The sequence below is a fragment of the Mugil cephalus genome, chromosome 17, assembly GCF_022458985.1.
Source record: "Mugil cephalus isolate CIBA_MC_2020 chromosome 17, CIBA_Mcephalus_1.1, whole genome shotgun sequence".
In the NCBI taxonomy this organism is placed as follows: domain Eukaryota; kingdom Metazoa; phylum Chordata; class Actinopteri; order Mugiliformes; family Mugilidae; genus Mugil; species Mugil cephalus.
The window spans coordinates 17216969-17793684 of record NC_061786.1 but is presented as its reverse complement, the minus strand read 5'-3'; the positions used below and the strand labels follow the sequence as shown (position 1 = coordinate 17793684).

General features: G+C 43.8%; 17 protein-coding genes and 1 long non-coding RNA gene across 35 annotated transcripts; 10 read left to right on the top strand and 8 right to left on the bottom strand.

The window, feature by feature from the left end:
• Nucleotides 1–51846: 51846 nt before the first annotated feature.
• zfp36l1a (zinc finger protein 36, C3H type-like 1a) lies at nucleotides 51847–57194 on the top strand. Its single transcript, XM_047610961.1, has 2 exons — nucleotides 51847–52153; nucleotides 53496–57194. The coding sequence occupies exons 1-2, from the start codon at nucleotides 52103–52105 to the stop codon at nucleotides 54588–54590; spliced, it is 1146 nt and encodes a 381-aa protein (XP_047466917.1). The 5' UTR covers nucleotides 51847–52102; the 3' UTR covers nucleotides 54591–57194.
• A 3652-nt stretch (nucleotides 57195–60846) lies between these two features.
• On the top strand, nucleotides 60847–62525 carry LOC125023960. Of its 2 annotated transcripts, XR_007114682.1 has the most exons (4): nucleotides 60847–61410; nucleotides 61526–61638; nucleotides 62195–62295; nucleotides 62377–62525. It is a non-coding gene; the product is annotated as an uncharacterized LOC125023960 (long non-coding RNA). The 2 variants fall into 2 exon arrangements; XR_007114681.1 differs by having other exon boundaries at nucleotides 60847–61638.
• Nucleotides 62526–135421: 72896 nt separating this feature from the next.
• On the bottom strand, nucleotides 135422–147516 carry tmem229b (transmembrane protein 229B). Of its 2 annotated transcripts, XM_047611711.1 has the most exons (3): nucleotides 147225–147516; nucleotides 146578–146705; nucleotides 135422–138685 (listed from the first exon to the last, which is right to left on the bottom strand). In XM_047611711.1, exon 3 carries the CDS (start codon nucleotides 138628–138630, stop codon nucleotides 138034–138036), a length of 597 nt encoding a protein of 198 aa, XP_047467667.1. In that variant the 5' UTR covers nucleotides 138631–138685; nucleotides 146578–146705; nucleotides 147225–147516; the 3' UTR covers nucleotides 135422–138033. The 2 variants fall into 2 exon arrangements, with proteins under 2 accessions (XP_047467667.1, XP_047467666.1); XM_047611710.1 differs by lacking the exon at nucleotides 146578–146705 and having other exon boundaries at nucleotides 147225–147512.
• A 3744-nt stretch (nucleotides 147517–151260) lies between these two features.
• Nucleotides 151261–192606, bottom strand: mta1 (metastasis associated 1). Of its 2 annotated transcripts, none has more exons than XM_047611574.1 (18): nucleotides 192366–192606; nucleotides 182155–182222; nucleotides 178604–178697; nucleotides 167705–167831; nucleotides 164865–164928; nucleotides 164392–164509; nucleotides 163347–163449; nucleotides 162483–162582; nucleotides 161849–162037; nucleotides 160376–160450; nucleotides 159458–159516; nucleotides 158921–159123; nucleotides 158048–158199; nucleotides 157268–157457; nucleotides 157067–157156; nucleotides 156401–156556; nucleotides 153535–153684; nucleotides 151261–151961 (listed from the first exon to the last, which is right to left on the bottom strand). In XM_047611574.1, the coding sequence occupies exons 1-17, from the start codon at nucleotides 192391–192393 to the stop codon at nucleotides 153575–153577; spliced, it is 1926 nt and encodes a 641-aa protein (XP_047467530.1). In that variant the 5' UTR covers nucleotides 192394–192606; the 3' UTR covers nucleotides 151261–151961; nucleotides 153535–153574. The 2 variants fall into 2 exon arrangements, with proteins under 2 accessions (XP_047467530.1, XP_047467529.1); XM_047611573.1 differs by having other exon boundaries at nucleotides 151261–151964; nucleotides 192366–192601.
• Nucleotides 192607–205272: 12666 nt separating this feature from the next.
• On the top strand, nucleotides 205273–226454 carry crip2 (cysteine-rich protein 2). The gene is made up of 8 exons (XM_047611586.1): nucleotides 205273–205437; nucleotides 218542–218636; nucleotides 222526–222583; nucleotides 223084–223215; nucleotides 223844–223912; nucleotides 224032–224126; nucleotides 224845–224902; nucleotides 225226–226454. The coding sequence occupies exons 1-8, from the start codon at nucleotides 205395–205397 to the stop codon at nucleotides 225291–225293; spliced, it is 618 nt and encodes a 205-aa protein (XP_047467542.1). The 5' UTR covers nucleotides 205273–205394; the 3' UTR covers nucleotides 225294–226454.
• Nucleotides 226455–251571: 25117 nt separating this feature from the next.
• Nucleotides 251572–256485, top strand: crip1 (cysteine-rich protein 1). The gene is made up of 5 exons (XM_047610158.1): nucleotides 251572–251742; nucleotides 255491–255585; nucleotides 255701–255758; nucleotides 256072–256117; nucleotides 256273–256485. Exons 1-4 carry the CDS (start codon nucleotides 251703–251705, stop codon nucleotides 256110–256112), a joined length of 234 nt encoding a protein of 77 aa, XP_047466114.1. The 5' UTR covers nucleotides 251572–251702; the 3' UTR covers nucleotides 256113–256117; nucleotides 256273–256485.
• An 8374-nt stretch (nucleotides 256486–264859) lies between these two features.
• mideasb (mitotic deacetylase associated SANT domain protein b) lies at nucleotides 264860–289424 on the bottom strand. Of its 4 annotated transcripts, XM_047611362.1 has the most exons (14): nucleotides 289361–289424; nucleotides 289101–289242; nucleotides 282798–284557; nucleotides 280744–281016; nucleotides 279894–280242; nucleotides 279675–279741; nucleotides 277923–278065; nucleotides 277571–277674; nucleotides 274117–274192; nucleotides 273337–273425; nucleotides 272144–272302; nucleotides 271536–271658; nucleotides 269662–269864; nucleotides 264860–268322 (listed from the first exon to the last, which is right to left on the bottom strand). In XM_047611362.1, exons 3-14 carry the CDS (start codon nucleotides 284280–284282, stop codon nucleotides 268085–268087), a joined length of 3309 nt encoding a protein of 1102 aa, XP_047467318.1. In that variant the 5' UTR covers nucleotides 284283–284557; nucleotides 289101–289242; nucleotides 289361–289424; the 3' UTR covers nucleotides 264860–268084. The 4 variants fall into 4 exon arrangements, with proteins under 4 accessions (XP_047467318.1, XP_047467321.1, XP_047467317.1 ...); XM_047611365.1 differs by lacking the exons at nucleotides 289101–289242; nucleotides 289361–289424 and adding an exon at nucleotides 286769–288876 and having other exon boundaries at nucleotides 271566–271658; XM_047611361.1 differs by lacking the exons at nucleotides 289101–289242; nucleotides 289361–289424 and adding an exon at nucleotides 286769–288875.
• A 399-nt stretch (nucleotides 289425–289823) lies between these two features.
• ptgr2 (prostaglandin reductase 2) lies at nucleotides 289824–294381 on the top strand. Its single transcript, XM_047611608.1, has 8 exons — nucleotides 289824–290113; nucleotides 290222–290340; nucleotides 290654–290845; nucleotides 290970–291140; nucleotides 291331–291540; nucleotides 291640–291849; nucleotides 291966–292005; nucleotides 292098–294381. Exons 1-8 carry the CDS (start codon nucleotides 290077–290079, stop codon nucleotides 292160–292162), a joined length of 1044 nt encoding a protein of 347 aa, XP_047467564.1. The 5' UTR covers nucleotides 289824–290076; the 3' UTR covers nucleotides 292163–294381.
• tmem62 (transmembrane protein 62) lies at nucleotides 293674–305161 on the bottom strand. Its single transcript, XM_047611607.1, is given in 15 exon segments — nucleotides 293674–296522; nucleotides 297053–297171; nucleotides 297287–297382; nucleotides 297504–297702; nucleotides 297992–298010; nucleotides 298012–298149; nucleotides 298359–298514; nucleotides 298605–298727; nucleotides 302014–302138; nucleotides 302234–302375; nucleotides 302800–302845; nucleotides 303846–303983; nucleotides 304095–304206; nucleotides 304553–304786; nucleotides 304932–305161. Coding segments are annotated over 15 exon segments (1986 nt in total). The 5' UTR covers nucleotides 304950–305161; the 3' UTR covers nucleotides 293674–296201.
• Nucleotides 305162–306826: 1665 nt separating this feature from the next.
• ttbk2a (tau tubulin kinase 2a) lies at nucleotides 306827–328547 on the top strand. 2 transcript variants are annotated; one of them, XM_047611505.1, is made up of 16 exons: nucleotides 306827–307393; nucleotides 311484–311652; nucleotides 314410–314557; nucleotides 315692–315765; nucleotides 316675–316815; nucleotides 317065–317169; nucleotides 317418–317483; nucleotides 317856–317948; nucleotides 318052–318177; nucleotides 318311–318468; nucleotides 318557–318764; nucleotides 318880–319103; nucleotides 319204–319747; nucleotides 320581–320928; nucleotides 322326–323260; nucleotides 323603–328547. In XM_047611505.1, exons 2-16 carry the CDS (start codon nucleotides 311584–311586, stop codon nucleotides 324048–324050), a joined length of 3687 nt encoding a protein of 1228 aa, XP_047467461.1. In that variant the 5' UTR covers nucleotides 306827–307393; nucleotides 311484–311583; the 3' UTR covers nucleotides 324051–328547. The 2 variants fall into 2 exon arrangements, with proteins under 2 accessions (XP_047467461.1, XP_047467462.1); XM_047611506.1 differs by lacking the exon at nucleotides 320581–320928 and having other exon boundaries at nucleotides 306828–307393.
• Nucleotides 328548–329248: 701 nt separating this feature from the next.
• cdan1 (codanin 1) lies at nucleotides 329249–340010 on the top strand. Of its 2 annotated transcripts, XR_007114711.1 has the most exons (29): nucleotides 329249–329359; nucleotides 329846–330573; nucleotides 330651–330851; nucleotides 331071–331261; nucleotides 331426–331545; nucleotides 331629–331707; nucleotides 331800–331920; nucleotides 332051–332160; nucleotides 332328–332417; nucleotides 332516–332591; nucleotides 332703–332908; nucleotides 333755–333887; nucleotides 333978–334121; nucleotides 334201–334367; nucleotides 334455–334536; nucleotides 334621–334710; nucleotides 334799–334853; nucleotides 335651–335787; nucleotides 335872–335975; nucleotides 336236–336385; nucleotides 336466–336529; nucleotides 336626–336704; nucleotides 337031–337257; nucleotides 337384–337491; nucleotides 337589–337652; nucleotides 337813–338006; nucleotides 338900–339007; nucleotides 339139–339302; nucleotides 339400–340010. XR_007114711.1 is itself a non-coding variant. In XM_047611974.1 (28 exons), the coding sequence occupies exons 1-28, from the start codon at nucleotides 329282–329284 to the stop codon at nucleotides 339250–339252; spliced, it is 4020 nt and encodes a 1339-aa protein (XP_047467930.1). In that variant the 5' UTR covers nucleotides 329249–329281; the 3' UTR covers nucleotides 339253–340010. The 2 variants fall into 2 exon arrangements, 1 of the variants encoding a protein (XP_047467930.1); XM_047611974.1 differs by having other exon boundaries at nucleotides 339139–340010.
• Nucleotides 340011–340264: 254 nt separating this feature from the next.
• stard9 (StAR-related lipid transfer (START) domain containing 9) lies at nucleotides 340265–380776 on the top strand. 2 transcript variants are annotated; one of them, XM_047610606.1, is made up of 32 exons: nucleotides 340265–340491; nucleotides 344292–344361; nucleotides 347134–347250; nucleotides 358646–358762; nucleotides 358884–358916; nucleotides 359034–359095; nucleotides 359574–359713; nucleotides 361373–361515; nucleotides 362237–362304; nucleotides 362469–362566; nucleotides 362688–362921; nucleotides 363122–363219; nucleotides 363309–363386; nucleotides 363677–363751; nucleotides 364054–364233; nucleotides 364921–364966; nucleotides 365236–365361; nucleotides 366050–366132; nucleotides 366232–366293; nucleotides 366738–366931; nucleotides 367765–368245; nucleotides 368346–374879; nucleotides 374952–375155; nucleotides 375234–375417; nucleotides 375923–376069; nucleotides 376163–376262; nucleotides 376447–376613; nucleotides 376708–376772; nucleotides 376933–377135; nucleotides 377957–378036; nucleotides 378409–378567; nucleotides 379089–380776. In XM_047610606.1, the coding sequence occupies exons 1-32, from the start codon at nucleotides 340445–340447 to the stop codon at nucleotides 379188–379190; spliced, it is 10497 nt and encodes a 3498-aa protein (XP_047466562.1). In that variant the 5' UTR covers nucleotides 340265–340444; the 3' UTR covers nucleotides 379191–380776. The 2 variants fall into 2 exon arrangements, with proteins under 2 accessions (XP_047466562.1, XP_047466561.1); XM_047610605.1 differs by having other exon boundaries at nucleotides 363674–363751.
• Nucleotides 380777–381332: 556 nt separating this feature from the next.
• On the top strand, nucleotides 381333–423463 carry sptb (spectrin, beta, erythrocytic). Its single transcript, XM_047610608.1, has 37 exons — nucleotides 381333–381658; nucleotides 386469–386733; nucleotides 396219–396370; nucleotides 396480–396653; nucleotides 397824–397921; nucleotides 399438–399518; nucleotides 399686–399801; nucleotides 399931–400043; nucleotides 400134–400321; nucleotides 400470–400587; nucleotides 401206–401364; nucleotides 402135–402437; nucleotides 402523–402673; nucleotides 402930–403800; nucleotides 403911–404048; nucleotides 404430–405189; nucleotides 405392–405594; nucleotides 406306–406396; nucleotides 406766–406912; nucleotides 407369–407635; nucleotides 408029–408253; nucleotides 408786–408875; nucleotides 409268–409558; nucleotides 409839–409969; nucleotides 410194–410398; nucleotides 411162–411385; nucleotides 411550–411700; nucleotides 412825–413069; nucleotides 413535–413673; nucleotides 414042–414126; nucleotides 414889–415085; nucleotides 415179–415255; nucleotides 415778–415838; nucleotides 415958–416208; nucleotides 417966–418139; nucleotides 420159–420201; nucleotides 420693–423463. The coding sequence occupies exons 2-37, from the start codon at nucleotides 386586–386588 to the stop codon at nucleotides 420891–420893; spliced, it is 7068 nt and encodes a 2355-aa protein (XP_047466564.1). The 5' UTR covers nucleotides 381333–381658; nucleotides 386469–386585; the 3' UTR covers nucleotides 420894–423463.
• Nucleotides 386742–390801, top strand: LOC125023388 (putative protein TPRXL). Its single transcript, XM_047610612.1, has one exon. It carries the CDS (start codon nucleotides 389439–389441, stop codon nucleotides 390144–390146), a length of 708 nt encoding a protein of 235 aa, XP_047466568.1. The 5' UTR covers nucleotides 386742–389438; the 3' UTR covers nucleotides 390147–390801.
• A 131-nt stretch (nucleotides 423464–423594) lies between the features above and the next one.
• On the bottom strand, nucleotides 423595–438376 carry LOC125023387 (synaptosomal-associated protein 23-like). Of its 3 annotated transcripts, none has more exons than XM_047610611.1 (8): nucleotides 438242–438376; nucleotides 433616–433730; nucleotides 429298–429339; nucleotides 429024–429072; nucleotides 428324–428441; nucleotides 427021–427194; nucleotides 426749–426893; nucleotides 423595–425722 (listed from the first exon to the last, which is right to left on the bottom strand). In XM_047610611.1, exons 2-8 carry the CDS (start codon nucleotides 433670–433672, stop codon nucleotides 425660–425662), a joined length of 648 nt encoding a protein of 215 aa, XP_047466567.1. In that variant the 5' UTR covers nucleotides 433673–433730; nucleotides 438242–438376; the 3' UTR covers nucleotides 423595–425659. The 3 variants fall into 3 exon arrangements, with proteins under 3 accessions (XP_047466567.1, XP_047466566.1, XP_047466565.1); XM_047610610.1 differs by lacking the exon at nucleotides 438242–438376 and adding an exon at nucleotides 438027–438197; XM_047610609.1 differs by lacking the exon at nucleotides 438242–438376 and adding an exon at nucleotides 437214–437236.
• A 4829-nt stretch (nucleotides 438377–443205) lies between these two features.
• LOC125024053 (ephrin-A2-like) lies at nucleotides 443206–529951 on the bottom strand. 2 transcript variants are annotated; one of them, XM_047611706.1, is made up of 4 exons: nucleotides 528875–529951; nucleotides 453094–453386; nucleotides 447227–447292; nucleotides 443206–445797 (listed from the first exon to the last, which is right to left on the bottom strand). In XM_047611706.1, exons 1-4 carry the CDS (start codon nucleotides 529015–529017, stop codon nucleotides 445673–445675), a joined length of 627 nt encoding a protein of 208 aa, XP_047467662.1. In that variant the 5' UTR covers nucleotides 529018–529951; the 3' UTR covers nucleotides 443206–445672. The 2 variants fall into 2 exon arrangements, with proteins under 2 accessions (XP_047467662.1, XP_047467663.1); XM_047611707.1 differs by having other exon boundaries at nucleotides 443206–445794.
• Nucleotides 529952–533431: 3480 nt separating this feature from the next.
• On the bottom strand, nucleotides 533432–548354 carry LOC125023737 (polypyrimidine tract-binding protein 1-like). Of its 3 annotated transcripts, none has more exons than XM_047611228.1 (16): nucleotides 548257–548354; nucleotides 547435–547488; nucleotides 547139–547169; nucleotides 543532–543592; nucleotides 543203–543375; nucleotides 542608–542754; nucleotides 542273–542443; nucleotides 541602–541712; nucleotides 541246–541423; nucleotides 541076–541156; nucleotides 540767–540921; nucleotides 539343–539376; nucleotides 538182–538274; nucleotides 536871–537087; nucleotides 536556–536633; nucleotides 533432–536271 (listed from the first exon to the last, which is right to left on the bottom strand). In XM_047611228.1, the coding sequence occupies exons 1-16, from the start codon at nucleotides 548262–548264 to the stop codon at nucleotides 536139–536141; spliced, it is 1725 nt and encodes a 574-aa protein (XP_047467184.1). In that variant the 5' UTR covers nucleotides 548265–548354; the 3' UTR covers nucleotides 533432–536138. The 3 variants fall into 3 exon arrangements, with proteins under 3 accessions (XP_047467184.1, XP_047467185.1, XP_047467186.1); XM_047611229.1 differs by having other exon boundaries at nucleotides 541076–541153; XM_047611230.1 differs by lacking the exon at nucleotides 548257–548354 and adding an exon at nucleotides 547575–547785.
• A 3347-nt stretch (nucleotides 548355–551701) lies between these two features.
• palm1b (paralemmin 1b) lies at nucleotides 551702–575545 on the bottom strand. Of its 4 annotated transcripts, XM_047611232.1 has the most exons (7): nucleotides 574978–575545; nucleotides 573101–573155; nucleotides 561002–561044; nucleotides 560232–560312; nucleotides 556083–556198; nucleotides 555541–555611; nucleotides 551702–555277 (listed from the first exon to the last, which is right to left on the bottom strand). In XM_047611232.1, exons 2-7 carry the CDS (start codon nucleotides 573103–573105, stop codon nucleotides 554898–554900), a joined length of 696 nt encoding a protein of 231 aa, XP_047467188.1. In that variant the 5' UTR covers nucleotides 573106–573155; nucleotides 574978–575545; the 3' UTR covers nucleotides 551702–554897. The 4 variants fall into 4 exon arrangements, with proteins under 4 accessions (XP_047467188.1, XP_047467189.1, XP_047467190.1 ...); XM_047611233.1 differs by lacking the exon at nucleotides 573101–573155 and having other exon boundaries at nucleotides 574978–575522; XM_047611234.1 differs by lacking the exons at nucleotides 573101–573155; nucleotides 574978–575545 and adding an exon at nucleotides 561191–562575.
• Nucleotides 575546–576716: the final 1171 nt, after the last annotated feature.

The window sequence follows — 576716 nt, the reverse complement described above, 5'->3', positions numbered from 1 at the left end:
TTTACACAGAGCGCAGATTCGTTTTTATATATATATATATATATATAAATACATATACAGAGGGGGAGAGGCCGCGCACACGTGTGTCTATGTGTATAACCAAATGGGCCGCAGCAGACGCAGCAGTTTTGTGGCTACAAGGAGAGAAGATCACAGGCGTAACTTCACAGAAGTAAATACAATCAGCCATTGAGAGCTGGATTCTGTTTAGAAAGGCGTGGAGGCGCGACATCGATGGATTTGTTTCAGGTCAGTGGAAGACAAACACACAGACGGACCCAGATGTTCTGACCACTACATAAACTTTCTTTAAAAAACAAAGAGAAGGGAGGAGAAATGAACAGAAATAAATATGGATGCCTAATAAAAAGCAGATCCGCCCTGTGTCTTCACATACGGAGTTCTGAAATATGCATGATGCAACACTGGGCTGAACTTTACGAAGGAAAACCTCCGGTTTGTGGAAATCTGGAGCACGCGGCGGCCACAGAGGGCACGTTACTTCACCACAGAGTTCATGACACGGGTCTTGAAGTTTGGTTGTTTTTTTGTTTTTTTTGTTTTTTACATCATGAGATTAGCATTTGCAGCACAGGATTCATCAGGAGTGTGTGACTGTGGAGAACAACAGGATCCAAAAACCCATGACTCATATCCTTACTCAAGATGTCTGTCAATAGCATCACTGTCAACGAGAACGGACCTGAGCTGTTGTTTGTTGAAGGGCTTTCTCATTCTTCAATTACATGTTCGTCATTATGTGATGAGGGTGGCAGGGTAGAATCACAGAGGGCCTGTGAGACCACATTATTTCTTCTCATTTGTGATTTTCCTGCCACAAACATGACTTTTGTGCATTTCTGTAGCACTGCGGAAAAATTAAAGGCTGTCACTGCTACTTTAGTAGCGTCTCATTACGACCAAATTACAGGCAAATCAGTTCAATCCACCAGTTTCTTGATGCTGATTCAGGGCAATATTGTGCTGACTGGATTACTAGTGGTATATATGTCTAAGAAATACAGAAAAAACACCTCACCGTTTGAACAAGAACAAACAAGATGTGAGATAAAAGTGTAATGTAAAGAGATTACTTGTTTTAAGGGGTGGCACTTATTGCTGAAGGCTAAAAGTAGGATGCAAACAAAGCCATTGACAGACTTTCTGCTGAGATTTGTAGTACTGTGTCACGGTGCAGTACTCCTGCTGTCCACTAGGTGACACTTGTGCTCTGCATCTGCACCGGTTGAGAACAGAGACTCTTTAAAAAGCCCTGTTTGAGTCTGACATTCATGACCTCCACACGATGAGCAGACACAACTGAGGACTGTCTCCCTTTTCCTCTGTGAGCAGATCAAAGAATGTTTTAGATGGACACTTTACACTGCAGTTCGGATTTTATCTGCCTCTAGTTTCTTGTAGTAGCACATACTGTATAAAGGCGGCAGAGGGAAACACACAGACAAAACAAAAAAGTCCTCATACACATGTCTAACAAGCAGAGCAGACAGACCTCGCTTTTACAGCATGAAGTTTGTTTCCCGGCATGAATTTGACACCTGTAGGACTCCATGAATGACTGGAAACGGCTTCAGCTCAGGGCAGAATGTCGCTCCGCAGGTGAACTTTCCAGACATTGTTGTCGCGTTGTCGTCAGATCTCATTAGGCGACCGTCTCCCTTCCTCTCTGTCGCACGGTTCTTTCCCCAGAGGAACACGCGGGGCAGTGTTTAAGGCGTCCCGCGGGACACCGAGATGAAGGCAAGGTAAACACATCGAGGCAGTAAAAAGGACACGAGCCGGGAAGCTGTGACAAAGTGAGTCAACTTATTCCAGAAAGTCCACAAACAAACCACCGCATAAATGGACTTTTCTCCTGTGAGGGCTGGAAAAGGTTGACTGAACATTGTATCAGTATGAAGTATTTGAGTAAGTGTACTTCCAGTACTTCACAGGCGTTTTTATTTTTAGGAAATATGCCTTTGAAGCTACAGCTAGCATTGTGTTACCACAGAGCTAGCATCGTGTTAGCATGGAGCTTTGGTTCCCAACTTTTTTTGTCCTCGGAGCCTCCCCTACTTGTAGCTAAGAGTATTATGCAGTTCCATCTATACATGAAACAATATCATTCATGTAGGGAGACACACAAATTACTGGTTAAAAACTGCTGACACAAATGAAAACTGATGTTGAGCTCAGATCTGACGTAGTTCAATCTCTGGTGACCCCCACGCTGGGAACTACTGGTATAGAGACTGCGTCAGTTAAACTGGTATAGTCATAATTAAACAAAAAAAGACATTAATAGACTCTGATAATGATCTTTAGATGTATTAGTTGGCAGTCTAGCTAGTGTTGGCTTCCATGTGCCCAATAATTACTACTTACTACTCTACTGCAGTAAGGGAAACGTCTGGTTTTTAGGCTACCCTCAGGGTCTTTGTGTTTGCGCTCACAGTGCTAATAGAAAAGCTGGTGGTTGGTATAATAATAATGATTATTATTATTAAGGGGGTTCCCACTTGTACAGCAGCTGGGGAGAAGTTTGAGGGTTTAGGCATCTCAGCCATGGACATGGGGGGAGGAAAAACCTGTGAGCCTTTGGTCTCAGAGCTGCTTCTCTAACCACTACGTCACAGCGTCGCAGAAAGTTTGTATACATCCACCAGCCACAACATTAAAACCACAAACAGGAGAACTGAACATCACTGACAGCCTTGTCCCAACGTTCTGCTGGGAAGCGTTCATGACCTACTGTGATGTCAAAGCTAAAACAGAGTTCTTAAGATCTGCAGTTGTTCCCATTTGACGAAGTGGGACACAAACATGGGCTCGAGGAAGCTGGTCTGATGTTAACCATGCGTGACATTTCATCAGGTAGCGTCCAACAACAAAAACTGTGGGCCATTAAATCGCAAACCCTTTCAGATTCAACATGCAAAGCAATTGTAAAAACGCTGATTAGTGTCGATTTAAAAGACAAATATGAGAGTGGAACTGATCAGTAAAACCCTGCAGCAAAGCAAATAAACAGCATCAGATGTCGAACTACGCCTTTAAGGAATCCAATAAGCTGCCCTGATTGAAAAGTAAAGACAAAGAAAACAAAAAACAAAGAGACGAATGTGTATTTGTCATTATATTATATTTCAAACACTATTTTGCTTTTGAGGTTTTGACGAGTTAAAAGGGAAGAGGAGAGGGACACAAAGCAGGGAAAGAACATAAATAGCGCGATGAAGACACTTTGTCCCGTCATTGCTCATTTCGCTGGCGGACACGGGCAGCATCAACCCCAGCTGATTAGGAAACTACTTCAGGGTTTGAGCTGCGGTTGTTGTTTCTCCCTCGGTGTCATCGTTTGAAGAAATGAATAAGCTACAAGTTATTTTCCCCAGCGCGTGGTTAAACACTTCTCTGGTTTAATCTCTCCTCTCGCTCCTTTGGTTTCTGCAGAATGAGAGAGTGAGCGGGCTCAGGTTGTAATTACAGTAATGAATGATTTTCAACCTTTCCGTCCATCTTACATGTTTTGTTTTTTTTTTTTCTTTTTTTGGTCCCTCCCCCTCTTTTCTGAAGCCTCTTTCACGCCTTCCTCCCTGTTCCGCTGGATGTGGGCTGGCTGCTCAGGCCTCTTTGTTTTTGGTAAGGAGATCCCCTGTTTATGTGAAGGTGGGTGTCCCTGGGTGTTCTTTTCTAACCACATTTCTTTGATCTGCTCCTCCCACTCCAACTATGAGTGCATGAGGTTGTGCACTGACTAATGATTATTATGAGGCTGAAAAAAGAAAAAAAAAACTTTCTACGTGTGCAAAGGCATGTGTTACGGTACACGTTCACTGTTTGTGCGTGGTTTTGGTGGCGTCAGGGGCAGCAGCAATGAGGTGTCACTCGAAAAATCAACCTCCGCCCGTCTCTTGTCACACCAGCAGTCTGGAGGTCTGGGAGTGAAAAAAAAATAGTAATAAAAACAAACTCAAGCTGCTTTAATCAAGTATTAGTTTGGATTATTAGGCTGAAACAGAGAAAAACCGCGTAATGTGAGCGGCGCAGTCACAAAACAAGGCCGCGCTGTTGTTTTCTGCTTTCGGATCAGCAACTTTATTATTGCGGCCTCACTAATCTCATCAGCGGCTGCTTACAGATGCTTTATAAGAGCTGGCAGACAAACTTTGCACCTCGATGGGCGCATGCTAACAAGTCGGAGGAGAGCGGGAAAAAAAAGCAAATGTTGGCATTTTTTTTTTTTTTTTGGTGACTTGATTATGTAACATAGTTGTGTTTACGGCTTGATAAACTGTGGACTGAGTGGATCTCCTGAAATGCATTTTTGTGGTGATGAAGAACGTCTGGCTGCACAGCGGGAACTGTACGTTAACGACCGGCCCATCCGCGGGGCTGTTGTCTGCTGAGGGGTCAAAGAATTTCCTCCACAGCTTTGCAGTTTTTGGATTCCTACCAGAGGCCTGAAAATCACAATTTCACAAATCATCATTTATTCAGCTGATTCAGCTGATTCCTCGGTATGAGAACTTCCTTTACTTGCATTTGGAGAAATAAAACTGTGGACTGAGTGGACCTCCTGAAAATGCCTCTTCCTCTTCTCAGACATGGTATTTTACATATTATAAAAAAAAGTGTCTGGTCCTCTGTCGTCTGATTTGGCTGATCATTCCCTGCAGTGCACGTAAACTGTGTTGGACTTAGCGTTTCAATTGACACGGTTTAGGTGTTGGATTTGATATTTTTAATCAGAAGTTCAACCTAAGGACTCAGCTGTTGCACAATTTGAGAAAGAAAACAACATCAAGTTTCAGAAAGCAGTGCTGTCATCTAAAGTGCTGCATCAGTCATCTGCTCCCTCTGTGGTCACGTAGCCGAACCGCTACTACAGCTGTGTGGAGCGTTACCTTTGTGTCACGCACAAGCTTGGAGTTCTGGGATCAGGTCCCGCCCGAGAGCCTCGCTGCTGCCTCCCCGGGCCCTCCTAAACTCGCCCCAGCAAAAACAGCAGAGTAGTAGGAGGAAAGCGTGATATGAAACCCAGAGTCGCTGACCCCTGGTTCCAAAGGCAGTTCACAGAGAGTTGAGTCAGAGGTGCGGGACAGCTAGCTAATTCCTCCCTTCCTCAGTGGACTCCAGTTAGAGCTCACATGCAGCATTATCCTCTACAATTACAGCACGTCAAGTACAACTGGAGTGAAGGCGGAAATCCTTTTTAAATTAGAGTGAGGTCAACTTTTGGAGACGAAATGAACGCCTGTTACTGTTTCGAGGCGTTTTATGTTAACTCCCTCGTTTGCCCCCAGAGAGAAATGTCTGACAATTTATGTCAGTCATTAATGTAGCATTTAGTGCGTTGGTGTTGTTTTGAACAATTGCGCAAAACTATGAATCCACTTCCACTTTGTCTACTCGATAGGAAACATAAAAAGCCAATATTTCTCCCTTTTGTTTGGTTAGGAAGTGAAAGATGAAATGCAGTAATAAACCTTCAGTCGGAGTCAGGGATTGGTATAAAAAAAACAAAACAAAGACTGAAACAGGAAACAAACAGGAGTTGCATTTGTAACGTCCAATGTTTCGTTGACTCCTCCATCCGCCCGGACCTCTTTCCTACACAGAATCTGTGGCTTCATATTCGTCACCTCAGTGGTTATCCCTGTGATAAAAAGTAAATGCCAATAAAGTGCCCAATCACAGTGAATTATAACAAATGAAAGATACGTCATCTTCAACATTTCCATCCAAATTATGCCCAGAAGAGATGACGTAATCTACCAAACCAAGTTTGGTTTGTCTAACCAAACATTGTCACTGGAAATGTGTATGCTTCTGGTAAGTCTGAGGATATATGAAAAGAATCTACGGTGAGACACAGAAAACATCCAATTTCTAAGTACCCCTGACTTCCTTTTATGACTGCAGAAAGCTGCCTCCAGACCTTTTCTCTTGAGACATGATTCATTTTCTCGAGAAATGGTATGATTTCAAACGTTAATTTCACTTCCTCTAAGTTATTCAGTAGTGTGGTTGCAGATATTGGCCACAGTCTCATGGTTTTGTGTCTTAAAAGTCGACACCACCATTACACATCTGTTGTTTCCCACCTCTTCAGCTTTTACGAAGAATCCACCCGAGTATCCTAATTCAGTTCGTCTGGCACCTGATGAACTGGCCAAATATTGTGGGAGGTAAAGCCGTTAATGCATTATGAGAACTGGAAACCAGACATCACGATGGCGCCTACTCATTCTAGGGAAAGTTAGTCAACTAGCATATGAGCAAAAAAGAAAAAAAAGATTATTGTTAAGTAGCCATATGACAATAATTCAAATTAATTGCGCACGTTAGCCAGAGATCAAAAAATAGATCACAGAAAGAGCCTTTACACTCTGGATTTCTTTCATTTACACTGAAATATAATACTGGGTTGGATGAAACACCACTCCTGAAGCACCTGTATTTCTGTATGTGTCTGCACACATCACTGTTTGTGTGTACAGGACATTGTGTTACTGCTTAGATAAACCAGACTGTGTCAAAAGATGACTTAATCTTCACGGCGAGAGAACAAAACACATTTCTACGTCATCGCAGAGGACGCAGGGATCCATCAGCCCACACCAGCCCTGCTGCTGTCAATAGGAACTGAGCTGCTTTCAAATGAAACACCCCGGTTAATAGAGGGAGTGTTTCTAATTAGGATGGCACGCTGTTAAGTAGGAATGCTGCACAAGGGAGCATGGAAGCAAAGGGCAAATAATGCACTCCCACCCCTCGTCACCTCCTTAACCTGTGAAAATCCCATCCCTTCAGCCCACTTATCCCCATCCTCAGCTCCCCCCGGCCGAGCTCCACAGCAGTCCAGGGAGAGGCATGTAAATCTGGCCCCCTTTGAGCGAGCAACAGGCTCCGGAGAAAATAAATCTGCGGCGGTTCACGGCGAGTTCAGCCAAGCCGCTGCTTGAAGCTTTTCCTCTCTTCTCCCTTCTCTCTCTGAAACTGCGGCCGTCTCTGTCAATGCGTCTTTTTCTTTCCATCTCCGCCATTCGTTCTTTCTCATTCCTGTCGTCACTGCTCCTCCTCAGCTCTCTCCTCGGGCCTCAAACCTCATCACAGACTTGTGAATGTCGCAAATAGTCAAAAACTACAGTGATGTCATTGTTCTGATAATGACCTCGGGGTAGGAAGAGGCACAGTCTCCCACACTTGTGTTGTGTCTGGTTGGTGTTGGTCCAGTGTCTGATTCCGTCTACTTCTGACTAACCTCAGATAGAAAACCAGTAGATTCAAAACCAGTAGGTTCTGTACAGTGGGAGTCACATGACAGGAGCGATCATGTTTCAGTGAGTCACCCCAAAGGAACAGGATAATAAAGTTTGCATTTAGTGGGTTTAGAGGCCTGCTTTGATATTTTAGAAAGTAGAATCTGTATTTGAAACTTAAAAAGTTCTTCATAGTAACATAAAGATATTTCCACACATGCAATCCAGCAGGTACACTCTGACTATATAACATACAACAAGAAGATATACTGTAACGTGTTTGAATGCAAAAGCAACGTGGTGAAAGATAGCAGCTTGGGGTTAAAATTGTAGTTAGTTGTCATGGTTACAGTAATCACAATGCAAATGGGAACATGCAACGTTTTAAGCGAAACACTATCTATTTGCAAACAGTATTAAACAATAACAACTCCAATGTTTTGTCCACCCGTCCATCGACCCTTACCTCCTCTACATGGAGATGTTGTAATACAATCCTTGAATGGATATTTGGTTAACAAGATAGTTCTGTGCGCAAGTTCACTTCCAGCCTTCGGCCTTTGCTGCATGTCATCCTGTATCTCTGCAGATAGAAGAGATTACACATATGACTGATTAGTCACAGAATGTACGAAAAGAAAATATGGTGTTGACACTGGAACTGCTATTTTAGTTCAAACAAAACATAAGATGAGGACAGAGAAAAACATGACCTAAGTCCACGTATTCGTATTCACCAGACTAAATTGTCTGGGTTTTCCCTGACACACACTATCAACACGTAACCTAAAATATATTCTAAACTTTCGATTCATCAAAATAACCATCTTTGGCTGATTTAACAGAGACTTCTTCCTAATTTTGTTGCACAAGTTCCCAGAAATGTGCGGCACTTTCACTCTTCTGTCCAGTTCATCACAAGCCAGCTCCATGGGGTTAAAGTCTAGAGACTGGGCCATGGTCCACTGCATATTTTCAAGCTTTCTGTCTTGTTTTTATCCTTAGGTAGATCTGGTGTAGCTCGGACTAAAGCTTTGCGTCATTATCTTGCTGTAGGACGAAGCCCTGACCAACTATACCAGAGGATACTGATGCTGTTCTAAAACTTTTGACCGGTGGTGTATAACATACTTATTTTCTTAGCACCAACTCACAGTAGCTAGCTAGCTAGCTTGCTAACACAGACCAACATTGGTGCGGTTTGTTTGTAATGGAAAGAGAAGGACAGATGTGGCCTTCTTCATCCGAAAATATCCAGAGTAGGCTGTGAAGCTATCACTTTCACTCTGCCTTAATAACACAGCATTGTTTTGGATGTGTAGAGCTTTCTAGCACGTGAGGGACTTTCCATAGCTTGGAGTGTTAAGTAACATTTTTCCTCTCTATTGCTTTCTGTTTCAGATTGATCCTTTTTCCATGGTTTCTCTTTTGGTAAAAGCACTGAAAATTTTCTTGGACGCTTCCAAGTTTTTTTGACCCCGCTCCTAGTTGCTGTAGACGTCTCTCCGTCATTACTCTTCTCATTCATAGCCACAAAATTATTATTATTATGTATCACATCCTAATTTCTGCATAGTGACATGTTGCATCTCTAGTACAGGGTCATCTAAATACGTCTCAAGCCCAAAATGAACAAACGGATTCAATCCTTTTGTCACGGCAGAGATAAAGTCTTTGAGCTCCGAGCGGGGGTTGTTTAGTGGATAGAGAGCGTCCCGCTTGTGGATCATGTCAGCTCTGTGTTGACACTGCTAAAAGCACTCTTCTGATGTAGTTGTTTATCAGAAATGGACAGATAGTTTTTAAAAGAAGGAGGAGGAGGAGGAGGAGGAGGAGGTCTGGTCACTGAGTGCTTCCAGACCTCTAATGAATGAAGACGGATATGAGGACACAGCACCCGCCCTCAACCCGTAAACTTTGACCCATGACACAGCACAGCGCAGGGGTCAACATGTTGCTGCAAAAAAAAAGAAAAAAAAAAAAGAACTTTGTCTTTGCTTTATTTGCTCCGGGGTAATTAAGTGACATCCTTCCAAATGCATTTAGCATCTTAACTACGCCACTAGAAGAAATATTTTCACACCATAAACTACCTCAAATTGTGGAAAATATCGGCTTGAAGTAAACAAGCAAGAAGACAAAGGCCTCATTGTGGCTTCCAGATCGCATACATGGGGGGGGGGGCTGCTAACCACGCATGTGCACAATGTGTCCACATTACGCTGATATATAATACTGTTCATTACTTCAAATCACTGTGTTTATGCTTCCATGACAAATTGCGTGAGTAATTGGAGGTAACCCCTCTTTGTCTGTCATTAACTGCCCCGTCTCCTTATCTCTGAGCCTTAGACAAACCCCTATCCTCTGATATTATTGATGTTTCCCTTGACAAGTGTTACGGATGCCTCCGCACAATGCGCGACTCGTTCAGCAGGGCCTCGTCCTTAATCTCTGACCTAGACGAGGGAGAACTCTCAGTTTATACAGGGAGTGGTGGGAGTATTAGATTACATTAGGACTGTAATTATAAGGCCCCTTGGCTGATAAATAGAAGGGGAATGCTAACACACACACACATGCATGCATGAACTCAGACATACATGCAGTGGTGCAGGACTAAAGAATACACATTTGGTTTCAGCTTTGTTAGCGGTATCTGTCTAAGATCTCTTTTTACAAATTTGTGTGTTTTTATCATTTTTTATGGTCAAACCATTCCCTGGTTTGTATTCCCCATTGGTACGATTAATTTGTCGGATCTGGACACAGGAATCATTCTTGGACGTACATCAAAATAAGCACGTCGAGAGCTTTTACAGGAAGTGGTCTCCGTCTGGTCAGAGACAAATTCTGGAGCAGTTTTCTTTCTCGGTGGGAACGCGGCTTAACCTCACGTCTGCAAACACGAGGCGAGCGGCTCCTGCATCCAGGTTGACTTTGCAAACCGGGATGGGGACGACTAGAATTAAACCTGGACTAGCTGCGGTGCGCGTTGCTCTCCTGAGATGTGGACGGAAGCAGAGCATAATTATAGTGGGGAGAAAAAAAACTCTCATTTGGCTTTAAATGATTGAATGAATTGTTCTCAGTTCACAAAGAAAAGAAGCCAAGGAGAAACGTTGCGAGCTTACCGGGTCATCCACGGTCAGATAATTGTATAATGAGATATTTTCAACTGGAGAAAGGAGCAGAAGTGGGCATGACATTAGGTTAATGTAACTCCAAAACACGCTCACAAATGTCAAAGTTGATAAACGCTTGCTTGATTAATAGAACATTTTGTTAACTAAGCCTTTTATAACTTTGGTCAGACTAATGAAGTGTTCTTAAAATGGAATAAGCAATAATCACCAGTTGGCTGGTGCCTTGCATCTGTAGAACCTTATGCAATCACATCACATCTAATTCAGCAGAAAGACATGCCCCTAGAGCCCCAAGGCTAAGGTAGGTTTGGGGAACACAAAAAACCTTGTGTAATCTTTACGTCTATAACAGGAGAGTGGCCCACACATAGAGAGTTAAAAGAAGTCTGACAAAGCAAAAAGACATCAGTGAGAATCAAAGCCGGTGCTGTCTAAAACAACACTGATCTGAGTGCTGCAGCATCACCAAAGCCACAGGGGTTGGAACTAACACAACAAACACAACCAAACGGACTCGATCCAAATCCTCTTCAAACAACCACCAATTTCATGTTGCATATTTGAGCGTGAATGCCCAACTGTGTTTGCTCTGCGTGCACTCTGACCCCTGTCCTTCATCCCTATAACCCCCCAACCCCTCCTCCTCACACCGCCGTGCTCAACTCAGCTTAGGCCGGCCCACTCAACAGGACAAACTGCAGGCCCCCTAATCAGCTCATTTAGAACAGATCAATGGCACTGATGACAAGAGCCTAAGCTGAGGCTGCGGACCAAATGAGGGCCGAACAAAACAGCCTTCTCAAACGATGGCCTCGGAGCAAATAACCCCGGGGTGAGGGGGGTCAGGAAGTTGGTGACCTGGGTGGGTGCAGCGGCGGAGGTGTCCAACTGGGCCTAAGAGAGGGGTTTAGAGTCCCTGGTGTCCCCGCTGGTGGGCCAGCTGAACAAACAGCCAGGAACAAGGCCCGACTTCAGCGTGCAGAGACACAGGGCTCCAGCCATGCAAGCCGGGTTTCAGACAAGACCAGGCTAGAACTTAGACCCAGGACTGCACGAGGACAGTGAGTTGCTTTCTTCTCCGGAGAAAAGGCCACGTCTGATTAGCGCACACAGCGAAGCGGACACATGCAATTGAACCCACGCACATGCACAGAGATGCATGCACACATCCTCATTCGCACATACTGTTTGCACATAGACGAATACACACCATCTCAGCGCAATTCACACAGATTCTGTCCCCCTCTCATCCACGACACAAAAGGCCTGTGTCCATCTGGCTTCAGCTCAAAATAACACTTCTCTATCTCTCCAAGCAATTGATCTCCACTCGTCTGTTCCTCCACAGGACATCCACTGTTTCTGCTGATTTTTACTCTCCAGCAACTCCTAAAAATTTGGCCCCGCTGACATTTCCCCAGTGGTAGCCACATTCCAGGAACTATTCCATATCTGCAGTGTTTTTCAAGATGTATGTTCTTTTGCAACGCGATTATGTAAAAGCTTGGAGCTCAGACAGCTGGAAATAGCTGAAAAGATGCTGGCTGTGGTTATTACAGGCCTGGGAAAGCAAGAGTAAAACTACAGAAAGTGATAAAGGTTGTCCTGATAAAACCATTCCTCTTGTCCTTCTTTGAAGCCAAATAAAACACAGACGAGCCCCGTTCGGCTCTGCTCAACCTCACTCGGATTCCCAATTGTATGCGCTCCATTTCTGGCAAAACAGGGTCACCACAAGATATAAAGAGGTTTTTGGTAAAAAATACACACACACACACACACATAACCGTGCACACAGACGGCCTTGTTTGGGACAGCGGGGGGCACAAGCTCTGATAATGAGTGGCACACATGAAAGGGGCGGCTCCTCCCGAGAAAACAAACTTCACCGGTGGAGCCGTTGTTAGCAAGCTGACCTCTGAGCCTCTCAGTGGGCACATTGTCCCCCGACGGATCCCCTCCGACAGCGTGTCACTCAACTCAGCTGCCCCCATCGGCCAATCGGGGCCCGGCGTCGGCGACCCTCTGGGAAAGCCCCGCCCACCCGAAGGGGCTCGGAGAATTTGGTGAGCGGCCATGTTTGGACGGCAGGAGGAAAAATGATGCTCTGTGGCTATTAGTGAAGTACAAAGATAAGACTGATGACTCTCAGTAATAAATAATGTAAGATAAACATAATCAGTCACGCTTCTAATTATAGGATTACGCTATAATTTATAATGTATAATTTAAAATAACTTGTCTCAGTAAGGCATTAAGGGGTCATTTCAAGCATACGAAAGCAGACCTTGTAGTGTCTTGTGATATTTTGAGTATAGCTCTGGATCATGCACTTAAAATCAGTTACTTCAAATATTTGCCTGTTAGTGAGTTTGCATTTGTCCATTTGCTTCTCGTTTCAACACGCTGACAGACACCTTAATCGCGACAGTAAGGCGTAAAAAAGGCATTAACTTCCTTTAGTTTTGGTTTGATTTTTTGAACCAAGGAAATATATTTCTGTTTAGCTCCTAAGTTATGCAGCAGCAGCATGATTCCGCTTTAGTTTTTCCGACTGCTTCTACGTCTCAGGAAGTAGAAACAAACAACTGGCAAGAAAGACACGGTGGCAACTAGCGACTGACGAGCACACAAGTATAAATGACCTGCGCCGGTGTAGGTTACGTGCTTAGGTTACACCATCTATCTCCCGCACAGGTTGTTTTAGCTTAGGTTTCTACTATTTAGTGCCCTCTGCTGCAGCTGGGGTGACAGTGAACCTAAACAATGAGCTGAAAGATGTTTAAAATTCTTTCTTTATTCTTCAGTACCTCAAAAACACGGACAATTCACCAGTAAAAGCAACCGGATGCTGACTTATTGGTAATTATCATTAAATGCATGTGTTTGTCAGCATTTGTTGAATAAATACTAATTTATTTTCATTTTAATAATTTTAATGATTTTTTAATGGCTTTTTAACATTTTCTCTTTGATTCAGTGGTTGGGTCAGTTTTATTTTATGCTGCTGGAATATGGAGTTTCAGAGATTCCCCTGAATCCCTAAAGGAATCCCTGGGGTGTTATCTTGGAGTTCATAAATTCAATCCAAAGGATGTTTTAGATGGGGACACAGGATGGGAACCCTGTCTTGTAAATGTCTTGACTCTGGAGCAGACTTGTTCGGTTGCCAGATGAAAGGCTGACCAAAAAAGATCTTCAAAACTCATAATCAGACTTTGCTCTGGTCAAGAGATCTCTCTAAACTGTCTTCTTCTGATTTTCGAGTATAATATCTGCAGTGTAAGAAACTGTTAAACAAAAACTACTTCACATCCACAAGAAACAAGGAAGGAAGGAGGAGATTCGGAGGAAATCCAAACTTAGAAGCTCAAATTAAAGAAGATTATCATACAGACCATATCTAATAGCAAACTCAGGGAGAGGTCAGAGGTCTGGTACGTTGCCGCTGGGGACTGAAGCGGGCAGGTCCCTGAGGAGCAGCGTATATATGTGTAATTCTGACGTTGTTGAAGATGAACTCTTGTCTCATTGCCATCACACAACGAACTGAGGACATCGTTGTTCGAAAGAGTTCACGGGAAGAATCCCAATTTATTTTGGATGTCTCCGTATGATATGTGAAGTTGGTTCTTCACAGAGGAAATTTATGTTTTAGCCAGATTTTTTTTGAACAAGAGTCAACATTAAGACAGAAAACACTGTATCCCACATAAGTAAGTCGGTCAGACTGAGTCATGAAAAGTCAAACTGAAAGAAGTTAAATGCAGGCAAAAGCAAAAGCCACCATGCAGCCGCAAATCCACCCAAACACACACACACCACTACAAAAGCTCCGGCTATTCCCCGAGGAGCTACGTGAGGAATCTCTGAGGTGTCAGGGCTCACTGTACCACTCCACATTGTGAGCTGACAAAGGACAGGGAGTGGGGACGACGGGGTGGAGGTTCACTCCCGCTGACGGCGTCTCCGGTTACAGGTCCTCTCAGGGCGGCCGTGGGCGTGCTGCGTAGGAGGAGAAGGTGGTCAATTGTGTCTCATGAGCGCAGAATGGAGGGAGGGCGGTGTGGGTGGGGGTGGGTGGGTGGTTGCACGCCCTTGGCCCTGCACGCAGGATTTTCACATGTCAGGAACACCATTTCGAATATCCACGTGGATCCTGTGGAACGCGGCGCCAGCGCCCCCTTCCTCCCCAGAATGCGCTCTCATCTCCTCTTTTCCCTGTCATCGCCTTGATGCCTCGGTGATGGATAAGCTGCCGAGTTTTAGAATTTCTGTCTCTGCTCAACAGTTGTCTCGAATCCCACAACAAAGACATTGGCTGCCATTTGGCCGCGAGTGTGAAAGCACTGTATCAATATATGTATATTTCATTTAATTTGTCACAAAACACACATGGTTTCAATGTAGCCTCAATGGTGTTAAAATCCACGCCTGATACTGGTCCAGATGCAAGTAGATAACAGCTATATTTTATCATCTCAGCTGTCTTCACTGTAAGTACATCACAGAAGTTTATAGTTTCCAAACTCAAGAGTGTTTAAGTAACTTTCTGTCCTTTACTGTTTGCATGTGTGTGAACTTCTGGCCCAGTTTTTTTCCCCTCGCACTCAAACACAAAAAGATCACTCACTGTCAAATATCCACCAACACAAAAAACAAGATGAGCGCTCTTCTCCTCAGAGCATATTCAATACAAAGTGAATTTCCTGCTGCAGCTATTGTATGTTGGCCGGCCGCGACTGCTCAATCCAGTTCTGGCCGAGCTCTCCCTGACCTCTAACTTCCCTTTCCATGAGTGGGGACTTCCTTCATTTCACAACAACAAGTCTTCTTGTGCTTAGCTCCTCTGTGTTCAACCAGTGCACCAAAACACATCCTCTTGGTGAGCCACGGACCTCTGATTCACTTGTGCTGGAGCACCTAATCTGTGCCGCATGGATGAGAAAACTGAGAGGATTTAAACGGGAAATAATTTTCCAAAGTGGGTTCTGTGGAAGGAGAAGGATTCCTCTCAGCATTGATGTCAGACAGGGTGCGTGTGTGCCTCCTATTGTCTTGTTACCTTATAAATCTTCCACGCCGACACCTGATATCTGAGGTCGTGGCCCATTTGTCACCCATGTTTATGTCTGGGATGTAGAGTGCTGTCTGACGGGATAGGGTGCTCCCCACCCCCGCATAGCCCCCAAGGGTGCGGGCGCTGCTGAGATAAGTGACACATTGGGCCAGAAAGGGGGGGTAAGCCTACTCCTCAGGACACGCAGGTCTTATCATGTCCCAGAGAAAAGAAAGATTTGGAGCTAATGAGTCGCTGCGATAGCTTAATCAGGCTATGCTCAAAATTTGACTTTCTGAATGCGGCCCTTGTCCCAGTGGAGAAAATTGAAGAACTGGCAGCAACATGTCCTCCTCCTCCACACTAGGTGGCGATATGTGTCTTTTTTTAGTCGTGTACGTAATGTGTTGGCTACTTATGGTACAAATAAGAAGATCCCTGGTGGTTCTTCTGCCGGTTTAGGTACCACATCTGCTCGGCTGAGTATCCGGTGCTTCCAGATGACGTCACGATGTAGGGGATGTTGACGTTGAATTTTATAATTGGTTGGACAACAGGAAGAAGCGTAAGTGGGAGAAAGGTTAACAGTTTTAGCGGTTGTTATCAAAGTAGAGCAACTTAGTGGTTTTGTTTTGTCCGTTTATTCTTTGGATAAATTGATAAAAGCTGTATTTTTATTTAGTGTTTTTCAGGATAAATCTTGTTTAAATCTTTTTTAAGGGTGCAGTGGTGGTGGCGTATGTGCGTTGTCCAGTTAAAGTCCAATTAATGTGTATATATGCCGGATAAAATCTTTTCCAATCACATTATCTGGGTGTCTTAATTGGATATGGAGAACTGCGGTTTTAGTCGGAGTAACACATTTACATGCACTTAAGTTGTCCAGTTAAAGTCGGATTAAGGCAATAATTAGTTTTTTTTCCACGTATACGTAAATGTACTGACTGAGCGAGGCAAAATAAGTCAGAGAAATGAATAAGCAAGAACATAGGTGGGGTTTTATTGGCTTCAATATGTCTCCAAGACATCTGCCTTCACTGCAATATGTTGCATTTCATTTGGGATGCTAAAAAAAGGAAAATGGTATTTAAAGAATTTAACAGTGATGTCTCTTTTCCACAAACAGTGCTTGTCGGGCTGCCAGACAGCATCTGGTTTTGTCACTTGACATTTTCAGAAACCAGTGCAGTCATTTAATTTTCTTTTTGGGGAGTGGGGGTGGGTGTTTCTATTTGATTCATTGCTCTGTGACTCGGCAAAAAACAAAAGAGCTCTTCCAGAGAGACCCAGGAGGCAACCAAGGATAGGTCACGGTCGAAACATTTTCAGCAATATGTCGACACGATTCCTACAAACTATTTAGCGTCGAGGATTTCATCGCCAAATACTATTAACATATAAACCTCATGGTCCACGGTTCTCATTATTTCTGTAGAGCATTTACCAGGAAATAGCAGCTCTTTATCTGCGCAGCTGCATGTTACTAGAGGACTACATTGCCCCACATACATGGTAACACTTTTTGGTAGGTTTAGAAAAGTGGGGGGTATCTTTTTGTCAAGGACCGGACAATTACATGTCATGAATGTCAGATGTTCTTTTTGAATGGGGAGCGTAAGTGTAACAAGATCTTCTACAGAGAGTTCTGAATTATGGGTTGTTCAGCCCAGTGTTTTTATTGTGTCACTGTGACTGACATGCTACACAAATGTGGGTTTTACTTATGACCGCACTTCATGTTTCTCTCACACGAGAGAAAGAGCTTCCCCGATGAGGACTGTCCTCTCCTTGGATTAATGGTATCACGGGGACAGAGTTTAACAGAGTTTCCTATTCTCAAAAACAGATGTTGGAACAGGCATCGGCTGAGTCTTGCATTCAGACGACTATGGTAAGTTGTTTTAATGCTCTGGGTGAGTCCACCTGACTATAAATCGGAGCCTATCTCAGATCTGTACTGTACAATGTGCACGTCCCTGTTGATTCAGCAGCCCCGGCGCCACCCCTCCACTCTGTCTTTTGCACTCCATCCAGTTTGGAACACAATAACCCTCAATGCCAGTGCAGCGGTAAATAGTCGCAGGCTCCCTGGCATAAAGAAAATAGCCGAGCTGGGGAGAAGAAAAGAAAGAATGGAGGAGGCAGGGGAGCAAGGAAAGAAGCGGAGCGAAGAAAAGATTAGGCTCTGGTGAAGTACAACTTTTCCAAAGCTGGCTTGGTCTTTGGCAGACGGCCAACTAAGGGAGACAATGCAACGCTGTGCAGATCCAGGGATCTATAGACGCTCACTGGAGCATTGGGCTATTGGGAAGAAGAGTGGGGGGGGGCTAAGCCCTCTGTTTTCCGAGGCTAGGCACAGAACAGAGGACGTGATGGGGGGACTGTATCTGAGAAGCATGGTTGAATTGGTGATAGCAGTCCAGTCACAATGTATAGAAATATTGACCTGACAGACTCGATCAGGGGGCACACAGGGGCCGTACTGTCCCGCTGGCCCCTCCCATCCCTCGGCTTCCACAGCCTTCCCAGATCACGTCTCGCTGTGGCAGCACCTGCTCTGTGTCAGAGAAGAGATGAGGGGGCCGAACAATATACCAAAAACAATCTGTCAAAGGCCCCGTCTCAGTACGTCCCCCAGGCCCTTTTAATATGGAAGGACAAGAGGAATAACAACTGATTTTTGGTCCCCCCCCCAGCCACCCCACCCCACCCCTTCCTCCTCCTCGCTTCGTATCCCATCCTCGAGCTCTCTCTTCACTTCATTACATTTTCATTAATTTCAATCAGAGTTTCATTTCCTTTCTCCCCTCTCAGCCCTCTTGGCGGTACGTGGAGGGTCAAGGCTCGAAAAAAAAAAAAAGAAAGAAAGAGAGAAGGGAGCTGAAGAAGAGGGAGAAGAGAGGTGCACCCCTTTAAGATCAAAGGCTCAGTGCCATTGTGAGGACTGTACAATGGAGTGTAGCAGAGAGTACACTCAGACTAACCCCCTCTCAACTGCCCTAGACCCCTCCCTGCTCCTCTGTGGGGCCACCGTAAATAACCCCAACTACTAAAACCAGCAAGAAGCAAAGACATATTCAAGATAATGCTACCCTGATTCAAAATATACCGATACAATAAGGAAAACTTCATGTATGTGCTCATTTGCCTACTTTATCCACACAAGAAAACCCAACCTATTAACTGATCACTTTAGTCACTGACAAAAAGAAGCCCCAAAACGAAGCCTTTCTCTTTATATACTTTGCTACTATCTTGGCTTCTGAATTTACACTCAAAGAACCAACGAAGCCTTTCTTATTTTTTTCCACCGCTCTTCTCTTGTTTGGTCCTGGGCAGGAAGTATACAATAGAGTTTTTTTCCACTGCAAAGCGCTTCTTGCTGCAGCTGGAAAAAAAGCAAAAAAAAAAAGCTGATGAGAGCGTGAGAGCAAAACAGTAAATTTCAAAGGAAGGTGCATTAATGTAAAAGAGAGTTTTGACAATAGCATTTTATCGACCAATACTACAGAAATGTCTTTAAAGTTGCAGAATGATCTTCAGGGCCTTGAATTCAACAGAGTCTACATCTATGGCCCTAATTTTAGTTTTAAGTTAGTTTGTTTTTTTTAGTTTTCCGCATCATTTCCTCTAGTTCAAACCAGCGTTGGCGTTTTTCAGCTGGTATAAAGGTATCTTTTTTCAGGCAGGTGCAAAACTTATGTGCAAGTGGCTCGTTGTGGTGTGTTCAAGTGCATCTTTTTGCTCCAGACAGAGGCAACGTGAGGCGACGCCATCTACACTCCCGGTCGGTTTGGTGTGTCTGTACCTTTAAGGATGACTCAGCGAGACGGTCAGTATTTCATCAAAACCGCCATCTTCAGGTGAGTTTTTTTATGTACTGTAAACGTTTACAGATGAGAAATGCAGGCGCGCCTTTCTGTGTGACTAAAGCTCGAGGACTGTCACATTTCCTGGATCCAAAACGAAGTGAATCAGCTATACAAAAGGCATATTTTTCCAGTCTGTCAGGGGACAATTTCCATCTTTGGACAGAATAAACTAGCATACAAATATGTAACGTGAATCAGGAAAAGTGACTCTCACACTTCCTCTAGTCTTATTGGTCCAATATGGGAAGTAAGAAAGAAAAATAGAAATAATAAAGAAGCACATGTTGCTTCAGCACAAAACCCCAACGGTATTATATGATGTAATTAAAGATAAGCGCCTCACAGAAGTTCATATATATTTTTTTTTTCATTTCTCTCTCCGTGTCTCTATGTTGAGCTGTGGTGAAAGTGTAACCACAATCTGGAGCAAAACAGTGACATAACATGCAATATCCTGCTTTCACACTAGCGGCGTATGAAGTGTACGGGGCCACCCCCTTGCATCTGAGAAGGCAGATAAACCGTAGTGTCAAAGTGAGCTTCATGAAGAAAAAAAAAAAAAAAAGTCCCCAAAGATCCCCCACAGAGCACAGACAAGAGCTGGCGGTTTGGGTTGTCCTCTTATAGCTGTAAACAGTGAACGACCTGTATCCACACAACAGGAAGAACAAACCTTTCAGTGTCTTAAAAAGCCCCCCGCTCCATTCAAGATACTTTTATATTTACATTTAAGTGTTTCAAGAGCTCAAGTGCACTTTTGAGCACGGCCCTTTTCTCAGATCTCCTTTCCTAAGTTAACTTCCTTTTCCTACCTTTTTCTTCCCCTCTTCACCTCCTCCTCCATCTCCCTCCACCTCCCTCCCCTCCCTCTCTAAGCCTGCGGGGCTTATCTGCGGGGATGAGGGAGAGAGGAGAATGGGGAAGACAAGCACTTTCATGGCTGAGTTGGGAGCTATTAGCCCCCTGTGTGCTCGGCCCTGTTCTACCTCCTCTCAGTATTAATCTGCAATGACAGCTTCACTGTTTACCAAATCCACCCAGGATCCTGGGGGATGACTGGCCGGCGCCACTCTGCTCCATTAACCTCTGACCCACAGCATTACAGCACCAGAGCCAGGCCCAGGGCTCGGGGGTTAGCCGGCCCGAGCAACCAGTCGGACACCTGTCTGATGTCCGAGACAGAAGTCCTGTCACATATTGACAACCTGCATCTGACAAAGACGTTTCTCAGCTGGACACTGAGAGAGGGTGTCATTTAGAGCTCATTTACTCCACTTGCGGTTTACATTTGGATTAAGAAGATATACAGGTGGTTATAAAGTATTCTCCTTGTCAGTCTCGGGTGATAAACGGCGAGAAAAGCCCCACGTGATAGAAACAGAAACAAACAAACCTGGCTTTAAGAGAAAACACTTCAAACACAACAACACAGTTTAAAGATTGTGTTTGCTGCTCATGTAATCTCTGTGGATAAAAATGCAGAATGCTAAACGGTAATCCAAACAGAATCTTTCCTCCCGCTACAGTTTCACATTTAAAATTAAAATATCAATTTAAAATATTGTGCGGTGTAGTGGAAAAAACAAAGAGCAGCCACAGTGATCTGTTAGATGAAGAGCTGCAGGCTGCAACTTCTCAGTGAGATGACTGCGCTGGACTTCTTTATTAAAATGCGGTTTTAACAAACCCTTTTGCTGACACCAGCTAAACGGTTTGCTGACACCAGAGCTGAGCTGTAGTTTCATCACATCGGCTGTTTTGCTCGCTAGTGTTGCTCATATCGTACGTGCTGTAGGGGGTGGGCGATACTGGGAATTTTGGCATCAATCCAATATCAAGTAAATACAGGGCTAGTATTTGACATTCTCTTCCCACCAAAGAAGTGAGTCTGCATCCCGTGTAATTGTCTTCTATTCTGACACATTTCATTAACGGCATCAGTGCCAGCTGTGCGATGCTGCTGTGATGCCAGGATTTGAGTGTCCAACTCTGTCCATATCCACCTTTTACTACAGGTGAGGATGAAGAAGCTCCTCCATTCACACACTTGGAGAGAAGCTGCACTCACATGAACTCTGTCAGGAGTAACAACAACTGTAACAAAAGTATCAATCTCATCGTCCTAGTTTCGATCTGATACCGATACTAGCCTTGGTATCGATATTATGGATATTTAGATGGATACGCCCAGCCCTAACGTGCTGTAACACCCAGTAAAACTGTGGTAGAACTATAATTTTTACACCTTTTTGAGATGTTAATCTTTAAAGGTACTGGTAGAACCAGGCTAGCTGTTTCCTCTTGTTTCCAGCGTTCATGCTAAGCTAAGCTAACCGTCTCCCTGGCTCCTCTCATATTGGTAGTGCACAAATATCGCAGTTCTGATCAAACTCTCTGCAAAGTTTCCAGATGCGTTGCAGTCTACAAAGAAGGAACGAAGATCATTTTGAAATTTTTGACACAACTAGGCCACTGGACCAACTGGAAATCACAGTAAGGCTGCAGTTCCGCCCTCTCTCTTTTGATTTTATCCATCCACGTGTCTTCTGATCCTTCTCCCAGACTGACCGCTGCGTGTGAGGAGTATTACACTCTCCCTTTGAAGTATCGGCCACAATCAATCTCTCTTAAGGAGCGATCTTAAGTTGCTCTTTCATTCGTGCACGATAAAACATAACTCATTTTTGATACGTTTGCCGCGAGGCTGACGTTATTGAGGGCGCTTCCTGACTGCACGAAGGCTGCTTCTTTAGCGTGCCATCGCGTGGATACCGTGGATCGATATTTCGGAGCTTTTGTCACAAAAGGCAGAAAAGATAAACACAGCGAAATCTGATCAAGAGACACATGCAGCTCGGGGAGCTTTCATCTAATGATCTTAACAAACTCCTGGTTTGAAGAATGAGTTTCATGGACTCACAGTGGCGTTTTATTTAGAACAGATTTAGGTATTTCACATTCTGTAGGGATTTATGTCATTGTTGTGCTCCTCTCTTTGTTTTGAATTGGACGGCGCTCAAGATTAAAACTGAATCAGAATTTGATGACAGTCGCGCTGTTGGTTGCTCATGTTGCCAGACTTCAGTTAGTCATATCTGATAAGACCTCACAGGCACAGCTCTTATGAAGCAGATGGTAAACTCCTTAGGTGAAAAATATTGCCTGAAATCGTTTCCTCCTCCAGAAACGAAATCTTGACCGTTGCTCGTGTCAACATTAATATGAAATCTTAATTAGAAACAGCTGGAGGTGGGATTTTTTAACCCACTTTTCTGACATTGGGTTTTTTTTTTTTTTCTTACTCGCTCCAATTTTGAATTTATCAACAGCTATTCACCACAAACCTGATCTTACCAGAAGAGCCCCGCTGAGCTGCATCATCTGCTCTGTGGTAGATGACGTTTTAACAGATATAACGCAGTCTTCTCCCTCCTCACCACACGTTCTCGTCGCCGTGCACAAGAGCTCTGACTGGTGGGTTTTATGATGTTTACCCTGCGGTTTTAAACGGATTCTCTGTGAACCCGAAAGCAGGCCTCCGGACAACTGACTAAGCTGCAGTTTAACAGTGTCACACTACAGAGTTGATGCAAGTCTCTGTGTCAATCCTGTATTAGAGATGACTGGGCCGAAACGACGTTAACGTGAGGGAGCTGTCGACACCTTGCAAAAGGCTGCGACCGTCATCCTCTCTGCTATCTAAAAAACGATGCGAAACCTTGAGCCAATGTTGTGATTAAATCATCGCAGATCGAACCTGGAGGCCGACGTGCTGATGCTGCGGCTCTTTAATTAGGTGTGCACAGCTGTACAGTCATAACACAAAATCACACACATTTCCCAGCAGTGTTGGCTTGTTGCAGAGAAGAAAAAAAAACACACACACACACACACACACACACACCAGCATGTAGACTCATTTGCAGTCACATGCATGCGTACACTCACACACACAAAAACCGAGCCAAGACAAACACACCCGACCAGACGTGCGGAGTGACAAAGCGCCCGGACCTTCCATCAGCAGCCTGCTCACTCACTCACTCCCACCCCCCTCCCCTCCCCTCTCCTCCCCATCTGACCTCCGACCTCGACGACAACACACTGTCATCACCGTCACTCCTGGTAGGTAAACACAGCATCCTACAAAAACTAGCAGACACGCAGAAAGGTGCGTTAAAGCTGCACGTGTGTGTGTGTCATTGTCACAGTGTGTGTTCTGTCCTTTAACTTAAACATTTGGTTTGTTTTTTAGGCTCGTGCTCTCCTCTGCTTTTTTATCCCGCCGTCATGTGCTCTTCCCTTTAAATAGCCAATTCCTAAATCCAGGCCACCTGCAGCCGCAAACCGAAGCCAAGCGGTCTTCGATTTTTCTGCTGAATGTTCAGGAAAAAAAAAAACAAGATTCGGGGGCACACATCTGTTGCCAAAAGGAGAAATATTTACCCGGGATGACGCAAGCAGTGCCCGGCTATTGAACCGCTCTCGGCTATATTTAGAAGTAGCGCACCACCAGACCAAAGTGCTGGACTCATCAAGATAACATGAAAGAACGAATCTTCTTAAGAATCCCCCCCCGTCCCCTCCAACCCACCCACCTCACACACCCCTCGTTGCAAGTTAACTCATTCAGTAGAGTCCCATTCGCAGCCACTGATGCGTCACCCAATGCTCCGTGCTGAACTTCTTTCCCTTTTTACCTCATAAACTTTACCATCAGATCGGACATAATCGACATGTGAAATTCTCCTGCCCGCGCAACTCCCCGACGGACGCTTGCCACAGATCATACACAAATGTTTATGGGATTTTTCCACAAATTAAACAAATAAAGAGGGGGTGGGGCTGGATGAGGGGAAAGGGGGATTGCGGGTGTGCGAGGGATGGAGGGATCGAGGGAGGGGGGGGGGGCGAGCGAGGCTCTTGGATGTTGTGCGAGCCAGCGCCTGGAGCCAGCTGAGGGCTCCTCCTCTCCCAGGAGAACCGCCATGCCACGGCCAGCTGGAAACCATTGACAAGAGTTTGGGGTTTAGCGAGCGAGAGAGGAGAGGAGGGGGCTTGACGGAGGAGATCACGGGACCCGCTTCGTCTTGACGAAGCCCCCGTTTGTAACCGCAGTAAGACCAGAAACTGAGGAGGTGAAGACCAAATATGTGTCATATATTTTCTTGTCTGTGTTTGTGTGTGCGCGTGTGTGTAGAGAGCCAGAGAAAGAGTGGCGTTCAAAAATCCAGAGTCATCAGCTTCACTTCCCGAAAGAGGCCTGATGAAAAGATGGCTTTCATGAAAATCTGAAGTTTACACGACTTTATCAGATCCAGTTTGAAGCAGGCAGGAGAAAAATCAGCACACGTGTTTGGAGCATTTTTTTCATTTAACTACTTCAGCAGAAAAACAACCCCTGCAGACGTGTAGGATGATGCCGCTCTGAGTCATCCAGCACCTGACGCTTTGGCATAATGTTTGAAAAGATTGAGCCTGTGTTGAATTATTGCTTCTTTTTTTTTTTTTTTTGCAAGGAAAAAATAAATAAATGGGGAAGTGGTTTTTGAAACTTTCTCAATACTCAGCTCTTGAAGGGTGCAGAACGAGCGTGGGCGTGCTCTTGTGTTTGGCATTTTTAAGGTTGGAATAAAGAACCACTTGATCTTGAGCTGTTTGGCAAATTCTGTAGAAGCTGTGTGGTCAAATAAAATAACACAAAGCTCAAAGGAAGCGACGGACGGACGGACGGACAGAAAGTAAAGTTATGAAGCCAGAGTTTTCAGTCAAAGCGTAAAGCAAACAACCTCCATATGCACCACTTCAAACCAACACCACAGCAGGACATAACACAGTGAACGGCACAGCTTTATCCGGTCATCTATGTGATTACTGCATAAACAAAAGAAATCTGCACAACATCTTCTCCCATGACATCAGGCCTTTGTGTTTTGCCGTTCACTCACACATCAGCGGAGAGCTCTCCAACATGCAAATCTAATGAGTGAATCACCAGCTTCTCGACAAGGAAGTGAAAACAGTCCTAAAAAGGAAGAAGCTAGATTGGCACATTCACAAGACGAGCTCCAAAAAGATCAAATTTAATTTGAAATGACTGAAGCTGGCGTTTTCTCCTCCTTCCACCGCCAGCGCCTCCCCTCATACGCTGGGTGTTAAAGTGTAGAAACGAGTAAGTCGGCCATGATGAAATACTCGATAAACCGTATTCTAAATTCAAGCATCCAGTATTTCATTTTCTCCTTGATCTCTCCATCTCCGGACTCTCTTCGCGCACATGTGGAAGGTCTATTTTTGTCCGTTTACCTGCAGCCAAGCCATGTGGACAGCTGTTTTCCATTTCCATTGGTTTGATACAAAAGAAGGACGTGGCTTACCCTGCGCCCAGAGAATAGTTTTACTACGGCTCCCGATAGCTTACCACGCGTGGTAGCCTGGATTGTTGCGAGATTTGCGAGATCACAAGATCACACGACAGTCCGTCCTGCCTGGCCTCAAACTGTGGGGCTGATCCACGGAGGTTCACACTAGGAGGCATCCTGGGATCAGCGACGGGCACCGTGTTTTAGGTGTGTGCCCTTAATGTGCAAAGAATCTATTGCTAATTACATAGTTAGCCACACTAACTAGCTTGTTAGCTTGTTATGTTTAGCCTGACGGTGATAATCACAGTTTCAAAGACAGATTCTAAAATGGGGCTGCTGTGCACACATATTAAACTAAAAAATTTCCATCAACCACTTGAAAGCTTACTTGTGAGCTGTGTAGGATGAGCATTTATGATTTGCTGTGTAATAGGTTAATACAGAAAGGGGTACTTTCAAAATACATTTACAGAGAGTGTGTGCTCTGCTTGAAATGACTAATCCAAAAGGCCCAGACGCATCAAGGCGTCAATCAAAGAACTACCGTCAACAAAGGCCGACTGTGACGTAGCCCCTACGTCGTCTCAGTCTGGAGCGCAAAGTCGCACTTGAACACCCCGCAGAGACTACAGGCAAAAAGGTCATCTGCCTGAATGAAGGGAAATAACTCATTCAAGCAGGTGGAAGCAGTCTATATACGTCACTGAAAAGGGTAAACCGAAACCTGGGAGGCTAGTAGTCATCATCAGTTTACAGCTAATTCATTCTCTGTGGTCACGCCGATGTGAAAATATTTGTGTGTCTGAATGTTTCAGATGAGATGTTTACTTGTTGTTCAACGGTGCATGATACAAAACGAGGGAAAACCAGTGACGCAGACATCCACCGACTCTGATCGGTAACTTGGTTCAACTTCCTAAACCCACATAAATACAAGCACAGCCTCACTACTGTCACAGCAAATGTAAATAACCACAGCTTCAAATCACAAAGAAGGAAAAGAAGGTTCACAACGTTTCACTTGTGCTGCCGCCACGCACCACACACTATACAGTGGCATGTGGATTCATTAACTAAGGAACTTCTCTTTCTAAAGCCAAGAGACGATATAATGACATTTGTGTTGATTCCATTCATCGTTGTTCTTGTCCGGGAAGATATTTACTTCCCGAGCTCTCGAGACATACTAATCCCAGAGCAGAACAGACACACACACACACATCTAACAAATGATTACAAGAATATGATCACAGTGTTTGGGTTTCCTGCAGTCGTGCCCCTGGGACGGTGGTCACAGCTTGGTGGGAGTCTAGTCGTGTTTTAATTCCAACTGGCTTCCTCTCTGCGAGCTGATTAGAAAGTCTGTTGTCCATTACAGATGTTTTTTAGGCGAAAACAGAGCTGTCCTCCACAGGAGTGTTTTGGTTTGAACGGCACAGAGATTCAAATCATATCTTCTTGTCATGCTTCACTGTATGTGCCCTTGTGCAGTCACCATGTGCATCTGAAACTGGATACAACATTTTCTGGGAGTGGGGAAAATACCCAACGGCGATGGCATCAAACGGATGATAATGAGGAAGCTTGAGTCATGGCCCGAGAACTTAAGACTGCTTAATCACTAATGTCTATTCAAAGGGGTAGATTTGTTTGGTAACATTAGATATTCAGTAAGCTTACCTTAATGATGTCATAAGTTATGTCAAAAGGCTCTTGCTATAGAGCTCCGGGAGATGACGTCACTCTGCGTCGCCGTGTTGGCAGGAAAGCGCGCTCCTCTGATGACTGTTCGGTTGACAAGAGCGAGCAAATGCCGGAATAGTCGGGAATGAGGAACGTGGAAATCGTTTTATAGGATTCCCAAGTATCCTGCAAGACACCAGATGTGAGATTAATGCAATAAAATGAGAAAACTGAGCAGTGAGATCCATGAAGAAACAGATTTCTCTTGTGTAGCGGTCACTTTCTATCAGGGACAGAGTCCAGCGTTTTCCAGGCGTCGTGTCTTGTTTATTTAGCATGTTTTTTATCACAGATTTCTTTTCATAAAAGCAAGCTAGACTAATATTTATAACATGGATACATACAAAGGGATGCTACTCGTTCAGCACTAAAACTACTTACAATGAGAAATAAATTCAGGGTTAAACAGTTACTTGTTATTGTGATTATGTTACTGAACACAGTAGAATGCACTTGTATAATAAATAAAAATAAAATAATAATTTTGTGTATGTTGTGGCGCATTCAGACATTCATGTCATAAACGAGAGGCATATAACAGTGACTATTTAGCGCAGTGATTAGCTCGTTACATTATGCTGCCGTAATGACAGTGCAACAGTGGCGAAGAGACGCCGCTTTTAGCCGACGAACTGCCAACAAAACTGGATGTGTAACAAAGCCTGACTGTGTCCATCTGGATCCCTCCAGGCTCTTGAATGCTTTCAGTGACTCCGGAGTCGGATGAAGGAAAGTTAATGAGGTAGTTCTATACATCCGGAAACTGCAGGTCAGGAACATTGTCACCGCCGGCTGTTTCGGGGGTATGATAACAGTCAGTGATATGTAATCTGTTGAGTTTTGCCTTGAACCGGTCATTTTGTATCTGTTCAAAGTGCAGTAAACTCTGACGGCCAGAAATTTAGCGCTGGCGCCGTTCATTTTCCTCAGAGTTTTCCTGCCAATGCAGCAGAAGCAACCAAAAACTCATGTGACGCCTGGAGCTCTATAGGCAACAACTATTTGACCTCAAAATAATATGATCAACTACAAAACATATCAACTGTTGGGTCTTTAGCTAGATAAAGCCAAGTGAACCCATTTCAACCAAAGCTTACCTGCTACCATATACTCTCCTGACAGTGCTATAAAACCAAATTCTGCTCCAAAACTCTACGAGCGGACAGACGGACGGGGGAAAAAAGGAACCAATTATTACATAACAGGGATCCATGGAAGCTGAAGGAATGTGCTGCTTGTTGCTTTGATCTTTTCTTGGCACAAGGCTTAAAGAGATAAACGGTGAAAGGACATCAGAGGGGCAGGGAAAGTCGCCGCCACCAGGAGTTACTGCCACATCTTAACTTTCAAGGACATCCCCGGGATCAAAGAAGGAGCAAGAGCCATCCTTCCAGTGCAGCAAATGATGACATGGAGGAGTTTCCTGTCAAACTCTTGTGTTTTCCTAACTTGGTCATGGAGACCTGCTCCACCGGCACCCTTGAGGGACTTGAGGATTTTTCTAAGGGCTAAAGAAAATGGACGCACCTCAGGAGCGAGGAAAACATCTGGGCCAGGATGTCAGTGCCGTCAGAGGTCCTGCACTCCTTCACATTTTGCCCTCGTTCTTTTATATAACCATTAAATCGCTGAGGAGTGTGAGGCAATAACAGTGGGGGGCTGGGAAAGGGAAGAGAGCAAGACGAAGACAGAAGAAGAAATAAACAGGAAGGTACGACGTGTAGTACGCCAACCTGCAGATAATGACGTGAGGTCTTATAAAAGGCAGATGTTGCTTTAAAATCGGGAAGATGCTCTGTTATGACCGTACGTCTCCATGTGTTTGTGCTTCATAATTAAAACATTTACAGACTTTGAGAGCCGTGCTTCTAATTCAGCGTCATCCCTTCCAAAAGTTACTCATCTAGAGCTCGCTGAGTGCATGGGAAAAATATTTTAACACTTAAAGGCTTCTAGGCCTGTAGGTCATGTACTTGAATGAGCAAACATGAGTTACATAAAGGTCTGACTCCTATTCATTTATTTATTGAGGTAAGAAAACTATACACTTTTTTTAATTTTTTTTTTAATCAACATGATCACATCATTAATTCCACCCACACAAGATCAAATGTTTCGATCTGATGAAGGTTGAAAAATGACTCACAAAGACCTACCCACGATTCGAAAAACATCGACTAAATGACATCATGTATGTGCTTTAACATACTGAGACCTGAGCTTTTATTTGGTATGTATTTTTAATTTAGTAGGAGCTAAGACGTATAAAAACTACGCATCATCTTTGAACGGGAAGTAGTAGTTTTTAAAAAAAAAAAAAAAAAACAATGTCCTCATATGTGGACTCTGGGATTATTTCATTATTTATATTATAAAGAAGTCACCAATGTGTAACAAAATATAAAACTGTTTTTACAGATATTTTAAAACAAAACGAGTTCTTGCTAATTAGCAAAAATTGTTAAATATATAGAAACGTTAATAAGCATAAATAAATAAGTTTTAACCTTTGTTACCACTAGATGACAGACTAAAGTGTCCACTAATGAGGACAATGGGTTTAAATGAAGCAGAATTAGCTGCAATAAAACCTAAAACTTAACATCCCCATATGAGGACGCAGGGCCTCAGGAGGTTAATGGTACGTTCCATTTTCCTTGGAAGTCGAAAGTCGGAGCTAAGAATTACGTTACACCCGAGTTATCCGCGTTCCAGATGGCCATGTCCGTGAAAGCACTCAGCTTGTCCGAATATAACTTGGTGGAAACTTTGTGTGTTTAATATTTACATTTTTTTGAGTGCAGAGTGAAATTAAAGTTTTGTAACAGATAACTTAAACCAACAGTTTTTTACTAGAATTATTTTAAGTGATACAAATCTACAAGACCACATGAGGCAGAAATTTATTAAAAAAAATTCAAAAGTTTTAATTTAAATGCATAAAAAATACACTATTAATCACAATTTGCTACAGTGGTGTTTAGCTCTGTTTTGGTCTTACAAGGCTATTGTTTTTAGCCGTTGCTAGCGCGACATGGGCTTGTAGTTCCCATATAACACATGAAAAACCTAAATTACACTGTAACAGCATTTCAACATATGCATGTCATAAAAAAATACTGTCTGTATGACTGATTTAATGTGACAAAAACTAATAAGAAGTGATAATAGACGGAGTATTACAGGGGCTTCTAGTTACTGTTTACATACAGGGCGGCCATCTTGGTAGCTCAACTCAGGGGTAGTGAGGATTCTGCGACTTTCTGAGTAGAAAATCCGACTTCGGGCCAAGTTCCAGTTGAAAATTCCAACTTGGAACTCGGAAATTCCGACTTCTAAGTACAAATGGAACGCACCATACGACCTCAGCTAAATAACAAACCTCATACAGTGAAAAATGAAGAAAACTGACAAGTGAGACAAGAGAAACAATGCACTTTTTATGAGGCCAATTCTCAACTTCCTGTGTAGTCCCTTGGCTCCATCCATTGTCTTGAGTTTAGCTCTAGATGTTGTGACACTGTTTGCTTTCGCCGGGTCAGTTCAGCCCTTTAAAACTTGAGCGAGTGTCGGGCTGTGTCCGCAGGCATGCAGCCCACCGCTAGGACCTGAAGTGCAGCACGTATGGAGGAAACCGCTCCAGTCGGAGAAATCGGATCCATCTATGGGGAATATCCCAAAATAAACCCCTCTGTTCTCCCATATCAGGCCTTGTATAAATAAGATAGCACTGCAGGCACACTGCACCATGGGAATTAGCCAATCCAGTCCTGTAAACATCAGCCAATGACTTCTGGCAGGCTGGCCAGCTCTCAGGAGGGGAGGTTCTGCGCTGGAATTCATAAATAAATCACTTTTCTGGGAGGATTATGTGTCCACAGTCCCCGTCCTCCCTGCCCCTCCCCCTCAAAATAAACAGGGCCAAGCAGAAATAGCAGAGTTTAAGCATCACTACAGGAAATGATCCGGGCTCCTTGCTATAATTTGGGGACATTATTTTCATAGCATTGGCATTTTAGTAAGAGACCTTTTTCAGGCTATGTTACTCAACTCCCCCTCCACTCAATTCTACAATACGCGCTCCTACTAGCATTATTACAAATAAACACTACAAGTCACCCAAACAGAATAAAGAACCCACTGATTTACTATTTGATAAGAAGAAACTTTCGCTCAATGAAATAGTTTCCAACTCAAAATCAAGTGACCATTTAGCAGATTGCTTTTCTGTTCAGTGGTTGTTTGGGGGAACTGTTTGTGCCATTAACAGGTTCCCAGAGGAAGTAATGCAGCACTATTTAAACCTACTTAGCCTGGCCCTGCCCCAGACTTCACGTAATCGCCTCCTTAGACAAACACGGAGGGGGCAAACTGACAAGATGTAGTGGAAATGATAAAAGAGCTGGAATTCAGCCATGAATTTGATAACATACACAATGTCTAAGAGTAGAAATGCCGCCTGGTATTTTTGTATGCCTCTGTCAAACAGTCCTCTCACAGTTTATGCCTGCGCAGATTCATATAAGTGTGGAAACTGGAAGCTTACGCGACAGTACGTTGGCGTGTATGCTCCAGCTGAATAACTTCCAAACACGCTGCCTTCAATTACAGAGCATTTTTGCAGATAACTCATGTCAAGTGGTGCATAAACAATCACCTGAAGCTCAATATCAGAGGAACAGGAGGCGTCCTGTGCTGGTTTCACACAAGGGGACGAATTGAGGTGGTCTGCAAAATGCTGTCATAATTTGGCATTTATATTCTTGAGTAATTTCAAAAGAAAAAAGTGTCTTTTTAGGTCAGAGTGACACCAGAAGTTTTGTGGTCACACCGACTAATCGCATTTAAGAGGCCTTTGCTCCCATGTAGGTTAAAGGCTCGTGTGAGGAGCAAAAGAGGACGAACACCGTGCCGTATTATGTTGGCTAGCACGCTAACAAATCACATTTCTTAGACGCCTTTAAACAAAGATGACGTAGCAGTTTCAAGCAGCTATCAGAGCGTAAACTGTGCGCTCGTAGTCGTCGTCTCTCGGCCCAAATTAGATTCCCGCTACTCGAGTTTCTGGCCGTACTGGAAACACGGATCAGGAATAGATGTTATCTGTTATTGAGATATCAGCTGGCTATTTCGGAAGCCTCGCAACACTGGCCTTTTGCCGATGGGTTCCCAGATTGCAGTGGCCTTTAGCTTTGACCTTTGGCCAGCGAAATCAAGTCAGTTAATCCTTGAGTCGAAATGAATGACTTTAGTATGAACAGATGAGCCTGAAACATTTTCAGACATAGGCGTCCCAGACGAGGAGCTACCAAATTAGTAGGAAAAAATGACTTTGCTTCTTATATTGTGTAGCTAGAACCTCAAACATGATTCATACGTGATTCATAAAGGACTCAAAGTGGCAGATTTGTGAATGTTCCAATGTAAACAATATTTGACCGCAAAATGACCCACAATGCATCGCGTGATGACATGGCCTTTCCAGGCGTATAGTCATGTAAATATACGTATGTTACGCATATCCTAAAACATAGGTCTTCAACAGGGGGTCCACGGAGGTACAGCAGTCAAATAAATATTTGAATGTGTGTGTCATTTGAATAGCTTAATATTGAAAGCAAGATGATAATAACAATAATCTATATTCATAAATTGCACTAGGTCGAATTTAATGTAAAACACATATGTGATCTCCATCAGTTTTGGGGTCCTTGGTCTGAAAAACATTGAAGACCCCTGTCCTAGAAACACAGCAGCTAATGCGGCCAAATTTTTGGCCAAATGTCTTAAAGTTGTGCATAAAGCAATTTATTTTGCTTAAATTAATTTGCCGTTTATTAGACTTAACATACTAGTACCTTATCTTCAAACACACTTTACCCTCGCCCCCATGGAAAAAGAATGTCACTCCGAGCTAAAGATAATATTTGAGAGCAATGCATATTTAAATGTGACTTTTCGAAAGATAGTTCAACAGTGTTGAAAGTGGGAAAAGGTTAACTCTGAATTCACCCTCGTTTGAACTCTGTTTTGGCCTCTGCCACGATAAAACATCTAGTAATTTCACTGCTGAACGCTCATGATCACCGGCTACATGCTAACCCTGGAACAGTGACGTTGTTGTGGGTCTGAAAATCAAAACGCATCACATAGCTGAAAGAATAGTCAGAGCCAAGTAATATATCTCTGTAGATTTGTCACTACTACTAACACCTTTAACATTGCACACACATCGCAGTAATTAGTTAGGACAGAAATGACTATAGCTGCGTTAATCTCTATCTAATGCCCTTAGATAGGAAAACATTTGGTTCCCAGCTCTGTGATGTTTATGAGATGGCACATTGTCCATCAAAGGTTATGATAAACACACTCACAGCTGCCATCGCTCTGACATTTTGCAGAACTGACCTAAATGAAAAGATATTTGGTCCAAATAGGAACACGAGGACATCATGGAAATAACAATGAAGCACAGAAAGTACTCGCAATAAGGGGGAGGGGAGGAGGTTTTCCGAATGTTGGGGGTTGTTTGTTGTTCTGTAGCGCGACTAACTTATTCTTGTGTGGGCACGAACGGGTTAAACGGCTGAGCGGAGAGACGCTTCGTGCCTCCAGATGTACACAGAGAGCGCATCAAAGAGTGGAGCAGTTCCTCGCCTCCTCTGCATGTTCCATACAGTCTGCAGCACAACTTTTACTCATACAGTACAAGGCCCAGAAAAGGAGACACAGATCAGCCCCCGACATCCTGTTCAATACAGTCTGCACACAGGTGCTACAACCCCACAGCGCACCCAGAACACACACACAATATATATAGCACCCATATCTGTAGCATGAGTCAAGGTGTTTAGTTATATTTAAACACCTGCTAAGTGGACAAATTTATGTTATTTCAGGGCTGAAAAAAGAAAAAATGAAAAAAGCAATACCACACTTTCTGTGGTCCTGTGACAAGCAGGTCCGGGGAAAGTAAGGGGGCTTCCTTTTTCCACATCAATAAGATAAGAAAGGATGTGACATAAGTTCCTGCACCAGTCTGCGCAGCAGCGGCACGAGGTGGAGGACGATAGCAGCGTGTGTTATGTTCACAGAAAAAAAAAAAAAAAAACATAAAACATTGCCTGACGTGAACGGGTTAAGATCTAAAAAGATATCTGACCGCTTATTATCAACCTCTGTTAAATGTTGTTCCCCTGTGCTTGTTTGAAGATGTTTAAATTCTGGGTATGTGCTTGTTTGAAGATGTTTAAATACTGGATATGTGCTTGTTTGTAGATGTTTAAATACTGGCTTTTTAACCATGACCGTTGTACCGAAATAAACGCCGCGAGGATTCAAGAATACCTAACCAGCCACCGTTTCAGTCATATGTTGATCTCACAGATAAGAGGATATCCTGCAGTAACCTGTGTTGACATAATAATTCATTACTCTTATCTTACCAGATCTGTCAGACCTGTTTCACTTTTATTCACTCTGCCAGTAACCTCACTTCAGGGGCAGAATCAACAGACTTTAATCATCTGAAATTTCAAGAATATGTAGCCAGGGGCAAGACAGACATAAAATCATTATCTGCGAAAGCGCATCGCAGTGACAAGTGTGACCATGGCCAGAGAGGACACATTGAGCAACGCTGTTTGTAAACTGAACCCTGAACTAGCGACTGCCGGGTTAACGGCGTGAGTCACAGCCTGTGTTGTCGCCAGGGTTTAGCAGCTCAGTAAACATGGCAACAGAGTGCCAAAAAGGAGAAAGAGCCCTGGAAAGTACCCAAGATGCTCTGCTCTGCAGACATGGGAAATCAACTTCGGCCCCAATCGACTGATAACACAAGACACTCTCGGGCTGGACTTTATCTCACCGCGGCGAGGAAGGAACTGGAGATGGCAAGTAACGACAAGGGGAGAGCCGAGCGTGTTTCTGTCTTTGTGTCCTAACGGCAACAAATGTGAAGCGGTGTAAGGAAACACACAGAGAGCCTCGTGTAGAAGCCTGGCACTAGAAAATCCACTAAACCATCTTGTAAGTGCGTGTTATATCACAAGTCAACAAAACGACCTTTAAATCAGACTCTCCACCGTCTGAGAGGTTTTTTTTTTGTTTTTTTGGAAACAGTTCAACCCAGACATAGTCTCACCTTTCTGCTCTGTGGGCGATGACTCATAATACTTTACCAAAATCAAAAAAAAGGCACGGCGGGGGTCAGCCTGCCACTCTAGTTCTAGATAGCAGAACGCCAGGGCCACGCAAAGAGAGAGTCAGCGCGCCGTCCAAGTCCAAAGTTTGAACCTGCCCCACTTTGGACTTGGCCGCAAGTCAGAGAGGCTACAGGCCACTTGCTCAGACTGATAAACAACTCCTGGGCACAGAAATAGGCCAAGTGACAGAGAGGCGAGCTCACAGGCGGAAAATTTCCGTTTGAAATGATTTCTTCATGACATCTAGTAATATGTTTAGTAATATGTCCATTTTTTAAAAAAAGATTTGCAGTATTTAAACGTGGTTTAAGTGTTATGTGTTCATGGGACATGTTGCATAATCCAATGCACATAGGAAATGGAAAAAATAAGAGTTTAAAACTATGAAGACATGAAATTAAAGAGGCATCGAAAGGTCAAAGTCATATATAACAACAATGCTGTATGAATAAAATCAGATTTAACATACTGTATATATACTGTACATTAAAATAGGCATTAGAACGTATATAAGACGTCCTTAAATCATCCCCACAAGGCTCCAGACAACCTTTGCCATTGTATTTGTGCTAACTCCTCAACTTAAAGGACCCGTCTTATCCCACATCACTTCCCTTTTTAACAAGCTGATGTACGTCTAGCACGTCCCCAGAATGTGCCTTTCATGTTGTAGGTCAAAAAACCAAACGACTCATTTGCAGTTTCGTTTCTGCACATACAAACTCCTGTTCTAGACGGGCTGTTTTGTTGTCTGTAGCTTTAAATCCAAACGAACCGCTGGCCCTTTCCTGCCCCAGCCATGGATACCGCAGCGAAAACACAAACGAAACAAAAACACCGGAGCTCATCCTCACACTTGTGAACCAGTCAGGGACGGGGCTGTCCCGCGATGATATCACAGGGGCCTGCGAACCTGGATGTTTTGTTTAGAAATTCATTTTGATTCATGGAGAAAGGAAAGGGGAGGGCGGGTTTTCTCATGTTTTGCAGGCCTCAAAGACACTGTGGCTACGATAATTACAATAATGAGTAGCTTCAAGGTTGTTAAACGGCCTTACTCATCGCTGTCTGACGGAATCAGCTTGTTGTAGGTCACATTTCCTATAAATCGGCCCCGTTTCTCTTTTTATATGCTATTTATGCTTTTATTTTTAAAAGCAGCACTATGTCATGTGAGACGGGAGGCTATCGAGGATCGGTAATTTTAAACATTCTCTCTCTTGCCAGTAATAAAGACCCAGAAACCACCTTAAACACCTACAGCACCTGAGCATTTGAAAATGAGACCACCTCATAATCATGGGTTTTTTACAGCTTATGATTTCATAAGCATATTTAGGTGCGTGGGTTTTTTTTTTTTTTATAAAACATTCGAGAGCATTCATGATTTTTGAGCTTGCACAACCCCACATTACATCAAGACGCCTGCACAGGAAGTGGGCAAAAAGGGGAGTTCTGTTAGGCCTAAAATAGCTTGTCAGACACTAAAATGTACCTGAATGCCTCCAAAGTGTTACACTTGAGTGGGCCTTTCTATTTCGCTTCTTCCTTACAGTCACGCGAAGAGGATCCACGCCGATTCTACCGCGTTCGCGCCTGACATTCGTTCGTTGTCCATTTAGGAACAACTACGAGAAACGTTGCAAATAGCCCCAGGTGTTGACCTGGCCTCCGAATTTATTAGATCCCAAACTGATCAAGTATCTGTGGGATGCAGCCTGATCCACAGAGGCCCCTCCCCTCAACCCATGGGACCCAAAGGCCCTCCCCCGCTAACAACATCCTGTTGACAGACACCACAGGACACCCTCAGAAGGCCCATGTCCATTCTCCGATGAGCCTGTTTTGGAGGCACAAGGGAGACCTACTAATCTTGTGCCTGATCTGTGCGCTCTTAAAAAAAATAATAAAATGGTGAGGAAACCACTGCATTGAGGAAAAACACGTTCTCCAAGAAGACTGTAGCTCACAGTCCAAGTAGGGCCTTATGCAACAGACAAGGTAATTTATTCAAACCTACTTAGGAAAGAAAGGGATCAGTGTGGCGGCTGCAAAGTTCATTAGCCAGTGACACTGTTTCTTGGAAGCCTCGAGGGTACTCTCCGTGTCAGCGGCATGAGGGGCTGACGTGAAGAAAGCTGGTACTCCAGCTTCGAGGAGGTCACCTCTTTAACGGCCATGATGAATCACCCGAAGAACAACAAGCCAAGTCGTTCCCACAAGAGCCCTTTTCCATCGAAACACGCAGAGGGTCAAATAAAGTATGTGGCATGTCGTTGCACACTGTACGAGGGAGGGCAGCCTATGAGATGGGTCATAAAAATACCTCGCCACAGAGTGAATCACGATAACCTTAACCTACTTGTGGAAGTGTGTAATGCGTAATAATTTGCCTCAGATTTATTGTTTTATGAGTGAAACTGTAAATCTGTTTTGGAGTTTTGGTTTTAGATTCACAATTCGACGAGGATTTGACCTACAACCGGTGCAGGCACATGACGGGGCGGAGCGCAACGGACACACTTGAACCTCGCGTATAGCGGAGGGAAGATGTACCGTAGCAGACTAAACATAAACACATCAGGGGTTTACACTGAGAGCATGGGAGGGGGGCTGTAACGGCACTGGCATTTGCTGGTGGCTGCAGCGCTACCGCAGATACATGTGGATATCGGGGGAAACTATAAATCACGTTCAAAGTTTTTATGAGAGTTTTATATCTTTAAAAAAGTAGGCCTGCCCCGTCCACACATGTGAGAGCTTCTGCTTTGTCATTCTTCATCCGCAAAGGTCCCAGGAGCAGCAGGAAGACAGGAAGCTCCACCCTACACTCCCCCCCCCACCCCAATCCTCCCTTAACCTGGCTCAGACAGCAGCTAGGCCAAGTCAAGGCCACAGATCGGCTCCTCCTTTTAACTGCTATCACGAGTGCGAGGAGGCATCTGTACGTAAACATTTCTTCTTCCCTCTGTCCGTGATCCCTCACAGACGTTTTCTTTTTACACAACCCTTAAGAGCGGTGATACACGGAGAAGGGGAAATAAATTACCTTCACCAAAACTTTCTCCCCTTTCTTTTCTTCTAACTTCTTCCAAAAAGCCAGCACTCCCACTCCTTCCCTTCCCTCCGCTCCCTATTCCTTGTCCTCCCCCTCTCATACTCCTTCATCCCCCCCTCCCTCCCCTCCCCTCCCCTTCATCTTCTGGGCCCTCTCACTGACAGCTGGCTCTGATTATGGCTGTGAAAAATGGGGCAGTCACGCCAGCAATTCCCCCCCTCCAGCATTCCTACAGCATGACTGCGCACTTTCTCCCTACTGGTGCTCGGGCCTGCCTTTCGCCTCCCGCCCTCTGCATCCCTCCGCTTCCCTCTCTCTCTCTGCCTTTCTTCAACTGTCTTTGTTGCTTTCCTGTTGTTTTTGCCGTTTTGAACGTCGCACGCCGGCGAAGACGGGGGGTCGGGGGGCGCAAGGTTCGCGCAGGCGACGAGTAATGGAGGTTTTTTGATCGGCAAGCTGAACGGAGAAAGAGCAGGGAAGGAAAACAAAAACGGACAGGAGATTATGTTTAAGTTAGTCATATGACAGAGACAGATGGGGGAGATATAGAGGAGGCAGTCCACGGCTTCTTCAACATATGGAGCATGATTTAAAAACGCGGCGAAGCCCGCACAAGAGCAAACACACTCCATCACTGCCTCCTGCTATGACGTTTATAGTACATTACATGACTATATAATGATTACAGCATGTCCGAGAGCACAATGTTTTGGCAGATTTTTCCATCCGTACTTATTTATTTGTCCAATCTGAAAAAGAGGCAAAACCACTTTGTTGTTGGCACGGCCGTCCACGGCGGAGGCCGGGCCCGGGTTCGGTTACACGATTCGCCTCCCTCGGAGCTGTTCAGACATTAAAAGCTGCAGTTTTTTTAGCACGTCCCTCCACACCTGTGCCCGTGTGCCAAACGTTCCACCCCGGTTGCATCCACTCTCTCCCGGCTTAATATGCTGGAAAACAGCGAGACGTGCCCAGAATTCACAACAGAACCTAGACGCCGTGACACTTAAAATAGTTGGCGGGGAATTTCGTTCGCTTTATCGTGAAAAATGGCGAGGGGATTAATAGATCAGGTTTCCACAATCGGGGCAATAAACCCAGTTTGTGAGTTTACTATAACATCTAATAAAACATTTTACCACAGCGGCGCAGTCCTCCGTTCGCCATTTAGAGCCGCAAAAAGCGGAGCGAAGCTACTTAATCGCTACAAATGTCACCATGTTTAGGAAAGTGTTTGAGGCGAGGCAACAGGTAATAACTTCAGGTCAGGGATTTGCTGAGAGCGTATGAGAGTTTAAACTCTTTTTTGGTAGGGTAAGTCTTATTAGCATCAAGCTGTTTTTCAAGCTTTATGCTAATAGCAGCTAGTTACTGCTAGCCCTTCGTGCAGTCTTTATGGAAACACTGTTTTCAGAACTCATATTTTTGAGAGCATTAATCTGAATGACTTTCTGCTTTACAGTTTTAACAACTTTAATTTTTATTTATTTTTTATTTTTTTCACATCTTACCAAACGGACTACAGTTGAAAATTAGCCAGTTGGCTAACACTGGCACATTTAATATGAAGTTGAGTAATGTGCAATGTCCTTTTTAAACAAATAAAAACATAAACATCTAAAGCAATAACATTAAAATACAAACCATTTGTCTTTTCCAGAAATACTTAATGACTAGCTAGCACTAGCTTAGCACCCTCCACTGTATCAGTTTCACTGTCTATGATGAGGATCTTTGAGGGTTAGTTTTTGATAAACTGGGCATAAAGTCATATGAGTTCTTTGCTCAAAGTCCTATTTTACTCTGTATTAGTTATATTGTCTATTAGGATATTAGCTATTAGCTGAAATGGCAAATTTAGCCATTCCAAGTTATTTGTAAGTTTAGACTATTGTATGAGAGTAGTTTTTCTGGCAAGATTCCTTTTCTGAATCTTTCATTTCCTTGTAACAAAAGCAAATATTAGCCATTAGCTTAGCTCTGCCTTTAAAACATCTAGTGCAGTTCCTACTTAGCATGCTAAAACAGTAGATTAGTACATGCAATTTCTGGGTAGATATTACAGTATGCAAGCACTGGATGGTATGCAGCAATGACTTCCACACAATGTAATACAGTAAATTCTTCTAGACTTCGCTGTCACTGTTCCAGTATTTTTTTCTTTTTTTTTTGTTACATGTGCATGCATTGCTAATTTTAGCCAGATTAGATTAAAGCTAGCAAAGCCGGCTATTAGATGAAAGATAGAAACCAAGTGAAAAATCCACCAAGCGCAGATAAGGTTCCAGCGTCCTTAAGCTACCAGTAATTTTCCTACCTCCGTGCACCGTATCACCTGCATCTGAAATACCTTGATAATCTCTGTTTCACTGTTTAATAGGGAGTGGAGAGGGCTGTTACAGCATGATCCCAGCGCTCCGCCGACCAGCAGATGCCTTGTGTCAGGTTGCATAAACAAGATGGAACACTTTCATCCATCATGCTGCTGAACTGGGAGCTTTAGGCCCTCTTATCCGGCTCAAGACATCTTGTTGAAGCAAAGACATTTTCAGGGCGCCGACCTTGATATTACCTCAGTGGAAATAAATCACGGCTGAATACTGAGCTCTGCAAATACCCACTCTTTGCCTCTCTGTCTCTGTCCTAAGAGAGTGGATTCAACATTATTGTTCCAGAACTTTTCACACTCTAATCGTGTCAAAGTATTCAACCCTGGTATTATTTAGAAAAAAAAAAAAACTGATGGACGCTATGTGATTGAAGCTGTTGATTCACAGGCCTGTCAGATAGGACGGACTCATATCCTGTGTTTGGAGACGAAAACAACAAACAGCCCCAGGCTCGAATCGAATTGCACGAAAATTCGACCGAACGGGTGACGTGTGTTCTTCAGGCTTCATTCGGAGGCGTGAGATTAATCTAATAAACACCAGGCACACAAATTATACGTCAGCGTGGATGCCGTTGTGCAATATGAGAGTTTGTAGGTGCAGGCATGCTGATGTGGAGATTGTGACAGCTTTCAGTGGTATTTCAACCGTGCACCTATCACAGGAGTGAGTCATACAGTGAGAAAGTTGCCCACAGTGGAAGCTCCAGTACTGTACTCTACATAGTCTCACCTACGCATCAGTCCTCCACAGTCTTCACGGCTGCAGCGCGCTTATTTTCATTTTTTCTTCTCTCTTCACCTGCTAAACTCTGTTCCATTCAGTCTCTCCATTCACACAGCAGACTTTACAGACTGCGTCGAAACCTCGTCTGATTATGATTCTGACGATTAAAACAAGTCAAGCAACTCCCTGGAATCAGCTGAGCGGGCCAAACCTCAGGTTTAACCGTATTAAATATATTAACAGGCTTCCCCCTGTTGGGATGGAGCTCATGTGGAACTCATTCCAACCTCCTCTTCGTATTATCTTTGATTTTTACTGGATCTTGCCCGCTGCCGCCATTGTCAGAAAGTCTGAACAAGTGTCTCACATAAAACAAGAAAAAAAAAGGCATAAATTTAAGATGTCACTTGTCTGTTTTGAAAAGCCTTGACAAAAATTTGCAACAAAACTATATTAACCCTGGAAAAAAACACAGACTTAAGTCAAACAGAGCCGAGGCCGTCGTCTGATTCATGGCAGCGCGCTCACAGCTCTTTATTATGATAACGAAAGTGAAAAATTATGATTGGACTGTAACAGTGAAGTAGGTGCATGTATGGTTCCCACCAGCACATTTGGACCGTTTCCTCCCCTGACCACAGAGTTGGAGAGTTGGAGCGGCGTAAACACTGCTAATAGAGACTTGGAAAGTTTCAGTGAGGAGAAAGGGGGATTGTTTGGGTGTACTTTGGCAGCGGTTTTGGCGTATAGTGGTACTGGTAACGGTATGAAGGTGGGGGCTGTCGGCTTGGGATTTTTTGGTAAATGTGCCATTATTTACGAGTCGGGTGGGCTGAGGGGGGACAATAAACTTTCATTTCTGGGAAAGCCATTTGATTTTACTAGACTTTGTTAAACCTATAAGAGTACCAGGCATGAGGAAAAAAAAAAAGAAAAAGAAAAAGAAAAAGAAAGAGGCAAAACCAGAAAGTATTTAACAAGCGCAAAAAGTGGTTCCATATTCAGCTGTCACACAACGCGGCTATAATGCGAACACTCCCCTGGGCTGACGGAGTCACGTGGGCCACCATTTGGGCCCTGATGTGACGCTAATAGTGCTTCCTGGAAAAAAAAAAAAAGTACACAAGCAGCGCTGTGTACGTTTCAGAAGGGGGACGCTAATGACGCCGAGCCACTCACAAAAGCTAAAAACCCAACTTAATGCATAATTCGTACCAGTTTTCTCTTGTTAAAGCTCTGAATCACAAACAGGCAAACTCGCCAACACGCATGTTGACGGTCAAATTACAACACACACATCTGTCTTGACAAGTAGTTCAGCCCTCACTTTCAAAATTAAAACTCACGCTCCGTGAATCGGGGAGAGGATTTGCCAGTGGGGTGAAGTAATTCCACTTGTTCCCAATTAGGTTTCTCTAGTTTGAGGAATTATTAGTGTCAGTACCCTGAAATTAGATCCTAAATAGATCAGGATGAGCGTGAAGATAATAACTTTTGCTTTTCAAAAATTCGACAAAACACATGTTTTCGTGTAACAAGGAAAGCGGGCAGGGTGGTTATTCGGGGCTCCGAAACGTGGAAAAATGTACCAATTAAGACAGACCATTAACTTCCAGAGCTGGACCAGTTGATGCTTCTACGTTTTGGCACACAGGAAACTAGACCCCTGTGTGGTTTATGGCTGCAGGACAATCCCCATTGTCCTGTTGAACGCAAGTGGCTGGAGCCAGGAACTGCTCTGGACTTCATGTTAGGCCCTGGCAGCAGAAAATTATAGCTTTGGCCAGGAAAGTCGACCAAATGGGCTGATTCTTCTCATTTAGCCCAAAGGACTCCACACAGCTGCACTTTCTTTCAGTGCCAGCGAAGAAGACAGTCTGAAAGGGGGGGAGAGGAGAAAGAGAGGCGGAGAGGGGAACAGTTGGGGGCAGTTGGACTGGACAAACCTCAAAGATCCAGAGGGTTGTTTTCTTTATATATATATAAAAAAAAAAGAGGAAAAAGAAGCAGCTTAGACTCATCTTGGACATCAAACTCTATTTTGGGCCGTGCTGTGTTTGGACTGCGGGCAATCACAAAAATCCCTCAGAGTTGTTTTCGTTAAATGATTGGGAACGCTTTTTGCAAAATTACAATCAAAGAGGTAAGACAGTGATGTATTCTGGCTGCTCTCAGAACAGTAAACGCCGTTTCGAGCCTTCGTCGATGTTCCCCCGAGGAAATCTTTCTGCCATAGGCTCCTTGATCTTTATCCACATCGCCTGAGCTTTGCTCATTTCCTCATCGTTTTCTATTAAAGCGAGAGCGGATATTCTCCACGAGCTCGTGTGACTCAGTCACGGCAGTGGCCAGAGAAGAAAGGAGCAGACGCTACGAGAACTTTTCATCGCGGGAGGAGCGACGAAGGCGCAGTTTAACAGACGATGAACCGGCCCGGGGGCTCAAACACCTGCGGCTCCTGAGACAGAAAACTGTTTAACAGCTCAGTCGGTGCGTTTACATGCGCAGCTTAATCGGGCTTCGCTCGAAATTCGACTTTCGGAACGCGGCCCTTGTCCCGATTTGACAGATGTCAAACTGTCTTTTCAGTGGGTTAACACGGCCTCCTTTCCGGTTAACCTAATACGTCATGTAGTGAATAAGAGTGGTTCGTGTGGCAGACCAGCATTTCAAACAACATCAACAACAACAAGATGGATAATAGTACAGGTTTTTAATCTTATACGTAATGTGCGCGCTACTAGGTGCAGATAAGATGAGATAAGATAAGACGCGTGCTATCCCTCGGGTGGTTCTTCTACCAGCTCTGTTTACCTTCTTCTTCTTATTTTAAATCAATTTGAGAATTAAGTGAAGAGTTTTCTGACCTTTGACCCTGTGGCTACAAAGCATCACCACTTCATTTTGCTGCATTAGATTAGTTGTGTGAAATTCAATAATTCACAGTGACCTTTGACCTTTGTCTACTAAATTCTAGCGTCTTCAGTTGTGAGTCCAGATGTTACATCTGGAGGAATTTGGTAAAATCACAACCACTGACTCAGTCAAGGGTTGGGGGAACATGTACTGACTCCACAAGAATAACATTATATTATATAAAGGCTAAATTAGCATGTCAGGCTAACCGTTTATTGTGCAGATTTGCCCATTCATTTCAACTGAAAGCACAGTGAAGCTAACGCTAGGTGTTTAGTAAATGACTAAAACATGCAATGATACAGTTGAAACTGAAACAAACCGTAAGAGCCAGCTCCTTCCATGAGTAGCTATGTCTCCGTTCTATGTTTGGTTGTGTTTTCTGCGTTTGTGCTCTGCACATTTGGAACCCATTCTTTCTTTTTCACGCAGCTCATGGCGCTCGCCTTGCCACGTGATTCGCGGCTTTGCGGCATTTTATTCTAAACGATGAGCGCAATAAAAGATCTAACATGAAGTCAACTACCAACATGTAATAGCAGAAGAAACAGCCTCACACCTTGAAACCCAACAAACAAGTCTGAATGCAGCGCATTCATTAAAGTAATCTGCACATCGTTTTCTAGCGTTTCACTGGGAGCAAAACCAGACGCCGAAAAAGAAAAAAGGTTTAAACGAAAGCTGCAGTAATAATAAAAGCAGAATATAAGCGATAAATCATCGCACGCCCACAACAATGAGGAATCTGACATCACCACATGCACTGGCTCGACTGAGGGCCGCTAACAAACAACCGATCCTGTTCTCGGAGCCGAAACATCCTTTAATGAAAACCACACCGCCATCAATTCACACATCAACGAACGCTAAAACGCGCGTTTACGTCAGACAAGCTGCTGTCAAGCACCAGAACGCAAGCCGCGTCACAAGCGTGTCCCCGGCATCTGGAGGAATATCAGTGACTGCGGAGACGTCCGGCTCAATAAATCCGAGAGGGTAAAGTGTGAGAAAAAGTGGGCAGGGTCACACGGGCGGTTGTCTTTTGTGTATTGTCCAGAGCCGGACACATGGACTGTGTAATTCTAGTCCAGGAGTGACCACACAGGGCCGGTTGTGAGGTCTGGGAGAGCTAGAGAATTGAGACAGATGGGACGGGGACGGGATTTTTCGGCGAGAGAATGCTTTCCACTGTTCCAACGCGATACAAAGCCCATTGATTTTTTTTTTCTTTTTTCCCCCCGTGTTGAGTGAGGAGCTGAGGAATATCTTGTTTCAGCGTCCGCCGCATGGTCATGACACCTGGACCAGGGTCAGGTCTGTCCAGGTCCCCAGCGGAGGCGCAGCCGAGCCCAGAGGGGGCTGCTGGGGGAGTGTGGGAGGGAGGTAGGGGGAGAGCATCCCTAACGCTTTATTCACTAAGGGTGTGACGCACGCATATCATCTGACGCTCTGCTCATCATCTCACTCCTGCAGCTTGATGGCTTTGACCTCGGCTTCGTCCCTAATGTGCGAGTGGAAAACCAAACTTTCTCTTCCCATGAGCCCTCTGGACAGACAGAGAGATTGTTCCTCAGGAAGCGCGGGTCAGGAAGTCAGAGGAGGAAGCTGGCCTCTGGTTCTAAATACATCCCTCCTCTGGAGACTGGTGTGTCAGCAGAGAGTTTGACAGTAAATCGTCTTTAAACGCTGACCCCTCACTCTCTTGTTTTGCTGCTATTTCTTGCGAGCTCGCACTCAACCAAAACATCGCCACCGCCACCGTTATTATTGTTATTATTTTTCTTTTTTCCACCGCGAGCCGGGGTGCTGAATGGCAGCCACAGACTACGGGCTGACTTTCATTTCCACGGCTGGTGTTTGTTTTGAACCCCGGTGTCGCGGCTGCAACGCCGTGACGTGTCGGAGCCGTCCGAGCGAGCCAGGGCTCGCGTTGACGGCGCATCCCACCCAGTGTGAGCTGAAGGGCAGTGGAAGCGGGTGGATGGGCACGCTGGAGCGAACCATGGGAACGGCATCAGCAAGAGCAGTTGGCGGTTCACCACTAACAATGCTGCGGCTGCTCTTATGGACAATTAATCGCTTGCTAGTTCTTATTTTCCTCCTTCCCTCGATCTTTCCCTCTGCCCAGAGTCTCTTCCTCTGAGGCTAGTTTCACCCTGCAGGATCACCACAGTCCTCCCATATGAATTTGGCAGACATACCGTGAGACATGAAAGGAGGCAATCATGGTGTCCTGGCTGTCAAAGCTTATACGCACGAGGGCCTGGATCACACAAATTTGGGATGTGGCGGGAGGGGTGGGGGGGGGTATTCAGGAACGAAACGCACGGCGTGTAACAGCGAACACGGGCTGACACATGACAAGACGTTGCAGGGAATGAGACGACGCTTAGCTCAGGCTCGGCTGCCGATTGCCCAACAGACAACGAGCCGATTAGCTGTCAGTGTTTCGAAAGATGGGCTCACATGCTAACAGAAAACAGGAAGTTCCGCAAGTGCTATGTTATCTATGGCTTTTAATAGGAACTGAATCACTCGCCGTATCCCTGCAATGTGTCACGCATGCAGCGGGGAAGGGAACATTTACTCGAGTACTGCATTTGTTTTCATTTTTTAATAGCATTTTTACTGTAATGGTAAAGGAAATATATTTTTTTAATCTACAAATATATAAAGTGAAATATATCAATTTTCTTTGCATTGCCTGCCAAAGGCATATTTATTCAAGAAGAAAAGAATACTTTCAGTGGCAACAAAGAATGAAAGTGGCCATTGCGGTGATGCCACTTGCTCTGTGCTTTGTTTCTATGAAGTGGGGTTGAATGAGGTACTTAGATGGTGGTTGGCACGCCCCCCCCTTCCAAGTTTGGAGAAGCACGGAAGACAACAAAAGAACTGATGTAGACGGGGTTAAGCAGCAAAACAAGACCGAACAAAAGCCCCCCCGCTCCCCCCAAAAAAAATCTATATTACTTAAAGTGTCGTTAGACATCCTCCTCTGAAGAGCAACTGCAGCTATTATTCATCAAAGCCGCCACACTCAAACACAGTCGTTTCACTTCGCATATCACCGGTGTTGCTGTGTGACTAAGATCCTAGATCCTGTATTTACAATATTCTCAACATTTGATCTTGTCCTCAGACAGAGTTTTTCCAATGGGGAACTGAAAGCGTTTCATCGATCGCAGTTCTCTTCATTAACACCAGACTCCATTGACACAAACAGCGATTTTACTTTGTGGAACAGGGGGATTTTTGTGGTTTACCTCTTCCTTGATCGATTACTTAAAGTTACACAGTAGTTATTGTGTAACTTTGGTGCGTTGATGTATCACTTTAGATTTTAATTAATGTGTTTAAACACCAAAGTCACGCTTCATTAGTCTATCACCTCTCCCGTTCAGTGAGGTAAAATTTGACAAATTTGGCGATGGAGTCTGGTAGCTTTGAAAAGAGCATAGATTTCTGTGTCAGGTTGAAAAGGGTCTTTGACACCAATATCTAGCTTTGATAATATTCTAAATTAAATATTTTTTTTCATGTGTGTCTAAATTATTATAATGTTGCTGCTGGCTCCAGCCTCCACACAACTTCACTTCAAAGAAATGGAACACAACTCCTTTCAGTAATGATATTCCACCGCTGTTTGCTAATAAAAAAACAAACAAACATGCCGATAAAAAGTCATATTTTCACGTCAACGTACGAGACACGAAACCAGACTCTGCTGAAGAGGAGATGTTCCACTTGCAGCTGCTCACACAGTAATACCCCTCAGCTTTAAGGAATTGAAAATGGAAGGTTGTGTGTGTGTGTGTGTGTGTGTGTGTGTGTGTGTGTGTATGTGTGTGCGTGGGGGGGACTTTTCCATAACAGACACTTTAGTTTTAAAATTCAGACGTATCAGTTAGTGGAAACCTCTAGAGGACTGGTGTTCATCAACAATCCCCAGAATACACATTATGTACCATACTGCTATAAAAATACTACTTATTCCTCCTTTAAGACTCTGTTTAATGAGCTTGTGGTCGCCCTGAGTGGGATGTGGTGCAACACAGCTCCAGATTACCATACAGCTAGTGTGAGCAATTGTGTGTTTTTAGTAGCTGATAAGTCTCTTTGCTTCACATAGGGCCAGTAAGTTAGTGTGTCAGTGGAAAAGGCTGATTACACAACGCGCTGGCTTGTTGCTGAGTCCTAATTCACCTCAAAGCCACACAAGGAAGGGGCTGTGTTTGACTGCGCTGACCTGCTTGTCTAATCTTAGCAGTTCACACTCGACGTGTAACCATTCAGCTCTAAAGTTATGCTTTAAACAAACACGTAGACACTTTAAATACGGCACAAAGAGAGAGGGGTAAACAGCAAAACACTGCAACAGGAGGACGGAGAAGGTGAAGAACTCTGCCCTCTGTGGGCCAAGAGGAGGGATTACGTGCAAACTGTTGCTGCTGCAAGTCACCACGTCCAATTTGTTGTCTTTCTCCGTGGCTTCTTTCATCTCCTGCTCGGATAGATAAGAATTTAACATCCTGTCATCCCACTTAAACATTATCAGTGACCTCAAGCTCTATCTCCATCCTCCCTTCTGGGGAGGGGTCATCAGAGAGGACAGAAACCAAACCACACAGCAGAGGCTGAGGAGTGACTGACTGCAGCTCCGACCAGGAAAAAAAAAAAAAAAAAAGACAGAAGGGGAGGACAGGCTTGACCCGGAGAAGCACAAATCCTCAGAAATCAAGAGAAGTCAACCGTGTCGACAGGAGAATACGAAACGAATGTAAACGTGCTTATTATTCCCTCTGCTCTACATTCACTGCCGCAAATGAATTAACTATTAATCGGACGGACGAGGAGTCCACACCCCGAGATTCCTTTAAAAATAAAAAGTATTTCGGGAACTTTTTTTTTTTTTTTTTTTAATTGCAAACTGTTAAAAGCCACTCTGAGGAAGCCGCTATGAGGAAATGCATTTGAGCAAACAAAACCCCTTTTAGTTAAAATGAAAGAGTCATGGGGCGAGTGCAAACATCTGCAGCAGCACACTGTGTTAAAGGTTTACTGTCTGCGTCTTTAAAGCAGGAACACGTCTCCCTTCATCCCCCGAGAGGGCAGGCAGATTTTTTTATATATATATATATATATATATATTTCACTTTGGCAGGAAACAGGTGCCTCCTCCTAAACCTGGAAGGACGACTGAGTCGCACAGTTATCAAGCAGGCACGATACATCGGAGAGTATTAAAGCAAATAGCTGCGAGGTTTCTCCAGGCCAAGGACCAGCGTTTCCACCAGTCAGTGTTTTGTTGCTAAAGCCAACCGCTGACCTTACAGGGTTCAAATCTGCTGCTCAAACATCTCACATGAGAGCAATTTCTGCACTTACTTAAACCCCTGGCTCCGATTCCGTTTAATGTGTCACATATTACGAGGCCTTCAGGTCATTTCACAGCGGCTACGAATTACTTTTTTTTTTATTATTATTATTATTTATTTATTTGCAAGAAAGAACAAACAAACAAAAACAAAAAAAAGGAGAAGTTGCGATTCTCCTCCCACTTTCCCCCCGGCTGTATTCATTCCCTTTGTGGGACAGAAATCGATCTGATCCACTTAATCAATCAGTGACAGGCCCTTTGAACTGCAGACGTGATTTCCAGCAAGTCTATCATCCCACCCTGTCGTCTGTGAAAACACTCGGGGGGGAGATTGCTCCACAGAGGCCTGGCCTCGTAAAACTCTTTTTATGTTAAAAACGCAACACCCTTCGCTGCCCGCCGACAGGTTCCAGAATAACTCCATGTTTTTCCGCGAGAGTCAATCTGCTCGTCCTGTAGCGCTCCCCGCTGAGATGAGAAACTGAAGATGAGCAAACTTTTTTTTTGAGAGGGGGGGCTTGTGTTTTAGCTCAACATTTTAAAAAACAACCTTCTCCTGCTCCTCTGCTGCTGCTGCTGCTGCTAGGCCAGAGACAAAGCTGTCCACCCCCTGTGTGGCTCCTGTATAGGCAAAAGAAGAGGAAGGGGAAAGGGAATGTTTTGCCTCTCTATCCCCACCCCTCTTCCCTCACCTCCCTGGGGCAATGCTGTGTAGTAATAAACGTCCCCCATAAATCTCCCCCTCACGCCATCGCCCCCTCCTCCCAACTTCTTTTTTTTTTTTTGTTTTGTTTTTCCTTTTCTCCCCCTCCACCACCACCTCCAACACCACCACCACCACCACCATCTCCTCCTTTCTACTGCAACCCAACCCTGACATTAACGCTGCACATGGCCGGTGGCTGCTCTGTCACGGATTCAGAAGAGGAAGGAAGAAGATGGGCCACAATAGGCCTGTATAGGTTTCACTCTCTGCAGTACGGGGCCTCTCTTTCATATGCGGCTGAATCTGGTGAGATCACTCCTGAGTGTCAGGTTATGGGGCCTTTTACGTGAGCGAGCGAGCGAGTGAGTGAGCGTAGCCGAGCGGGCTAGGAAGCAGAGGTAGTGTGACATGGCTGGGGCCGGAAATTCAGGGGTTAAAAGGCGTTTAATTCAGGGGGAAAGTCCCACAAGTGACGTTACAGTTCAGCAATTAAGAGTAAATTAATTACAGAGTAGTGGATGGTAGCTGAGAGCCTGAGGATAATGAAGCACCTCCCAGTAAACAACCCCCAGAAGGAGGAAGGAAAGAGGAGGAAATAAAGCCTAATAAAGCCTTTTGCTGTTTTGTGTAAATAAATTAACACTTCAAATAAAAGTTGAGACACTTTTCCTTCCTAACAGAGCTAACTTGTGATGTGAAGTTTACACTGCTCCCCCCCTGATAAACTAATCTTTGTTTTTTCTTTTCTTTTTTTTTTTTTTAAAAAAATTCCTGCTCCTAAATAAAAAAAAAAGCCTGAAGTGTTCACAAGCGCGTCTAGTGAGTGTAGTAATTCTCAAACAAACAGACAAACCAGTGCAAGTTTTTTTTTCCCCTGCTGCAGAACAGAAGAGGAAGGGGTTAGAACTTTCAACAACAGAAAAAAAAAAAAAAAAAAAAAAAAAAGTTACAGAAAGTTAACGCCCAGCTCTACCAGGCTCCTCCTGCTCAAGTTTAAAAAGCAAATGCCGGAGCTGGTTCAGGGCAGAGGGGGAGTCTGCAGGGTCCAAACATACGCACACACATATACACACACACACACCACACACACGGACAGAAGCTGCAAATCAGAAACTCCGCAGACCTGCGCAACTTTTCCAGCAAGCGCAGTCTGTTTGTTGTTGTTGTTGTTTTTTTTTTGTGTGTGTATATATAAATATATATATATATATACACACATATATATATATTTAACTACTTTTGACTTGATCCCGGTCGCTTGCAAAGATGACCACAGCCGTGGTGTCGCCTTTCTTCGACTTCGACGTTATGAACAAGGTAAACTCAACTTTTTTTTTTTTTTTTGTCTTTCTTTCTACCTTTCCTTCCTTATTTATTTGTTTAGTTAGTTATTTATTTACTTATTTCCCAGCCCCTTAGTCCCGCTGCTCGTTGAGTCGTGGAGTTGTGTGCGGGGGTCTCGTTAGCCTGTTAGCAGCCGCTGTGGAGGAATGAAGCGCTGCATGCCCGCGGCCTTTCTGCTGCCTCGGCTCTGTTTACTCGCCTTTTTCCGCTTCCAGTTTAATTGTGCGCTTGTTCGTTTTGTTTTTGTTTGTTTTTTTTTGTCCCCCTCTTCGCGTCCCTCGTCGTTTCTCTCCCACCCCACCGTGCAGCGGCTTCGCGTCAGGACCGCGACCTGTTAAGTTTTCTGAAGCCGAAAACGCCACTTTATTCTCGCATTCAACATGTGCCACATCAGCTAAACTTTTTTTTTTTTGCTGTTTTTTTTTCTTCTTCTTTCTGAGCTGTTCGCTGTCGGATCTTCTTTTTTTAAAGCCGCATTCTCTCAATCTGTCGCTTTTTAAAACTATTATTAGTTGTTGTTTTTAATTAGAGCCGTTTTGCGCCACTTTTTTTCCTCCTCGCTGCAGCCACATGCTCTCGCTAATCATTGACCAGATTTGTCTGACTTTGTTTTTTTTTTTTTGTTTTTTTTATGCACTCTTTGCTCCAGTAAAACCGCTCATATGACCACCCTGTCCTCAGCCTTTAATATTTGCTGGGTAAATAAATATCTCGCCGCCGTGGTTTCGGTTTGAATAAGTTTTCCCATGTTATCAGATTTGTCTTAAAGCGCCCCCTATTTTAATGTACTTTTTTTTTTACCTCACCCTTCTTATGCGCTGGTGCGTTTTCTTTCTTTCTTTCTTTCTTTTTTTAAATGTAAATCAGTGACTATAACCGGTCGTCTCCCCTTAGTTTGGAAGTGTATTGAGAGGCAGATCAGGTTTCTCTTGTAATGCAGCTGGACGCCTTTTTTGCCACTTTCATTATCTTTCAAATGATGCAGCCTCTGTGAAGCCACTGGCAGCCCACAGGCCTCTCATGTGCTGCTGCTGCTCCATTTACTAAACAGGCACACATTCCTAACCGAGGCAACATGCCAAACCAGCTGCTGTTCTATAGGCCTGTATCCGCTTCTGCTGTCCGAGCCAAAAAGAACAAAGTCATGCAATAGGAGGTGTAGGCTTTTTCAACCCCGTCGTTTTCCCACCGGTGTCGGATCTGCCACTGATGCAGCTATCTGTTGCATGTGTGCCCTAATAATAACATTTTTTTCTTCTTCTTTTTTTTTCCCCCCCCCCCCCCCCCCCTTCTTCTTTGTTTTGTTTTCCTCCAGAACAACAAACTGCTCAGCTACAACAGCAACCTGGTCCCCCCTCATCCCATGTCTGTCCCTTGCACTGGCACCAACGTGCCCATCTCCAGCCCCGCCGGAGCCCTGCTGGACAGGAAGGCGGTGGGGTCTCCCTCAGTGGGAGGCGTGTACCAGCGGCGGCACTCTGTCAGCAGCACAAAGTTCAGCCAGAATCAGTTCCTGAACAGCCTGAAGGCGGCCGACCACTCCTCACTCATCTCAGGGGTTGGCAATGCCAGCAGCAGCAGCAGCAGCAACAACAACAACAAGGAGAACCGCCTGCGGGACCGCTCCTTCTCTGAGACGGGCGAGAGGCTCATCAACAAGTGCCTGGGCCCTGCCAGCCCCACCGGCGGCAGCAGCAGCAGCCAAGTGAACTCCAGCCGCTACAAGACGGAGCTTTGCCGGCCCTTCGAGGAGAACGGTTCCTGCAAGTACGGCGACAAGTGCCAGTTCGCCCACGGGATCCACGAACTGCGCAGCCTGAGCCGCCACCCCAAATACAAGACCGAGCTGTGCCGCACCTTCCACACCATCGGCTTCTGCCCCTACGGGCCCCGCTGCCACTTCATCCACAACGCCGAGGAGCGCCGCGGACCCCCGCAGCAGTCCTCCCCGCTGAACTCTTCCAACAAGATGGACAGGCCCCGGCTGCAGCACAGCTACAGCTTCGCGGGCTTCTCCAGCTCCGCCGGGCTGAGGGACAGCCCGACCTCGGTCACCCCGCCGCCCATGTTCTTCCCGGACGAGGTCCCCGACTGGCCCAGCTGCAACCCCTTCACCTACTCCAGCCAGGAGCTGGCCAACCTGTTCGGGCCCAGCCTCGGCGGCGGCCCCATGAGCACAGAGCCCAACGCCCCTGCACCTCCCTCTCCAACAACCCGGTCTTGCTATTTCAGACCAATGCTGGAGTCCCCGCAGATGTTCGAGTCTCCATCCAGCCCCCCGGACTCTCTGTCAGACCAAGAGGGGTACCAGAGCAGCTCCGGCGGCAGCCTGTGCGGCTCCGAGTCCCCAACGCTGGACACCACCCGCCGCCTTCCCATCTTCAGCCGCCTCTCCATCTCCGACGACTAGACCCCCGCCCCCGCCTCGCCACCCACCCTTCCCACGCACCCACCAGTGACTTTGACGCAAAGAGAGCATGGCACTCCCCTCTACCTCTGCCCTTTTTTCTCGAGCTCCCCAGCCTTTCCCTTACACGAAAAATACTGCATTAGCTCCTCGTTAGCGTTGTAAGGATGTAATCAGTTAAGGGAATTCTCAAATTATCATTTCATCCCGGTTCATCTGCACAGCAGCAAGTTCTTTACAAAAAAAAAAAAGAAAGAAAAAAAACAGCACCCTGCCATGTGTCATAGTGCCAAAAACGGAGAGGAAATTGAACAATGAAAAATCAAGAACAAGAATTGACTGTTTTGCCAGGTGCCACTTGTTTATTTTTTTTTTTCTTTCTTCTTCATTTGTTCTTGAATGTGTAGCAGCACAAGTGGCCTTGGAAAGGGGAGTGCATTGCACTAGCCCCCTGCCCCCTTGCCCTCCCTGCCCCCCCACCTCACCCACCTCCCTCCCTCCCTCCTCCCTCCCTCTCTACCTGATGATACCACTTCCCCTGAGCTAGCTAGAGGGTGCTCACTAACGTAACTGTAGCTCTACCGCAGACGTTTTTACAGACTGAGTTAAGACAAACGGAGGAGATGGGGTTGGAAAAAAAAAAAAACAGACCCTGAAAATATATGAATAGTTTTTTTAAAGAAAAAGAAAAAGGAGTTTAAAAAGTGCCTGGGGTGGTTTCTGCATGTGTTTAGGGTGAATGGACTACTGTTTGTTTTTTGGTTCTTTCTCATTTGCCCCCCCCCCCCTCCCCTCTTTCTCCACCCCTGGTCACGGTTCTTCTCAAGCCCCGTCCTATGTAATTGTGAACTGGGTGAGTCTGCAGGAAGGACTTTGAACTGGAAGTTGGTTATGTCCCCCTCTCCCTCGCCCTCCCCCTCCTCTTCCTCCTCCTCCTCCTCCTCCTCCTCCTCCTCCTGAGTTTCTCCTCCTGTTGCTGGTCACTGGCTCTTTCTTTTTTTATTTTTTATTTTTTTTGTGCTGGGAAGGAAGTCGATATCAAACTGATCATTATACCTGTAAGACTTTATCCCGCCCTCCTCTTCATCCTCACCGATCTGGGGAATTCCAGCATTCCCATGGTGCAGTTGTACATCCTTCGACTTTACAAGATCGGATCTCCAAGCTATTTTACTTTACTCCCTGCTCCTCCCCCTTCTCCCCCCATCTCCACCTGTAGAACGCGCTCAGAGGAGCACTCTGTACTCATTACATCCCTTTTTTTCCCTTTTTTTTGCTTCCTTTATTTGATAATTATTTTTTATTAATGTTATTATTACGGTTATTATTATTTGAGAAACTTTCCAAACAGAAGGTTTGCGTGTCACTGCTTATTTAACTTATCAGAACATATTTATTGGTGATCATATGCATTTTTTTGTTAATTTTGTTTTTTGTATTTATCTGGATAATGAACAATAGAATATATTTTCTTTTATGTTAAATTATGATCTTCCATATTAATCTAAAGATTGTGAAGACGTTTTTGTCAGTTTTTTCCTTTTTTTCACAGTTTAATATATTGTACTTCAATGACTTTTGTTCTGCAACTACACAAAATGAAACTTAATTTAAAGCAAAAAAAAATGCAAAAAAAGGTGTTTTGCGTTTTGATTATTTATTGTACTTCTTTTTTTTTTCTTACTCCCTCTTATTGGACTGCAATTCCATCTAAACTAGCTTGAATTCATTCCTGACGCCCCCCCCCTCTCCCCTCCTCCCACCCCTTCACGCCTTACAATAATCTGACAGTAACAGTAGCTAACTGTTATTACATTAATTCAACTTTTTTATTTTTTTGTACTTGTTTTTGTTTGTACCGGATCTTGTCCCCACTTTTGAAGAAAAAAACAAAGTATTCTCACAGTACTTGGGTTTGATTTGATGGTAAAAGAAACTCTCACATGACTGGTTCAGAGAAGTTAGAAGACTGGTTATGTTTGCGACGCCCCCCCCCCCCCCCCCCCCAACCCCACACCTCCCCCTCCCCACCTCCCAGTCTGTTATTAACAAGCAATAGCTGTGACCAAATGGGTTGAGGAAAGTTATTTTAATTTGATCGGATGCTTGATGCACTTGCTCGTCCCTCCCGCCCCCCTCCCGCAAACCCAACCCCCCCCCAACCCCACACCCCCACCGCCCTCCTCCTAATCTCTCTTGACCAGCGGAAAGTGCCTCGTTTGAATACATTCCAGGTAGCTAAGGCTTCTCTGCCTTTTACATTTGATAATGGAGGACAGTTTATTGCTATTATTTTTTTTTTTCTTTTTAAAAGTCACGTGTTCAGTGTTGCCTTCACGTGTTTGGAAGCGGTGAACAGATTCTGACACAAAGAAAGTAAAACTGTTGAATGTATTTTTTCAGCCATGTTTTTTCACTACAGTAATTTCTGTGATATGAAAACCTGTTTCGTTTTTTTTTTTTTCGTTTGTTCCTTCTCTTTTTGTAAGTATTGATTGCAGTTAAGTCAATAAACCCCGTATTTTTGGAAAAGTTAAGCTTGTGTATTAAGTTGTTGTTTTACGAGTCGCTTCTGTGATAAAGATTAAACTTAAAAACTCATGAGTATCGGTCGAGTTGCTTGGAATTTCTGATACAAGAGCCTGTTTCGACAATGTGACCAAACTCTCGGGTGCACGGCATTAGAAATCGAGAGAAAAATAGTCTTTTATTATAATCATCGGTTTTATCTGCCCTATTAATAGTAGTTGGTACATCCTTCTGCACACAGTAAACAGGAACCTCTAATAGTATAATAATTGAGCAACAGATGTCGAGACATGAAGCCTAAAAAACAACAACAACAAAAAAACACACCAAACTTGATTCAACTCCACGCCAGTCACACACACAAGGCTCCTGCTTTACATGAATGAACGCCACATTCACAGATACAAATCTGTGCCTCTCTCTCTGTGCATAATGCAGAGAGGGAGTTTCACCGCCGCGCATGTTGATTGGCGAGCGGCTCAGACGTCCGTCAGGGGCCACTGACCCGGGGATAATCAAAGTCTGATCGGGCAGGTTTGGTTACACAGAGACTACCGCTTTCAGCTGAAAGTATTGATCAGGGGGGTGATGTAACCGTAACGTTTCCAAGAATAATAAAATAAAAAAAAATAAAAAAAAGCGATTAGCCGAGGTTACGACCTGATCCGGAGGTTACGTCAACGCTGATCTATCGATAACCACGTAAGGATGTTCTTGGTAAGAGTGGGATAAGCGGTTGAGGCGCAGACGGTTCGGCGGAGGTTATTAAAAAGTGCCCCCTCGTTTATATTTTTACTACGCAGATAACTCTCTCAATTTTGAACACAAGCAGAGCGGTGTTCGATTTCAGCAACAACAACACGGCGCAGCTTCCCCTTCGTGAACTCCGCTCAACATCCGCAGTGCTTCTGCTTTTCCTCGCTCTGTGGACACTTCCGTCCCGTCCATGTTTATGTTCTCTCACGTTGCAAGAAAGCTGGGACAGGAACTCCCTTTCCCTCCATACAATGGCGGGTGCTGACCCATCGCGGCTGACCCGTGGAGGCCTCCGTGCTGCTTCATTCCCGAGAACTCCGGGCCCTCTAGATTCTTGTCTTTGCTCCCTTCCCTTCCCTTCCCTTCCTCCATCCGTCCACCCGCCCCAACAAACCCATCTCTGTGCACGCCGCCCGGGCCTCCGCCGAGAGAACCTGGTTCTACCTCGAGCGTAGCATCTATGGCGTTAACAGCGAGAGGGCAGGAAGCAGGTTCCTTCTCTTGATACTCTCAGTTGGTTATGACTAACGCCCGGGCTCGATTACTCACTGCTTCGTATTGCCTCATTCTCAAAACATGTGGACGAGGAACTGAAAAACCAGAGGCGATGATCAACAACACACTTGGCAGCATGAGCTGTAAATGCATCGCAGACCAAAACATAGCGAACGTTGTTTTTTATCAGCATCACGCTTTATGACTTGAGCGAGAATTTCCAAACAGCTCTTGCGTATTTGTGACTTTTCATGCATCGCTACCTTTACCAAAAGATAAAAAAATAAAAGACTTGGGGATTTATTTGAGTAATCCCAAGAAAAGTGATGCCGCTAACTGGCGAGAATATAAGCTTTCTGGTATTAATAATAAAAAATCTGTTCCGGCAAGTTCAAAAGCAACGTGACGGGGGTAAATAGTGGGTTTAGATCAGAGGAGAAGAAGAATTTCGAAGAAGAGGTTTCTAAACCAGGTGAGAAGGACCTTCCTCTGCTGCTGCTGCTGCTGCTGCACCGTCTTCAGAAGAACCTACTCTGCGTGCAGCGTGAGGCACATGAAAGAGGGCTGTTTCCTGTTTGTGCGGTGTGTGTGCACAGAGGCACCTTGAGACGTACCAGGAAGTGGGTTTCTGAACCTGCGAAGGTGGCGGATGGAGGGGGTCGTGTGCTCTTTGATACGTGCTGATAAAAGAAGAAGAAGAAAAAAAACACACACACAGAAAAAGAGAAAAAAAAAAAACTTCCATTACTTCATCGCGTTTGACAACAGCTTACTTTCCAACATGGAGACAGTTGCAGTGGCACGGATCGCGCCTGCGGTTCTCTCTGCGCTTCCTGCACAACAGGTTAAGGCGAGCGCGCGGTCCCAGTACCCAATCTCCGTTCACCTTTAACCCGCGGCGTTGAGCAAGAGAATGCATGTACACTTTGTAATTGTGCTATCTGGGGAAGGTTTGCCGCCTTGTTTGAGAAAGAGGTGAGCAAATAGTGCTGATGTGCTAACTGTCCCTTATCTGCGCTCACAGCTGAGAGCTGCACGGCCAGGCCTGCGTCGCCGTGCGCGTGTGCGCGCGCGTCGGTGCGCTATGACAGGTGTTGTGGGAGAAGTAATTAGTCACCAAACAAGGGCCGAGGTCAACGCCGAGTGAAGGGGTTAGGCTGGAGGCCATTCAGAGGTGGCTTTGTGTGTGGAAAGCAGAAGCACGATTAACCTCATTCGGGCTCGAATAACCAGAGGAAAAGCTGCATCGGAAACATCCGGGGAAGGTACAAACGAGGCATGAACGAAAAACTTGAAAAATGTTTGATTTGGTGTGAGGATGGGAAAACCGGCGATCAAGCATAAGATTATGACCACCTTCTCAACATGGTGTGGGTCTTCTTTGTGCCTCAGAGACAGTTGTGACTCATCAGAGGATGAACCTTCTGGGTGTCTGGTGACAGGATGTTGTTAGTGGAGGGGGGGGGGAGGGGGGGGTCTTTGGGTCCTATGGGTTGAGGGGAGGGGCCTCTATGGTGGATCATCCCACTGATACTTGACCAGTTTGGGATCTGGTGAATTTGAAGGCCAGAGGTGCTGTTTTTCATGTTTATTTGAGTTGAGTCATTAGCTTCTACATTCTCCTGTGGGATTGCCATTGCCATGGGGAGGGATTCACGTCTAAGCAACATCCGCACGAATGTCAGGTCCAAAAGTTTCCCAGCAGAATTATCACAACATGCTTTAATGTCCTTCATTCTTCCCCACACTGAGTCAACCTGTGACCACTGCACAGCCTCACGCTAAGACATGGACGTGCGTCCGTCGCAGCGCTCAAACCTTTGACCTCGCTGTTACAGGACAGGCTCGTAACCCTCCTGCTAAAGGTCCCTCTCCGGCTCGGCGCAGCGAAAGCACACCGTCAGCCTCTCTCTCTCTCTCTGCGTGCGCGATTTGTTCGTGGGGTGGTGGTGGTGGTGGGGGGGGGTTAGCAGGTGGCTAAGAGTCTTGTTTTTCCTAAATACAGATGTTCTTCAGGTAATTATAGAGAGGTGTTTCATAATTTGTGTCTTCTCATCCCATCTCTAATCCCTTCCTGGCTATTATCAGCCTTCCATGTGTGTATTCCACTGTTTGGGAAGTTTACCTTCTTGAATACAAAACAACACAGATTACTGAGAGCGAGTGACGGAGAAAGTGGAACACCCACTACTTAAATGCGTGAAAAACCTGAGCCTTCAACAATGAGTACAGTCAAACACGACCTCGACTGTAGCTTTCTTATTATTATCGGGCTGTATTGGTGTTTTGTCCCTGCGTGCATGCTACAGCAATGACTGTCAGCCTCCTACATACTAGTAATAGTGTCACTCTAATCTAAGTTTATGTAACACCTGATGCAGTTTTTTTTTTTTCCTGTGCTGCAAACAGCAGGCCTTATCTTTGTAGGTCTTGGGCACTATGTGTCACAGTCAGACTGATTGCAGATCAACAAAGACAACAGCCTTAAACACTCCCTGATCCTGCGGTTTCGCTAGCGCTCCACGGCGCTATTATCTCGGCGGCTGACGCTGTGACACACAGCTCTGCCGAGTAATGACCATTAGCCGTGACTGGATCCGGTGTCACATGTGGCTTTTCTTTTCCGGGGGGGGGCTAAGTGGCAACCCCTGACCTGTAAAAGAAAGGAGGAGAAGAAACACATATGCGCCGAGCGGAGGAGGCTTCAGAGGAGAGCGCCGCTGATGGCCGTCTGACAGGTTGTGGAAACACGCCCTTCCACTCCTTAGTGTGACAGAAAAACAAACACAAAGCCACTAAACTCTAGCTGAGCCCCGCGCTAATGGACAAGTGATGACTTTTTCCTAAGGAGGCGCACAGGCCCCGGTGGAGACGGGAGACAAGAGGGGGGGGAGACCAGGCCAATGGGAGAGCCAGACCCGAACCTGACACTGTTGTGCTTTGGGTTTCTGGTCCACTGGGCCGAGTGAGTCACCCTCTGAGTGCTGAACCACTTAAGTCTTCCTCGTCTCGCGACTTGCAACATCACGGCCCGGGACGGGAGGTGCGGCCTCGATTAGCAAGAACGACACCTGTTCTACATTTTGACTTGAAGCGCTAACTGAGAGTTTACTAAATAATCCCAGATTATTACCACATGGCTCTGGCTTTTTTTGTAGATTTGGCCCGACGAGCTACAACAAAACAGCAGGGAGACGCCACCGACTGCAGCACAACATCTACGCTCGAATATCCACTTCTTGTGCTCAGTGCGAGGCCAACAAGAGTCTCAGTGAGTAAGAAAAACAGCGTGATGTGTTTATCTGATCACACTTCACTGGGGTTCAGACTGTTTTTAGTTGTGTGTAAAACCAGAAGGAGGCTCTCGTACAACTGAACTGTGCGATGGTTCACGGTTAAGACAAAATATAGACAATCTGGTTAGTTCAAGTACTAATTTGACCTTTTCCGTCGTCATCTAGAGCATAGGTCTTCAACGGGGGGGTCTGTGACCCTTAAAGGGGCTGCGGAAGCACTGCAGGGAGGGCTGCAAAATCTTAGGTTGATTAGACGTTTTTTATATATATTTTTAACTTTCCCACCACAAATTTAAATGTCTTTAAATGCACATTAACACGAATCCAACATATTTGAGTTAAGGGGTAAAGGTTAGCTTAATATTAACTAATGATACTGTATATTTATGAATAGCACTAGGCCGAGTTTAACGTGGAACACATATAGTAGGTAGGTCAGTTTGAGGGTCCGTGGCCTGTAAAAACCTCCACCATCAGTCACTTCTTGCTCTTCCTTTTACTACATTTCATTTCACATCTTATTCTTCCTAGATGTGGCAGTTTGACAGACTTTACAGTTCATGTCACACGCAGAAGAGGCCGCACGGCTCGCTAACTCCTCGCCCGTGTGCTTCTCTCTGTACGACAAAGAGGTTAGCGTTAAGTCACTGAACCGTGCTGCAGCTAAAAACAGCACGTTTCCCCACACATGACTCTCGGTTTTGTTTTTGCAGCATCTGTTTCCTCTGGTGGCACCGGCGATGGAAAACAATCTCATTCTCACTTCTTGAACGCAGTTTTCAGTTTCTCACCAGCTCAACTCCCGATGCGCATGACCTCAGCGCACACCGCACACGGCAGAAAATAAACACACTCCAACACCCCTCACCGCCTACGTGTATTTATTGGGCCGCGATAGACCTGAAGAGTTGACTAACCAGCCGCTCTGAGTCACCCGGGGCCTTTTTTTTCAGAGGTAGAAGCAGACGACAGATGACATCAGTGATAGTTTGACAGGAAGTCCTCGCTCTGTCTTGTGCTGAGGCCAAGTCTGCTGCGCCGCGCACACAAACAGATCGCCCCGTATCTGCTATCGGACTCAGTCACATGATTTTGATGAACACAATGAAAATTACGAAACAGCGATGCAGAGATAAGGTACAACCTACTTCAAGGCGGAAAAAAAAAGAAAAAGAAAAAAGGAGCGACCGAGTGCTTGAAAGGCAAAGAAACAGAGAGACATAGTGACACAGAGAGTGGACTTAAGTCACACTCCGGCTAATATAACCAGGACTGTATCATTTTACTGTTTGAGGTGTAAACAAGGCCTAGATATCTGGCCTTGGGAGGGCAGGGAATAGTTAAAAGTGAACTCTGTATCTGTGCCTCCCTCTTTCTTTCTCTGTGTGTGTGTGTGTGCGTATTTCACAATGATCTGCTGGCTGAGGCTCAGAGAGACGAAGATAAGAACTGACTGTGAGAAACCACAGATCTCACACCCACTCACTAGGAAAGAGCACACAGAAACCATGCACAGTAACACGCACCTATATTTATATATATTTATATATACGAAGCGCATGTGTGCGCACGCTCCGACTCGTATAAAAGAAGTGACGGGAGCCGACGCTGGATTCCCTCAGGAGCACACGCTGAGGCTTCACCTGATTTGGGAATTTGACCGTAAAAAGCACCACATGGGATCGGATCAACCCCGCGTCCGACTCCCGCTCTTATTTCTCAAGGCAAAAGTCTTCCGTCGAGATAAGGCCCGAGATGAAACCCATCAAGCTCGCTCCTGCCTGAGCGCTCGCCCCCTCGAGCCTCACCTGCTAACCTGCCGCGACATGCGCAGGTAGAGAGAGAGAGGGGGTGGGAGAAAAGAATAAGGCTAGAGCGTAATTTCACACGAAAAAAGGCCTTGAGTAATTCCGGCGTCTGCGTATTACTACATCAACAGAGAGAGACCCGGTGTGCCCGCACCGTGTGCTGTTTCAATATGAGACTTCTTATATTTTTTTTTTCTTTGGTAAACTTTACCAGCAGCGGGTGATGAGCTGTTGAATCGAATTAAGATTGTTGTTACTAGAAGTGGGTTTTGACTGGGCTGGGAAGTGGAGAGGTGAAACTAAAGATTTGAGTCAGACTCCAACCACAAAAATGAGGCTCTACACTTTAGACCTGACTGAGCCGTGACTCGATCTAAAAATGGCTCGACTCCAGACTCAAGCGGAGCATGAGATACTATAATCTCACGATTGTAAAAGCTGAGTTTGTAAGCGGTTAAAAAAAAAAAAAAAAAAAAAAAGTGTCCACTTTAGTAAACCAACTGCATGACTGTTATCTATTGTTAGTTAGGTTTACATGGATTTTGCCATTAAACTAAGTTTGTTTATTTAACAGAGTCCTCTGTACTCTTTGCCACTGTTGAACCTGTGCAGTGAATGATGGCGCTGGGATGTCACGCTCCTCTGGGATTTAGGCAGAACCTCCACATGGAGATTGGCGCAGACCAAAGCAACTATTCCTTGCATCGCGGTGCCATGTGTTCTCCAGATAACCCACGCACACGTCACCACCATCCACATGGCGTGAAAGAAGCCGGGACGCCTACATGAGGTCCCAGGCTCACTGTAGGAGATGGACAGGGGTCATTTACAAAACTCTATCGAAACCAGCATGAACGTTTAAAGCAGCTACAGCAGCAGACCACACGGGCCGGCCTTCACTCCCCATGAGCATCAGTAAACCCTTAAACCAGTTTGCCACTTTTCCTTTCTTTGGCCCTGTCTGCTAGCTAACGACCACCAGAGGATGGGAGCTCCCAACCAAAACCTTGGAGATGCTCTAACCATAATATTGTGTCCGGTACCAGGACAGGGCCTCTGTGAATCACCCCCCAGATACTTGATCAGTGTGGGATCTAGTGAATATGGAGGCCAGCTCAACACCTTGTGCCGTTTTTTAATATTTTATTTGTCATAAGCGAGCTTCTTCTTTCTTCTGCATGGTGCCTGGTCTGGTCCAGGTGGGTGGTACATGTCCAAGTAACGTCCCCGTGAATGAATGCCGGGTCCAAACGCTTCCCAGCAGAGCACTGAATAGCCACAAGATGGTCAATGTCCCACCCATGGACAGGTGCCAAGACAAAGAGGAACTCAGTCGTGTTCACCGGCAATTATAAAGAGTCAGTCATAATGTTATGCTGTGTTTTTGCACCACACCCTCTATTGAGCGATCACGCCAAATAATCAAGTAGGAATAGCGTGAATCTCTTTCACCTTACAAACGACTCTAACAGCCCTTTGAATGTTACCCTAAAGAAGCTGACTCATAGTTTTTAACCTAATAAAACCCAGGCAGATTTAAAGGCGAGCGCATGAATGTGCCCTCGAGGATTAGACAAGAAAGCTGAGGCTCCCTTCGACAAAAAAAAGCAGCATCATCGCTTGGGTGTGTATCTACCCAAGACAAAAAAAAAAAATCTAAACCACTCACACAATAGCTAAATGCAGGGGGGGGAAACAATAAATTAGTCCTCCGATGAGAAGTCATCTGGGTTTTCCACTCTGAGTGTCAGGCATCATTGTTATCGGACACACAGAATAACAGGCGAGAAGTGGAGCGTGATGTGTGAGAGCAGGCAGAGGCCCAGAGGAAGGCCACAAGCACAATGCGAGGCGAAGGAGCTCGCGATAAATCACGCTCTTAACTGATTCCCCACCTGTGTTCGCAGTCTTCCCAGAAACGGAGTCACACAAGCAGCTGCTCTGTTCTGGAAAGCCATCGCGGCCCTAATACTCAGACAGAAAGTCACACAATCGACAGCAATGGGCAGGACAACCTACCCCCTTTAAGTATTTTGGCTTGGGCCCCTGGTATGACGTCCCGCCGTGGCGCTGAACACAGCTGAACTGCCTCATGCCTTGCGCATTGCGCACGCACAATCAAACAACACAGCCATTAATTTGATCAGAAGGCTCTCTGAAAATTTCCAGTTTTCAGTCATAAAATAACAGGGGTTGGGGGGAGGTTGAAGCGAAACCAAAAGCCTGAAATGAATTATCCATAAATAATATTAAACAGCAAGACCGCGCCATTCAGCAAAAGGCTGTTTCCCGGAGCCGACGCATCGTGTGTGCGGCGTTCGCCGCATGCAAACACGTCCGACTGTGTATGAGCATATAAACACATACAAATGTGTATGAGCATGTGTGCATAAAGGAGGGGGGGAGCGGGGGTTGTGGGGAGGGGGAGTGTTGTTTACTTGGGCAGCCTCTCAGAGAGTGTCTCCTGGCCGGCTCCCACTTCCTGCCCCTGTGCCTGGAGCAGCAGCCTGTCTAGTCAGCCACCTCGGGCTGACAGGGAGACCACATGCTAAAAGACTTATTGGCCTACTTTAGAAGACCTATGGGGGAGAGAAGGGACTATAGGCCTGCTCTGGGTGGGGCTGGGACTGTTTTGAAGGGAGATTGGGGGGTCTAGGGTGTCTGATTTTTTATTTTTTTTTTTTAATAAAGCTCTCAGCCTGCCTCCCCTCGCTCCCTGCTTTCCTCTGAGTGCTTACAGCTGCGAGGTCGGAGGAGGAGGAGGAGGATTGGTGGGGGTAGGGGTGGGGGGGCATAGCGGAACAGAGCGAACAGGCTCTGCATAGAGAGGGCCCTTCATGAAGTCACATCTGGACCTTTCCCAGAGAACTCAATGGAGCGGAGAGGCTAATGAAAGTCTTAAGTTATGTAATTGAGCTCTTCCATGTGCAGCAGACGGTAATGTTGGCTTGATCCGCGGCACAGGATGTAAGCAGAATCCTATAGACGTTCACGCCCCCTTTTCGCAAAAAAAAAAAAAAAAAAAAAACTTGTGTTGCTACTGTCGCGCTCGCTAACACGGAGCCTTGGATGTAGCGGAGCCCCAGGTCCATACATGGAGTCTCCGGAGTGAGAGACTTGGCTTGCGAGGCATAACAAAACAGGGTTTGGCATTTTACTGCTACTAAAAGGCCCACTTAGGTTGGCCCGGGTTGTTTTGCTGCAGTTAGGCTTCCACTGTCCAGCAGCAGTGGAAAATCACAAGAGATTATGAGCGCTTAGTACGACGCACAATTAAACGTGCTGTACAATGACTCTTTTTGAACCAAAGCGTGAACGATCGTAACGTAACTCCGAGCCAGTTTATGGCAAACACATGTCCGCCGGTGCATTGTTGTGTTTAGCGGCCGACTTATGCAGGGAGGGCCATAAAATGAGCCGCCTAGGCCGGTTACGAGTGGGACAGGGAAAGAAAGACCTGCACTGTGGGGATTACACGGTGAGAGGTGGAGCGGCGAATGTGTGTGGACGCAAACAAGTATGTAGTTATGTACGTGTGCGCATGTACGGGACAACTGCGTGTGACGGGCGTGGGTTGTAACAGTCGGATTGAGTGCGGGCTCCGGTATCAGCCCGGGCTTTGATTCGCCCTTCCACAGCCGAGGGGAGAAGAAAGAGAAGCAGCCCGAAAGCAAGGAGGAGACGCTCCCGTAATGAACACCTTGGTAAAAACCTGCCGGTGTATAAAGTGTCAGCGTTGGGGCCCCTCGGTGGCGCGATGCCAAACCCGGAGCCTCTATCACCTCCACCGCCGTCACCAACACACCACTGTGGCTTCCATTAATAAAGGAGAGGAATAACAGTGACGGCAGGGGAAGATGGGCCGCGGCGAACGATACATTACCTGCCAATTAGACGGAGGGCGGAGGCAACGAGGGGAAATGTGGACCATATGGGAGGCTATGCGAGAGGCCACCTGACCCAAGGGGCCCACAACTCTCACATCAACACCCCTCGCCAGACTGAACCCTTTTTGAAGTCTTACATAATGCTCCGAATACCACCCTCTTCTCTCCTCCGCTCTCCTGCCCTCTCCTGCTTTCCACGCTCAGACCACAACCGCAGAGGCGGACCGGGCCAAGACAAACACGACCCAGAATCAAATCAATTTTCGAGAACTCACGGCGCAACCATTACAGCTTAACGCGCCGTCAAGCCGCAGGAGAGGGCGGTCGCCTCGCGGGGAGCGCGGGGAACGAGAAGTCCTCGCGTTCGTTAAGTGGCCAGACACACGAGAGACATAACAGTGGTCGCCGCCGACAAAGTCCCCTCTTCATGCATCCTTTATATAACAAGCTCTGGTAATCCCGGCCGTGTTCCCTCGGAGGAATCGGGGAACTCGGAGGACACAGATGTCGGGAGTTATTACAAGGCCTTTCCTTTGTGTTTGCCAGCGCTCGAAGGGAAACATTTTCAAACATTTCCTTCAACAAACAAGAAAAATAGAAAGGTTAATACAATAGTTTTGACATTTCAGCGCGAGTCTTATTTGCTCTTACTGCGCCAGTTTGGATGACTACATCAATGTGTTCACCGAATATGAAGCTCCAGCCAGTAGCAGGTGATCTTAGCTTAGCTTAGCTTAGCCTAGCTTAGCGTAAAGACAGGAAACAGGCTGACTCTGTCCAAAGGTAACAAAATTGATCTTACAGCACAGACTCTTGAGTCATGACAAGGCTCATATGGGGACATTATGTTTCAGGTTTGTTGCAGTTTATTCTGCTTCATTCAGACCTGTTGTCCTCATAAGGAGACACTTTTATCGGCCATGTAGCTACTGGTGGCGAAAGGTCAATACACTTTTTTTTAAAAATATTTATGCTTATTAACTTTTCTAGTTTGATATGACATGCAGATTTAACAAATTCACAAGTACTCGTTTGAGGACACTGGGATTTCATTGTTTCCAAATTTGCTTTTGCATTAAAATAAACTGTTTTATATTTTGGTGGTTACACATTGATGAGTTAAACTGCGATAGCGGCCAAACAAAATGTTTATTAGCCTCTGAGATGCTGCAGGGCTTTGAACTTTGAACACATTGGCTGGTTCTTGTCTTCACGTATGTTGACCTGCGCCGCAGCATGTGGACACAACGGTTCATTGAACTACACGTGTGAAATATTTGAGGCTGTGCGTGAACCTGAACTAATTCCAAGCTAAGCCTTCCAGCTGTCGGCCTTCCATGATACACGACATACAGACACGAGGCTGATATTGATCTGCCGGTGGGCGAAATTTCCCACGCAGCGTCTCGCTGCGATCGTGTGCGACGGCTCGTCCTCGGCCTCGACGTGGCCGGTGCAGGAGAGCGGCTCGTGTCCAGTTCTAGTCAGAAGCAGAAGGGCCGGCAACAGCTCTGTGGAAACACTGACTCACCAGCCGGGGCCCTCGACTCAACTCTACCTCCTAACAGCTGGCTGGCGAGGTTAAAAAAAAAAAAAAAAAAAAAACCTCACTTTATGTCTAAAACACCTTTATTGTTACACAACAGAACATAAAAGAGCTACAACAAACTTGCAAGAAAACCACGCCACAGTCCAGAGGAATAAACCTAACACCTCGCACAAACAAGCCCCAGAAACAAACTCGTGTTAAAACTCTAGCAACGCCGCCACGGCACCCAAGTCTCCGTAATAAAAGAGAGACAGAGGGCTCTATCATTAACATGGCTTGGACCCCTGGGAGACCGCTGGTCCATCATAAGCTTCTTATTAGTCGACGACTCTCCTCGGAGAACTAATCTTATAAAACTCTGAGCGCTCGCTTCCCTCTGCGCTCCACGGCTGGCTTATAAAACGCAGCGCTGCTTTCGGTGCTACGGTGCGGTGAAGGGACAGAAAAGTGTTGCTTTCATGGAGCCCCGTCTGAATTATGGTGGAGTGTGGAGGTGTTGAGGTGTTGTGAGAGTGACACAGTTTTTTTTTTTTTGTTTTTCACGCAGTTCTCTGCCCTTTCAGAAAGCAAAATCTTTCATCGGTGCAGTCACGATCAAACCCCGTAGTGAGACACAGGCAGTCGTCTATAAGCCACACAGGTTGCAGCAAAATCACACTTCGTGATTTCAGTTTAACGACTGTAAATTTTGTGGTTTGCCGTCATTTGTCTTTTGTGTCATGTCGGTCGGCCAAGTTTTTATCCCAAGCAGGTAATAATTTCACCATCAACCAGATGAGAGAAATTAATCACTGAGGCGTAACCACGTTCGTTGAACTTATTTTTGCATTACCCAGGGAAACAGGAAATAGCAGTGATAAAGGAAGTCAGTGAAGAACAACAGTAGCTGTGGTGAAAGGCTTCTCTCAAAAAAAAAAAAAAAAAATACGAGGATTTAACTGCTTGATTACCTAAAGGTTTCAGATCCTCCAGCGGCACGAAACAAACTGTCTCAAAGTGTTGACGTGAGCGCGGAGGAGTAAACAAAAGGCAAAGGGCCACAGAGGGACCTGTGACTGTGTTTCCCTCTAATCATATGATGTTTTAAACCATTTGCTGACAGCGTCTAGTGTGGGCTGCGTGTATAAGCAGGAAGACTGTTTTGTTCTGCAAATGGGGCTTTTGTCTCAGCATGCACATTAACATAAACTTCAGCCGTATCCCTGTATTTACATTGATATATTTGTTTTACTTGCGGTAGAGAGCAATAGCTGCGGTAAAGAGTGGTTTTGCACTACAAAAGGCTTGGATGCCGATTTGTTTAGTGTTACGTAAAGGAGGTTGGGAAATGGAGCTAGAGTCGGGAAGTGATTGGCCTAGCTTAGCATGGAGACATTGGAAATGGCTAGCTAGCTTAAGGGCCGTGCTCTCTTGAAAGCTTTGCCAGTCAACTCCAGAGCTCACTAATTAACACGATGACTCACTTTATCTGACTTAATCTGTTAATAAACAGAAAAAAAAAAAAAAGACTTCCATCTTGGTTTCCATTGAGGTTTCCAGCAAAGCAACAGAGGTGCTGGATGAACTGTTGTTCGTCAGAGCACACTGCACACGACACACAAATATATTTCTAATTACAAACAAGACAAAATATATTGCGGAAACATTGAGAGGAAACTTTTTTTTGTTTTTTTTTAAACTGTTGAAAAGGCTAGGCCGAGAGTTTTCTCCCGCTTCCCGTCTTTATGCTAAAATGAGCTAGCAATGAAGCAGCTTGAACCGCTCACCAAACACATGGATATCAAGGCAATATCATGCTGCCTTCAAATGTGATCGTATTTTCCGTGTTCACAAAAACAGTATGGTGCCCTTGTAACCTTTGTAATTAAAAATGTAGGATAAGGGCACGAGTTGAGACTTAATCTTTTTAAAAAATGGCATCAATGAATGCTACATTAAAATGTAGTGTATGCAGTTTGGTTGATCAGAGTAGGCTAATATGTTTATAACCAACGGCTTCATCTTCCCTTGATTTCTTTACAGTTCCTACATTAAGTCACCCAGCCAATGGCTCGCTAACTGTTAGCCGCGGAGTGTCTTGCAGCTGATGCGGTCACTTGAGCGTCAAGTGCGACACGACATGACACAACCTCCCACGTTGTAACCACAAGTTCACAAGTTCCACTCGATGGCAGCATAAATTTCCACACAGGTCTTCAATGTTTTTCAGGCCAAGGACCCCAAATGTGTTCTATATTAAACTTGGCCTGGTGCTATTTATAAATATACTACATTATTATCATAATTTTGCATTCAATATTAAGCTATTCATACAATACAGATATAATTCAAATATTCATTTTTTAAATTTTCAAACATATATATATATAGATATATGAAAATATCAAAGCTGCACTGTTAGCTTTTCTCCTGCTAACATTGCAATGTGGGTCTGGGATTCCACCTGGTTCTTGGACAATTTTGGGGAACCCCACAGAGTCAGCGTGTAATATGCAGCCTCGTGATTGGCTAAGCAGCGATAGGGGAGGGGCCTAGTGTGCACAGGAGGCTTAGATTGACAGCTCCTGTATAGCTGAATGAGTGAAGTGTCACCTTCATTTATCCCTTCATTAAAATATGTTGGATTCAAGTTAATGTGTATTGAAAGAAATTGAAAGTTAAAAAATATATAAAAATGTATAATCAACCAAAGATTTTGTGACGCCCCTGCAATACCGCCGCGGACCCCCTAAGGGTTGTGGACCCCCTGACCTATGTTATATCATACATTCACTAAAGGATGGTGAATAGTATGTTTCTGTGTTGCTCTGTTTTGCTAGCTATGCTGAGTCTCGGTACATACGAACAGAAAGAACGTGATGCAAATATCAAAAATATCAACACTTTTAAGGGGACGCGTCTTGAAGCCGGTTCAGGCAGACTGGCACACTGTTTCTGTATATTTACAATGCCGCTAGCACCAAAAGTCTTTTTATTTACGCTCATTGTACTGAATAGGGTGAAACAGAAACTGCACGGACAAATAAAAAGCAAAACTACTACTCCACCCCTCGGCTTTAAACCAAAAAGTGTGCGTCAAAAAAGTCAAAAATGACTCATCAAACCTAAAATAAAATCTCAGGCCAATGTCCCTACACCACCTACACCCCCCTGCGTTCGCTCTCCCGTCCAGGATTTGGTGTGAATCCGAGTTCCAGCAGCTGTGTCCAGGGCTGCAGGGACCTCTTGGTCTCCAGGCCAAGTTCCATGTCCGCTCTGATTATAGCACTAGAACAATGCGAGCCATTGTGGCGCAGCGCGGAGAGCGGAGTCTCTGCAGTTTTCTCCATCATCTCCCTCAAACACTTTGCTTCAGCACGCTCACACACTCACACACACACACACACACACACACACACACACACACACACACACACACACACACACAAGTGCTGTAATGGACTATAACACTGTGAGAACCACATAAAGGTAAAAATGTATGGTGTTTCTTTTGAGTGAGCATGAAATATGGTTGACTGGGTCCCTGGTGCACAGGCAGCCTGCCAAGACTTGAAGCAAGCAGTTGAAATACATCACAGTTAGACACTCACATGTGCAGTCACACACACACACACGCACACACATGCACATGCACACGCTGCAGGAGACCTCAGGCCACAGGGGAAGAACAATCTGACATGCCACACAGCGAGGTTCTCTGCAATTAGACAGTCGCTTTATCACACTACAAACCTCTCTCTTTCCATTTCTCTCTCTCTCACACACACACACACACACACACACACACACACCCTAACAAACACACAAAGGTGTAATCACTCACAAACACACTGCCAAACTCAAAACTGCTATTATCTGTCATTAGGGACACACACAGAAACACATTTCGCAGCCCCACATTCTCCGTGAGCAAACACAAGTCAGCCTTGTGCTACCAGCCAGCGAGTTCCAGAGAAGTGCAGTAACAGGCAGGATCCTCGCAAAGAGGAGAGTTATAAATAGTTAGAAATAGAGACGTGCCATGTTGTGTCTGGCCCTCCAGGGGAAGACCCGAGAAGATCAGTCAGAACCTCTGTGACCCCTCACCCCTGACCCCTCGCCCTGGGGGTTCGGTGGACGTGCTGAGAGTCAATGATGTCCAGAGGGGTGCGCGGAGGTTTTACCTTTTATGTGATCTGTGCTCACGTCCCTTCACCCCAGCTTCCGGGAGCACATCTCGACTTCCCCCTAATCTGCATGTGCACCCAGTTGAATGTGCAAAACCGACACGTGCAACACTCGGGCTCACATTTGGTATAATTTTACATTTACAGTGCGCGCAAAACCCCGTCAACGAGTCACTCGGGGGCTGTTTATGATCTCGAGAGCAAAGCGAGGCGGTTATTAAATTGTTTTCATGAGTTGTTTACAGCATTTATTTCACAGACTATTGGAAATATGCGCTGAAACCGGATGAGATGGAGCGGAGAGGCAGAAAAACACACTTTGACATGTGGTCAGGACCGAGCAAACCCATCAACTAACAGCGTCACAGCGTGAACACGGGGTCAGAGGTCACGTGGTGACTGGCCAATAAAGGGAAACAGTATGCGAGGCAGAGCTTGGCCGGAGCTTTTTCACCCTTCGTTTCACCGCATCCCCTACGAAACAGATACAGCGGGATGATTATAGCCGCTTTAAAGGAGTGAAACCTCTGCTTGGGCGATGGATTTGGGTGCACCGATGGAACAGCGAGAGCAACGTGCAGACGAAAACGGCGCAGGAAGGAAGGGTGAGCCGCTTTCGGGAGGCTGGATGGCAAGAGAACTGACAGTGTGGTAGTGAATCACACCGGTAACTCAAGGGTGAGAGATGATTCACGATTAGCCACACCTTCGTCATAGCTCACCCCAGGAGTGTGGTGTGCCACCGCGAGGCAGGTGTTGAAGCCAGGTATCTAAAAGTCATCGTGCAGTTTTTGAAATTGCAATTCCACATTCATTGTATTGTGAAATGTGAAATACTTGCTATCAAAGCTAATTAAATGTCAATGACTAATTTCCTCTTAAGTTTTGTGAAGAAATAAAAACATCCTTCCTTGTAGTTAAGAAAAAAAACATAGGACACCAGCTGCAATTAATTCATTTCGCACTTCAGCTACACGTCACGTAAAGAGCTATTTCTCCTTATAGCCTGGATTATTACAGACTTTACATAAGTGAATTAATACGGGCCTGAAAGCGGTCTGCGCCTTATAAAGGCCGCAGATGTTTTGCTCATCTGTTTCTTTGCAACTAAACCAGCATGTCTCAAACAAACCCTCTCCGAAGGACATAAACAAAGCAAGGGAGAGTAAAGTCAGAGGAAGACGCCAGGCAAGATAAACAAATGCAATTCAACTCGACACCAGGTTCTTGTGAGGCGCAGGCGCACGCAAACATCCCCGAGACAAGATGGACCGACTTAGCGCGGAGAGCTGGAACAAGGTGTGAACCGCCTCCGTGTAGGATGTAGGAATGTCTGTATATGTGTGTCTGTGTGGAAGAGGAACACTGTGTACAGGACTCCCAGCCAGGCGGTGAGTCAAGGCTGCAATCAGCGCGTGTGTTTGTGTTTCAAACCTTGACACCACTGATGCCTCCGCACTTGCGTTTGCTTGACTCCCTTCCTGCCGCAGTTCCTATATAAATTCATCAATGCTCTGCGCTCTGAAACAGCATAAAGGAAAGTTACTGTGGGTTGAACCCGCCTGTGGGGTGTTCTCCGCGACAGCACCTCATATCAGTGTCTCCTTTCACTCTTCTGATCTGCGTAGCTGCCATCAAAGACACCAGAGCTGCCTGGCTGAGGCTGGGATGGGCCCAGCCCTGCCTGGGGAGCACATACACCCTGAGCTATTTCTCTTGCCCTTGTAAAGGTGGTTTGGTTACAGACAGGCTGCTACAGGCCTGCATCTGGGATAAGGTTGGGGAGATGAGGAGTGACTCCCAACTCTTGTGTGTTCTTGTGTGCGTGCGTGTGTGTGTGTGTCATTGTATGTTTGCAGAGAGTGAAACAGATTTGCTAGAAGCGGGCAGGCATGTCGTTGCATGCCGCCGTGTTCTGTTTTGTGTGTAATACTGTAAGATAATCTTTATATAACTCCTTCTGAAACAGAAATGTGCTTTACACAGATGAAGAATGCTTTGATATTTATGAGATAAAGACAGCAAACAAAAAAAAAAAAAACAGACCTCCACACAAATCTACAAGTCATGTCCAAAAACGTATAGAGGAGGATATTAAGTCTTTGTGAATATGTGGTTCTGAAAAACTTTACAGATAATTGGCAAACTACAGTCCCTAGCTAACAGCTAACATGCTAATTCAGCTAATTCAGTCAGATAAGTTTACTTTCACACAGGGTTAGCACAGTTTACTTTACGGAACAAGTTCAGCCACATAAGAAACGTGCCATTCCATTAGCATTAGCATTGAGCTATATACAAGGGTTTGATTGTTTGGTTTGGGCTTTGCTGATAGATCCTCCTGTCACATATCATCAGGAAGCAGGCTAACACGTCAAGTCTGTCCAGTAAGTACCTAAATTAAAAACTGTTAGCTGGTGTAAACTGGCAATTTCACAGTGTCTCTCGACTAGATTCTCATGTCTCAAGTTCCCGGTCAGACTGTAAACAAAGACCACTGCCCGGAACAGGAAGTCTTGACCGGGATATCCACTCACTTCACTGCAAGCCCCAAAACACTGGCCGGAGCACCCAGAGGCTTAGTCCTCAAACAATGACTGATGGGTTCCCAGATGTACCGTTTCCTCGATGTAAACTGATTTTGAACTCCCCGAGGTCTTCAAATTCTCCTAAGCCTCGCACGGGTACGCAGTAAATTACAGGAGTCAAGGAGAAGACGGCTTACATCAAGCGTGCCGCAGAAACTGGATCCAAAGATCCCAAGAAAACAGGGGTGTGTTTTCTCATTGAATGAACCTTATCTCTCACAGTTTGTCGTTTCCTTGGAGCCGGGTCATGACAAAAGTAACCTGAATAATAACTTTCACAGCGTGACTCACTGGTGTGACTCAGACTTACCTCTGCTGATAAACAATTCACTGCACATAAAAATTAGGTTTCTGCATTTGAACGTGAAGATAAATTGCCCCATAAAATCATAGTTTCATGGGGCTGTTTACTAAGTCTTTCGGTCTTTAACTAAGGCTGAAAAAGCGCTTAGGCTTTTTCTTCCTGCGTGGAACAACTTGGACAAGTAAATGTGTGTTTAGAGAGGCCGGCATCAGCACATAACACATTATTTAGTCATAAACCGTCACCAACTGAAGAATGTGGAGTGTGCTCTTCAATATGTGAGAGGCACGGGCTGACTGTGAGATTAACAATGAAATGAAATAGAAACAAGGGAAGTGAATCACAGGGAAGAGTTAAACTGTCCTAAAGCAGCTGGTACTCATCTGTCAGAGATTGTGCAATGCAGCCTTGCATCAGACACCCTGTGACAGGTTTGATAAGAGTTGATGGACGTGATTGCACTTCATGCCTCAGGTCCTCTCAGTGTGGCAGGGCTTTACACTCAAGACGGGACCAGACATGCTGAAGCTCGTAAAAAAGAACGCGATGATTACTTTATTGGCCATAATACCCACAGGGTAGGATTTGTAAAAACACACTGTGCGGCTACCCATTCTTGAAAGGTCAGAAAACAAGGTCATATAACTCTGCAACTGTCTAAAATAGCCCCGTGGTGAGTTCAAGTACATATCATACCAGCGTACATGTGATTGCAATCGACTATCGCATGTACCACAGGTGCTCTAATTTAGAGTAGTATGATTTTAATTATAGTCTGTGGCAATGCTGTCACTTGCGGTAGTATGCATAGTATTTTTAAATAAGAAAAGAACATAATGTGCAGCTAGGTGTAGCATCTATATCTGTCATTCACATGAGCATCTCTAACAACCTTAAGAACGATCACGTTACAGGTATCTGCATTTGGTGCCAAGTTTGTGTCAGTCTCCTCTCGCATGTGTCGTGCCCTGGAATGAGAAACTCATATTAAAAGTGTCACCCATGTAATGGTGACATCAAAAATAAAAGGAGGTAATAAAACTGTACCCAAGGTCTAGCACGTTATTCAGAGGAAATTGTTTTTACGGTTCACATAACTGTCGCCAAGTATTAGCGCATCATCACAAAGTTCATAACCCACATTCAGCTAATAAAGCTAACGTTAGCTTCTCTAAGTTATCTGAAAACAGTGTTGATAGTGTAGTGTGTCACAAGTACAAAGTTAGCCACATGATTAAATTGCTGTGCTAGATAAATACTAAGCTATCCTTGTTAGCACGTTTGGCTAGGGTTACAAGTGTGGACTGTATGTAGAGATAGACAAATATAAGTTTCCTATAAAGAGGTTTTTGAGGTGTTTTGTGCTGTCTTCAGTGTCTTTGCAGTGCCTGACTCCAGCTAACTTCCATCTAACTTTCAGCTAATTCAAAAATGGGTGACGGCTAAGCAAATAGCAAGCGACTGAAGGCATACATCTGTCTCTCAGAAGGTACCATGTCCTTATTTATACATGATGTGAGTTAAAGTTTAGTTCTTTGTCAAGTCATTAAACATGTTTATTTCTGCTGTAAAGTTGAGCATTTTAAGATGGAGGCCTATGGAGATGAACTTGGCTTTGGCGCCTGCCTCAAGTGGTCAAATTAGGAAGTGCACTTTTGTTTGCCACTTGAGCTTTGGCTTGATTTTTCAACCCTGAACACGGCTGATTTCTTACAACTCAAAATCTCAGAACACATCTCTTACAGTTAGCCTGCATGCTATAGTAGCATCCGAGACCTGGGCCTGACTAGAAACAGTGGCTTAACTTACTGCTAAGCTAGCAAACCACACATGCTAACAACTGCTGGTATGTGTGAGCACGCTTTTTAATCCAAACTTCTGCAAATATGAAATGTTTATGCTGGAATCCTGCCACAAACACCTCTAAGCTTAGAAAGTAGCTGTGGTTTGAGCATCACTGGTCAAAATTACTTTACAAAGTTTACATAAAAGTATTTATGTAAACTTCCTGAAAGATATACAGCTCTGTGTAATGTAAGACATACAGTACATACAAACCAGAGTGGACATGCATACATCTGCCCCGTCTATTTCTGTACACAGTGTCATCCATTGAGTCCTTAATGGCATGACGTAACACGGCTATTTAGGACTAAACCTTATTTCCCGTTAAATGTATAATGATTAATTGCGTTATAATCTTAGCGGCTAAAAGGAGATAAAAGACTTACTCGCTCAAAAAGTAGGCCTAAGTGTTGTTGCGGTTTATAGCCCCGGGACAGTTCTAGCGGGTGATCTTTGTTTTATTTTTCAGAGGGCGTAGCACTGTACAAAGGGAAGATAACTCAATCCATTACAAAGGTGTCCCAGTGCAGAAACATGCCCGTGTGCGCTCCTTTTATTTTGACATAATAGAAAAATCAATCAACAGGTGAAGGCCGCGAGGTTTTAGGAGGAGGAGGAGGAGGAGGAGGAGGAGGAGGAGCCTTCGAGGGTTTATTCTGAGAGAACGTGTTCTGACAGGGAGATTTTATAAGCTTGTCACATATGACCTGATTGCTAAACAAAATAACAGTTTCCACGCCCTAGGCTCCCATTGTACCAGGTGTGAGCGCTGGACGTGGTTGGCAGACAGTGTGTTGCGTGTATCTATCTGGTGTCTAGATGTTTTCGGTAAGGGTCTAGGGGGGCTCTGAACAGAGAAACAGACCAGACCCCCTCCTCTTTCCACACCCCATTCCAGTTTCTTACCGTAAATGTGTGGTTAACCAGAAAAAGCTGTTGGTGGGGGCAGAGCAAATCTGGAGTGTGCTTTGAGAAATCACGTTTTCGGCATGGTCCAGGGCATTGTGGATTTGTTTAGGCCAAGCCCGCAACTTGCCCACGGATGTGACTATTATGACTGAGTTTGCGCAATTGTGTGGGGATAACGCGCACAGGGCGCAAGCGCGCAAACACATCGCCTCCCTTTTACCTCCGGCTATATTGCACCAGATATCCAGAGCCAAGAGTCAACCGCTTTTTGTGTGAGAACGAAGACAGGGGGGATAGAGATACGGTGGGAGGAAAGACAGACGGCCAGAGAACTAGTCTGTGAATGAAAGAAACAGATAGTGGAAGAAGGGGAGTGAGAAGAGCAAATGACAGAAACAGCACGAGAGAGCAGGGAAAAGGGGGGTAAAAGAGAGGAGGAGGAGGAGGAGGGAGTGACTGAGCATTGCTTTTCAAGAGCAGAGAGAACAAAGGCTCCTTTGTGTGCAGTGCTGAGAGAGTGAAGTGGAGCCAGGGCTTAGGGAGTGTTTAACAGTGTACACCGACTGCATTCCTGCAATGTGATTACAAGACGCTTTTAATTTATACTCAGGAAATGGACTTAACTCTTCCCTCTCCTTCCACTCCCGTACTCTCTACCTGTCTCGGTTTCCCTCCCGGTCGTGCTTATTCGAGTGTTTTAATGGGGGTTTAAAGTGTGTGTGGGTGTGTGTGCGCGCGTGCTTTTCACTTGCATTTTTGTGAGAGTGTGCATTTATGGTGCATTTTATGTGCAATGTAGCAGAGAGAAACTTTGACATATTTTTTTTTTTTTTGCAAATGTCAGCATTAAGCGTTACTCACTAAGTTCCTCAACTCACACAGAAGTAAAGTTCCTTCCTTGAAAAGGCAGTATTTCTTAATAAATGGACCACTGCTGGGTGTGTTGTTACTATATTAAGTCGATATGGTATGATAACGTGTGAGCAACCTCCTTAAACATCCGTGCAAAGCAGCATTAGCTTTGAGTCACTGCGGATGCACTGTATCTCTTACCTTTTATCTCTTGAGTGCTAACCGCTAGCTGCTAACTTCACCTTATCGGCTCAACCAAATAACGTGTAAAAACCAAAACAATGAGCTGAAAGACATTGAAACCTTCCATAGAAAGGAGCTCTCTGTGAAACTTTAGAGCTGCATTTAAAACTTAGAACATTAGATAGTTTGCATCATAGCACAATCTGTAATCTGTGCTGCACATTGTTGTACCACTGTCCACACAGTTTCTATACACATTTTATGTATTTTATTTTATGCCTGTACTCTTTGTTTTTAGGAGAAACTTCTGCATGTCCCGCAAATATCGAGAACTGACAGTGAAAATCTTTAAATCTACCCAAATTTGTGTCAAATGGCGGAAAAACAAGAGTTTCTGCTCTTGCCCTAAAAATACCACGCCATTGTTTACAACCACAGTGCCATAACTTATTGCGGACGGCCTCCATTATCCAATTTAGAAAATGACATTTGGGCCTCACAGTCTCCTGACTCGGTTTGTCGAGTCAGATATTCCTGTTTGGAAAAGGTGGAATGAGAAGGGGGGGGGGGGGGGGGGGGACAACGGGGAAGGAGCGAGCTGCAGGATTCTGGAGGATCGAGGTCAGGGCACGTGGACCCCGACCTCTGGCCTTTTTTTGGGCTGAAGAAAGCCCGGCCTGTGTCTGGAAGTTATCATCTCAGCTGCTTGTTATCAAGAGGAAACATCTGATCTCAAATCATCGAGGCGCCCCCCCTCCACACTCCTCCTCCTCTCCTCCTCTTCTTACCCTCTCTGCTTCTCTCTCGACTTGGTTCAAAGACAAAAGTGCAGCTTCGGTGTGTCCTCCTTACACGAGACTGGCCACTAACAGCTTCTTTTACAGCACACTTCCTCTCCTTTTTTTTGTTATTCTACTCCTCATCCCGCTCCCTCACATCTCTCCCCCCCCCCACTGTATTCATACATTCAAATGTAAGATAAAACTTCTCCCCGCACTGAAATCCTCCTCCTTGCTGTGTGATTTACTTTTCTCTTTCGTCACACTTCGCTCTTCGGTAATGAGGCTCTGCATTGTCCACCCTCACCCTCAATCACCCATCGAGCGCGGTAAAAAAACAAAACGAGAAAAAAAAACGTCTCACCGAGGGTAAAGAAAACCAGGGGTGGGCTTGAAAAATAGAGCGCACGGAACAAGAAAAGAAAAGTTTTTTGAAAACTCTTTTAAAAGGGAGGACAGGCCAGCTCCCACCCACCGCCAGATTAGCCTCTCCTCAGAAAGACGGTATAAAGATTTAATTAGCCAACCGTTTCTGCACGGCTCACTATTCGCTCTCCTTTTTTTCCTTTTATCTGTATTTCAATATGCCCACTCTGCATTTTCCAGACCACCTCAAAAACCTGACCTCCATCATTTTTTTTTTTTCTTTCTTCCTCGTTCTTTTCTCTAATCAGAAATGCAGTACTGTGGTGAAGGGAAGGGCTAAAGGGTGAGATGGGTGGGGAGGGAAAGCGCTCCGAATTGGAAAGCAGGGTGAGGGGGTGTTACAGTATATTGTCCATCAAAAACAATGCAAGGTTTTATGCTCAGAGGGGATTAAGCGTCCCTATCTACGGGTCTCGGGTGCACGAGGAACCACACGAGGAGCTTGTGCAGGCGAGCAGTTTTTATGTGTCTGTTTGCACGTCTAAGTGCTTTGACTGTGTCCACACTCGTAGATACACTAGACAATCCTTGTTTTTTTTTTTATTACAGGTTTTGCGGAGCGCTGCTGCACATGTGAAAACATTTGAATAAAATATTTTATGGCTCCGCAGAGAATAGCGTGAAATTTCGATAAACACTGCCCCAGAGTGATGTAACTCGAGTCAGCTTGGGATGGGACTGGAGTTTAAACATGAACAAAAAAAAAATAGTGACTGCGCAGTAGTAAAAATGTGAGAACACTTATCCTTATATCTGCTTAGGGTTAGCAGCATGTGGCTCCATTTTCTGCTAATTTGAGCAACACACTCAAATCTTCTCTAGATTTGTCGACATTCAAGCAGAATTATGGCCGATGTAGACACCAAGTTTTATCAATAAAGAACTTGTTGGATATTAAAAAACACGAACCTCTGTTTCAGATCAAGCGGCACCCACTGGGCTGACAAATGAAACCAGTGACGAAGAGTCGAAAATTGCAGTTCCTCAATTGGCCACTTGAGACTTACTCCAACAGTGAGTCAATCCCCATAGACCTCTATGTTAAAATGTCCAGCTTTATAGCAAGAATAAACACAAGTACAGCCTAATAATACCTGTAAGCAGGGAGATCATTTACATAACTCGCTAGTTTAAATATATATTAAGGCTTAAAGTATATAATTAAGCTAATGGTGACTTAGGCGGTTTATATTTCTACATTAAGTTAACACAGAGGCTATAGACCCCTTCATGGCCTACGTCACTGTTGCATCACAGTGTGAGCTGGACGCAAAACAGAGGGACGTTTGAGTCACTGTCAACCGGGGGAAATGTGGTCTTGCTGTATTTTTGGCTGCCAAAACCAGAAAAGCAAAAACACTACCTTGAAGTTTTATCCCATACCAGCCACTGCCAGTCGTAGACAACTTCGGTTGAACGCGATTAATAGAAAGGATTGGAGTGAGACAATCATCAACAACTCTACGTTTGACATCAGGTTAGATTAATATCTAATACATTGTCAGTTTAAGCCTGGATAACGCTATGGGTTAGTCTAAATTGTGACTGAAGTAATGTTAAGTTAATCATTATTTGGACGATCCTTGGTACATGCTAATGCTAATGCTAACTGTGAGATAACACAACATTAGTTGTGTGTTTGAGGGGTGTCCAAGCAGAAACTGCATTTACTACGTTACCCTCCACAGTAGTTCCACGTACTTCTTGTAATATCTTTATTGGAGAGGCTTCACTTGACAAAGACAAACCAGACTCTCTCCTCTCTGATTCCTCCTTTGGTCAAATCGTCTATCCACTGAGTGAGAGGGATGTCCCGTCAGTCAGACTCAACTTGTGTCCTCGTGAAATTAGTATTTTAGTATATTCTCTAAAATATGCGTTTTCCTCATCCATTCTTGCCCAAACGTGTAGAAATATGCTAACCACCTTTTACAAGCTACAGTGTTTGAGATGTTTTGCCTCCAGCTAAGCCCCGCCCCTCACAAACGTCACCTTGTTTACAAGCTCTGAAGGGGTCCATAGCGATAAGGCGCCATAACTGGCATGCACCTGCAGAGAAATGTAACTACGCACCATGGCAACGCCTTGTTTTGGATCAATAAAGAATCAGTAAGGTATAAATGGCTCACACCGGCGTAGGCTATATGCGCAGGTTACACTGTCAACGTCCCACAGTACTAAAAAAACACATTTTCACCTATTTTGTGCATAAGTTTTATGTAGAGTGAAGATGGCCGCTACCAGAGCCACCACAATGAGCTGCAAAGTCGCTCTTGAGTAATGTTTTGGGTGATGTGACAAAGGCTCCATTCATCTTTACATACCACCAGTGATTCTGACTCAGGTAGCTTGCCCAGTGCACTCCGACACATTTCAGCCTTCCTGATCGTCCACATTGCTGTTTGAGGTTGAGTTTGAACTACCAAAGCTCTTTGGTTATGGCTGAGGAAAGACCGCGATCTTGATTAACCAAACAAATATGTGACTGTCATATCTTTTGAGTTTTCAGTCATCCATCCACCCGTACCTTCACCTTAAGGCTTGGTCAGGGCAACTTTAGTGCTGTGTGATAACACGTGGAACGTGTTTGTATAAATAAACCTATTAATGGAAACGTAGAGTACTGCAAAACCCACTGTAAAGTGATGTTCAGTGTTTTGACATCTGGACCTGGCAACCAGACTTCCTGGATCGTCAAGTTTCATTGTCTCACCTGTAGCTAAAATAACAAGCCCGCACCAGCACGGCCCGTTGCTTTTCTTTTTTTTTTTTTTTAAATACAGTGCTGTTTAACACCTGCTAAAACAACATTATGTTACCCCCATATTTAGTGAGATAATAGTTTTAAATTACATGGGCACAAGAGGGCACTTGTTAAGATTTTTGACCCAGTTCCGAGTGTTTTTCTGTCTCTGGAAAATGTGTAAAAAAGAAAAAAAAAAAGTCACATTTTAATCATCTTGGTTCTCAGTTTTGGTGCCAACTGGGGGAGCGTCCAACGTCCCCGGCAAAATCTTAAAGGCTGCAGAGGTTAGAGGTGACGGAGGAGAAGAGAGCGGAGGAGTGCGGAGACAACGGAGAGCAGAAAAGGAGTTGGACGAGTTTGGAGGAGACGGCTCAGTGTTGCCTGAGGGTCCGCTTTGTCAGTTGAAGAGAGGAGAGTGAAGCGGTGGGGGACTAAAGGCGGGATGAGGACGGGAGGGGAGGGAGGCACGGTGAAAGTTAGCCTGTATGAAATCCCTTCTTTTTCACTCTACATCAAAGCTGAGCCGGGCAATAGAATTAAAAGAGGCAATCTGCATTTCCATAGACTCCTCCTGACCCCGCGTATCCACTCCCCCCCCACCTCCTCCACCCCACCTTCATTATCCTCCCATACTTCCCCGCCAACCACCAACCACCATCCCATCCCACCCACACCTTTCTCCTCCACTCACACAGCAGGACCATTGTCGCCCACTCACATTACTCTACCCGACTGTAACCCCATCCCTATCTTCCAAACATTCACCTCCCCTGACACCCTTCCTATGACTGAATCGTTTAATCCCCGGTCAGTTTTTTAGGAGTTGAAAACAAACTTGATATTAACGTTCCGCGTAAAATAAACAAACAATGGTCCCTCATAAAAATGAAGGTCCAGCTGTTATGATGTTGGTCTTGCTGTTCGTTAATCCCCACGGAAAAGCACATTTTTTTCCTTTCCCCGACGCCTCCAGGAAAGTCAAAGGTTGGGTTCAGTTACAGAACAGTATAGTCGCAGTTGGGATGGATTTGTGTAAGAGTTCAACAGCAAGGCCGCAGCTTGCTAACGCATATATCAATGTCATTATCTTACTTAGCATCAAGCTATGTTGTTATTGTTATGACATGAACATGCAAAACACCTACATCTGATAATCCGTCCATGCATTTTGTGAAACTGTACAGATTTGGGTTGGCTTTGTTTTTGTCAGCCTCAGTTTTTAACTGGTACACAGAAATGCTATAAATAAATGAAATTGATATTTCTACAATTTCATAATTTGTACGTGTGTCCATTGTAACTCTCGTAAAGTCTCGTCTTAAGATATCCCATAATTCTCCTGAATTCTCGTCCAATCAGACTTTCAAACGAACCGGTCACATGACCTCCTGCATCATCTCCGGTGACGCAGGTGATGGGGAAATGCGGAAAAAGTGTTTCCATAGCACTTTTGCGACACACTTTTATATCGATAAGTCGTTTAGGGGTAATGGATCTCATCAATTGACTGCTGCAAGAAACTAGAAAGAAAGAAAGAAAGAAAGAAAGACATATCTATGGCCAGTGTTCTGTTGACCCCTCCATCCACCCCAATTTAGCGCTGTAAACACGCCATCGCAATATCTGTGAGAAAACAGAGCAACAGACCAGAATAAACAACGACCTATGAAGTAACTGCTCTCAGAACGTCGGCCTCGAGTGATGCATTAATCACTTGGCAATTATCTTTCTGCCAGAAAAAGAAAAACTAGGTGTGAAGTTTAATCGACGTGGTCTCGACTTCCAGGAAAAAAACACACCTGCTGCTACCAGTTACTGCATTACGGGCTGACAAACAATATGATACACTCAGATTGTTTTGTTTTTCTATTTTAAGCCCTTCTTCAGAAACTTCCTGATTAGGTTCGTAGAAATCGCACCGTCGGGCGATCGCGCTCATCTGGACAGATAATCTATAGAGTCTCCACTGTCGGTTCTAACTGCAGCCGCCTACTTATACATTACAATGGACCACGTGTGATGATCTCCAATCTGAGATACAAAACGCACTCGCAATCGCTGCTGTCTCATCGGGCATTAACGCATCGGTTGGTGGCTGTTTTCAACTGTGAAGATCGTGCTTTGAAGTGAATCTGCACCACAACTGTTAGACAGGTACAACCCGACAAACTTGATCAACACCGCTCAGCAGCAGTGGGCTCTGAACACACACAGCCCTCTATACATGCAGACGTGACAACAAAGGGAGATACTCATCTATGGTTTTGACAGATTCGTGTGGAGTTGCTTTTTGAGCACGTTCGTACGTTCCCTCGTTCATCGGCAAATATATGCTACATTTATTTGTTTTGACAACTGCTGAATAGTTTGTGCTTTCGGTTTTGTTGTTGTTCTTACGGTGGTTTGTGCGTTTCCACTGCCAGCTACGCAGCGCTATCGAGGTTGGTTGCATGTTGGTGGTTTTACAATCAAAATCTGCTCCATTTTTCAGCATCAAAATGCTTCTGCGACCCAAAATTCGCCTACATTGGCCAATGAGGCGTCTGCAGCCTCAAAGTAACCTTGATATTTTAGCAAAAAAGATAAATTAGTTCTGCATATACTTTTTATATACATGCTCAAGCGGTATTGTAACCATAAGGTTGGCTATCCTGAGCCTTCGGTTGGCGCACCTCCCACTCGTCACCTTTGTCTGGTTCCTCAGTGTCAGTGGGAGACAACAAACAAAAAAAAAAAAGAGAAGGCGTTGGTAGATACAAAAAAGGTCAAACCACAAATGGTGAACGTCTCTGACGGGCTGATGGTCATGGCCTAAATATAGGTTTCCATACCACCACTGGAGAGCTGAACCTTCAAAGCGTTTCCTCTGGAAGACTTAAAGACGGACGAGAGTAGCCGTGATGCATCGGTACCCCACACGCTGCGGTCGGCTAGTGTGATGTGGTCGGAAAGACGCACACAAGAGGTGCTGAGTGGCAGTACAGCGAGCGAGATAAAAAACAGATAGACACGAGAAGAGAGACACGCTAGTCGAGACCACAAGTCTGAAGTGAAGTTCAGAAAAATTTAACAAGAAGCAGGTTGCGTGTCGAAACGCTGAATAAGCAACCCCCTGGATCTCTGCTGATTCAGTCGCATTATCCTGTTTCTGAATTTTGAGCATGAACACTTATTCCTTCAATCCAACTTTATTTATGTAGCGCTTTAAAACGACCACAGGGTACCAACGTGCTGTACAGAAGAATAAATAAAAGACAACAAATAAAAGACATAACATACATAAAGTGAAAGTAAATATTAAATAAATATTGTCATTACATCTTGAAACCCAAGCCTCAGATCATGGACTACAGACGTGTCCTGATCCAATACTGATATCAGTCCAATCACGCTAAGATGCTAACAGAGTAGCGAGGAGTAGGAGTGATGTCGTTAAAGTCCGAAAAAGACATTGCAGCTGGGTGCATTTTTTATTTTTATTTTAATGAGGTCATTTTTCAGGGTCTTCTAATTTATTTTTCATTTATTTTATTCAATTGTAGATTTTTTTTTTATGTCTAAGGTTGAAATTTATGTTACTGTTAGTCAATGTTGCTGACTATTGTTGTCTGTGTGAGTAATATCGCTTGATCAAGCATTTTATAACATTCCACACTAATGAATAAGTAATAAAAGTATGTATGATTCATGCTGACATGGCATTGGATTGATATCGGTATCAGCCAATGCTCGAAGCTGCAATATCAGTATCGTATCAGAAGGGAAAAAGTCCTAGCTAATGCTAATGGACAACTAATGGACGGCTAATGGACAGCTAATGGACTACCATGGGAAGATGGACTCTATGAAAGGTCTTCATCAGGGGGCAGGTATTCCAAGAGGGAAGATATATATATATTTTATTTCCCACCAGAAATTTAACTTTCTTTAAATACACATTAACATGAATCCAACGTATTTTAGTAAAGGGATAAGGGTTAGCTTAATGCAAAATGATAATAATAATGTATATTTATAAACAGCACTAGGCCGAGTGTAATATATAACACATATAGTAGGTAGGGAGTACCTATTTAATCTCTCCAACAGTTCGGGGTCCTTGGCCTGAAAGATGTTGAAGACATGCTCTATGACTTATTTGTTTTGGAGCAGAAACAGGGACAGTCAATAAACTACGCATTCTAGGGACACCAGCGAAACGTCGTTGACATCACCCATCAGTTCCTCTAAGGTTTTACAACTTTATTAACACATTTTCAGAACAGTCAGGTGCAATTGATGATATACCACCGCTTTATATTATTATTTTTAAATCAAGTAGTTACAGAGCAAGATTATTATTCAGCTCGATCCCTCGCAAATATTCTTTCCACTTTTTAATCTGTCTTTGTTTTCCACCAGCTCAAAATAGAATTATTTGCTCATTTTTTCCCATCTTACAATGTGTTCCTACAAATTTATTTTTTTTTTTTTTAATTTGGCCTCCTGCTGCAGTTAGAAATAACGACGATCAGATTAAATAATGCAAAACAACGACCTCTGAGACCAAATCAGTCCAGCTGGAAGCTATACAATCAAAACAAAGAGCTAAACTGATATATATATATAAAAAAAAAAAGGACCCGTAGAGTTGAGAGAAAGCGCATGAAGCTGGGGCATAATCATCATCCTTATTACACGTATAATAAGGTCAGCGTATGACTTAAAGCCGCTTAAATCACACCGTAAACACGCCGATGGGAGACTACACAACGACAAGAGCGTCGCGGCGATCCCGCCTGACGCTCGGAGCGAATGTTGGATGTGCTGACACAACAGAGCTTTGAAGTACTGTATAAACTAGCAAATCCAGTTTGGATGTTTATTGCATGTCACAGTGCAGCTGTTTATGATCCAGTTATTCACCTCATAGTCCACTTAGCCGCGTACTCCACCTTGACGCTGCCAGCGAATTAACACAATGCTATCCAGAGGAACAGAACGTTCTTCGTGGAATTACATTCTGTTTTTTTTTTAATGTTTTGTTCATAGTGACAATCTTAAATGCTGGCTTTCATTTTAATAATGTGTGGTAAACCCGAAGGCATTTTTCCTGGGCAGCTAACTCCTGGGAATGGCAGGAAAGTTTGGAAAACCCAAGTGAAAGTCCCACTCCAGATATATTTCGGTTTCACTATTATTCTGTATATCCTTTAAAAATAAATAAATAAAGAATCTGACACACATTAAAACAACCAACCCGCAACCACCTCTCTGTTGTTTAGACAATAGCAGGATTTGGAAGATACCGGTGCACTCGTCCAGATTTCAGAGAGGCGTTGACCCCGGCACTCGAGATACAGGACTCAATCCAAAAAAAAAAAGGGCCCTGAAACCAAAACTCCCCCTGTGTCTTCTTCAGCCTTTCTCTTCCTCCAGGTTTCCCTCTTTTACTATCTCATCTCATCTCAAACAGCTCGCGATGCCTCGAATCCCTCTGAGCCATCACTCACTCTGTTGACACTGGAATGTGTTGGTTGGCAACATTTTGACTTCACTCCAGGGACGGCTTCAGGCAAAAAAAAAAAAAAAAAAAAAAAACCTATTCAAATGAATCTAGGCGCAGTTTTATTTTGACACTGATAATAGGCATGTCAGTTGTGGTTGTTATTAGCGAGGAGACAAAAAAAAAAAAAAAAAAGCGCTCAACTGATGTTTTTATTGCGCCGTTTCTTATATCTGCTTTGTATATTTCCACCAGGTCAGTTAGCCGCCGCCACCACAACGACAGATTCAGAGGGAAGATTTAAACTGATGCACCGGGAATCCTCCAACGGAAACCACTGTTTGTTTTGTTTTTTTTTAAACCGATCATTGGGAATTTTTATTTACCGCAACACGGCGCTAATGAAAAAAAAAAAAAAACAAATTCAGGAGTGACTGAGGTTTTTACCGGCAGAGCTAAACGGGGCCGATTCTCAGATGTTATGTAACGCTCTCAAAACTCTTGTTTACTTCTTTTGTCGCGACAACGGCCTCGAAACACAAGTGGCCAAAAAAAAAAAAACAGACAAAGAGAGTTTATTTAGGAAAATGTGAGCAAACTGGAAGTGAATAAAGGGAAGCATGCTATCCTTGCGTGAACCCGTGGAAAAAAAAAAAAAAGAGGACATGTCGACTGCACCGAGACATCATTTCAACCAGAATGACCTATTAATAGATGCTCATCTTACTTATAGTACTAGATGGCATCGTAGGTGTGGTCTACGTGTCCAGGGGCGATAAGTAAAAGGGTGGATTCAGCGTTAGGATGAAAACAAGGTTTAGTTTCAGGCCTAATTGAGGCTAGTGTTATTACAAAATATATACGAGACGAAAAAAAATGTACAATCTGATGAAGATAGCAGCTCTATTGCCACACTAAATAGTTTATCGCATGCTCTGTTTTCATAAACGGTTACCAAGCCACCGCATTTCCCCCCCTGTTGGTTAAGGTGCGCCAGTCTCCTGCATCGTACGAACCCAGACGGGGGCAGGAAGTGAAAGGGGTGGATTCAGCGTTCAGAAACAAGGCCGAGCTTGAAGTCTAATTCTCCCCTCGCCGCACCGCACCGACCACATGTTTATTGTTTTTTTTTTTGTTTTGTTTTGTGCTTTTCCCCCGACGATGAGAATGTTAAAATGTGGACTTTTTTTTTTTCTTTTTTTTTTAATGCATGTGATTGTGGTCATCGCTGAAAGCGACAATCTGGCGAACGCAGACAAAGCACCAGATGGGGTTACGTTAGAAAATAAAAGTGAAAAAAAAACAAAAGTCACTGAAAATGTAACAGAAACCAGAGTCCCAGCTAAACGGTCTCGTAGCAGTTTACTTTCATGTCACATTCTTACAATACACGGTGAGAAGCCGGAGTCGACCATAAAAGGCCGTCACCTCATCACCTCATTACATATTCGTGTGTAATCATGTCATAAACAGTTTAGGACGTGTTGATTTCAGGTCAAAACCTTGACCTTTGCCCGCTGGACTCTAATCAGTGAGTCCATGAGTCCAAGTAGATACGCTGAAAATGTAATACTTATGTCAGTGGTGCAGTAAAACATGTGAAAATATGATGTCATATTACTGTAAGTTAGGGTTCAAAAACCTTCTTCTGTGAGGTCATAATGGTTTATCAGTTTATTTTCGATTCCAAGTGAATGTTTGAAGGATTTGGCTCATGTTTTTTCTTATATATTGATCACATTTATGGACCAATGATCCTGACCTTTGACCTTTCATCACCACATTCTAATCAGCTCATAGTTTTGTGACAGAAATGTCGTCACAGTTTGAGTTTTTTTATGCTCAAATTCCTAAAAATGACCGTGTATAATGCCAATGCTAGTGACGTTCAATACCACTGATTTCCTCTCTGATACTGAGTAGAATTCAGGCTGGTATCGCCGATACCGATCCGATACCAATACTTTGTGTGAACACGCCCTAATGCGCCTGGTAAACCTAAAAATAGTAGTCTACTCAAATCGTAGCACACAACATAGTTATTTATTTATTTATTTATTTTAAACGAAGTATATTGAGGTAGTGGCCTCATTTACCATAAAAGAAAAAAACAAAAAGTGGACGCAATCATACAAAATATGTAAAAATGCTGTTTCAAACACTGAAAAAAGAAATAAGTAAAATAATAAGACCATTAAAATAAATTATTGTTACTAACTATAGAGAATTATTGTAGCTATTAATAACTCAAAAGTTTAGTTCGCTTAAAAAAGATCTGGTATCGGAAGTATCAACATTTCAGTATCGATCCACATATCACTAGTCAATGACATCACTCACTCAAAGCAGTAAATACACTATTTTTTCCTCCCTTCTGTGCAGTCTCTCAGAATACAACCCCGTTTTATTCTCTTTCAGCTCGTTGTTTTGGTTCCGTGGGCCCCCAGCCTCACTTTCAGACACATAAAAAGCAGAGTTAATACATCAAACAATGCACCAGAAACATGATTCCAAATCAGCCCTCATTTCTCCTGTTATGAGAAATTGGGAAACTGGTCGGAGAGAACACACCGAAGCATTTAGGAGGTAGGGAGCCAGATGTTTGCCCCGGGAGTTAGAAGAGAACAAAAACGAGGCTAAACGAAAGTGAAAATTGAATTTACATCAATCGAGCGCCAGAAACCCCGGCACAAATATTACTCAAAGGCAGGTGTTTAGTGCTACGCAAACAGATTCGTGAGTCCAAAAAAAAAAAAAAAGAAAAAAGAAAAAAGGTCTGGAATAGCTTTGAATCTTAGTTCTGCTCCAGGGGTTTGATCTGAAGTCAAATATTCACTCCCATGGCATTTAAAGGAGGCACTGAAAGCAATACTACTACTACTACTTCTACTACTCCCACTCGTTTCACTTTACTGTCCTTTTTCTTATTTCTCAGTTTCACCAGAAGCCGTTTCACCGAGAAAAGGCCGCGGCCGCCGGCGCGCGTTACACGCGACGCGTTCACAAACTGAACTAGACACAAATATTTGTCCATTTTTCCAGAAAGGAAAACAAAGGGGGGAACAACACAACTGAAAACGACGTGAGTCACCCTGGAGTAACACTGTATAAATCAATGTCCGTCGCACACCTGGGAGTAATTTGTCAGCGAATGTGGTGGCTCTGATGAATCCGGAACCCAGATTTAGACTTAATAATCCAAATTGGAGGGATTACACGAGTGGAAAGACAAGTGCGCCTCCTTCGCCCGGCTTCACCCCATCTTTGTTTAACCTTCGTCTCCGCCACCACCTTCATCATCGTCACCGCCATCTCTTTCCCCCCTCCCCACACACGCTCAGCTGACCCCGTGACCCCCATCACCACCACCCCCGCCCCACCCCCCCACACACATCACTCACGGGTCATCAGTAAGAAGAAAGAGGGATTTAACGGCTAACTTGGTCCGGGAAGGCCCGTGGAGGTGGGGGCCGAGAGCACAACTCGGAGAATTCCAATCTTCAGCTGACTACCCCCCCGTCCCCCACCCCTCCCGTCCCATTACCTCCATCCCTCCTCACCTCCTTCCCCTCCCACTGCGCTTTTCTGTTCCCACTTGAGCAGCGGAGAGAAAACATCTCCCCTCGTTTTTTTGGGGGGGTTGATTATTGAGGCTGGAGAGCACGTCCGTCAGGGCTCCACTGATGAGGAACAGAGACGCCAGCTCTCTCAACGCACGATCTTATAGAGGCATGGCAAGCGATCTGTGTGGGGGGAAAAAAAAATAGCTTCAAGGAGCAGCTCGACATGTCGGAAAACGCACTTATTCATTTTCTTGCTGAGAGTTAGATTAAATGATTGATACCGCTCCACCCGCGTCTGTCAAGTCGACGAGGACCCGGAGCCAGGAGCTGGTTAGCTTAGCATGGAGACTTGGAAGCAGGAGGGAACGGCAGCGAGTCTGGTGCCGCCACAAGAGCCCCCGAGGCTCAATAACACGTTATATGCTCTTTATTTAATATATACCTAGCTTTCTGATTTATTACACCCCGTATTTTTATAGTTGTTACCAAGTGTGGTGCCTCTACAGCATTTGGGTAAAGTCACAAATCGACCGAGGTGCAAGAGACATGGTTAATCCTGTGGTGCGACAACTACAAGTACAAGCAAAACGACAATGGGTGGACACTATTCAGGGTGGCACATTTAGGCCACTTTGGGTGAAGTCACACAAGTGTTGCGTGTTTAGGCCGACCGTCCACGACAAGTTTGGATTCCTCGGTGGCTGGAACCGCACCTTTTTGAATCCAGGCCCAAAGGTTAAAAAGGGTTTTTCATTCGTATGGACGCCTGATACGAACACACTCAGTGCGTTTACATGCAGAGTTTAATCAAGCTATGCTCAAAATTCAATTTTCTCACTACAGTCCTTGTCCCAGTTTACATGCAGCGCAAGAAAATCGAATAACTGTTCTCCTCTTCCACACTAGGTGGCGATACGTGTCTTTTCAGCGGGTTGATACCACGTTAATACGGCCCGACGAAAACTCCGATTCCATTCGAGTTATCTGGGTGTCTCAATTGGATAAGGCAATAATTCCTTTTTTTTTCATGTGCATGTAAACGCACTGAAAGATGTCATCCCCTCTAGTGGGATGTCCACCACCCACTGAGTGACCATCGGATGGTCACTACTTTTCACAATGCTTTATGGGAAAGTTTGAGTGCCCTATGTAGGGCATAGAATTCGATCATTAAGGTTTTGGACACCACTACAAACAGATACAGTTTGCTGATTCTTATGCTCCGCCTCTTTTTTTTTTTTTTTTTTTGACTAAGTTCTGTTGCAGAAACAGCATAGGCCTGGGATATGTACTGCAGCGTTTCTACAACTAGATACGGTTTTTGCAATGGATCATTTTTACCGAGAAATTCTCGAAACGACGGCAACGAAAACCGGAGAAAAAAAGATCGTTTTGGTACGTGCTGAGGTGGACTCAGGGTAGAGTCTGGAACCATGAGGTTCCCATATTAAAACATAAAACTTATCCGTGGTCCTCTGCAAAGTGCACTTAATCTTTTCAAATTTACAGAAATTAAGGACGTCTCTGATCCGGGTCTCATAGGATTGAGGAGACGGAGAATTCCAACAAAGTAGTATAAGCTGTCTAGCGAACAGGCCAAAAAGGATGAGGAAGGCCACGATGTCTGCTTTGAATTTTTTGATACCATAAAACCTTATTTAAGAGAGACCGGGAGTACTTGCGACAAAAGTGATGGGCAAGACCAGAACATATGGGACAGTGAAGCAAGCGCCCGCTAGCACTTAATACAAAGCAGGTTAATGTCAGGATACATCGGGGATAGTTTTTATTCACTTATACGTCGCTCCTATTGGCTTTTAGGGGCAGTATTGAGGAAGCTTTCATATTCACATGAGGTGACGCCTTTAAAAGTTGGGGTGGCCAATAACACGTTCCAGATTTTGTGCGGATTGAAAAGACAAGGCACATAGGGAACCTTTTGTTTTCGCCGCTTGCCGCTAACTCTTTATCCCCGCGTTCACCATACAGACCTGAGAGAGAGCACATCTACCCCCTAATCACATCCCAACCTGGTCCATTCTCCAAATCAACAAGTGTCTTAACCACGCTGGCTCTGCCTTATGGGGATCCGAGGGGTGAAATTACGTTTTGTCGTCTAAGAAAAGGGACTAAAAGATTAAAGGATCAGGCAGGAAATCACAAACGCGATCCCATCTTTTCTCTAAAAGGAGCCTCATATCGGCCTCAGAGAGGGGAAAGTCACTGGAGGGTGTTTGTTCCTTCCAGGACTCCTCAACTCGCTGCCTCACTTCTGAGGCGGCGCTGGCAGGGCGCGCGGTGGGGGGTTCGGCCTCCGGGGCAGGGAAGGATTGAGAGAGGGGCTTGTGGAATTATTCCAGTTTGATCAATAACGCTATTAAACACTAATGCATTCGGCGGTGGCTGACTCAATTCGATTGTGGAGCTTTATTTGAACATGGCAGGAAGCAGCAGCAGCAGAATCACATCAAAGGGAGGCTTTGTGAGGAGAGGACCAGATTAGGGCCTCTGACGTAAAGATGGACCCAGCCAAGAAGAGCCCATGAATACGCACACACACACACACACACACACACACACACACACACACACACACACATCAAGGAAAACGGCTTCGGCTCACAAGCCAACACACTGCAAAGGCATTCAGTCTAATTCCACATTTTCCGTTCGCTTTCATTGGATGTCTACACGCACAGTTATGCAGGAGCATATGTGCACACTCAACGCCACACAAACACAGGATCCGTGTTTGCTTTTACTATCTAAAAGATGAATAATGGGAGTCGTTAATCATCGTGTTTAGAAAAAAAATAACTGTTTGACATTTAGGGAAACGCACTTTCTTTCTCAGAGTCGGACGAGAAGATCAATACCTCCCTCGCTCCGCGGCCAAGAGCAGCTTTAGCCGGGGTTTAGCGTGAAGGCCGGAGACGAGAGGAGGAAGCAGCTAGCCTCGCTCCGTCCAAGCTCGCTAATGAGCACGTTGCGTCTCGCGCGCTCCGAAACGAGCCAGGCTCCCCTTCTCGGGCTTAACTCGAAGCGATCTCTTGGCTGAGGCTTCGCTTAAAAAAAAAAAAAAAAAAAAAAGAAAAAGGAAATAAAATAAATAGGAATAAAAAAAAGGAAAAGAGCCGCATCAATCTTCTTATCGAAAAATAAAACATCTGTTTATTTTCTCTAGGGCTGCAGCTAACACTTACTTTGGTCCGTGAATAATGATTAGGATTAATCCGCCAGTTCATCATTTGGCCCATAAACGTCAGAAAACTGTGAAAAAGCAAAGAGCCTTCAAACGTCCTCGTAGTTTAGAAGCATGAAAGAGGCACATGTTTTATTCCTTATTAATGCTTTTTCCGTCACACAATCCTTCCTCTGTGTTCCAGTGTCAGTAATTTTTTGATTGCCCGATGCTTTTATCCCCCGGAAGAGTCACTCTAGGTCATGGCCTCTGTGTGTGAGGTGTGATGTACACAAGCCTCATTAAAAAAGCAACAATTCATTTGCAACTACTTAAGTCTAAAAGTTATAAAAAATACACTATGTCTGTGCTTTTCTGTAGCAGCCAAACGGGGACAAACAGACCATTCGACGGGGACTATTTTCAGCTGCGGATTAATACACATTCTGTGCTTTAGGGGCTATTTACAGGAGCACGACGGTGAAGATGAGGTTGACTCTGGATAAACTCGAGTTGCCATGTTTACCTCAGTGAAGTGGAACTTGTTTTAATATTTTTTTTTTTTTTTTTTTAAGACGTAACGGAGCTCTTTACGATGGCTACGGTGTCACCCGGTCGCTTCCCCTTTTTTTCCAAGAATCGCACTGACGAAGCGAGATGAGTAAGATGCATTTAACCAAATAAGCACAAAGAATTGCAAAATTCGGCGGTGGGCTGCGGTTGAACGAAACCGCATCAATCTGTTCGTGACAGGCGCAGCCTGACGAAGGTTATATTTGGGTGTGATCAGGCACATTTGATTTCCAAACTGCGTAGGAGAAGGACTAAAATAAAAGCAGATTTCGCCTGAAAAGCACCGCGGAGCTCTAAAAATACAAACGCGGGCATTTAGAAGGGTCAGGGTGACTAAAAAATTAATATTCAACAAAAAATAAAAAAAACAACTGGCCACACTGCCACCTACCCAACCCCCCCCCCCCCCCCCCCAACCCCACCCCCCTCCACACCGCACCCCACCTCCTCCTTTTACGGTGCCCTGCTTCCTAATAAACTTTTGTGGTGTTTGGAATCCATTAGGAGCAATATCCCACTTCTCAAAACATCCTGGCTCTTTCTGGGGGGGGGGCGAGGAGTGGAGTGAGGAGACGGGGAGCCGCGGGAGAGGGGAGGGCCTCAAATTTCCATTTCTATTGAAGGCAGACTGTGGGGATTTGGAGCCGGGAGACCGCGGCTGCAGAGTCGCAGAGCGTACAGTCCGATAGTTAACAGAAGGAATGTCATAAGAGAGGAGTTTTGAAAGGGTTGGGGGGTGGGGACACGTGCGCTGCTAGCAAGAAATGTTCTTTGAAGAAAACTTTATACGGTTTATGAGTAAACTGATGCCATATTATTTTCCTTTTTGTGCTTAAACGCACCAAATTAGAAACAAACCAGGCTGTTTCAAACAACTGGAGGATCATATTGAGCTTTATTGACAAAGAGAGACCCATCGTATCCCGCCAACGCCAAACTGTGAGAAGTCTTTCAGGGCTAAAAACAAAAAGATCAAGCTAACGGAGGGTCGGCTACACGGGGACAATGCGCTGCTCCTCAAAAACAAAAAGCAAATGAAGCGAGCAGGTGCTGAACAAGTCCTTCAGACGGTTGTCATAAATCTGTTCGCCGTGAGTCAGCTGAGGGGGAGCTTTTGTTTCCCAGCTGTAGTGGCGGTTGTGTTTCTTGGTAAAGGACACTGAAAAAGTGTCTGATTTCTCTCCTCACCTGACGGCCGCTTGTTGTCGGAACAAAAAAAAAACGACGCACGAGCAGAACTCGAAGCCGAGGTCGCCGGCCGCTGAAAGGATGTGAGAGCTCATGCTTGAAAGAACTTTTGCTTTCCATTCTTCCCCTTTATTATTTAACCCCCCCCCCCCGCTTTAAACTTACAGGTATCGCGAGGCACTGTCACCGTCAGCCCGCTCTCGCTCATGTATATTCCCACCGTATCAGTTCTAGTGGGTGTTATCCAGCTCCAAACAAACCTTTAATCCAATTCAGATAGCAGGCACTCAAGTGTCGCAACAATTGTTCCCACTGTGTGAAAGTAAGCCACTATCTAAAAAAACACAAGAGCTGCGAGACACATGTGTGGCCGGCTGCCAGCGGTGGGAGGTTACAGGAGCGACGGGCCCTGAGATTACAGACAAAGCGGGAGTAAACAGCGCCTTCAGATAAAACACGCTGGTCGGGTACTCTTAACAATGGTCCTTTCCTGGCAGGGAGCGACAACAAAGCGCCTTTCCTGTGCGCTCGCCCCCTTGCATGCGCCCTCACTTCCTGTGGACGCTCAGACATGCGGCTCGCCGCAGACGCATCCAGCCCTGGCCCCCCGACCGTACGCGCCGCCGACCCCTGACCTCCACAGCGCCACTTTCTCACACGCAGCAGCGAACGGGTGAACAAGTTCTCCTTTCTCAATCTGAGAACGATCCCAGTCCTGAGACTGTTTTCTCCATCGCCGGTGTAAAAGTAACCAAAAAAGTGCAATATTTCCCTCTAATATCTTGGGGATGAAGAGGATATAGTAGCGCAAAGTGGATACGCTCAAGCGAAGCACATGTCTCAGAACTGTACTCAAACGTAGTTAATTTGCAGCTCTGGAAAACGCACACTAAGTCCCATAAGACATCTATATCAACAGAAATTGTACTCGTTCCCACTCCCCCTCAATGGATCCCGTTTTACTTGGCTCCCTCCGCAACAGCACAAACATCTCTAGGGGCAAACAGCTATCGAGAGAAGATTCAAAACGGGTTAAGTGATTCATTATGCTTGTCTTGTTTCCATAAGCTCCGGCGGTGTCTGGCTGCGGAGAGCGAATACTTCTGGATGGCACATCTCTACGGACACCAGAAAGCCTCTTTCCTTTCTAAATCACGAGTATGAATGACGTTTGTGTGCTCCATGCTTTTATGATTTGAGGAGGGGGGGGGGGGGGGGGGGGGGGGGATCATAAAAAGCAAAAAGAGAAAAGGAGAACACAGGACTTGTGGGTAATTGCGGCGTAGAGTGGTGGGAGAGGGAGCGTATGGGAAAGACTCGGGGGCCAGATGTGTGAGGAATGTTCTGGCTGCTGCTGCAGCAGCGCTCGAGAGGAGGGTGGATGGATGGATGGGTGTGGGTGGGTGGGTTTGGCGGGGTGGGTGGAGAGGGGGAGAGAGAGAGAGAGAGAGAGTTAGAGAGCGAAGACCAGTCGAATTACACAGCCTGCAGATCGTTAAAGAGCTGTCAGGCCTCCAGCATTATGCTGTGTGTTTCACATCATCTCCTGAGCGGCTACAGCATCAGCCCTCTCCGCACGGCGGTGGTGGTGGAAAGTCCGTCTATTTACTCAGGTAGAGGCGCTGAGAAAACCTGTTGCTCGGTTCGCTCCTTCCATTTCACATTGTTTTAGACTTTTAGGAAGCTTACTTTTTTTTTTTGTCACGCCGAAGCCGAGGCACGGCAACTTAAGTCGGTTGCTCCACCGGTGTGCTTCTGACGGACGGATTAGCCTAATGCATCGGTTTTATGTAGCGCTTTGCTAAATACCCAAAGACGCTTTCACACCCCGTCACACCCTGGTGGTGGTGGTGAACCACCTCGGTAGTCACAGCTGCCCCGGGGCGGACTGACGGGAAACGTGGCTGCCATCGTACGCCAGTGGGGAGCAAAGTGGGTCAATGGGACACAACGGAAGGACCGGGGATAGGGCGTCACAGAAGCGCCAACTTTCGCTTATTGGATGAACGCTCTACCTCCTGAGCTACTGCCATCCCTGAAATGAACCCATTAACCTCTCTAAGCACCTCCATGAACTTGACTGCTACAGGCGGTTTGAATTTGGGCATTAAGTTGACAAAGAAGCTGCGTCAAAACATCTCATAACCTAGCGCCTTAAAGCTTGAATGCACGTACGAGCCACAGACCACAAGAGCTGTGATTGGTCCAATTGGTAGTGGCACATTTCCGCTTTCCGTATTTTCCGGCTGCTTCTCCATCTCCGCAACTTTCAAACTGGTTGTTTTAGGTTAAATAAAGACCAATAAACACACTGAGGAAAGGTTATCTGAGATAAAAACATCTGTATCAAGTTTCAGTCGCCATTGTTAAAAGTGAAGCAGGAAGTAGAAACAAAAATTGACGCAGACCAGGGTGACGAATGCATAAGCACCGTTCTTCACAAACTGTGCAGTTCGGACTCATCACTGTGCTCTGTATTCCAGGATTGGATTGGCCCTCACTGACTATGCGAATGCTCTGTCATTGGTACCTATTCATCTATCTTATATCTACTCCTTGATTACTCAGACAGCCGGATGTTGCTCTTTTGTCTGTACCATTGGGTAAAACTGTTCATCTTACCTGCAACAGCCTTCAAAAAGACCTGGATCTTGGGAGCCCCAGTGATAAATAAATCGGATGGTGCTTGTGATTGTCTGTAGGTATTTTAATACTATTTGTTGTGTTCTGTCTGTAACTTTTTTTATGCTGCTGCTGTTTTGGCTCGGTCTCCCTCGAACATGAGATCATCGATCTAAATGGGACTAACCTGAAAAACACGTCTCGCACCGGCGCAGGCTGCATGGGTAAGTTACTATAAAAGAGCCTTCAGCCAGCCAGGTTTCGTCCACAGATGTCCCCTCCACCTGCTGCTAAACTAAAACGACAACCATGGCAAACTTATAAGATCTGCTTTAGCATTTAGCTCAAAACAGGATTAAATGAGACACTTCCCCTTCCAGTATTTTCTGTGCTGAGGTTGTTCTGCTCACGGTGTCTCTAACTGAAGGCCTGAGCCTTAGGCTGGGAACCACCGGACTAAAACCGAGCAATAGCAACCACATGTGTATTTTATTTTTTTGATTTTTTTTTTTTTTTTTGCAGACAGGACACTTTTAGTTTTGATCCCCAAACTAAATTCTGCTGATTATACACGTGCACTTCTCCTTAAGTGGGATTTTGTTGCTTTTACTTGATCCAAATACATCTTCCACCGCTGCAGACAGCTGCGTCCCCACAGGGCAACCGCCGTGATCAATGTGGAGCCGCGAAAAAAGCTGGCCATGTACACACACAGGCTACCCACAATGCACCTGGAGAGCTCAACCTGCGTCACGGGGGCAGATAGTCTCCTCAAGAAAAAAGAAAAAAAAAGAAAAAAGAAGAAGAAATAAAAAAAAAAAAATGAAAAAACACAGCCTCCATCTGCTTCTCATCATCCTCATCCATCTCTTCTTCCTCCTCCTCCTCCTCCTCCTCCTCCTCCCCCCACCGCCCCTGTCATCCAAACTCTTTCTCCCTCTCTGTTTCATGCTCGGCCTCACCAGCTCATCATCCAAACCTCCACCACCACCACCGCCATCGCCACAGTCTCTGGAGCTGCGGCGTGGATAAATAGGCCACAACAGCTGGGTCTGACTCCTGACCAGGACCACCCCTCCAGACTTGACCGACAACACTCTTTTTTCCTCCGCCACGACGACCACCGCCACCTCTGTGACTCCGTGCCCACACATGTCTCGAACACAGAGCTCCACATTAACCGGCCTTGTTTACGTAATGATTTATTTGGGCGTGGACGGCTCTTTTTTTTATTTTTTATTCATTAAAACTTGTTACCTGAGCTTTTGATAAATGAGCACGCAACTGCTCTGTAAAAAAAAAAAAAGGCTTGTTTATATTGCAGCATTTGTTTAAAAAAAAAAAAAAAAAAGATCCGGCTCTTGAGTTATGACAGCGCTACAAAAATCTATTTTCCATGTTTCTTCTCGAGCGCTTCAAGACCATACACAAATATACCCAAAACGTACATGGTTCCAATAAATTCCTGATTGCGCCTTTAAGTTGAGAGCGCGTTGTTTGTTCAGCTGCCGAGGGCCTCAGAGAGAAACCCGGGGAGGCCGCTGAGAATTCATACCTTCCATTCATCACAGAGCAGAGGGGGGAGGAGGGGGAGGAGGGGGCGGAGGGGATGGAGGTGAAGGGTAAAGAGAGAGAGAGCGAGGAAATGAAGAGACAAAAGTGTGTGTTTTTTTTTTCTGCTCTGCTGAGTAAGGAGAGAGGTGAGCTCGGCTTTCTGACAGCTGGGGCTGCTCGAATGATCGACTGCTTGTGCCTCCTCGATGCGACGCTCTTGCTGCAGATTTGTAGCAGACAGTAACACACGCTACTCTGTGTGCAATTCAGACAAAACTGTCTGATTTTGAGAGATTTTTTTTTACCAGGCGGCAAATCTGAACGATGAAGCAAATGCAGAAGCGAAAAAACTGCAGTTCTTCGAGTGGCCACTTGAGGGTGGCACCAAAAGGGAGCAAATCCCAACAGACCTGTTAGAGATGTTAAAAAGCCCAACTTTACAGCATTATTAAATGTATTAATGTTTACAAAAAAAAAATGATTTTGATCTTGATAGTTTATTTCACTATTCATGACAACTTGTGAATTTCTTTCTAACTCATCCGTTCAAATTCTGCATAATTAAGGGCGTTCCCGCATTGACTGACAGGTGGCAGTCTGAGCTAACAGGTAGCGGAGAGTCGGGTGTGGGTGGGTCTCAACATCGGACACCCATGTCCATATTTGGAATATCCGAGTGTTGGCGGAGTGAAGCGCATCCAACATGGCGACCACAGGCTCCGCCCACTACAGGTTCAGGAACCAATGGGTGACGTCACGATGGGTTTGCTAGTTGGATGATACGTTCGCATTTAAATAAGAAGCTGTTTCCTTTTGTGCCAGTCGTGTTGTGCTAAGCTAAGCTAGCTACCTGCTTACTGTATCTTTGCAACAGCCCTAACAGGCGGTTAAGGCTTCCACATCAGTTTGACACAGTATTTTCAGCTATTTCTCCATCTCTGCGATTTACAAATTGATAGTATTGGATCAACAAAGATGGAACACATCGAGGAAAGGTAACTGAGGAGGTTTGGCGTAATTTCAGTCGCCATTATGGAAAGGGAAGCAGGAAGTAGAAACAAAAATGAAACCAGAAATGGCTCGCGCTGGTATAAGTAGGGTACGTACATAGGTTACAGCATCTATCTCCCACAGCACCTTAAATGAGACAACTTATCAATCTTTTATTCTAAACATCAGAATGAAGGTTAATGAATCTAAGAAACAACTAGCCTGGCTGTTTCGAAATTACACCTTCTAGCACTTCAAAAGTTTGATTTGTAGTCCAGTGACAGGTCAAAGCAGAGCCCTCACCGTAGCATACGTTGTTGTAAGCATTCATACTTGTGTATTGCCACATTTAAAATGATTAGGCCACGTTAACCCTTTAACACCCAAGTTTTGCTTATTTTTACTATAAAAAGGTCCAAAAATATCCTGTAAGTAAGTGCTTCTGCCCATTTTTTGTCCAGGATACCGTCTGTATCTAGCAGTTATTTATAATTTACTGCATGATAGAGTAGGAGTCATACAGTAAGAGTGTGATAACCTTCCTTAAGAAGCAGGAAGCGAAACCAAGGAATGAACCATAATGGCGCTATATCGGCCGTAAAGTGCAACGTCTCAACATTCAGGAACCGTTCCTGAATTTGCGGTGAAACCCCAAACCGTGGCAAAAATGCGCTTTTAAAGGGTTAAGCCACTCTGAGTTCTCCAAACAGCGACGATCAGAACTCAGCGGCTCGTGTTGAAGCTAACGAAGGCCGGACACGAGTCGCTTTTGACGCAACGACTGCCAACGCGGGAGACGGACAAGACATCTGAGCGGAGCGCCGTGTAGGAGGGAGTCGCTCCTGCGCTCGCGCGTACAGCCACGTCAGTGAAGAAATGCAGTCGAGACAAAACGCAGTCGTTGCGGGTCTGCATCACCGCCGTGTGCAGTTACATTTCTGGGAAGCATCACGTCAGGCCACGGCGCAGTCGAAGAAACAGAGCTACACTCCTACCTACAGCGTAGGTCCAGAACCGACCAATAAATCTCCTTTAAAGCTTCTCGCCAAGCAGAGGTGCTGTGCTGCTTTTCACATGTTCCTCCTCCAGTAAAGGGAGTTCCCGCAGTTATTATCTATCGCTTGAAAGCTCAAGAACCAACAGGAATGGACGAAAATGTCTTCTGGAAGACAAACTCGTGAGGTCTAAGTTAACGCCCGGTTATTCAGTCAGTCTGATGTGAGGATGTACAGTACAAGGAAAACATGGAGTCACAGTTACAGTCTCCCTTATAGTAGTCATCACCTCAAAATAGTCACAGCGCATTGTTGAACCATGTCGAACCTGTAAGAGCGGTCCACCCGTAAAACACTAAATAAGTGGAAAAATAAACCACACATGACTAAACGCTGATGGCGTGTTCATTTTCGGCCTCTAAACAGTCGACATGATTCAACCTGAGATGCACCTCGCTCAGATCCACTTCCCCCAGTCATGTCCGAGCCTTGCTTCATCCTGTTGTTACTCACTAGTGTTGCACCAGCGCCGCCACACAACTGTCTCGTCAGCACTTCTCACCTCCCACTTCCTCAAAATCCTCAGCGAAGTCTGAAAAACACAAATGGGATGGCTGACTTCAGACCAGGAAGAACACAGCCGCTGTGGTCAAGGAATAATCCCGACCACGTGAGCCACGCTGTGCCCAGGAACAGCTGCTGATTCAACACAATAATAAGGCTGTGGAGATCATTTTTTTAACCATTTCACCATGTTTGGAGTCAAATATTTTGACACAATCAGGTCTTCTAGCCTGTTGGAGCCGAGCCGAGGCAGGAAAAATAAGGAAAGGGCGGGAAAAAAAAAAAAAAAAAAACACGGGAGAGGTTGTTTTGAGAGCCCCAATCGTTTATTACCCTCGATTTTCAGGAGCTGAAATTTCAGCCTCGCCGTGAGGAGAAACTCGAACCGGTGGTCCAGCTGTCCACAGCCTGCCAGAGTCGAGAAAGCCTCCACCGCACACGCTCTCCCAAACCCACTCTCCCACACTTCACCTCCTTCCCTCCCTCCCTCCCTCCCTCGTTGTGTCTGTCCCCGGTCCAGGTAATCAATGGGGAACGCACACCCAAACACAACACGACCGTGAGAGGCAACAGGATGAGCTGTTGTGACATGTAGGCCCCCACAAACAAATCTGTCACTCGGTTGGATGACCATGTTCTCGGTTGTATGTTTTACGTACTCTGTCTTGTTCTCACTCCACGGCAAAAAAAAAAACAAATAAAAAAAAAAAACACAGGCTGCAGCTCGAGCTATTTTCTCCCTTTTGGATATTTTTTCACAAGAGAGACTCTTAAACTTTAACAGTTACGGCCATTAATCATCATATTAAATTATTTTTACAGATAAACTTCAGAATAAAGCGCTCCTTTACGGGGTCGAGAAAATAATAATACCCAAAAGTGAACCCCGGCTGGCTTCCATGCAGCGCATAAAAATGCCAAAACAGTCCTATTTTTAATGTCATATATCTGAATCTTTATGGTTTACAAGAGACTGTGGAAATAAAAATGCAGAACAAGGAAGATCTAGGTTACAGGCTGCTACATTTTCTAGGACTGGAAAATGCTTTGTTTGATGGCCGATCACAATGTGCTGGCCCGCCAGAGTCTCTTTCCTCTTCTATATCTAGCGCCGAGCCGAAGGAAGGCCACACCGACCGCGCAGTGACTCATTATCGAAGCCTCTGTCACACACAGGGAATTAGCGACCTTGGGCACCGGACAATGAGGAGTTGTCTAAACTCTGCTTGTCTTATCAGCCTCCTCTTGCAGTCAGTCTGTATCTAGGAAACTTATCAACAGGTATTTTCAGGGTAAACTCTCCCACAGCCTCCTACAAACTCTTCTCAGCTCAGACACAAGAAAAGGACACTGTGTGTTGCTACGGAAACAGTGGCGCTCAGCATTGATCTGTGGCCGCAGTAAATCAAATCAGCCGAGCTCCTTCATCTGCTGCTTTATTTATGGCCAAATACTTTCCAACGATATATTTTCGCCGAGCATCAGAAGTGGCTTCGAGACTGCACTCAGTCTTTTTAATTCGCAAACGATTTCTTTGTCACGCAGGTGGTGTTTTGTTGCCGAGAACAGTCTGTACTTTCCTTCAAACTAAACATTACAGAGATGAAGGACGCACGTGCGCGCTGACTTATGAATAGAACGTGTCAGAGTTTAATCACGCGTTTCCTGACCTTTTTTTTTTTTTTTCTTCACTACTTTGGACGCAGCACAGAAACCTATGAACTCACTGCTGTGATGGTGTTAGCTTTAACTGTTAAGACATTTAAACAATTAGCAAACACGCTGCTAGCTACACATCCATTCGCGCAGGATTAGTTTTACACGCGGACCTCCAGTATTTTCTAATTATCACGGAGGTCGTCTGTGATCTTAATCCTGTGCGAATCGTCCACGTCCGTGATTTGTCAAGTAAAAATCAAGTAAAAATCGACATTTCTGTGATTTAGAGGTGAGTTTTTACTTTTTCGCGACTTGCAGCTTTTTTTTCTGCCTCTTGTCACTTAAGAATTATGAATTATGTGCTATAATTCAATGTTTGGACAGATGTTAGAGCACAATGTTGAAATGTCGCTGAACTAGTCGATCGTTTACTTGGATGAAATCATTAAAGTGTTCATTGGCAAAGGTGGACATGATCTAAATATTGCCATGTTGTTGGTAATCTCTTCCCTGGGATATATAATATCGAAAATATATTCAAAAATATATCCATATCATCTATTATAATTTCCAAAGTAACGGAAACTGCCTCTGACACGCAGTGGAGTGAGATGGAAAGTAGCAGAGCCACAACAACGGAATGTGAATTTGAGTAAAACACGAGTTTGTTTATTGTCTATTACAAAGACATAAGGGGTAATATTTGAATCACAGGACGTCCTCACGTAAAACTCCATATAGTTTAGGTTCATTAAGCTAGCTTAGCAATATCAGGAGTTTCGCTGAAAACAACTTCCTGCTGACTGAGCCTCGACGAGATGTTGATGAGAGCCAAAACACAACCTCTGTAGATCTGTGAAGACCTGAGTCGGTTGGTAACTCTCTGTGGGTTTTATCTGTTTGAGGGCCTGCACTGAAAAAAAATCCACTCTTAAAAAGTCGCAGTAATAGTGGAGGGAGTTAGCCGTCAGCGTAGCAGCTGAGGGTTGCTGTATATGCAAACTGAATGTGCGGCAAATATTTATACGGGCCATAATGCACAGGCGGGAGGCATGGAAGGAGAAGGCTATCAGGTGAAACCCAGTTCCCAAATGTTTATAAGTGAGCACGAGCATTCAGAATCTTTGTTGCGCCTCTAGGGAGACACGAATTTAATGGGAAACATATGTAAACGTTACTGTGTAAACACAACTCAACTGTGTGTTTGTACCTTTACAGTGAAGGTATTTTAACACGTTTCACTGCGATTCGTTTATATCTCCTTTAATGTCCTCTAAAGATCCACTAATGTAATCAAAACTATGGCAATTACTTGTGTTTTATTTATTTTTTACATATTAGGAGAAAGCACGTACTGATGCATGTGTGATATTATGCAAAAATACGTCCCTGTTAAGTGTGTCGTCCGGCTCTTCGAGGCATGTTTCCTGGACGTTATGTAAGTTGGTTGAATCTGGTATCGAGCAGTCAACAAGTGCCAGAGCAGGGAGGAGTGGAGCAGGAGGGAGCGTTCACGGACCAGCAGATGTTTCAAGCTTTTTTGGGTTTTGGCTAGAAAAGGGCAATTAAGAGCTGCTCTTAATGAGGCTGGCAGCCACCCCATAAACTGTCTGGTTCAGTGAAAGAGTTGCTCATTAGAAGGAACTGCCCAGAGAACCCCCCACCCCCACCCCCCTTTTCCCCATCGCCTCCGCCGACACTGGAACAGGAAGTGATGGATCAGACATTTGAAAAATTGCACTGAACAAAGTTACTTTATGTTGTGTTTGGCTTCGCCGACACTGAGCCTTGTGTGCGTGCGCCTGAATGTGTGTCCTTGTGTGCTTGTGCCGACGTGTTTGTTGTACGCCAGGCCAAGTGTGGTAATGATGCACATTTTCCATGAGGTAGCTAGCTGTGTACCTCCAGCATTAGAGCCCGATGAGAATGGTAACATTAAAATACCGAGCGACCGAAATAGACCCGATGCTATGATCCTCAGATCTTGTTTGCCCACCCTCCGTTTCTGTGCACCATAAATTTCTAATTTAGCTAATAAAGAGCCGGAGCTGGAGCTGCGGAGAGCTGGCTTACAGCTGCTTATAGACACAAATACAGACGCTGATTTAATTTCCTACAGTCACCCCCGCACTTCCACATCAGAGCTGCGGCAATGAAAGGCGCTGTACAAGGCCAAATTCTGAGGTATTCATATAATGTTCGTACACAATGATGCTTTGTTACGAGCTAAACCAATCAGCTGTGTATAAAAATAGAGCTAATTGTTTATTGGTTAAGTCATTTTCAAACAAAAAATGCAAACAGTTCATGCTTCCAGCTTGTCACTGCTGTATTCCCGTGTCCGAAACCACACCAAACGTAATCACTCTGACATGTTAGTCGGACAAAACAAGCATCCAAGGCCTCGGCTTGACTCTTTGCAGCTGTGCCTGAGCATTCCTCCCCGCTCCGCTTGGTTTTCACAAACCGTACAATCGATCGTTTAAAGGAGAAAACTACAAGAAAGTGGACTCATCTGAGGGATTCTGTGCTCTCGTGCTATCCGGCGCGGCCTGTCCCCTGGACCTGTCTGGCATCGGGAGCGCTTGGCACAACGCTCCCTATTGAGTCTCGACAAAAAAAAAAACTAGGTCATTTGCAGAAAGCTCTCCGTGGACACGCGCAGTGGAAAGAAAATAAATAGCGAGATGAATGCGGCTCGACTGGAGGTGGACGGGCTTCCTGCGAGGGCCGCAGAGGGATACCGAGGGGGGGGTTAAGATAATGCAAAGATGCGATAATGTATTGTTCTTTCTGTCATTTGCTAAGGCCGTGCAGATCCCCCATGATATCTCTCATTGTTCCATACTTCCTGTGTGTGGAGATTCCCCCTCCCGCAGAGCTGAATGGCGTTTATCTCATCTTATAAATCATGCAGGAATTCAAAATCCCGCATCTCTTTCATAATGCACTCCCCCTTATTTATCTCCAGAGTGTCTGCAAGTGGGCCTCGGTTAATGTCTGATAGCAATTAAGTCCTCTGGAGGACTTCATAAACAAATAAAGTCACAACACACATGACCTATTGTTCACATCACTACACTCCGGAGCCTACAACAAGTTTGCAGCACACATGTTGTTGTCATCACCGCTGAGACAGGGCTTCTAGAAATATCTGGTGGAAACCGGCCGTGCAGGAAGTGAGAAAGAAACGCGCTCGGATGAGAGACAGGAAATCAGGTGACTGGGGTTTTAATTGTTTTTTCCCTTTCGCGGCGTCGCGGTGGAAACAGATTCATTAGCGCCGAGCGAAAAACTGCTCGCACCTGAAAGGGACGTAGCTCTCTTTAGAGTGAAAAAAATGCTCCTCGGTCGACGGTCGGCGGAGTCGTGGAATCGATCCCTGCCCCCACATCCTCCCTTCGCCGTGAGCCCGGAGCGTATGTCTGCCAGATGTCCGAAGCCAAAGAGAGGGGGATATGAAAAGAGCCGAGGACTGCCAGAGGTGTCTTATATCGGAGGAATTATTATCCTAACGATATAACATAACACATGCCGTCAGTCCCTCCAGGAGTAACAACCTCCTGATCTATATTAGGGCCGCGTCCCTTTGATTGAGCTGACCTTTTCGGATAAGCAGGGTTTTCCTCTTCCCATTAAGGATTCATCCATATTTAGTCGGTACCTGGAAGTAGAAAAGGTCCCATATGTACAGTACTGGTCAAAAGTCAGGTATTGTTGGTCAGATAATGACCCAAAACTTTAGTCCAAGCTTCACCAGAACTGCATATTACATATTTGAATAAAAAAAAGAAAGATAGGAGTGTTCTACAACTTTAAAGATAGACTGTGCAGGTGAAGTCAAATCAGGATGCCGGTAATCTCTTCTTGAACTTGTGTAAGGTCTTGTAAACTATATGCGCAGCAGGGGAACCCGATCCAGTGCCTTGACTGGAGCTGTACCATGTAGCACACATGTATACAGACCCCGCTAGATGGATATCTACCCCTCAGCCCCTGGAGCCTTTCGCTGAATAGATGAGGAGGAGGGTAGACAGTACCTGACATTTACTCAGTACCGCAGGATAGACAGGCCATTGTCTTTGCTGAAATGAGAAACTCTGCCGCAGAAGGGCGAACTGGGGAGAAGGAGGGCGGTGTCCAACAACCTGATATAAATCTAATGAAATAATAGCGAGCGCTCTGATGTGGATATCTGGGATATCGAGACTTTAAACTCCTTTGTCAAACTCTCTCTCTCACTCTCGACCTTGGGAAGGGTACGGGCCACAAAGAGGGCGACTGAAAAGAGATGACACATGTCGAGCTAAATAACTAAACAAAAAAAAAATCTTGAACCCGAAATGTCTGTAGACCACAGATGGAGAAGATCTGGGAATGAGATGTCAGCTCTGCTTTAACCTCCTGAGACCTGGACTTTTGTTCATTTCTCTTTATTTGGGATTAGTAGGATCTAAGAACTATAAAAACTAAGCGCCGTCTTTGAACAGGAAGTAGTTTTTGGGAAAAAATTATGTCCTCAACTCAGTATTATAATAAAGTTACCAACAAAATAAGTACAAAATATGTTTACAGTCTGGTACAAAAACGATTTTAGTCTCAATAGTTTATTTCACTATTCATGACAACTGTATGGGGGTGGATTTTTTTGTAACTCAAATGTCCAACACGACCGAACGAGTGTGGACGGAGTAAAGCTCATCCAACAGGGCGACCGCAGGCTCCGCCCACTTTGGGCTTCAATTCGAGGTTCAGTATCTTCACGATGGGTTTGTCCATAGTATAAACAGTCAATGCCGTGGACACGGGACTTATTTCACTCAATATTATAATAAAGTTAGCAACATGTAACAAAATATGCTAATTTTCATGTGCTGTGAACATTGCTGTGCAAAAGCATTATTGCACATGATGAATTCCCAGTGTCCTCAGCCGAGTACAACCTAACTAGCGAAGTTATACATTGTTACTATTGATAGAATTTGCCTGTAATATTGAACTAAGCATAAGAAAGAAGTTTAAACTGTACTATTTGATGAGGTTTTGCACATGTTTGCACTTTTGTTATGTGATTGGCCGCAGAATGAATCCGCTGAAAAGCCTGCTATCGTGTTTTTACACCAGCTAGCATCTAGTTAAGAAGATAAAAGTGAAGTAAATGAAGCAGAATAAGCTGCCGCAAACCTAAAACTTAATGTCCCATATGAGGACGCGGGGTTGTTTTTCTGATTGTCTGTTGATGACTAATAGAGAAGTAAACACAGAGAGGGGCGGGCGGGGGGGAGAGAGGCAGAAACAAACACGCAAGGTAAAGTCCGCGCCAACAACACAAGCTGTCTTCTGATCTGGATTACTTTCCCGCCACTTCTGTGCCAGACCAACAGGCTTCCACACAAACAGCACAAACCACTCGGCATCCATCAGAGGAAAAAGAGGAAGGGAAAGAAGAAGTCGAGTGCTGGTGAAAGGAAGTGAGACTGAGGGCCAGCGAAACATCTGCGCTAGATCCTTTTTAGTGGAGTCCGTCCCTTTCTCGCAAAGCGTTTTTTCTTTTTTTTTTTTTGTGTTGTTTGTCCGTTGGTCGGGAACGTAAGCCAAACACGCACACGCGCACACATAAAGAGATGCTCGGAGATGTGTGCACACAGAGGGAGAAGTTAATAAGTCAACAGGGCACGGCTCCGCGTCTTATTATTGGGCCTTGTTTTAGCAGCGAGTCCCGGAGAATAATAAACGGGCCCGACGCAAATCAATGTTATCTTTTCACTCATGAGGGTGGACGGAGCGAGCCAGAGAGCCGAAAAGAACAAGAAGAAGAAAAAAAAAAAGGAACGTAGGAACAAAAAAAAGGAGGAGGGGGAGAAAAAAAAAGGAGGGAAGAGGAGAATGAAAAGCCCCCTTCTGACTCGCAGTGACCCACATACATATGCCCGGCTTTTCTGGGGCTCGCTCGCTCTTGGCAACCGGCAGCCCCTGTGAAAGAATCCCAGCGTTCAGCCAAAGGCAAAGCCCATGTGAGAGGAGGGGAGGGGAGGGATGGCAAAGAGAGGGAGAGAGAGAGAGGGAGAGAGACATGGATGGGTGGACACCAGACCCCTCCTCCTCCTCCTCCTCCTCCTCCTACCAAAAGCCTGTTGCTCCTGGCGACCGGAGCTCAATAGATTCCTCCAGATCCAAGAGGCCGAGCGCATAACAGGCGAGATCGAGATCTAAAAAAAAGTTTAAAAACAAAAATCCCACTTCAGTCATGTAGAAATACTCCAAAACAATAAACCCTGTGGAAAGCGGAGACTTCTAATCGACAGAATGTGCTCGAAAGATTAGAAACAAAGCACCGACTCTGTAGTAAAGTGCCACCTGTTATTATTACGCGTGACGTTATCGGACTGCTAAGCGCCGTACGCGCCGCGAGGGGATGTGATTAAGATACAGGATAAACCTGGAGGGGCCGTGACACGAATAACAAGACAGAGAAGGAATAATCGAGTCCACACATAAAGCGAGTCACTCGTCGCCCGTCGCCTCCAAGCCGACAGCGGGTCCCTAGTGGCCGGTCGCTCCGGGCTCCGGTCGCCTAGGTAACCCCCTTTTGTATATTCCCCAACCCAAAAAACAAGTAGAGCATAAAGATGCTGCTTCTTGTCACTGCTCCCCCCGTCTGAAAAGAAAATAGCATCGCTGTGTCATGCACGCATTTTGGTGGTAAAAAAAAACAAAAAAAGTCCCCGGCAACTTTACTGTATGTCGTCAAGGGCTGTTTCCACCAATCATCGCTGCAACACAGTGAATTTCACACATCTGTCTCCGTATGTCCCTTCATTCTGCACCCACATGCACATATGTAGCTACGTCATCTGTCACTTGTACTGGTCAATTTTCCATTTAGATTCATTGCTTTTTTTTTAATACCAAATCTTAATTTGTGGCTGAACACTGGGAAGTTGCGCTTTCTGGGAAAAAATAAAGCTGCCATTACGGTAATGATCACTGCTGTTGGCTGCAAGTTGGAGGGGGTGATGCAAGACCTGAGAGACCCAAGAAGAGAGAGTTGTTTGGAGGAATCTGTTGGTAAAGCAAAGTCAGTTATACTCTTGAGATATCACCAAGGTCTTCCAGACAAAAGCACAACTTCCCAGCGTTCAGCCACACTTCTAATTCTGTCAACAGCGCAAACCGCTGTGAATTACGCTTTAAGGTTTAACGGGTCGGTTCCGAGGGGTTAATCTGGAATTCTGTCATGGCTTTGCGAGACCGGGGAACCAGCGGAGTTGCACTTCCACCTTCTGTTCCAAGGGGCAAGGAGGAGGGTAAGAAATATGAAGTGGTCAAACCACGAGTGAATTTCCTTACGGCCAGGGACGGCATTCAACAACCCCGAGCTCTGCCATCTGGTGAGTCGGTGGAACCTCATCGCTCCCGAGGAGTCGTATTCCGCAGCTTTCAGCATCCGCGGCCGTCTTTCATCACCTCCGTCCGATCCAAAGGGGACGAGAAAGAGACTAAACGGAATTATCTTGGCTCGCCGGCTCCCTCGGTTCGAGAGCAGCAGCTGCAATCAGTGAACAAACTGAAAAGAGACCAGTAGAAGGTTTTAATAGGGCGTTTGATTGGGGTGTCCAGACTTGTAGCCTAATGATGGATGAATGCGGAGCCTTCTAAGCGACAGTGACATAATCAGAGAGCTGTAGGTCAGCTAGTGACAGCTGAGTGGCTGTGGCCGGGGGCAGGAGAAAGGGCCCTTTCAGCCCCAACCGCTCGCGGACGCCGATCCAAGTTCATTAGCAGTCAGGCCGGCTGCGGGGCCTGCTGCAGGCTTCTCCGCCCGCCGCACATGACACACACATACACGTGTGTCGGCGGGGGCACCGACACACACCGAACGTCACATAACAGGCGGCTTTTTCTTCTTAAAGTGAATCCGCGTTTTTGTTCTTAATGGTCCGGGGGCCGTGATTTTTCTCCCCTCGCGCTCGCCCTTTTTTAACGGCTCTGGCAAAGCGTTTTATCTATAAACAATAAAAGGTTGGGGCTCAAACATTTTTCTCTGGTTTGGCCCCCTTCACTACTAATCATCCATACGCTCTCTCCCCTCTTTTCCTGCCATTAAGCCGCGATGGAGCCAAACCCGCAGCCCAGCCAAAGAACCTGATAGTCGTGGAACCCGTGCAGCTCCCCCCCCCCCCCCACCTTGGAATGCATTTCTGCTGCGCTGCACTTTTCACCATCCAGCAGGGAATGGATGCAACCCACCCACACCCACCCACCCAGACACAAACACCACCACCACCACTTGCTTTTTGAGCAATTTGCCCTACAAACCTCGCCGGGTCCACAGTAATTGCCAACTCAAACCGACTGACACCCAGCCGGGAGAAGGTAACTGAGTGCGTTTACACTTTAATTAAAATTAAAGCTATTTCCAACTTTCTCTGGCTTCTAGAACAGTTCAAACTCGATGTTTTGTTTAATATTTTGTTCCAAAGAGAGAGTCCGTGTCCAGTTTTGTGCCCCAACCCGTCGGTGCTATGCCGTGATCCATATTAGGGAAAGATTTAAAGTCACTTAATTTGACATTATTGCATTTTCCTCCGACTATTGCTGACTCAAAATGATCAGGATTTAACAGCGCTCGCGTCGAATCGGCGGCCCTCGCACGGACACTCAGAAAAGAGCCGCAAACGCTCACACCCTTTCTCCCCATAAATGACCACAACTGAACGCAGACAAATTCCTCCCCCATTACACTTTTCAGCTCCCCTAAAACCGCAGCGGTGGCGATCGCGGAGGGAAAAAGGCGACGGCTCCGGCCAAAGCGGTTCCGCCCTGGCCGCCGTTCACCCCCGGGGCCGTGCGGTCTCGCGTTACAAAGCCAACACGACGCAAAAGACCACTTTCACACACTTGCTCCCACTCAAAGCACAGCATCTCCTTTTCTGGTGCATCTTTTCGCCCACTCATCCCTCCTGTGTACTGTACTTGACTCACTTCTTCCATCACGCCCCCGGAGCATGCCAGCCGCACACCTCTCGTGGCGCGAGGCTTGTAAACAACAATTTGGTTTGTGTTGAGATTGGCAATGAGAAGGAAGGGACAGAAGAAAAGTGACATGCATCCCAACAGTGAAGCCCCTCTCCTCCCCCGAACCACCCCCCAACCAGCTCCTGAGGGAACTATTCTACTGCCCCCTGGTGGTGCAAACACACTTTATCTTCCTCTTGCTGATCCCCACATTCACAGCTCTTTCCCACACTGCAGCGGCACCTTTACCCACCTGCCTGCACCGTTTCATTCATTCGCCGTGTCTGCGACGACTCAAATTATACACCGCGCTCACGTTCTGTAATTACATAGACCCTAATGTGTAACCCTTCGCTCGAAACTGCGCCGCCGCCGTTTCCACCGCGTGACGACGGCCTTCCACGCCCTGCCACACTATACTCTTCACGCGCACCCGCCCGCAGTGCTGCGCATTATTTCGTAAAGGCATCGAACTGGGTTGCGACCTGATTGTAGATGTAATGAATGTGGAGGCGAGAAAAATGACACCTGAGAGCGCTGCCACCCCCCCCCTCCACCCTGAGGCTTTTCATTGTGCTGTGGGTTTGTGTGTGTGTGTGTGTGTGTTTGTGCTGTACAGTGAATTTAAGTAACTTTTTCCCTGAAAACGTTACGCGTTTTAAACACATTCAGAGCTTCGCTTTGTCTCGGCGCTTATCTGGGGTGGGACGATTTAATAAATCTAAACTCACCTGTCCAACGGTGCCAAAACACTGCAATAAAACCTTTTATGTAGCCAATTAAAGTGTAACATTTACAAACAGATTACTGCTGCTTGAGGGAATTGTCCCCTGCTGGTGGCTAGACAGTCGGCCCGAGTCTGTTTTATTTCAAAGTCAAAGTCCCAAACAAGTAAATGGCTCATTTAGCCCTCAAAGGCTAAACAGTCTGTCCATGAGTGTGTGGGTCCTTCTCTCCAGAGAACCTTCATTTGGATTAACCTAAAGAGGACGAAACTAGGTAGTTAGGTAGATGTAACTATGTGCTGCGTTATCTTTTTTAACTAAATAGACAGGAAAAAACGTGGCGGTAGTTACTGCAGGGGTGGATGTCGCAAAATCTTTGATTGATTAGACATTTTTCGTATGTATTTTTCCCCCCAACAAATTTAAATGTATTTAAATCCACATTAACATGAATCCAACACATTTTAATAAAGGGATAAATGGAGTCAGAAGACATTAGCGCCACCCTACTGATGCACATGTTACGTGAATAAAAAAAATGAACATTTGAACCTGTGTATTATGTGCTAGCTAGCTAGTTTTAGTAGTTAGTAGTTAGGGCTAAGCTAATCTCTGGGTTGAAAGTCACATGGTTGCATGGAGGGGGACTAACTTAATGAAACATCTGTGAAGGGAGGTGCCCACTTAAAAAAACCCCAATGGCAAGTTATGTGGTATCTTGTTGTTTGTTGCTAGTTGGTAGCTGACTGCTAGCCTGCTGTTCGGCTTGTTTTTGTTTTTTGTCCTTTTTTTTCAGTAGGACTGGGTTTGGAAGTGTGTTTTGGGTCTTGGCAGAAGGGACAAGCGTTGGTTGACATGTTGTTGCACATCCCATCACTGCTGTTGGCTAAGCTAGTTAGCTGGTGTCTTCTTGTTGGTTGCTAGCTGGTAGCTGGCTGCTAGCCTGCTGCTCGGGTTTCAGTTGGACTGGGCTTCTAAATGAGTTAATAATGAATGAATATAATAACATTGAATGCAAAATAATAATAATAATAATATACTTATAAATGGCATTGGGTACTGAGTTTAATATAGGACACATATAGTAGGTAGGGGGACCCTACTTAATCTCCCCATCAGTTTGGGGGGTCCTTGGATTGAAAAACGTTGAAGACCCCTGTTCTAAGCTAAACCCAATAAACAGTAAAGTGTAAACAAAAAAAGCAAACAAAAAAAAAAGCCTTATAAGTTCTTCACCCGCCCACATTTTTTTTCCGACTTGTAATGATCGTTGCAGCTTTACAGGATCTCAGACTTTACTACATTTTGACATAACCCACAAATGAGTGCGTTTATGTTTATAACACATGCGCACATGAGCACATCTGTCCATTTGCCAGCGCTAGTAACCTTCAACAATGGTTAAAATACGAATATGTGTGTGTGTGTGAGTGTGTGTTTCTCTGCTGATTTTCCTATGGGCCTATAAGCACTGTGGGGTCCTTTCCCCTCGGCCTGCCTCCCCCGGTTATGGGCCCTGGCTGCATTAGAGGGAACATAATAGTTTCATTGACTCAATCACAAGCTCTGACCTGCCAGTCTGCCAGCTTTGTGAGCAAGCTGCGGAGTGAGCATTACTGTAAAAAGCCTTTTAAAACCGCTATTAAGCCACATTAGGTGCGTGTGTGAGGTGGTGGTGGTGGAGGTTGCACAGGAGCGATGTTGTTTTCACACACTGGAAAGGAGGCGCAGCATTGTTGAGTTGTTTTTATATATATATATGTGTATATATATATATATATATATATATATATAAAGGCAAGACAAAAGAGCAATTTTGCTGAACGGAAAAAGAAAATCACTCCGGTTGGCTTCTGCTGATGTATCCCAGAGAAAAAATGTGCACGTCGTCAGCTGCTGCAAGAATCAGTGTCTTAATTAAGCTGAGGCGTGGTCACGTGTTGGGTGCAGTTTTGTGTGTGCGTGTGCAATTTTAAAAAGCACCAACACGCAAATACGGATGAGTAAACACCAACGTACAGGTACAGTTTAGATAATTGCATTAGAAGTAGGAAATAAAAGTGTCATTATTCATGCACCTCCTCATGATAAAACGCGAAATGCGAGCTATTAAAAAGCTTCACGTCGTCTCATTGTTTTCCATTAAAGCCTGTTCTTGAACAGCGGACATGTTCATAATACACCAGGATTAGGGGATGCAGCCAGTCAAGAGCTGTGAGATGTGAAATCCTATCTTGGGTAACGCATCTAGAGGGAAAGAACAAGTGTGGACAAAAACAAAAAGGAGAAATCAAACTGACTGGAAATCTGTTATGTCCCCGGCCTAAACAAACCACGGTTCTCACCTGCTCTGCCACATGAACATTTGCCAATTATGATGTGTTCAGACAGGCATCGTCAAAAAATATCGTTAAGCGCAATTGGCACAGCGCAAAATGTCACAACCTCTGCCAACAAATAAAAAACTTCCACCGTTGTGAAATCCGTCTATTTGTTTACTTGTTGCAGCAGAGTGTTTAGTCACCCTGCTAGTGGCCGCGATGCCACAGAAAAAAAAAAAAAAAAAAAAAGGTCCGTACGCAACAATCTGCAACAGCTGCTGATTACTTTAATGCTGACTACATACATAATGCTACCTGTATGTGCTTTTTACACCAGTGTGTCACAGTCTGAAAAATACAGATAAGGCGACGCGACACACGTCATGACTCAAAAGGCACAGTCACAACAAAACACGGGCTTGTTCTCGGCAAATGACCTCTGACTCATATCGTCACACGCTCGACAATAAACCAGAAATGGTTATTCTCGTACCTGGAATTGGCCATATGTAATGAGAAAAAAAAAAGAACTGAAAACAGAAAGCAAAACAGATATTTCTGAAGATATTTGGTTACAGTTGGCGTATCTGATATGTATTTTGACTAGAAATGAGGAAAGAGAAGAAGCCCGAGAGGGACACAAAGGCGGATCGAATTCCATGAAACGGAGATAACAAAGGAGCTTTTGAGATGCTGCGAGCGGACGGCGATGTTTCACAATCGCAGCCAAGAAAAACATTCGCTCTGATTTAGGGGGCGATTTAAAGTCGTGCATCCATCAACCGGTCGCACACTCAAATAATTTGCCCAATAAAACTGGTTTATATGACGTAAGGTTTGTCTGCGGTTCAATTATTTACTAGTACCGTGTAGATCAGTTGTAAGTCATAAGCCAATTGAGAGTTTTACTGCTGACTTCCATAAAAGACCTTTGATATGTAATATATACACACACACACACACACATACACACACACACATATATAAAAAAATATATACACACACACACACACACACACACACACACACACACATATATATGTGTGTGTATGTATCATAGTATAATTTAGATTGGTTAAGAAGAGAAATACTTAACTTGACCTATAAAGGATGAATAAAGTTTGACTACAGCTGTTTTCAATCAGCGAGTCAGGTCACTCCGACCGTGGTGACAACAGTGCTTCCGCTTAGCAACAAGCTAACACCTTTATGGGTTTACAAATGCATCTATTATATTGTAAAGTAATTAAATGCGATATTGATAATGACTGCGTTTAAGTCATCGACCAAATTCTCAGAGTTCCACTTCCTCGAAAGTCTCTGCTAAGGTGACGATTGTTTCGTTGAGACTCGTCTTTGGACTAATGGTCGCACAAACCGAGATTTAAGCTTAGATTCTACCATTTTATGAAGTAAATAAATAAAAAAATAAAAAAATGGGAAGAGTTGAAACATACCTGTGGCTAAATCTAAAAAGAAGTAGCGTATTTCAAATCATAGCTTCATAAAGAATACAAGACATCAGAGTGATTTATGTATTTATTTATTTAAAGTATATTGTGGTAGCAGACTCATGTACTATATAGCTTAACATACAAAATATGTGACTTAAAACACAAATAAGTAAATTAATAAGACCATTAAAATAAATGACTGTTTAATTATTGAGAACTACTATAAAATTAAAAACTTGCATCTTATTTTTGACTAAAATATCAAAAGTATCGATATTTTGATTTGAGAATCAATTTTAAAGCATCAAGATCTGGTATTGGATATTTTATTATCGATCCGCACATCACTAACCCCAAGAGCTGTTATTAGCTGGGAAGCTAGAAAGCTAGGAAGAGCTACAAACCATTGCACAGAGCTAGCCTTGAGTTGGTTTTATTCATTGTAGATCAACAAGTGTGAGTGCATTTAAATGTTCAGATGAGGCTGTTCTGTTTACTTTCAGCCCTTCCTGTATCCTTCTCGTGCACTGGTTCAACAGCCAATCAGAGCCATCTGTCTGACTAAAGCAAGCTGCCGCAAACTCAAAATGCTGAACCGGTTGAAAAGTTGGCGCAGGGGACCCGACTGGTGCCAACGGACACGCCCGAAAAACTAGGGCCGCAAACACTCGGCGACAGCAACACTTCAGCTCGATGTGTTGCAGCATAGTGGGTACGTAAGTATTTGAAGAATTAAAGAAACCGCAAACAGACTGAAATAGATTCTCAAATCTTCTACGCTTTTCACGACTGGGCTGCAGCGAAGTTTACGAAGCCAACAAGTCGAGACCGCGCAGAGCCGGAGGGTTTCATCCCCCCAACGATCTGGCAGAGAGTCGACCTCACAGAAACTGTGGTGTCACGTCCCACTAGTTATCTATCACACGCATACGCATAGCACACTGACACAGACAGGTGTAGCTTTAGTCTTCAGACCCAAACAGTCGAGTTGTGAGACAACCGCCTTCCCTCCCTCCTCCCTCCTCTCCATCTTATCTGCTCAAACAGGCACTTTAACTTTTTATCTGCATCTTTAACAGCCCTTAACATTTCACATCTGCTCCGACAAACTCCCATAAACACTATCAAATGCTTTCCGTATCAAAGCCAATCGCCTGCCGTTGGTCTGAATAAACAGCGCAGGAAGACTTTGGCCTGAATGAGTAACGGCGAACTGGGGTTAAAGTACTCCGATCCAAGTACCAGGAATTGTACAAAGGGGAAAGTACCTTTAACCTGCGAAAAACAAATCAATCATCAACCTCTATTAACCTAGTCTCTGTCGCAAGCACGCGTCTGAAAAGAAATCCTCGATCTTAACGTGAGCGCGCGGACCCCGACTCGGGCTCAAATTGATCATTTATCGACTTGATACCGCGCCAGCACAAGTGGGCACATGTGAATTTCTCTAGGAGACATCGAGACCTCGGAATTAACTTACAGAAGCTCTCAATTGTCCCCAATGACGAGGCCACACACCGAACGTGCAAGCTGCGGCCGTCGCAGGCTTTTCCCAGGTCGAGAGGGGGGGGGGGGTCCAGATGGGGCGCATTCTTGAGAAAATTTAAACCTGCCGGGACATTTTTTCAGACGTGGGTGGTCCCGCCGGAGCGAACGCGGGCGCAGAAAAAGCGCCAACTGTCGGCGGGGCCGCGATGCGCGGACATCAAAAGGCGGCGGGCGTCCGGTGGAAAGTGACTCGCGGTCCAGTCTGGCTCAGTCTGTCACACCCCACCCCCCCGGGGCCCCCGCCGAGATCACAGCCGCGCTGTGTCACGTATCTGCTTCACATGGTCCCAGAGGGCCACCGCTCAAACGCTCACATTCCCAGGAATCCTTGATTCCCCCACCCCCCCACTCAAGGTCACACTGTGACACCTGCTGGACGGGGACTGATAGGGAGGGTCACGGACGTTTGTGAGGGTAGCGCGAGCCCCTAAATCACCAACCCTGCGACCTCCGCAGCACCAGTCTGGCCCTTTTCCTTTAAAACAGCTGCAGAGGACCAATCGAGCCCTTATTAAATTACTTGAGTTTCACATCTTCAAATGTGTTTAAACAGCCATTGTTTTACCGGCTATGAGGAGATTATTTCCTCTGCGGCTCCAATGCATGTCGCAGTTCTCTCAAAGTGCAAAAATGCATTTTGAAATTAGCGCTAAAGGTGAAGATTAACAGATTTATAGCTGCACATTAAAAGGTTCTGGCTTCCGCAAAATGTCACTGCACGTCAGACTGCACACACATGTAGGTCAACTTGAGCTTGGGTATTATTACTGGCAAATGTTAGCATGCTAATATGCTAAACTAAGATTGTGAACATGGTAAATATTATTATGCACAGCCACAAAGATACAGACCCTTCATATCAATCTTTAAATGAAGGTTAAGTGGCCACTTTTATTTAAAACAAATACCGTCCTGCATCTCTGACGTGGGTATGTTTGTAAAAGCCCAAATGCAACCCAATCATCTTTATTATAGTGGGATTAGAATTTCACAGGAAGTTTTGTTTTCCGCTGAAGCTTCTTTTGTATCTGAACTTGACATGAGAACTCGGTTCCCTGCAATCAGCACCTCCGCTCAGTCCTGCTGGGTTCCACGGTAACCGTCTAGACCGGATACTCTTGGCACGGTGTCACAAACCAAGTTGTTTACCAGAGAAATTAAAGAATGAGGTCAGTGATGAACTCGGCAGACAAAGACACAGACCTGCTTACTCACCCAGCCATTCACACGAGCCACTGCCAACACTGCCGCAAGCGTCAAAACTTGCAATTCCAGTTTGCACAACCTCTTTTCCATCTCTGAGAAGTCAATGGGTGTGTGTGTGTGTGCTGTTTGTCTATTTGTGCGCTGTCCTGCTTGTGTGATTGACATGTCAGAACAGCCCAAGCAAACATTAAAAGATCCTTGTGAACACTAATGAAAGGTTGGAGGGTGTGCGTTTGTGTGTTTACAGGCCATATCAATCACTAACGTGAAGCGAGCTGACTAAGAGAGGTCAAAAGCAGCTCAGGGGAGACAATAGGGGGAGCCCTCAGGTGGAGTTCCCACTGTTACATCACAATGGCTGCGAACTCGGTGTTCTGTCTGGCCACTGGCCCCCGGCCAATAAGTGAGCTAGATGCAGGGAAGGGCTTGCCAAGATGATGGATGAGGATTAAAGACTATTAGGAACTGGCATCGATTTAGGGGGAGGAAAGAAAAAAAAAAAAAAGAAAGAAAACACACCACATGCTCACCTAACAGGTCGGATCATGCCTCGGCTATTTCTGTCTGCTGCGAGCTCGTGAGATTTAGCAGAGTTTCCCACTGCAGTACGTGAGAGCTGCAGCCCTAAAGGGGACTAAACGTTATTACTGAGTAACTTTCCACAGCCTTTTTGTCGTATTGCACCCGGGGCCTTTAATGATTTACTGGTAGCAGCAGTAGTTAACGGCCTCCTCGCCTTTTAGGATGTTGTATGGTTATAATGTCACCACAATAACAGAATAAAAAAATAAATTAGATTAGCATAGAAGTGAAATAGGATGGGGCCAATTTGAAGGCAGTTGCGTTAGGTAATGTTGCCTCGCTACAAATAAAATATTAGGGAGGTAACTAACAGTTACTCAGATGATTCATTCATCTGCCTATTATTTTCATTATTTAATAGATACAATGCCACAAAATGAGAAAACATAATTACCACCAACCGGGCTGCAAACCCTTCATCAAGTCCCAACTTCCTGTGTTACTGTTGCTGGGCTGCACAAACTATAGTAATGCAGGAGTCTTTTCCCACAGACTGACAACAGGGACGTGTGTCGCTGCTGAGCTCATGAATCGATTGCGATTAACAAGGGTCCGATTTGGACTGATTTAAAGTGGGGCTGTCAAAATTAGCTCGTTAACGTGGATTCATCAATCGTCATGATTAGTATGATGAAAACCCATTAACAATTAACCCATCTGCAGCGCAGATTGATGTATTATAGGCAGCAGAACCAACGGATAAAGACGAACAGGACGTGGGAGTAAAAAAAAAAACATAAAGTATTATGCACACTCTGCAGGAAGATTACAAAAACACATTTGCACGAAGCATACGTTAGCCGGTGATTCTGCTAGCACTGAGGCTAACGCGTCGCTGGCTTACAAATATCTGGCCACTCCTGCAAACACTGTTCCATGTGAGAGACTGTTCTCACCTGGAGGCAACATATAGTTTGAAATTTGAAAGAAAGATGTTTGTCTAACCACAAGTACGTTAGCAATTAGGGATGTCTGATATTGACTTTTTGCCGATATCCGACAGCCGATATTGTCAAAATGTCCGATTCCCGATATCAACCGATATGGTATAATGATATATGCAGGCGTTTTTTTTTTTTTTTTTTGGCCCATACTAATTTTAGGTAGCAAAGTAGCCTGTTAGCCACACTAGCTACACTCTGTTGTTGCTTTGGTTTCCGGGTGCAGTTTGATAAGGTCATCAATCGTGCGCCAGTAAATGTCTCAGGAACCCACAAGCAGCGGGAGTGCGCAGCAGCATAACCCGGGCATTATGTTATCTGTTTTCATTATCGGTGGTAAAACTGATAACGATATGAACAGATATTACAAAAATAGGCTAATATTATCGGTTGGCCGATATTATCGAACATCCCTATTAGCAATGGTAAAAAACTGTAGGAGCCGTCTGGTTCAACCAATCTGAAGGCCAACACAGGTTCAGTTGTTTAAAAATACTGATTCATCAATTAATCAATTCATTATTTAATCCAAAAATGGAAAGATAATGTGAAAAATTATCTATATCTGAAATTTTCTTTGTTTTTTAAGTATATATTTCGAGCACCTTCGAGGCCACATGAGTGACATTTCTGAACATTTTTCTACTCACAGAGGTTTCAGGTTACAGTCGTTAAAAAAACAAGTTCTCGTATTTGTTTAAATCTGCATGCTACCTCAAACCAGTTACTACAGATGCAACCCGAGGAGTTGCGTGACGTCCGCGTTTTCCGATTCCTTGACTCTGAACACTCCCCGTTTCGGGCCTTTTTACAAGGACACCTGAGCTGTGACCTCGGCCATTTGTCATAATTACACCTGACGTTGGAAACTTCCCCCCGTCACGCCGAGAGCGGCTCCCATCGAGCGACTCGCGCGGCGGTCACCTGCTAGCAATCACTCATCCACCTTCTCCTATTCCACGAAACGAGCGCTTTTTAAGCGCGCGGTGCCCGAGTCCCGGCCCACAGAGGGGCCATTCTATCGCCAGATGCTGGCGTGCAAAGCCGCGGCCGACGACTGTTTTCGTAATGACAAGAGAGATTTGTAGAAAGGGGGAGAGCTGTTGTGGAGAGTAGACATGATGTAAAATAACTTAACTGCTTCATAAAATGCAACGGGGGGGTTGTGGGGGTGCGTGAGGAGGAAGGAGAAGCTCCCATGAGGGGATCGGGCGAGCTGAGGGCCACAGTCGGACTACACAAACCAGGCGGAGCTCAGCGCCAAAGTCAACATGAGCGAACGGAGCAGATGCTGTTTTTGTTGCTGCCAAATTACGCTTCTTTTCTTTTCTTTTTTTTTTTTGGGTTACTTGACCCCTCGTTGGCCGGCGGGTGTACGTGTCCTACCCCCTGTTTTGCACTCACAGGCAGCGTAATGGTATTAATTAATAAAGTACGCTAAAATGTAAAGTTGATTTATTATATAGACGAGGCGCGAATCACTGGCAAATAAATCATCGTGATTGTGGTCGTATTTAATGGCATTTAATTGCTGACAATTTTACGCACACACCCTTTAAATTGAACTGCTGAGTGCAATAAAACGATTCCAAATAGTCGATAAAATGATAAATGTTATGATTTTGGGGATTAAAATAAAGGATTATCTGACTCCGACCGCTTCAGGATCCTATGGGAAGTTTATTACTTAAGGAATTAAGCGGAGTTAGGAGACGCACGTCGAGCGGAGCCGCCTGCCCTCGTGATGAACATTTACACAGACAGCTCAGCCGTGGCCCGGTGCCAGCGCCGGCACAAGCTCTTTCCCCTCCACATCTCCGCGGCTGTGAGAGGGAGGAACGGGCCCGGGCTGCAGAGCTCACAGGTGGCTCTCTCCGCAGAGTTCAGCGGGTCGCCCGCAGCTTAAAAACCTGCACCTTGGAAACTTCAGCCGTCAGTCCGCACATCAAAGCGTTGCTCTATAAATAAACGCTGACTGTGCCCCCCCCCCCCCCCTTCTGCTGCTGCTTCGCCAGCCTGAGAGGGGGCGATGATGGGGGGAACCGGGCTGAGCTGAGGAAGGGGAGAAAAAAAAAAAAAAACCTGACCCGGGCCGGAAATGGCTCTGTTTTTCTTTGACTCTCGCATGGGGGCTTTTTCTGAACGGAGCGAATGGTTGAAAAAACAAGAGCTATGAATGTCCAGCGTATTTCATAATCAGACGTCATACTCGAGCGCACCTGCGAAAACAGCGGGCCCGCACTGTAGCCTCCTGTAGACGGGCCCTCGAAGCCCCCGGGCCGTTTACACAGCGCGTACTGTATGTACCGTATTTGGGCTAATGCACGTTTATGTGTAAAACTAAAGTTTCAACGCGGAGCTGGGGAAATTAAAGGAAAGTAGTTCATCTGGTCCGGAGCTGCGCATGCACCCATCAGCCACATCATTATGACCACTGACGGGAGAAGTAAATAACACTGACCATCTTGTGAAAACTCTGCTGGGAAACCTTTTTTGGACCTAGCATTCGTGTGGATGCGACTTAGACATGTAGCACACACCTAGACCACACCAGACATCCCCACCCCCAAAAACAATATAGCACAAATTTAAATTTCTTTAAATACACATTAACAGGAATCCAACATATCTGGAGAAATTCAGAGACACAGTGTAAGGAGACCTACACAGTATTAGGAATATTAGGTCATAATGTTATGCCTGATTGGTGCATATAAACCCAATAAAAGTAGGAGCTAAAGTTAAGTCAGTGTTTGTCTCCTGGTTTTGGTGAGAATATAATAGTGTTAGATATAACTCAGCATTAAGCCTCCAACCTCGATCTAAAACGTAGCAAAGCTTAAAGCTGAAGAATCTCGACCTCCTCTGCTGCGTCTACGCCGACCTCCACAGCTGTAGCAACACCACCCCGGCATGAACAGCTCCCCATCAGGTGATGCCCACACCTGGGCAAAAAAGAACAACAGTCTGCTCGGCCGGTATGTATGCAGGCAGCGAGCCAGGAGGGAAGAGCAAACAGAGACCCAAACGTAACAGCCCAGACGCACACTGAGCCACAGCCCCGGTCGCTCCAGCCCTAATGGCATCCTGGAGCTCCTCGGCCGCCGCCGCCGCCACCGCCAGCGGCTTGGAAGCTCCGCGTGGAAAACACAAACACTTCCCTCTACAGGCGAGTCATTCTCCCGCAGCTGGAAAACATGACGGGCGGATCATTATGAACGGCGATGCTTATGTAAGGAAGACCTGCAGCTCAGCTCTGGGGGGGGATGAGTAACACTGTTAAGATTGTTATCTCCGCTCGTTTGAATGATAAAATGTTATGTGCACACGAGTGAGCGCCGCCGCAGCTGTAATTAGTGTAAACAGACAGGTGATGTGCCGTCAGAGCCGTTAAATACAGTTAAGTCAGAAAAATGGAGACGGCAGTTTGCTTGCGCTTGAACTTAATTTGTTTGCAGTGCTATTAAAAGACCTTCTTCACACACACACGCACACACGCGGAGAGAGACGAGAATGAGCGGGAAGATTGTGAACTCTCTCACACTCTTAGTTACGCTCCATTCAGACGTAGCACCAACCAGTTTTTAAACAGATTTTATCAGCACGTGTCCGCAGCACGTACACGTAGCATGTTCAGCCTTCTACTTCTGCATTTTAACACTTTCAAATCAACCCGGAGAAATGTCATAAGTGAAAACAAAAATCTGCCGGTGGTTCGATAGTGGCTTTATTTCCCAGCCATTCATTTTTCATTCATTCATTCATTTATTTCCTGCTGCTTATCCGAGGTCTGGCTGCCGTGGCAACGGGCCAAGAGAGAAACCCCGGACGTCCCACTCCCCAGCAGCACGTTCTTCCCAGGGAATCCCGAGGCGTTCCCAGGCCAGAGGAGATATATAATCTCTCCAGTGAGTTCTGGGTCTGCTCCAGGGCCTCCTCCAGGGCAGCCGTGCCTGGTAAACATCCAAAAGGAAGCAGCGAGGGGACATCCAAACGAGATGCCCCGAACCACCTCCCTTTCAACGCAAAGGAGCGACGATTCAGCTCCGAGCTCCCCCTCGATGTCCGGAAACGTCTTGACAAATATGAGCTCTTCACCCTTAGAAATAGATCTACAAACTCAAGTCAAGTCTCTCTTGTTATTATTTAAACTCACAAATTATTGGGGCAACACGGTAACTTAATACGTGGCCTATTTATTATCATTCATTTCATTCATCACTTTGGTTATTCTTGTTTTGATTTATCCATTATTTCGTTTGTTAACAGTGACAAGGACAAAATATTTTGAAAGGCTGTCATCGCTTAATGAACAGACGTGACTTGCGATGCCTTTCCGGTGATCACTGGAGGAGTGGTTGTGTGTTTTGTTTCCGAATGAATGAGGCCCATAAGAAAGGGCATCGGGTGACGAGGTGGTTTCTTCAATGGGGCCATGACACATCGTGTTTTCACGGCGCTAAAGGTCACGAGCGGCCGACACCAAAATGTCATACGATCAAATGCAATACTTTGGTATATTTTGAGCTCGTGACCGGACCACTAAGGGTGATGTTAACACCAGGTCTGAACGGGGTCAGCGGGGTTCTTGCTCCGGGAACTACGAACGTCTGAAGCAACCGACACAGGGCATGTTGAAATATTTCACTGGAACAACTGGACGCTACGCCAAGATTTCCACACACACGGCTTTTAGAACGCAACTACTCCAGAATAGGAGGCCTCCAGAGACCTTAGCAGCATCAGCGGGCGGTTCAAACGAAATCGTAGGTGTCAAGCGAAGTTCATGTTTGGTGGGGGAAAAAGCCGCGATTAAGCGCGTAGCCATGCGTAACGGAGCCAACCTCTCCAGTTGAATCCCATCAAAACCGAACTAGGATGACGTTAGAACGTGCTCAGCGCGAGGATCCCCACTTCAAAGCGGGGAGCAGTGGACGGACCCGGCCTGCTCTGCAGTGTGGCGTCTGTTTGAAGCTTAGCGGGGCCGCGTTAAGACGCAACGTAGGCCGGGGCCCTCGGTCCAGGAGGCCCCGAGGGGAAGCTGGCATCGGTCATGTTGGACAAACAACAATCTGCGATCAGCGCTCTGAAGCCCGGACCCCGTAAAAGGCCAAATGGAAACGAAGCTGCGCTTGAGATTAAGCGGGGATGACACATGTGCACACGTAAAAAGATGTAGACACCAGAGTCCTCTGAAGGAAAAAGGAGGATAGATGTTGAATGAATGTGTGCACCCAGGAGTAGTTCATGCTCCTCCTACAGCTATGTCCTTGGACCGCGAGCAGCAGCATTATTTTTAATAACTGCTCTTACATTCTCCCTCGCCAGCAGCGATTACCATAATTCACATTCAGCTGCATACCTGGGGAGCAGAGCTGCTGTTAATAGTTCCTGACACCTCGAACAGAGAAACAACACATATTCTCATACCCTTCATCTAAACGTATGGCAAAAATAGGCCATTTAAACTTCTTCTTTTAAAGTACTAATAGTAAAAGTCTATTAGAAAGTACTATTATACATTTATGTATGAAAGTAGAACAAGTGTTGTGGCTAGTAGAGGTTGAGCTACTTTAGATACAGTTAAATACAGTCTGTTAAGTCGAGTACTTCCCCACCAGTGGTGGATTAAGTATTCAGGAGTAGAATAGTAGAAATACAGCAGTATACTGTTGTCTCTTTATCCAAAGAGACTGAACATAATCAAAAGAAGTCAAGCAGGTGCAGCTATTGCTTATTTTTGCCCAACCATAAAACAAACACCACTAAATGGGCCGGCTAAAAAAAAACGAACAAAAGGAGAGAGGCGACCCAGACCGACCCACAAAAGGTCGGTCTGGGTCGCTAACAAGAAACTGAACCGCAAAGAGAAAAATGCCAGACGAATCAAGAACAACTTTTGTCACCGAGACAGTTGACCTTTGCAAACCAAATTCAATTCATCCCGGTGCCAGTTTTGAAAAAAATTCCACCCAATCCAGTGTCAAATGATTTGTCTTATATTGCTGAGTTCAGAGCTTAACTACTACTATATGTGTTCTATATTAAACTAGTTTATAAATATATATCATTATTATCATTTTGCATTCAACAGCAAGCCATTCAAATAATACACAGCTTCAAATATTACTTTTTTTTATTTAAATAAAAGTCTCCTATACACAGTAGGCCCCGCCCCTATCGCTACCGTACCAATCACAACACTGCAAATATATATTAATTATATAATAACTATATAAATATTAATGTGTGTTTAAAGAAATCTAAAATTGTGGTTAAAAATTAAATAAATATAAAAAATGTCTAATCAAACAACGATTTTGCGACCCCCCTGCTGTACCTCCGCGGACCCCCTCGGGGTCCCGGACCCCCTGTTGAAGACCTATGGCTTAGTTTGTCGCTGGCCTGGTTGTTGACGGTCCGTTTTTTAATTGGCTGAGTTAGAGCTAAAAACGTGTTTCGCAAAGTCACAATGACCTTTGACCTCTGAACATCAAAACGACGTTGAAGGAAATCCGTCAGAGCGTTCCAGAGAAACCACATTCATAAAAGATTTAACACAAAAAGTCAACGAAACGGCTGTCACCAGGCCAGTTAAAGACCCTGATTGAAAATGTTAGCCAAGTCAAATTATAAAAGCGTTGTTTTCTACACTAATATGTTTTAAACTCCACGTGTCTCACTTTGAAAGGCAAACAGTTATAATATCTGCATAAAATAAACAGCACTCAATAAACAGGAAAGTCGTATTTGAGTAGCTGTTCTTAATCTCTCCCCCTTTCTCTTCTCAACTCGAGGACTTGGTCTCTTACAAACAGTGACAATATAAATGTGAGGTTATTGATGGGAGATTAAAGACTGATTCATGACTTCCTTGTAATTATTGATTTTCTTGTTAGAATAAATAATGTAATTTATTTGGCGCTTGGACTATTTTTTCTTTTTTTACTATTCCAGACGTTCAAAGGTGAAATCCCCAACACTCAAGAACATCCTGTCTGTTTTGGATGAAAGGATTATAAAGACAAAAGATTGGAAAACGCTAGTTAAATCATTAACGGCGCATTTTTGTTTTATAGGATTATTGCCAGTCTTTGATGTGGAAAAACAACAAAGTGGAGGCAAAATGTGCTTCAAAACATAATGGGACCAAACTCCTCAGGGGTTGTCGTAACACAGCTGCAAACATTTGCCTATTATCTGATAATACTAAAATACAGAAAGTTGTGATTTGATTATTTATGGCGCAAACTGTGTTAAGTTTGAATATGGAAAACAGTTTGCACAAAAATGGGTTGGGCAGTGGAACATTTCTGCTCCTTGGCAGGTTCTCCTTTGACCTCAGGCCTAGATCCGTTGTGCTTGAACGCAGCCTAGTTATGAAAGCACTTCTCACCAGAGCGCCACACTGATACGTTGCGTAAATCGGATCGCCTGCACATGGGAAGGGCTTTGTAGCCGTGCAGTTGTTTTTGTTGTATATCTCTTCCAACTCCTCCGAATCAGTGTTTTAAAACACACACACAGTAATAATATTCCTCGACTAAGTGTCTGGTAATGCCACTTTATCTCAGGTAGTTAAGCGTGATAGCTCCTCCTTAGCACACTTCCATTTTCAAACAATTACCCGTGAAATAGAATACATGTAAATCAGCGTGGGAAAGCACTGTTCCGTCTCGTTATGCAAAGCCTTCGCAGGAGATAAGCTGCAACCGTTAACAGAACGGCAGGTTTCTAGAGCGCTACAGATGGCCACAGGTTCAAACTGTCAGCTCCGAATATGCATAAACCCGGCGCCTGCTGCGGCTTTACGCAGGAGCCCTGCCAGATATCGAGTGTAATTTTATTAACCGGCAGGCTGAGAGACTGGAATACTATCCCAATTACGGGTGCCTTTCATTCAGTAACTATCAGAGGCTCTGCTGAAGCCCATCTCCACGACTCCGAGTGTCTCATTTCACAGGTCTCGAGACAGGAAACGGATCATAAGTCACCTAGTTTTAAGAGTTACCTCAGGGAACACACCTGGAAAGGAGGAAGGGTTGCTTTCTGAGTGCTGATAACAAACAAATCAGTACGGCTCCGATGTAATTAAATCCAGGCAGACGGCACAGTTTAGACAGTAATCTGCATTTTGCATGCAAATATTAAAAATACACGTTGACGTCTGTTTATTTCTAAGAAAATAAAAACGAGAACTGTTGTATCATGCATTCACAGTTTCTGCAGCTTAGCTTGGTGTTATGTATTCATATACACACTACCAGTTCCTCATGGAAATGAATGAGAAGGTGTGCCCAAACCTTTGACTGGTAGTGTAAATGTATGAACAAATGTATAAGCTAATTATTGACCGGCGATCAAAGATGTCATAATAAGGGCGTGATGGCATATAAAGTCTGTTATCGGGATCAGCAGGAAATGTCTAAATGCTAAGCAATCTAAAATGCTTACAGTGTCAACAGTGTCAACCTTATTAAACGTCTTAGCCGACATCTGCTAATGTTTGCTAAGACCCTCATGAAGACCTTTGCTCTAGGCACAATGAATGAATGTTGGTCCATTTTATAGTTATCCAATCTGAATCAACCTACTGTATAATATACTGTATATTTTTATTTACTTCAAACTAAATATAAGCAATTAAGACCCATGCAGATGAATATTTAGAAGCTATATAATTTAAAGAATCAGTCTGTTATAGCCGCCTTCCTCCAACGTCAAACTCCACACATGCATTATTATACACAGAGGAGGTCAAACATCCAAATGACGATGTAAGGCCGATTTAACTTTATCCCTCCTATACATATGCGGCGTATATCACATGCGGTTTATGCTGCTTGGCTTGAGGTTAGCCTAGAAATGAATCATCCATACTGGAAAAAAAGGGCCGGCCAAAAGTTTGACTGAGCGGGGTTAACTTGCTCAACAACTTGTTTGATGCTCCGTAGCCATTTCTGCAGATTTATTTGACATCTTTAGGACAGTGGGAAGATGGAGAGTAGGGCACGGCGAGAGGAAGAAGCGATTCACAAGCCGTTCTCCATCTCCTGCTGGTCCGGGCCCTGACTGCAGCGACTGCCAAGTAAACTACACGGGAGGAAAATGTGACTAGAAAAGGCCTTAGTTTTCCAGCGGGATCTCAGCAAAAAGACCCGGCGCTCTGTCCAAAGCTGTGAAGGCATGAATCTGTTTCAGCAAAAGGCCTGACGCATTCCCTCATTCACACGTCAAACAAGTTTCCCCTCAATGGAGGGCTCCTCTTTCACTGGCTCCGATTCGGTGGAAATGCAAATGTTAAGGGCTTTTCTCGATTTGATGGAACTATTCATTTTGTCAGCTCCTCGCCGCCGACCAAACCTCGCCGTCCGAAACCCGCACTTCCACCCCGTGCGCCCTTAGTGACGCTCGGCAAATGCACCGTGACGCCGACGCTCGCGCCACTCGCTCCCCAATGCCGACCGATTCAGCTGTCCAGCAGACTTAAAAATCATCCTTTCACGTATGCAGACACGCAAGTGAACAGGTTTCTGAAGTAAAACGTTTATGGACGTAATTTAGACGCTTTAAATGCTTCCTCACGAGTTTCCCCTCAACATACGGCCTAGTCAATCAATGTACGTGCACTTGACAATATTCACACACCTGTCCCTCAACTTTTAATTGACTGCCTGTTGAGCAAACTCTTCACCTGACACGGAGAACAATGAAGTCACACAAGAAAAGCCCGATGAAACTTAACCCTCGACACACTCGCAAAACAGGCCTTAGAATCTGCCTCCGGGGGGGGGAAGGACGCTTGTCATCCGCGGCGCACAGATTACAGGTTTACGAATCTCCATATTTGGAGTGCGAGCGACTTGATTGGAGGAGGCGCCATGAAGCCACATGCTGACACGGCCAAATGAGGCAGAGCCACAGCGGCTTAGTGCCATTAGCGCAGCGCAGTGTGTCAATGGAAACGCCCTCGCGCAGGTTAAGAATGGCAGCGCTCTTGTGGAAGGACCACGGCCCCCGCAGGGGACTCACGCCAAGCTAGAAGATTTGACAAGACACGTTAATGACCCAGATTCTCAGTACCTGCTGCAAGGTGTGGTAGCAAATGAGGGTGGAGATGGATTCTTTTCCCCCCCTGACGTGTCCCTTTTTAAAGGAAATAGAAATCTGGAAGTTACAGGCCGCCATAAACAGGTTATTGCGCTGGGTTCATAAAATCTTACAACCGTGCAGTGTAAAAAAGGTGACAATCTTTGTCCTGCTACTTAGAAAGCAGACTCATATAACCAGCCTACTCGACAAACTGCATCTGTAAATGCAGACTGATGACTCAGGATCATCCTGGGTCCACAAGCTACAGGAGCAAAACTGGTTTGTCTTTGCTGGTCAGACAGAGCCATCGTGTGGTCGGATTGATGTACTGCAGTTTAGGGCAGGAGCTGAAAATAATGTTTTTTCTGCCAATAAACTAAGTGCAGAACTACAGTACCAGTACAAGTTATTGATTACTGATTATCTATCTGAACAGTGTTAAAATATTTCCATTAAATCGATCGTCACTGCTACCTAAGTACGCAGCCATCCTTAGTTTGCTCCAAACAGAAATATTTCATAAACATTTAGATGCTACTTTCTAAAACAATTAATCCCCAAGAGGATGAATCCTATTGATTTTAAGAGTCGCTCTAGTTTTCCACATATACTTGACATTATAAGTTAATATTTACATTTTAAATTTAATATCCACTGGACGTAGTACTGTTTTAATGTTTTATTCTGAGCATATTAGCATGCTAAAGCTAACATTTAGCTACGTTTCAAGCTCGGTTTCTATACTAACGGCTGACTCGAGCGTTCGAATCAGCCGTTAGTATAGAAGCCGTTAGCACTCGTTAATAATAAATGACACTTTTCATTACACTATTAGCCACTGCTACTTGGCTAACCATGACATCATCATATAGCTCGTTAACGTTAGAAGTTTAGCCAGTGTTAGCTAACATTATGTGGCTAGTGTTAGCTAAAAGTAGCACTGTGGCTAATGTAGTCGCTCATGTACATTAGCAAAGCTAACTATTATCGCTCTCTATATGTCGGCATCATCGCTAATTAATTAATCATCATGTTAGGAGGAAGGTAGGTAATTTAAAAATACTCACTCACAATGTCTGAATTAATCCCCGAAAACACTCCATACTCGCTGAACAATAACGAGAATTACAGATGCGAACTATTGACTAGACATAAAACGAAACAGGAAATGATTTTTTCTGATAAATTAAATCATACATTTTATTATTCGCGTCAAATTATGTAATCTCTTGCGATTCATTAACATATTTTCCCCATACGATAACATTCAAATGTGGCAAATGTTATTTAATATTAAAAATAATGTTGATGAATAGGAGTCTAAATCATATTTAAAATAGTTGACTGTAATGAAAGTTAAACAAACAAAACATGAGTTTTTTTTCGACCAAGAGAATGGATTTTGTACAAAGAAACCATCAAAAAGAGTTAATAACAGGCAGAAATAAAAACACATTTTATGATTAAATAAAGACATTTAATCCCAAAGACTGATAAATTAAACACAAACATAATCAAAGTGAATGATATACAGTACAGTCATTTCACTAAAAACCTGTACATTTTCATTTTTAAAAAAAACAACAACAAATATTACAGTACATTGGGGCTAATCATCAGCAGGATAAAATCTGTTCGGAGGAGATACTTCTGGACATGCACGCGCAAGGTAAAAATACCAGAGAATCATTTCAGGTTTAACATACTTTACATGCACATACACAGACAGAGACCTTCGTCTCCGTTCAACACGCTCACCTAACACTCCTCCACTTACATATTGCAGAGAATACATTTAGTTTTGCATGTGATTTATTCGATCGAAGCGGAGAGGAATTGGATAAGGATGCATATCAGTGCTCTTGATGTAGTTTAGAGGAAGTCTGTTGCCTTTAAGCCGTGTGGTTCGTGTATAAAATAAGAATAATTAAAATTAAAATGTGATAGGTCTAAAAAGGTCAGCTGGTTTATCTTTGTAAATTTGTGTACTTCATATTTTTTGAGGTTTTAAGATAATTCACTAGGTGGCAGCATTTCCTCTGTGATGTTGGACGTCCCTGTGCCATCCACCCTCTGGACACACACAGGGACACATTGAAGGGGAAGGTTGCACATTTAGTTAGTCCAGCAGTGTTGTGCAAAGATGAATTTGGGTCCATATCTATAAAATCCATCTAGTGACAGCAAAGAATGCTAAGATTGCCTCAACAATACACGTTTGTCCTGCAGAATACCTTCAAAGTACATTTTCAATCCTGCGGTACCCAGGAATCAATGTAAAGAGTCCATCCCTTTTTACGCTTGCATCCATTGATTCAGGCTTGCAACTTGATCTCTAAACCCCCAGAGTAGAAAGAGTCTCAGGATGCGGTTCCCTGTAGATCCCGTTTAGCCTGCATGTCACCTGCTCGGAGTACCAGGCGTCTGGATGCTGCCGCGCAAGACACGAGTGCTGTCAGTTTATATTTGAACCCAGAAATTCAGACCCGTTTCTGTTTGTTTTGAGGACTAGCTCGTAAGTAATCCGTCTTACATAATGTCACACGTAATACCACAGGTAGAAACAAGCAGCAGATTTCATTTTTTTTTGCTGAAACATGGTGGCTCCTTCAGTAAATTTATATAATCATAATGTATATTTCATCACCTTCGCTTCATATACGTGTCAAAACAAACACAAGGGGGAGAAAGTCGAAGCGAAGGAAACCCTACCGAGCAACAACCTTTTGAAAATATGCTCCGGGGGACAACATGTGCCTTGTGAACGTTTCCGGAAATGTATATTCAAGTCAAAAACCCCAGATATGCCAGCCCTGGTTATTTCCCATTCAGTTGTAACTCATAAAAAGATTGCAGGTTTAAAAGAATACGAAAGGAAACGTAAACTGTGTGATTTGACAGGAACGACCACCGACTTTCTAGGGTGACCTTAGGAAATCTGAGGCGACATTAAAGCACAAAAATGGACATGCAGACGTTGAGCGATGAGAGGGTTTCTTGAACGACTGCAAAAAAAAAAAAAGGAAAATGACCAAGCAGTCCGTTCTCTTCACGCTGATGGCCACACTCATAATCATGACCATCAACAGAAAGGCATCCCTGCTATTATGTGAAATGGGCTGCATGTTTTCATTTAGCTGGCGCACAAACACACGGAGATTATGGGGAAGCTGCCATGCAAGGCCATGAGCCGCTGGCTGGGAGCAGTTCGGGGTTCAATGTCTCGCTCGAGGACACGTCGACATGCTGACAAAACAAGAAAAACCGCCATCGACCCCGACAACTGGCAGCTGGAACCTCCTGAGCTACTTGTCGGTCTGCACACAGACTCTAGCGTCAACGGGACACACAGTGTGGCTGCTGAATGAGCTCCGTAAAAATGGATATTATATTGGAAGACGATTTTTTCTCATGCATTTTTTTTTTTTTCTAGGCATTGTGGGTATTCACTAAAACATTCTCCACGACGTAAGCCGACACGTTGCTTCTGGGTGGACGGGCTGATTTTTCGAGAGCCTTTTCGTAGCTACAGTACTACAGTACTTTGAATAATATTAAAGGACAATATGTACATTTTAAAAAGGACAATTCACAACTGCAGCTACTTTTTATTTAGATTTCTATGCAGCAAGCATTCTGCTTTTTTTCTTTTTATTTTTTTTTGTTTTCAGACTGATGTGCACTTGAAAAGCAGAAATACTGTACTTGTTCCAGGACAATAACATTAGATTCTGGGACAGGAGAGATTGAAAGTGTGTTCCTGATCTCCTTAAGGTCAAGCCCACATGGAAATGGGTGAGTTATGAGATGCAGTAAACACAGCAGCATGGAGTTACTGTGTCCACGTGTTAACGGTAGAGGACACAGTGAGTGATTTGGGCGTTCGAAGACCCAGGTTAGGCGTTTGTTCTGTTCTGATACACCTCTGCACACCAGCCCAGTGTAAATAGCTGTCTGCCTCCTCCCCGTACACTTCTAAGGGGGGAGGACTGCTTATGGAAAGTGGCTGAGGACTGAGGAGTGATTGGGCTGGTTTCAGATTCTGTCCGTCTGCGTTTTTTCTCGATTCATTCAACTTTAAGGTATCCATTAGCATTATTTTCCAACCCTCTGCTTCTCTCTCTTCTCCGCCCAGCTCCCAAAGTTCCTCCGGCCTCTCCTCCGCCTCCAGCGTCCGACCGGTGGTTCGACCAGCCGTCCTCCGGGCCCTCGTGGAAGCGCAGCCGCAGCGTCTTGCGGATGACCAGGCGCTCCACGATGAAGGAGGCGCAGAACCAGGGCACGGCGTACTCGGCCGTGATCAGCCCCATGAAGTTGTAGCGGAACTCGGAGTAGTCCCAGGGGCAGGCGTTGAACTGGCGCAGCAGCAGCCCCGTGCCGAACTCCCACAGGTACGTCCACAGCGTGTAGATGATGCAGCGCAGCAGCACGGGGCAGCGGCCGCGCAGCTTCAGGTACATCCGCTCCACGATGAGGATGCAGGTGCCGTAGATGAAGAGCGCCCACACGCTGGTCACGCCGGGGAACTTCCAGTTGCAGTTGACCACAAACTCCCAGGCGGCGGTGAACATGACCTCGCAGAAGTAGCCGTGGATGGCGTAGAGGTACCAGCGCGACAGGGCCGTCAGAGGGACGGGAGCCTCCGTGGTTTCCAAGGTGACCATCCTTCCTCCTCTCACTTTCACTCAAGCTTATTATAGGTAATGATAAGTTGCAGGTCTGGAGGGAAAGCAGAGAAAGAGACGTAAGAAACTTATACTATTTGCCAATAAATATTTCGATTTTCAGGAAATATATTATAAAAGAGGAAAAAATATACATATAATATACAAGTTTTAGAAAACCAAATTCACTCTAAGAGATAACAAGGACAAATTTAACAAAGTTTGGATGCCTTTTCTGACTCATTTCAACAACATTACTGATATCACCAACTAAATACTAATCGAATAAACTAAACCAAACGGAAACTTATTTATCAAAACCGCACAGGTCTTTTTGTCTGCGCTGCCGAATATAAACTCTGTCTGAACAGATGGTGTTCAGACAGTATCAAAAACTCCCTCGACACGTTCTTGTAGATGCTGGCTGACTAGAGGTTCAAGCTGTTAAGACAGAAATTGTGCATTATACTCTTGGTGACAAAAATCAATGTCTTCTTGGAGAGAACGATACTCAGTCATCTATTTATTTGTGGCCCTTACAGATAAGAGCAGACAGCAAGTCTTAAGGTACAGACACACCAAACCCCTTAAGAAGCAAACAGAGTCTATATCACCCACGTCTGGATCACAAGTGTTCTGTGCCTGCGGGACAGGAAATAACTGTTCATACCAGCAGGTGGCAGCAGTCTGTACCTGTCATTCAAAAGGGAAAATCAGAAGAGGGAACAATTAGCGGTGAGACCAGGATGATAGGAAGAGATCCCTCTGCTGATCAGCAGGACAGACTACAAACACTAGAGCCAAAGACGCTCATCGATGGCCTGACTCCATCAAACGGTCGATACAGCTTTGTGTGTCACAGCCTTTAAGAACCAGCTGAGAAAGAAGTGCTGTTTGTTGAGGGACCCACAGCGTGAAACTTCACCGTTTTTTCTCTTAGTTAAGTGTCACCACACCAGGCTGGACATAAATCTTTGGGATTATAACTCCACTGACATCTGAAAGATTAAATCTGAGACCAGAGGGCTGCGGAGCACTTAAACTCTGCGGCATTCCCTCAGTCGAGGCTATTTACTGACTGTGGGGGGTTCTTATGTAACGTATAGCTTTATCATCTGACTGCCTACATCATGCGCTCCTATTTTAAATCCTGCAGCTTGACACATGCACAGAGGCTTTGGTATCAGGTATCAGAAGGCCCACGCAGGGTCAAATCCCTCCTCCATTTATCCCACCACATGTCCAATAAGAAAACAGCTTCGGTAAAGAGCATCATGCCGACGGGTTCAAAGACCACACAGGTCACAAGGCCGCCGAGTATATATCTTCTACTATATAACACCTCCAGAGGAAACTGTGTCAGGACAGCAGCTATTATACACCGGATCATAGCCGTGCTGTAAAATACGAGCTCAGAGAGGTTAGGAGGACAAAAGCTTGTTTGAAGAACAAAAGCTGATTTTTTTTTTTTGGCTCGTTTTGTCTTCAAAGGCTGGCCGGGGCCCAGACTGAGTCCATGGGGATTAGCACATTTCTCCCAAACAAGGAACAAGGGTTTCATGTGAGGAACTGGGCCAAAGCGATGGACCAGCTGACCTCCCTAAACCCCTCATACCATCTTTTCACTGGCTCCCTGGGAAACTCTCTCCACCTTCATCCGTCCAAATGGGACCGGGTCAATCAGTATTTTTTTAATCTTGAGAGCTTTAATCCGAACTGGACGGGGGATGACGCAGAAGATGCGATTACTGTTACACTTTTATGAGAAAATGAATTTGTTAATCAAGAGAACGGGATTACGTTACAGCTTCTTAAGCCAGTCTACCAGTTTCCATCCGTTTCTACTCTCTGTGCTAAGTTAACATGTTGAGAGTTGCACCGATCTTCCCAGCTGACTCTCAAATGTCTTAACACAATGAAACCATACCTGTAAACCAACAGCTAAATAATATTTGTTCTGGATCAAAGCACCAAAGCCGTGATGGATCCAAGCGTTCCGTTCCCCCCAGTCTGTTTCCCGCCTGGCGTTTCCACCCCGCCCTCCTCCTCCCCCTCCATCACCATCTCTCACCCGAGCATCACATGCCTCCATTCTCTCCGCACACTATTTTTTTCTTTCTTTCACAGTTCAATTCCCCCTTCTCTCTTTCTCCTCCGCCGCCTGCACAGGCGCCACTTGTTCTGCACCCACACGTCCACGAAGCTGCTAATGATGAAAAATCTGGACGGCGCTGTTTGGCCGTCTCACGCTCAGCCTCCTCCTGCCAAAAGCCGCGTTAGATACACTCAGGGGTGGAAGACGAGGTTTGAGATGAGCTGCTGCTGTGGTGCAAACAAACCCTAATGTGTTTCGCTCCGTCTGTAATCTCGTTGGATGCTACCCCCTTTTATTTCTGGTATAAAGCACGAGGACAACAAATTATTATTTTAGAAGAAGTGGTGCCAGGTCACACTGTACCGAGTTTAGATACCAAGAACTAATACCAAACTGCGAGAATTTACAAAACGTGAGCAGCTTCCTTCTCTCTGGTCTCTTTTTACTTCTGCTTTAACTAATGTGCAATATCCATTAACGTGGGCCTCATTTATCTCGCTATACATCTTCAGTAGCTTTATATTTATATATATATTGTGCTTTAAGACCTGGATACACACTGTGAACACAGGTCAGATTAAAATTAATGACTGTTTAAACACATATATTCATGTTTAAACCGTAAGAGAGGAAGCGGGTTTCAACAGTTTTGTGACCGCATTCATTTTTTCTGATAAAGTGAACATGAGGAACTGGAAACCAAAGGGCAACATCCTCTTTGCCACAGTGATAAATAAGTTTAAGATGTGACATTAGAGCACAACTGAACCGACATGAAACCATTCATTTAGCCTCCACGTGAAGTAGAAGCCTCTGATCATTATGAATTCACTCGGGTTGAGGTCCGTGTAAACACACCGAGTGTTGCTTGCTTGACCTTTTTTTGTGCTGCTCACTCTTTGCCTCTTTTGCCCACTTTTAGGCAGACAGTGGGGGTCTCACAGACGACCGGGAGAGAGATATCGGTGATGACACATGCAAAGGTCCCGGGGTTGGACTCAAACAGGTTTCTGTGATAAGACTGTCAGCATCTTAAAACCCTGAGCTGACAGTACACCCCGGCTTAACCTTTAGATGTGTGTGTTGAGGCTCGTCTATTGACTTGTTGCCTCAGCGTGACACAGCTCGCGCACCGGGTGCCGTTTGATTCTGCCGTCGCTGCAGCTATCGTAGGATGCAGGATGCGGCCCGCCGGCCCGCCACCCGGCCGGCTCTCTCGTCGGGCCCAAGCATCGATCGGCGAGGCTCCTGCCAGCGCCCGCTGCGACGACGACCCGCTTCGGCCAGCGCGCTCTATTGAACCCCCGCTACGGGACATCACAGTTTGATGGTGATCAGAATGGCAGATGTGGCAGAGCTGCCCGCTTTGTAAACCTCAGGATGACCGCACGATGTGAGCGTGTAGGATGTCTCTGAACCGAGAGGTGGGGGGAGGGAGGGGGAGGGAGTCCAACCGCAGAGAGGCAGGGGTCTGTCTGAGACACCAACAGTGTCTTTTCAATGAAACAAAAGGTGAAGAGCAAGAAGGATGAGTTTCTCAATGGCCGAAACCAGGTAAAGAAAAAAAAAAGAAAGGAAAAGCAGGAAGGACACACACGGATGCAGTGGAATAAAAACAAACGGAGAAGTGACGTCAATGTGGCGACAGCGCGCTGACAGCTGTGATCTCTGATGCCGTGATTATACCAGAAACCATAGCGAACTCGCAGCGCAACATTAATCCCCATTCGTGCTCGGTGACTCGGTGACTCCGGCTGTGGCACAGATCCCGGGCCTGCGCAGCCTGTTAGAAGGTCACTTTGGGAGGCTGCGGTGTAGCGTAAAGAAACCAGCAGCATCCGATGCAGCTAAGTGCCGGTGACCAAGGTGACCCGGCCGCTGCTGCAGCTCCAGTGATGCAAACAACGCCACCGAGAAAACACATATATAGTGTAGATTTAAACCTAATATCTCCATTCTCTACTATGAAATAAACACTATAGCAATAGAGAGAGGATTAGCCACTGATCCCACAATTATAAAGTCATTCATAAAAGAAGGAAATCCAAACATTCCCACATATGACTTGATTGATGAGCCAAATAATTCCACTCTCGCTTCTCCCGACCTGGAGAAGCCGCTAAATTGCCGTGACCTCTACAGTCGGCACTAACCGATCAACCGGATCAAATTCGCCGCGTGATGAGCAGGTGATTGAGTGAGAGGTGCAAATCGAGCAAGGTGGCAAGAAAAAAAGGAGGGATGAGGTAGCACAAAATAAATGGATTCTCATCAATTGCAAAGACAGTTTAATTACCACGAAGCAGCAAGCTGGCACTCGCCAGAAACAGCAACACATCCACCCTCTCCACCTGTCTACGGGATAATAGGAGCTGTAACGGAAAATAGGGAAATATCCTTGAAAGGAAATAGCGACGTTATCGAGAGAAATCTAAGAGGACAAAAAAGGTCCAACGTTTGCTAGCAACACGGAAAATGCACAAGTAGTAAATGTATCCAATCAAATATCATTTTGCTCCGGTAGAAAACCCCACCCATCTTCACACAACTACACCAAACTGTTAGCCGGTCAGCAGCAAACACAGAGATATGTCAAACTGGGACATGTGTGTTTGAATATCATGTGGCAACCACTTTATTTACATTTCTCTTGAATGTGACCGAGGTGAATTTTATTGGATTTATTCACGTGTGGGTGAGGAAGGTGTGGGTGAAGGTAAACAGCTCCTTCTTGTCAGCACTCCCTATATCAGGTGTGTTTTGTTTTTGTTTTGTTTTTGTTTTTTTTTGCAATCCATTTGAATGTCAGAGGTTTGATTTCAAATCTCTTTCATAACCAAGGCCTTCAATGACATCACACGGAAACATTGTGTGCACACTAAATATCTTTGCTATCTTACATCAGTATCGGTGTCTTTGCTTTAAAAACAAACACACCAAAAAAAATTATTTACCTAATGATGACAGAACCCATTAACGATGTGACAAATCCTTAAAGGCACAGCTGCCAGGAGAGGACAAGATCCAACAATACATTTTCGTTTTAGTGTAGCTGGAATAAATGCTGCATTTCATGATGCTTCTCAGCAAGTAGATAACCACCTATCCTGTTTCCCTAACCGCATTCTCAGCACACACACCCCCCCCCCAGATCGGGAGCACCCCCCTCAAGGCATGTAAAGCATCTGAGTATCACAAAGAAGCAGAGCTCCCGATAGAGCTGGAGAGATGCCATAAGAGCTGAGACTAAAAGCCTGGGCGCAGCGCAGCCAACAGAGGCTCATATAACTTTATAGTGGGCATCCTTTCTATAGCTGCAAGGTGAAAGCCTGAACAAAACAAGGAGAGCGTTGGGGGAGGAGGGCTTTACATAAACAGAGTGGTGGGCTCCGAGGAGTTCAATCCAAAAAGACGGCATCGATTTGGAACGAGTAAAACCTGAGGTCATCGAAAGGCTTTCAACTTTTTGTTTCTAATGTAGATGCAGATGCATATTTTAAAACTTTTCATCACTCTTCCGGCTATTTGGAGGCACGTCACATTTAAATTTAATACTTTTCTGACCTTATTTTAACACTCAGGCCTGTTTAAGTGACTCACTCTCCTCGTCTGGGCACTGTACTTGCATCACAAATAAGTCTTTCAAGGTTGTCTCGACAGCCTATTGCTTTAGGAAGTTGAACCGCTACATCTGGAGGAGCCACTAGAAACGATAACAAGAAGAAATAACATGAAAAGTATCTGCCGCTAAACCTCACAATGAACGACGGCAAATTAGCAACTGAGTATTTTAATATGAAGGAATTTCTCGTTTCAAATTTCAGAATACAGAGATACAGGGTATCATTGTTGCGCAATATGCAATTATATATAGACCCCTTCATGGCCTATGTCACAGTGACGTGATGATGTCACAGCGTTAACTGGAGGCAAAACAGAGGGAAGCTTGAACACTGTCACTGTCAACTGGGAAAATGTTGTCTTGCTGTATTTTGGGGGACAAAAACACTAACTTTAAGTTTTATCACATACCAGCCACTGCCAGTCGTAGACGAATTTGGTTTTAACGCAATTAAAAGAAAGGATTGGAGTGAGACAATCATCAACAACTCTCTGTTTGCAGCGCTCATTTGATATCAATCTAAGATAAATATCTAATACATCATCATGTTCAGCCTAGATAACGTTATGGGTTGGACTAAATTGTGACTGAAATAGCATTAATCAGTACTTGATAAATGATAACGCTAATCGCGTGTGAGTTGTGTGTTTTAGGGATGTCCAAGCAGAAGTTGTATTTACAACGTTACCCGCCACATCGGTTCCACGTACTTCTTGTAATATCTTTGTTGGAGAGGCTTCACTTGATAAAGACGGACCAGACTTCGTCCTCTCCGTGTCCTCATTTGGTCAAACTGTCCGTCCAGTGAGTGAGCGTAGAGGTCAGTGAATGTAGAGCCATCAGTCAGCGACAACTTTTTTAAAATAACACTCACGGCCTCGGGGAGAGGCTGTGTTCTTATATTCTCTAAAATCTGCGTTTTCCTCCTCCATTCTTGCCAAAACAGTCCGTTTGATATATGCTAACCTCTGTTTACAAGCTACAGTGTTTCAGATTTTTTGCCTCCAGCTAAGCTCCGCCCCTCTAAAAAAAAAAGCTGCGATGGGGTCTATAGCACTACAGTATTATTTATATTATAGTATAAATTGCAATATATACTATACTATGAATCTATAAATTATTATACTATGATTTAGACCATGTTTAAGTTGTTTAAGGCTGAAGTATGACATGAACATAACTAAAGTGGCTAAACAACAGCAGGCTCTTTAACCTTTACATTATCCAGACTTAATGTTACAGCGAGGAGTGTGTTTGGTCACATGTGCTGCAACACCCCCCCCGACGCTCATTACAGCTCTGGAGCGCTTTGCAGTTTAATGAAAGACCTTAAGATGCAGGAGCTTAGCCCTCTGTCCTCGATAGCACGTGGGTCATGCCATGTAGATTAGAAATCTTGGAGCAGCTGAAGAGAAAGCAGGAGATTTACGGACGTGGTCATCACGGTGCCACGGAGGGCAATGCCTCTAATGGAGGGATGCATGCGGACGTTAATCTCCTATCAGACAAAGAAGCTTTATAATCACTCACTGACGATGCATAATTGATGCTCGCTGCCGAGGGGGGGTTTAGCACTGGATGGTCACCTGCTTTGGATTTGTTTTATTAACCAAAAATCGAATGGACCAATGTTACAATCATACATTTTTGATAAAAATGTGGCTACAAAAAGAACTGTTATTTTTTTCTTTAATTTGTGTTTTTTTCTGTGCATCTTATTCTTGCATAGTAAGGAAATAAAGTTTTATCATTTTTGCGAGGGGAATTTTCTCTCACTCAATCATGATCAAGTTTGTGTAGAAAATGAGACGTGAACACTTAAAAATAAAGCAAGCAAACCACCTCTACCACTGCAATATTTGAGATTTAACGTCCACACAGCGGAACAACAATGTCATTCTTTAACAGCAGTGTTTCTAGTAAGAGGTCATTTTGAGATTCCTCGCTGTGAGGTTTATAAATAGGATCAAACTGTCAATACAGTAAGGCTGAGGGAGGATAAAAGCAACAGAGGCAGCAGGGATTATCTTCCCCAAAATGATAGTGAACCGCAGGCCTGGTGTGGAATAAATCGATGAGGGGGTTTGTCTTTCTCTTTTTTTGGAAATCCAAACCTCCCCCCAATGTTGCACCATTTTTTCCTGCATCCACAAATGTGACCATGTTGCAGGAGTGGAGTCATGACGGGAACGAGCCGGCGCACAGGATAAACTCCACGGGTTGTAATTACGCTAGATGGCCAAAGTCATCTCGTTTCGTCCCTGGGAGCTGGGGAGCCAGTGCGCAGGCCCGGCTGCTTGGGACTCCGCTGCAGCATCACGCCTCCTTCCTACTGAGCAGTGCGGTGATCCTTTAACACTAAAAAAAAAAAAAAAGACTCGCAACGATAAATCTCACCTGAAATTCACCGCAGGAGACTTGACAACACTTTTTAAATCCCCCCACGGGGCGCACGTTTATCCACGTATAGGCTGCTGCCGCCACGGTGCAGCTTGCATCGCCTCTTATCCATATTTTAACAGGTGTAACAGCCCGACTGTGCACAAAACATGCCGGATAAAGACAAATGCAGCCGGCGTTAACACAAAATGTGCAGCTATGTTGTTTTTCTAGTAAATATATGTATAAATAACATTATGCTGAATTTGGGACACGGTCAAACAACTGCCAACTCGCAGGGAAACGCTCATCGAGGAAAACAGGACGACAAAAACAAGAAATAAATTCACAAAAGCTGCAAAATTCATTACTGAAAAGACGAGTAATGATACACGCTGCTGTCACGTATGCAGTCGTTCTTTCTGACACTTTGGCTACACGTCGCTGTGGGCTCCAGCAAAAACCGACGCGAATCATCCTCACTTTTTAGTTTTTTACCTTCGCACGGAGCTCAGCTCACAGGCCGGACGATCAGACGCATCTCCCGGGGACGTTGTCCAGCACGTCTCGGTGGCCTGTCAGTCGTCCGCCGCTTCTCCTTCACACCGTGTCTGCTCTCCCGATTGGAAATTGACACATTTTTACTTCACTGCAGCAGCAGCAGCAGCAGCGGCACCGGCGGCACATGCTCAGAGAGACTCTCGCAGCTCTTGCATCTTTGGTTAACTGTTTGTTCCCCGTGGCTCCGGGTTGTGCAGACCTCCACACTCCGCATCGTAGTGGTGGGCGGATCGATCCAAAGTGTCGATAGTATCGATACCACACTGGCATCGGATCGATACGTATGTGATGTTTCGATACTTAAGTTGCTCCTCTCCCTCCTTTTGCTGTTATTTCACATCAGAATTTTTTTTTTATTTTTTATGTATTAGGCTATTTTTTGGCCTTGTTATATATTATTATATTTATATCGTTGATCTTGTTATAGTTTTTATTTTCTCGTAGATAAAATTATCTTTAGTTGTTTGCAATTTTCGTCCTGTGTTTTGTGATCATAATCATGAAAACTAATTAAAACCAAAATCATTCAAATTTCGATACTGATGATGTGTTCTCAGTTATCCAGGTCATGGTAATCCAAAAGGTGTTGAATAAGGGCAATGGGACTTGTAGAATTTCTCGAAGATGTAGCTTCTTCAGTTCTGATGATGATGATGATGATATTGGTGATGGTGTAATGCTCTACATGAAAGTAGCTGCTTTAGTGAGTTTTTTGTAAGTTATGTTGAATTATTAGATTCTACGAGTTTCCTTCAGCTCGATATATGTATCTATGACAGAAGTTTGTTTATCTTGTTTCTCTTGCTCTTCTTTTCCCTCTATATTCTCTGTTTATACTCGGCTGGCCTTCTGCAGATGGGTCCCTCCATATGAGCTGGGTTCTGCTCAAGGTTTCTTCCTGTTAAAAGTGAGTTTTTCTTTGCCACCGTCATCCTCGGGCTTACTCAGGAGGTTTTAGGCCGGTTTTTGTAAAGCGTCTTGAAATAATTTGTATTGTTACTGGCGCTATATAAATAAAATTGAAGGGAATTGAATTGAACTGTATCGATATCGGAATCTGCAATACTGTCCCTGTGTTTACTTGATATCGGATCGATACCAAATTACATTTTGCAGTATCGCCCACCCCTACTGTGTAGCCCAGCGCAGTAGTATAAAGTACCTATAACTTTAATTTACTTACTGACATACTTAGTCCGGTGAAGGTCAGCGAGTTCGTGTGGAAATGCACGGTTTACTGGTTCTATGTCCCAACAACATGTAGTCATAAACAAATATAACTTCTCCCATAAAGGAATAAATCAACATATGGAGAAAAAAAAACCTACCTGGCCATCATGCTAAGTTAAACTAGCTAGCATGACTTCTAAAGATGGAAAAAAGCCATAAAAGTTCCCAAATTAACTTAACCCTTGTTAATTTAGTTCAAACCTTGATATACCTTCATATAGGTTGTAAAATTGGGAAAGAACCTGTAGCAATAGCATTTATTTACTGTGTTGCTAAGCAACAACGTTTTCTTTGGCTTTAGCTAACTGCTAAGCTAACCAAAAGGCCTACAAGATTCACACAGTTTTTCTTCTTGAAAACCTGAGACAAAACGTCCCCGATTTCTGGGAACAGTCCCCGTTTTGGATGAGCTGTCCCCCAGCTAACTTGTCTATCATCTAGCTAGCCCAAGCTAAAGTCCTAGCTTGCTGTGTTTTCTAAATTAAAGTGTAAAAATATCAATGAACTCTTCAATTCATTTGATCCTCCGCATAATAAATGTAGTGGTTAAATCCAGTCAGGAGAAGCAAATATTTGTTTATCATGGTTGGAGCTAACCTAGCTTAGCGGAGGAGCCGCTGCTACATTGTAAATTCAAGCTTAGTGCTGTGTTTGATTTGTTTTTCACATATGCTCTGTTTCTTTCAGAAGTTGTTAATTTGTCCTGGTATATAAAAAAAGATTTACAAAACAAACTAGTGTCAATTGATTTCGATTCCTCATTCAAATAAAAATGTGTGTAGGTGGCTGATTAGTTCCTGGTAAAATATATTTAATTCACTTCTGCGACATAACATACACGGTACATAAACATTTCCAAACTTCCATTGTTCCTCTTCCTGCTGAAACTTTTGATCTCAGACTTTCAAGAGCTGCAGAGGAGATGCATGCTGTGTCTTCCCACGGTCCTCCAGAGTGCTTACCCTCTCTAGATGTGCAGCAGGATTGATATTTTAGGAGTTTGCAGAAGTGTGAACCTTCACACATATCCAGTGACACTTGCCCTACCTGTTTGCTTTAAAGGTCAGGCGTGGTGTTTATTAGGCGTCAAACACTGCGAAACCTGCACATGACATCACTTTGTACTGTAAAACTATCATTCTGAAGGATTAGGCCAGGTGTTGTCTTGGCCGGACAACCGATTTAATGCGTGCAAAGCTTCTTTTTTTCCAGTGTTGCGCACCGCCCAAGGCAAGGTTCATGAAATATGCAGCAACAAAAAAAGGAGATTAAACCACATTATGTACAATAAAACACAATGCATATCCATGTAAGCAGCCTCTTAGTGACGAGACTCAAACGGCGACACTGTGACATTTGAAAAACGATCGTATTATCTCCCAGTCAGCATCGAGTCACTGGGGAGTGAACTGGAAGAGACCGTTCCTCTACGATAAGTAGCATCGGCAGAGACGATAAATATTGAGTCGGTGCATAAACAACCTTCAGAGTTAACAAGCGCAATGATCCCAAAGCTTCCGACAAGACCTGCTGCAAGGCTTCATAACACTGATACAGACTTGGAAGGAAAAATACCTTAAATTCTTTCTCATCCTCTCATTATGTAATCCTTAATGATAGATTGAGGATTATTTAAATTAATACATCCACAAAGCACTAAATAAAATCTAACTTCATGCCCATTTGGGTTCCTTTTAGTTATTATTTATTGTGATTTATTAGCAATTCTTAACAATTAACATCTCTTCAAACCTTTCTCTTGCACTTATTAGTTAGAAGTTCACTTTAATTTGTGGGTAACTTCTGATACCAAGTCCCAAACAGAGACCCCAAATCCATGTTTTTAATAAAATTATAAAGGTTACACTGTAACCATGTTTGATAGACGATTTTATGCCTGATATTTCAAAGCAATTCAGCATGAACAACATATTTCTCCTGTACTACAGCCAGAGACCACAATCATTTGATCCCCTTCGCCTGCCTGTGTTTTTGTTTCACTTCCCATATTTAACCTGAGTCGGTGCGACCGCTCCGTGTGCAGACCTGTTTTCCCGGATCACGTCAGGGTCACTCGTTGCATCGCGGTGGATTTTCAGCTCACACCCAACTTCAGAATTAGCATTCAGCAAAGCACTGAGGTGATATTTAACTTTCTGCTTTCACATGACCAGCGTTGAGTGTTAATCCCAGGAAACGGACCCACTCACCAGGAACGTTTAGGCTTAAACTGGATTTTGTGTTTATTTTCTTATATATATATATATTGGCTGTTGTGCATGTAGACTGACCTGGCAGTGTCAGTATCTTAACCTTGACAGATTAAAAGGCACATCTGGAGAGCCTCATGCCTGACCCGTTGCCTATTTCCACTTATTTTTTTGTAACTCTAATGTCTAGTCTGCATCTTATTTTGTCGCCCTCGAGTCGTGGATTGATTTGTCTCCATGGATGCTGGTATCACGCAGCAGCTCAGATAATCACTGTGAATGAAACCTACTAATGAATAAACACACAGACCAAAGATTGGACGTAAAAAAGCAGAGCTCACTCCTGCTTTTTTTTAGTTGTTTTTCAGGCGTTTTCTTACAAAACATGTTCCCGTCGGTGCATTAAATCCTCTTAATACTGATAAAGATATAAAGGAATCAGGAAAAGCTTCCATTGTGTTGCATATGAAGAACACTCGGGGCCCAGGTTTCCACGCGGCGGACCTCAGGCGCACAGACACCAAAAGAAGAGGGAAAATCAATGATCTTTTTTAATTACATTATCGAAGCATAGATGCATTACTTGTGAAAAAGGTAGAAAAAACACCAAGTCCTTCTCAATAAGTTAAACCACCTCTCTGGCCGAAGAGCAGGGCCGGCTCACACAACAGAAAATCTCCTGTAGAGCATTATTCAAATTTAATGAAACAGAAGACAAGTTGAAACCATGTCGCTGAAATAAAAGTGCGTCTCCTTTCTGACTTGTTTTTTTGTTTTTTTTTAAAAAAAAAAGAAAAGAAAAGAAAAACACAGAAGATGCAAGTGGCTTATGTTACGTTCCTTCCACCCCCTCTCTTTTTTTTTCTCCACAGGGTTTCGCAAGCGATTTTTCGTGAAACATCACAAGTTCCATCGTTTGATCGACAAACAATAAGCTGAGTTATAGTTGGTAAAAAAAAAAAAAAAAAAAAAAAATTATAATAACAATAATTACAAAGACAGTAATAACGAGAAATGTAAGTAATAAACACAGTCCTGTACAGTCAGGCTCATCTTCTGATTGACCGCGGCCAAACTGATGGATTATCGGTTGGTTTGGTCTCCAGCCGTCTGACAGACCCGTACTGACTGGAGAAAGGTGGCCAATGCTGTTGTCTCCTTCCAGCTTCAACATCCCTCAGCTGCCCTCAGCTATGGTTTAGTGGAAAAAGCCTTTTCCATTTCATGTCCCCCTCTGCTGTAAAACAAAAAAAATGGAGCTATTACTATCTTGTTGTTAAATAACAGTTCAATCATTTGTTTAGACAGTTGTTTAGACAATAACCTTTGGTGCATTGTTCTTACAGAGACATGACTTGGCACTAACGCGCCTGCTGTTCTTTTTAACAGCTATACATCATTTATAACTCATATATTAAAATGTATGATGAGTATATTTAAAATCAGTCATTGATGCATTTGGCCACTTGGAGGCAGCAGAAACAAGCTGTGACCAGAGCTGTATATTAAAAGAGTCTGTCCAACAAGGGAATGGACCGTCTGATCTGTCCCTCCATGCTGATTGGTTCTGAGCTGGTCACGTGTTTCATTGGCGCCATGTTAGATACATCTAACCAATATTCACCCATAGAGAAGTGGCAATAATAGAGAATGAAATGGATTAAAAGTAAAAATATGACACAGTGCTCAGTCTACGCCTCCAGCACAGGATCAGGAAAACAACTCAGTTTTAACCAGTGAACAAAAACAGAGAAAGTTATGGGAGCAGAAGGTTAAAAGGAGGAACTGGATGTCAACTGATTTCTCCCTTTTATATGAGGTGAATGTCAATGTCTCTATTTGACATTAGTTAAGATTTCATTCAGGAAAAATAAACTCATATCATTATTAAAGTAACGTTGATCTTAAAAACACTGCTTTACAAATTAATGAAGTTTGAAGCTAACCGTAGCCTTATGCTAGCCTTATGCTAGCTTTATGCTAGCTATTCATCCAGACTAAAGCCTTAGAAAAACAGCAGCTACCGTCATAAATACGGTGAAACCCATGTGTGCATGTAATTTATATCCATGTAGATAAATTTAACAGACACGTAACTTTGCCTCCCTTACTACTAAGTTATTATGGCTAGTGTGCTACTGTTATAAAGACAATACTAAATGATAATACTAAATAACAGTAAGACTATTTTAATCTTCATATGCTGAACACGGGAGACTGAGGAGAAGGTAAACACAGGTCCATGACTGATGAGGTGATTGGGCTAAAAAAGAATTTTACAGGCTCATTTAAGATATTTAAAGTAAGTAGACGCTGGGATATTTAAGTGAGGGCTTTTTACATATTGACAGACGTTGGCAATAAGATTTATAGGCCCGTTAATGGTAAAAATAAGACATTTGTTTCAACATAGCACATCTGCCCGATGTAGCAAACATGGCGCCCATGATTTGAGTTGACCAGACTCTCTCTCATACATGACTCTGGCTGTGACCACAACACCAACGCTTAAAGCCGACATGAGTGTGCAAGTAAAAAAGCAAAAGTATGGTGGCTCTGCAGCTGCCACAAAGATAAACAGCTTTCAGTTGCACACTGTTAAACACATGAAAAAACAGTCTTAATTTACTTCCATATAAACTCCAACCAGTGAGTCTGTGAAGTTTCTTAGTCGTCCAGGTCATGGTATATCCAAGAACGCTAAAGAAAGGCAACAGGTCTCGAGGAGTTGAAGCTAACTGGACGAGTGGGAAAAACGTCTTCGAGAGACTCTACAGGTCCAGCTGCCTGTCGGCTGCGTGTCTCACCTCACTGGGGTTTGCAGTAGAGGTCGTCCCCACAGAGCGTTCAGTCCAGTTCGTGTACCTCATCCTGCATCGAGGCCGAGGGCCGTCCCGCTTCACTCACTCGTTTGGCCATAATGTCCCACTGTGGAGTCAGGCCTTTGGATTTAGTACCTACAAAAAAAAGGATGAGAACAGCGTGAGAGGTGGCGAGGAAGAAAACAAAACACATCCTCCATTAGACTTCTTCTGCCCCCTGGTGGCCTCGTAGCATATCACAGACATTCTGCAGACATGAACAAACGTATTTCTGATGGCGTGTGGGACTATGACGTTGTTACTGTTCTGTCCTCATCTCATAAAATCAGTTCCCAGCGACAGCGACAACTTTCTGTTGCAAAGATTTTGTGAAGTTCATGCTCCGTTCTGTCTTATTCTTCAACTGCTCTAATCTAATATACACACGTATTCAATCTTTTGCAGCTCTTCATCAGACCAATCAGATTATTTAAGTAATATCTAAAGAAGAGAGAGTAGTGAATAGTTAATGTAGATTTTAGTGTTTGTATCTTTTAACAAATTCTCTTATTTTATCATCAGGTATCATTTCACTTCGTCACAAAATAGAGTTGATGAACAGAGAGAATATGACTCACTTGCATTTACAAAACAAGAATCAAATAATTCATTTAAAACATTACACTGAGCTAAAATAAGCATTATATCAGTCAAATACTTTTAAATGTGTGGAGTAAATTCTAAAAACATACATTAAAAAAGAAAAACCGACTGGAATAATTTACACACCGACCGCCAACACAAACTGAAGCTAATTCGACAAATTTATGAAGTCAAACCTCATATTGTATTACACGTCTTATAATCGAGTAAATTATATTATATTGTCAGGGGATCCAACGCGATGTAATTATTCTATTTTACAAGCAAATGCCAGACTGTAAAAAATGCTGTGTTTGAAAACATGTAGTGCACATATTTCTTTTAATAATGAGGTTTATATTATAAAGTGCTTCATAAAATCAGTGAGTTTGCGATGAAGACTAAGTTATAAACTAACCGATGTACAAATCAAGAGAAACCAGATGTTTTAAGTCCGTGACACCGAATCTAATTCAATAAAACATAAATTCATTGTTTTTATATGAATGAAACAAGACACAACATGTCAAACTGAAGAAAAACTAAGATTTAACCACTTGGGGGCAGCAAACACAACACTCACGTCCTACTATAGGTTCACATGGGGAAACTTATTTGGATATTTGGTTAATCCGCGAAATCATCCAGTTCCCATCAGCTCTGATTTCCATCAACGTGATGCTACGAGAGCATGAACCAAAATATTGCATTTGATGATCACAAAGCTGAATCCTCTGTAGGTCCTAACATTAACATTACACTCCGATCAGCCACAACATTAAAACTACTGACAGCATTAACCATCTTGTGATAACACAATGCTCTGCTTGGAAACTTTTGAACCGGACGTTCATTCACGTGGATGTTACTTAGAGATGTACCACCCACCTAGACCAGACCGGCCCCCCCCCACCCCATAACAACGACAATCCTTGATGGCAGCAGCCATCCCCAGCAGACACACACACACACAAATATGGTTTAGGAACAACTAAAAAAAAAAACATGACCTCCAAATTTACTAAATCTCAAACCGATAAAGTATCTGTGGGATCATCCTCCGATGCCTCTATCTTCAACCCACAGGACCCAAACCCCCCCTCACTAACAACATCCTGTTTCCAGAAACCACAGAAGGCCCATGTCCATTCTCCGATGAGGGAGACCAACACAATATTAGAATGTGGTCATAATGTTATGCCTGACCGGGTGCAGAAATAATAACAGAATCTTTTTCCGATCCGCTGATAAATTACTTTAAGTTGAGTGCGAAACAAAACAAAAGCTTTCCAAAAAACACAAATCCCTAATCCTTTCGCTGCGGCTGATTTCCAAACCCAAATCTCCTCCTGATGTGCTGCTCCATCCTGGGCCTGAGGTGGACTCGCAGACCACTGGAGACGCTCTCCCCCAGGACACACTTACCCAGCCCTCCTCGTCCTCCTCCTCCTCCTCGTCCTCCTCCTCCTCTCTGCTGTTACCATGACAACATAGACCGTAGCCTCCAGCTAAAGCAGCAAGGCCGATCCCATCCTCCCTTCTCCTTCTTCTCTACCCTGCACACTCTCTCACGCTCCTCGTCTCCCGGTCCGTCTCTACCCCACTCACTCTCATTTCACAGGGGAGAGGGAAAGTGGGACATAACCCAAAAAAATAAAAGAGCCCCGCGCAAAACTTTGAACCCCTCGGCGGTGCATCGAGCACAGCCCGGATAATCCTTTATATTCCTCCGAAGGATTCGAGTAATCAATGTTTAGCAGAGATGTTGAAGTTTTCATGAAAGATCTAATACGTTTGAATTTGAGAGTTAAAACTGATAAATAAAAAAAAATTTTAAGATCTTGCAACAAATTTAAAAAGCAAAGAAATAATAAATAAATACGATCTAATATAATCTAATAATTTCAGCTCCAATAACTACTGACTTATTGGTTCAATTTTCACACAAATTAAAGCTACTTTAAGTGATTTATAAAGTAAAATGTTACGTCTAATTAAAGGGCTTATATTAAAAGTATTAAGTGAATTAAATTAGACGAGCACGATTACTGGAAATGATGACTAAAGTGGAAAATTGTTAGTATTTTAGATGATTTTTTTTTAAAGCTGGTTTGCTCAAGTTCGGCTACAGAACGGGTTTAAAAGAGAGTTTATAATATTTGTTTAACATACTGATAAAAATAAATCTGTTTTCATTAGACGCGGAGTGAAATCAAACAGTGCGTCTCACCATCCAGTCCGTTGTGCTGTTCGTAGCTGCGTTTGCCCAGGATGGTGGGTGAGCCGTTGTTGAGGATGGGGGAGGACTTAATGGGCGTCAGGCTGCCCATCGAGATGGAGGCTCCGCGAGTCGGGGGGTCGGGCTTGGGCGGACGGGGGTGTGCTTCTGAAACACCCAACGAACAGAGGAGGTGTTAAACAGAAGAAGAAGACGCAGAATAAAAGCCGTGATGAGCCATAAATTATTTGCAATGAGAGCGAGGGGCTCAGATCCGCGCTGCTACATTTGTAACGACAAGATAATTTCCTCTCGCGCTGAATTTAATTAATCAAAACAAACGGCGTATTTGGGACCATCCAGGCACAGCCCAGAGCACTGGAAGTATATTTGTAATTTTTAAAATATGACGCCTGCTCCATCTGCCGTCTCCCTTTCCCAAATGTGAAGGAATATAAAAGGTAGTTTTATATATATATTTTTTTTTAAAAAGACAGAAGAAGAAGAAATAAAAATAGACAATTTCAAAAAGATCAACAAGATTTTAACACATTTCTAAAAATGCCAAATATGTTGAACTAACCAGGTTCAGATTAAACGCGTCTTCATTTAAATAATAAACAAATCAACCAAATGTGCACCACAACTAATTAAATCAGAAAACCGACTTCCTCTCACCTAAATACTGAACCACAGATTCCAGAGGTTTACGTTCCACCGGCTTCAGTGGCAAAGGCTTTTTTGGGCCGTCCGGTAACCGCAGGGCGCCTGTAGATAGTCAGAGACACGATGCAGTCGTTTATAAAGCAAAGCCAGAAGAGACAGAAGAAGAGGAGGCCTCTCGGGGGTTCACGTCGACTCTCTCGTAACTCTCCTTACATTCTGCTTTGATGGCTGCTGTGTTGACAGGGAGGTAGGGGTGCCTGGCCAAATATCGAGGCTTGATGATGTCCTGGCAGAGGCGGCGCGCCACCCGCGTCAGGACGGTGGTCTGCAGGTAAAAAGCCTGTCGGGTCTTCACCGCGAACTTGGGGCTGCCGCTGTGCCGCAGAGGAAGGCCGTGAGGGCTCTGGAGGAAAAAAAAAAGAGAAAACATCTTTATTTTATGCCATAAATCCAAAGGGGTCAGTACAGTTGGACTATGTATTAACAGCACCGACACAGTAGAGACGGGTCAAATTATCACCTGATTGATAACAGAGAAAACATTTGGGGTAAATTGCAGGATTTAGTTATGTCCGGTCCAAAAGTTTCCAGCAGAATAGTGAATTGTAAGAAGATGGTCGATATTATTCACTTCTCCATATCAGAGGTCCTAATGTTATGGCTGACTGGTGTATTTTTTATACAACATGAATGGGCACTAGCTGCTGTTATTGTAAGGGCATTAAAAGCAGAAATTAGTTTAAAGGAAACACTATATTATCTTTTTTCAATAATAGTTTATTATAGTATTCTTTTATAGCAATCATTTAATTTTTTATTATATATTTAATTTGGTGGATTCAGCTTCTTAAACGTGACGACCCGAGGATTTTCGAGAATATCTTTTAGTGTAGGGATACTGATCAGCCTGAATTTATATTATATTTATTTATATTTTTATATATTTATACGAATAGTAAAGTATAAGACGACCGTCTGTGTGTTAGCTCGTACCATGTTGCTGCGGTTGGGTCCAGGCCTCTCGCCGTCCAGCCTCGTGGGCATCTTCAACCCTCCGTACTTCTTCCAGTAGGTCCAGCATGAAGCGCAGAGGCGACACTGCATGTTGGGGGGTCCCCACGAGTACCACTGGTACGAGCTGCTGGCTACACACACACACACAGAGACAATCATAAGGACATGATGCTTCCAGGCGAACGCTAGCGTGGTCTAACACCGTAATAAACACGCATACGATCACCAGAGTGAAAGAAAAAAAAGTTGAATCATTCATCAGTGAATTAAGTACAGCTGCTAGAATAATTCAAACACTCGTCTGCTGCGGGGCACGTAATGCTATCCTCTCTTCCCCTTCCATTATGTAAATCCATTATCAAATGTGTGCCACATACAGAGAGCACATACCGGATCTGTGTTTGTTAAATGATCCATAATAACTTCTGAGCACATATTAAGATGATTAAATTAAAAAAGAGAACATTAAATATGATTTTTCCTTCAAAGATCCGAAGCTCTGACAGTCTATTAGCGATAACCATCTCCCTGCCTCTACTTTTATCTGACATTTTAAATGTCAACACGGCGTCTTATACAGAACTACCACTGTCATTAAGCTGTTAAGTCAGTGGTTTGCTCTGCTGTATTAAGAGGCTTGTTAATTAATAAATGTATCTGTAAATACATTGTTTAAAGGGCATTTAAATGCACAACATTCGGCTTTTAGTAAAGCACATACAGCATATTCCACAGCCTCGTCTGAACATAATTGCATAAACGCGAATGCCAAAGCAATTATTTCAAGTTCATTGCATGAAAATGTCTTGCACACAAAGAAACAGCAGTTACTCGCGCGAGTGAAGGACTTACTGTAGCAGCTTTCACAGGCTCGGCCCAGGCCGGGGGTCGGCCCTGTGCCTGGAGGTCCCGGGACAGCTGCCCCCGCCGCCCCCACCCCCACCCCCGCCGCCGTTGCCGCCGCCGCCGTTGCCGCCGCCGCCACCGCCCCTGCTGCTCCATTTACCAAAGCTGGCTTTACATTGTTACTCAGCTGGTTAGGGTTTGGCTTATTACTGGAAGGGCACACGAAGAGAGAGGCGGGGTCAGACCGGAGACAAAGATAAGACGGGCCAAGCTCAGGCTACGTTCACTAAGAGAATAGATAAGATTCACGAGCCGGCTGCCAGACGCAGACATACTGACACTGAACTGAGAGGTGCCATGAATACTAACACAGTGACAGGAGGGTCTGGGCTTTACTTGCCAGCGTTAAAATACCAGAGATGTCGCTGCAGCCCTTCTCTTTTTTTAGGTTTTATAATGAGCACATGACGTGGACATGAATCAAAAAGAAATATATTACATATTTCATTAAGAAAATAAATAAAAGTGCACTGAAGTACTCACTAGTTGGGGATATAGACCTGCTTCAACTTGCTTTCTGCTTCGGCTGCTTTTAACCGTTTCTGAAGAAGAGACACAGGAGGAGGAGGAGGAGGAGGAGGAGGAGGAGGAGGAGGAGGGGTAAGGAAAGGAAGAACAGTGTGATTATATGTAGTTAGCTCCTAATGCTGCGTGAAACACTGTGTGAAAGAAATAAGCAGGTAAAAAGCAATCACATGGAGTCAACATGGATCTACCTAATTAACAGTAGTGTGTGTGTTCGTATCCTCGTCGGACCACATCGTCCCAACAGTTTGCCTCGGTGGCAAAGTGCAGGTCGACTTGTGGTTCCTAGAATTTTGAAAAAAGTAGAGTAGGAGGTAGAGCCTCCTCTCCTGTGAATCCCAGTCTGGACTCAGGAAGCAGACGCCATCTCTGCTTTAAGCTTAAGACTTTCCTTCTAGATAAAGCTTATAGTTCAGGTTGGACTGAACCATCCCTGAGTTATGCTGCAATAGATCTATGCAGCTGGTCCTCTACTAATTTCTTCTCTATTATAGTGTATGGCATGTTAACTGGTGTGTACATTTACTACAAGGAAACATCATTCCCGTCATATCGTCGTCATTGAAGGTGTTTTCAGATAGAGAGTGATCACGTCAATATATTTTCAATATATTTTCGTTGTTATTGTGTCACTCTGAAACATCTGGGGTGGGTTAACTAGCTACAAAGACTGAAACCCTTTATAAAACCTGTTATATGGGGACAGGGTTTATGAGTGATCTCATTAAATTACATTAAATTAGTTCAGGTTTTGCCCTTAGTTTATTTTCTTCTTCCTCTCCTCACAATTTGATATAAACTGAGACACAGGGTCATCATCACCATCTTTTTCTTTTTTTTTTTGGTATATCTCTGATGTATAATAGAAGTCTTTACCTGCTGTACATATCTATCCGTGGTCTTCCACATGTAGTAATACTCAATAATACTCGTGAGGGATTTCCAGGGCAGCTGCACAAGGAGAGAAAAGACAAAATAATTATTATTTCAGAGCGGCGGTTAAAGGAGACGTGGCGGCAGACTTGTGAGTGACAGGCTGTCGGCTTCAATCATCAGACCGCTGGAGAAAGTCTTGAAGTGAAATTAAAGCTGAAAACACTTAGCTGATTAAAAGATTAGTCCTTCAACAGAAAAATCAACATAACGCTTTACTGATTATATTAATAATGAAATTAAGGTCAAGTTACAGGTTATTAAATGGAAGGAAAGTTTTTCCTCTATTGAACTAAATCTAGTTTCAAACCGAACACGATTTTAACCATTCTTGACATTTTATAGATGTAAAAGACGCCCTTGAGGAGGAGAAGTTTGAGTGCAGCTGCTGAGGTTGGAATTTTTATGACTAGACTCCACGCAGAAAAGGTAAATATATTCTGGGAAGCTACCGAAGCTGAACTCTAAAGTTTCCCTCTGAGAAGTTGGAAAGGAAAAATGAGCTGTCAAGAGGTGGCCCCACCCATAATGGTGGTACGGTCCTGTTGTTGGAGAGAAAGCCTGAGTGGAAACAAGCGGCACTGACAGCGGCCGGCCACCAGGTGGTGGAGCGACGCACACGGTGAGAGCACAAAAGGAAAAAGTCCACCAAAGGCAGCACCATTCTTCTCCGGGCTGAAAGCACAGAGGAGCTACAGCAGAGAGGCACTTTCTTCCACCCTTTCAACAAAACCGTATTCCTTTAGAAAATGCGCCTTGCATTTACATTTTCACCCCCTTACCACATGGCCGGCCGCAGCGCTGGTTTACAGTGCGCCACCATTGTGCTTAAAAGTCGTATAAAATCTAAATCAGCCTGGAGAAAGTTCCTAAATGAAGTCCGTGAATGCCTGCTGCAGATGTCCAGCTCTCTATTCCTGGGGTTTCTGCACTCAGAAGAAGTAGTTACGTGCGCACTGGGTTCCTACTGAACATGTTCAACTTTCATAACCGAACTATTGGATTAAGCAAAGAACATGAACCGGAAATCATATAAAAAATACAGTTCTAATGTCCAGTTAAATAAATAAATAAATATCCACAGAAACTCTTCATTCCCCAGTCTTTCCACAGCTCTTGGAGCTTGCTAATTACATGCTAATTATGACCACTTTATGTAGCAAATAAATCATTTATAGGTAACTTCTAAAATATTTTTGAAGGAAAACTTCTGACTTAGCTGCAGTTGCAATGAGTAATATACACCTAACAGAACTTGTACAGTGTCAAGGTGCTTGTATGCATGTTTAGTTGGCGGTTTCCTAGTTTCACTTTTACATATTTTGGGCAGATAAGACACCGTCAACACTGTAAATGGCGTCTGACTCGCGACAGGAACGCTAACAGTAGTGTACTCGATGATGGCTCGCCACTTACGAAATCCTGTTGGATATCGGTGAAGTCTTTGCCGTATTTCTCAAGCGCCTCCTCGAACAAGTTGGCCTCCGAGGCGCTCCACTCCTCCATCTCATCCCTGCAGAGGACGGGCCCCCCCTGAGGCACCAGCGCTGCGATGGCTCGAGTCATGTCATAGCTTGTAGCGTGGAGGGTGTCCATAGCGTGGAACTGAATGGGAGACCGAAATCCGTGTTAGCTAGAGACGATTACGCAGTTAATTTCTGCAAGTAAGATAATATTTTAGGAGTTAAGTCCATGTGTTTAGATGCAGGTCCTTACGCGAGGCTTTGGGTTGTGTTTGTGTGTGTGTGTGTATGTGTTTGGGTAGCTGGAAGACTTCAAATCTATGTTTTATATATGAGGATAAGATCTAGGGCAGAGTGGATTCTGAGGCAATCTGCTTGTTAGGGATAACCAAACACAGGCCTCAACAGTCACCAGCAGACTAACAAACATCCACACATGAGCATACGTGTGCACCACAGGCAGTTTCTTAACAGCGAGATTAACAGCTTTGCTTCTCTTTCGTTCCGTGTGATGCCCATTTAACCCAAACCTGCTTTTTGTTTACATTACATATAAATATATATAAATATATATATATACATCTCACCAGGGTGATGTCTCTGGAGGCTGCAGCAGCACTCATGTGGAGGCTGGGCTGCCGGACAGAACTACTGCAGTCCAAAGCTCTGGCGAATGTTCCTACCGACCTAGACGACACAAACATGACGTGAAAGGTAAAGACGAAACATATACAAAGAGTCAGGAAACAAACTTGGACCATCTGCACCTGGTGTTCAACGTAAGGAACTATTTATCCAGACAGTTAAATTGACAGAGTCACCGGCAGCTCTGCCAGGCCAATAATACGCCTGCAGCTAACTAGCACAGAAGAAGCAAACGCTGGTAAGAAATCATATCTGGCTCCAAAAAAACTGGAAACTCTAATAAAAAGACGTCAGGAAAAGATAAAATGACAGGATCAATTCTGCTGCAATCAATTTTCAACATGATGAATATGAAGCCGGTTAGCTTAGCTTAGCATAAAGAGATGACTTCTTTCCATGTGTGCTTGAGCTTTTTTGGAGTAGCCTTTGCATGAGCCTTGTTTCCTTATTTTATAATATTGGTATTATTAACATGCAAATAAAAGAACAGATAAAATTAAAAGTGTTGATAGCACAGTATCGTTTCAGTTACTTCCTGGAGTTTTGTTTTTATCAAGAAGCTTCCAGACGTAACTCCAGGTATTACGAATAAAATAAAAAAGTACGAATGAAATGTATGTGACATAAACAATTAACCAATTAAATTAAAAGTTGCTTTTTTTAACCTTTGAACAAAACCGTTTAACATTAACTCCATGCAAATTCATGCAACACATAGCATAAAACATTTGATTATTCTCAACGTAAATAACTCGGACAATTCTTTTCTTCTACTGTCAGTTTCTTGCATATCTGTGCAGACTTACCGAGCTACTACTAAAAACTGGTCGATCTGTTTCTCTGTCAGCAAACTGTTGGGGTCCCAGACCTTCTCCTCTAGTTTCTCCAGGTCCCTGCCGTCCTCCTCACCTGAGGACACAAAGAAAACGGGACACCGGTGATTCTCTGCTGTCGTCCAACTCCGCAGAGAGGAAACTTTTTCCTAATTTTTCGATAGAAAAAAAAACAAAAAAAAACAACAACTCCGCTTTGTGTACAGCTTTAATGAATCCCAGAGTTGAAGAGGTGGGGTCTGTCAAGCAGCCAACGTAGCCGAGCTCCTAACACATGTAGGAGAGTTCCATTAACGCGGGTTTAATTAGCAGAGCCTGGTGTCCCACGGTGCCGTAATTGCAATTTCAGAGGTTCGCCCACCTGCTGAGAATAAAATTCTGGCGAAACGACGGATGCCAAATCTGGCAGAATTAAATTTGTAGCATTTGAAACTCATTGTCTGGACCAACTATTGTGGATTTCAATAGGAAGGTGAAGACGCTGAAGTAGCTTTACAGTTCAGCCGTAGTAATGCAGAGTAATGCACGTTTGATTACTATATTCAGTCGTATAGTAGGAGAAAGTGGAACTTTTTTTTTTTTTTTTTGCCGGGAACAGAAAAACTTTGTAAATGTCGGGCACGGAACATTTTTATGAACAAGGCCGCCACCAATAGATCTCTGCAGGTGACTGTAAAAGTCACCACTTGCGCGGCACCAAGGCAGTAATCTGTCATTTTAAATGCTTTGATTGTGTATAATCATGTGGCCACACTGTGATTGTCATGGAAACCTAGCTTGCAATCAAAATCGCTCAGTTGATCTTTTACTGAGAAAAAAAAGAAAAGAAACATTTGAAGTAAAAGTTAGCTTATGGCAGAAAAGTCACATCAAGTTAACCATCTACAACTTCCCCATTAATGCAGAGAGACGGCTAAAAAAATAACCAGCAGGAGAAGGATAATCTGCTTCTCCCTGAATAATTTATTCTGGAAAACAGCATCAATTAAAAACCGTTATGATTTGAGTTTCGGTTCACCTTCCTGGAGGAGGTCGGTGATGTCCGCCTGGTACTTGTTCCCAACGCGGATCTCGCCCTTATCAGCCAGGAGGGTCTTCTGCTGAGGGTCGTACACCAGCGAGTAGAAGAAGGCATCCTGGGAAATGCAGATGGCAGGAAGAGACATGGAGGATGGAACGAGAGGAAGAGGAAGTTAGATGGACAAGCGGCGAAAAAGTGAGGAGTATCAGTGTGTATGTGTGTGTGCGTGTCTCCCCCCCCCCACACACACACACATACATACACACATACACACTAGTCTCTCGTCTCCTCATTACTGTACGAGAAAAGAACATTCTGGGTCAACACGCTGAATAATTCATCTGGAAGCAGGAATCTTTAAACTCATAAGACTCTCTCCTCCACACACACGCTCTCTTCTCAAAGCGAAATCTAACACACCTAATGATAGCTGAGGAGACCCCATCGCGTTACCGGGGATGAAGACGTACCTCTCTGTCCAAATAGGACGTCAGGGCCTCTGTTTCGTTCAGCAGTGTCACGCAGCACTTTCCTCTGCAGCCCCGGAGAGGATGTAAAAAAAAAAAAAAAAAAAAAGGGGGAAGTGAGGAAAGTGTTAAAGGACGGGGAAGGAAAAGAGGGAGACGCTGATATTTAACATGTGAAGCACAGAATAGAACAGGAGGACTTGGGACTTGCTGGTTATGTAAGTGTGAGATGAAAGCTGGCCTAAACTCCTCTGCAAGAAAAAAAAAAACCCAAACAGGACGACATTTGTTGTAGCGTGGAGCAGAATCTGCAGCGACCACATTGATTTAGTTCCAGTTGGCTCGGCCTCTTATTTGATAAATCACGGTCCGGTGTGTTGACACTGGCAGCACTCATCTCCGTCCACCAACTCCCACTGTCTGAATTGACATTATTTACCAGCTAATTAGTCATACCTCTCCGGGCTTAAGCAAATTTGGCCGGGGTGACGAACGCAGACGTCTTTCGCGTAACCTCCTCGCTGGTGTTAAGTTAGGAAACTTAATCAAGCTTGAATTCTCACCAAACAAACGGCTCGTCGGAGTATTTTTATTCTCGCAGATGTCAGTCTGTGCTTCCTGCGACACTTGCAGAAATGTCAAGTAATAACGCGGCGGTGATTAGACGGGTTTGGCTGTAGCTCGCTGATGAGAAGCGGCAGGTCTATATGTGGAAGGAGGTTTCTGGTGACATTTATTGCCCCGTGTGTGTGCGCACAAGTGGATTATTTTGTTACGGTGTCTCTTAGTTGTCACAGGTTGATGTTAAGCAGATGGCGTAAGCGATGGGAGTCGATTAATGATCACACTCCATCGCACAATTAGTCCGAGACTTTTACACAGCATGTAGAAATTAGTAAGTCTAAATAACGGGAGGGGAAAAATACTGATATAGCAATATATCACTATATTTTTTCATCTGTTACAATATCGATTTTAAATGTCTTAATATTGATTTTAATTGAAAAAGATAAAGTCGGGTTTTGGGCTGATCATGAACAACTTCAGGACCTATACAAACCCCTTTTTATGTACAAGTGCAATAAACTGGAAATGGATGATTTGGATTAATATTGTTTTTTTGACCCAATTTGTCCAATGAATAATCACTGTCAATTGATGTGCATATATACATATGTGTATTTTAAGCTTCATTTAAAAATTTCTCAGTGGACTATGTATAATATCGCAATAATGTATCATATCGTGACTCAAGTATCGCGATACGTATCGTGAAGAAACAGAATTGACAGGTTTAGTGTGAAACGGTTTGATCAGAGGTTTCTTTAAAGCAACTCTATGATCCGTTGTTGTGTTTACATGAACACTGACATACTCCACTAATGATTAATGTAACCACATGAGTCAGAACAGACTGAATTGATCATGAAGATTTAAAGGCCAGATAGAGGAGGGTGATGTAAAGCTTTGATGAGACGTTCAGTGGGAAGAGGCCACCGTTCACTTAATGTCATCAGAATGTCATGTGGCTTTGTTGTCGGGTGCCAGAATGGGAGGAGAAATAGGTAGTTATTGTGATTTGCATGCTCCGTAGTAGTGTATTTAGTATTTCCTACTGCTTCTCCATCTCCATCAATAAAGGTGGAAAACTTAAGTGAGGAGGTTTTACAGATACAAACATGTGCATGACTCGTCAAAATTTCACCGAAAGCTTCAGTCGCTTTTGTTGAAGTAGAAACAAAAATTCACCTGATTGGCAAAAATACACAGCGCCATCTAGTGTTTGGGTGGCATTGTTACAGAGTGAGTCAGACTGACGAGGTATGAACTATAAGTGGCTCCAAACAAGCCTCAAGTTCAACAGCTCCAAACTGAAATGTTATTACATCAAAGAGATGTGGTGAGATGAAAGGATCGGACCAGGTAAGCTGGAATAAAATATCATCTTTTGTAAGTTTGGTTACTCCTCTAACAACATGTAAAAACTGATTGTTTCGTACTGGTTGTAATAAATACATTCTCTAGGCATCTAAGCATCAGGTGATGTGATGAATTTCCAGGTAGGAGAGAAATATAGAGCTAGCAAAACCACAAGTGCTGTTAAAAAAGAAAAACAAAAAAATCTTGGCTGAATATGACTTCAGCATTGTCAGTAAAGTTGGAAAAATAACAAAAGAAATACTTTTTTTTTTTTAAGTGTTGTGTTTGGATTAATGTTTTGTGGCTTGTCAACATGTAAATATATCTCACTGTAATGATTGTTGGCGTAACACATATAATCCATGTTTTAGAGTGAAATTCTAACATTTGTAACTATTAAAGGATTTCTGGTACTATAAACTCCTTGAATGAACTCCTCCAGTCCAAGAGCAACATTTCCAGCCACCACCAAATCCCATAAAAAAACATTTTTATTCAGGAGCCGCCCCAGGAAAAGTTCTTCTAACGGAAGACGAAACCACAAATAAATTGTTTTTGTAGGTTTTCTTTTTCTATTTTTTTTTTATAAAGTTTCTTCACAACAGGCAGGCATTACAATTATTTTAGTACTAGTAAAAAAGTTTTGTTATCCACTTGATTCCGTCCTGTTTTGATATCACAGAACCCACATTTTCCTTGAAAAGTCCATCAGAAGTGTTCTCTTTGTTATGAGAGAATTGTTTGACTCAATTGTGTAACCGAAAAAGATCAAAACACTTGGCGAGTGCAGCTTTAATCTCAGCCCTGGTACAAGTACTTGAAGTCAAAAGAGCGCGCTGTGTGGATATTATAGTTTCCAAAGAAGAAAAGGGAATCGTGTTACGCTCCGATTGATTCGGGTGAGGTGTGCTGCAGTAGTGTACCTGATGTGTGTGGCTGGTAAGGACTCCAGCTGGCGGGACAGGAAGAGCTCTCTATGCCTGAGCTGGTGTTTCTGTTTCTCGGGGAGATCCGCCATCTCTGGATTCTCCATCTCCTCTTCCAGCTCCCCTAGGAGGCAAAAAAAAAAAAAAAAAAAAAAAAAAAGAAAAGAGGTAAAAGGGTCAAACATACGCACATCACATGAGGCGGAACAATGGCCGTCCACGGGGAAAACTGTGCAAATGCAAATCTATCTGCTGTAGCTGCACATTCGGTCTCAGGTGCACGACGAGCGGACATAAAACACGAGGATGCGCACTTGATGAGCCGGAACAATGAAGTCCCCCGGGGGGAGGAGGAGAGTTGTGTGTACATACCAACACGCTTATATAAATCTCACACATTTTCTACGTTGTTACCCTCATTACTAAAGCGTGGGTATCACTGAGTCACCTTCCTCTTTCAGTCCCCTCAGATTTTAGATCCTTAATGCTTCACTGTTGTGCTTTTTTGTGTTTTTAGAACAGAAACTACAACAAAACACTTAATATGATGTAAACAAACGAGTTAGTGTAACTCCAAACTGAAATTTGAAGACATCTATAAATGAACAACACCAGCCCGCAGAGTTTACTCCTCATAGATACTAATCCAAATTGGAAGAGTTCTCCTGTGTATAAATGCAACACTAAGAGGGAGAGGGTTAAGGTTTTTGTTGTCTGCTTTTCACTGCTTCCAGCCCAACAAAATTACATTCACCTCCACTGAAGTGCGATAGTGGCAGAAATCTCAGGAGGCCGACATCTCTGTTTCTATTGAAAGATGCACAGAACGATAACCAGTGAAAGTGATGAACCCAAGATTAAAAAACAAGTCTGGGCGAAGGAAACCGCTACGAAATGCTGACACTATATTGGATTAATGTTGAATTAAAACAAAAGCAGAAGAGTGTGCGTTTAAAGGGATGTTGTTTTGATTGGGGGCTTTCAGACGGCAGAGACTCTTTCATAGGTTCTACAACTGTTGAAGAAAGTGAAATAACTGTTCTTCTAATTCAGTTTTTAGTTTGCTTCTGGGTAGATACTCTCCTGCCACAAGAGAAACCCTTACTGATGCAAACGTATCGAGGCTGGTAGAGGCTTTTTAGAGTGTACAGCAAACACTGGTCAAATCATGCAAACAGCAGCTCTTAAGTCTTAAAACACAGAACACAGAGAAATGAGAGAAACGGACTGAAAATGAAGAGCAGACTTTAGTGGCTCTACATGCAATATTGGTGTGTGTCACACTATTGGCCAAAAAGCCACAAGCTACAAGTCATTTTCAGCAGAAGTCAGCGATATGAAGCCACAAGCTAACGCCTGAACTGTGACCCTGCATGACACACAATAGAAGTCGAGCCGGTTTCAGCTTCTATAGCTTTTCTTTCAATTATTCATTCTGACATCACATTTAACACCTGAACTAAGGATTTACCAACCGGTTTCAGGGCCGATCCTTGCATTTCTAAGATGATCCGGTCGGTGCCGGGCTTCAACCAAGCCCGATGTTTTGTAGTTATTTATTCTAGCTCTGCCATAAACCGAAACAACGTCCCTGAGGTCGTCTTCCTTTTTCACTGGCTGGTGTTAACGCTGCCAAAGACCGAAGAAGGACACGAACCAAAAATCACATGACTAAACACGCTGTATGAAAACAGCTGACTGAAAATGAAGTCAGTCTGACAGAAACTTGTAGATTGTGCAAGAAGGTGGTTATTCAAAACTATCAACTCAGTTAAAAAAAACAAAACCAAAAAAAAAAAAACTTTATACACAGAGGAGAACAACAAACACGGAACGGTGCATTTAAACGACGAGAAAAGTTTCCTGGAGACAAAACCAACACAAAAAACATTCCAGGGAGAGTCGCAGAGTTTATGCCTTAGGATGATTTAAGTCCTCCTGAGCCTGACGTAGAGGACAGACACAGGTTTTCTGGAGTCTAGTTTACGAGCCACCCTCTCGGTGGAGGACATTATGCTCATTTAAGACCAGATCAGGACATCAGGAATTGTTCACACTGATTATTACAAGCTCGATATTGTATAAAAAACTTAATCGAGACATCCCTGATTTTAAGTGTGATCCTCTTAAGTCCTCAAACAGATTACGCAAAACATACGCTAGATACTGCATCCAATAACCAATAACATCATCCCATTAGAAGCTTCTTACTAAGTCTGTAGTGTAAGACTGTAGTGAAACTCCTCCAGTGCCACAAAAAGACATCATACAATAGTTTTTTCAGGCTGAGAAGTAGCACACCGACTATTAACTGACCTTTATGTGTAAAACTGGTGGAGTTTCCTTTGAGCCTTGTGCTGTGTGTTGATTGAGCTAATTTCTCTCCAGTCGGAAGCTGAGCTCAGTGATTATTTGCCTATTAGGTGTTCCTGCCTGGTGGTTCCTCGGATCTGAAGAATTAGCTCGGAGAGTCACACTGCGCCACACGGAGACACAGTTTACGTATAGAAACGGGCGAGAGGCTGAGGGCAGCAGGTGTAAAGCGGCTGCTCGAGAAGAGATCCGAGAGCTGATAGAGACTGTTGAAGGGTTATCAGCCTGTTTGAGGAGGTAATGTGCCTGAGTCGCTCTTTAAGAACGGATTTAGCTGCTGCTTGTAGCGAAAACACCTCTCGTCCTCATCGGCGGATGAGGAAAGTGGGAGAAATGAGCGGTGGGAGAAGTGGAGGAAAGAGGAGACGGCGAGAAGGGAGAGGAAACCGGATACACAGAGAGACGGATAAAATAGTGGAGGAGAAAGTGTGACAGGAGTGATAAAGAGGAAGGGAACGTAAGACGAAGACGGGGAGACATTAAGACAACGAGAGGGAGAGGGAGCGATAGAGAAATCAGCGGGGAGAAAGGGAGACAAAGACGAGCAGAGAGGGGGGAGACGGAGGGAGAGAGGGAGCAGTCGGTACGTGCTCCAATTCATTTGGAGTTTCATTAGAGGAAGCGAGACAGAAAGAGGGAGGACGGGGAGCAGAACAAAAGCAATCAAGGGATTTTCAGGAGAAGAGATGTGTGGCCAAAATCAATAAGTACTCCTTCACTCCCTCACTCTGCCCAGCACTCAGCACCCAGCAGACACACCATCAATGCCCAGGCCGAGCAGCACAAACACACACACACACACACACACACACACTATCAGAGCGTGGGCCTCGCTCCATCTCCCTCCATGTGGAAGCAGCAAAACACGGATCCATACAAGAAAAAAAAAAAAAAAGAGAAGAAGAAGCAGCTATCCATGACTAAAACATGTGTTTCGCATTTTTAAATTCTTACACCGTGTGCGTGTGCATCGTTTTAAGATCTCGCTGTACTGATGTTCCCGGTGGTTGCTCAGCCAGGTGGTTCTTAATGAGCTCTAAACTCATAAGTCTTGGCACTGCTTCCTTTGTTCGAAAAGGAAAGAAAAGAAAAATACATAAATTAAACTGCGCAACTGAGTGTGTTAAACATAGAAAAAAATAAATGTTTTACTGTGAAGGAGAATGAGGTGTGTCCCCGTACGCAAGATTTACTGGTAAATAAAACCAGGTGCAGATTAAAACGCATCATCGCAGGTAAATTCAGAATTAGAGTGTTATTTATGGCCACTGGATTTGTCTTGATGTATGTTGTGTATGTTTCTGACTACAGTTACATGTACAGTGTGAGAAAACCATGCACAACTTGATTGTTCTAAAACTCATGTTTACACACAGTTGGATGCTAAGCAGTTTTCCCTCCCATACTGTTATGCCGGGTCTGTGTATATACAGAAAATAAAAAATTTTACAAAATGCAGCATTTCTGCTCATCAGAGATCTTGAACGCATCTCTTTACTTGTGTGGTTACTACATAATATTGCTGAGAAAAGAAAAAACACTTGCAACAAAGGTCACAAGCTGGATGCAAACTGGACATGTTGTGTTTGACCCCTGATCTTGTTACATATCAAGCAGAAAAATACATGTGTAAACCTCTGAGTGACCGTGTAAGAGAGGTGTTGATGTATTATATTGATGTGTGTGTGTGTGTGTGTGTGTGTGTATAATATTATATTGTCTGAATGACAACAAAAGAATTTGTATATATATATAATTGCTCTTTCCTAATAAAATCGGTGCGCAGACGGAATAAAACAATGGGGCCAACAGCACTGATGGAAGCTAGAAACCAACTCCTTTTCATGCATCTATAGCATATCTGCCTATTTTGAAGAAAACACCTCTCCTCTTTAGCTTTTCATGAAGTTCTTCATCATCAAAGGGATTTGCGCTATATAAATAATATCGGTTGGAATCTGAAGCCGAGTCTCAGTATGTGGGCGGGAGCTCTCGAATATGAGTTACTCCGCTTCTTTATGCACATATCCTTGAGTTCACACACACACACAGAGACGCAGACACACACAGACACACACACTAGCAGGATTATGTAGTGGTTCATCAGCTGCAGCTCGGCCTCTCGGCTGGCCCCTGACCGCGAGTCCTTGAGCAGCGGCTCAAATCCCCAACCTCAGTCCTTCTCTTTCTTCTTCTTCTCCTCCTCCTCCTCCTTCTCTGCGCCAATCTCCTGGCAGTGCACCCACACCGTACTCTCGACAAATTGCCTCTCCATCTCACCTGTCCCAGCCAATTATCAATTATTGATGAATGGGTCGCCTTACTGGGTTGAGAGACGGCGAGGGGAGGGAGAGGAGAGGAGAGGAGAGGAAAGAGCTGGCCTGAGGGTGAGGCGGACTGTTGTTACGTTAACAAACTGACTACACTTCTATGATGTAGTGTGTGTGAGTGTGTGTTTGTGTGGACGGCTACGGAGACGCTCATGCTTGACCTCAACAATCATTGATTTGAAGGAAAAGGACATTTTGCTGCTTCTAAATCCGTCAATATCACGATCGGAAACTGAGTTACAGTGAAGAAATTCAGTCACTATATTCACCCACTTCTACAAAACTCTAACTGTCGAGACAATACCCAGAACCATCAACACGCAACCAATGTTCGGATAAATAGTTGGCAACACGCAGCGCAGAGTAAAAAAAGGAACATATCAGGATTTTGATTTTAAACATCTCTCCGCCTCACCTTAAGTGCATCGTGAACACGTTTTTCTCCGTTCACAGCACATTCCTAACGAGAATAAGAACAAGAGCAGCACAGTGAGCAGAAAACAAAACAAGACAACGTGCTCCTGGAGTGCTGATCCCTTTTTTTTTTTTTTTTTCTCGAGCGTTACAATGGGAGCTTCAGCTCTGGTTTACATTCACTTTTTTTTGTCTTGTAAGTTTGTCCTCGAGTTGGAGCCACAGACTCAGCCCGTACATTGTTGAGTCACTGGAGAAGACGACAACCTTTAATCCCTGGAGGCACAACTCAGACACAATGAAGAAAGTACGAGAACTGTACGAGAGCGTGTGTAAAGACCCGGAGGTGTTATCAGGGAAACAGAAAACAGTATTGTTACAGAATCAAAGCGGTTTTATTGTGTTAACTTTGTGGGAGTTTACAGTGTTTCTCATGAACTGAGCTTTCCTCCAATTCAGCGACCAGCCACATCATTATGACCACTAACTGGTGACTGTCTCGTTATCATGTCAGCTGTCAATTTCTGAAAATTCGTACAAGTACAATTATGTTTTGTACGTGTTTGTTTTGCGAATGAGCTGTAACTCGTGAAGTCTTGTCTGGCGATATCCCATTATTCCCTTAAATTCCCTTCTTGCAATAGACTTTTATATCGATATATATTGTACACAATGTTGACGTTGTTGGGACAACTTTGACTTTTCAGGGTCAAATCTTGACGACTGAGTGGGAGCATCTATTTAAAAAAACAAAAACAGAGCTTTTGTGAGGTGTTGCCTGGTCTACAGCGGTAATAAAATGTAAATGTTCAACCAGTGCAAGGGTCATGAGCGGTCACGGCTCACTGAGGCACGTGGGCAGTAAAGGTCGGCCCCTACGGTCACATCCAATAGACAAGATACTGTAGCTCAAATTGCTGAGAGAGTGTTTGCTGGTTCCAGTCCGGGTGTCCATGCTGTCTCCCGTCTACTGCTGAAAGTACCAGCAATGGACACATGAGCATCAGAACTAAGCCCCAGAGCAATGGTAGAAGGTCTGGCCAGGTACACACAGCAACAAGATGCAAGGAACACCCTGTAACCGTTGATACTTGAGTGGGCTGGTCTGCTACGATGGTACATATGAAAGCATAAACCACGTAAACATCAGAGGAATATTACCTCATAATAATATCATCAATCACTGATGGTTTTAATGTTGCGGCTAAAAGGTTTTAGACCGTTTGGGTGTTTCAACTCAGCTGTGCAAATTGTTTAACTAACTAGAGCCACATTTCTTGAGTGGGATGTCAACAAAAAAACAAAGATGTGTCTATAATATGGAGAGCGAACCTGGTTTCTATCGGGAGTTTTTAAATCAGCACATGTGCACGACAAAAGCTCTTTTTTAGACCACAACGCCATATCGCTAACAGACCCAACGGATATCAGTGTGAGCCTTTGTTTTAGAAAATGTGCGAGGCAGTAGGAGGGAAAACTGCTTAGCATCCAACTGTGTGTAAACATGAGTTTTAGAACAATAAAGTTGTTGCTGTGCATGATATGAAACCGCAGTTAGAAACATACACAAGGTCATTAAGACCAATAGTGGTAATGTTAAAGATTAAAAAGTCCTAAAGTGCAGATTTAAGCATATATTTAACGTGAAATTACACCAAATTATATGTTTATATTATTAAATGAATCAAATTAAATCATCTTAGACTCAGAGACAATAAGTGTTAAGACAAACTGAGTATGTTGCCTTCACTCTCTAATTATCATCATTATTATTATTATTATAATTAAAAATACGATCAGGCATAATATTATGGCCGCCTTCCAAATATTGTGTAGATTTCCCTTGTGCCTCTGAATTAGTGTCTGTGGTGTCTGGTAACAGAATGTTGTTAGTGGGGGTCTTTGGGTCCGATGGGCAGATACTTGATCAGTTCGGGATCTAGTAAATTTGGTGTTGTCAGGTCAACACCTTGTGTTGTTTGTTTTTGCATGCGTGCCTGTATCAGGCTGCATCCTGCTGGGGATGACTGCTGCCATCATCAAGGTGTGTCATTGCTATGGGATCTGGTCTGGTCTGGTCTGGTTTGGTGGGTGGTACATGTCTAATACCGTTTGAAAAGGAAAATAGCGAGTTGCTACAGGATATTCAGACCCTGGTCGACCCACCTTGGTGGGTTTTCTGCCAGCAGTTCCAGGGCTGACCTCCCCCTTTTCTCCTCCCTCTCATACATCACTGCGTCGACAAAGTCATCATTACACATTTCAATGCACTGGAGCACCGCGAGGTAAACACTGGACAGCATGCTGCGTCCTGTGCCGCTCCCGCTCATCCTGTCGTTTATCAGGAGGTTGTTGTTTTTTTTTTTTAAAGCTTTCAGTTTGTTGATGACCTGTCGGATGGACCAGTCAAACCCCCGCTCTTTCAAATAGCTGCTGATATTCGAATAAATCACTGCACAGCGCCCGTTATCTGCCGCAGATGAAAAAAAAAAACTGTGGCATCCACAACACAGTCGGACATACATTCCCCCGATAGGTGCGATTTCCCAAACATGACGTAGGGCTTATTCACGTATGCGCTTCCATTAACAATCATGTAACAACAGATCTGATTGGTGTGACTGAAAAAAACGGACATAAACCTCTGCCCTTCAGAGACAAACATAGCAGGTACATCAGCGTCACGGTGTAAATTAGCGGGTCGACGCGGGACGCCTGTTGACGCTGCAGCCGAGTCGATAAATTCCCGGGTGGAAACGCCGGATCGACCCCTTCACACCGCGCGAAAAAACGTTCAGTGTGAAAAGGGCTTAAGTGACATCCACATGAATGAATGCCAGGTCCAAAAGTTTCCCAGCAGAACACCGAACTGTCACGAGATGCTCAACGTTGTTTACTTCTCCTGTCCTGCTAGTCACACGCACAGCGTCGTAACGACATGTCACAACTTTCCCAAAAATAGAGCGGCTGAATAAGTGATAAGACGTGAGGCTCCAGCACTGGCAGGTTGTGATTCCACGTCCCTGCACTCCTCGGTAAACTCATCCAAAAAAGCGCAAGAGAGCTCGACAATAACGAAGCTGGTTTCCACTTTTTGTGCATCACCTCACTGGCAACACTGTTGTCTGTTGTTTATGGAAACAAGGAGCCCCATCTGAACAACAGTCAGAGGATGGAGTCATGGTTAATGCATATGTTTGAACGCAGGGGCCTTGGAGGTAAAATGCCAAGTCCGCCACAGCATCTGACCACTCAGGAGCCTGCTTCGCTCGCAGAGGAGGGACTAATGCCGGAGTCGGAGGCCCCATTGAGGGAGTGCTCTAAATCTCTGCAAGCAAAATATTTGATCAATGACTCACAGCAGACACACATAAGGACACACAGGCTCATATGCACACACTTACACGACTGACATTCTCTACTGATCCATAACGAAACTGAATTAAACGTACCCCTCCGGCAATTCCTCTGACGGGGCCCAGAGCTTAGAACTGGGGTCCATCACACATGTACAAGAACACGTGTGCGCGCGCGCACACACACACACACACACACACGCTCAGGGAAAGTGAGGCTGCAGCTTCAGAAACGCACACAGGATGCAGCCCACACCCATGCGGTGCGCAGCCACTCCTGCCATGCATTTTTTACATATTGCAAATGTCTGGAAGCCCCTCACCAAACTGCAGCTGGCAAAGAGCAGCCAAGAAGCAAGAGGCCTGAGCAGTAAATGAATTTTTTTTAAAATTTGCTTTCGGATGATGCTAAATGAGTTTTGTGTGCGTTTGTTTCACCAATAGTGCAACCGTGGTTACACATGGAAGAAGAAGAAGGAAAACACACACCAAATCAATGAACTACCAAAATATCTAGGCTCCAGAGAGTAACAACACATCATCAGTCTATTACACAGTACAAGCCTAAAAAATATCCTCTAGAAAACAAACAAACTGCTGGCCGGATAAAGCGGCACATGTTTGAATGCATGCGCACGAACGCTGCTCAGGACTTTCTTAAAGGGACACACACGGTGGCGAGCTGATGCTGTGTGGTCCAACAGAACAAATAATCCTGCTCTGCCATGGATACCACCCCCAGGCCTCCTCTGTCGACTCTGCGGCTAAGAGTCGTGCAAACGCACACACACCGACACACACTTTCACACTGTGAGAGCCAGCGTTTAGCCTGCCACACCCAGTCAAAGTCTAGTAGCTCAGCTCAGCTCAGCTCCAGTACGGGATGGCAGTGTTCCTACAACCAGAACTACTGGTGCGCGCGGTGGATTGAGTTAAATCAAACCCTTCTGTTAAAATTGATCATTTGGTTTAAAATAAATTTTAAGTCTACTTGCAATCAAAGAGGTCAGAAAACGATGGGACCCCGTTTTTTTTAAACCTAGATCTGGTAACCAGAGCTTTTGTCTGTCAGCTCTGTTGGTGTTTCAAACAAGCAGCACCACATGAATATGCTGAATCCAGTCATTTATGCAGTTTATCATGCAGTTACCAGGATGTAGCTAAAAAGACTGTGGAGCTAATAAATGATACGATGGTCAAACTGAAAACATCATCTTCTAAAATACTACACTATAGATCTATTTGCTTGCTGGAGGGGAAAACAACACACATGTGGTAACAAACTAGTAAGAAAAACAGAAATCAACCATCAAAACTGCAAGTGCTCCCCTTAGATGGAAAGAAAGTTGCAAATAATAAGTAAAAGTATGATGGTTAAGATGACTTGCTTAACAACTTCTGCAAAAAATCTACCAGCGTGTGGGTAGTGGGTGTTGGTGTTTTCCCACCAGAACATAGAGAACGAATGCTGCAAGCAGCCAGATCTTTCTCATGTACATATATTATCTTTAAAACACAGGTGAGGCTCAGGATGTGGACATTGCTTAAGTAGTCATCTCTTATAAATGTGCGAAGATAAGATCAAAATAAGACTTTTTAAAGGGTCTTGAGGTGATCTGTGAACGGTGGCATGAAAAAGCAAAAACCTGAACTGAAAATAAATCTTTGTCCTCTTCTTTGCTTTTTTCAACTAGATTTAGATTCAGGCACTTTGGAGCGGCACCACTTCCAACTCACCACTGTGGAGGTGACCCAACACTCTGAATAGCCTTGAAGTGACACACTTCCGTCACCTGTGAGTCAGTCTTCTTCTACAAACTCTTCTTAAACCACTGACAATCTTAGACTTGGCACATTAATCTCGCGGAGCTTCTGTATTTCTCTTCGATCACTGTTCGCCCGGCCTTCCCTCCGGAAAAAACATCCGGGCACCCAGATCATTAAAAGGCCACACAATGCTGCTTGAGGTAGAGCCAATTCAAAGCCTGCCAGCGGTTTCAGATACTGTAGAGCTCGCTCCGAGCTCTGGAGGACAGCGCCGCATTCGAGTGCACGCCGCACACCCACGCTTACACAGGAAGAGCCCGTATGCAGACGCACACACACGCGGTAACGTATTGATACACAGAGCAGATCGAACGGCGTCCGCAATCAAGTCTATCAGAGGACGGGCTGCTGTCTTGGCCAGCAAAAGCACACACAAGTTCAAACAAGCCTCACAATCAAGCTCAACAACAAGTAGAGCTGTATTTTTTCTTTTTTTTTTTCAGTTCAGGGAAAATTCAGTTTGATTGAATGTGAATGCACTACAACTTTGGAAAAATAACTGAAGAGTGTTGCCAAAAGAACAGTTTTCAATGTCCCGGTCGGCGTGTTTTTTGATGGCGGATGTTCGCTGGCTGGGTTTACGGTCGGTCACTCACTTGCATGTTTGTCTGCCAGAGCGATGAGTGTGCTGGAGATGTCCCTGCGCCGGTAAAAACACACCACTTTGGCCTCCACATTCCCATTGGCTGTCTGCGAACCAGGAGACAATCGGCGTTACCACGGCAACAAGTTGGTGCCCGCACACAGAGCACGAACACAGAGACACACACACACACACACACACACACACACACACACACACACACACACAGATGAAAAACACATAGTGCAGGCTAGTTTTTCAACTTTGCCTGAAAACAAAGTGTGAGGACAGAGCAATCCTCCAAAACCGCCTTGCTTTTGTTTGAAACTGGTCAGGACCGAAGGTTGTCTGCGCACTCCACATATCTTTTATTTTTTTTTCCTTAATAATTATTCATTGGTATGCAGCTTTTAAGTTGGAAGCTGCATGATAATGTTTTACTGAAGGGTACCTGAAAAAAGGAAAATTACAGCCTCAGTAAAATGAGTTAAAACTTAAAAAGCAAAAATGATAAATAATAAGAAGAACACATTATGATGTCAATTAATCGTATTTGATCATGCATACTGGATTCACTTAATGTACGAGGGAACACATGATATGTTTTCCTGCTAACTCTTTGGCAGTGCAGACTTTTCACCAAGCAAATTATGAAATAATAAAAAAAAAAAATACATTTTCGGTTCTGTATTTGACAAAAGAATTTCCAGAACTGAGAAAAGATAATTGGCTGATTTTGCCTTTTTTTTTTTTTTTTAAAGAGAGAAAACACTTTGTTATTTATAAATGAAGCAAGTTTTAATGAGATCCAGGGGACTTAAACGGCAACACGTGAGCCTAAATCCTAATTCACATTCTGCACTGCCACTTTCATGTGAAGTTTAATATTAAATCTGCCGGCCAGTTGAAGTAAAATGTAAAAGAAAAAACACAATGCGAGTATACATGTAAAAGAATAAAAACAAGTCATTAAGGCACAGCTTATGTGGCAGCCAAACATTGATTTTTAAATTACATATTGAGCCAGTTATTATTCTGCATTTTAGTAAAACCATAATTCAGTCTTTTAAGGTAAGGCAGAAGTACGAGCATGATTCCCAATTATAAACCCATAAATAAATATAATTGAATGAATATAGTGATTGCAGCTTAAAGCTGTAAACCTAACTGTGTCTGAAACCCAACAGAAGCCGAATATAAGAAAAGAATCTCACACCATCAATCAAGATCAGCCCAGCCCTCGTTCACTCAGAGAGGCCCCTTCAGAAAGGCCTGTTGTGCATCCACCCATTTGATTAAACGGCCATAACGTTTAGTCGATGCTTCAATTTATTAGCATCCGTCTTGGTCCAGGTAAAGGTAAGATGCTGCGTTTAGAGTTTCTAGATGCGTTCGTGTGCAACTGCATGATCTCAAAGCTATAATCAAAAGAGTTAAACTCCACTTTTATTTATTCTGAACATGTGTGCGGATTGTTGCACCTTTGTAGTAAACTTGGAAGCGTTGCCTTTTTATGACAGAAAAAAATCGACACAATTGAATGCAGTAGTCACTGCGATATACTCAAGTTATTTTGAGCATGATTGAGGCCTAGGCTTTGTAAGAACCTTTACATCTTTAGTTTTGATCAATCAGGTGAAATTAGAGAAAAAAAAAACAGTCATTAGCTTCTTTTAAAGAAAATAAATAGCACACATTTCATTTTTAACATATTGATTTGGATTGATTTTGTGTTAACCACCGTAAAATAACACACTTGCACAATGTATTGTTCGTTGTCTGTGTTTTCTGTTTTGAGCAGTCACGCACATTTATACTTTCTAAAGCTGCATCTCAGACATTACACAAGCGAGAGCCCAGCGATCCCCGAGGAGCAGAGAGACTGACAGTGACGGGCAGAGTAGAAGGCCGACTCTGAGCTCTGTGTCAGTCACATTAAACAGCCTCCATATTATCCAGCACAGACCTGAAACCGGGGACAGACAGCGGGCACCTGTAACTGGTCTGTAGAGACAGGACTCTCGTTCTGCTGCTCTGACTGATCCGTGTACGAGATAGACGGCGGGGATTCGCTTCCACAGACGCATCATCTCCACTACTGTGCTTATTGATTCAATGGAATAAACATGTACTACTTGAAGCACACATCTCCTGCATTTTAAGTGGTAAATAGGAAATTTGTTTATACAATGATAACTCGTCGTGAGAAGCAAACAATCAGATTTTTATATTTAAGGAAATAATTAACTTGAAGTTTTGAAGAATCGCGGCAGCGTCCCATCACATATCCATGGATTTCATTTTAATCGCAAATTTAAAACCTTTACTGGACAATTATTTTTACCGTCAGTTAACGTCATGGCTACTTTGTGGTGGTTTTATCAGCGTGTTGGACAAGTCAAAACAAGTGTCAAAGCAGGGTTGGACTAAATTATGAAGAAGCCAGTCCAACACCTCTACCTAACAAAAATGAACATTAGGTCAAAGCTCAAAAGTAACGCAGATTATGTTTGTTACTTGGAATATCTGATTTGTCCATTATTGGCAAATTTAAAAGAAAACTTCATCAAACACTTGCTTTCTGTGCTAGAAAGTGTGTTTATCAAACATGGGAACCCTTCCTGTCATATACAGTATGTGTTTAAATATTTCCACCATTTTTGCAAGAGGGTTTGTATCATAGCTCCAAATGCTTTGCCTCATAAACGACACCACGTCGGTAATGTGCTTTTATTTCTGTTTACCACTCCCTGATTTGAGTAAATATATTATGGCAGTGTACCCTCCATTTATTTTACTTTATGTGTATGTGTTTGTGCACGTGTATATACATATATTTTTAATTGCTTTTTAATTGCTTTGTTTGAGATGTGCCCCCTGATTCTCTTGCCTGTATAAATTTGATTTTGATGTGTGTGTGTGTGAGCCAAAAGTAAGTTTGTTTATTCTGTAAGATATGTTCATGTTTTATCTTGGAAAAAAAACACTTATGACAAAGAGTAGGAACCTGGACAGCCTCTGCACAAATCATCAATGTGTACTCATAAATTTAACCCAGAGTTTAGAAAAATAATAATAATAATTGTAGTGTGGAGGAGAGGACGATAACTAGATGTAATGGATTATGATTAAGGCGTCCTGGAATAAGGGTTACGGGTTAAATCGGGTTTCAGTGTTGTTGATTAACGCTGATTGGTCCTTGTAATGAGTCAGGTGGATGCCCAAACCGTTGATGTTAATACGCAGCAGGAAAACACTCACATTTTAGAAGCCAGAACACTTCAATGTTATATTTTGGAAGATGCATCAGTTAGTTTCTGCCAACAAACAAGTCAGTTTGTTGTTTCAGGTCTGTACTGGATCAAATTCACAGTCTTTTTAGCCTTTTACAGTGAAGTGTGAATGTCAAAAGCCAACCTTAAAAAAAAAGAAGTTTTCCTGTATCTAACTGTAGAGATACAAGTAGATTTCGGGTTTAAAAGTGCTTTTGTAGGGTTGAGAACATGTGAAGTACAGCATCAGAATATGTGTTGCATTCAATTACACGAGTTCACCCTCACTCACCTTATTCAACTCCTCTATCCTCCTGATCAGCAGTGGGTTACTGGACGAGTTCTCGAAATAAACATAATCTGCAGAGGAGGAACAGGAAGAGAAGGCGAGAGCGGGGGAATGGAAAGAGAAAGAAAGGTTAGTTATTCGTCCAAAATATTCAGGGCGACTTCCAGTCACACAACACCACGACGGCTTAATTAGGCGACGGGAAAGCGCAGCGCGGACCTCCGCAAAATGTTGATTTTACTCGATTAGGGCTACTTTCATACGCGGCGGATCCTGTTGTGGTTGGGAGGTCTGACTGAATGAGATGTTGAGGCGCTGACGCACACTCGCACATACACAACTAACCTGGCTCTCCAAACCCTCCATTCAGACCGCAAACCTTGTATTTCCTCGGCCCTCCTGCCTCCTTTGTCTTATTGCTCCATTCATTCTCCCCATGTGTGATGTTGTTTGCATGCGCGGAGTGTCTGCATTTGTGTGTGTGTGTGTATGGGAAGCTGCACCACGCGGGTGTGACTTTACTATGTATTCACGCCTGTGTGTGTGTGTGTGTGCGTTCGTGTGTGTGGCTCCTGGCGCTTCTCCAGGCCCATTGGAGGCTTAGCTCTCACCAGGATGTCCCCACAGGCCCCAGTCTTGGTAGGGTGCCTGGTCTTAGCCCTGCATGTGTGTTGGCTGAGTGCTGTCAGATTATACCCCACACTTGGTAGGTTGCCCGGAGCTGGAGCTATCCTCCCTTCACCCTGAATCTTTGCCTCTCCCATTCCCTCCCATCCCCATCCCCTCTCCACACGGCCCCCACAGCCATCTTCTTGACCGACTCGGCCAGAGGTCGCCCGTAATTCCGCCAGCATACAACCACAACATACACCAACTCTTGTGTCCAACACTAACTGGTTTAGGCATGCACCCATCATGTCAGCAAACCCAGGAAGTGCACTGACATCGAGAGACATCCTGAATTGCTAATGCTACCAGACGTAAAGGAAAGATCCACCAATAAAGATTTTATTCAGATTCAGATTCAGATATCTTTATTAATCCCACGAGGAGTGACTGGCTTTGACATCTCGCATACTATTATACACAAGTACATACGATTAAGAACAGATGAAACTAGAATAAAAAAAGCAGAACGGAGCAAGTAGAATGCAGAGGAACACAGTGGAATCAATGGACAATGCAAGCTGCTTCTCATTTTAAAGCAAGTATCTGTAAAGTATCTTGGGTTCTGGCCTTGGCTCCAGTTTGAAAAGCAAACATCTATAACAGAAAAGTTTAATTTATCAAAAAAAAAAAAGTTTTTTAGCTTCTCACATGCAAAAACAGGCTAATTTTATTCTTTACTGTCCCAGTAAATACCGATACTTGTGATTTTGATAAAGCAGTAATAGCTTGGTTAATCCACAAATCATTTTGACTACAATACATATTAAAATGTCTTGTTTTGGCCAGAATCATCACACAGTCACAAAGATATTTGGTGTCATGTCTGAAAACCGACTTTATTTTCTTTCTTTTTCACCATTTTGTAACTTGGTCAAAACGAGTGCCAGGAAAGGTTGTTTTTACTTCGTGAATGTAGTGTCTCAAGAAAAGGTGACCGAGAAAAACTTCCTCCACTGAATTATGAGAAGCTGAATTATTTACTTTTGATAGTGGAGTGCAGGGGTCAGCTGCAAATACTGGCTTTGCAGAATAACCGCTATCCTTCACATTTAAGAGAACTTTCCACTCTGTAACTTAATCATTTGTCATGTATTGAGTTATATAAGTTGCGTACGGTTGCAGCGGGCATGTACGTTTACACGCCGATCAGCCACAACATTAAAACCAGAGATGAAGACCATCTTGTTACAGTGCAAAGTTCTGCTTGGAAGATTTTTGGTTCTGGCACTCACGTGGATGTCTCCGCTCATATAATAATACCCACCCACCTAAACGTTGTTGCTAAGCAGACCCCCCCCACCTCATAGCAACGACACACCACAACCGTAGCAGCCTGACCCAGCAGGAGGAGCCACGGCAAAGACTTGAAAAATGGCCCAAGGTGTTGGGCCGCCCTCCTAATGCTCGAAATATCAAACTGATCGAGTAATGTGCCCGAAGAAGCTCCATCTACAGGCGCGACAGGACCCAAAGATGATGACCCTCATGGATCATTAAAGTCTGTTTAGGTCTAAGTATGATAGGAGACTAAAAGGAGAAACGCCATTGACCGATATTCCCTTTTTATTTGAAGAAAATTAAAGCCAGACTATAGCTCACAAGGCAGTATATAATAGCACATTTCATTATAAATAGTTGACATTATGTCTGCTCACTTCAACATTTTGCACCCAAGCTCAACAGCCAAACAACAAGAAATCAACAGACTAAAACGCAAGGAACAGCCACTGCATCTAAATAAACATGTAATAAAGGGCACACCTTCGCTTCTCCAATGGAAAAACCTTTTCGCTCCAATATACCAATTTGTATTCTTCTCTCCACCCACACATACAAAAACCGAACAAAAGACATTCACACCCAATCCCTGTAGCGTTCCCAGAGAAATCCCACTGTAAGATTATCTCTGATTGAGGCGTCCAAAACCTGGCAGCGTGTCCGTACAGTATAAATATAACCGAATACGTCCCAAATATGTTTGCATGCATTCAACTACTAAATAAAGATGGAAAAATGTAACACTTCCTCTCGTGGGTTAACCAAAGCAGCAGTTCAGAAGGCATGTATAGACTAATTTCGATGACAGCTCCTTCTGGCAACCGCAGGCACTCTTGCACTGCTGAACATCACTACGAGTTGGGGAGTGATCGGCACATCATGCCTGTCTGCTCTTCATCCTGTAACAGCTTGTTACTAGACTCCGCTGCCACTGTGACATCCTCGTCCCGCTGCTGAATATCAAATAGGCCAAGTTGAAATTGAGCAGCGCCGAGACAGAAAATTAAGATATCGGCCTTGCTCGCTTTCAGGCACGCGCGCGCACACACACACACACACACACACACGCGCACACACACACACACACACACAGATCCGAGGAAGCAGCATGGAGGTCAGGGGTTGGAAAAACTGGCGTGAGACTAGTTGCGATCACCAGACTCGCTGTGAAACTGTGGGAAAGTGAGCGGGACTTTAATTCAGCACGGACGAGGAGTTCCTCAGCAACAAGGTTTCACTGACACAATCAATTAGCTGATTAAACGATTATGAACCGTTTGTTTGAAATGATTATTTTCCTGCGTTTTCTAAAAACTTAAAGTCTTGCAGAAGAGACTTTGTCTCGCAGAAAAATGGTTGGTTTAATAAATCAAGGAAAGAATCGATCGACCGTTTCAAGTAATCCTTAGTTGTAGCTGTAAAAGCTTAGCTGGTACTAAGGAGATGCAATGATTAGCTGATTATTCCATTACTTGAATGGTGCTAGTTGATTAACAGTCAGATCAGTTTAAGGTCGTATTTCAAGGGAACATGAAAGAAAGAAATGACGATTTATTAATGAGTCCCACTTCTGAAACGTGAGAATTTTCTTGTATGCAATCAAATAAATCTGCTATTTCAGAGTACGGCGATCAGGCATCAGGCACCACCTTCCCAATATTGAGTAGGTCTCCAAAACAGTTATGATTCACCGGAAAATGGACACATGGGTCTTCTGAGGGTGTCCTGTGGTGTTTGGTGACACACTGTTGTTAGTGGGGGTGTTTGGGTCCTATGGTTGTCATTGGTATGGGGTGGGTGTGCCTGGTCTGGTCTAGGTGGGTGGTACATGTCTTAGTAACATGCACAAGAATAGCAGGTATAAAGGTTTCACAGGAGAACTTGCATTGTCAATAGATGACTAACCAGGGACTAACACTTGCCATTATCAATAATGGCAAACAGAAGCTATTGTCTGTGAAGCAGAGTAAAACCGAAAAACTTTCATTTTTACCAACAGGTACAACTGAGAAAACAGAAACAAATCCTCAAATCTGACAGATAATCTGAAACCAAATTCTTTGGTGTGATTAAATCTGCTACAAAATAATTTGCTGAACTCATTACTCCACTGCCAATATGAATGTGCGTCTCACAGCTCAATACAAGGCAAAATTTTTAATCATGATTGCTTAAAGACTAAAAACTCTCTAGACGATAATCACAAATCGCAAAAGATCGAAAAGTTGCTTCGCACTCCTCAACGGATCTCACGAGGAGCAGCGGAGGAGAAACGCTTGTGTTTAGCGGTGGCCTCCGAATATTCAGCGTCTCTGAGGGGCCCATTAATCGCGAGCCAAAATGCGTCATTGCCGTTTCAAAACGAAAGCCCAACCACACGTCGAACGTTCGGTCTTGATGTGGTGCTGGGTGTGAATCGCCGCCACACACTGAGACCCTTTTCTTAGCCGGTGACAGCAAGTCTTCCACTACATTTAAAGAAGGTGGGACATTGGGCACAGCTCGCCAGCTTCCTTTTTTCCTGGCTCTGGAACTTCCAAATTACCGGGAATGGAATGACTTTTTAAAGTTCGACCCGTGTCCCCTCCCCGCCCGCCCGCCCGCCCCCAGAAAGAGAAGAAAACAAAAAAACAAATATGGGAAGAGAACGGCTAAGTGACTGTCTAGAGCGGCCTGTTTGAGTGTTGGAGTTTCCACCATGTGAGGAGCTGAAGCCTGGTAGAGACGAACTCAAAATGAGAGCAACAGAGAGAGGGCCTGTAGGCACTGAGCAGCGTCACTCAGTCTCTCCGTTTTCCCATCAGCCCTCCCGCCGCCTCAACCCCGCGTACAACCACCCCGCTCTCCATCCCCCACTCTCCCGGGCGCCGGCCAATCGGCGGTCTCCGCCGGCTGTGATGTCACAGTGCAGTCAAATTTTGCGCGAGCCAATCGAGGCGTGTTACCGAGCCCCAAAAGAGAGACTCTGCTGGGCTGATTCAAACCAGGCCAGAGAGAGAGAGAGAGAGAGAGAGAGAGATAGAGACGGGCAGGCAGAGAGACGCAATGATGAGAGGGTGGGGGGGGAGAAAAAAAAACATACAAGATAATCAAGAATGAGACAGAAAGAGATGTAAGTGGGTGAATGAGTCAGTAAGACAACTCACTCAAATACAATTAAGCCAACGAGGTGGTGTACATTCCCTCCGCACAGATTCAAAGCACGTACTGGCTAGTTTCGTTGTTGACACAGATAATCCAAGTTCCTAACAGTCTGCGAAATAGTTAAAAATGTGCGCGAGTGTCTTTAAAAACCCCACAGTATTTATTTTAAGCAAGAAAGTCTTGAAGGACACGGGAAGCCCATGAAAACACGCACACACACACACACTCACACACATACGTCTCTGGACGAATTTAGAGTCTAGTCTGAATGATTCACCACCTGACAAAATGGTGGTTTGATATATTTATTACCTGGCCATAAATGATATTCACATTTTTTCTGGTACACCTTAGAGCAGCTGTTTCCAACCTAGAGATCTGACAAGAGGTGGCCAAGATAAATAAAATTATTTATTTGTGAAATGTTAGAGAGCTGTTAAAGTGAACCACTTTTAAGGGGATACTAATAAACGGACAATACCTGCGGTGAAGGGTTCTGATTGAACACAAAGCCAAAAAGTCTGGGATTTATCGACCAGTAAAAAGAAAATTAATTTCCAACTATTCCGATAATTTAATTTATTGCCATAATAAAGCTCCTCTAGATTTCTTTCCAACTTTACACGGACGAAGCAAGTAATGAAGACGGTAACAGATTAATAGATAGTTTGAACAATATCTTGGAGCCCTACTTGCATATCCTTGAGAGCACAGCATCTGTCACACTATGTGCCAGCATTTGGTGATCACCTGACGGAGAATCAACACAGCTCTTGCCAATGGCGCTCCAATTAGGCAGTTGCCGCCATGCTCGCCGCTACGCAATATGCAACACGCCAGCAGCAAAGCCCTAATGGAAGTGCACCCGGCGAGATACTGGTGGCATCCCACAGTCGAGCCTGCTCGGTAAGTAATCAGCGGGAACGGGTGGGAAAACGTCCAAATTGATGGACCGGGATTCAAAATGCGGATCTTTGCAGGAATACAGGGTCTATATACACACACATGCTACAGGAGGCTGTGACCATACTGATAAAGGCTGGGCTGGTGCTAGGAAGAGAGACAAGAGAAGCAGGAAACGAAGAGCATGAACATCCGCCCACGCTTGTCCATGCACACGTAACCCCCCCCCTCCCACCACCACCACCGCCGCCACCACCACCACATACACAGCCCACACCCCCTCCGATGCTTACTCACACACACTCACACCGAGAGGTGTGTCTGTTGTCGTGAGCGGCAACCGTGGAAGAGATCATGGCTCCGACTGTCATAGTATGGATGGAGGTTTCTATGGTAATGGCAAGTGATTAAATATTCTGAAATCAAACTGGCACCTTATTTTTACACTTAGATATCACCCACGTTCCTTCTAATGGCACGATTAGCTCAGGCACAGCTGCACACATCTGTTTATGGACCCCTCTCTCTCTCTCGCTATCCTCTGGCTTTTGAGTGAAAAAACTGAAATGCTGTGTGTGTGTCTTTAACATTCGCTCTATAAATATTAATTTCCCATAAATGTCAGTAGTGGTGTTTAAGTGGACATGGATTTGATCTTATAAAAAAGTAGTAACTCCCACAAAGCATCTGGCTTGCACTTGTGCTGCTGCAACCAGTGCAGCCTATACGTATTGTAATATCTGAAAACAGCAGACCTGTGCACACTGGACTGAAAGCATCTATGTGAATGGCCAAGTCCTAAATAACAAATATTTGTGGCTACGTCAAAACATCACTAGGTAGCTAGCTCGTGCCAAATACGATCTGTGATGGACTTAAGTACTGTTACAATTGGAAATGGATGTAAATGCTGTCATGCATCTGTCCAACTGGCTGCCCTGAACTTGCAGGATGACAGATAAGAAGCCTCAGATCTTCAGTCTGAGAGTACACCCACCAGACCTGCGAGAGAGACAACTGCCAGCGTGGGTAATTAACACCAAGCAAGAGCCAAACAAAGTGTGGGTACTGTCAAAGTTTATGAGTTAGTCAGTTTCTACATTAGTGAACAGTGCAGCAACTTTAGATCATCTCTGGCAGCGCAGAGAAACAACACAACACATTTCACACCTTCTGCAGAAGAGCTGTCCCCATCCAAAAAGCCTGAGTACGGGTTTTTATTTAAAGGACGGGGTCGTAACTACTTAGTTTGTCTCTAATTTATAGTCCAGTGTCCACATGAAGACTGCTGTTGTGATGATTTCTGATGTTTTCACTGGCCTAAGAGATGGTTTCCCACTGCACTTTCAATGCTGGAGTGAGGGAACGGATTTGACAGGCCTCGTTGTGAGCAAAAGCAAAGCATAAAGTCAGATTTCAGCAGTTTAAAGGTAAGGACTCACCAAACCAATATCAAAGAAGTACCAGCAAAGAAGGCCAAAATGTTGCACTCGAACACACTGCAAAGACTACGGCCAGTAGCCAGGTGACACATTTATCCTGCGTGAAAGAAAATAAGTCCTGCGGTAAATCGGAAGAGCTCCTTTTAGCTGGGAAGCTAGGAAGCTTCGTAGGAAGCTGGTCTTTCCTGAATCGCTCACATCAGTTCGTCTACAGATTACTCCTTCTGGATGATCTTGTCATCATTAAAAAAAAAAATATTTGTGCATTTGAATGTTCAGACGAGGAAAAGGCATAAATGACGCGTGCTCTTTAAACTTTTCTATCGTGTTTATTCCTATCTTTTATTTTTTTTAGTGTGCAGTGGGTTTCCATACTGAACAGCGAATGAGAGGAGCCGATTCATCAACTAGTGCCTTCTGTTGTGGGACACAGCGTGGTCCTAAGACTACCATGAAGTGGACATCTGTTTGTGTTACTATCCCTCAACTCCACTAAGGCACGTAAACACAAAATAGAATCCTTTTTTTTACTGGGGTCAATCTGAAACTTTATTATCCACTAAGGCCGAGTTGAGAGCAACTTCAACTCTGTAATAAAACAACACGCATTCCCTCCGTTCCTGTGAATAAATACGGTTTTAAGGACATTTTTACACATAGGAGTATTAAGGAGGGACCTTTTACTAGACAATGTGAACAGAAGTACCGATTACAGCTGGCAAACCCTGTTTCCAACTTCAAATGAGTCTTAAGAAAGACTTGGACCAATGCTGAACCTCTCATTTAAAGCTCACTGAGAGTTTAGTCTTACGGATTCTTAGGGAAATTCGGTGGCCAGTTCACAAACGGTCTGGAGCAACTTCTTCCCCTCCCACCATCAGGATGCTAAACCTTCACAGCCAATACTTAGTCACCTCCACTCTGCGTACAGGGGGAAAGCGCTAGGAACCAGCGCTGCAGGCCCCGGAAGAGTGGCTTGCGGCCTGCACGGTAAAAACAAAGACATCAAGGCCTTCTGAGCCAGCTTTTGTCCACTGTTCATTGAAAGGGAAGTCATTGCTTTTCCAAGATGATCCCGCATTGTCTTGCAAAGTAGCGGCCATCTTTTCAAGGGTCCTGCTTTGTTCTGACGTTGACCAGAATTGCTCTCAGGGAGAAGCAACAGTCACTTTTTTTTTTTTTTAAGGCTTGTGTTGATAGTATGTTTCATGTGATTTATGTGCTTTGTGGTTTCAGATTAAAGGCCTGCTTGTTTAATTTTTTTGTCCAGACATGGTGAACAATATTTTTTTGTCGTCCAGTAGTAGTACTAGTTTAATCCATTTTGATTGATTAACAGGCATCTTATGCAGCTATGGCATTGGGGCCGACGCTTAAATCGACGAGTTAGACAGTCAGGGAAATACATAAATTGCTCATTTGTCCAACTAATTAGTCGGCTAGTTACAAGACTTTCAAGCTTTTAACTAGTGGGTATGTTCACGCAAGAGGTCGACGGAGTGCGTCCCAAATTAAGCAACATTTGGCTGGCGAAGTGTTAACTTTCTGCCACGGTCTGGACATAATCCTGTTCTCGCTCAGGTAGGCCTTGTTTAATTTGTCTAAACTAGAGGGCCGTGACGTTCTCTACAGGCTATTTCTGATGCACGCAGAAGGAAGGAGAAGTCACCGCATTCCCGTCGCACTGGACAGCGACTGTCGGCCACTGCACGATTTTTCACAACACACAGTCGACCTCAGTTTCCCTCCATTTTCCATTTTGAAGCACCCGTTTGTCAACAGCTCTGCACTCCTTCCAACAAAACAACAACACGATCCTTGACAATCCTTGCTTGACACCTGCTGCCTGCATCACAGATGTCCTGACACACCTTATAGGCGTCCAGACCTTCTGAGAGCATCATTTCACTCACCGTCCACATCCCTTTACATCTGCAGCGACCACTATTAAACTGTGCTAAATATTAGGTGGCTTTGGTTGGATTATTTTACACCGAGGCTAGAAGACGTGCATCAGATCACCATGAGCTGAACATGAAGTGGGGTACGAATGAAGACTCTTAATCAGGTATTAATTGGAGTCAACATCTGTCCACAAAAAAAATAAAATATACCCTGGATATAAACAAAAAATCCATAAATGTATTTTTTTTTTTTTTTTGCAATTTCCCCTTCTCACATCTCTTAACTTTTTTTTCCCCAAGTTCCTTCCTCTACACTTAAAACCATGCACTGTTTTTTTTTCTTGTGAGTTTCTGCAGGTAAGTGCAAGCCTACAGTGTTATTATTATGAACGGGTAGCCGGGGCAATAGTTGAATGGCACGCAAAAACTTTTTTTAAAAAAAAATATATATATATGTGTATGTATGCACGTCATGTTGTCTTAAATGTACACAAACGCAATGCATGTTACTCCAGGTGCATCATTGCACTGAAGTAAGAGTTGGGCTTCGTGCTAAGTTGGAAGAAAAACACAAAAGAAGCGAGGGGAACCCGAAAGCAGTTTTGTAAGAGAGCCACTACTCTTCATCGCCATCCTCTTCTTCTTCACAGTCACCGTCATCATCATCTGTGCAAGCACAAGGCTCTTTAGCTTTAGGGAAATAAAAAGAAAGGGGAGGAAAGACGGACCCGCGCTGTGTAAATACATTAAAGAAAAAAAAAAAAAAAAAAAGAAAAAAAAAAAGACCCGCCGTGAACCGTGGAGAGTCCGCCATATAAAACATCACGGGAAGGAGCTAAAGCGCTAACCCCCCCGCTTCTCCCCGCCAGCTTACCTCCAACCCGGTACATGTTCGCTGCCATGACTGCCCCGGTCCCTGGCTTCCTCTCCAGGTAGAGGGGTGGCTCTCTTCTCTCTCTCTTCTCGCTGCCGGAGCTGTGTTCGCACTGCCGCCGCTGTGTGTGTTGGAAAATGGTGGATTGATCAATACGAAACAGACTGGCCGAGAGACCTTAAAGAGACAGCGCACTTCTTTCTCAACCCTCCCCTCCCTCCACCTCGGACAACTCCGGCGGCAGCACACGGAAACGAGAACGAATTACCACTTTTTAACTTCGCTATTTTCCCTTCCCGTTAACTGTTAACGCTGTTAAAATTCTACTACGCCATTTTTATTTTTTTTATTGCTATTTTTTTTTTTTTTTTGCTAACGTTCCACTTACGTGACGTCACCAGTCCACTCAGACCCAACCGTTCTCCCGTTAACTTTTTCGCTTATTTGACCTTACCTGAGCAGTTATTTGCATATATTCTCTTTTATTTATACATTTATATAATTAACGACGATTCTTTTTTAAAAAATGGTGAGGATATCGCCCTGTTCCTTTATAAACACGGCTCTAACTGCTTTTTGATAGCAACTGAAACGACCACCTGTCAATCAATTGTGGTTCAATTTATCGCGATAATCTGAGGGGAAAACACGTTTGAACGCCCTCACAGATAACTTTGTGATGTTTAAAACTTACCCTGGTCCAATTTGGATCCTGTATGAACTTCCACGGGGAATGAGAAGGAGTTCTAAAAAGGCTCCGGGCTTGGCATTTAAATAAGCCATTTACCTGGAACTTAGTGTGTATATATATAGATATCATACCTAAACTAAGCCAATGATGTGATTCCAAATCCCTCATTGCTCAGGAGGGGTCCATGGACTAGCGTGGGAGTATTAGTACCACAAACAAATGAGCTCTGTTTAATTAAATTAATATGTTTAAGAATGACTCCTGGTCTAATTAGAAAGGCAGCTTATGTAGTTAGTAGTCAATCTGTGTATTATGCTGTCTACATAGCACATAATGTTGGAACATTTATTAAAGTTTAGTACAAAAACACATGCAACTGCTTCTGTTATGTTGGAACCAAGCTGAGGGCTTTTATTCGCTGGAGCAAATGGAAGTGAAAGCAGAACATTATGGCCACAGTATGCAGCGATCGCGTGAGATTGGGGCGACGTGATGGAGATTTAAGGCTATTAATCTCATTACCACCACCTACTTACTGACCTGTATGGATGGTGCGTGCACGTGGGCCGGTTTTGCTGTATGGAAGCGGATATATAGCAAGTGTGATATTTACTCTCTGCACCAAAACCTAGAAGCTGCTGTCCTTGGATACTACGCTACTGTGGTATTAGGCCAGTTTATCGCAATTAAAACACATAACGAAAAAGCTGCAGGAATCAGTGTTTTGAGAAAGGTGTCTTGTGTGACGAGGGAACACACCGTGCAGTCTTCAGCAGACAGTTGCTTGATTTGCCCAGTCTCCACCGTGGATATGAGCGCTTAGCCTCCGTGCTGGAGGAATGCTGTGGTGAAGGCCTACGTCTGATCTATACCATATGGAAGCCTCAATTACTGTGGCCTAACACAGGGGACTACAGTCTGCAGTCACATGACCGCTGCAGGCCAATCGTGTGAACTTACAGTACGCACTCCTGCTCATGTGTGCAGTCTCAGTGTTGGGAACTGTGCTGCATTGGAGGCATCCTCTATTATGTCCCAGGGCTCTTTTATGAAAAGGAGCAAGAGACAGATAGTGTGTGTGTGTGTTTTTCTAAGGGTGTGCTCAACCATTTACACATAAAACTATGTCATTTAGGTTAAATTATAGTGAATTTAAGAATGTTTTTCAGTGCTGCTGCATAGAGGGGACGAGAGAGTATTTTCAAGTTGGCTATAATTGTGTGTTAAACAATGAAAGGGCGTCATTATCCGATGGATGTTTTGCAGATTGTGTTTTTTCCCCCCCTCACCGTTATACAACTGAACATCGCTGCTTATTGTTTCAAACATTACTCAGTGTAATGCTCTGTATTTCATACGCTTACCTCGCTAATTGAGCATCCTGTGGAACAATAATAACGAACAGTGTTTTCTATCATAACCCTGCGCAGCGTAATGTTCACTAACGCACTGTAAACAGTGCCAATATTTAATATGGTCTTAATTAGATGAAAATAGGCGCCTCAACAATGTTGCCTTGTATTTGGGAACTGTTTGTTTATTGGCTGCCATGCAGATGTTCTTTTTCAATCCACTTGCGCCTCCACCAGATGTTGCTGCAGTCGGGGAGACGAGCAGGCGAGCATGCCGACACAACCCTGCGCAGAGCAGAGCGGAGCAGTGCAGGTGTTCTCCCCGATGAGTATCAGTCGGCGGAGATAGATTGGCTCAAGACGCAGCGCGTCTGCAGAAACTCCCTCACAGTCCTGGAGGATGACCCCTGATGGCCTCTCTTTTTCTTTTTTTTTCTTTTTTTTTTTACTCCTTCTTTCTCTTCCACTGTTGTCTTTTCATCTCTCCTCCATGTTTCAGACAAATGCGCAAGAGGAGACAAAGACTCGGAGGAAATCAATTAGGCCCTGTTCCTGGCAGAAACCATTACATATCTTTGACTGTGCTTCCACATTTGTTCTCTCACTGCACCGGGCTGTGCATGGATCCAGAAACACTATGGGAGGTGCATCAATAAACAGACTATTTCCTTCCACGGCGTCCTGTGTTTAGGTGTATTCCTTAGTCTTTATCTTATTAAGGGATAACACTAGTTGCTTAGATGATGCTTTGTAACGGGGTGATTCCTACACCTTAGTGGCATTGTCCTCAAGCTGTACCACAGTCTTCCACCCCTAGGCCTTCAGGATTGAGCTATAGTATAGATTTAAAGGAAAGTGAATGTGAAATAAACATCACTGGGGCTACTGTAATAATAAGAGCCACTGCTGACCATTAGAAACACTTTCTTGTATTTGTATGTAAAACGTCTCTTTCCATCTGAAGCACAATCTCTTACCGTTGCTAATTTACTTAAAGAAGAATTCTCATATAAGTGGTTTAGTCTATGAAGTGACACATATAACATTTGTGGGAGCTGTGGTATAAAGCCCTTTTAGGACTCTCTGGTGTAGAGGATCTGATAGGAAAACACTAAAAAAAAAAAAACGCCAGCTTGTATTTATTTTCACCCAACAACAGGGGGAGCTATTGCCTTACTTTTTGACAATATGACGGCTTCAGACAAAGAGGTAGCTTCATTAACATCGTGCACAGTCCAATCTGCTGTTTTCTGTCTTTTAGATGATACAAAACATTCATTTATGCTCGAAAATTCCAAAATAAACCATGCACATCGCTAATGTTTAGATGCAAAACAAACGCTCCAAGTTGCATTTACCTCAGTCTGACAGCAGGGGTCCTCGTCCACATGGCCTTTTTCTTTTGTCCTCAGTTGATCCCTGTGCAGAGCAGGAGTCATGCTTCAGGAGAGAAAAAAAAGGGGGGGCCAGTGATGCAGGCGTTTATAAGAGCAACAAAAATGACACTTCGAAAAAGATGTTAAGCTGTCACACAAAACTGCAGATCCCAAGTCCTCGTTATCGTCTGCGCTGCTTCGGCGTCCGTTGCCATCGGAAAACGTCCCTCAGTCTGTCATCTGTTGCATTGCTCTGATGGATACTCTCACAGGAAACCTTGGCTCTAATCCAAAGAGGATTAACTACATTGCACTTGTGGGTTATTGATACCGTGACTTTCACAGAATGAAAGAGGAGTAACTATGACACAGAGGAGAAAGCCTGCATCAGACCGTGGATGCAGACGGTGGAGTATGTGGCACCCACAGAGATGTATCCCAGGCCCCACCTTGCAAGGGAATCCTGTCACTGAGAGTCCACCGACAAACGAGGGCCACGTGCCAAAAAATGCGAGCCGCCAGACAGGAGCAATACTTTTTTTTTTTCTTTTTTTGGAAAAACAGCTGGTGAACTGCCAAATGTGCCTCCATCCTCAGAGAGGAATCAGCAGTTGGCGAGAGGACAGCGTCGAGTGGGGGATACCCACAACAGTTCGACATGGAACAAGGCATTGCTGGAATGGCAAATGGCTTTTAAATGTCAAGTAGAGGATTTCAGCTTTTCCTGGAAGAATGCTTGTCGGGCTCGAAGCTGCACCAGCTGATGTCGAGACACTTGTTCGACAACTTTTATGATGTCTGGCCACTACAAAGCGCAGGCACGCACAAACTGTGCACGCGTGCGCATTTCTACACCCAGTTAAAATCCAATCTATCTGACGCGGCGCACAAATGAAATCGACGCGCAGATTCATGAGATAGTTGAAATAAATCAAGCGTACGCTGACTTGCCAGTACAATAAGCACTCCGGTTTATAGGGATATGTTCTAATGTAACAACTAGATCGTCATTCATGATGGTAATAATGTTCAGTTTATGCTGAAGAAAAGTGATAATTGGACTTTATGATGTTTTGGAGGATGTACACTGTTGCCCATAAAGTTTCAATAATTTTGTTTTTAGACACATTTCTCTTTTTATTTCTATTTATATAAATCACATTGTCACAATTATTTCATGAGAAGAGGGAAAATAAACTTTAGTCCAAAGCACAGCTGCTGTTAAACTGGATTGAATTAAACACTTCTCTCTTATTTATCCAAGCCCAGTGACTGAAATTGAATTGTCAACATATACAACTCAACTCAATCCAATAAAACTAAAAACCACAGTCAGAACATCAACAACTCTCTTGGTTATTTTAAACGAATGGAAATAAGATTTAGTGCAGGACAGTGTTATTAGAATGAATTTGCTGTCACTAGCGTACCTAATAAACTGGCATGTGAGCATACGTCGCTTACTGTTGCTCAAACACAAGTATACGTCAATGAGATTAGTGCTGCTTTCCAAGAAAATTGCGGGTTTTACTTGCTAGTGCACCACTATAATTAGATTCCTTAGTTCTGCTTGGACAAAAAATTTCATTAATCCAGAGTTTCTGCAGCATTTTACTGGATTATTTTCTTAAAGCAGCCATTTTGATGGATTGCAGCTTTTAACTTTTAAGGACACCTTTCTGTCGTCTCTTCCACTTGAACAGTGCTTAACTTGAGAATTTCTGCTATTTAATACTATATGGCTTCTGCTACATCTATTTTCCCCCAAATATATTTGGTGCTTTTCTGTTTTTACTAAAAAGACAAAACTATTTTGTGAGAGGGTTCATAGCCATTTAAAGTTTTTTTGTGTGTGTGTACATAATGACATTAAGGTCTGTGGTACATTTGGGAGGCCTCAAGAGAGAGGTTTATTATCCTATATCCTGTACATCCTCTAATGAATGATTAATAATGTGCAAATTGGTGCGAAAATGCACTAATAATAAGGTATAACCAACTTTTAATTTCACATGGCAAGAAAAACGTCGACCCTTGTCTCTTAAAGGTCCCGTGTAAGCATCCAAACCCAGGGTGGGACCTGGCAGAGCGAGGTTTGTTTTCCATTACAGCACCGCTGAGAGGGGCCTAATTATACTCTACAAAACCTCAACTCAGAGAACGCACAAGGCTTCTTTACGTCAAGTGGAACAAAACGTTTTATGTACCAAGTGTGACCAGGTACTTTGACTTGGACCAAAGCTGCATAGGGCTGCTAAGTCTGAAACATCCCCGCTGGTGCAGATGAAACAGAAAGTCTTTGTTAAACACTTTTTTTTTTCCAGTACTGAGACATTTATTGTAAAGTTTAAAAGGGCCAGACCCTGTCACAGTAGCTTAAATTGTTTTCAGACAGACTTCACATGGGAGCCCCTGTCAGATGAAAGACATGTGAAGGCGCTGACAGATTCTCAAGGGGATTTCACACAAGCATCATTTCAAAGACCTCTGACTTTGGGTTCACAGGTTCTTTGAAGAACTGTGGAAATGGAGATATAATGACCTAGAAGCATTTGCAAGTATCTAAATATTATTTTTAAAACTAGAATATAGCACTAGAAAGTCGTGCCAAAACAATTATTTTCCATGTTTTGTCTGAGGAAAATACTGATAAGGTCAAAGGTGGTATAGGCTTTTTCGTCAATTTGACAGCCCAGACTTTATCGACACAGACCTAAATACTGCTTTAGTATTTCCGGCTGCTTCTCCATCACTGCAATTTTCTAATTGATTATTTTGGATCAATCAAGACAGAACACATTGAGGAAAGCTTGACTGAGGAGGTTCTGAGTTACAAACATTTGTATGACTCGTCTTCAGCATAATATCGGGAAAATTTCCAGTTGTCATTGTTTAAGGTGAAGCAGAGCGTAGCCAGCATTTTTATAGAGTGACCCAGACTGACTGTACTGAAGTACAAGCATTTTGCGTACACAATTTCCAGTGTCATCACTTTAGTTCTGTTTAAAGGCAGCAAAAGATTCAAACGAGTTGGAAGAGCTGTATGTATATGTAAATTGGTACCGATTTAGTTATTAAACATGCTAAATTCGGAAAAGGCACCAGATGCTTCGCTTAGCTAACAGTTAGTGGGGTCAGGTTTATCAGAAAACTATATGAACACACCATTATTGTTAGCATTATTACAATAATTTTGCGTACACACCTTCCAATGTCGTCACTTTAGTTCTGTTTAAAGGGCAGCAAAAGATCCAAACCAGGGGGAAGAGCTAGCATTGCTCAGTCCAATGTTTAAAAAATGGCCTACCTACAACTCTCTAGTTCATACTGAAATAGTTAATCAACGGTTAAACATTGAAAACAAAACAGCTGAAAATTAAAATAAACACTTGTGATTTTGGGAAGTACATACATGTGCTATAGATGAATACGTTTAAACCACATTATAGCCCGTGAGTTTATTATGTTTGAAATTGGTACCTATTTAGTTATTAAACATGCTAAATGCTATTCTCTGAATAGGCACTAGATGATTCGCTTAGCTTACAGCTAGCTACCTTCCAGTGGGGTCAGGTTTATGGGAAAACTATATGAAAGCACCGTTAATGTTAAGCCACATTAAAACACATTAAATCTTTTATTGGTTCCCCCTTGCTTTCCTCCTACATGTTATTCTAAGATAAGATTAGCGTCTTATTTAGCTTAAAGAATGCCATAAATCTTCTCATTCAACTGTCAACAAGAAAGCAAAGAAAGGCCCAATTCACATTGCAATAATGTTTGAGTCACAATATTTAAACATGCAAACCACATGATCCACACAGCAGTCCTGTTGTCAGTCTGGACTGAATGACTCTTCTGCTGACTGATGCTTGGTGAATGAGGCTGACAACCCCGCTGAGTAAGAAGAAGGAGTCTTCAGGACCAATGAGGCCGTATCGATCACTAATTAGTTACACTTCAACAACATGCTGCCACACATACAAAAAGGTGCCTGATTAGTCAGACATTCAGGACTTAAGGGCGATCACACAGCACAAACTGTAAAAGGGCAGAAGGCAATGCTTTTAAAACATGAAATAGAAGGTTTTAGCTGTCCACTATTGTAGCCGACTCCTGTGTTTGACTGAGTCCTTCAAATATGACATTGAGTTCTATGTTGAGAGAGAGACATCAAACACCTCCAAGAACGTCTGCCAGCTGCTTTCACCACACCCTCCATCCCTCCTCAGGGGCCCACAGTGGGATTCAACATGGCTGCCACGCCTCTACAACGGTCCTTGGGGCAGAGCGGCACATGTGTCCCCTCATTAAACCTTTAATTTATGCCATAAACATACACAGATCAGAAGATAAAATGACAGGTTTATTGAATAAACAGGGGCTAAAAAAAAAAAGGCTTTCAGATTAGATTGGGAAACTGGCGGAGGAGCCTCGATGTACAGTGGCCACTCATGATGTTTGCCAAGTTAAACAATACTCCCACGTCACTAAAAATGGCATTCAGTGGAATGTAAACCCTTTCGCAGTCCCAGTGGGAGTAAAATACTTCAATATTGCTGTAAAGGAGCACAGGAGCACTCTCTCGTCTGCACTTAGAGACAGTGCTGGGTAGCTACAAACAGACTGTTGTTTTGTCTGTGAAAGACCACTCCAGGGCTGGGTGAGCAGTCCCCGTGTGCATGTATCTGACGGGTCAGGGGTAAAAAGGTCACTGAGGATGTGACTAAGACTTGGCTCGAGGTGATGTGCGGACCTGCGGGTGGACTTTAACAGAGAGGCGCTAACATTTAGTCAGACAGCAGATCAGTGCAAATCATTTAGAAATAGTTTCCTAATGGTCTCCAACTGGTGCGGCTGAAAGACAAACACGCCGCTGTACATTAGATGCAGCAGAGGAATATGCTACGATTCATTTTGAATAGAAGCTGGAGATGGAACAAAGTTATTTAGATAGTGAGACGTCAACTAATGGTGTTCATTTGTTCCAATAACCCTACACAGACCCTAGCACCTCCCTAGAAACGTAACTATGCGCCATGGCAACACAAAAACCGATGGCTGTATTTATTTCTGGCTTCTAGTTTAACTTCCTATCATTGATGTTTTGTAAATGAGAAGATTTGGAGCACATAAGTCGCGAAGGTTTATTGAGGGGGCAAGTCAAACGGAAAGACAACCGCCACTGTACTAAGCCTTTTGGTTGTTGTTTATTTTAATTTTTAGTGTGAGCCAGATTGACAAGTGTATAAATGGCTCGCACTGGTGTGGGCTATGTGCATAGTACCCTATGTACCCTATGAGGCTTTACGCATTTGTTAGCTTGCTAAACTGTTAGCTTCTGTGGCTTCTCATTGCTAAGCGTTTCCTATCACTGATGTTGTCATGGCTAATATCTGATGCCAAGCATTTTGTGTGCACAGCTTCCAGTGTCGCCAGTTTAGTTCTATTTGAAGTCAGCAAAAGATTCAAACCGGGAAAAGAGCTAGCATCTATGCTAACATCTATGTCCTGCAGTACCCTAAATGAGCCTTTACGCAGTTGTTAGCTTGCTAATCTGTTCCTATCAGCGATGCTGTCAAGGCTAATGTCTGATGTTAACATTTACATTTCCTTATTACAACAATTTTTCAGCTTTAACTTTGATCTTTGCTGATTAACCCCAGAACCTTTTCTGCTAATTAAGATTTGAAGTGGATGTTTTAAACTAAACACAACTTTAATGAAGTAGATACTTCTTATTACTATATTCAAGCATTTTTTATGTATTATAAGCCACTTTTACGAGCGACTAATGCATATTGCATTTACGTTTTGTTAGTTTTGAACCGTTTCTCCAGACAGATTGTAAAAAAACACTGATCCTTGTGTTGCGCTTCAACAACAGGATCCTCTCAGGAGAAAAGGCCCGTCACATCTTGAGTCCCGGAGACAGAGGGGCAATAAACCTGCCCCTCTTGTCCTTTCAGCCTTATCCAGAAGATAGTGTATCTCTCTATAAAAATCCCACTGACCACTCCGTGTCCTCGCGCGATGTATGGCTTATCTCCTGCTGAGAACAGTTCAGTCTTACCCCTACCTCTGAGCGGAAACTAAACATAGTCTCCTGTTTCTAAAAGAATCGTCCCTTTAGAGCGCGTGTCTGCTGTGGGAACGTTTCAATAATTAATTCAGACCCCCCTCCTTTTCTTTTTTTTCTCCCCCTCGCTCACAGATCGTGTGTTGTGCATACAAACAGCTTTTTATTTCCAGAACATCCACAGCTGTCGGAGGTCTTTTAAGTGGCGCGCCTGTACATTTTAAATAGAGGCTTCAGAAACCTTCAATCTAACCCTAAATCATCTGGTTGTTTCTTTCTCGCGATTGTGCCCGTTCTCTGCGGTCCGGGGCTTTTTTTTTTTTTTTTTCGCTGCGTGCTCCTCAGAGTAAACGGCTCCTCACGTGGCTTGTGAGGATTACGACTGCCTTTGCATCTGTGGAGCGTGAATGTGTGAGACTGTGAGATGGACAGGGAGGAAACGGGAAGGAAGTGAGAGAAGAAATGTTGGATTTTCCCCTGCCAAAAGCGGCACCTGTTTGGCCTTAAGGCGCAGGGCTTTGTATAATGTGTCTCAGGGAGAGTGGCGTTCGAGACAGGTGCTGTTCTGCTGGAATTCGTAAACACCCTGCTGATGCTGGGTGGGTCACAGCTCTGGGCCTGGTGGTGCTGTGTGGGGGGAGAGTTTGTGGAGATCGCACTCTCTTGCTGTGGACAAATGGCCCATGATAAATAAAAATGTATCGTTCTGCAAAAGCATCACCCCGTCCTTCTTTTTAAACACTTCTACTCTAAGGTGTCCAGAATTTTCTTTCCGCAGCGGAGCCGTTTCCTTAATTTGCAGAAGAGTAGTGCACGTAATAAATGACGAATGACATTTTTGCAGATTTGCTCTGGAAACTTGGAAACGGATGCTTTAGAGTAAACACAATTAAAATTGAATAAGAGCCTCCGTTTCTAGTTGCTACACTCAAGCAGCTTTTATGTGTGTTACGCTATTTTATGAGTGTCTGATATGTATGCCATATAGTTTTTGGTTCGTTTTAAACCATTTTCTATAGACAGATTTAAAAAAAATAAATAAAAAATAGGTGCAACTTTGTGCAAAAACTTGATATAAATATATGCCAATCTTTATTTATTTTGATTTTTTTTACGATGCGTTAAGCTTTTAAGGCTGAGCCATTAAGGATGCATTTTATAAATAAAAGATGTTTGATGTTTTATGCCCCTTTATCCTTAAACAGTAACTGCTAACGTGCTTGGAGCCCCCAGTTTTCTACCCCTTTTCTGTCTAGTCCTGTCGGTCTTCATGGGGCTGGATGCTTGATGCCCTCTTGAGGAATGGTGCAGGGTTTGAACCAAGCAACAGATCAGAAATAAATTAAAAGTAAAACTCGTGACCTGGATATGTCCTCTCCAGTCTCGCCGGCATTACCTCAAAAGCATCAAATCACACTTCCTCAAAGCAAAAAGCAAAAAGAAGAAGAAAAAACAACCTGTCAGGGGCCTCCGTTTCCTCCCTTATCGTTTTGTTTTTGCTCCACATATTTTCAACCTTGAAATTTATTTTGAACGTTTGCTAATCGCGGATTCTCTTTTCCCAATCTTTTATGCTACGGATAGCGGGAAGGACGCACCCCTCCGCAATCTTCGTGACATTTGCTCAGCGAGCCGAGGATTTGACCTCCTCTTCTCTCAGCAGGTCTGACTCTGGGCTGCAGCTGAACCGGCAACAAACCTGCAACCACAGCAAACAGCTGGAGGTGAACGGTAATGAACGCACGTCCTCTGCGAGACGCAAAAGTCTCTCTCTCTCTGCACAGCTTTTCTGCTTTTAAGAGCCTGATGTGCTTCCAGTTGACCGTTAGATTGAGATGTTTTTTTGTTTTTTTAAAACGGTGACCTCTCAGAGATAAGGTTGCAGGCGTGCTGACGGGTGCTAATCAGCCGGGACGCACATGTGGGAAATATCAGAGTACCGTCTGTTCCTGGACCGGGACCTGCTCTGTGTCACCCGGCAGACAGACCAGACAGCAGCAATGTGTGAAGGAGATGATCTCAGGAGGTTCGGTGGAAAGAGGCAAACAAAGAGCTGATAGCGCCTAGTCAATGAGCGTTTTAATTGGTCATCACAAATGAATTTAACACCCACAGGTCATCCTGGATCCTGCACTGTGAGAAATTCAGAAGCTGTTTCCCAGCTCTGTCTGTTCCTCTCTCTGCTGTGCCTAGTTTGACATGAAGCCAGGAACCCTTCTGAAGGGAAAGCCGATCCGCCCGAGCCACGTTTCAGCGTCTTCCCTTTGCCTGGCAAATTCCTACGAGTCAGTGAGTCTGAAAGAGAGCATTGTGATTCAACCAGTACGCTCCTCTTGTGGAAAAGGGAGAAAGGGGGAAGTGGGAGTGCATTTGCCCCAGTGGACTGCCCCACCACTTGCCCAAAAGCTTTCCCGCCTGTCCTAGTCTGGCTGTGGCCCATAGAGAAAGGCATGCTGCCTTCAGGTGCAGCTCGTCAATTTCAAATCTAGCTGAAAAGGATTCTTTTAATTGTCAAGCATGATGTAGGTGCCTTCAGCAATAAATACAATCAGGGTGTGACATATATCAGAGCTGAGCTTTAAGCATTCAAATCTGTTCTACCAATCGATTTTTGGCTGTGTGTTAGCTTTTGGATTCAGAAATTGATCAATAAACGTAAGCAAAGCATTTGTTTGAAGGATGGGATTTGAGTTGTAGTCTTAATTAGCAAATGAAATAGGAATGGGCTACGTATTCATTTTGGTAAATGGCAACAACGTGCTTAAAGAAAAAAAGAAGACGAAAGATTTATTTTACCAGGAGGTCATTGCAGGACTTTCTTGAGTCCTATTTGCAAAAGAATGGTTTTCTCTTCTGTATTTTTTTTTTTTTTAAATAGGCGGTTATTATGTCCAAATCATTCACAGTTCAGCCATTTAATAAACACTGTTTGAAACCTTAGACATGATGTTTTTATGCAAAATCTGCTCTAGAGATTCAAAACACTGTGTCGTTAGCTGGTTTAAACATCAATCATCAAATGAACCAGAACGAGCTGAATATTTAATTTGATAAAGGATTTAACTTAGACAGACTTTAATGATCCATAAGGGAAATTGCTTTGTCACTGTAGCTTAATTGCACACACACACACACATACAGAATGTACATACTTATAATAATCAGAAGCAATAGTGTCCACTAACATGAATAACCTGCAACATTGAGGCATTTAACCTTTTAATCTAAATTCTGGATTGCATTATCAATATTTGTATCTTAAAGTTCACTAACATTATTTCACTCCTATTCGCAGTTTGTTGTTAAGTGGTAGCATTTCCCACAACACGTGAAAGCTTCACCAGCATGGGCATCGTGGCGGGGGCGTGGCTGCGACGACGGGGCGTGTCTATGACTACCGGGAGGTGTGTTCATGTAAATTAAGGAGCAGTTGGATGAATAGATGCTGCGGCTTCTGTGAGCGGAGCGGGACACTTGCTGTGGAGGACGAACAAAACAAGACCACTTTCACTCGACCCACCACATCCCAACATGGCTTCAAAGTGCCCCAAGTGTGACAAGACCGTCTATTTCGGTGAGTGAGCGCCTGGCTGCTGAAATTACTTTCAGCTTTTGATGTGGCTGCCGCTCGTTAGCTAAAAATATGACAATGGGATCTGTGTTTTTTGGGACGTCTGTTTATATTTTTTTAAAATTTGATTTCTTTTATAAAGCCTGATTTGTTTTTAAATGCCACGAACGCTGCTTAAAACGCACGTACAGTTGTTAGTTCCCATTCATTGAAAATAAAATACATTTAAGGTATGTTTACAAACTTTTTCTAAAAATGCCTAATTTGTAAATGGAGTTCTGAATGTAAATATCAACTCTGGCTACCTTCGTGTATTTTGAGCGATATCTAAGCACAGAACAGTAGTATATTAAAAAGAACTGGTCAAATTAGTTTGACAGGTCATTATTGATGGATTTTTCAATATTGATGGGAAAATGTAAAGCCCTTCTATATTTTATAAATGAACCTCTCCCATAGACTCCCAGGATTCCTGGGATTAAGAAAGAGGGTTGCTAGAAAGGTAAATAATTCACAGAGACAGACTTCAGCTGGAGAAACAAAAGGGTAAATGTAAACAAATCATTCAAGAGCAAATATATGAATGAATTTGCTTCTAGATAGTGTTAGTGGCCCTGTTCGCTCTGCCGTGTCAACTCTGGGTGAATGATCTATGTTGTGTTTTTTTTTTTTCTTCTTTTTTAAACCAGTCTATGCCGTTTTTTTAAATTTGTTGTGTTTGGTAAACTTCCAAGCTTGGCTGTTGGCTTTGCAAGGGCTGCAGATGGTAGCCGCTGCCAAGAGTGCAGAAATGCCATATGCCGAGATTGCCCACTCACGGAGGAGCAACGGCAACATCACGCTGCGTCCGTGGCATGAAAACCTGTAAACGTGCATCCTTCTAGCATCCTAGAAAACAAAACACCCACTTGGGCAAAGAGCTTTGAGTCACACTCACAGCGAGGAAGATTGCACCTTATATTTACTGTACCAGATGTGTACAGTGTGAGAAATGCACAGAGTTGAGTGCGAAGCGGAAGATTAAAGGATTGCGAAGATAAACAAACATCTAACATCTGAAGGCTGCACTTTCTGAGATTATTTATAGCCAACATGCTGCTGCTGCTGCTGCTGCTGTTGAACCTTGAGTAATTCTGTTTGTGTTGGCGACTAAAATATTTCATTCTTCACTACAGATCTTTCCCTGCACTTCACAGCGCAAATCAGAGCTGTCATGGTGGGGTCAAACCCAATTATGTGAGTGGATGGAAGTCCTCTTACGTAAGAGGAGTGGCAGCGAACATCACAGCTGCTGCTCGTCCTGTGGGTCCCAAGAGCCACTGGCACAGAATAACACCCGTGCAAATAAGATTTATTTTACTCCAGCGCAGAGTTTACGCATGTCTGAGTGTTTCCATTTGCAGCGTAGCCTTAATTCTCCGCAGCAAGTGAGTCACAGCTCCTTGGTGATGTATGTCTTTTTTTTTTTTTTTTTTTTCTCTCTCTCTTTCTTTTTTTAATTTTTTTATGTAACATGCACAGATCCAGTCTGGTGGAGTTATTTTTGGTTCTGGGTGTGTCTGGGGTGGAGAGTGCGGCGATGGTGATGATGAATGACCGCTGTGGGAGCCAGCGTCGGTTGAGTTAACGTCAAGGAGAAAGTGAGGGGAGGGGTTAATGACGATGTTAAAGTTTCAGGCATTGCAAGTGGGGCTGCAAGACCTGTGACGAGGCATGGGAGAGGTCGGGGAGGGACAAGGGGGTTCGGCCTGCAGCCTGAATCCTCAGCATGATGTCAGTGATGAATCTCAGATACAATGGAATGAGCTCACCAGCTCCACCTACACTGCCGCCAAGTAATCCAGAGCTGAGACGAGCTGTTAAAGTAAAAAAAAAAAACAAAAAACAGGCACGGATGGGGGCGTGAAGCATAAAAGATACCGTGCTTCAGATCTACCACCAGAACACGTGTCATTGATAGAGAAAATTGTCTATTTCCCGTCCTATTCCGCTTGCGGCGGTGGTTCGGGAGTATGTGATTGGTCCACCTGGTCCTCCAGCTGGTTGCCCAATATTGGAGTTACTCTCTAGCAAAGGAGGCGTTCAGGGCTCTGGTTCTTGTGCAAAAGAAAATGTTATTTCAAAAGGCGGCGGTAAGCCACAGTCTGGGATGGAAATTCTTTTGGTTTTAGAGGGGGGAATGTTTTTTATTATTTCCCGTTTGCTACTTTAACGTACAGCTGCTACGGTTCAGTTTCTTCGCAGTTAAAGGGCGGCGTTAGCCGTTACTGCCGTTTAAGCGCTGATTTATTTTCAGAAAATCCAAATAAACAAAAACAGGTATCAAAAGAATGTGAATGTCTCAAGGATTGTTACTTTCCTTTTTTTTTTTTTTTAATTGTAGGGTTTGCCCAATTTCAAATTCCCAGTTGTCCACACTGCGGTCTCGCATCTGTTAGTTTCTGTGGTGCGGAGATGCTTAGAATACACCGGGGAGCGTTGGCTGACATGTGACCGGGCCCGGTTGTTAGCGTGAGAGGATAGTCCATGCAGAACACAGCACAGCATGGCTCAGTAAATCTCCCGGCTCCAGACCCAAATTCAGCTGAGCCATCCAACTTCCCGCGCTTCAACAAATGGGAGCGGCGCGTCTTTGTGCAGCTAACTGAATAAACAAGAAACTTAATGGGCGCTAATGGTGTTCCGAGTTTCCCCCCTCTGTTCATTCACCGATCCCTCTCGCTCTGGCTCTTCCCGTTCCTTCAGCCGCTTGGTGATGCCTCAGGCCCTGAATTCCTCATCCCCCGGATTTTTTCTCTCTCTAGCTACAAGGACTGAAGGGGGAAATGGGGTTAGACGGCCTTTATTTAAACCGAGACTCTCGGAGCGCCTCATGCATTATAATGAGAAGCGACATCTCTATTCACACAAGGCTCTTTCTGTCCCTGTGCACGTTTGTCCTTCTAGTGTGACAGAATACCTTGCTCCGCTCAGTCCGACGATATGGACCGGCGCGCCGTTTCCCACACACCTTCTTTTTTATCCCTACAATGCCCTCCCCTCTTCACTCTGAAAGCCAGAGTACCCTGTTTTCCACTTGGCTGCCCAGTGGGCTTGTGTGAATGTGCCTTGTCAGTTATGTAACATAATTTCTTGAGTTGTTGCCTCCTGCTCAGTGCCATTGCGTAACCCGCCAGCTTCTGTGTGCCAATCAACGAGGGCCCTTTTTTCTCTGCTTTTTTGAGGCACAAATATGATCCCCTAATGGAGATGGCTTTGAGCTAGGTGCTGAAAGTCAGGCTGCCCTCCTTCCCCTCCGCCTCACAGGTGGAACCCTCCAGGAGTATGACCGGTTACGTAACGGCACCGAAGAACAAAGGAGATTGTTCATCCAATGATTTACGCTTTCCTTGTTTTATTGTTAGCGTTTGGTTGGATATTATTTATGAGCACGATTTCTTGTCAGTTGGCGCTCGTTAGTCTATTTCCATTCTGCAATTCTTTCTAAATGGGGACATGGAGTCCTGACTTTTCTGTTGGGCAACAATTGGCAACCATCATTTTTGAAAAAGTATGTGCAGCAGTCATTAGCAAGACACATCTTTTTTGGTCCCATATGAATTTTGCCAAGGATTTACACAAGACAGTTGTAGCTTCCACCTTGTTTTCCAGAATTAGTGAAAAATATTTAATTCCTGGTCTCTTGGTAACTTGTGAAGAAAGATTTTTGGATCTTTAGCCTTTGTAATGAAGTATTTTTGTAGTGTTTAAACCTGGGACACACCAAGCTGACACCATGTTGATGTTGGGCCATTGGGGAGTATCTGTGACCCTAGCTTTTCTGGTGTGTTTCCCGCAACTTTAGTGCTAGCCGGACCCCTGTTGGCAACCTTTTAGCTAATTCAGCTTGTTAAATCATATTGAGTCGGTCAAGGAGATCAGTCTGTTGCTCTTCCTAGCTTGCTAACCTTCCAGCTAATGGTACCTCTTCTGGTTTCCCTTTTTGGTTGACGAATACAACGTGAAGAATTATTTCCTTTCACGCAGACTTATAGGTCCTGACACAAATGTGATAAGGAGACATCAAACTCTGCTTTCTTGCCTGTAGTTCCTTGATATTGGTTTATAGATTTAGAATACACACAATACCCTGACAGACAGTTGACTAGTTGGCAAATAGTCCAACAGGATTAAAAATGCATTTGTTACTAGATAAAATCCCATGGTTATCCACTGGACGGGGCAGAGCTTCATCTCTGCATTGAATTCTTCTGCCATCAGCATAGGAATACAGGTGTGTAGCTTAGCATTTCACTGAGTGTGTTTCTCCAATAAAGACTTAAAGCAGGCTGTAAGAGTTGTGACAGCAAGTGTATGGGGTAAAACATATAAAATATGGTTGTGTTGTTATAGATTTAGCTCTTTGTTTTCTAAAACTACCGTGTTGATGTGTAATGAAGCTGTTTGTGGACACATTTTGATCGTCTGGGACGATATGAGTAAACTGTAAAACCCGTGTTGTGTCATGCAGTCAGTTGAGCAGATGAGCAGACTTTTCCCACCTTGATGATGAGGGAGGGTGGATGGTTTTCCCCCATTTCCCATTAGTTTAGAGAATAAACACTGTAGGAACAACGCATCCTTTACACACTATGAATATTGAATTTTTTACAGATAATTACATTTGTACTGTGGAATTTCTGAACACTGTTCATGCATTGTTTGGACGTAATGTGGAAGACATTCATTACGTTCAGTACGACTGTTTAATCATACTGGGTCGCGGTGTATTTTTTTATTAAATAAATGTGATAGTACATGGCTTGTCTGGGTAAAAACAGAGCCACAAGTTCATCTTCTTCTGTTGTGTTTGTGATTGCAGCTCAAGACGAGTTTCATTTCCCCAAGTGTTGATACACGGGGGTTATTTTGAGCTGTATCCGGGGTCCAGTGGTGATGTCAGATCATCATGATTCAAATCAAAAAGGTCCCAACTTAAGCTCTTTGTCTTTGAGGATACGGTTTAATTTTTCCTCTTGTGCTCGCATGTAGACACAGTCAATTTCATTAAGTCACTTTACAAGACTCAGATGACTTCACTCAAAGGAGGCTCTAAGTGCTCCTGCATTTCATGCCCCTGTCACATGATTGTCTGCCCCTCGAGGGCTCATTATCTAGTTATCATACGCTGGATTTGAAGGTACAGTTTCATTGATAGGTCTGTTCTATCTTGCTCTGTAAATCAGTTGTGCAGACTGCATATTTTTTGAAGCCCCCTGTAGCTGGGACAAAGTGTCCTGCCCTGTTAGCGAAGAGATGCAGCGTAGGGGAAGCACGCTCGGGTGGTTCAGGGAGGACGAACGAGCCACCGAGACGGACCGTGGAAAGGGTGCTTCGCCCGCGGCTCCTCCAACCAGCGCAGACAGGATGCGAGTTAACTGCAGTCCATTTACGTCAGCTGGCGGGATTCACAAGGTCGGCCCCTTTTATCCACAGAGGGAGGGGGGGGGGCGGGAGAAAGCCCTCCGAGGAAACCTCGCCTCGGCTGAGGCGACACGCGACCTCTGAGCTAAGTTTTGCAAAGGGGTTGCATCAACCGCAGGGATCCAAATACATGTTTCCTTGAGGCTGTTTTAGCAGGCGCGGGTCTCCACCCTAGCGCTGCTGCTGCCACTGTGAGCAGCACATCGAGCTGCGTGCACACATTGACCCGGAACAAATCAATTCTAATGTCCAACACACCACCACCACCCTGGTGATTTTCAGTTAGCCCAGATCTGACAGAGGGTGGTCTTTCAAAACTGTCTTTACCAATCGTGTGCAATCTTGGTAAATATTGGTTGAACTTTAGTTCTGAATTTGTTATTTGTTTCCAGTGCGCTCTTGTTTCATGAATGTAAATTTGGTATCTTTAAATTTTGTCATTGAACCACACACCGTTTAGGATTTGTGCATGTCCTTGTTAAATTCATAGAACCCAAGTTACATTCATAACTACTTTTTTTTTTTTTTTTTGGCCATAATCCTCCTCCACATTTGCGATTGCTGCAGGCTGCTCTGTCTCTCCACTTCCATTTGCTAGCCTCTTCAGCTCTATCAATCCTGGGGTGACGTGAAATGCAACTCTACCGGTTCAACAGTGCAGGAATGTCGTCTCGGACAAAAGCAGAAATATGTGCCGCTGATTAGCCAGCGTTGTGTCAAATCCTTAAGCAACAGCTTAACAGACACTCATTCATTTGTAAAAGTCCTGCAGAGAAATAAGACACTAACCAGATGTGACTTTGACCTGTTAACATCTAATTTCTTTCACAATGCCTCTAGGATGCAAATGCGCAAGTTATGAGCTCCCCATAATTGCCCGGCCTGGTCTTTTATGACCTTGAATTCGACATCACCTCAGCAGAGTATTGGTTGCATATCTTATTCCTCATCTTAAAAAACTCCTTCCGCGTCCCTTCCCTTCGCTGAGGTCGAACGCCCACTGTGTCCGAATGAATGGCCATTGTCTTTAAGTTAAGTAAAAGGTCGCCACTCCTTGAGGGTGTTTGTGCTCCAGAGAGCAGAATAATTAAGAGGATGCAGAGAAGGAAGCAGGCGCCGCTTATTTTTTCCTTTCTCACAAGCTTTTTGTTCTTGCGAAAATGTTCTTTTCGCGTTCGGGGCCCTTGTTTGCCTTCCGGGGCCCTCGGAGTCGGTCGGTCAGGTGTGCGTTGTGGAGTTTAACGGGGGTGGGGGGACGTGCAATTATCACACTACTGCGACGTAAGCCAGAAAAGATGGGACACCCGCGTGGACTCAGCTGTCACTGATGGATGGGAAGGGAATGAAAAAAAGAGGAAAGGGAGAGAGGGCAAGTGTGTGTGTGTATGTATGTGTGTGTGTTTTGGTCCATGAGTGTGTTGCGGATGGGTTTATTGTCGGGAAAACTGAGCAGATGGGTCCACGTTACCAGAAGGTGCAGCAGAACAGAAGGCAGCCAATATGCGATATAAAGATATTTACAATAACATTGCTCACATCATAGACCTTATGAGCGAGATTAACGCGTTAATGAGCCGTTCATTTGATGTTTGTTTTAAATAGTCTTGCGTTACGTGAAGCAAACTGCATATTTTTATGTAGCAATTCACAGTGGGTTGTTGGTTTTCTCTCGTTTCAGCAGCCATGTTGTCGTCCTCTTTGTCAAACGCATTCGATTTCCCCCTGTTGCACCCTGATCGAATTATTGAGTGATAACAGAGCGCCCATATGAGATTTCAGAGTCCGCCCCCCCCCCTCCCCCTCCCTCCTGCCGTGTTGCATGCTGGGATTTCAGCTGTACAAATGTTGTGCTGTACCCCGTGCTTATTTATCCGTCATGACTTTGAGTAAGACAGAGTACAAATTTCCCCCTGACCCGGGGTGAATCTCTGTCCGCCTGCAGGCTCTGCTGTCTCTGTGCAGCTGTTGACAATCAAGCAGCCGTAATTAAGTCATTTGTAAAAATGGGGGCCTTAATGTTTTCCCTCTGAAGACCCCTTGTTAAAGTTCTGTTTGCTTAATGTTCTGTCCAATTACTGTGTTTGTACACCATTCGCTCCAGACCGAGGAAGTCTCTCTCTGAGCATCGCCGCTTTCATCCTTAATGCAGTCTGAAGCAGAGGTGCATCGTGCATCCGAACAAACAGGACAAATCAGATTATAACCTGCTCGGATTTACCACTACCTTTGCGAGCAGGACTGATATTCGTCCCGACTGAAACTCAATCGCACGAGTAATTCCCGTTCAAGATGCTCAGTCTGTTTGATGTTAAATTGCTGTTTTTATCCCCCAAATTAGACGTCGTACGGCTTCAGTTTCCCAGGAAAGCGTTAGATCCAGTTCATGAAAGACACTGCTGTGACTCCAATAAATCTTCTGTCTGATATCGGTGGGAATACGTAATTGAATCAGTAAGAAGCACTGCTTTCACTTCATCTTAAACACTTACTATGTTTTAGGTAATGTTAGCTCGTGCAAATTTATATTCATCCCCAAGTGTTTCGGCTCTGTGTCCATGTACCGCGCATCTGGCACAATAGATTTCTGCATTCTTGCACTCAGTTTTCTTGCTTTGCATCGGCGTGTTTTTTTTCTCCAGTACGTTGCGTTTCGCCTCCCTTACTTTAATTAATGGTCGACTCCGTGAGGAGAGGCAATCGGCTCTCGTCGGCGATTTAAACCGCACTGACAACGCAATCAGAGAGGCCGAAGAGCTTAGACCAGGAATTTACAACAACGTTGAGTTAAGCAGCTTACGGCGGTGCAGGTATCATATGGTTGTGGTGGCAACCTCTGTCCACATCCCTCTTTCACGCTCGGAGCTCAGTGTTTCATTTGTCAATCGGGGCGTTGTGTGAATGATGACTTTTTGCTTTTTTAAGTCACAACTAAACCTCTAAATCATCCCTCGCCCTCCTGCACGTTATAACGTAAAAGACGTTGTTGTGAACTCATTCTGAGTAGCTACGCTAACAGTTTAACATTTTTAGGTTGTGATGCCGCCTGTAGCCATCTTGGATGATTCAGATATATTCCAAATTGTCCTACTCAGACAACGAGAGCCGATAAATTCCTGGTCCTGGCAGACACGGCTCCGACTAGTGCCAATAGTGTGAAAAAAAAAAAAATACAGCAAAAACTAAGGCCACAGATGCTTGTTTTACAGCCAGATGCCATCACATGACTGACCTTTTTTGCTTGGTGTGTCACAGCACCAGGCCTGATAGAAGGTACAGTTAGTTGTGGTAATGTTCACTTGGCAACGCAAAAAAACAAAAACAAATCGCTCTTAGTTGCTTCTGTTTACCTCAGTTTTCTTTCGAGATCCACACAAATGAGGTAACAAGAACGGCTCCATCGACGCTCAAGTCATTTCCTTATTCGTGGAATACAGAAGCAATCTTTTATAGTTCCCTACTTTGCAATTTAGCTTGTATTGACTAAAATTAGAATGAAGTCACGACCTTTCCCTTAGAAAATTGTGTACCTGAGGTGGTAAGGTACCCAGATCCCGCGGTATCTCATGTCACGATCAGTTTAGTTAGTGTACTATGTCGCACTCATGAATACGTATATATGTAATTCAGCTCAGGAGGATTCAGCCCATCTGAACTGCTTCATTCCAGATGTGTCTTATTAGAAAAAGCGGACAGGAACGTTGTGACGTGTGCTACTACCGCTCTTCTTCAGCGCAGATTTTCTTAAGCTGTTTTAGCTGTTTGCATTAAATTAAAGGGCAATCCCGTCTTGTGTGTGTGTTTCGAGTGAGGGAAATTACATGTTGCCGTGAGATAGGCTAAAAGGATTTGGCACGTCCTCATCAATGTTGACGATGTAAATGTGAGTATCCGGAGAGACTTCCCTGTGAAACAGGAGCTTGTTTGTTCTCCCAAGTGGATGCGTTTACTCTCACGTTGTACCTTTAATGATGTAGACGAAGATGCGGTGGCATTTCGTTTGCCTCATTTGTGCCCGCGCGTTTTACTATTTCGGGATACTGCCTATCGCCCCACTGGTGCAGCGATTACATAAGTTTTATTCCTTTTTTTTTAATTAGATTTATGTTTCTCTTCGGTATAAAATGCCAGCCAAAATGCAAATGTCTTTATTTCAGTGCTATATGAAGGATAATAAGGACAGAAGCTGGCTCAGAGCTGGAGCTATAAACATCTGGGCCAGATGCAGATCCACTCACCACCCCCCCACACCCCACCCCCACTCTATAACTCCTACAGCACATAATACAGACAGACAGGCTCACCCCTCTTACAATAACAACTGCCCTTTAAAACAGGGAGCTGCTGAACAGTGGACAATCATATACTGAGGAACGAGGACACGCTGACAAGGCTCTGACGTCTGTTTCCATTCATAAAGCGCACTCCTCAAGTCTGCGTGGAGGTGTGTCCGCGTTCATGAATCAGTCAGTTTGCGCAGCCTATTTTTAACGCTGCAACGGTGTGAAGAGGTATACTGTAAGTGTCTGGCCAGATTCATGAGGAAATAAATCACGCTGAGAGCAGGCGCTTTCGTCGTCGCTGCTTCTCTCTCGTGTAATGTTGAGTTTGTGTTTTCAAAAAAGTGCACCTTTACTTTACTGAGAAATGCATCGACTAACATGCATCTTTAAAATCCCTTCTAAGGTTTAGCCGACGAAAGACATATTAAAGCTGTAGCACAGCAAAAAACAAGTGCTTCAGCTAAAGTATTTGACGTTGAGTTGTTCTGAAAAGTTGGCATGGCAGGCCATTTTGCAGCAATACCACTTATTTAACTAAAAGCAGAAAGCAGTCCAAGGGTCATCTGATGTGTAAGAAGAGTTCTAGTTAAATTTACAATCAAGTTGAAGTGTCAGTTGAACCTGAGGAGTTTTTGTTTCACATTCATTTTCAGTAGCCGTGAACCCAGAAATCAGGGAACTATAAGCAGCTGAAGTGTCAGTTTTCAAAGAAGCACTGAAAGCATCTGAAAGGTCACCTGAAAGTGGCGTTAAGAGGGAAGTAAACACTAAAAGCAGTTGTTAAAGCTACCTTAGGCCATGTCCACACGTATCAAAACAATACTTTTTCCGTTGGAAAATCACATCTAGTTGTACAAAGACTGCAGTACATATCCTAGACCTATGTGTGCCGCTGTTTCTGCTACAGGAAGAAGAAGAGGCGGAGCAAACGCATCAACCGTGTGAGCCGTATACAAACATGCAGTATATAGATACAATAACCGTATATAATGCCCTAGCCGCACAACAAGAGTCAATATCTGATGCATCACAAGCCTATAATCCACCATTGATGTTGTTACGAGACGGGGGCTAAAGGGTCGAGGGGTGGGGCAATGACATCATCGTGTTCGTATCAGGCGTAAACGCGACCTGGAGTCAAAAAGGGTGAGGTTCCAGTCACGGAAAGATCCGGATCTGTCATGACGTGCACAACTTGTGCGGTTTAGCCCAAAAATTTTATTTGTGTGGACGCGGCTTTAGCTGTGAAATGTGTGGAACTGACACTACGTTTACCGCTTACATGCACGTGATTGCATGGCATGAATACGCCTTAATCGGACTTTAACTGGAAACCACGTGTGCGTATGCTCCACATCCGCCCATGCTGGTTTGTGATCCTGAAACAAATCATCCAAGAAAGCTGAAGAAGGTAAACAGAGCTGGTAGAAGAACCAGAGGGATAGCAGAATATTATCTGCACCATAAGTAGCGCGCACATTACATACAAGATTTATTATATATTATCCATCTTGTTGTTGTTTGAAATGTCGGTCTGCTACATGAACTGCTCCAGTTATATGATAAATTGGATCAACTGAAGAGGGGGCTGTATTAATGCGCTGAAAAGACACATATCGCCACCTAGTGTGGAGGAGGAGGAGGACATGTTCCCGTCAGTTATTTGATTTTCTCCGTTGCATGTAAACTGGGACAAGAACTGGATTTTGAGCAGAGCTCGATTAAGCTGCGTGTGTAAACACACTTAAAGACAACTGTGTGCACGGTTGACTGTTGAAAGTGTCAACACGTACACCATTTACACAAAACAGCAGGTCACATTAAGACAAAAACAACCTCCTTCCATACATTTACATAAAACTGTTTGCATTGTGCAGCCATTTGATTTAGGAGCAGATTATTGCATTACAGTGATTGATTTTAAACCTTTTACTGTGATTGACAGCGCCTTTTAAGACTGATTTGACGTTTCCGGGACTTCCTTCGTCCAAGTCAGCATCCCTCAGCTCTTATTTGTTAATGGGACGTCCACCCCCTCCACTCTTCGCCCTGCACCTTACACCTCCCAACCCTCGTCTGTTCTCCAGGGCCTCGTTGTTGCCCATTTGTCTCAGTGTTGTAACTAACAGGAAGGACAGACAGTAAAAGCGATTAGAGTGTAAACAGAGAGCTCAGCGGGGAGTAGTCACATCTCTCAAAACAATCCCGAGATGAATTTTTCACATGATACCCATAACATCATTTTCGTCATTCACGTTAAATCAAATAAAATGTAACTCGATTGTCCATAGATGGAATTTGATTTCATCAGATGTGCTAAAAGTACCGAGAGGCAGTGGGAAAAAATGACAAAACAAAGCAGCGCATTGTCGCTTTTGGGTGATGTGTCTCACTCTCTTTAAGTGCTGGCTTCCTGCAAATTACAAGTTCTTTCTAAAGAAAGAGGTTCGTGTCGGGTCTGTTTTGGTTTGTTGGGCACTGGTCATTCAACACTGGGGAAAAGTTACTATTCTGTGAAATTGTTGTTTTGTTTGTTGCATTTTTCGGTTGCAGCTTCAAATCTGAACTCTTTGAAATGTCTGAATCGAATTGCTTTTCCGACTCAGGGAATGCGACGGCCCCTAATATTAGAGGAAGAGAGAGCAGGAGGAAGTCATCGCCCTTATGTCTGCATAGATTCTGTGCATGTGTTTGTGTGTTTTCGGCGAGTGTATGTAGGAAACAGGCTCCGGCATCCGGCTATTTGTGCCCTGCCTTGATAAGAGAAGGTGTTTCCTCCGTTTCCTGCACGACTCCTTGGGGCCCATTGTGTGGAAGCAGTGGTGATTTATTATTGGAAAGTGTATAATTAGGGTCCCTCGCTCGTCTGGAGGGGCGGTCGGTCTGGGTCACTCGGGGAAGGAGAGGACGGAAATGGGGTCGAGGGGGGTTGTCCCCGTCTGCAGCAGGATGGGTATACTGTAAACAGGGGGATGGGTGACACAAAGGATCTGGGTTAGATGTGGGCACCCCCCGCTGCTAGATCTGGGCCGGGACTAACGCCAGTGTCTGTCTAACTCGCGATGACATCATTACAGCATCCTGTGTGGTACACAGGCATTCCCAGTATCCCCCCACCCCACCCCGCCCCTAGAAAACACTCATTTGGCGCGATGACAGGATTTCCATCGGCACCCAGGGCTATAGTACGAGCTAATCGCTATTGTGAAGCAATGGGAGACGTCATTTTCTCTTCCACAGTGACACGCAAGAGAGAATGAAGGCAGTTGTTCGGAGTGATCTATATAAATGCTGCCCTGTGTGTGAATTTTTGCATTGATCTCATCTCTTCTGTCCCTTCTTGTCTTTTGTCTTACATGTGCAGCCGAGAAGGTGTCATCGCTGGGGAAAGACTGGCACAAACTGTGTCTCAAATGTGACCGCTGCAACAAGCTCCTGAACGCCGGAGGCCACGCTGAGGTCAGTATGACCTAACGCTGGACACAGAGACACTATGATGTACAGTATCAAAAAAAGATTTCTTTGTGTCTTTATAATGAGAAACCTCTGGCAGAATTTTTTTTTTTCATTATGTTTGGTTCTACTACACAATTTTACATCTTTGGGGTCCTCAAGTTATTTAAATATCAATGCAAGACAAAAGTATCTCTTGCACTATACGTTACCAATAGAGGGTATGCATTGACGTCACTGCCGCCTGTGGCCAATATCCTGTTTTATTTTTTTATTGTTATTTATTGTTGGAGCTGAAATAGTTACTCTCGGCCTTAACTGCCCTCCAGATCGTAACTTAAGAAGTAACTGAAGTTATGACTTGAAAAACACAGAATAAAATGAATGTTACCTGACACTAAATGTGAACCAGGTTTCTGTGCCTGGATTCCACCTGTTTAGTGATGCATCGACCCATTTACTTCTCATTTCTTTGAGTTTCGGGAGCCAGTAAAAATTTATCCCTGCATTTTTTTGCAAAATCTCTTGGCACAGACAATCGCACGTCAGCTCCTCCCCGTTTCTGTTTTAATTTGGTTTTACAGTTTAGACGTTATTAAAGCCTATGATTAAACCTAATGCTGCTAATCTCCATGCTCAACTGTCACTTTTTTGCCTCGGTGGCCGTAACCACGGTGACTTAGCTCGCTGTGGCATTGCGTGCGTACCCTCTATACACTGGTATCTGGCCCAAAGTTGACAATACATGAACCGTGTACTTTCTCAAACGTACACATCCATCCTTCACTGCAGTGCCATGTCCCGATGATGTCACTCAGTAGTGATGTGAAGGACTTTGCACCGACATCATGGCTTCTGCTACGGACCGTGGCCGTTTCTCAGACGGGGCTCAAAGGTCTCTAAGGCCCAGTGCTGCAGTATCGCTGCACTTCATCGGTCGTTGTTGTGAAATCTAACAAGAGGAATCCAGTGTTGACGCGCTGGCAGGGTTTCACAGATGGGCGGACGGTCGTTTTCGGCCTTTTGAACCTTTTCAGTGTTTACTTTTGAGGCACAGCAAATAAGGCCGGTTTGTATCACAGATGTCGTACACGTTTTGCACAGGAAATTGCTGAGCACACGTGGTTCTTCCTGCCTTGTTTTTTTTTTTGTTTTCCCCCTCGTCTCGTTGCATGTGTCGATATGTTTTGCCTCGTGGGAATGTTAACCCTCTGGCCCTGCAGGAAGAGTCGCTTTCAGATCCTTCCTCTCCGTCTTATGTAATCAGGCTGCAGTATCACTTCTCAACGCGGATTCTCTTGACTGTGCACTGCTCACTATCTGGCACCGTCCCCCCTTGTGGATTTTCTTATCTCGCCCTTTTTATTTTCCCTTTCATGACCCCGGCCAACAATTCAATTTCACCCTGTCTGTACACGGGCGAATATCACACTCCCGCTCCTTAACTCTAGTCGAAAGAGGATGTGCTCTCAGCCTCTTTGTACACAGAAGCAATTTCCCTGCAGACCTCAAACGATGACGCTGCCGCTTTTTTAATCTCTGCGTGATTACAGTAATATACACGCACAATCTCTTTCAGTCCCCCTCCGTCCTCTCCCTCCGTGGACGGCTTCCAGATCCAGCCCCCGGGGCCGCGGCACCGCGCCGCTGGCTTGACTTTAGTAGGAAGAAACGCGAAGCTTTGGTTAATCGTCATGGAAACCAAAAGAGGCTGAGAGACGTTTTATATATAAAAATAAAGTGGGAGTGATTGATGTCATCTCAGGCCTGGTATGCAGAGGGTCATGAACCTCGGAGCAACTGCGGCTGCTTCTTTAAAAGGAATCGGAGGGGGGGGGGGCGGGGGGCGGGATGAAGTCCGGCGTGGCCTCATGTCTGGGGGCTAAACGAGGGCAGCAGTTCCCTGGGGCTGGTGGCAGAGAGTTAGAATGGAAGAGACAAGGTGACAAGTCTCCACTGTCCACGCTAAAAGATCTGGACGGTATTTACCACAGCACAGTTTTCCTCTCAGTCAAATCAAAGGGCACCGCTGAAGCATCTGGACTCACCTGCACATACAAACAGTCCTAAAACATAAATGACTTTGGACATGTCCTTTTTTACCTTCTTATCCAGTATAAGTGCTCCAGTTTTGGTAATTTTTAAGAACTTTGATGTCTTTGGATTGTATTTGTAGCTTCGAAGATCAATAATTAACTTCAGTTCATGAAGTAAAATCTTTAAATGTGCTTATAAGTCACAGGAAATGTGCTTCTTCTTGCCTCATCATCCGTTTTTCGTATCAAAAGTGATCCAGTCTTCATAGTTTACCCTAAACCGAATGATGCAGACTTGTCAAAAAGAAGAGAACACATCAAAACAGAACAAAACCGGAAAATGTATTCGTCACAAGTAACACAAAGAAAAAGTGGATCTTAACAGATGCACAAGAAGCAGCTATTTAATATTTGATTCCAAGCTTCTTTCCTTCTCTTCTTCATTGTCTTCCTCGTCGCAGACATTACCCATAATGCACTGTGTCTGCAGAAGGTGGATGCGGATTATGTAAGTAGCATCTAATGTGGTAGCCTCAAGACAATATGCGTGCAGATCATTTAGGTGGCATCTAATATCCTTTTTGACTCGCGCTCTGTGAAATCCTTGAAATTGTGCTTTTTTTGAGAAGGAAAAACAACCAGAGAACAACACATGTACTAAATGGGGGCGTCTCAGGAAAGTCAAATCCATCCTGAAAATGGTTACCGACGCATGACTCTGCCCCAAAATAAAGAGAAAAGCAGAACAAAAAACGCTCAGGACGTCAGAGTTTATCCACCTCCTTGCCGCTGTCGTCCAACAAAAGCACTGGCAGTGAAGCAGCGGAGGCTCAGAGCTAAGTGGAGGATGAGGAATATCAGGAAAGAGAAGATGGAGGAGACAGAGTTAAATTTCAGGATGTGGGCTGTTAACTGCTGGGAAGCGAGTGGGCTGGTTCCGTAAAATTTAATCCATTTTTAGGGTGTGTGCGCGCGCCTCATGACGGTTCACATCCGCAGCCGCGCGGTGACACTGCACAGCAGACTGTGTGGACAGACAGCGAAGTCCTCTGTGTCCTGTCCAGAGAGCGTCATCGGAGCTTAGTCACGGCCCGGCGTCGGCTCCCAAACCTTCACGCATCTTAGAAATGTCAAACAGGAAGTGTGAAAAGAGTGCGCAGCCTCTTTAACGGCAGATGATCCTGTCACGGTTAATGCATTATTAAAGGTGAGAGATGAGTCCCCCCCTTTTTTTTTTTTTTTTTTTTTTTTTTTTTTGCCTGGAAAATGACCTCAAGTAGCCAGATCAGAGAGGATTGTGGGTAGTTTGTTCCCCAACGCCACCCGGGGCCTGGCATCCTGCCCATTGCATTTGCTTGATTCTCCTCATCTATGGGCATTGGGCTCTGGACCAGTGGTCACCTTGGCTTTCAGCCCTGATCCCCTACCCAAGCCCGTCACATGCTCTGGCAACGGCCGCCGTATTCCCAGCATGCATCAGTAACGGGCCGTCTATGTCTTAAACTGTTTTTTTTAAGGCTTTAAGTAAAAATGTAGGCGTTCATGCATGTGCAGGTGCACGTGGTGTTGAATTCCTCATCACTGGCTGGTTACTTGGAAACAGCCGATGATGAGTGTGAGTAAAGGCTGAATGTGGTGGTGACATCATCATTAGGGAAATAATGAGATGATGGAAAGAAAAAATGAACGTCTCTATTTGTGGACAGCGTCGCTTCGTCTCTTCATCTTTCCACAAAAACAAATAAAAAAAAAAACCTGCATGTATGATATCAGAATAAACATTTCCAAGGCTGCTGAATGACATTTTTTTTTTTTTTTAATAAATCCTTCCTCATGATGTTTTTCTGTCTCCCCCACAGCACGATGGAAGGCCTTACTGCCACAAACCGTGCTATGCTGCCCTCTTTGGGCCAAAAGGTGAAGTGCAAGTAATTTTACTCACTGACATTATAGTTTGTTGTGTTGTTGTATCTGAACTGAATATATATATTTCTTATTTCTCTCCTGTCTTGTCTTAATTTATGGAAATTGATGGAAATCTCAACAAAGAATTTGACACGGTTAAATAATCGTTTATATGGAGGCTTAACATGACTCATTCCTCCGTAAATAATAATAATAATAATATATGTGTGTGTGTGTGTGTTTTTTAAATAAATGAAAAAAGTCAATAAAATATGACTCATCTAGATAAATACATTAAATTAATTAATACTGTTTAGTTAATCAAAAACAAATCCACAAGAGTTTTTCTAGTTAATTTATTTTAGTGCAGTGTTATATATATATATATATATATTCAGTATAATTCAATAATTATTAAAATGACTTTTATGTCCTCCATACGTTTTCGGATGTAAATTCAAAGTGCAGTATTTATTTAGTCATTTATTTATCTATTTTCGCTGTATCTGCAGGCGTGAACATCGGCGGAGCTGGTTCTTATGTGTACGACACCCCGGCCAACAACAACCCGTCTCCCACTAGCGTGGATTCAGCCGCCAAAGTTGAAGAGAAGCGAGTGTTTGCGCCCAAGGCCCCGTCGAAAGGTAACCCAACAAACATCCGACATCCCACAGGCAACATGCCGGGGCTCTGTCGGTTTGTGAAAACGATACCCAGATACCCAGTAGGGGCATTTTCTTTTTTCTCCCCCCACCACCTGAAGATTTGGGTGTTTTCAAGAAGCTGTAGGTCGGACTGAAAGCTGGTGACTCACTGATTTGGAAAGTTGTCTTTGTCTTGATGGGGATTTTCGATAGGGTGCAGTTTCCCACCCACGTGGAAGCGAAAACGTGATGATACTGGATTCTTTAAGCTCTCTGGATGTAAGCCTTTAAGGCGCCAGGGCTAAAATTTACCTCACTCTTTACATTGGGAGTGTTTTGTGCAATGCTTGTAGCGTGGCATCGTTTTTTTTATATGTCCTGTGGGTCTGTGTTGGATGTTGTTTTTTATTTTTACTATTATAAGCGGAAATTAGCTTTCTGCTAAATCTGGTGCACACATCCATTCATGTCTCCGACACTGGCTTCCATTGAAAATGTGCTGCAGCCTTTTGCTCGCCCACTCACACTGAATATAAATAACAGTTTAGCTCCATTCTACTTATTCTAATTTTCAAATTTAACTGGAAACACTGGTGCCCCCCATAACGCGTCTGCAATGTGTCGACAGCCGGCGGCATCACCACTTTCTCCGGGGAGGCCAACCTGTGTCCCCGATGCAACAAGAAGGTGTATTTTGGTAAGTAGCTCCTCGCCTCCGGGGAAAACAGGTTTGAGGAAATAAAAGGTTGGGGCAAAAAAGAGTGACTGCCACAACGTGTCTCACCGCCGCGTGCGTCCGTGTGTTTGTGGCTGCAGCTGAGAAGGTGACGTCACTGGGAAAGGACTGGCATCGGCCCTGTCTGCGCTGCGAGAGGTGCAGCAAGACCCTGTCTGCTGGCAGCCATGCAGAGGTGAGAACATTTAGGGTGGAAGCACTGAGTAGAAGAAGTAGAAGAAGAAATTATATTTGTATCCAGTTAATATTTTTTTAGGTTTGTTCTTAACTTCACAACACGACTTTATTTCTAGTTGAGAATTAGGTTTTATGTCAAAATCTGGACCATATGACACAAAACTGTGTCAAGAAATAACATTTGTCTCAATGCATAGTGATAATTTTAAAGGTCTGCATTTGAAAGTGGTCAATAATTGCTCTTAGAAATGTCATAGGTGACTTGTTCCCTTCAGGAACAACTCATACAAGTCGTTAGTTAGCTGACAGAAATACAGCAGATGTAGTGATATTAGAAGATCCAAAGCAGTTAAAATGTGCGTACAGTGACAGAAATGTAGATAGATTTTGTCGTCCCAGGTGCTAACCTTTTATTATAACAGATTTTTTTTCCTGTGAAGAGAATATCTCCTGAATCTGAGAGCTAATAGCTGCATGATGCACGGTCAGTCTGTGCCACTTAAGAAAAAAATAAAATAAAATGAAATCTCTTCATACAGATGGTTCTTAGAGGACACATTCTCTCCACCACCGCGTCTTGCATGTCCTTCGTCACATCCATAACCAGAGAGTATCTGGTCTTGTCTTAAAAAGCCTTGGAAAGATACATAGCTCCCCTCTCTATCTGCTGCAGGTTCGTGTAACAGTTTTGTAACAGTTTTCCTTTCTCATCCCAGCATGACGGACAGCCCTACTGCCACAAACCGTGCTACGCCGTCCTCTTCGGGCCCAAAGGTAACCGCTAGGTGGCGCTGTCCGCCCACCAAATTATCAGCTGCGCTCGTAACAGAATGCCTGAGCACTTGATCCATGCTGCACACACACACACACACACACACACACACACACACCGTAAACGCCATGACTCTGTATGCATCACGGCTGCTCCTTCAAGCCGACAGGGAGCGTTTTTTTTTTTTTTTTTTTCTAATCCTTCCCTGCTCATGTTGTACCTTCTCTCGTCCTCTCTGTTAAACCCACCCCCACCCACACCCACACCCCTACCCCACCCCCACCCGCCCTTCCCCTCCTTGCCGTTGCCCCTGTGGTTTTTCCAGGTGTGAACACTGGCGGCGTGGGCAGCTACATCTATGACAAGGAGCCCAGTGCAGTGCCCCAGCCTTGAACCTTTGTCTCCTTCAGCCTCACCCCTGCTTCTTCTCTACACAACACTGACCATCGACCACAGTATTATACGTAGCCGTCTTTGTTTTTTTTTTGTTTTGTTTTTTTTCGTCTTCTCTCCTTCCCCACCCGTGCGTTAACACCTGAGACGGCCGGCCTCCTGCCCCACATCCTCTCCCAAGTCTCCTCTCCTCTCCTCTCGCTCTGCTCTGCTCTGGATCGGATTGATTGCAAACGCTGCTCCGAGGAGTCGCACAAAGCAACACTCTTGACCGTGTTTGCACATGTTTTGGGAACACGTTAAATGTCACCAAAAGGAAAAAAAAAAAAAAATTTTTAAGATGTTAAAGGATGCGTGGCGGGTGCAGAGGGAGGTGCAGTTCACCTGACGGGGAATTCGGGGACTCGGAGTCTTGACGCACGCACAGGTGGTGTTCAGGAGCACGTTGCCAATAAATCTGTACTTTACAAATGCCATTATTATTATTAGTATTAATATTATTAGTTTTTTCCTGTTTGGCTCTCGGACAACATTCCTAAAATAATGTAAAAAAAAGCTGGGATTTCTTGACTGTTAAACACGTCTTTGAACGCATCACGAGGCTTAAACTTGAACTGAAAATAATGAAACGCGCTAATAAACGAGACTCGTCCCAGTACGTGATGCTGTCTTTAAAGTCTCTAAAAGGTATAATTATGGACAAAGATTTATTTATTGCTTTCATTTTCATCATCCACTGTACTACTACCCTTTAAATGATGATGATGGAGGAGCTAAAATGAGGAGGCGTAAGCTGTACAAATCTCTACGATCAAGATTTTTTTTACTGTTGCTTTCAGAACAGTAACCCTGCTGAAGTGTTATAGATATATCTATATATATTTATATATATATACATATTCTGCCTTTAGGAAACCTAGTCGTGTAGCCTGTGTAGACGAAGACACTGCAGACAAGTCATTCTGTAAGAATGTGCATTCTAGTGTTGTTGTTTTTGTTGTACGTTGCAGGGCTTAATAGACTCCGCGGGGCTCACACTTTCAGCCCTGCAGGCTCTTTAATCCCCACAACAAACATTCATCCGTGTCATTATTGTTTGACAGAGTCTGAACTCTTTTTTTTTTTCTGTTCATGAATTGCAATAAATGAACACTACACGTGGGTGGTGAGTTTTTTTTTTTGTGTGTGTGTTATATTTATTGTCTAATTTGGTCTCATGAGAAGCTTTGAAGTATCCACGCTGAGTTGTTTCACTTTTACTGGCTTCTGCGTTGAGGCGGAGAATGATTTGGGGAAGAAATGAATGCGATTCACGCGGGGGTTAGCTGTTTTCGCACAGTTTGTGATGCACATTTTAAACTGTTTCTCAGTCTTTTGCTCCGGTGTGAACCCCTGACTTATCATAACAGGATGTAGTCTATAACATATTACTGCTAAATGTCAGACTGTTAAGATTGTTAGTCAAAAGGAGCACTTATGTAAAAGTGGAAAACCCCCTCTCTGAGCAAGGGGCTTGAAATTAATCAGCCACTTTATTAGGAACACATTTAGTCTGAGGCTGCATGAAACTCGCATGATAACAATTACAGCAATTTGCTCAGATTAACCTGTGCCGATTGTCTTCTTCTTTGCCTGTTAGTGCTACTTTAATGACTCAATAATGTGCAGAAACACTGTTAAGAAACAAGAGTATATCTAGCAGCATTCTGCAGTGACAGATAACACTAGCTTGTCTTACTCAACTCTCTCAGCTTATTGAAACCTCTGAAGTGGCTGGAAGGTGTCAGCTTCCCGTTGTCACTTCACAAGCTAGATGACTGACGGCAGCACGAGGGAGGGCTTAACTGCACGGCGGTTTCGGTCGCACATCATGTTTGAAAAATTTTAACTGACATTACAGGTGTGGTTGCATTTCTGCAGCATGCACACACACACACGGTTGCAGTTTATGTCATCATTTCGGTCGTAAAAGTCTAAATATGAATTTTCCGCCACATTCATTCACTTCCAGCTGCACAGTGGAAAACGTCTTTGTACCGCTGGCCCGGGCCGCACCCTGAAAACCGTCTGGTTGCCTGGATACCAAACAGATATCAATAAGTATGGAGTCCTTGAGCCGCCTACATTTGAATTCAGCATTGTTTTCACTTCGGTTACGACGCGCTGAAGGCGACCTTGCGATGGAGGCGGCCAAACAAAAACATCTGTCGAGGGCAAAATTAGACACAGAGGGCTTGGAGGGAATACAGTTGTTACAGATTTGTTGGACTCAGACAATTACATTTTTGCATTTTTGTTCTTGTTTCACAAACATACTAAAGTAAAAAAGATTAACTGTGTAAAACTATTAAATTCTCTGTGTTCTATTACTTTATGTTTAAAAAAAAACAGCAAAACTATTGTATTGCTTTTAGCTTAAAGGCCCTAGCTAAGGAGGAGAGAGGGGCCTATAAATTCGAGAAAGAACCTAATTGGCCGCAAAATTAGTACACGCCCTAGAGTTCAGGATGACAAACCAAGATTTATAAATAAAATTAAATACAAAAATGAATAGTTTTCCTGTTTCATTTCAAAATCTAAAATACTGACGTATGTGTCGTTCGTGTGATGTAAAAACACCTGAACATCAGATTTTATTTTCATGGGGGCTTTAAAAGTTCTCAGGAAGGGTTTATGTTTTACTTTGTGAAAAAGTCGAACATTTGCAGCGCTACAAGTCACCTGTTTTAATATATTAATATAGAAGACTTGCATGCAGCATTAGCATACCTGCGGCTAAAGAATGCTAAACATGTTCAGATCAGAAGTCTAGGAGTCTAGTCTGAACATTTTGAGACCAAAGTGATTCTGCATTAGAGGCGTCATATATGGGAATATCTACGTATCTATGTAATGTCTTTAATAACCACTTTTCCAGCGAGTTGATATCAATTCCACCCCATGCCTTTCTTTTCCTTTGGACCCTTTCCTCCTCACTGATGGGAGACTTTGTCTCACATCATAAAACAATATTTCCACCATCTACATCTACAGTTATTCCCTAAATAGATCCCGCATGCTTCCAGGGACTCAACCAGTCCACCAGATGTCCAAACGCTCTGACCGAAGCAGCCATGCTGCAGAGGATTAGAGGTCACTTCACTGGAACTGGAACAAGTCTATGGGGATGTCTTCGTCGCTTTGCCTGGCGGGACAGTCTTAAAAACATAGAGCAGCCACTTCCCATGGCCAAAGGAGGTTCGCTTTTAAATTTGGATTTGTTGCAGACAGTGATGTAAATTGTAAAGCACGTTAACGCCCATTCAGGTGTCAGTCTGAATCTGATGTCGTAAAAACGTTTGCGTTAACTTAACTGCAGTAAGGTGTGCCGCAAGAAAAGTCACATTTCCAAGCTGTGACTGATCCGCTGTGACTATCGGGACTAGCTAACTCCGCGGTGCAGTTATGGTTGTGATTACGATCCCTCGCTCGTCTAAATCTGCAAAACATCTGATGGGAGATGCAAAGCTAATGACATAACTCGCACATGCCCCGTCACAAGCCTGGGCTTTTGGATAAGGCCTCGGCGCGGTTTAACAGTACAGTTACATCAGAGCCTGTGTATTAGGGGAAAGGCGTCAGGGGCATTATGAGCATTGTGCTTCTCATCACAGTGACAGTACAATCTGTACCCACATCCTTCCACCCGGATCGCTTTCCGAACACTACGGAAACTCCTGCAGGCTCCTTGTCTTATGCCTTATCTGCATCGAGAGTGTGAAATGTTGTTGTAGTGACACAGATGTGAGACTTTCTGCTCAGAACGCCCTCTTCTTCTGGAATCAGAAGAGCCAGATGGACCCACAATGAAAGCACGGGAAAGATAATGTTGCAGCGATTAACAAAATAAAAACGGGGCAGAAGCTCCAGAACCCCCTTGCTACCCTGGTGGCCCTAATCGCGATGGCATCTCTCTCTCCGTTGCTGCCACCACCCCTCCATCCTTCCATCCAAAGCTACCCCCGCATAAACAATCACTCAGCACAGGTGGGCCCGTCTGCTGTTTCATATCGACGAGTACAACAGCGGAGAGACATGAAACCGTGGCAAGCTGCCACTGTCCGGGCCCGAAGCCAAGACCTTCCCCTCCCTCCTTCTGAATCCTCTGTATCCCTCTCTCCCACCGGTCCCCCAGGGCCAGGCCCGGCCCACGACGAAGGGATTTTCATCATGCTTTTGGTAAAGGGAGCTTCAGTTTTCACAGCAGCCCAAAGAGCGCAGCTGCCTTTTTCGCAGGTTATCTCACACCTACGTAGCAGCTAAGCTAACAGGGAGCTAGCGGCAAAGACAATAGAGATAAGCTTAGTTTTGTCTCGTGCATACCACTAAAGCATGTCACAGATGAGCTAACGAGGTATGCAAAGAAAGCCTCTTTGGTTGCAAATCCAACAACAACAGCGCTGTCAAAGCAAAGACCACATAAATACGACTAGATTACAAATACTGAAATGGGGAATTCTGATACTGAAAGGAACGCTTTTTCATCTCTGATCATGCATGTCTCCGTCAGAAAGCCCCCTTTTGACCTTCCTCTCCGCAACATCCGATGTAAAATAGAAGTGAAAATGGGCTTTCGTGCGTGTCCACTGATGTCAGATCGGTTACATAATTCGCAGCCACACCCTTCGGACGGACAGGAAGCAGCTGCTAAACCGATCCCTCATCATCATCATCATCACCACGTCCCTCCCGGGTCTTTCCCTCTTTTGTCACCTTTTCCTGTTTTTCTGCTCCTTATTGAAGATTTCCACTGCGCACGTTTTGATTCAAGTTTTAACGGCCTCTGTCGCAGCTAAATGGGAAAATTGGCGGCCTGCTTGGCCTTTAGCATTTCTCTCTACTTTTTCATCTGGAGGGTTGACAGGAAGCTCTGGCGGGGGACTCGAGGGGTGGGTGTTGTAGGTCAGAACATGATTTGCTCATTGAAAAGAAAGGAGCTGAGGAGCAAAAGTCCTGGCAAACAAGTGCTTCCGAGCATCGAAGCTAAACTGCACAGCACGAACGGACCATATTAATATATAAGGTTCATTCTTTTAAAGGTTCATTACCTAGATAAGGTCACAGGACTTTAGGATTTGGCATGCAGTGATGAAACAACCTTAAGATTAAACAGTTTCTCTTGGCTCTTATTTTAGCTCAGTGTTCTGGTTTTACTTGTGCAGCTTTAATTTTTTTTTTTGGCAACAGCTAAAGGATTCCAGTGAAAAACTCAACCTCAAATGAACACCGGTGTTTACCTTGTGGATGTGTAAGCGGGCAGATTCGTCATAGCAACAGCCAGCAGATAGGAATCTATTCATAAATCTGACTCGATATGAAAATGATCTAGTTGCAATAAACTGGGTGAACTTTGATAAAACTGATCCGAGTGAGAAAATGGTTCCTGAAATAAGTGTGATTGAATGTCTGTGAATGCAGGAGACGTCACAAGTAATTCTTATCTTTAATTGAGCTCAAACATAAAAGAAAAAAAGAAAAAAAAAGCCCGGTGACCTAATGTTTAGTCTGCAGCCACTGTGCACACTAGCATACCATGATTCAATCACATGTCTTCATTGGCGTTTCTATGTTTTCGTAAAAGAACTACATGTCACACAGCGAGGGCATCTGTCTGCAGCCAAGGCCGCCGCCCGCGGACGTCACAGCGGCCTCATTGCCTCATTGTTGGGTATCGGGCGAAGCCTCTCTGTGTGCACAATAGGGCCAGTGTGCACGCTGCCAGGCTGACATGGAAAACAAGCGAGGAGGGGCGCTGGGTGAAAGCACTGCAAGAGGTTTGTAGTCGCTGGCGGAGGAGGACGAGAGGCGAGTGGAATGTCGATGAGAGGAGATGACAGGTAGAGAGACAACAGTGACAGAGAGGACAATGGAAGACAGTTGACAAGCTAAACTTGTGTCTCTCACATTAAAAATTAAAAGAAATTTCAATATACTCTGTGTCCTTAATGCTTTCACTTATGTTCTTAATTGGTAAAATTTTTGTTATTGGAAAAAAAAAGAAAATATAAAGTAATTGTCTTTCTGCTGGCATCACATTAGCAGTTCTTTGATTTAATTTACAATAATCTACGCAGGTGAAGATAGTTAATGACATCACCACATCTTCAGTGACCGAACAGGAAGTGAATTGGCTCGGAGGCAAACATCGTTAGCCGTTAATATTTAATAATATAATAATATTTGTGACTTCTGTGCACAGTTGTTGAAGTGGCAAGCTGCTGTGTGAGATTTCACATTAGCTATTTGTCTCTTTGACAACACAAGCTATCCCAGGGTGACCAGACGTCCTCTTTTACCCGGACATGTCCTCTTTTTGAGACCTAAACATGTGTCACACTGAAACTTTGAAACAGTTTAAAGGTCAACCTAAGCTATCCTTCCACAGCTAGTGTTAGCATGCTGGGATAACTAGTTTCCACTTCCTACAAGCCACCAAGGCTAACAGTTAGCAAGCTAACAAGTGGGTAACTTATTACAGGAAACGTAAAGGTATAAGGAAAGTTTGAAACCGTTTGTATCATTTGTCTCAAGGAAACAAACACAAAGATATTTTAAAGCAGCAACAGGCCTAATAGCATAAGGGATCATTTCAGGTCAAAGGGGAACTCACCACTTTACACATCAACACAAAAAGTTGTTTAACCTCCTGAGACCTGAGCTTTTGTTTGATGTGCATTTTTAATTTCTCCATTTCTCTTTATTTGCTGATTAGTAGGACCTAAGAACTGAGCACTGTCTTTGAACAGGAGGTAGTTTTTAGAAAAGAAATATGTCCTCATGTGTGAACTTGGGGATTATTTCACTCAATATTATAATAAAGGCACCAATATGTAACAAAATAGGTTAATTTTCATGTCTGAACATGGGTGTGCGAAAGCAGAATTGCAAATAATGAATTCCTCAATCAAGTACTTGCTAATTAGTAAAGTTATAGTTTGTTATTGATAGAATTTGCCTGTAATATTAAACTAGAAAAGTTAATAAACATAAATAAATAAGTTTAAACAGTAAAATTTGATGATGTTTTGTACCTTGCCCACTGTTGTTACATGATCAGCTGTAGAATGAATCTGCTGAAATGCCCGCTATCATGTTTCTTACACCAACTAGTATCTAGTTATGAGGATAAAAGTGTAAATGAAGCAGAATAAGCTGCCACAAACCTAACAAGTAATGTCCCCATATGAGGACGCAGGGCCCCAGGAGCTTAAAGCCTTTTATGACTCTATAGAAAGGTTGAATGACGTTTAAATTGCCTTAATTATGTAAAAGTATAAGTTAGCTTCTCCTCCTCCTCTTTGCCTGAAGCTACTACGTTGAGGCTCATCTATGATTTATCATTATGGCAAGCTGCATTGTGGGACCTTTTCACCACTGAAGAGTTTTTAGAGTCACCTTAAAACTCCCCTTCTGCGTAAGCTATGTGAGCTCCAGTCGTAATCCATCACCAGACCTCACATTGTGTCTGCTGGCAACAAACGGTCGGCTAATATCCGTCAGACACTGCCAGGAGAACCACCCACCCACAAGTATGTCCAAAAACAGTTTCAAATTACACAGAAAAGTTGCACAGAAAAGACAATTCAGATTTTGCTCCTGATTCTTTAGAATTGTGCCTGCACCTTTCATTTCAGAAATCCTTTATTTGACATCTGCAAATACACAAGCCTCCGGATGAAACAAAGACCAAAGCAAAACGAATTCCACACTTAGCCCAAGAAAGAGCCCAGCTGTTGCCCTGATATGATTTCACAGACTTCTTCAGTGGTCACAACGCGTTCCCACATAATGAAAGCCCACCGCAGGGACCCTCCGGAGAACCACCACTTGGGAAAACATTTTCTCCGCTTTTGCCTTTTATTTGCCTGGCGAGGGAAACGAGCCCTGTTTGTGTTATCGGGGGTCGGTAGTCAGGGAGACGCTGGTTTCTCAGACGAGCAGCATTCCAGGTTATTTTGAACATCTCTCACTTTTGTATGATTTGGACGGCCGCAGTTACTGCCGAATCATTGCCTTCGAGCAGATATTAGAAGTCAGTCCATTTTATCCTCGGTGCTGGTGGACATTAGTACAAAGACGGAGATGAGACATAGATGTTTTATGCACCAGATCTGAGGACACATAACCCCTTATTGGACTAACATGTTATTAGTGCTTGATTATTCGATCTTCGGTCTGTGGCTGCACAGGCTTGGTCGGTTTGCCAGAAATGTGGCTCAGAAATCCCCCTACCGCATAAACCTTCATTTGATTTGGCTCAAGCAGAAATTGATCAAGGAAAACCTCATGTGTTTTTTGATTCCCTCCAACAGGACAGAAAGTTTGCCATAAAAATTAAACTCTGCAACGTTTAGGGGAATATTTTGAGACAGTTTGTGCTGAGAGGGGCTGATCACTTCCCTTATAACTGTCGTTTTGCATATGCAATGATACGAGAAGTATATCTTAGCTTAAAGTCGTGACCGGCTACAATAGTGTTCGGTCATACGTTTGGCGCCAGCCATCAACAAGCTTTTGGTTGTCGGCTGTCGTCTTTGTGGTATGTTCAAGTGCATCGTTTCAGTCCAGACACAGGCTTGTATATAGAATTATATACTGAAATTATACACAAATGTCGAGGCTAAAAACTCAAACAGGATTATGGGGTAACAGCCTGACTTTAAATCTTTACCTGAGGTCAGCACAAGATAGTGTTTTCCACATTAACCACTTGCTAGCTAACCTTGATAGACCCCGTCACATTTGGAAACAGTGTGACGTTTTGTCGAGGGGCGGGGCTTAGCTAGAGGCAAAACATCTCTAACACAATGGCCTGTAAATGCCGGTTAGCATATTTCTTCTTATTATTTCTCCCAAATAATGATTAACTTAACATAATTTAGTCTAACCCATAACATTGTCCAGGCTGAAACTGATGATGCATTACATATTAATCTTACCTGATATAAAGGGTCCTTTCTTTTAACCACCAAAGCCAAACCAAAGTTGTCTACGACTGGCAGTGGCTGGTATGTGATAAAACTTCAAGTTGGTGTTTTACTATATAGTTTATATTACGGATTTTCCATCCAAAGAGGTTTGATATTTGTAAAAGTAGAAAAAAAGTAATTTCCGTCATGCTGCACGATGTCATAACAACGTATAATCTGTGGACTCAACAGGAATCAGCGGGAGAGGCTAATGTGCATGTGCAGCACGATGCACAACATAAAACAAAGGACGAAAACATTTGTTCACCATCTTTAAGCCCAGTAACCATTTGTCTCAGCACATCTGGTTCATAAAAGAAAGAAACAAGCTTGATTGTGACAGATTGAATTCTGGACCAAATAGAGACTCGGGATGATTAAGTAGCGCTTGTCACGTTTTGGTGGTGAGGTGTGGTGAGGACACAAAGGGCAACAGGTGCAGGAAACAAAGTAACTTTAATAAAAACATTTAAAAAAAAATGGGACAAAAGGCACTGCGGTGTATCTACAAACGCAAACTTAAAAACCAAATGCGGTACAGAAACTGTGCAAGAGATGAGACAGAAATACGTGGATACAACAAAACAGCGCCTGCTCAACAGAGGAGAACTCACAAAGGAGACTTCAGAGACAACTTGACAAAGGGAAAGGCAGGACTGTATAAACACACGTGGACAGAGGATTGACAAGACACAGGTGAAACTAATGAGGACGGAGCACACATGGAGAAATCTGTCCAACAATCAAAGTGGACACACACACACACAACAAGTGAAGCAGAAACATGAGGGAAGAAGCTTACAAGACAAGACCCATGGAAAACACATGGAACCCGAACAGGATTACAAGACAGGCACGAAAAACATAAAATCATGACAGCAATCATATTCCTTCAGTCACCAATGCGTCCTTCGTCAAGGCATTGTACCAACAATACCCCACAGCTGAAACAGAAAACAGTGGCTCGAAAGAGTTCCCAGATGAAAATGTGTATATGAACGCCATGAATGAAAATGAGTGCACATGTACAGTCAAACTTTCCTGGAATACAATGAGGCCAGACGCACTCCATGATGGACCCATTTGCATGTCGAGCTTTGTCAGAATCTATTTCCATCTACGCCCACTTCGAAAACACGCCCCAGGATCTGGTAGCGTCCCGTTCAATGTCCAGACCCCTCGTGAAGCTGTTGCTCACGCGGGCTCCGTCGAAGGGACCGACACAGATTGCGTCACGTAGGACAGTTACAAAATCTACTGCACTTCATCTTCAAAGACGAAGAAATCTTCCTCCAGATGGAGCAGAATGAAAGCTTTTCTGCACTGTCGGGGTAAAAGTAAAAGCCTTGTCGTCAAAGCAAACCCACACTCCTCTAGAGCCTTTCATACAAAATTGTGATACTCAATATAGGATGGGGATTATTGCATTAAATCACACAGTTCATACCCTTTCCCTTGATTTACTGGCCTTCACAACCGTACGCGATGGGCTGAGGAGAATTACAGCAGTCGTCAACAGACGACCGCAGAGATGGCCACCTGCCATACTTGTGGAAAATAAATCTGGCGACAGCAGGCGAAATACACAGCCAGGGTCAGGTTTCAAGTTTCCGTAAATTCTTTAAAACCGTGTTTATTTCATTAGGATTACAGTTACATAAAACAAGCGTCCTTGTTTATGGATCCGAAGTGAGATGGTGCCCAGGGGACAAAGACACAAACCGTCAAAATAAAAATGATCGCAGGGTTTTCCGTTATTGCTCGTCTGTTACATAACTCAGCCCTTTTACCTTGCCGACAACTCTCCGCTCTCCGGGTTTTTAACATTTTGCAGTTGCTGAACCAGCTTTGTGAGGGCTTATGGAAACACAGACACAAAGACATCCAAACACCGCATGATAAATGGTTCTCTGATTGCAATCTGACATTCACTGGCCTTCACAGATTCTGTCTTCTAAAGGAGGGGCTGATCCGTTTTCCGGTAGCATTGAGATACAAATAGCTTTTTTTTTTAGCTTTCTTTTTTTGAGTTTTCCATTCACTCATAACTCTCCATTACTGTACGGCGTCTGTGATATCAGCATTCGGTCATTCTGGCCTGCCAAGCTTCTAAAAATGGCACAGTGGGAAAAGTGTGAGAGTCTGCTAGAAATGTCAAACAAGAGAATTTGGAAAATCTGGTGAATGTAAGCATTCGCTCAGGGTGAAATTTCACCGTTTAATAGGTTGTAAATACGTCCACTTATTATCAGACTTAAAACATAAAGATTAATGAGCCCTGGGTGGTTATAAATAAGTATTGCTGTATTTCTAATCCACTATGAGCTTAATAAAGCCTGCAACACTTTAATCAGACTTCCTCAGTTATTGATTGACCACGACGCCTGGTTAATATTTACAGTTCGTCACCGGCTCCCCTTTGACGTGACATACGAGGGGAAAGGCAGCACGAACATGTAATTATGCGCAGTTTTTGTGAATCATTAGTCCGGTGATTGATCTGAAGTGGGATTTATGTGGCATTTACTGGATAAAAAATGTAACCGTTTCTGAGCAGATTTAAGTGCCGTTTGAGCCGCGACTGAAACCGAGCATGAAGCTTTTAAAAGAATCAAAGGAAAACCGCCTGTTAAGAGCGTTGGATGAGGAAAGCCACTCGGATTGGTAGTAATCATCCTTTTAGTAGTATTTTTAAAACTTCCTGACACTCACCATAAGGAACCTTATGGTGCAGTTAAAGGGCGCAGAACACAACAAATCATGATTTTATTCGCAAACAGCAGCCAGTCACGGAGAAGACTGGTATCGCTCTTCTTATGTATTATTCATTACACCAATTTATTTACCAAGTCATTTCCACGGAACATAGAGCGTCTGTGCCCTTCCCATATTCTATGGGCGAATAGGGACACGGTCCTGAGCCTTGGAGTTTACGTCCTTCCCTCAGCAGACAAGGCAAGGCAACAGACCAATATAATATATCAGCAATATAACTGAAAAAAACAAAAAAACAAAAAAATTAAATTTTAAATTCCTAATATTAATTATTAATTAAGCCCCAATACTCCTTTGTGGAGTCTCAGCAGTACCATACGCATACGGTACTGCTGGTTTGAAGGTCTACTTTCTCAAAATTTTGAATTTAGTCTCCAATTTTTAACTTTTTTTCTCAAAATTTTGAAATTTTCTTGAAATTTTGACCTTTTTCTCTTGAAATTTCTTTTTTTTCCCTAAAAATTTTGACTTTTTTTTTTAATTTTCATTTTTTTTCTCAAAATTTTGACTTCTTTTTTGAAATTTTCATTTTTTTTCTCTCGAAATTTCAACTTTTTTTGAAAGTGCTTGATGGAAAAAAATCTACCTCCTCTGATTTTTTTTTTCTTATGGATGGCACTAATAGTCTTCCATATATTTCTGTTCCTTTAAGAGCGAAGAGTTTTTTCAAAGCTGACTGAAGGCAGTGTTTTTCTTATTTTGTTTTGTTGTTTTGAAACCGCAACAAAATCCACAAGATGCCAGCTATTCAAACAGAAGCCTGATGTTCTCTCGCAAATATTATTCTGAGGTTTTCGTCGCCATGGCAGAGGCATAAAAAAATACTGGACTGTTCTCCAGTCTCGAAGGCTCACTTTGGCACAGTGACAGCTCTTGGGCATTGTCGGCAAGTGTTGCACAAGGCGGATTTATCGGCTATCTTTTGTCCGAGTCAAAGCTCGGTGATGCAGTGTGCCGTGTGTCTGCCAATTGTAAACTTTTATAAGGTTAAGACATAAAACAAAAAAGAAAGCAGGCTTGGAGCCGATGGCGTGCCAGGTGTAAAATGAGGTGAGACAAGACCCACTGAGTTCCTAAAACTGACAAATGAGGCCTGATCTTGCAGCTACAGATCCCATGTTCGGGTTAATGTGTTTCCATTTATTGTTTGAAGGAATAAAAATCCTTCCCTTTAATGGGCCTGGAGGTTGTGAACTAAAGCAGCACCAAATAAAGGCTCTAATGAGCAGAAATCTCATCGGCTTCAGAGTTTTGGAAGGGGCAGAAGGGAGGCCGAGACAAGAGGCTGTCAACAGGTGGTAAATTACAGGCCCACGGTCAAGAGTTGTTTAACACTCTTTGGTGAAAAGTGGTTCGATATAAGTGCAGATGGAGGCTGGTTTGCTGGTTTTAATGAATGGGAGCGGTTTTAGGACTGCCAAATAGAGAAACTTGATTTAGTGGTGAGGGCAGGCAGTTGTGAAAATAAAAAAACAGTTCACAAAGAGAGGCTTGTTTTTTTTTATTTTTTTTTTTATTTTTTATGTGAATGATGATAACACCGAGCCAAAAAAAAGTGTAAATATTTCACCAGCACAGGAAATTTGGTGGTGGAAATTTAGAAAGATGATGTAGACGTCCTCTTTAAACGTCTAATGTACGGAGAGATAATGATTCATAAAGGCTTGACTTCTTCTTGCGCTGGCCGAGATATTTGCGGATTTGTTTCAGCGTAGGCTTGTGTGGAGTCAGGAGGATGTGTTTTTTCCTTGATGAAATATTTTGTGGTTCTGAGAGAAACTTTCCGCGTGGGATGGATTATGAAGTACAGTTGCTTTGTAGCTCACAGACGGTCATCGGGGGACGTTTCTGGCCCTGATTGCCTTGATATAAATGTCTCGTATTTGTCCCGCTCCAAATGTTTTCGAGTGGAACAAGCAGAACATGAAAGGTGTTGCTGGTGCACAGACAGAGCGAGGTCCTCTCGCTGTCGCCACTCTATATCTCAAAAGAGGAAACTTCAATAGTTTCAATGTCACCTGATGCCTCTAGCCAAATGATTTCGCTGATGGTTTTCCCTTGCAATAAATATTTAGGGAAATCAGGTCAAAACCTAACAAGGCAGCTTTCAGGCTTCATCGGGAAACACTTAGAAAAACAAGGACACCACTAAAAGCCATTAAATCTTGTGGTATTGTTCCGCAACCTCACTCTGCTTAAACTCAAAGATCTGCTGCGCTTTCATTTCAAATAATATCCCACCTTCAGCTATTTCACATGCGGCGATTGTGGAAAACTGGAGTCACGCTCCTTTAGAATAAAACACCCTTAATTTGATCCAGCGTGCCTTTTCTGCCGGTTAACATTCAGCTAATGGCTTCCAGCAAAGCGGCGTTTGACAGTAAATTTGAGGTCATATTGTAAAACTAGGGTTTTAAAAATGAGAGGCAGATTTTTTTGCTCGCCTGTCTGGTGAAATTACGTTGATGACGAGCATGAACACAACTCGGCAGTCCGGCCCTTTCTGCCGAGAGGCCTCGACACACCTGGGTCTGGAGACGACTGCACGGGGCAGAAAACAGACGTACAAGAGTGATGTATGACGTCTCTCTCTTAGTTAGGAAACAAATTGTGTCAAGCGCGTCGGGATGCGTTGAACAGGCAAGTATGTGCAACAAATGTTTTGGCTGGGGGGGGTGGTAGGGGGGGACTGGGAGGCTAAATACGGTAGTTTCAAAACCAGATGTGGATGATGAACAAGCACTCCTGGGTATAATACATTATCTGATGAATGCAAGCAGCAGGCTACTGGTTCTGTCTGAGCACACAATTTTAACTCACAGATTTATGACATATAATATCTACAGTTATTTGATTTTTACAGACAAAAGCAGCGGTTTTTGCTTTTTCATTGGATTTTGTACTTAATCAGCCGTAACCATAGACATGTTCTATTCGAATGAACCTTTTGAGCTGGTGGTTACGACACTGGGAAGTCCTGTACACAAAATGCTTATCAATCCTAGTGATAACATCAGGTGTAAGACTTGAAAACACAGCTGCCTGCTAGGCAACCACTGCTGTCTAGTAAGCTAATGTTTACTAAGCTGATGAGCGGGTAAATTCATGTAATAAATGACTCCCTCAGACATACTATAAAACATTTTGAAGATAAATACTTATTAACTTTACCCAGCAACACTTCTGTTTGCAGCTAGCTAGCTAACATCAGCTAGCTCCAAGCGAGATATTATTTTAAATCAAGGCCCGCACCATCTTGATGATATATACTTAATGACTACACACTACACCACACACAATGCTTAAAGGCTAAATGATGCTAAAGCTAACATATAACGGCCCATAAAAAGGCAGTTCAAGAGCAATGCATGGTGCAACTCAAGTAGAGCAATAGAGCAGGGGTCTTCAACTTTTTTCAGGCCAAGGACCCCAAAACCAATGGGAGATTAAGTAGCGACCTCCTCCCTACAATATGAGATCTATATTTAACTTGGCTGAGTGCTAACCTTAACCCTTCTCTTCTGCTAATATTGGGGAATTGCAGGGAACCTGACAGAGTCAGTGTGGGATATATACCGCCTTGTGATTGGCTCAGCACAGATAGGGGCGGGGCCTAATGTGTTCAGGAAACTGGGATTGACAGATTTTTTGTGTGGCTGTGGAGACAGCTCCTGTATTGCTGAATGATTGGAGGGCTGAACTAAAATATGTTGGTGTATGGTATGGTATGTTAGTGTGTATTAAACAAAAAAAAAAAAAAAATTTAAAAAATGATGGGGGGAAAATTAAAATATATATAAAGAAATGTCTAAATATATATAAAGAAATGTATGTAAATATATATAAAGAAATGTCTAATCAACCAATTATTTTGCAACCCCCCTGCAGTACCTATGTGGACCCCCAGAGGTCACGGACCCCCTGTTGAAGACCGATGCAGTAGAGGAAGTATTACTTATTTTAATACCAACACGTAACCTTGCACCCTCCTAAAACTCATAATCGTGTTACTTAATGCTAGTTTAGATAAGAAGACAGAAAGCAGATATATGTTTTATATATTTCAAACAGTGCGTTTAATGTGTGATGTGACAAGAAGGTTGATACAGTGATTACTAACCAAGTGTCTAATGAAAGGGATACCGTATAATATATACTGGGGTTGCTAATGTCTAATTTTACCTAAAAGCAGAGTGGCTAATGTTAGCCAACGACAACCATGAAAATATTTAATGCGGTTAGACTGTACATGCTGAGTAAATGGATGGAATCTGATCTTGTCGACTGTTTGACTTCGGAGCAGTTCTTCTCAAGTCTTTAAAAGGAAATGATCACATGCTCATATCATTCTGCAGCTTCATTTCCTGTTATTGAGGAACTCACCGTTGCCATGGCAGCGGACACAATCACCCTGACAAACAATTACCAGTTGTCAAGGAAATTGCAGTTCACCACAGTGTTTATTTGTTTGACCTTTCTTCCCTTACCAAATTGTTGAGCCGGTGCCAGGTCCCAGCGTTAAACGAACCTTAATGACGACGGTTTGCTGTCGTAAAGCTGCGGATTTAAACGGATGTTCTGAATTTCTTACAATTTGCCTGGTTTTCATTGGATCCCGTTTTATCAGGAATGTTTGCAGCCGTGTTTTCATCTCGATGACTCCCTAATTTAGCCCTTCCGCCCTTGACAGTTCCCATGAAGACTCAGATGCTTTACTTGTGAATACCCCAACCAGCCGTCTGTTGACAGCATGTGTGTGTGTGTGTGTGTGTGCGCGCGCATGTACATGAGTGCATTTGTTTTGACTGAGGGGCCACAGCTGAAAACCACCCAAAACTAACAAGGTTTGAACTTGTCTGCCCTCTCTGACTTCTTGCAGTGATTGCACTGAATGCTTGTGTGACATTTTGCAACTATGGGAAGAAAAGAACAGTTTAAGGATGTAACACTGATGACTGCAGGGTCGCTGGTTCAAATCTAGGACATGCCACTTAAGTTATCTTGCACTTTTTAACAAGAGGGCTATTTGAAGAACAAAAACAAGACACGCGACGCCGTTGTGAAGCAGATATTTTAGTGACTTGCAAAAGCTGCACAGACACCATAGTAGGCCGATGTCGGGCCGGCAGTGAGCGTGACCCGGGGCTTTGTGTTGGCACTAGCCTCGCTGTCAGCAGCTTTTCTGCGGATTGAGCATGTTGACAGATCAAGCTAGCAAACAAAGCGACAAAGTCAATGTGTCCGTGATGTTTCTTAGTCATCCGAGACAGAGTATGTTTAAGAAATAAGCCTGGACTTGAAGCATTTATTTGAGACATTTCATCCGAGCAGTTTCTTAAGACTAGTGAGAAGTAGGAGTTTAAATGAGGTAAAACTCATTCGTACATCAGTCCTCCTCCACTGTTCAGAAAAAAAAAAAAAGGATTTCAAATTTGACTTGGTGTGAAATTGCCCCATTTCACTTAATTGGTCAGAAAATTATTTCTGACTCTCTGCAAGCGACATATAGTAACAGGCAGAATAATTTAATTAAATCCTCTTTCACTAGATGGCAGAAGGTAGATAATTAACCTATCTAGCTACCTGCTGCCATTCAAACAACAGAATAAGTCGTGATGCTTCCAGTGAGACGGCGGCGATAGCGATGGATAAATACTTGAAATGTAAAAGTACTTAATTCGAACTGGAGAAAATTCTGACCATAATGAAGGTCCTAGTTATGAGTAGTGGTCAGAAGAAAAATTACACTGGAGACATTACTTGCAAATTTTCCAATAAAAGTTACTGCTTTTCCAAGGTTTCATGCAGTTTTGGTAAGAGCTGTGGACATAACACAACACAAAGACCTAGAACAAAACAGAAATGGCATTTATTTGTCTTAAGAAATGTCCAGTTATTCATTGTATGTTTTGTCATAGTGCATTAAATGTAAACACTTTCATAATGTACACTGCCAGTCAAAAGCTTGGACATTGAATTGAATCAGAAGGTGTGTCCACACTTTACTACACTGCTAGTGTACTTCTTTGCACTAAAACAAAGGGAAACATTTCGTTAGCCTAGCAGCATAATATTCGACTTACTGTTTCGATATCGATAGAAAATACCACATACATTGTGAAATTTTCAATTTCAAAGTCTGACACGACCCCCTATGTCCATATTTAGAATATCCGAATGTGAGCGGAGTGAAGCTCATCCAACATGTCGTCCGCGGGCTCTGCCCTCTTTGGGCTTCAGTTTCAAAATTCAGAATCCAATGGGTGACGTCACACTGGGTTTGTCCGTAATTAATACAGTCAATGGTTTGACCCCTGTCCTAGGTCTTTCATGTTCCCTTTTTAAATCACAAATACAAACTACCGCCACCTGCTGGTATGGAGAGTTATTATTTTTTCATGCAGAACATACATTTTAGTTGACCATTGGCTGAATTCTTTTCCTGATGCGTTCAAGTGACCAGGCCACATGAGACAAAAGTCAGGCTTCATGGCCACTAAATCACTGATGACGGTTTGGTTTGTTCCCAAAAATCCCCCTCCCAGTAACGCTAATAACACAGTGTTCTCATGACGAAACATTTTCTCTGTTGTCGTAATGATTCACTTAGAATTGCAACAGCGTTCACACACTTGGTTCAGTCACTCCTCTACAAGATGCTACCAGTCTGCATATTTAGACAAGGTGCACGTTCAAACAAGCTACTCATCCTGATGAAAGAGAAAAAAAGCCTCAGAAATGATGTGATGCAAGACAAATGACTACAAACATGAGAGCTCACATGTCAATGAGCGTGTGTGATCTTTAGGGCATTTGCAGCTCTGTGAAAGCCTACTGTGTTGCCTTATAGGTCAAAAAAAGAGAGTTACCCAGGGCCAATATAAAATCCTCTCATTACGCCTAATTATGTGAAATTCAGAGAATCTCACGATAGGTCAAAACATGCAGTCATCGTTTCCCTTTGATTAGATAGGTACCATTACAGTCTTGATTGACAATAACATTTCCCTGCGGTACAGAACCAATCAAGTGTTACACCTCTGATGTGGGGATAAAATCAGAGGCCAATGGTGACGTCAGCGGCCACAACAAAGTGCAGGTGGCCCAGGCTTTCTCCCGTTCAAGTCAGATCACAGGAAACTTAAGCGGAGGGTGAGGTAATGGGAGCATCAAAGGAGAGCAGAGATAAAGAGACCAGACAGTGACCTTGGAAAAAACCTGGAGTGGGTCTGCATTCGTGTGAGAAAAAGTCTCCAGTTTGATGATTATCCTGCTGTCGGATGAAGTGAAGACACAAAGAAAGAAAGAATGAAAGAAAGGAGAAGAGTGGGGGTGAAAAGGAGAAAGAATAACTTTATATTGAAGTCACCATGACTTGTTAAACATTCAACAATCAAACAGATTACATTATTTTTATACGGCAAAGGATTTTGCTTATATTCAAACTCTACATTACTGAAATATACCCCAGTATATGTGTTTGTTGAGCATCTTCAGGTGACATATTGCACAAATGTTTGTCTCATCACTGGTTTGTATTTAAATACAGACTTTTACCTGCATTTCTTGCAATTTTCCTGCAATTTTTGCTAATTAGCAAGTACTTGTTTGAGGACATCGGGCCTTCATTGTTTGCAATTCTGTCTTTGCACAGCCATGTTCAGGTATTAAAATAAACAGTTTTGTGCTTTGTCACAAATTGTGGGACTCTTTATAATGTAAATAATAAAATAATCCCAGTGTCCACATATGAGGACGTCGTTTTTTATCAAAAACTAAAACTATCTGTTCAAAGATGTTGCTTAGTTTTTATACGTCTTAGGCCCGACTGATCCCAAAATTAAAAATGCATTCCCAAATAAAAGCTTGGGTCTCAGGAGGTTAACGCAGGTGTTGAACGTGTGCGCCAAAACCAAAACAACAGGCCGAAAGATGCTAAAATGCTCCAAGAAGTTGAGGGGATTAGTGATAATTCTCAGGAGCATCTGTGAGACATAAAATGTGGAATGTAGCAGCTTTAAATGCAGCTTGCCTGGTGAGTAAATGTACTTGGTTATAATCTTTATTTTCTTCTGTGTTTGTTTGCGTCCATGGTAACGTATGTGAATGTACTGCGCACGAATGCCTCTGGTATAAAGACTACTGTAATGCAAGACATTAAGTGTGTGACACAGATGAACTTCTTTCCACGGGTCGGCCGCTCTGACAGCGCGTGTTTTGCGAAAAGACAAAGCGTCCTCCTCCTCGTCCATCTCCCTCCTCTGGGTCTCCATATGACAGAGCTGCAGGAGCGATGGCCCAGCTTTATTCCTCTACTCTCCGTTTCCCAAAGAACAGATTCATGTTTGCTTGTGTTGTTCCCCTGCGCAGACCCCGATCCATCAATGTGTATAATTACAGTGCAGCTCACATAAATCCAACATAAACCCAGGAAAAAATAAATAAATAAAAAATCAAGGAGGTTATTTTGAGACCCAGGACAAGAAATATAGCGGGCTCGTTTTGCAGCTCTGCAAGTAATTTACCTTCTTCTTCTCCTCATGGACCATTAATCTTCAAGAAAATTGAAAGGCCCCTCTTATTTTCTCTTAATTTTCTGATTAAGGGCGATTGCAATTTAAACATCCAGTTTCTCTGCTTCAGATATGGCCACAGTGAGGTCACTGCACGAGCCTATGCATATGTTTTAAATGACGGGATTACAGCACAAACAAATGTGCAGCTCTAGGCTTCCTGAAATGCAAAGTAAAACAAATTTTCTAAAAAAAAAAAAAAAGAAGAATAAGAAGAAACAATAAGCCATAGGCCTAGCATGTACACATAGGCAAATTCTCCTCAACAGCTGCGTCCAAAGATGGCAGAGAATCCGTAAAAACAATGGAAGGCTTTAATGCAGATCTGGTGAAGTCATGATAAGTGGCGCCTGGTTGTATGCACTTTATTTACATTTCCTGTATGGGTTTGTTTGCTCTTGAGCTCAGCCTCACCTTATGTGAATCATTTTTATGTTGTCAAACTAACTGTAACACGTAAAACACAAAATCCGTCACCGTTGCATCACTTACCATCCCACACCCCTTCCAAATACATGACTTCATCGGAGCCGCCATAAGCGGCTTTAACTCCGCAAAAACCTTTCAATTTGAGCTGCCCTTGTATGCAACGACGTGCTGATGTGCATTTCTGCGCTGTCAACTGTGCACATGGGCGGACGTCTTCATGTGGTAGCGATTTTGTGAACCCCACTGTACTTGATTAGTGATGTAGAACACGAAACCTCCTTGTTAATCTCACCTAATTTAAGGGAGCGGAGACGATCGCCGCGAGACGTAATTACAAAGCGGCAACGCATCAACCGCACTGGCTGGACGAATGTGCGGGCCGCTGAGGCGTGACCCCCTCGGCTACCTGGGCGGCTGTTAGAGATTATCACAATGATTAATATGCGGAGGGCAGAGCTTCTGGCTGGCATCTAATGGAAACCTTCCCATGAAGAAAATTACATGGTGATATTCCCATCCCAAGTACCCTGGAGATTAGTGGTCGCCCTACCAAGGCCAAGTAGACTATGAAACACCTGATTATTTATCTGGTCTTGCTGGTATGGAGCCTCTGCACTTAAGCCACAGAGATGAAACGTGATTTTTTTTTTGGTTTGCCTCTTAGCAAATTACATTTATGACACCTCGTTGTCAAAGACTGAAACATGTGACTTTTATCCTTCGTGTTTCCTTCATATTTGCTTGATGATTTCTGTTGTTACAGGGCGTAACCAGCCTATCCTTTCCCCTTTAAGGGAGGCGGCCTTGTGGCTAATTTGAGTGTGACACAAGCAACTAGTGTAGTGTTGTTGTGGGAAGTTGTGTCCTGCTGAAGAACTCTTTAACCAGCCAAAAGTGTCAGTATTGTTTTTATATTTTATATTGACGAGCAGCTTGTAAGCCAAGGAGTGACCATAAAGCGTTTTGTGTTGGCACTGAGGGTGCAAATAAGGCCTCTGGTTCACAAAGTTACAAAGTCCTGGTCCACCAACTGTGGGATTAATTAAAGGATTATCTTATCTTGATTAGCCTGGACAGTAAACTAGCTATCAGCAACGTACCAGGCGACGAAAGGGGCTAGCCTAAAATTAGAGGGTTTGTTTTCCCTGACAAAGGGATTTTAAAAATGTTAATGATTCAACCTGCACTAGGATGTGTACTAATTTTACAGCCAATCAAATTTCTCTAATTCCCCAGTGTTTCTTCTTCACCAGCATTGATGCTCAAACATGTATAGGCTGTAGTAAAAATGGATGAAGCGTCTCCACTTCCTCCCATTGGTGAAACTGAAGCTATTTTTCCCGGGGATACGGGCAGCGCCATCTTGTTTGGAGCCAGAGTCTGTGGTCCCAGAGTGGAGCCATGTTATCGATGATCTGTATAGCGGTTGTCAAAGGCAACTGTCAATGATCATAATTGTCACTGCCTGTTTCCATAGACCCTTTCGAGGTTTGTAATGAGCGTGATGTTTTTTGAGGGGCGGGGCTTAGCTGGAGGCAAAATATCTCAAACACTATGGCCTCTAAATGCTGGTTAGCATACTTCAACGGACTGTTTTGGTGAGAATTGACGAGGAAAACGCATATTTTATTCAATATATGAATACACTCACTCTCGAGACCGTGAGTGTTATTTTAAAACGTTGACTCTGACTGATGGGACTATATTCATCGACCCCTACACTCTCACTCACTGGATGGACGATTTGACCAAATGAGGACACGGAGGGGACAAAATCTGGTCTGTCTTTATCAAATGAAGCCTCTTGTACAAAGATATTACAAGAAGTGAGTGGAAACACTGTGCTGCTTGGGCACCCCTGAAACACGTAGTTAACGCTGCATTAGCATGTATCAGGAATCCTCCAAATAATGATTAACTTAATGTAATTTCAGTCTCAATTTAATCTAACCCATAACGTTATCCAGACTAAAACTGATTGCGAATTACATATTAATTTGACCTGATATGAAATGTGTGCTACAACAGAGTTGTTGATTAATGTCTCACTTCAAAGTCATCTATGACTGGCGGTGGCTGGTATGCGATAAAACTTCAAGTTACTGTTTTTGTTTTGGCAAAACTGTGTTTTGGCACCAAAAATACAGCGAGACGACATTTTCCGGGTTGAAAGTGACAGTGTTTGCCTCAATCTCCCCTCTGTTTTGCCTCCAGCTAACGTTGTGACGTCACAGTGATGTAGGCCATGAAGGAGTCTATAGCAATAAATTAACAACAAAAACAAAAAAACTCCTTGAAAAGAAATATATTTTGATGTGTACTTTAGTTCATGGAGTAGGTGGAGCTTATAGCCTAAACTGCAGAAAACGCCACTAGGGGGAGCTCCACATGCTTTGTTTTCTTGTCATGGCATCCACTTTTATATAGACTTATATATAGTCTGTGGGTAATTGGAGCAGCCCCTTTGGGTGTGGTGTGTTTCCCTGTTTATGTAGCTGCAGGAAAATTGTAAATATGCTAAAACAAACAGGCACTGTGCTAACTCTTTCTTGGGGAATGTTTAAAATGTCATGTTGATTATCTCAGACCATTTTCCAAGAACAGAGCAACAAAAAAAGCACAAAATTGCTGTGCTATGCAGTCTGTCTGCTTTTTGTTTGGTTGCTATGGCGCTTTTGTGCATCCTCAAGGGGTTTGTTATCTTTTGGAAGTCACTCAAGTGTGGTGGAGTACTTTTATTCTTTAATGGGCAGGTGTGCCCAGGTTTAATGTCCTGCTTGCAATGACAGCTCATAAAATAAACAGATCAAACTCTTATTCACACATGCATGCATGCACACACAGATTACAACTCAAAAACAACTTTCTAAACGTACAGTTCGGGTCAAAAGTCGCCCTGGGGTTGGGTGTGATCTACATGTGCGGTAATGATTACACCGGAATCCCAGTTTGAGAGTCGACTGACATCATCATCCTCATGATGGTGCAATCACAAGACAGCAACTTGCAACCAAAAGAAATAAACAAAAAAGCAGTTGTGCAGCTATCCCTCCACTGGATTTAGATTTCTGAGTTAAATTCCTCTCCCTTTTCATTGCACCTTCAATAAAACTGTGTGTGTTTTGGCTTGTTTGTTCCAAGAACGGTCCAAAAATCCCTCCTGAACATTGAACACGTCTGATCTGCAGCTACTGGACATGCATACTTCTTTTATTGCTGCTAAAGGAGGTTCATTCAATTCTTAGGTCCAAGTTTTCTCTCCCTTTTCCTATCAGCGCTGTGCATGTTTAACGGGTGTGTTCAGAAGGAACTCGAGAGATTAAAACCGTTTGTGAAGATCGGATCAAACTTTAAATGTGCATAAAAACCAGGTGAATCCAAAGAATACGTTTTCTTGACGTGTAAAGACAGAGAGCACCGGCTCCACAAAGCTCTTTCTGTGAAACAAAGGCGTGTGTGCAGCCAGTGCCTGCTTTGTGGATTCACTTCCTTGGATTATTCATCAGGTGGGCCACTCAGCGGTTAATAGATAGGTGGAGTCATGTGAGGTTATGACCGAGTGGCGGGGAGGCCCTTTACAACACACATCAGAGAGTAAATAATAAAAAGGTTCTGCCCAGCTTTAGTTTATGATTTAATGTCATAGATATTGATCTCTTATGACAGTGCTGCAATAAATCACACAGTGGGTGTGCTCTTGTTTTGGCTTCAACTGTTGGTGGTGTGGGGGGGGGTTGAAGCAGACATTTAAACCTGAATGGCAATGCAGAAGAAAGACTTTTTGTATGAAAAATTTAGTGTTTGTTCCACAAATGCATTTTAATTAGTGGACTATGAAGCCCCCTAGTTATCACATCCAGGTCGCAGACCCTGCACTTTAGCCACACTCAGTGCGTTTACATGTACTTGAAAAAAACGAATTATTGCCTTAATCGGACTATAACAGGAGAATTTAAGTGCATGTAAACAGTTACTCTGATTAAAATCACCCAGATAATGCGATTGGAATCGGGAGTTTTCATCGGATAATGCGTGTGCGCATGCTCCGCCACGAAAGCCGATAAGAAGAACCGTCTGAGGGATAGAGCGGATCTTACCTGCAGCAGAAGTAGCGCCAACATTACGTACAAAATTAAAAAATGTACTAATATCCGTCTGGTTGTTGTTTGAAATGCCGGTCCGTCGCATGAACGACTCTTGTTTATCATATCACGTAATAGGTCAACCCGGAAATCGGGCCGTATTAACGTGGTATTAACCCGCTGAAACGACACGTATCGCCACCTAGTGTGGAAGAGGAGAACATTTATTCGATTTTCTTGCGCTGCATGTAAACTGGGACAAGGACTGTAGTGAGAAAGTCGAATTTTGAGCATAGCTCGATTAAGCTCCGCATGTAAACGCACTGACTGATATCAAAACCTCATTAATGTATACGGGCGGTTTCATGGTCACCTACTCTTTTATAAGGGGCTAGTGGCTCTTAGCGGCTTGACTGTTTAAATCACAGGGGTCTTTGGTTGATTAGACATTTTTATATATATATATATATATTCATTTCCCCCCACAAATTTAAATATATTTAAATACACATTAACACGAATCCAACCTATTTTAGTAAAGGGATAGCTTAATATTGAATGCAAAATACTAATAATGATGTATGTTTATAAATAGCACTAGGCCGAGTTTAATATAGAACACATAGTAGGTAGCGGGTCCCTTTCTCCATCAGTTTGGTGGTCCAAACTGATGGAGTTTTGGACCCCTGGTTTAAATTATCAGAAGGTGGGATAAGAGACATGAGACTTTCAAAATATCAAATATTTAGAAAATATCTAATCATCCTGTGACTTTTAGCATCAGATCATGAACCATTTTGTAGTAAAAAATACAATAATAGAAAGAAACACACACATTTGTAATTATAGTATACATATTTAGTCCCTTACCAAAACATTGGGTACACTTCCTTTCTCTTACAATGCTCAGTTTAAACAATTCAACCGTATGACTGTTTTTGGAACGTGTAGTTTGTGGTGCCGTTAAACTGGATCGAAGTAAGTGTTTTTGTTATTTAAAATGGGCTTGTCAAAACAGTAGAAACGTGGATCACACAATTTCATAGTTGTGGGAAGCACAGGAAAATGAAAGCACAGTTGAATCAGCAGCTCTCTCTATTGTTTTAGACGAATGCTGAATATCAAAACCTTTGTGAAAATAAGATTTAGTGCAATACTGTTGTTGTATAAGAGCGGTCAAATGAGAGTCCAAATCCTTTCTTAATGTCTTTACAACAGGGAAAATCTGAATCCTTATCATAAGCTCTTTTAGAAACGTATTTATTTAACAATAAAAGCTGTAGAGGCATAATTACTCCACGTGATGCGTTCTGCTCGTAAACACAGATCCAACTCTGCCGAAGCCTCTCCCACTGCTAGAAAAAAAAAATAAAACTTTGAGATGAACTATTTCCTCGGTGGTATAAATACAGGAGGAGCGCACATCTGCACTTCACAGCGAGGCGTGGTTAAGCAGAGCGGACAGGTGCGACAGTTAGTGCAGCTGCAGGATACTTCAACAAACTTCTCTCCTTTACGCACACACACACAACAGCAGCAACAATGCCCAAGTGCCCAAAGTGCCAGAAGGAAGTTTACTTCGGTAAGTTTATCATTTTTGTTTTTTTTTCTTTTACTTGCAGGAATATCTCGGGTTTCTTTGCGTTTCCTGTTTTAAGAAAGCGGGTTTTCTGGGGGCATATGAGGACACAGGAAGCTTAAGTTAGGCAACGACGTGACACATTGAGAGATACGTGGCTTTAAACTGTAAAAGAAGTTTCGAAAATAGTTAATAACGCGCGTTTTTAATTGTGTGGAACTTAAATCAGCCATTCTTATGGACACGCAATATTAATATCACGTAAGGAAAAAACAAACCCCGCTACAAGTATAAACGACGTTATCTGGCAGAATGCTTCCTGTCATTGCTTTATTATCCGTCTGTTAATAGTTACACGAGGTGTTGCCAATTTAGCTATTTTACGCACTTACAATATTCAGCAGCTACCGAGTAAAATAACTGCAGTGGAGGCCACCTGAAAGTTGAGGAAATTAAAACTTCTACTTAAATAGAGGTCTATAAATAAAAGAATAAAGAAAAATATAATAACATGACACTGATTTGTGCAATTCTGCGTCTTACAGTAAAGTTTGCTAATAAAACTTTTAATGAATGCAGGGAATTGAACAAAATTAGCTTATTTTACTCTTATTGTACTCTTTGCGTACTTCAGGATACCAGTATCATTCAAATGCATGCAAATGTAACACAAACTTAATCTTAACTGCCAGTTTTGGAGTATAAAGTGCATTATTTCACTCAGAAATCAAAGCATTAATCAGCAACAAATTCAGCTTCTCAAGTACTGGTTAACTGTACCATGTAAGAGTGTTCTGCTGGTATAACTGGAACTGTTAATGCTGTATGCGAGCATTTGTGCAGCCTCTAAATGCCACTGCAATCTGTAACCGTTCTTGTTATCAGGTTACTGTGGAGTTTAAGATCTTTGCTCCCGCTAGTAATTGAGTTGTCCTCCTCTATGACTGATGAGCAGCGTGAATAATAACTAGAGGAAGCAGCACCTCCGCACAGTCTTGTAGGTCCCCGGCCATCAGAGCAGGGGACTAATTACAGTGTCCGGGGGAAGAAAGGGACAGCTCCATTTTATTTGCGTCTCAATCCATTTACCACACTGCCTGCGGCGAGGTAGTTTAATAGATAAAATGTTCTCCGGAGAGACGCACGGATGCCGAAGCCAGTGCAAAATCCGAAGCCAAGTCTTTGGACTGTCAAGTCAGATGAATGGATCCGTGGGACTGGGGAGCCATGCTTTCCATTCTTCCTTTTCACGGATAAACTCTCCCCTACTGGCCAACACAAGCAAACTAATTAGCTTCAGCCAGAACAAGCCAACAAGTTATTTTCCATGCAGGAAAAAAAGGGGGAAGTTCATTCCCGAAATGTCCTCAGGGAAAAGTAGCCTGAAACAAAGCTTTGTGTTATTTGTGTCAACGCACCAATTATATTGTATGCGTCAATTTCCCACCTCACCGCATCTTTAAACTCTGTCTGCTGCATCACACCTCACAACTTCACTCCCCTCCCATCTACCTCCGTTGCCGTCAGCTGTCTTAAAGTTGTACAGATGGAAACAATCCGGCTACCGCTGCCTGTTTGAATGATGGCGGTCCAAAGATTTGCTGGAAACTCTTCAAACTCTATGCCTAGTGCGTTGAATGCCTTGGAACAGCAGTATAGAAATTATATATAGAGGGCGTCAACAGAAGCAATGTTTCACAAAATAATGAATAAACCACAAACCTCCTTTTCCAGTCATTCCCACTGAAAGAATTTATTTTTGATAGATGTTTTTTAATATCTCAAAAGCTCAAGTTCATCAACTTTAAAGAAACTTTTTTGGAAAAATTTGCCCTTTTTATGTGTTCAGGGTCATTTCTCCAGCAGCAGCAGCTACAGCTAGTTAGCTTAGCTTAGCTGAAATACCAAAAAAATAAAAACAAAATGTATTCACTGATAAATCGTTGGATAAAAGACCCTCAAAATACAAAATGTTATAATAAGGCACCTTCAAATCCACCAGTAGAGATATTTTAGGACTTTTGGGGAAGCTAAGCTAGCTGATTCACTGTTTCCAGGTTTTTTTTTGAACAGCAGCAGGCTAAGCTGTACAGATTCGATGTACAGATGTAACATTGGTATTGACTTTATTAAGTTTATTCCCAAATTGCAGAGTCACCCCAGTTGCTGGTTAGCTTAGCGTATACTGGAACTGGACAGGCTAGCCAAGTTATTCTTGGCTAGCTTGTCCAAATGTAATAACTGTCCACAGAAGACAGCTAGCAGTTATTTCTAACTAGGCTAGACAATCTTGAGTTAACAATTGTTTCCGGTTTTGTGCTAACACACCTTCATATAGTTTTCCACGTCAGCGTTTAAAAAGTAGTCTGTTTCCTAAATGTTAGGCTACTCCGTTAAACTTTACTGGTGTTAGCTTGACTATGAAATTTATTTCCAAAATGTGAAGCTAGCCCGCCTTTCTTAAGTAGATAGCAGCTTGTTACCTTAGCTTAGACCGGAAACAGCTGGAAACAATTAACGGCTATTCTTAGCTGGTCCGTCCGAATGTAATAACTCTCTCCAGGTTTAATGCTAAGCTAAGCTAACACCGCCCCTAGCTGGGTCTTTTCTGTTCTGTATTGTTCACATGAAAAGCAAATAAGTTTACTACGATAAGGAAGACTGTGCTCTTACAAGCGTCTCTATGAATCATTTGTGTGAGGAAATGATATGGTGTGAAATTCCATTTGGAATTGTGTGTTTGTGTACATTGGACCGCTTCCAGCAGTCCCTTCACTGAGAATTAATTTCAAAAGGATTTTGTATTATTCTTCAGTTCATCACACCTGTTTCTTAAGAGCTTCTTGTCATGTCATAAAGTGTGCAAAAAAAAAAGTGCTTATCAGATTCATATGTAAAACACCGTATATGGGACGTTACAGCAGGCAATCAAGTTGGACTCCGCTAGTTCAGGTCAGAGTTCAGTGTTTGTTATTTGGAGGACAGGAATTATTTTTGGAGTTGTTGTGTGATGAAGATGGCCTCGGAGACTGACCTCGCCTCGGAGCACTTTCTCCGCCTCTGATGCCTGTTGCGTAATCTTGTGCCGCAACACATGTTGTTTCCTGACATTTTGGAGGTTACTGACTTCACCGGTTATTTTCATTCTTTGGTGCACATCCTATCTTTTCTGACCTTCTGTGAAGTAGTTTTTTTTTTTTTTTCTTTTTAATCTGCAAATGTTTGCCCTCTTCAACAGCCACACTCTAGTTTCACATCTCCATTTCCATCATTTTGTGCGCTTGGCTTCAGCGATCACGTTGCATGCAACAATGTTTTCCTGCGTGATCACGAGCCTCAAATATCATGTTAATTCTTATGCTGTAAAGTCCTAGAAACAAACAACAAAACAAGACTGTTGAGTTTGGTTCATTCTCACTTTTATGGCCCGTCTGACGGGTGTTTACAGATCAGCCCTCGGAGATAAAGACGGCTTTTATCAGAGTTTATGAGGCAGGAGGAGTGGAGATTCCTCAAGGACACTCAGTCCCTTTTTTCCTCCCTCAAGTACCACACCCAGCAATGTTCTCAAGCTGATCTTATAAAAGTGTATCTGATATAAAACAGACTGAAATTCACAACACAGTGAGCTCATGCATGCCTCGCAGATACGATCACGTGACGCATCCGTCTCCTCTCCAGACGACAGCGTCTGAGCTTGTCTGTAAGTTGCAGATGTTTTTTATTAATTTTTTGTTTGTTTGTTTTGTAGCTGAGAGGGTGACATCCCTGGGAAAGGACTGGCACAGGCCCTGCCTGAAGTGCGAGAAGTGCAACAAGACGCTGTCAGCCGGCTCACATGCTGAGGTGAGACATCTGGAACATACGACATAAAGTTATCGAACAAACTCAAACAAATGAACAAACTCAATCTTTCTTTTGGTGTTTTGACATTTAACCGATGAAACGTTGCTTCTTGCAGCATGAAGGCAAGCCTTACTGTCACAACCCCTGCTACGGTGCGATGTTTGGACCTAAAGGTGAGCGCGTCCTCCACAGATAATCCTTGTCGCACAATGAAAGAACTCACTGTTACCTCCTCACATCACAATCACAACATGTACACTTTTAACTGCTCTAAAAATAAGAAGCCTCTTGGGTGCCCCGTCACCTTTGATCCTAAGACTTTGATTCCTATCTGATAGCTGTAAATTGTTTTTTATCAAAGCACATGTTATCAGCTGATAGGATTACACACTCCATAAACTAATTTCTGCATCAGATTCCTGTCATAATTGTTGGCCGTCTTGTCTTCGCAAATTCAATTTTACCTTTGTCTTTGTTCCTGTCCAGGGTTTGGACGCGGTGGAACCGAGAGCCACACCTTTAAATAGACGAGGTAAGGTTGGCATGTTTGATTCAAGTATTAATTTGCTTGTATTTGTTCCCGTCATATATTTTCATTATATTTACATAGACCTGGACGTTAAGCAAATCGATACTAGTACTTTGCCCCAGTCTGATGTGAGTTTTCTTTGTCTGCTTCATCTGCAGTAAAAATGTTTCCCTGGAAGCTAGATGGAGGAAGGCAGCACGCTCGGACATCGTGTTAAAGACGAAACAGACGTCGGAGGAAATAATGTCGTGTGCATATGCTGTTGTTTTATGGGTTTTCTGATTTTTGTATTTCCACAATGTCCAATGAAGCGCTTGATATTCTGTTTTTAAGGTGGACAGACTAATTAAACACCTTGTAAAATTGTAAAATTGCACACTTTTATTTGTGGTTCTCATTGTCAGCTCATGTTTACATTTAATGCATTTAAAGCGAGGTTTGTTTGCTAAGATGCAACACGAATGCACCACTTCCACTGAGCTAAAAGAAAGAAAATATCTGGAAATTGATGATCCGCTTAGTGTTTGTCCAGTTTGTCCAGTAACACACGTCAGTGCTAAGCCAAGCGGCACATTTCCAATAAGTTTGCCAACTGCAGTTCCTCTGATGGCCACTAGAGGCAAACCTCATAAATAAATACGTTTACAGTCTAGTTTAAACACCAGTTTTGCCCTCTATAGCTATTTATAGGTGATTTTTTCATTTTTATACCAAGAATTAAAGATTAAGCCTTAAAATTATGCATAATTAAAGGTGTGGCCATTTGAGTTACAAGAGGATGTCGTCACTAAGCTCCATCTCTTATACATTTTTGTAATAGCGGGGTATTAGGATTAAAATGCATGAAAAACTTGGGCTCAAGTATGGGCTCCAAGTCACAATATTTCCAGCTGACAAGCTACTTTTAACGTTAGCAGTTAGAGATGATTCTAATAGGCATATTAGGATAGTTTTCTACAAGAATTTTATAAATGTGTGACAGTTTGGAGAGATAGAATAAGTCTAATTCTTCATCTACAGGGACACATAAATACACAGGATGACATGTCAATGTGACAGGACATATTTCCAACGTGGTCTGACTAAGGCATGACAAACCACAACTACATCAGTGCACACTAAATCCAAAAACAACCAGATTCCCACATCATTTACACTTTTTAAAAAAACGTTTTATGTACATAAACCTTCACTGTACATACATAACACACTTCAGCTTCATTTCAGAGTTCAATCAGTTCTAAATCTCATTTCACGCGCGTTATGACTGAGTGAATAATATTTTTAGCAGTGCCATTTGTCAAACCCGGCTCGTGCTCATGATGCATTGTGGGAAGCGGCTGAGCCCCAGAGCAGCTGCGGCCGGCCTGAGCCTTTGCAGATCGACCAGATGCTTCCTCCTCGTTTCTTTCTGGGCCAGTCTGTTTCCAGTCTCTCCCACTCTGCGAGGCCGCCCCTCACTGCCCGTGAACCTCGCAGCAGCCGCCGCCGCCACCGCTGCCGCCTTTGTGCCCCTGCCATCGTGGCCTAACGGTTGCTGCGGCAACAGACACAAACAAGCCCCAACAGAGAACCAGTGTGCCCGTCTGTCTGGCCTTGTCTCTGCAACAAAGACGCTCGCTGTCGCAGGAAAAAAATCTTGACCAGAATGAAAACATGCAGAGGATGTTTGGCAGCGTGGCGTGTTTCGGTTTCTTCTCCAAACTGGCTGTGAAGCACAAAGAGGCAACAGCTTCTTCTTCTTCTTCTTCTTAAGTTACATGAGCTCAGGGTTGTGACAGTGGCCTGTGCTACAAGCTCGGGCTTCAACCTGCACCCTGCATTCACTTCTGTCACGTGTTTGTGGTGTTTGCTCAACAGTTTGTGGAGTTTTAAACCTTTATGGCCCGTGTCTCTCTGTGTGAGGTTTAGAAGAATGTGGTTTTCATTCAGCCAATCAGAGAAGATCAAGGAAACATTCTCAGGTCAAATCAGGATCAAATGTGGTCTACTAGGTCCACCTCTGCATTAACACTTCAACGCATTAAGCATAACTACTTTTAGGTACCACGATGTTGTGTAATGTGCCTAAATCAGCCCTCATGTTGTAATGGTCTGTTTATACATGTTTATATTTGTTTAGCACTTAAGGGCATATTTGTTAAATTCATTAATCTTGATTCACTACCCAAATATTTCAATGAGTGCACTATCAATAATAATTAATGCAGTTTCAGACACACGTTTGTATTTAGGTGTCTGAAAAACTTTTTAATTCATTGCCAAAAAAAAAAAAAAAAGCGGTACAAGCATTTGTCTTCCTTTTCAACATCACTTTTAACTTTTCCTAGCGCCACCAACAGGTGAAAGTTTTCTAAGCATTGTCATCTCTTGCATCTGTGCAACTTTCAGCTAACGTGCTAAAAGAACAAAGTGAACAAAGTCAGCATGTCAGTTAATTGTCAGCATGTTAGCATTGGCAGTGTGAGCCTGTTAGCATGCTTAGCTGTAGATTTTAGCTTCCCTTAGCTTTTGTGTTGTGCAGCCGATTGCACAAATATGTGCACATATGCAAGCATTAGCAACTACCAGACAGTCTATTTATAGTTTACCTACTACTGGGGTGCATAGTGACAACATTCATGGTTTAAACATTAAAATATGACTACATTATCATCATATTTGTAAGAATTTATTTCAGTAGCACATTTTAAACACAGCTTTATGACCTGAAATGAATGCATTTTTGACAAAGTTAAAGGGAGTATGATGAAAATAGGAACAGGATTTGAATAAAATACAAATGGTGTCTCAAACTGAATAAGAAAAACAAAAGTGAGTCAATCACAAGTACAGATACATATACAGAATATATAGCTAGACTGTATGATGTTTGCAACAGCACCTGAAAAGTCTTGTCTGTGTTTCAATTTTTTTTATCCTCTGATATCAATACTTCTAATTTTATCATGCAAATATCTTTTTTTTTTTTTTGCACAGGAAATACCACACTGTTGTCATGGTGATACCTCCAGATGTTTTTTTGGGGGGGAAAAACCTGCAGCCTGCAGGAGTTCACAGCTCGATGGCGAGGGTGATAAGAGGCTCTGGCGCTTTAAAAAGTGACTATTATTAGAGCAAATACCCTCTGCACACGTAGTAATAACACATTAAGGAGAAGAAGAAGAAGCAGCAGATATATTTCTGGCTCCTTCTAACAGCATGTACTCGACCGGGCATAATTTCCTGACGTGATAGCAACGGAAGCATCACGCGGGGACTGAGCGCATTAATAAAGCGCTCACGTTGACTTGCGCTGCACTTAAAGTGAAGTCTTACCAGTTTTCTTCTGTCAAGGAGGAAGCTGGAGTAATTTGCCAACAAAGACCTGCTGTGTCAGCGTGAATCACGAAGCTGTAAAATTAGACCGGTGGACCTATTAAGGGTTGGAAAATAAGTGTCTCACGGCCATAGCTTAGGCACACTTACCTGGGTGGGCAGGATATCACTTGAGAGGCTATAATAAAACAAAATATATCTGCAAGAGGACATGTTCCAAGACTTATATTTAATGTCCTGCAAATGCTAAACAGGGGTTAAATAAAGAAGAAGTGAGAAGTATCACACGGCGGTGGAGGAAGCTTTCAAATCCTTTACGAAAGCAAAAACACAAACTGTAAAAATACTTCTACTTTACTACCACTTTATTATTATATTTACTATTTATGCACAGATAAGTACGTGGCTTTGTAGTTAAGATTTCACAACATGGAAATATACCTGATTTGCATGAAGCAGAGCATCTTCAGATCACTTGAGTCAAGATGATTAGCACAGCATGTCTGTCCTTACTGGTTTAACTCCCCTCTCATTAAAAAACAAAAGACAATATGTAAGAGAACACAACCCACGGATGGAGGATTACAAAAGGATGTTTCATATCCTTGAGCTTAACACTGAATACTTTAACCTGAATCAGATGTGTGAAGCCAAGGACCTCTGCCAGGTCATATATGGACCGCTTTACAAATGAACACACACACATTAGCCTCCGCCAACGCGCTGACATCTGTTTTTTTTTTTTTTTTTCCTCTCTACCAGACTGGACCACTTAAAAATTTACAAAGTGAAAATAATCTTTAAGCTGTGAGGAAAAATTTCCAGCCCGGTAAACCTGTGTGATTTCAGAGCGTTAAAAAAGAAAAGACGTGAACAGGAAGTCGACCGTATAGTTTTCACTGTTAGTACAAAATGTGGCAATATTTTTTTCCCTCGTTCCCATTAGTTTTGCTTTGGTGGAAGTAATTCAGACGATGTTACGGTAATAAAGTTAAGTGCACGATTACGTACGTGATGTAAAGTTGGCTGAGAAAGCAGCTGTTTAAAAAAAAAAACCTTCAGACCTCTGCTTTTAACTCCTCTGTTTGATTATTAACAAAATTTTGAGGTTGAAATGCTAAAATAATTTGGGTCATTGGGTTATTTAAACATGCACATTCATTTTAAGGAAGCAAATCAGAAACCACTGCAAGAGTAGTTTCATAATTGGTGTAATATGCTTTTTTAGCCTAAATTATAAAGTTAATGTGGAAGTGAAGATGCCAGTGATCATTAGTTCATACAAAGAAAGAATGGTTCGCATTTTGTCCTCCTTATTGTGCACAATGTTTAGGTTATTATTACCCCCTGCTTGATGGATTTACTAGACACAGATGGCTAAGTCGTAAGAGGAGACACTGACTAGGTGTTTAGCGTCATAAAAGGAGAGTCTTCATTATTTCTGTGTGACAGGAATGTGGGTTAGATGTAGTCATCTACTTGACGTGTATTCTCAGCCGTGGGAAATTAGCTGTGAGGAGTCTTAAACTTCTAACCCTTCAGTAGTTTTTGTATTATTCATGTGTCCAGGGTGCTGTAAACATAGCAGCTTTGGAGTTAGCTAGGCTAGCAGTTCGCACTTGTTCCCAGTCTTTATACTAAGCTAGGCTAACCCAGGGCTGGTTGTCCAATCTGCCCATTCATCATCTATTCTACACTGATCCGGCATAACATTATGACCACTGACGGGAGAAGTAAATAACGTTGAGCATCTTGTGACAATTCAATGTTCTTCTGGGAAACTTTTAGACCTGACGTTCATTCTTGTTCATGTTACTTAGACCTGTACCACCCACCTGGACCAGACCAGGCACCCCCACCCCCTTAGCAATGACACTCCTTGATGGCAGCAGCCATCCCCAGCAGGATGCAGCCTGACGCACACACAAAATTGGTGTGTATCCAACATTACCAGACACCACAGGACACCCTCAGAAGGCCCATGTCCATTCTCTGATGACACACAACAGTTTTGGAGGCACAAGGGAGACCTACACAGTATTATTCAGGAAGGTGGTCATAATGTTTTGCCTGATTGGTGTGTAACATCCTATCCTTTGAAAAATGTCTGGGAGGACTTGAGCCTCTCCCATTGGGTAAGAGCCAGGGTGCATTGTTGAGAAATTTGTAAAACGCTTCTTGCACAACCTCATCTTGAGAAACAGTGTCTCTGGGAGCGTCTCCAGACCTGAGGAGCATCCCCGAGCGGCCTCTCGAATCCCGACGCTCCAAGCTTTGTCGGATCGGAAGCCGTGGAGTTCGGTGAGAAGAACCTGGTCCTCATTTGCGTGACACAGTTTGGTCTCTCCTTCACCTCCTCCATTCATTTCCCTCTCTCCTCTCCACCCCCTGCTTCTTTCTCTGTTTCCATCTTCATCCTCCTCCATCCTCCCTCAAAATGTCTGCCTTCTACCCCCACCCCCTCTGCATCTCATTTAATAGGATTGGGCTGGAGTTGATTAGTGCAGCTGGATGTATCTGTTTCCACTGCAGCGCTCTGCCTCGGCACATGTGTATAAATAAACCCTCTGGCGTTGTAATTGCTAATAAGGATCCAGTGTGTGTGTGTGTGTGTGTGTGCAGAGGAGATGAGCTGCTGCCATGAACACTTGTATGGAAGCCAGCTCCCTGTAAACACACACACACACACACACACAGAGAGGGGGGATATAGCAGCCACTCAAGCCCAGGAGGAAGCCTCAGTGCTGGGGTAGATAATGAGGCAGGCAGGCCTCTGAGTCTGGATCTTATGAGGAAATAAAAAAAACAAAACAAAAAAAAAAACATCTTGGTGCATCAATCATGGTTTTTTCCCCTTGTTTAAGCTAAAGAACAAAAGTCTGGCGAACGCGCTCCAGTGTTCAGCACTGGAGGCCCATCTTCATACACTTTTCACTCCCCTCTACTTGTCTCTTTGTTGAAAAGCGGCACTGAAACAACAGTTTAAACAAATCAAATCAATCAAGAGCGGAGCGGCAGGGATCCTGGAAGCTGCAGTGAACGTCAGCGTCACAATAACGATGGTGTTAACCTAAAACCTGAACGATCGGATGACGCGTTGGTCTAGACTGCACAGCTTCTGGTGGAGGAGCAGACTCAGTGGAGTCCCTGGTTTGAATCCCACTCTCCGTCCACAGATGAAGGGACCTGGTGTGTGCGAACGAAACAAAGGAAACAGCTTTTTAAGTTTTCTGTCTGCTTGTAAACGTGCTCCGTTATTCCTGGAAGCCTCATCCAGGCCTCATTCTCAGGGCGTATCTCAGCAAACTATAAGGTGTGTTTGTGTAATTTGTGTAACATACCACCTAACAAAAGTGTACACCTGTAGAGTGACTGTAACTTTAAACGATGCAGCGTCTTTAGCTCAGCTAGCATGTAGCGTGATGCACGTGTAGATGGCTGCATAGTTAGCATGCTCTGTCGGGTTCTGTCTGAAGTTGGACACAAAAGGGGAGGCAGGAGTTGGAAACACATAAACTAGTGAACAAAAAGGTGCTGCAAGAAAGGAAAGGTATCCAAAAACAGACGAGGACCAAGACAAGATCTCAAGAAACACGAGGACATGACCTGCAACACAAACAGGGCTAACATCACCGATGACCTGACAGGAAAGGGTGAAAGTAATGGGACACAAGGAAAAAACAATCCAACAATCAAAGTGGGAAAACCCCCACAGGAATTAATTAAATATGAAAATAAAAACAAGGAACACAAGGAAAAGCAATTCTCTCCAGGTACTCTGCCCCCCCCCCCCACACACCATCCAGGGTCAGGCTGAGAGTCAGAAAGACGACGAGTGTTTGGTATATATATATGTATATATATAAATAATAATAAACCGCCACATTCATTTCCTGTGTTCTCTGGTCACATGTGATTTGAACCGTTATAAATAACCTCTCTTTCGCTCTCTCTCGTGTCCGTGTGATGGATGCTCTGCAGGAACAGACACTGCACAGGTTATCATTAAGCTGCAGGGAGGGTGCAGTTTTTCAAGCGACGAATGAGCTTTTGTGCAATTTTCTGATTCAGCGATTCCCACTAAAAAACTTCCAAAGCTCCGATGTCTAATATTCTCCAGCTGCGACACAGAGCCAGATAGAGTTGTGTTTTTGCACTCAGGATCCTTCTCCTCCCTTCCTTTGCCTCCTATTTGTCTTCCTCCTCCTCCTCCTCCTCCTCCTTCTCTTCTTTTCTTCCTCCCACGGTTTGGAAGAGGCAGAAAGAGTACGCCAGGACACATCTGAGCCGCATGCTGTTCTTGTTTGCCTTCTCCAAGATCGCCCTGCTGCTCACCCTGGTGGTGGTGGGAGTACGAAGCTCCCCTCCTCATTTTAACTCCATATTCAGATACGGTTAATCTCTAACATGGTTATTAAGACGCTTGTTTTTAGATGCTGCTTGTTTTCAGATGCCTAATGTGAAACAACATTAGGGAGAAAAAAATGTGGATAAAGAAGCAATAAACTGAAGGTTTTTCAAAACAAGAGACTTGTTTTTTTTTTAACTTAACTAGAAAAATGCTTCCTGGCATCAATGAACTACGTCAAATATCCAACAAAAGCTCAGCAACACCTGTCTTCATCCACCTGGATAGGTTTAATCAAATGACTCAAACCAGAAATGTACTTACAGAGTATAATAAACTATGACATGGATTTATAAATGTCACAAGATAAGATGTAAATTACATGCAACACGCAACCAGATTATCTTTGTAAATTTAAAATCACAGCACGGATTAAAACTGTAATTTCCTCCGAGACAATTTGGAATTTATGTCCTTTATAATAAGAAACATGATCGAACTCTTACATTAATGCATCGCAGCTCAGCTTAACTGCGTTACAATAGCGCCCCCTTCTGCTATTCCTGCGCGTCTCATGTGCATGAACTTCTGCAACAATGCTGCCCCCTAGTGGATCCCAGAGAAGTAGCAGCAGCAGCAGCAACAACAACAGCAACAATATCTCAACACACAGGTGTCAAACATAAGGCCTGCGGGCCAAAAGCGGCCAGTCAGAGGGTCAAATCTGGGCCACAGGAATAAAAATAGCTTCTATTCCCAATTTTGTCCACTGTTTTAGACGGAGAAGTGGACAGAACACAACATTGAGACCAAATATCACTTTCTTCCTTAAGAAAATTAATTTTTTTGAAGGTTGGTTGATTAAATCTAAACATTCTCCTAATTTACTTGTTCTTATTTGCACTAAAATATATGGAGAAAAAATATTGCTATTGTGTTATTGGTCCAGCCTGCCTGAGATCAAATTGGGTTGAATGTGGCCCCCAAAATAAAAAGAGTTTGACACCCCTGTCTTTAGACTTTTTTGTCACATGGATATATAGATAGATAGATATAGAAATAGACACGCAAAAGTCCTGTTGAATATTTTTAAAACTTTAATATACAGTGCTTCATAAATCATTACTAAAAACACAGGTGGTAAAAATCAAATAAGATCAAAACAAATAAGTTACACTGTAGTAAAAAGCACTTGAGATTCCTTTCCGTTTTTTTTTTTTGTCATTAGTGTGAACCCCATATGAAAATAGCATAGAAAGTATGCAAACATAGAATTCCATTCATATAATATATTTCTAATCTTTAGCTAAATAAACCTTTTTTTTTTTGTCCCCTTAAAATTCCCTTAACCAGCTGGATGATAACGAAGAGTTTACAGCTGGCTCATTTCATCCTTGAAAAACTTTTTCTGTGACGACAACGGCAACAACAACAGCAACAACAGCAACAACCCCCCCTCCCCTGCCCTCCCCTCCCTTTCCCCCTCACCACCCACCCACTCACCGTCAAGAAACATAAAAAGGGAATATAAATTAACAAACATGTGAACAGTCTGCAATCTTTTTTTTTCTTCTCTTTTTAGTTTGTGTGTCTTCGTTCACGACTGGCGTACAGTAACAACAGTCTGTGCATAGACCCAGGTCTAAGTCGGCGGACTGGCCGGAGAGCCGCGCTGCGGGTTTGTCCATTAAAGGAAAAATAACCCTTTAACCCGAGCGTTGCTACGGCAACAGAGGCTGTGGCTGCAGGGAGGAGGGGGGAGGGGGGCAAAGGGCATAACGTAGAGATATGCAGCGATAGACGAATCAAAACACTCCCGTGGTCCAAGTCGGCGCCTCGTATCAGCAACGCGGTAAAGAGAAATAATAATTATAATAATAATAATAAAAGGCAACCAATGCAGAAAGATTTTAGACGTTTCTTCTTTTCCTTTTTTGTCACATGTGTCAGCCGTGGCCTTCAGTAGCTGCTAAACCCACACAGCTCCCGAACAGGGTTCAGTGTCTTAGTGCCACAACAATCTAAATACAGGCCCAGACACTTTATCACATTAAAAAAAAAAAAAAAGAAAAAGAAAAATTCAGACTAAAGGAAAAAGGGACTTTAGTGCAAAAATGTAACTGTGCACACAGTCTGACGCAAGACCCTCAACGTGTGAGAATTCAGTGATGGTTTTGCAGAGCATGCGGCGGCCTCTCTTAATGCCTCTTTTTACGTTTTCATCCGTAAACAGTCAAATATAAAAAGTAAACGACAGCGCAAACGCCAGGGGTGAAACTGCCTACTGCCTGCTCTCGTCAGTTTTTGTCAGTAAACCGTCTACTCTCATCAGGAGTCGTCGAGGAGTTTGACGCACAGCCCTGAAAAAATTTTTTTTTTATTTTTATAAAAAACGCTTTTTGTCCGCACTTAAAAGTTGTGTGTTTTTGTAAAGAAATTGAAAAAGAAAAAAAAATCACGGAATCCCCTTCAAAGATCTGGTTTTGCGATAATAATTTCCCTCTCTGCAAATACTTATAATAATTCGGAAAAAAAATGAATGTTCAATCAGTAACAGTCTGCGGAAAGTGCGAGGGCTACAACGCTGAGGTAGAAAGAGTGCGCGACAGAAGCCGATCTGTGAAAGCGAGGGAAAGTCGCGTGTCTGCGTTCAGAATCTCATCTCGTTAAAAAGAAAAGACCGAAAGAAAGAAAGACGTGCAAAATCTGGGTCAAGTTTGGTTTACAGTAAATTATGTTTCTGTCAATGGAAGTGGATGAAAGCGAACGACCTGCTGACAAAAAGCGAAAGGAGACACTTTATTATAGACGGACAAAGTGTCCTATTTTAAACCCTGTAAAGTTTGAACCTCGCGTCTCTTAAAGCCAGTTTGAATGTGTAAATAGCCAAGAAAAAAAAACCCCACAAAAACAAATTGCGTTTAAATTTCAGGGGAGTGATGACGCCACAAAGATTGAAATGCGCCCCGACTTTGTTTGTGTGTATCTTTAGAGACCTGGGGTTTCAACAGTCTGAGTCAGTACCTGCTATCAGTTACAGGGTCGACAGCTGTGAGCGTGACGGGGTGGGAGGGGGGGAGGGAGGAGGGGGAGGGACGGGGGCCGAACACTCAGGTAACACGGGGTCAACTTGTTCTATTGCACATTACGATTCTGCCTTTTTCTTCACTTCTGGCTTCCAACAACAACAACAAAAAAAATAAAATAAAATAAAATAATCTCACAGTTATAAACAGGCAGCAAGTAGCATTATTTTTGTTTTATGTTTAAATAAAAAAAAAAGAAAGAAAAAAAAAAAGACAAAAATGGGAAAAAAGCGCTCAGTTAAATTGCAGCCGAAAAACAGAATATAATAATAATAATAATAATAATATTAATAATCATCAACGAGAATATTCACAACAACAATAACCATACAGAGCGACACAGGCAGGAAAAAAAGTAACGTTTACCTGTGTGTGTGTGTCTGTGTGTGTGTGTGTTTTCATAAAAAAAAAAACAAAACAAAAAAAAAAAAAAAACAACAGTGTAAAATTGATTGTCATTTCGAGATAAAAAGCATCAAAACATCCAAGGCATCAACAGTGAGGAACAAACTGAGGGAGCTAGAAAAGGGCTGAAGGGAGGAGGGGGATTCACAGATGAACACATGCGTCTGAGAAAAGGTCTGAGTGCAGGCGAAACAGAGGCAACAGTTTGCACATCCATCCATCCATCCATCCATCCATCCATCCATCCGTCCATCCGTCCATCCGTCCATCCATTCATCCATCCGTCCATTCATCCATCCATCCATCCAGGACCAAGCGAGCACGTGCATGTGGCTCGTCCCGAGAAAACAAAAAACGAGGTCCGGTGAGTTCAACGCCCGACAAAACGAAGCAGACTCAAAGTGCTGAGGAAGGAAGGAAGGCCGCGGCTGGGAACGGGACAGCGCCAAAAACAAAAAACAAAAACAAAAAAAACAATAAAAAAAAAGAGAAAAAGCGGCATGGCTTTGACTTGACCGAGCCCTGTGACCAAGAGAGGTAACTCTTGAGATGCCTTTAATTAAAGCGGAGTAAAGGGGAGTTCCTGGAAAGCACGCCGCCGCCGCCGCTCCGCTCGCTCCGTCCCTACGCGTTCACAGTTAAACAAGTACACGGGAGTTCATCTGTCCCTGAATGTGCCAAGCAACGGAAGTCTTCTTGTTCCACGAAATATACAGAGGGTTCACCGGAGGGGGCTGTCGCCTCCGTTCCAGGACTGAACCGCCACCACCGCCGCCGCCGTTTGCCTGCTGTCGAGTCTGTGCGGCCTTCCCCTCACTGCCAGTCCTCGTCGTCGTCGTCCTCTCCGTCCGACGAGTCGTCGTTGGTGCTGTCGCCGCCCGCCTGCCGCGTCCCGTTTGGCTGCCGCGCGGCCAAGATGGCGGCGGCCTCGGCCGCTGCCTTCGCCGCCGCCCGCTCCTCGGCCTCTTTCTGGCGCAGGGCGGCGGCCTTCTTCTCCTGCTCCGCGTGGCTCTTCATGTGTGCGCTGCGGCTCTTCACCTTGTAGAAAATCCTGCGGGACGAAAGAGTTCGGGATTTAGGAAATTCCTACGCACAGAGTCAATGTCTCTAAATGGACACACCAAAATGTTTACCAACTATTACTATGGTTTGGTAACAAAGGACGACGTCGTCAGTGGCGCACTTGAACACACCTAAAATACTACTGTAAACATACTGTATGTATGAGGATATAACAGTTTATACCAGCAGGTGGCAGTAGTTTGTGTTTGTTGAACAAAAGGGAGAGTTTACCCATTATCCAAAACGGGGACGGTCCCCAGAAATTGGGGGCGTCTGTTCATCCTAAAAACTGTCATAGCACCTTTTTTATTTATTTATTTGGTCTTATCGTTGTGCCGGTTCATTTTTCGGACTTTTCCGTCTTCACCGCGCCTCGCAGTGATGTAGTCGCATCATGCACGACGCAACGTTATGAACGCTGTGTAATCAAATACACCGGTTGTGCTGGTTTATTAAAAATTCATATTGTTTGTTTAGTCACTGAGATGAGAAGTCGCTCATTTAACAAGCTGTATTGGCGGATGATCTGTTAATCTGTGATTTATCAGGTTTGTTAAGGGGCTACCAGACAACGCACACTTGATCAAAGGCTTCTCAATCCTTTCCTGTTTTTAACTTCTCTAGACGCGTGCATCGATTCCTTCCTTTGTCTCTCCATGAAGATCAAAGTTCAGCACGCGGCGCTGAAATAAAGCGAGATAATGAGGCGGCCAAATCGCTCACGAGGAAATGAGGCTGCAAACAAAACTTAATCTGCTAATTATTAGTTTTTCTTTCTAAAGAAACATAAAACAGTGAACCTAATTTAAAAGCAATTACGAAAATGATTATATTCAGAATGCAACCGATGAGTTCGGCTCCACAGTAAATATTAAATCTCGTGATGAAACAGTGAATCTGTGCAGGGACTGAAACTCCACCAAGTTTCCAGATCTGTTGAAAGCTGTAGATGACCCGGTTGGATTTCCTGTAACGCACTTTTTTTTTTTTAAAATCGTGGGATGATCTGTAACGAGGGCGTTTTAAAGAACGAGTGGAGCCCTTGTGAGTTTTGCAGGGGTAGAGAGTTGACGGGAGGCGCGATGTGCCGTATCTGATCTGTGTTCCGGTTGCTAGGACACAGTTGGCAATAACAGCGCCGGTGCTGCCAGAGGACGAGCTGTTATTTAATCAAAGCGTGACAGAGGCATTTTGATTCCTTTCGAGCGGACACCTTTGTTTACGGGTGCATTTTCCAAGTGAGCGGCGGCAGCGCCAACATTTCCTGCAGAATATTTCCGTGTTTTCCGCGCGAGTAGACGCCGAGTGACGTTTTCCCGATGACTGACCTGCCGCATTTCTTGCAGGGGAACTCTCCCTCCTGACCGGCGGAGCCTTTGTTGCCGGTTGCCGGGCTCGTTCTGCGCGTGTTGCCATCGTGACGCGGTTTGGAGCTGGGCGGGGGCGGGTGAGCGGGGTGGATGACCCGGGACGGCGGCTGCTGCTCCCTCCCCGCGTCCTCCTGGCCTTTCATGATCAGGACGGTCCCAGGCTGCACACAATAAAAAGACAGAGGTGTCGTTAACATAAAAGCTTCCAAAAGACTTTTTTTTTTTAACGCAGTCACTGGTTTCAATTAGGACAGAAACTAATGAGGCTGGAGCCGCTTTATTGGCGGCTTTTAACGCAAGGATAGAATTATGCGCGCAAAAAAACACGCGCGGGCTTTTATCAGCGGTATGCAAATAACAGGGACAAAAGCTTCTTGTCGAGTCACTGTTTGCCAACAGATACACTGCAGTTACACAAGTTATCTCCTTCAAACCCCAGCGGGGGGCAGCAACACGCATCCAAGTCGGGCAGAGTTCGAAAGGACAAACTAGTGTGAAGAGGCCAGATGAGGTTTCTAAAACAGGAAGTTGCAAAATTGTGCCAGTGTATTTATAACGCGATGTTGCACTGAGGTTTTTAAAAGCATTTAGCTTCTCACCAGACAATCACAAGCTTGTTTTTTTATTTTGAGATTATTATGAATATTAATTACTTTAAGAAAAAATTAAGATCTTTGGGTATTTTGGATTAGTACAAGTATAACAACTAAGCACCATCTTGTGAGTGGAAGTAGTTTTTGAAAGAAATGATGTGGACACAGGGATTATTTCAGTGTATTTTACCGTAGGTCTCCAACAGGACATACTGCATACATATATTTTTTTTTAAGAATTGGAAACGATGAAATCCAAACGTCCTCAAACGAGTACTTGCAAACTTGTTTAAGTCGCATGTCATATGAATCTAGAAAAGCTAATAAGAATAAATAAACAAGTGTATTGACCCTTCGCTAACAAGATAAAAGTGTGTCCTCATGAGGACAACGAGTCTAAATGAAGCAGAATGAACTGCAACAAATCTAAAAGGTAACGTCCCCACGTGAGGACACCGGGTCTCAGGAGGTGTATGTACAGATTTATAGGTATCGGTACGTGCACAGAACAAGAGTAAACCAGCCGTACGATTAACACACTTCTATCAGGTATCACTGCAAGTTTTTGGTTTGACTCTGATTCAATTTCATATGGATTCATTTAGAGAGGTTTCAGTTTTGAAACTATTTTGCGTAGTTACGAAACAGATTTTACGCAAAACTAATGCTGTCTTTGTTTCCAGAGTTACATCGAGTTGGTGCAACTTGCATGTGATGTTTATCTATTATCCAGCGCGTCTGTGCCATCGTGCTTTTTAAATCCAAAACACTGCCGCGCAGCAGCTTTCAGGTCTGACGAGGGTCTCGGAGTTGTTCTCATTAAGCGGAAGTGAGATTTTTTGTCCAATAGTGACTTAAATCAAAGGGGATTTCAACACAAAATCACAAGCAATGAACATGATTCTGTTTTATTTATCCATCTGTTCTTAACCTACTTCAGCGGCTTATCAGGACTTCTGCACCGTTGTGTTTTGTGCCAAATATTTAGGCCAATATGCCAAGGCCTCGGAGCGAGGTGGCTAAACTGATTTTAAACATGTTTTGATATAATGCAAATAATTTAGACAGATGTACTAGACAGATACTGATTTAGGAGTTAAAATAAAACACGCTGTTTCTTTTTTTATCCTGTGTATCGAGGTCAAAGGCCAACAAATATCCTCTTCATGAGCCTTCTTCTTTTTATATGTACTCATTAGTCACTCATGGAGGGGTGATTCATTTACATGTAACACTCACATTGTCAGTGGACTGCAGAGTGTGTGTCACCTTGGTGGGGCAGACATCCTGTTTCCTGTCAGCTGATCCTTCCCACTTCCTGCTGTCCTCCTCCTCCCGCTGAGGCTCCAGCCTGTGAGAGCCCTGCAGGTCCAAGAAGAACGACTCGTAAGATGGGAAACATTTCTTTCGCAAAGCTGTATATGTTGCCGTTCATTCAGTGTGTAAACCTAAACATGCAATGATTCAGTGGATTAAAAAAAAAAAAAAAAATCAAATCTTTGCATTTGTTATTAAATCAGCAGCTTTAGTAATTAGGACTTAATGTGTCATAGCTCAGAGTGAGCTGCAGCCTTTTATGTAAGTCAGTTTATTTAAGGAGGATACTACGAGCTATTTCTGAATCGACGCTGCGCTGTTTCACTTCTTCTCATAAAACTTCTCGTGTCTATTCATAACGCTGCAAAGTCAAACAGCCCTTCTGCTGATCAGATTGTCTCATGGCGCCGTAATTTTTTTGTGTTTCTTTCAGAGGAAACAGGCGGGATCTGGATTCTCTCCATTTTCTCAAACAGGACTTCTTTTCTGTAAATTTCTAGAGATATTAAAAAACATAGGAAGCGTCTGACCTTGTGGTCCGTCTCCTCCTCCGTTGTCCTGCTGTCCAGCGGCTCTGCCTCGCCGTACGTTAGCGTCCCATTGCGACCGATCTTCACCTGTTTCTTGTACGTGTAGTAGAACTCCACACACTGCGCCACCGTCTTAGTGGTTACCTGGGAACCACACACCTGTTTAATGTTAGGCACAACCACACTCTGCTGTATTTTTTTCCTCTTTACAGTTCTATATTAACTTCTTTTTTTAATTTTATTGAAGCTTGGATGTAAGAATGGATTTTAACTTTCTTCAGTCAATTATTTTGTCCACACTGACCAATTCCAATCATAATTTCCCAAACAGATTTACACTTATAATAGAGGCTGGGTGGTATACTGCTATTTTTATTATTATTATTGTTTTTTTGTTTTTTTTTTAGAACACAGTGTTCAGAACACATTGTGCCACGAGACACTGTTTCAAACCAGACCATTTTCAATGTAGCGCTTCTAAACAAGCATGGTGCAAAAAACGTTGCACACAGACTACAATTATTACGGTAGCTGGTCATCATCACAGTAAAATAGTCCATCCTTAGTCAATCTACTACATTAATTCTTCTCTCAACCAGAAGAAAATGTTGTGAACACGTGATTATGCATGAAACAAATTAAATAAATAATAAATAAAAAAAATACTATGATATCATCAGAATTTTTAAATATATTGTGATATACATCTTGGTCCTACCGCTCAGCCCTAAAAATATACTTTTGTCAGTCAGTAACTACTAACTACTAAAAAAGACTGGCCGTATTTCATTAGAGCAAAGACAGTGTTTGAAAAGAACAAAGAGCGAATTCATAAGAGTGAATCCAGAAGCCTTTAATTTGGAGGTTTGGCCAATGAACACTGGCTCCATAAAGCTGATATAACGTCGCCTCTGCCTTGATCCCTGCAGCGTCTCAGATGAGAAAATGAAACTGTTTTGCACTGTTGTGGAAAAGCAATAATGCCACTCGCAATTAATCAATCACGAAGGAAACACTGTTCCGCAGTGACTGTGTTTCCCTTTCCTCCGCCCACTCAAAGGGAGGAAAAGATATTATCATTTGTCTTTTAAACTTCACAGCTAGTAGGTGGCACCGGTCTCACCACCACCACCAGCACCACCACCGCTTGAGGCAAAAGTTCGCGCCGCTCTCGCTTGAAAGCCGACACATACCTGCTTCTGCACCATAAAGAAGTCTTTCTTGAACGCTGTGATGCCTTTGTTGAACTGGCGTCGCTCAGCTGCTGTCCAGCTGTCTGATCCTGTGGAGGAGGGAGAGGGACAGAGACGCACAGAGAGGGTGAGGACACAAATAAAAACAGTGTGTAAAAAAAAAAAAGCCGGTTTGAAAACCCTTCGCCCGCTCTAAAACTATCTACTTACGCATTAAATTCTGGGCGACAAGTTCGACCCCCACCCAACCCCCTCCGCTCTTAAAACCACACACACACTAAAAAAAAAAAAAAAATCACTGGATAAACAATGGCTCTCCTGTCTTCTGCCTGGGATTAACCACATGCTGTATGCACCCCTCCCTATTCCCTCCTTCCCTCATCACATTGACCCTGACAATCCTCCACAGTCACCCCACCACCACCACCACCTCCACCACCACCAGCACCACCAGAAGCAACACACACTGGCCACTGCAGCTGCCACTTCTTAGAGGCAGGGCTCAGGGCTTAGAAAGCTCATCACCGCTGAGAGGTGACAGTTAAGCATGAAATGACAAATACGTAGAAGGTTGATTTAGGACATTCAACACCTTGTAAGCGTTTGTTTAAAATGTCTTTTAACTGTCAGCCAGGTAGGGCTTATGAGAAGCAGCAAAAACGGATGCCAGAAGATTAAAGTATTCAGGAATGAATTCTACTTCCCGAGACTGAGATTTGTTTCGAAAACCCAGAAAATGAAAGACGCACCTGATCACGCAAGGTCAAAACAAAATCTTACCTGAGTAGTGGTAGTTGGATAGATGGTGAGACTTGGGGAAAATGGGATTCTTCAGCATCAGAAGGGACAGAGCGGCCTGAAAAACAAACAGGATTCAAACAGTGTTTATAAGCGAATAAACTTGGAACGGCCGCTGCGCAGCAGTGATGGCTGTTAGCCTCCGCGGAGCCTGCCAAACAAGCCGACTCTCGCTCCATTAGAGGCTCCAAATGTGCCTTATAAACTAGCAGAACCCAAACTGGGCTGAATTAGTTGCCTGCAGATAACCGGTGGACTCTGATAACCGTTATCGGTTGTGCATTATATCACAGTTGTTCTCTCTCTGCTATTGTCAAAACACACATTAACTTTGTGCTCTTTTGACTGTGCATGAACGCTGGAAGACAGCCGGACCGCTGCAGAGAGTGGGCACTGTTACAACAACCACCAGCCCCCCCCTCCCTCTCCCCCTCGTGGTTTCCTTGACAACGCTGGACCAGAGCTGGTCGCTAAGGCCTGAAATCTCCACCAGGAGCAACCAGCTCTGTTGTTACCCTGCATCAGGCTTCAAGTCAGCGCCTGCTCGTGCATCTCTGGTAATGGAAGTATTGATTCGGGATCCGAGTTTAAGTTGCTGCGAGGACAAACGTAATGAACGGCGCAACGATCCCTGTTAATCAGAGGCTCCTTTCACAGCTCATGTTACAGCTGCTACGATCAGCTGATTGGAATTACAAACGATTTGCCGCTTTTCCTCGTCTCAACTTTACGACACCTTAGTAGTATTATTGAATATTTCTGTTTGCACGGCAGATAACTTCATCTCCTCTGTGGCTCTGTTCAGACCTGGCATCACCATTAATCAGTTTAAATCCACAACTTAAATCCAAATGGCTACTTCGCATTAACATGAACATGAGTTGATATGTTTTTTATGACAAAATCCTGTTTGGATTTATTTATTATTCAGTTAATCGCAAGGATAAAGTATTTTAATACCTTCTCCCTTCTGATGATTAGGGATGGGTATCGATACACGGTATCGTAATTGCACTAATGTTCATGCTGACATAGTAACTAGACTGAAAAATGAAACAGATTTCAGTGCCACTGAATTTCTAATTACTTACTTATTTCTAATTACAGTTTTTCTCCTGCATGGATGGAAGTGAACTTTTCATAATCCTAACCCAGAATGCCTAAAGTGAAACGGTGAAAAGTTTGGCTGTACTTCACCTCAGAAGATGCAGACTCTGCAACCTGCAACAAGTCCAAGGCGATATCGTGCATGGGAATATAATTAAACATCTGACGACGCATGGTGTTTTTTTTTTTAAAAGTAGATATGTACCCTCTTTGATGACCTTAACAATACCCATTCCTCCTACTGAACAGGCGTTTAAGGTGTTTGATTGTTTGAATGAATGAGTCAAAACTCAGGATATCTTCAACATCTGTGTGTGACTACTAAAGGAATACGGTCACACACCGCCTCCAGATGTGGCTTCACACCCTACCATACTTTAAGTTGCCCACTTGCAGTGACTGGATCACTTGGGAGACATGCTCATACTAAGTGTGAACAAGATTATCAAACTGTAACAGGCATCTATCACTGAAATTAAAAAAAAAAAACAACAACTAAGATTAAAAGCCACATGCAGCAGGGCTGTTCCGAGATTCTACGCTTCCAGTTTTACATTTTAAACACCCCGACATCCATCTGCTGCTCCGTCCCTCCCACGGCTGACTTCTGTTTTATTATAATACGTTTAATAAACAGGAGCGCATCCTCTGTTGTCAGTGTTTCGATGGGGGTGACGCGAGCCACTTGAGATGCGGACTCGCAAACGCTTAACCGGCGCCGCCGTTTGACCCCGTTCCGGCAAAACGCGCGCAGAACGCGCCCCCGTTTGTTTAATTCGGCGAGATCATCATCTTCCCGTTTGATTCGAGTCTTAACGGGAGGAGGTCAGAGACGAGGCCCAGCTGTGGGCAGGGAGCGCTGTGAAGCTCCGGAGTGATTAACGGTCCCACCGTGATGCAGCAGCCATGACACGCAGGAAGTCTCGGTGGGGCGGTAGCTGTGTCCGGTCTTTACGGATGACACCGTTATGAGTTTTCTTTGTGGCTGAGGTGCATTTGCGTAAGGCTGACCACACGTGTCATGCAACCAAATATAAATGATTGAATGTGATGACCAGACGCCTCTCTTTTTGTTTCAAACCACCCAACAAAACAAAAAGGAACAGGGCCAAATAGGGTTACAGCTACCGGTTATATCATCATGTTTTTGCACTTAATCAATATTTTGGTTAACAGCTTGTCTGAAGCCGGCACATATATATCTGTTGATCAGTCAACCGTTCCATCTCTTCAGCCTGTGCAGCTCTGCTGGTCTCGCCACGGCACCATCACTCTGCGCCTGGCTAAACAACCAAACCGTTTTACTATCTCAGTCATCTCGGGCCACCACAGAGTTTCAGAACAGAGCTAAGTGAAATTCCACAGATCAGTCACTTCCGTTCAATAATCCCCGACTGCCCCACCGAAGGCACCCTAATGGCTACACTTACATGCACAGAAGAAACCAGGTTATTGGGAGATTCCGGGCTACGGCCGGAAGCGTGTGCACGCTGGTTGCAGTGAATTATTTTGAATGCAAGTGCACACACTTTTACTTTCACCATGTTGCGCTGCTACCACCACCACCACCACCACCGCCACAACGTTAAATCTTCATCTATCGGCAGCAGGCCTGTAAAAGATCCACAAATGGGTTTTCTGCAGCAGGAAACGAGCAGCGTTAGTCTGGTTTCCATCACCCAGATAAAGAACACCAACTTGTTTATGTGCATTTCAAATAAATAGGTAGGCGAAGTAAGCCAAGCAGCCACAATGATCCAGATACTCGGGTGCAGAACGTATTGGCCGAGTTCTGCTTCTGTGCAAGAAGCGAGTCGTAAATTCTATTAACGCCTCCATGCAGAGGATGAGTATGATGACACAGGGACTGGGAGGGACGCCCTAAGCTCAGATCGTGTTTCGTGGACCACCTGCGCGCAGGCGTAGGCTGTGCATGTGCTTCAACGTATACCGTATAACCGAGGGTATAAAAACCTCATGAGAGCAACTGTTTTGTTGTGTTTGGCTGAAAAGAAAACAGCTTCTGCAGTCAGGTCAACAGCTTATAGTACGTTTAAAAACGCTCTATAAGCTCCTGACCACTCATTATGATTATGTCACAAATACATATAATATGTGACTGTAGGCGTTTTAATAGGAAAACGGGCTTTTTACAAGATCTGTGAGCGAAGGCAACTCGAGAGGAAAACAGGTCCGTGTTCGCGTGCGTGGGTTACAAGAAAACCTGGCTCCGGCCTGAACGCTGCAAAACATGCCTCCCGGTCATTTTTCTATTATTCCTGGAAATCCCTGAGCAGCCAGTCGGCGCGGATTGTTCTGTTGCGCTCACCATTATGTCCCCTTTGCACTCGTACAGACAATGGTGGGCCAGCTCCTGGTTGGTGCCTCCTCCGAACAAAACACTGGAGCAGGCCAGGTGCATGAGGTCTTCCACTGAAAGAGACAGCAGGGAAATAGTCAAGTGCAAGGGAAATATATTTCCTGAAGCTGATTTATCATTATTATCATTCTTTTTTTTAAACATAGAAGAACTCCACTATATTTACCGTGTTAGGCCGCATCATGTACATAACCATGAAGAAGCACTTTATATGCAAAAACATATATTTCAACACTTAAACCTGTTTTAGATTCCAGTTTGAGGTTATGTAACAGTTCAGAAACGCTGCCTTTTCTCTCACCTTTCTTCTGGGAGTCGGGTTTGTCGTCAAGTTCGCCCAGCGGCACCCAGACCAGGTCCGCGCGATGCTGATCCAGCTCGACGGCCGACCGCTGCCTCAGCTCTGGCACTTCCGCCTGGTACCGCGACCCGATATTTATCCGTCTGGGAAGAGGGCATTGCACTTAAAGAATTCGCGTTTTTACATTTCAGGAGAGGCATTCATTCTCTCTCGCAGTCGAGACAGCATTTACTACGCATATGCGGTTTCATTTTTGTTTCCTCGATTCTCTTTCCTCCGCGTTTCTTTAAATAGTCAAGAGATTGTTGAGGTCTTCAGCCTCAAGCGCTGCAATTCTTGCAGTCACGCCGCTCTCATGCTCTCGCATAATGAGTGAAATGCAAATGTCTTTACAAAAATTTGCGATTTAGACACAATTGCCAGAAATGTAAGCAAATGAACGCTCAGCCTGAAGTATAATAATAATAAAAAGCACCAATAATCCCACAAATGCATGCACGGCGTGATGTCAGTCAAACCCGGACATCTTAACGCTGCAGTTAAGACAGATCTGAAAACAAACACTTCAAGGACATCCTTTTGTAGTGGGGTCTGTGGTATTTCAGACTGTGTGTGTTCATGGCAGCGCCCCCCCTCTGGGAAAAAGGAGGGGGGGCTGCTAAAACTTGACCTGTGAAGGCTCTTATTGCGTTTGGGAGTGCACCAGTCCCAGCTGAAAGCATGATTTACAGCAAGCTTCACTAGCCTGTTTCTGACTAACTGCTGAGCAGCTGGCATCAGTCAGGCAACAGCTTGCACAATGCGCCCCTATAAACCGCATCTCGCCGAGCTCCCCGTCTATGCTGCGCTCGGTTTTCCAACAGCCATCGGCGACTCGGAGGGAGCCGCTGACAACCTTCACTGAAATTTACTTGAGAATATGTTTTCGAGGACTCGCATACCGATAATGGCTTCTCTGCAGCAGCCATTCTGTTTATTTACCTCTATATAAAATAGCTTTTATTGATAGTGGAGGAATTCACCACTACTGCAGCCGATTCACTACCTACTACCTACGCAGGTTAATTTGAGGAATCTCAAGCATGTTAAGCATTTCCACACACAGTCCGAACTAAATTGAGTTACTACTGATGCAAAGTGAACACTGATGCCACTAGCTTTTTATTGACACAGTGAGTTGTTCAGGTATGAGGTATATTATTGCATATTACTGATAACATGAATCTACGGGGTTGCTGTTACCACGGTAACCACTAGGCGACCCAAAGTAAACTGGGATGACTAAAGGATTCCAACTTTAATATCTACACCGGTCCAATACGTACGCTGCACCCTTTAATGCTCCCAGTCAACACGTGCATATCTTTAGTTTTCACATGCAGGGCTTTCATATCTGCCAGATAATACGGACAAGTTATGACAGGAGGCATTTTATTGAGAGAGAGCACTGAGCTCGCATGGTTAGATCAGAGGAAGGCTGCTGCCACTAATGCTGACTGTGGATGACAGAGCAAAAGATTCCAGCGATAACGGCGGCGGGGAGGAGGGCCGCATTAAAGAGCGGGGTTTCGAATTTCCTTCAAGACAATCGGTGAGTCAACTCTCTGTTATGTTTTACACAAGCAAGAGCAACCAATCGCGCCGGCTACGATAATGAATGCGCTTGAATGCCGTTAGAAATTCGCAGAAACCCCCCAGCCGCCCCACCCAAAACCACTTCTACAATGAAACAAGATGAGGGGAAATACTCACGGTTCAATGCTGACTGGAGTGGCCTCGCTCATAGCAGACAAGACCGGAGGTGTGATGTCGCAGCTGTCTAAAGGGGGGCAGCCGAACAAGATATGCTCTGACCTCAGTGTTTTTGGAGCACAAAAATATACTTAAGTGTGTAAAAATCAACTAATGCAAGCTGTGGTGTGCTTGGTCTTTTGAATTCAATGATTCGGCGTAGTGATGTTTTTTACTTACTGGAACGCAACAGGCTGCGCGTGGCCGACTTCGGCGTGGCGGGGGGCGGCAGGCCCGGGCCGCTGGCTGCGGCGGCGGCGGCGGACGACAGCAGAGTGGAGAAGTAGAGGCCCGAGCCCTCGCGGACGGGGCTGAGGATCGGCGGAGGCGTGTAGGGGGGTATGATGAGGGGGTTGTCGGCGAGGCGTACGGGGGAGCGCAGGTGGCTCTGGTAGGGCGTGATGCTGGAGTAGACGGGCGGGGCGATGAATAAGCCGGGCTTGGGCGGCGGGATGAAGAGAGGCTCGGGCCGGGGACGACGTTTGGACTTTTTGCCGTCGTCATCCTTTTCCCCTTCTGCGGCGTCATTCTGGGGAGGTAATTTTAGGAGGTGCATTAATCACGGTGGCCTCTGTGTGCACTGCGAGGTATTACTTCAAATTCTACGTAAGAACATTTCGAAAAAAAATTAAAAAATCTGACCCGTGCAGATGCTGCGTGATAAAATCCTAGGCACCCCGACCCTCAACTGTATGGTACATAATGTACAGTACGGCAGCAGTAAACTGCGCTAATCTGCCTGATCTAGGACAGGGCAACCAGTTCACCAAATCCCCCCCAAACGAAAGAGGGAAAGGGAGGAAATTCTGCAGGGTTGAAATGGGGGCAGGGAAGACATGGAGCTTGGTGGGGGGAAGGGAGTGTGTGCTGGTGGAGCTATGTGGCATAAACTCAAGGATTTAAAGCTGGAATTAAACAGGCGAAAAAAAAGAAAAACTTAGCTCTTTGTTACATCCTTCTGACAGTTTAAGAAATCCCTAAATTAACATGCATCGCCTTCCAGAGGAAAGAAGAATTAACGTGTGCCGACCTGCTCCGGGCTTTCTGACAGGGAGTTCCTGAGCGAGCGTCTGCGGGTGACAATGACCGAGGGCTTGTGGTCCGCGCGGCCGACGTCCAGGGGGTTTGAAAGCCTGGGAGGCCAGCTGGATGCCAGGGCCGCTTCGTCCCTGTCTGGAGACGAGGGATCCTGCCTCCGGACCGGGACCGACACGGGGATGACGAGCGGGAGGAGGCTGTCGTCTCGGGGCCGCTTGGCGTTCATGCCCTCTGGTTCGGTGGGACTCCACGACCTGTGCGACTCCTAATGAGGACGGAGGAGGAATTCGTTACCGTGCCTTTTATAAATAGATTAACGCCGCAATTAGAGAGCAGCGTGTGCAAATTCTTGCAATTGATTATTGTTACATATTTGAAATTGGACTAATTTGACCTCACAAAGTGTGACATCCTTGGCCTTTAAAGAAACCCTTGCACTGCAGCTTGCATGCTCACCACACTGTGGCTTCCAAGTCACAATCACCCTCAACAACTATAAGCAGCTGAGGTTTAGCTTTCTATCATAGCGCACAACAGTAAATGGTTTTATTAAACTCAGGTTTACTTGGGTGGCCGTTTAATTCACCAGAGCGGGCTGCCAAACTGTTATCACTACAGTATATTAGGATCGCACAAAAACACAATGCTCGACAAAATCCCGGTCAATACTCCAACGGAGTGTTAGGAGACGTGTCGATTTCTACAAAAAAAGGGCAAAATCTAAAACGGGAAAAATCAACTGCCGTGATGCCTGAGCTCTCAGAGCGTTTTGTTTGTCCGCTGCCTTGGCATCGCACCTTAAGCGAGGCACTTCGGTGTAGGCCCTAAACATGCGCGTCACGTGGACAGTCCCCCCCCAAAAAAAGCATGCTTCACATTTCATCTCTGAGAAACCATAATGAGTGGGCACGAGCAGCCCGCGTGCTTCAGAGCGACGCTCGCCCGCGGAGCGACTTCAAAGCCAATCTGAAGCGCCACATCACAGGACGGTCGAAGATCGGCGCTGCCTCCGCGCGCTGCGTCTTCATGGGCAGAAAGGCACGCGGCTGCGTAGCCGCGCTGGATGCGTGCTCATTATTGCTGGTGGAAAACTCCAGCCCTTACACCAGAGTGGTGGAGAGATTTTCTGCTGAGCAGTGCATGCAGGGCAACCCGGCACCCCCTCCCTGTGATAGAGGGAGGGGGGTGGTGGGAGGGATGTGGGGGCAGGCGGAGGCCAGGCTGGAGTTTCTCTCCTCTTATGGGGGAGGTGTACAGGCATGTAACCAAACACACTGTGTATGATAGGCTACCCGTGAGGCAAATTCAGGGCACAAGCGTGCTGAACTATAGACATACTGACTCAGTGCAATGGTGTTTGGCAACACGACGTGTTGCACAATCAAGACGTTCAGCACGTAAACACAGATAAGTATACGACTTCACGTGGAAAGGGGAATTTAACCGGCCCGCACGATCGACACTTGTTGCGAGAGCTGTGAAGTCACACATGAAAGCGTTAATAAAAGATTCTGTTTACCTAGTGACAGTATTCACAATGTGAAGTCTTGTTTTAGCTACAGATTTTCCCCCACAAGGCAGAGCGGCTCAGCACTGTGGTGTACACTTCATTGGGCGCTGATTACACTCAGCGTCTCTTCCAGCAACACGTTAATCACAAACAACTCAAGTTTTGGCACAGTTTTCCTGGCAGTCGCATTGAGTCGTTTGTTCCAGTTCTCGCTCTTGTTCTGGGAGTTTAAGTCCCAATGCAATTATACCCTGGGATAACACGAGCAAAAAAAAAAAAAAATAGATCTCTTCCCCTCTCTCGCTAAAATATTCACAATAAAAGCTTCCAGCTTGTAGCGACGAGTTTGGATTTAAACTGCAGTGCAGTCGCTGGGATGCGGAACATTCAGTCCTTTTCTAGTAAAGGCAGCTTCTTATGCTTGATAGAAAACAGGTGAAAGACAGAGTGTGCAAGGAAAACAAAAAAAAAAAAAAACAAAAGAGGAAAGGCAGGCTAAAGAAATAAAATGGTTATTTAGACAGTATCCAAATTACCTCTACACCATGTGACGGTAGAAACTCTCTCTCCGAGGCCTCCCGTGCTAGAGTCTCCAGGTTGACCTCCAGGGACACCCTGCGTTTCCTGTGCGTGCTCTGGATGACGCCCGTCGGGGCGGCCTGGATGTCGCGGGCCCCGTTCTGCGACCCCTGCGGCCCCGGCGCCGGCTGCTCCGAGGCGGCCGGGATAAAAGGGTTGTCCGACGGCGCCCCGCCTTCCTTGGAGAGCCGCCGGGATCTGCGAAGCTGCGTTTGGGACTGGAGCTGCGTCTGGGACAGGGGCTCCGTCTGCAGAGGCGGCTGGAGTGGATCTAATAGCTGCTGGGGTTCCGGGGTGATGTCCTGAATGATCGGCTCCTGGATCTTCGGGGGAGCCAGGGCGGGGGTCTCCTGGGAGTGCACCACCACGGGCTGTGGATGAGGGTGTGCATTTTGTGCGCCGGGGTAATAGTCAAGCACATGGGGGTTTTGTTGTTGCAACTGCTGATGGTGCATTTGCTGCTGAATTTGGAGCTGTTGTTGCTGCTGCTGTATCTTTTGTTGCTGCTGCTCATGCTGTATTTGTTTCTGCTGCTGTAGCTGCTGCTGCACGTGCATTTGTTGCATTTGTTGATGGTGCTGCTGCTGCTGCTGCTGAATTTGCTGTTGGATTATATGATGCTGTTGCTGGCGCTGGATTTGTTCTTGCTTTTGCAGCTGCTGTAAGTGATGTGGGGGTTTGGCGTTCGGTGCCGAGTAGTTAGGCGGGTTAGGCAGAGTAGTCCTGTTCCCTTGGAAGGTCTGGTAGTAGGCAGGCAGATGCTGCTTGGGCTGACCAAACGCCAACTGGAAGGGCTGCAGGACCGAGCTCCCACCCGGGAGGGACGTGCTCTGCTGCTGGGGGTTCAGCACTCCGGGTTTGAGGGTCTCCTGAAAGGGCTGCTCCCGCTGCTGCTGCTCCCACTTGGCAGCGTCCCTGTAGGCCTCCACTACAGGTTTGTCTGCTGCTCTGTTGGGGGGCTGTTGGTGTGGCTGCAAGCCCGAAGTCTCATGCATCGACTTCACAAACGCATTCTGAGTCCTTGAGTCCGTCACGTTAACTCCTCCGATATAATTCGGATAGGTTTGGCCCCAGTTCGTCATGGTGCCCCAAGAGGCGGCTCTCTGCTGCTGGGACAGCGACTGCTGCTGCTGACTCGGCTCCTGGTGGGCCCACTTCATGGGAACAGTCTGCTGATAGTGACCCCTGCTCTGGTCGCCCTTATCTGGGCTGAAGATGACAGAGTTGAGGTACATGTGAGGTCCTTCCGGATTGGAGGTTACAGTACTTGCAGCCTCGCTCTGGCCGGGGTCTGAGGCGGTGCCGCTCGGGACGTAGTAGGACCCGTCTGGGTGTTGAGAAGACTCCTTCATTGCTACACTTGGATCGTTGAAAAAGGTGATGCGTTTGCCGGTTCGTTTGGCGCTGGGTTTCTGCTGGGCTGGCACGCTCATGACGGGCATGAATAAGCCGAGACAGAAAAGTATCAGTACTCCACCGGTTGAACGTGTCGCCAAAAATTACAGTCAACAATACGGCCAGATGTACCCTTCTACAGGGTATGCAGAGTTAGGATAAAGCTTCGAAGCTACACTGACACCAGCGTTAGCGGGAGCCAGGTCAGCCGAGATAATCTTCTATCCCTTCCGAAGATCTCCGTGACCTACTCTGAGGTCACTAGCCAGGGGTGAGGAGATCTGAAGAAGTCTGTGCGTTTTTCTCATTCACGGGCAACACCCTGCAAGGAGAGAATGAGACAGAGTTCAAGCATTGAGTCACAAGACTAAAGGGGTCCCCACAGGGAGGGGGGGGGGGATCTCATTAGCATCCGTGCCTCAGTCGTGTAAAAACCTGCTGTTTGCTTTTTCAACAACAGACCTCCACTGAAAGGTATCGGGTGTGATAATAGCAGAGAGGTGGGGTTTATTCTCTGAGCTCACATGACACAGGGATAACATCCTGCATGCAGGCTAACACGTGTACAAGCAGACCTCCATATATTACTGAAATCATAAGAAGGTAGCTGATAGGGATAGTGAAATCAATACTTCCTGGAAATGTCATTACCGGATATTACTGCACCGCATTTAATGATGGGCCATTAGGTCAGAGCTAAAGCACAAACACAAACGGTCATTGTTAACGCACTCACAACTTTATCAAACCTCGCCTTACGTGCGCAGAAAGGAAGCTTTTTTTTTTCCCGCCAAAAAAACCCGACCAGACGGCAGGCTGAACGTGATAGAAACCACTTTTCTTTTTTTTAACAGTATGTGACTCATCAGAGGTGAAAAAAGGAAAGCCGTGCCCTTTGAACTGAGCCTGCAAACTCAAAAAGGAAGGGCAACGGAAAGTGAGCAAACATGAGTCACAATGAAACAATCTGTGTGAGGGGGGAAAAAAATTTGAGCTTGGAAAAAAGTCAAAGTGGCCTTGCAGGCTGATCCGCCGTAGCTTACAGTGGATCTTGAAAATTGCCATGGAAACCCATTATGATAATCAAAAATATTATCTGATGGCCAGGTTTCAGAGCAGATTTTGACACGGCGCGGTCTGCCAAATTTCAAGATGCACACAGATCCTGACTGTTTCTGTTAAAATTTCAATCCTTGCTCCATCTGTGAGAAAACAAAAAAAATGCACTCCCTCTTGTGAAGCAGTCAAAAATCTAAACAGAAAAGCATTCGGACTTTTTTTGTTTTTTTGAATACCCGTGGAGATCACTATAACAACCACACATGCATGCTGCAGGACTTCTGTTACACAAAACGATCTGACAAGACGATTATATATATTAATGCAAGCATTTCTACAACATGGACTTGGCAAAGGGCATCTCCAACAACTTAGGAAGTGACTGACAATTGTCACCCTTTACACTGGTGGCCTGGTAAAACACATGCTTCTTAAAATAGACTGCTGCAGCTGTTCAGATCATGTACTGGCTCTGGGGCACCGCTGACAGAGGAAAGTGAATGGCCAGCTATGTGGATAACAAAACTGTGCGTGCATCAGCAATGCCATGTGATGTTACACATGCCCACAGACATGTCATATCAAATGAGGCAACCCTCGGAGAAAAAGATGCAAACGAATATAAGAGTTTGTTTTTTTCTTTCCTTCCGTTTGCAGGATGACCCAACCACACACACAGCGTGCTGTTTACCAGGGCGTCCATTGCTGTGTGAGCGTTAAACAATGTGAGGCGATGTGTTGATCATGACGCATCACAAGTGCAACCTTACACAAGCCCCGGGGTTAAGCCCAATAAACGCACTAACACGTTAAATTGGCTTAAAATAAATGTCAAGCACCATTAGCGCACTAATCCATCGCCATTTCCTAATGTAAAATCGCTCCTTGTGGAGGGGTGCGCGGCCTGCACCGTGCAAAGGGACTACAAATAAAGAACATTTAAGAAGACTCCGCACGTCCTCCTGCACGGCGGGACTCTTCCTGGACCCCCTCCCAGTCTCCACATCACTTTCTGCGGGCCGGCCGGCCAGCTCAGCGCTATTTACGAGAATCCCTTTGTTGCAGAAAACGGATTATCCAGCCACTAATGCCGTGTCCCACTGCAACAAACCCCACCGACAATGCGAGCCAGGGTGACAGAGGTGTAAGCGGCGCGGGTAACGAGCTGGCGATCGATCCGACCTGTCAAGAGGCTTTGATACGTCGCGTCGCTTTCCGTGCAAATGTGACTGACACGCCAGGACCCCCCCCCCCAGTCCTGCAGGCCGGCGACGAGCCCCGTGCGGGGCTCCGATCAGCAGCGCCGCGCGCCCAGTCCGCCTCGGCGAGGTAAACAAAACTTTGTCAGCGAGCCGCGGCCACAATAACATGCAGTGTCGGGGCACAACAACAACAACAACGACGACGACAGCAACAACAACGCCACAGTCATCGACACGGCGGCTCCAGCGCCCCGTCTGCCCCCGATACTTACTGTGTTTGTAATGAAAGCTGCTACTAGCCCGCAGGATGGTACACTCGCAGCTCTGTGCGTCCGGCAGCAGCGGCGGCAGGCCCGCACAACACAAGACCAGCGATGATGACTGCACACATCCCCAAGGTTGACTCATGCTATGCTGCTGACCTCACTCAGTGCTACTTTTTTTTTTTTTTTTTACTAACCCCCCCTCTTTCGCTGCTAAGTGAAGAGGAAAAGGGGGTCGACGACGTCGCTGCGTAAACAAGAGCCCTCCCCGGTAGGAGACGGGGCGCTAATGTGCAGAAACGCGGGCGCAATGCCGCCGCTGTCTGTTGCACATCATTGCACTATGATTGCACAAAAAAAAAAAAAAAGTCACGCTGGCAATGCGGCCTTCTGCTGTACATCGAGTCTCTCCGTGTCTGTGCTCGTCTTATGATCCCCCCCCCTCCCTCCCTCCACTCGTCTCGCTGGCCACACCTACTTCCATGCCCATAAAAGGCCTCTTACGTGCTGCGCGCTGTAATTTACGGAGCAAGATCCCTCTCAGTCCATGCGGGAAATTCCAACACACAAGGGAGGACCGCGGGGATGAAGGGGAAGGACACACGTTCACTTTCTATTCGACACACTCACACACTTCTCCTTCTTTTTGTTTGTTCTGACGAAATTCGTCTTAAACTGGGTAGGCTGCTTCTGCCACCGCGGTGAGGAGCTTTCTGTATTTATGGAGGCTGCAAAAAAAAAAAAAAAAAAAAAGCCCCCCACGAGGGCGTGGTGATATTTTCATTACGATTTCTTTTCTTCCTCAACTGTTTGAGACTGTGAAACACAACTGCACAGGGATGCCCCCTTTAATACACCATGAATGACAGTGAAACGTTTTTTCTAGTCTTATCAGCAAAAGTCCACAAAATGAAATTAAAAAGGGAAGACTTTGCATTTGGATTTGTGTGTGGAAAACCAGTTTTGGTGCTCTTACTGAATAAGGTCAACAAGTGCAAGGAAACACTAAGGGTGCAGCAAAATATATTGTCATATGTTTGATTTCTCAGTTTATGTGGCTATGGAACAGTGCAAAGTGTATATATTGTTTTGCTCAACTTATATTAGTTGTGAATTCATGGATTTCTGCATTCAAGTAGAAATGAGAAGTAAAAATGAATTTTAGGGCTATACTTCATTCAGGTAGGCCAGATACAGGGAGCTGGCTCAGTTGATAGATTGAGCAATTGTTATAACGAGTGTAATAGTTTGCAATAAAAAGGTGTGACTGACCCTGAGTACTTCTCTAGCGTTAAAGTAATTTGTTCAATAACATGTTTTACTTGTGCTCACAACACATACCTAATATAATATCTTGTGACTCGTCAACCGATCCCTAATTGTGCAAGGTTTTCTGTGACCTATTAAGAGATTTAATGTTGAACAAATCATAGTCTTCAGATAAAAAGCAATCCTGATTATTGCAAGGCAAACAACAACAACAACCTACAGTATATTTAGTCAACCAATCACAGTTCAAGTTAATAAGCAGCCAGTGTGACATCTGCGCTGGTCACTGCATATATGCCCACTACTGTACATGTAAATACCGCTGCGGTGTCGTAGCATTGGACATGACCGAGCATGTGCCAGCCACACTATGCAGAGGTATAGTCTCTCCTTCTTCTCTATGGCCCCTTAAAATAAAGTGCAAAGCCTGAAAACATTCACAGATGCCCCCTGACAAGAAGCTGACTCAGACTGACAGGTCTGTCTCTGATGACACGGTCACTGCGGTGTGTGTGCTTTTAAAACAACCTTTCACCCCCCTCCCCTCTTCTCCCTCATATCTGATTAGACCGGTTTGACTATTTTAATGTTTTTATTCTCCGCATGTTTGACTGTTGGTCATTCAAGTTGAAAACATGTGGAAAAGCCACATTTTTTCTCTGTTAACTCAGGAATCCAGGCTGTTGATGGACATGATTAATAGACATGATTAAATATGTTGGGACAGGTTCAAGTAATACTTGAACTATTATGTTGAAATTGAGCATACCTTTCCAATAAAGAATCAAATGTATGTGTATATGGGACTTTTGTGGACAGCTAGAGATTTAAACGAAATGTGGCATACAATCAATAGTATTCTGGGGATTACGGGGATTTTGACATTCGTGTATGAGCAGGATGTGTGGAAGGAAGGAGGGAGGGAGGGAGGGTTGGAGGGTGAGGGGGTGTTAAATCAGGTGAAGCTAATAGCTAACTGTCATACAGCTTAAATGTGGCTAGTACCAGAGTCCAAACAAAACAACACGCGAACACAAACGTGCACAAGCGGCTTCACGGTGACTGTACTTACGGTAAACACCGCCTCTCCATGGCACACGGGCCCTCATCTCGCCGCGTTCGGCAACGTAAACTTTTTCTTAATTATTCAGATTCCTCCACAAGGCGTCACTTTCCAGTTCCACTCAAGCCAGCCACTCGACCCTTGCAGCACGCTGGATGAGAAACAAATCGTAACAGCATTTAGAATTAAACTCGATGCTAAACTGTGTAAAAAATGTCTGCATTACTGATTTACTGGAATAACAATAATAATGAGTTGAGGACGCGTACCGTTTCTGTAACCAAGCTGCCTTAACGGTTCAGCGCGGCACCTAGCCAGGGTGTATCCATCTCTCTAGAAGGGACAAGATAGTAACCCGCCAATACGCCTCGACATCGGGCAAACAATGTCGCACTTTCGTTTAAATATATCGCATTAGGATTGAAATGGGTTTAAAAATATTTATCATACGGTTAAAAACTAAATGTTGGACAATTTAGCACATAATACGCAAGCGCAAAAACAAACTATCGATAAATAAATATACACATTTGCAAATTACAATATATCTAGAGCAGCTATGAAATTGAGCACGTAACAGGTTCCAGAGGTATTAATGACAAGTATAAAGAAAGTATAATACGAGAATTATTCATTGATTCCGAATCACAAAATACAGCGTCCCAAAGTTAGAGCTGCTAGAGTTAAACGAAGACGGAAGCTTGTAACAGGGAGTCCTCTCGCGCTGCTCTGAAGGAGACTGCTCTTTGATCTCCATTGACTTTCTGCTAGCCAGCAGTCGCATGCTAATCGGTAATGTAAACACACCGTTTAGCAGAAGATTCCGAATTATCGGCATTTGTTTAGTTTATCTATTTACTGCGTAGTACTGTAGCCTCGCCGTTTGAAAGCTGTCAGCGACTTTAGTGGTTATAAACAGGTTGACCTTCGTTGCTAAGGGGGTTTAATATAAACGCCACATCTGGGCTCTCTTTACTTTGCAAGTATGCAGGTGCAAAGAGTCGTTCTCAACTCACGACCAGGTAAACTACTTTTGTTTTTCGGAGCCAACGAAACTAACTTTTTTTTTTTTTTTTGCATTTTGCATTTTCTGCTGCAAATTTTTACCCACTTTTCTCATTTGTATAAAGGAAAAAACGGGTCTCCAGTTCCTGAAAACTTCCGCCTGGAAGAGTTTACTTTAACACCTGACCTGAAAGAAGGGGAGGTTCTTGTTCGGACGCTTTACCTCTCCGTCGACCCTTACATGGTAATTAATTGAAGTCACAATGGGAATTCAGATTCAGATTTAGATTCAGAAAAACTTTATTTGTCCCCAGTGGGCTATTACGGGTACTGAGAGCAGGCAACAACGACCTAAGACTAAGTGGAAAAGCTCAGTTAAAATAGTTCTAATAACATAGAATAAACCAAGTGGAATAAAATAAATGAAAAAGACGAACCTGGTGTTTGATGCACTCTTACACTAATTTGGTGTAAGTGTTGCAGAAGTTAATATTGCAGCTTCATGATGTGTCATCATCACTTTTACTCCCAGTCATTGTCTCTTCTTCTCCTACCAGCGATGCAGGATGAATGAAGACACCGGTGCTGAATACCTGACTGCATGGCAGCTGTCAGAGTGTGTGGATGGTGGAGGGGTCGGCGTGGTCGTGTCCAGCCGCTGCACTGCCTGCGCCGAAGGAGATGTCGTCACTTCATTCAACTGGCCTTGGCAGACACATGCTGTTATGGCAGGAAGTGGTTTACAGAAGGTTTGGTATAATATTGCATCGTAAAGGAAGAGGAAATGTATCTTGATATTATGTGCACAAGAATAAGCTGCAAAAAAAAAAAAAAAAACCCACACCGACTTGGCTTACCTTTTGTCAATTGCAGGTTGACCCACAGTTGGTTGATGGGCATTTGTCCCACTTTTTGGGTGCTGTTGGTATAACAGGCCTCACCGCGCTGCTGGGCGTCAGGGAGAAGGGTCACGTGACCAAAGGGGCCAATCAGACGATGGTGGTGAGCGGTGCAGCTGGTGCCTGCGGCTCCTTAGCTGGGCAGGTAAACGCACCAAGCACCAGATTCGGGCTCAGTAAGGCTGGTATCTGCACTAGATGGAAGCCACGTGCACTCCAGAAAGCGCTCTCAGGCCAGCAGATGTGCGATCATCTTGCAAACCGCAGATAAATACAGATTAGATGACAGTTGAAAAGGAAGTGAGAGCCTGATTGTATCATGTTTCTTTTTCTAGATTGGCCGACTAGACGGGTGCGTGAAGGTCGTAGGAATCTGCGGATCTGATGAGAAGTGTAAAGCTTTAGTGGAAAATCTGGGCTTCTCTGCAGCCATCAACTATCGTCAGGAGGACGTCCCGGCAAGGCTCAAGCAGAGCTGCCCTGATGGCATCGATGTTTATTTTGACAATGTGGGAGGTGCCATTAGTGACACTGTTATAGCCCAGGTACAGCTCGAGTTTGCAGATTTCAATCCGGCAGATTTTTGTTTTCATTTGTTTTTTTCAGTGTGAAACATCACCCTCCACTCTTCTCCTTATCTCCAGATGAACAATGGTGGCCATGTGATCCTATGTGGGCAGATCTCACAGTACAACAAGGATGTACCGTATCCTCCGCCCCTGAGCGAAGAGACTCAGGAAAACCTGCGACGTAAGAATATCACCCGTGAGCGATTTATGGTGCTCAACTACATGAGCAAAGCAGACGCAGCCCTCTATGAGCTCAGCCAGTGGGTTAAATCAGCCCAAATCAAGGTATGCAGGAAATGGTGATGATTTGTGGTTGGTTTTGTGGGTTACTTTTGCAGAATGCATGCCTCTTCCTTGTCTTTCTCTTCTCATGTACTTGTTATTTTGCTTCTACTCTGCAGGTGCTGGAAACTGTGGTGAATGGGATAGAAAATATGGGAGGTAAGCGTCTGTTTTGACATTTGTATTTATTGTTATGACTTCACGTGGCAGGAGTCTAACCATTATTATTATTTTTTTTCATTTTCTCGCAGATGCATTTTGCTCCATGATGAAAGGGGGAAACATTGGCAAGCAAATTATAAAGATATCCGAGTGAAGAAAACCAGTGTTGTTTCCGGGAGAGGCTGCGATCTCACCACACGCCTTGGGAAATTAACCAGCAGTTGCCTTTCTATCACTGCTATTAACACTACTGTAATGAACTCTAAAAAGATATTGCATTGATTAGCAGATGTCAGTTGATTGCAGCTATGAGCCATTAACACACAAATAATTTAAATAAATAAAAATAATAATGCAATGTTCTTGGAAATTGTCATCTGGAGACAAATGGAATATAAAAGGCAAATGGGTTTTTAATATGATATGTGTTATTTTCAGAAATAAAGCAATAGTTAAATATAAAGTGGATTTTTTTTTATTATTGTCTCTTGATATTAAAATGATTGCCCTTGAGACAATGTCACAAGACACAACAGGTACCTCATTCTACCAAAATTAAAAAACAAAAATTTTATCAAACACCAGAATATTGTAATTAAAGTTGAGTGTTTCAAAAAAGTATTAAGCTTTTATTTTCTCAATTTTAAGCCATTTGAGAAAATTGGATTTTGCATGCTAAAATGTTTTGCATTAGCTTTCCAGCTGCTAGCTTGTTCAATCTTATTACATCTAACTATTTTCTGTTAAATGGTTAATGTTGGACTCAATGTGTTCACGTGGCATTGGCCTGTCTACTACTAGCTTCCCAGTACTTTAGGCCATTTTTATATTGATTTTTTTACCTTAAATGTCAACATAAGTATTTTTAAGTAGCATTAGCATGCTAACGTAATTTCCATTAGCTTTTAGGCTACTAGCTGACCAGTACTTGAGAATTAGTGTTTAATATTGGTATTTTAAACAATTTTTTTTTTAAAATTGTTAATGTGAAACTAAACATGTCTAAACTGCATTATCTCGTCTGCTACTAGGTCCCCAGTACTTTTGACTCAAAGGGTACTTTTTATATACCTTGCCAAACTAAACATGCTAATATAATTTCCGTTGCTAGGTTGGTGCTGCTTAAACTACTACCTTTTAATATTTGACTATTTTAGTGTTTAACACTAAAGATTTTAAGTAGCATTAGCTTGCAACAAGGAGAATAATTCAGGTGCTAGACAGCTTTAAAGGGATAAATAGGTCATTCACTAACTGGTTTAGTTTTAAATGAGCCATCGCTAAAGGCTGATGCTTAATGTGTTCTCTCCCCACCAATGTTTTCAGTTAAGCTTCATAATACATCCATCCAATTATCACATAAGCATGAGGATAATTGGAAATGGGGGGGAAAAAATGGTTAGCACGGGGAAACTGGGAATAGATAAAATGATTGAATACATGCCAAGACCTAAAAATAGTCAATCTAAGGACTTGAAAATGATCTCAAAGGGGATAATTAATGTTTTTTTTCTTTAGATAATCTGGGTTAAAACAAAGTATAAAGCTTTATATTTCTGAAAACTTATAATTAAGAGTATTAATATTGAATTTATCAGTTATATTGTTGACTGTGTTCTTGCTCACTCCATAATGTGAAACATTATGCGATCAACACACACACGATTTACTGTAATGAACATTTTTATTCCACAGCACTATAAACCATTAATAAAATAAAATCGTGGTTGGCTCTAATTTCAGTTGTCACAAGAAAAATATGTGGCAGGTGTAAAATCGTCATCTACTCATTCATATGCGTCAGTGCTTGAACACGGGAGGGGATCCAGGGGATGTCATGTAAACACCAGTACATCACTTACAGAGCACTCCTTCTCATTGATGCAGTCATTACGTCTTGTCAACAGTCAAATTGGTGTACAGCGGGGAGCCATCGCATCCAGATTTATACATAATCAATAGGTGCCACTGGAACACTTGGAGAATAAAAAAAAAAGAAAAAGAAAAGGCCCATGCATAATTCTGAGGTGGAAGTGAAATGCAGCACAATCATATCTCATTACCATCCAAACACATCCAATACTGCCTCCTAGTGGACAAATAGCTTCAGAGGGAGACACTTACAAAAACACATTTAATCCAAATATCACTTAAATTATACACTTGGTAGCAAGTAGCTCCTGTGCAAATGAGGAAGGCTCATCTGTGCAGCGAGAGGGGGGGAAGTTATTAAACCGTGGCCAACAAGAGTGCACATAATTTAATTTTCTCAGTGTCGAGCAGCTGTTCTAATATTAAACTACGTGTCTTGTCATAGCACTGAGCAATTATTCTGCACTCGTGATGGGTAAGGTTTAAAAAAAAGAAAGAAAAGAAAATCAATGGTAACATTTACATATATATATCATATATATATGTATGTGTGTGTGTATATATTTATATATATATATATATATATCTGTATTAAAAGAATGATTGTGGTTGTATGTAAGTACTGTTCTTGTGGAATTGACCACTAGTGTTGACTAGAAAAGGATTGAAATACAGTGCAACAGACACAGTTTACTGCTCTCACACCTTCACAAAATGGGAATAAAACATTCAGAACGATATAGACAAATCACACACAGATCTGTTAAATTAATTACCAGTAACTTCCAACACAGGGAATGCTCTTATATCCTCCTAACCACGCTCACCTGCAGTGCAGATTAATGACACGAGAGGAAATCAAATGAAAAAAACAAAACAAAAAAAATCACACACACACACATAACAATCAGAAATTAATAAATAAAACAGCATAGTACTGGCTCATCTTATTTCACCACAGCTATAACACATTCGTTTTGTTTTTTTAAGCCACCACACATCAGGATTGTTTGACATGGTTTTAGTTCACTGAGCTACTTATGGAGTATAAAAAAACATTTTCCTGAAATACTACTGGGATCAGCCTATTGTTCAAGTGCTCACGTTCCTGAGAAACAAACAGCTGCTTTCTGTGGTCACGTGTTATGATAGAGCAAGAGGAGTCGGCTTTTCTGCGTTTTGGTGAAAACTGGCATCGGTATGAATATCCCAATGAACATCCCAGTGTGAACTGGCAGTAGTTTGCAGTGGATTTAAAGACACATTTGATTGTTAACTACTCGTACGGCGATTAACTATTAATATTTGATTGTTTTGTACTTTCCTTTCTTTAATTATCGGCAATTATACGCAAAACAAACGTAAAAATGTGATCGTTTAGGTTGAAATACCTGCGTCATTTCATCAAAGTTAGCACAGCTGTAACGCTCTGCAAGCCGGTGGGAAGCTTTCGGTACACAAAAGGGCGGTGTATCGGTTTCTCGGGCCATTTGGCGTGTCTGAAAGTAAACTCGACGATCAGTTTGGCACATCCAGCCTTTCATTGGTGAATGGAAATGGTTTCTCGGAGGGAAGAATAAAAGGTGATATCGTTCCTATTCATCCTTTGGCAGTGGTGAGGTGGCGTTCGGCCAAGGCAACACTTCCAAAAAAAAAAAAAAAAAAAAAGTGCTAAATCTCAAGTAAATGAGTCAGCTTAAACTGTAGAACACAGCCCTCGGGAGTACACTCGCCGAAACATTAGGTACACAAGTGAGAATGAGAAAATACAAACAGTCCTGCACTAAATCCTGCTTCCTGTTATAAAGCGATTGACCTGGACTGTGAGCTATGATAATTCTGGGAGGTGTTTCTGTTATTTGGCCTAGCCCACTGACTGAAATGGAGTTTTCTAAGTAATAGAAACATATATATGTATATATTTCAACGGAACTACAAGCCACAGCCTAAATGAACTAAAAAAAAGACTTAGTTCAGGACTGATGTATTAAAATGCATTTGTTTTGTGTACCTAATGAACCGGCGAATGAGCGTGTACTGTCAGCTCCTGCATACGTCTTTTTTTTTTTATACACTGTACACATTGCTATGAATATGGCCAGAAATGTGCTCACCGGTGCTTCACGATAACATGCATATTAAGTAAACAATACTATCTAGAAAGAGAACAGTGAATGATGTGCTGTGAAGTGGCTTTGGAAAGAGGACAGAGCGAGAAAGAAGAAAGAGAAGGAGAGAGATGAGGGGATAAATTGAGGCTTTCGGGGAGGATCTGTGAGTCAGGCTCGAGGGGCAATCGCGGCGGTACAGTGCAATTACTGTCAAGAGGAAGAGACGCTCTTGCTGTTGTCGCGGGCGAGAGGGGCGGGGCCTGTCCAGGCGCGGTAGACCAATAGCAGGCCGAGCCCCAGGGCCCACGTGCGGACCGGGGACAGCAAAAAGGCCGTGGGGCCGTAGGTCTCCAGGAGAAAGTAGCAGGAGTGGGTCTGCCAGGTGAGCAGCAGCAGCATGAAGACGTGAACGGACAGGGTCCGCCAGCGGCAGCCCGGCCGCAGGAAGTGGGATCGGAAGGTGTTGCCGCGGCAACGGTGGTGGAGGCTCCAGCAGAGGTAAGAGGTGAGGGGCATGTTGAAGAAGACCACCTGGGGGAGAGCGTTCAGGCAGTGAGATTAGAAATGAAATGAGCGCACACTTTAAAGGGATTAAAATATAAGTCAGGTAAGGATGTGGTTGCAGTCGTTTTTAGGCATTAAGTTGTGACTCAAAATTACTAATCTGAGGTATTTTTACATTCTGACAAGTTTAAAGTAGTCACAAATAAATGGCTTCTTTACTTCCAGGCGCCAGAAATATTCCGTTACTACGTGTGAAATGTCTAATTGTAGAAGCCGAAATTGATCTATTGAACTTTCAGTTCACTAACTGCACTGATAAGAAGTAAGATTGCCATTGAGTTTAGTTTATAGTCACCTAATGATTGTCTTTATATACTTTTATGGGAAATATTCCCACAACACACGTGTGATTAAACTTGTCTGTGGCTGAAACCGCCACTGAAAGTGAACCACAACAGGTAGGTTTTTCACCGCATTGTTGAAAGGGGAAGGAAGCAGTAGGATGTACAGACTACAACTGTGCACACAAAATGATAAAAAAAAAGAAAAAGTCTTACTTGAGTGACTCCGACCACGTAAGTGAGGCTGCCCTCCAGGAAGTGGCCGTCGATGAACACTCCAAAGGCGAAGCAGGCGCCACTGTGGCCGTCTATCAGCTCTCCTATGAACCACGGGCCTGAGGGAAGACGAAGTCATTTGTCTTATCTTTATTTCTAATATATCATATAAAACTTTCACTTAAAGTACTACTTTCAAACAAAGAGGCATGAAAAAATTCAAACATAACTCACCTAAAGCTGTGCACAGGTTGAACAGCAGCAGAGAGTAGTAGAAGGAGTCCATTTTACTGACCAGATGGAGGGACATACACACTTGAGCGGTCAATCCTGTAGATGGGAGGCGAACCAAAAACTTATGTAAAAGGTGTAAATGCCTCTACATTATGTCAGCGCATATGGACATTAATAATGCATGACTGCGACAATGTGCATTTCTCCTGCAGCTCACCTCTACCGGAAGGAACGCGCATGAACCTGAAGGCCAGGAGCGCGCCGACATTCAGCACCATGATACATACGAAGGCCGCTCGTCCCAGGACGTAGTGGTCCGTGAGGAGGATGAAGGACTGGACGAAACCGAAGCTGGGAGTCGATTCCTCCTCCAGAGTGAAGTGCTGCTCCCGCACCGACGACCGGCCCGCCGAGTCCTGACCCGCCCCGCCCACGCACAAGCACAGATAGGAAGCAGCTGTTAATTTTACACATGCTGTATAAGAGGCAGCAGCTCATTAAATATGCACACCAGTAGAACAGACCCCGAGCCTTTTTTTTTTTTTTTTTGCGGATAGAGTCTCCGAGCTGCAGCGGCCGGTCAACCGACATAATACAGCTATTTATAATTCAACCCAAGAAAACAAATCTACCAAACTCAATCAGGACTCGAGCTTAAATGTTTAACAGACCTTAAGAGGAAAGATAAATGAATTCTCCACCCACCTCCACTTTAACTCTGATTGTGCAGTCCGGTGAGGTAAAGAGACGGATCCCACAGCAGAACGTAGAGGGGGCCTCCAGCGTGGTGGCCTCTCCCCAGAGGCTCCCCGTCGACGCTCACGTGCACCGTCGTGATCGGGGCCTCCGAGAAAGCCAAGATCCTTCAGAGAAAATCAAGAAAACGAAGGTTTGAATAACAGAAATCCGAGTCAAGGACAGTATGTACATTAGCGACCTTTAAGATGTTCTTTAAGGATTCCGCAATACAGATCTGGGACCTAACGTTACACCAAATAACTTTAAAATAGGTCTATTTTCGGGGACAGGCAGTGAGCTAAGTTTATGGCTCAGTAAGCTCAAACAAAGTCACCTGATGTGCGTCGACCTCCTTATTCGACCCAACGGCTCCACCCCGGGGTGCAGGTACTGCGCCTCTTTGGGGTTTGTGATCAGCACCGCGGGCCACTTCTCGAACGTCAGGTCGGAGAAGCTCAGCAGGTCGTGGTCAAAGGCTAGAACCCTGTACCTGGAGACAGACCCGAGAAGAACCCACCCGTAAGCGATAACACGAGAGCGGAGTTTGCGCTTTGAAATGTGTTTCGGGATCTTTACAAACCGGCGGTTGTCCATCCAGTCGCCCAGCTCCAGCTCCAGGGTGCCCTGGGGGTGTCGGCTGTGGAGGACGGGCATCAGGCCGCCCAGTGTGTGCAGGTGGCCGCATAGATACGCAACAGCAGACCTTAACACAGAAAAAAATTAAAAAAGCAGAAAATGTATTTACAATAATGCAACGGTCTTTAAGTATATTTGTAAGTGGCTTCCTGCTGTTAACCGACATTCACCTGGCTCAGACATCTAACGTTGCTTTGCTCCGTTTAAAGACTCCACTATGTAACCACAAGAACGTACAGCATCCTGGTTCTTTGCAATTAGGTAGTCTATTATTAATATTTAGGAAGCCTACTATTAATATTGCTCTTATCTGCAGACACGGTCAAAAACTGTTTGCTTTAAATAATGCAGAACTCGTCTCATTAACCTGGCTGAACAAATGCACTCCCACCGCAACTTGCCACAGTGCCAGTACAGACAAAAAGCCATTAAACACACAATGTTCCCAAAACCAAGATAAATGATATTTGTACACTCTGCATCAGCAGTTAGACCCCCGAGGATGCCTTTAATGCCTTTAGGCAAAGTTTGGTTATAGGTCTTCCTAAAACATTACACTTTGTCTTGGTGCGAACAGACCGTACCAGCCCCTTCTTATCAGGAAAGCTTTCCATCACTCTGCCGAGGATCCAAGAGCCTTCTTCTCTCCTGGTTCTGTTTTTGCCGTTTCTGAAGCAGAGGAAAGGTACTCCTGCATAGCGATGGGCATCGAGAAAGTGGTTCCAACTGGTTCAATTCATCGATATCATTAGCCTTCATGCTTATCGATTTCCCTTCGCGATTCGTTTCGTGCTGAATCTTTACGTCGAAGCACGTCATTCACATCACGTGACGACAAGGAAGACGCGATGGTGGAGAGACTGAAGCGGACCAAAGTGTGGCTTCGCTTCACCAGATGGGACTGTAACAGCGCAACGTGCAATTTATGCAGCACATTTCAAGCAAGGACAGCAACACCATCGACACACTGAAGCATTTGTTGACGACGGACGGCATTAAGTACAGAGAGTTCCATGCGTTCGTCAATCTCTGGTCAACGAGTGCAGCTATGGCTATGTCTCAGCAGAGCAGTGCTAGTGCTATCCAGAACCATCTGTCCTCTCTCGTCCTGTTCCTCATATGTCTTCTCATTGAAGTCATACATGCATTGGTTGTTCAGCAGTTCCTAGAGCTGGCAGCAACAGCTAGCTCGACACCTGGGTTAGTGGTGTCACCACCTCGCCTGGGACCACTGATGCCCCAGCCTAGCACTGTCTTTATTGCATATGGGCCTCTTTCGTGGCTGCTGACGGCATCTCAAAGTTCCAGTAACTTGGGAGCTACCTATCAATAAGTCAACACTGGCCTTTATGCACCGCGCCAGGTCATCTTGAGTAACGATATTTTCTGACGTTACATTCGTCTTCCTTTTAGTGAGCACATTTGGTAGTTGGTAATAGGACTCACTGTTAAGATCAGACACTTCCAGGGCAGTAAGGGTGGGACAACCTTCTGCCGTCCCATAGTGCGTAGGAGAAAATTTGCACGCCTTCCTCGAATATTCAGCTCATGCATGAGACTGTCTGCACAGGAAGTGGCAGAACTACCAGGAAAGAAAGCGTTAGTATGTATGCCTGTATGCCCACAGGTTCCCGGAGAAAGTAATGCACCACTGCTTCTTTCTCTTTTAAAAAGTTGATTTTATTCCAATGCTTCTTCCTGTTGAGTTGTGAACACCCCTACAATGAGTGCTCATGAGAGTAGCACGCACAAACAGTGGGATTACATTTCTCTGTTGTACCTTGTTTTCTTGGAACGATACCATTAGCTCCAAATTTATCCACATTATCAGCAAGCTGATGTGATGTGGCAAAGCTATTTCCTCTCACATCCTTTCCGTGTGGCTTAGTCACACTCTTCAAGCCAATTTTAACAAATGAAGAAACCTGAACATCACCGAAGACAGGATCAGATAAGGTAAGTATCCGGCCATCACGCTCAATAACAGCGACAAGGTCTGTGAACAGTGCCCTGTGTTTGTATTTGTTCTCATGGTGGTCGGGGTATCCAGCTCCTTCATGTATTCAAGCTCTCCGATCATGTCGCAACTAAAGAGTAGGCCTGCAATGCCTTCACATCCTCACATTTAATTGGAGGCCAACGGAGAGACTTCTCTGTGTATGCAGAAGCAATGCTAAACTAATTTCTGAAGCGATCTTCTTTTAACAGAGCATAACCACGTTCGGGAACCATATGCTGACAGCTGTGCACGAGTTCCCTCGGTTGGCCTCGAATGAACTGCTCCAAAAAGTACAGACAATCAGCTTTGTTGGCCCGGCATTCCACATTAAATATCGCTGAAAAGCACAAATGAAGACTCTGTATTCAAGAGGATTTCTGCTGAACGCTGGAATGTCTCTAGCTGGTAGAGATGGTGAGTGTTGTAATCTCATTCTGTTTCTGCATTATGTGGTAAATGCCACCAAACTGATTCCTCTGTGAGTGTGTGAAATCCAATGGTGGCTGAACATTAGAGAGGAAATAAGGAACATTGAGAGCGTGTTGCGTTGTTTCGTGTAAATTAGGCCTACATTAGCCATTCCATTTGTTTGTTAGATATTTCTGAAATTTGAATGAAGCACAACTGCGCTTTGTACATGTTTCTGTTGAAAGGTGGTTTGCAAATGAGTTGTAACCCTTGTAAAGTCTCGCCTGACGATATCGCATAATTCTCGTCACGCAGGACTTCACTTTGAGGAAGATGGCCTTCAAATGCACTGATCACATGAGCCCCTGCGTCACCTCGGAACAAAAAGTATTTCCATTGCGCTTTTTGACTATTTGAGAGGGTTTCTGAAATGTAAATGTTTCCATTACCATTTTTTTAAATTGCGATATTTAGGTTTTGCTCATTTCTAGGTGTAATGGAAGCCTCTTGGCTTGGTTTAATCGTGAGTCGTTTACATGTCTCCTTGGGACACGCATCCACTGAGGATGGATCATTCTGTGTGTCGGTGTCGACTCATTTCTGTGCCTTAATGCGTTTCCTGTAGAAGGTTCATACTCCTTTGCCATGGGGTTGAGAGATTTGGAAGTTGTTTGCCGTCGAGATTTCCTTCCCAAATAGGAACTCATGCCATCTGATGGAACGTTAGACACGCTTCTGCTGCCTGAAGCTTGGAGGATTTCTACTTTTGCAGCTGTTGCAGCTATTTTAGCTTCTAGCTCAAGCTGCCACACGTGCAACAAGTGCAGCTTTCTCGGCTGTTCAATGTGATCTTAAAACCCAGTCAAATGGCGTCATCGTTCTAATGCATTTTTTTTTTTTTTTTTTGCTTGCAGGTGAAAAGACAACTGGTTTACTATTTTCTCACCTCATTATTTCTCGAACGCCCGGGGACGGGGAGACGATGGTGGAGGTGGTGTAGTGGCCAAACCAGATCGACTGGTTGCTTTTCAGACTCTCAGTTCTGAACATGTCCAGCAGGTTCATCTGAGTCTGTCACATACCCAGAAAAAAAAACATTACGGTACCTGCACTATGACCTCCATATCATGCATACACTTTTCGGGAAATCTGGTTTTCCACCGTACCTGGTTGAGAATACCGAAGAAGTTGTATGGCCTCTTGGGTCCCGGAGTCAGCGTGGCGTCCACGCAGACAAAGGAGTAGTTGCCAAAGGGAGTTTTGTGAACATAGTGGAAGGAGCCTACTTTCTGATTAGCTGAGTATTTCCTGGACAAAATTGAGAAAAGTCGACGTGAGCAACAAGACACTGCCGCCGCAGCAGATATGGAGCCAGCTGCCCCTCCCCTAATAGAGCCACGGGAACATTTAATATATTTTTAAATAAATTAGCCTCGCGCAGGAGAGAGACTTTGTCTTATACGTAATAACCAAAACATCTGTTAAAGAGATTAGATCAGCGTTAAAAAAAAAAAAAAAAAGAAGCAGCGACATCTCCTGAAATCATCAAATGCGTCAAAGACGGCGGTCTCTTCATGTAGATTCGGCTTCTATTTTTGTCCTCAGACAGTTTAGATTATTGTCAAAAAATAGCCTGCTCGTGTTTCAGGGCCTGTGAAGTCCCAACGTACTCTGTAGGACACGGAGGGGCAGATTCTGGCTGAATGTAAATGACCGATAACGGCGTACTGACCTGTAATAGTTGTTGGAGCTGTCCAGTGACATAATGTTGAACGCATCTGTGAGAAGAAGAAAGAGATAACAGTTAGAATGATCAGCCACAACATTAAAACCATCAAACATTGATGATCTCATAGCAATCTGATGTTTCTCTAGAAAATCTGGGTCCTGGTGTTTATGTGGTTCCTCTTTCATACGTTGCACCACCCCAATATTGCATCACTGCACCCTTGTGCCACATGTTCCCCCAGATAAGTAACGTGCACCAAACACACACACACACACACACACACACACACACACCTGGCCTGAGATGTAGAACGAAAATGGGATTCATCAGATCAGGCCAGGTCTTTTTCTTTAGTGCACACTGTAGCGTGGACGCCCTGAATGATCTACAGCTACACGTCCATATGCAAAACTTCAACATTTGCAGTCTGAGCTGCAGCAGCTCGTCTGTTGCACTGGACCACACGTCTATAAATGAGACTTGGCTCGCGACCCTGTCTCCGGTTCACTGCTTTTTCCTTCCTTGCACTTTTGCAATTTCATTGTATCGCGCATCTAATGACTATAACGGCTTTTCTGTTCCACTTGTACCTATTTCCTGTTTCTAACATCAACTTTGAGGACACTTTCCGTCTCATATTACAGATCATTAGTGATTATGACCAGTCATAATGTTATGGCCGTTCGGCGTATAAACCAGTTACAGGATGATATGGGAGGAACTCATGAACCCGCTCACAAATGAACTGATGGATCAACAACCGTGATTGATAACAGCTGTGAGAGAAGCAGCGGTCACAATAAACATCTTCCCTTCCCTTATTTCTCTATCTTTTTTTTCTTTTTGGCAGATGCAAAGTGGGGATATCTTGTTACACGTCCAGATGACTGCTTTCCAATAACAGAGGAGAAAAAAAAAAAGAGGAGGGGGAGGAGGAGGAGGAGGGTAAGAGTGACTTCCTGTGAAATGGCAAACTGTATCATGGATTCCTCGGAAATGCTGAGCTGTACTCTCCCTGCATTAAGACGAATAATAGTGCATTGAATCACCATGATTTCCGCGGATGTCAATCCACCTGGTGCGCTCCATCACGCGAGACCTCTTCAGGACGTTGTGGTAGGCCTGCCACTCCACCTCATGCTGGAGGGAACCCACCTTACTCTCCGTCTTGGCGTCCGTCAGATCCCCTGCGGTAAAGGAGTGAACAGGGCCCTTATTATTATTATTATTACTACTATTTAGTCACCGACTTAAGACACACCCGCCCGTGCCCACACAGTGGCTCCAAATGGCCGTACCTGTTGCGAGCACCAGGGCCGGTTTGATCACTTCGATGGTGTCGGTGCAGAACTTCTCAAAATCTGGAATCCGTTTCGGGTCGCGAAATCTACTGATGTGAATGTCGGACACCTTGAACCACACAAAAATTAACAAAACATTTAGGTTGATTTTAGGGATTAAAATGATTTGTGTGCAGCCTTATCTAGTGAGCAGTTTGACAGCCGTAAAGTGCAACAGTGCAAACAAGAGTGCAAAGTCTTTTTTCTTTTTTTCTACCTGGGACTGACACACTTTATGTGTTCAGTGACCTCGTTCAATCGATCATTCAGAGAGAGTTCAGAGGGTGAATAACCATAGCTGCATTTCTATAATGTTAAACGTAAAAGCGCTTACGGATATGAACACTTGCTGAATGACGGAATGATTTGTGACCAAAACAAAGGCAGTCTAGCCAGGTAGAATAATGAGAACCCACCTGTATAAACCAGAATACATTGTCCAGCTGGTCGCCGGGAAATGGTGGAGAGCTCCCCTTGGATCCATCACCGGCAGCCCGGTGCTGAAGGCTCCGTTTAGGGTGCCATGCCGTGTCGTAGCTGTCCAGCACCCAGGAGGTAATGCAAGCCAGGACCAGTCCGAGGATAACCAGCGCGCCGAACAGCCTCAGCATCCTCCTGCAGTGGCGAGAAAGGGGGCTAGCTGCCGCCGTCTGTCCCGCACAGCAAAAAAAAATAAAAAATAATACAGCTCTCTACCGGTGGAAACAGCTCAGGGCACGACTCACACTAAACACCAACTACTACAGATATGATGGTGGACTATGTGGCTACATGGCTAAGGGCTTGGACTCAGACCGTTTCTGTCGCTGACATCGCGGCCCCTGGAGATGCATTGAGGCGGTGCGTGGTTCATTCGGGGCTCCGTTCAGCTGCCTTTCGCAGGAGGAGGAGGAAGAGGAGGAGGCGATAGCTCGGCGGGTTAGCCTGCAGCTAGACACCGACCAGCTATGTGGAAAGGCAAACGTCAACCCCCACCACGCATGAAAAGACAGCGTGTCACGGAAGGAGCTTTCACTCTGACAGTGTTTTCCGAGTACCGCAATCCGACTGCGTGTCATCGCGATAAGAGACGAGAAGATAAAAAGACAATACAGGAAGTGCTTTTTTTTTAATTGTTATTATTGTCATTCGACAAACAAACATTATACATACAACAACTACCTCATTAATATATTAAAATAGAAATAAAATTCTATTAACACAATATCTATTATAATTACAATTACAATAAGTATATTATAATTGTAAATAATAGTAATAATAAAAATTATATCCATAAAACAAGACGAGAAATGACTGAAAACCTTCATGTATAACAACAACAACAATAATAACTAGGTTATTGATTTTACAAACTTGGAACAAATCAAACCATCAGCATTTATTTATTTATTTTGATATATTCATTTAATGGGTCTGTGTGCTCAGTCACCCGGGGCATAGTACTATACATCCAAAAGCAAAGCTAAAGATGTTTCTGGACAATATGGACAAAAGTGAGCATGAGCAACAAGATTCTGCCACAGTAGTCATGTGATCATTTAATACGTTTCAAATAAATAAGCCTTGTGCAGAACTCGTGGATACAGACTTTGTTCTACAGAAGATAACCACAACATTAAGACCATTAAGGAAATGAAACAGCTTTAAAGGAAGTAACAACATCAAACATTAAACGTTATGTGTCAAAGATTGCAGTCTCAGCATGTGGATTCCTTCCTACTCCTATTTTTATTCTATGGAAGCTCAGATAGCTTGGATTACTGTCAGAAAACAGACCACTTTGGTTTACTTTTTATTCAAAGGGTGTGTCTCCCATGCCTAACAATTTCCTCAAAGTACAGATGACTATATGGTCTAATAATTAGCCTAGCAATGTGAGTCACTGGTGGGAACCACCTGCAAATGTTTCTAATAAAAAACAAAAGTCCTCATCAGTCATTTCGAGCTGAAGAAGACTTTCAGATAAGTGGTAAACACCCATGTTGCCTTTGTTTTTGGACATGAGTATCTACAATATTAAACAAACCTAAATATAACAATTTAATGTATTGTACAATACTAAGATTCTTAGTCAAGGAGGAAGACGATAAGGAAGATACAGAGAAACTTAAATCACACAAGTTCAAAAACAAAATAAAAAACAAGTTAAACTTCATTGCTTTGTAGATTAAACCTCTCCAAAGTACATATGTTGGTAATCGTCCTATATTACCTAATCATTTTTTTTTATTAATTAATTACACATATGCAATCCCAATTAAGTCAAATATTACACTTTTACCTATAAAATACTGTTTATTGTGTAGTATTAACAGCTTACAGTTTCATGGTGAAATTTTATTATATCATCTATGCATACTTCTGAAATCCTAATTATGTAAAATATCAAATTCCATCTAATAATTTGTCCGGTTTTAATAAATATATGTCTTTTCTTCACCCCAAAGTAAAGTAGTAACAGTACCATATCGCTCAATAATTTATATATATTTGATTTTTTTTAACACTTATACAGCCCTAACAAGTAAGATATCAGATTTCTACTTTTAAATAGTGTTCAAGGTGTATTTATAATGGTTTACAGAGTGGACATTTGTTATTGTTTTTAATCCCTGTGTCATCATTGCAGACGCCATCTTTGGCTCAATGGCGCCTCCTTCTGGTCTTTGCGAAACGCGTCTTTCTCCAATCCAATACACTGTTGATTTTCAGCCTCATTCAATATCTAACTAAGATTCTACGCATCTTATGTTATTTCGTTTTGTTTTACAGTTTGTGTGAATCGTGTATATACGAAAACATTAAGAGCAATTTTAGGGCCGTAACAACAAACGCAGGATTTGGCGGCGCCGCAGCGCATGCGTGGGGACCACGGGACCGCGCTTTAAAGAACCCTATCCGCGCGCGTCCGAGCTGTTGCGAGGGGCGATGGAGCCGGGGCCGCGCCCGCAGGACTCATCACAAGAAGAGTCGTCACGTCACGGATCCGCAGCGGAGCGACAGAGATGCTGAGGTGACAGGCAGAAGGAGAAAAGGGACGATATCACTCCGACATATTCCTCCTCCTCCTCCTCCTCCGCTCACTTCATTCGCCAACCACCGACATAACACCGCCAGCTCTTCCCATGGACGGTGCACTCGCAATGGGATTCCTTTCCACGTCGTCCCCGCCGCCTCCAAACGTAGAGGATTTTTTCTAACCACACCCGGCTCTTCTTTGGCTCAAGGATTGGTTGGCAGAGCAAAGACCGGAGGTAAGGATCCAGAATCACGGTGGCCATGATTCGCCCCCTTCTATGTTTTCTTTTTTCCTTCCTCTCTACTCTGTAAATGATTGTCGCCTGCAGCTTGCATGCGTGTGTTTTCCTGCATGTTGACAGTGCTCACAGTCTTATAACCTCGGTGCGTGGCCTGTGGACGGTCAGTGTGCGTGGACGCGCCTGAGTAAATCTGCTGTGGCAACCAACTCGCTATGCAACAGCTCTCCACAGCAGTGTGCAATGCAGGGAGGCAGGGGTGACTCTTAATGTGTTTAAAAAAATATTTCATTCAAACCAAGTGGGGCTCTTTAAGTGGATGCATTCATTCAGTCATTTTTTCCTCATAGACACACACTTCCATCTTCCAATTTCCTCTGTATCCATAATGTGGATTTACAGAAACCATAGTGTGGAGGGCCTCCCTGTGCTGGCTGCTCTCCAGTTTTCAGACCAGACACCAATTTCATCCATCAGCAGCTCCGGCAAGACTTCCTGTCCTGCTGCTGAACCAGGCCACGCTCAGATTAGACAAAAAAATAAACCATGTTTTTTTTTATTTTTATTTTTTTTAATTATCCCCCTGAAGCTACGAGTTTGTACACAGGCATCCTCATTTCATACACGTAGCCGTAAACTTGCAGCCTCCAGCAAGACTGAAAGGGCAGAGGAGACGACGACGAGCTGCAGTCAGCAAATGGCACTGCACCATCGTCGCCATGGAGATGCTGGGGGTCAGGAGGCGTGATTCACGATGAGAGCAGGAGCTGGCTGTCATAGATTGGTTTAATTTATTTTGGACCCTTTTTTTTTTTTTGTTTAATTTCATTATGTCTTCATGCACGGTGACTCGTATGGAGGAGGAGGAGGAGGAGGAAGAAGAGGAGGAAGAGCGGAGACATGCCTCTCAGTGGGGTGTTAGATTAGTCACAGCGTGAGCCAGTCTGACTTGTGCATAGGTGCGTGCACTCATCCAATATGTCCATGAGCGTCTGTTTGAATGCATGTGTTCGTGTGTAGTACGTGCATACAGTCTCACTTGACAAAACAGTAGGTACACTAGTTATTTTGCCCATTGATTGAGGTGAAATAATAAAAACGTGTGGGTACAAGAAGGTACAGATTTATTGCACGACTTATGTATTGGAATGCATTTGTTTTCACTAGTGTACCTATTAAACTGGCACGTGAGTGTATATCTGCACCTTTCCTGATATCCTGGCACGCTCACGTTTGTTTTGGAGGTTTAAACCTATTCACATGTTTGACCTCAGAGTTCAGGTTAGGTCATTTTTCTGTCTAAACACAAAAACTGAGTAAAGCAGCTTCTCCTTCATCTAAATACATTGATTCTTAGCAAACTATTAACAATTTCTTCTACGTGTCTGACCTAAAACTTGTTTTTCCTCGACCAAAACACCACAACCCGAGTTGACCTTGATGTAAACAGAGATTTTACGGCGCGCTCGCCATCCTTCAAGGTTATGAAAACAGTTTGTGCACAGCTTGTTTCTTCTTCTGTGGTTTTGTGTTGACAGCAGTTAGCCTTATGTTGACAATTCAACCGATGTTTTCTCTCAAAGAGTGCTCTCGCTCTGTGGCTGCAAAATCCTGTCAGCTAATTTGTTTAGCTTGGTCCACTACTTCTTCTTCTTCTCGTTTTATAAATATCCTCATGGTCCCCAGAGAATCCCAATGACCTTTGGTGCTGTCGTCTGGTTTTTACTTTTCTATGAATTTAGCTTGAATTGCAGTATTCGTCATTAGTGTAAATTCATTTTAATTGAAGTCTTTCTAAAAAACCGGACAAAAAAAAAAAAAAAAGCAGTCCTGCTGTAGCTTGAATGCTTTAATGGCAGTTCAATCCATAACCAGTGACTTTAATTCAACGGTGTTCAATATATTTATATTATATGTTGTGTCAAATTTTAAAGTTATCTAAGATTTAAGGGAAAAAAATAAAATAAAGCATTCCCATGAGCCCCAGCTGTGCGTCTGCTGTATTAGCAAATGTTAGCATGCTAACACCTTAAACATTGGCGTAACATGTAGGCCCACGTTAGCATGCTTACGTTAGCATTTAGCTGACAACAGAACTAGTATTACTCTAGAGTTTTAGTTTGTTTTAAACGTTAAGTACACAATCTTTATTACATCCAAAAAATGTATCGTCATGTTTTATTGTAATAACACCTTAACCCTTTAAGACCTGAACATCCGTTTGCGCTTAAAAAAAAATTACGGTGAATTACAGTATTTGAATTACCGTAATTCACCGATGGACAAAATTCAAAGTGTGGCCGAACACTTGTAAGTTGCGCTTTCTGGAGGAAAGAAAGCTGCCATTACGGTAATGTTGATTCACCGCTACTGTCGGCTGCAGGTTGGGGAGCGACGCAGGACCGGGGAGACCCAGGAAGGGAGAGTTGTTTGGAGGAATTTGTTTGTAAATCGAAGTTAATTGTACCCTTGAGATGTCACGAAAGCACAACTTCCCAGTGTTCAGCAAACCACTATGAGTTAAGGTAAACACCTGACCTCAAGCTGTTACTAGGAACAGCTACCAAACAATATGTCGTTTTAACTTGTGTTAAAGTTTGTGAAAGGATAGTCTCACCTAAAAGGAGTTCAACAAGTAGTAGAACATTTCAATCTTTCTAATGAATGTACATTATACAGCTGCACAGATGTACATTAGGACAGTTAATGGTTATAAATATGCACCGCCTGCATACTGAGAGAGCATAGTTCAAAGTCGATTTCAGTGAGTGAATGTCACGAGAGCAGATTAAATCCTGAGATCACCGTCTCGTCCTGTTGTTGTGTCATGTGCACGTTGGATCAGTGCAGCTGCTCCAAGGCCACCTCACTCCTGAGCCTTCACCCCGGGTCACATTCCCTGCTCATCACTTCACCATTATCCAGTCTAACCACGCTTTGCCCTCTCTGCCACGTCCCGTCCTCGCCCATGGTGCATGATGGGACTGATTGCCTCCTTGATATCGGGATCGTGCCCCGTAGCCGAGTAGCGTTTTGAAGGCTCGTTGCATAACGGTGGACTCCTGCGTGTCATGCAGAGACTGATGAGCTGACATTTGCCTTGAGTGTTTGAAGGCAGAGTAAAGGAAGTGTGGTTTCCGGAGGAATGCTTATCTATGACTTGGATGTTGTATAATGCAGGAGACCGGAGGAAACTACACTTGAACTCGTTGAAACAGAGTAGATCTAAGCAGAGCTCGTCAGTTTTAATGTCACCCCATATTTAAACGGATTTATTAATATTTCATCCAATAATATGTTATGCATAATCTAGTCTGCTCTGCTAGGTATTTTTTATGACAATTTTAAAACTTTAAAAATGTTTTGTCATGATAATAAATGATTTATCTTTGAGTTTGGACAAAACAAGCAATTAAAATATGCCAAAAATAAAATAAAAAATGGAAGAACAAGTTATTATTTAATGATGAACAGTAATTGTTTCTAGCAGTGGCCGTCAGTTAATAAAACAGAAGGGAATATTTGATAGAGATTTGATCATTTGTTGAGCCCTAAAGGTATTTAAGGAAGAGCTAATATTTAGAATAGCTTTTAAATTGGTGAATACTGAGGTGATGTTCACTTAATTGTTGTTGTTGTTTCATAAATACATTGATGCACATTTTGTCCGCCATATTACCACACCAGAGCCGAGTTCTGAGTCATCTCAGTGCTAAATTGGGCTAATTAAAGAGCCTCATTACATTTGATCAAATGCGAAGCAGCGCTCCGCGCTCGGAGGATAAAATGGCCGGGGAATGCGATGCTGAGACGGGACCTTTTATGTAATTCAAGACACAAGACTTTTTGCGTGGCGAGCCGATGGGGTGAGGTCGTCGAGCGAGACAGCTGCCGGCAGCAGTTGTGGCAGCTGCTGCGACGGTCGAGTGTCGTAAAGCTCCGGTCATCAAGGCCGAGGTTTTGATGTCTGGATGCCAGCTGGAGATGCTGAAATGCAGATTTGTGTAAATATCGATGTTTTATGTGATTTCCTATCAGATCCTGACAGTTTTGTGTCTCTCTCTCTCTCTCTCTTGGGCTTCTCTAGGGTTCTCCATCAGATCCCAGATGCCCGGCCCAGTGTGAGGCTACAAGTCGAGGGTGGGGGGGGGAAGCAGTGAGGACAGCGTCCCTGGTCCACAGCCGGGATGAGCGGGGGAGCGGAGCAAGCCGACATCCTAAGCGTGCTCTCCCTTGTCAAGGAACGATGGAAAGTGGTAAGTGGCGTGTTTTCCGGCTACAATAGGCAGCGTGTTTGTCCGGCCCCGTCGCTGCCTGTCCCTCCGGGCCCCCAACAACAGCTCTTTGTTCTTCAAACAGTGCTTTCCTGTGAGGTCCTTCCTGCTTTCTTTTAAAGCGTCTCACCTGTGTAGTTTCGACAGTTTGGGGTTATGCCTCTTTGTCCAGGTTGCTGCAGTGCAAGAGTTCCAAAAATAGACCGTGTGTCTATTTGTGGCATTGCAGTGCGCTATAGGTGGCGGCAGCAGCAGCAGTTCCCCCGAGGGCCCACGTCTCTCAATGCCGTGCCAGCCTGGACGCCACCATGTGAGGCTTTTTATTCCCTAACTGGCAGCGCAGCACCGCTTCCTGTCTTCTAAGGAGCGGAGTTACGTAAGAGCGCTGCGGCTAATCCCGAGGATCCGGCTCCTCGTGCGACATAAAAACTCTGTGCGCGGAGGACAGAGAGGGACACGTGGGAGCTTAGGGGAAATTAAAGTTCTAGTAGTGCAGAGAGGTGAGGAGGCAGTAAAAGCTTGGGGACAGTTGAAAGGGCGACACGAAGAGGAGGAGGGCTCGTTAAAATCGGCCACTTTTAATGAGGACGGGGTGCAGTCGTTCCAGCTTTTATGCTACCGGTTCAACATTTCAGTACATCTACGGACACATGCAGGAGAAATATCACAACTTTTGACTTTACCTGCAATGACTTGCCTCCATGATATTTTCATGAATTTATTGCATTGTTTGACCATGAGAGCGCTTTAAAACGAAGGTTGAGACCACAATCTTCATTTGAGACAGTTTTGAGTTGTAAACCCCATCATGCATAATTAATCATTTCTCACAATCTTGCTTCGTTTTAGCCCTTTTGCTGAGCTGCTCTGTCCGTGGCCTGTTTGTTAGTCAGTCCATGCTTTTGGTCAAAAATGTCTCAACTGCGACTGGATGGATTGTCGACTTTGGTTCACCCCTCACTTGACTCTTTACTACATTTAACTGCTAAATACTGCTAAATATTTGCAAAAGGAATACATTTATTTACTTTTTTTTGCAAATAAGCCAATTAGCAATGTTTAAAGTAGGGTCGAAGATATGCAGTTGCAGCTTCCATCAGTAATTTTTGTACAGCATGTCTTTATTTTAGACATTCATGCTACCATCAGAAGGAATTTAATAGCCTCCTTGCTCCACTATTTACTTTATTAATCTTTTAAATACTTTGATTTCTAATAAAATCCCTGCAAAGATAGTGGTATTTTTTTCCTAATTAGCTAATTAGCAATGCTTAAAATAGAGTCAAAGAGTTCCCTGAGAGGATTTATTGCACTTTTGTAGGTTTTACATAGGTTATGATCCTTTTTTTTTTTCAGTTTTTCCCCTACCCATCAGAATGAATTTTTATAACTTTGGTGACCTCAGTTGTTAAATACTTTGGTTTGTGATCACATGTCTGCAAAAACAACAGCATTTCTTTGTACTAGGTAACAAGTTAAAATGGAAAATTTAAGGTTTATTGAGTCACTGTCCATTGCCAGTAACCCAATAACCGATAAAGTCATATGAAAGTGTTAGATTTTATGCTGCATTCACACTCCTAGTGACAAGAGCTCGGTCAGTTTGAGTGCGAGTGGCTTCCACTGACGACGTGTGAACGCAGCATTGCAGTATAACAATCAGGGCGTCTGTGGCGACATTACTGCACAGAATTACAACCATCACGCCACCTATAGTCACCAAAGAGGATGAAACTGAGATCTTTAATGCGCGGTTTATGCTAGCTGTGGCGTCAGCCCAGACCCTAACGCAGACTCTAGTGAGGTGCTGACTGATACTCAAATATCGATACTTCAGATACCTAAGTCTTTATGCTCTAAAATCGTAATGTAATAACAGAGTGGACAGTAACTAAACTATTAAGTTGTGGCAACACAACAAAGCTATTGAAACACCTCAGGTTAAACCACAACACAGTCTACGAGGCATTTATGATGAGAAGACAGAAGAGGAGAGAACAGCGTCAAAATTAAGATGCAAGTTTTCATTTTATAGTAGTTTTATTCAGTATCGGATCGGAAAGGAAATTGCTGGTACACCTCCCCAGAAATGTAACTATGTGTCACTGCGACGCAAGCGCTCTGATTGGTTGTTGCGTATTTCTGCTTTAGTATTTACGACTGCGTCACCATTTCCGGAATTTTAGATCTAAACATTTGTATCCGTCTCTGGTGAAATTTCAGCCGCCATTGTTGAAAGCGAAGCAGGAAGTAGAAACACAAATTCACCAGACTAGTGAAAAAAAGACAGTGCAGACTAGCATTTTTACAGAGCTAGAAAGACTTACGAGCGTACAAGTATAAATGGCTACGTGCAGAGGTATGAACAGCTCAAACATCAGCCCATTAGCGCCATTTTTGTAGGCACATTGAAATGCTAATGGTCACATTTGCCTCATTTTTATTCACTATGTTGTGTTGTAGCTGGATTCCCTTTCAGGACAAGTCAACCCTCCTTTAAAACTGTTATATATTAGTTTTCTCCTTCATATCCACATTGCAGTATGCCCAGTGCTGCAATGAATGTGACTTTACACAGTTACAGTCACCAGAGTACTGAAAGATATTTTCAGGAATGAATCTAATGAGCCTAATTTCCTGTGAATGTGTCCACAGAGGCTGAATCTGACCTATTACCTTTAGACTGTAAGTGTATTTTTGTTATTAAAGTATTAAGAGAGTCTCTTCTTCTTACTCCAGGTGAAGAAGATCGGCGGTGGAGGGTTTGGGGAGATCTACGAGGCCATGGACCTGCTGACCCGGGTCAGCGTGGCGCTGAAGGTGGAGTCGGCCCAGCAGCCCAAACAGGTCCTGAAGATGGAGGTCGCCGTGCTGAAGAAGCTGCAGGGTGAGTTCAAATGGATTCAGCGGATTCGGTTACCGGAGTCCATCGATCCTCCCTGACACAGTGACCTATTGAGTCTCCCCGAATGCAGATATTGTGTAGCGTCAATGGTTTACGTGATGAAAAGCATTTCTGAGGAAGCTCAGATGACCTTTTTTTTTTTTTTTTTATTAACCAGGAAATGTCATGCTAATAGAAAATACCAGGGTAGCCTGTGAGGCTCAACAGCAGCGTAGAGTAATCTCTCCCTCTGAGACCAGATATAGATCATCTGACTCATCTGAAAAACACAATTTGCTTCAGTGGAAAACGCACGGCCGCTGTCTCCGCTGTCCGACAGGAGCATCAGATAAATCACTCAGCACGCTGCCGGTTTATTTGTAGTTTTAATTTGTAAGAGAAACGCCCGTACGATTGGTAAGTGTTTGTTTTCGTGCTGGGTCACTCCCACAGCAGAGAAACAAGATCAGTGAGCTCCTCTAGAACGGGGTCATCGTATAGTTTTCCTACTTTCTTTTCTTTTCTTTTTTTCCCTCCTTCGTGGCTTTTTTAACCACTCTCCCCCCTCCGAGAAGAAAATCAATGGGCTGGGATCGTGTTTGCTGTCTAATGGCTTCAGCCTGGAGCATCACGGCTCCGTTGCTTCCTGAGGGAATCGGCTCGTAACTCGACACTGGCTGAACTCCAGCCCCCTCCCCATCAAAACACTGCTGACCCATCCAGCTGTAAACATCGACGGACGGTCCCATATAAAAACAAACTGTGAGCTCAGTTTAGATGTGCTTTACTTTAATGCATTGCATCGTCAAATGAGAATTTGGCTACAGCAGGCAGTCTCAGAGTGAGTTTTAGCACGGGGCTCGTTTGAAGGGCTCCGGGGTGTGGCTGCAGCCCCCTGAGACCCGAGCATCTACACAGCGCGCTCATGCACATGTGTAGATGTGAACTCTAGCCTATAAATCAGCCAGGGAGCCAGCTGGTGATGGGAAGGCAGGGAGCTCCGGCGGACGAGGACGGGGAAGGGCAGCGAGACATGTGAAACCCATCGACATAATTCATATGTCGACATGCTGAAATGTTGGAGCCGATGTCAAGTGAGGTGACCTCGTACTCTCTTCTCCTTCCTTCGTCCCTCAGGTAAAGACCACGTGTGTCGGTTTGTGGGATGCGGCCGCAACGACCGCTTCAACTACGTGGTGATGGAGCTTCAGGTTGGTCCACGCGTGCATCACTCGCTTAAAGATTCCAGTATTTATAAAATGAGGACTTTTCTTTTATATTGTTTGACATTTAGACGACCGGTCAAGAAAATACTAATTAGTGTTTGAAATGTTTTTATATAATTAAATCAGCAAAGAAAAAGCATAAAATAATCCTTTCAGTATTTGGCTTTAATCGCATAATCGTCTTACGTCGGGTAATGTTTGCAAACTTTGCACAGACGCTGACCAGCGCTGCTGCTAATCCGATATTCGTCTCTCGTGGTCATCGACGCTTTAACGCGGCCCAGCGTCCGACCATCTCGAGCTTTTCCTCTGACCTTGATTTGACTTAGACATGTATCTCTCTTTTACATATGTTTCTCTTAGTAGATATAGATGGCTCAAGGAAACGGAGCCAAATAAATATTTTAGAAACTGTGAATAATTTAGCAGCTAACGTGCATTTACCCAGAAGTATGGGAGAGGGATGGTCTCCTAACATGTGTACAAGCAGAAAATAGAGCTGACATCCACATGTGCCACATGCTGTGCACGATACGTGTCAGCTTAGTTCAGATCAGTGCATCCGCTGCTTGATAATATATTCACGAATACATTCTCTGGACGCTGTGATCGCCAGGCTTCGAGTGTTTTGAAAGCGTGCTGTAATTGTGATTTAAGCAGCCGTGACCCCTGGAGTGACGCATTTTCCTGCACTTCACCGGCTCCCGACTGCACCGCGTGTTTAATTATAGCAGCTGAATTTGTGTTTTTCCTCTCCTCTTCTTTCCTGTACACTCGACATTTCTGTGTGAATTCTGTTTTCCTCTCAACTGGGGAACATATTTTTTTTTTGGCTCAGTGGGGGAAAATGTCCCACAGCTCTGCCTTCAGACTAATTCAGTGTTGGTCCTTCAGGGTCGGAACTTGGCGGACCTGAGGAGGAGCATGTCTCGGGGAACGTTCAGCATCAGCACCACCCTGCGTCTGGGGCGCCAGATCCTGGAAGCCATAGAGAGCATCCACTCTGTCGGCTTCCTGCACCGTGACATCAAACCGGTGAGTCACTGCAAAGACTATGTCATTTAATTTTGTTCCCTCTGTTGTTCATGGGGATATATTTATTTCTATTGTCTGTGTTGTACTTTGCAACCCTGGCTTTTTTTTTTTTTTTATTGTCTGCTTTTGTCATTGCTGATTCAGTATTTCTGACTTTCTGATTTTTACAAATGTGAATAGAGAACTGGATTTTATTAAAGTTACATTCTCACATAATCAGATTTTCCATCTTGCTTGTTTTTGCTTCAGTCCAATTTCGCCATGGGTCGCTTCCCCAGTACCTGTCGAACCTGCTACATGCTGGACTTTGGTTTGGCTCGCCAGTTCACCAACTCCTGCCAGGAGGTCCGACCTGTAAGTGCCCTGCGTCTGTTACTGAGTATAAAGCTGCACTTGTCAATATTTGGACATTAACAATAAGACATGTTTAAATCTTTTTTAATATGCCTATAATGTTTTGAACTAATGTTCGAAATCGTAATCAGCATGGAACCATGTCCAAAATACATTCATGATTGACACTCTCATTGCTCCTGGACATTTTACCGTTTTACCTTTTGTTTTAATGTTTGATTTTGTATTTTTGTGTCTTTGTTTGTTAGCCCCGTCCAGTAGCAGGGTTCAGAGGGACCGTCCGCTATGCGTCTGTCAATGCACACAAGAATAAGGTCAGTGTAATATAACAAACTTATTATTTCTCCTCCGAGTTAACCTGTGACATGCACGCTATGATATCGGAAGTCTGAAATTTCCGAGTTTTTGTGCCGGCAGTTTTTCATTTCACTTGTGGGAAAGATGGAGAGTAAATTTATGAAGCTAGACGAATGTGTCCTAACTGGAATTAAAGGACAAACAAATAATAAAATTAGTAATAATAACTAATTAAATTTATAGGATGTATACAAGTAGAGGGGGCTGCAAGGAACTAATGTGCTAAGGGAAGCATGTAGGAGTGATATACTGGGTTCCCCTTTTAAAGAATTAATTGACATTCAAGTATTGTTCGTCACTGTTAACACAAAGTTGGTGTAAATCTGCAGGAGATGGGTCGTCATGACGACCTGTGGTCTCTCTTCTACATGCTGGTAGAGTTTCTGGTCGGCCAGTTGCCGTGGAGGAAGATCAAGGACAAAGTGAGGACAGCCAATAATAATAATAAAAAAAAAAACCTAAGTAGCCCCGTCCACATAGCTCAGAGTGACGAGATGTAACAGATGCGTGTTTGTCCATTCTCAGGAACACGTCGGGAAGGTCAAGGAGGATTACGACCACACTCAGCTGCTCAGACACCTGCCGTCAGAGTTCGATTTGTTCTTGGATCACATCTCCAGTCTTGACTACTTCACCAAACCGGACTACCAGGTGACACTGGAGTCTAATTTGGGTTTAGTAGAGTTCGAAGGATTTCTTTTAACCTCACTTGTCTGTTTCATTGTTCTGGACTGAAAAGTGATAAAATGTTGTTTTTTTTGTGTGTATTTGTGTGTTGCCACAGCTGCTGATGTTAGTGTTTGACAACAGCATGAAAACCTACAACGTTGTGGAGAATGACCCCTACGACTGGGAGCGGACAAGCACAGATGGTTCCCTGATGATCAGCGCCAGTGCCACAACGCCGCAACATCACACCCGCCTCACTCCTGCACACATGGGGTAAGTTTGAAACGAATGCACTTGGCTCCGGCTTAATTTGGAATTGTGTTCTCACTCCTCTTTTTTTTTGTTTCTTTTGTCGTTTCAGTATGGCCAACGCCTCGCTGATCCCCGGCGACCTCATGAAGGAGAACACGGACGAGGTCCTTCAGGATGAGCAGCTCAGCGATGCCGAGAACAACCCTGCTCCTGAGCGACTGCCGGGCTCCCCCCTCCACCCACACCGCAACCAGGAGGCCGACGTCTGGGAGGAGCTGGATCGCAACCGCAACCGAATTAGGACGGCAGTCTGGAAGGTAGGGGGAAGCTGTTTCTTTCTTTTTTTTTTCTTTTTTTTTACTCTCGGGGGGAATCACAACCTTTCCATAAACTGGTAAATAAGCTGAGGTCTAATTTTACTGCGCCCCACAGGCAGCAGCAGAGGAGGAGCACAGCAACAACCAGGGCAACCAAGGACACCAGAGCCCTTACGCCGGGCCGAGCTTGGGTTCCCCGGTCAAGCTGCACGCTGACGTGGTGGCTTCTGACCGCGACGGCCCTCTGCTGAGGAAGCTCCGCAACATCCACAGCTTTGAGCTGGAGAAGAGGCTCGGCCTGGAGTCCAAGCCCAGTCCAGAACGCTTCCTGGATGCCTGGTGAGTCTGTCAAGGGACCGGTCTGATTGTGTTAACAGCTGAGTTTTCCTTCGGTAGATCAGACAGTTCATGGTTACAAATTGATCTTGTGTCTGTTCAGTTCGGCGAAGCAGCATCTCGGCGCCCAGCTGCAAGAGAAGGAGACGGACGTAGCTGCAATCACACCCGTAACTCACGGTCAAGCTGCAACTGCTGAGGAGCGTCCCAGCAGGATCTGGCACTACGACGAGGACTTCCGGTCTGGTTCTCCTAAGCCAGCTTCTCCTGGATCTTTGGAGCAGGGAGAGGGGGCAGTCATTAGCGGGGGCTTTGTGGCCCTCAATCTGAGCTCTGGGAGGCAGGACATCGACTCGAGGGAGTGGGTAATGGTGGAGCGGCCTGGCGGCTCCCCGGGAGCCAAGGCTGCCACCAGTCCTTCAGAGGAGGACGAGGAGCCGGAGGTGCTCCAACCGGAACAGTCACCGGGTTGGGAAAAGAGGAGTCCGACCCCTAACTCTGGCAAAGCTAAACAAGAAAGCATGCCTTCATCCAGGGGAAGCGGAAGAATGGACAAGTTGGAGCTTAGCGTGGGCCCCGTTGGGGCCCTGCCCCCCGTCACTCCGACCAGCCCGGCCGAAGCTCTGGCCGAGGGAGTCCTCACTCAGGTAGGCCCTTCCAAATGAAGACCATCTCACAACATGGCATACATGATACTGACTGTAGTCAGCATTTTACCAAGTTAAAAAGCTGCACAGAGTCAGAGTTCTAGGTATAGAACTTCAATGCTAAAATCATACGACGATCAGAGTTTCACCAGCTGCATCTTGCTGTAGTCTGAAGCTAAATGTTACTGCTTTATGTCCGCTCGCTTCTTCACTTGTGTGTATTTGTTAGAAAAAGATATCCGTGACATAACTTCAGAGCTTAATGTCAGATCACAGCATGGGGAAAGAGAGCTCCCTCGCTGTGAAACGCTCTATATTTTGCCTTATCTTTCATGCCTAATTTTACCTTATTTGTTTTTTTACATTTGGTTGTTTTTTTCTTTTCACAAATTATTTATTTCTAAAATATATTATGGCTTGCTTAGATTACGTTATTTTTGCTTCTTTGCTGTTCATAATTCCCCGAGTCCAGTCCTACATTTCTGCTTCAACTGTTGAGCAACGGTTTTATCTACAAAGAGAATAAAAGCGCTGACTGCCTCCCCCCCTCCTCCCCCAACTCTCTTCTACAACCAGAACTACTGGCTCAAAGTTGAAAACTGCTTCACCAAAAACATATTGCCCCACCTCATCCTTCCTTTCCTAGCCCAAGGGCATTCCCAAATCTATCTTTAAGATCCTTTCGTCGCTTCACCTGTTCCAGCTGTCGTCGTGCTCCCCACCAGTGAAACCCTCCAGTCCTACCTCACCACACCTCCTCCATCGCTCCCTCACCCGTCTCACAACCCCTTCCTTTCTCCACCTCCCACTTCTCCCCTTCCCCCGTCTCTTAGCTCCCCACCTCTCCTCCGTCTCTGCCCGAGGAGGTCGCGGCCCGGACGTGCAGCCCCGTCCCGCTGCGCTCTCCCAGCCCTCACACCCTCCTGACCACCCTGTCGGATCCGCTGCACCTGCGCCAGCCGCCGGGCATGAGGCGCAGCCTGTCCGTCGACCAGCAGCAGCAGCAACAGCAAGAGCGTCCCACCTCTTCCTCCTCCTGCCACGCCTCCCTACCTCCGCCACCCAACCCCGCCCCCGGCACTCGCTCACCCAGTCGCAGGAAACTCCCGGCCATCCCCGCGGGTGCCGCCAACGCAAAGTTTCCCTCAGTCATACGCATCACCCGCGCCCAGCTACAGCAGGTGATGAGCCCATCACGATCCTGTCAAGCTCGATCAGTGCACCAGCTAAGGGCTGGGCGGTATGACCAAAAATGTACATCACGGGATTTTTACAAAATTCTCACGGTATTGTGTTTTTTTTTTTCCATGCATAATCACATGTTCACAAATTTTTTCCACAGTAGATTGACTAACGATGTTATAAAGATGTTATAAAGATTAACTGACGAAACAGGAACAATTACGGTTTAATTTATTTGGACATATTTTTTCATATTTTTAAAATGCTAAGTCTGCGATGTCAATAGCAGTGCGACCGGCTACCGTAATAAATGTAGTCTGCGCGCAACATTTTTTTCTTATTTATAAAAAAAACCCCAAACAGCCGACACGGCACTTTTTAAAAATTTTTTTTGGCACAGTCCCTCTCCTTGTGCCGCTTCATTTTTCGGACTTTTCCATCTTCGCCACACCTCGCAGTGACGCAGTCGCACTATGCGTGTTTAGAAGCGCTACATTGAAAATGGTCCGGTCTGAAACAGTGTCTCGCGGTGCAGCGTTCCGAACGTATTCCGACATATTAAAAATTCACATCACAACGGGAAAAAAAATACCGGCATTCGATATGAACCGGTGTACCGCCCAGCCCTAACACCAGCTGTCACCATTTTTGTTCTTTCTTTCTTTCTTTTTCTTTTTTCTTTTTTTTTGGTTTTGTTTAAGTTGCTGATTTTGCCTTCTTTGTCCATTTTGCCTTACTTATTGTGTTGCTTGTCAGGCAGCTCTCTCCAGAAACCACGAGGGGCATTGTGCAGGCCAGACAGAGCATGGGTCAGATGTGTCCTTGTGTCTGGACATGTGTTCTTGTGATCTGAATAGGGAGTGTGTCTTTGTCTGATTGTGGCATGTGTGTTTGGAATGTCGAGTCATGACTACAGGTTGCATGGTCTCTTTTGTTTCAGATCGTCTTTGTCCTCTCTATCTTCCTCTTTCTCTCTCTCTCCCTGTATTTGTTCCTCACCCTCTCTTCGCTGAAGCCCCCTGCGAAGTTGCGTGAACCTTTCCTGTCCTACTTGCCGGTTTAGTACTCACAGCTTGACTGACACTGCCATAGCACTACTTGTGTGTTTCGGTCTGATAATGGTAGCTATGGTATTTGCATGCTGTTGCCAAACTAATCACCATTTATTACCCCATATTTAAAAAAAAAAAAAGATAAATTCCTCTCTCCTCACACATCTGCATCAGTCTCTTGCTGCTGATCTACAGCACAACTCGACATGTTGTGGTCTATCAGCAACAGACCTTTGTCAATTAGTGTATTATTTCCAATTTTAGTGTGCTCTTTAAAAAAATAACACCTGTGCTTTATTTTTCTTTCCTTCCCTCCCATGTCCCCACCTCCCCCTCCCCTCCAGCTGACGGCTCAGCGTCCCTCTGGGCTGTCCTCTCAGTCAGGATCAGACAGTGCTCCGCAGTGTCTCCTGCTGGAAAGGCGCGGTGAAGCCGAAGCTGAAGGTCAGCATGTCCCAGAGCACACGGCGGACATCGGCTCCCCCCAGGACCACGTGAACACCCGCCCGGGGACGCCGACGGATCCCTTGGCCGAGACCCTGGTCAATGGAGACAGCCACACCAAAGCTCAAAGTCCAGTGCCAAGTCGCGTGTCTTCCCCCCGTTCGCCGCGCTCGCCTCCTCTGCGCTCGCCGTCCTCTCCCCGCTCCCCTCGCAGCCCCGTGTTTGCCAACGGTCGCCTCTCCTCCCCTGTGAACAGCCAAAGGGATTTAAGTAATGGATCTTTCCCCAGGCTCAAAGACCCCGAGAACGATTGTTTCCGTGCCACAGAGCCTCAGCCGAGGGAAGAGCAGGGAGGAGAAGTGGCCTTAGGACAGACCACTGGTCCGGCCCCCTCCTCCCCCGCCGCCCCACGCAAGGACCCAAGCCGCAGGCATAGCCGCATCCCCGTGCTCGAGCCCTCCAGCCTGCTGGAGCTCCCTCCTTCAGGGTCTGCCAAGGAGAAACTCTTGCAAAAGAAAGCCAACCACCAGGGCCCGGTCCCCTCTCCCACTGCCTCGCCGTCCCTCTCCGACAGGCGCGGCCCCATGGTGGCGTCCCTCGCCAGGGACCCGCTGTCCTCCGCCTCTGACCGCTCTCAGGACGAGGACTCTCTCATGGGCTCCCGGTCCGAACGGCAGGGGGACGCGTCTCTCTCCTCCTCCTCTAGCCCCCTGTCCCGCAAGAGCAGGATCCCTCGTCCCGTTCATTCGGCCTCATCCACCGAGCAGCTGGCCGCCCAGTTCCTGCCGCGCCCACCTCCCGGAAAGCCACCTTGCCGCCCCACAGTGGAGGGCAGGTAATTGCTGATCTTTTTTTTTTTTTTTTTTTATGAAAAATTAACCAAATCATTGCCTAAATCAGTGCATTTAAGCTGAACAGCATGCCAGGAATAGCATGAAGATTTATCTTCGTTGATGATGGTGAGATTAAAACACTGACCTACACTTCGGACGTGCTACTTAGTAAAATTTAGAGCTCTGGCAGTAGTTTTAGTTTGAAAAGAGCCAGGCTTGTCTCTTCCGGGCTTTAAACTGAGCTATGCTGCCATCAGAGGATGAAAATTAAAGTGCTATTGATCCTTTTTTTTTATTGATTTATCCTGGTTAGATTTATGACCTTCCTCTTTGTGCCCCCTCAGACTTAGGCGTTACCGCATCCGAGCCGGCAGCACCAGTGACTCAGACCTCCTGTCATGCCTTGCTCAGCTGATGCATGGCTCCCGCGGCTCCCCCCTCCACCACCGCTCCTCGGCCCAGCACGGGGGCTCCAGGATGGGCATCTGCAGCCTGACCAGCTCTCCGCACCACCACCGCAGCTCTAGCGCCTCCCCGCGCAGCTCCTCCTCCCTGCAGCGCTCAGTCAGCTCCTCGCCCTCGCGCCACGAGCACCGTGGCGGCGGCGGAGGGGGCTGCCTGGGCCGCAGCCGCTCGCCCCCCAGCTTCTCCGGCTCGCCGCCTCCCCGCCGCTTCTATGCGCACCACCAGGAGACTTGCTGCAGCCGGCAGGCGCGCACGGGCCCCTTCCACCTGTCCAGGGGGAAAGGCTGCAGCCGAGAGGGCAAGTGCTCCAGCAAGCTGAGCAGATAGTCGCTCATGAGATTGTGTTGCCACAGCAGAGGATGGGAAGTCTCCCAAATAGGATAGGATAGACTCCAGTCAGGATAGAAGCCCGAGTCTTCCTTTATAATCAGAAAAAATATATAGTTTCCCTTTTCTCCATTAGTCTGAACTCACACTGCTTCATCGTGTTCCTCTCACTCCTCCTATTTGCACGCAGGCGTTGTTGCTCATTTATGTGCCCAGTGGTACTCGCGCAAATTAGCTCCGCCGTTGTGGCAGAAGCAGAGACGTCCCAATTTTAGTCACATTACTCAGTGGTACCTTTCATTACTCCTTGGAGAAAGAGCCTTAGAGGTAATGATACATCTACTACTCAAAGCAAGTGCCAGCCTCTGGGGCTAAAAAGAGATGGAAGTTCCGAAAATGAAAAAAACACGTTTTCATCCCATTTGTGGCATTTTATATAACCTACCCATTTAAATTATATCAGAGCTTAAATTTATGTTACAAATTAAGAGTTCGGAGCCCTCACTGCTTCAAAATGACACCGATCAGCCACAACATTATGACTAATATAATATTTTCTAGGTTTCCTTTGTGCCTCCAAAACAGTTGTGACTCCTCAGAGAATGTTGTTAGCGTGCTAGCGTGTGGGGCGCCTGGTCTGGTCTAGGTGGGTGGTACATGTTTAAGTAACAAGTTTCCCAGCAGAACATAGTACTGTCACAAGATGGTCAGTGTTACTTACTTCTCCCTCCTGTCATTGGTTTTAATGTTGTGGCTGATCGGTGTATCTCCCCCAGGTGTTTCCCGCCCGCCTCGCGCTCACCTCGTTGTCCTATTTTTTTAATCAATCGAGAATCATGCGCTGCCAAAAAGACGCCTCACAGAGCATCAAAACCACTTTTGAGACGTCCTCTAATTGTGTAAAATTTGTAGGTTAACTTTCCAGACAGGATATGTTTAATTTACAGCAAAACTGTCAATCTGCAAAATTAAACACAAGACATAAATCAACAATTAGTTGTACCAGTGGGTACATAAATAAATGAGTCCTGCTCTTTCGCCCTCATGCACTACAATATCTAGTATCTTATCTGTCCCCAGTATTAATGCACTTGAATCATACTGATGGAATATCAGTAAAGCTGGTTAATGAAATATTGTCCTGGGGTTGACTCCTGACGTTTTTGGAGAGTGCAGGCAGGGTATAATACTTACTTTGTGCTAAATGTGAACGCATAAAGCCAGAATCGTTTGTGTACAGCTGTATTTATTGAGATATTTATTTTGACGCTTAGCTTTTCGACTCCTTCCCTCTTGACGCGCGATCCGTGTGGCTGTGTGGCTCGGTGTCGCTCGCAGTAAACGAAGGGACTTACTCAAAGTGACCCTTCGTACAATCAATCATGTAAAGTGCGCGTGAGGACACACACCTTTTTGTGCCTACTGTGTTGCTGAGAGGAATTGGGGTCGCAGGTCACAATAGTGAAGCTCCCTTCGGATGTGAAAGGGTTGATCGGGCCGGAATTCCTTTTTTAGTCGTGACCCTTGTAGTAGCAGAAGCGAGCTTACGCGACACGAGGTGCATTACTGATGAGTAATGTGCAGACACAGATGTTTGTCTCAGCGTGTGCCTTGGCACTTCGGGCAGCTTGGGGATTTACTCTGGTGTGTTTGTGATTAGTAAAAAAGAAGCCAAAAAAAAAAACTAAACAAAACAAAGTGCCAGCGGTTATAAGACTCATTAGTATTCTTTCATAATGTAGAAAAAGTAGCAACAAAAAACGTTTGTAAGTCAAACACAATTAGAGCAACGGTTCACTTCAGTAGCTATTATTTGTAATACAAGAAAAAATGAAGTATCCTGTTTCAGCTGTCCTGTCAGTATGACCAGGTCAGTGTTAAGAGATGAAACTGAATAAAATGTGAATTTCAGATTAGGGCTGGGTGGTATACCGGTTCAAACCGAATACCGGTATTTTTATTTTCTTCATGATATGAAATTTTAATAAACCGACATACCGGCGTATTTTATTACACGGCGTTCGGAACGTTGCGCCGCGAGACACGGTTTCAGACTGGACCACTTTCAGTGCAGCGCCTGTAAATACGAATAGTGCGACTGCGTCACTGCGAGGCCTAAATGAAGCAGCGGAACGAGAGGTACTTCTGCCCAAAAAAAAAGGTGCCCAAGTTTAGCTTCGTATGAATGAGAAAAAAATGTTGCGCGCAGACTACAATTATTACGGTAGGCGATCGCGCTGCTATTGCTAAATGTTCCCGGATGTCCACATTAGCAAGCAGTGCTAACACGGGTCCATGCAAATCTGTTTTACTACTAGTGTGGGATTATTCTACAATATTTACTCAACATCACAGTAAAATAGACCATCCTTAGCTAAACTACTGCTTTAATTCCTCTCTTAACGAGTAGAAAATGTTGTGAATACACAAAAAACATATATATTAATTGTAATTTATTTTACACAAAAAAAATGCCGTGATACTGTCAAAATTTATATAAAAAAATAAAATACCGTGATATATATTTTTGGTCATACCGCCCAGCCCTATTTCAGACCTCAAAATGAAAACAAGTTTTCCTGAAAATGGAGGCCACGTGTTGAGAAATTCCTCACCAAAACGATGTTCTACGCCTCCTCCAAGTTTTATTTCTTTGTTCTACGCAGGGGAACGTCTTTTATATATATATATATATATGTGTGTGTTTGCGCACCAGCCAAAACGAATCAGTGTTGCCCACTTCCCACTCCTCTGCTTGTAAGATACTGTAAAATACCTGCTGCTTCCTTCCAGTGCTACCCTTTGCATGCTCAACAACAGAGATCGAAAGAAAAAAAAAAAAAAAAAAAAAAACTAAACTACTGAGTAAAAAGCTGCATACCACTTACCCACCACACAGCATTTATCTTGTGACGATTTTAACCTTTAGCGGGGACGTTGTTGCGTGATGAGCCAGTTTAGTTTCTGTGAATCTTTTAATATAAATTTCCCACCCCGGTTTTAGTTTTCTGAGCTTCCTGCACTCACTTGGGAGTATTGTGGAGTATGATAGATGGGATTTTTTAATCAGTCCAGCTACATGGCAGGATGCGCGAAATAGAAAAGAATGAGACTTGGATGTGTTTCAAGGTCTCATATTGTGGGTAAACGCATTGACAAAATTCACGCACATGTGGACAGATTATCAGGTGTTGGTTTTGAACTGTGCTGAAAATGAAAGTGCTGGGCACGTTGCTTTGTAGATATGAAATGTGCTGCTTTTTATTTATTTTTCTCCCCCCCCCCCGACTCACGCAGATCTTGCAGGTACCTACGCTAGCATCACAGAGCAGCTACGATGACTCATCCTGAAGGCAGACAGCGTTCAGTCAGTCAGCCGCCTTAATGTCTCTTCTCTGCCCCTCTGTGCGTAGCGAGGGATGACTGAGCCTTGTCTGTGTTGGAGATCATTCCACTATTAGGCCCGAGCCAAGCCTTCCCGTCACCCCTCTCGTGTGTAAACGGCACCGTCTATTAACCTGTGTGAGAGCGCCACCGTTTTTCCTGTGACGATGCGTGGATCATTTTACCGACTGACTGGTGGATATATATCGGCAACTTTCAGGGCGCATTATCAAGTTTGTTCGTAGTGTCTCTCAAACAGGGCTGTGCAATTTCTGCGCCGCCAGCAAATCGACCTTTCGCGCTCACAGATACTTCAAGATGTTTCGGAACGCCGTCGCTCAGACTTTTCATATGTACCTGTAAATTTATTCAAAGTAATATTTAAATAAAGTCATTATTGTACAACCATAACTTATACGCTTACAGGCTTCAAAACAAGGGAGGAACAGACACTTAACAGAGCTGCTGGTTTTGAAAGATAATCAGATTTCTTCTTTTTTTTTTTCTTTTTAAATAGTTATTATTGCACATAAGTGGTGTGTAGTTGTAGTATTAGTGCTACCTTCCAAGATGAGATTTTCTTTGTCACTTTTTAGAGTGACTTGCTGATAGAAATGTGTCATATTTACAGTAGCTTGTAGGTATTTGTGGTCACAGATACCCTCGGACCAGCAGAACAAACCCAGCTGTTTTTATTTTAAAAAGGGTGACGGAGACTAATAAAAGCTTTTGTGTGCCCTCGTGCACTTCTCATGTCATAACATGTTAATAACTTATAAATACTTGACATAAATTATTTATTGTGACATTTGCTAATTTGCCCATCCATCGTTTTGACTTCAATTGTTTGATTTTTTTTTTTTAATGGTTGATATTTTTTTGTGTTGTTATGTTTGTCATGGTTTTGAAATGTAACTGTACAGTCTCAATGAAAGAATGTAACAAGTGGGAGTTTTTTGCATTGTATATACCTGTAATTATTTATGTTAATTATATCATTTGTATCATATCAATGCCTTGTACAGTGTTTTTTTCTTCTTCTTTTTGGTTTAAAATTATTTTGTATTTTATTTTTATAAACTGGTTATAAATAAAATACTCATTCCGCATGCAGACAGAATTGTGTCACAGTTTCCTGTTTATAAATGCCAAGGACATAATTTTGATTTTTGATCAGAGATCAGCTCTTCAAAGTCAAAAGAAAAGATAGAACCAGAATACAAAATCAAACTGCAGAAATATAAAAAAATAACTGGATGAATTCAATTAATAAAATGCCCCTGTAATCTTTGTCGGTATCTTCATGTGCTTTCTTTTTTACATGTTTTCTTCATTTTTATATTACATATGAAATGCACATTAGAAAACAAATATTTGTTCGGAAATTTGATCACATGAATCCAACTTTTTTAGAGTAATAACAGTCAATTCAAAATGTCGAAGGGCAACATTATATTTATTATTTATTCAAGTCCAGACTTTTTTCTGTTTCTAAGATGTTTTAATTTTTTATAAAAAAGAAGAATTTGTACAAACATGTTTTTACACTGCACACATGACAATAAACTCTTAAAGAAAGGACCCAAATAACACATTAGTACATTTATTTAGAATATTGTATTACTATAGTATAATATAATATATAGCCATACATCTAACAAAGATATGTCAAGTTAATTAACCAGAACAGTATGTTAGGAAAAACAACTTTGTTTTGGTTTCAGCTCCTGCTTTTATTATGAAGGACCCGCACACGTGGTTGGCGGACGTCACTCGCAGTGCGCCTGCGTCCACGCTGACCCCGCCCCCTCCCTCTCAGTCCTTCAGCCGCGCAGCGCTGAACCAGAATGGCGGCTCTTTTGGAATCTCTCCTCTCGCAGAAAGTGGATATTATTAAGGTTGTAGACTGGCTAAAGGATGTCGAGGTAGGTTGAAAACTACCAAGAGTAGCACTAGAGTTATATTTGCTACTGTCTCGCCCTTGTGCGTTCTGTTTTATGAAATGACATAGCTGGCCGCTGATTGTAAACAAAACTTTTAGCTGTTGAGCTAGCGAGCCACGTTAGCTGCGGATCGGATGGACTGCAGACGAGACGCTGCGTTGCCAACTGTAAACATCCATTAGATTAAGCATTAAATTTGATCATGAAATAGCATTCCTACTTCCTACTCTTATTAAGTCTAGTTTCTGTGGACGGCTGTGCATTTTGACAGATGTTAGCCAGCGCGTTTTAGCTAGTTTCCCCCATTTCATTCAAAGACGTCCCGAAACGGTCCCGTTAAAAGTTTATTGGTTTTAATAGTCTTTCTTGTGTGCATGTTATATTAAGCAGCCTCGATCGTTTTAGCCACTTCAGCTTTATTATAAATACATTTGTCCCGGTCTGATTGTTCCTCTCTTCTTTCATCAGAAGGGTGACAAGCTGTCGTTCAGTGAACCCGGGGTGACCGTCCACAAGCAGGAGTTTGTCCCTTTTCTTTTAAATTTCCTGAGAGAACAGAGCAGTCAAGCACTCACCCATGGCCCTGCCACACCAGCCAAAACCCCCAGCCGTTCAAAGCCTGCTTCACAGACACAAGGCTTCTCTGATAGGAGGGGCTGCAGGTCTGCTGCTGGTGGTGGGGGTGGTGGTGGTGGTACTCGGAGTGCCAGCCGAGTACAGCTCTTCTCTCCGGCCACGTCTGTGTCACCTGGAAATGAGTTGGATGCTGCCGGTCAGTCGGGCTCCCACTGCCTGAGCGGGGTCAGTGCCTTCAGCAGCCCCTCCTTTTCTTCAACGTGGAGCCCTGCCTCCAGGCCCTCGGGCTCTGACCGCCGGTCCAGCCAGAAGATCAGTCTGGGGGACTATATGGTTTCTCCTCCCGACCTCCACAACAGCCCGAACCTCCAGTCGCAGAAGGCCCGTAAGAAGAGTGGAGGCAGCATGGCAGTCGGGGGACAAGGGAGGCATGGAGGTGGGCGTGGAGGACATCATGGTGATGAGAGTGGTCGCTGGGAGCCTGGGGGAAGGAGATCAACGAGAGGGGGAGGAGGTTTTGGCAGGATAAATGAGGAGATTTCGCCTCCATCCGTGGGTCAACTCAACTTCAACAACTTGGAAGACTTCCCTCCTGTTGGGTCTTCACCCATTTCTCCCGCGTGAGTCCTTCAGCTAAGTTCAGTTTAACATGATTGATTCTTTTTTGGGTTGTCTGACATCTTCTCTGATCCTTCAGGACGTCTAAGCCATCTAGGAGAATAAACCCAACACCAGTCAGCACAGAGCGGCCGCACTCCAAACCAAAGACCTGCTTCACGTCCACTCCATTCAGTAAATCGTCCAGTCCCTTGTCAGGAGGAGAAGCACTTGAGGGATCAATGGCGACCGTCAGTCCTCTGAGCCTGCAGGAAGAGAGAGAATTACTAAAGAGGGAGAAGTAAGTGCATATTCAGAATGATTCTCCTCATTGAAACTCTTGTGTCTTTCTGTATTCTACAGGTATTATCTATAGATTCATTTTGAAAGTGATCCTCTTTTTCATGTCTCACCACCTGCCTTGTTATTCCTCCAGCTGCATTGTCATTTGCTCTGCACTTCAGTGTTTCTCTGCAATTTCGTTATCAGTATTTTTATTTTTTATTTTTTTTGATTATAGGACAAAACGCGCCCAGCACGTCAGCTCTCCTCTGCCATCCCCTCTGGAACATTTTACCCCCACGAAGACCGGGCTTAGGACGATATCTAAAGTTACACCAGACGTACAGACTACTTGTCCAGAACCATCCAAAGTCACTTTCTCCTTGGAGTTGGATCTCTTGGCAGAGCTGTACTGTACCTGCCTTTCAGGTAAATGACCACCAGGTGGTGCGATTGAGCTAAACTTTTGATAAGATATGAAAGTGTTCATATTGAGTTGCACAAGTAGTAGAAATAAAATACATTAAATGACATTAACAACATAACCTGATGAACCTGATAAATGAATAATTTAATTTTAAACTCTTTTGCAGAAAATCTGGTGCCAAACATCTTCCTGGAGCTCTTCTTTGTGATGCAGCTGCTAACGTCTCGCTCTCCACACACACAAGATGGTGATGATGAACAGGAAAGTCTGTGTACAGAAAATTCAGGTACGCTATAATCTTCAGCGTTTTGGCTGCAAAATGAGGATTTACGTGCACCGTATAATTTAAATTATGTTTCACACTTTCAGATATTCTAGAAAAATCTTACCTGAGACACGTGCACAACTGTGTGTATTTTGCGGTGAAGGTTTTGGAGAATCAGTTTCCGTGAGTGTCTCATGTCAACACATAGGTTTTTCCAAACTTTTCATCCCTCTCACCTGAGTAATTCATAACCAAGTCTTCTTGTCATTTATAAGGTTGGTTGCTCATCTGGACAAATGCACGTTGCGGCTGCTGGCAGAGAATGAGCGGGTGGCGTCTTTCTCTCCGGATCTGAGGGACCGTCTCACCCAGGCCCAGGACAGAAGCACAGCAAAGGTAACAAGCTTATAAATGTCTGTACTACCCTGAAGCTTCTGCATAATATTATCAGGCGTGAATATTTTATGTGAAACCCGTGTTTGTCAGCATCTTTGTTTTGAGGCCTCTTATCCCTCGTCTATTCCAGCTCTCTCCTTCGGTGTCCACATTCATCCACTCAGTCCCATTCCAGCCTGCGACTGACAACCGGTCCAACTTCGGCAGTGACAAGGCCTTCCACACTTTTAAAAAACAGAGGCATGTTGTCTTAATTTTGTTTGACGTTTCGGTCCGTTACATACTAGTGCAGGTTTAGAGTTAGATTGTAATCTCTATGTTATCATAGATGACGAGTTACTACAAGTGCAGCGTGTACAAGCACTCGATCAGTTTAATCATCATGACATTTTTCGTCCTTCTCTCAGGGATATTTTTTATGAGGTGCTGCGAGAATGGGAGGACTTTCACAAGGAACCAGGGTGGAATTTTGATTCTGCTCTTGGAAGTAGAATCAGGCAAGTCCCATTAGTTATTTCCACTTGTCCAGATATATACGGTAATTAAGCTTTAAAAAGCCACTTAATCGAACAGTTCACTTCTTTTTCTCTTTCAGAGGAATGATGAGTCAGCTGACCCTTGCAGGAAACCATTCCCATTTTTCTCGCCTGTTTCTGAAGCAGCTCATTCAGGTAGACTGGCACCTCGCCCGTTATCCGTTTTCACAAATCCACATAGAAACAGAAATACGATACATTGATGCCGGATGGCACAGTGATGTTTTAAATCTGTGATTTCTCAAGATGTGCAAAGGCTCCCGCGTGAACAGCTCTCCTGGCGACACCCCTGATGCTGACCTGCTGGGCATGCTGGGAGCAGACAGCCTCGGGCGGCTGAAGCGTCTGGAAGAGCGTCTCATCCAGCCTCACGGAGTTGCCGGCCCCTGCCCTCCTCCGTCCTTCTCTGGCCACCAGGAGTTCTTCAGGGACTTCCTCCAGACGGCGAGCTGGTGAGACGAAACATTTTTAACAAATTCAACAAATGGACCTGATTAGTGTAGCTAAGAAAGGTTTCTTTCTATCCGTGTCATCAAACCAAGTGAAAGCTAAAACCCTTTTTATATTCGTATAGCAGGGCACCGTGCAGGAAAACTCCAGCGTGGGGCATTTGATCCCGATTAAAAAAAAAAAAAAAAAAAACTTAGACAAAACAAAACTTGTTGATACAGGAATGAGAGTAACACAGTTTTCTCAGAAATAGGGTGGGGGTGATTCTTGGAAAATTTGGTTGAGATCTTGATGCTGCATTCAAGACAACTTGGGAAAACATTAGTTCTGAGTTGTCAAAACTTCTGAAAAAAAAAAGCAAAAAGCAAAATTACTGCTTCCACAATAAAAGTAAATAGCTGCTGCACGTATTTTAATGTTCAGCAAACGGTGACAACATAGCAAACTTATTTTTTCCGAATGGTATGAATGCTCTGAATTTTCCAAGTTGGAATATGACATTTCCGAGTTTTGATGAATGCAACATCCAAGCCTGAGTTTGCTACTGTAAATTTATGAAGCTGGGGGAATGTGTCCTAACTACAAACAAAGGACTTACATTTTGTAAAAATAATAATAATAACAACTAATATTAAATGTTAGGATGTAAACTTTGCAATTTAGATTTAGAATATGATCTAAATAAACTGTAAAATTAGTTTTTGTGAAAATTGAAACTGAATTAAATGGTTAAATTGAATAATTCCTCAAATTAATTATTAAGTAGCTTAATCCCTTTACTTACGTTAAGCTCTGATACAGTATCTGCTCTTTCCATAACATGCCATGTCTTACACATTTTGCTCTAGCTGCCAGCTGAACCAGCATCTGCAGGACAGCTTGTGTCAGCAGCTGCTGCAGTTGGACGAGGTGTCCATCCTGAGCCCTCCTGCGTCTGTCGGTGAGGGAGAGGAGGAGGAGGATGGAGACATGGAGCAACAGGTATATTGTCTTTTATGAGCAATATCGTGCAGGGGAACACAAACTCAATTCATGAAAGATTAACGCTATCAACCATTTATCCTTTTTCAGGATGAGAAGCAGCGGTTCTCCTCAGTGCTGCTCCTCGCTCGTCTCCTGGCGAAGTTTCTGGGCTTCATTTCCTTCCTGCCGTACCAAACGTCCGAGCGACCGTCCAGAGAGATACAGGAGACTGCCATAGCTCTGCGCACCAAGGTGAGCGACGTTCCTCCTCCTTTAATCCCGTTCCAGCCGTAACTCTCATTAAAATCTTGCCCTTCTCTCGTCTCCACAGAGTGTTCCCGTGCTGGATGTGTGTGCAGTGTTGAGTAACAGCATAAGGCGGAGGCGCACCATCCTGACTGTGCCTTGGCTGGTGGAGTTCCTCTCCATGCTGGACTTCATTGGCCCTCTGCTGCTCTGCTACAGGACTGTGTTGGGCACGCTGCTTATCTTATACAGGTCTTGTTAAATCACTCTATTAAATGTCTGACAGATATACTTTATGTTTATTTAAATGTGACCTTTTTTTTTCTTTTTCTTATGCAGAAGAATGGTCCTGAGCCGATGTGAAGAAATGTGTTACCTGAACAAGCTGCTGATGGTGTCTGTGTTAGGCTGGCTTTTTCAGGTGAGACACGAAATGTCCCTTTTGCCATTTTATTTTTTATTAGTAACTAATATAGTAATTGAATTTTCTGGCTTTTAACTTCAGATCCCAGTGATTCCTGAGGACATTTTCTTCACCAGTGAGTTTACAGATGTGGCCAAGATGGAGGACAGCAGCATAAATGCTACAGGACTTGTGAGTTATTATAAATTCTGGAAGATGTTGGCTCATAAATATGGCCCCCTGCTTGTTTCATATGGAGGCTTTGCTTGTTAATTTATAGGACTGTATTCCCTTGGTGGATCAGCAGCTTCTCTATACGTGCTGCCCGTTTCTTGGTGAGTAGAAAACCTGTACATTTTATCACAGTAGCTGTTGAAGAAGTTTTGGTCATTACAGTTTTTCCATTTGTGCTCAGAAGTTGGAATTTCCAAATTCCAACAGTATTTTTTGACATACACATTTTGAAATGCTGTTACAGTGTAATTTGCATTTTTTAATGTGTTATATGGGAACGACAAGCCCATGTTACGCTAACAATGGCTAAAGACAATAGCGGCAAAACCAAAGCAGTGCAAAACACCATTGTAGGAAACTGATTAATAGTGCATTTATTCCTACATTTACATGAAATAATCAAAATCTTTGAATATTTTTTACAAATTTCTGCCTCATATGATCTTGTAGATTTCATCACTGTAAATGATTCTAGTAAAAAACTCATGGTTCAACTTGTCTGTTAGATTTACACTTGTTGTAGAAAAGTTTAGTTTAACATTATTGCAATAATATCAAAAACTTTAATTTCATGTGCTTGTGCGTTTGAAAAACAAATAAGACATATATATATATAAAAAAAAGCTAAAGCTGCTGTTGTAAGAAAGTTATTCAGAATAAAAAAAAATTTTTTTGCACTTTAATTTCACTCTTCACTCAAAAAATGTAAATAATGAAGACACCAAGTTATATTCGGACAATACAATCGCTTTCATGGATGCAGCCATAGTTTTCCGACTGACGTAACTGGAACGCTGATGCATTCCCAGCGCCGAATCCCGCCCTCCGAGGTAAATGTAACGCACCAAAAGGCACGGTGGTGACAGTATCATGCTCTGCCATGTTTCTACCCGTGCAGGTGAGTTCCGTAAGCTCCTGGCCGCGTTTGTGTCCGGAAGCACAGCCAAGAGCGGAGGAATCATCCGCAAGATTACTCCCACCTCCGCCGAGCTGAAGGACACGCCCACCGCTAACCGGTCACAGCAGAAACTACAGGTGAGTCAGGCAGCACATTTGCAGTGGCTTCAGGTTTCCTGTGTGTGTGTGTGAGGTTCTAAAGTAACCGCTTAAATGTGACAGGTGGACCTGGAACAAGCCTTCTTCCACAACCAGCCTCCGTCTTTGCGCCGCACCGTGGAGTTCGTGGCGGAGAGGGTTGGATCCAACGCCGTCAAGCATATGAAGTTAGTATCACACACCTGGGAAAGGTGGTCGGGTCTGATAACGACACACCATTTGTAGTTTTTTCAAGTCGCCAAGTTCCAAATTGAAAAGATCTTTCACAATAGCAGGCAATCAGCCTGTGACTTTGGTTGGTTGCCTACCTAAGAGGCCAGAGAACACTCAACTTTACCACTTCTTGGATGGGAATGAACTCACCGCGCTGTGTGTAGATGGCCACCGTGTGTTTTAAGTGTGTTGTTTTTGTGTGAATCTTAAACAGAGCCACCCTGGTGAGTGAGTTGGTGGACAGAGGGGAGAAGATGCTGAGAGACGGACTGGGGTCGCCAAACCCGAACCCGTCGAAGCTGAATGACTCCATCTGTGCTCAGCTGTGTGAAGCAGGGTTAGAGGCCTTGTCGAGGGCCTCCAGGTACCCCGGCTCCTTTAAATTTCATATTACTACGAGGTCCCATCTTCACGTTTGTGTAACCATCTCTTTCACATGTGCAGATTTTGCTGTGAGAAAAGCCCCGAAGCCATACGGATACTGCTCCCCGATGAGACCTCCCCTGCTGTGAGTTCAAGAATAAAGATTTGTTGCCGAGTAAAAATACATAAGCACAAAGAGATGCTACATGTTTATCACCCGCGGCTCTGAATTTGCTTTCAGGTGCTGACCACATCTGAGAACATCACCAAACGTCTTGCAACAGAAAAAGCCTGCAGCTGGCTCTCTGCCAACATTACAGGTAGTTTAAGCTCCAGACATATCGTTAGGCTTTTTCTGTTTTATTATCAAATAATAAAATGTGTTCCAGTGCAGACTGCAATCAGTTTTCAGCTGTCTGGGTCGTGATATGTCTAAAAACAAAGCTACGGCAAAGGGATATGTGCAGATCTGTGCAATAGAGGGTATGCATGTGATGTCACAGCAGGTCTCCGTGGTTACGGCCACTGAGTGCCAAAAAGTGAGAGTTGAGCATGGAGATCAGATTGCAATTTTAATCGTAAATGAAAAGCACATAACGAGCCGGTGGTGTGGCTTGAAGATTTCTATCCTGTTCCCATCACAAAGCGCTCGTAAGGCGAGAGTGGAAGAGCCGGTACGATCGAGTGATGAAGGCTCTTGGTAGCCCAGTAGCTCCAGACGCTGCTGATGCGGACAGGGCTGTGGTCGAGCTGGTCGCGCAGGCGCAGGCGACGACTCCCAAGAGGAAACAAGGAAGTGAAAATGCGACATCCTGCCCTCCACACTGTGACCACAGCGCTCCGCTGCCCTCAGACGTCCTCATAGAGATAAAGGTACATGCTTGTTTTTATTCGGCAGCTTCTACGAGTGAATGATAATCGCATGGAATTTAACATGAGGAACCTCTCTCTGAAGCTAAAGCGGTGAAAACTACACTTTTTTTTTTTTTTTTAATACAGGAGTGGCTGAGCATCGCTGTAGGGCCCAGAACTGACAAGGAGCTGCCGACCGACTCACAGCTTGAAACACTCCTGCACAGAGTCGGAGGCACGCTGGCCTGCAGAAAGGTACCCAGGAGACGCAAGTGCACCAAAACTAACACTTGTTCTGGATTTACTGATTTTTGCCAGTATTGATCTCTTTCTCTTTCATCTCATCACATAGTTCTTGACTGTGTTGTCAGAGCAAATGCTTCTGAACTCCACTGTACTACTGGCCTGCAAACTGGGTAAGAGAGTCCCTGCTCTTTATTATAGTGATTTAATGAGTAATAAATAATCTTTAAACATAATAAATTGTACCCTGCTCCAATGCAAGCCTTATAACATATACTTCTGTGTGTGTGTGTGTGTGTGTGTGTGTGTGTGTGTGTGTGTGTGTGTTTTCAGTGTCTGGAGAGCTGCCTCTGTCCAGGGGCAGCGGTGTCGTCGTGGGTCCTGGTTCAGGGTCAGAGCCTCCTGTCACAGCCCTGCTGGAGCAGCTTGCTGAGCTGTGGAAGAGAGACTGTTGTTCCTCCGCCCCCCTCCACCTCCTCTTCGCCCCTCTCACCGTCAAAGCCGTGCTGAAGGCCAGCGACACCGAGGTACGCCTACCTCTGCTTCTGTGACTGATAGTATTAACAATGCGTGTCCGTCATATCTTTCCTCACTACACTCCACGCATAGTCTAAAGACTGAAAGCCTCAAATCAACGAGTGCACATTTGTGTCGCATTTTCCATATATTCCTCTGCATTTATTCCTTTCTGATGTCTATTTATAATTTTTATAGTCTCAATATTTTCCAGCTAAGCAGATTTCCCCAACAGATGTCTTTACCTTGTGGTCCTTACTAGGAGTGTTGGCAAGGACTTGACGATACGATACGATACGATACGTATCACGATACTTGAGACACGATACGATACATTATTGCAATATTGTGGTACAAGATTCAGGATCACTTTATTGATCCCTGCAGGGAAATTATTCTGTCGAAGAGTCCTGAGATAAGAAAGTACATATATGAACCAGAATAAAAATAAAATAACAATAAGAATGAGGTAATGTACAGTCCAGTTTACATGATATACAAAGATATAGATAGACATTACTATATTGCAATATTCTGCGTAGTTCACTGAGAAATTTTAAATGCAGCTAAAATACACATTGTATATATGTACATTAGATGACAGTGATAATTCATGGGACAAATTGAGTCAACCTTGCCCTTTTCATTGTAATAAATTTTTTAAATGCCATTAATAATAAATGAATGTCCTGGTTCACTTAATTCAGCAAGATTAAAAAGATAAAGCACATTTTACCAATTGAAGACAATGCAAAACACTTTAAATTGACCTTATATGTATAAATCCTAATAAACATAATAAGAAACCTAAACAGACACCTGATCATACATGGCATGTAGTGAGACTTTTTGTGCAGGTTTTCATTTCTGCTCGAGTCCTCATTCTCCTCCTTTGTCTTCTCAGTGGAAGAACTACCTGTTCCTTGTCAGAGGTCTCGTTGACAGACGAGTGTTACGCGAGGAAGACGTCACATCTCATTGGAAGAAGCTAAACCTGCCAGCCCTACCACCGGTGAGGCTTCGCTTTGTCCCTGTCAGCATGGATTCCCTGGAAATTTTCTCTTTTGCGAGCAATTTGTTCGACTTTTTGACTCCTCTTTCCCATTCTGTCCTGCTGACCGTGTCCTGTCCGTCTCATTTCAGAAGCTGATGGAGAAATTTCAACTGCAGTCGCAGAGTCCGAAGCCCCCCACCGAGCTGCAAAGCCACATGGAGATATTGAAGTTCTCCCAACCTGCAGTAGAGGGAGCTACATGACAGCTATAATTTCTACCCATCATCCCAACTTTAGTGTGATCATCACATCTGTCAGTGTGTTGTTGTTTTTTTTTCACGAGGGAGACAATTCTATGTGACTCCTGGTTGTTGACCATATATTCTTTTTCTTTTCTTTTACCATCAAAGCCGTCTCACAGCCGGGCTTTACAAGCGTCGGACTTATGTTCCTCTCCTGTGAAGTGAGAGCAGCCTTTCATGAATCCCTTTGCTCTTAAACTGAGGTGCCAGCCAGAAACCAGAAAGCCCTGTCAGTCGAGGGCGGTAGCCAGGGACCACGCCATCTCTCATCTTCCATCCAGGGGGGAAACCTTCCTCACAAGAAAACCTGTTTAGAAGATTGTGTCTTAAGGGAAATGGTAGCAGATCAAACACTCTCTTGTCTATTCGCTCTGTCCAAAAACACAGCAGATTATTTGCGAAGACACGAGCACGGCTCGAGGTGGGACGTCATCGCGGCTGAAGAAGTATGCTGCACGTTCCAGATATCGTCACGGGAAGTTTAAGAGACACAACTGCTAAAAACACAATTTCTGTATAGCACTTTTTCACACGCGCCTTTGACCGCATAACTAGTGATTACAGCGCGATTATTTCATGAATGCAACGAAGGCATTTGTGATCATTTTTTTGTTCATGTTGAACGAGCCTTGTATTCCCAGCTGCTTTTACACTGAAGTATTTTTTTAAGTTGCCCGCAAAGTGAAAAATTATAAAATAATAAAGATGTATGCAAGTTCTTTAAGTGTCTGCTGTCGTGATTGCGACAAATTACAGTCTGGCAACTGGTGAAAAAAAGATGTGGTTTGTTGTGAATTTGTGTGTTTTTCAAGTATGTTAAATAAAGTTTAAGACATGAAAGCAGCAGAAACAGGGATTTAAATAACAACAGACATGTAAAAAAAAAAGAAGAGAGATGTAAATGAAGCTTAAAAAAGGGAGGAGTATCCAGCAGCTTCTCCTCCCTCTTCACTTCCAGCTCCCTGTCCCGGCTTTTGGAGAGAGGCGGCGGCCGCTTTGGACTCACCCGCAGCCGGCGCAGAGATGGGATTGAGCCTCGGTGGAAATAGACCCAACTTTGTCCGAGTAACATGCGAGAAAATGCGGAACATTATTTCGCACCAACTCAAGAAAACAGCCGAGTTGTGAGTGGAAAACCGTCGCAGGAGGCATCATGGCAAACGTTAAAGTTGCCATACGAGTCCGTCCCCTCAACTCAAGGTAAGATTAGATAAGTACCTCTTTGTGTTTATTTGTTTGTTTGTTTTTTTCCTCGCTAAATTTAAACGCCTCCATTAAATTAACAAATCTGTTCGCGCTACTTTTATGTGTTCCGCGTCTTTGTATGTTTGTGTCTTTAAGTGTTGTTATTAGCGTCGCTAGCCATGGGAATTTGACAGTGTAGTTTGTTTTGTAGCCTCCAACAAAACACAACGCTGCTCACATTTCCTTTATTATCATGGTCACCATTGTTAGCTTTTGTTAGCTTTTGTTGGCTATCTACAAAAAAAAAAAAAAAAAGTACAAGTGGCCACATGGTGCATGATGACAACTGTGTCTGTCAGTAGTGTTGACTAGAGGAGGGCGATACTGTAAAACCTGGTATCGACCCGATATCAAGTAAATACAGGCGAAATATCGCCAATACCGATACCGATTCGTGTCACTTTTTTACGTATTTTTCACTTTTTTACACATTTTTACGTAACGCATCATCATGTATTAAGTACATGCATCAACAATATGCAAATCTGAATGAAAATTAAAAAAAAAAAAAAAATCATTACGCATGAATTATTTTGCTTTTAATTAGCGTCATGATTCTGATGACAAAAAATGTAGTCAAAATACTTTTTATGTGCGACAAGGTCAAAAGTATATCGAGATGTAACAAGATTAGCAATAAAAAAATAATATAAATATAACAATGTCAAAAATGTAACAAGTTCAAAAGTTGAAGGAAAATAGCTTAATAAATAACTAATAGTAGTAACTAATAATAATGATAATAAATTCAGTGTGTAGGTCTACAGCTGTGAAACAACACCAAAATGAAGAGAAGCTGCTAATGGGAGTTGCTAAAGAACCTAGATAAGAAAAACTTAAATTTAAGTATCGATTTCATCACGTAGATATCGATCCGGTACCGATACCAACGTTCTTTGGATCGATCCGGCCACCACTAGTGTTGACTGATGAAAGCACACTGTGTGCAAGTCTGTGGTAATGTACAAAGAAAAACTACAGCAAACATTAGGCTACATAGATAGATATACCATACCCTCCCATAACATCAGGACACCACATACCCAACCAACATATTACAGACTCTTTAATGATTTGTTCAGTTGTGTTATTGCATTCGGAATTAAATTTTTGCCGAAATGAACTTTTATCCAGTTTATTGACCAGAAGGAAGCGGTATGAAATATGGATTAAGTGCAGCGGTGTGTGCTAACTGGGTTTATAAGCAGAAATTCATTGCGATGCATTCAAAGCACACGCAAGCATGAATCGGTTACGTTTAATTCTGTGCAGAAATATCATGAAACGTCCTTTGGCTTTAAAACTGCTCTGGTATGTTCCACTGAAGCAGAAAATTAATTATTTAATAGTTTGGGTTAAAAGTTCTATATATTTATTGCTTCTTCGTGGGTTTGCACAGTTGGTTTCACATTAAAAAAAAAAAAAAAAAAAAGAAAAAATCAATCTGCATAACCTGCTGTGTGCAGGTCTGTGTTGGCTGAGTGAAATAGTAAAGGTAGGTTAGACACACAGCAACCAGCAACTGGGGTAATTGGGTTTATAATTGGAAATTCATTGTGATGCATTCGAAGGTGGCTAAGTTTTGTCTTTGCACATATTAACATTTTCACATGAAGTTCTCGCTTGTGTTTTACCTTGAATATCTTTAGGGAAGGGAGGATGCAATCATTGGAATTTTTCACCATCCATTCATTGCTCGGGGCCGTTTCAAGCAAAAGCTCTTTATACTTTGTTGCTTCTTTGTGAGTTTGTGCTGTTGATGACACTGATATCTTTGCTATCATGACGCATGTCAGTGGGAGGGATGTATCAGGCAGCAAGTGAATATTTTGTCCTTACAAGCAGATGGAAAGATTTGAGCAACTTTGCCATGGACCAAATTGTGATAGTTGTTAATTTTCCCTTAATTATTTTAAGGCCGATTGTTGTATTTCAAGCAAAAGTATTTGTTGATTCTTCTTACATTTGCATCGTTGGTTGGGCATCACAAGTAATTTGATAAGATTACTCACAATACAGTGAATCTGAATCAAAAACTGCAGTTACTTGGAGCCGTAAAATTGCAGAAAATATTCAACTACAGCATTTTATTGCAAACAAATCTTGCCACATCGTTAAGCATAAATTCAGCCTGAGTATATTTTGAAACCTTTTGTTAGGATGAGTTTTTAAGTACTTTCAAAACAAAGAAAGAAAAATGGATGGAAGATGAACCAGTGTTAGGTTTGCTTTTGCCTGCTCTCAATGTTTAGTCAAAGAATTTATAAAAGAATGCCTCCCCTCCACTTTAGAGTCTGTTTAAGTAGCAAAGAAACGCGGAGAGGTTGTAAAGTTGCTTTGCTCCGCTAGAGCTTTACATGCTTTACATCAACAGGCAAATTGCTACAACATGCTGAATAACGGGGGAGTCTGTAGGTAGGTGTGGGTCTTATTCTCTAGTACAGAATATATTTGAACTCCCGCGACACGTTTTGCAGGTTCACTTAAACCGGAGACCACTACAGTACCGCGACAAAGCGTTATTCAGGCCGGACAATGATCCTTTCAGACGGTCTTCCTCGTACTTTACATAACAAAAGAACTTCTTATATCAAATGTTCACTGTCATGCAAATCTGTCCGTCCTGATTTATGGTACTGACACCATCCTTGTCCTCAGCTCTTTTCTATTTTTTTTTTTTTTTTTTTTAAATTAAGGATGTATTTCCTTCCATCATGGTGGGGGGGGGCTGTATCACAGAGATAACATTAACACCAACCGGGTCAGCTGCATTCCTCATTTAGCCTGTTCTTTGTCTTAGTCGACCCGATGGGATTTAATGGGTGTCCCTTCACAGCGCGAAGCATGCAGCATGACGCAGGTCGGCCCCGAACCGTGAAGCAGCTTTTCTTGAGTCCGTATCGAAAAACACGTTTGTGTGAGGTTTATGATTTTCCACCCTCAGACCTTTTCTCCTCCTCGCTGGTTGGAACCCAAGATTTGAAGGTTTTGGGTTGGGCCTCTGCTGGGGTTGCCGAAATGAGTCCCACGTGGAGAAGCACGAGGGGGGGGGGGGGAGCTGAGGTTTTACAACAGCCCGTAACCCACAACAGAGACGGGAGCGCTTGCACTACACGCAGCGTTCGCCACCATTATCGCTCCTGGAGATCCAAATCCTCCAAGCTTCATGTTGTGATTGCCTCCACTTTCACATGTGTTGCATCAGCTGTGCTCGGTCCAGCTGCTGAAGCGCGCACACACACACACACACACACGAGTTGACCTTGTTTTGCACACATATGAGGACACACTCTTTCTGATAACACACAGAGCATTTGGGTGCGCTCCCATCAGAGGAAGTCTCTGGAGAGCATCACGGCCTGTTTTTATTTGAACCCAAGAGCGGTCAGTGGTGCTCTTTTGTGGCGATTTCATGGATCTCACACACACACACACACACACACACACACACACACACACACACACACACACACACACACACACACACACACAAAGATTTATTGTGTTAACTGTCATGTGATGGCCTCGAGTGAAGTGGAGCTCGCGTAAATGTATCTGGACACCTTCTCAATTATAGCAGATGCGGCTAAAGAGGATTTTTTAAACCAATTTGAAACGCTATGAATCCATTTGGAGCAGGAGACGCTTCTAGTGTCCGTTTCTCTCTAGCTGAAGCATCTGTTAATGTTTTCTCTCTTTTCAGCACCAATCCACCGCTTATGTCCAGTTTTTTATTTTTTTTCTCTTCCTTACAGGGAGAGCGCGGATGGAGGAAGGTTAGCCGTTGAGGTGGAGGATAAATATGCGAGGATCCGAAACGTGAAGGTGAGTATCCGTGCATACAAACATAACAGATGTATAAATCTGTAAATCTTTGTGGGGTTTTATTGGTTGGTTTCATTGACTCTATATACTGGACGTATGTGGACAAACCCATCGTGACGTCACAGATTCTGAACCTTGAAAACGAAGCCCAAAGTGGGCGGAGCCTGCGGTCGCCGTGTTGGATGAGCTTTACTCCGCCCACACTCGGATACTCCAAATATGGACGTGGGGGATGTGTTGGGGCGGAGCTAAAGCAGCCTGGAGGTTGAGACCTGCCCACCCAGCTCACCGCTACCTATTAGCTCAGGCTACCACTGGTCACTCGTCTTTTTTTGTACCACACGCTTAGTAATACTGTAAAGTTTGACTTTTTAACATGGAGATCTGTGGGGATTTGCTCCCTTTTTGCAGCCGGCCTCAAGTGGCCACTCGATGAACTACACTTCTTTTGCACGTCTGCATGGGCTACATTGCTCCGACCTGGAGGTGCCTTCTGGTTTGTTTACAGGGATGAATTAGGTAGTAGACCTAGACAGACTTTAACTATCCACAATGGAAATGAAAGTAGCTTGTTACAAAAAGATGAGCTTTTATACAGCTGCAGGGAGTAGTGTATAAAAAGTTCTGTAGCTTTCACTGTCAGTCTGCTGGAGAATGAGCTCCTTTGCCCCTCTAGTGTTTGGTGTAGCGGACGGGATGGATTGTCCATAGCGGAGAGCAGTTTGTCCAGTGTCCCTCACTGAGACAAAAGACCCCAACTCCAAACCAATCACATCCAAAAAAAAAAAGGATGTTTACAACATCCGATCAGCCTTTTCCGGCTTGATGTCAGTCTTGTTTATTATACGTATTGAGCTCACACATGCACGCACAGATCGAGGTCCCCTTCCTGTCAAACACATGCGCTACGACGCTCAGTCAACGAACCCACGTTACAGCGAAGTTCATCGCATTTGGAAATGATTATTACGCGAGCGGCTCCACAGACGCGTAAGCCGATACCTTCACCTCGTTACCCGCCCGCTGTGTCAGATTGCTGAGTAGACACTGGTTGAGCTGCATGGCATGCACACAGCCCGGTGCTTTCTCTACCACTTCAGGGTGGAACATGTTACGCTGTGTTTTCGTTAGCTAACCTCAAGATAAGAGCTTTCTGAAGGGTGTAGCCTGTGGATGCAGGAGCCGCTTTCAAACCAGAAAAAGATACAAAAAGATAAAGAAAACTCAAGTTGTAGGTAATTTTAAAACTCACATTTAGTTATAAAGTAGTTGCACAGATTCTATGAAGTACTAAGAGGGGAGTCCCCCTTTTGTTTACATTTTTTGCTTTAAACGCAGACATCTAGGGAGAAGTTTGGTGGGGGAGTAGAGAATCGGTTGCACATGATGTGACAGGAGACGAATCGCATATGGCCTCCCTCTGCCCTGGAAAAGAATCAAGAAGACTCCAAGACTCTCGCGGGTCTCATGGGAATAATTATTTATGGAAAGTGGGACAGCGGAGAACTGAAAAAGAGAGGGGAAAAAGGGCAGATTTTAAGAGACAATAAACACGACACTCAAGAACGGCACATGATACAAACTGCAAAGATAAACTGAAGTAAAAACCAGAAAAATAATGTTTTACAGCGAGTCACTTTTTTGTCGACCGTGCTGATGTGTTGCTCCCCCGTCCCGCCCGCTCTGAGGCCATTGTTGCGTTTCCTAAACGCGCAGAGAGGTTAAGTGGTCATTCTTTCAGGCGAGCCAATTTACTGTGAACAAAACTAATACCCAGGGCTTAGCGCGCCCTACGCCCTGCGACGCTAACGTCGCTCAAAACCCCGTTTACCCAGCCCTCCTCTTGGCCTGATTCTAACAGCTGTTTGTGCAGCTGAACCTACACTCACTCAGACATTTTTTTTTTTTTTTTTGTGTAATTGCTACTCATAATGACAGCAAAACAAGTTTAATGCTAGGATTTAAAGTCTGCCCTCATGTATATTTTATGCATGTAATTATGTGTTTTATAATTAATAACAGTGCTCCAACTTTCACTGAAATCGAATCATCGCATCTGTATGATAACATTAAGTTGTTTATCTTACCCTAAATCAAATGTTATTGCTAGTCCTTTTTGGTTAGACTTCAGTCTTCTGATGATTATATTACGGCAGTATATCAAAGCAGAATACGTGACTGAAGTGAAGTCACAAACCTGTGCTGTGTTCGGAGTGTTTTCCCTTATATGCAGATTAAGGTGAACACTTCATCACAAAAAGATGCTTCAGTACAGTGTTGTTGCATGGCTGAGCTGAGAGACGGGTGCCTCGATGTTCTGGTTTAGGAGAAACGCTTCGATGCTTGGCTCTTTTCCAGGCCAGTTGTTATGCACAGGCGAGTCCAGATGCTGCTGTGTTGTCTTTCCGCTGCGCAGGATTCACTCACAGCAAGCAGAGAGGTGTTTAGTGTCGATGCACCGAGGCGAATAAAGAACTGGAGGAGGAGGAGGAGGGCGAGAGTGTGTTGCTAATGAATGGAAACAGCTTGCTTGCATTTCCACACTGTAGTAGCCCCATAAACAAAAGCTTTGCTGTACTTGCTATTATCACGACTACATTTTTTTTTTTTTTTATGCTGCTACTGTACTGTTTATTTTTTCAACACATTCTTATGTTGTAAATGCTAGCTCACAATGTTTCTGCAAAGTAAATTAAGCAAAGTTTGCTCTCTTAGTACAAGTCAAATAAGGTGCCAATCCCGTGTCTAATACTTGTTGTTTTCTCCCTAAAGTTGGACGGACGCACAGAAGGAGCTGTGGATTCCAGGGAGAAGCTTCTGGAGTTTTGTTTTGACTACTGCTACTGGTCGGTGGACGCTGCAGACCCTCACTATGCCTCGCAGGAGGAGGTAATGACCCAGCTCCCTAACAAACTCTGTTTATGTTTATGAAGCGCTCATTGACCCTAATCAGAAACTAGATAGTGTTCTTTTAATTAAAGGCTTTGAACGTGGGACATTCACTGAAGTATTACAAATATTGCCATTATTTACAAGTCTGATAGTAACTTAAGTCAGGGGTCTTCAGTGTTTTTCAGGCCAAGGACCCCAAACTGATGGAGACAGTAAGTGGGGAATAAGTGGGGATTATATGTGTTCTGCATTAAATTCTAGTCTTATTTGTGAATATACATCATTATTATTATTTTGCATTCAATATTCAAATAATACACAGGTTCAAATATTCATTTTTCAGTTTCAGACATGTGCTACAGTAGGGTCTCCGTGCAACTGCCGTAAACATAAACATACCTGACATTAACATACTAATATATATCATGCACCGTTAGCTTCTCTTCTGCTAACATTGCAGCGTGCGCCAGGCTCTCGGCCAAATGCTAATATGTATTTAAAGAAAAGTAAATTTGTGGAGGACAATTTTGAGTAAGAATTAAAAAGAAAAAAAGATCTTGCGACCCCTCCGCAGTACCTCCGCGGACCACCTAGGGGTCACGGACCCCCCATTGAAGACTACACTTTTTAGCGAATGTGTGCTCAAACAGACGGATCCGAGATTTTTTCCTTCTTGATGTCTTAAATAACCACTTTTTTTCTCCTGGCAAGACATGGCAAAGGTACGAGCAAAGCATGGAAGCCTATTTTACTCCCATTGTCTGAGGCGGATCGATGTTACTTTTTTGCATGTTACTGCTTTTTAAACATGGGTCCATGCAAAGTAGGTTGAAGATAAAGCATTGATAGGTACCAACTGTCCGTGACGCCACTACAACCGTGGGAGCTGTAAATGACACTTTGTGTCGCTTCATTGTGTCAGCCTACTTGGCGCCATAGCCCGTAAACATGTCCCTGTAACGTTAGCGCTGCAGCTAACGTAGGTCAGTCACTGTTGCTAATGTTTGCGTGTCCTTGGATAATATGTAACAGTAGTTAATATCAGGAGACATTCAACATAGACGATAAATGGACATCCTCTGTACTTCTTAAAAATTCTCTTAATTATAAGCAGTAATTCAGGTGTTTAATAGGCGTGGACAGACACGGCTCATTAGCATTGACTTTTGTGTTCATTTGTATCGTGTCGCTCGGCTCTGTGCACATCTCCTCCCAGTGTTGTACGCGTTGCTGTGGCTAGAGACCATGTGCATGCTGATCCAACTTGGCCACAAGTTGACGCCGGGCAAACGCAATCCTCCAAAAGAAAGAACCCAGAGGAAGCACGGTCCCTGCAGACAAACAACAACAACAGGGGCGTGTGCTCTGTTGTATGTTTTTACACAGATGGCCACTCGAGGGATGTGATATCGTCTCCATCTGTTGCCCAGAAATGTCTTTGCCTCAGAAATGGCACGGCTCCCTTTTCATGTCCCGGCTGTGATTGGGCGATTAGATGTCTTTGTGTCGTTTTGATTGGAGGGTGTTGCTGGAACCTGAGACGGGCTCCAGATCAAGAGGAAGCGTCACCTCATTCCATTGCAGGATTTCTTTTCTTTTCTTTTTTTTTTTTTTTGTAATGTTCATCATAAAAAATAATGTAAAATCTTATCTTAAATTTTTTAAAATATATCTTTTGTTTGGAGGTTTCCTCCTGCGCTCCTCTCTCTGCTTATCAGAGCCGCCTTTGTGCGTGTTTGAGAAAGACGGGGCTGTGACGAAGGCCTACGCTCCGCGCGGCGCAGCGCACAACGCGGCACTTCTTCCTCTCCGTGACTCCGTCCTCAGCAGATTTGTGTCCAGTTGCAGTCGTCTGGTTTGCCACAAGACATTCCTCTGTTGTGGGCGAAAGGGCACCGGCGAAGGCCAGAGCTGCTGGATTTAAATCTGACCTCCTTTTCCCTTTAACACAAAGGCTCCTGTACATCATCACGTCAGCTGCGTGCTCTCCAGACATCACAGTTGAAAATATTTAAATTGCATATGTCTCTGCTGCATATGAGGACACAGAGTCTGACGTAAAAAACAATAATTGGAGAGCATTATGTTTGTGATATGGGGCAGGAAGCCAGATTAGTCTATCACTCTGGCAGGTGGACTCCATAATTCAGGAGCCGCTCTAAACTCTTTTACCAGCCCGCTTCCTCCGTGAACAATGAAAGCCCTGTGCAAATGTCCACTTTAGTAGGCAAATTTGTTTTCCACAACCAAACGTTCATGCCTCATTTCGCTCGCTGATGTAACAGTTCGATAATCGCTGTTTAGACTTTGTCACTCGATGGTTTGTCCGCATGTATTTTTAATGCGTTTTCCAGCCTAATTAGGTGAATTTTCCCGTGGTTTCCGCTTCCAAAATGCGGATTCTGTCACACAGCGTAGTCCCCCGTGAAACTGTGAGACGGTCCAAACTTGCTGGGGAACCGGATCTTAACTCCTGCCTTTCCAGTCCAGCGCCGTCCCTCCACCCACACCCAGCTCCCCCCTCCCCTCTCCCCTAAGGGAAACTGGTCTTTCAGCCCCAAGGCTTCAATTTCCACTCCCTGGCTCTGTGTTGTCGACTGCACACATCCATGCGTCACTGATTTTATATCATGATTATTATTATTATTAACAGATGCTCATAAATTTGATATTAAATTGACATTTGCCGTCGTTGCCTTCTAGCCGCTGAGGCGCTCCCCACAAGGAGAAAGAAACCTTGGACGGTGAGAGGCTCAGGTTTTTAGAATATGTCTCTGAAGCGTTTCAACAAGACGATTAAGTGGAGAAAATGGAGAAGGGCTCCTTCAGGTGAGGAGAGGTACGATTTTGGAAGCTATTCATAATACCCGATCGAAGCCAGCTCTGGAGTTATAGAGCAGCGTAGACGCAGGACTGTTTGTATAAATGCGGCCTTTGTTTTGGGAGTACGCGTTGGGCTAATAAATTGCTTTTTCCACAATTTGATAAAAAAAAAAGCCCCTCGGCTTGTTTATTGCATTTGAGAGTAACGACTAACACGGGGGTAGAAAAGTGAAGGAGAAGCAGTCGATTTGAGTTGAGATAGAAACGGGGGAATGGCAAGAGAAACTGATTAGAGACAAAGAGAAAGTAGGAATGTGAATGGAGGAGGAGGAGGAGGAGGAGGAGGGGGAATGGGCAGGGGGTCCGGGGTGCCTCTGCAGCCCATAGCTCTCTCCCTGCCAAACTCACAGCTGCGTCGCTAAGTCATTTTTTTTTTTCGCTGTTAAAAATTTCAGCGTCAAGACGTCACCGCCGAGGATTCGGCCTGGAGCACAGTGGGGGTTTTATGGCCAGTTGGAGTCAGCTTTTCCCTCTTCTCCTCGCCCTCGTCCCCCTTCTGGGTCTCCGTCGATGCAGTGCGGGATTTGATTGTGCTCCCAGTGTTTCTAGGTCTGTGTGTCAGTGTGTCCTGCAGAGTGGAGGGGGTGTGGGGAGGGGGAAGAATAGTTTCTCTGTGTATGAGAATAATCCCTCCAGACACACGTGAGCATGGCTGGGTTGACAGCCAGAAGTCCAGTTCAGCCTGGTTTGAATTAACTTCAGAGGCGACACCAAATAATATACCACCGGATATATGAGATCTAGACCATATGGATACAAGATGAGCTCGTATGAGACAAATGTGCTGACTGTTTTCTATCAGTAAAAGCACAGAGTAAGAGGACTTGTTAACAGATAACCACTGGTTGAGTGAGGAATGTATGCAGCAGATAGACTAAGGATGGATTATTTTACTGTGATGTTGAGTAAATATTGTAGAATAATCCCATAATAGTAGTAAAACTGGTTTGCATGGCTCTGTGTTAGCGCTGCCTGCTGATATGGAAATCATTTACAGCCCAGAGATGGACAAAAAAAAAGAGTTAAATGTTATAAAGATGTAGTGAAGAAACGGGGACAGTTACAGACATATTCATTCATTTTTGAACATATTTAAACGGATCTGGCCTGATATTTAAACGTCTGTAATGACAATAGCAGCCCAACCAACTACCGTAGTGATTGTAGTCTGCGTGCAACAATTTTTATTTTTTTTTTCTCATTCACAAAAAGCTAAAATTACACCAGGAGGATGTTAGTTGGCCTTTGGGTCCTATGAGTAGAAGGGAGAAGGGCCTCTGTGGAGCCAGACTTGCTCCAATGCATCCCACAGAGACTTTGAAGTCGACACTTCAATACTGCTGACTTCAATTGAAAATGAATGGGAGCTGGTTTCTCCATCAAGCGTGTTCCATGCAGCAGTGTCGCAACAAGAGACCGTCTAATGTATGCAAAGCGGGTGGCTAACAAGTTTGACTGATCTCAACTTTTATAGTTGATTGGGAAATGGTGCAGGCGCAGAGTTAACACTGAAATTAACACTGAAAAAAATCACTATTCTGAGAACAGACTTGAAGTCAGTTGGAACCACATGGAGCACCATTGTCAGTGAAGGTATTTTCTTTTCAGATATGGATGAAGAGCTGAAAAGCTTGCTCCGTACGTACACTAGTAATATTTCTATGTTCTGCTTGTTACCCATGGGAATTATACTAAAGGGTTACCTAGGCAACCAGAGGCTGGCGTCTGCAAGTGTCTGGACCAAGCCTGTTCTCTGTTAACGTGCTCACTGTGCGTGTTGCATGTGGTTTCTCTAGATGGAGATAAAGTTTGTTTATTGAGTTGGCTCGTAAACTTCAAACGACTGCAACACGAGAACCGTCCTGATAGAGGAACAGGCTTTTTTTTATTTATTTATTTTTTTCACGTTTGATGTAGTTGGGTCTGGGCGTGTTCTCGTTTGCCAGAAGTGATAAGTAACCACCTCTCCGTGACTTCAGACTTGTCTCCGTATGTTTTTATTTAATGTAACACAGACGTCGACCACCAGGACTTCGGTGTTGATAGATTAACCAGCCTGGACTTATTTGTTTACCCTGTATGAAATCATTTGTGGGTCACGTGATTAACTTTTGCTGCACATCTGGAATCCAGTGTATAGACATTTTTAATAGACATTTCTAACTAAAGAAGATATGCTGGCCGATTTGAGTCCCATCTTGAAATATGAATATAATAATAAAGCAAAAAGTATCACCAATGCAACAAGTTGAGTTGACCGGTCTATTCCCAACTAAAGGAACCTATGCAGCACCACAGTCCCCTATGGATACCACACAAGGCTCCCATCAGGCTGAAGCCTGGAAAACCCATTTCCAGCTTGCAGTAAAGATTGTGATACACTCTGCCATGTTCTGCTTTGGTCTCTTTAACAAGCGCTGGGGGAGGAGCAGCAGCAGCTCCCCACGCTCTTTCCAGATATGGCCGTATTTATTTGTTTAAAGTCTCCCCTTTGCTCCACCGTCAGCCGCGAGAGGAGTGTATTCTGAAAAGCGGAGCGCAGTCGGACAATGGAGTGTCCCCTGTGTTCAAATCCCGCCCCCGGTCCACTCTTTCCCACTGTCCTTCATGCCCTTATTCAGGGAGGCCTGAGCCGCTGAGAGCGGGCTATCTGTTCGGCCTGCACATCTCTGCCTCTCCCTCCAGCCTCCCTGCTCCTCCAATGCTAATTTGACCTACAAATTCCGTCCGAGCGTGACAAACGAGAGCGTTGTTGAACTCCGGCCAAACCGCTTCCTCTCCGTCTCCTGCATGTACAGCATCTGTTGCCCCGTCCGCGCTCCCTCCTTTCCCCTTTCTCTCTTCACATTTCACCTTCATTCACCTCAGATTCATTGCTGGAGGGACAACGATCTCTTGCGACATTTATTTATTTTTTCCATTTTTACCCCTGCGCCCAAACAAAGGCATTTCGTTTTTGCTCAGGGCCCAGCTGTTGTGTTTGTGTAACCCATTTGGAAGGCGCGGGACGGAAACCGAGCAACCCCTGCCCCTGCTGCAGCTGTCAACCCGAGCGAAGGGGGAAATTATTTTCTAGTTATTTGTAGGTGTTTTGGTGAAAACCCTACCTCCTTTTTGCAGGCTCTTGGCTCGGTGATGTCTTCCCAGAGAGGGCGGTCGCGGAGGGAAAACCAATCCTCGCCCTTTTCGTTGCGTCAAACCCAGGATAAAGCGACGAGAACGTTTTAAATGCGGCTCCGCTCGGTTGGCCTTTCGCCATCACCCTTGACGACATCTTACACATATTTACACACGCGCAGTTACGCTACACATAAATACTTCCCCGGGGTTTAGTGTAAAGCAGGCCGCACAAAACCAGACCAGCAATTGACATTTTCCGCAGCCAGACTTAACTCATTGCAGACACATTTTTTTTCTCCGCTCCTGTCAGCTACTCTTTATCATCCTGGCTTTCTGTCTCGAAAACTGCCACTCTTTCCTAACATTTCTCACCCCACCGCGCTGCCTTCCAGCATTTTTTTTGTTCTTTCACCAGGCTCCAAAAGTCCCGACTCTCTTTGGGAAAACAAACATTTGCCGTGCTTCAAAACAAACTTGGAACTCCGTACTTATCGTCGTCCAGATCTTTGGCACAAAACCTAGCCAGCTCCTTGTTTTTTTTTTTTTTTCATGGTCAAAGTAGGTGCAGCTTCTCGTCACGTGGGAGTATTCATTTAACGCCGTGCAAACTATATAACCTGCTCTTTCGCACCAGTTCCATACACTGCTTTGCTTGGTTTTTAATCATAAAATGCGTCTTTTATCAGGAGATGGTAATATAGTGCGCACAGATGAGTTATGTGTGGCCGACTGTCTCATTTAATGCATCCCTGCAAAACTCGACAACAGCAATAGTCTGTGATCTGCATTTTAAATGCTTGTTGCTCTGCTTGAATATATAGTTGTAGTCTAGTAGGGAAATCTTGCCAACTTTCTAGACCCAAAGCCTTGTTTTGTTCTTCCTTCCTCACCCCGTGTTTTGACCTGATAATTTGCATTTCCTACGTTAAGAATAAAATCTATATTCTGCTTTTCCTTTTTCATTGTTGGGTTGTTTGGGCTTTTCGGAGGGAAGCGGGCTCTGAGGCTTTTGTCCGTGTTTTGGATCCCGTTTCCCCTCGGCCTCTTAAACGCGGGCAGAGATGCATGCATGCACATATGCGCGCGGCCTTCCTGTTCGTGGAGGTGTTTAGTCTGTCCCTTGTGAGTTTTTTAAGAGTCCGACCAGCCTGCGTGCTGCACGCCGCGGATCTGGCCCGATAACTCCAGGCTTTTTTTTTTTTTTGGCGCTCCTGCTTCATTTGATTCTGGAGTAAATTTCCATTCCCACAGTACAACCTGGCTGTTACCTCACCTGCTTTGTTCGTCCAAAAATACCTCCCAGTGCTGCAGGGTGTTTGCAGGCTGTGAAAGTAGGTTGTCACAGAAAACCATTGTGCCCGTTTAAACAGAGGGAGCACAATGGCACAAACTGCAGTTTACTGATTTTAATTTGGTGCGACAGTGGTGACAAACAGCGGGATTGTTTTAATGCTGCCTGACACTGCCTGTCTAGACGAACTCGCACACTTTAATCATCTCCAAATCGTCTCAAGAGCTCGAAACGAGTTCGAGCTTCGTATTGTGCGGTTGTGTTCGGAGGTCATTTAAATTATTTTGGAGGGTTTGAATGAAAACATGCGGACAAGTCAAGGCAGAAGCAAAGGGGAACAATGGGAATGGTGTGCGGAGAGTTAAGACGCAGTCAGGTTCAAAGAGGCGGGCAGTTGAAGTGAAGTTCCTGCTCTTTGTGCGAAGCCTTGAGGGAGCCTCGGCCTTGTTGAAGCCCCCACAGAGTGAATTTAAGAGGGGTCAACTTTAACAAGGGCTGAATTGGTTCTCTGTGTTTGAGAGGGGAGAGGGCGTCGGTGTCTGTTTTTGAACAGTGGGATGAGGACAAGACAGGGGCGGCGCTGCTTTTTGTCTTCGTGTTTAAGCCTCCATTCAGCCGAGAGGCAGGGGGGCAACGCTTGGTGGTCTGGACTCCAGTGGACTGCACACTTGTGGCACTGAGTCCTCAGAATTGAGCAACGGTTGCGTAAACTTCTAGATTGTGCTTTGGCTTTACACTATTACTGGAGTGATTTTGTGTGTCCAGACTTGCTTATACTGTAAAAGATCTGCTGTAATGTACAACTAAAATCATCTGTTTCTGTGCAAGTCCTTTGAAAAGATTTAATGAAGTTAAAACGGTTAAAAATGGTTGAAACTATCCCCATCCATAGGAATAATTAGGTGTTAGCTTTTCTAGCCCTGCGTCTGTCGCCTGATTTATAAGGTCACGGGGAAAACAGCCGTTGTGGCAAGACGTTTACGAGGCACACGTGGCTGTTTCATGGTTGGCATGGCTACGGTGTAACTCTGCAACTAGAGAGTCTTCGCCTTAACATCTGTAATCATCGGAATTTTGGTCTAATTTTCTGGTGATGGGCTTGTTGACCGACACTAGAGGAAATGAAAAATAATTCTGTTGTTTGCATCTCAATGAATATTATTGTACATCCGCTGCTTGTAAATAAACTAGAGCAGGGGTCTTCAGTATATTTCAGGAGAGAGATAAAGTAGGGACCCCCTACCTACTATATTATATGTTTATAAATATACATCATTATCATCGTTTTGCATTCAATATTAAGCTATTTAAGTAATACACAGATTCAAATATTCAGAAACATGAACATACAGACATACAGTGATAATATATATATATCAATTTATCCCTTTACTAAAATATGTTGGATTCATATGTATTTAAAGTTATGGCGGGAAATAAAAAATAAAAAATAAAAAAAATATATATATATATATAAAATGTCTAATCAACCAAAGATTTAACGACCCCACTGCAGTACCGTCACAAAACCCCTAGGGGTCACAGACCCCTTGTTGAAGTCCAATGAACTAGAGATTAAAAGATAAATTGGTTATTAACTCTGTAGTTTATTGTGATCATGATAATCACTGATCAAAGTCAAGCAAAATTGCAAAAAATGGAAAACACTTGTCAACAGATTACTCTAAATAATGATAGATAATAAGTATTCCCTTCAAACAATGATATAACTGCATACTTCAGTGACTTGTGGCGCTGGTTGAGATTATAAGCAGGTGATGACTGAAGCTTCACTTCTCTGAGAACCTCCAAGGTTGCTGAATGTTACCACATGGGTTCACGCAGTCCTAAAAACAACCAGGTGACCACTGAATACATTCAGGCTGCTTTCTCAAGGCCCGAGCGTTTCACAAGCGCTTTCAGCCACATCCAACTTAAACCTATTCCCACCGCTCTGTAAGCCCAGAGTAAACACTCCAGGTTCTCGTGTCTCCTGACATGGGATGGTAGTCACATGGACACACACACACACACACGGGAGGTGTGTTGAATGTGTTCCTGCGTTTGATCCTCTGAGGTTGAGGCACCTTTGAGAGCTTTCCACGTCTCTCCTCTGTGTACCTACCCCACCGGCCTTCACGGTCCAGTCCTGAGCCTGGGGGCCTGGGACGTGGACCCCTCACTGATCCCCGGGTGTGTTTTGGTTCTGGGGAGAATGTGCTGCGTCTCAGGTCTGGTCTAGATCAGGTTGCTACCCCCCAAGGTATGTGTTGCCTTTGGACTGAGCTTGTGCGTTGAGTTGATTCTGAGGAGGTTTCTTTTTCTTTTTTTTGCTTATTATCAGTAATGAACACAGGAAAGATAGCAATAGAAAACATTAATTATTTTTTGCTATTTGCGTCTCCCCTTACACTGTCATATGTGATATTAGGTGGAAAACAAACACCCACTCTCATCAAACGTGTTCACGTCTAGTGTGGAAGATTTACCGCGGCATCACAGAAGATTTGTCAGTGTCTTATATATCACAGTAAAGTTTTAGGATCTGGATGGACAACACAAGAAATATTATGACCTGACCTTGATGTTAGGAAGCTCTCGTATTTCTAGTATATCTTCACCAAAGATTTAAGCCATGAGCTGAGAAAAACATGAATCATGTTTCAGCTGACGCGAGTTCAAAAGTCTACCACGAAGAACAAATGTTGTAATCTTGTACTTTCTTTCTGTTTGGTACTCTGTATTATACATGACTATCTTTAAAAAAAACTAAAGTTTTCTTGTGTTAAAATGATCTCTACATATATAATAACTTGATTTTTTAGCTAGATTTGGTAGTTTATGTCAGGGTTTTTTCAACGTTTTTTTAGGCCATGGACCCCCAAACTGATGGAGACGTTAAGTAGAGACCCCCCACCTACTATATGTGTTCTATATTAAACTCAACCTAGTGCTGTTTATAAACTTATATGATTATTATCATTTTGCATTCAATATTTAACTATGCAAATAATGCACATTTTCAAATATTCTTTTTTAAAAATTTTATTTCAAACATATGCAACAGTAGGGTGGCCCGTGCAACTAAACATACATACAAACACGGGATTTCACCCGGGGATTGAATAGGCTCTCTTTAAATTAATAGGGGAAAATTGGAGAAAAAAACAAACAAACAATTAAAAATGTCTAGTCAACCAAAGATTTTGCAACCCCCCATGTAGTACCTCCGCAGACCCCTAGGGGTCAAACTATCATGCAGTTGTCACCGATTGCAATTAGGGAAAATTGCAATCAACAGTATCTTTAAAAAAAAAAAAAAAGAAATTTTAACTTGTTTGAGGTTTCTTCAGGACATTTTACTTCTCATCCAACTTCTCATCCTTCTTCAGTTCTTACTTCAAGTTTAGGTTTTTATTTGGAACATCTGTGAGTCCGGTCGCCTTTGTTCGTAGATGAAAACTTAAAACAAATATCTGCATTGCTTTAACCAGCATGTGCTTCATAGTAGTTTTTTGATTTTTTCCCCCCATGCTGATAAACTCCAGGCTCCAACAGCTCAGATCCAGATACAAAAAAAAAAAAAAAAAAGGAAAACATGAGGCCTCGGTGAATTGTTTTTAGTGGGCTTTTCCAGGATCCCCCGTCTCAGAGCTGTGCTTTTCGTCGAGGTTTATTTTCCTGACCCAGTCACTTTTCACGGTGTATTTATCCTCACATACACATTGTGCGAGGTTGTTTACGCTGAGTATTAGCTGACCTCCGTGCCCCTCACCCAGACACCCCAACAGGAACACGACGCATGCATCACCTCAGTACGTCTGGACCGGTGCCACAGCATTGTGCTCATGAAACCTTGGTGGTAAATTGACGCTTATTTATAAAACACAATGTTACTCAGATCAAACACGATGTCGCACACAGTAAACGCGTCATCAATCCCCGGGTTTTATGAAAATAATCTTTCCGATTTCTATGTTTAATCGTGTAAGGGCTTTGAAAACCCGGATACTTTCCTCCACCCGGATATGTCTAGAAATCATAGTCTTTCTTTATGTATTTGTGATTGAGGGTGTGTGTTTGTGTGTTGATCTTTAGGTGTTCCAGGACCTGGGTGTGTCGGTGCTGTCCGGAGCATCTGAGGGCTACAACGTGTGTTTGTTTGCTTACGGCCAAACTGGATCTGGAAAGACGTACACCATGATGGGGACGCCGGTGAGGACGCTTTCATGCTAACTACACAAAGGATTAACACACCACACTTTACTCCACACAATATAAATGATGTTGTTCTGAATATCAATCTGCTCGTGCCCGTTCTCTTATTTTTCTTCAGGACTCCATTGGCTTGACTCCTCGTATTTGTCAGGTAACTTAGTTCATCACAGTTGCGAACGACGGCTTAAGTGAAGCGCTCTTACAATACGTCTCCTCGAGTGTTAAGTGCTGAAGGTTGAATTGATTCCCTGCCCTCTTTTCCTTGCAGGGGCTCTTTCGGTCTGAGGACACTTTTCCCGACGGGCAGAACTCAAGCAGAGTAGAGATCAGGTACTTTCGGCCTCGTCCTGACTTTTAAGCTCATGTTAGTTGAGTATTTATGATACAGCAGAGCTGCAGCCACCGAGATGCAAATCAAATTAAAACCGGCTTTATTTGTGCTCCACGACTGCTTGGAAGTTAATTTCACAGGGTGGACATTAATTATTATTAGCTGCATGGAACAATGCAGTGTGTTTATAATTCAAAGATGCTAATCTCTTTAATGTGGACTACGCTTCTGGGCTGTTTGCTTGGGCAAGGAGTGTATAAACGCTGTCCAGTTGACCGTGATTAGTGCAAATCCAGCTGGAGTTTATTGCTTCGTGCCACGCTCCTCTCGTGTGTTTGAGCTCTGTCTGTTTTCCAGCAAATGCTTAAATATGAGCAACTGACATAAAACAAGCCAAGTCCTATGGTAAGCACCTGAGCGGAGGTATGAGATGAGGAAATAGCTTGAGGATGTCGGCCTGTATCTCTGTCCCTGCAGCTTCTTGGAGATTTATAATGAGCGTGTGAGAGATCTGCTCAGAGGAGGAGGAGGAGGAGGAGGAGGAGGAGGAGGAGAGCAGAAGAAGCGAGCCTCCCTGAGAGTCAGAGAACATCCCGAGAAGGGACCATATGTACAAGGTGAGTCTTGGCATCAGCTGCAACTGTGCTTTGTAAATGTTAGAACGTATAGATGGTTTCCAAGGGTAAACTGAGTTTATTGAGAAATTGCACTCTTGCTGGTTAGTAGTAGTAGATTCACATGGTGTTATGAATAGAATAGAATAGAATAGAATAGAATAAAATGCCCTTTATTGTCACTATACAGTGTACAACATGATTGGAGAGCTTCTCCTTTTCAGTGCAAAAAAACCCCACAAGTATATACAAAATAGTGCAAAAAAGATATAATTTTTTAAAGATTTACAAGCTAAAGTTAAAATATAAAATATATATACATAATTTTTGTAGCAGCAGCAGTAAAAGTGCAAGTGTACATGTATTGCACAAGGTTAAATAGACAGAGTAGCAGCATCAGTGTAGCTAGCATGCTATGTGTAATCAGTGTAACCAGTGAATTCTTCATTGGTTATTTTTGTTTTGCAATCAAGCACAACTTCCTGTTCAATATGTCTGGAAAGCAATTTATCTTTTATATCGAGAAAAACTCAAAGCAAGATGTACCGATTGACACTTTGATGGCGCCATTTGATTATGATGGCGTTAAATATGATCCAGCAAGAAGAGAAGATGAACAAAGAATAAAATGTTGGTTTCACCAACCCAATTTTTTTGCACACTTGTACTATTTAATCATTTGAGTGGATGTCTAATGGCAGATTCACTGATTAAAACAGAATGCATGTTAGAAAAATGCTCCTTTAAGTGATCATATAGTGGATGAGCCCAGTTTTTCCGGTGATCATGTAGCAGTGGACCATTAAGTTTTCATACGAGAGAGTGATGATGAAAAGGGATTTAAAAAGAAGTTAATGAGATGTGGAGCATAGTCTGCAGGTTTTTGAGTAATGCTCGTGCCTTGTATGTGGTCAGTGGTCGGTTTGTTCCCTTGTAAAGCGTTTGAACTCGACTTCCTGATTTTAATCCAGACTCCCCCGCTTTTTTCAGGGTTTTTTTTTTTAGCTTTTCTGCATCTCTTCATCCTTTCCCTCGCTTTCTTTCCCTCCCTCTCATCCGCCTCACCCTCTATGTTTAAAGCCCCACATCCACTCATTGTCTACATGGGGAGAAATCCCAGTTGACCAGAGGAAGTGAAGTAATTTCCTTGTGGTTCCAAGGAGAACACACAAACACACACACACACACACACACACACGCACGCACACACACACACACACACACACACAGAGCAAATTTAGGATTTCCAGCTTTTACTTCCCCCTGAACACTTATTCCACCAAACACTGTTTTACTGTCACTCTTAATGGAGTAAAATAATGAGAAACATTTGTGTTGACCTGTTAAATGGAAAAAAGAAAGAAAAGCGCCACATGAGACACAGCTGAGATGCTCTGTGGTAACTGTGTGTGTGTTAGTGTGATCCACACGTGGAAGTAGATCATTGTTAGAAAATGTTAATCACACGGGAGCATGCATCGATGAGACATGCTTCCTGTTTGTGTCTTTTTCCAGCTTTGTGCTCCTCTAAACGTTTAATCTCCTCTTTAGCAGATGTAACTCTCACAGCAAGTTTCCCAGTCTCAAAAAAAAAAAAAAAAAAAAGACTTTTCGTCCATTTATCATGGTGAGCTTGACGACCCCTTTGACTCTTTTCGTCAGACCTGTCGCAGCATGTGGTGTCAGACTGCAAACAGGCCATGGACCTTCTGGAGGAAGGCATCGCCAACCGCATCACCGCAGCAACGCACAACCACGATGCCAGCAGCAGGTCCCATGCCATCTTTACCATTCAGTACACGCAGGTACCCAATCTCTCTCACAGCATGCATGAAGTCAAACTCACCTGTTCTCATTGTTGCACCCAGTAGCTGGCCTGCTAATCTTCACATAAACAGTGTCACTTCAAAAACATAGTGCGTGCACTTGTTACTGTAATTTCAAAGTAATTAGTTACATTGTAATACTGCTGCATTTGAATTGTAAGGACATTACATTACTTTTGCATTAGTAGTTCTTTTACACATCCAGTAGAAGGTGATGTGGAATGTCGTAATGACTAAGCTAGGCTAAACGCTAACAATATAACGGCCGCAGTTATGGCTCACGGTGCAATACATGTTGTGATAGAGATACTGTAAAATTAAGTGTATTCATATTGAAACCATCATTGCTAGAAGCTAAATAATGAGCACGTGTCCATCTTTCAAATATAGAGTGCGAATCGGATTTTCTTTCCTTTGCTAATTTCAAATTTGTATAAAAACACACAACTTAATTAATTTAATTAAGTAACTCGTGTTACTGACATTTGTATCGAGTAAAATATCATAATTATTTTTCTTATATGACTACGTTACAGCAAGAAGTAATGCATCACCATTATTGCATTACGTTTGTAAAGCGTTACTCCCAACACTGCACATAAAATAACCAGAACTGTTATATTTATATTAATAATTTTTCACTGCTTAAGTAGTTCATTTGCAGATCTCCATGGATCATTGTCTTGTCTTTCCTTCGTAGGCCACCCTGGAAAATAACCTTCCTTCAGAAACCGTCAGCAAGATTAACCTGGTGGACTTGGCTGGAAGGTAAAACTTTTATCTCCTTCCACTAAGAAACTCATTGACAAAAGTGCCCCCTGGTGGAGATTTACTCCTGCCCTCAGATTGTCTTTTTACCACATGCATGTAGTAGTAGTAGTAGTTTCTAACATGGCATGAACCTCACGTTGTGTTTTCGTTGTGTCTGGCAGCGAAAGAGCAGATCCCCACTACTGCAGGGACAGACTGACCGAGGGCTCCAACATCAACAAGTCCTTGGTTACTTTGGGCATTGTCATTTCTGCTCTTGGTAATGTGATTTCTATCATTATTATTATTATAATCATTGCCTTTCATTTTTTTTCCCTCCTCTGTTTATTTTTATTTCGCTCTCCCTTGAACTTCAATCCTTCTCTTCAACGCGTCCGCAGCCCAGAACTCCCAGATGTCGAGCAGCTGCCAGAGCATCAACAGCGTGGCCTCTGAGGGCGACGGCAGCACGGTGGGCAGCCACAGCAGCTCCCTGTCTGGAGGAGGAGGAGGAGGAGGAGGAGGAGGAGGAGGAGGTGGAAGGAGGCACTGCTTCATTCCCTACAGAGACTCGGTCCTGACCTGGCTTTTGAAAGACAGTCTGGGTGGCAACTCCAAGACCATCATGATTGCGAGTGAGCAACTTCCTTGAATCAGAGCTAACGGCTGCTTGCATTGCATTGAACAATATCATCCTCATAATTAGCACCATGTTGCGCTTTTTGAAACACTGTTCAGCGATCCGTTGCAAGCCAAACGACTGATACCGTAGTTCCTTAATCTTATTCCGTGTAACGCGAGCGCTCACAGCTGCTTGTGTGTCTTTGCGTTGCAGCCGTGTCTCCCTCCGCTAACAGCTACAACGAGACCCTGAGCACCCTGCGCTACGCCGCCCATGCCAGGAACATTGTCAACAAGCCACGGGTTAACGAGGTCAGCAGCTGTTTAAAGTCGGGTGCCAGGGCCCGATGTCGGATCCGAATGTTTTTAATAGGTTAATGTGCGCTTTGATTCCTCCGCAGGACGCCCACGTTCGACTGATCAGGGAACTGAGAGAGGAGATTGACAGGCTGAAGAGCATGCTGCTCAGCTTTGAAATGGTATTGTGCGCTTTTGTTGCTATCGGAGCGTAATGCTAACTCTCCCAGGGATGCACCCCGCTGGGTTCGCTCCCTAAAAAAAAAAAAGCCTTCTTAGCACTGTCAGGCTTTGAATAAAAGAGATTTACACATTACAAGTTTTTTTTTTTTTTAAAGCTTTAATACAGTGTGCTTTGTGTCTCTGTGACATTCCTAATCCCCTGTGCATTGAATTGTAATGTGTCTGACATTTTACCTTCGCACAATATTTTGACTGATCGTTTTTCTGCAACCTTCCTGATTGACAGCAGCGTAATCCCAGTCCATCCTTGAGTGATGAGAGGGAAGGAAATCTTTCAGAAATCGTGCTGCAGAATGAACTAAAGGTAACGCAGGGTCGACACGCGTGCTGACATCTGCCTGTCTGTGACACCTCGCTCCAGAGTATTTTAGTTCCCTCTTCTTCTTTGAAGAATATATATGAAGACAATGAAAGTATATATTTAACAAACCAAATATTATTGTAGAAAAAATTCACTTCTAGGAGTTACAGTAGAACAGTAGAATCAGTAGCATGTTGTTATCAATATTTTCTTCATGACGGTAGATATTTAAGATATTTAACGCTCTGATTTCATCTCCATGTCTTCATAACCTTCCTTGGACTTCATCCGTGTCTCGTCCGTAGGTGGAGCAGCTGACAAAGGACTGGTCTGAGAGCTGGAGAGACAAGAAGGAGCTGCTGGAGCAGTACGGTGTGGACATCAACAGGGACCAGGCCGGTTTCCTCATCAACTCCCTGCAGCCACACCTGGTCGCTCTGGATGGAGATGTTCTCAGCACCGGAGTCGTCTTTTATCACCTCAGGGTAGGGCGACAACAAGGCTAATCAGCGTGTTATATTAGGTTTATGTGGGGCTGGTTTTATTTATTTAGGTGTAGGTGCAGTGTCAGTTTTATCAGTTTGTTTGAGATGGCGTATGTTGGCACACATGCTGCAGAAATACAGAGGTGCAAGATACGGTTTGAATTTGCTCTACTTTTCTGAAATCTCAAGTTACTGATTTTGTCAGCTGTCTCGACTAAAACCATCTCTGTTTTTCTGCTTGATTCCTCCCCTCCTCTCCTCTGTACTATTTCTCTCTGTTCTGCTAGAAAAAACTCTTGAGAAAAAGGTGCGTTTCTCTTGTTTGTTTGTTTTTTTTTTTTTTTTTTCTTTTCACTCTCCCTCCAACTGTCCTGTCAATTTCCCTTCTGTCTGTCTTCTGCAATGCATAAAGCCTGGTTGGATAAGAGGGCTCTTAGTTCTGAGGCTGAGGCTCGGGGGAGCTTAGGCTGTCCTGATTCTGACAATGACAAGCGTACCCTTAGGCCTGACAATTACACTGTTTCCTGCATGTGAAGAGCCGATGCCACCTGGGAGCACATGTGGTCCTGACACCGTATAACAAAGCCTGTAATCCCATTAGATAAGACTTGAACGTAAACAAATCACATTACTTTTTCAGTGTGTGTTTTTTACTTTTGACTATAGCTCTTTTTTTTTTTGTTACAGGAAGGAGTCACCTGCATTGGACCTCAATTTAAAGAACCACAAATAGGTATTTATTGTGTTTATTTATCATCACATGCTAATTATAAGTTTCAAGCTAAATAATGTCATTTTTAAGGCTCTTGTTGCATAAAGTTTACGATCAGATGTAAAGTACATTTCAGCTGCTACTGTTCACGGAGGGGGGGACCATTATCCTTTCATTAAATGCTGCATTAAGCATGATGCAATAAGAATATGTTGAGCCGCACTGTAGCTGCATCCACACGGCTTTCTGAATCAAAATGTGTGATGGTGTTCCTGAATTTCTGTCTGCAGTCCTGCAGGGCAGCGCCAGCTGTGAGATTGAAAACCGCGGGGGTGTGGTAACGCTCAGACCGCTGCCGGGCTGCGTCTGCCTGCTCAACGACAGAGAGGTCTCCGAGCCCTGCAGGCTGGCTCAAGGTCAGCCCACGTCCTCAGAAAAAGCCGTCGGTTCGCAGCCTCTTCGCTGGTGGATTTTCCTCCTGCATGTGACACAGATTGGATAGTTTGTGGAAAGATCAGCGTGGTTGCATTCGCTCGTTTCTGGCCTGAGCCCCACGCACAGTTACAGCTGATGTTACCGATAATCTTTATGTTAATGTTCTAAGGTGGTCGCGCACGACCGCGCAAGCTGTTGCTGCGTAGAATCGATGAGTTTAATGGCCGCAGCGGAATAGATTCCAGCCTTAAATGAAATCCATTTTTCATGAAAAATGATCCCACTCTCCACTTGAGTCAAGAATTAAAACAACTTACTGTTACGAATAAGCAGAAGAACAAATGTGATTTTTTTTTTTTATGCCTAATGTTAATTCAGTCATACAGAAAATAAGAACCGCTCTGGACTGATCATTAAGTCCCGTGCGTAATTGAGGCTGTGATATAGGCTCAGATGTAGGTTAATGCACAATTATATATAGATGATCACATGCAGCTGAAAATGGACACAGTCATCCCAATGACAAATGTGTAGACACGCGCTCGTGTGCAGTCACCTTGCAGCACACACACACACACACACACATGCACCGGTGTCCTCAGCTTACGGGAACACGGTGCTACGGGTTGAGCACAGCTTGTGACGAAGGATATGTCCCTCTACCTCCAGGAACAGTGATTACCTTGGGAGGAGTGCATAAGTTTCGCTTCAACCACCCAGCGGAGGCGGCCGTCCTCAGGGAACGCAGGCGGGTAGGTGCTCCTCGCGCGGACATTAACGCGATGCTGGCGATTAGTACTTAAATGATGCGGGTACAAGCGTTGTTTCTGATGAATTGATTTTCTTCTCAGGCCACTGAAGGTAGCACGACCTGCACCTACATCGACCTTTGCCCCTTGACCCCAGATGACAGGTAAATCAGAAAACTTTTTTTTTTGTTTTTTTTAAGGCCAGTATTCCTCACATTATGTGCGGTGTGTTCATGGTGATCTCATTCTGCCATCTCACTGCATGCATATTTGATCAGAGTTGCAAGTATTACACCAATGTTCATGCTGTAGAAATACGACAGTAGTTCATGCTTGTTTTCTCCCACTTGGTGGAGATTGCATGTGATTCCATTAGCCCCCACCCCTGTGGCCAGGCCTAGTTAGCTGTTTACACTTCAGGCAGTTGCTTAGCTACTGCTCAGACGCTAAACTCAACAGTAGCTTTTATTTTAAACCTCCTATTCCAGACTTGGCTGAGGTAAAAAATGATTGCTGTGCTTTTTTTTTTTTTTTTCGTTTTTTGTTTTTCTCCTATTTCCTTGTCATATTTGAGTCTGTGTTTCATCCTGGATCTGCCTGTTTCATAGTGCTGAAGACGTTAAGCTCCCCGAGCAGCTGGGTGTCTGTCTCTCTCCCGACGAGGAGCCCACTGCCAGACAGCGTGTGGAGGAGCAGAAGCGCTACGTGGAGAGTTTGCGACAGGAGATTAATGCCGAACAGAGACGAGCGGAGAGAGAGCTGGAAGGGGAGCAGGCCCTGCTCCGACAACAGCACACTGACAGTAAGTACTTACTGGATGTTGTTACCAGTGTAGAATTCAATTCAATTTATGACCCAAAATTCAATTCTGAAGGGTTTTGGTCATTGGATTTTCTGTTCTCTCTGTTTTCTAAAAACAAAGAATGAAATCATCGTTTTCAAAGTAAGAGCACGTATGAGGACAAGTTGTATTTTCGAAACAATAAAAGAGTCTCAGTGAAGAGGACATGACTGCAGAAAAACTAAGCCTCATATTTCAGGTTAAAGCTAAAAATAACTACATATAATTGGGGAATAGTTAGCTACTAGCTAACATTACTCTGAAATGCGTCCAGAGATCTCTGCAGATGACGAGCCTCTTTTTTTGAGTAAGTTTCCAAAGACATTTTAGCCTGGGCTAGCTAGGGAAACCACAGGTAGAAGTCATATATTTGGGCACTCTTGCCATAAACATAGGACCGTCCTCATACATGCTCTTACTTTGAAAATGGCAACTTCCATTGCAAAAATATGAAAAAAATGGGCACTTTTTATATTTCTGTCTTCTAATGATATTATTTTTTATTTTTAGAAACAGAAAATGAAAATAGATTTTAATGTTTTGTTTATCCCTTCTCAACCCTGATAAAAACGAATTTCTTGAATTTCAAGTTAAATTTTTGAATTTTAAAATGAAAATCAAATGGCCGCTCATTTCTTTGTTTTTTGATGTCCTTTTCTGAACGGAAAATCCAATGACCAAAACATACACGGATCGTTTTTGAAGCAGAGATAACATTTACTTTAATGTGTGCGCGTGTGTGTGTGAAGCTTTCCACTGCTTGTAATTTCCTTCTGTCAATCTTTACTCAACAGTTCAGCAGTGGATTTTGCAGGAGAAACATCGCCTGACGACCGTAGAGCAGAGAATCACCCAAGACTCTGGGGTTCAAGCGGACCTCCTCCCTGCACCCCTCCTGGAGAGGCTAACAAGTCAGCTGTCCAGGGATAAGAAGGAGCCTACACTTGATTGTCCTCCCCAGGTGGTAAGGGTCAGAAAGAAGGCGGTGCAGGATGAGCTGATAAAGCATCACGCACTTTGCCGCGCCGAGAGTCGCATCCGTCGGAAAAGGCTGCGCTACCAGCTGGAGAGAATCGCCAGCAAGCGGCATCTGTTGGAAGCTAAACGAGAGTTACAGCAGCTGGAAAAGGCCCTTCCTCCGGGGCCCGACAGCCCGGAGACTCCGGAGTTGGGATCGGCCTCAAAGCTCAAAGGACGACCCTTTGTTTCTCGTAGACACTCGTTTTCGGCGGATCTTTTGTCCCGGCTCTACCCGCAGAACACCCCCATCTTCAGGTAAATTCTTAGATTCATACAACTTGGTTTCTTTAACCTCCTACATATAAATATTTTTCTAATTCATGTCATAAATGTGCATACTTTTTTCTCTCAACAGACATTTCCTCAAGAGAAACAGATCCACAGAACTAACTTTAAATTCATCCGCAACGTCTTATCCCACTGACAACAGGGAGTGGGTTTCAGACGAGTGCCTTCCTCGGCCAAGGACCCAAAGTTGTTCCGGCTCTATATTCTCGGGACGAAGTCAGTCCGCTCGGAACAGAGCGAGCTCCTCTGAAAACATCCGACAGACTGCGAATGAGGAACCGCAAGCTCAGCCGTGCCTGGAACGTCCGGAGAGAAAACCTCTGTTGCCGAACCGAGACCTGACTTTTAAGAACCGATTGGGACAGAGCTCAGCGGTTACACTGAAGTCACCACCTGGAACTACGTTGCTGCCAGTCAGCAAAGAAAATGTACGCGGATCCGTAACGGACAAACCCAGTTCTGAGAATTACCCTTTAATGAATGTGAAAACGTCATATTGTACAGATAGCAGCCAACAAGAAACCGTCGGTAAATCTTTCTCTCATTTTGTAGGGCCCAGTATAAAGACAGCTCTGTCCAAAGTGTTCAGAAAACCTCCCTTAGGTGTAAATGGACGAGTCCCCAGGCCTCTGGGGAGGATAGCAAGTAAATTCCACTTTAGACAAAGGAGAGACAAGAGCCTTAAAGATACCAAAATGAGTCAAGGCAAATGCACCATTAAAAGTGCGGTCTCGTGTGAGGCGCTTGACCAGAGGACTCCGTTTGAGAGCATCAGACGGAGGCGGTGGCATAGCACAGAGGCTCTGATGAACAAGACTAGCAGATGGATAGACGGGCAGCAGGGACTGGTTGGATGGGAAGAAGAGCAAGAGGACAGGGATGAAGGAACGTCAGACTGCGAAAGCCTTTTCTCTCTTGATTCTCTTTCCTCTGCTTATGCGACAGCCCTGGCAGAGCAGCTGAGGCACGAGGATGCAGCCCAGAGTGAAGCAGAGAGCGAAGACAGTCAGATGTCTAAAGATTCATTGACAATGGAGAACAGTGGGAAATTCTCAACGGTGCTGAAGCTTAGCCAAACAGTGTTACCGACTTACTCATTGGTGACTGATTCTGTATATACATCCATGCATCATAATAGGACAGCAGAGGCCAGATTAGACTGGAAGAGCTGTCAGAAACCTCTTGTAATGCCAGCAGAGGCATATCGGAGCCAACAAGCCTCCCCAAAGACGAGAGAAACCGATACCACAGGAAAGCCTCCTTCTCAAAGCTCATTAGTTCTAGATTCCAGAGGCAAAGACTCTGTATCTAAATTGATTGAGGACTTTGGGAACATGCAGAGCACTACGACCAGCAGCCCGCGCTCTCTGAGCAGCTGCAGTGTGAGGGAGCCAGAAAACATCCTGGCGCTCACTGATGCCTGGTCCTCGGCCGATGCAGCAGATAGTCCCAGGATTCCCAGAGATTCTCTACCTTTTCAAAGAAAAATGATATACCCGCACGCAGAGAGCGGCAGCAGCAGCCCCAGTCTGACTAGTATGAATCTGTCAGACTCACAGAGTGAATCTAGAAGCTGCAGTTCTACCTCCACCAGCACAGAGGGTGTAAATGTAACAGTAATGAAAAACAGCCTTGTGGTTTCAAGGGCAAACCCAGAATATGCATCAGATACATCAGATCAAACTGATTGTTTGTCACCACCTGAGATTCCCCAGACCACACAAGTAAAGTCAAATTTGCTTCAGGTCTTAGATGCACCTAATCTAGTGGTTGCTGACATTACAATGTCTTCTGACACTGAAATGTGTACCTCAGGCTGTCAATCAGTGACATACCCCTCAGTTCAGGTATTGGATGAAGTGTCTGGTGCTGCCAGTCCCTTCAGATCTTCCACTGAGGACGCACTATGCAGTCTAGATGGTGCAGCAGAAAAGTTGAGAGATGTGTCGCAGGATCTCTTTAGCAACACTGTAAATGTGTCGCCTACAAAGAATGAAACCAAAGTGACTGAGCTGTCCATTGCACTGCAACAGGAAGTTGTTAAATCAGCTTGTAAAAATTCCAGGAAAAGGAACAAAGACCAACAGGACGCCTTTATTGGCAGCCTGAAAATTCCAAAAAGGAGCAGCAGCAGGGAGTTGGTAACTTTCTGCCGCACACCAGGTGACTGCCAGGATGATACTTGGCCTGACGACAACAATAACACAAGCGACTCTAAAGGGGAACAGTCTGCAGAGGAAACGGACAGAGCTGAATGTGATTCTGTTTGTGTTGGTGGCAGCGTTGGACAAGATCCGGTGGCTTCAGCTCCATCGGCAAATTCTGATGTCATGGGAAGGAAACTTGGGTCAAGTCGTAAGATCTTTGGGGACTGTGGGATTCAATGTGGTGAAGAACGTTCACAGAGTGGAACTTCTGTGGGAGATAATAAGTTAGCTGAAAAAGGAGATGTGACAGTGAAGGAAGTATTTGCAGATGAAGGAGAACCCCAGATTAATGATCACAAAAATCCTCAAGAAAGTAGAAAGCACATATCTAGGTCAGAGGCTATATGTAGTGCTATTGATCTGAGAATCTCGGAAGTGGTAAAGGAGCACATCACTGCCAATCAAAGTCTGAACGCCTTGTCATCTGCATGTCATTTTAGCTTCAACAGCAATGAACATAGATGGAAAGGAAAACAGCAGTGCGATGAAGGAGACGATCAAGTCAAAGAAGGGGCGAACCTCAGTGGACATCCTTTAGGAGAAAGAGTAATAAGGCAAAATACAGTGGGCGAAGGTGAACTCCTCGCATCAAGCATGACGGGCGAAATGGGGACCAGCCGTGAGAGCATAATGCTTAAATATACTGAAGTAACACGAAAGATTGAAAAAGCTCATATTTTATGTGACGGAACGTCAAACGAGGCAGTCCGTGGTGATTTTCAGAACTCATCTTCTGAAAATAGCAACATTAAATCCAGTTTGACCTTGAACAGCCGTGGAGGGTGCGAGCGCTCAGGCAACCCGTCTTTGCAACCAATTATTTTGTCCCCAGTGACTGATTCCATTTCAGCAACAAAATGTATTGATTCTCAAGAACACACAGTGGAGAAAAATGCTTCATCTCGTGAAATGAAAGGTGTGGGTAAACACGAAGTCATCAGTATTTGCTCAACCAAAGTGACCTGTTCAGACGTCCCCGCTTTGCATGCCGACCTCATCCCTGAACTCCCAGCTGAACACAGAAACCTGCAAATGCCCCATGAAATACATTTCACCACTAGTAACACCAAAGTGAACTGTGGCTGTACTGTTGCAGAGGATTCGTATCTGAAAGCAGAGTCCAGCGTTGAAAATAATTACTATTCCAGACAAAACACTCCAGACAAGATGACTCGACCCTATTTTCAAAATAGCCCTGAAACATCAGGAGCTTTTAAGTTAGCAGCAGATGAAATGTTACATCAGTTAAAAACAGACAAACCTCATGGCAGGCAGAGTACTGATGTCTGCATGAAAGGGTTTTCTGTTCTGTTTTCTGGCTGTGATAGAAGTGTTGAAACAGACCTCACAACTATCCCAACGCAAGATCAGGTCAGCTGTCGACAAACTCAGTCGGTTAACATGGCTCAGACTTGCGTGGTCAATATGAATTACAATAACGAATGCCCAAATGTATCAAATTCACAGTGCACCTTTGATGGAGATGATCAAATGGACAGCAGAGGAGATTGTGAAATGAAAAGTGACAAAGAGGCTTGGACACACCCTTTTGTGCCCCAGGATCAAGCAAAATATATCTCTGGGTCTGTTCAAGAGCATAAAATACCCCATGAACATGACATCAGAAATAAAAACTGCTTTGGGTCTGAAATGTCCAATGAAGTCAAGATAAGCACAGCTGAGTCTATGCAGGGTAATTCTGCCGTTATACCTAAAAAGGCCAAGACCAAGAGGTTCAAAAAGTCTAATGTCAAGCCTTGTCCCAGTTCATCCTCTGACTCCTCTCTAAAGTCGTCGGATGAGGATGAGGAAGATAACAAAGTCTCAAGAATGCATCACAACAGGCTGACGTCTAAATGTGTTAAGATGGGTCCCCAGACTAATGGCAGACAAGACACAATTTCTACTCCAGTGTCACCAAGAAAATGTAAAATAAAGCCTTCTTCTAATCTGCATTCTGGGAGAAACGAGATTAAATTCAGTAAAGATTACGCCCAGAAAAGACACTCTTTTCCTCTTCAAACAGTGTCACAGAAGATGAACGTGGAAAAACTCAGTCAATACGCAAAGAGGAGCGAACCAAAGTCCCACGACTCCCCTATTCATTTCGCGTCCAGCGACATCAACCCTTTTGTCCACCAGTGGCAAGATGACGACTCAAACCAACACTGCTATAAGAACCCGGCTTTCGGAAGTGCTGCCGACCTGTCCTGCAAGTCCCCGCTTTTAAACAGCTCTGAGAAACGTATAACAAGGTGCTGCAGTGTTGATAATGGTTTGAACGGGCAGGATTCTCCTTTCACGTCTCATCTCAGCACGTATGCCACCAACAAGGGGCTCTCCAGTACGCTTAGTAGTGTGGAAGATTATAAAGAACAAGCAGCGAAAACATCTCCGCTCACGCCTTGTCAACAGGCATCAGCGGAAATTCGCAGTCGCCTTGCCGGTCTGACGATAAGCAGCAACGCTCCTGGTGGTTTTGGCAGCAACTCCAGTCGGGTGGATGAAATCATGTTTGTTTACTCCTCCGAGCAAGAATCCCAGGCGACCAAAACAAACGTACAAAGGAGAAGAACTTGTGAACACAGCACTCAAACTGAGCATGGGCTTCAGACGCTCGGTGGTGGCAACAGCAGTAGTGCGCCGAAGAGGAAAGATCGTCACAAGAGGAGCCACACGGATGTGCCCGTATCGCAAAAAAACAAAGTGGATATCACAGAATCTCCAACGTGGGCCAGTATGGAAAGCATGTCAGTTCATATCTCCAAGCTGATCGACAGCACCTCGGACCTGCTGGGGGACGTCCAGGGAATGAGGACGGGTGAAGTCCGCAAGATCATCCCAAGGAAGAGTATCAACCTGTCAGACGTTAGCATATCTTCCAGTGGGCGTAACGACTGCACCAGGACTGACTGCTCAACTCAGACAGCTGCAGATGTTTGGATCCAGACGGAAAGGATGAAGGAAGTGTCTGCCCATCATACACCGAGAGAAACATCCCATCAAGTCAATGTGATTGTCAAAGTGATTGGTTCGGAGGTTGTCAGTGTGTCTAAGGACAAGGATGTGCACTGCGTGGTGAAACCCGCAGCTAATACAGAAGACGTGAAGATACAGACTGTCCCTGTTGAAATATCCAGTGTGCAGGCTACACCTGAATGTCAAAGACGTGTTAGATCTGCTTCTTCTCGGGTCTCAAAGACGAGCGCAGTGGAGGCAGTGGGCCACAGAAGTATAGCTGAAACCGCTTTCAGGTCATCTAGGAATTGCCACCAAGAAAAACGTGGCGCTCCTCTAACCAACCCCCTGAAGAAACAGGCCGTCTATACAGACCGTGCATCATCTCCCATTCTTACTGTGGGAACAAGATTATGTATGAGGCAGAAAGGAAAACCATGTACTCCAAAATACAATGACATTAAAACAAAGCGTCCTCCTGAGGGAGACAGCCTTGCAGTTCCTTCTCTTTCAGATGACAATCAAATATTCAGGCTGGATTCTGATGTGTCTTTGAACACATCTGAGTCGGTATCGCTTGAGAAGGTGAGCGAAGTGAGTTGCTCGAGCCATAAAGGATCGGATAAGTGCTCTTCGTGCCTTAGTCCATCAATGAATAGACATGCAGACACCGACAAGAGAAATGTGAAGCATGAAGACAATGACGACCTTCAGCACTGTTCCAAATGTCCAACATCCTCCCCACAGTGGAAGGCTTCTACTTTGAAAAATGCTTTGCAGAGCCACTTTCCTCCCATATTAAGACTAACTGATGTGCACAAACCGCAAGCGTCAAATTTTACAGGACCTGCTGCGGATCCTGGGGATTTCTGTGTTGATTCTTGCAATCAATCCTTTGTCAGCGACAAGACTGATCAGCTTCAAGAGGATGACATGGTCTCACTGGGCCCCAGTGAATGCAACACGGATGTCCTTGTGAACACCGAACCTGTCACCAGCGTGTTTCCTCGTCAAGACCACCGGAGAGTCCCAGAGGACCTGCCCATGCACAACAAGTTCACCAACTGGTCAGGCGTTAGTAGCCCACGTTTAAAATGCTCAAACAGGCCGACCGCTTTTCCTACCGCCGACCACAGCAAGAGCAGAAAGAGCGGCGACTGGAGCGAGATGGAGAGTTTCGGTTCGAAAGTGGAGTCTGCGGCGCAGAGCGACAGGAGGTCGAGAGAGATAGTGAAGCTGCGACAAGAGAGGGAGCAGGTGCTGGCGACGGTCAACCTCAACATGAACCCGACACCTTTGACCGTGGAGCTGACGGAGGCCAAGCTTCATTACGGGCTCGGGGAGACGGATGCGCTGTTAAAGATGCTGTCCCCGAGGTCCAAGGAAGAGCTGGAACCGGTGACCTCTGCTCCCACCAAACAGGAACTCTATGATCGGTAAGGACAGAACTCCATACTACAGGCCCCATTTTACTACGCACCGGTGTTTTATTCTTGTGATCCTTTCAGGCATCGCCGGAGCATTGAGGGTTTGAGGCAGGAGAGAGCAGAGCGCCTCCAGACTTATCGGAGGGCTCGTAGTCTGAGTCCCGGCAAACACGCTCACTCCTCTCCTCAAGAGGCCGTTCCTTCCTCCAAAGTACCCTCCGCCATGCCCAGTCGGCGCAAGGACTACCTCCAGCGCCTCCGCCAAGAGGTGATAGACAGCACCAGGTAATTTTAAACTCGACTTTACACATTGCGTTCTGCTGTTTCGTTACGTTGTCAACCAAGTTTCCACCTAAACCCCAGAATACCAGATCCTCCAAGAGGAGAAGGCCAGTATCCGTCCGACATCGAGCAGCTGCTGCGCGACTACGGCCGAGCGCGAGAAGAAGCCATGACGGAGATCGCGAAGGCACGAGAACGGCTGCGGGAGAGGACGGAGCTGGAGAAGAGGAGGCTACAGCAGCAGGCGCTGTCTAAGGAGGCCAAGGTCAGTTTCTGTGTGTGACGTCGGAGACTCATAATTAATTTCCTCAAAGAGTCACATTTGGTTCAGACCAATGTCTGAAAGAGCGATTTATGAGAATCCTCTGCAGGTATGTTCAAAGATGGAGAAAATTGGATTTTTTTTTTCTTTTTTTCTTATCCCACCATCAAAAAGTACCGGTACTGGTATCTTAAATTGACATCTTAGAGATTTTTTCACTTCAAGAGTTTAAAGTGCGTTCAAGTCCATTCTCAGTGGATGTTAGCTGTGGTGCCACGAGTACATTTTAAAGTCAGATTTTAGGTGTGCACAGAGAAGCGAATTTTACTTTGGATTATTTTTTTTTTTTTGTTTGTTTGTGTATTTCATATTCTCTTTCCAGACTGTTGTGTACTGGGCAGATTGTAAAGCGCTTTGTAGTGAATGTGCGACAGCTCACTTGAGAGTTCTGTGCTTTGGAAATAAATTTAAATCGACTTCTTTACTTGACTTTCGGTGGGGATGACAGGACGACCTGAGGCATCGGACGAGAGTCAGCAGCAGCACCTTGTGCACAGGATCCAGCCTGAGTCTTTCTTCTGGACCGACGTCGGGCTACAACAGCGGCAACACCACCCAGCTCCAGCAGAGTATCAGACCGGTTCTAAATGGACAGGTTGGTACACAAATATTAGTGACCAGGAAAAGCAAAGTGAAGGAGCCTTGTAGAGGGATGTAATGTAACGTTGTTGCCGCTGTCTTTGTTCAGATCGCAGGGGTCCAGGAGGAAGGGGTGCAGGTCAGGACACGCCCTCCTGTACGTGGTCCTCAGAGTGTGAAGACGCAGAGACCTTGGCTGTCTGCCCAGGGTAACTGAAAGACTGATTCACAAATCTGAAACAAACTTGTGCAAAACGTGCATGAAAGTTACCGTTGCATTATTGTCTGCCACTGTTTTGAATCCTAATATTAACAATTTTTTATAATAGATGAGTATTTCCCCCACATCTGTCCCCACTACATCTAAATTCTGTCTTAATTATCCTTTATTAGACGTCCGCCTTGAGCCTCCAGTCGGCGGCTTTGAGCCACTGATTACTTCTACTCCGGCACCTTTGACCCACGCACGTCAGCGCACCGCTTCGTTTGGCTCGTCCTCTTCCTTATCCACAACCTATCAGGACATCACCTCCACTCTTCTCAGTCAAGCTCTGAGCGAGGTAACACAGACCTGGACGCGCATAACTGTGTGCACATTAATCTTCTCTTTCAGATATTTGTTTTGAGTTTGCTTGTGACCTTTTATCTTGACAGGTGCGATTAGCTTCTTCTGGGGATTTGAGCAATCTGGTGATGTGCAAAGCCGCAGGTGGCTGGAGGTGAGCTCGGTCATTTCTCATTATTGAGCGCACCGCCCCTCCCCCCCTCACTATGTACACTTTCAAGATTTCCTCCTTTGTCTGCTCTAAGATAATCTAAAGCAGCTCCAAAGATTCCTTTCACAAATATCCTTTACTTATCAAGTCTGTGTTTATTTAGGTACCAAGGAGAGGAACGAGGAATCCAGGCCTACTACAAGCCCTCCTCCAGCCCGTCTGTGCACGGTTTCCTGGGGGTGGGCGAGGTGAACAGGCCCGTGGACGGCGTGTGGAACGTGATCTGTCAGCTGTCCAAGAGCCACATGTATAATCAGTCAGTCCGTTCTGTGTGGACACGACCACTAGATGACAGCACTCAGCTTGGTGAGTTCTCACCCCGGCCTTGACTATATCCACATATAGTTTCTGTGCGTTTTAATACCATTTGAACTTACTTTGTGGTGAATCGCTTAGCTATTCTTTCTTTTTCATGCCTCTTTATTCTTCTTGTCTGACTGATTGCTTGTATTTTCTTGACCAAGATTATTTCTGCACAACATGATGCATTTTTCTACGTCTCTATCAACTAAGAAACTTTGTTTTAGCCATAATTTATATAATAAGGAGGTAATCGCCCATACTAATAAGTGAAGTTGTATAAGGTGATCTTCTGCAATGGATGGAGTTTAGCTTGCAGAAAATATTTATACTTTTGCTAAAATTAAAGCATGATAGATAGTATTTATATTTCTGTCTTGACAGCAGAGCTATTTATATTTTTGCAAGGCATTTTAATAGAGCCCGCAAAATTCATTTCAAATGATGCATCTGCGCCCATTAACTATCCGTAGTACAGTACGGCGCGGAGCTGCCTCATTCATCACTGCCTGATTTGTTGTATCTCGTGGCCCACTGCACTCGCACACCTGCACTACGTTTGCATTTAATACCTGCCTTACCTCGTTTACTCTGTTTGCCTTGGACTAACCAAAGTTTTGTTTTCTTGTTTGTAGTTAGTTACACAGCCATGCAAATTTCTTTTATATGAGAGTCCACAAGGTAATATAACAACTACGTAAACTTTTCTCTGGAAGTAAACATAGAAAGAAGGTTCCGGCCTTGTTAACCTAAATTCTGCCTCAGTTGTTTAATTTTCTGTCTCTTATCGACTGTGTTTGACCAAGCGGGTGCATGTTTCTGTTTAGTTTACATATTAACAGATCCGTCCACCTGCCACCTCAGCCAGCCGCGGGACTTCTGCTGCATCAGCGCCGAGTCCAAAAAGGTAAGCTCAGCTTCCGGATCAACCAGCTGCTGCGGATAATTACCGCCGCCTTTCCCTGGATTCGGTCAAGAGGCTGTTTGCGGCATTTGCGAGCTTTAGTTTGACAGAAAATTGAATTTGCCCGTGTCACGGGTGGCGTGCAAACGGCAATTTAACGGCGTGTCGTTCTCGTCTCCAAAATGCAGAACATGCCATTTAGATACCGCTCATGCCCACGGAGCAGCGAGTGTAAATAACACTAACCCCGAGGCGGTGGGTGTGGAGTAAACCGTGTCAGCTGTTGGTTATCAGTGTCAGAGTACACTTGCCTGTTGGGCGATCAAAAGGCTGCGCGGCCTGGTTTATTGATGGGTTTTTCGCTCTCCGCCTCAGGGTGGCCTGTGTGTGCTGGCGATGCAGTCGGTGTTCGAGGAGTCTCTGCCTCGTCCCAGCGTGGACGCCATCCGGGGAGAGATGATGCCCAGTTGCTGGGTCCTGCAGCCACTTAGACGTAACGGACAGGAAGCCACCAGGGTCCTCTACCTGCTGCAGGTAACATATGTTGCTGTCGAGTCGTTTGCATTTTATGCTTCCACAACACAAAAAAAATGCTGTGAAGCCACTACCCTCAGCTGGGCTGATGCGGTAGTTTATCATTCTAAACTGACAAACTTGGTCTCCGTGATCGCCTTTTAATAAACATCCCGTGTGCGTGAAATAGTAGGAGTGCGGTTTGAGCCAAGAAACGCACAGAATGCACAGCTAGCGTATTGCAGGAAGCGCTCTCAGCGCGTGCTGATCTACAGCCGGATGAGTTTATGGCTCACAATTGGCAGGCCGCTCACTGTTAGTGAAATTACTTTCACGGAGCGGAGGCTGGTGGAGTTTATTCCGCCTCCCAGTAGTTCATGATGTCTGGTCCTCTGTCGAAATAATGATTCTACGGAGTCAATTTAAAATGTTAAATCACAGCGGTACGAGTAACAGAAATGCCACTTTGTCCAAACACACTATGCTTAGCAGGCGGCCTGTACGAACGCTTGTCATTACCGTGTCGTTTTGTCCTCACCCAGCTCGACCTAGGGACTCCGTCTTTCCCTCACCGACTGCTGAACACCGTCGCCCGGCGACAGGCGGCCGTCATCGCAGATCTCGACGCGTTCCTCTCTTCGTAAAGTCCGCAGGATTACGCGGAGACGCATCAGCAGTGAGCACTTAAACTAAACTGTCTCCGTCATGGAGTTGGTCTTCCAGTTTAAATTTGCACCTAAACTTTATTTACTTGACAACTTGTATTGTACGGGCACTGTTACGTTTATATCCAGAAACAATATGGATGCAGCTTTTCTTGTCTTTTTTTTTTGTGAAGGTGTTTTTTTATAAAGCATTGATGTTTTTATGTATATTTGTACATGAATGCTTTTAACAATATTTTTTACCAAAGATCCATTAGAATTTGACGTTGGCATTATTTAAGTTTAGAGTGGTTCTAGGGAGCAAAGCTAGCAAGTTTAGCCAGCTAATCCTTTCATTAAGTTGGTTGTAATTCATGCAATGATAATTAGATGCCATTTAACTTAAAGCCTATTCATTAGATGGTATCTCTAGATCCTCACCATACTGTAAAATGTTCAGTTAAGACATTAATTCAAAGTTACACTGATGTACACTGTATATTTAATTCACAACGTTTACTTTACCTATTTATGCACAGATGCAACCAGTTCTGTTAATGTTTCAAATCCACCAACGCAACCACATTCAAGTTCTTCCTCGTGACCCTGCTCTTTAGTTCTCCTCCGCTGCATTTGTGCGTCTACAGTGTTTCCTCGGGCACTGCATCTTCCACCGCTCTGTGGCCCTTAATTCAGCAGAAAATGAATTTCAAATGTCCCTCGGCGAGACATGAAAAATGCATGTAAGGTATGTATTAGACGGTAGCAGCATGTAGGCACACTCCACCTGAAGGAATTCTTAGAAATGGTTCTGCTAGCCAGGAACTGTAATGTGTATTTTATCTGTGTGAGCGCTGCAAATGTTAACCAGGACTGTGTTTATTAACAAAACCGGGGGGTGTGAGGAGGTTTTTTTTTTTTTTTTGGATGTAGTGAGTAGGCAGATGAACTTGGACACACACACACATAAAGACACTGCTTCACCCACCGTGGTGAACTTGTTCTCGTCGGTACCCCCAAAACTGCATAAGTTATTTCCACTTGTTTCTGAAGTCTTTATATATTTATTTTTGCCTCTCCTGACTTCTGTTTGGAACGCTGTTGAATGTGTTTTTTTAGTTTGAGATAGTTCTATCTTTTTTATGAGCGATGCACAGAGCTGTGTTTACAGCTGCTTGCACAAAAAAAAAAAAAACTTTATGCATTTATTATTAATTCTGCAAATTAAAGAGAGACTTTCTTTATTTGTGCGTGTACGGCGTTGATACTATGCAGAAGCTGATATCAAAGCTGGGTTCACCTGTGCCCGCGTATGAAGCCATATTGTGTACACTAGCTGAAGATTTAGTTTGTTCCTGAACGAACCAAAGACAAAAAAGACAAGTGAAGGGACGCACGGGCAAGTTTTTATACTGATTTTTATACTGAAGGGCTAATTTGTTGTGTTTAAAAAACAAGACAAAAAAAAAATGTTTTATTTATGTTTTGGTCATTGTGCTGAATATGTATTATATGCTATTCTGTTGCTAATAAGCTGTTATGTGGCCTTTTTTTTATATAAAACCATTAAATATTTTTAAGGGAAATGTTGGTTTTCATTGTTTTTTTTTTCTTCTACCGCCTGTTTTTGCAAAGATTTGCTTTTCAACTTATTTTATACTTTTAAGACTCAATCCAAACCTTAATTTCAAACTAATTGTTAATTGTTGGTCAGTTGTTCCTTTTACATAACTCGCATAATTGCACATCAGGGATTTTATTCTTAATTTTGTTTCTTTAAAGCTCCCAGGAGTTAGAAACACTAACTAACTACAGATTTATGTCACTGTTTGAGTTTGATAGTTGACATAACCATGTGAGCATTCTGCACTTTGCAGATCTATCTCTAACAGGTGTTCTCATCCTAGGACACCCATTGTAATCTGGGAATCTTTCTCCAGGACTTGTCTCCGTGTCCAGGCCTCTCCTCTGTCCTCTGCGCGTAAATGGCACGCAGTGCCAACGGTGGAGGTGACATTTCTGAGAGGGTCTCGGCGGGCGGTTGGGTGTTGTGCGCGCGATTAGAGCCGGTTAGGGGAGGGGTGGAGTGCACTGGAGAGGAGGACAGGGGGAGGGTGAGGGGAGGAGGGGGTGCACAGGAGATCAGAAGTGTCTCTGCCATTTAGAGTCACCAGCTCTTGTCAGGAATGTCCGTCCCCTGCGCGCACAGATCATGTACTGGATGCGCCAGCTTTATTTTTAACCCGGCAGGGTGGGTCAGTCTCTGGCTTTCGGGAATGACCGTGGAGCGCGCGACGCCTTCAGCCCCTCTCCCTCGTCCCCCGTGCTGGCTCGAGCCCTCCTCGCGCTGTGGACACCTCCGTGCGCTCTGACCTGGACCCCGCCGCTTCAATGGGATTATAATTGGTTTATTGGCAGGGAGAATACTCAACATAAACACTCTCGGACAGGACAACATCCAGAAGCATGTGAGTGTAAATTGAAGGCAGAGCTAATGCGCAATTGTTAAATGAAATAATTGATCTTTAGCCAAATAGTTTACTGTCACTGAATAGAGGGGCTGTTTTTCATTGGCGTGTTCGAAGTTTCCTCCAAACCACCTGTTGGCTGCCAAGTTTAAAAACTGTGTTTTAATTAAGCTACACGTCGGTGAAGTCATCGGTTGTAAGTTTGTTATCTTCTACTGGAACAAGGCCGCAGCAGGTTGCGTCGATAAAATTGCGCGCAGACACGCCACTTGCGCGTGTTTGCGCACGGAAATATGCCCTTCCTAAAAGTTGTAACTGTGTTTGGTAACGGGAAAGAAATAATTTATATGTTTTTACTCGACTAAAACTATGAATACAGCAGTGAAAATGCTCGTTCGGTGGTTGGAAATGCTACTTAAGTGAAACTATACAATCGAAAAAGTGCATTTCAAAATAAAAGTAGTCAAGAAAGATGCCTTTCTGAGGTTTACTACTACATTCATATATATGACTAGCATGACTGGTGCATTAATGTGTAAAGAGATTCTTACTGTTGAAGAAAGAGGAGTTGATTTTACATACTTTTGGGAGGGCCGAACTTCCAGCTCCATCTTATTTTATGAGCCTGACAAGTTTTTGTATTTAAAAATGTTCAGTTTTTCTGTAATCTAATAAGAGTGGAAAAATCCCACATGAGATGAAGATACTCAAAGTAAATATTAACTTGCCAGACCACTAAACTCGGCGTACGTTCCAACTACATCTTTTCTGCTCTTCTCCCCCTTAAGGATGGAGTTTTGCAGCCTCCGCAGTATAAAAACAAACAAAAAAAACCTGTGTTTGCTTTCGAAATGGCAAAGAAAATGTCGTGTTCCCAGCGCAAAAGACATGTTCCCCCCTTTAATCCCCTTAAAAGGACAAGTGTGAGACTGTCGCTCTGTCTGGAAGAGCAGGGACTTCAGTGTAAACACACTCCAGGAATAGTTTACTATCGGTACATTATACGCTCTTGCTCGGTTTTTTGTTGCCGTCAAAACAATATTGACCACAACAAAGGAGCTTCTCTTGGAGCTTTTGTGCATAATCAATGGACTACATGGATCATGTTTAATAGCCCGGGTTCACACTCTGTTTTTGCTGCTGCTCACATCAAGGTAAAAGTCAGAACGACTCAGCACCAAACTCCAAACTAAGACTTTCCTTCCTTATTGATCCCTGTCCACTTCCACGTCTCAGATTTACACTCAGCTGGACCACAGGCCTCCTACCTCCCTCCTCCCTCCTCTGTCCAGTTTCTCTGTTTTTCCACACACACACACACACACAGTGTAGGTCACACATCTTGACCACACCCATCTCTTATTTCATCCCCTCCATCTGACTCCACTCAGAATAATGCTCCCAGCCGACTAATGTGTTGTTGTGCTGCCTGCTCAGAGTGCAGCGTGGAGTCCGCTTTGCAGGGCAGTCGTTCGGCTCAGGTGCAAATTTTTAGTTCACGCTGTAGTTTTGCAGACGCGAAAAAAGAAGGGAAGGGTAGCCGCTGTCAAACTGTAACTCAGCCAACCTAATAACACCATCCACATCTTCTTAACAAGAGCTCCAAACGTTGTTACATGCAGGGCTGCATCCCCAGAAACCCTTGTTGCATAATTATAACGTCCAGTAAAAATAATCCCATTTGGCATTTTACTTCTTCTTAGAAATTACCCAACACTTCTTACTCATCGGTTCACAATGTGCAGCCGTAACAATGATGTATGCACTGGACCCTGTTCTGGAGTCTTTATCCTCTGCAGGGGATATAAAAGGAAGCCAAGAATAGCTTCGGAATGGGTTATCTGTATCAACTTCATTTTAAAATAGCATTACATCATTTAGGTGGCACCGATGTTTGTTTTCGTGGTCTCAAACGTGCAGAGACTAGTGGACAAAAATTAGTATTTCATCAAGAAGCAATTCAAAATATGAATGGAGTAGAAATCCCGTCAACAGTTTTAATAAATGTTTGCTTTGCGTCTCTGTAAGCTGCATACCTTCCGTTTTGGCTGCAGGTGATTATTGTGCGACGCATGTATAAATAAACACATCTGACGAATGCTCAAGATGCCAGACGAAGCCTTCACAACAAAATCAAAGCTATTCACTTTACTATAATTTAGGACAACATTTTTTAGGAATCAAATTTTCTGCGATTTTATGACCTCATTATTTGAAAAATGATTGAAGCTCTTACTTAATTATCACCGCTTTTATATATATTTTTATTTTAATGCTCCATTTTATAACCAACTGATTTATCTGTCCTCCATTGCATAATGAGGACTAGGGGTGGGGAAAAAATATCGATATGGCAATGTATCGCGATATTTTTTCTTCCGATATAATATCGTTTTTAAAAGAAAAAGATAAAGTCACAGGCTTATCGTGAACAACTTCCATACTTCAATCACCACTTTTTCTGTACAAGTGTAATAAATTGGAATTGGATCATTTGGATTAATATTGTTTTTTGACTCAATTTGTCCAGTGAATTGTATTTAAAATATATCGCAATATCTTAATATCACAATAATATATCGTATCGTGACTTCAGTATCGTGATACGCATTGTTATCGTGAAGTCCTAGCCCAATACTCACCTCTAATGAGAACAATTAGTTGCTGTGTGACTCATTTAAATAAGACCACCGTGTACAGGAGTACAGGCTGAGTTTTCCAGTGTTTCCTTTATATCTTAAAGGACTTCCTCCTGAGAGCAGTAGGTACGAGTCCTCCCTCTCTCTCAAGGTCACCTTTCTATTGAGAGACACGCTCCCCTCGGCAGCCAGTGAACCTGTGACCTTTCCGTCACTGGTCTGTCTATAAGCAGGGGGCCGGCTCGTCTTTATTCACCTCTATATGGAGCCGGGCGTAGTTATCACAGAGTACACGCCATTTATTCTCGCCGGGCGGCTAAGTAGAGCGGTCGTTCAGTCTACAGACACGATTGGAGTCTTTAAAGGGTCGGGGATATGAGCTCGCGCGGCGTGTAAAGAGGGTTCTTGTGCGGTGTGAGTGTGCCGCGGCCAGGTTGTGTGCGAGGGGTGATAAGGGGATCCCCGGCGGTGGGTGGAGCGTCCACCGGCGCTGATAACGGCCCTCTGCAGAGGACTGATACCGAGCGGGAGGAGGAGGGAGACCTGTAGGAAGCCATCATTGTGCATCACCGAGGGCCTCTTCTCTGAATGCAATGAACAAACATCCACTCTGGTCACGTTCGCGTAAGCAGTGGGGGAAAGTATCCAAATTCTTGAAGTCAAATACAGGAACGTTTTACATTTCTTTAAACATCCTCTCCACAAAATGTTAATTAGGTACAGGTACAGTTTACTATTAATACTTTTGGACTTTTACAAACTGCATTTTACAGCATTTTCAAAGGCTCCTATTGTTTTTACAGCCTGAACCTGCAAAGACACCTTTGCAAAGCCACTTAAAACTTAGAGTTTCTGCATAAATGCATATATCCTCCTGAAATCTATTGTAGAAACTAGGTCAAAACATGCATAAAAGTAAAATATTAATTGCGCCGATATCATAAAGTAGAAGTCATACAGATTATTAGCCTCGTCAGCGTTAATTATGTATGTTATGTTAAACAGTGCTAAAATGTGGCCCTCTCCTGTACCTCTATGCTCTGTGTAATACGTTACCGACACAATTTAGACGCCCCACCTCCCTGCACCTCACACGCTTATTACTCAAAAAAAATGCCCACCAACAGAAACGCACGCAGGCCAACGCACGCGCTCGCGTTTCAAACTACGCGAACTGCATCATTCAAATGAAGGCGGTTTTGGCAACTTCGTGCAGCACAGAAGGGGGTTCCCTCCCCCACTCCTCCTGCGCCACATGATAAGAGGGCCATGCTGCACCCAGATAGAGCTATCTGAGCGGCTACCCCTCAGCCCGCCATTCCACGCGAAGAACACGGCGAGACAGACACTCGGGCAAAGCGGCACGCACAAAATGGAGATTGTGTCGAGGGGGTCACGGGCGGTTTTTGAAAGCTGCCAAGGAAAAGAAAGAAAGAAAAAAAAAATACTTGGACCACGGCTGAGATCGTATAAATTTGTCCAAATTGCTCAAATCTAATTCTGGTGCCAGGTATAGATGCATCATCTCCCCAATGGAATCTGATAAATGAAACTTAAAACCCGGGCACAGAGTAAACCAGACAGAGACAGAGAGTGTGTCTTACAGAAAAAGCTGGAGTTTCCAATCAGTCTCTGTTTTTACAGGCCTGTAACTGTGAAACTGCAACGCATGCCACACTGCAAAAACAGCATTACTAGAAAGAAGCAAAAAATATTCTTATATTCAGTGAAATCATCTTATATTAAGAAAAAAAAATCTGCCAATGGGTGAAGCTTTTTTGCTTGACAAAAATTCTTAAAATAAACACAAAGTTATTAAAAGAAGTACAAAGTTCTTGTCTCTGAACAAAATATAAGATGTATTTTCTTTGATTCAAGGATCGTTTTCTTTCTTTTTGCAGTGCACTGTCTAGTTCCATGTTTTGTAAATGAAGAGTCAAAACATATTCAGCTGAGTGTAAAAGAAACGTAGCCGATTTTCACAATTTCTTCTCTGGAATTGTTAAAATTTGAACAATTTTTGCTTAAAAAATTGATCAAATAGATGAAATAAATAAACGTCTGATGATTATTTGTCCCTAGATGGGTTGGAAACCTTTAACCCCACTGTGTCACACTGTTTCTGGGATGTTTCATTCCATTCATGTGTCTGTTCCCTCTCTCTGTTTCAGACTACCTTCAGCGTCCCTCCTGCCATTTTGTCCCCTCCACTCGTCTCCCTCTTGACCCAGAGTATCTGAGGACGCCGGCCCCCGGCCCCCCACCCACTTGCCACGCTGGCTACCGCCATGACTTCCACCACAGACTTTGACAATGTGGAGATCACGCAGCAGTACAGCCGCATCAACACCCGCTTCGAGCTCTCTGACGAGGAGCTCGACAATGACAACAGCTCTGCCCGGCTGTTTGAGCGCTCACGCATCAAGGCCCTCGCAGGTGAGCGCTTCAATACTAAACAGGACACGTGTGTCCTCTGTGACAGATTTTTGAGATGACTGTCTTTTTTTAAGAGCTAGGGCGGAGGGGGTGAGCTATAACGGGCGAGCTTCTGTTTAGCTTTGGCAAGTTCGAACAGCGCCGAATGAAACGCTAAGCTTTGCTCACATTCAGATGGAAAAATTACCCTACAGGAGATCCTTGATTCTACTCCAGAGCTGTCTGTGTGTTTGTGTGTGCATGCGTGTTTTCTTGGTGTTACACGCCTCCAGCAGCTGAGCCCTGCCACCGCTCCACGCCCTCTGCAAGTAACCGGGATCACTTGCGCATTCCCTGAATGTCCGCCATCTGACCAATCTGGACAGCTGCCCGACCCGTCTGCCTCCCATAGCACAGATCTCTGGCATTTCTAGCTAAGCTGGTGATCTGTGACCCACCTGCGGGCCGGCTGCTCGGAGTTTTAAAATAGCGGTGTTTCTGTGGTGGAGGTGGGAAGCGTTAACGGGGGGAAAAAAGGGGGTGTCATAGGTCAAGCCGGAGAGACGGCAGAGGTCAGAGAGGAGCTGGTAGATTGTAAATTGAGTCAATATGGTTGTAACATACGATCCAGTGACATCTTGCAAGCATATGTCAAAAATATTTAAAGGACATCCAAAAACAACAGCAATATAAGTTTAAATTTGACAGATTATCCCTTTATAAAGTCAATGTATCAGTCAATATCTTATTTTCAATCAGGCAGCACTAGTTTTCATTTGTTTCCAATATTCACTCTCCTCCGAGCCGACGCTGCTTCCTATTCAGGAGTCTTTTTCCCCTGAAAACAGTTGCCTGGTGCGACGAAAAACAAAGGAGGCAGAGTGACTCAGACATCTGTCGGATCTCAAATCAAAACGACGAGCTGAAAGATGTTAAAACAGCTCGGCGTAAAGATATTTAGGATGAGTAATACAATGAAGTCACCAGTGTGCATGAAATGTATAAAACTATTTCAATCCAATGAAGTCCCAACGCAGTCCTCAAACGAGTACCTGCTAATATGCAGCGTTGAAGCTCGTCACATCAAACTAGAAAAGTTAAAGAGCGTGGATAAACAAGTTTCAACCGTAAAACATGACGAATGAATGTATTGAACTTTTGCCACCATTAGATTAAAAATAAAAGCGTGCACTGATGAGGACAACGGATCTAACTGAAGCATAATAAGCTGCCACAAACCTAATACTTAATGTCCCCATGTGAGGACACTGGGTTTCAGGAGGTTAATATAAAGTAATATAAAAAATAGTGATTAGATTAGAGCACCTTTACTAATACAGACCCATGAGTTGCTTGCAGAGGTATTCAGGACTAACCGAGAGGACTTCCATTAAACAAGACTTAAACTCATGGATGGATTTTATCTTCCACGCAGTCAAACGCATGCATGCGCCGGCTGTATCTTCACATCTCGTGTGTGTTTACATAGTTTGAACGAACCCTCTGTCACTTTCTTGGCAGTGCTCGAGTCCACCTAACTCCCGGCTAATAAATCCACACATCCCTTATTTATGCATAACTTTAAGCATTGACATAAGTTAAACCAACGGGTTGTAGAGTTCACCTCCCATCGTACTGGGGAAGAAATTAGCTACAGAGACCAAAACGTTTGGCATTTTAACATGAAGTTAATCTGTGACGATTAACTCGGTTTTTGTAGCAAGCCTCAAGTGGTCATTTGAGGAACTGCACCTACGTAGTGGTTTCATTTTGCAGCCCTGAACCTGAATATGAACATACTACGTGTATAACTAGATTGCAAGCTGCCCGGCTTCCTCTTTATGTGCTCATCTGTTATATAGTATTGTGGACTGTACACATAATGCTCATTTGTTACTTATTTAATGTGTGAGAGGCATTCACAGCTGCTACTGATAAAAAAAATGGTATCTGATCTGATCTAATGAGCTGTGGGCTCATCTCGTCAACGTCCAGAATGTTTCCCTCGTGTCCAGGATGCTCATCGAGATGCAACGTTTCTTTCTGTCCCTTTAAGCACAGAGGGCTTCTGTGCGTGTGCGTGTTGGTGGTATTGTGTTAGAGTGCTGCCTCGCTGATGTTTCTGTAATGCAATCAGTGTTTCCTGTCAGAGAGATGGCGAAGGAGGGAGTGAAGAGATGAGAGGAGCTTTGAATGACGCCCGCTGCTAATTTACGGCGCGTGAACTCTTGTGAGAGATGTGCAGCCGGCTCGTCTTCAAAGAACACACAGATAAGAATATACAGAGGGTCCGGGTTATATACAGCACATCTTGCATAAGAACACCTTCCTCTGAGAGGCTCGGTTTTTGTGTTGGATTATTGGAGAAGGAAATCACAGCTGTGATGTCACGGCTGTGTGGGAGTGCTGGGGGGAGCACGTGGATGCGTTGAAACATATTGTATGCATGGACGGGGCAGGAGAAAGCACTCTGAAGTGAACCGAAGGGAGTGGAGGCAGAGCATCATCACGGCGGCACCGAGCGAGGAGGAAAGAAAGAAAGAGAGGAAGGAGGAAGGAGGGAGGGAGGGAGCAGGAGTGAACGCGAGAGGGATCTGAAAAGGAGGACAGAGAGCCAAGAGAGAGGGAAGAGGAGAGACGTGGAGTGCCAAGCTCCTCTGCCGGCTCCAGAGGCGGTTGAGTTGTTGTTGTTGTTGTTGTTGTTGTTGTTGTGCGGTGGGGTCAGTATGAGCAGCCCGTGCCTGCTGCGTGCTGCTCCCATAAGCCAACCCCGGATCAGAGAGGTCAAGATCAGCCTGAAGGCCAGCAGCAGGGAGGCTGCGGCCACTAGGAGCAGCAGCAGCAGCAGCGGCAGCGGAGCGGCCAAGGAGGCTGCAGGGCGGCCCTACGCCCCGTCGGAGAAGGAGGCGCCGGCGCGGGTTGGCTTGAGCGGCAGCAGCAGCAGCAGCGGCGGCGGCATCAGCCGGAGCAGGAGCACCCCGCCGGTCCACCGGGCCCACAGACCAGACGGCAAGAAGCCCACGAGGGGGAGCGTCGGCAGGCAACAGGAGCAGCCGGAGCACCACCCGGAGAGGAATGGCACCCTCCTGCACGTCCCTCTCGCCGCGGCGCCCTCGGGACTCTCCCCCTTCTCCCCCACCTCCTCCTCCTCCTCCTCGTCCTCCTCGTGCACCTCGAGACGTCAACGGCCCTCTCACCCCCACCCTGCGCCCGCCCCACTCCTCCTCCTCTCCTCCTCCTCCTCCTCCTCCTCCTCCGCCGCCGCTTCCTCCTCGGCCAAGAGTATGAAGCGAGCGCGCTGGCTGAGTTACAGCACCTCCAACATCTCTTTCAACTCCATCCTGGATGGACGCTTCAGGCAGCTGCAAGGTACAGGGGTCCTGACGGCGGAGCTGTGTGTGTGTGCGCGTGTGTGTGGTTGTGTGTTTGTCTGAGTGAGTTTGCCTGTCCTCTCCTTCCTCACACGTGAGACACAAAAACTCTTTTCCAGTCACGTATGTCGCCTCCCTGCTCCAACTTCTGCTTGCGTTCAAGCCAGGGTGGCACGTGAGTAAGCGTCAAGTGAGTTCATCATCTTGTTGGGAAAAGCTCCCACAGAGGTGGCCCTTTTTATTAAATATATCCGCTGGTAATTTATTTATTTTGAGGAAGCTGTGTGGCTCTGCCCCAATTGTTCACTGCCTTGCCTTTGAATAATTCACGAGCAAACTCCTAAAAAAAGGTTGTCATGTTTTTCCCCTCTAAAGCCATTCAGTGCTACATGTCCTTCTATTTTAAATAAACACACTTATCGTTCTCTATTCGGCCCCGCTCCGAAGAACAAACACAAGTTTTTTTTTGTTGTTGTTGTTGTTGTCTGAACTTCTTTTTTCTGAATGATTGCTTCGGTGGCGTAACAAAAAAAAAAAAAAAAAAAAAAAAAATCAATTGCTGTGATGGTTTAACTTCCCCCTGCGTGGGTTATTAAGGTTTTAAGAGAGCGGTTTGCCGTCACTGTGGATTTCTGTTAGCTTGCACTATGCTATCCAACTCCCTGATGACAGGGAGTGCATTAGCGGGAGGAAGAAAATGGAGGAGACGATGCAGGAACACAGAGAGTGGTGGTGGTGGTGTGGGGTGGGGGGTGGGTGGCTTTCTTTTTTTTTTTTTTCCTTCCTTTCTTCTACCTCTGCTAGATTTCAAGTATTGACCGATTCTGAGGACTGCAGAGCCAACCGATACGTGAAGCAGTAAAACTTTTGAAGCCCTCCCAGATCGGAGGCGCGTCTCGATGCGTGCCAAGCGTATTGATCCGACCGAATGCATCTCATGAAGATTTACTTACTTTTCGCTCACTCGCGGTGATGGGGATCTGGTCAAGGCTGCAACAGAGCTACAGTAGCAGAAAGACGCAACAGATAAAAAGGGGGAAAGATATGGAAAATTAGGTTTTTGCATTTATTGATTTCAAACATTTTTATGTCTTTTTTTTGAACATTTACATGCTACTCTTTGAGTATTTCTGCAGAACAGCATGCACTGACCTTTAACCTTTTAGCTTTCTTCAGTTGTAGCTGCACACCTTCCCCTTCAGCTTTTCTTTAATCTGCTCTTGTTTGCTATTTAACTATATATATTCTTGTCACGACGTCGACCCTGGAGTTTGTCACAGTCCATTTGCCTCTTTAACGTCTTCTAAGTCATGTTGTCGCTCCGTGTGAAGCATCAAGAAACACCGGGAACATCAAATGTGTATGAATCCGCAGCAGACCGGGGGCTCAGATGATACACCCCGCTCCGAGGAAGTGTGTGAACAAAGCCGGCAGTGTTTCATCTAAACTGCCGGACAGGCCCGTTAATAAGGCATGGCATCATAGCCGCCGGACAGATAGCTCCGCCAGTGGCATGACTCAGACATGTAGCGGGGTCCTCTGGGACCACGGGGGGCCACGTCCAGTAAGAGCTGACTCTGGAAAATAGACAGATCGGGCTGTAAACAGGGAAAATCCATCAGCATGAATAAGTCATGGGGCTTTCACTGGAGTCAAAGAGTGGATGAGAGATTACTAAGTAAAGGCATGTGAAACAGAAGAATGTTTAGTAAGGCTTGTATGGATATGCAGGAGGAAGGAGACGGGAAGTTGGGACAGGGACACGGTTCAGGCAGTTTGGGGAAGAAACAAAAAAAAAGAAAAAGTTGTACATACAGTATGAGCGCTGCTGCACTTACACAAAATATATAATTCATGTAAGAAAGAAACAACGGCAGCACCGAGGACAAGAGCTGTGTTTGCAGCTCGTTTCCCAAATGTGACGCTTGAAAGTGAAAATCCAGCACAATGAAAAAACACAACTTTCAGATAACTTTAATTTCAAAAAATGTGGCCACATCCACCAATCAGCCACAACATTAAAACCACTGACGGGAGAAGTAAATAACATTGAGCATCTTGTGACAATTCAGATGTTCATTCTCTCCGATAAGTCACGAATGTTTTGGAGGGAAATATTAGGAAGGTGGTCATAATGTTATGCCTGATTGGCGTATATAAGTTCAGAATCAGTTCATAGCTTCACACTCTATTAAGTCAGTTTAATACAACGAGGGATGTTACTGGTCCAGTCTGTCTTGGTCTGCTACTTGGTCAGCAACTCACATAAACGTTACAAACAAACTTCATAGAGATTTCGCCGCGTGACTTTGCCGACACAGTTTCAGCTTGTTACTGTTAGATCATATTTTTAGTTGCCACAGACGAACATTTCTGTGGTTTGATCACAAATATAGAACATTTCCCATCCGGTAAACACACAGGCGCGTGCAGGCTCTGCTTTATTTTGATACCTTTGAAGTAAGCGACTCTGTGGGAGAGGAGCCATTATCCTGGATTTGCAGAAAAATCTGGTGCGGCTGTAATGCCGCTCGGTTGCGTTTACAGGTAAAATCGGTGTGACGTGTGTTGCCCTCTGGAGAAAATTTGTTTTCTCAGAACTTTGTGTGTGTGTGTGCTTTGTCATTTTCTGGCGTCGCCGTGAATAAATTGTACAAGAGGTAAATGTCTCCACAAATATCGGATGGATTTTCTTGTGGGTCATAATGTTGGAATGTGGGAAATTGATGAGCAAAAGCTTTACTGCACATACACTCACCAGCCACTTTATTAGGTACACCTTGCTAGTGAAAAGTTGGACCCCCTTTTGCCTTCAGGATTGCTTTAATTCTTCATGGCATACTTGGTGTTGGAAACATTCCTCAGAGATTTTGGTCCATATTGACATGAAATAAAGGGACATAAAGGGATGGACACGGTCAGCAACAATTCTCAGGTAGGCTGTGGCATTTACATGATGCTCAGTTTGTACTAAGGAGCCCAAAGTTTGCCAACAAAATATCCCCCACACCATTACACCACCACCACCACCAGCCTGAACCGTTGATACAAGACTTGATGGATCCATGCTTTCATGTTGTTTACGCCAAATTGTGACCCTGCCATCTGAATGTCACAGCTGAAATCAAGACTCGTCAGACCAGGCAACGTTTCTCCTATCTTCTATTGTCCAGTGTTGGTGAGCCTGTGTGAACTGCAGTCTCAGTTTCCTGTTCTTAGCTGACAGGAGTGGCACCCGGTGTGGTCTTCTGCTGCTGTAGCCCATCTTCTTCAAGGTTGGACGTGTTGTGCGTTCGGAGATGGTATTCTGCATTCCTTGATTGTGACCAGTGGTTATTTGAGTTACTGTTGCCTTTCTATCATCTCCAACCAGTCTGCCCGTTCTCCTCTGACCTCTCACATCAACAAGGCATTTTTGTCCACACAAAACTGCCGCTCATATTTTGGATATTTTCTCTTTTTCGGACCATTCTCTGTAAACCCTAGAGATGGTTGTGTGTGAAAATCCCAGTAGATCAGCAGTTTCTGAAACACTCAGACCATCAGCCCGTCTGGCACCAACAACCATACCACGTTCAAAGTCGCTTAAATCCCCTTTCTTCTCCGTTCTGATGCTCAGTTTGAACTTCAGCAAGTTGTCTTGATCACCTCTACATGACTAAATGCACTGATTTGCAGCCATGTGATTGACTGATTAGATATTTGTGTTAACAAGCAATTGAACAGGTGTACCCAATAAAGTAGCAAGTGAGTGCATATAGGCAGATCTTAAAATATATAAATTAAGAGTAGAGCAATAGCATCCTTGCTGAAACTGAACCTAACTAATCGTGCTGGTACCCTTTCCATTTCCTGCCGTCCTGCAAATCCCCAACTGGATTTCTGTGGTTGAGCAGAAGTTAGAGTGTTGCTGGCTTTGTTCAGCAGCGAGTTTGCAGAGAACTGATGTCATATCGAGCTTGTTGAACTGGAGACGACTCAGTGGGGCACATGAAGAAAACAGCTTCCCCCCTCCTCCTCCTCCTCCTCCTCCTTCGTTTCCATGCTTCCTAAATGGCCAGGAGCATCTTTGGTGCAGTCTCCTCTCAAGGTCTCATCATGTGAGATGATACGGCAGGGCCAAGCGCACGTTGCCGAGGATGCACTTTAATTGTCCTCTTACTGCCTCCACTGTAAACTCCTCTGGAGGCAGCTCTCCAAACAGTCCAGACAGGATTTGTCACGGCTTTATTTATTTATTATTTTCCGCTTTCTGTTTCCCGTGCCGCTGACAGATTATGATGTCCTAAATCAAAGGCGACACGGCTAATGGAGTTTCAAGTTATTTGCATACTTTAATCGCCATTACTTTTTCATGGTGTGTTTATCCGCGTGGATGTTAGCGGAGGAGTGGCGTGTGCTGTTGTTCTGCTGAGGGGACCTGAATGAAGCATGATTTATTTACTGTACTGTGCTGCACCATGTGATTTACATACAATACCACCCGAGTTCTTCTTTTTAAGTGATGCTAAGAATTGAGCTGGAGCTTTAACCCCGCCTTACTGTTTTGGCAGTAGGGAAGAGATGCAGTTCTTGTTTGGTTACAAAACGAAAGGTTACACCTCCGTTGCTTCCTCTCTGATCCGCTCTACCCTCTCCTTTGTCACTCTAAATCCGCTCCCTTTGACCTCTTCTTCCCAGCACCCGCTCCTGCTTTTGTTCCTTGCATGTTCTCCACAACCTCAGGGTCTGAATCATTTATTGCACAAGTCATTAAGGATGCAGTCCTTTGCACACTTTGCAGTCGGATTCAGGGCTCGGGAATAAACGGGGCAAATGTGCAGCAGACGGACCTGAGGGAAGTCACGTGGCGCAAGCTGGGACGACTGAGGGGAGGATGTCTCATCGCTGACCTGATAAACTTCAAGAAGCTCTGTTTGAATAAATGAGAGCATGGACGTGTGAAATCAAGGCTTGTATATCTCAATAGTATGAAGTATTCACGTACAGTAGTCAGCCATAAAATTATGACCCCCATTAACAACATCAGCGACCCAACAAATTCAGCAATGTTCTGGTTTAGGTTGACTTTTACATGTTTACCGGATGCAGATGCACAACCACACACACCCACTCAGACCTCCCCCACGTGCCTATTCACATTGCACACAGACAAAATAAACACAGCGCACCGCATCGGGTCTCGCTTCCATATGGTCCCTTCCTGAAATTCGTTTTATTTTTGCGGCTGAGTAGGAGGCACTCATCTCTGGGCATTGAGAAAGTGTGAGTGTGAGTGTGAGCATGAGCCCGGCAAGATGTGTCACCATGTGGGCAGTGCTCATCCTCCCAAGAACCTCTCTGAGCGTGATGCTCTCGCTATAGAGTTTTCATGCAGAAGCCATGCTGAAGAATTTCAGCACAGATACAATAAACCAGAGGAACTGTTTACGATTAATTGCATAATTGCGGTTTTAACTACTTAGGAAGGATGGTGCATAGTTACAGTAAAGCTTCTTTCCTCATGAGTGTCCTCTTGTGATCACGGATATCACGTTTACAGCAGGACTTTCTATAAAAAGCCAGAGGACATATCAGGAGTAATGTCAAGCATGTCAGTTATTTAACAGCAGGAGAGACCAATAACGACGGCTCCGGTAAGTGAGGAAAAAGGTCAAGACTACCAGATTTTTCAGCCTCTCATTGGTGCAGCTTTAATTGAAAATACTGGTCTAAATTCTGTACAAGAAAAATAATACAATGGAAGGATTAGTGAAGGGCTTCAAGGCAGCAACAATCCCCCATGCCTCCTTCTGGGGATGTCATCAAGGAGTCTTATTGCGATGGGGTTGGTGCTAGGTCGAACAGTTTCCCAGCAGAACATAAGATTGTCACAAGATTAGCATTGTTATTTACTTCTCCTGTCAGCGGTTTTAATGTTTAACAGCTGATCGGTGTGTATTTCTCTGTCTCTGGATCTGATATCCTCAAATAAATGTACCCTTAACACCTGTCTAGTGCTTCCATCAGGTTTCCTAAACTGGAGTGCCCTTGTCCAAAGCAGTGAATTTCCTACCAGCTCCTCGGTTTCTCCTCTGTAGTTGTGGGGATTTTGTATTATTCATGAAACTCATGTTCTTTCTTAACTTCCATCAGATGAGCGCGAGGCGGTTCAGAAGAAGACCTTCACTAAATGGGTCAACTCAATCCTGTCCCGAGTCGGATGTCGCATATCTGACCTCTACCTGGACCTGCGGGACGGACGCATGCTCATTAAACTGCTGGAGGTCTTGTCTGGAGAACGGCTGGTAGGAAGTTTTTTTGTCTTTTTTTGAATGTACTTGGTGTATTACTCATTCATGGCCGTTCTTCTGTGAAATCTTCACGTTTTTTGCTTTTTGTTTGTTTGTTGTGTAGCCAAAACCCACTAAAGGCAGGATGCGTATCCACTGCTTGGAAAATGTGGACAAGGCTTTACAGTTCCTCAAAGAGCAGAGGGTCCACCTGGAGAACATGGGTTCCCATGACATTGTCGACGGCAACCATCGCCTCATCCTGGGACTCATTTGGACCATCATCCTGCGTTTCCAGGTAAATTTTAGGTCCTATTAGGACCCTGAAAATCACCCCCCCTCCCCCACCAACTTCAGGTTGCTCAAAATGCCTTCAGTGAAACCGGGTTTACCTTAATAACCACCACAAAATTAATTTCTTCATGCTCACTTAGTGCAATATTTCTCTTTAAAAATCTTCTGTAAACTGAAGTATATAGTAAGAGTCTATGCAAAAGGCAGTGACGTCTTCCATGTATGCCGTGGATGAGAAAAGTATGTTAAACTACAAAAATAAACTCAAATTTTGTCGTATATTTAATACTTTGATACAAAAACTCAGTTTTGACTAAGAGCATGAATAAAATGGACGTCATTTAAATACATGTCTTAAGAGTAGTCACAATAGATGAGCGTCGGATTGCAAAATTGCTTAGTCTCCGTAGTGTTTTTACACAAGAAAAATGAAACAGGGATGATTTTCCATTTTTCTCGAAGCGATGCCTTCACTTTCCAGCTGTTATTATGTGCCGTTATAGGCACATCCACAGCATCAGAACATATCAGTTTGATTCTTTTATCTTCACGGAGAGGCTGTGTATTTATTTTTAATTTGACACCAGCGACTGTTATTTTTAGACACGTTACTTCAAACAATATGGCCCGCTGCATTATTCAAACTTATCAAAAACTAAACTAAAAAAAAAAAGAAATAGAAAAGACAGGATTCGACTTGGTCTTGTCTGTATCCTTCAGTCTGCATAAACCGATGAGAACCAAAGCCGGCTAAATTTAGCCCTCTCCCTGGGCCCGTTTCTCAGATCACATCCCTGCTCTAATTACGGGTCCACAGTGTGGGAAAATAAGAACTTTAATAATTACCACCTATCTTTTTGTCAGTTGGATCCAGTGTTTAGTTTTGCGAGAATGCAGCCGGCTAATAACACTGATGATGTATCTCTTGAGATTAGTCGTGTTTTACACAAATAAAAAAAAAAAAAAGACCAAACTTGTTTTTCTTCCAGCTGTGATAAATGATGTATCTCAAAGGGGCGCCACTTGTTCCTCAAAATGGTCCCAACTGGTGCATCCTATTAGCGACACGTTACTACCGGTTAGCTTTCTAGTTCGTCCTTGTTTGTGTTCAAACATCAGGCATTAGTCGAGTTTCATTATTAACCATCCAGCTGTGCTCGTTGTTCTCCGTCAGATCCAGGACATCATTGTGGAAACGGGCCAAGCGGACCAGAAGGAGACGCGCTCAGCCAAGGATGCTCTTCTTCTGTGGTGTCAGATGAAAACTGCAGGGTAGGTTCTCTGTGCGACCTTTAGCATCACCAAGCTGTTGTAAAAAAAACATCCTTCGGGAAGCGGCGTGAAAATGTGCATCCTGCTGTACATCTGTTCACCTCGTACTTTGCAGTTTTGCACATTTTAATTAACATGTGCAGCAGAGTGTCTGTTTAGGTTTCACGTTTAAAAAATAAGCACCTTTTTCTTGGCACCGGAAATACATTGCATGTTTTCCACCGTGGGAAAGTACATTTTAGTTTATAAGTAAATCTACGAAAGGCTTACAGGGCCAAAATTGAAGAAACTTATTTTCCAGAATGTCTCAGTTTAGTATAATGTTGAATGTGATGTATGACTGAAGAATGACCAGAAAGAGAAAATGCTTTAGCATACTACTTCAAAACTTTATTTTCATATACAAAGCAAATCACTTTTTTGCACTGCATGCTTATATAATCATTTAAAGCAGGGGTCTTCAACGTTTTTCAGGCCAAGGACCCCCAAACTGATGGAGAGATTAAGTAGGGACCCTCTACCTATTATATGGGTTCTATATTAAACTCGGCCTACTGCTATTTATAAATATACATTATTATTATCATTTTGCATTCAGTGTTAAGCTATTCCTTATCCTTTTACTAAAATGTGTTAGATTCATGCTAATGTGTATTTAAAGAAATTTGATTTAAAAAAAATACACAAAAAATCATCAACCAAAGGTTTTACTACTTCTCCGAGACAGTTAGCAGGAAATGCCCAAGATAACAAGACAACATAGCTCAGACAAAAAAATCTGTATATAAATATAATCTTCTGTGCCTTTTATTTAATTTGTGCAAAAACAAATGTACCACCATATTAGATTTTTTTGGTGAGTTATATACAGAATTTAACTTGAGTTAGAGCTAAGCTAGGTACTTCTCCCTGGTTAGCGACACTAAGCTAAGCTAACCAGCTGAAAATAGCTGACATATTTAGTGCACAATCGTGGCAGCAACCTTTACACCTCACTCCAGCCAAATGAGTACAGTCAAGTCAACTTTATTGTGCAACACAATACTCGATTGAAATGACCTACAGAAAAAAGCCTACAGTGCAGCAGCTAAACAAAGAATATAAACTAAATGTGCATTGAGAATATATAAAATCTAAAAAATATATATCCTGTATATACAAAGTAGACTAAAGAGAAACATCACATAGCCCATGACAATATACATAAATTAGCTGATGCAACCCTGAGTTGGATAGTATTTACCTTAATCTAAAACTGTTCCTTCAAGGTTATTGGTCCTTTTTTTATGTGTGGTTATGGGTTATGGGGTCTCTGAATCTGTATCTGAATCTTTTTATCTCTCGACTGCAATGCCACTACTGAGAGAAACGCGTCACCTGCTTCGAGGCTTTAAGAAGTTCACATTTGAGACATGCTGAGAAGCAGAACAGAAGCCAGACATTGATCCAAACCAGGAGCCACTCAGAAATGTCCCCTACGTTCAGTCGGTGACATCTCCCCGCTGTTGTTTCACAGATACCCCAATGTCAACATCACAAACTTCACCACCAGCTGGAAAGACGGCATGGCCTTCAACGCTCTCATACACAAACACCGGTAAGCAAAGATGAATGGCAAAAAGCACTCTGAGCAGTTCCGAAATGTAAACGAACACTGAGCCCGTCTGCTCAGTGTCTCTCCTTCTCATTCTTCTTCGCCTCCTTCGATGTCTCGTCGTCTTTTCCCTCTTTTGCTCTCATACTCCCTCCATATTTCGCTCCCAGGCCAGATCTGGTGGACTATAACACCTTGAAGAGGTCCAACCCGACCCACAACCTCCAGAACGCTTTCAACGTGGCAGAGCAGCGGCTCGGCGTGACCAAACTCTTAGACCCAGAAGGCGAGTGGCTGTGCCATCGTGTACAAGCTAAATGTTTATGAGCGTTAAGCCTGGTGGAAAAAAAAAACTTGGGCCCAGTGAGGTCTCTGGTTTAGTTGTGACTGACCCGTGCGCTGTTTTGTTTTATAGATGTGTTCACAGAGAACCCAGATGAAAAGTCCATCATCACATACGTTGTGGCATTTTACCACTACTTCTCGAAGATGAAGCAGCTCGCTGTGGAGGGCAAGAGAGTTGGAAAGGTGAATAGGAAAAGCCTGGCCTGCACTTAACTAACTGACGCAAGTTTGTTGAGCCCGCCCCCTCATTTATCATCGCCCTCCTTTCTTCAGGTTCTGGATCAGGCCATTGAGACGGAGAAGATGATAGATAAGTACGAGACTCTGGCGTCAGACCTGCTGACGTGGATCGAGCAGACCATCGTCGTGCTGAACAACCGGAAACTTGCCAATTCTCTGACGGGAGTCCAGCAGCAGCTTCAGGCCTTCAACACCTACCGCACTGTAGAGAAGCCGCCCAAGTGAGTCAAGCCAGAAAGACCTTGCACTGCAGCAGTGCGCTCATATTCCTTCTGTTCCTAATCAAATTTTCGGCACACTTGTCTTCTTTTACACGATTTATGTGATGGGGCTCCCAGAACTTTTGCTTCGCTTTGTGTTGTCTGTCAGATTCCAGGAGAAGGGCAACCTGGAGGTGCTGCTGTTCACCATCCAGAGTCGAATGAGGGCCAACAACCAGAGGGTTTACACGCCTAAAGAGGGAGCCTTGGTCGCAGATATCAACAGGGTGAGATGCCTGCGTGTCATTCAGATACAAACCAGTGCCAACGTACATCGGCAGCATGTTTTAACCCATTAAGACTTGAGATGCCATCTAAAAATCATTCTGATACATATGCACTGTTGAAAATGACGTTGTGAGAAGCGTCTGACTGCATGGAGTCTTTGCAAATGTCTGTAGTTTGTCATTCAGCCGTGCAGCTTGCTTAGCTGGACGCATTCGGCTCATTTAGCAAAGTAAAAGCCAAAGGCAACAGTTCAAGCACAAATATATTTAATTAGAGTGGACCAGCCTTAAAGTTTTAAGCCATGTCTTGAAGAAAATATAAAAGTCAGTGGCCTGTGTGTCTTGACAGGAAGGAGGTTTAAGATCCTCTTCCCACTGAGACATCTCAAGATTATGGTCAAATGTAGTCATTTTAATTAAAAACAAGTCTTGCATGAGCAAACATCTGCCCTGCAGTATCCTCAGATATAATATTTCAGACAAGATGTTCTGTTTTGTAGCCGGCCTTGACCTCAAGAGCTCTTTGCGGATAGGATCAAGCGGAAAAGAGCCTCTGAATTTTTTAAAAAGTAGCAAATCCTGCAAACCCTCACGCCGCTTCTCATCATCCGTGTGCAGGCCTGGGAGCGTCTGGAGAGGGCGGAACACGAGCGGGAGCGCGTCCTCAGAGACGAGCTGATCAGACAGGAGAAGCTGGAACAGATGGCGAGAAGGTTCGACAGGAAGGCTGCCATGAGGGAGACCTGGCTCATGGAGAACCAGAGATTAGTGGCCCAGGTAAACCGACAGCTGCAGCTGTTATTAAATCTTTAATGGTTTGACTTCATGTTTATTTGATTATGTTCATAGATTTTCTTTTATGCTGGTTGTATGGTGACACGGTAGGTCCTGGTTTCCTGTTAGTTAATTGGAACAGATGCTTGTTTGAATGCTTAATTGAAAAAATGCAAAAAGGGAGCAAATCAGGTCAGAGTGATGCAGCTAATTGAAAATTATCAACTGAAAGCTTACCACAAGCCTTTGAAGTACTGTCTTTTTTTTTCAGTCAAATCTAATAAATAGGTCTTCAACAGAGGGTACACGACCCCTAGGGGATCCATGGAGGTACTGCAGTGGAGGTTGCAGAATCTTTGATTGATTAGACATTTTTTTTACATTTTATATATATATATATATATATATATATATATATATATATATATATATACATACATTTTCCCCACAAATTAAAATTTCTTTAAATACACATTAACATCCAACATATGGAGCCAGAAGACGTTACCACCACCCTACTGTTGCACATGTTTGAAATAAAATTTAAAAAAAAAAGAATATTTGAACCTGTGTATTATTTGAATAACTTAATATTGAATGCAAAATGATAATAGTAATGTATATTTATAAACAGAGTTTAATATAGAACACATATAGTAGGTAGGGGTCCCTACTTAATCTCCCCATCAGTTTTGGGGGTCCTTGGCTTGAAAAACATTGAGGATCCCTGCTCTAGGTATTAAAAGTAAACAGCTCCACTCTTCTCTCCTCAGGATAACTTTGGTTACGACCTACCAGCAGTGGAAGCAGCGAAGAAGAAGCACGACGCCATTGAGACGGACATTGCTGCCTACGAGGAGCGTGTCCAGGCTCTGGTGAACATCTCAAAGGAGCTGGAGTCCGAGCGTTACCACGACGCCAAACGGATTGACGTGCGCAAAGACAACATCCTGCGTCTTTGGGACTACTTGCAGGAGCTGCTGAAGGCCCGAAGGGGTCGCCTTGATAAGAACCTGACCCTGCAGAGGATCTTCCAGGAGATGCTGTACATCATCAGCTGGATGGACGAGATGAAGGTACACCAGAGGCGAGCGATGGTTATCAAGTAACAGCTCTTAATAGGGCGATTAATTTGATCCAATTGTTTCCTGCTCTCTGCAGATTCGACTAATGTCCCCCGACTTTGGGAAGCATTTGCTGGAAGTGGAGGATTTGTTACAAAAACATGCTCTGGTAGAGAATGACATCGCTCTGCAGGCAGAGAGGGTGCAGGGTGCCAGTGCTGCTGCTCTGCAGTTTGCCAACGGAGATAGTAAGTGTGGTGAATAATTGGAAAAAAAGTATTGCTTTCATGAATCGCTCCTTAAGAAACCTTATAACACTGCTATAGAAGAACAAGGGTGTAGAAAAAAAGGGATTACATTAAGATATCATTTCCAAAAAAAGGGTATTGTATTGATACGAGTCTCAAAACATGTCAGACAGTAGCTACCCCTTTATATAAAGGATGAGTTAATATAATTGGATCATGAGTTTGAAAATGATTTCTTTATTTGTTCTCTCCCCAGCCTATAAGCCATGCGATCCCCAGGTGATCCGGGACAGGGTGCAGCATCTGAACCTGTGCTACGAGGAGCTTTGCGCTCTGGCTGCTCAGCGAAGAGCTCGCTTGGAGCAGTCTCGCCGCTTCTGGAACTTCCTGTGGGAGGTGACCCAGCTGGAGAGCTGGATCAGGGAGAAGGAGAACATCTTCTCCTCCCTGGATTACGGCAAGGACCTGACGAGCGTGCTGGTGCTCCAGAGCAAACACAGCGCCTTCGAGGACGAGCTCAGAGCCCGCCGCGCCAATCTGGAGCAGGTTTTGGGTGAGGGCGAGAAGATGATCCAGGCGGAGCACTTTGGCTCCCCGAAGGTTCAAGAGTGCATGGACGACATCAGGAGGCAGTGGCAGCAGCTGGAAGAACTGGCCGCGTTTCGAAAGCAGAACCTCCAGGACACCCAGACATTCTTCCAGTTTCAGGGAGAAGCTGACGACCTCAAAGCCTGGCTGCAGGACGCCAAGAGGCAGATGAGCAACGACGACGTGGGCCATGACGAGTACACCACCGAGCGGCTACTGAAAAAGCACAACAGCCTGAAAAATGAAACAATCAAGAACGGCGCCACAATCGACGCCCTGTCCAAACAGGCCAACGCTCTGCCAGAAGAGCTTCAAAACACCCCTGATATCCAGAGACGTCTGAAAGACATCAAGGACCTTTATATGGAGCTCATGTCTCTGGCTGACCTGAGACAGAAGAAACTAGATGACACTATGGCTCTGTACACCATCTTCAGTGAGACAGACGCCTGTGAACTCTGGATGGGCCAGAAGGAGACGTGGTTGGTGGATTTAGAGGTGCCTGACAAGCTGGAGGATCTGGAAGTCGTGCAGAACAGGTACACGGAACAAAATATCTTATTATGCACTCCTGAATTGAATTTGTATGTCTGGTAATCATGTGCTAACAGTATGTTATTTTTTCATTGACACTTGTCCTTGTTTTCAGGTTAAGCATTTTAGCTCAAGACATGGCAAACGTTCAGTCGAGAGTAGACGACGTCAACAAAGCGGTGAAACAGCTTGAGGACGGCAGACACCCTCGCACCAAGGAGGTTAAGGAATGTCAGAAGAGACTGAACAAGAGGTGCGTTGAACACATAGATTAGTTATACCTGAAGGAAATAACAAATTGAAAAAAAAAATTATTTTTGTTTGTCCGTGGAAAAAAACACTCTTGATGTATACATGTGATGCTTTATGGTATGGTTTCCTGAAAGAAGTCTTTAATTTAGTACTAGGGGAATAAGGTTCCCTCTTATCTTCCAATAATAGATTTTAATTACACACTCTGAATAAAGCAGGTCTTTCAACGATTATTATTTTTTTTTTACATATAATTACTTGCAAATTATATTCTTTTCAGGAGATTGTCAAGAAAGTGAAGCGTTACCAAATTCAAAGAGAGAGCGAGGACATTAACAATACCCTGTGTGACATAAACCTTTAATAAATGGTTCTTTTCCAGGTGGGAGGCTTTCAAGGCCATGGTTGAGGAGAAGAAGAGGAGAGTGGATTCCGCTGTTAGTCTCAACAACTACGGGTTGGAGTGCGACGAGACAGAGACCTGGATCAAAGACAAGACACGGGTAATCGAGTCCACACAAGAGCTGGGCAATGACCTGGCAGCAGTCATGGCCATCCAGAGGAAACTGTTTGGAATGGAGAGAGATTTAGCCGCCATCGACTCCAAACTTACCTTCCTGAGGAAAGAGGCTGACCAGCTGGCCCAGGACCACCCGGAGAATGCGGCGGATATCTTGGCCCGCAGAGGAGAGCTGGATGCGGCCTGGGACATGCTGAAGAAGACCCTGAAAGACAGGGAGGACTCTTTGGGCGAGGTCAGCAAGCTACAGACCTTCCTCCAGGACATGGATGACTTCCAATCCTGGCTCTTCAAGACCCAGAAGGCTGTGGCGTCAGAGGAAATGCCCTCCACGCTGCCAGAAGCCGAGGAGCAGCTGAGCCTCCACGATGCTGTCCGCGAAGACATAAGCAACCACGAAGAGGACTATCACCGCGTGAGGGACACTGGTGCTCAGGTCACACAGGGTCTGGAGGAAGATCCTCAGTACCAACAGCTGGACCAGAGGCTGAAGGGCATGGACCGCGGCTGGGTAGAGCTGCAGAAGATGTGGGACAGTCGAAAAAACTTCCTGGACCAGGGTCTGGGCTTCCAGCAGTTCATGAGGGACGGCAAAGCTGTGGAGGCCATCCTCAACAACCAGGTACTGTACTGCATGTGTTACAGGACTCAGGAGTCATCGGTTACCACAGTTTACAGCTCGTTAATGATGGGTTAGTGATGCTGCAGGTATTTAAAAGAATGTGCTCTGGAAGAATGTAGCGGGGTCAGTTCCCTCACTACATGCTCGCCTTCTTGTCTTTGTTGAAGTTTTTCAAACCCAGCTTTGGCTGATTTGTTTTCAGGAGTACACTTTGGCCCACATTGACAAGCCCGACACGTTGGCCGGGGCAGAGCAGGCTTTGAAGAAGCATGAGGACTTTGTGAGCACCATGGAGGCCAATGAGGACAAGATCGACGGCGCTCTGCAGGGCGGACAGAGACTGGTGGACAGCAACAACCTGTACTCTGGGAAAGTTCAGGACAAAATGGACTCAATCCGGGACAGGTTAGTCATTTGTGTTTTTGGATTAATGTTAATTTCAGTGGCATTTTATTCAAAGGACAACTGAACAGGAGATATTATAAAACTGGAAAGCTTTGGGACAAAAGTTTAGCCATAGTTGGAATAAGTGAAACCTTAGTCTGTAAAATAACTATAAAGTTAGTATAGTATTCATTATTACACAGATAAGATGTTACAATCCTTTGTGTCAGTCAGGTGTCCAAGATACCCTCTTTCTGAAATGTCGTGGAATAGAAGACATCAATATTTTACCATTTGTGTGTGAAATTTCACACACACTTTTAATTTTAAGGGCTGCCACAGGAGCTGAGCTTACAAAGAACGATCCATTCGTTGGGGTTTTTGTAGAGTTTTTTCTCAGAAGCAAAAAAAAAGTCTTTCTTATCTCTGCATCATTAGCGTCAACGTGAGGCTGTAGAGAGAGGGCACAGGAACTGCTCCCATTAACTCCCACCATTCAACTTGGTGCACAGGCACCTGCAATAATGGATATCGATCTTTAAGTGAGAGCTAGTTTTCGCGGTGTAGCAGGGAAACATAGTGGAGGACCAGGAGGAGCGTGGGTCCATGTGGAGCTGCATCTTGTTTGTTTGCAGATATGTCACATAGGGATTTGCCGCAGGTAAAGAGAGACTGAGTCGGCCGCAAACTGTATTTTACATGTACTTCTGTCGTTTGGTGTTTGATCTTCAGGCACGACAAGAACAAGAGAAGAGCTGAGGAAGTGTCTGAAAAGCTCAGAGACAACCGAGACCTGCAGCACTTCCTGCAAAACACTCAAGATGTGAGTTCACTGTCAGTTTACTGTAACATCAATTACTACATTAGTAATTAGCTTAATCATCCCTTCACTTCTACTTATCATACTGTGTTCTTCTTCTGATCTCTTGGTTATTGTAGCCAATTTGCATAACACATTCGGGGCTCTGTTTATTATAAACATTACTCATAACACTAAATGTGTATGTACCCCTTTAGGGATAGTTGGCTAATCATTTCAAAGAAATAAATCCTACTTGTGTAAAGTTGCCTCTGCACAAATTTAAATGGCTGCAGCTGTTCTTGCATAGATCTTAGCTGTTCCGTTTCCCCTAAACGACAGGATTTCAGTCTGTTTTATTAATCTTTAACATGCTTCCTCACCGTGCTACAGCTGACTGTGTGGATCAACGAGAAGATGCTAACAGCGCAGGACACCTCGTACGATGAGGCCAGGAACCTCCACAGCAAGTGGCTCAAGCACCAGGCCTTCATGGCTGAGCTGGCCTCCAACAAGGACTGGCTCAACAAAGTCGACCAGGTCAGTAAACCCTGCAAGACATTCACACACGCCACTGAATTATTATATCATCTGAAAAGCCAACCATTGCCTCCATTTGTGATGTCTGTGGTTCATTCATACAACGCATACTACAGTATTTAGTATTTTTATCTTATGTCTTATATGCATGTTTGTAAAAAGCAATGTGCAATAAAAAATAGTAATAAAAATGTTAGTATAAGATTTTGCAAAGGATAATCCAAAGATAAAAATTAAAAAAATATATGATGAGGATGTTGCACATATTATTGTCCAGGTTTTGAGAGATTTGGGAAAGGAACTTCAGTAAACCAACAGACGATTGCATTAACTTACACTCTTCTTTACCCTCAACTATAGATCTCAGATACAACATCATATAATATCTTCCCGGTAAGAATATATTGAAAACCAGCTCTTCTTTTTCTTCTTTTTCTATTGTTTGTGTCTGTTCAGGAGGGTCAGGAGCTCATGGAGTCCAAGCCTGAGTTCGAGCCCATCGTGAAGGAGCGTCTGGCCGAGCTCCACGAGCTGTGGGACAAACTGGAGTCCACCACCCAGGAGAAGGCTCGACTGCTGTTCGACGCCAACCGCTCCGAGCTCTTCGACCAGAGCTTAGCTGACATGAAGAAGTGGCTGGGCGAGCTGCAGCAGCAGCTGCAGAGCGGAGACGAGGATGTTAAAGATCTGACCAATGCCAACATCCTGCTCAAAAAGCATCAGGTTTGTTCCTTGATCTCAAATGTACTATATACTTTTATACTCTGCAATTCCTCTTGGTACATGCACTTCTTAAAACGTATTTAAACGGCGTCATGGGTGCGATTACTTTAAAGTTGTTGATTAAATTTGAGTGAGCGGGCATCTGTTCCCATCTGAACACAACAACCGTGAAAGCACAACTTTAAACACTAAATTATGCCCGGTGTTGCATTAGTAAAACTTCAGTGGAATCTGTTCTATGAATTTATATGAGGAAATTTACATGAGCTAAGAAACGGTTTCACATTCAAATGGTGAGACTAACCTACGGTGGATTTACTCTCCACTACATCCTGATTAGGCTTTTTGAAGGGCTATTCATCTTTCTGACTAATCACGTTTTCCTCGCGCCAGATCACAGAGAACCAGGTCCGTGACCGGGCGCGGGAGCTTGAGGAGCTCCAGGAGGCCGTCAGGCAGCACGGTGGCAGCAGGGAGGACCAGCCGGAGCTGGAGGCCGAACAGCAGGCCCTGCAGAGGGACTTCCAGCAGCTCCTCACGCCGCTGGCCCAGCGCAAGGGCAAGCTAGAGGCCGCCAAGGCTGTCCATCAGTTCTACAGAGACCTGGCCGATGAGCTCGTGAGAATGCATTTAATTTAAAAAAAAAAAAAAAAAAAAATGAAGGTGTAGAAACGAGTGGTAGGTTTTAAAACTGCATTAGTGGTGACTTTTCAATGACATCAGGGACTTTAATGCTAGAAATATTAAAGGCTGCACTTCAAGAGCAAAAAAAATAAAGTAATGGAGTTTTCTGTTACAGTATTTACACTTTGTATGCACCATAGAAACCACTTGGGCTAGCCATTAAATTGATCTGTGCATTTTTTCCTATGGAAAAGACACAGATGACAGTTCTCTGTGTGTTTCTGTCAATAGTTAATTTGATTTGGTAAATGAAAAGATTTGATTTTCCAGATTAAATACTCTTTAGTCGGGTTAATAATGTTTTTGACTTTAATTTTGCAAAGGGGGTAAAAAGTCAGTATTTTATATATATATATATATATTTAATGCGCATCAGAGATCTATAAAGCTATTTCAAAGCTTCTGCTCTTTTTTTTTCTGTTTCCTTATCGTCATTATCTGTTTTTCTTCTCTTTTCCTCTCTCAGCTCTGGATTGAGGAGAGGATGCCCCTGGCAATGTCACAGGAGCATGGCCACAATCTTCAAACTGTGCAAATGCTGCTGAAGAAGAACCAGGTATGGAAAAGTTAATAGCTCAAAAAAAAAACATCACTTATTTATTATGACTGGGTCCATGAAGTGAAGGTGCAGGACCCCTGAAATTCATTTACACTGTTATATGAGAAAAGCAGCATGTGCCTCATTTGAGATACTTGAAACTGAGGATTTATGTCTTTTTTTTTTAAGTGTTTCTTTTTAGATCATTTCAGCTCAGTTTAATCAACAAGCTCAGAAAACCATAAATGATAGATAAAAATAGATATCAGTACAGTTGTCACTGTACGTTTCCATAAAGGTGAACTATGTAAGTTGTCTTTTTAATATGTGCAGCGGGGACTTAGAGCCGCTTGGACATCCTGTTTGTGGGGTGATGCGTTACACTCAACGGTCTCCTTTCCATCCGTCAGACATTGCAGCGGGAGATCGAGGGCCACCAGCCTCGAGTCGACGAAGTGCTGGAACGAGGGAGGAGGATGGCAGCCGCCGCCAGTGCCGAGGACAGACCGGAGGCGGAGAGGATCACGGACCAGCTCAAGGAGCTCGAGGAGTCGTGGGCCCGGCTGCAGGACGAGACGGCGAAGCGGAGGGAGAGGCTGGGCGGATCCAACTTGGCCCAGCAGTACTTCAACGACGCGGACGAGGCCGAGGCCTGGATAGGGGAGCAGGAGCTCTACATGATCGCTGACGAGAAGGCAAAGGTGATGGGATGAACAAGAGGCCTGATTAACTCAGACAAATGGCCACAACATGCTTATAAAAAAAATGATCTAAATCAGAACCAAGATATATCATGTTGTGCAAACAATAAGTGGCGCTGCATGCATTAACATGATTACATGGATTGGGAGTCTCTGCTGAGAGCTCATTTGGAGTACTTTGTTTAGCTTTGATGTGAAGTCTCCTGTCCCCCCCCCTTTTTTTTTTTTTTGCATATTTACCCTTTTCCCTCCCTCGTCCTCCTGTTTTCCATCTCTGCAGGATGAACAAAGTGCCATGCTGATGTTGAAGCGCCACCTGATCCTTAAGGAGGCAGTGGAGGACTACTCTGACTCTATTCGGAAGCTGGCTGACCGTGCCCAGAAGATGTTTGCGGAGGATCACCCTGATGGGTTTGTTGCTTTGATAATTTGACACACACGCTGGAAAGATCCTAATTCATCCAGTCGGTTGTGGCTCGGTGCGATAAGAGTGACGAGCATGAAAATGCGCGTCCTAATCACACGCCTCATCTAGAGCAAGCCTAAAGCCAATCACTTTCTCCATCTTCCCTGCATCTAATTTCCTTTCACCTCCCCCCCTCCCTCCCTCCCTTTATCCCTTTTTGTGTGCAAAGCGAGGAGATTATCAGGCGGCAGGGCCAGGTGGATAAGCAGTACGCGGGCCTCAAAGAGCTGGCGGAGGACCGCAGGAAGAAGCTGGACCACACCTACCACCACTTCCTGCTGAGCAGAGAGGTGGAGGACCTGGAACACTGGATCGCAGAGAGGGACGTGGTGGCCTCCTCCCAGGAAATGGGCCAGGACCTGGACCACGTCACGGTATAACGCACACAAAACAGAAAGACATGACACCTATTTTAGTCCATTCATAAAAAAAAAAGTGTTTAAATCAGTTGCCTGTAAGGTTTTCATATCGATGTTAAATTTATTTTGTTTGTCTTTAAGGTTGTTATAAATAATATCTCCCCAGTAAAACTGTAAAAGGAGTCAAATAAGGTCAGGAAATAACGCTTTCATCTCATTGTTAAGCTTTCCAGATACAGCTTTACTGCCTCAGATAAGACAGGAAAGTGACAAATTGTACCAGGAAAGAAAATGATAAATGTGTCTCATAAAGTGCAAGACATAAATCACCAGAGGATCTTTTAGTTGCGCTACGCTTTTGCACACCTTGAGTTTTCTCTTATATATACTACTGGCCAGAGGTTTGAAAGCAAGATCAAATTTGTACATAAATTATCATAGTTTCATTAGTATACTTTGCAACAAAATAAACATGATTATTATATAAAGAGTAACTTATCAGAAGACATTTTTGCTATAATTATCAGGTATTCGAGTTTTTGAGTTTGTGTGCAGACTCTTAAAAGTCAGAGTGAATAATGCAAACTGAGATTCGTTTTTTTACTTTTGCACTGAAGTTGTGACTCTTGCAAATCTCCTCGACCCTAAAACTAAGCCCTTCTTTTCTTTTGCCGACATTTATTCATAAATGGTCTGATAACATTAATGTACACCTAAAGGTAAATTGAGGAAAATGGAAAAGCAAAGTCTGATCGTGCAGTATATCTTTTGCCTTCAGCTCCTGAGAGATAAATTCAGAGACTTTTCACGGGAGACGGGGACACAGGGCCAGGAGCGAGTGGACATGGTCAACCAGACGATAGACGAGCTGATCGAAGCCGGCCACGCCGAGGCGGCCGCCATGGCAGAGTGGAAGGACACCATCAACGACAGCTGGGCCGATCTCCTCGAGCTTATCGACACTCGCAATCAGCTCCTCACGGCGTCCTACGAACTGCTCAAGTAAGAAAGACAGTGTATTTACATAAAAGACAGAGAGACCGTCCAGACTGATGCCATTGAAATCTCAATCCAAAACGTGCAACATCTCCAAGTAAATGGAGACGATCACAATAACATTACTGATAAATGCGGTGACGCTGATAGGTCGACCTCTTTCCTCTCAGGTACTTTGACGACGGGAAGGAGCTGGTGGCTCAGATCTACGACAAGCAGAAGGAGCTGCCCGAAGACGTGGGCGAGGACTTCAGCAAAGCAGAGTCCTTCCACAGAATGCACGCCGCCTTTGAGAGAGACATCACAGCTCTAGGCAAACAGGTATAACACAAGGGATCAGTCCTCTCACACTGCAGGGAACACAGCAGCCGCGAGGCCATGAGGCAAACTTTGATGATTCATGTCTAGAGAGAGTGGGGGGAGAGGGAGCGCTACAGTAGCTGAGCGGCTTTGAAAGGTTTTCTCAGACGGTGAGAACTCATAAACGGGACCAGCAGAGGACTATAAACATTAAAGCCGCAGTAATAGATGTTTTTATATTACCAGTGTGTCACGTTAACATAGATATCAAGCGATTGGATTGAGTCATTACCCCTGAGTTCCTTTGCTGTATCCCTTAGCTCTGTGCCGCTTTAGCGCCTTTCTGCTGATTGTTTTGGTTTTAAAAGTTAGCAACTAGCTGATGAATACAGTGGAGACTTTAGTCATTAAAAAAAAACTTCCTTCAGGAGGTAATATGATTAAGAGTTTGCTAACATGTTCCCTCTTCCTTCCTCTTAAAAAGATTAATACCGCTTTAATTAAAGTTAAGTGTGAATATTAGCTAAACTAAATTGACCTTGTATTTAGAGCATTGACTAGGGGTGTTGGCAAGGACTTCACGATACGATACGTATCACGATATTTGAGTCACGATACGATACATTATTGCGATATTATGATATTGTGATATATTACAATATTCTACATAGTTCATTGAGAAATTTTAAATACAGCTTAAAATACAAGTTGTATATATGTACATCTGGTGACAATGATAATTAATTGGACAAACTGAGACAAAAAATAATTAATTTAAATTAGCCATTTCCAATTTATTGCACTTTGTGCAGAAAAGGTGGTGATGGAGGTGTGGAAGTTTTTCAAGATATGCCGAAAACATGACTTTATCATTTATTATTATAAGAAGAAAAAAAATTACGATATATTGCCATATCGATATTTTTTCCCAGCCCTAGTATTGACTAAATCCAGTTTAATTTGTTACATAAACTGGCGAACAAGATTTACAGCCTATGAAATATTCTTATGCCATTAAAATACTTGCAGTTAAGATAAATATACATCGTTTTTCTTCCAGTCACATTTCTACTTTGGTTAAGCTTCCCAAAGATACTTTCCCAGACATGTGTAAGAATTTTTCTCTGCTCATCTCTTGCCTCCAGGTTCAACAGTTCCAGGAGACAGCCTCGAGGCTCCACGCCCAGTACGCCGGCGAAAGAGCGGATGCCATCCAGGCCACGGAGAGAGAGGTGGTGGAGGCGTGGAAGGGCCTGCTGGACGCCTGCGACGGCCGCAGGGCGCAGCTGGTGGACACGGCGGAGAAGTTCCGCTTCTTCACCATGGTGCGGGACCTGATGGCCTGGATGGAGAGCATCATCCAGCAGATAGAGACTCAGGAGAAGCCCAGGTGAGAATCACTCGTAGTCGTATCCTCTGGCTCTTAAAAAATTCACTTTTTACCCTCAATGGTTACATACATATAGGACAGTTCTTAGGGAGATTCGATTGAGACATGATACTGTAGGCTTACACAGATTTCTGTGTGTATATTTCATTTAATTTCTGATTGATTCCCTGTAACTGTTACTAAAAGGCATTATTAAACTTATTAAAGGTGCAGTGTGCAATTCAAGATAAAAACTTTGATTTACCACAAATGGCAATATATGTTGAGAAGCATAAAATATATGATAATATTTTGTGTGGTGGAGTCTTTTCTCTGAGGTGTTTCATCTTCCTAAGTACTCCCATTAAATCCTGTAAACTTGCCAGAGCATGGTAAAAGTTGCAGTTCCGCTTCTTACCAAGAGAGGTAGATAAACGCCAAGCGGTACCTGTTCTAGTTTCATATCCTCCTCTCCTGTGCATTAAGGGACGTCTCGTCCGTGGAGCTCCTGCAGAAGTACCACCAGGGGATCCGTTCAGAGATCGAGGCCCGGGGAGTCAAATTCTCCAACTGCATAGACCTGGGCAAGGCCATGATGAAACGCAAGCACCGAGACTCTGCTGAGGTGAGGCTTCAGCTCGGCTTCTCATCCTCGGCTGGGCCTTGGATTCCTGCTTTCATTAGATTTAATTACTTTTTTGGGAGCGATTGTTCGTGTCTGGCACAATGGAGCCAATTGGATTGCTACAAAAGCAAAAAAAAAAAAAAAAAAATCCACTCATTTAATATTCATCGGGGGAGACTATGAAGCAAACACTAATTAGAAATGGAAAAAGCCAAAAGAATTTAAATGAGCAATTGACCCCAGCTTGAATTTAGCGTTCAGTTAATTACTTCACAATGCTAATTCTTGCAGGATAACAGACAGTCATGGGGCCCTGAGTTGTTTAATAATTGTGATACGTAACGCAACTGTTTAACTGCTTGCGTCAGATCAAAGAGAAGCTGGTGCAGCTGATCGAGAAAAGGAAGGAGATGATGTTCAAGTGGGACGACAGATGGGACTGGCTCCGGCTTTGTAAGTAAAACTACACTTACCTTCGGTTTAAAAGTAAATCCTGTACCTTCATTGTTCCTTCCACAAAGACACTACGAGTGTGAAAGCTTTAAAATGTCCAAACTACATGCTCACTTCCCGGATTACTGTCTCTTTCCAACAACGTCTTCATTTTCATGTGACTAAATTAGAACCTAAAAATAACAGCCTTTCCAAATAAAATACCCCCACATTCCAAGAATGTGTCATATTAGATTCATCAACTTGAAATTTCCCTTAGGAAAATGTATTCTTAAGCCCCAATCTAAACCATGGCATTCTCCCAAAATGAGAGTCCCCATAATGTGGCTGTATTACAGTAATTTATTTAGTTTAGGCATCGAGCCTAGCTCACAATCCGAGATACATCCGCTGATATCCATAAACCAAAGCACATTATATGACAGCTCAGCCCAAGCATCCATTGGCTCATTCTGGGATTTATTCTGTCTACATTTTGCAACCAAACCTCTATCCCAGCTCCTCCTTTTGTGATGTTTTAGTCTTAACCAGTATCCTTTTTGTGTCATCAATGCCTGTTCGACTAAAGTTTCCCATGTAGGCTACGTCCCAGAAACAAGCTGTAACAAAAATAACCTGACAAAAACAATTGAAAATACATTTCTTGCACTAAAGCTGCCTCGACTCTCAAAAGCTTTTGCCTTGATCGGGCTACGTCGCGTAAACCGCTCATTAGATTTGCAAAGAAACAACTCACGATGAGCCTGCCTCCTTTGCGTCCAGTGCTGGAGGTGTGTCAGTTCGCCCGAGACGCCTCGGTGGCCGAGGCCTGGCTGGTCGCTCAGGAGCCCTACGTGACGAGCAGAGACCTGGGGCACACCGTGGACGAGGTCGAGAAACTCCTCAAGAGGCATGAGGCCTTCGAGAAATCCACCGCCACCTGGGAGGAGCGCTTCTCCGCACTGGAGCGCCTCACTACGGTAGGGCGAATGTACAAAATTAAGAGTAATACAATTATTAAAAAAAATGAAAAATGAAGTGATAACTATAGGTTACTTATGTCTGTGTTGCAGCTGGAGTTGCTGCAGTTGAGAGAGCAGCAACAAGAGTTCATTAAAGAAGAACAAGAGCGCTCAGAGAGAGACAGCAGGTACACACACACACACACTTTCATGTCTTTACTGCATGTATTCACAACTATGAAAGGTTAAATCTGCTTTTCTTTTTTTTTTTTTTTTTTGGTCATTAAATTCCATGTAAAGATGAAAACCAACAAATCTCAAGCTTGATGCAGGCTTACTCCTCTGTGCCGCTGAGCTATATATTTTATTATTGGCCCGAAACTATTAATAACACATCAGGGAACGTCGCTGCTTGTTATTATTATTATTTTTTAATCAAAAGGAGCCACTCAACTTGGGGCTGAAGGCTTCAAACAGAACAGAGAAGTCGGAAAGTATGAAGAGATGATCTAATGGTTGGCTTTTGATCTTTTCAGGGAATTTGTTGACGGTAACATAAATGCAGAATATCACCTCCCTCATCCTTTAAACTTTTCCGAGTCGCGTATATTCTGTCTCTCCAAGTCTCACTCTGTGACATACATACACTTCTTTACCTGCTGTTCTTCGAGGCGTCTAATGCAGGCCTCATGCTGCTCTGTTTCCTTTAGGAGAGAAGACACCGGCTTTGAAGAATCTTCACAGCTCTACACTATAGAGGAGCAGACTCTGGTTAGTAACTACGCTCACTAAGCCCCCGTCCTCTACACTTTATATTGCTCTCACCTCTGTTTCAGCACACTGATTATTTATTTTATTTTTTTTTAATTTTTTTTCTCTTCCCGGTGAAGTCGGGCGCAGCGGAGCCCAGTTCAGGTCAGCTGGAAGGGACGGCCGGCGACTCCACGGTGCTCATAGAGTCAGAAATGAGAGAGAGCGCTTCTCTGGAGCTGGAGCCCTCGGTCTCGGTGGTGACGCCGAAAGAACCGGAGAGGGCTGCCACCATGCCCTCGGAGCCCCTCAGAGCTCACACCATCCTGCACGAGGGCACGCTGAGCCGCAAACATGATGTGGAGGGCTCTGGAAAGAAGGCTTCGAATAGGTACGCCACAGAAAAGGAACCGTAGTGTTGTTCATGTAGATTTGTCACATCAGAGTAAATCTATTAGTAGCTTGTTCATAGCATGACAATGTGAGTGGCATCCAAATGGTAACAGTTTAATTAATAATAAGCCAAAACTTAAATCTACATGCGGTTTAAACCAGTGGTTCTCAGCCTTTTTGGGGTCCTGGACTTTCTGCATATTTTTGATCAACCCTGAGGACTTACCCAAGACTTGACCAACCTGAGCATAGGGGACATTTGACATCATCACCCAATTCTTTTTTTTTTTTTCTTTTAAATTTTAGAAAAACAAAGACATCAATATAGTCGGGGTTCCCTTTAATTTTAAATACTAACCTTCTTTAATATGCAAGTTAATGATTTTCCCACAACACCATCCTGCAAATGTTTCACAATAAGAGCGTTATTAAGAAATGAATGGTTTATGGCCACTGAAAAAACAAGGTCCTCATAATTGAAAACACATGCCCCATCGTGTTTGTATTAACTGTGTCATAGAGTAACTTTGAACAATGCAACCGGGAGCGAGATCTTAATAAAATGCAATAAATTACTCTTGTGAAACAGATGCGATTAGAGAAAAAAATGTCCTCTGTAGTTTAGGTAGATAAAGGTCTCAGTCACATTTGAGTATAATAATCTTATTTCTATAAATAAATAAATACACAAAAGAATATTTTATTTTCACGGACTCCTTGCAATTACACCTCGGACCACTAGGGGTGTACGGACCCCCGGTTGAGAGTCACTGGTTTAAACAAAGGAGAAAATGCAAATGCAACGTATATACAGTATGTTGCATTCAGTGGCCACCGTCATACGCCGATGCGAACCATTTATACTCGCTTTGTAAAAACAACCAAGTCTTTTTTGTTGTCGGGTTAATTTTTGTTTTTACTTTATTTTCAACAATGGCGACTGAAACTTTAGTCGAAATTTTGCAAAAGGCGAGTCATACAAATTCTTGTACCTTTGAACCTCTTAAGTCAATCTTTCTTCGGTGTGGTCCATCTTTATTGAACCAAAAATACTAATGGGAAATATGCAACTACGAAGTGGACCTATCACAGCTCTTGCAGACACATTTCTGGGGAGAAGCACAAACCGCCTATCAGTCAGATTTTGTTACTGGTGATTTGGGTTCTTAACGCTTCTTAACGTCAACGTATCCAACAAATGACCATATAATATGTTGTCCAGCACATAACAGACATGATTTGACAACGTACAGAATATCTGTGAAGACTCTCAGTCATCCAGGTCATAGCATGTTTTAAAGAAAGCTGAAACAAAAGCAACTAGACTTGCTTTAGTTGTCTCGAAAACATTTCAACCATCGTCCAAGTGGCTTCTTCATGTTTAAAATTACTGGTGGGGATAACATCCTCTAATTGCAGGCGAGTGTTGGGTCATTAACAGGCCCTTGTCATGTTAAGTTTCACACAAGCACCACCCACAGATGTTCTGAGTAAAAACCAAACAAAGGAAGATATAAATCTGGTGCCTGCGTTGCTGCTGTCTTGTGCAATTCTGCTGAAAGTCAATTTATGACTAAACAAGCTGGCAACGGTTGCTCTCTAACAGTCATCGCCATCGCAGTAAGCTGCTATGAATTAATTAAGATAAAAGATGCGGTTCTTGTAACTGGAATTAAATCGGATTGATTTTGTGTTACTGCCAGAAATGTGTCCGAAATAATGAGCAATTGTTTTTTTTTTCTCCTTCCCCCTCAGGTCGTGGAACAACTTGTACTGTGTCCTGAAGCCGGGCCAGCTCTCAGCCTATAAGGACGCCAAAAGCTTTGGCCACGGGGTGACGTACCACGGCGAGGACCCCCTGTCCCTCAGCAACGCCAGCTGGGAGATCCTCGCCAACTACAAGAAAAAGAAGCACGTCGCGAAGCTGCGGTAAGACTCAGTGGTCCCGCTATTAAATATGAGAACGCGGAATGTAGGTTTGTGAGCCCTGTGTGTCTTCTTTATCTTGTAGAGCTCTTTCAGGCGCATTTAAAGTAGAAAGAATATGAAAAACGGAGATTATGAATATTTGAGAGCCTCAGAGACTCCTCCTGAGTTTTGTCATTACTTTGAACTTCCCGAGCGACCAGCAGAGACTCCGGGAAGTCACTGCCTCTAACCTCCACCTCCCAGCCGAGAGAGAACGTGGCCCACATTTAAGCCCCCGTGACACCCCAACCAGTTTTTATTCCTGTGAAACACAGCAGATATTACACAGTAGCTGGAAAGCAGATTTCACCCATTTGTAGTCCTTATGCTAAACTAACGACTTTCTGAGTTATTACCACCTTCTGGCTTAATATTTTACTTCAGTAGACACAACAATAAATCTTCTCATCTATCATTTGGAAAGATTTGGAAGATTGACCAAATTATTCCTTCAAATTGTTGTCATCCTGATGGGACTGCAGCAAAATGCTAAATTACCCTCTTCAAGCATCATTTTAAATTTAAGTAAATCGTTTTTGGATTGGGTTCAGACACACTACCACTGATGTACCACCAATGATCAGCTGGGAACAAAAACAAATCAAATAAGAAAATTGTATATTTTTCCCACTTTTAAGTGGAAATAAGCAAATCTGACTCACAGGGCTAAAAAAAAAAGCATGAAATGTATTCCAATGTATGTATTTAATGTGTGTAATGTACCAGTGTTAACTTTGGATTTCAGATATTAGGTTACCATGCACCATGATAACTCATGGTTACCTCACTCACTTCAGTTCAGTTGGTATTTAAAACCAGCTGCCAGAGGATTTGAAAGATAACTAAAGGGATCATAAAGCAAATTGTATGAGTGGAAGAGCGACAAAAGCTGAAACTGTTCATCTGCTGGACGGGAAGGCAAAGCTAAAGGACTGCCGCGAAGGTTAAGCTGACAGAGGATGCGCAGATAGGATCTACAATAAAGAGTCATGGCAAGGTTAAGCCAGAGTGGTTTTACAAACAAAAGCAGCTGGAGCAGCATGTGATGAAACGAATGTCTTTCCAAATGGTAAAAGCGTCGGTGGATGAGAATGTCACAGTCAAGAAAAAGACATCCAAGATGCTAATCAGACCTCATACGCTGTCTAGAACTACTACAGGACACACAAGCTGGAGATTTTGACTTTAGGCTATTTAGGTGACATTTGACAATAGACAAAATCTTATTATTTAAATATTATTTAACTTCATAAAACTGGCTACAACAATTGTAATGTTAACCAATTGTGATATTACTAAATACTAAATTGGAAAGGTGCACAAACTTCTGTTAATGCAATACATCTAACGTTTGTAGCTAAATATAAATGTGTAAAAAGTTCACACAGTGCCAATTAAGCTAATTAATACATGTAAATGTATAAGTATTTTGAAATGTGTGCAAAAAATATATTTGTGACTTTTTTTTTGCCGTGGTTGAAGAGGTTAGGGCTACCGTAATAGGGGAAGAAAAAGTAGTTACAAAAGTAACCAAGGTTCTATGAATTCACCATTTTGGGGGTTAGCTAAACATTAGCGGTTTCTGATGTTCTAGATAGAAATGTCAAATGATTAGAATCTAAACAAAGAAAGACAACAACGGCAAAACCAGATCGCCGTTAGCTGCGCTTTTCTTCAATCCTCTTTTAATTAATAATAATTACTTTCCGTTCCAGCAGAGGGCGACAAAATTTTACACATTGTAGCTTTAAACTAAGGCACGATTTTAAAATGCCTGTTTGCTGCAGGGAGTTGATTATGTTACTTTCTTTAAAAACAAACCCATGATAAAAAAAAAAAAAAAAGCAAAAATGGTCTGTTCAGGATTTTTTAAAAGACGTTCGATTTTTAAGATTGTTCCACTCAAACAGTCTGAACAGACGTGTGCTTCATGTATTGACGGACGCGTGTAATTTCATCTCCTTCTTCTCCCTCTCACAGCCTCAGAGACGGCAGTGAATATTTGTTCCAGTGTAAAGACGAGGTGAGTTTTTAAACTGCTGAGAGATGACAATGAGTAACTTTAACAGCTATTCACTCGTGTCCCGGTCAAACTCTAACTGCATGTACAGCTTGTACGCGCAACAGACACACAGTCACGTCGCATTGTATAAGCAGATTCCGTTTCACATTGCTGACCATGTCTGAGTAATTTGGTATTTATGTAGAAAAAAAAAAAAAAAAGCTGACGCAAATAAGATTATTCATGCTGCCTTCTGATATGCTGGCGAGAGATTTACCCTGCGGGGATCATTACGTTTTGCAAATAAGAATGCTGACAGTGACTTCGCTTTCATCCATATTAACCTGATTTAACCTCATAAACACCTTACCCTTGGTGTTATTGTTAAAAAAAAAAAGAGAGAGAGAAAGAAACACCTTCCCTTATTTATCTAAAGAAATGCACCATCAGACAGAAACCCACTCCTCTTTGTAAGCGGTGTTCGTTTTTTTTTTTTTTTTGTTTCATTTCAGGAGGATCTCCAGCGCTGGAGCCAGGCCATGGAGAAGGCTGTTCAGCCCCTGGCAGGCGAGGAGGCGTCGGGGCCCTCGGGGGCCAAAGCCCACAGCCTGCCCCCTCCCCCCTCCACCTCCTCCTCAGCTGCCCTCCCCGAGCCCAGCTCTGCCAAGAAAGACAAGGAGAAGAAGTTCGGCCGCTTTGCCAAGAAGAAGTGAAAGGGATGGGAAGCTCATCAGCAGGTTGCCTAGGCAACCGTGAGAGTAGAAAGTAGTATTTGTGTACAATCAGCCAGAGCGAGCTTTTTATCACTAGATTTTTTTTTTGGTTTTTTTATATATATAAATATATATATATTATTTTGTGAGAATTAACAGAAATATTGTAGATTAGGTTAAAGCCATCACTCTTCTGCCTGTATTTAAGCCAGTGTATGATTACAAAAGGTCCACTTCGTTTTTTTTTTCTTTTTCTTTCTTTGTGTTCTTTTTAACAAATGCCAAATTCAAAGCATTAAATTAAAGCACAGGAATGCTCCTTTAACACTCAACCAAAGAATGTTTGTACAACTTTTTTTTTTTCGTTTTTCATTTAAGCTGCAGTCTTTGCTTTAGTGAGGCGTGCTTTGATACGAAGGCCTGTAATGAACATGGGGTGACCCGAGAGTACCGAAGAGTACTTTTATTAATCTGCCTTATAAAAAAAAATGGTTGTGAACTGTAATACTGTGCTGTTTGAATTTGGAGCGCAACTAGAGCTGCTCAGAGTGAATTTAATCACTAATTTATAGTTAAATTCACCCTGAGCACATACAGCTTTGTAAATGCCGTGTTAAAGATTTGGTGAGGAGTGAAGTACAGTGCACACGCTCACGAAGTGTAATTGCAGTCGTGCGAACTAAAACGCTCTATGCACTGTGAAGAAGTTTGACTGTTGACATGCTAAAGCTGGCGACTGGCGGCGTGCGAGCGGTCACGTGACACCGGGTCGGTTTAGAGTATACGTCCTTTTAAGGCTGTATTCTCAGCTGGACTGTGGCTGTAGTCTTTTCTGTGAACTTGAAATATATTCAACACTTGTTTATCAAAACTCCTCATTTCATATCTATTCATCAACATATATGCATATAGAGAATATAGATCTACAGATGCATGGGTTTCATTTAGTTTGATATGGTGCTATATTGTGATATATTCTTGAAACTTTAAGCCAAGACCAACTTGACCTGCCTTAATTGTCTTCAACTTTGGCTTGTAGTGACACTAACACGCATCCTGTTGGTAAATCTGAGGGGTGTTTCTATTTCTCCTGTCAAATCTAGACTCAAAAACACATCGAGCAAATGTTTAAAAGACAGAAACTATGAAAATCGAATGCCACAGAGCAGTGCGTGGGTAAAATGCTCAATGTATCAGTGGGAAACAACTCAGCAACACTGAATCTGTATTTGTAATCAGGATCAGGACACGGGTTTAAGCCTCATCTTAGGGATATATTTGTATGCACAGGTGCAAAATTCAACAGCGAAACGATTTTACTTCACTCCTCGGTTTGTGGCAGCGACGCTACACAAAGCGGGTCGAATAAGTGACGTTTGAGAACGAGTACAAATGAATGTAAATGTTGTTCATTTCCTATTGTCGCAGCCAATTTGGGGGTTTACTTTAGCTGAAGTGCATTTGAAAAGCCGAGGACTTAAAGACTGAAATAGCGACAGGTTCAGATCTTACGTGCGAGAAAGCGCAAAGCAGGGGCGAAAATAAGAACTAAACGTGCCACAGGAAGCTGAAGAAAAACCACGACACTAAAGAGACGGAGAAGGAGGAGAAGGTTTGACACTGCAGCACAAAATGACTCATTATAACCATTTAAACCATAGTTGGCCTGATTTAATGTGGCATCCTTTTTTTTTTTTTTTTTTTTTTTAGTGAAACACCCCTCTGGTCTGTTAAGATACATAAATAAACAAATAACCACGAAAAGTCAATTTACAAACCACCAGATTTTAACCCGGGTGCTCTTATTTGTGTTATTTGTAGTGTTACGAAAAAGGGCCAAAGTGTAGGACAATCTGAGGGTCGGATGAGTCTTGACTGCTTTTTTCCAAACCACACAAGAACCAGGTCATGCTTCTCTAGCTAAGGCGGTGTGTGTGTGTAGGGGGGGTATGGGTAGCTGAGTAAAGGCGTGAATGTAAGGGAGCAAAATGTAAGGACACGCGAGGGATTTCAACTACCACGGAATGATTTATTTTTATCAAAGAAACGCATTAAATTGTCGTAACAGTAGCGTAGGGAGGCGCATTCGTCGAGGATGCGTCGCCGCGGTCTCACACTGCCGTCTTGCCTTGTACTGTGGGCTACGTCCCTGATCAACTCAAGTGACCTCAATGAAACCGAAGGACGTCAGGTGTAGAAATGAGTTCGGCTCGAGTATTCTAGGTAGCGTTCAAGATCGTACAGCCATATGAAAACACTCACACAGAGACACACACACACAAGAGCAAATGTTTGGGTGCACAGCTACGCTAACAGCACCTATAGTCACACTCTCTTCTGATAAGCTCTAAATGGTTGGTGCATCACACGTATTAAGTCTTGTTTTTGTTGGTCACTGTATCTACAGCAAACTCCCGATTTGTGACGCCTCATTTGTCATCCACCATTTCTTCTTCCCTACCTACCTACCTACCTGCCTTTTCTGCTCAGTGGTTTGTATCTTGCATTTTATACTCTCTAGCCATGTAAAATAAAGAAATGAATAAATAAATAAATAAATAAATAAACGACTGCTGATGGGAAAAGAATTTTGAGAGAATAAAGTTTAAAACCATCCAGGTGGGGTTTTATTTGTATTAATGTAACATCCTCGGGTTAACTATTCCCGTCTTTGAACACATCACAAAAGGCCGCCTAAAAGTTAACTTCAGCATGGATTTATTGAGTACAAACAAGTCAACAGAGGCAGGCGTTTACACAAAAGGCATTTTTTTTTCTTTTCCTCTTCAAACCGAGCTAATTTCAGATAAGACGAGCTGCGTTGCGAACGTATTCAAAAACAGACAAATAATTCATGTATTTACATTCCAGTGACTGTTGGTTAAAAAAAAAAACAATGAACACAGAGCCCCACGTCAGCAGGGCCACTCTAGGCCGGACTAATTAGAGCTCGGCCGACAAGTAACAGTCCGAGGATGATCTCTCACAGCGAGACAATGCCCTGAATAGCAGTTCATTTCAATCTTTATGAACCCCATAGGTGTGCGCCCGCAGCTGAGCGCACACATTATCATTTTTCTTCAAAACAAATAAGGCGGGAGACGCGTACGAGAGATGCTTTCAGCGTACTGTATCAATTTAGCGTTAGCCAATTTTCCTCGGCGAGGCCTTAACAGGAGCCGCCAGGACTCATTCTGCTCCTATGCTTACCCCCTAAAAAAACAAAAAAAATGAAACGAAAAAAACTTTCATTTACATGTGGACTTGGAGCTGCCAGCAGTAATTTCGAGAACTGGCTGCGTCGTTGACAAAACAAATTTTCATCTTCAGATATTATCATTTTACCGTCGCTGTGCCGCGTGGACTATTTACAGGGCCGATACCAGAGCAGTCTTTTGTGATACAACGGCTGTTACAACACAACCATAGACCGTCTACGACAAGGGATCAACAAGGTCCTCTCATATTTTCCGGAATCCATTTTTTTTTGGACCAGTTTTTTTTTTCTTTCACAAAACTGCTGCATAATGATATGAAATTACCAAGCTCATTTGTGTGGTTCCAGACTGAACATTTACACTTCATACGTGTCCACAGTTGAGAAACAGTTCATTTTCTGCGCATCACCATGAAAAAGGCTCCTGGGTAAGCTGTTAAATCTCCTCTGAATCTCCATTAACAGAGATGTAACGAAGAAAGAAATGAGACTATGCGGTTAATAAACAGCTACAGCAGGTTTCGGTATTTACATGCTTTCATATTCGGTGTTAGAATAAAGTAAAGTAGATGATTTAGAGGAGGTGATATTACACCGACTATCCTTCACACACAAGGTCAAGAGGTTACTATATGATGTGTTTTCAACAGCAGGTCAGCGCTTTCTTTCATATAGTTACCTTGACTTCATTAGTCAGGAATTAACAAAAAAAATCATTAAATTGCTCTTGTTCAGGGGAAGGTGCTTTGAATTCCAGCGTGAAAACATCTGAGAGGACTCACTCCAAAGCACAACGTTTAATATATTTCTTTTGAAACGGCCTTTTCATCCGAAGTGGCACAAATGACATGGGAACAAAGTTTTTTTTTTTGTTTGTTTCATAAAGGACGACTTTATTCTCAAGTCATTTCTGCTTGATGAATAATTAAATAAGCATACAATTCTCAAAATAATACACGATACAATACATTTAATTACACAACGAAGGATTAGAGTAAGGCGAGTCTAAGGCCGAGGATGTTACAGAAACTACGTGAGGCCGAGGCGACGGCTCATCAGTGTGGATCAGACAGGCTTCGATAGGAAGGCAAATCAGAGGAAGACGTACGAATGAAAAGCAGCCGACCTGTGCTGCTTCCCTCCCTGTCAACGTAATGTGATATGATTCAACAGGCCTGGTGCGTATTTGGTATCAAACAGCAGCGATAGCCAGTCACTCCCTCATTGGGGCAGTGTCTGATACCCACACTGCTTCTCACAGTCCAGCATAATTACATGCACGTGTGTCACCGGGCATCAGTGATGGTGGACGACAAAAAACAAAACAAAAAAACTAACAAAAAAAAATCCATGTTTGTGTTATTTATTTACATCTTGGTGCAGTGCAAGCGGACGCACTGCTGGTAAAACGTCTTCCCAACAATTCACGTTTGTGTTTGTGCATGAGCGCCGTAATGCAAAGTGTGTGTGTGTGTGTGTGTGTGTTTATGTGTGTAGCGAAAAGAGGCTCAAGGTTGAAAGATAAAAATGGCAGAAGCAGGATCCTCGTCTATTTGATGAGCTTGTTGGCTCGCTGGTTGGCTTCGTCAATGCGTACTTTGTTCATGTCCGCCTAAAAGAAAAGAAAGAAACGGGATGAAAGGACAATCATAAAAACAATCGGATGTTTTTTTTAAATCTCAAAACCAACTTTAACTGCTTTGTACAACATAAAGGATTTCTGAGAGGCGGATGTATAGAAGTTGTTTTTTGGGGGCGGTTGTCTAGGAAGCCACAAACTGAAGTGTTTGGCTGTTAAGTGTAAATGTGTGAACACGTGGGCAGACGTGTCACTGTGACTGCAGAGCACTTTCAGACCAATAGACTATTCAAACCTTAGGATAAGTTTACACAAGTTTCCTGCTACAGTCCAGACAACTGGGACATGTGATGCAAAGAAAAGGAACAACACTACCGAGTAAACCGGGTAAACATCGTGAGCAGCAACGATTCTTAGAAAACTCAACATTTTGCCAGGAAGTAAAATAGATTCAACACATTCACACCCCGTTCCTTCTCCACACTAGTGACGATTAACTGACTAAAGCTCAACAATGTACTAAATTAAAAGTCTAAAGAGAATTTGTTATGTTATTATTTCATGAATTTAAAAAAATGTGCTTTTACTTTTTGTTGGCGAAAAATACTCAACATAAATCCACACTGAAAATAACACTGACATAAAGTGTTGCACAGTAGAGATCACTATTCAGGACATTGCACATGACTGATTTAAAGTTGACTGATCCGACATCAGCTGCATGTTTAATGTAATAAAACAGTAACATGTTGATAAAAAGAAGGAGTTTGAATACTTTCTGAACTCAGGGTTCATCCTCAATGTCTGACAAACATTTTACAATGAGGTTCAATGAATAAAACGCAACAACTTTTGTTTGCGGGCAACTTAAAAATGAAACAACAACGATATTTAGATTCTGTGCCTCTCGCCGTGATACAAAGTGTGTTTCCTTGAAGACATTTTAAATTAATTTTCTTCCCATTTTTTATACATTTTTAAACTCATTAAGCTCCTGTACTGTTTACATCCCTGCATAAATTCCCCCCAACACACAGGATACAGGCATTAATCTCTTACCTTATCAGTGATGCGGTCAATCTGTTTGTTCTGACTGTCTATCTCGTTGCCCATGTCCAAAGCCATACTCCTCAGGTTGCCGATGATGCTGCCGACCGCCTGCAGATTGTCCTCCATCTCATCCTCGCGTGCATCGTTGGTTATTCTGCACAGCAGACGCAAAGTTTTGTTTACACCCAAGGGTCTGTCACCATGAAATGATTTATACTAAACCAGGTTTTGTTTCTGCTACGGTAGAAGAAGATTGTCAAGAGTTCGATTCAGGCCCCCACCTCTTGACGTATTGGCCCGACTGTGCCGAGGTGTCGACCTGGGCAGACTGGCCGTTGCGAACACCCGGGGGCTGACTTGAGACGACTTTGGAGCCGTTGGCGCCGCCTTCGCCTTCTCCTCCTCCAATTCCCCAGGTATTCTTGTATCGTGAGTCATGCTCGATTGATGACACCCTGGAGGACAAAGCAGGAAGTCAGACGGCACGAGGAAATCCAGTGGTGCTTCAATAATAATAATAATTAAAAAAACTGTTTTCATGTACATAAAAGCATTGACTTTTAAGGCTAAAGGTCCATATACGGATATAATCACAGTATAAATGAACAGTGATGAAGTTAAAGGCTGCCTACCTTATGCCTTCATATTCAAAGTATCTTCTACTCCAAAACGAAAGCATTTGGGGGAGAATTTGTACCGTGCTTAGAAGCAAGTATGATTTCGGCCGCCACACAAACTGACACTGCATAACAATGTGGCTTCACGGGGAGAGTTTCAAGAGCCCACGGCACAGACAAACGCATCTGTCATGTTAAAAACCTGACAGGAACACCGTCACATTTCCTACCTGACAATGCTCACAAACACAATCCTTTCACCATGATGAAAATATATATATATATATAGATTCTGAAATGGTCGTAGTTCACGATGTGTTCGAGTGAAATCACCCTGACTGATGAGAGTAGCGACAAGGAAGTGTTCATGATAAGAGGAGCTGAGTGGGAGGAGCCAGCGAAGCAAAACAACATGTTTCTTGCACTTCTCTTCTACCACTGTGTTACCCAACACAGGCGCACGGGTCTGTCTCTGGACAACATTACAACCTAACAAGTTTAATGCATCGTTCAGCTTTAATTATTTCAGCTTTACGACACTCGCGAACCGCAATACCCACGAGCGCCGGCTGCTGCTCCAGTGTAAAATGAACCCAGGCAGAGTTGAGAGCAGTGGAGAATTAAAACAGCTTAAGCACCAATAACCTTTTGTGTCCTTTTGGTTTTGTTTATAGCACTGCTCCGACACTTCAAGTGATTTTTGGTTTTGGTTTTAAACAGAAGAAACAGACATTTAGTAAAACAGAAGTTCATCTTTTGCAGTGTGGCTCAAACTTAGGAGGTTTTACAACAATACAAACTGTTTACCTGTTCTTTATATTATCTATGGAAATAGATAATCAAGATACATGACGGCACGGACATAAAAAACTATCAATATTGTCACAGAAAATGGGTTTTGCGCATCCCAAACACATAAAACGGTAATAAAAACAAAGCGTTCAGCGTCTCTGAGTGCGTGTTGTACCTATCACAGGGGCAGACGCAGAGGCCGCAGCACTTGGAGAGGTCGGTCAAGTTTTTCTCAGCCTGCTTCATGTCCTGGTTGATCTGGTCCATTCCCTCCTCCACACGCCTCAGCTGCTCTAAAACACACACACACACACACACACACACACACACACACACACACACAGCGTAAGGCCCGACCATATCCCACACTTTTATTTTTAAACTACATTAAATTAAAATTAATGACCCCGATGGATTTCTTAAATTGGGTCAATAACTGGGTCACTACAGTCTAAAAAAAGTCTGACAAATAATTACAAATGCACATTTTAAACACACGCCTTGAAAAGCATTTACATGTAAAGGTTAAAAACACAATAAATAAATCACGCCGCGACTTCGTGTTCCTGTACGCGAAGCTGAAACACAGATTTATTAGCAACTATTTAACATTTAAATGGCGCGCTGAGCGGCTGCAGGCACTCAGCGATGTTAGCTCAAATTAATTCAACGTTCATTTATATAATACATAACATATCTGCCGGCACAAGATCTTTAAACATCTTCGTCCTTGTGTTTTCTCTGTGATGAGAACATCCTGGACGTGTTCCCTGTGTAATCATATGTGACTCACGTTAAAAAGCCTCTTAAAAGATATTTATTGTTTAAATTAGACAATAAGATGGAAAGAAACAGTGTTCACACTGTGTACTTACCTCCTTGTTGGTCCAGCATCACCATGGTGTTGACGCCAGTTTGTTTGCTCTAAAAACAAATACATAAAAATGTTTAGGAAATTCAGACCCAAATGAATTTATTCGTTGTGACAAGTGGAAATAATTGAAAAGGATACTGGCCTCGTACAAAACTACACTGATAATAATTGATTGTAGCAGATGATATTCTGCTACAATCACTGATCGCAGACTTTCTACAAACATTTTGCAGCCGTTAAATTATATCAAATACAATATTTTTGCTTTGCCTCACCTCCTCTGCCATCTGTAGCATCCTCCTCGTGCTTTCCAGTGACTGTGGAAGAAAAGAAAAACAAGAGTTGTTAGAAAACAACGAGAAGTGAAGACAGTTATTTGCTAAAAGCGGTTTGGAAATACAGTGAGTGAAAGAGACTAAAGGAGAGACAAATTGATTCGGTGGACAAAAGGGATGATGGATTTTCGCGCTAGTCTCCATTCGTTTTGAACGTTGTTTGTAATGTGACTGAACGAAATGAAAACGGGCGCACACGTTCGTTTTTCAGACAGCTTCTCTGTAACTCAAATTTAAGAATGGATTTCTATTATTTTACATTTACAGCAACTTTTTCCAGGAGTTGGTAGAGCTCACACAGTTTATGTTGGGAAATGTGACAGATGGTTGCTACGGTGAATGTGACCTTAAGAGACAGACAGAGGGGAATTAAACAAAAAAGGAGACAGAAGTAAGAAAGTACAAGATAAGAGGGACGAGGAAAACGGAAAGATATACAAGATAGGAAAAACATGCAGGAAGCTACACCATTAATATTGTATGAGGTGATGGCAACACACCTATAAAACCCGATCTATGCGAGTGTAAAGCAGGAAGTTATTACTGTACATTGTCTGATTTCATTCCCCTGCACTTTGCCTGTTCTGCAAAACACAACCAAACTAATGACTATCAAAGCAGGTAAAAGTGAATAAATAAAACATTTGCAAAAGGTTATTTGGGGTCTAACCCAACAGACTAAAACTGGTCTAAAACAATCAACTTTTTATATATTTTCTTTTTTTTTTTATCAGGGCTGAAATAAATTCTTACTTAATTAGTTGACAAAACCTAATCAGCTTTTGTAATAGATGTGATAATCAAGTGTTTATGGACTTAGATGGACAGATTAATTTCGTTTGGGTTTTTGGTTTGTTGGTTTAATAAAACAAGTAATTCAATAAGTAAAATCAGTCTGTGTAATGGATTTTCTTAATATTTTTACTAGAAACTGGCAGACAGGTTGATTAAATATAACAGAAACAATCATCAGCATGGCAGCGCTACTTCTGTCTTCCATTGTATTCTGTGTTATTACGTCTGGGTTGGAATGAAAAATATAATATAGAGAGGAATATCTCTACTTTATTACAAACACTAATTATAACTCAGAGAGAAAGCGGAATACTTTCCACAGCAATTTAATCAAAAACTTGATTAGACGACCAATAGAAAATGAATTGATTAGCTCTCTGCTGTTCTTTTCAAGAGCACAGGTCTAAATATTTCCGAGTTGGACGTCTGTCAGTTGTTGGATTTGCTCCATTGTTTGTCTTGTGTTGTAAGTAAAATTAATATTTTAGTTGAATTTGATGACTGGTTTCAGATCAAAGGCAGCAGAAACGTATCCGTGTCTCGTTGTCTTAATTCCACTTCTTCGACCAGACTGCTCTGCTCTCATCACCATCATCAATAAAGTAAACATGCATATGTCAATAGGTTGCAATGTTTACGCCCCATACTCAATTACAGACCCTGAACCCAACAACCAAAAGTGTGGGAATTTATTAAACAGACACCAGCCTTGTTAAAATTAATTAGCCTGTCACAGCAGCGTTTAAACAGAGCACATCTGCCTTTCTGACCTCAAACCACCGTCATTTCTGTCGGTTCTGTTTGGTTGTTGGTTGGTGTTTGGTGCCCAGGAAGTCCCCGTTGTGTGGTCACCTGTTGTTTTTTTTAACAAAGACTCTCTCTGGATGTTAATGAACTGCTTTCCGGGGGCGTTTGCAAGTTGTAAGCAGACGGTGTTTGCACACATCCACTCAAAGCAAAACAAAGCAGATTTCAATTAACGGCAGGTACGAACCGTCTGCAGACAAACAATGCAGCTGCATTTCCAATTCAAATCAGCACAAGCCACTGCAAATTAATGGCAGAATAAATTGGACTAATTAGTGAATAAATCTTAGTATTATCGGGCAAATGTCGCGTTTCAAATCTTTATTAACAGATGTCATGTTAAAATATTCCATTACGATTATGTACGAATGAAAACGTGTCCGTTTAGTGTTTAGTGGTCGACCAAAGAATTAATCGACTCCTCAGAACGTATTTAAAAGATTAATCAAAAAAAATTATTGATGCCCTAGTTAATAGTGTGAACATGCCAGGGACACGAGCGTACGGTGAGAGACTGAAAACATTTAAGGCCAACTGGAATGCAGTCAGATCAGGTGAGTTACGCCTTTTGTGTCTCTATTAATAGCAGTAGCTGTGGAGAGAGAGCAGCGCATCCAAAGAAGCGCGGAAGCGGCTCGGGGCACGACTCCATTGTAACCGCCGCTAATGAACTGCTAACAAGTGAGAGCGGGGACCAGATTCCTCGCTCTCCCCTCGTTACGTTTGCTCTGAATACATTAATGGAGGGAGTTGAGAATCAGACAAACATGGAATTGGCGAGAGGGACGTGTAGAGCTCAGCCAGGTTTCTGTTGGCTTAGCCAGAACATCACTTGGGCAGATAAACATTACATTATGCCTCCTAAAATCCTTGAACTTGGCTAATTAAGCCTGAAATCGCCGCCGTGGCCAAATTTTCCAGATTGGGGTGCTGTGACAAATCTTTGAGATGCAGACAATTGCGGGGGTATTTTTATCATTTGTTTTGGGAGGGCTTAAATGGGAGTGCAGCTCGGCAAGCGGTGCGCAGGTTCCAGCAAGCGACATGCAATGTTTTGTTTTATTTTTAACTGTTATTCCACCACAAAACAACATCTATTAACTGGCTGCGATGTATCAGGATGATGAGCAGGGAGATGGAAATGAGTTTGTTAAATGCTGAACAGCCCCGACATCGCAAAAAGATCTTTTACTAAACACAGTGAATTCCGACGTGGTCCTGATAAATTGTCAGCCACGACAAGACGGCGTTTCGAGAGAGTGGTTACCCAAAGTCAGAGCGCTAAGTAGCATTAGAGGAAGGACCCTCCCACTCCCTGTCGCTTCTACGATCTCCTACGTCAACCAGGCAGCAGTGGAAGGAAGAAAGAGATAAAAGGTCAAGTCAGAAAACACAGCAAAGAAAAAAAGAAGTTAAGATACAACCTAGAGACAGTTAGTACAGCGTGCGTAGCCACAAACCCCGGCTAGAGTACGTTTATTTGCCTCCATTTGCATTAGATCGCTGATCGTACGATGCCCTGGAGTGCTGATTAAACAATTATCTCCTTGATAATAAAACACTTAGATATAGCTGACAACATTCAAGCTGTCAAAACCACAGAGGGGGTACGAGAGCTATCAGACTAAATTAGGCAGAAAGCTCCGCACACTTCCTTTTAATGCGCGGCTTTATAATAAACTTGGAACACAAAGAAGCTAATTAACCACCAGGTGCTCTTTAACGGCTACAATGCAGCAAAAACCCCAGATAATTCATTGTTTTGTTTTTTTTTAGTTTTTTTGGGATGATTTTCAGTCAAAACATCTTGTAAAGAAGACGAGGTTATGAATAAATTATGATTTTCCTAATGGCGATAAATAATAAATATTATGCTTAATTATAGTTAGCATGAAAAAAAGTATTCAGACAATTAAAATAAAAGATAACTGATTATATGCACCGATAAAGAATGATGTGTTTCACATTATATTATAATACCTTAATACTCATTCAGAGGAAGATGAAGGATGAATGATAAATGATGAACGCTTTCCTTTCGCTCTAGGATTATGTGCTTCAAAGGGGCCATTTGTTTTATGTGTTTCCCTAAAAGCCTAACTATTTCTTCAGCTTTTCGTTTCCACATATAGAAACTTTTCTTTCATCTAAGCATTTGTTTGTGGATGATTAGCATATGTGAACTGGTCTTTATGTTGCAAATCAAACCGATACTCCACCGACAATGTTCCTCTTTTCTAATCAAATACTCATCCTCTTCTAACAAGCTCTGCGACTCTCCTCCTGTTTTGATTGCTTCGTATAAATGTCAGGGACTTAATTCGCTGACCTGCTGTACACTGGCTTTAAGACTAGATTACGCTCGTAATTAAATGGATGTTTACGCCGAAATAGGGCGTAACCTTCTACCGAAAAAAGTGTTAATAAATCTGGTGTAGCTTCTCAAACCATTCGTCCAGAATAATCCACTTCCCTGCTGTTCGTGGGCACGCCTGGTATGTTCATAGCTTCACTGTGGGGCTAGGTTTCACAGCTATTTGATACCGAGGCCTTTTTGAATGCAGTTTCCCTTTATGGTTTCATACTTGGTCCGTGCCTCACGCTCTTTAATTTCTCACTGACCATGTGTGTGTGCATTGTTTGTGTGACTCAGCACCTCGTCGGTCACTTGGTTGGCCCTCGCCGTCATCTGCTCTACAGTCATGTCGTCCATGTTGCTGGTTTCCTGTTTGGCCGCTCCTCCCGTGGCACCGAGCTCAATGTTCTGTGGCCTGGAAGAGAAGAGGGGGATTCATACGTCGGTAAATAGCAACACATCGGGGGACATCAATTACCATAGAGCTAAAAATATTAAATATATTCTACACAAGACCATTGCTTCATTAAGAATGCAGCATCACATGGATTAAGTCAAAGTGTTTATTTGATAAAAAAGAAAATGGAAAGATCACACATCATTATTTTTTATTTATTTTTCACATTCTGATTTTGATTTTAGTTTAGTCCAGACACATATGGAGCAGCTTTTAGATCAATCAAAACACTGCTTCTTCTTTACAGCTGCACATCAGCTAATCATCCTAAAATGTAAGAATTAGGGAGTTTTACCAAATAAGAGCACTAAACACTTACTTATTCGCCTCCTAGTTAAGCACAGTAAACAGAGTTCACTGTTGTTTATGTTACAGAAATTCCTGTTTTTTCTTGCATGAATCGCACTAGACTCTTTCTAAACAGTGTGGTGGACACACAAGGCAGAACCTCAAATCAACACCTTAGTGGATCTTATAAGTCTGAAATACTGGAAGATCCGAGGCAAAGCTTGTTCAGTTTAACGTCTCGTGAAAAAAAGGCACAAATCTATACCACTTGATGTCACGTGTGGAGGACACATTTGAGGACAAAGCATTTCAATGTCCAATATGTTCCCGTCACTCATGTGAAGAAGGGAAGAAAAAAAAAATGCAAATCCTAAACAAATCAGACTCTTTTCCTGGCCCTGAAGGATTGTTAGGAATCTGAACACATACGACAGGCTGACAGATAAAGCGTGTAAAGCTCTAGTAGAATCATGCATGTAAACGATGTGAGAGCAGAGATATGGAGGCTGTAATAGGGAAATCAGAGTCAGGGGAGTGGATGGGCAGATATACGCTATACATTAGCGTGGTTAACGCAGTTGGACATTAAAGGAGTTGCAGATCAATGACATGATAAATGCTTAAATAAAGGTTTAGGAGCTGAATTGTGTAAAAATCAACTTAGGTCAAACAAATGTTGTTTTTTGGGAATAACCGTGAATTAATAAATAATGATCTTATCATGCTTATCTGGTATAATTATTTAGGGATTTAAAAGACAGCATCATATTAAAATTACATACATTTCTGACCTTATTTGACTATTTCATCAGAGTTATATAAACCGGTGAATGGCTCTACTTTTTGCCTTGGTCACATTTGTATGACGACCTCCAGCAGAATTTACTTGTATGTAAATATTTTCAAAATGCACGAAATGTCATTCCAAATATACTGTCAAATTTCCCCGGCAGCGTAAATAAATGAAGTTTTTAAATAGATTTAGTTTGGCTATGTATCATTGCCGTTCTGTGTAAGATAAAAATGATAATACAAAACCAAAACTGAGATTCATTTTTACGCGAAATCTACTTTCAACAACAAAGAATTGTTGAAATGATAATGAAAGGATAATGTATGACAGCATGTCAAAAGACTGCAGAATAACAGATGCACAAAACGTGATGATAAAACATTACAAGGTAATTAGTTTTTTTATGGATAGCACAGAGAGGCTGTCTTACAACAGAGGTAATAATCTGCACCTAATTACTCGCCTCAAACTGTGGTGAATGATTAACACTTAGTAGCTATCTATAACTATAAAAAAAAAAAAAAAAAAAAAGAGTAGCTACGACACATTAAATTACAAACTAAACCCAACGTTGTTCGTTCCTCAATGTTAAAGGCTCAACTTACTCAACCACCACAAAACTATTGAAGCTTGAGAGGAACGTCACGAGCAGCTGCTGAATGCAGGCTCCGCGTTCAGATCAGCCTCTAGATTTCATTATCTTGCACAATACGTACAGCAGAAAGGCCGGCATGAGGATGAGTCAACAAGAAGAAGTGAACACCAGAAGAGCTAGTTTTGGTCGGCGACCGAGGGACGCTCGTCCTCAAGGTGGCCATTTTTCTTGCGATGTAGGGCATCGCAAAACTAAAGTTTAGATGAAGAGTTGTGGATGAAAGCAGAAATTAGTAAAAAATTAGTCTGTAGGTTAGAAAATCTATGCAATTTGTCACCAGTCGTTACACATTTAACAAGTAATGTAATGTCACTGAACGATGATCTGAATGATCATCAGTGGGAATTTTCTTGGACATGTCTACACAGTTTTAGTGGATTCATCACTATTTGCCATTACTTCTGAGCTGTAATTGATTCATTTTTTAAATTATTGTTTTAATACTATTTTTTTTCTTTTTGGTTTTTGTGTATTTTATTGTGTTTTGTTTGTTTTTTTTTTTAATCTTGGTTTTAAATAGATTACTGTGTGGACCGGAGGAAGAGTGGTTTCCTTTGGTAGTGACTAATGGGGATCCAAATAAATAAATAAATAAATCTCAGAACAGGATATCAAGGGAACATGGTAACATAGATCACCGCAGTATATCGCTTTTCTGTCCTCCAAAGATGTCACTGGGTGGTTGCTCAGTTTAGAAACGTAGCTCCAGTGACAGGTGTGGTTTCCTTATGTTTTTCCAGGATAATCCGTTTACAGACACGTGCTGTGTTCAGTGTTACAGTCATAATTCTGACCAAACAATGAGCAATTCAGAAGTCAGCAACTCTGACTCGAACTATAATTGTGACCTTCGTGTGGTCCATAATCACAGGATACGCTGTAAAGGCCGCCTCTGACAGGCTTTGGCGCACCAAGTAACATGAGATCAAGCTCATCATGAGCAAAGAATCAATCAATCGAATCAATTTTCTGTGACTGACAGAAATCCAGTTAACCATAAACACAAAGCTCACTTTTTCCACTCTTTCAAGTCCAGAGTTTTTTGTTACCAAAATCCAGAAAGCGCTGCGTTATTCCCGTCCTGCTTCTTCCTCCCCTGTCGCCCCTTTTTCCTTTAAAAGTTCAAGTGACATTTTCCTGTTTTGCCAATAACCTCTGAACTTCAAGTTCCCTTTCAAACCTGCACAACTTTAACATCCTGAGGAAAAAAAAAAAAAACGAGACTAGGAAAATGGAGAGTCTGCTTGGCAGACAGTTCACAAGATTTAATGTTGTTGACTCTGCAGTTTTTTTTCTTTTTTTTTTTGGACAGGAGTGCACATGGTTCACACAAGCTTCACTGCATTTTCTAAACTGATTATTGGACTTGGCAAGAAACCGTCATGAGTTTATGACTATAACACTACAAGGTGGACTCATCCAGACTCGTTTGAAAGGCTTGACAACAGCAGATGAAAATGTCAATGCCAAAAGATCAATTACATGTGCCGGCAAACAGAACCTCTGTAATACAGGAATATTGATTTATCCTCGCGTCTCCGCAATGAGGAGGTTAAACTTAAAGCCCACATGGGTATTTTCTAGATGTTAAAACATGTTCTTTGTGCAATTTAATCTGACCGAGCACTTCCATTTTCACAACACACCACACCACAGGGGTTCACGGCCACTAAAACGAATAATTTAACAAGCCTAGAGGACATACCTATTCATGTCGCAGCTTCTCCACGGCAAAAAAAACAAAAGAAAATGGCTAAAACAACAGAGCCAAGAGGGAAATACATTTCTTGTTCTTCTACCCCAACCTGTTCCTCCAGATCTAAATGCAACTCACAGTGGCGTCTTTTTAAAGTCCCTTCATGCTGACCTCATATCCATCCTCTTGATCTTTTTCCACCTCCAACAAGAACAGGTGACATTTGTTCAACTCGTTTTCTTAAAGTCTGATTTGAGTTAGGACAAGGCGACTACTTTGAGTGGAAGTTAAGCGTTACACGTTTCAGGTTGGCTGATGCCAGACCTCAGTGGAAAACCCAAACAACAGCATGACATCACGGTGTAGCTACACAGTCAAAACCCAAACCGCGACCTATATATCTCAAAAATTTTTTACAGAGAACACATGCAACTTCTGAAAGCTACATTAAGTGCATAGGAGGGGGAAACACAAGACAGATGGTTAATCATTCCCTCGGTTATATTTAAGGTCAACGTTGTATCCACACACCTGACCAGGGTTATCTAATAAGCAGGGGAACAAAGTTTGAAACGTAGTATCCATGTAAATACCTGGTAAACATGTGAGGTTAGGCATAAGGAGAAAGTAATAAGTGAATAAATACACAAATAAATATAAATACAGAAATAAAGCGCAGGCTCAGTGGAGCGTCCCACACCCATGCCAGACTAACTTGGTGACGTAAAGTCCCTACACAACACTTTTAAAGTATGTAAACTAGTTGAAGGGAAACTGACGCAGTGTCAAAAAGTGGCTGAAAGCAGATACACATTTTCTTACATTGTCGGAAAAGTTGCCGTGGTGCTCAAAAGTCGTTATAAACAGGGTAAGATCCGGTGGGAGGCTCGTTAACCCTCCAGCTAAAGTGCTGCTAGCTTGCTAGTCAGCTAGTTCCGCTTTCCCGTCAACTACCCACTTCTCGACACTTCTCGTGCAACTTTGTTGAAGGGAAAGCGACAGGTAGCGAGATATTTATCAAGGGAGTCAATACTTACAGGTAACCTTCCTTCTTTTAAGCAGATGACCTCACAACTCCTCCTTCTTCTTCACGGTATGTGAACTTGGATCTGGTAACTCCTGGATTCCTTCACAGACTCCGACGTCTATCGCATACCAAGTGATGCTTTTACGTGGTGTCGGAAATATCGCGATTACGTAAACGCACGGTAAAAGTTTAAGGAAGTAGGCTAACTATAGACTATTTCACTTGAGTGAAAATAATAATAATAATAATTAACAAAATGTCATAAATTAAAAATAAAAATGCCAAAGCACGTATAATACACTTTATAGCGTTGCATGAATAAATTTAATGATTTTCGTTTGTTATTATAAATCGATGGGTTTTAATATTAACATGCCATGCACTACACATCACCAGGTGTGTTTTATTTATTTATTTTTTCATTGATTTTATGAGTATATTTATTCTCATTTGTTTATTCTATGTTAATTATTTTTTTAACTGAGTTTTTCCACTCTTATGTCGTTGTGTGCCCTTAATTGCGCCATGGGGACAAATAAAAAATTCTCAATTTTCTCAATCAGAATCTTCTTTTGCTTCACAGCTCTGTTGTAATCAAATTCATTTAGTAAATACCCCAAATAAGATTTTGAGGCAAGTTATTTCTAATGTAGTTGTGCATTTCCATTCTACCTTCTCTCCGAGTCATTTTGGAGTCACATGTATTTTACTTTTTATTCCGTTGTTGTTTGTCTAACAGCCCGCAATTGCAAATTAACGCAAACATCGTAAATAAGATAGATCATACATTATAGACGAGAACTTGAGAAGTGTGAAATTCACGGACGAAAGAGTTTCGATACGCATTTGAATGCACCATAGGGTGGTGCGCATGCCCTGACATATGACTCCAGAGAGAGAGAGAGAGGGAGGCGCTGCTCATTTTCCCCACATGAGAGCAGCATTTACCCTTCACCTGGACCTCCCCTTCGCCCCCTCCCCTCTTGTGGGTATTTTGCATGAAGACTGACTGCTGCTGGATATTTTTTCATACTGTTTCTGAGTGATGCTCTGAAATGTGAGCCTCCAGCACTGAATCTGCTGTGTAATTCCCCAAGTTTTATGGTTTAAACCACAAAAGCCTTTTCAAGGTGACTGCAAAGACACCAGGCAGAGTGCCAGCCAACATATCAGCTGACAATGTCTAAAAAGGCAAATGCTTTTTCTTTTTCTCTCTTTTTTTTTCTACAGTAGCCGCAGCTAAATAATTTTTTACACACCCACTTGGGTCACCTACAGCTGACAGACATACAAGCTTCAAATTCCAGTTCCGAATTTGCTCCAAAGCTGTCCTTATCGAACTACCCGCAGTGCCGAAAAAGATGCCTTAGCTCTCTCTGCCCATGTATCTTTTATGGAGTCTACATAGCATGCATTATTCAGCAAAAACACACGTCCCATCTGGACTCCTGCGAGTGTGTTTTTGCATGCATGTCTATGCGCGGGTGTGTGGTTCCTAGTTAACTTTCCCGCTGTGCCATTTCACCATTTCACGCCACATCCAACAGTGCTTGAAGAGCTAAGAATTAGTATTTCCTCTGTAATTACAAGAGAGGTATAATGTGTGTGGGTGTGTGTGCGTCTCACAGAGGATGTGTGCGTGGGATTCAAGGGGAAGGAGGAAGAATAGAAAGTGCGGAGAGAAGGAGGGATAGATTAGGTGAATGTGTAACGGTGGCTACAGATGGCACGTTCAGGATCAAACTCTTTCATCATGCCGTTCCTCATTAATAGAGATGGGAGAGCTGCCCTAATTCCATAATTCTTAAATCATGCCAGTTAGTGGAATATGAGGAGACAAAAGAACAGGGGTTGATAGAATAGATTAGCCTATAGCCTAATAATGTGTCTCGCAGAGCAAGAAAGACGCATGCAGAGACAGAAAGGAAGAGGAAAAGCCTGGAGAAGGGTCGCCATCTGCATTTCCTGGCTTCGCCTTTTGGTTGGTGCCAAAACCAACATCATATAGGCCAAATTCCTTCTTGCCAATTATTGTCCCACATGCCCTTCCAGCCAATAAAAATAGCAAAAATAATCAAGTGATTAATTAGATTCGGAGGAGTCTACATGGGGGATAAAAGTGTGTGTGCATGAGCACGTGTGTCAGTGACACAGCCCAGATCACTGGTTTCCTATGATTTGAAAAAGCACATCTGTTCATTTCTGGCTCCGTTCCAGTTGTATCATAAATCCGTCTTTCTTCTCACAAGGATTGAGGCATGGGAACATTTCAAGGCCTTGCTTGATCGGGCTTAATTTTACATTAGGCTAATTCCACTGGTACCTGATACTTGTCAGGACAAAGAATTGGCTGACCAAGCGTTGCATCTCAATATTCAGAGATAATTTCATTCCCTCGTCTCCTTTTCACTGGAATCTACTCTTTCTCCATTTGAATTGAGCTCTCATATGAAGCAATTTGAAGGAAACGAGAGACATCGATAGCCATTAGCCCGCTTTGCACAGGAGGGCCAAACATGGCAAGCCAAGGCTCATCTATTATTCATGGTCCTCAGTTTTCCCCAAAAACAATGTTTCTGATATTCTATGTGCATCACACTGCCAAAAGCGACAAGTCAGTGGTTTCAAATAACGCTCTTTAAACAGAGCTGATAAATGTTTCAGGCTAGCACTAGCCCTTACAAACCCCAAAGGGGAAAAGAGTCTATTGTCTGTCTGTCTATTCATGTCCGGATGTGGAGGAAACTTAAAGAGGGAAGGAAACATTTCATATACACGTTCTAGACATTTAGCCTGCCTGCAATGCTAAACCAGCTTGTATTTGTTACACGTCTTGCCTCAAGGACATATACAGTGGGTATGATGCATATATTTTCTGTGGCGGGGATCAAACCTGTGACTTTGTAAGTTTAGGGCAATCTGATTTATCATTGGGCCATTATAAGTGATAGTATATAAAATTTTGCATTTAGATGTAGAAAAACTGAAAAAAATCATTTCTGGACAACCTGTAAAAAGACGCAGTGGTGATTCTTAATAAAAATGGAACAATTATTGAGATAAATGTGGCATTTTTAGATTGAATTGCAGCTGTTTGTCTTGCTTTAAAGGACCTTTAAGGCCATCGTAATAACTTAATAACGATAGTTAAACTTACCTTCGCTTGCAAATTTTAGCATTTTAGTTTGTGTGAGATACACATGAATGGAAATTCAGTGAAAGTAAAGACCCAACTAGACACTGATTTTTGCACCACCTTAAAAGTTTGGTATAGACCTTTTCATGGCCTATGTCGCTGTGACGTCACAGTGTTAGCTGAAAGCAAAACAAAGGGAAGCTTGAGGCAAACACTGTCACTGTCAATGATTAAAAGAAAGGATTGGAGTAAGACAATCAACAACACACACCCTTCATAACAGATAAGATTAATATGTTATGCATCATCAGTTTGAACCTGGATAACATTATGGGTTAGACTAAATTGTGACGGAAATTACGTTAAGTTAATCATTAGTTGGGGGATTCTTGTTACAGATTAATGCTAATGCTAACCATAAGATAACACAACGTTAGTTGTTCGTTTCAGGGATGTGTCCAAGCTGAAGTTGCATTTACTACTTTACCCTCCACAGTGGTTTCGTTTACTTCTCGTAATATCTTTGTAGGACGGGCTTCACTTGATAAAGACAGACCAGACTTCGTCCCCTCTGTGTCCTCCTTTGGTCAAATCATCCATTCAGTGAGTGAGAGTGTAGGGGTCAGTGAATATAGTCCCATGAGTTAGAGTCAACTTTTTAAAATAACACTCACGGGTCACGGGGAGTGTATAGGTATATTCTCTAAAATATTTGTTTTCCTCGTACATTCCAGCCAAAACAGTCCGTTGAAATACGGTTACCTGCTTTTACAGGCTGTAGTGTTTTAGATCTTTTGCATCCAGCTAAGCCTTGCCCTTCAAAAAACGTCACACTGTTTACAAACTGTGAAGGAGTCTCTAAAAGTTGCAGACGATGGAAACACTCAGTTACAAGTAGCTCAGTAATGTAATGGCTCCTGGTTATTTTGACAAAACCTGTATCTACCGGTGGTCATAGCGAATACGGTTTATTACTGCAGGTCACAGATGTTTGGCGCAAGCGTAACACGCTATTGTCAAACAGTGAAAGTCACCTCATTGCAGCTCTTCATCTAACAGATCAATGTGGCTGCTTGCACCTTACAGCACTCCTTGCGATATCTCAAAAAAGATCTGCTGTGGGAAAATATGCCCATATAACCATTCTCTTGTTGTGCTGCTGTATTTCCCATAACCTCTATACACTTTGCATTAGTAGCAATTAATTCACAATGAACATCATTGTGTGTTTTGTGCAGTAAAAGGCTTTTAACATGATGCTTGCTGCTTTCATACCCAAATATCTATTTATAAATTACATTAGCGGCGACTCAATAAAGCTTTTGTTTTTCCCGGGAATGTCGCCAAAGACACACAGCTTGCAGAAATACATTCATCAGTGGGCCATAGGCTCAGTCACAATTGTGCTAACTCATTCTCCCTTGTAGATTGCCACTTTATAAGTACATTATTTTAGGAAATAAACTTGGTTAGTTCCCATCATCGGTAGGCAATCCTGCTGGCAATCTGATGGAAACAAGAGAGGAAAGGCTATCAAGCCATTCGGCCTCCATGTTGTCGGTGGCTCAGATTAGCTGTCACATCGCTGAGGGAGAAACAGCAGAAGATTGGAGAGGGTGATTTCATCTGAATAATTTCATGCTTTGACTGGCAGAGCTCAATGCTCTCCGTCCCAGGACTTTTGACGTCAGAGGAAGATAGACTGAGGAAAAAAAATGAATACGCAGGTGCAGTCTAATACATAAATACAATCATCTGCCCTTTGGGAGAAGAAGAAAAAAAAAGAGAGAAAATGAAAATTAATTCACATTTCCACTGAAGAAATTCGACTCGCTTAGTTTTTTTCCAGTAGACAAAAAGACAATCTTTATTTGTGTGGTTCTCTCCTTTCTCTGACTTCTGTGTTTACTTTTGACTGACTGACTTTAATGACTGAGGTCAGCTTCCACGAAAAAAAACAAAAAAAAAAAACAAAAAACAAAAAAGAAACAAAAACACCACGAACAGAAAAGGAGACAAACTCATACATGACGCTCAGACCTGGAGGCCTCCTACCACTACCAACCATGGATCACAAACCAGAGAAGAAGAAGAAGAAGAAGAAGTAGAAGAAGTAGAAGAACAATAGCATCAGTGGTACAGAAGAAGAGAAGACACATTTTTTTTTTTTTTTTTTTAATCGTCCACAGGCTATACCCCCATCACTGCATCCCACACAGGAGTAAATAACAGTGATTTTAAATGCTACAAAAATAAGATGAAATAGGGAAAGAAGTGCCTCCCCTTTTTGTTGTGTGTTTCCTCGCGTGTGTCTGCCTTTGTACATGTGTGTATGTCCATGCCATGTCTCTGGAAATGTCTACATCTGCGTTTTGCTTTTCTACATATGTCGGTACCTGTTTATCTGTACATGGGTCGTCATGTGTGTAATGCATGTGTGTGTGTTCACAGTGCTTACTCAATACTTCCCGGCGCTTAAGAAGTCTCAGTCCCATGACGCTCCCCCCGGTCTCTCTTTGTGCTGTTCCCTATCAGGTCATGTCCACGAGCGCTCCCACCGACCACCTCGGAGGAGCAGCCTACTTACCAAACACTACATGTGTGTGTATGTGTGTGTGCATGCGTGTGTTTTTGTGATGCTACCACACACACGCAACACCCGCGCGCGCGTGCGCACACCTCGCCTCATTTACCACAGTCTATGCGCTTCCCTTATTGGTTTAACCCTCAGACCCGGGACCAGCTTCAGTCTGTGTTTACGTCCATTGCGATCTGGCTTGGGCTCCGAGGGCTGATTTCCAGTCAGTTTCACCCTGTGGGTCCATTTATCTCCCGGCCCAAGCTAATCCATCAACGACTGAAAGCCAGACAGGAGAAGCCGTGTGAGGAGAGAGGTTGAATTTTCCTTTTGATGTCTGGGAAAAAAAGAAAAAAAAAGTCTCGGGGAGAGCACGAGAGCGGTAGCAGGGTGTTTCAGATTTATCCCCCATGAAAAAATATATATCATCATTAGAAACAAGATTGATCTGAAGGTTTCACAGTGGTCATGCAACTTGAGTGTCGCCTCCTTTTCTCACCTGCCCTCTGCTCATCCTCACTTCGCCTAACCCTCCTCCCACCTGCTGCCACCTCCCCCCTCCCACTCCCTCCCCGAAACCGTTCGTCCTGCCAGTCCGAGAGAAGGTACCGTAAGTGACCACAGTCATAACAATACAGAAAGACAAAGAGGTGGGTGACCAGTGGTACATTCATACATGAGAAAGTCATGGTTCCAGAAGTCACCCGACCCGGTCGACATTAGACAGTGCTGAAGATGCCTGTGCTGACCAGGCCGTGATAAATGCTTTGTTTAGAAACATGAATAAGACAAAACACATCCCACCTGAAAATCTACATCTCATGAAACCCACCCAGAACACCTCCCTACTACACCCCCCCCCAATAAACGCCCCCAACGGAAACAGGCTATGGTTATACTTGTCATCGTAAAAGTGACATCCGAGCTTCTCACAAAAATCAAACTACAAGACTTTTTAGATCACACTGCGGCGAATCTACGCTGGGTCTGAAAATATCAACACGTATAATGTTACACATCCCAAATGGCCGTATTTATTTAAATCTGTGCCCGCATTGTTTGCCCCACCGCCTCCCCCTCTTCTGCACACTTTCCCCCCCTCTCCTCTGTGCATTCTCGCTGCGGCTGGACCCGATCCAGATAGTATAGTATTCCAATTACAATGCAAGGTTGGCCACTTCCAATTCTTGGTCTGAGGATGGGAAAGCAATGTGAGCAAAATCCAATTTTTGTGCATCCAGGCCTATCGCTTAATGCATCCTGCCGCGATTGGATGATAGGAACTGCACTGGAACGACAAGTTTAATCATAGCCGTGGCTACATCTACCCCATCAGTGGCCAAGAGTCAATAGTCAAATCAAAAAGGTCCCCCTGATATGAGTGCAGAGACAATTCTCTTGTGTTTTTCAGCTGAGAGGTGCTGTTCCACCCAGAATTCAGGGATTAGAGATGAAGGGCGGCTTCCCGGACAGCTCCAGACCCTCTCAGTCAGGCTTGGGAAAGGTGTCCATGGCTGGGCCATGAAAAGGGAGGGGAGGGGGGGGGGGGGGGCTGGCAGTGGGGGTGGTTGGTGGTCGTATTGAGGTGGAGGTGGGAAGGGAAGGAAGGGAGAGGGGGAGCGGGGGCGTAGACAGAGAGCTTCCCTGAGGGGTGGTGGATTTTGAGGGACAGCCAGCCCGGGCCCATTATCCCTGGGTGGGAGCTCCAGGAGAGAAGGGTATGGGGGTCACAGCCAGTAGAAGAGTCCCAGGGACAGCGAGGCCAGGGTGGCTAACAGGGCCACGGACCCTGCCCTCCGGCTTGGACCTCCATCAGTCAGGAAGGGCTCCGGAGAATCGTATCCCGACCCATCTGGAACAGAGAGGAGAAAAAGAAAGAAACGACAAAACATCTAAAACTGAGAGGGGACACGCAGACAAAGACGAGACGGCCTAAAACAAAGTGAACGAACCGGGGAGTGGGTTTAGGGAAAGCGGAACTATAAGGGGTGGGGGGAGGTGAGCGACACACCACAAAACTCTTCGATGGAAAGAGTGGAAAGGGATGAAGAGAGGAAAGAGGGAGGAGGAGGAGGAGAGGAGGACGACGACAGCAACTGAGCTCTGCAGGGGGTTTAACCAACCTAATTACAGTTTAATCACAGAGACTCGGAATCTGGAGCAGCTGACGCACAAGACACACACACACACACACATGTGCAACTGCTCACAGCTCGCTCCAGTGACAATATTTCACAGACGAAATCCGAGTTGCAATGTCAGACAGATTACTTTAACAGCACACAAAAAAAAAAAAACTCATAGAGGAGCCGCGGCAGTGACAGAATAGAAGAATGCATGTTGTTTTATGGAGGAGGAGAGAATCTCCTTCCTCCCCTTTTAGCGAGACGTGGAACGATCTGAGCCTGGAAAGCTGCGCAAGCCGACTCTCTTTTATCAAGATCTTCAAAGCCGCGTCATTATCGGGGGGGAGAGATGCGTTGCTACCCGGGATTGATTCTTTAGCCGGGCTCAGCTGGAAAACTCATGAGTTAGAATTCCGCAAAAAAGGCGCACAGGTAGATTTTTACAAGATACATGACGCGGGGCGCAGCGTAATGCCTGCCACGATCCGAATCCACATGCACGTCAGGCTTCTGCTGAGTTATTTTTAAACAGCGTAATCGCGGGCTAACAAGGCGCACCCGTGTGAGCAGCAGCGTCGATGCCAAATTGATGAGGGGAGGAATTTGGAGAGGGGTTCATCTTACCAGGCTGCGCCGCGTTCGGAAAATAAGCAGCGGCAAGCCAGTCGGGCCTCATCGCCTTTTTTTAAAAAAAAAAAAACACGGCCGATACCATAGGAGATTAAGAATGTGTAATAAATAATAAATGTGTGTTGATTGGAGTTGCACTGTGCGGCTTTATTATTAGACCTGTCTCTTATTTCTTATGAGCAAATCCAGCCGGTGGAGTGAGGCTTGGTAACATTTTAGAGAGCACTTTCAGCTGGCTCTGTTCTCCTTTTACAAGGACAGAAGGTCTCCCTCGCACCCAGTGTGATGTGATGTGATTTGATGTGAAGTGCGTATGCAACTTTGTGCGTGAGCGTGCCCGTGTGTGTGTGTGTTTTCGGTGCGCGTGTGAAAATGTGTTAAAGTGTTGCCTGGCTGCTCGGTGAATCAGAGCAGAGAGTGTTGTCGGGGCGTTCTATCAGAACTCTTATTCTCCTTAATTTTAGGTTGATAGCCAATCTGGACCTTTGTGTGTGTGTGTGTGTGTGTAGTCAGAGCGTGACTTACCTGGAGGTCTGACATACACCTTCAGCTTTAGACATGCCCGCCCCACATGGTTTGGATGGGGAGACGCTGTGAAAAAAAAGAAAGAGATTGAAAGATTACTTTCAGAGATAAAATGATTTGTGGCGCTGATTGCACTCATGGAGTACATTTAATAAAAGTCGTTTTAATCTGAGTGTTTGCTGTCGGCTGATTGGTTCAACCGGCAGTCAGAAAGACAGTGTGTAACTAAGCCCTGAAGACTAAAAATGTGGTGAATGTGGTTTTATTAACTCCATTCTCTCAGCGCTGTTTGCCTCGTCATCTTCCAGTACATGAATTAAAGCTATTTTTGTGGTAACATGCAACATATAAAGGTAGATTTGACACAGATCACTTTAAAAAGACATGGCTAAAGTCCTATATAGAGTACTTTCTGTAGCTTTAAATATTCCCTAAATAAAAGTATGGACTAATTCACACCAGGAAATAGTCGTCGACAAGTAATTACGTCTATCTCAATAATGTGTCCTCCAAAAAAAGAAAATTGCTGAATGAGTGATACAGACAGTTATTAATGGTGCTGTTGTTTTAAGAAAAATACAGTAGAAACAGAATTTTGTCCTTTAAGCCTGGGGTCTTTTTTCAGGACAAGGACCCCCAAATTGATGGAGACATCAAGTAGGGACCCCCTACCTACTATATGTGTATGCTTTTTTTTAAATACGCATTGTTATTATCATGTTGCATTCAATGCTAAGCTATTACAATAATACACAGGTTCAAATATTCATATTCATATATAAATATATATACATACATATATAGAAAGTACGTAGAAAATAATTGACAGATTCAAATTTTAACATAAACCATAGCTAAATCCAGTAGGGACAGTGTAGCACCAAGCCATTTTGGCCTCAGTAGTTGGCTGTAGCTTCTCTTCTGCAGCGCGCCTCTGGGGTTTCACCTGCAGACTGAAAAGGCTCTCGGCAAATTGTGGGGAACCCGACGAGAGTGATGAGACGGCTCCTGTATCGCTGCGTGAGTGGAGTGCTTACTGAAAGATATAAACGTCCTCTGCCTCCATTTACTGAAATAGGTTGGATTCATGTTCATGTGGGGGATAAACATGGAAATGTCTAATCAATCAAAGATTTTGCGACCCCACTGCAGTACCTCCGCGGACCCCCTAGGGGTCACGGACCCCCTGTTGAAGACCTATGCTTTAAGCTATAGTATAAGACCCAACTGCCCTTATCTTTTCAGTTGTTATTCTCATTCAATGTGGCCTTTTCTCAAATGGATTAACAATTATTTAAATGTACTGCTTTTACCAGTCAATAATCCAGGCCTGTCTTAAATTGGAGGGCGACCAATTGGACGGCAACAGCCAGTATTCACCAGACAGACACAAAACCTCACAGCAATCAATTTAATACCTTATTATGGGATGGCAGGGAGAAAAGAAAATGTACAATATATGTGATAAAAGACTCTTCTTTTTTGTTCAGTGGGCGGTTATAGCAAAATACAACCACCATAAACTTGAATAAACGCGTCTTAACGAAGGGCAGGTATTATAAAGGGAGAGATGTATTTTCTGGTGCAAGGTAAAGTGTCAAACATTCGTTGTAATTTTGCATAAACGCATTCATTAACTCTGCTTATTGCTTTCTCCATGGCGCGCAGCGCTCGGAGCAGTCGTGCGAATTTCAATATCAAGTGTTTTTAAGTTCTCTTAAACCCGTGCTCCGGAGCTTGTGAACTCCAATAAAACACACACACACACACACACACACACACACACACACACACACATACACACACACCAGACACTTGAGGCGGTGTAAACAAGTCTGCGAGGGATCAGACGCACACTGGGACTCAGTCACACTCACATTCGCACCGAAGGGAAATAACCGGCTCTCGAATCGACCCGACTTGAACGTATTTCGGAATTGGGGAAGAAATCCATGCAAATTCCCCACAGACAGACACGCAGGTCCCTCTTGCCGTGAGGTGACGGGGCTAACCGGCTGAGCCCACTGTGCTCGCCGCGGCTGAATGCCAAAAAAAAATGAGAAAAATGTTAAAAAGTTACTGTGATTCAAACTTCAAAGTAGAGTAAATGAAATTGAATCTGGGGGTTTTAGTCCCACCTCGCTCTGATGTGAAATAGAACTGGAGACCTTATAGGATAGAAGATGGTGACCAAGTCTCTGTTCACACACACACACACACACACACACACACACACACTGATGATTGCAGGAGAGTGCGTGGAGACCTATTGGCCTTCCCTTGAGGAAGTCTGCATATAGCCAGAGCCCATAGTGACCCCAGAGAGGACAATCATCAAGATCCACAGCGCACAGGAAATAAATCTGACCCTTCCACTGCCCTCTCCTCCCTCTTTTGCTTTCCTCCCTGCCATCTTTCTTTCTCGCCTCCACCTCCTTTGCCCTTTTACGCCTCACCTACACCCCACTTCCTTTCCCTCAGTTGTCTCCAAATCATGTCCCTACCCTTCCTAACAGTTTGCAAGGAAAGCGTGTCCCGATCCCCCGTGAAGAACTTTTGGCTTTGCTTTCGCGACTTTGTTTTGGCTCCTTCACCGCTTCACAGAAAAAGGCAAGAAGTAGATTTTTCTTCCCTTCTCCGTGCAGCCACTTCCACTTGTGTCATTTTTGTTAAAAAACAATAAAACAAAAACAAAACAAAAGTCTCATCTGCTCTCCCGGCGCCTCTGTTTCCCAGCGCATCAACAATGCGGCGTCTCCTGAAAACTCATTGGAAACCACTCAACCTCGTCAGACGGCAGCTGGGAGAAGTGAGGGGTGGAGCGGACCTGTCAACGTGTCGGCCGCGTGACGAGCGCACGTGCACACGCGAGGGCTCACCCTCGCACAGGGTCCGGCCACGGATCGCCACCGAAGATCACGAGCTTCCGCGAAGGAGAGGGCGCCAACACGAGGGAGCACAAACTAATTAGAAGAGCCCGGTGGTTAGAAATGTCAGCGCTTCGTCGTCGCACCGCATCAGCACTGACCTGTGCATGTGTGACTGTATGTGCGCGAGACATGCCAAAAAAAAATGTGTGTGCGCTTGTCAATCAAGATGATGGACGTGGCCTTTCACAGATTCACAATTGCTTGACAACTGACCCCCAGGACCAGCCCTTCCCTCCCCCAACCCCCACCCCCCCAACAACCCATACACACATGTATTCAAACCCACTCACAAACACTCCAGTCATGTGGAGTACAGGCTACCCTCAGGGGTCCCGGAAACACAATACCATCGTCAGCAATTATACAACTCTGTAGGGGCCCGAACCATCCTTACATGAAGCTGAAACAAAAGCGAGAGTATGTGTGTGTGTGTGTGTGTGTGTGTGTGTGTGTGTGTGTGTCGACTGGGAAAAGTGCAGTAGGACATGGGTGGCTGTTATCTTCGCCTCTTTAGCTCTCTGATTCTCGCCCGCTGTGCCTTTGTGGGAAGTGTAGGCAACAGAATTGGGCAAATATTTCCACACACTTACGAGGAAGTGTGGACGGCAGGGAAGGTACTGGAGCGGGACTCCTAGGACAAGTGTAAATTACAACAGGTGTCATTATCGGTCAACTTTACTTTAGCACTTGCAATCTGAACATAGAGAGCAGACTCAATTGACTTTTCAGCGTGTGCAGCGAGTTGCTGGAGTCTTTCCATCAGTCCGTTGTAGCGAGTGCCCTGCACTTTGCTGTTACACTGCATAAACTACTCTCCATCATGGACAATCTGTCCCATCCACTACACCAGACACTAGAGGGGAGAGAGGAGCTCGTTCTCCAGCAGAATGATTCAGCTCCGCTCCCACAGTGAACACCGCAGAACTTCTTTTATACCTTACACTCTATCCAGCTCATCTTTTCGCAACAACTAAACTACTACGGCCGAGCAAATTCCCCTCGTGGATCATCAAAGTCTAAAAAGAAAGTCACCGTTCGAGAGGCCTTTCGCGCTAACGCGTCGCCCTTAAACTGGCGGCAGAGGACCTTCACTCTTTTAGGAGTCGTGGCAGGAATGCTCCATCTCCTCAACCCCCCTAAAAAAGGTTAAGGTCAGTTTTCAGATAATTGTGCAGCAGCGGCGCACAAAGAAATGAGCGACCCGTGTCAGGCTGCAAACAGACACAAATGTCACTCAAGCTCGTGGTTTGAAAACACCGACTTCAGCTTCGGGAATTCATTCTATAGAGCAACCCAGAGGTCAAGTCGGTCAGTAGCTACGGCCGTGGAAGTGAAGTTACTTGTTGATCATTCATTTAAAGAAGGGTTCGCATTTTGTCCTTCTTACTGTGTTATGTTCTGATTTGCTGGACATGAGTGTCTTAGCAGGAAGAGGAGACACTGACCTACAAGAATGTGCTTTAGTTATGGCCATCGTGTGTATTCTTAAATTTCTTTAGATGCACATTAACATGAATCCAATATATTTTAGTAAAGGGGAAAATGGAGGTAGACGATGTTATCTTTCAGTCAGCACTTCACTCATTCAGTGATACGGGAGCTGTCTCAACAGTGCACATTTCACACAGAGCGCCGCCTCCACACTACCCGAGACCTGTCAATCTAAGCTTCCTGTGCACATTAGGCCCCGCCCCTAACGCTGTGCTAACAGTGCAGCGACTACTGAGGCCACAATGACTTGGTAATTCACCGTCTCTACTACATTTAGCTATGTTTAAACAGGCTAGTCTACTGCTGCACATGTTTGAAATAAAGAAATGAATATTTGAACCTGTGTATTATTTTAATAGCTTAGTACTGAATGCAAAATGATAATAATAATGTATATTAATAAATAGCATAGACATATATGAGGTAGGGGGTCGCTACTTAGTGTCTCCATCAGGACAACATTCCTAATTGCTATCCAGCCACCTGTTTGGAAATATTTTTTTTTACTTTTGTGTGTAGCATTATTCTCCCACCATTTCAAAGGTAACATAAACCCATGAATGTATTTTCTCTGTTTGCACACCTCAACTGGTCCCGGCCATAAAACCAACAGCATAAATTCTGTGTTCAAATGCTTCAAGCGATCTATTCACCATTCACATTTTGCTGACACGAAACCTCTTGTGATTGTGTGAATATTAACAGCCCCCGTCTCTTGGAAGAATCGCTTTCTTTCTACGTGTTTTCCCTTGTGGTTTGTGGATTCAAACAGACGTGTGTTTTGTCAGAAGCCCCCCTCCCACGGCAGCTCCCTGCTCGCAATCAAAGATAAAGTGGCACTTTCCTCTATGAGGTGCTAAAAAGTTTGGACATCAACGGCCTTTTGAAAGTCAATTTCACCTGCTTTTCCGCGATTAGCAACTGATCTCGGACTAAACCGCCGGGACGCGGTAAATCTATCCCGGCCGTCTGGCGCGCCGAGCGGCTGAAAACAATGTTTAAGAGTAATTTGAAGCTACCATTTGTCCCAATGCCTGTCGGGGGGAATGACAGATAGAAAAACAGCCCTCGTGGTGCGGGGGAGGGGGCACGGCCGACCTGCGAGACTAATACATCACTTTCAACAAGTGAGGAGAAACATCGATGCGGCTAATATAAAAATGATTACAAACTACGCCTGGTGACATTTTTGCCACTTTGCTGAGCAAGTCACTTAAGATCCGAGCAGGAGCGGAGAGACGCGTCGAGAAATGAAGACGGTGACAGAGTGAGGCGGGCGATGGGCGGCGCGTTTACGGACGCCCGTGGGCTGTGTCTGAGAACTCTCTCAATCAGCCTCTGCTGATTGCATATTTACATATTGTTTACAGGTGCACGCGGAGCGGGATAACACGCTCGCGTGTACGCCACGAACAAACAGGCCTTTTAACACAGCTGATAACCTACAGATGTAGTAGTACTCATGCCCGGGCCTGAACTCGAAGCCCAGGGAGAAGGGCGTGAAGAGCTGGAACTTCTCTGAGAAGCGCAGGGGTCCATCTGGACCGCTGGGGCGGTTGCACTCCCAGCGCTTGAAGCCGCGCATCCTGTGCTGGCAGGAAGTGTAGCCCTCGTGGTTGACCATGAACAGGATGTAGCGCTCCATGCGCCCGTGGGACGGGGGGCCCTCGTAGTAAGGACAGTAGATGTCCAGGTAGTCGTTGATGTTCACCGCCACCCTGTACTCTCCGTGCCAAAACCTGCAAGACAGAGGAAAAAATAATAATAAAATAAATGTGAATTCATTTTTTTTGGTTTTTTGCTTCACGAACAAATCACAAACAGGCTCGGGGACGCACGCACAATCAGCGGGCGGAGGTTTGTGGTTTGCAGTGAGTAAAATGAGATTCTAGGAGACATATACTTTAAGAAAAATCCATACATTCCTGAAAAACTATGAATATTTACTACGTATATTGAATTTCTGTCTGATTGCACGGTGGTGTGTGTCCACTTAGCTCGATCACGTCGTGTAACGCGAATGTTTGAATGGGTACGAGGACGTTTTCACGTGTTTGCACGAAACCAGAGGAAGATGGGAGGTCAATGTCTGCAGAGGAAACAGCTAGCCCTCGGAGATACGACGTGTTGCTCAAGGACCTTCTGAAAAATGATTTTTAAACCACCTGAGTCGCTGTAGCGCATAGACAAAAATATCCTAGAGTTTATTTTTTACTTATTTAATCATGAAAAAAAGAGAGAAGGTCAAGAAAATCAATGATAATCCCTCCGGTTACAGAAAAAAAGTCAACTAATTTTATTTTAATAAAGCTTTGTGAGCTAATCTTCACAGACACTGGCAGCATGTTTGGTTTTTATTCGTCCAAGTCGGTGCCTGAATGAGCCAACTGCTGCGATACTGAAAGGAAGTGGGTCATGTGATGGTAGACAGCACACATTATTATCCCAACCCCCCTAAAGCAGCGTACTGAGGTGGATGCGGTGAACGTCCACTTAGCTCAGTACACATTCGGATCACCGGGGTTGACATGATGAATAGAACTGGGTCATAGGTTAGCGAGGAAGAAGAAATATTATTCTAGCCACACATTGCGGAGCATCTCCGACAATGTGGAAATTTCCCTCCTCCTCCTCCTCCTCCTCCTCCTCCTCCTTTTCCTCCTTCTGGCGCACATTAAAAGGGCCTGGGAAATAAAACGCAGGCAGCATATGGAAATGCACGAGATGGTGCTTGAACCCGGTGGCATCTCTCCTCATCCCATTCCAACAGCCTCCGCCGCTCAGTTACAATACACTCAAAACATATGGCTGCATTCTAAATACATATAATACAGAGTATTTATGTTTGTGTTTTGCAGCCGGTGTTGCTTACATATGGAAACGGCACTTCTGTTTACAATCTCGAAGTCAGCGGAGCGGAACGGTCCCTCTTAAAGAATAAGGCCGACGATATTCTAGATTTTTGTTATTGTCAACAAATGCCCTTAAAAGGCCAATAACGTGATTTACGTCTGTTTAAACTTTCGAAAGATGTGGCTTTCTAATTATTCCACAGACACAAATCATTAAAACAAAAAAACAAAACAAAAAAAAAAAAGTTTGCAAAGTTTTTCTTTCTGCATTTGTGGAGGGATTACTTTCAGCTGCGGATTAATATACTTGTGCCGCACATGTGTGTGTTTCCTTAATAGCTGGACAACAGTTAAGTTGGCGAAGAGGAATGAGACCAAATCAGGCTTTGGACACGCTTTTAGAAACCATATTGAAAATATAGAATATCACCAGTGTGCTATAATGTCACGCTGACCTTCCAAACATCAGACTTTTATATTAAATGAATGCTATTCATCCATCCATCATCCATTACAAATGCTCGTCCTGTATAAGGTTGCAAGGCTGGAGCTTGTCCCATCTGTCATTGATTGAGAGGTGGGGTGCACCCTGCACAGGTTGTCAGTCATTTCAAAACTGTAGACTTGTTTAACCGCCAGTCTTAATATGCACTGGTCAGCCACAACATTAAAACCACTGACAGGAGAAGAGAAGAACAATGACCATCTCGCAAGCCTGGCACAGGCACACACAAAAAAAGGTTTAGGGACAATGCAAAAAAAACAACAAAAAAAACCCTCCAAATTCACAAGCCTTATCCACAGAGGCCCCTCCCATTAAACCATAGGACCCAAAGGCACCCTGACTAACAACATTGTGTTTCCAGACAACACAGGGCCCCCTTTAGAAGGCCCATGTCCATTCTCTGATGAGACACAACTGTTTTGGCAATATTAGGCAGGTGGTCATAATGTTATGCCTGATCGGTGTACATGACAACTTTATTCAATGTAAAGTTTTCCTATAATATCAAGATCATTTTAAAATTTGTGTCATTTCAGATATTTTATTCATTGCTCTCCATAAATATTATGCACCAGCTTGATAATCTTTTTTTTTGTGTGTGTGTTTTTGCATCTTTAACAATCCAGAGACTCAAACTCCAACTTTCACTTTGAGACACCCGTCAGTAAACCGTCCGACATTTCAAAGTGTGTTTAAACGAATTAGTGTAATGGCGCGTGAAATCTCTCCAGGGACATGTCTGCATCTGCGTCGGGCCACTTCTTCTTCTTCTTCTTCTTCTTCTTCTTCTGGCGTTCCTCGCGGGCTCCGATCAATTTCATTTCAAATGTGCCACATAAAACATATTTAAAATTCAGCTGCCGCATGTTATCAAATCTTGTTTCGCGGGAGCTCAGTAAATTTGAGGAGCGGGAAAATGTCTTCAATCAAACGAGCATCAACAAAGCCCGGTTGTCGGGCAAGCACACGCGCGCTCGAAGATTGAGCTTTTTAAACAAATTCATCATTTTCCCCCCCTCACCTTGGCAGTAATTGATTGCCTGGAATGAAGACATTTTGGACTAAGCACTTTTGGTTAGTGGGATATTTAGCTTTGGGACAAATTATCCCTATAACTGCAGCCTTATCTCTCCCCCAGAGGGCAAATCAGGAAGTGAGTTAGATGTGAAATGAGCGTCTTCATGCTTCGGTGACCTATCAGAGCGCGCTTTGCAGCTTCTAAAGGGATCCTCGAACAGATCATTTAGAGGCATTGATCCACTGGGGAGCTTCTCTCGGCTCTCTCTGCTCCCAATCAACTCTGATTAACAACTAAAGGGGAAAGGCAGAGAGAGAAACAGAGGGAGAGATGCGCAGAATGAGAATAAAAGGCCTGAGAGGAGAGAATGGAGGGAGCGAAGAGGAGGAGGAGGAGGAGGAGGAGTGGAAATATGTGCGGAATAAGGACAATAGAGAGGAAAAGGCAAGAGGAGGGGGGGATACGCATAGGGATAATGAGATGAAATGAGAGGAGAAAAAGTCAGAAAGAAAGAGTAGAAGAGGAGGCCGGCTGGAGGAAGACCAGATGGAGGAGGAGTTTTTCTCTCTTTCATTTCAATTTATACGACTGCTTTTTTTCCCCACCCGAGACAAATGTGCTTTGCCTATTGATCGAGCATTGATACATTTATGGATGAGGACAATTTCGGCATTACTGCTTTGGACGTATAATGAAGTGTTTGTGTGGTTGGTCAAATGGCTTCTTGGTAAAGTGGGTCTTGATGAGTGAGGATGCTCAATCCATGGAAGGGCTAATGTGCCAGGATACATTAGGTTGTATTAAGCTACTCAGCACCCTGCCCCTGCTCCTCTGACACTGTCTGCATTCCTAATATGCTAAAGCGGGAGAAAACTGTCTGTGCAGGTGTGTGTGTGTGTGTGTGTGTGTGTGTGTGTGTGTGCGCCACTGCACTCTGAGCTGTTCAACAGTACATGGAGTTGGTCTGCGGATGTCTCTCAGGCTATGTGTCATTTGGAATTAAACGCACTGACTAAAAAGACACAGGAATGCACTCACACTTGCAGCTTGTCCCCTTTTCGAAGAAATGTGTGTGGTGTGTCGTTGCGTGCAGATTGGGTGGGTAGTATTATTATTATTATTTTTTTTTGAACCGATCAAACCTGTTGCAGACATTATGGGGTTTGAAGGAGTCACAACGCTGCAGTGTGATATCTCACTTTCTACGCATTTATACTTGTGCACCGGTGTGTCTGCACTGTTCTCTGATTACTCCGCGAAAACGCTGAACAATGGTCAGTCAGCTGTGGTGGAGCTTCTCACTGTACTTAAAAACGGTGCCGTTCGGGAAGCGAGCGGCTCGCGGTGGAGTCGAAGTTAATAAATGTTGAACAGTTACTTTTACTGAAATCGATGCAACGCGGAAAAGAGACGAGGTGTCTCAGGAAGCGGTGGGTGGACGGCAGAATGAGGATGAATTTCCTGTGCTTGTGCAGCCACTTTATGACGCGATGACGAGGGCACGAGCAACGAAGAAGTGCATAGACGAGCAACGTGTAGTTTTATTGTTTTAGGCTACATTCACGATCACAGCTTTAACGTAGTTTTTGAAATAAATGTTCATATGCATGTGCTTGTCGATGGTGTTTGTTTGGGGCATAGACTGTATAAAGATGGACGGCAGAACTGCTCCTCAAAAGTGAAGCCAAAGCAAGTAGAGCTCCCCCTGGTGACTGGCTGCAGTATAGGTCATAAGCTCCACCCCCTCCATGCTAGTAGGTGGGACTTGGGCCAAACTAAAACACTAAAATATAAGTCGTTTTTGGTTTCTGTCATTTTAATATAAGTAAGGGTGTCAAAATGAATGTGGTAACGTGCATCATCGTGATTAATCAGATTAAAAGTTTTAATACAATTAACCCATCTGCAGCACAGAATGAAGTAGAGTTATGGTTGCACATGTGTAAATGTGCAGTTGCGACAGGCAGCAGTACTAACTGATAAGTACAAAAGAAGAGCCTTCATGATATCTGAGTACAAAGAAAAAAAAAAGGCCGAACCACCGACTGAGTTGTTTCAAGTCGTTTTGTTGAAACTGTTGAAGGTGTTTAATAAACACGTTAGGTGCATATATATTCGCTTCTTTTTCATGAGTCTGTTTGCTCATCCAAAATGAAACCTGATTAATAGAGATTAAAAGTGAATGATATTTAATCATGATTAATCGAAATTAATCCTAAGTAACTATGTCTGTGATTTATCTGATTAAAAATTTTAATCGATTGACAGCACTAATAATAAGTTATACATAAGTTAATACAATTGTGACGTGTGTTCAAGTGTTTTAATTAGTTATCTGACGTTATAGAAACAAGATGTGACATAATGGCGACCACCAGTTGCCACGTCAACTGCTCTGTAAAGCGCTCCAGTGGGATCCTTACAGTTGTAAAATAAATAAATAAATAAATAAATGCAGTGTATAATCCAACATTTTTTCAAACTCCCAAGATGGCACCGCCCAAACCCCTGGGAAAAAAAATCAGTGCAAAGAAGTGGCAACACATTGTACTTTGCTTTGTATGACTACAACCTGAAACCACTGAAGGTATCACATGAAGCAGCTGTGATAGTGGAAAACACTGATTCAGAGTTGTCTCAAAGGGAATACGGATGCATATTTGAGCCGGTACCTCAAGTAGAGAAAAACCCACAAAAGGAATTAAATCACAGGTATCTAGCTACAATATTTTATTCTCTGTGTCTGTGTTATAATTTTCTGTCTGGATTTTCCATCCAGACAGAAACGCAACCCTGGAGTTTTCTCAAAAGCTTTGTAGCTGCCCCTAAAATGATGTGTGGAATATTCTAAATTTTAAATCATGTATAATAAATGAATGACTAAGTGCGGACGTAGCTCAGCACGCACTGCTGCATGCACACACTGTGAACAAAAGTCATAAGAGCTACAGTAAAGTAGCTACTGTGTGAGTTTAATTTGAATTTTCATAAAACGTATCTGCTCACATTTATTCATTTAAAGCCCGTATGTGTACAAGTCTGTGGTTTTTTTGATTGCATTGGCATAAAGCTACAGTTCTAAAAAGACAACGTAACAAGCTGGCAACAACAATACACATTCTCCCCTCAGTGAGTCTATTCCCCGACAATGAAGATATATGGGCACACATGAAGTAGACCGCGGCAATTTTCTCTAAGATTGCCTCATTTTTTGACAAACTATAACATTCCTCAAATCCATTCCATCACAATAATTGGACAGACACTATAAGACAGTGATATTAAATTCTGCACAGAAGGGGCTTTAAGGTAGCTTACAATAAACTACAGTGCAAAATTATAGAGTTCCGCTAATCCCTTTCCCTCATTCTGTGTAAACCCTTATCACCGGGACAAGGGATGCTGCATACATCTTATTTTATGGGTGATAAAACTTGATTGTCTTTCATTTCCAGAGAATGATATCTGTTTGTATTTCTTGCATGGTGGCAGTCAACATAATTTTGAAAAACTTGATGATTAAGTTGGGAAAGAAGAGGGAGAGAAACTTTTGTTTCCTGCTTTCAAAAAAATCAGTAGTTCAGTAGAAAAAAAACAAAAAAAAACACGTGTGCTCGTAAAACCGTTGAAGTGCACGTCGTCCCGTACGCGGCGGTTTCGGATTTTTGCTCCGCCGCCTGGAGCCACTTCCTTTTTAATAATATCTGCGTGTAAACTAGTGCAGCGGGATGTGAGGATTTGCTTCTTTCCTAATTCCCCGATGTCTCACAGATTCTCCTCACTCTCACAGTTCAATTGAATCGCCTAGAGAGGTTAACCAGATGCTGCAAAAAGGACTTGGCTTTTGGCTGCCGGCTCTCATAAAGCTCATTCAGAGGCGCCAAAGAGTCCGCATTAAAATTGTTTTGTGGTTTTATCTGCACATCAGGGTGAAGAGAAAACAGAAGATGAGCAGAAATGTGTTTGTATGTCCATGTACTGTAAATCCAAGTATCTCCATGTACACTAATAACATAAGCCTGTGCATAGTGGCCACTCTTTAGTATTCAGGTATCACTGAGTCATCAGCATCATCCCTCGGCATGGCTGTGATCAAAGCCTCGGTCTGAAGAAGCCTCCGATGTTTATCATACCTGCCTGCGCCCTAAACAGCAGGACGGATCAACCGGCAGACATCAAAGGGCGGCTAAGTCTCGGCCCCATTCTCTTCTTTTCCTCTCTTTCAGTGTACCCCCCTGTCTCGATCCATAACTTTCCCCAGGTTCACCTGATCCCCATCGTTCTCTCCCACCGACGCAGCATTCGCACGGTTCACACTATTGAGCTTTATTATTGAGTTTCGAAGCAGAAGTAGAGGTTGTCTGCGAACGAGCACAAAAATAAATAAATAAATAAAAATGACGCAACCTTTCAAAGTGCAAGCCCTACCATGAAGTGTAGGACAGTTACAAATAAAAGCCAAGATAATAACTCCCAGTGACCTCCTTGTTCCGGATGGACAATGAAAAGACTGGGGGCAACCGACCTCCACTTTCCTCTTTTCAGTTTTACCAAACTGAAGTCAAGCAAGCTTCAAATTATCATTTATTTTTTCGATTTCTGTTCTTTTTGAAAAGAAAGAAATTTCTTTGAAAAGAAATTACTGTTCTTCATACATCCAGGTCTTAAAATTCCACTTACAATTCACATATTCAGTTAAAGCATAGGTCTTCAACAGGGGGGTCGTGGCCCCTGGAGTGTTCGCGGAGGTACTGCAGTGGGGTCGCAAAATCTTTGGTTGATTAGACATTTTTTATATTTATATATTTTAAATTTTCCCAAACAAATTTAAATTTCTTCAAATACACCTTAACACAAATTCAGCATATTTAAGTAAAGGTTAGGACTTTACTCATTCAGCGATACAGGAGCTGTCTCAACACACTACCCGAGACCTGTCAATCTAAGCTTCCTGTAAACAGTATAGGCCCCGCCCCTAACGCTGCTGAGCCAATCACAAGGTGAAATTCCAGACACATGCTGCAATATTAGCAGAAGAGAAGCTAACAATGCAGCTTGCTCCCATCAGCCAACTTCTGAGGCCAAAATGACTTGGTGATTCACTGTCCCTACTACATTTAGCTTTGTTTAAAGTTAAAAGTTGAATATGTCAATTATTTTCTACTTACTTACTCTTTACTCTGAGTTACAGGATAGTTTTCACCATGCAAGAATTATTAAAGAAGGACTGTGGACGTTTTGGCCACTAAGAGTGCTATAGAGCAGCATTTTTATGAGTGAGTGCCTACTTTGTCGGCATTGCACACAACACAATATGTTATAACTGTGCCTCCAGCACCAAAGTTGACATATAGTTTTTGTTTGTTGGGCCACAAGAATTCGAAACATTGAATGTCAGTAAAACATTCGGTGAAATCAAAGTTTTTCTGCTATTTGACGGTCAATAAAGGGGGAAAAAAAATCCAGAAAAAAAAAAAGAAATCCATTGCTTATTCATTACATCACTCCATATTTTTTTGGAAGAGGAGTCAAGAAGCAGAGGCGGACGATTCAGACACGGATCGATTTTCAATTTTTTAACGGGCTGTTCATCTTCACCAGCTGAAGGCAAAAGTTGTGAAAATTTTTAACTTTCGTTGCCGGCGCCTATCTGCAGACTCGGTGGGTGATACTTTCAGCCAGCGCCGAGTTTTGCCATCACCTCCAACACTGACAGCGACGAACCTATACCCTACCTATACCACATACCAACACAAAGAGATTGCACCAGCACTGCTGCCTAACCGTGACATTTTCTAGGCGCCGCTGGCTGAAACGAGAACGCGGAGTCTTCTATACGTGGAATTCCATTTCCGACGCGTGAAAAGTGCACACTTTCCCCTCATTTTTGCCAAGGAAGGCAGTTTCATCACGCGCGTGTTCAAGTAGCCTCCGTTCCGTCGCCATCTCAGTCTTCTCCTCCTCCACAGCACAGCTCCAGTCACTCTCAATGCCTCTCCAATTAACTCCACATTACACTCCGTTTCTATCTCTCCGTCTTCATCTGAGCCTGTCATTTGCTCCTTTCTTCCCCCTTTGCTTTCCTCCCCTCAATCTTCATCTCTTCTCTCTTCGGGCTTAATTTTCTCTCCCCGGAGCCTCTTTTCTTCTTCCATCACCTTCACTTCAGGAGTGCGGCAGCATCTTTTGACATCCTCCCCAACTTTTTTTTTTTCAGGCTCCAGGAGCGTCTCATCCTCCTCTCTGTTTTCTCCCCTCTGTCTTAACTTTCGTCGCCCCATTAGCAGTGTTGTTTCCATCCTCCCCCATCACGCCTCATCCTGCTTCCTGCGCGTTCGTTTTTGAATGAATGTTTAAAATGACTCACGCCTCCGCGACTGAGACTCTTTCGTCACTCTTCTCCCAGCGTGAGGTGTTCCCGTGTCCCGCTCCACCGCCGCAGATGCTAACGTGTGCAAAATTCATAAGTTGCCCCCCCCCCACCTCCTGCACGAGCACGCTGCATATGTACGCAAATACATACAGGGGCGTAGCGACACATTCGGAGAGAATACAATAAACACGCTGTAGAGTCAAATTAACGCTGAGGGAAATATTGGGATTCATAATCACAGACGCACATGTTTAATTATGCAAATCGGAGCCTGATGCTCACTTCTGCGAACAAGAAAGAGGAACACACATACTGTACGTGCACCGCGCAGTCAGAGCATGGAAAAAGAAACACACACACACACGCTCCAGGGCTCAAGCCGTGATGTTTTGACAAGTTCCATACGTGTCGCTCCGAATAATGTCACCCATAGATCAACTGTGGTGACATTCAGCACATCTGAAAGGTTATTATGTATTTCTTCAAGACGGGCATCGCGGGCCCCCCTACAGATTAACCGCAGTCTGTGCCAATCTCTGGCAAATTCACACACGCACATACACACACCCACATAGTCAGACACAAATGCGCTTCCCCATTATATACGCAGACACATACAAACCTGACTCCCACGGAGTGAATTAACATAACAAACCTTTACGGGACAAAAAAAATCCTCTAGGCCCCCCGGAAGGATAATTGTCACATTGGTGATGTGGTGACAAAAATACTCACACACACACACATAAAGGAGAGGCAGAATATGCTCAGGCAGGTAGAGTGACAGAGCTACTGATGGATGGACAAGCAGGACGAGTTAGTCAGACGCACGCGCGCCGCATCTGACAAGCTGACAGACAGCGCGCATGATATGCCCGTATCAGTCTCCCTGCTTTCTGAGGGGGCATTCACCGCGATGCAGCACCGGCTCTGGCACCGTCGACAGCCTCTAAACAGAACAGGGGCCGTATTGGTATCGACAAAGTTGGCTCGGGAAGCGGCGCGCCGGCGATGGAGCCGGTGGCCGGCGTCCAAGCACGCCAATGAAGAAATGTCACGTAGCCACAAAGTCAATGTTTAAAGACGAGAGAAGAGCGGGCTGATCTATTTTTCATCCCTTCGATACTCATGCATTCTTCAGATTTCATAATGCAATTTTAATGATTTTTTTTTTTTTTTTTTGGTGGGGGGTAGGAGGGGTTGTCAATCAACTGGATCAACAGAATGTTGAGACTGACTAAAGGAAACTTTTATTTCCAAAAAAAAAAAAAATGAGAGAGCGGCGCTACAAAACTCTTTCGTGATTTCACTTTTTACACATTTATGATCGTTTAACTCCACATTCTGCACTGAAAACTGCTTTTGCATCGCAATACTGATAAATGCTCTATGGCATGGGTCTTCAACAAGGGGCCCGCAACCCCTATGGGGTCTTTGTAAGGGTGGGGGTGGGGGGGGGGTCGCAAAATCTTTGGTTAATTAGACATTTATATGTATATATATATTTTAATTTCTTTAAACACACATTAACATGAATCCAACTTATTTTAGTAAAGAGAGGTAGAATGATAATAATATTGTGTATTTATAAATGCCATTGGTCTTCAACAGGGGGTCCGCAACCCCTAGGGGGTTCACAGAAGTACTGCAGGAGGGTCGGCAACTCTTTGGTTGATTAGACATTTTTATATATATATTTTTCCCCATAAATTTAAATTTGTTTACATACACATTAACACATCTTAACATATTTTAAAAAAGGGATAAATGGAGGCAGAAAACGTTCAACGCTGACTCCTTCAGCCATACATGAGCTGTGTCAACGTAGCACAGTTTCATACAGAACACCACACTAGCCGAGACCTGTCAATCTAAGCCTCCTGTACACAGTAAGCCCCGCCCCTCTCGCTGCTGAGCCAATCACGATGCCGCATATTACACACTGACTCCGTCAGGTTCCCCGCTATTGGTCGAGATCTTATTCAGTCCCCAGGTGAAATCCCAGACGCATGTTGCAATGTTTATGTCAGGTATGTTTAGGTTTATGGCAGCTGGCCACCCTAAAAACAATGAATATTTAAACCTGTGTATTATCTGATAATATATTTATAAATAGCACTAGTTTAATATAGAACACATATAGTTTTAGGTTGCCCCTGCTGTAATTTATTTGATTGTCACACTTAATTAATAGGGTTCCCTTCACTCTCTGTTTAACAGTTTGACTGACAGATTAACTGAGAGATTGACTGACAGCTTGATGATGTAAGTGACAGTGTGCTATCTGCCTTGTTGGCCCACTGACTGACTGACTGACTGACTGACTCACTCACTCACTCACTGACCATCCACCTGCAGAACTGTGTACAAAAACCCCGACTGACTACAAATCTCACTCACAAGATTAAACTGGCAACGTGTCAAACCGTCTGACTTATTAACTGCCTGCAGCATCACCCGCTGGTTTAAGGATCTTCATCTAATATGGATGTGTTGATCCAGATTGACGAGGTGAACTAATCCATGTAGTTTGGGTCAAAGCGTTTGAGCCTCCGTGGGTTGGGAGTCGTGGAGGGCAGGTGGGGCGTGTGGGGGAGGGTGGGGGGCAAACGGGGAGTGCTGGTGTATAGATTGCTTTGCAGCATCTCTAATGAGTAATTAAACACTTGAATGGAGTCCAATTAAGATACACACCGGGTAGGGTGGGAGGGCGCGCACACATATGCCGACGCACAAGCAAAACATCTGCATGTAAACAAAATCAAAGACACACATAGAGGAGCGTGCACGATCACGCTAATAGTTACCCCCCCACACACCTGTATAAATACCTCAATAATAGAAACGTGCACATGCTCATGTTTCGCCACATTAAGTGGAGCCCTATGTGCCGGTTCTTGTACGTGGCTCAGGCTGGAGTGAAGGTCAGTGCCGGCTGATTTCTCATAACGCAAGCATCTCCTCCCCCCTTGCCCTCTGCATGTCTGTCTCTCCATCTCCATCCCTTCTCGCCCCCTCCTCCTCGAATCTCTCCCGCTCACGTTCTGTCCACTTCTCTCTGTGTCAGTCTCTCTCTGTGTCACTCGCTTTCAATTCAAGTCTCAGTTCCAGGGTGCAAAAAGCCCTAAAATAAAATAAAGTAAAAAGAATAAAAAAAAATAAAAAAACAACAGACAGGAACTGAGATTTTCCTCCCAAGAGCTGCGTCGCTGTGTTGTTGACCTGTGGTTACGTCAGCCGGACGAGAATTCTTGTACTGGATCATATGAGACCACTTCTTACCTCCAAAACAGTTAAAGTCTATATACACGCCATGATATTTTCACACATAAATCACTGTTTTACAACCTGGACAAAAGACATTTTGGACAGGAAATCTCTTCATTTCAATTATTGTAATGTCCTAAAAAAAAAAAGTATAATATTGTTGATCTAGAGAGCTACCACATCTTTATGGATGTCTGTCTCATTTTCAAAGTTTTAAATGCTCTTTTTTCCAGTAATGAGTAATCTAACGCATTACTATTTCCAAACCAGTAACAGATTAAAGTTACTGATCCAAGTTACTCTGCGTTGCTGTTTTTCTCATTTTATGTTTTTGCTTTCTTCTGCTGCATTCTGCTGAAATGCTGCATTTTTGATGAAGACATGTATTTTTTATTTTTTGGTGCGGGAGTGGCAGCTTCTAAACGTAACTAATGAAGTAATTTGACTTAGTTACTTTTTAATAAAGTAATCAGTTTTCTAAAGTAGTAATCACTAATCGGATTACTTTTTCAATATAACTATGGCAACACTGGTCACAATATTGTCTGTTTCAATACTGTCTGTCTGTGTCTGGTTCTGTGATTGTCTATTGTATGATTATTGTTTTCTTCTCTGTCTGTGTTGTGTACCTGCTTTGGGACTACGAAAATTAACCTTTGTGCAACACATTTACACCGATAACTGAATTAATCACTGAACATTAACATTAGAAACATTAATCACTGAAAAATGATTAATGTGCACTGTCCCAATTCAATAAACTAATAATAATGACCGTCGAGAGCTTAGGCCGAGTCACATAGTTTGAGTATTTTCTGCACACGTCAACAAGCGAAAGTGCTGATAGATGTCCTGAAACCTTCTGTTGAGCCTCATGGAGAAAGTATTCCTGGTGTTGCATTCGTACGGACTGGGGAAAAAAAAAAAAACTAACCTTCAGACTGGTTTATCTCCACAAACTGAGTGAGCGAGGTGTGCGAAAACTACAGATGCCAACTCTTGCTCTGGAAAGATGTGGGGATTAAGAGTTCACAAGCGCCCCAGTTATCCAAAAACTACTTTGAAGTATACAAATGTCTTTGAGAAACCACTGCAGGGAAAGGTTAGGTGGATGGTCGGGCCGGCAAAGCCTCCGACTTCCAAATCATCTCCTCTCACCGGAGAGTGATTACGTTCACATCAACGACGCTTCTGAAATTTAACCAAACAATACTTCTGATGAGAGCCAGAACAGCAGAGGTGGGTGACATCCACGACTAGGAAACGGTTTTCTGTCAGATACGGACGCTGTTATTAATGAGTTATTCCAACAGCTGAATATAATTCAGAGGAAAACACTGCGCGTCTGTCATTTTCCCGTTTGAATACATTGTTTATAAGCCTAAATTGCTATAAATCAAACGCAAGGAATTCTCTTACTTCTTCATTTTTTGGTACAAATCAAAGGCGCGCTGCTGTCTCTCAGTGTTTCTGTATTCCTGTCTCCCACTCACCACATCTTGGAGTAATCCCACTGTGCCCAAACCCTCTTTTCTCATCTTCTTCCTTGCCACTGATCTCCCCCAAAAATTCCACCCCCCCGATCCCCCCCCCACCCCCTCCACTACTCCACCACCACTCTTTTATTCTTTCTCTCCTTCAGACATTTCTCCTCTGCAAATGTTACATCTCTAACTACACTCTAAAATGAAATAAAACGAAATTCTTCAGGCCCGTAGCCCACTTTAGTGAGATAATGAACACGTTTGCATAATGCTCTTTGTAGAATCGGACTCAAAGAGTTCGCTCTGACCCTTAGCGCCGCCGTCTGTTTCCTGTTAAAAAAAAAAAAAAAAATTCAGATGCGACATGCATTAAAAGCGCCGCGATTTGATTTTCTGGTTTCTGTCGTTTTGAAGTCCCGTTGATGTTAAATTGCTCTGCGAGTTAAACGCCCTGTACCCCCCTTTTTGAAGAAAAACTAAATTCCCAAAAGGGAGGAGCGTATCATTTAGCTTCATCACGGCGGCCTCTTTTTGTTCAAGGAGGATTGCCCTTGGTTATCTTCCCCGCATATATATTCAATCAAAACATTGCATTTAGAGCTGCATTTCTGTCCCAGTCTTAAGCCGCAGGTAACTAATAGCTCCGATCAGTCTATAAAGAAGCCTCTGCTCCTCATCTTATCAACCACGTTTACAAAGTGAAAGAAAATCACATTTCTAGCATAATTTTGCAGGACTGATTGCTACACATCCAAACTGCTTGGAATCTCACTTGCAAATACACCAATCAGGCATAACATTATGACCACCTTTCTAAAATTGTGTAGGTCTCCCTTCAGTTTCAGATTGTGGTAAATTTATGTGGAGGACACCTAAACTATTTTTGTGTGTTTGTGTGTTTGTGTGTCTGTGTCAGGCTGCATCCTGATGCCATCACGGAGTGTGGATGCCCGGCCCGCTCTAGGTGGGTGGTACGTGTCCAAATAACATCCACACGAATGCCAGATCCAAAGGGTTCCCATCAGAGCGTTGCATTGCCACAAGACGGTCGGTGTTATTTACTTCTCCTGTCAGTGGTTTTAAAGTTGTGACTGATCGGTGTACACTGTGTACTGTACGTACATACAGTCCGTGACGGTAAAGAAAACCCACCCGAACTGAGCATCAGAAACCTCTCTTTGGACGCTTCCTCGATGCTATTTTCTTCCATCTGACCACCAGCGATGGTGAATTCACAGAACCCACGTTACCTTTTGCAACTTTTGTTCCTACGCCATACTGTAGCTGTGGGCTATTCCGTCTTTGTCACAACGGTTACTCCCCCTCTCTCTGCTCTGGAAAGCAACCCATCGCCGGTCGAGCTAAAACATGCATCGCTATCCGCTGCACGGCGGTGTGGGATCGTCACCGCAGACGGCGGTTTAAAACTTTAGTGTATGCAACGACGCAGAGGGGCTCATGTGACGGGGTTAATGGACACCGTGTGACCTCTGCTCATCCGGACAAAACTCCACAGTTGCATGTACAGGATGTGATGCACGCAGATTTAGCGTGGATCTCAGATGCAAACGGTCTCACATCTGTGGACCATCCACGCAAATGTTTAACGGCTAAAGGAGGACATCATGTATTGTATACCAAACACACCAGCTCGGTGTCCTTTCAAGAGGAGAAAAGTATTTCAAGAATGAACTTAAAAACCATCTTGAAGACACATTTTTAGTTTCGCCGCACCAGCACCAGCGTCATTGGGGGTTAATAAAAGAATCTCTGCCGTAACAAGAAAAAAAAAATAAACTACAGAAGAATCCAGATTTTTTTATTTTTTTTTTTGGCTGGTGAGCAGTTTCACTCTCTCTCTCCCTCTCTCGTTATTCTCTCATCATCTCCATGTGTTAAGTCTAATCTTTTTTCTCACCACCTCCCGTTCCCTGTTCGCCCCTTTTCTTCCCTCTGATCATCATCCTTCCACGGTGCTCTTCTCCCCAAATTTCCTCCGCTACCCTTTCATTCATCTCTGTCTCCCTCTCTCCATCTGGTGTCTCTCTATGAGCATTAATCAGAGTGCTCAAGCACCATGACCAAAACAACTCCACAGAGACTCGCGGCTTCTCTCTCGGAGTCTCTCTTCTTCAGTCTTGTTCCCTCTTTTTTTTTTCTCCCCCTCAAATAGTCACAGATAGTCCGCACCCACTAGATACACACACACACACACACACACACACACACACACACACACACACACATACGCGTGCAGAAATCCATAAACATAAGTCAATCTTGGTTATGATTCCAACCTAGCCCGGAGCTACTTTGGTCGTGATGGTTGGAGTCTTTCATCCATCTCGAAAAACTTACTGTTGTGTGCAAAGGGCTGATTTTCGCTAAAAGCACGCGGAGACGAATTGTGCAAAGATGTCCCGCGGTAATATTTTTCACACACTTGTCTTGGCTCCATCCATCACGGCCCGAGTCAATGCAAATCACTAAACTGAGTTATGAATTTACACTTTCAAATGAAACCCTCGTTCTCTCCTGCTGGCGGTGGGAGGGGGTGGGGGGTGTAGGGGGTGGAGGCGGCTTTGCGGGCGAAGGAGGGCATTAAAATTCACAGTTGGGACCGCATCTGGATGCTGAGAATCCCTTGACATTATAAAAGAAACCTGGCTGCGCCTGTTGAGAACAGGTCTTGTTGATGAGGACGTTGGCATTTCGGAAGGCGTGGGCTCAGATCAATACGGGACCAGTTAATGTTGCACATCATTTCATGACGCGAAGGTGCACGCACAGATGTTTGCTCCAATGAAGGTTTTTACGAGTACGAAATGAGACAGCATCAAGCAGTTGTCGGATGCGCTGGAGGGCTGGAATCATTATTTTAGCAGCAACTCTCGTTCCGCTAATGCAAAAACAGACGTGTCAATAAAATTGCACTGCTCAGTTTTGCGAGACTTTCAGGTTGCAGTATGGGAAGACTGCGTTATTTCCAGGATTTAGGCAGCTTTCATTTCCATTATTTCTCGTGGAAATGTCTGCCAGGTGATGCCACGCAGAAGGATGGGGGGCAATTACGCCGCAAACACTCACAGAGCATCACAAACAGGGCTGGAAAGTTGACACTTGTGCTTAGTTTGTGATTTGTTTAGCGCCCTAACAGTAATAGTAATTACAGATCCAGTATTTATATACGTTTGGATGGTGGAATCGTGATGGGAAAAGGCTCCTTCAGGGCAGAACTGTTTATTGTCCATCTCACTTTTTATGAATAGGTTTTGGTTCTCTGCAGAATTAAACTACAAGCTAAGTGGCTACGGCTCAAAAAAACAAACCCAAAAACAAACCCAAACCCAAAAAACTGCTTCTTATTTAGATACATCTTAGGGTTTACAGAGGCGTATTTTTGGACATGCGCTCTCTCAGTTGGGAGATATCTCAGCCTATCACTCTCTACTACAGCCAGGATCCCCCCGGTTGCCAAATGTGTTTCATCTGTTGCCAGACACATGACAAGATCACAGTATGCAGTTAATCAGACTCCAGGGTCTGTGTTTACGAGGCTGTTAGGAGTGAAAGATAATGACCCAAAATCCTCTCGCTTTCACTCCTACTTGATAATGAGTCGACTTTAACGCGCGCTCGATTCCGAGAGAGAGTCTGGGTGTAACGGCGCAGCCTGCAAGTTTTCTGCCTCACTATTCTATCCTTGCTGCTTTTTGCATTTGCATCAGCCACTACATTATGACCACTGACAGGAGAAGCGAATAACACTGAGGATCTCAGGCGAGATCTTAGATCCTAGACCAGACCAGGCACCCCCACCCCATAGCAATGACGGCAGCAGCCATCCCCAGCAGGATGCAGCCTGACGCAGACACATACAAAAACAGAAAAAAGCACCTGGCCTCCAAATTCACTAAATCCCAAACTGATCAAGTAAGACACAACAGGACGCCTTCAGAAGGGCCATGTCCGTTCCCTGATGAGTCACAACTGTTAAGGAGGGACATGGGAGACCTACACAATATTAGAAGTATTAGTGGTCACAATGTTATGCCTGATCGGTTTATAAAGAATTTGACCCAAACCTTTGAAGGAAAAAGAAGTTGGACCTGCGTTCAGACTCTTTGAATGTGTTAATAAATTGGGAGCGGCACTAAAAGGTTACTTAAAGCATTCTTGACTTTGTTTAAATATGTGCTCAGTGCTTCAGAATTCCCTTCCGCAAACCAACCAGCGGGGTCCTCCGTTGCTGTTTGTCTGCAGCCTAATGGATTTAAGGCCTGGATTAACCTGTGAGTCACAATCTGAGTCACCACAATGACTCTCAGTCTATAATAATACACAATACAAAAGAGTCCTAATTCCACCTTTACATTTTTTATGTTTGCATTCATCTACATAGTTACACACCACTGGGTGCCAGCATTATATGAGACTGATACAGTTATATTCTTGCAGCTGAATTTTTTTTTTTTTTTTTTTTGATGCAATCTTCTGTAAAGTGCTCCAAGGCAGGTGAAGGGTTAAGGTTTTATCTCTGATGAAATCACAGCCACCCACCAAACACATCTGCTCAGTAGCCTGTGGCCTGTGCAAACAAAGCTGCATTTAAACAGAATATTTTAAGAGTTTGATTTCACGGTTTAAAATGTCAGAATGGCCGGAGTCGGTGTCTTTATCTCCTTTATTTCACCCGGGACCTGTTAGCGTCCTTGTGTGGATCTGTGGCGTGAGGAGCTGTGCGGCGGAGCAAGGGTTAAGGCTTTAAGAGGATGATGTGTGTTCGGACGTCTTTTCATTGTGAAGGGGGAGCAAGAGCTTTTTTTTTTTTTCCTTCTTCTTCTTCTTCTTTCCTCTTAAATGGGAACACAGCTTTTCTCCACCGGTGGCCAAACCTTGACCCTCAAACCGATCTAGAAATAGGCATTCGCTAAGGGAGGAGAAAGAAAGAAACGCACACATAAAGCCTCCAGCCTTTCCTTTCAACGCGCACATACACTCTCCCCTCCAACAGCCAACGGAGATAACGCACGGACACACACATTGCAAGCGTGCACACGGACACACATGCGTGCGTGTGCGCGCCGGTTCACAGCATGGTTTTCCACTTTTTCACTCTGGGGAGAAGGTGAATTCATATTATCGACTGCTGAGTAAAAACAGCCCAACGCGCACACACAGACACAACAGCACAAGCACGTGCATGCACACTCAACACACACACATCCTTCAGACACAGACCCAGACTGTTGTTCCAGATGTCTCTTTTTCCCATTTTTTTTTTTTTTTTTTATTTAACCCTAAGCGTATCTCGGGAGATTTCCAAACGAAATTGCATTTGTGTGTGTGTGTGTGTGTGTGTGTATGTGTGGGATTGTGTAGCCGTGCTCTCCTCTACTCACCAGTTTGCTGTATGCCAGTGCTCTGTGTTTCTGTGTCTTACTGTATGTTTACTTTGAGTCTTCTAACTATTTTCAGATCAGGACAGAAAGATAAAAATAAACCCGGTGAGACTCTTTCAGTGTTGCTGTGTTGTCAAATCTGCATAGTACACAATACATACAGTACGCGAACAACATCAGACATTCTGAGGGATGATGTTAGCACATTTTGGTTTAAATCTTCTTAACAATTGCCCCTCACAGGGTCAATAAAGCATCTATGTTGTCCATCGACGCGGCTCTTCTCCTACAGCTAATCACTCAGTGCGTTTACATGCACGTGAAAAAAATCGAATTATTGCCATAATCTTATATAACAGGAGAACTTAAGTGCATGCAAACACGTTACTCCGAATTAAAATCGGAGTTCTCATTATCCGATTGAGACACCCAGATAATGCGATTGAATCGGATTTTTCAATCAGATAACGCGTGTGCGCATGCTCCACGACCGCTGCGCTGGCGTGTTACCCCGGAACAAACACGTCCAAGAAAACCGATCTCAGAAGAAGAAGAGAAACTGAGCCATCTGAGGGATAGCGCGGATCTTACCTGCAGCAGAAGTAGCGCGAACATTACGTACAAGATTAAAAAATTTACTATTATCCGTCTGGTTGTTGTTTGAAATGCCGGTCCGCCGCATGAACGACTCTGGTTGATTATATCACGTAATACGTCAACCCGGAAATCGGGCCGTATTAACGTGGTATTAACCCGCTGAAAAGACACGTATCGCCACCTAGTGTGGAAGAGGAGAACAGTTATTCGACTTTCTTGCGCTGCATGTAAACTGGGACAAGGACTGTAGTGAGAAAGTCGAATTTTGAGCATAGCTCGATTAAGCTCTGCATGTAAACGCAGAGGAACGGGTTAAAGGCAGGGTATGTCCTTTTCTTTAAAATTTATTTTTTGGTGTAATGTTTTCCAAATTCAATAATAGCCTCTCAGCATATTGTAAGTCAAGTGTTATGAGAGAACACTCGACTTCTTTGCCTCCTCCTGGCTGTCTCTGTCTAAAGACTTTATAAAATAAAATTCATCCCGTGAGATCCCAATCACAGGCCATTTTTACATTGTTTCGCCATATAGAGGGTATGCGTGTGACGTCACAGCAAGCGAAGTCTCCGTGGTTACAGCCACGAGTGGCAATAAGTGACAATTGAGCATGGAGATTAGCAGCGTTAGTTTGAATCATAGGCTTTAATTGCGTCTAATTGTATAATTAATTATTGTGTGATTGGCTGTACCAACAGATTTGAAAAGCAGTCTGAGATGTATTTTTACAGATATCTGCCAAAGAAAAGAGAAGTAAATGGATCGCTGCGTTAGGAAGAAACACATATAAGTTTATGGATGTTGTTGTTTTTGGCGTAGTTACGGCCGACAGAAACTATTTCAGATCCAACAATAAATAACAACAAACGGAATATGTGTGATCACTCCTCTCCATCCTTTTAACATCCGGTCGGATGCTACGGTATTGTTTGGCTTAGCATCTTTTATGTAGCCACATTTATCATAACGAAATGACCTCAAACTTACTTAAACTAACTGAAACTGAGGCTAATCCACTTTTCCAAATCCAAACTATTTCATATGGATCATGGTTGAGTTCAGTTGTCCTTAATTTGATCTAATAATCCACAGGTCCCAGTGCTACTCAGTAGCTTTGCTGAAGTAACATTTACTTGTTCACACAGGACTCGTTCATGGTGTGTAACTGAATGATTGCTCCACCGATGTGCACGTTCACGTAGAGGAGGAGGATGGAGTGGAACTGAGGTGTATAAACAAGGAGGGCAGCGCTGATTTTACATCCCCTGCCTTTATTACAACAGTGTGAAGTATGAAGCTGCACAGCAGAGATGTTTTGTCAAGTCTGCAACTTGAAAATTAAATTCGCAAATATCTGCTTTGGCTACAGGCACTGAGCCCATTCTATAAAAATGTGATCCATGCAACAGTCTGGTTTTGATGAGAACGGCACTCCAAATGTATGCAAACAAAGTCCCGCTGCTTTGGCTCCCGAGCCTCATTTTCCTCCCCTTCATCTCTGCAGATCTTCTCTACAGTCCAACTTCTCTGTTTCGTACCCCGTCTCCCCCCCACCCCCCACCCCACCCTCGACACCGGCTCTGCTCAGGGCCAGCATAAAAGGAAGCGAGTCCAGACTGCGACAGACTGCCTCTGGCTGGTCGACGGAGTTTACGGCTCCTGTGCGGTGGCTATGCGGCTGTAGCAGCGTGAACAGCTGCATGCTGGGAAAGCCGTGACATCTGTGTTTACCAGCTACACAAAGATAGCCCGCGTAGAGGTCTAAACTTTTTTTATTTATTTTTTTACTGCCTTCATTTCATGGTACGCTGAAATACAAAATGTGCTCTGGCCCTCACGAGGAGATGGTAGTAAAATTTTAATTGAGCTCTGTTTTTTAACTGTCAGAGGGCATATTATATTATTTGGCGCCATGATTTTCCAGTTGCAGTTCGCCTGTTGAATTCCATTTTATGACGCCGCTAAATAATGAATGCGCTGCATTACTTCAGAGCTCGGAGATTAATAGAGAAGCGCGACAGACACAACGCCCCGCCGCCTTAACTATCACCACGGCTGGTGATGGACGGCACGCAGCGCTTAATAAATGATTAAATGTGTACTATCCTGATGTTAATTCACTGCGATTGAACCACATATTCAAATTACAGTTAAATAATGGAAAAAGAGAATGGATTTCCACTTAGGTTAAATATCTCCTCATCTCAGAGTTCAGCGACTTTTTTTCATTTAATTGAAAACCACTTCCTTGAATGCAATTAATTGAAAAAGGAATAGAGCCTTAATTTGGAACTAAGGGCCCGTAACTGTGGTCAGCAGTGAGACTAATGGCATTCTGCTCAAACAGAAGAGCCTGAAAAGCGGACCGAGAGTTGTTTGCCTAAAAATTCCCTTGGCAAAGCAGGCATTGATCCTCGGCAGCAAACTTTGCAGCCTCGGTACAAACAGAGACTAAATGGGGGCACAAGGAGAGAAAAAAAAAATCAAGATTTTAGTTCTTAATAGAATGTTGGGCAGCGGGGTAAGCTCCGCGCCTGAATAATTCACTTTAGCCAAACTGTTGCTTCGGGTTCCATTCATTTTTAATGCTGTCTTTTGATGTTGATTAATTAAGCAGTGCTAGCGCTGCTGTTTCTCCGCCGTCGCTGCCTCTCGTACGCTGCGCACGCACACAAACACACTGCCGCTTCTTCTTTCCCTCCTCTTCCTCGCCTCTATCCCTCTAAACCCTAAAGCCTTAACACCCCCTCCCTTCCTCCCTTCCTCCCTCCCTAACTCCCCTCTCCACACATTCGCACACTCATGCATATACACGGGAATACACACACACACACAAGCACCCAGCCACAAACACTTCTGCGCAAACAACCACGCTTGTGCACTCTGTCTCTGCAGAATTTACACTCACACACACTAAGAAGTAACACCCCTAAGCCACCCCCCCAAAAAAGTGTTAAGATCCCTAAGTCTTAAAAGTCTTTTCTTTTAAGGCAGTTTGGGTGGAAGATGTGTGTGTGTGTGTGATGAAGGGAAGAGGGGATGTGAGCAAGAGAGCAAAGGGGGGGAAGTAGAAAAGGGGGATGCCTCTCAGCAAATACGTAGCGGATTAGCAGAGGTGTGTGTGTGCGTGCGAGAGAGAGAGAGAGGAGAGGATGAATTTATTGTTAGAGTCTGTACTGTACGTTACAGCTTGGGGGTTGGATGCTAATTAGGAGACATGCATGCCTAAGCTGGTGGTGGTATCGGTGCACGTGCACGTGCGCGCGGGCACAAGCTCGCGTGTGCGTGCACGGGGCGTACGTGCGCGAGCGTCCCCCCCCCACGACTCTTTCATGTGTTTTTAACCAATGAAGACAAGAGCAATCGTGCAGCGGCCAATCAGCAACCTGAAGTTTATAAATAGAGTTTAGCTGACTGGATTCTTGCTAGTTCTTCCAGCAATCCTCTTTGGAGGTTTGCTCCAGAAAGTCTGACTAAATCAAAGAGGAAATTTATTTTATACATATATATGTGGGGGAGATTTTTGTGCCAAGATGGCTTACTGAAGAAATATTCTGATAAAAAAAAAATGCGACCATTGGGAGATGTGTGACCAGTGACAGCCTGGAAAAAAAGAACGTGAGAGACACTGACATTCTTTTCCACTTTCCTTCACTGTCTCCCCTACCTCCCTGGACATGTAGATGCACAACCGCACACACACTACAAGTGACATGATTTGCTCCGGATAATGAAGTGTCTATGTGAGAGCGAGAGGCCATAATGTAGTCTGTAGCCTATAAATACCTGGCCAAAAAGCCCCCTGTCATGTTACATTGATCTCGGCGTGATGGTGTGAGCCCTCTTGATTCCATTAGTATCCCTGGTACATAGATGAGCTCTATAATAAGAGAAAGAAAGAAACTACAAAAGAAAGCTTTTTTCCGTGCTTAAAAAAAAAAAAAAAAAAAAACTAAAGGTCTCACACCAGAGGTCTCATTTATCTTGGCCAATAATTGTCCCATGAGTGCAGTGACAAAAGGAAAGAAAGGAAGAAAGAAAGTCTCTGCACAGCCCAAACCGAGTCTCACCTGCAGCTTTTCTAACAAGGAGTGCAGTCTTAATGAATACATCGTGGGAAACAATTCGTTATCTTGTTCCCCACTTGTTCTGCCCGAGCCTCGAGTAAATCAACTGCGAATCAGGACCTCAGAAGATGTACTGACGCCAAAGTCCTATCGCGTTGCTGTTTAGAAGTTTAAAGCGTTACCCGGGACCTCCTCAGAACAACAAACAAGAATTTATCAAAACGGACAAAAAAACAGTTACAAAAGGTTAAATTATATATATATATATGTTTTTTTTCCCAACGTCTATGCGCACAATATGAAACAAAGCACAAAGGCAAGACACAAAGTAGGACAGAATACTAAACAGAACCTATTCCGAGCTGCAGCTGCATCCCTGCCTGTGCTTCATAACCAGCGACTGTGTGTGTGTGTGCATAAACTAAGCCGAGGTCTTATCACTTGTGTCGCTTCAAACAACTCAGATGGTCGATACCGTCTCACGCCAATGTGTGAGAAACACCCACAATCACAGTCATTTGTCAAACTGACAAGAATGACAACCAGCCATTTTTGTGTTCAGACTTCGGGTCGTCAGGTGACTCTTGATGGCTACGCTGGTTGTTTTGATGGGTCTCTAAGTTCCAGACGACCCCGGGAGAGCACATGTTTGACCTAAAAACGTCTGAATCTCCAGAAGATGTAAATGTGGATGTCTGCGAAATTCATTTTCTATAACCGCTTGTCCTCTGCAGGGCCCCAGCTGTAATTGGGCGAGAGGCAGGGTACAACCTGGACAGGTCACCAGTTTTTGGCAGGGCTAACACAAAGAAACAGACAATCATTCACACTCACACCTACTGCCAATTTAGAATCAGCAGTGAACCTAAGAAGCATGTATGGATCAAATGGACAGAGATCTCTGCCCTTCATAGATTGGTCTCTTATGGGAGTAGATCAAAACGTTGCTCTGTTTTTGAGCTGCTCGCAGCCCTGGAGCTTCTACAATGACACAGTCTGACAGGCCGTGTAGTGACAAAACCAGAATGTGACAGGCAGGTACATCAGCCGTCATCGTGTAAATTAGTGGGTTGATGCAGCATTCCTGGTCACATCGAATCTGAGCCAAGCCAAGGCTAAAGACATGCACTCAGGTGATGGATTCAAACCCAGAACCTTTCTGCTGTGAGGCATCACTTGTCGCCTTTACATGCACAGCTTAATGAAACTATGCTCAAAATTTGACTTGTCCTAGTTGACATGCAACGGAAAAAATCGAATAACTGACAGGAACATGTCCTCCTCCTCCTCCACACTAGGTGGCGATATGTGTCTTGTCAGCAGGTTAACACAGCCTCTTTCCGGTTGACCTATTACGCCACATGATAAACAAGTTCATGTAGCAGACCGGCATTTCATACAACAACAAGATGGATAATAGTTCAGCTTTTTTAATCTCGTACATAATGTGCGCACTACTTATGGTGCTGATAAGATGGCGCTATCCCTCATGTGGTTCTTCTACCGACTCTGTTTACCTTCTTCTTCTGCAACTGGCTTACTTGGTTGTTTTTGTTCCAGGGTCATACGCCAGCATAGCCGTTGTGGAGCATGTGCACATGCATTGTCTAGTTTAACTCTGATCAAGGCGTATACATGCCAGTGAAGATCGATTTACAGTCGCGTTATGTGGGTGTCCTAATCGGATAAGGAGAACTCCGACATCAGTTGGACTAACATGTCTATGCTTAAGTTAAGGCAATAATTCGTCTTTTAACGTGCATGTTAAACGTACTGAGTGCCAACCACCACCCAGAGACACCACGTGCCGCCCACTCTGCAAAAACAATGAGATCTGAAGTTACAAAAGCAATGCCGCTTCTATCTCGTGGATAGTCTGACAGTATTCTGAAAGAAACAGACCTGTCTTATGTTGCTATCCTTACTTACATCTAAGAGACGGCAACACTTCATAATGCTGCTTTCATAAGAGACGCTTTTTCTATTTTTTTGTTTTACCTGTCTGCCATCCATCCCGTATTACATCAGTAAGCCATCAAGGTTAGTAACCGACAGATAGCTTGATGAAAGTCGGCCTCGCTCGTGTGTCATGATTTGGCTTCGGATGAACTGTTGAGGCAAAGGAAAGCAACTGGTGCTCAGTAGTTAAAGAGGACTTTGAAACAACATTAAGGCATGAAGAAGGTCGACAGTCTCACAAAGCTACTTCACTGCGCCTACATCAAGAGCACTGATGGTGCAACTGGGGCAAAATTGGACAACATCACTGGAAAGGTCACTATTCATCCAGGGACAAATAATCAAATAATTTATTTAATAGCGCTCAAGTGATGCCTTTAAAAGACTCTGGTTTGTGTCTCCCTGTCTCTTTTTGTTATATGATTTCTACTCAGTCCGCAGCGTTGAAGACACCAGAGCTTATTTTCTTACCTGCAGAAAAAACTGTTTGCTGCCATTCATTCGTGTTTAATTTGAAAAGAAAAAAAATGCGAATTGCCTGAGCTGGATAATCCGCCAGCAAAGCCCTAAATTAGTTTCGTCAAATTTGCTTCTTCTTCTTTTTTTTTTTTATCGTCACTGAACTGTGCCCGCCAGTGCTGCATCATGTTCTTACAAATCCACAATAAGAAACACCCGATCAAAAGCGATTGCCTCGCACTCAATTACGCATTCCTTTGCGTTGCTATTTGGGGTCACAAAATGTAGTGTAGAAGATGGAAGAAATGAGCCCGGTGAGACCATTTCTCTCTGGTTCTGATTGCTTTTAGATGCACAGCAAGAGCTCGAAACCACCCGAAACTCTGTGCCGTATCCAGGATTTAATAAAAAAAAAAAAAGAGAAACAGGCTGTTGGGCTCACAAAAATAAGTTTAAATGCTTTTAATGGAGCGGAGCGTGCATCATCCCTTTGATGCACGCCAGTAAAAGCTCCTGTTGGGTTTTGCAGTCGGAGAATCTCTTAGAGTCCAGTGGGCCGCTAATGGTGTGGCCTGGGAACAGAGTGTATCAGCGGAGAGTGAGTATAGCGACACGCAGAAATCAGGCACGATGCTCGAGGCTCACGCACACGTCACTCTGTCCTGCAGGAAGTCACAGACTTCCTGACTGATAATCCTGAAACAGAGGGGCTGTGACATGTGAGCGTGTAGGTATAGCATGTGTGCGCAAAGTCCCTCAGCAGGGAGTAACAGCTGGCACGCTGAGAGGAGCTGTGGCATGGGAGGGTGGTGGGGGATCATTATGCAAACACACACATGCTCGCCCACACCTACACGCGCGCGTCCCTGTTAAATGAAATCTCAAATACAACTGCACCTCTGAACTCGAATGCTCAGAAAACACCATCACAACCGCTCAGAACGCCTCCCAACTAATTATGAATATGCGTAAAATGAATATGCATGACGCCGCCGCCCGCTTGCACTGATGAGGCAAAAAAAGCTTGGAGAGCAAAGGCTGCCTTGATGCATGTGTATGCAGGTGTGTGCGAGAGGGAGCAAGAGAGTGTGTGTGTGTGTGTGTTCCCTCTCCTCTCCCTTTAATCTGCGTATAGGGGCAGTGGTGGGAATCTGCACACCATGCTAAATCGATACACTCCCGCCTGCTTTAGTATGCTTCCTAGTGTGTGCGCTCGCGCGCGCGTGTTTTGGGTGCGCGTCTTAGTATGCAGCTCGGATACAAAGAGAAAGAGAGGGGTTACGTAAGAAGAAAGAGGGACACACTTAAGTGGTTTTGACCTTGGGTACATCTCCCTTTCCCTCCCCTCGCGCACCAGCCCCCACTCTCCCGCCCAGCGCGGGCTAAATAAATAAACTTTACTTTAAGCCTTAAGTGCAAACATGGATGTTCGAAGTGTGTGAACACGAAGCCGGGCTGCGCGTTTCTTCGCACAGATTAAGCGGCATCAAATTGAAGGCGGCCGCTGGGATTCCTCCATCTCCATCTTCTTCCGTCCTCATGCTCTCCTTCGCCTCATCCTCTTGCCCCTCCGTCCACCCTCCCTCCCGCCAATCGCTGCCTTGCCACCTTCTTCTTTTGTCCCCGGCTCGTCGGTCCACTCTTCTACCCTCCTTAGTTTGGCCCGCTTCACTCCGCTCGAATCTATCTCTCTGCCTCACCCCCCCCCACCACCTCTATCTTCCCGTCCATCCGAATCCTCTTGCTCAGATTTTCTTCGACTGCTCTCCTCCCTCCTTTCATCTCGCATTCCTTTTCTGCATCCCTCCGTTCCGTCCATCCTCATCCCTCATTCTGAGTGACCGCTGGTCCCTGAGGCTGCGAGCACATCAGACGGGCAAAGCTCTATCTTCCATCACCCGCCATCTCCCGACCACCCCCCCCCAACCCCCACCCCCACGCTCTCCATCTCTTTGACTCGCTCTTTTGCTGCTGGCAGCATTGGCAGCATGACAGTGCTTTCCCAGGGCAAGGCCTTATGTAAACAGCCCCATAGCACCAAGCAGTGTGTGTGTGTGTGTGTGTGTGTGAAGGAGCGTTAAATATCCTACTATGTGTGCTTACCAGAAAACAACTGAAGACAGGGACAGAGTGTGCGTCTGTGTGTGGCGAAAAAAAAAATAAACGCCTCACGGTAGCCGTGGAGGTCAAAGCCGCGCAAGTCGCTGATAAAGTACACAGATAGAGGTTAGGATCTCTCTGTACCCACCTTCTGAGAGAGCGAAGCATGCTCGCCCGCATTTCCTTTCTTTTATTCCGCAGGCGTTTTTCGCTCGATTGAAGATGATAGGCCGCCCGCCGTTTGATTGGTTGACAAAGCTGTCTTTTGATTGGCCCTCCCCGGGGCCCGTCCCAGCCACGCTCTAGGACGACCTTCAGGAAAGTTTACCAAACTTTGCTTTGATTTCACCCCCTCCGCTTCCCCTTCCCTCCTGCATCCTCCCTCTCCTTGTCTCCCCCCACCACCCCCCTCCCCCACAGCCTCCCCCTTGGATTCCCCCAAACAGCCGACAGCCTTTCCATGATAATGAACGGCGGATCAAAATGTACAGCTGACGGAGCGCAGGAGGAAATCACGAGGCTTTTCGCAGCGGCCGCTGCTTTATTGCAATCTCATCTCAATCAGCGGCAATCAGACCGTCTAGGCCGGAATATTAGGGTCATGCTGCCCTCCCACTGCACGGGACGCTGCAATCTTTGGCGCGCAGCTCCGGTCTGGAGTTAAATGTAAGGGCACTGATGACCAGGATAATTCATGGCGCCGTTCGGGTTCGCGGCGGCGATGACTCTTTCCGAACCTCCAACTAAGAATTCAGAGTGAGGCGTGGGAACGGTGTAAGTCCTTGATGAAGTCGTGCACATCACTGTAACGTCCTCCCGACGACAGTGTCGGGAAGAGTCCCCCGCACATAAATCATCCCAGTAACAAATTTGTTCTGTCAACTTGTTCCTGTCGTTCTTTTTTTTATTTATATATTTTTTATATTATTTGTCTGTCTCGACATTTTAAACCCACGACTTGGTTCATCTTTATAACGACGCCAAGCACGAAGGAGATACTGACCTCTACAGATTCTACTGGGAAAGTCTGAAAACTTATTCTCTGACAAACTCACCCTCTCTTTTTTTTTTTTTTTTTTCACCCTCTACTCCCTCTGGAGCTTCGTTGAGTGTTATTGACAGAAAGGCAAAAAGACGCCCACTGGCATCTAAAGATAGCCGGAGAAAACCCTTACGCGCGCTTTGAAGTGCTAATTGGTGCTATCATACTTAGAATCAGAGAGAAGTCCTCGGCTGCCGCCAATTTGTTGTGGTTTATTTTCCAAGAGAAGTAATCCGGATGTAAGACTTTGATCTCCCTGAACCTGGGTCTCTTCGCTTTTGCACCACTGTTGTTTGAACACAACTCGCCCAGAGCTTATTAACCTCACTCTTATTTTCCTTACCCCTTATTATCAGACTTTATTAAAGCTTATAAACTACTTCCCTCCGCCGCGTTCAATGTCAAAAACATCAGCGTTCTAACCTGGAGGAAATGAGAGAGAGGGCTGTGTTGATGGAGCCGCCATATGTGTGTGTGGTATTTTTTTTTTGTGTATATTTGCTCGCCTTTCCTGCTTCCATTACCCATCTGTGTGCAATTGTGTGTGTTTTGTGTGTGTGTGTGTGTGTGCTGCATGCTTCAATTACCTGAGCCGAATGTGTGCTTGAGTGCATGCATGTGCAACGCATCAGAGGGTGTGTTGAATGCACCAGTGTGCATGTGCAAGTGTGGGCAGTCATTAGCATCTGTGTGTGTGTGTGTTTGTGTGTCAGAGAGCAGCGCAGTGTGGAGCAGAGGGCCAACTCTGTCTGAGACTGGCAGGCAGAGTTATTCACGGATCACGGCAGACATATGGGCAGACTGGGACTCGCTGAAGACATGCCCTTACTGCTGGGACCGATACAATGAGATAAACAGATGTGGAGGAGGCCACACGCACACACACACACACACACACAGGCACACACACGTTTGACAGACACGCACGCGAGTTGTTTGACAATCACACGCACGCGGGGAGACTTTTCAAGAAGCAACGACCGGAGGAACACATGGATATCCACGACTGTGCCCGTTCACCGAGACCGGTCTCACACACGTGCGCGCGCGTAAGCATCCAACAGGCGCACAAACAACAAACCCTCCCAGACTGATAACTCAGCGGGGAGCTCTTCATCAGAACCAACGTGCTCTTATCGTCTACTGTTCCAGCTCAGTGCTTCACACTTCACACTTTCAGACTGTAACCCCCCTCGCTAACAGCCCTATTTCTGCCCACTGCCCCTCGGCGCTCTCTGTAGGTGCAACCGATTCGCTTTCTTCCTCTAACCACCCCTCGTCCAACACACACACACACACACACACACACCGTGCACGCCCCCCCCCACCACTACCACCACCACCACCCTTCTCTCATCCCATCTCTTCTTGCCTCGGTGCCAGCTCTGCTGAATGCTAAAAGGAGGTTGGGGGGGGGTGAAGGATGCAGCCAAAAGAGCGAAAGGGAGCAAGAGGAGGCGTGCGAGGCTTGAGAGGTGGTGGTGGTGGGGGGGAGGGGTTGGAGTTTTGTGGAGAGGGTCTCATTCAAGATGCCAGCTGTCCTGAGACAAATGCGCACACAAACACACACAAACACACACACACACACAACATTGACTGGAGGAACATTTTCTCTCTGAACGAGTGTCTCAGATATCCTTCAGGTCGGCGCTACCTGTTGGCAGGCTTTACTGAAGATCCACGGTGATCAGAAGCTCACAGCCGACCTACATTCGCACCGCGAAGGGAAAGCGGTACGGGCAGCAGGAGGACTTGAGTCAGACGTTGCGCATTTTTTTTGCAAATGAGCTGGGTGATCTACCCCCGGTGCACAACATTACCAGGAGCGGCGGAAAGAATTCACAGTTTGAGATCGTTGTTGCACAAAGCTGATCTAGAATCAGGCCGAGTGTCGGCCGCAGCATCGCTTGTACAAAATGCAATTCGGTGCTGCTCAAAGTACAGGGATGTGGATCGTTAAAGAAAATTTCTGTTCGCAATCTTGATCACAATCAGTAGACTGCAAACACCGATATGTGCACGTGAAAGTTGACCTTGAGAGAGAAGTTCCGATCTAGCATCTTCACTCGAAGTCACCGTCACAAGTCAACGACTGACAAACACTTTAACCTTTAAGAACAACAGCTCAAACAAAAAAGATAGTGAGCTACTAGAAGATTAACCCTTTAAAACCGAATGAATCACCAGCAAACCATTAAAGCACGCGGAATTTGAATTACCGTAACTCACAGCGGTTTATTGACAAAATTCAAAGTGTGGCTGAACACTGGGAAGTTTTTGACTGGTAGATCTTTGTGACATCTCAAGGGTAAAACTATCTTCGTTTTTACCATCAAAGTCCTGCAAACAACTCTCAGCAGCCAACAGCAGCGATGCGTCGTCATTACCATAATGGCATCAATGGTGTTCAGCTACACTATGAATTTCATCCATTGGCGAGTTACGGTAAAGGTGGATGTTTAGGTCTTTAATTGTTCAGACAAGACAATCAGGGGAAATTGATTCATATGAGAAAAGTGTTAAATAATAACTACACGTGTGTCACGATGACTTTAAACGTGCCGCTCTGGGCCGTAGTTATGCTCGTCGGGCGTATTTGAAGACAAAGCAAGATACGAACATTAAAAAAAAAAAAGTAGGATTTCTTAAACAAATGTTGCCAAGAACTTTCTGAGAATCCCCAAAACGCCGACTGAAAAGGCCCAACGGGAGGAAATGTTCGCATAATAATAAAAAAAAACAAAAAAACACAAAAAAACAGATGCATATTAGAGCCTTGGAGTGTCACCTCTACTTTTCCATCTTGCCTTTTTGTTTAGCAATCTTTGAAGCGAGAGAGGGGGGAAAAAGAAAGAAAAGGAAATTAACTGAAAAAAAGGAAAAAAGAAGGAGAATGTGACAGAGGAGGTGAAGAGGCAGAGCGTGCTCTCAGTAATTTGTCGAGGCTGGTTTGTGGATTTTTCTTTTTTTTTCTTTTTTTTTCTTAGTCTTTTCAGACAAAGGAACGGGAAGAAGTAAGAGAGAAGAAGAAGTCTGTTTTGATGCAGAGCTCTGCACCTTGGGACCCGCCAAGGAAGCCTGGTTTGGAAAGCCTGTTTGAGAGTGAGAGAAAACCTGTGAGAGAAAAACACTATATATCCGTACGTGTGTGTGTGTGTGTGTTTGAGAGAGTCCGCGTGTGCGCACATACGCTTGTGTAACCTGTGCACCAGTGCGTGCGCGTGCACGAATGTTTCTATTTTTGTATTTATTCTATGCGCGTGCGAAGGAGGGCGATAAAGTTTGTGTGTGGGAGATTGAGAAAGAGAAATTGAAAGACAGAGCAAAAGCGGCACAGAGACAGACAGATATAGAGAGGGCTGAGGAGCCAGAGAGATAAACTGATGGAAACAGATGGCTTTAGAGAGCTGGAAAGATAGAGAAATTGATAGACTGGGGGGTTTAAGAGGAGCGAGGGAAAGAGAATGAGAGGAAGAGGGACCTCCGGGAGCCGCTAATTCAAGGACCAGCTAATGCACACATCCATGAAGACCTGGAGCTTCCTCTCCAACTACAAAGGAGTCTGCTCTGTTTTCCTCTGAGGATGCCCAGCAGCACTCCTAACACTGTGAGGTCTTTGTTTCTCTTGTTTCCTCCACCCCCCCACCCCCTCCCCTCCACACACACACACTTCTCTCTTCATCTCTCTCTTTTTCTGCATCTGTACACCACCTAATCCTCATTCCTTTCTTCCGCCGAATTGGTGAGCGTGTTTCTTTTATTTATTCATTTGCTCCTCATCCTTTCTTTTTCTTTCCTTTATCCTCTTTTCTCCCCACCCCCCACACACACACCTTTACGCTCCTTTACGGATTTGCAACGTCTCGTGTTGTTTATTCCGTGCGGTGGAGACCGTCACCGTTAACGACTGTTTACTTTGCAGCAGTTACTCACACGCACCCCCTCACCAAGTTCATTTCCTAACGTATAGCACATGCCATTTAAGGGAAGATTTTATCTAAAACAATTTACACTATACGCTCAAAAGTATTTAGACCCTAGCCAAGGCATAAATCCACATCCATGGAGAAGGTTTTGGAGGGGAAGGACTTGAGCAGCCATCATTCAGAACACCTTATAAAGAATAAACTTGAACGCCAACTCAGAGCCAGGCCTCATTTCTCAACGTCATTACTCAGCCCCGCATTTCCATTCCATCGTGGCTGAATGGGAGCAAATCTCTAATGTTTAAACGGTTTAAAAATCTTGTGGAAAACCACCTCGGAGCTCAGTAGCTGCTCAATATTGGTGAGGAAATTCAAACAATAAGATACAATAAGATGTACTGTACATGGTCGGTGCACCACTTTGAGGTTTCATTCAATTACCATGACATTTAGTTCAGTTGCGGTTCCCAGAAGGTGAATCCTAATTGTCTGTGATTTAGAGTAGCCTGTTTAGGCACAAAGCTTAAATGCAAACGTTTCCCTAAACAATGCATTGTCGTGAAATTTGCTGCACTCATTCATGTCGCCCTCTGGACTGAATCTATAATCAAACCACAAACTAAATTTGTTTAACACTGTGGTTTTATGACCAAATACCTGCAAAATAAACAAATGACATTGCCTTGAACCTCAGCCCTTGTTATTGCCAACATGCTATAACTTAGTGACATAGTAAACACTGATATGCTGTGTACAGTGGACGTCAAATTAAAAACAAGTAGGCGTGGGAGCAGACGCCTCCACGGCTTTACATGGACATTGGCCGCGCACAACGGTTCCATCTTTCTTTAAAGACTCCCATGGATTCAGTTGGGTCGCAGGCAGAGCCTGACTATGATGGACCTGAAATTACAGATGATTCATTTTACCATTTTTACATGATCTCCTGAGTTTGTGTGTGTTAAATGAGGCCAACTTTTGGTGGTTGTGAAACAAATATCTCCAAACCTAGCCAAGGGACTGTCTTGAAATTTGGCGCACCCATTCGTGTCGCCCTCTGGATACAATCCAGAATTAAACCAGAATCTAAATTTGTTTAAAAATCTGGCTTTATGACCAAATACCTGCAAAAAACGAATGACATTGCCTTGAACCTCAGCCCTTGTTTATGCCAACATGCTACAAGTTGATATCGTAAACACTGATTGGTTGCTAGCATGCTAAGTTTAGCATCGAGTTATCAGCACCATGGAGAGCTGCTAGTATTGTTCTCCATCTTGTTCCAAGTGTGCATCTTTGAGGTAGCTAAGAGTATGGACAGTCTCTTTAGATTTCTTTTTTTTTTTTTTTTGGTGTCACGTACTTGCAAATGCACCTGCTGATTAACTTGAGTCTGTGTTCGCAGCATCCCTCTCGATTGGTTTGCTCAGTCTGTTTTATTTGGACCTCACTGTTTCCCTCTACATCCCTAATTCTCCCCCTCTGTTATCCTCCACCTCCCCTCCTTCCCAACAGCCCCCCCTGCTTTTCTTGGTAATCCTAAATCGGGTGAACAGAGATAGACTTTTCTCATTCTCTCCCCTGGCCTCTCCGCCTTTTATTCCATCCAAATCTAAAGCTTCCTTCTGCCCTTCAGTCTGACAGGACACTCATGCAAAACCGCAAATACACATACAAACACAAATTAGGGACTTGAAGGAGGATGAGCTCCGCGCTGTAAAGACACATCAACATACATATCATGATTTCCCCCCCGAAAGGCTTCTATAGGGGGGGAATCTGCCCAAATTCCTGCCTCATCCCAAACATTCCCAGCCAAGTCCGGCCCCCTGCCCGCTCAATTCCTGACCGGCATCATCCAATCCTGCTCTCCTTTCACCGTCGGAGCATCAGAAGAGCCAATCAGATTAGTCGTGGAGAGGAAATTGGAGAAGGTTTGGCAGCGAGTCATCGAGCCTGCTTTTTCCTTTCATGTTCCCCTTTCACTCGCGCACTTCCTCGCACACATGCACGCACAAACGCACATACAGAGACATACACACATGCGGGGGGACAAGAAAGAGAGTTGCCCTGGGAGACAGAGGCCTGGGTGAAAGAAGGATGCTGGCAGTGAAAGGGCCTGACCCATCTTTTGGCGACGAGGAGCCTCTCACCCCCCTTTAATGCACTGAAAGGAACACTTCGACAATGCGCGGCAAAGCATTCTGGGTGATCCCTGGACCCCTGCACGTGCCTTCATGGGGGAAAAGGGAGATAGGGCATGAATGTGCGCATGTGCTTATGTTGGCGTGTGTATGTGTGAAAGTGGCAGGGAATTTAAGCCGTGGGATCCGCTTCTTCTTCTTCTTCTTCTTCTTCCTCCTCCTCCTCCTCCTCAAGACAAAGATTAAAAAAGAAAAACCCTCCCCTCATGAATTCTCCTCCCCCGAAATTAGGGATACAATCATTCCCGCCGATTTATATGCGAACAGAGTCGTAATCACAGTGAATTAGGAACTTCTTTCTGACTTGTGGAAGATGATGAATGGCAAACGAAGGGCTGGGAGTTGTAAGGTGTCGGAGGGAGCGGTTAGAAAATCTTAACTGGATGTCGACAGCTCTACGCCCTGATAGCTTCTCTGGGAGGTAGACTCCACCGTGCCGCTGACACCTGTCCGGTCCGCTTAGCTCTCCACATGTGCCGAGTTGATCTGGGAATGGAAACATCTCCCTTTTGCCCCAGACCTCCCTCTTAATAGATACAGTAAATACATCTTCATCATTCTCTCTTTTTTTCGTCTCTATCTGCTCCCCCACCTCCAGCAGGTCGGACAGCCCCGATCAGTCAGCGCCTCAGAAACACAAACCCGCGCGGGAGAACGGGGAGCCGCATATGTAAATCTATATCGGGGGAGAGCATATCTGACACCGAGCCCCGCCCGTGTCATGGATCGATACAGCGTCTGGGTTTTATTAATAACTCTAAACGACGCTGTGCCCGGTCAACCATTTATCAAACGCGCCTCACCTCAGTCTGCGAACCCGTCTCTTAAAAAAACGATAATTTCTCAACCCTGACGTTTCCTCGGTCTTAATCAGCATCTTTGGAACTTCTCTATGGTGTGGGCGTCATTTGTTTCTTGGCAGGTTACAGCCCATTTTCTGCAAATCATTTAAAAATAGCCCTAGCTCTCCCTTTCATTCAATGGGAGAATCTACGAGGCTCGTGTATCGGACTAAATATTAAATGCGCATTAAAGTTACTTATTGTTGGGCATTGGCAGAAACAAAGTGATCTATCTAGAACACCGATTCTAACTCAATTGTATCAGTACACTTTGTGCTGCACTGTACTCCACTTGGTAGCTTAACTAAGAAGGAAACTTTTTAGTGTTTGATATAATACGATATGAAGCAATTTGAAGTATTAAATACATCTTTTAGAGTGAACAAGTGCGCATTAGAGCTACTTATTGATCTAGAGATGAGGCCCTTCAAGCATTTATCAGTTCGTATTTTCATAGATTGACCCTCAGAGTAAAAGTCAGATTTTTTAGTCTTCGCTGCACAAATTTCGACCAGAATTTAAATGTAATCTATATTACGCACGTATGAATAACGCAGCTGGTGTTCTGTTCCACACAAAATGAATGACACACTTGTGCAGAAACTTTTAGAGCAACCTATTTGAGTGTCTGCATTTAAGTTGTACATTTGTCCATTTTTTTTTTTTCCAAGAGTTTCAGTACTTCTGTGAGGTTGTACTTTAGAGACTCAGACATACTTCAGATGCGTCGGAACTTCTTGTTCTCTGCTGCACAAGTTTTGACTACACTAACAAAAAATATGTCAATTGCAAAAACTGTTGCAACTTCGTCAAAATGGTTCCTTGACCCGTTTTAATGGATCTGGTTCTTATTTCATAAATGGAAATGAAAATTTATCAGTGTTAACCAGCGTTCACAAATAGGTTCCACAAACAGCTGTAAATCTGGAGGGCTCTACGTGGCTTAAGTGTTTGTTCTGATCATGTTTTGAAGGAGTAGTGATGTTCAGATCGATACAGAAATGTACCAGATACCAGATCTTTACGTGAGATCGCTCTAAAATCAATTCTCATATCAAAATATCGATACTTTAACACAGTGGAAAGTAACTAAACAATTGAGTTGTGGCAACACAACAAACCAGGTTTTCATTTCATTTTACTTATTTCTTTACGTAAGTGTTTGAAACAGCATTTTCACACATTTTGTATGACTGTGTGCTCTGCTTGGTTTTTCTGTTGTATTAGCTCGGCTACATAGTAAGTGAGGTCACTACCTCAATAAACTAGTTTAAAAATAAATAAATTAATGACTATCTTGTCTTGTACTCTTTTATCTTTTTTTAGGTTGACCAGACACATTAGGGTGTATTTACACAAAGTATTGGCATCGGATCGGTGTCGCTGATACCAGCCTGAATTTCACCCAGTATCGGATCGGAAAGGAAATCGGTGGCATCGAACGTCACATCATCCAAAAGGAGTGAGAGGAAATAATCTCATCCTGTCGCAAATTGCGGCCCGTGTTTTGCAAATTTGGTGAAACAGGGCTTTAATCTCGCTGCTTTGATGCCGTCTTTCAACCGCACAGCTAATACAACAAAAACTATGGATGACAACACGTAAATACGTAAAAAAAAAAAAAAAAAAAACTTCTGTCTAGAAGTGTAGTCTATGTGACTGGCATTTGATAACTTGACTGTAAAAGTTTTAGTCTCCATGATCTATAGATGAGGAGTTAAAACCACGGAGGCTGCAGGATATATGTGTGTGGATAACGGGCCGCCGGGGCACTGACGTTAAGTTTGTGGATCCGTGGAAGCAGAACATGAGACGCCTCCGCTGCTGGAAAAAAAAAGCGTTTAGAGGGAATATTAAATTTGTCAGAGTGGAGGAGCGCAGAGAAGTGCATTTGAGAGGAGGAGATGATGGTCCGGTTTACCACCACCTGCCTACTTGTGGGTCTGAGTAATGGAGGACGGAGACAGAGAGGGAGAGAGAGAGAGATGGGGAAGGAGGGAGTGAAAGTAACAAAATGGTGCGAGGTGCAAATGGGAGGTGGAAACTGTGAGAGATGTGAGAGATGTGAGAGAGAGAGGCGGAGGGAGGAGGAGGGGAAGGGGAGGAGGTAGGAAGGTGGGGAAGGAGGAGGGAAAGACAAATTGAAAGAACAGGGTGAGAGGTTTTCTATCCCTCCTCTCCCAGCTCTAAGACTCTCATTAGCAGTATTGATTCATGGCTTTTCAGGTCTTTAGCAGTCAAATGTTCGTCTCTCACGCACGCACGCACGCACGCGCACACGCACACGCACACGCATACGCATACGCATACGCATACGCGCACACAATCTGCTGCACTCATGCGCGCGCGTATACACGCTGGGGTATTACGGTGGGACACGTTATAAAAGTACCATGCGGCCCGCCCTCGCATAACACTGAAATTTCATCTCCATAAATAGCAGAGTATGCATTTTTAATTGCTCTTCGCGCTGGCGCCCCACGAACACTACCTGTCAACATCGGTGAACCAGTCCTCCTTTATGTTTATGCAATTTTCGGAAATATACCAGGTTTGAGAAGGTTGTTTTTTCTTTTCCCGGCAAGCTAAGAAAAGTATTTAACTCGACAGATAAAACTTATATATGCAGTTTTTGCCTGTGTAGTATTTACATATATACAGCCTATATACAGTATGTTCACTCTCTCTCTCTCTCACACACACACACATGAATAAGCACATGTGGCATCCAACCTAAATGGTTATTGATGAATTAGCAGCATGTGAATTCAAGCAGCGCCGGTCGTTACCGGGAGGAGCACCTCTTTAAATGCTTTTCTTGTTCTGCAGAGCAACAATTCTTCTAAACAGCTCCCTCCATCTCCTTAAACAGCCCTTGATTGGACGTCGTCGCTGACTAGGCGATTTCAGACTCGGAGCTTGTGTCAGTGCGTGCACGCGTGTGTCGTGAGGCAATAGCTAGTGCGTATTGATTTAGTTTAGCAGAGCTAAACAGCTTCTAACAAGACTCAAAGTGACAGAAAGCAAAGTGAGGCCGCTAATGCCTTATTAGCCAACTCCGCTGCTAATATGATGGATAGATAGGCCAGCACGGTAAAGAGACTTGGGCGTAGGCTGCCGTATGCGCGTTTAGATTAGCAGCAACACATCAACACACAGCCTCATCTGTCAGTGAGTTCATATGGATTTTCACACGTTTTGTTTGTCCGTAGAAGATGGGCTCTGGGCATGTTTTTGAATGGCATAGCACAGGGTATATTATCGGTAAAAGAAGGAAAAAAATAGGGCAAAAAGCGCAACTGTGCAGCTGATTATGCACCAGCGCAAGTGAAGGAGAAAGTGTAATAAAATAGTGTAATGTTAGCGCTGAAAAATTTTATTTTTAAAATCCAATTTCGTCCCAGATTTAGTTTTTATTGTCTTGTAAAAAGGAGATGCCCAAAAAACTGCAATTTTCTGTCAGTTTTTAATTTTCGAAAATAAACAATGAATATTAGTGGATTTAGAAAAAACATTAAAAAAAGGGGAAAAAAAAGAAAGATGATGAAAACTCCAGACGCCCACGTAGAAAGACACACAGAAGGCTCAGAGAAGCTCAAGCATGTGTAGACACACACACTGTAGATGTATGACATCTAGTTACAGCACACACACACTCTCAGTCCCTCCAGAGGGGTCCGGGAGTAGCTGACAGCTGTTCTGGGTGTTGTGCGATAAAGGAGGGGAGTATTGTGTGTGCCGCTTCTGTAGTAGTAGACGGATCTGACTTGAAGGTCCGGGTGGAGACTGGAGACGGGGTTCCCAGTGGAACGGGTCATGTTTTCCCTTCTTTTCCCATTGTCTTTCCCTTCGCTTCTCCGGCCCGTTCGTCCTCTACCGCCTCCCACTTTTCTCTCACACCTCCTCCATTTACCACCGAGCCACATCACTCCCCTGCGTTGCCCCTGTGTGCGCTTTTTCATTGACTAATTTTCCAACCATTCTCCTTAAATGTGTGTGTGTGTGCGAGAGAGAGCAAAGACTGACAGGCTCAGACTGGTTTGAACTTGGTAACTTTGCTGCACTGCAGATGTGCTCCAGTGCTTTTCAATATAATCACGCTATAGAGTGAATGTTTGTGTTTGCTTTATTGATTCCTTATTTGAAAAAAAAAGACAGCCACCCGAGTTGTGGTTTCACTTAAAAAAAAACAAAAACTACATTTCTGAAAGTTAAGGGAAATAGATCAATTCCAAATCAACGACGACTCCTGTGTATTGTGAAAAAAAAAAAAAATTGTAGAAACGTCTGAAAAGGTGTGCCCATCTCACGTCGTCTTTGTTTAAGCCAGTGATACAAAAATAAATGAAAGTCGTACCATATGGAGCGTCCACAGAATTCCTAAAAAACCTGCATAAAAGGCTGTTTCTCATTATTTTGAGTCTCTATAATTCACGTTTCTGGCAAAAAAAAAAAAAAAAAAAAAAAAAGATTAAAAATGAACATTCAGTCAATTATTCCTGAGGTAGTTTGTACCAATCTTCAAAAACCGAATACGTTCTGAGGGAGAAGCCACCTGTTTTCAAGTCAGTTCAACGAGGAAATGTTTTTAACGAACTGCAAAATAATAATGATAAAAAAAAAAACTCAGCGACTTGATGTTTAATTTGATTCCTGCGCGACAATTGATCCGGCGTCTCTGTATTGGTTGCAACGAAAGGATGATTTGCACAAGTTATGAAAGACTGCTGCCTTTTTTAAAAGAAGATGTTGACATGCACGTGTGGGAAGATGTGAATCCTGCTTTATTTTTTAGCTAAGTATATTTACCCTCCACATATCTTTGGTGCAGTTTCTAAATCTGAGCCATTGTTGACAGGTAGAAATCACAGTGTAGGTGGGCACAGAGATAATCAAGTGGAGCTTTATTCTGTACAAGACCCGGCCATACATATGGTAAATAAAATAAGTCATAGCTGTACCTCCCAAGGAATGCACCAGAATTTAATCACGCCAGCGTTGTATATCATCAGAGGGAATGTTACAGGTCCCCAGACAAACATTAAGAGCATCATATAGACGGGTGCAGCATCCACAAATTCACATGCAGCCGACAGACGCAGTAGTGTAGAAAGATACTCCGGCACCAACACGTTCCAACGTTAAAAAAAAAAAAAAAAAAATGACACTTTCAAATAGCCTGGTCAGATGAGCCGCGCACACTCGAGCCGAACACTGAAATTATTTCATCATAGTCCAATGATTCAGTCAGTTCTCTTTCAAAAAGAGCAGGGACAATGGGTTTATTCTTTATTTCATCACTGATGCTCCGACGCCTGTTTTTTACGCGACTGACAGCTGAAAAGAGTCTTTCAACAGCAGGCTACAATTTGTTAAGGGCAGGGTGACGAGGGCTTCTAGGAGAATATTCCCTTTTTTTTTTTTTGGAAATACTGTATGTCACTGGGACGTCACTCGTCCTCGGCACTAAAATATGGTTCATGTTCATCTCTGTGATGGAGTGAATTAGCAGTCATGTTTTTCACGTTACGACCTGGCACTTGTGGGGAATTGCTGACTTATATGAAGACAGATGAAACCTCCTGGATGCAGGCCATACGATTTCCAAAGAGTGGCTTTGAAGCTCAGTTTGGTGGCTCTGGGGTGTTGTCACCATCTTGGCAGAACCTGACACCAGCTAATTCTTGGCTAATTCAAAAATGAGAATGCGCTTGATTACGTGGCGCGACTTCACCTGCTACCAATGTGCATGTAGGAGGAAAATAAACTGTTGAAACGTCAAGACTCCAGCGTGGGATGAAAGTGGCCCCATCTTGAATGATGTATAGCTTCAAGCCTTGATATACACCGATCAGCCACAACATTAAAACCCACCTACACCAGACCAGACCAGGCACCCCCACCCCATAGCTTACAACATTTTGTTGCCAGACACCACAGGACACCCTCAGAAGACCCTGTCCATTCTCTCAGTGCGTTTACATGCAGAGCTTAATCGAGCTATGCTCAAAATTCGACTTTCTCGCTACAGTCCTTGTCCCAGTTTACATGCAGCGCAAGAAAATCGAATAACTGTTCTCCTCCTCCACACTAGGTGGCGATACGTGTCTTTTCAGCGGGTGAATACCACGTCAATACGGTACGATTTCCGGGTTGACCTATTACGTGTTATAATAAACTAGAGTCGTTCATGCGGTAGACCGGCATTTCAAACAACAACCAGACGGATAATAGTACATTTTTTACATCGGTTTTCTTGGACGTGTTTGTTCCGGGGTAACACGCCAGCGCGGCGATCGTGGAGCATGCGCACATGCATTATCCGATTGAAAAGTCCGATTCAATCGCATTATCTGGGTGTCTCAATCGGATAATGAGAACTCCGATTTTAATCGGAGTAACGTGTTTACATGCACTTAAGTTCTCCTGTTATAGTCCGATTAAGGCAATAATTAGTTTTTTTCACGTGCATGTTAACGCACTGTCTGATGAGTCACAACTGTTTTGAAGACCTACACAATATGGAGAAGAATATCTTATCGTTGTCTAAAATGTTTTTATTATGTTATACAAGAACTATATAAAATTATTCTTAACCATTTTTGGTGGTATACGAGTTTATTTCCGCTGTGAAGGTGGTTATTTTAACGTGGAAGCGAGTGGGAGCTGATTTGATTTTAGACCAAGCCGTTTGAGGAACTGTAGTTTTTGGCTTAATTTCCGTCCGTGTAGGTTGCACCTTAAGACTTAAGACTTGAAATTGAACCGAATTTCCTCCTTTCCTCGCCTAAACAAACTAAAGTTACTGCACCCTGACCTTAATCTTAAAAGCAGACGCCAACCGGGAAAATAAACATCCTCATCATGTGGTACACAAGAACCAAGAGTTTGGGAGGGGAACACTGAATGAGTGGGGAAAGGAAGCCTTCTGACTGGGGAGGCTCAGCCACAGCTATACTGGTGCAAATATAATCGTCTCACATCAGCCAAAGTCCTTCGCTCAAGGTAAATAAACGCTAATTTAATATGCAGTATTGACCATGCGCAGCTGCCTCATCAAAGCATAATTTAATGGCTTTACGGTTTAAATTTCCTTGAAGGAACTATAAAGGAAGATAGAGACAGTGTTTATACAGTTCAAATTACATCAGTTCCTATTGATCGTTAGGGCAACTTACAGTCTTTCGGTCAGTGCACAGCAGGAAAACGTTCAATTCAGGTTTTCTTCATAATAAATCAAATAATAATAAAACATTTAAATACACTTGGGTGCCTTTGAGTTATTAGAAAACTGGAGATGCACAAAAAATAAGCACCACGCTAGTCCTCTAAGACTGGTCTTATTCAGCTCTGCATAACATGAATGAAGCGTAATACTTGTCTACAAGGTCATACTAAATATATCTGTGCATACCCTTAATGTGTGTTGGATGCATTTCGCTTTTTAATGAGAAACAAGCGTTGTAAACCGCATTGGAACTCCCACACATTTGTCTCCTGACTGCTATGAGCATCCGCACCGATGCAAACACAACATTCGCGCCCTGTGCCGCCGCTTTTCCCGGAGACTCCGGCTACGCACGTGACGACGCCGAGTTGAAATGCGTGGCAAACGCACACATTTAAAACGTGCTCCCGCAGCAAAGTAGACAGGGCGACGTATTGGACATGACACGCTGCTTTAAACAGGCTAATTAGTCAGCGGAAAAAGTGTCAAACCGGAAAGATAGAAGCCCACTCCAGGACGGTGATGATTTAATAATACTCAGTGAGCGAATGAGATAAAACGCCCTGCCTCTGTGATCTGCCTCTAATCCACATCTGATAGCAGCAGTAAATACCAGAGCTCACAAATGAGGTTGAGAGGATTCCTACGTCTCCAGCGACTCGTTTTTCACTCGACTCATCATTCTTGCATCTCTCTCTCTCTCTCTCTCCTCCGCTACACGTTTTTGTCAATAAAATAGAGAGCTATTTGGTTACAGTGGCATGGGAACACTAAATTGACTTGGAGACACTTTTTAAGCATCTGCTGTGTGTATCCTGCGCCGTCTCTGCCTCACACCGTCTGCTTACTTTCCGTGTTATGGAGCGCTGCTGTACAGTGAGCGGCACAGTACGAGGTATCATTTTTCAATAGCCTGCCCCATTTCCATGTATCCTTTTCTACCCTTTTTTCCCTCTGTTTGCTGCTCATTAAATAGAAAGCTATTTAGTTACATTGACAAGGAAACTCTAAACTGGCAAGGGGACACTTTTTTCCCCGTGTTTGGTGCATATTTTCCCTCTTTCCTCACCTCTGTGTGCTGACAGGTACATTACGCTTCTTGCTTCTAATGTGAATTATTTGGACAATGTAAACCACAGTTGGTAGACTAACTAGAATCCACTGGTCGCCAGAGGCGAGGCTCCCCGTGACCCGTTCATTCCACAAATTAATGGCCTTTCCAGACCTTGTGTTAAGATCTGATCTGGGGGATCAGATTACATAAAAGACAAGTGAGAATGCGCTCAGGACGCGCCGAGATTGCATTTGTCCGATCTCTGACCGCATTTGGAGGTGGTCCGGGTCGCATGTGGGTCGCATTCCTTTAGTAATATGAACTTGTCCTGAGTTGCACTAAAGACTGGCTGTGCTCAACAGGGATGCTATGCCTCATTTGTTCAGATAAAAACACTATTATAAATGATCGTGAAAAGGAAAACAATACGGTAAATGACGTCTGATCATTAGTAATGAGAGCATTTTAAATTGTTCTGTCCTTGTAGCTGTTAACCAACTAATGAATTCATGTGAAAGTATTTAATATAAGTACACGAGTGTGATTCTGTGTTAATTATTGATGTGGTTATTTTCTCGGTCACCAGTGTTTTTGTTTACTTTTATTAACGGAGGTACATGCAGAAATGTATAGGGTTGAAGTTATAATCTGTGCAGGTCTAACTAACGTCAGGGCAGAGATCAATAAACAGTAACTTAAGGTGTGCACCCAAGTTGCGATGCACACACATAAAACAGAGATGATCTTAGTTCTGGAGCAGTGGTAGAGGACCACTAAAGACAGGAGCTGTAATAATATTCTACTGCGCCCCAGATGATGTTGCTTTATATTAGTGCCAGATTTGAACACACATCACTTGCGATGGGAAAGCCAAGATCGGACCTTAATGCGAGATCTGAACAGGTCCTGAGCGCAGATCACCGTTCAGACATTAAAGGTGTACCTTCCATTATCCAATCACAAGTGGTCATATATATATATGTGTATGTGTGTGTTTTCACACCGGGCATTGAAGTGAGTCAGTACGTTTACATGCACGTTAAAAAAACAACAACAAATTATTGCCTTAATCCGACTTTAACTGGACAACTTCAGTGCATGTAAACACATTACTCTGACAAAAATTACAGTTCTCCTTATCCAATTAAAACACTGAGATAATGCGATTGGAAATTGATTTTCTCTGCCATGCATGTGCTTAATCAGACTTTAACTGGATAACACGTGTGCCCCAACCGCTGCGCTCACATATGATCCTAGAAGAAAAACATCTGAGAAAGCCGGTTGCAGAAGAAGAAGGTAAACAAGACTCGGTAGAATAACCACCTGACGGATAGCGCATATCTTATCTGCACCATTAAAAAAGCTGTACTATTACCCATCTGGTTGTTTGAAATGCATGAACAACTCTTGTTTATTATAAGATGCATTAGGTCAACCGGAAATGGAGCCGTATTAAGCCGCTGACAAAACACATATCACCACCTAGTGTGGAGGAGGAGGAAGAGAAGGAGGAGGAGGAAGAGGAGATGTTCCTGTCAGTTATTCGATCTACTCCGTTGAATGTAAACTGGGACACACACTGGGAATTTTGAGCATAGCTCAATTAAGCTGTGCATGTAAACGCACTGAATGTTGCATCCACTTGTGACCTTGTGACCTATCACCACGATGTTGGTTATTTAAGAAACCTGCACGAAGGTCAGATTATAATTCTAACCCTGAAAAAATTAAATTTGTTACCTCTTGCGTAAATGTATATATTAGTTCTATTTGTTAACAGCTACGTGGATAAAAGACATTAATAAGCTCCCCACACCAATGAACAGACATTACTTTACCTACTTTTTCCTTTTCAAGTGACCATTAAAAATAGCAGTTGTTATTTTTCCTGAATGAATGATGCAAAGCTCTATTCATGCAAGAGGACGCCAGCTAAGTAGGGGGTCCGTCAGTGTTTGTGTCACACTACAAAAGCCGTACAGAACACCTCCAAATAGGGTTTTCAGAGTGACGGGATCTCAAATGCAACATTAGGGTGCCTTGATTTGATTAACACCAGCAACATTAATGCCAGGTCTAAACTTAGTCTGAAGGACTTAAGATAAAAAAAAAAAAAAGATTCTCAAAAATAGTCTTTTTACACGATGCATGTTGTTAAAAATTAAAACGAATAATCAAAATGCTGCTTGGAGAAGCCTGGGCATCAAAGTATTCCAGCCTACACTGTGCACAATAGTCAGTGTGGGTTGAACAAGCTTCAGCTCAACAAAAAGTGGACACATGCAACCGCCTCAAATGCTGCACAATGTTTTCAAAGAACTGGAATACGTCATTAATGTTCAACTAGCAGGTTTAAATTTGGATGAGGATAATCATCTGTTCTTTACTGTTCTTTAGAGAATTAAAAATAAATACTATAGAATTACTCAAAGATGTTTATCTTGAGCTAAAGTTTTTTGCTCTTGACTTTCTTAAACGGACTTGACCCAATTGTGCGTTCATGTGACCTCAGGATAAACGGACCAGACTGGTAAAAATTCACTTCAGAACAACAAGTCCGAAAGCTGAGGGAAGATTTTGTTACACAACTTGCCGCGTTGTTGATGTCACGGACGCATGAACGTGGCAGATGGAAGTAACCCTAACCCCGATCTGGCAAACGTTACGGTTATGTCATCGCTCCCACAAACGTCTCACGCCATATTTTTGAGAACATACAGACGTTTGTCAAGATCTGACCTAAACCGGATCGGGTTCCTTTGCTGTTTGCTGTCGTGTAAATACTGGAAACAGGTACCAACGCTTGAAGCAACACATCTTGTTTGTGGCCTTTGTGATGTTTCTGCATTGATTATTAGAAACACACTTCCCAATTTGAGAAATTAAAGAAGGAGCATGTGAGCGCAGCACGAGTAAAACAGCATTTCTTCTAGTTTCCCATGATTTGACAAAGCCAGTTTTGTATCAGCTTCTCATCTGTTCTTGGTAGTCTTGCAGGAATTTTTGTCGGGACGGTCCAAAATTGTGGGTGCCAGAAACACAACCAGACAAGTAAAACTAAGAAGTTTGGTTACTTCATTCACACAAAGAGAAAATCCTAATTTTAATAACCTAATTTTACACGAATCAGGCATAACATTATGACCACCCGCCTAATATTAGAGTCTTTTGGGTCACTTCTCCTCTCAGTGGTTTTAATGTTGTGGCTGATCGGTGTATATTAAAATGAGAAAAATGTTCGCAACAGTTTTTATAATAACACACTTGGACACACTTTATCTTGTGCTTCTGCCTCTCCTTGCTTTACTGGCCATTAAACAGAGGAGCTGTGTGAGTGTCTTTTGCTTTATTAAACAGAATGGGCCACGGTCACCCCCATCTCTTTTTGCAGAAAAACACCCTCAAAGTAATAAGAAAAAACACCAAGATCCCAGGACAGGGAGCCCAAATGTTCGAGCTTTGAAATTCTAAACATCAGCCTAATGCTTAAATCTAATGCATTCCTATCACCAGCTGCACTTTGATGTAACTTTCGCTCTCCTCTCCTCCTCTCGCTGCCATCTATTAAACAGAGCTACAGCGGCAGCAGTAAGTTACCCTAAATGAGTTATTTTTTTTAATCAAAGCAATTCCCGTGGGTGTTTCTTCTTCCTGCTCCGTTTGCAATTCATCTCATATCGAGCCAGCCATCGCCGGATCCAGCCACAGACGCGCCTTTAAGAGCACTAATGCTCTCTCGCTCCCTTCCTTTTTTTTTCTTTTTTTTTTTTCGATTGAAACATCTCCTTAAGTTCTGCCTCCTCCATCCTTCCTCACCTCCTCTGCTCGCCGTCCATTAGCGCGTCTGCTGCCTGCGTGCGGCGGCCGTGGCGGAGGGCTAAACTGTGCATGCAAAAAGCCGCGTTCTTGTTTAGGTTCTTCCCTTTTTTTTTTCTTTCTTCTTCTCTTCCTCTTGACGTGGACTCAGCTGACTGTTCCCAATGCTCACTCACCCATTAGATGGAAGAGAGTCTCCCTCCTTTTCGTCGCCGTCCCTCCCCGCCTGCGTTTCTCTTTTTGTCTCTTCATGTTCTCTTCTAGGCTTGTGCGTGTTCTGCTTCACTTTTGCGCCCTTTTTTCCTCCCTAACAGTACATGTCTCACTCTCTCCTGCTCTTATCCTCCTTCCTGTACATGTTTTTCTCCTTTTTTTGTGGCTTATAGCTCGTCTCTTTTCCACTTCTTGTCTTTTTTTGTGTGTTGCTCTACATGTCCTCTCCATTACTTTGCTCTGGTTACCTATAGCTGCCTTGTCTTCTCTTTCTGTTTCCTCCCCCTATTAAGGCATCTGCACAGGGGCAGTCGTGTTAGAGGTACTCAGGTAACAGTGCACTGTAAAAGTACAAAAGAAATTATATAAAAATATGAATAAATATGAATATAAAATAAGCAGATGAGCACCATCTGCAAAATTATCCAGAGCAACATCGTACAGATCGGCTCCTTTTAGAGGGTTTTAATATTAATTAAATCAATTTAATATTGATGCGTGAACGTGTGTCCTGAGATGTGGATCGCAGTATTTCTTTAGCGGTGTAAATGATAAACTGTGCTGCAAAGATATAGTGCCATAATGACCAGTTTCATCACGTCATCACCCATGTCATCGCTTGTGTGTGTGCGGGCCGAATGTGCCGAAGTGTGGTACGGGCCACTTCACGGATCGGAGAATTTTTCTCTGTAATATAACGGTATAAACGCGTTGCCTGAGAGGTCTCAACATACCGCAGCTCGACAGAACGCGCGCAAATAGAGAAAAGGAACGAGCGAATCAGGAAGAACTTTTCATGCATCCTACAACACGCGCTGCATGAGATCCAGATTACACACTGATTTTGCAAAGTTATGCTGATGTTATGTTGGTTATTATGTTAGCTGTCTATTATATTCATAGTCAGGGCTCTCAAGTTTTGAATTTAGCTTGGAGTGATATTATTATTACATTTTTTACTGGGGGTCAGAATTACCCACCCAGATTCATAAGCAAATATCCTGCATAGTTCCTAGACTTTAATAAGAAACTATTGTAAATAATAATAATATAAAACAAGTGCATATTTTCAGCGTTTGTGGGAAAGCGGGGCTTCTATTTTACCTGGCAACGACAAATACTATTTCCTGATTGGCTGCTGATATTTTCTGATTGGTCGCTAATTGAAGCAGAGCAGCCTGGCTTCACCTCATCTATTTATAGATTACTAATCTATGTGCAGCAACATTTTATCATTTTTCAGCAAGAGAAATAGAGAGAGCACGTGAGAGCGTGCATGTGTCTCGAGAGCCCTGTTAGTAGTTGCTTTCGGATCCATAAGTTTATGAGCAAGTTCAGCTTCTGTAATGTTTTTGTGTGGTTGTCACCCAGCCAATCAGCAAAGACCAAGGCAACATCCTAAATGTTAAATGTGGTCTGCAAGGACCGCCCTCTACACCAACGCTGATACGCGTAATATGTGGTTTAGGCTTCTGCCTCAATTTGACAACCCAGACCACACGCAGACCCTACCAGCGTAGGCTGATGTGCGCCTCCTCAGAAGAGCCATGACTGGTTCCGGCTGCTTCTCCATCTCCGCATTTTTGAATTGTATTGTTTTGGATCAATAATGATGGAACAAATGGAGGAAAGGTCAACCGAGGAGGTTTGGAGATACAAATATTTATCCGACTGTTTAAAAAAAAACAAAAAAAGACACGGCGCAGGCTAGAGAGAGCCAGGCTGACGAGCAATGCACAAGTATGAATGGTGCAGGCTACATGTTTAGTTTACAGTGTCTATGTCCCGCAGTACCTTAAATGAGCCTTAACTGCTTTATCTGGTACCACAAAGAAGTGGTGTAATGTTGATAACGTGAATGTTGACAAATGCCTGAATCAGCATTTATGATCTAGTGGTCTAAATACATGTTTCCACTTTTTTTGTTTTGTTTTACCACTTAAGTTCAACCATAAACAGTGAATTTATACATGAAAATTAAAAAAAAAAATCAAATATTTTATGAAAGTAAAAAAGTCTTCTCGTGCCGTCCTACAATAACACTATAGAATTGGAATTGCAGATTTCCAAATTTTTCACCCTATAAATGCTTACATTTCCAGAACACTTCATCAGAATATGATTTTTCTAACGTTTCTGCTCGTTTCCACCCACCGGCCGCAAGTGTCAACAACTCTAAAAGTCATAAAGCATATAGAGCGTCCAGTCCCAGTAGTCCCTAGTACATTAGGCAGTTCATCACTTCATAGGAGAACATCCTCTAATGATTTTTCACAATCCTAAACATGATGCCAGACACTTATTTTCACTCTAGTGTATTCCCTAGCTTGCTAGTTGGCTAATAGCCACTGTTGATAAAGGCTGATAAATGTTCCTTTAAAGATGAAACAGTTTTTCTTTTAAATCATAAAGTTTGCAACCAAATCCCCCCTTTTTTGTCACAGACACAAGCAAAGATGAAAAGTCTGAATCGACCAAAGAAAAGTTTTGGGAAGAGAAGAGACATCAGACATGAGACGGAGACAGAGAGGAAAAGAAAGCGAGAGACGATTAGCATTAAAACAAAAAGTCTATTTAGGCCTAATTACTACACACTTCTTTGGCATTTACACCCAATAAGTACTATTTAACAATAACCCAAACACCTTGCATTATTCTAGCACCATAACAGAGTATAAATGCACGAAACACATTCTGCTTCCTCTTCCATAATTCACATCCGAAATGATGCAAACTCAAACAGGAAGCTGCAATGAAGAAGGTGTTTATAATTTGACTAAATAATGGATGATTCACTTTGGCAGCGGAGACACGTGAGGAGGTGGAAGGAAAGTGACAGGCAGTGGCTACGCAGAAAGGGAGCGCTAGCAGAGAGAAGACGAACGCAGGGGGAGAAACGAACAGAGATAATACACGGCGTGCGACAATTAAGATCTGTGACACAGTGGTGGGAATTAAAATGTTTGCACTCCTGTAACACCGTCAGCGTCGCGGCTGACACTTCATAAAATTAGAGCACGTGCATCAGAAACGGAGGAGTTGTCTGCTTTTATTCCGCGCGTCCGTCTTACTTGTCAAAACCTGCCACCGCCGACGGTTCAAGTGAGCTGCCCGACAGCTCGCTCAGAGATTTGGAGCGTGTTATGCTAGCAGCGGCTAATACGGCAGGGATGATGAGTGAGCTACAGGAGTTCAGCGGAGTCACTTATTTCTGAACTCTGGTCCGGAGACTTCAGACCCAGCCGACGCTGACTCCTGACTTTTACAGCTCAAATTAGCAAGAATAGTCGAGGGAAAGAAATGTAAAGGAGAGGAGAGGAGAGGGGAAGTGAGACTCGGCTGAGTTCATCCGGCCTTGAACCGTCTTTATAAGGAGATGAAGGTGGAGACAATCAGGAATGGCTCATCATTCATGTTTCATGCTTGAATGAACTTATTGAAAACTTAATCTGATTATTATATGATATATTTTAAAGGATTTGAGTAGATTCGGTACATAGTGGTTTCCTGTAGGCTGTTTTTTTATGCATACTGAGTCTCCACTTACACACATCAAACTTTTCAGATTTATTCCTAACTACATTCTGCAGGTATTTACAGAGAGGATTTATCATACATGATTTATATAACATTTTACTCCTAAAAACAAAGCAAAAATAGATTTTTTTTTTTTGGGCTGTTAAAACCCCCTCTGTAAATAGCTGGAAATCTAATATGTTAACAAAACGAAACAAGAATTTTGAACCTTACATCAGCCGTCACTCAGACTTCTGTCCTGAAAATGTATGCAAATTAGCACAAATTTAAGTAAGTAAATAACTGCTCATTTGCATATTTAAATATAAAGTCACAGGAAACTTGTAATAGATTAAAATATTGTGTTTATGTAAATAATCAACTGGAGAAGTTTCCTGGTGATATCTATTAGTTAAAAATTTTACCCTATTCACCTGTAGTGTCTCGACTTCTACAAGTCTTTTGTAGAAGACGTCCTCAACTCTGCAATATAACATTTTCAACTAAGGCAATTAAAGGTTCAGTGTACCAGTGTTGTGAAGTGGAGGGGAAGCAGCATCAGAGAATATACTCAGGTATACTCAGTCACCTTAAAATAGTATTTAAATGCAGTCCTTGAGTGGCCGTCCTCTCCTTTTCTCACTTTTCTTTTTTGTCTCCGGCCATTTCCCTCTTTTCTCCCCTTCCTTCCTTTTGCACTTCATGCCCCTCTTTCATCGCATCTCTCTCTCTCTCTCTCTGCCTCTCTCCGTCCTCCCACTCCTGTACCTCGTTCCCTCTCCCTCTCCCCTCCCAAGAGGGAGTGAGTAAGTGTATGGTTGAGTGGAGAAGAGAGGTGGGTCCTGCCCTCCCAAATTCTATTTCAGAGAAACTCGAGCTCAGAGAAGCATGTCTGCCATCAGAGAGCAAACGCTGGCCTGCTTTTACAGTTTCATAAGCAGCGCCGGGGCGCGCATAGATAAACGCGAACCAATAAATGCGCCAAAGCAAAAAAAAGAAAAACAAAAAAAAAAAAACACAGACGTCAAGTGTTTCGCCCCGCGTGCTTCCCCTAACACTCAGCCATGTAATGAAACGTAAAGAAACGTCAGCAAGTGAGCGTTCCCACGCCTATACATGATTTATATTAACACACACACACACACACATGCGGAGGTAAACACATGTGTGCACACGAGCACACACACACACGTACTCAGATGACCTGTTCTTTCCGCTTTGCTTCTCTGGGTGAGGTCTGTCTCTTTGGCCTGACAAGTAATGGTAGCAGCACACACACACACATACACACACACGCACACACACACCAAGAGGGGCTGGCAGAGGGGGTATGAATTATACATCCACCCTGTCTCTATGCATTAGATAGAAAAAAAAAGAAGAGATGGAGGGAGAGAAAAAGAAACGGCAGCAGAGTAAGTAGGCGATAACGTGTTCCTGATACGTAACATGTTATCCCGGGGTAAAGAGGAGAGAAAGACGAGGAGGCTACATCCATAAGCCTCTACGGTACGGCCTTAAGACAGACACTTGCATTTGTTTTGGGTGTGTGTGTGTGTGTTTTATGTGTATGTGTGTGTATTATGCATTGGTCCACAGCTGGATGTAGGAATTGCTCCCAGCAACATCTTTCTGCTGCTGTGATGCTCATTGGTTCACAGTTCAAAGAGTTCTTTCCTCTGCAGATGGGGAGGGGGGGGGGGTGCGCACACACACACGCACACACACACACACAGAAATGCATGCATTCACACACACATGCACACAACCAATTTGGGTGGAATTTTTTATTTTTAGACTCCCATAAAGCGCCATCTTCATTTCAGATGTGTCCGTTCGGTGGAAAACAAAAAACCCAAAACAACAAGACTTGGAAGCTAAAGGGTTTCAGGGATGTGATTTTTCTTTTTTTTTTTTTTTTGTTCCGGAGATGCAAACCAAATCGACTGTGGTTCAAAAATGCTGCGAGGACTCCCTGTCCGTCACCGCTGTCAGGAGAGATTCCTCACGTCTCTCAAGAGTCAGCTTCTCGGGAATAAAAATAAATTCACATGTTTTACGGGCGGAAGCTGCCCAGTTTGCGGCGACACTTTTTTTTTTACATCCTTGTTCGCTTATATTCAGTTTGCCTTTTGATATTTTTTGCTGTGTTCAGTCCGCGTTCGCTTCATTAGTTTGCTTTCATTGATGACAGGGCCTTTTATCTGCTTCTTGATTTTTTTATTTTTTTTGTGTTGTTTTTAATCTTAGCCGGCCAAATTGCCAATTTTTTCTTCTCGCATCAATGCTTCATTAAAGATTAAAATTCACTCTTTCCCTCTCGTTATATATATATATATCACAGAAGACAGGCTTAGACTAAAGCGCCGTGCATGTTAAAGTAAATGTTTCTGAATACTACCAAGAATTCCTCATTTGTACACCCCATTGACTCGCGCTCTTTATAAAGTCTGTTTAATGCTTCATGTTACATTTTCCCCACATACAGCGTTTCCTTGTTTTTCCAGATTTGAGGAGAATTCTGCCTGACGCTGCACCTACGAGAATTTAATCTTTAATCTGGATTTTTATCTCTTCTTGTTTGGTTTTTAATGCCGCTATCACTACCGGAATAAAATCTGATTACAAAAAAAAATAAACAATGAAAAAAAAAACAGATAAAGTCTGAAAAGGTTTCATGGGGACTGAGTAGGGAAAAAAAGAGTAAATGGATTAACAAATCAATGAAACAGCAGCTAAGATGAGAACAACAGTTAAGAGATTTTCATAATGCTGTTTTTGTTTTTTTTATCCTGAAGGCCTTCATTAAGCTTCTTTCTTGGATTTAAACCCCGAAAATTTGTCCCACCGCATTTTCTTTATGGAGCCAAAGCAGCTGAGCCCTGCGTTGCATCCACACATCGCATCTGCACGGCGAAGATGGTTCTGTTCCTTGATTCTGCAGCACATTTAGTTTGATTCATAAATCAGCATCTATAACTGAACGGTCACGCGTGCTCTGCACATGCTCCGTGCAAAAAATAAAAAAATAAAAAAATAAAAAAAACACAATTACAGCCAGTGTATGCAAACTCATGCATGCAGACCCGCATTTGAATAATTTCTCTTTTTTCGCATTTTCACAGGGAGCGCGGGAGGCATCGTTGAGAATGGGAGTGTTTTGAAGGGCTCAACGCGCCCTTTATCGCACTCACAGAAACACTCAGAGCATCGGTGGAAGGGGGGAGGGAAAGCAGTCATTGCTGGAGAAGAAATGGAAGTTTAGTGTTAGGAGTGAAACGGAGCCCCGGCGTCATTAAAGTAGACGAGCATAGAGAGCACATGTAATGGAGCTGAAGCTGAGTTCAACCAAGGCGACGAAAAAACGCTGCGCCTGATTCTGCGCGTCTTCGTCTTCTCTGTACGTTTGCCTTGTAAAGGCGGCTTAAAAATCACCACGAGCGCGGCCTGGGGGTGCCGGCCTGACATGCTGCATGACATCCTTCTCTGGAAGGATTTCATCCACAGTGGTTGCCCGAAGTGGTTGCCGCCGCTTGAATTGGATCGTCCCAGAACTTTTCAGGCATTTCGGCAAACCCTCCGTCGGCGGATCATTTGGATGCAGACGGAGGCGGTTGGTGTCACAGCTGGGAGACACGGCAAGACACAACAAGGCCATCAACAAGCAGGAGGCTCGATTTTGAGAAAAGGGAGATGCTCTGCTGAGATTGAAAGAGACTGTTTAGTGCCAGGTGACGGAAGGGGACTTCTAAGTAATCGGCCACAGCCTATTTATTTCCTCTTCACTGGTGTGAGGTGAACATCTTTGGATTTATTACCCTGTCACTTTAAAATCCCACTTACTTCCAACCTTGTGTTCTTGTGGGCTAAAATATACTTTGCTGCCATAAAACATCTTGCCGTTTACAAGATTCTGAGCCAAAAGTCCTGACTATTTACCCAAAGCATCAAGAAACACTTTGAGAATGAACTTAAACACAGAACTTTGTGAATGTTAAGTACAATTTCTTGTCTCACAGGGAACCTTTCACTGCCAGTAAGCGGGTCATATGTGATCACGGTCTCTCATGCAGCCCACGTTTAACCAGCGTTCAGTGACCTAGCAGGCAAGGTACACGCAGCGCGCATGTGGAGTGAAGCACAATGAAAGTCACCACTTAGCTCCAAAATGAATATCTCTTGAAGCCTTTAGTCATTAGCATAATAGAGGAATAAGTGGAATAATTATTACAGAACAAAAAGAAAATACAGTTTCCAAGCACGAGGTTGCTATGGAGATAAGAAAAGTCATTGCAACGACCTTAGGTTACAGGCTGCGGGCAGGCAAATCAAACGCTGATGATATTCAGTAGGCTTTGTCTTTAAGGCCAGCGTGAGCAAGCGAGTCACACACACACCGATCAGCCACAACAATGAAACCACTGATGAGAGAAGTAAATAACATCAATACAGTGTTCCGCTGGAAAACGCTTGGACCTGGCAGTTATTCGTGTGGATGTTACTTAGACATGTACCATCCTCCTAGACCAGATCAGACACCGCTACCCTGTATGACACTCCTTGATGGCAGAAGTCATCTCCCGTCACATGCACAAAAAAACGGTTTAGGAACAACTCAAAAAACAAGGAAAACAGCTCAAGGCCTGTGAATTGACTAGATCTCAAATTGATAAAGTATCAGTGGGTTGCCCCCAAAGGCCCCCAGAGGACCATGTCCATTCTCCGATGACTCAGAGATGACGAATACTTTTAAAGTCACAAGAGAGGTGGTCATAATGTTATGCTTGATCAGCCTTTCTTTAGAGCAGTGGGATTAAACTACCACCACCTGTTGACTAATTGGCCATTTGATACTTATACTAAACTGGAACAGTGACAATGACAGGTGAAGTGAATAAAGTCCCTTTCACATCAGCACCAGGTCGACTCTAGGTTTTTCACTCGATGTGACCCAGGTCGAACGACCTGGCAATCGGCCCGAGATTTTATCGGCTCGACTCGCTTTGATATGAACAGGAATGCCACATTGACCCGCTAATTTACACCATGACGTTGATGTACCTGTCACATTGTGATTTTGTCACTGGACGGCCTGTCAGACTCTGTCATTGTAGAAGCTCCAGGGATGAGAGCAGCTCAAAAACACAGCAAAGTTTTGGTCTACTCCCTTAAGAGATTGATCTCTGAAGGGCAGAGATTTTTTTCAAACAAACAAATCAAATGTGTTGTTACACTGTCGGTAATGGAAGCGCATAGGTCAATTAGCCCTACGTCACAATCGGGAAATCGCACTGGGGAATGGCACACTCTTTTATCGATCAAAGCACAACAATAAGGTGGGTCGACCCGATCTGACAAATCCTGGTATTTACGATGTGAAAGGGGTATAACACTGATCATCTCATTACTATGAAATGCTCTGCAGGGAAACCTTGGACACCCACCTAAAATGTATTTGTGGGCAGGCATTACACTCTGCCACTCCCTAACGGCAGCAGCCTCCACCAGTAGGACGATGCCCTCAATCACACCGCAAAAAACTCGAGTCTGTCGTGTTGACCCAATCTGGCATCTGTGGTTACGCCAGAACAACCCCAGGTCAAAGAAAACCCACCTCACAACCCACATGACCTCAGCTAATTGAGCCATGATGGTCTACTGCACCACCTGTAAACTCCCAATACATCAATATATTTCTTCAGTCTTCTGCAGAACCCTATTGCACTGCTAGGACAAGCCTTTCTTTCCATTGTACAGTATTTCCTGGTAGGCACAAGCGTATGAGTGCATGCAGCCAAATTCACAGATGTAGTCAGTCTGGCTTTCTGGAACTCCCCGTGTACACAATTACATTTTCACATTATCTAACACCTATCCAGCACATTATTCACACCTCCACCCACATTCGATCAAACTGACCAACAATTACGCAACTACGGTTGCTATGAACTGTTCACAGTTTTGTAAATTACCGCGTTACACGGTGTCAAACTGGAGGCTCGTCTTTTCCAGGTTTTGAACCCAGGAATTCTTACCACGCCATGATTTAAACGGGGGAGTTAAACATTGGTCAGCAGTTTAAATTTTGCCTACCTACACGGTTGCGAGCTGATGCGTTGACGTGAGGTTAAGGGGTCTACTGAAACATCAGAGAGCATCGCAAATAATCTGCTAACACAGAATCATCGCTCACTTACCATCAGCTCACTGGCACGCTCAGTTTTCCTGTTTCTCGGCACGCAACAGCGCCGGACTCAAAAGCACGTATTCCTACATACATTAAAAACACACACAGATGTCGTTTCCTTGCTCGTTCCTCATCCACTCCCCGCAGACATCCCACCTCGCTGATCAATAATTCATCAAACTAATCTTCAATAATGTTCTTAATCAAACTTTCATGCTACAAGATAAAGGAGAATTAAAGAAGGGGACCGGGAGGCGTACACATAATGCAGCATGCATGAGGGGGTCACTTGTAGGAGGCGAAGGACGAGCAGATACGGCGGGATGAGTCAAAGGTTGGCGGTTCTGTGCCGAGCAGTTAGCGGCATCAGAGGAGACGACGGCGAGAGGAGCCTAACTATTCGGCGACCCCTGTCCGCTAATGGCTTTAATGAGCTCTCAGGAGTCACGGCTCTTTAAGGGAGGGGGCAAACAGAGACAGAACGAAAGACATGAAGTGAAGTAGATATGCAAAGCGATTAATGGCGAGTGACTTAATAGAGGTGAAAAGAGCGGCTGGGGAGCGATGGGAGCGGAGGTGCCGCGTATACATAGGCACAAGCTAAGCCACGCACACACACACACTCACACACACACACATCAGAGTTGCACAAATACACGCACTGGGTCATCCATCAACGTTATTCACCAATTCACCAGAGCCGCAAGGAAACAGCCGTTTACAGCACTCGCCGTTGCCGCCACTGTAGACGGCGTGCTTGTTTTGTTTAGGGTTGACCCATTTTAGATAAACAAAACATCAATAACGCTTTCCTCGGCAAACGCGCACACACACGCGCGCGAGCGCGCATGCATGCGGAGGCGAAACCACGCACCCCTTCGTCTCCCAACTCTCTGCGAGAGGAAGTCAGCGAGGGTGTTTGAAGTGTGTTTGATCAAACAGGGAGTATGCAGCACCACTAGCGGATGCCACAGCCTATACTCCTCACTGCACCCAGAGACAGCCGTGCACGCCTCCTGTCAATTTTCTCTCTTCTTCTCCGTCTCCTACGGTCCTGTCTTCATCCTCGTTTCAGTTTTTCTCTCCTTTTGCATCCGTCCTTCCCTGCTTTTTGGTCCATCCCGTCCTCTCTTTCAACAAAAAAATTTTGGATTGATTTGAAACTTGAAATCTTTTTTGCATTCATTGCCTTGACAAATCACCCGGCAATTACTTTAGACACTAATCCAGATGTCTTCAACATTTTCAAGGACCGCCAAACTGATGGAAAGATTACGTAGGAACTTTATGTATTCTATATTAAACCCGGCCTAGTGCTACTTATAAATATACATTAGTATTATAATTTTTTTTTATTACAAACTCAAAATGTGCAACAGTAGGGAGACTGTGAAATTGTCGTTAGCTGTATGGCATAGCTGTATATATCATGCACTGTGAGCTTCTCTTCTGCTAATGCTGCAGCGAACCTGACAGAGTGGGCGCGTAATATGCAGCCTCGTGATTGGCTCAGCAGTGATGGGGCGGGGCATGCTGTGCACGGGAGGCTTAGATTGACAGGTCTCAGCTAGTGTGGCGCTCTGTGTGAAATTCCTGAATCGCTGAATGAGTGAAGTGCCTCCATTTATCCCTTTATTAAAATATGTCGGATTCATGTTAACATGTATTTTAAGAAATTTAAATTAGTGGGAGAAAATTGTAAAGTTTTCTTTTTAAAAAAATTTGAAAAATGTCTAATCAACCAAAGATTTTGCAGCCCACATGCAGCACCTCCACGGACCCCCTATTGAGGACCTATGCACTAATCTCATTAAGAGACATGGCTGACAGCTTTTTTTTTTTTTTTTTTTTTTAGAATGAAAACTTTTGGGACAGTTATTTTCTCCTTAATACATCCTTATCTCAAAAATGAGGAAGCTCCTCAGAGCCATATTCCTTGTTAGGCAACTATAATCCACCACTGTGCATAAACTATAAATATATATATATGTGCTATTATCTCGTCTTTCCTTCCTTCCTGTCTCTGGCATCACCTCAGGCTTCGGATGATTGGTGCCACAGCGAGCGCCTTCTCACACACTCGCGTCCGTTGCTTCCACATGTGGGAAATAAGAAATGCAGGCGGTGACAGTTCCTGCAGAAGAGCCGCTCGTCACCGAAGCCTCACACCTCCTACAAGGAAGCACGTGCTTGCAGCGCAACAGCTATGAAGGACGTCAACACAAAGCTCGCCGAAGTACAGAGCCCTCCTGCAGCCTCTTCAGTAATCAGAGATGAGAGCAGGTGGGAGCAAAAAAAAAAAAAAAAGGAGGGAAGCCGAGAGAAGAGGGGGCCCAGCAGTCGCCTCAGAACTACACAAGAGGCGAGGAAAATTTTCCAGCCTTTGATTAGACTCTTCAAACTGGTGTAAGGATCTTTTTTCATTCTTTTTTTTTTCTCTCTCTCTACTAAAGCCAACACACTTACACACTACCGGAGCCACAACTAAACACCCACATGAAGAAAGACACATAAAAACCGCACGCACGCATATACACAAGCCCAAAATGCGAAGAAAGAGTGGCCGCACAAAAGAAGAAATGAGCAACCCCCCCCCACCACCCTCATTTTGTGACATAACACCTCCCCGCGGCTGTGTGAGTGAGTTAGAGGTGACGCCTCGAAGAATAAAGCAATCTCATCAGCGGAGAGTCTCCTCATTTTCTATTTCCACTGGAAGGAGAGGACAGAACTGCCAAATACACTAATAACGTCCTTACATCTCTCTCCTCTTCATTTTCCATAGAGAGGTAACAGAGGGGAAAGAAAGAGGAGGAATTTTAATGGAGGGCTGTGATTTCTTTTTCCCCTCACACAAACCTCCTCGAGAGACATTGCGGAGTAGGACTATGAGGATATGAGCAGAAACGCGGGGAGAGTTTTAAAATTAGGGAAACAGGAAGGGAGCTAACGGCACACAGGAGGTTGACTCATCACGGTCCTTTCATCTTTGCCACCATCACATCTTCAAAACCATTACGAGTCATACCGACACCATCATCGCGTTCGTCATGCGAGTACAATCACTGCTATTATCAATATCGTCTCCGTCAGAATCGGTGCCATCAATTTACTTATTGTCACCCACTTAGCCGTCGCCGCCGTAATCATCCCACTATTGCAATCACAATGACTCGTCAATATCCTCTCGTAATCAGTATTGTTACCATCGACGCATCATCATCATCATCATCATCAACAAAATCATGCCTTTTAGGATACTTTTTTTTTTTAATCCTTTCCCGCTCTCCTGCTCCCCACTGCAATTATTGTCATTATCTTCATCGTGATCGTCATCATCATTAAACCCAGTCCTTTTGTCATGTTCGTCAATTCAGTCTCCGTGGCCATTGTCATGTCCTTTTTAGTTGATCATCATGTTGTTTTTTTTTCTATCTATCTTCTCGTCATCAACGTTATCAAAATATTATCATCATTACAGTGCAGTCGATGTGGTGATAAACACTCAGGTACATCACCGCCATCGTTGACTGTATGTATATTCTCGTATTGGCCAAATTGATGGTGATTGATTTTCCCGGGGCCACCTTGCGACTTCGGTACGAACTGATAGTGGAGCCATAAAGAATCACTATATTGATATGACCGGGCCTCACTTTGAATTTCCCCAATAGGGATCAATAAAGCATTATCTTGTCTTCCTCCAGACTCACTCTGGTTATTGTTTAATTAATACTGTGCTCTGCTCCATCTCCAACAAGGAAAATGTTGGATTACATACTATACTTAATTTATATTTTTTTTCCCCCCCAACTCTCACGGGACCGCTTCGCGGAGCGGTTGCCTAGGCAACTTGTAGTCATCACAATGTCACATGTCTATAGCATCGAATAGCTAAATTAAATTTCTCAGAAAAATGAATATGTACCAGTATTATTATTAATATTATTATCAGACAAAGTCCCACCCACTAACATGGAGGAGGTGGAGCTTATGACCTATACTGCATCCAGTCACCAGGGGGAGCTCTACTTGCTTTGGCTTTTGAGTCCACCGCCCATATTTATACAGTCTATGCTCATAGCCATCACCACCACAGCTGCAATCGTTCTCATCACTGTTGCAATCGAAGCGACCACCATCATTCTAATCATCACCATCAACATCATCCTTAGTATCAGCGACTTCCGAGATCATCGCCAAAATACTTTAAGCTCATACCTGTAATCAGTACTGTCATTGCCATCGCCGTCTTGTCACAATAATCATCCTTATCTTCCTACTCCACCATCACCATTATCGTCATCATCATTATACCCAGTGCAATCGTTGTGAGCGTCAACACTATCTCGACATCGCAGTGTATCATCATAATCTCATGAACGCTTTCAGCATTAATCTCGTTCCACTCCATCCTTCTGTTGAGATTTATGAACAACGTAGCTGCAATCATTATCATCATCACTGTCGCAATCAAAGACTTGGGGAGCGGCGTTATCAAAACCTTACCATCAGTCCGGCGCAATCATCATGATGACTGGGATAATTCAAAAGCAAAGATATTATCATTGATTAAAGTACAAACAACCCATCATCATCATGTTATTATTATTTTAAGTTATTTTCACTCCTACCTTCCTCACAATCAGACTCTTCATCAAAACACTGCCACATGACTACGGTCACTATCGTCATCTGTACCATCTATCTAATTCACTTCAGTGTGGACTTCATCATCAATGACACCTTTGAGATCATGGCCATAATCAATATATCCTTCCTCATCTTCATCTCATTAGCATTGCTTGCATCATCATCACCATCATTAGTACAAACAACTTTTATTTTCACCATCATCTTCATCAGTGCTGTCACTATCATCACCTCCATGTCATATCAAACGCCACAACCAATGTATTATATCAGCATTAATTATGTTCCTTCCTCATTTTCAATAACCCCATCATCATCTTCACCATATTAATGCAGCCACTATGACATCACAGCCATCCTTGTCCTTTGTTGTTCCACCAGTGATATAGCACATATAGTCATATTTGATACATTACACATTTCATATGAAACATGCCATGGTCTCGAAACTGTTTTACATTACTGCCACTTTATTAAAATCCAATATTTTTCCTCTTGATTTTTTTGACCATGGAGATTTAGAATCATAGATAGAATCATAGAGAGTTGGTCAAAATCCCTTGGAAAAGACTCCAGATGTAACAGGAACTAGTTTTAGGTGTGTGCTAGCTAGCAAAGTTACATTGAAAGTCAACCGTTTAAATTAGATTTATTCACGGATACTTTATTTAATCGTACATACATTTGCCCATAGAATGAACTGAATTGCATAGGCTGCTGCTATTTGTTACTAAATCCAACATCTGCGTTATTGAAGTAATTTAAACGCGGATTGTTAAAAAAAAAACTTATTCTATGCACCATATACTGTATATTGGAATAGCATCATAATTCTTTTTTTAAAAAGCAGACCCCCCATGGTACCACAAAAATACATTAAGAAAAAAACACTTCTCATGAAATTTTGTGGGAAACTTATTAGAATAACAAAAATATGTAATTTTACTGCACGATTTTTCACTTATCGTCCTAATTTAGAAAAGTTTGTCACTCTGCCGCTGCCAGTTTTGTTCCTTTCATCGTCATCATCATCATTAATATAATCAGCATCACATGAAAACATTAACCATCATCATCACCACTTTCATCACCCTAATTTTCGTTCATCAGCATTTTAATCACCACCGTTACGTTGCCTGCTGCTTCCATTAGCCATATCATCACCATACCCGTAAACATCATTAGCGTCGTCACGACCGATTTCATTTGTGTAAATAAACGCCAAACAACATCTTGTTTTTGTTTTTTTTTTGTTTTGTTTTTTGGTATGGGATTTTGATTGAGTTTGGAGCAAACGCTGGCGCGTTTGAAAATTCTGAAAGCAGAAATTCGCTCAAACAGCATTTTAAATGAATCTGGAGAGTAGAAATAAATAAATAGCGACTGGAATACGTGAGTACAACTCGGGTGTACAACGGCTCTGAAGATAGTTGATTTTGAGATGCTCCATTCAGCCCGGTTGTTTAAAATGCAGATTGCCCAAAACAACCTTTGTGAAAGGTCTTTTGTCCCTGAGGCTGTCGGCGTCCTCCACCACACCGAGTGAACCATTACAACTGCAGTACAGTGAATGGATGTGTACCTGTCCTGAGTCTGCAATACATTAGCTACAGAGTTTTAATTTATGTGTTTACTGCGTCTGAGCTGAAAAACCTGAAGACAAATCCCCGGCCTGGGTTAAACAACGGTGACAGATGCTATCATTAACACGCATATTGTGATCCTCGCCCGTATGTTCATCTCGGCAATCGCCATCAGCATCACCTCCATCACACCAGAACAATCAATCGCATCACCTGCTCTTATCCTCTATCTGGAGGCACATCCGATTAATGGTTTATTTTCTAATATACAGCCCGCAGAGTTTAGAATTAGCTCAGGATTAGACCTCGGGTGAGGATTACTTGGCAGGTCAGAAGGAATATTGCCGTACCAGAAGGTGGCATGAATGCGGACCCTTCGGAGAGTCGTTCAGAGGAATCAGAGGGCTGAGTTAGTTAGCAGCCTCAGCAGCACCAAGCCGAATTAAGCAGCAACAAAATCACAGGAGTGCTGCAGCATCTGTTGGTTCTGCCTTATTATGTCCCATTAGCATAGTGTAAAATGAGGGGTTTGTTTATAGTGCTCCCCCCCCCACATTCTGGATGAAATGAAGGTAGCGGGGAGTCCATAGCTGGCTGGGAATTAGACGATTTCTCCCTGCCTTTTCTGACGGATTACAATGCAAATGATTCACTCGCTCCTTCTTTTGTTTGACTTTCCACTCCTACTGTTTGAAAATCTACCGGGGATATTTTTGGACGAGGATGAAAAAACTGCTTTTCATTATTGCACCAGCGCGTGCACACACTGAAACCGACGGCGGCCAACAATCCTGCGACGGCATTGTCTCGCCTGACAAGGAGGGACAATCGCCCTGTTGCTCATAAATGCGAGGCCCGCACGCTTTTGGGGGGGGGGGCGAGGTTGCCAAGTTGGTTTCATGATGGGAAAACATCTAGGCGATCATCAGCGGGGGGGAGGGAGGGGGTCGCCGGGGTCAGCTCTCACTGTTCGGTGTCACCTGCGATGATGCCAAGCGGAAAGCGGGGGGAGGGGAAGCATCTCTCCGTCTCTCAAAGGCATCTCCTCTTCGTCTATTTTAAGTGCCAACTTTCCGGTCCTAAAAGCCGTGGGCACCGGAGGGCATCTTTAACATTTGGTTGAGGAGCCACGCTGAAGGCCGGTGTTTCCCCCAGTTATGCCGCACCGTCGACACTCACCCGCTGAGGCCATCCATCCATGCGCTCTATGTTTTGACTTCCAGAAGTAACTTTCCCCCTCTTTCCAAAAGATTTCCACCACTTTCCCCTTGTCTTTTGTTTTTCCTCTTCTGCACCCTCCTCCACATTTGATTCCTCCACCACAAACTTCATCTTGTTAAAATTTTGCAGTGGACTTGCCTTTGTTACAACTTTTTGTCCTTCTTCATATTCATGCTCTGAGTGTCCCTAATCCTTCAAGTAGATCTCTTCATTTCCCTTTCACATTTATGTCTTTTTTTCATTTTTTTTCTTTGTCTCTCGGGGCCGATTCGAGGTGCAGCCGGGCAGTAGTGCGTGTGTTATTATCAGCCTCCAACTGGTCTATACGGAGACCGATACTCCCATCAGAGTACGAGGCAGACAGAAGGGAAAGAGTCCCATTCTTTCGCTCGGCTAACATAATCGGCACCACCAGTCGGGACCTGAGGAAAAGTATTAGAGGGGAGCAGAAACAAGGATGGAGCAGGAATGACAATGGCTTTTGTTCGCAACATATTGAGTCCAGACCGGCATCTTTCATATTCCGGGCTGGCATTTTCCCTATTTTGCCCTCTTTTATTCACGCTTTCATCCCCTCACCCCGTCCGGCGGCCTCCACGGCTCCCCTTAAGACCCACACGTTTTTCCCCTCTCTCTTCATTAAAGTAACAACTCCTGGGATCTCCCCCAGGTTGTTTCGGAGAACTTACATCATCATCACTATTGCTGCCACAGTCATTATCATCAACAAACCTCATTAGAGGAAGGTAGCGACAGAAGCAGCAGCATATCCTTACTCATTCTTTCAACCTGCTCCTCTGCATGAACAATCATGTGGGGGGGGGGGGAGAAGTTAAGTAAACATTTCATATTGCATTACTGATTCGGTGCCATGCTGCTGACATACTAAACAGATCATTACGCTCCTATGGGCAGATCAAATGATGACGATATTTTCCAGCGTGCACAGACAATCTCGGTGGCAGGGCTGACAATACGAAACAGAGAACGCTTCTGTGAGAAAATGCATGGCGGAGGTCTGGTTTCATTTGCTCCGCGGGGGGAAAATATACTTTTTTTTCCCCTTTGAAAAGCGGAATCATTTCTAAGATGAGGATTATTATTCTAAGCCACCACCTTAATAACGAAAAAGAATAAAAACCCTTAATCCGAACGTGAAGGGAAGATATCGGCGCCGCGGAGAAGTGAAATCTCGGAGCGGGGAGATATTTCGCAATCTGACATTGATTTTCTGTTCTAATTGTTACCCGCGCTGACAGCCGACTGTGTGACACGTGACTGGCGGTGCAAATTAGCACAGGGGCCAGGGTTGCCATGGGCTCGTCGTGAAGAGGTGCTCACACTGCCACGTATGGCAGAAAAACTCCAGAAACGCCAGGCATTATTAACTTAATTTACGCTTTGGGGTCACATTGCCATATACATCTGTAATTTGCGTGTTTTATTTTAACTGTCTTAAAAAGTAATAAACAGAGCAATAGCTCGTGCAAGCTGACGCCTTCAAAGAAGTCTTTTCCCTCAGCCAACACAAAAGGGAAAGCAGATTTGTAATTTATCACATTAATGATGCTGCTTCAGAGTCTGGCTCTGGAATAGACCTTTTTCCATCTTGACTTGTCATGCCAGGGGAAGCACGGGTGTATTAATGACAGCTGCATTCCACTTAGAGGAGGTTTTGCTTTTGTGTCTGCTGGCTCAGTGTCACGGCTTAATGGATCTGAGCCACCATTAACACACCTGTGGTGTGCGCGTCAAGATCTCTGCTGTGAAGAGGGCCTAAATACATCGCGCATGCCTGTGTTTGGCAACCTACACTGATCAGCCACAACATTATGATCTCCTTCCTAGTATTATATATGTAGGTCTCCCCTGTGCCTCCAAAACAGCTGTGAATCGTCAGAGAATGGACATTGGCCCTCTGAATGTTTTTAGTGGGGAGGTCTTTGGGCCCTATAGGTTGAGGGACGGGGCCTGTGTGGATTAGGCTCGTTCCAGTGCATCCCACAGTTACTTGATCAGTTTGGGATCTGGTGAATTTGGAGGCCAGGTCAACACCTTGTTCTGTCCTAACTGTTTTTTTTATTTTTTTTGTGTGAGGATGACCATGGGGTGCGGGTGCGGGTGCCTGGTCTGATCTAGGTAACATACGCAGGAATGAATGCCAGGTCCAAAAGGTTCCCAGCAGAACCTTGTATTATTACAAGACGGCCAATGGCATTTACTTCTCCTCAGTCAGTGGTCATAATGTTGTGGCTGATGGGCGTATACCTATTGCTGCCTTTAAACGGAACTCGTGGTTACCACGCGTTGGGAGTCGTTCACACAGAATGCTTTCAGTTTAGCAAGCTAACAACAGAGTGACTTCATGTTGCTGTTATGAAAGGACGAGGCTGTTGGGAATATCAGTATTTTCCTCAGACAATATGCACGAGACTATAGGATTACAAGAAAAGGGTTATATGATTAAATGGAGTATATTAATAAATTTACCTCTGCCCTTTCTGAAAACGTTAAAACTCGTCCCTACTGAAAATGTCCACAAGCTCTCGAGTAGCTTAGCTTCACATAACCACTAGCATAGCTCTTAGATATATTAGCCAACTTAGACAGTCAGGTATTTAAATTGTCAGCCCTCTGTTTATTGACTAATTATATAATTTTTTATTTTTTTTTGGAATACCAGTAAAAAGGGCTAAGCTAATGTCTCGGTGGCTGAAAGTCAGGAAGTTGTGTGGTGGCAGCATGAAGGGGGGTGACTCCAGGAAGCTGGAACTCACTGTTAAGCCTTCTTGAGACGCCGTGGGCTTAACTTAATGAAAACACCGGTTCCCACTTGACAACTCCAATGATGTGCCACATATCGGCTAGTTAGCTGGTGTCTTCTTGTCAGTTGCTAGCTGGTAGCCGACTGCTAGCACTGCTGCTCAGTTTTGCCTGGTATTATCCTGTGTAATAATGAGTACATTTCTGCGAGAAGTTGTTAGAAATATTGTTTTTTATCACATCTGCGCTGCAGATCAGAAGAGTATCAAAATTGCTTATGAGCCATACTTCCTCAATCTAAAGATCAAAGGACAGCTAGTGCTCCATTATACATATTTCGCTTCCTTGTTAATGTGCTTTGTGTTTCCCTTCATTCGGCTCAGATTATTAACAGACACAAAACCACATCCGTGTCATCAAAAATCACAGATTCATGCTGAAACCTGACCGCGCTGGTAGTGCATTTAATATCGGCGCACATGCTGTTCCACTCGGGTGCCCCTGAATATTTGGATGACCCGATCCTGCCAATCACTGTATTGGATGTGCTGATGACTAAGATCCGCTACACTATCTTGTTATGTAACCGTGCCTCTCCCGCTGAGCTGGGAGAAATCATTTGCGAAGCAGGAGCCCCGACTTTAATTACTCCAAGTATCATTTTTAGCTCGGGCCGAGAGGGCGCTCGCACGGTGACTCCCGAGACCGGGCTCTCTCAACGGGAACCCGCCGTCGGCCGCTCTGACATTTTAAACAAACACGGACACGGTCACGTGTATACAATGTCATGTAGGTCAAAGCAGGAACACGTAACCTGATGTAGTGCAGCTTTATGTACAGAGAGAGGCCGCCCGAGGCGGTGTGGACAGTGCAAGGCCCTGCACAAGAAAAAAAAAAAAAAAAGAGTGGATGAGTGAAGCAGGGGCAGGAGGCAGAGACGTCGTGACACAAGAGAAAGGGAGATGAGAGAGAGTGCAAGATGAGAGCTTGATAGGGAGATACAAAGAGAGAGAGGGAAAAAAAGGGGGAGAAAAGATGGAGAAAGAGAGAGGGGTGGAGTGGTGGTGGTGGCGGAAGATGGATTTAACCCAGGGGCAGGTTTGAGCCTGACAAACTGTCAGTAACCGGGCAGGGTGACTACAAGTCTACATGTAAATTGGATGCAAATCTTCGTGTGTCTGTATGTGTGCGGTGAGGCTGAGGAAGTGCTAGTGACTACACACATCGCCGGGAGTCACAGGGGGACGCGCCGCGGAGACAGAGCGCGCGTGTGTGGTTTATGTGCAAGGGAGTCTCAGCAGTGCTTAAGTATGGACGCGGTGTACGGAGTGGCGAGCGCGCACGTGTCCGCGCGCGCGTTTCAAAAACTTTCTGCATGTGCGCGCGGGGCCGCATAAGACGCTTCCCTTCCTCAAAGGCTGTGTGGGTGCGTGTGTTTGTGCGTGTCTCCGAGGAGACAGATTCTGTCCCGCAGAACGAGAGCGTCGTCAAACGTCGGCGCTTCTCACCGACGCAGAGTTCCTCAAAGACACCGAGATGAAGAGAGAGGAGAAGAGGAGGAACAAAGAAGAAGAGGGAAAGAAAGTCTTTTGAAGGATAAACCGCGGGATTAGATAAGGTGCTCCTTCTGGACCATTGAGCCAGTGTGTGTGTGTGTGTGTGTGTGTGTCTGAGAGGCTGTGTGTGTGGAGGAGAAGCCCATTGCTCTGAGCATATTAGCTGCTCGGGGTGAACAAAGCCCCCCTCACCTGCAAGCTTTATAATACGGGTCTGGGAGCCAGGAGGGGGCTCAATGTTTGCGTGTGCACGAGCTAGCCTGTGTCCGCCAGCAAGAGGAAGGAAAAAGGGATGTTTTTTTTTTTATTTATTGAATAGAGAGCCAATATGTGTGCATATGTGCATCCGCCAAGTCTAGCTTCCACTGAGCGTGTGTGTGTGTGTGTGTGTGTGTGTGTGTGTGTGTGTGTGTGTGTGTGTGTGTGTGTGTGTGTGTGAATGGGGGCGCACAACAGCGAGTAAATAGAAAAATGGGGGCTGCCTAACCTTGTATTCAATGGACAACCGTTCTGGTTGTATGTGATTGTGTGTGTGCGAGTTGTATGACCTAAATCTAGCTGCCAGTGGTGTGTATAAAAGCACATGTGTGCGTCTGTGTGTGTGTGTGTGTTCCTCATATATTCTTTCCTGCATGTGGGATAAGTCCCATTGTGTGGAGCTGGGAGATTTCCAGATCCTGTTCTAATGTTGCAGCATTGTTGTGATAATGTGGGTTATGGTACTCTGTTAGAGTGCACTGCCACATATCTCGTCACAACAGGAGGACGGACAACACTCCCGAGTGTGCGCGAGTGCTGCTCCCCGCCGCGACCAAAAGTGGCCGGAGCTGTTTGAATTGGATTATCTCATACATTTTCTATTATCCACCAAGACCTTGAAAGAGATAGGGCCTGCTGAGAGGCACAGCCTTGGATTTAAAGGGTTTGGACAATTTGTAGCACGCCTCCCCTTCCTAAGCAGGAGCATTTGTTTAAACGGATTTTTATTCATCTTGACTTATTCAGGTTAGTCTTGTTTAGATCGAGGCGCTCCTAAACAGACCCGACCGTAAAAACGTACCCGTTAACTAATTAGCAGGTAAAAAACAATTCAAATGTGTCAGCGTGGCTGGTGATTAATCTCAGAGAAGCGTGCAAGCGGAAAGTAGAGCAAGTGAGACTGAAGGAAACAGAGGAGAAGTAGACGAGCGTTAATCGAAGCGAGCGAAAAAACATCAGCGGCGCCGAGGAAATATGGAGAAGCGGTGTCCTGCATGACCGCAAGGAAATGTCAGGTTGAGGGTGGCTTCACCCAGATGGCCTGAAACATTTTATCACCTATCGCTAATGGTGCTTCGTACACAGTTTCTTTTTTTGTCTAGATTTTGAAATACACGTTTCCGAAACTTCTGCGGCCGCTCCAATGTAATGAAGGCAAACAGAAACTTTGTTTGAAGGCCCTTTCAATCTGTATATGTTTTTCTGCGTCAGTGGGGCACAGTTCCAAGAAGCCACGCTGCCGTAGAATTGTCTGAATAGATTAAATTTACTCCCGACGTATTGGAGATATGAAAAGAGATTTCAAAAATCCAGGCGTGAAATCAAAACTATCTGCACGGCTGCTGCAGATGCACGCAAAATAACGGTTCTGCCATCGTTCAGATGAAAACTAAACAATTGCCCCTGAATATAAAGAGAGAAAAGTGCGCGTATATTACCAGGCTGCAACACTGACCCAGTTCTGTACAGCTGACAGGGCAGCCATGAGAGATTTCTTGCAGAAGTAATTCGTATTGACTTCTCATCCTATTCTATTCTTCTAAAACTGCAATGACTCACTTTTTCTTTTTTTTTTTTTTTTTGCTCTCTCGAGGGAGGCACAAACCAAATGTGAGAAGTCTGTCAGAGTTGTGCTTCGGGCACCTGGCAATGTTAAGACCAATCTGCACTCTCTTATTTTTGGTTTTCACCAGCTCCTGAGGGAAACATCTGGCTGTTTAGCTGCTTAATAGTCCATGATCAGCAGCTGGCTGCTAGCTCTGGCTCGCCTCGTTGTCATTTGGTGCCGAACAATACACGCAGTGGATGCAGAAGAGATCCAAAGCTCACAGACGAGGCACGAAAATGCCCTTTCACATACACCGATCGGGCGTAACATCATCACCACTCATGTGAGAACTGAACAACAATGGCCAACTTGTGACAATGCAATAATCTGCTGGGAAATTTGGCACCTGCGTGGATGTGACTTAGACCTGATAGCAATGACACTCCTTGATGGCAGCAGTCATCGCCAGCAGACAGAAACGGTTCAGGAACGACTCAAAAAACAACAATGTTGACCTGGCCTCCAAATTCACTAGTTCCCAAACTGATCAAGTATCTGTGGTATGCACTGGAACACGCCTGATCCACAGAGACCCATAGGACCCAAAGGACCCCCACTACCAACATTCAGAAGGTCCATGTCCATTCTCCGATTCTCTGGAGGTTATAATGTTATGCCTGATCGGTGTACGTACACACAGCCAGAAAACGCATAGCTGTTACAGATGCTAGTCAGCTTAAAGTCTGAAGATATGTTCTGAAGTATGGAACTGATGTGTTCAGTATGTTTCCACGCTCTCCAGTATTCCCAATGTGACGGTGATGCGAAGCCTTCTTTGGACACGTATGCAACGCATACACTTTTTTTTGTTTTGTTTTTCTGCTTCACGGTCAGCTTTGAACATTTCAGATATCAAAAAGCTTTCTGGAAGTGAATAAATACTGCTGGGCCAAGCGTTTTCCAGAAGGTGCTTAAAAGAATGAAAACGAGGAGGCCGCATTCGCACGCTCGAGCAAATTTGCCACGAATGGGAAAAATATGGCTGGTGCATCAGTGGGAACATGAGCGGAATACTCATTCAACCCTGAATATCTGGCACATGTAAACATCGTCGCCGGTTAATCAAGTAATTGTTGGGTTGTAAGACACAGCTCGCACACCGAGGCGCTGCATTGAAAGTATGTGGGAACAACAACAAACAAACAAAAAAAAAAGCACGAGCTCGCAGTGTTGCGAATTGTCGCCTCAAGCAGTTTCTCACATAGCCAATCTTTGGCTTTTCAGGAAGAAATGCTGCACTGCACAAAAAAAAAAAAAAAAAACCCTCGGTCATTATCACTTCCACAAATTCCATGTTGGTGCTTGTGACCTTGCCGTGAAGACATTTCTCGGGCCGTTTCCGTGCGAGCAAACTTTTGATGAACACAAAGAAGGGCATCGCATGAACCCTAGCTTGGTGCTCAGTGTTGTGCGATCAATTAAGAGTCACACAGCTGTTCGTTTGGTGCCACGTCGCCGGCTCAGACAATTGCTCTTGTTTGGATGTGATGCATTACTTGTGCGCCGGGTCTCTGGGCCCCTCATCAGTTACTGTTGACTAAATCACCCCCAGTGTGCTACCAGATGACAAGGAAGACCTTTCAGAAATACTTTTGCTGGGATCATAAGTCAGCTGTCACTGCAGGTTTGCGAACAAAAAATAGCTCCGACTAAATTTAAATTTTGCATGAAGGCGTGACCTAGCTAGAAAATGACACGACATCGTGCTACAGTGTTTACGCTCCGGGCTCAGTTTAGGATGTAATGATCAGCCCTACCTTGAAGAACAAGCTATGGAGATAGATGTCTCTCTTCAGGTGGATTTACCTGCTCTCCACAGGTTCATCGAATCACTTCCTGGTTGCTTCCTGTCATGTGATCGAGTGATCCAATAAGGTGTAAGGAAGGGCCACAGGTAGAAAACATGAAAAAGCTCAACAGGGGTGCAGACATTTAATGAGATTTCTTTATATTTTATATTGTTTTAGTGTCATCGGCAGTAATTTGGGGAATAATTACTAAATACATTTGCTTTTATTTTTTCTTCATAATAAGCTTCCTAATAAGTGTCATCTGATTGGACATCTTTTTTACTAATGTTGCATCTGTATAATTTTCCTGTTACCAGTGACTAAGACACTGTAAATACAAACTATACAAAAGTGAATTTTCCTTTAAATTTTACCCTGGCATCAATGGTTTTAGTATCTGCATCCTCACAGTTTGGAAGCTGTTTAGAAGGAGCCTCGGCTCCACTGTTTCGGTACCGGTGCATTTTTGAAGTTCTACCTTTTTTCTGCTCCAGCTTTCTCCCTACACCCCTGACGGAATTACAGCGCCCCCAGCCACAGTTCACATAGCTTAAATTCACCCTGTGACGCCGGCGATGTGTAGGTGCCCGTGTGTTATAGCGAGAAAGGGGGAGCGCGGGGAGACGAAAAGAAAAGGCAGAAAGAGAGAAGGAGGCATTGCGAAAGGGAGAAAATGTTTCCCCTTGCCTGTTAAATATTTGAGGAGCCTTCTGTGGAACAGTGATGCAGTAAGGCCTGTTAGCTCTGTGTGTGTGTGTGTGTTTGGTTGCAGAGAGAGAAAGAGAAAGACAGGGCCGTTAGTTTGGACTAATTCAGCCGTGAGTGAGTGAGGGGGAGCACTTTCCCTGTTTATTTATCTACCTGGGAGAGAGAAGGAGGGGGGGAGAAAAAGAAGAGGAGAAGAGGAAGGGGCGGGAGGGAGCGAGGGAGAGAACGAGAAAGAGGCTGACCAGGTTGTCACAAACCATTAGACAGACGGGCCCAGTGTGCTTTGCCCCATGTCAATGAGGCCTGGCTAAAGGCGACCGCTTGTGCTGGTGCGCGTGCGTTTGTGTGGAGTCTGGCGCGCACTGTGTTTGTTTATTTATGGATGTTGGGTTTTTGTTTTTTTGGAGGTTTTTTTTTTGCACCAGAGCTTGGATTGACTAATAAATAATGTGCAATTGTGGTAATTGGCACAGGAAATTAGATGATAAAAAAGGTAAAAGGTTTAGTGTGTGTGTGTGTGAGAGAGGAAGTAAATCTCTAGTAGTTGATAAGGAGAGGAGGCAGGATGCCCTCATTGTTTAAGACAAAAGGAGCTCCCCATGCCAAAGAATAAAATATCCAGTCTCACACGCGCGCGCGCGCGCACACACACACAAACACACACATACACGGAATGCCCCTGTGCGTGTTACTCATTTCAAATACATCAAATGGTATTAAGTCAAGCCAAACACCGCTGTAACAGGAAAGAAATGGGGATACAGTGTAAGTAAGATTGATGTAGTCAGATGGAATATGTCAAAACATGGAACCGTGAAGTTCCTTCCAGATTTCAAGGTTGAGCTGAACGCTGCGAGTGTTGCTCATTATTTTTAAAAGGGGCATTCGAGGCGGGCAGGTAGCCCAGATAAACAGCGGTGGAAAACAGACGCACACCCAAACACACCTTCAGGCCAAACTCCTACTAAAACTCACTTGGGGTTGGAGCTGTTCCAGTAAACAGCGTGTCTGTCAAATATGATCTTCTCCTCTGCCCACACGGACACCCAGGACAGGATGGTCAGCACCACCACCTCCATCACACACCTCTGCCCGAGCTGGCACAACATCATAGACATCCAGAGGGAGCCTCTCTTCCTAACTGGATTCTGGCTTTCAGTGCGCTGCTGCTGCTGCTGCTGCTGCAGAAATCCTCTTTATATCATCAACGGCCGTCTGCGCGTCTTTGGACAAATCGGGTCGTTGGTTCATGGATCGTTAACTGGCTTGATGAGAGTCCCGATAACCCCGGCGGTGATTCAAGTCATGCTGATTATTAGAAATTCACTTTAAAACTTGGTCAGTCGCGGACGGGAAAAGCGGGATTCACATGTTATTTACAAACGCGTCGTCGGTTGGATGCTGCGAGTGCGTCTCCTCTGCAAGGTTCGAAACTTTTCTCCCATTACGCGCAGCCGGAGGGATAGATGCGCCACTTGGATTAGATCCCGTCTTCCACCGAAAAATAAAAATAAAAAATAAAATAAAAATACAATCAAATACAATCCAGAATTCACCCGAGGTTTGTAATTCTATTGGCGACGAAGGTGCTCATTAGAAGATCTGATGCAGCCTCAAAATCCGTCATATTTGTTTACCCAGATTTGTACTCAGCCTGGCGCACGCTTTGTTCCGCTCCTCTCGCAGCGCAAAGCAAATCTCCTCGCAGCCTAAAACCGCGTCCACTTGACCCTTTCCTCTTATTGCAGTTCAAACAAATACATCCCACTCAGGCGAACGCGCTCCTCTTCGCTGTTTTCAGTCCAAAGTTGTCGCACAATAACAACTCCGAGGCGAGAGCATCCTTCTCACGCAGCCGCACGCTCCGACAGCATCCCTCAACTTGGTGATCCCTCCGCTGCCACTGGCTCCAATCCAATGTGACTCCTGTCGCTGTGCGCCTCCACTTTCTGTGCGTCACGCTGACCGGCGCAGCCAGGGAGCAGTCGATGATCACAGCTTTAATCCCAACATGCTCCGTTGCAACCTCCACCTATGGCGGCAGCATCACTCACCGGCACCCTGATTCGGTGTAAGTAACCCCCACCCCGCCTCTCTCCATCTCGCGCTTCGCTTTTTTTTTTCTCCGCGCGGGCGGGGTCTGCAGCCGTGCCGCGCCGTGCCGTGCCGCGCCGCGCCGCGCTCCCCCTGGGGACCCGAGGCTGGCTGACTCACTGCGCCCTACCGATGAAGAACAGGGGATGTATGGGAAATCAGCTAAAACACTTTATTCGAGAAAGTTAGCAGAGTTTCTTGTAAGACTGGGATAAGTGATGTTAGTACAAGGTTAAAACTGACAATCTCCTAGGAACTGGGTGGGTTTAACTATGGCTGCTACTATCATTCACCATCTGCAACCATCTGTTTGACTGAAGCCTGTTTATTTTCATCGCATCTGGGCATGTAAAGAGTCCGCGAAGTTCACTATCTGTTTGAAAGCTGCTGCCTGATGGATGGGCTCGGGGAGGGAGAAAGGGGGCGTCTGATGGACCGCTGGAACACTGGAGTCATTTTCCATCAATGTCCATTAGGCCCCAAATGGCAAGCGGAGGCAGCGCCGAGCCTAAAACCTGTGAGCCATAAACCTCCAGATAGCTCCGTCTGGCAGAGCGCAGCCACCCCTGCCGCCTCTGTCCGGCGAGCGTGCGCGCAGACTCGTCTGCGAAAACATATCCATCTTAGGTGTTCAAGTCTGAGCCCCAAAAGGAGGGCGATATGGTAAACTACCCTGCTTCCGCAAAAGCGCGCCGTGCTTTCTCCAAACACGCGTCGATAACCGGTGCGAAATGAGGTGCTCGAGTTGAGATCAATCCGCTCTCAACAAGATGAGGATTGATTCGAAATTATTTGCAGAAAGTTCATTCGCATTCTTTCAAGGGGCAGGTTAAGGAAAAGAAAGTGGGGGGAAGACCAGCCAAGTTTCTGCAGTTGCCTAACTCTTTCAGGCTCCTGCACAATCCTCCCCAGATCAAACCCAAACGACGCGTTCCCCGAACCCACTAGGCCACGTTATGAATTCAAACCGAACCTTTCTGCAGCTCCATCTTTCACATTTTATTGTATATCGGATCCTTTATGCAAAGTGGCCTAGTTTTGATCTGCCCTCCTCTCCCTCCAAAGTAATGCCTGTAATTTTGGGCTGTGCAAAATCCAGGCAGGGAAAGAACCCATGCACCCCCATAACCCAAATACAGCTGCGTGTTGTCCGCCTCTCTGGATGAATTATTCAACATCCGTCTGAAGCGTGCATATGTAAACAGGTGGGTAGTCTCCTGGTGGCTTTTTTTTTTTTTTTTTTTTTTTTAAAGAGGGGCAACTACTGTATACGCCTAAAGACATCCTTCATCCTCAGTTTCATGCTTCTCCTCCTCTCGGATAGCGAGGCTAAAGCTCATGTAAGCTGCGCAGACTAAACATTATTGGGTGGATTCAGATATGAAGGCCTCTTAAGTGATCCTAAATCTCAAAGAATGTGGGTCAGGGAGTCGACGCGGATACACGGCTCCTTAAAAGGGTGTTAAATCCCTGAATTTATAGCTGGGTAAGTCTGCGATTGGACAGTTTGACGCCCCTCGAGAGACATATAAATTATAGACATATGAATAATCACCAGGACCTTAAAACGCAATCCAGATGGATGCGTTTTCAAGCTGTTGACTAACAAAAGCAGACATTCAGCATTTTTCGGGGCGGAACATGTCACCAGTTCGGCGCAGAGCGTTCCCTTGAACTACTTGCCCCCGTTTAGTAACCACCAGGTTTGCATTTGTGTGGCCCCGGCGTTCGCCAATACTCGCTTGATTAGAGACCGCAGCACTAATGTAAATAAATGCTGCCAGATGCGGTTGGATTGCTCCCCTCCACATGGTTTCAGTTAATGCCGCGCACCCAGCCACCGGAGGAAGCCAGAAACATCCCAAGGGTCTCAATTTGGCAAAGAAATGGAGAGGAGGTAGGGTTTGGTTACACGCTCGGATTCACTGAGCAAGTTAAAAGTACAAATGCAGACTTTTTTTTTTTCATGTTTTGAACACCGTAAAAGAGCTTATGCACACATGGGTTCTCTGGTTTCAAGTGCGGATCAGAACAGTTTTGGTGTACACTTAGTTCTTGCCAGCTTGTATGTTTTAACACATCCTGACTGATTAAAGTTATATTATAGCAGCATATCCTCTGAGCCAGAGCTCGCCAACTGAAAAAAAAAAAAAAAAAAAAAAGCACATCCACAAATCTATGTTTGGATAGCCTCAAGTCGAGCTACCCCTTCTGTACCAAATTATGTAATCTCTTTGCATTTCCATATATTCTGAGGAGGATTTGGTGCAGACTGCTCTCTGCTCTGAACTGCTGTTGGTGCAGAGTCTGCAAGTAAACAAGGGTCTGAGGTATCAAAGCTGAGTCAAAGCTTCAAGCTCTCGCCATGGAGCATCCTGGCTGGTAGGGACACGGTGCACACTAACAAAAAAAAAAAAAAAAAGGTATCTACACATGATATATCAAGAGGCTGGTTGTTGCTGAACATGTCATAAAACCCTGACTGCATTTTTTTCCCTTTTAGCATCCTAAAACAAGCTGCTCATGAGCATCTTTACACTGTGACCTTCAACTTTCCTGTGCACACTAATGACACGAGAAACAAGTGCCAGCCCTCGCTGCATTTATGGTCACACTCCACAAGCCGCTGGCAAAATCCAACAAAATCCACTTCTTCTGAGCCACAAATAAAGACACCACTGGGCCCCAGCTCTTCTTTTTCTCTTATTTGTCCCTCTCTGAAAAGGCAGGGGAGATCTGTCGTTAATCCTCTCCACTGCTGTGCGAGGGAGAAAAAAAGAAAACAGGTATAATACCAGAAAGCCCAAGAAAGGACTTGAGATTAAGCCACTAACTGTTGACATTGTGTGTGACTGGCAGGTAATGTCGCCTCTCTTCAACCAGAGAGCAAGACCTCCCCCTAGTGGCTGGAGTGGCGCACAGCCTTCTGTTCAGTTTTCGTTGCACCTCCACCATCCCAGAGGAACACTCTCATGAACATTCATGCCCAGATGTGCTTCGATAGCCATACTTGTGTTTTTATCTTAATTATTAATCTTATTAGATGCAGCGACGTGGTTTCCACAGCAACAGGAGTGAGACCTGCAAGACTGAAAAGGGTCGAAGCAGAGCACATGAGGATTATTGAGGATCATCGAGAGTAGCAAGTATGTATTCAGCCTCGCATATCAAATTAGCTCTCGGCCCTGCCACGGCCGTCACAGCGGCTTCACTGAGGGACCGCGACGGGATAGAGCCGAGCCCAGATGAGCAGTAGTCAAGTTCCAAGATGGGATGAGTATTAAGTTGGAAATTACAGTAAGAGATTAAAATAAAAATAAAAACAACCCACCAGTAGTAAACAGGATGGGAAATGTAGAAAATGTTACAAGATGTTAACATAGCAGCAGTGTACCACAGGAAGGAGACAGAAAGAGTCAGAAACCAAATGAGGCCAGATGAAAGAAGGAACAAACTAAAGATTTATTGAAGGCAGCAGAAGATGCAAGAGACAAGATCAGAATGGCAAAGGGGGGGGCGAGCGGGGCACATACAGAGACACTTCTGTGTTCAGATAGTTTTAATGTCTTTGTGTTACAAAAGATTTTTTTTTTTCCGTTTTACAGCTCCAGAGAGCTTAATAGGTCTGTACTGTTTTATCAAAATATACATGTTTTGAACGTAAAGTGGATATAATCCAGATGATTTTGTGATACAAAAACATGAATATATACAACCATCAACCCCGCTTCATACATAACCCCAACCCGCCCCCATATAAAAAGAAGAGAAAAATAAAAGCTTTTAACAAAATTGAAAGGCATATATAATCTAAACTGTCAACTTCACAGCTAGGACTGTGGTTCAAATAAGTATCCTTTCTAAAGCGACCTCTAGCAAAGAAGACTCTTTGTAAAGTCAATCAAACTACAGGGGTACAACATACAGTACACATTGTTACCCAAAAGACCATTTAACTTAATGTGACTTTGTCCAAGGCATCTGAGGAACAGAACAAAGGAACCAAGTCCTTGTTTTTGTAGAAAAGCAGGAATGTGGGGGAGGAAAAAAAAAAAAAAAAAAAAAAACTTTAAGAAATCACAACACTACAAAACAGCAGGGGTAGAACATACTTTGGTCCTTAACAGCGATAACCGTCTGCAGCTACATGAAGCTTTGTGAAAACATGCATAAGAATCTTTACAAAAATAGAGACAGAGGACATCTGTGTCTGGTCCAAGACTATAGTGGTCGAGGCTGTGGAAACTGGTGCTCGAGGCACGCAGGAATGTGACGACGTAAGACTTTAGCGTGGTGGTGCTAGCTTGGACCGATTGTTGAAGAAAAGTGCACTAACGTACCTGACTGCGGCATTAACTGCACACAGACAGGGGATGGGTGTGTGGCACCCTGTAATTCTGGTATCCTGAATTTAAGAGAGGAGGAAAAAAAAAAGCCACTGGGTTGTTTTGACAGTCCAAGACTGTTTACCATCGACTGACAAATGCCTCCGAGCTGCCCTCTCACAGGTAGGATTACCTGAATATAATGGGGTAAAGGCATTTTTTTTTTTTTTTTTTTTTGCAGACAGGCTAAAGATAAAACACCTGAACGAGAGGTAAACAAAGTCAACTGACCAGGCCTGTTTCAGCCTCGGATTAAAAACTCAAGGCACTGCGATAATAATCAAACCCAGCCACTACAAAAGGTATCAGTTAAGCTTAGAAGTGATACACATGTAAATGCTAACATTAAAAAGAAAAGATAAATGAATATATAGGTGTCCACGTAGAGATATGAACATAATATAGTTAAATGAGGCCCCAAACACCACTGTCCCGAGGGGACGAGATGGACGTGAAAGGAGACTGTAAGACAGGAAGGCTGGATACAGCTCTACGCCCGCCACAATACACCTAACAGAGCTACATCACCTAGCAAGGATAATAAGCGTCTAACTCACTTACATTCATAGTTTCTAGATACATATAATGGGGATATATGGATACAAAGATAAACATTTGTGTTTTTAAGAAAAAAAAAGATTAAATGAGCCACTCTACCCCCACTCTTTAACTACGCTGGTAGATGGAAAATAAAGGCCTTTTACAGAACCGCGTCATTTCCAAATAAAGCCAGAGAGATCCAGGCGGGGCAGAGTAAGGCACAAATCTGCAGATAAAGACTGAAAGAATAATGTGTCCATATTGATTAACTTTTGATAGTGGTATGGATCCCCAGAAGAAAAATAGGTGGGTGGATAAAATGAAAATAAAGACACTGGAAAATAAGTTGATTGATGGTCTGTGAACGCAAACTGAATCCTTTGTCTCAAAACCGTTTCTGACTGGCCAAACAGGTTCAAAGTGGCATTTCAAATAAGAAAAGAAAAAAAAAAAGGCACACACATGGATAGTCCACACAACTACAGGAGTAGAAGGAATGCTGAAGTGTGTCTGGTGCAGATACAACTTGTCCCCATACATTTGTGGTGGTGGAGATGGTGGTGGAGGTGGAGGGGGGGTGTTTTAAGTAATTTGGTCTGAACAGACAGTTCATCAACAGCCCCTTCTTTACATCCAATATATATATATATATATATCATAGTTCATTGCAGAATGTCGCTCAATTCCCAGATTTATAGAAAACTGAAGGAACAAAGTATTAATTAGGTTTAGTTACTGGCAACCTGTTCAAAGGTGGTTGGATTGTGAAAGTTGTTGTTGTTGTCAACAGCTACTCTTGCAAACAGTCACTGAGAACAAGGTTTACATTCTTATGAGCTGTGGTTAAAGTTATTAAAAAAAAGCGTAACTCACTGGAGGATACAAACTTTAGCACTTGTATCACAACATTTGAGTATCAGCTAATCGCCACATGTAGCCTAACTTTGAAATAAATGGACAACCGTTGATATGTGCATGACAAAAGGAGAAAGTTCATACTCGTTGATGCCAAATCATACTTTGGAACAGGTCATCAGAACCAGATTAACTTGAAATATGTATGGAGCACGTCAAATCTCCAAACCTATTAATGACGGGGAGGGGGGAAAGAAGCAACATTCTCCAAAGAAACACAGCGATACACATTTCCCCCCTGAAGGCAACCTTGAGAAAAGTGGCATTCAGACGGCAAAAGACTTGGAGGGTGGAAGGAAAGGCACTCAGATGGTGGACTTTGAGAAGGACACTCGAAGGTGGTGGTTCTCTCCAAGATCGTGGTTGTGAAACTCGATGAGAGACTCAATTGCTTCTTCAACTGAGCCCATCTGGATCAGGGCCATCTTGCGGTCCTTCCTGTTAAAGAGAAAAAAAATTAAAATGTTTGTTTTGAAAGTAAAAAGGTGCTGCACCCTTTTGTGTGGGATGTTTTGTATTTTATAAGCTGCATTTAAGACTTTTTCTTTCTATTCCCTAAAAGACGGCGCACTCGGGCTCCAACAACAAATAAGAATTTATTTGTAAGAGCACTCCCTTGTTTATATTGACTTTGCCTTAAAAGGAAGTTTGTCGAGTGCTCGGAAGACGGCACAAAAGGTTAACAATTTAACTAAATTGGGTACAAGTGAACCACGACTTACTGAAAGAACTTGAAGGCTTTGACTGTGGCTCCTGAGCTAGCAAATAGCCTCCTGAGATCATCCTCCACCACAGCAGGCCTGGAAGTAAAAAGAGTGAATACGTGAGGATAAAAAAAACAAAGAACATGTAACATTTATGACTTTAAATTCCTTTAACCGATTTGCATGTTTACATATATTACACTTCTAGAGTTGCATTTTAAAATAATGTCAAAACCACTCAAGTAAAATGCAGAAGAAAATTAGCAACAGCCTGCAAATGGGGGAGAAAAGGCAGAGTGGGAATGAAATCAAGGCTCTGGAAGCAACACTCACGGTATGTTGGAGAGGTGGAGTGTTGCAGAAGGCGGGAAGATGTTGGAGTAATTTTTGGAGCCGGGCTTCTTGAAGCGATGCAGTGGTGAATTGCTATAGTCCTTCGTGAGGCCCTGGTCCTCATGGCCTTCTCTGGGGAGCTGAACTGTCGTGTGTTTGGACAGTGTCACGCGCATGGCCCTGCCGTGAAGACGCTGGCCATTCAGGTGGCTCATAGCTGAGACGGATCACAAGGAGAGTCAACGCCACAGTGTAACAAAATGGATTGATGAGAGATTTCTTACGATTCTACTTTGCTACACAGATGAATTGCAACCAGAGCTGCAGTGACTCTTTAATGTCATCTATCAGGTATGTGGGAATTCTAATATTAGACCTATAAAATGTAGACTCTGTAAAATTTGAAACAGCTGACCACAGCAGGATAACCACTAAGAATAAGCACCTCAACAGAACACATTTTCCAACCTCGAATCATGAGACAGCTGCAGAAGTATTTTGGACTATAATAGTGAGTTTTGTGTGTTTCTTGATTGTGGTCAGTGATTGTATCTTCATCACTCAGACTCTAGAGCAGATACTATGAGCGTTTGCAAGTTGTAAGCGGTTTGTTTGTGCACATATAGACCTATAAAACTAAAGGTATATTTCCATTAAAGTTGTGGTCTAAGTTGGTGTAAACAACATTTTTTAAAATAAATACACATGCATTTACAACTATAGTCTGCCCTAGCACCTGAACACTATCATAATGAATGTAATAATATATATATATATGCGTGTGTGTGTGTGTGTAAAAAATAACTTCCTATTAAAGTCTAAACGTTAGAAGAAGAATAGAGTTGTGTAAAAGTTGAGGTTTGAAATGTTTCTTTCAAACTGAATTACAGTACTATGAGCAAGTGTTTGACCAAAAGTTTGCAAGTTTAATGGTAAATGCTTATTATTTAGTGGGTGGTTAAAGAGTTAATCTGTTGCTCAGCAAATAATCAATACACCAAAATGATCACTTACAAAAAAAACTTTTAGCCTTTCTTTTTAACTTTTAATAATACACTAATTGTTTAATCTATCAGCGATTTTCAGCATTGACCTTCTTTCACAACATACTTCCGCTGATCTGTAGATATGAATAATATGAATAATAAATAAAAGGCAATCAGTTGTCCATCAAAGTAAGGCCTGAAGAACTCCACTGAGCAAAGGCTCAAAAATAATATATGGTAAAATAATGTGAAGGTGGGGAAAAAACTAGATGAAAGAGATAGATCAAAGAAAGAAAAAGTGTTTGTTGGGTTGAAGAGTAGCTACCTAGCTGAGCCTGTGTGCCATCAGACATCTGGATTAAAGCGTTCTCCTTTTTATTGAACAGGATCTTCACTCTCATCACATCGCCATACACACCTAGAGAGGAAGGGGGAAGGTGTCACGATACGAGTGCAGCAAAGACAACACATAACACAACCTTAACAGGAGCCACACAGTCAATCACAGCAACAAAAACAATTTAAACCAACAAATCGGGGGTTATTAATATTCATACGTCTACTGAATAAACAGACTGATTGGGGTAATTGTTAGGCTAATCTATTATTATAAATTTGCTGTTCAATTCTGCATGAAACCTCTATGGAACTAATCCTACATACGCCCTCTTTAAACTATTAAACAGACGACTGCTAAAATGTCTTTAGAAAGGAGAGGCAGTGATTTGAAGACAAAAAAAATCAGAGAGCATTAAATAGAAGTTGTGATTTCATCGCTCTATAATGAAGAAAAAGTTGATTGTGTATCCAGATTGAGGGCCAAAATAGAGACATGCAGAAATAAACTAAACATGCACATACCTACATTAGAGTAACTGCAAAAGAGTATGGTGACATAATCCAGGGGATATGTCAACTCATAATAACTAAAAACAAAAAAAAGCTGCAGCATTTCATTGTATGAACGTTTGCTGAGTGACTCAAAGCAACAACAACAAAAAAATCAAACCAACAAAATGTGATCAGTTTTCATGGCATAAAATGGGACGGTGCAGAACCAATAAAGAGTTGACTTTTATCCTCTTCCTGAGGGTGATGCTTTAGAATTTAGATAGACGTCCCGCCTCGTTCCCAAACAAAACGATCCCCACATTCGTATTAAGTGGGGCGGTATTTCCATTAAAGGGCCGTGCTCTTTGAAGATGAAAAACTGCAAATGTTTTTTTTTTTTTGCCCATGGATAGAAATGAAATGAAATGCTGCAGCTTTATGTTCTCACCTTATTATCCTCACACAAACCCACAACAACCAAAACAGGTCATACAAAACCCCCCAAAACAGACACCCCCACCCTTCATAGCCCTGTAGCCTGATGATGAGCCATCAGTGGTTAAAAAAAATAAAGCCAACAACATGAGACAAGACATGCCCACCTCGCCAGGTAACAGTAGTAATAAAAAAAGGAGATGAAAGGATGATAACGTACCGAAAAGAATAAAGAGGCAGTGTGGCGTAACGCTCTTTAGAGACAGCAGGGGGGAGCAGCAGGGCAGGGGGCCAAAGGGAGAGGGAACAGGGGACAGGGGAAAAAAGACGGAGCGGAGTGGAGGACAGTGGAGTGGAGTCGGGACATGTCCGCAGGCCACAGGCAGCGAGGTCCACAGGAAGGCCACAGTACCATGGAGGAAGGAGAGGCATGAGGGACGAAGAGAATGAAGAGAGGACAAGAAGAGGAAGAGGAGGAGAGGATTTGAACAGAGTGAGAGGATGAAGAGAAAGATGAAGATGAGGGGAGGAAAGGAAGATCGTGGAAGGACATATACAAAAATTAGGGATGCCAATGTTGTGGTTTTTTTGGGGGGGTTTCAATTTGTGGGTCATTTCCAATTTGGGGTCAATGTCAAGGGAGACAGAGAGGGTTGGGTGGATGGAAAGAGGGGCGGTGGTTGTTGTAGTAGTAACAGGAGTGGCAGAGGGGAGAGTGGGACAGAGGGAACAATTGGTCATGGGGCGTGCAGTCAGTTTGCAAGATTTGAGGTGAGGGATTTAAAAAAAAAAAACAAAGAAGAGGGAGAGGGGGACAGAGAAAGAAGAGAGAGAAGAAGGAAGTAAAAAAACAAGGTCAGTATACACAAAGAAATGTAGTGCTTCAGACAGTAGAACTGGCTAAATTAAAATGCACTGTCACTATGGGAACACTAGGAGAAAAAAAGAAGAGAAAAAAGATTAACAATGAAATACAGAAAAAGGCAGAGACAATATGTACTTTTAAATTACACGCTGCTGTTGTTTGTTTAGAATATTTAGAAATATAATAAAACAGTCAAATCTGAATATCAATTTTAATAATCCTACAAACTTAAATTAACACGCTTAATGTAATGACTATGTATCTAAAGTAAATGTAATGAACTGATGACTACGGGTACATTCTACACACTATATAAAGAGAATCATGGACATATGGTGTTGCTTTAAAAAAAAAACTACTAAAAAAGTAATATTGTCTCTCCAACAACTCAAGAATGATTTCAACTAATGGACAAAAATGAAGATATGAAATGGTAAGTTCTTAAATAAAAGAAGTTAGTGTTTTGAATAAACTTAAAATTCACAGTGAGCAAAGTGGCAGGTCAGAAATGCAGCAGGTTTGGTCAAACACAGAGAGGTCCTGAAAGAGAAGAGCTTTTGACTTGATGCCCCCCATATGTTTTAAAACACTAGCACGAGTACTCTTAACTTGGAGGTGGCGGTGATCGATGGAGGCAAAAACACTGGTTTCTCTTGAGCAAGTACATCCAGGTCCACAAAGCGTACGGTAAACAAACGGCACTAATAATTTCATGTTGCTCAGCACTGCGCTAACAAAGGCAGGATGTGGAATTATTTAAAACTAGTGAGTGTACTGACCTCCGGGTTCAGATTGCTGACCAACAAGACATTGTGTCCTCCGGCGGCAGTGAGCCCCGATAGGCCAAGCCGGCTAGCAGCTGCAGCAGCAGCCGCCATGCCGCCATGACCCACACCCAGAGACGCCAAGGCGGGAATGCCAGGCATAGACAGACCTAAGAGGAACAAAATGAGAACCACTTTGAACTTCATCGACTTTGTTTAATAAAAATGCAAATCTCAATATTGTTAGCATGGGCAGTTAGATACAGAAAAGCCAAATGACTGGAGTAGAGATTTAAAGGAATAGAAGGAATCAGAATTGTGTACCTGCTGCCTGCTGGATAGCAAAGGTTGGGGGGAAGCCATGAGCTCCCCCATAGGGAGAGGCTGAGATTATGCCCGGTGCTGCTGCAATAACAGGAAACGAACAACAATAAGAATGAAAATAAACACGATAGCGAATGTTGAAACAACTAAAAGTCGTGTCCCAAATTTACCAAATGCAGCTGCCATGGTCTGGTGGTCGATGGAGGGCTGTGAGTCGGCAGTGGGAAGGTCTGGTCTGGTGTAGTCCCTGCTCTTGTCATTGTTGTACTTGACGTTGAGGCTGGTGAGCTTGGAAAAGCTGATCCTCAGGGTACAGCAAGCGTTGTAGATGTTCTGCCCATCCAGAGACTAAGAATGACAATGGACCGTAAGGCTTAAGGTAACACAGGTGGCATATGTGACACTGGTTTATTGTTTGGCGAGTTGGTACAGTGCGTATTGACAAAGCACCAGCCAACTGTTATTCAAAAATAACAAGCCAGGGCTGAAAGTTAATGACCAAGAGCGCAAACTGAACCAGTCTTACCAGTTTGGCATGTTGAGCCGTCATGCCATCAGCATACTGGATTAGAGCTTGGAACTGGTTGTTCTTTGTGAAAGTGATGATCTTAAGCACAGTACCAAACTTGGAGAAAATCTGGAGGGGAGAGACAAAATTTGAGATGTCATTATGATTAAATACTAAAGATAACTGTTCCAGCAGAAATGTATTACAAGATAACCAAAGGAAACACATACGCATATTTTTAACAGATTTGCAAAGTATCATGGGAATGTTACACTTGCGTCCCAGACAACCATTTCTCAGTAACATACTATAAAACACCAGTGGAAGAAAGCAGTGCAAATACAAACAAGAGTATATTTTTAGTATCCGAGGGGGTGGTATATCAAGCTGTCAAACCGTGTGCAACTTTGCATAATTCAAAATTGGTCTCTGGCACTGTATAGTTGGATGCTGCTATAAATTTAACAGTTACACATATACGGTAACACAGCCACCCAAACCAAGTGATTTCTCTAAAGTTTGTTCAAAGAAACAAACCCGACAAGTGACATGGAAGTAATTACAAGGAATGTGGCAAGAATATAATGTATGCGGATGAAACTACAAATGGGAAGACAACTAAAACAGTTTTTGTGTGTAAAATCTTAATTTATTCTGTGCAGTTAAAAAACTCCAAATGCAGTCTGTACCTGATGTAGAACATCCAGGGTGACGGGGTAGAAGAGGTTTTCCACTATGACTCTGAGAACAGGGCTTTGGGAGGCTCCTCCCCCCATGGTACCAGCATCTGTGGAAATAGCCATGCTTCCCATCCCTCCTCCGTGCAGGGCATTGACTGCCTGCAGAGCTGCCTGGGCACGCTAAGGAGAAACATATTTATCTAGTTAGATGATGGAAAGCAGACAGCAATGAGTGAACTTGTGTGACACAATAGACATAACATCATGCCTTTAACTGAAGGGGAAGTGTCAAAGCCAAATCATCCACCCACATAGCAAGTGCATGAACTATCCAAAGCCCTTACCACTTGGTTCGGGGAGTTGTCCGTCTTGAGCTCCTTGTGGGTTGAGTACTGCATGTAAATGGGATGGTTTCTGATGACAGGGGTGGCAGACGAATAGTAGGTAACCATCGTCTGTGCACACTCCTCACTGCTCAGTTCCAAAAATGCCTAGAGTGGAGAAACAAATTTGTTACTTACAGTAAGATACCACCATACGTCCATGTTTATTACAAATTCTTGTTAATTTTTCATATCTGCCGCAAACCCCATTAGGTAACACCCTTATGTGCACTGACATTCATTAACTATCAATATTTATCTATCCTTACCAAAAATTTACATGACTGTCTGTAGTTTCTGACATAGAATGGCTGTTATTATAGAAGGAGAGATCATTGTCTTCTCCCAGGAAGATTCTGCACAAAGAATTGTCTATCTACCCACAAAGCCACAAGGATGTAACAAAAGGGTCATTGTTGTAATTTTAGGTCAGGGCAGAAAGCTGATCCCTTACTGCAGATCAGGAGAAGGGGAAGAAAAAAAGAAAAAAAAACACACACAAAGGACTGAGAGCCATACAGGTTTGGCAGGCAGACCTGCATCTTCCTTTCCTTACCTGGTTTTTCCCTTTCAGCATCAGCAGATTAGTGACCTTCCCGAAGGGCAGTCCCAGGCTAATAACTTCAGCCTCATTTATGTCGTTGGGCAGTTTGCGTACATGGACCACACGTGACGGGACACCGGGACTACGGACGTCACCTTTGAATTTTTTGCTGTCGTTGCCATTGGCTGCGAGAGAAAACACGAGCAGATACAATCAAGGAGGGAACAGAAGGCTCTGGTTCTTCTTGAATAATGGATTGATCGCCATGGCAACACAAACAACACAGACACGTCAAGCACTTCAATAAAAGAGGATTCACCCCCTCCATGGCAACCCCCTACCTGAGTTCATGATATAGGGTCCGTTGGATATGCAGGAAGAAAAGAGTTCGTCGGATCCCCTCTGCAGAAAGAGAGAAAACAATGGTTCACTTCAGGGCATTCACTAGTGAAGGCATAGCATGGCAGGTGGAGAGCACAGTTCTCATGTTACGGAGCCATTGTGTGATGAAGCAGGAAGTAATCTGATAACCAAAAGAGGACTGAGCAAACACGCAAGAGAACTCCGCCTTCCTCACCAGGAAGAATTCAGTAATGTAGCTCATCAGTTGGACTATTTCGTTTCCCATCCCCACTTCAAACTCGTATTTCACATCATTCCCAGTTAAACATTGCCAAGCCACGGTAACGACAAGCCATGGTCTCTGACTTGTGTAGATATGCAAATTTATATTTAAGCACCAATCAGATTGAGGTAAGAACAGTGACTATTCAAGTCGAAGCACACAATTCAGCAGTCATATCTCAGCCTAACAGCTGTTAGTCAGTACATCCCATGTTCTCATGTAATTAATTACAAGAATAACAAACCAAAGCCTTTCAGATGGGAAGTCAAGATGGGAACACTCCTAGCTGACAGTAGATAACTGTCTGCCTTGTTCAGTCTCACTCTCTCTCTTCAGCAGATATAAAGTGCTGTTTCAGGGCTGTTCTCGTGGCTGTGTGCGTTTGTGGTTGCGCGAGATGAAGTATTGCAGTCACAAGAAGTGGCTCAGCAGTCTAAGCTCTGCAATACTCTACAATGAATGTCCTGTTCAGGCTGAGACTAGTGGCATTGTTACGCAGTAGCTCTCACATATGGAGCCCTGAGGACTCTCTGGGAGTTGAAGAGCCCCACAGCACTTCAACAACAACCAGTCATACAGGTTTGCTAGCGTTTTTCTCCACCTTGACAAGAGACAAATGGCGGGAAAGATTATCGGTGAAAGCATTTGATGTTGTCTCTTAACATTATGAAAGGAAAGTGGCTGTGAAAGCACTACTCCTTGACATCCAGAAAGTTTCACTTTGAGGGTCATACAAACATGGCCTGCTATCTCAAGTCACCAACCCACAGCAAGAACAGACATTCCTTCAACTTTTAACTGTGGCTTCAGGGTCAGGGGGCTTCTACATAGGCACATCTTCAAATCTTGATGTAAATATAATTCCATTGTTGCATAAAGGCAAGTTTGTTTACCAAAACCAAATACAAGCCAGCCCCTTAGTGAGATAAAAATGAAATGCAACCAGAAGCAGCAGACCAATATCCAGCATTCAAACGCAAGTGTATAAATATGAATGGAGGAGAGCTATATCATCCAGGTCGTGGGAAGAAAATACAACATTTCCTTCTGAGAAATTGACCACAGGGGAAAAAATTCAGGAGAAATAAAGGAAGTGGCTCCAGTCTGACTCGCCCAGCCGTGGGTGGGCAGCGTCACATTATCAGTCAGCAGACCAACTACAAACAGGAAGGGGAGAGAGATTCAGCTTCCAGGGTTTCTGCTAAACTTCCTCCAGGGGACTGTAGGTTACTGTTCCACAGGCTGGACTCTCTCCTCCTACTTCCTCATTCTAATAATAACCACAAAGCTAGGACAGTCTTCAGTGGAAAGCAGGGACACTGAGTCACACACAAAGTTGAGAATTATGCTTCTCAAGAAACACTTCTAGCTTTTGAGTGGAGTGTGGTGGTTGAATTACAAAAACTGAAAAAAAGAAAAGAAAAACCCAATGTATAGATATGGTGCTAGCTGGCTCCGACACCGCTCCCAACCCATTTCCCGACAAAAACAAACTGGATGTGCACTGACTTGTTCTCATCCTTTGTTTGCTCTAGATGCTGACAGTATAATAGTAACCTTCAGAAAATGATGACACACTGCTGGCCCACATGCTGAAACTGTTGAGCTGCTTCCTCTCACTGACAATAGGGGTGCGTTGAACTTAATTTTAAAAAGAGAACATGGGCCGGAGGGCAATCGTTCTCTTCCATACACTAAGTCACACCTGGTATGCATTGCATTGCAGAAATAGGACATACGTTCTCAGATTCTGCTGCAGCATTTGGGAAGAAAAAAAAGTACTATAATAATTATAAGGAAACCAACTCTGAAGCGATTCATTCGTTCTTCGAATCGCTTCTGTATACAACCTTATTTTGGGACCTGCTGGGGGGTTGGTGGACGGTGATCTCTCCGGAAAAAGCACAGAGGAGAGGAGCACAGGTACAGACATGTTTGTTCACTTTGATCAGCCTTTGCCAGCGGAGGGGGCAGGGAGCTGTGCCTCACCAGGGGGCTGAAGGGGGGAGATTGGAATGCGACCGCGGAATGCCAGACACTCTGCCCAGACGGAATAATTACAGATTCCAGCAAGGCCGGGCTCCATAACGCAGCATCATCATTACCACAGCACATCAAAACCAGAAAACAGTAGAAGTGAAATGCGAAAGAATCACACCATGAGCCAAATCTTAAATTTCAAACCAGCATTCATTAAAATCGTGTATTGTCAGTCATGATGAAAAGCAACAGCCTGTACTGAAATGAATAGAGGGGGTGGGGTGTGTCCCTGTAACAGCAGTGTGTGTCAGAGGGCTTGTTTAAACAGTGTAAAGACCTTTGGCCGGGAGGATGAGAACGAGTGCGGGAGGATGGTTAAAGCTCTAAGTTGAGTTCAATTACTCCACCTACACATAGTTGCCCGTGGCCACGTTACCAAGGATTACCACACTAGCCAGTTTTATTGGGTACACATGTTAACAACCACCAGTTTGCTGAAAAACAAGTTTGTCAACAAGCTCACACAAACAAAGCACGCAGCATCTGCAGCTGCACTGCAAATCCTACGGTGCGAATAAAGTATCTATCTAAACTTATCTAATAAGTTGCAACACTTAACAATTCCACATAGATTTGTTATACTTGTGCCGTTTATATAATCTTGTGAAAGAAATGAGACTGAACAGGGCAGGATTTGGCTTGCCCTAACATTCCAGGCCAACAGACTATTAAGGAACACATTAAAATAAACAGGAAGTTTCATTTCAACAGGCACAGGAAAACATAAAAAGCTCCTCCTCAGAAAATCTATACTAAGTGAATTATCAAACATTCCATGTCTACAGCGTTGAGGGTAACTGTAACCTTTGTGAGCTGACCACGGTTGCATTTCATAGATGTTTACAAGGCAAGTCAGTCTGCAACTGCAAACTCATTGCACATGAGAAATGACTTTCTACAGCAGTTCTGTAATTATAGAGGAAGCGCTAGCAAACTGACAAGACTTTGTGTCCCAAGTCCCAGATGTCTCCACTGCTATTTCTAAAATATGAATCGGATTAAGAACAATATAGCTATAGCGGTGCACAAGAGCATCGAACTAAATATAACGAGGCAATAGACACAGAAATGGGGGAGGTATTCGTATGCTACAAACCAATATTGGAACCTGAAAGCACAAATGATTTGAATGCTATTACACTAAACACTGCACGCTTTTGCAAACACCATTATGGAACTGAAAGAATACACTACACATTTTAAATATTAGATTTCACATTGTAGTATAAGCACTAAAAAAAAATCTTTGTTTCAGAGAAATGATGGCTCAAAAATAAACCTACCTTTGTGCCAACTGATATGTCATGGACACTGCTGTAAAAGACAAAGAAAGTTCTTGGTCAGAAAACCTAAATAGATAAAACACAACGTATCATAGCAACACTGCTACCTTCAAACACAACAGCAGAACATTTCATACTATGTAAATGCAGCACAAACGTATTTATGATTACATATCGTCAAACGGAGGTTGACTTCCTCATTCTAAGATGAGCATATTTACAAGCACGAAATGTTAAGAAAAAAAAGCAACACCTTAAACTAAAGTCTGTCAAGCAAATGCATAATAAATACGTACTCAATTTCAGGGACGTAGCCGGATCCCAGAGGGTACAAGTCAGCGTCTAGGCGGCTATAAGGGATTAAAAAAAAAAACACACATATAAGCAAACTTAACCCCTTGCGCTTATCACAAGTAACGTTAACAATGATACGAACCAGTGATCACAAATTTACGCTGCGTGCGAGTTAATGGCAGCTTCCTGCTGCCTTCGATGTCGAAATCGGATGATCACAAGAGTATGATACGGTTAAATTAAACCCTCACGCTAATGTGTATCAAACCCTGAATAGATAACTCGTCGCAGAAGTCCCTGATTCAATCAACAAGAAATGTTGAGGCCAGACATCTTCAACATGGCCCTGGCAGTGCGCAGACAAATGAATGCGGAAATGAGACACGTTGCTTAAGCTAACGCTCGAGTTCCCGTGAAACCAAGTTACAAAGGTACACTTGGCCAACGTTAACTAATGCCTGCGTTAGCAAGCGACACAACCCGATTAAGTGCTCATAACGTGGGAAAAAAACTTTATTCATATTTCTCCCTCGTATTAAGTTGCGTTTATTTAGTTTGTACCGTTAACGCAACCCGATAAAACTACTCAACCATTTCACAATACTTATAACTGTTAGCTGCTAGCGAATAGCTGCTAACCGCTAACTGTTGCATGTTTTGAGGAGAAAAAATGTTTCAAGTAAACTTTCCCGGTCTAACGGTTACGCGAAGTACCCCAATAAGTCCAAACGTCCTCACAAACAAGCAATATACAAAAATAAGTTACTCCGTGGTTGGTTGGTTTTAAAAAATATAAAGTCTTAAGTGTGGTTCTTTTCACTTACCCGTCCATTGCACAAGAAAAAAACTGCAGGTCTGAAGCGAAGGTAGGGCGGCAGACTTGCTTGATTTTCTTACAAAATGGCTGAACACCCGGAGGCGAGCGCTGATTAGTCCAGGCACTTCCAAGAGCCAAAAAGAGGCGGGGACAGGGCTCTACGCGAGTCCTGATTGGACAAGACAACCATCATTTTGTGAAAAAAAGAAGGCCGCGGCAAATTTCCAGTAGCATACAGTAACCTCCTGAGAGCTTTTTTTTCCTATGTTTAAATTATCCAAGGTGTTTGAATTAGTTTAGACGTAAGAGGTAGAAAAAGTAAGCATCATCTTTGAACAGGAAATATATATATACTTTTTTCTTTTTGAAAAATCTTCTCATAAATAAACACAGTAGTGTCTCAGGAGGTTAAGTCATGTGGACATAGGACCTCTGAATCACCTGAGTTAGAAAACAGGTAAGCATGAAATATCTAGAATATAAAATCTTACATATATACAATGAAAAACCCAAAGAAAGATTATTCTGGTGCCTATAAAATACAAAACCATGACACGTGTGTAGTTTAATTACAGTTTAATATATAAGTAGCATTTCTATTCAAATGTTTTCACAATAATCTTCTTCAATTAATCATATGGTTTGAACCTAAAATCCTGATGTGCAAAATAATGTGTACATTTACCTGTAAAATAAATACATATATATTAAAAGCAAACAGTTGCATATAATGGTAATTGTGTCTCTTCCAGATTAACTAAAGCGTAGTACATGTGTAAATGGATTTATTTGCGTCCAGCTACTGAAAATTAGAGTCTAGCTGTAGTGTTTGCATGTATTGGTTAGCCTTCCACCCACGCGTGCCATCTTACAGCGTTAAGATTTAGATGTGTGTGAAACTGGTATTCACAAAGCATGCTTATTTATGATAGTCATGTTGGTTAATGTGTTCCTTGAGTCATGGTGACCAAGTGAGCTAATCTAATTCACAGATCGCCTGAAGTACTCATGTTCTGTGGTTTTGGTAGGGTGTGGGGTGCTAATTGTCCTGATACTGAGTGTTGCAAGCTCAACAGGTCTCCAGTAATGCATACACAGTACAATACAGGATACTGGGTACTAAAACAAGGTGATGTGTGGAAAAAAAGGAAGGTATTAAGAGTAAAGTGAATAAGTGTGTGAGCAAACAATAACTTGAATGTGAGGTTGAAATGTCGACTATCAATCCAGGAAGCAAAATCCTGGTAACATTATTTTAGAAATATGTGAAGTAAAGTCATTAAGATGCTGAAAGTTTTTCTTTTCTTTAAGATAAAAAAACTAAATACTAAATGTATATGAAGAAGAAGGAAATATTTGCATAGCTTATACAGACTTACCAGTAGTTTTCGTGCTGATGATGTGTCTTGAAAATCTGAAGTAACAGAAAAGTGGCTTGTGACTGCAATACGAAGTGGAAAACGAAGTAGCAAATAAGGTGTGTCATTTATTTGTGGAAGATATGAGCCACAAACAGCTGTTGCTGAATCACTGTTGCAGAACGCTCTGGATACTGCATGTCGACTTGTTTCACATTTCGAGGTTGAATTTTCCCAGCAAAACTACTTTTGTGGCTGCTCTTATTTGTGTTTTATACAATACAGCGGTAGCTGGGGCTTTCATTTAACAATCTAATCACAGAGGAAACGCAATTACTTGGAACTGATAGCATGGCAGCAATTAGATTTCACTAGGCCTTCATGGTGCTGTCTGAGATGACGTGTGTGATCCATACTTTAAAGGATATTTTCTCTTTTGCCTTTCAGATTCATCCTGAATTAAAAAGTTCCACCTCCTTTTCTTTCTTTGTTTTTTTTTTTTTTTTTTAAATTTCCATTACTGGTTCTGTCCGCTGTTTTTCATTCTGCGTGAGAGTGTGGAAAAGCATTGTCATGGGTGTGACCTAAAAACAGCACAATATATGCACTGTCCCGTGACGTGACACAGTTCTGCAGCTTCTGTTAAATGAAGCGAAAGGGAAGTACTGAGAAGGTGCTCACAAACACTGCATTGAAACAGGGCTCAGGAGACATTTTAAATTACTATTTATCTGATGTTGCACTGCTGCAGGATAAAGCAGTATAATTACACCTGGCCTCCCTCTGATGAATGCCCTGTTTAATTGTCCTTTCCTTTTTATCCCCCCTAATTAACCCCCTTCATCTGAATCTCTTTCTTTCTCTCACACACAAACACTCTTATAACAGTATTTCTGACAACAGTGGGGGGAGGACCAACAGCAGTAGATGTGCACTCTCCAGTGGCCCTTTCTGGGTACTGCACTTCACTAAACGCTTGTACCCAGTTAGGAAAGTTGCAATCTGGCATGCACAAACTACAACTTGGCTCCGGCTACTCTCTGAACTTACGTCTTAAATGTGTTTTCCTGCCTAAATTGTAAACCTGGATGTCTGACAGACTGGAAGCAGGTCACCGGGAGCTTTAAAAGAGTGATGATGTGCACAAGAAGGGCCTGAGTAGGCTTAATGCAGGCAGCAAGTTGCTGGAGACTTTCTACCAGCAACATCACATCCGCTACACCAGACTACAGGGGGACAGTGGAGCTCATTCTCCAACAGACTGATCCAGCTGTGCTCCCACAGTGAACGCTACCGGATGCCATTCACACCCCCACTCCATCCAGCTGTACTACAAGTCACCTTCCTGCAACAGATAACTCCATGTTATTCAATGCACGCTGTAACGTCTTATTATCATTCCTATGTTGCTGTTTCTTGTGCATTTGTTCATATGCTAATTCTGTATATTTTTTGCACATACAATTGTATTGTACTTGATTTTACTTGTAATTTGCATGTATTTTATTTCATTCTTTGCTGATTTGATTTGATTTTATCTTTCTACTTGTGTTTTTTCAGTTTCCCTTGTGGATGAGTAACGTTTATCTAAGTCTTTACCTCTCTGTAAACGAGTATCCATGTGACCGCACTTTACCATTTATTTACCAATGTATATAGTGTGTAATTACTACTGTTTGTATTTGTTGCAGATTTGTACACACTCAAATGTCGTACACTATTATATATTATTTATTTATTAATGTTATTAGTATTTTTAAACTATCTTACGCCTATTTCCTTCCCCAACCGAGCTACTGTGACCAAACAGTTTCCCTTGTGGATCAGTAACATCCGTCTAAGTGTAGTAGTATTAGTAGTAGTAGTATCAGTTTGTTTGGTTCCTCGTCTTTTAAATGGCTATTTGCATCAGTCCTACAATAAATGGATGTTTTATCAGTGTATAAACTGTGTTCATCTCCCTTGTAGCCATCTGTGTCTCCACCAGCTACCCGCCCACTCCCCCACTCACATATACATCATTAACCGGTGCTTACGCACACTGCTGTCGACTTTGCGTGCACACTTGGTTAATTACATACAAACGTGTCTGACTTGCTGTAAACAAACAGTAGTTTTATTCAAGATTAAACATTTAGACGACCACAGAATAGATGAACAGGCATCGGTCTAACACAAGGTTGTTTTTTTTCTGCTGCTGTCCCAGAGACCCACTATTAAGCAAAGCTTTAGCTCACCAAATTTACACTTATTTCCATGTATGCAGATGCATATAAACACATATATACATGTGTATATACCGTATATACACGGGCTGTCAGTTAGTCTTCTGTAGAAATTTTGCATCCCCTCAAAATGTTAAACTTTGGATGAGAGTTGGTTCTGATAAGAATACAGGTCTAATAATAATAATAATAATAATAATAATAATAATAATAATAAAAAGTTAGTTAACATAGAATTAACAGCTTAAAAAAGTTAAAACAGGATACAAAGTTCTTTTTTTTGAAGACACCAACAGTTTAGTCTGCATATTAACTATTGTCCAAGCTGCATTTATGAATAGTTATCATGAGAAGAATGAGCGTAGTATCCTCGTATACTCGTGCAGTGACCCTTCAGAGAGGAAGGCAGTGTTTCCAGTGGGTCGTCGTGACCAGGAGCAGAGCAAGAAAACCCCGGTCTAAAAAAAGAACGGCAGACGGACAAGTCCAACCAAATGAACCTGACAAAGGCACCAACAATACACAGATGTAGTCATCTTTTTTTCTTTAAAAATACACACATCAAATACAATATACCACCTGGCAAAGAGGCCATAGAAATAAAAAAAACGAACAAACATGAGAGTCAGTATAGGAAACAAAGTTGCCAAGTTGTACAATTACAGCGGAACTGTACACGTGGAAAGCATACACTTTCATTATAACCGTCCATGCCTGCTGACCTCCCTCTGGAATGTAAGAAGGGATTTATCTGGTGGTAAATGTAGGCAGGACTTGAGAGATTGCATCTGGCACTGGAGGTTTCAAAAGACTCTCTTAACCGACGAGCGTTACGCAGGAGGCGGCGGTGGAATCCCACAGAAGTTGGAGTAAGACAGGAGGGACGACCGGAACGATAGTTGGTGGAGTTTTTAGACGAGACCCGGGATTAGCACCAACTTTAGAGGTTGCTTTATTGAACTGCGTTTCTCCGAGCGCAGGAGGTGCGACGGTGACGACGAGACGGTGTGAGAGGATGGCGGTGAGAGCGGAGGTGAACGGAGTGGAGACGTGGATGAGCCTGGAGGCGGTGAGCAGAAGCATCTGTGGTGTAGCATCACTGACCCAGACCAGCCTCGCCTGTCTGCCAAGTAAGTGTGGAGACTAGGGCCGAAATGCATTTCAATAGATGCTGTTGGCTTTGACTTGCTATAGTGTACAGCATAGGTCTTCAACGGGGGGTCCGCGGAGGTACTGCGGACCCCAAATCTTTGGTTGATAAGACATTTTTTTGATATATTTTCTAATTTCGCCCCCACAAATTTAATTTATTTAAGGCCGAGAGCTTTAAAACTTGAATCTATCAGTTATTTTCGTTATCTGTCTTTTACTTTTGCACATATTTGAACCTGTGTATCATTTGAATAGCTTAATATTGAATGCAAAATTACAATAATTATGTATATTTATATTTATAGCACTAGCCCGAGTTTAATATAAAACAAACATAGCAGGTAGGGTGTCTCTACTTAATCTCTAGCCTGAAAAACGTTGAAGACCCCTGGTGCACAGTATATGCATTTTCTTGCTAGCAACCTGCATTGTTTAGGACAGAAAACCTTGAGATGAGCCGGAGACAAATCACATTTGCGAGGGAAGTCTGTTCAATGTCCTTTGCAAATCTATTCAAGTACAACAAGGCCCAGGTCTACAGACAGACAGTCAGGGGTTAAACTGGGAGCGAGCAGGACACAAACCAGCAGCCGACCAACACACAGTGAAATTACAGTATTCATCGTCAGATTTTATTTGGTTCGAGGAGACACAAAAGCTTTTGCATTATTATTATTATTATTATTATTATTTTAAATGGTGAGCTGAGCTGAGCACGCCCGCCTCTTCTGCTTAGGGTGGAACAAATCCCAATTTAACCCCTGGATTTACATTCAAGTGACAGCGTGTAATAATAATAATAAAGACCTAACAAGTGACGAGTTGAAAAAGTTACAAGGCTTCATGCAGTGCTACCTCATTAAGATTCACACGGATTCTACTGCTGAGAGAATTAATCCCTAATCCGAAATGATCATTAAGTGTATCCATCTTATTTAAAAAAAAAAAAAAAAAAAACACGCACACACACACAATCGCTGTGATTTTCATGTACATGTGTCACATAGAGTAAGTATCTATTATCAAGCTAATGTGGTCCTACTAGCCTCTTCGTCTCCTTGGTTGCTTTTTAAATGTCTTTAACACTGCCAATTATACAGAAAGACTTGTGTGACAAAAAGATATGTGCACGTATGAGTCTAAGGAAGCACAGACACTTGTTATGAGTGTTACGCGCAGTGCTTACAAGCGTACATGCAGTTAATGGTTGGAGATGATATAGAGAACCAAAAACAATAAATACATTGTATAAAACATAATTTCATATCAATATATTAAAATACTATTTAAAATAATATCTTAGACAATATTGCAATATGAAATTGATCGATAAATAGTTGGTAGGCCTACACAGAGAAATATATATATATGTATATATATATATTTAAGTATCTGCGTCCTTCATCTTTTGTTGTTTTGACTTAAATGATTTAAAGTTTCCAGATTTTTCCCCGACTGGGTAGCAGTACAATCCAGAGAGCTAATACATTTTTTTTCTTTCCCCCAACAATAATAACAATGAACTTACAGTACACAGTCCCATAATAAAGATATACATACTGAATACAATATAAATGTCAAGACAGAAAAATAGAAAAATATCAATAGAAATCAAAAGTCAAATACATATCAGAGAAAGTATACAGAGTAAAGTGTACTTATGAGTCTTTGTGGTTCTTGTTGTAGCTGGAGCTTGTATTGGCTCTCATTGTTGGTGTATTGGCTGTGGAACTGTACTTTTTTTTTTCTCCTCCCAGTCCTGACACGCACTTCCACACGGACACGAAGCGACACGCACACACCTGCAAATACAGACACATGCAAATAGCACACAGGCCTGCACAGGTGCAGGTGTGCATTCAGCCACGCACACACCCGGACACGCACGCGCGCACACGAACACCACACAGCGCTCACATGACCGTGCAGCATTTGCAGGTCTGTTTCTTCTCCTTCTCCTCCTCTCCCTCCTCCCCACCTCCGTTGGCCTTCTCCTTCTCCGCCATGCTCCCGTTGGGTGGAGCCTGCTCTGCTGTGGCAGCGTCTCCCCCCGCTTTCCCCTCCCCGTCCTCGATCACTACAAACTCAGCTTTGACATTGCCGTCCACTCCTTCCATCCCCAGGGCCGTGCGGTTCTCCTGCTCCTCCTCAACGGTCTTGTAGCCCATGAAGACTAGAGTAACCGGGTTGTCTGCACTAGCTTGGTCAGGGCTGGGGCCCAGCAGCTTGGCCTCAATCCCGGTCACCTCTCTCTTGGGGGTCTGACCGGAGGACTGCACTACTCCATTTTCACCTAGAGAGGGCACCAGAGCACCATTCAGGGGTTAGGAGTGTGCAGAGGGAAAGAAGGTGGTCAGGTTAAGTCACACAGACAAAGGCTTAAAAAAAAAAAAAAGACGGAAATATTATTTTAACGACCTCCGGCGGAGAGGGACAATTTAATAGAGCAAATGAAGAGACTATTATTGGGCTGCTTTGTCTTTCTGACACAGCTGTTAAGGCTGCGTTGCCATGGTTTCCTGCGTGATGACATGTTGCCATGGGCACTGGACATACCTCCATTTTCTCTGGCCACACCCTTATTGGCTGGCGCTCCTGTCTCTAGTTCCTCAATTTCTTGCTCCAGCCTGGCTCACAAAATCACACACACGCACACGCACACACACACACACACACACACACACACACACACACACAGAAACCGAGGATTAAAAATAATCTCTAAAATAATATGTAATGTATAGGCATAATGTTATACAATATTATATATATATATATATATATACAAAGCCTAAAACACGTGCTTTATAACGTAATTAGCCACGATGCCCTTAAACTCTTTGCAAAACCAATTTTTTTGGTGAGAACAGTATTAAACTATACAAAAGTGACAGACTTATGCTTGGTCGATGGCACTGACAGATTTATACAATGAAATTCAAGTTTTCAATCAGTTTGAAACACTTTACCACGACACACATATATTAAGTCTGACAACCAGAATCCAGTATTTACATAAGCCTTCACTTTGTCCATAAGAATCACACATTTGACCTGAAAATAAAAGAGCAATTCTCTTTCAAAGATCAGATGCCCACCTGAGAATGACCTGCTCCAGAAGTTTGGTCTTCACCTCATCCTCCTGCAGACGTTTCTGAGTCTCCTCCTCTGCCGGGGCTCCATCTAACAACCAGCGCTCCCTCAGCGCCTTTGACTGCAACGCAAGAAAATAGATATAACACACTGCTTGGAGTTTAAAGTAAAACAGAGGAATGCAATGTATACGCTTTAAGGGATTCGCGTGCATGCTGCACTACTTTGGAAGGATTTTCGCGCAGTCTATTTGCACGTAAGAAACCTGGGTCTCGGGGAAATGCTGCACATTATTGGCCTTTTTTTAAACTCGGACATCAGTGTTTCTGCAGAAGAGATTAGTGGCACTTACACTAACGCACAACGACAAGCCATTTAGCTAATCTGAAAGAAAAGTCCATCAGCGAGCGACTGCTGCTCTGCTGACCGCTGCCACTCGTTGTTGATTCTGTCACACACTTCAACTGCTGCCAAAGCGTCGGCCAAGTGGACTAAGTGGCACCCGGCCAGAGGATCGAGGCTGGCACTGAGCAGAAAAAAATCCAAACGAACACGTAATTCTCCTAATATACTTGACTGAGGAGGGGATGGAAATCAAGAGAGTCAAAAAAAACAAACAAAAAAAACAGTAATGACAAGAAAATCTTTAAGTTGAGAAAGATTTACTGAATGTGAACTGTTAGCCTTATTTTAATTACCCATATATTTGTAAAAATAAAATTTCTTCTAATCTTCTTTTATTTCATTAGCCCTTCACCCTTCACCTCCCCCTTTTCATCCTGTGTTCATTTCCTCTATTTACCTCCACTCATGTATTCTTATCTGGACTCCCCATCCACATGCCCTCCTGTAGATAAGCTAATATCAAAGCAAATACTTGGCATGCCTTGAGGTAAATATAACAGCGTGTCTTGCTCGCAGCTGTTAGACCGTGCAGCAAAAGACAACCCTGCCTGGCCATACGGAAACAAAAAATCGCGAGGAGAAGCTCTTGTTTTTGCAAACTGGACCGAAAATCTGGACCTGCGCTTGACGCGAATTCCTCTCCAGTGATGCAACGAGAATTTCTACAGGAAAAAAAACTCCCCCTGTTTTTTTTTTTTCTTCCTCTTCTTCTCCTCGGACTCTTGCCCCTTCCTCTTTCTTGTTTGCATCTCTATCCATCACAAAGTTCATGAACTTGAACGCGGTTGTAAATGTCAGGGTGTATCTGCCTCAATTTATATCTGCGTTAATCTGTTTCTATCTGTTGTTCTGTTTTAGCTCACACTGTCTCCATTGAGTAATACAGCCCCAGACACCCAGCTGCACAGAGCTTTACAGCGCGCGCACACACACACACACGCTCTCACGGTGTAATCCAACACTCTCCATTCCCCAGCACTGCATGGTCTCTTGGGCACCGAATCTAAACCTGCTTCCCCCTTTCTCTCTCTCTTTCACTCTCTGCTCTCTCGCCACACCCAGCTACCCCAACGCCTGACATCACTTAATGTGCTCACTCACGCGTATGCAGGCACGCACACACGACAGTCTACGCGAGCGGTCGTAAAAAAAAAAAAAAAAAAAAGCTGGAGTGCTGAAGTTACATCTCTCTCCATTGTTCTTTGGAGTAAAAGCTGCTAGTGTAGCAGACAAAGGGCGGAACTGGGACACACACACCCAAATCTAGTGAACAGCTGTGAAGACAAGAGCCTTATTTCAATCTTTTCCTTCCCAAAACTACAGTTTCTTCATAATAATCCTCATCCAGTCACTTTTTTTTTGGGCAGGGGGGGACTTTTTCTAAGTTCCAAAAAAGAAGTTCTTTTGTTTCCTACTAGGAGTAACATGATATGATGTCTGCACAATACGCTCTAACTAAGCTAAAGCTAGCTTAATTTCAAATTTGAAAATGTCAGTCCTTATTAATCTGACAATTTGCCAGAATAAATAGTTTCCAAGTTTAGGATTAATGGAGATTCAGGTTCTTATTACAAGTTACCACTATCACTTCTGCACAGTAGCAACTAAGCTACTGCCAGGACGTGCTTATCTTAGCTTAGCATGAACGCAAACACTTGCTCCAAAGCCAAAACATGTCACTTTTACACTTTGGATTTTGTCTGGTTTAAACAGATGAGATGTTACGTCATGTGTTAGCGAGTGAGCTCCAGAAACTATTTCATTTCAACTCCGGAAGCCGGCGTGTCAAATGCTGCTCATTTTAATTGCGGAAACATTTCTCATTCTCTACAGTGTTTTCTTGTTTGTTGGAAGTGTACGATTGTCCTGGACGTTTGTAGGTTTTAATTGAAGAGGCTGCCGGGCCCTGTTTACATAATCACAGCTGCTAATTAAAAGCAGAACTCCTGTTCAAGCCTTCTGCGTTAACAACACTGTAATAATTCATTTTATCATTTCGTCAGCAGTGCGCGAGGGCGAACCCGTGTATATGGTCCCGTACGAGTGTGATTTAACAGCGGGGCAGGTACACTGTTATAAAAAGGCGTATAACGAGCAAACAGAGATATTTTATAGGGTTCTCCACATGAATGCTGCCTCTGGTGAAGGAACACTTGCTGTGGGTTGTACAAAGAGCCTTCTAATAGCTACTCCTGGACAGCGTGATTACACTTCCCCTCTGCGCGCTTGTTTCTATGTGTGTGTGCGCATGTTTGTGCGTGAGACGAAAGCGGGGTGCGGTGGGTGTACGAGCCGTTTCCTGTTGGTGGGAGTGGGACAAAAATCTGTTTCCTCTGCCAAAAGCCCACTGCATTGTCTGCGGCTTCTGCGCTCTTTCATGAAGCGATGCACGCAAAATCCAACACGCACTCACACGTACAGACACACACTTACAATGGTTTGCTCTGAAAATAGGAAAAAAAAAAAAAAAAAAGTGGGAGCACGCAAGGGCAGCAGCGCAGGTCACAGGCACTTTTGCGAACACACAAGTCCGGACAGGCGCACACGCACCTCAACCTTTGCTCTTATCTGTGACCTGCTGAATTGTCCGGAGCTGAAATAGCATTGATAATGCTGACACATGCGCTGACAAAAGCCTCGGCTCTGATATAATAAGTGTGTGCGTACAAACAGCATGCGGAGGGGCTGTCGGCGTTATCTGTCGTCCATTCTGAACATTCCGTGACAGCACCAGCTAAGGAGGATCTCACTAGGTTGCACTGATAGATTTGAGTTTAAATGTTGCCGTGTGGGTGTGTATCATTGCTCACACCGTAGAGCCACGAAAACGCAGAAGAACTGGCCGGCAGTGTAACTCACAGCTTGTTTCAAGCTCCGGTAAGGGAGAGGCGTGTAGGGGTGCGGGTGACGCACACATTTGTTTTATCAGTGAGTCGCTGGAGTAGATTTCAAAGGGAATAAAACTGGTGCGCTCTCGAATGATGATGATCAAACAGGCCAGTTCTGTTTTTGTAAGACCACATCTCCCTGCTGATATCAGTGGGAAGGATTTACAATTCAAGACGAGGGGGATGACATCAACATTTAAATGTATAACAAAGTCAAACTCCCAAAAAAAATCTGTCCGTCCCTTAGTTTCAAATAGAATCACATGCTTTAACAAGCATAGGAACTGTTAATCATGTGAAAGTGTTGCCGTATGGAGGGATATTTATGGTGCGCATTAAAGCTCAGTACAGGGATACTTTGGATCCACCTGTTGTCCATGACTGTTGTGTGTTCTTTTCAACCATATAACATAATCACACATAGAGTTCTATAAGTATTGTGGTACGAAAAAGGCATTACCAAACAAGTGGACAACCTCTGGCGCTGAAAGAAGAAGCCTGTGCTAAACACTGCAGTACCGAAAAATGGCCATTGTTAAAATGTCCAAGCAAGTTACAGCAGAAATAAAATATGTTTACAGCCTGTTGCACAAAATGCTTTTGGTTTCTTTTATTCAAATTTATCAAAGTGTAAAGTTAAGTATGATTAAGGTCAAGTCCACTTTGAGTGACAGGCGCTTATTAATGGTTTAAGAAGAAAAAGGCTTTATTTATTCTGCCGTCCACTTAGAGTTGGTTTGCCAAGGACTGAGCTTCTACACCGAGGTTCAAAACCACTCTTCAGGACATTAAGAGGAGCTGAGGGGGTCGTCCATATTTATATACAGTCCATGCGTGCAAGTTGTTCATGTGTGCTTTTACCTTGAGATGCTGGAGTTGCCGTCGGTCATCATCCAGCTGTCTCCTCTTGTTTTCAATCTCTGTCTGCTTCTTCCTTTTCTCCTTTCACAGTCCACAAACAATATAATTACTTTCTGGTACAACTGGTCAACACATTTATTAATCTCTAGCACTGAAACTTGGGTATTTTATTGAAATCTGCATCAAATAATTTTGACTAAATCCTCTGGTTTCTGATGATGTTGCTGGTGATTTAGTGGAGCATGAGTATATTTCATACACATCATTTCTGAATGCAGTACTTCTGTACGTTTATACTGTAGGTACACTTCAAATGTGAGCAGTAGTTTCGAGTTAGCATTGCTGTTATAATATTGAAATTAAAACTGCATTCGGTAAAGCCCCACACTTAACTGGCGCTTTCAAAAGGGCTTAGTAAAATCACAATCTACATAGTTGCTGAGTTTGCTGACACATCTGGATTTTCTAGCAGAAAAGAAAAAGATTAAAGTCCACACCGAGACACAACAAAGTCAAGTGAGATTCGGAGAGTTGGACAGAAAAGGGCAGCGAGCTGTATCTCCAGCATTAGCTTTTGATGTCCTCTAATGGGTGGAGATGGGATCTAAAAGGTTGAGTCATTAAGACGGGCAGTCAGACCTTGACAAGCAGCAATGATTTGTTGTTTCTACGTCCACCGGTTTGCCCTGATACGCACTCTGTATGCGTGTGTGTGTGTCTAAGTGTGTGCATGGACGAGAAAGGAAGAAGCCTTTGTGCAAATAACTTACCGCGATGGCCTGGAGTCTCTCCTCTTGTGACACCTCAGCCATCCTGATGGAGACGGAGACAGATTGAGGGGCAAGGAAAGAGAAAGAGAGGGAAAGAGAGACATAGAGTTACAACCACACATGACCACCAGCACATTACAAACAGTGACAGATTTCTTTGACCGCGGCATTTGCTCATCCGCCGTTTACCTTCCAACGACTTCCCAGTGGCTGAGGTTAAATATCTGTCTGTTTGGCACTAAATTAGTGGCGCTTTCCTGTCAGGGAGAGTCAGCGTAGGCATGCTAATGTGCAAGCGGGGCGCTGCTGGAGATTCCTGCCCTAATAGGTTCCAGACCAGAGCTCCAGGACGGAGGATGGACGGAAGCAGGGCTGGAGCCGGTGGAGAACGACTGTTTCTCAAGAGAGATGGGACAAAATCTGCATTGCTGCATCGGCATGAATCATGTATCGAGATCCATTTTTCTCTGTCATAAATGACTGATGTCCTCTGGTCAAAAAAGGAAATTGGTCATGCTCCCAAGAGCAACTCCAAAATTTGTCAGAAAATGTGAAGACGTGTACTTGCAACAAGGGGCTGGCGTGTGATTTGAGTATATGAAAGGTTATATAAGGGGTGTACCAACCAATTCAGTCCGTAGAGAGAATTTTTAGACTGAGCTTTGAAGGACATACACAGCTCAAGCTACAGTCTCTTTCAATGAGAGCTGTGGGTGCTTAATGGGATATTACGAGTGTAGTACATGTAGTTTGTGCCATATTTAACACTTCCTCTATTTAACTCGCTAAATTTGTTGTGCTAAAAAAACTGCAGTTCATTGAGTGGCTGGCTCCAGAAGGTTGCAAATCCCCATACACCCTTATGTTAAAGCCAATTTGACAGCATTAGCAAACATGGTGACAGCCTGGTACAAAAACGACTTTGATCTCAAAAGATTATTTCACTGTTCATGACTAACTATACTGGGGTAAATTTTTTCTAACTTTTATTCTAACATTTATTTTTTTATTAAGGTTTAAAGACAGGGTGTTCCTGTTGAGTGGGCGGGGCTCGATGATGGGCAAGGTAAAGCTCATCCGAAATGGCGAACACGGGCTCCGCCCACTTAGGGCTTCATTTTCGAGGTTCAGAATCCTTGTGTCCATGGTACATACAGTCAATGGTTGGTCCCCAGGGACTTCCTTGGAGAAATGGCCAGCTTTACAAGACAAACAAACATGTTTACAGAAAGATACTAAAAGACGTTTTTGTAGCTAATTTTGACTATTCGTGACAGCAGAGTGGGAATAAATACTACTAAGATGGCGATGGCCAGAGCCGCCACACTGAGCTTCAAAACTACTTTTCACAGAGTCCTCTGCTAAACTGGCCATAGGCGTGTACGTTAATGTGAATGGTTGTCTGTCTCTTTGTGTTATCCCTGCGGTACCAGTTGCAGCACTGACACTGACTGAGCACAGCGTTAATAGGTTATAAATGGATGAATGATTCAATATCGCTTAAATTTCTCTTTCAATTCTTTACTCGATGATGGATGACTGGTTCGGACAACTGATAATTCATGATCTAATGATTCATATCAAACAATTAGGGCGAACACATAAAATGACTCCTCTGCGAGAACATCTGGAAACCACGGAGTGCAGCTGAAATGTACCCTGAACAAATTAAGGCACTTATTAAAAATAAACTCACTGACTTGGTGTCAAATTATCAATTGCCTCAACTCTCAGATGACAAATTGACCTCTCTGGCCACAGTCTTAGGTGGCTTGTGGTAAAGCCCTTAATACTATTTTGTGGGTATTATTTTTCTTCTTCTACAGACTGGATGTGGTGTATGAAGCAAACACGATAATGTTAGCAGCAGTTTGCCTCATCCAGAACCGCACAAAAATACATATGGGCCCCTCGTTTCTCTACAGCGGTCCAAACCAAACTCTTACAAAAGAGCTATGACAACAGCTCCGCATAACTGCATAACCAAAAAAACCCTGCAGTGGTAGTGAAGTGTGTCATTACTCTTTGATTGTGTCACTACTCCGGATGAGCTGCGAGCACCCCCTCGCTGTCTCGATTTAAATGAGCTTGCGTCATTCCCAAGCTACGTCCCGACAAAGCTCGGTTTGTAAGAAAAGAAAGAATCATACCAAGAATTCACGTCCCTCCTCACTTGGCATTCCTCGCACAAAGGCATGACCCTTCAAAGAAATAACACCGCTTGCTATTCCAGCGAGACGCCACAGGACCTTTTTAAACGTATACATCGAAATACCCCAATCTCCGTTCAAGTCGCAACACCGTCACATGCAGGCCCTTCGGAAAAAAAAGTGAAAACCACAATCATCTGATCACACCCTCGAGAACACATCACATATTGTACCACCCAGATGCATTTGACTTTCCCCAACTGATCCAGATCAGGGAGGAAAAACAGAAACTGGTGTGCAGATTGTGTAAAATCAGGCTAAAACAAACATAAAATTAGACTCTACGACCTCAAACGTGGATTATGTAATTAAGAAATTGACTTAAGGGTTGCTTTTAGTGTGTCTTGGCAGCGTGTTATAGCCAATCTCCTTCCCCTCCCATCCCTTCCCTTCCCGTCCCTCAGATCAGAATGGGAGCAGGGCAGGACTCCGCATCTGGATCGGTTCACAAGTGGCATGAAGGTCTGGGAGCTCCAGCTGAACAGTCTGACCCGAGAAAGGTCAATGCGAGCATCAGCGGAGGCAGGGCAGCGTCCTCTCGCACAGCTCAGCTCAGCTGTGACGGGAGAGACACGCACGGACACAGCAGCTACACAACGAATGAATTACACATCAGCGAAGCCTGTTACCCCTGTTGGATACAGAGAAATTGCTCCTAAATAAACCATCATTCGCTGTCAGTTCAGTCAGCACTGAAGGTGTAAACACATCAGGAGTTTTGACAGATTTCTTTGACAATACAATGAAATAATTTTGCTATATTACACAATTAAGTTATCCCATGACTGAATGTTTGTCATTTTTAACAGAAGCTTGAAATTTTATATTTTAGAACACAAATTTGAGCAATGTGTATTTTTGAGACGGTGTTCAGATTTTAACACACCGCCCCACCGTTCCAAATTCAGTTTCGGTTCTAGTCTTGCTTGTCTGACCTCTGGGCAACAGCCGCAATTAATTTTTAAACCGTGCTGAAAAGCTATGTCCACCTTGTCGGAACATAGCGGGAGCCGCGTCCTGCTGCCTCCCTCATAAATTATGCACACACGGGGAGTGAATGAAAGCAGACGTGTAGACAGACATCTTTTGCGGCATAGTTAGAAGAAGAAGAAGAGTAATTACACTCGTGACGGAGAAAGGAAGGCGCCAGGGGAGACGAGCGGTCGCTCGGAGACTGAGAAGCAAAGACTGATTGAGACGGGAAAAGGTAACGGCCATCAGCATCGTCACTGGAAGAGGACAATCAGACCTGCAGACGTGCAACAAATTGAACTTATGGACGGCTATATATCCAAGGTAGGTACGTGACAGAAGATGGCAAGGAAATTGACTAATGACCGTGGCCGATTCCCCGCTGAGTGCACTGCTGCTGTAGCATTTCCAGGAACACATTAACTGCCTGTATAGAGCACCAGCATCATCTTCTAATAGCATTGTGCTCATGGGTCTCTGGCACCAGCAGTCACTTTGCACACTTTATCTGCACAATACCCTAAAAGTAATCAACTTACTACAAGCTAAATTAATAATAACCCAGCTGAGCATCTTTGGGGATATTATAGCAAGTTAACCAAGATATAAAATTCTCCGTTCTAAGGTGAGAAGAAGTAGTTTTCCTTCCACTTTCCTTCCACTTCCCTCAAATTTACATTATCTACAACATGGCTGTAATTTTCCAATGATATTTAGCATCAGGCTTGAGCCCCTTCTTGTTCAAAGTGAAACCTTCTGGCAAAAGAAAAGTAGCAGTGCATTTTTTCTGAAAGGCTAAATAAAACACACTCCGTACGTTGTACATGCTACACTGATCTCTACATGAGACTCTATCTCCTGTATGTATTTCTCTGTAGTGGAAGATCACACCAGCTCTCATCACCGTAGCTTTATCTTTAAACAAACATCTGGACACTGTCACGTACTGATTCGGTTCCTGCCTCCTCCGTTCACACGTACTCGGATAACACTGATTTATTTAAAGCTCCTTTTTACAGCCTCTGCACATCACAGTAAACACTCCGAACCACAATAACTAAACTGATCCAGCAACTACAGTGTTACAGCCCAAAAATATGAATGAAGGAATGAAATACGCCGATCACCTTTATGACTACACAAACAGTTGTGACTCATCCGAGAATGGACACGGGCCTTCTGAGGGTGTCCTGTGGCGTTGGGGGGCTTTGGGTCCTACGGGGTGAGGGTTGGATCAGTAGTGAATTTGGAGGCCAGGTCAACACCTTGTGCTGTTTTTCATGTTTTTTGAGTTGTTCCTAAACCATTTTTGCGTGCGTGTCTGTGTGTGGGGGTGCCTGGTCTGGTTTAGGTGGGTGGTGCATGTCTAAGGAATGCCAGGTCCAAAAGTTTCCTAGCAGAACATTGAACTGTCACAAGATGGTTCAGTGATATTTTCTTCTCTTGTCAGTGGTCATAATGTTATGCCTGGTCAGTGTATACACAGAATTTTCACAATGGAACATATGAAACTGAACAGAAACGATAAGTCTGGTAGTTTCAAACTATTGAATCTTCCACTATATCACAAATGCTTTATATCTTTGCCTTTCCTATATTGAGTCACCCCAGTATCAGCTTGCTAAGCTGCTAGCCACACTTTAATGAAGCCAATATTACATAGCAGCGGTGTTCCTTAGCTTATCATTGATTTTACCTAGTGAATATTTTGTGCACATGTCACAACCACAAGCTCACCAGTTCCATTTGGAGGCAGCAAAAGGTCGCGCTGTTTCCGTTTTTTGAAGATGTTCCACCCAGGATCTGAATGGCCTCCATACTTCTGACTGATAGTTGGGAGCTCCTGCTGTTTAACCTTTCGTGGGGTCGCGAAGGGTCGCTGGGGTCACACCTGAGTCAACCACCCAACTACCGCAAGAGTTTTTCGGTGTCGCAGAGAAGAACCGTAATTTAAAATGCGTGTGCACGCTGACACATGTGAACAATCGTTGGTCAATTTTAAAATCCACTTATTACGCAACCAACAACGAGAGAGACAAGGTTGCACAGCTAGAGTCCATTCACATGCTCCTCAGATGGTTTCATTTCCAGAGTTAAGAGGTTGTTGTTTTGGCTCCGAGTGTTGAAACAACACATTGATAAGTGATTCCAGTATTTACATGGGAACAAAGAGGAAAAGTAACAGATCGGGGGCGGGGGGGTGGGACATAAGAGTCGTTACGAACATATGCGCGTTATTCATAAAAACATCTGTCTTTGCTCAAACGATCTGGGTCGGGCATATACATGTCGACCTTGTTTATGAGTGTGTATGACGTCAGCAAGCCACGTACCAGGCTTTTGGACTTTCTCAATTATTTTGTTCTTGCTTGGAGGGGATGGGAGGGAGGGGGGGCGCAACCTCTCACATTCAGGAATACACGATGAGATGTTTGTGTTCAAGCCAAAGAAGTGCAAGGAGACAAGTGGATAAACATACATAAACGAAAGTCAAAGAGGAGAATCTATGCTCTTAATGCTCCATGCGACAGCTGCATTTGATCACAAGCTTACTGCAAATAAACTAGAAAACAGCACATATTGACTCCAGTTATTGAATGTCGGCTCAAGCACACTTTCATAAACTATTTCCAGAGAGTCCTTCTTGATTTCTGAGAATGGGACGTGTTCACTCGATTGTTAATTCATAACATCGAGGACCTTTTAACTGATACTGAGAATTTAAAAGGAACAGAAACCAGCTTATGTGTATAAATTTGTTGGAAAAAAAAAAAAACGAAAGTCTGAAACCTACTCTCCTTGCAATTTCCGAATGAAAACCGGTGCACAGACACACAAAGAAACATAACTCTTCAGACTGAGAGATGACAGTGAAAATGACTCTTAAGCCTAATGACCTAGGGCCTGAATTAAAATACTGAGAGACTCTAGAAGAGGAAACTAATCTCAAATCCCCTTCACACTGACTGCGTTGGAGAGGCACTTCATTCCCCTTCTCTCTACTCCCCACTTCCGTGCCTTCCTTCCTTTAGGCCAAAGGAGCAAGGGAACAACAATACCCCTGCCCGCCTGCCTCTCTGCCCCAGCCGCACACAAACACATCTCAGGCCTCTCCACCGCCACCGCACATGAAGCTCCGCATCCGTCTATCTGCAGCAGAACGCGAATTGTGCTAAACATAAACAATACGGTGCCAATAAAAACTGGAGGAAGTCCGCTGAGCTCACATGTTAGCATTCCAGGGTCAGAGGGTAAAACTCCATTCCCCCTCCGAGGTCGCCCATAAATAACAGGCCAGTCAGTGCAGAAGAGAGTGAAACTCTGTGTAACGTCCGTGTCGGGAGGGCAAAAGCTGAAGCCACGCTGACTGAGACACGTGGGTGGGATGAGGACCCGAGGGGCACTTCTGGCGTCTTGCATTTCTCACAACAATGAATGAATTGTGACGTTCAATCTGCGTGTCAAGTTTCTTTAATGGACTAAGCACTGCATTACAAGTCAGACAAAAATGATAAACCACTGAAAAATTACTTTATTATACACTAATCAGGCATAACATTATGACCACCTTTCTAATATTGTGTAGGTCTCCCCCCCTGTAGGGCCCTATGGGCCTTCTGAGGGTGTCCTGTGGTGTCTGGCAACAGAATGTTGAAAGATGTGGTCTTTGGGTCCTGTGGGTTGAGGGAAGAGTTTCCCACAGATACTTGATCAGTTTGGGATCTAGTGAATTTGTACTGTTTATGATGTTTTTGACTTGTTTCTAAAATGTTTTTGTGTCTGTGTCAGGCTGCATCCTGCTGGGGACGACTGCTGCCATCCAGCAGCGTCATTGCTATGGGGTGGGGGTGCCTGATCTAGTCTAGGTGGGCGGTAAATGTCTAAATAACATCCGCATGTATGCCAAAAGTTTCACAAGTGAACACTGTATCCCATAGGTCTTCGACAGGGGGCCCGCAACCCCTAGGGGGTCCGTGGAGGTACTGCAGGGGGAGGTCGCAAAATCTTTGGTTGATTAGATATTTTTATATATATATTTTTTTTAGTTTCCCCCACAAATTTAAATTTCTTTATGTACACATTAACACGAATCCAACCTATTTAAGTAACGGGATAAATGGAGGCAGAAGATGTTATCTTTCAGTCAACAACAGTCGCAACAGCACACCGTTTCACACAGAGCACCACACTGGACCTGTCAATCTAAGCCTCATGTACACAGTAGGCCCCTGCTGCTATCGCTGCTGAGCCAATCACGAGGCCACGTATTACACACTGACTCTGTCAGGTTCCCCGCAATTGGCTGAGAGCCTATTCTGTCCCTATATATATATATGTACTACCACACTACTGTACTGTTATATATATATATATATATATATATATATATATATGAACTACTATATAAATACTACTGTTACATATTTGAAATAAAAAAAAAAAATTAAAAATTGATAGATATAGAACACATATAGTAGGTAGGGGTCTCTACTTAATCTCATCAGTTTGGCGGTCCTTGACCTGAAAAACGTTGAAGATGTATCGTAACAAAGTGGTCAATGTTATTTAATTCTCTGGTCATAATGTTATGCCCGATTGGTGTAAACTGTAATTTTAACCTGCTTGAAATAAAAATAGGGTTTCTAGAACAATGCAAAGGGTCATGATCATGATTCAAACAATGGGAGCAACTTATACAGTTGATTGACACATGACTAAACTCTTTCAGTGGTTTGACAAGCTTCTGATAAACATTTTGGAACTGAAATTTGAAAATGTAGAGCTGAAATGTGCACATAGCCGTGGGGAGGCTGTGGAGTAGTGGTTAGAGAAGCAGCTTTGGGATCAGAGGGTCACGACTCGCTCACCCCATAGCTGAGGGACACACTAGGGCAGGGGTCTTCAACGTTTTTCAGGCCAACCCCAAACTGATGGAGAGAAGTAGGGACCCCCTACCTACTGTATGTGTTCTCTATTAAACTCAGCCCAGTGTTATTTATAAATATACATTCAGTATTAAGCTATTCAAATAATACACAGGTTCAAATATTCATCTTTTTAATTTCAAACATGTGCAACATCTATCTGTTTACTAAAATATGTTGGATTTGTGTTAATGTGTATTCAAAGATATTTGAATTTGTGAGGGAAAATATATAAAAAATGTCTAATCAATCAAAAATGTTGCGACCACCCTGCTGTACCTCCGCGGATGCCCTGTTGAAGACCCATGCACTAGGCTGAGGGAATGGTTGCGTCAAAAGCAAGAAAACAATTGTGGAATCGAGAGGGATAGTTTTCATGAGTGAAATTTTGAAACTTTCTGAAACTGACAAGGAAACAACCATTTCTGTGTGCAGATGAGTAAAAAAAATAAAAATGAATGAAAGTGGGCACAGCTTTAAGCATGGCATGTGTTTCTTTCTTAGTAGTCTGGAGACAGCTTGACAGCAATATTTTCTGCATTTTCTAAAGCCTGTGTATTGTAACTAATTATATTCAGTTTCACTGGGGTGACAAGCTTCAGTGATTGCCACACTAAACCATGGGATCTGCTTCAGGGAAACTAGCTTGTACATGATGTCTGACTCAAAGTTGCGAGGAGAAGCCTGTCGTCACAGAGAGGGACAATAGTTATCATTCAAATATGGGGATAATGGAGCTCTGTTATGACCAGCCTTTTCCTTGGAGGGATTCGGTATGAGGTATCCTCCTATGTACACGTGACTTAAAGCAATGTAGCAAGGAGTCAAGTTCAAGTCCAGACTGTTTTTTTCACACTGCCGTCCAAAAATACGACTGTCGCAAAGCTACAAAGATTGTCCGGGATCCTTCTCATCAGTTCCTAATGTGCCTAAAATCTTTTGCCTCCATTCCATGCCTTCAGTACATCTGCTCAATAAGCCTGATTTGCGACGACATCCTCGCCCTGCGTCTCTTCTCCATTTCTTAACTCACAGCCTTCATCGCTTCTGCATGAATAAACCCTTCCACACCACAAATGCGCCTTGGTCCTTGCTTATTAATTTTCATACATTCAGGGAACACGTGCTGAGTCTACAGCTCTTGTGACACTTTATCGATTGCCCATGTTTTGGTTTCAGCCTCGGCGTGGAGGCCAGAACGCAGGTTGAGCTTGTAACGGGTAGATTTACACGGTACGCGGCGTGTTCGATGTCACTGCGACAGAATACTTTGAAGGTGGAAGTTTGGATTAATGCTCGGAAAACCCAAATCTGAGCAACCAAGTTTTGAGAGACAACCGTGATGACACAAAAACAACTTAAAGGCCTTTACTGCTCCTGCACCTGGTAAATAATCTCATCTGATGTATAAGAAGGTTACTAGTAGGAACAAAGCTACTGCTAATACAACATAGGACAAGCTACTGATCATCACTACGCAATGGTTTGTAACCACACCCAAAAGAGCTGTCAGCCGTGGACATCTGCAGTGGTTGAACTGCAGAGTAGAGTTGTGACAGCTCACATTAATCACTGGTTGAGTAATATGGAAAACAGCCATAATGCCAACATCTAAAATTTCAAGATTGATAGTGTATCTCATTCCAAGTGAAAGGGAACTGTCATTCTGTGGATCAAAATGTCAGATTAACTCAAAATTAAATTAAATAAATTGCTGACTGACACACTTTGAACTCGGCTTCCAGCGGCCATTTAAGCAACATAATCCCAAGCAGCTTTTTCTTTTAGACAGGTACGCTTGCATCTTGGTCTTCCCGGACCTCGTTTTACAAACCCAATCATGTGATTGTCAGAAATGCCAGTTTGTGTCCTCACCATCTGAGGCATAAAGGTATGTCCGGAAGTTAGGCGAGCACCGTAATGGGTGTAAGAAGAAAACTATTGACTTTCGCTGTACCTCTGCACAAACCGTGTAACCACATGAGACCGCCCCCTCCACACTTGACTGTCTCACGCAACCTTGAACGCTCTCTTTGCTTCACTGGTCAATCAGCAAATTCTGTATGTCCGGAAGTCTATGGACTTGCATTATTGGAGCAGCCTCTCAATGTTAACGCAGGAACCATTAGGCCTAATAGGTGCCTTCCCTTACGGAAAGATCCCAGTCCCCACTTAAGGCTCTCAAGAGTGTCAGGACTTGTTTATACCTAGTATGTCTGTCCAACATCAGCCTGTCCAATCTCTTCTGGGATTATAAAAATTCATTTACAAAAGGACAAGGACCAGCATTAATTTCCCTTCTTCCTTTACGGCATGATGTTCATGTGTGTGGCGGTGTGTGCGTGTGTCTTTTTCAGGTTATCTGAAGTGCAAAAAGATGGATGATCCTTTGTTAGTGCTTATCAATAGTGCTTTTGATATCGTCTGTGCAACAGCACTGATGATCGTCATATGAGCATGTTGGTGTGCGCGTGTTTCGGGCAGCAGGCACAAGACAAACACACAAATGCTCAAGCGCACACGGCTGAGCACATTTCCCTCCGAGATTAAAACGACTCAGTGGCTAAAAATGACAGTTTATCTGAAGACAGACTATCTGCTGGGAAGAGGGTGAAAAAAAACAAAACAAATCCTCTCTTGCCTTATCTTTCATGACGAAGCAGGAAGGAGGGAGGTTTGTAATGAGAGCCTGTTTAAAAAAAAGTGACTATCCAGGAGGAAAAGAGACGACAGAGATTAATAGAAAGAGTGAAAAATACATGGAGGCAGAAAGGGCAAGGTGGATCGTAATGCGTTTTCTAATAATACCACACATCTCTACTATCTGCCCAGATGTTACTCATCTTATCATCTCTGTATGCCTACTGAGCTAGCTTTCACTTCCACTTCCTGTTTTGCCCCCGCAGTCTATCAGCATAAAGCAGTGGCTGTTAGGGCTTTTGTAATGCATGCCATTCATTTGCTACAACTAGCTTACTGATCTGATTTTATAACCACTGCATAAATGGTTTCTTAATGACAACAGGGTCAGCGAGGGCAATTAGCAATATCCATCACTCTCGGGGTTCTTGCTCAGGGCAGGATATGAACCCATGAGAGGCCTTCTGTCCTCTATTAATGAGGCTGTACCAACCAGTTGTGCCGCAGAAATTCAAGCAAATTACAATGCCGCACTTGTGCTGCAGTGACTTAAGCAAAAAGGGATCCGAAACCAAAACAACTAGCTGAAAAACACTAAAATACTCTGAAGTTAAATGATCAGACTCAGCATGGATAATCATGGGCGCTTTAATTGGCGTAGGCTAGGTGTTGTTTTTTTAAACTTTGGGTGCAGCTTCAGCAAAAACCAAAGCACACTCTGAATGAGTTTGGTTGAAGTCGAGACTATCGCATTTCACCTCATCTTTCACTGTCAGTACCCTGAATGGGAATGAACGGCCTTCCGGTTATGAGCCCATTTCCCTTATCTAAATTGGTGAAAGCAGATCCAACCCAGTGCCCGAGCCAGCCAGGTCCAGCAGACAGCTCAGAGACACAGACACACACACACAAGCCGTCCATGTGTTTCACTCGCGCGTGCTGCAGACCCACCGACTAAGATAACGCGCACGGAGCCGCGCGTATGCGAGCGCCCAACAAAAGAAACGCGGCTGTCCACAGTCATGATGCACAATGATGACTGGGTGGACGGGACGAGCGCTGTCAGCTCCACTGAGAGTTTGCTGACACGACACAGAGCAGCCGACCGGATATAGACCCTCAGCTCGCACACACTGACTGACTGAGGCCTTCGGTGGAATCAACGTGTCTCGCTCGCACAATAAAAAGGACAGAGCAGGCAATAAACAGTGGCAGACATGCTGCTTATACGCCGGCCAGCCACAGCACTGAAACCACCTGACAGGAGAAGTGAACATCATTGACAGCTGGGAAAATTTTGGACCTGGCATTCGCGTGGATGTTACTTAGGCCAGACCAGGCACCCCACCCACCTCATAGCAGTGACACTCCTTGATGGCAGCAGCAGCAGCAGGGGCAGGGTGCAGCCTGACACAGACACACACACACAAAATGGTTTAGGAACAACAAAAGAAAAAGAAAAACAGATGTGATCCAAATTCACTGGATCCCTAACTGAACAAGTATCTGTGGGATGCACTGGAACAATCCTGATCCCTAGAGGCCTCTCCCTTCAACCCACAGGACACTATCAGAGGTCCACTCTCTTAAGAGTTAGAACTGGCACAAGGGAGACCTACACAATATTAGGAAGGTGGTCATAATGTTATGCCTCATCTGTGCACATCTCAATTTCAAATTTGCACTTGTGCAACAAATCTGAGTCATTTAAAATGCTCCTTAAGGTGCATGTTGTGTAATTTACTGCCCATATTTAATTATGTGCTTCAGTTTATGCGCATTCTGTTTAGGATCAGAAAACAAATAACAGTGATGGCAGGAATGAGGAGGGAATGAGATGTCTGGCTTACAGTGGATTCGGGAGAAACTGTAAAGGAAGTTAAGAAACCTTCTAAGTTTGCACATTTTCCTAGCGGAGAGTTCACTGCATTCCCCGCGGCTGAACTTCCGGGACTCAGAAATGCAATGGGTGTGTTGTGTTCGCAGGCTCCGTGCTGTCATGCACTTGCTGCTCCTGTCAACAAAGATTGTTGTCCGCAGCAGCCACGGCACAGGACAGAAAACCAGGAGAAGAAACAATGGAGCCGACAGCAAACAAAAACACGCTCTTTGTCTGGTCGTGCCTACACCTGCTGCGATGAAACACAATCGCAAAAACAGAGTATAAAAATTAATAATGGTCCGGCTGACATTGTTCTATTCAGAGACAGGAATAGAAGCAGAGGCAGAACAGCCTACGTGATATTCTGGGAGGATGGAGGAGGCAGACTCTGTCACCGGTGGCAACCTGAGCTCATATTAATTTGAGCTACACCACATCGGTCTGTTAAGGACGCACGGTCTCGTTCTCTGCAACCCTAAACCCACAACTGCCCGCCCGCCTGCTTCCCTGCCCCGATGCACGGTGTAAATTCCAGACAGGAGTATGTAATGGCCAAGGTTTATCAGCTCATGCGCGCCATGTTGGAGCGGGCTGCTCGCATCACAACACACACACACACACACACACAGAATACCCTGTTACTCTCCTCTCCTCCACAGGCTGCAACCAGTCAGCATCTCCTCCCTCAGCCAGGCAGTGACGGCTATGCACGCCTGGCGCCACTGGAAATTCACAGTCGAGGTTAAAAAAAAAAAAGAGCATAAAAACGGCTGCTCTCCGCGCAAGACAGATCGATCTCACATGATGGATCATCAAAGGCGTTCGCGTAAACACGTCGTCCCGTTACACCTGTCGGCCCTATCACGTCTCGAAAGTACAGCGTTGCAAAGAGGCCCTCGGGGCATGCAATAAAGGATGACATAATATTGCAGACATTCTATAACTCTCCCCCCAAAAACCAGGCGCTGACTTCACCCCGAGCTTGTTATTTTGAACTGTGCCTTCGCGTCCTTCGAAGGATGCTGCGCCTGCGAGTTGTAGCCTCGCGTCAAATAAAGCCAGCGATGAGCTCACAGTGTTTACAGTGCTGCTGCTGCTGCAGGAGAGGACACAATATGCATTTTTCGTATTTTCGACCCCGTGCCGCGCCGTGTCGCCCCTCGTGTCCGAGGCGAGGGGGAGTGATGCTGCCGCGCCGGACGCTCAAATCTTCCGCCGCCGCACGGGCAGCCGCTGGACAAATCACCAAAAGCGGGTCAGCCGCAGGAAAACACGGGAACGAATAGAGCCTCGCCGGGAGGAAAATAATGAAATAAAATGAAATAAAATAAATAAATCACGACTTACTCAGTTGCAGATCGCTTCCCGCCGCGGACGTCTTCCTAACAAGGTGTTGTGTTGTTTATCTCTGAGCGTCAATTCGGAATACTCTCAGAGCCCTTCCTCTCCTCCTCCTCCTCCTCCGCCTCCTCCTCCTTCTCCTCTTCTTTTGGCTGGCACCCCTTCTGTTATTGGGGAGGTGATGCCGCGGGCAGCGTACGCGCACAGCAGCAGCCCGACAATAACAAGACCCCGATGGTGTCCTCTCGAGCGAAAAGGGCGCACGACGGACTTGGCCCTGGTGTCGGTGGAAATCTCATGGGCTGCGGGGCGTCGCCTGATTCTGAAGCAGGTTGAAGTCTAGTTACTGTACGGTGTGTGTGTGTGTTTGGGAGAGAGAGGGAGAGAGAGTCAAGAGTGGTATGTGAAGGGGAGTGCAGAGGGGAAAAGGATACGCCTCCCTGCCTTGTGGAGATAAAGGGGGCCCAGGCTGCGCGCACGTTGACTGAGATATGGGTCCTCCTCTCCGAACGGGGGCCCTGCTGGCTCTCCTCCAGCCTTATCATATGACGTGCAAGGAACCAGGCTGTCCGCTTCAGAAGAGCGGAGGACGTGCAGCCAAACGTTGGGATCGAATCCAGACCTTCCACCGGAGAAGAAAGAGCCCTTTTCTCCCAGGTTTGCCACCCCACTCCTCCACCTAGCGGCGGAAAAGCCTCAATGACAGGACTCCGAAAAATGTCATTCTGTTACATAAATACCCTCAGGCTGAGGCTGAGTGGCTCCACAGCATCAAGCAGTGGTTTGACCATCACTACAATTTGCCAATTTCGCCACGTTTATTCGTGTATTTAAACCACTTGACAGTTTCTTAATATCACCAATTTCTTTTAGTTTTTTGGGGTTTGACCTTAATTATTCTTTCACATCTGCATCCCCAGGACATCCAAAATGTGCACCTGCAGCTAACATGCAGCAGGTGGTGCTATAGTTCCAAATTGATTCTCTTGTTACTCCGGGTAAAAAAAAAAAAAAAAAATCCTTCTAGTTCATTCAGGGTGGTTAGATCACAATATGCATTTGATGCATTATATTTTTACCAGGTAGTTTACTCACGTGAGGGGAATACGTGCAGAAAATCACACGCATGGCCGTGTCAGCTTGGAAAACATGGAGTAGCATCGTGACTAAAGTGTTAAGCCATTTTTCTCATGTGAGTCACAAAAATGTCACATTGACAATTTTGCTTACACACACGCACCTTTTTTTGCCCATCACATTCCAATAAATAACCAAAACTGCAGTGAAACAGCTCCTCTGAACTGTGAGTAAGGTTTACAGTGTGCTGCTTCCTCTACAGAAGTCAAATCACACTTCCCAGAAAAGAGGATTATGTGATGCATGCTAAAAAGTCACTTTTGGAACAATGGTCCCAACTCAAATTAATGCATACTAGGTTAGAATTTAATATTGTGCGTCCTGAACTGCTAATGTGGACATTATACACACTCATAGCTGTGCAGGAAAGTAGATAAGTGGGAATATTTGTCAAAAAACGTGGTGGAAGTGTAATTCCACTCACATCAAATTGGTCCCAATGAAGCAGGTTGAATTTGGAAAAGGTGCAAAGTGATTTAAAAAGGGATCAGATTGGTTGCGTAGATAAATGTGCAGAAATAAGAAAGTGAGAGGGATTTTAATCCTTGATGAGAAAAAACAGTTTTCTCCTCCCCTTGCTCAATTAATGCACATCACGTCCCCCATCT

Coding starts and splice junctions, on each gene's coding strand:
- zfp36l1a (XM_047610961.1), top strand. CDS start 52,103: ATGACCACAGCCGTGGTGTCGCCTTTCTTCGACTTCGACGTTATGAAC. Junction 52,154..53,495: donor ACTTCGACGTTATGAACAAG/GTAAACTCAACT, acceptor GTTTTCCTCCAG/AACAACAAACTGCTCAGCTA.
- tmem229b (XM_047611711.1), bottom strand. CDS start 138,630: ATGGTCACCTTGGAAACCACGGAGGCTCCCGTCCCTCTGACGGCCCTG.
- mta1 (XM_047611574.1), bottom strand. CDS start 192,393: ATGGCAGCGAACATGTACCGGGTTGGAG. Junction 159,517..160,375: donor CGGATAGATATGTACAGCAG/GTAAAGACTTCT, acceptor TCTCTTCTTCAG/AAACGGTTAAAAGCAGCCGA. Junction 156,557..157,066: donor ATCTGTGGTTCAGTATTTAG/GTGAGAGGAAGT, acceptor TGGGTGTTTCAG/AAGCACACCCCCGTCCGCCC.
- crip2 (XM_047611586.1), top strand. CDS start 205,395: ATGGCTTCAAAGTGCCCCAAGTGTGACAAGACCGTCTATTTCG. Junction 223,216..223,843: donor GCCCAAGGCCCCGTCGAAAG/GTAACCCAACAA, acceptor ATGTGTCGACAG/CCGGCGGCATCACCACTTTC. Junction 224,127..224,844: donor CTGCTGGCAGCCATGCAGAG/GTGAGAACATTT, acceptor TTCTCATCCCAG/CATGACGGACAGCCCTACTG.
- crip1 (XM_047610158.1), top strand. CDS start 251,703: ATGCCCAAGTGCCCAAAGTGCCAGAAGGAAGTTTACTTCG. Junction 255,586..255,700: donor CAGCCGGCTCACATGCTGAG/GTGAGACATCTG, acceptor TGCTTCTTGCAG/CATGAAGGCAAGCCTTACTG. Junction 255,759..256,071: donor TGCGATGTTTGGACCTAAAG/GTGAGCGCGTCC, acceptor GTTCCTGTCCAG/GGTTTGGACGCGGTGGAACC.
- mideasb (XM_047611362.1), bottom strand. CDS start 284,282: ATGCCCGTCATGAGCGTGCCAGCCCAGCAGAAACCCAGCGCCAAACGA. Junction 280,243..280,743: donor TGTCAGAAAGCCCGGAGCAG/GTCGGCACACGT, acceptor TTACCTCCCCAG/AATGACGCCGCAGAAGGGGA. Junction 273,426..274,116: donor ATCCAACTACCACTACTCAG/GTAAGATTTTGT, acceptor CCTCCTCCACAG/GATCAGACAGCTGGACAGCA.
- ptgr2 (XM_047611608.1), top strand. CDS start 290,077: ATGCAGGTGCAAAGAGTCGTTCTCAACTCACGACCAG. Junction 290,341..290,653: donor TCTCCGTCGACCCTTACATG/GTAATTAATTGA, acceptor TTCTCCTACCAG/CGATGCAGGATGAATGAAGA. Junction 291,541..291,639: donor GTGACACTGTTATAGCCCAG/GTACAGCTCGAG, acceptor CCTTATCTCCAG/ATGAACAATGGTGGCCATGT.
- ttbk2a (XM_047611505.1), top strand. CDS start 311,584: ATGAGCGGGGGAGCGGAGCAAGCCGACATCCTAAGCGTGCTCTCCCTT. Junction 311,653..314,409: donor TCAAGGAACGATGGAAAGTG/GTAAGTGGCGTG, acceptor TTCTTACTCCAG/GTGAAGAAGATCGGCGGTGG. Junction 317,484..317,855: donor TCAATGCACACAAGAATAAG/GTCAGTGTAATA, acceptor GTAAATCTGCAG/GAGATGGGTCGTCATGACGA.
- cdan1 (XM_047611974.1), top strand. CDS start 329,282: ATGGCGGCTCTTTTGGAATCTCTCCTCTCGCAGAAAGTGGATATTATT. Junction 331,262..331,425: donor GTACTGTACCTGCCTTTCAG/GTAAATGACCAC, acceptor ACTCTTTTGCAG/AAAATCTGGTGCCAAACATC. Junction 332,592..332,702: donor TTCTGAAGCAGCTCATTCAG/GTAGACTGGCAC, acceptor TGATTTCTCAAG/ATGTGCAAAGGCTCCCGCGT.
- stard9 (XM_047610605.1), top strand. CDS start 340,445: ATGGCAAACGTTAAAGTTGCCATACGAGTCCGTCCCCTCAACTCAAG. Junction 358,763..358,883: donor ACACCATGATGGGGACGCCG/GTGAGGACGCTT, acceptor ATTTTTCTTCAG/GACTCCATTGGCTTGACTCC. Junction 365,362..366,049: donor GCCCTGCAGGCTGGCTCAAG/GTCAGCCCACGT, acceptor CTCTACCTCCAG/GAACAGTGATTACCTTGGGA.
- sptb (XM_047610608.1), top strand. CDS start 386,586: ATGACTTCCACCACAGACTTTGACAATGTGGAGATCACGCAGCAGTAC. Junction 405,595..406,305: donor ATGGACTCAATCCGGGACAG/GTTAGTCATTTG, acceptor TTTGATCTTCAG/GCACGACAAGAACAAGAGAA. Junction 408,876..409,267: donor TGCTGCTGAAGAAGAACCAG/GTATGGAAAAGT, acceptor TCCATCCGTCAG/ACATTGCAGCGGGAGATCGA.
- LOC125023388 (XM_047610612.1), top strand. CDS start 389,439: ATGAGCAGCCCGTGCCTGCTGCGTGCTGCTCCCATAAGCCAACCCCGG.
- LOC125023387 (XM_047610609.1), bottom strand. Junction 429,340..433,615: donor CCAACCAAGTGACCGACGAG/GTGCTGAGTCAC, acceptor TTTCTTCCACAG/TCACTGGAAAGCACGAGGAG. Junction 428,442..429,023: donor GATGCTGGACCAACAAGGAG/GTAAGTACACAG, acceptor TGTGTGTTTTAG/AGCAGCTGAGGCGTGTGGAG.
- LOC125024053 (XM_047611706.1), bottom strand. CDS start 529,017: ATGTCTATGATGTTGTGCCAGCTCGGGCAGAGGTGTGTGATGGAGGTG. Junction 447,293..453,093: donor GCATGAGTACTACTACATCT/GTAGGTTATCAG, acceptor TTTTTTTCACAG/CGTCTCCCCATCCAAACCAT. Junction 445,798..447,226: donor GGTGTATGTCAGACCTCCAG/GTAAGTCACGCT, acceptor TCTCTGTTCCAG/ATGGGTCGGGATACGATTCT.
- LOC125023737 (XM_047611228.1), bottom strand. Junction 542,444..542,607: donor ACAACTCCCCGAACCAAGTG/GTAAGGGCTTTG, acceptor GTTTCTCCTTAG/CGTGCCCAGGCAGCTCTGCA. Junction 536,634..536,870: donor CTCCACCTCTCCAACATACC/GTGAGTGTTGCT, acceptor TTTTACTTCCAG/GCCTGCTGTGGTGGAGGATG.
- palm1b (XM_047611231.1), bottom strand. CDS start 557,253: ATGAACTTTGTGATGGATAGAGATGCAAACAAGAAAGAGGAAGGGGCA. Junction 556,199..557,100: donor GGAATTCGCGTCAAGCGCAG/GTCCAGATTTTC, acceptor CTTGCGTTGCAG/TCAAAGGCGCTGAGGGAGCG. Junction 555,278..555,540: donor TGTGGCCAGAGAAAATGGAG/GTATGTCCAGTG, acceptor TGCCCTCTCTAG/GTGAAAATGGAGTAGTGCAG.